Source organism: Scleropages formosus, chromosome 24, assembly GCF_900964775.1.
Source record: "Scleropages formosus chromosome 24, fSclFor1.1, whole genome shotgun sequence".
NCBI lineage: Eukaryota > Metazoa > Chordata > Actinopteri > Osteoglossiformes > Osteoglossidae > Scleropages > Scleropages formosus.
In genome coordinates, this window is record NC_041829.1 from 16,318,071 (window position 1) to 16,755,367 (window position 437,297).

Genomic DNA, 437,297 nt, shown 5'->3' on the forward strand with positions numbered 1-437,297 from the left:
GGATAGAAATGTGTGTGGGGGAAGTATTGTTTTTTTATGAACAGCCCAGAGTCACAGAACACTGAGAAACTGCAAATATGTCCACATACAAAGAGCGAGGGCTCAAAGTCAAAAGGCTAGAGGTATGATCACATAGTACTTCCTGGTAAGTTCCAGAAGGGTGTACAAAAATTCCAGAATTCACTGGAACTGTCAGGCAAATTAAATGTCGATATTTCCAGCGGAAGAAACTTCACTCATTCACATATTTACGGAATGAGATTCTGGTGTCGACCACAACAATAAAATAAATTTCTCTACCCAATCTGTAAGGGTAGCTAGTCTACGTACCATATCATCATATGGAAAGGCGTTTGGGTTGTGATTGAACAAGAAATAGGTGGGGAGAAATCACAGTTTTTGTCAAAGGTTTCTAAGCCAGTCTATGTACCAGGATAAGTAAGAAAAATTGTTTCTGAATCAGGATGCAATACATATCTGAGGAAGCGCTTTATTGATGGTAGTACCAAGCTAGTTGGCCGCACTTTCCTTTTCCCCTCGTAAATCCCTCCACATTTCCTTTGGCGAGTCCAAGTCATCACACTGATTCTAACTCTGGGCTACAATAGGGTCCTACCCTTTGCGCTTTCAAGGAGATGCACCGTTTCTACTGTGGACCAGCTGTCAGCATGAAATGCTCTTGCATCCTGCAACAGAAAGCGTACATTCTCCTGGAGTCACCACAAAAAGACGTGTAAAACCCACACCCCTTCAAAGGGCTGGAAAACTGGACAATATAGCACACCGTCCCAGAGAAATGATTTGTCATGAAATATGTGACATCTACAGCATACAGTATGTGTGGAGTTTAACATATAATGTGCGATACATTTCTGTCAAGCACTGCATCGTATCCGATCTGCTTCCCGAGAAATGGTTGAGAACACAAGAGATGGAATCACTGAAAACACCAAGATGAAGGAACATATGGAGCGGTGCCCTCCTTCATCTAATATTAGGTGTCGGCTGAAGACCTGAAAACATTTGGCGTAAAAAATGTGCAATAATAGAGGAAATCGGTCAGGGGGGTGAAATACTTCTTTACATCACATTGTTCTGGAAACCAAGCAGGTGCAAGCCAGAGACTAGCCACCTGGTCCTCTCAAGGGCTCACCCTTAGACAAGTTCCACCACAGAGTTCTTCAATAGATGGTCTACATCTCAAGCAGAAGAGTGCGGAGGTTGAGCTCATTCAATCCATGCAAATGTAAAGGACACTCCTAAAATGTGCACAAAAAAGCACAATAATTAGGAGCATCATGACTGTGAGTGGAGGGAGGAGCCAAAGATTCCTCTGAGCTCCCTTAGCAAGCTCCCCCACCAAGCACAGCAACCAAATAGTTAAGAGGAAAATTTTATGCATCAAAGGATCTAACAACTACCCCCATCATACCCCCCATAGCCCACTGTTCCTGGCAACCCACCACCCCTCCTTGACACCTCCTCCCTGTCCTCTTTGCATTACTCCCCTTGGGCTACATATAGTGCAACCTCAAATACACACACACACACACACACACACACACACACACACACACACACACACACACACCAACACACATGCTCGTGATTTCTTCTTTCCCAGATTTGTGCAGCTCACTTAGCTGGCAGATTCAGTCCAGACAGGGGGGAGAAGCGTGCGGGTTGACTGCCACAACCCTTGCGGTGCTAAAGGGAGATGGACGAACGGACGCAGGTGCTGCGGACTCACACCTGGGGCAGGACATCACACCTGTGACAGAGCCGGGGGAACTGCTCACATTCGCACTCTGCCACAACTTGTCATCGGCTCCAGGATCAGGAGATACGCTGCTGCAGATTCCTTATCCTTCCGCATCCTCTCGTCCCTCGTCTTCTGCTGACCCTTCGAGACAGGTAGGGTGGGAGTCCGGTCAATTCTTACAGCAAGAGCCGTAACGAAGTGGATTTTTTTTTTTTTTTGCTTATTGTTTTGTTCTGAACTTTTCAGAGTTATGAAAATCTAATAAGTGCTCCTTTTATGTCAATGCATTCTGCAGTTAAAATGAATTACACTGAGGGGTGGAAATAGGATTGTGGTTAAGAAACTAGATCTGTGACCAGAGGGCTGAGACTTGCGTTCTATTTTATTATTCTCAAGAGAAATTGATTGCTTCAATAAATAGCAAGCTGCAGAAATGAAAAAAAAAGGAAAACTTTGCCTAAAGTCATTTTGGATAAAAGAGTCTGTCTAAAGAATCTGTTTCCCAGGTCTCACCTTCTAATCCTTGTCCCTCTGAAAGGAATTGAAGGACAGAAGGTGAGCGAGAGGATCGGTGGAGCAGTATATAGCAGAGTGCATAGCTGTTAAAACTCCAAGAATGGTTCAGATCAGGCTTTTAAGGATGTATCCACACTCATCCGTGTTATTGTGCGGTTAGGGTTAGGGTCATTGCCTTGCAATTAAAGGGCCTGGGTTCAAATCCCCCAGTCCTCGTGTAGTACCCTCAATCAAGCTGATTATTCTGAATTGGTGGAGTAAAAATTACCCACATGTATAAAGAGTAAAGTATTTGGAATACAAATGTAAGCTTCTTTGGAGAAAAATATCAGCTAAATTAATAAATATGAACAATTCCTGAAATGGCTATCTGTGCGTTTGAATAAGGCTATTCCAAAATATTCAAGGAGGTTTTATTTGAGGGGTTTACTCCTGCCTCTGTTTTCCACGCAGATGAGGATGAGACTCGAGAACCAGACACCATCCGATATGACTGTCACGATGGCATCGTTAAAGACGATATGTAGAAAGGCCAATTTCCTGAAGGTGAACAAAGCGCACAAAATCGGCCAAAGTTGCTGGTTGAGCCTTTACTAAAAGGAGTTTGTCCAGAGAGTCGTTTCAATAAACCTTTAACTACTCATGAAGATTCAGCTGAATTTATTCTTTCTAAATGAGTCTTTTGCTGTACGTTCGTTCCAAGGTGTGTTTGAAAGAATGAGCAGCACCTTTTTCAATGGGTGGAGTGGATTGAGTTGGGTGTCAGCACCACGTAGGATGGTTACGGACCCCCTCCCCATCAGCCTCCGCATCACCGCAGGAGGGCAGAACCCAATCAGCTCTCTGGGAGGGTCCTTCTTCCCTTTTTCCCCCCTTGGGAACCCTTGCCCCCCCAAGAGGCAGCCCTCCCTCAGGCCGACTGGAGCTCTTACAGCCCTAATGAAAGTAGAGCCTAGGGGACTCGGATGTCACCCCTACAGACGCAAATGTTACACGCGGGAAAGATCGGATGAAGTGGAATAAGACACACCTTACCGAGAGGAAACCACGTTAGGGTGCGGCTGAATACAGAAACAAAAATACAGTTAGAAATAATTACAGGTATAAATATTGTGTAACCCTCATACACGACTAAATTACATACTGTACAGCATATTGGGGAAAAAAAAAAAAGATTTCATCAGTCCACAATTTTAAAATCTTTAAAATGTGCCGAGGGTCAGTTTTCAGCCGACTGGGACTTGCGCTTGGTTTTTCATGCAGAGAGCGGCACCCTTCGCCCTGCAATATTGTATATATTGTTAGTTTAGTTATTAATAGTTTATACAGTATAATAGAAGTGTATCAGAGCGACACCCCAGTTATTGCTGTCCTGACAGTAAGGTTTCATATTTTTGAGATGTGCTTCTGGTGTCAGTTAGTGGGGATGTTAATTCTAGCTAACAGTTCTATGAATGAAACTAAGCAATTTAAATATTGTCAAAGGCATTTCGTTCAGAGCTATGTTTGCTGCTGCTTTGTGGCTGGAAAGTAATCTCGTGGATGATTTTCCGCAAGTGCCAAATGGCATTATGAAAGATCTCAGAGGGCTCCGGATAATCCATCCTGATTTTTTCAAAAAAAAAAAAGAGTATTCTCAAAAGGTGAGAGACACACTGTGTATCAGTCTGCGAGGACTCTGCACCTAACCTTTGTGTTCTCTTTACCCGTCTCAAGTTAGGCAAAGGCCCCGGGACGGATGGCTGTCTTGGGTTGGCCTCTGTTGCTGGCTGCGCTCTGCAGCCCCGTGCAGCTCCTGAGGACCACAGCCATGGTGCTGGACAATGAGGTCCCATTAGGACAGGCTGCCTGGCTGCCAGAAGGCAGGGTCACTCCGGTCCATCTGCCCGAGGACTGTCCCCGGAGGTGAGCAAGAGAACGGACACAGCGGTACACGCAGCAGGATTTCATACATGACCGGTTCTGACGTGGACATATTGCTGTGGTACCCTTGAGCAAGGTCCTCTGACAAGCTCTGCTGCTCCAGTATAAATGTAGGCATTTAAAGACCCTTTAAATATGCAATGTGATTAGGGGAGATGTGTCAGTGACATGGCTAAAAGTGTATTTGGATTTTATGAAGAGACAGCTTGATAGCCCATAATTCTGTCTCTTACTGCTAGGGTGGAATAGCTGCTCCAGCTTCCAAGGGAGCATTCCAGGACATGTCTGAAGATCGGGAGTGCAAATTAGGAAGTGAGGACCCATTTGGATCTGCAACCTTAGATCAGGCGATGATGATGGGGTTTCAACAAGCTCAGCTGAACTTCCTCTTGGGCTGAGCATTGCGCTCACGACTGTGTCTCTTCCCCCAGGTTCTACTTCAAGCTGCAGAAAGGAACCTCCCGCCTGTCCGTGACTGTCATTCCCTGTGATGTGCCCATCGAATGGAGCCTGACCGCCACCGTGCTGGAGGACAAACTCATGAAACCTCATTGTGAGTGTGGGGTCAAGGGATGCTCTTACCTACAAGTGATTCGTAAGATCCCAGAGTATCAAAGGCCCACAGAGTGCTGGGGGCCCAAAGGTAGATCTCTGAGTTTTGGTGTTGGTCCCTATATGTAGACTGGAGGCCAGAGAAGAAGGATAAATGCTCAGGTAGAGGCAGTGTACCACAGAGACTTTTCTCCATCTGGGTGTTAGAGACAAGATGGTAGGATGCTAATGAAGCTGCAGGGGGCTCAGGTTTGGTGATTTGTCACTGCATGCATTCTAAAAAAAAGCCCATCTATTTAGAGAGGGTTATTGGTATCGGTAATCAATATTTCAGTGTAATGATGTTGTGCATGAACACTGACTAACCCACAACCTAACAGGGACCACCAAGAAGAGCGCGCCTGAGATTTGGTGGCGACATCCTGGAAAGGCTGTGAAGATGCATTCCAACGTAGGCAATGCGGTGGACACTTACACCGGCCCAGCTGGTGCACCCGACTCCGTTTACATCGTCAAGCTGCAGTCCAGGGAACAGGACACCAGGGTGTCCGTGTACCTGCAGGAGGGTCGGGGACCCCTGGAGGTTTTCCCAGAGCTACCGGCAGACTCCCACGTCCATGTCATGGGGGTGGGAATGAGTAGCGTAACCCTTCGTTGGGCACCGACCCCCTCAATCCTGAGACTGGAGTCCGGTAGGACAGGGTACCACTACTGTGTGCTGGTCAACCGTAGGCACAACTACAGGGGCTTGTGTGCTGCCCTGGAGGCCATGAGGAGGGAGAGGAAAATGGAAAAGAAGAACCAGCAGGGGGCTATGTCATGGCCTGTGCTCAAAGGGAGGCAGCGGAAGCAGCGAGGATCCCTCCCCGAGGATGATGGGCTCCCCACCTTCTCAGTGGAGAACACCATGAGGTCACCGTGTGTTTGCCGAAGCAAGGAGAATGTATGCACGGCATCTGAGCTGGAGCCCAACAAGCGCTATTACTTTGATGTGTTTGTGATCGACGAGCCTAATGGTACCAGCATGGCGTATGCGGGCACGTCTGCTCGTACACACCCGGAGGCCAAGTCCCTTGCTGGGGTGTCCATCAGACTACGGGAGGGTGAACCCAGAGAGGTGGTTCTTCGGAGCAGCGGCCCGAAGAGCAGCCGGCTCCTCAGCTTCCGGCCACGAGGCTGGCCGCCAAGGGCTCTTCTCACCCTACGGGGCTGCGGCACCCAGCAGGTCAAACTCACGGTCTCCAGTCGGGGGAAGGTCCTGGCAGCCCGGACAGTTGCTGAAGATCTGGCGCAGGTTTGGCTTCAGGGAAGCCCCTCCTACTTTGTGCGCCTGGAGAACACGGCCCCCAACGAGTCCGCCGTGGTGGAGATACAGGCCTCCTCCACTTACCACCGCCAGGCAGTCCCCGTCCTCCCAGCCACGCTCAAGGTGAGGTCCTTCAAGAAGCTGCGGACCTGCAGCTCCGTCACCCTGGCCTGGCACGGCACGGAGGAGAGGAACCTGTACTGCGTTTACCACCGGCGGCTTGGGGACAGACAGCAGACGAACCGCGAAAGGTGTCGGACCCCGGAGTCCCACAGTGACACCGAGCGGGCTGTCTGCAAGTACTTCCAGGAGCTCAACCCTCAGAGAACAGTCACCACAGCTACTGTCAGCGGACTGGAACCTGGAACTGCCTACGTGTTTGACGTGTACATGATGAGGCGCTTTGGGATTGCAGTCAGATACCACAGGAAGACAGTGCACACTAGAAAGGACTGCTGAAGCCTCCTGTCGCCCACTTCCAACTTGCGATTCGTTCCGTATTGTAATATCGGACTGCGCGAACGGAGCTCAGGGTGAGACTTTTTATTAGGGATCCTTTTCAAATCTGGCAGTTGCATCATCAAAGATGTCCCATTTGCCTCACATGCAAGGGACATTTTTGTCATCGCCAATAAAAAGCATTCCATACCTGTTTCAGAAGACTGAATGGAGGAGTACAAAATGATGCCGTGTAATTCACGGGTGTCCTCAGTCTTTACCCATACAATATAAGCGAAAAGTGGGGACATCTGGTAGTGTAGTGGCTAGAGCTGCTGCTGCTGCCTTCAGACCCAAAGGTTGCTGGTTCACATTCCAAATATAGTACCCTTGAGCAAGGTACTTACCCAAAACTGCTCCAGTGAAATAATTGTAAGTAGCTCATCACTGTACATTGCTTTAGAGAAAAATATCAGCTAGAGTAGAAGCGTGACTCCACCTGCTGGAAACCAGTTTTTCATTTGGCGGACAAGTGTGATGAGGGAATGAGGTGCCCTGTCCCTCCCTGCTCTTTTACAGCAGTTCCCAGACATGTAGGACACCAGTGCGTTGCCTTGCTTTCACTCTTCTCTCCAGTTTGTCCCACGGAGGTGTTTATGTGTCATTAGCTTCAGCAGATTGTGTTGGACTATTATTACAATTTGATTCAAGATCTGACCACATTTTATGAGTATTTAATGTAGAAATCCAGGTAATTCCAACTTTGGTCACAAATTTTTTTCTCGCAACTGAAATATACTGAAATATTGTATACTGTCTACTGAAATATTGAAGCATATATAATTTTGAAAGTGATTTTTAGTAGTGGGGGCCGCGGTGGCACGATGGGTTGAACCAGGTCCTGCTCTCCGGTGGGTCTGGAGTTTGACTCCCGCTTGGGGTGCCTTGTGATGGACTGGCATCCCGTCCTGGGTATGTCCCCTCCCCCTCGCGCCCTGTGTTGCCGGGTTAGGCTCCGGTTCCCCGTGACCACGTATGGGACAAGCAGTTCAGAGAGTCTGTGTGTGTGTGTGTGAGGTGTTAAACAGGGGTGGTGCAGCAGGTAGCACAGCTGCCTCACAGTACCTGGAATGTTCATGGGTAGGTCTAAATCAGGCTCAGTGTCAAAGCTGAACACAGTGTGAACTGAACACGGTATGGATACAGCGCAGATGTACCCAGTGAAAATGAGCCGCATGGGCTCCCCTCAGTCCTTTCCTCAAACGCGTCAAAATACAGTAATCTATTAGTTCCACCGAATGACCCTCAACAACATCCTGAAATCAGTACAATTAAAGGGTACGCATAACTGACATGATGGTCTTTTTGGTGCCCATCTGCTATTCCTGGGTCGTTTTGTCATTTAGAATCATAACTTTATGTATTTTGGAAGTTATGTTGTATATTTCTCATGCAGTGGTTTAAGCCTGAATTAAAACTGAGAAATAATTTTCTCTTTCATCATCTGTTGAACCCTTGAGGGTTTGTCTAAAGGATAATAATACATAATAAAAACAAAACAAAACATAAACTGAACACATATCAGTATCGGATATCAATAACTACATGGTAACGGTCAACATTTCTTGACTGTCCCCTTACTTGCACATCTCAGAAGATTACAGTGTAGATGGGTAAGTTACACAGTTCGTACAGATAAATGGCAGTAACTCTTATCCTACATCATTGATCCTTGATTCACGTGTGCTGGTTTCTGGTTAAAATGACCTTGTAATCAATAAACCTCAACTGAGATTATGAATGACTGACACCTTGTATGTCATGTTACGTGTTAAACTGAAAAGCTTATTATAGTCCACGACCAGCTGCAATCTGTAAGAAAATGCTAAAGCAGGAATTCTTAACCTGGAGTCCACAAACTCTGTGGGGGGTCCATAGATGGGCTTCAAGGGGTTTTTAAATGACAAATTTACTTACATTATTTGCTTAGCGGACACTCTCCTCCTAAGCAACTGACAGTGAACACCATATAGTGTTTAGTTGGCATCTTTTCACCCAAGGTAAATTACGGTACTAGATATAGCAGTCAATCACACATCTGTACAGAGCAACACTTTCTCACACAGTGGACAGAGTCACCAATCCACCTGTTGCACATCTTTATAAAAAGACAAAAAATATACATATATATTTTTTTTTTTTTTTCCCATGCCATTACTACTTCTGGCTTTGTGAAGACAAGTGTCATAAATTGAGAGCAATAGATTCTGCAAATTTATAGACTTATTTTTAGAAGGTTTCCATAGTTTTCACCAGATTCTTTAAAGGGCTCAGCAGCAGAGAAAAGGTTGAGAACCTCTGTAATAGAGGTGCGAATTAGCATGTGTCTTTTAAGGGCAGCAGCTTGTGTGAGTAAAATAAGAAAATCAATCAGCTAATTTTTATTGCACACAATGACAGAACGGGACAAACATTTTAAATTTCATGCAGATTTATTCTCCTTTTTTGTCATCAACAGATCCAAACAGTAATGCAAAAATTCAAACAGCAATGATGACAATGGTCTGCAATGTTCAAGTCATTATATCGATTTAAAGCAGGCAATATAAATGTCTTTCAGCTGTAAACACACCTGTGCATTCTAAGGTTTCTTAGATCGGAGTAATTCTTGCCACACTTATCACACATGTACAGCTTTTCTCCCGTGTGAATCCTCTTGTGTGTTCGAAGGTGACTCCCTTGACTAAAAGTCTTCCCGCACTTGTCACAGCTGTATGGCTTCTCCCCCGTGTGGATGCGCTGATGCAGCTTAAGGCTGTACGCATTATTGAACCTCTTGTCACACATGTCGCAGCTGTACGGCCTCTCGCCTGTGTGGATGCGCTGGTGTAAATTAAGGTTACTCTGCTGAGTGAAACTCTTCCCGCAGTATTTGCAGCCAAAGGGTTTCTCTCCCGTGTGAATGCGCTGGTGTATTTTCAGGTTAACGGCTTGACGGAAATTCTTGCCGCATAAGGAGCAGCTGAAAGGTTTCTGTCCCGTATGAATTCGTTGATGTATTTTAAGGTTGACAGACTGGCGGAAACTCCGCCCACAGGTAACACAGGTAAATGGTTTCTGTCCTGTGTGAATCAGCATGTGTATTTTAAGGGTAACGGATCGCGTGAAACTCCTTTGACATATAAGACATGGAAACGCCTTCTCTCCTGTATGAATCCGCTGGTGCCTATTAAGGTTCTGAGCGAGATTAAAACTCTTTCCGCAAACAACACAGCTAAACGGCTTCTCTCCGGTGTGAATTATTTGATGCGTTTTGAGATGCGCCGCCTTATTAAAACATTTTCCGCACACGTCGCACTTGTATGGTTTCTCCCCTGTGTGAATTCTCTGATGTTCGTTGAGGCTGTGCTTCTGCGTAAAGGTCTTCCCGCACTGCGTGCAGCTGAACGGTTTCTCCCCTGTGTGGATTCGCTCGTGTGACTTCAGGTGGCTCAGCTTGCAGAAGCACTTGTCGCAGCTGTTGCAGCTGTACAGTTTCTCTGCTTTTCCACTCATCGCACCACGGGCCTGCCGATTCATACCACATTCAGTGTAGTCGTTTGCTTCCCTTTCACAGTCTTGCCTGGACCCTGCTACATTCAGGTCCTGCTGCCCTGTTCTGTCAGCAAGCGTGTCTTGAGGTCCACCTTCGTTCACATCTCTGCCTTCATCATCCAAACAAGATGCTGCAGCTGAATCATAAAATCTTAGTTTAAAAACATAATATAAACATGGTTTTTAACGGCAATTTTGGTCGATACTGTGCACTTACTCTGTGTATTGGTCTTTATTCCTTCCAACAGATCATCGTTCCCAGAGCTGTTGTCATGGCCTGCTTTCCCAATCATGAGCGATTTAAGGCTATGCTGACTTATGCCTGTAAACTAAAAATAGGTCTTCTATAATTTCTTGCAAACACTGAATGTAAAATGGAAAATTATATTCACAAGGCTAAATGGTCTCATTCAAAAACAACACAAAACTGGATGTGGACAACTGGGGAAGCTGCAAATAATTGGAATTCACAAAACACAAGCTATACAGCAAAGTGAACTGACCTCTTTCACTGGAGATGTGTGACTGATTTCTTTTTTCAAAGGCAAACTGAGCTCTGCATCTCCTGCTGTATGTTTTGGGAACAGAAAATGTAAAATACATAAGTTTAATTTATTAAAATCAATGTAAATTTATTAATTGCATTACATAAAAGAACTATTATAATATGAACTACACAGAGCCACCATTACTGTTACTACTGCACTTCCTTTCAAATAGGGTGACCACCAAACTGTGGGCTCTTGTACTTTCTAGTCATTAGCTATCAATCAGCACCACATCTGGTTAAGGTCAAGTATTCGAGGGCAAAATGTGATTTTCTGGAATATCAGACTCAACAAAGGACCAGCACAAAACAAACAGCAACTTAATCACGTTATGTGAAAAAATAAAATTCACAAAATGAAGTCAGATGACTTCAACCCACAAGAATGGGTCAAATGACTGCAGTAACAGTGTTTGACAGTATACTTAAAACTATATGAAATGGAAGACAGACCCCTTTCTCCAATGGTTTGGAAATGCAGAGAACACCCTCGTTTTCCACGCTTGTTCTCATCATGTTCCCCTGGAGCTTTCAGCAAAGCAGACTCAACCAACTGTAATTTAGTCTCATCCACGAGTCTGATGATCTTGTCCACAGCAGCATTACTAAGTGTTTCCAAGGCAGAGGCAAACTGTACCTGGAAAGTAAATAAAGATCAAATTTCCCAAAAGTAAGACCGCTGAAGGAATTTTTTCAAATGACCAAACCTAATATAGCAGCCAAAATTAACTCAGTTTTATCCAGTAATGGTTTTGGTGATCACCAGAAGGACATGGATTAAGGCAAGGTGGTCTCTGGATGGGGTACAGACTGCTTATACAATGAGGAAATTAACTGCTCAACATATCAATGCAAGACTCGAGTTCTGTATTCATTCTTTCACTCAGCATACTTGTTTACTCATTTCTTTACACTGCAAAGGACCCAGGTTCAAACCCTGGCTCCCACTGTAATACCCTGGAGCAACATACCCTGATCTCTCACTCACTCACTCACTCACTATTATCCAATTCAGCATAGCAGTAGTCTGGAGTCCATTCTCAAAGAAAAGACCCTAGGCTAATTAATACATCTTAGTTTGCGCCAGTAAAAATTACCCAGTTTTTTCAACTGGCAAATCATTAAAAATTGCTAAGCACACAAAACATGTATAGATATCAGCTGAATTAATAAATGTGAATGTTATTTCTACCACTTAAAGCCTTCTAAAGACAAGTGCAAACAAGGCTTTTGTCGTCTACCAACCTCTGTGGAGGTTCAACTCACTGTTGCTTCGTGATAAAATATTTGTTGATTTCATTAACTCTGCTGACTCATTTATTGATATAAACAAATCAGAGACAATTCCTTTCTCTTTACTTTGGGAATCTTGCCGTGAGAGGCCAGATAATACAGTCAGCTCACTTGATTAAGGCTCAGAGATCTGTCCTTTATCACCCTCTAGACATCAGTAAGGCTTTTGCATCTTACTATTTTACTGAATGAATGTTCCATCCTTTATAAACCAGAAATTCCAGCTAACTAATAATGGATAACAATCTGGGTGGTTTACAGATCCCAACAGATGACTCATCTCTCCCCACTGACTGATATTCCACAACAAACTATACCTTTTGCTTTTAGAAACATAGTTAACAGTCTTTGAGAAACAAACAGAGCTATAACACATTTATTCAAACCTCTATATCCGTTCTTCTGAAAAAAGGAAATGTTCCTATTCCAGTCCCTTTAGTAATTTTGAATGTGGATATTAAGATCCTTGCTAAAACAGCTGCCACAACATTAAAACTTATTCTTCCCACTGCAGCAACAGAGAGGATTTATTAAAGCGTGTCACTCTTTTACTAATATTAGAAAGCTGCTTGACCGCACTGTGTCACACTTCTCAGTTATGTGGAAGTCCGTTTCTGATGAAGAATTAAATCTGTCGGTTGGACTAATATACACTTCTCCACATGCTAATGTCTGCACAACTTTAACAGATCACCATACTTTCTTCTGACAACATGCAAACATAAGGGATGCCCACTGTCCCGTCTTGCTTGCAATCAACACAAACACTACCTGTATCAAAATACCAGCATTATTTCAAAGAATTACAAGAGGGGAAGTCAATTTTGAGTATCCTTCTATACAGATGAGCTCCTGCTCTACATCACTGACCTAAAGCCAGCACTTGTAAAGTAATATCACTTCTGGAGGATTATGGTGTTTTTATGGTTCCATAAATTTAATTACCAAAATTATGGAAATGCTTTTACAATTGTTCTCTCAAACTTTTGCTTCCTCATTTTTAGATAAGAATTAAAATATCTGAGGATTCATATTGCCTGGTAGTCCAAATTGCTGCCGCTGAACTTCTCTCCACTCTTAGAGCAAGTAAAGTAAAACTGACTTTCAGCAATGGAGTAGTTGCCACTCTGTCTTGCAGGGAGAACTAAAATCCGTGAAAATGTCCATATTACCCAAGTTTTTGGTATGTCTTTCAATGTATTCCTTTGTTCATGTTTTCAAATCCTCAGCCAGATGGCATCAACATTTTTATGGAATGATAATCACCAACAGTTAACAGAAAATTACTCCAGCGACTGGGCTCTGCAGGTTTGGGGTGGGTAGAGAGGTTTATGTTTGGTTTGTGTGTGTGTCTATACACACACGCCATATATATGTGTGTATGAGTACATCATGTATATGTACTCCATGCCATTTTTGTTGTTTTATTTGGTATTTTATTTACATACACACACACACACACACACACACAAAATATAGACAGATATAAATAAAATCCCAAATAAAAACAAGAACAGTGTGGAGTACAACACGCTGGGCAATAAAATTGATTTTGCACAATTCAAACTTTAATTCATAAATAAAAACAGAAACAGCTAAAAGTTGAAGAAGAAACACCATTCAGCCCAAGAACTTGTGACGTAATGATCAGCACGTACGTACGTCAAGTTGCACGTACGACCTCCCAAAATCCACCATATCGATGTGCGCATGCGTGAGTGTAAGTGGCATGAAAATGTTTACAACGTGGAAGAATGAAAAATTTAATCAATTTAACACATTCAGAGAACCATACGTCTGTGGTTTATATCAAAGGCGAAGATCCTAAATAGTGATTATGTTCCTAGAAAGAAGGTTAAATTCAGCTTCTGCCTTCTCCAAATCACAAATGAGTCTGCGACTCACTCACCGTAAGCGCACTCTCTGTGTGTAATCTCCCGGCTTTTAAGGCTTCATTTTCATCCTCACCCCGTGATAATTCCAGGCGTAACCCGAAGGAAGAGCCCTCTTCCACAAGTTTGCCCATCTCCTCCACGGCTGCTTTGACAAACAAATCCATGATGGAGACCAACTGTGTCTGAAAAACCAGGCAGTTTGACATCTTTACCGCCGACGGTCACGAGATTTTTTTTTTTTTCTGTCAGAATTATTTAGAAAAGATGCATCAAAGCCACTAAAATGACAACCAAGGACGAATTAATACATAAAAATCTGAGTTGTATCACAACCGGTAATAGTTTATCACTGATAAGACAATGTCCTTTAACCTTGGAGAGAACCACTGTGTTTAAAGTGTGGTGCTGCCCTCTACCGTGCAGGAGGACGAATCACAAACACACGGGAAATGATTGTAATTTAAACTCCCGTAAAAATATAGCTCAGTAAAACAGTACACTTTGGAAAAAAATAAAATACCAGTTGTTAGCACTTCTCCTTTGCGCTTAAACCATCAAACAGTTTTTCCAAAATAACAATTTACATACTCAAGTATACTAAGCAAATTTTAAGTAGTTCAACAAAATACATCAACGTTCTCGCAAACCGTTCTCCACAAATTAACCGCTGCCTGAAGAACCTCTTCGAAAAATTTGCGTGTCCCGCGCACACACGTCGAAGGCAGCGCGATGACGTAGGCTGGGGGCGCGCTCGTGCATTGGCGGTGGCGCGCTTTTTTTTTTGTTGTTTTTAGAACGCGGCTACGTCTCGCGCCAAATCTTGTCAGAGAGAGGAGAGGAAAGTGCTGCAGTCGCGTAAAAACAAGGTAATGAATAGTCTGATAATTTCTATTTCAGCTGTTTACCCTTAAGATTAGTCTAGAATTTAGAAGACACTACATAACGTGCGTTTGTTTTGTAACTTACCACATGATCGAATGATACGCCTTCTCAGCGGCTTCTCCCGGTAAACTAAGCTTCTTTAGCGTTATAACTATAATTTAGTTATTAATTATCATCTCTGTTTAGAATTCTGTGGTGATATTGTAGCTGTTAAAAATGTCCTTCATGAATTTGTTTCGGTTTATAACTGCAGCTGCTTAAAGTTGCTAGCTAGGTTAGCAAGACGACGACATCATCATGATGATCATCATTCATTCATTGAATAAAAAGTGTCATGTTTCTGTTTCCGCCGGTAAATCTACAGTCAGATTTTTTTATATATATATATATATATATATATATATATATATATATAACCAATAGTCTTATTAATAGTGATGTCACCCGGAACTGCCCTTTCCAGGATTCAGCACTGGTAGTTGGTCGGTAGTAATTCACTGTGACAACTGAACTCGAAAGAGAACCAGTAGCCAGCAGGTGGTGCACCAGTTAAGACTTTGTAAGTTGTACGTACAGTGTGAACCATCAACTTACCCGTTATTTCAGCGTGGTATGTTGCAAATGCATCAGTGTCAAGGATGCCGGTATGAGGGGCCCAGGCTCATACAGGATGGTGGTGTTCCCCTACAGGAACATTCCGGAGTGAGAGATGGGTCTGCTGGAACGATGCGAGGAGCTCTTCCGAACCACCAACCTCTACGAGGTGCTGGGTGTCACAAAGACAGCGTCAGATGCTGAGGTGCGCCGCGGCTACTACAAAGTGTCCCTGCAAGTTCATCCCGACAGAGCTGCCGATGACCCACGCGCCACCGAGAAATTCCAGGTGTGTCCGTGGAGCTTTGGGGTCCGAATTCTGGGGGTGCTTCCTGCACGCACGGATGAGCGCAGTATAAAGTCTTTAGTTTTTGATATTCACTATTCCTTGTATGTTTGTCTACACATCTGGGAAAGGATAGCTTTGACATGCAGCTTTTACAGGCTCTTGGGAAGGTGTATGCGGTGCTGAGTGACAAGGAGCAGAGGGCTGTGTATGACGAACAAGGGATTGTGGATGAGGAGTCGGACTCTCTGAGCCAGGATCGCAACTGGGAGGAGTACTGGAGACTGCTGTTCCCCAAAGTAATATCCAGTCCAGTGCTCAGGCTTCATTTGTGTTTTTCTTATTTTGGTCCAAAATACAGTGTGTGCTTGTCTGCATTGTGGTTAATGTAGCTCTTAAGGCCATGGACTTGTAAACTGAGTTACTGAGGAGAAACCTTGCTGTAGCACTGCTCAGCAAAGTACCCAAAAATTACTTATGTAAATGTTATACATGTTAACTTGTGGATAAAATCAAAGGTGACTGAATGAGGATGACTTTACAGCAGTCATAGCATAGCGTCATTCATTCAGAGTTGTGAACGGTAAGTGTGTCTTTTCGTCTCCTTGTCATAGATCACGGTGGAGGACATCATGAATTTTGAGAAGAAGTACAAGGGTACTGAGGAGGAGAAGGAGGATTTGTGCAGACTGTACCTGCAGTTCAAGGGCAACATGGACCTCATCATGGACTCGGCACTGTGCTGCACCCATGAAGATGAAGCCCGCATCACGAGCATCGTCCAGAGCGCCATCGATTCTGGCGAACTGCCTGCCTTTCGCGCCTTTACCCACGAAAGTGAAAAGAAAAAGAAAAATCGCAAGCGGAAGGTACCGCATCTCCCCCAGCCAACTTAGCCTTCTGACATGCTGTGGTTCGGGGTCTCTGCTGCATGATTGGACTGGCATGCGGTGCTGATGACACATGCCAAACAGAAGTGTTTCTGTTACCAGGCCGATAAGGAGCGGAAGGAGGCGGAAGAAATGCAGAAGGAGATGGGTGTGAACTCTGAGGACAGCCTGGTTGCAATACTCAAGGTAAGTCACCCAGGCCGCTGATGCACCAAAAGTGTTGTAAAGTACACCTTCAGCAGTCTTTGTATAAGTGTACATAAGAGCTTTCTGTTACATATTGTTCTCCGGGAACTAATGGTTTATATTTCATTCATGAATTTTAGCAAAAGCAGAAGTCCAGAGAACAGGGATTCAACTCATTCCTTGCAGATTTGGAGGCCAAGTATACAAAAAAAGAAGGGAAAGGTGGAAAGAGAGGCAAAAAGTGATGGGACCTCTATTCAGAATTTTGCTTTAAAAGGTTTGTCAGCTCTGGGTTACCACCCCTAGAACGGACGGTCTCGACTGAATAACAACACTGCAAATTTGTGTCACCACTTCACACCTGATTCAGGGCTGGGCTTTTGCTTAGACGTGTGTGTTTGTATGCAACAGAAGGACTGAATGTACATTTTCTTCCTCTGGAGCAGATTATTCCCACAAAAGGGAATGACTGAAATATTGTCATAAATGAAATGTAGTTCTAAAGCAAACATATTGCAGAATTCACAGTGAGTTCTTATAAACAAGGGTGGGACTGACTGCTGCAGTGACTGACCCACCAGCCGCTGCTGCGGGAGCAATAAATGTTTTTATAGGCAGGGGAGGGAAAATGGCATGATGGATTGCAGCATAAATGTAATGTGATTTTCACTTTGCATTTTGCTGTCAGTAATGTTTTAGTTAGGTCATCCTTTCATAGTGGTAAGAACTATTTTCATAAAAGTTAATAATTGTAATGCTGTAACATATTGGGCAAATGCTGTGTGCTTACAACCAAATGTAAAGATGTGGAAAAGCAAAATTGCCACATTTTCTGAAACTTTCAGAAATTTAAAAATGTGCTTGGACTTGGTTTGAATAGGTATGATGTCTCACATTGTGTAAAGGGGGAATGTATTTGTCATTCAATCACTTGAATATGTAAGCTTTCTGTCATTTGTTTGTTTGATGACGTGTTCACTATAACACCTAGGAACAATTGTTCCCCCCCAAAAAAAAACAATCATGTATTTTGTCCATAGGAATTCTGCACTCTGTGTTTTTTTTTTTGTGATGTGTTATTCACAAACTTAGAATCTTCCACTACAATTATTTCTAAGTGTTTTGTAAGTTATTTCAAATTAAAGTTTAAAAGCGATATGTCTTGATTACACCAGTTCTTCCCGATAGAAGGTTTCATATACATTTGATTTTTTTTAATGGTTTTAAGATGGTGCAATTTTTAAAAAGAACCCTTAGTGTCTTGAATACAGCATTTTTACAAATGGAGTTTTTATCTGAAACGTTACATGAAATACTGTGGTAGCATGTCAGTAATGTTGCCTTGTTGGATTTATGGGATGATGATGGAATGTGAAGAAATGTGTTTCTGTGATAACCTTTTAACTGCCTGCCATGAAGGGTTTAAACCAGAAAGACCCAGGAGAGCACTGCCTCATGGATGTGTTCCCACTCGGTCTTCTGGGTAATGGGTTAGCGGGAGCCACAGTAGAACCTGATGGACCCGACCGCTGATGTAGCCTGGGAGGAGGCAGTGCGGTAACTAACATCGTCATTATGGTGAAAGGGGGGCTTGAGGTATGAAACAGCAGAGTGATGCACTGCACTGTGAACACTGTAAGCTCCTTTAAGTAACCTTTACCCCAGCTGAGTGGAGTTACTCCACCAAGAAAAATTTTATCTGAGAAGTCAAAGGGAGCAAAAGGAGAAACATGAGTAGAATCTACACCAAAGTATGATGACTTTGCACTTGAAATATACAGATTAGCTTGATCATTTGATTGATTTCTGGGTATCTGTTTCAGAGCAATTATACAAAATAAGCAGAACATTTTGATTTCAAATGCACAAATTAAACACGTGGTTTAAAGGTGAATCTAAAGTAGCCCATTCTGTGTGTATGTGTGTATTAAATTGCTTTGCTTTGTGAATGGTTGTGTAATTTTAAGTAACATGATGTGTATCTAACATTGTAATTTGCCTTGGACAATGGTAATAACTAAATACATAATTATATATTTAGTTATTATATATGAAGTGTTATATGTTTTATTATATATAATAACTAATGACAGCCAGTAGTGTAGTGGTTAGAGGTTTGTAATGGTTGCAGGTTTGATCCCCATCTCCGCCTGTAGTACCCATGAGTAAGGTACTTACAAGATGCACAGCCTGTGTGTGCTTTGCAAGGGTTTCCTCCCATTTCAAGAGAACTGGGGAGTACATGGCCCACAATGTGTCAATATGTATGCGTGTGAGTTGCATTGGTATATTAGTGCAGTGGAGCCAAAGTTGTCAGCTAAAACCTAGTTCATAATCAAAAGTAAGTCGCTTTGGAGAAAGGCTTCTGCTAAATGAAGAAACATCAATGACTGAACATGTTGCACCAATCAGCTGTCAGCATTTGTGATAAATCCAAATCCATTCCTCCTGTATGCAAAGAAATGCATACTCATAAGTCAAAGTGGGGGTATTAAACAAAACTAGTGAAGCTGAATTTCCGTAACTGCGGTGGGTGTATCTCGGGTACGAATGTGTACCATACACACAATTTCCCTTAAGAATTTCACGATACTATACACGGTACCTGTATCTATGACAATAAACTTGAAACTTGAATAGACACATTAAATATTTCAACAGAATATAAACTAATGATAGCAGAAATTTATTGATTAAATTCAAAGAAAGATTTTAACGTATTTTTGTGTACGGTGACTGTAAATCAAAATGTTACCTTCATGGTAACATCATCATGATCTGCGGTGTTAGAGCTTCACTGTTCACACACACACACGGGGCCCTACTAATGATCCCCCAAGGCTGTCGCTGTGTCCAGTCATCGTCCACTTTGTGTTAATCATTGTTAATTATGATAAAGCGACACTGAAAAACAAACTGGGTGCGACCCGCGCAGGAGGTGCAGACAAAATACCTCGAAAGGGATTTATATTCCTGAATAGACTGATGCGGCAATCAGTTGTTGTTCCTGGCATTGCCTGCAGGTGGCAGTAGTGTACGGGAGGTACAAGTAGGATACTTAAGGGGTACTGATCATGGATTTAAAGGAGAGCTCCTGAAAACACATGTTGTGAACCAGCGTTGATATTAAAGGGGCTTCACGCCAGTTTATAACACAACAACTGACACTAGTGAGTCAGTCCGGCTTCGGCGGCACTTTTTTCCACCAAACTAAGTGCACACGGACGGACAAACCCTCAGCCTGGGAGGAGGGAGGAAGACGGAAGAGCGGAAAAGCGACACGATGTGTGGAAGCGTGACGTCACCTGACCGAGCCTCGGCCGCGGCTTCCGAGAGGGTCGGGCGCTGCTGGTCGTCATCCTCGTCCTCATCGCGACAGCACGGCACGGAGCGCGAGGGTCCAAGTGGCCATCGGGAGAGGCGGGCCTTTACATCGCTTTTCATGGCGCCACTGAAAGTGAATGAGCTCACCTGTTTTTGCACCCCATCTCTCTGTAACACACACACACCCTACTGTACTTGCCAAGTTCGCATTTACAACATTATGAGGGCGAGGGAGGCGCGCGAGACAGCAGTTCACGCTGCGACGGACGCGTGCACGTGACACTGCAGCTGACCTAAAGCTATACTTAGAGTATACTGAAATATATACTGTTTACTTTTAATATTTTGTATGAAGTGCATCATATCAGACAATATTTGTATTATGCACAGTTTCTGCGGTCTGGAGTATATTCTACTTTACATGGCAATGTTGACATAATCACTTACATTAATTGTTGGCCCCTGATGTCCCCAATTAAGACACTTTTCTAACATTTTACATTAGAAGCACCGATACCTATAAAACATACCACAGCATATAATAAACCAGTAGGATAATGCATCTAAAAATAATAAAACAAATGATACTTTAATTTCAATTAGTCTGTTTATTTGGATAAAAAGGAGAAGCAATTCAAATGAGTTATGCTGTAAGCATCTTCAGCATACAGTCCTTCAAATTTTCAACATCTAAATGTCTCATAGCCTACATTTTTCTAAGATACGTAAGAAAGAGGTCAATGCTATACTCGGCATTCTTTACAAACCTTTAAAAGTCATACCTGGTTATTGTTTAGTTTGGTCACCTGTAATATGGTAATATAGTCACCGTGGTAACCTGATGCAACAAAACACAGAAAGACTGAAAAAATAAAAGCTCCGGAATTTATCACAAGATTACAAATCTTATTAAAAGTGACCGGATATTGACAATTACAAGTTTTCAGTTATTACAAAATTATAGTTTGCTGATACTGTATGTTTCTATTATAGGTATAAAATATATTTATACGTTTCATTCATTCATTCATTATCAGTAAATGTTTGTCCTCTACAGGCTCACAGCTCTCCAGAGTCCATCCCCGAAGAACCAGCCACAAAGCAGGATACACCCTGTACACGATGGCACTCTGTCACAGTACATAATCTATTTCTATTATAACAATTGCAAAGGTAATGTGACAATGACATAGAAATTCATTTATCACTGTAAACTACTGGTATTTATTAATGTGTAACTGCTATTGTCTGCTGCCAGTAGTGACAGCCACACCACCCAGCATGTACCATTTACTGCACACACAGAGTACAGGTGCTGTATGTGGCTCCATCAATCACAGTATTCCAAAAGGTGTTTGCTCTGCCTACAATTTGAGCTGCTGACCTGCCCACTCCTGGATGAGCTGATTGGCAATGGCATAGCTGGGTGGCACCCAGAATGCACTGGGCCCCTCCTTTTTGTCTCGTGCTGGTATCTTCCTCTTCAGAGCCTCTTGGATTTCGTGCAGGGTAAACCAGCGAGCGTCTTCCAGCTCGGACCCCCTGAGGCTGATCTGATAGGGACATCAAATGCAGTCACGTCACACACCAGAAGGGTTATAATAACTACTTAAGAAAATGGAAAAGTTTAGCAGCTGTGCTGCAATTTACTATAAGATTGTGGGGTCTTAACCTGAAACTCACCAGGTAGGCAGAGAAAGTACAGGATACAGAGTTATACTCATATATATACAGTGGAGGAGCAGGGTTTGGGAGACCCTTTCGGCATAGGAGTATTTTCCAAATGCACCAGTCAGGTGTAAAGGACCACACTTACCTGTGTGTTACCTGATGTAACCGTACCATGACAGCCAATCATGAGAGAGCTCTGTGGCAATGGCCAGTGCTGTGACCTAGAATACAGGACAGAGTCCAGCTCTAGGCCCACCTCCTCTGCCACTTCTCTCCGTAGGGTCTCCTGTACCGTCTCTCCTGCAGAAATGGGGCATCATCACTCAATACAAGGTATAGTTCAATAATGGAAACTAATCACCCATTAAATTATTATATTAGAAGTGAATGAGCAAAGTGGGGGGCACGGTGGCGCAGTGGGTTTGACCCGGTCCTGCTCTCTGGTGGGTCTGGGGTTCGAGTCCCGCTTGGGGTGCCTTGCAACGGACTGGCGTCCCATCCTGGATGTATCCCCTCCCTCTGGCCTTACGCCCTGCGTTGCCGGGTTAGGCTCCGGCTCCCCGCAACCCCACATGGGACAAACGGTTTCAGACAATGTGTGTGTGTGTGTGAATGAGCAAATATCCTTTATATCCCTGCAAGCTGCAAAATCAGGAGAGTACAGTCATGAAAATGTACTTTTAGCACAATGCTGCAGATGGTGGAGGTACTTGTATTTAGGACTGCTAGGTGGCGTTACCTACCCATGTCACAGAAACCGGACAGGGCACTATACATCCCCCGAGGGAAGGTGGACTGACGTGCCAGCAGACACCTTTTGCCATCGCTTACCAAAACTATTACCACCGGTGCCATCTGCACAACACACAGAGTAAACAGTAAACAGCTCTGCCCTCATAGTCATATTCATACCATTCATATAGATTATAACAGCCAGCTTGCCATTCAGTAAACATGAAAACGTATTAGATATTAAAAAGATAGCTCAATGAATTTCTAAAAATTTAGATCAGGTCTTGCGAGAGCTCAGATGAGGCCCAGGCATTTTCACATCATGATGTTGCCTCATTGTTTGGAGAGAAGGGTAAAAAATATTTTAATATAAAGAATGGCATGTGTTTCTATTAATAGAATGCATCACACTATAATTTTGTTTGGCTTTAGCTTTAATCGCTCAGGATCGGCTACTTTTTATATTACAGTACAATACACTGTTGACTGAAGGGAGTCCTCACTGTGAGGTGATGCCCAGGTTAAATGGTCCTGTGGGCCCCCGTCTCATAGGTCCTCGTTTATGTTAATGCACAGTTTGCAGGTAAGGGTGAGATAAAAAGTAAATGAATGTGATGTTACTGTGTTTTTCCATATGTAACATAACTGACTGTACAGTAGAGGTGACAAACCAGATTAATTAAAAAAAAAATAATGTTGCTGCTGTTACTCACTTGGGGGTAATAGATAATCCCACTGCTGTGACACACACGCTGGCTGCCGGCCTGGTTGCTGTGTGTCGGCCGCCCAGTGGCACTGCAGTACCCGTGTGTCTGGTGCCAACGCAGAAGAGCCTGACCCTGATCAGGCCACATATGAGAAAAGGTCAGAGACGCATTCAAAGAAACACCCGAGACGGACATTTAAGTCGAGGTCATGCCCTGCTAAATTCTTCAGGCCAACTTAATGCATAGGGGCTGTGAAAACATGTTGTTTTAGTGTGTCATCTCTAAAAAGTGTAAGGGGCTGAGTGTGAAACACTGAGCGAAGACAGAGGTACCTGAGTCACAAGTGGAACATCAGAGTTTTGCAGGAGGAAAAACGCTTTCCTTAGGTCCACGAAAACACCCCCACAGAGTCCCTCCGCAGCAGCCTGCTCGACAGCCCCTACGACACAGAGACCGAACCCAACAGATGAGCAAGAAATAAAAAGAATATCTCATGATGGACTCTACTGAGCTGCGTGTCATCTGCTTCTTTTGCACTTTTCAGGCTGTAGGTTTTATTAAGAGAGCCCTGGTCTCACCTGCAGCCCTGGGGGCGCCTGACTTATTGTACAGTAATACCTTGCCCTACGTCGTTAGTTGGTTCCAAAGGGCGCAACTTAAGTCGAAAAACAACGGAAAATGAAATAATGCCTAAAAAACCGATTTAGACCTCCTATAAACCTCTAATGAGCATTCCCCTTAAGTGTATACACTTCATACACACACATATTTTCTGAACCGCTTGTCCCATACGGGATCGCAGGGAACCGGAGCCTAACCCGGCAACACAGGGCGTAAGGCCGGAGGGGGAGGGGACACACCCAGGACGGGACGCCAGTCCGTCGCAAGGCACCCCAAGCGGGACTCGAACCCCAGACCCACTGGAGAGCAGGACCCGGTCCAACCCACCGCGTCACCTGTATACACTTCAATTAATGCTAAAGTAAAGAAAAAACAAAAAAAAAAATTTTAAAAAAGGCAGGTAAATAAGACAATATTTATTTTATTTTTAAGCTTTTAGTTGATTTTATAGATTACAGTATATTATTTTATATATTTTAATGTTTATTTTTATTTGAGTTTACACTTTTTTATTGTTTTTAAGTGATTTTTAAGTTTTTAACAGTTTTTAATATTTTCGGCTGACCGACGTAAAGTCGCATCAGCCAACTGAAGACGAATTGTATTTTCCTCTATATATTTAACAAAGAACCGACGTAAAGTCGAAATCGACGCAACACGAAATGACGTAGGGCGAGGTGTTACTGGCCAACTGTATTGGCTTGTTTTGTGCTCAGAAAGTTTACCTTGGAAGATTCTCATTTTTAAAATGATTTTAACCTTGTCTTACCAACGTCAAGGGAAAACTGAGCAACGTGGGTGTCTGAGCAGCCTATCAGGACAGAATTGTTCAACAGCTCTTTGTCCTTCCCGAGTTTGTCCAGAATGCCACTAACATCTGTAAACACACACAGATACAGTTTGACTTTCACATCAGCTTGTTTTAAAGAACATCCTGCAGGAGGTGACGTACCGAACACATGCGAAACCCCAGACTATTCTAGTAGTGCTACAGCTCTACAGGAGTTCTACCGGACTTCGTTACCGCATCATTCATTCAAAAAGTTACTTAACAGACACAGATTTAACTGCCCCATATTCTTTGAAGGGAAATTAAACTGTTTTCTGACCTCTTACTGCAATTATGTATCTGAAAACACTGGTTTGGATCCAGGATCTCAAAGCTGCAGAGACACTGTGTACATCTCTGATGAAACCAAACTCTAGAAACATATGTGAGTGGAGTGTGAAAGTAAATTTACCAGAAGTAAGGGACAAATTCCTGAGACATCAGAGTGGCACTCATCCTTTGGGCTGGGGGGGTTACCTGGGGCCTGAAAAACAGGCAGCTCATAGGCTCCCGTCTCTGTCTTCCGTAGCAGAGGGGCCAGCTTGTGGTACAGCAGGATGGTCCCGGAATGCAGAGCTTCTTGACAAGCCTTGTCATCCTCCTTCAGCCTCATTAGATACCTGAATAGACACAGGAAGTAACTTACATGCACGGTCGGTTGGCAGATCCCGAACGAAACTGTCTCTTAGGCCAGCTGGGGCCCTATCTAAATTTCAGAAACACACACACATTCATTTGCTTGTTCACTTCCAAAACCAGGGTTACAGCAGTTCAGAGTCTATCCTGGAAGCACAGGGTACAAGACCATATACTGCATATTACAACCTGGATGGGACACCAGTCCATCACAGGGAAATCAAGCACACACATTCACATTGATTCATTTTGCTGATGCTTTTCTCCAAAGCGACTTACAATTATTTACCCATTTATACTGCTGGATAATTTTTACTGGAGCAAATTATGGTAAGTACCTTGCTCAAGGGTACTACAGCTGGAGGCAGGAATCCACCCTGCGACCTCTGGATCCAAAGGCAGCAGCTCTAACCACTATACTAACAGCTGCCCCACAGTCACCAGTTCACCTGAAACATGTCTTTGGACTGTGAGAGGAAACCAGAGCACCCAGAAGAAATCCACGAAGATGGGGAGAGCATGAAAAGTCCACACAAAGTGGGATTCAAACCAACACAGAAATAGACCAGGCCCAGTGCGGCTGCAGCGCTACACACACTGCACCCCCACACCACCCAACAGAAAGAAACACCAAGACATATATAGAGATTAATATCTACATTTTGCACTGATAAACATAAGCAGGGTGTAGTTTCATGGGATCGAAACTCTAGGGCCGAGTCCAGGGTTCTTCGGCATCGGACACCGACCTCATCTTGGACACATAGCTTGAGCAGCTGCGTGCCCCCAAAAAGTGGCTTCCGAAGTGAAGTCCAAGCATCCGGCGCATGGTAAACACGGTAAACATTTCCCCTCTGTCGACAGGCAGCGCGCAGAGCCAACGAAAAACCCTACAATCCGAAACACAAGTCAACGACGAGCTTCAGCAAATTATGGTAAGTAAATGTGCTAGTCAATGTGCTTTGAACCAACAACCTTCGCTTTGCTGCATAGAAGCACATGGGGCAGCAAAGCGAAGGTTGTTGGTTCAAACCCCATCCTTGTAGTACCATTGATTAGGTACAGAAGCGGTACCGTGAAAACACCTTCCTGTTAAATGGGTAAATCATAGTAAGTTTATAATCTAACACTGTAAATCACATTTGATGATAGTAGTATTAGTACAAAACACTTTCTTTTAAGGATCAACAGTGTAAGAGATTTGCCATAAAACTGCTTGATATACACTGACTGAGAAACAAGGTCAATTTTCAGTGGGCTTTCTGCTTTCTTCGTTTCCGGAACCTGTCTTTCACTGTGACCATAAGTCGTGTTTCTGGAAATCTGACAGTTACAAGAGCAGAGATATACTGTGGTAAAACAAGGTACTATGTAATGTAAACAAAGTACAAAACTGACTCCAACAGCCCCACCACTACTAGTGACTTCAAATACACTGCGAACTCGTGCCAAGGCCCAAGCTACACTGCAGTGCAAGTTTTTAATACACTCATTAGTGTGCGAGCTGGGAAAGGTCATCATTTTATAGTGTTTATAGTATTAATGCAGTTTGTGTGTCAGTCAGTGCAGGAACACAGAGATCATGATCTAGTGAGGAGTTTAACGCCGGCGGCTCCTCCGTCCTCTCGATAGATACAAAATCAAAACTGTGTCGCTAGCATCACATCAACAGTCTTTCTATAATTCACATTTTACGCCACCGCAGTGGGCAGAGTGCCGTGCGGCTTTTTTTTATTTAATAATAAAAAAACATATACGTGTACTGAACGTTAACGAAACCGCCAAAAAGGATTTACGTCATCAAACGGAGACGAGCCGAGGATCCGGAGAGCGTCGAGGAGCGCGTGCAGCCCTGCGGGACGCGGCGGGGCCGAAACAGCGCCCCCAGCGTTCGTCTCTGGTACTGACCGTGCGCTCGTTCACTCTCAGGCACCGACCGCTTGGCCGGGTTGGGGTCGCGGCGGTCCGGAGCCTATGTCGAAGTTAAGCTGCACGCGTTCTGATGTGGGTTCGAAGCTCTGCCCGAACAGCCGGGGCGCTTTACTCAGTGAGTAAATACACACACACACACACACATTTTCAGAACCACTTGTCCCATACGGGGTCACGGGGAACCGGAGCCTACCCGGTGACACAGGGCGTAAGGCCGGAGGGGAGGGGACACACTCAGGACGGGACTCCAGTCCATCGCAAGGCACCCCAAGCGGGACTCGAACCCCAGACCCACCGGAAAGCAGGACTGTGGCCCAACCCACTGTGCCACTGCACCCCCTCCTAGTGAGTAAATATAATTTTTTAAATTTTAATTTTATTAATTTATTGGTGTTCTGGTGTATTTTCTCTTATTATTTTTGAGCTTCAATACAGTACAGTAGTGGGTAATCTGTTCAGCATTTTACCCAGTAATACACCAGGGAATCTTAACTGCCTTCATGAAGGGTAAGTACCCTGATCAGGGGCACTTACAGCAGCAGGAGTGGGGCTTGAACCAACAACCTTCAGGATCCAAGGGAACAGCCCTGACCAATTTTAGGTCTAATGGTCTTCGAAGGCAGTGGTAAAAAGTATAAAAAGTCTTAAAAACTTCTGTATATAACCCTATATGACCCCAGTATGACATGAGACCCCTGGTTGGCTATTCACTAACCAGACTGAGGAAACTCACATTTCACATGAGCTGTCAGAAGGTTGTTTGTTTGGTTCCCAGAGTTTTTTAATATTAATGAGTGAATCGTGGATATTTACAACACAACACACACTTGTAGGATGACCTACGTCTGTAAATTCATTTACATAAGTTTAGAAATAAATATATCTATGTTGTTTACATGCTACTGGCCATATTTCTGCACTGTTTTGTGTCTCCGGCTCTTTTTGCTCGTATTTATCTGGATCTCAAGTCTGACAATAAATATTGGATCAGTCCATTCATTAGACCTGCAAGCGGAAGCACTTCTGTCCTGACTGTTGAAAATGTTTGTTGATGTATTTTTCTAGAGATTTGTGTTTTTTTTTCTGCAGTTCGGCTTTTTAACTGCTTCGCCATCTACTGGCCATGTAGCGCCACGTGTTAGTGCAAAACGAGGCCGCGATATGTTGGAATCCTAAACACTGACTGGGGCGGTGACTGCGTGTGTGCGCGTGTGTGTGCGCGCGCGTTATGTTCTTGCACGTGCTCCTCTCACAGTCGGCCGCCAGGTGGCGCCACGAACCCCGGGGACCCTCTCCGGGAGACGGATGTAGAAAAGCAGGAGAAGCGGAGGAGGAGTCGTCGCAGCCCGGTGCTGGCGGCGGCCGGTCTGAGGTCTGAGGTCCGAGGTCCGAGATCCGGGGGTCGCAGAGCTGTGGACGGAGCTGGAGGGCAGCGTGGAGAGGCAGGAGCGATACTCCCCATGGTGAGCGTCGCCGCCTCTTTCCCGAGCGCTCAGTCCGTGCTCCTGTGCGACAATCTGGTGTGTGCGTGTGCGTGTCCACGTCTCCGCGCGGGATCTAGAAATTTCGTCATTGCGATTGCGAGTAGTGAGTTCTCGCCGCCCTGTACTTTGTATTAACTGACTATTTCTATATGGAGTCAATCGATCGATGCGTCCATGTCCACCACCACGAGCAGCAAGCAGCAGCATCATCATCATCATCATCTGATAGTCATCGCGGGTACTTTTTAGCCTGAGACTTTGTTTGTTTGTTCATATTATTGGTTTTTGTTTCCTACCGCCGAAGGTCTTACCGGGTATTTTCACCATTAGGAATTATTATTATTATTATTATTATTATTATTGAGTGTATTTTGGCTTTCTCTGCACACACAGCTTACAAAAGCCATATTTGAACCAGGGCCGTGAAGTTGGTGATGAACCGTGAATGACATGCAGTGATTTGCGTTGCGCTCTGGATCCACTTTTTGCCGAAGCGTTTGACGCTCGTGACGTAGTTTTCATATATATTTGTGTGCCTTGATTTCTTAATGTAAATGTAATCCCGAATATGAGCTCCGAGAGTATAACTGTGTGTGTGTGTTGTCTTCCCACTGTCCTGCCTCCTTTCCCCCGAACTCCTGTAGGATCGGAAAAAACCACACAATTGCCCCCCCCGGCATTGGGCGGGCGGCTGGGCGGGCGCGCGCGCGCGCCGCAAGCTACAAAGTTGCAGTTTGTGCCGTCGCGAGTGACAGGTCTCAGATTTACCCCCCGGGTAGCGCGAGGGGGGGGGGCTTAAATCTCACCCGGAACTATATGGTGAGGGTAGGTTGGGACGTGGCAGTTTTACCCCACTTAATCCCTGAATAATAATAATAATAATAATAATAATAATATTATTATTATTATTATTATTATTATTATTATTATTAACAACAACACACACACACACACATTTTCAGAACCGCTTGTCCCATACGGGGTCACGGTGAACCGGAGCCTACCCGGCAACACAGGGCGTAAGGCCGGAGGGGGAAGGGGACACACCCAGGACGGGTAACAACAACACCACACACACAATGTCCACAACCGCTTGTCTTGAGCGGGGTGGCGGCGAGCCGGAACCTACACGGCAACACAGTGCAGAATAATAATAATGATGATGATATTACTACTATATACTAGTGAAACACACTTTCAATTTATTTAGCAAAATTGTATTGCAAGAAATCTGAAAGCAGTTGGCTGAAAAGTTTTAAAATTTATTTCATTTTCTGTGTTTATCTTTTATTTGAAGATTATTCGGAGATCATTTATACTGTAAGAATGCAATTTGTGATTATGTACCCATTTAAACAGGTGACTTTTAACTCTAAAAACTGCATTTATTATTTTTGCTGATGCTTTTCTTCAAAGCGACTTACAATGTTAAGATACTTAGTTATTTACTCTTTTATACAGCTGGCTCATTGTTACTGGAGCAATTTTAAGGTAAGGACCTTGCTCAAAAGGATTAAAGCTGGAGGTGGGATTCAAACCTGTGACATTTGGATCCAAAGCATTAGCTCTAACTCCTATGCTACAAGTTGCCCTTAATTCAGGGTCAATGCCATGGTCAAGGGTACTAGAGCAGCAGCAGGGCTCCACAACAACCAGCTTCAGGTCACGACTTCATGATCTTACCACATTTTTACCGACATACTCACGTTGAACCCGCCAAATGTTTTTCCACCCCTGAATAAAACTTCACAAATCGCTCCCCTTTGCCTCCTGATCTATTAAATGTCTAATAAAACAATAAAAAAGCACAGAACCATGTGCACTCTTATAGATGTTAAATATGAGGCCATAAATAGAGTAAATATAAACTGCCAAGCATGTGGATTTGTCGTGTCATCACAGATGTTATTGCCGTGACCCCATATGAGGTCACGTCTCCTCGACATGGAGTGCTTGTGCTTATCGGGGGAAATGAGCACTTGAACAGTTAAACACGCCTGTTCGGTGTGTCTTTGTCTCCACCGCTGGTCTTTCTGCAGCCGGTACTGGTGTCATGCTTGTGGATGATGTCCCCTCAGTACCGCTGTGTGTGTGTGTGTGTGTTTTTCTGTTAGTTACACTCTGTCCCTTTCTGAAGAACATCCTACAATCTGAGCAGCTTCATGCCCACGAAGAGTTTTGAGCTGCATCCTGGGTAATTTATAGACCGACAGATAGAAACTTTATTAATACCAAATGAAACGGCCCTGAAAACGTGCCGCTCCTCTGTCCTCATGTCCTCATGCTGTTCCCACCCTCTGCTGTTTATTGCAGAACACATACATATTTGGGCAGCGGAACTGCTGATCAGTCAAAAAAAAAAAAAGAATGCTTTTGGGGTGGCGGGGCTTCTGGCATAATCTTTAGTTCTTGGAAAATAAATTGAAACCAGATGTCAAGTTCCGTATGTGTGTGTGCATATATACATATATATGTATGTATTTTAAACCTACAGGTCCGCCTACGTGATTTGCCACAATCCGGACTTACAGCCATCCCATCTACGTAATGTTATTTTTTTGCCCCCCCCCTTTTTTTTTTTTTTATAGCAATGACTAGCAAACGAAAACCGGAGTTTTGTGTTGCTGCAAAAATGGAAAAAAAGGAAGGAAAACCGATTCAGAAACGAAAGTGGAAATAATGACGGAGAGTGAAAATACAGTTATGATATTGTACGGTATTGTATATTATCATTCCATATCGTTATTGTAACATGAATGGTATGCGAAATTATCGAAAAAATATAGCAAAGCCCCATGATACATCACGCCATTAATGTGTGTACATTGTTTCTGTATCCTTATGCTTTATGTAATATAGTATAAGGGGATTTGCAATTTACAACGAACCACGTGAGAAGTGTGTATGCACCTGGACACCGTGGGGAGAACCTGTATGAGGTGGAGTGGACAGTCAGCTCACGAGGGCGTCCCACATCTCTGCAATCTGCGGCGGAAGAGCCGGAACGACGTGGCACCTCATTTCCTGATCACACTTGTTTATCAAAAACATAGTTTCCAGCAGGTGGAGTAAAACCTGTCACTGGTACTGTAAATCAGAGGTCGCAGACGGTCAGCTGTGGTCAGATCGGTCGTACTCGGTTCACTTTGTGTTTTTATAGCGCCTTTACTCATTGAGATCCCTGTGAGCATTTACCATAAGATCGGTCAACGTACGAAGTAAAATCGCTCGGTATGAAGACACACTCCTGGCTTGTTCAGGTTAGCGAAGGACCACACTTGGATACCTGGGTGCGGAGAAGCAAGTAACCCGATCTCGGTTGCTACATAAGGATGTAGAAAACCTTCACCTGATGTGTGAAAACCCAGCAGAACCGGTCCCACACCAGGGATCTGCCGCCGACATCCCCGTTCAGAGCTCTTGGGGCAGTTGCCCTGTTTGTTCCCACGTCTATTGCTCTTGTTGTGCTCCTTCAAAGTATGGTAACCCCTTGAGCCCCTTAGTTTTACCGCGGAACGGTTATTGAATGAGAATCAGTGTTTCTCATGGGACATAATAGGTGTGTAATGAACAATTCCATTGTTGCTTTAGAGGAAATCGTGTGTGTAGTAGAAACACACAAGTAGTGCAGGTGTAAAAATAAGTGAAGCCCAAGTTGAACTGGTTAAACTAAGTAGGTAACTGGAGTCAGGTGTGTAAATCTGGGGCGTCTAAAAATGGGCGGCACGGTGGCGCAGTGAGTAGTGCTGCTGTCTCACAGCTCCTGGGTGGTGCGAGAGGATGTGTGGAGTTTGCATGGTCTCCTTGTGTTCGCGTGGGTTTCCTCTGGGTGCTCTGGTTTCCTCCCACAGTCCAAAGACATGCTGTTCAGGTTCACCCATAGTGTGTGAGTGACACAGAGAGAGAGAGTGTGTTCCACTGATCTATAGATGAATGACACAGTGTAAGTCACCTTGGTGAATAAGGTGTGTGGGCTGATAACACTACGGAGAGTTTGTGGGAAGTCGCTCTGGAGAAAAGCATCTGATAGATAAATGTAAGTGATTAATTTTATAAGCTTATTTCAATATTTTTGACAGAATAATGCCCATTCCTATAAGTTTCACATACTTTGGAACAGCTCTGTAGATACTTGGCTCTTTCTGCCCTCAGGTTGTTTTTCTGTCACCGCGAAGTGTTTGGTCTCAGTGTGGGAAACGGGTTCGACTGCTGCCAGACATAAGGACTCAACAATCTAAGATCATTTTTCCTCTCCTGCTCTATAACTGACGTCCTTGCCGGAACGTGGACCGGGACCCTGTTTCCTAAACACCCCCCCCCCCCCCCCCCCAATTTCGCTGTTCCTCTCATGTTTATCACACATTGGTCTCATGTTGCGCTGTGTGGAAAATCCTCCGATCCTGAGTTTTCAAAACAAGCAGAGAGGGTTCCAGATGCAGCTGGAATAACAACTGTGCTCACTTGGGGACGAGCTGAGAGCAGTGTGGGGGACGGCCTGGGGTTGATCGCTGAAACGGCACGCATGCCGCAGTGTGGCACGGCGCTCCGAAGGAAAGACGACGTCTGCCGGTGTACTCGTTACAAGGGTCGGCTGCACAGCTGCGTCCCACAGTGTAAAATCCAACATCTTTTGGATATAAGACCCCGTGAGTCTTCTCTGAAGCGTTACAGTCATACGATCAGCCTGGACTGATAACTGTCAGCCTCACCGAAAGTTTTTCCCTATTTGACTTGATTGCCCAAAAAATCTCACCCTTGGAGCGGAGTTTAATCACCATCTGACTCTAATGCATATTTGAATAAAAAAGATAATCTGAGAGATGTAGCAATCTGTTATTAACCATCATTTATCTGACACCTTTGTTCAAAGAGACTCACGATGTTAGGTTTTGTATACTGAGCTACTTAGGATTATTTATATAGCAGAGAAAGTTTTACTATATCAGTCGAGGGTAAGCACCTTGTTCACAGACCCTACAGCAGGAATTGGGATTCAAACCCAGGTCCTTTGTGCAGGTGATGACAGTTGTAACCACTATGCCACCTGCTGCCTGCTAAGAGATAATGAGGTGTAAGACAGGAAGCATAACTACACCCAATAAGTATTCATATCAATCCAGAATAGAGTAACATATGATTTCAGTATAGCCTATTAGTGTACGTACACACACACACACACACACACACACACTGGCTGAAGCTGCTTGTCCCAAGCGGGGTCGCAGCGAACCGGGGCCTAACCTGGCAACACAGAGAGTAAGGCTGGATGGGGAGGGGACGCACCCAGGATGGGATGCCAGTCCCTATTAATATAAGATATTTTAATTATATATGTAATCAATATTTAGAATGTAGTAAACATTATTATTATTATTATTATTATATAATACAATAGTATAATTTCTCTCTTTCAGAAGGTACATCGCAGTGTGAGAATGGAGCCACGGGTTTGGCGAGTGCTGCTGTTGAGCTGCCTGCTCTGCGCATCCTCTGCACATGACTTCTTCACCTCCATCGGTAGGTGTTGCGCCCTTCCTCGCCCTCCTTTCACGCAGGTCCCGTCTCTTCTGTTGTCTGTTCTGTTGTCCCCCTCAACCCTTGTCTTGAACCCTGTCGGTCTTGTTTAAGGAACCCTTAATACCAGTATATAAGCATAACCCAGGTAGTACTATAGCAATGGGTAGAACAACCTTCAGCTCATATCTCCTTTTCTCACACCATCCCTGGTTTAAAGATCTACCATCTGTGGGCCGTGCCCTGAATATGACCGTGGCGCTGCTTTGTGTCCTTCCAGGTCAGATGACAGACCTGCTGTACACAGAGAGGGACCTGGTCGCCTCTCTGAAGGATTACATTCGGGCCGAGGAGAACAAACTAGAGCAGGTGAAACGGTGAGCGTCTCAGGGGGCATACACACACATATACACCGGTGTGCTCATGTGCATCGATGTTCAGCGCCAGTGCGACAGAACAGTGCTCCTATGAGTGCTAGACAAGGTCCAAGGACCTATTGTCTTTGAATACATTTGCTGATCTCCATGATCACTGGGGTTTTGTGTCCAGGTGGGCGGAAAAACTGGACGTGCTGACAAACACCGCCGTGCAGGACCCTGAGGGTTTCCTGGGCCACCCTGTCAATGCCTTCAAGTTGATGAAGAGGCTCAACACGGAGTGGGGCGAGCTGGAGAGCCTGGTGCTCAAGGACATGTCGGACGGTCAGAGAGCCCTTCTATAGTAGATGGAGTTCTGATATCCTTGGTCATTGGCAGATTAACCTGTGGAAAGTTGACCTGTGTTCATGATCAGTTTCACTGTGAAGGTCCCTTGACCTTCAGTTCGAAGGGCATAGAGGATTTCACCTCCATTTGAAGAACTGGAGGATGACGTCTTAAAACGATCTTGTCTTCTGGTTCACGAAAACCTGAACACACCTCCTTCCTCCCTCAGGGTTCATCTCCAACCTGACCATACAGAGGCAGTACTTCCCCGATGATGATGACCAGGTCGGAGCGGCCAAGGCCCTGCTGAGGCTGCAGGACACCTACCAGCTGGACACAGAGACCATCTCCTCTGGAGACCTGCCAGGTGAAAGGGTCTTGAGGGATCTCCTTGACCAACTGGGCATCAAAGTGACTGTTGCTCCTGAGGGGAGATCAGCTCCCAGGTTTAAGTTCACAACGCCTCTGCTGCAGGTGTAACGCATAAGAGCACGTTGTCCGTGGAAGACTGCTTCGAGCTGGGAAAGATCGCCTACTCGGAAGCGGACTACTACCACACGGAGCTGTGGATGGCCCAGGCGCTGAAGCAGCTGGATGACGATGAGGAGTCCGCCGTGGACAAGGTCACTGTGCTGGACTACCTGAGCTATTCCATCTACCAGCAGGGGGAACTAGAGAAGGCCTTGGAGCTCACCAAGAAGCTGCTGATGTTGGGTAGGTCCTTCCTTTCAGGTTGTCCTCCAGCCAGCTACTGAATAATGCTGACATTGCAAGTCCCACACTTCATTCCCTTACTGTCCCACATTGAGGAGTACCTGATTGAAACCGGTCTCACGTCCCCCGCTGATACTACAATGTAACAAAATTTTATGATGTCATTTTTTTTTTTTTTTTTTTTTTGCATTTTCCATTCAGTTTTGTTAGAATAACCATACTTTTGGCGTTAGTTTACACTACATGTCAGGTTTTTTTGGTGAATTTTGGCACCAGGTTCTAAGCACTGAATATCACAGTACTGTTTAGGATATCATGCTCGCTAGAATGTTCTGGTACCTTCCAGAATCTTCCAATGGCTGCTATGTTCAGAGCTTTTCTAGAATGTTCCAGTGTAGAATATATATGTGATTTGTTAATTAATAAATTAGTTAATTAATACATCTCTCAAAAGGGCGGGGTGTGGTGGCACAGCAGACTTGGCTGGGTCCCGATCTCTGATCGGTCTGGGGTTCGAGTCCTGCTTGCGGTGCCTTGTGACGAGCATAAATTCTTTAAAATTGAATAAAAAGAGTGAACGCGAGATTCTATGACTAAAACTGACACTCTGGAAGAACTAGTGGTGTTTTTGTAATCAGTACATTTTAATCACAATTAACCCAAAGATCAACATAACTAAGAATATTTTTGTTGTGTTGTGTTATTTATCTGTACGGAATGGAAGTCGAGTCTCAAAGCTGAACCAAGGCCAGGAAATTGATTTGTTTCGCACCCCTCCAGACCATGAGCATCAGCGTGCCATCGGCAACCTCAAGTACTTTGAGTACCAGCTGGCGAAGCAGCGGAAGGCCACAGAGGAACTGGGCGTCCAGCAAAACGCCAGCAAGCGGGATAAGAGGGAAGCCAGGAAGGGGCCGCCTGCAGACCACCTTCCAGAACGGCAGAAATACGAGCAGCTGTGTCGCGGAGAAGGAGTCAGGCTGGTGAGCGTGAATTTTTGCGAAGGGCAGAGGAGCTCGACTTCCCGAAGGTGGCTAGATCAAGTTCCAGGAGGGGCTCTGCTCGAGTATCATCATTATTGTTATTATTTCCATTGTTTATTCATTTAACTGATGCTTTTCAAATGTCACTTAAAACCTTTTTATAAATGATTTACCCTTTTAAACAGCAGGGTAATTTTCGCTATATCAGTACAGGGTAAGTACCTTGATCAGGGGTACTACAGCAGGAGTAGGGATTCCAACCCAGGTCCTCCAGTTGCAAGGCAAAGTCTCTAACCACTTTGCCACCTGCTGTCCACTAAGAGACAATGAAGTCTAAGACAGGAAGCATAACTGCACCCAATAAGAGTATTTATATCAACCCAGAATAGAGTAACACGCAATTTCAATATAACCTATTAATATAATCTCCCTGACCTCTCTCTCCCTGGAATCGGAACCCTCATCTGCTGGGGCCCATCGCACCTGTTCACACACCAGCTCGTGCCCTCTGGTGCTGAACTGCTGTGGCTGCCGGTGGGGTAGAGTTGCTAGGCAACACTGGCGCAGGACCTGGAATTCCTGGCTTGGCGGCTTGGCTGCCGGGGAACCCGCCTGTTTACCCATCGTATTATATTTGGCGACTGGGCGGAAGGCCGAGGGGGCGCGGGAGGGGGGTGCGTGTTCTCTGTGCTACCTCGGGTGAAATTCTTTTAGTGAGATAGCGTGAACTCACACCCCAGCCCTCTCCTCCCCCCGGCAGACCCCCCGCAGGCAGAGCCGCCTCTTTTGCCGCTATTTTGACGGTGGCCATCCGCGCTACCGTCTGGGCCCCGTGAAGCAGGAGGACGAGTGGGACCGCCCTCGCATCGTCCGCTACCACGACATCATCTCCACCAGTGAGATCGAGAAGGTCAAGGAGCTGGCCAAGCCCAGGGTGAGTGCTGGGGGGGCAACGGGATTTTTTTGGTTGCCTTTTTTTTTTTTTTAATCGCATTTTCTTCACTTATCAGCTGAGCAGGTGGATGGCGGTTAAGACCACACAGACAAAATATGGGTGCGCTGATGTCAGACCACCATAAGTCAACTCACTTCCACAGTGTTTACAGCTGGTATCTGCACCGGCAGATGTCGATCAACTGCTGCATTTTTACGGAATCTAAACTGGAATAAATTAAGTGATGTCTGTATGATAAATCTTATGATTTAGTGGTAAAGTTTACTTTGAAGTTAAAAATGAAACATTAAAATGTACATTTATTCGTTTCACAGATGCTTTATCTTCAAATCAAAGCAATGTGAAAGAGTCACAGTAAAAGTGGAACAGAGGTGCAGTTCATCAACAGATGTAGAGATGCGATTCTTGAAGTAGTCCGTTAGTCCAGTACTTCCATTTTTGCCAGCGTACATAAATTGACCAACTGCAAATAGAATTCATACGGAGTGAAATATTTTGAAACACCTAGTGTAGTGAAAATTTACAGGGCAGATAGGAGATAAGGGGAGAAGTGGGTCAGAAAGATGCGTTGAGACTCTTCTGGAATGTTGAGAGGGATTCAGCAGTCCTGAGTGACAGGAGGAGTTCATTCTGCCACAGTGAAGCTGGAACCGAGCACCTACAGGATTTCCATTTTGGACCTTTTGTGTGTGGAGGAGACTATGGTGTGTAAATTTTCACAACAGTAGCTCCTCAAAGATGTGCAAAGGGACAGTAGGTGCTTTGGTAGGTGGGTCCAGCCTGGAATGTGTCTGTGACCCCACAGTGACTCTGCTGTGTTGTTGGACCTGGGGGGACGGGTGAGGGGGGGGAGGGGGCTCATAGGGCCGAGTAACTCGTGTCCTCTCGGCCCGGTTGGCTCCACAGCTGCTCAGGGCCACCATCTCGAACCCCATCACTGGTGTGCTGGAGACCGCCTCCTACAGGATCAGCAAAAGGTAAGGCGTCATAGGTGCGGGACGGCTGGGGCAGCTATGGGCCCGGGACAAAGCCCAACTCCATTAGACCCCACCACCAACCCCCAAAAACATGCCAAGGTCCCCTCAATTTCAGGAGATTTTATCAAAGGCGGGGAGAGATTTTGCAGTATCTGTCACATGGCACAGGTCTCCTGTTGCTGCTGGGTTACAAAAATGGAATTTGGCAAAATGACACCACTAGTGGCGGGATCCTAAGTGGCGTTTTGGGAGGGTGAATGTGGCCCAGTGGCTGTCCCTAGGGTACTGGGGATCCTGAATGAAGCTGTCCTCCGGGGAGGGCGTTGCGCTCTCTGCTAATGACCATCTCTCTCCTCCTTCTTTCTCTCCCTTTCTGTCTCTCTGTGCCCTCCGGGGAGGTAGCTAAGGCGGGCCACTGTGCATGACCCCCAAACTGGGAAACTCACCACCGCCCAGTACAGAGTCTCCAAGAGGTAAGGGGTCAAAGGTCAGGGGCGTCCTGGTTCTTCCGCCTGACTCGTCCCCTTCTCATTCTTCCGTTCCTTTTCCCCCTTGTGGGTCAAACGCAGCCCCTCAGCTTCATGCTCCCTGTGACTGACCCAACCGTGCACAAAATCATGATCTCAAACAGCAAACCACAACCTCACACAGTCATCTCAGGAGCTGCGGTTCGGCACGGTACCGGAAGGCGTGGTTTGGGGGGGTCGTCTCTTGTCTAGGAACCAAACCGGGAGATTATAATCCAGCATCTGGTCACACATCTGGATTGAATACAGCAGTGTGATATGCAATAGAACAAGATTCATCAGTATATGGTTATTTTTACAATTATACATCTTAAAAGTGTGCCCAGACACATCATCATCGTCAGTGATGTCACCTGAGCTGATTGAGTGTTTCAGGTCTTTGAACATTAGACAGGCCACCAAGAGTTGATCAGCACCCAGCTTGCAACCAGGTAGCGCTACCTCGAACCCATTGCTCAGTGATCCACAACCTTCTCGATGCCCTTTCCGCAGCCTCAGCAGAACAGCTTCCACAGCCACCCTCCTCTGGCTGCCTGTGACATGTAACACACTGCAGGCCCCATACAGAGACTAGACCTCAATGGGGATGCATGTCATCCTCCAGCTTTTTGAGCACCTCTGCTCCACCAGTTCTTCATATCACCTTCCTCTCATGACTCCACTGCCCTCGATGCCATCAGTTGGACAGGTTGCTGAAACGAGCCAAGCTCGGTACAGACCCGTTGACCCATTGCTTGTAGGATTTTGTTGAAAACCACGTTTCTTTTCACTGAAAAGCTTCCATAAACGGTGCCAACAGACGTGTTTTTCTTTCGGTTGCTCCACTCAATTTTACTCTGCTTTGCTCATGGACGGATGGGACAATTGATGCCAACTGTACAGATTTACGCTCGTCTCTTTTTAATGCCCTAATACATTTTTAGAGCACAAGTCAAATAACAGCTCTCGCTGTGTCCTTTCTTTGGTCATTTTCCCTACAGGGGTTAATAAAGTCCCTGGCCTGTCCCATCCTATACGAGTTGGGATGTGTCACACCATTGCAGCCTGAGAACGCCCCCTGCAGGGAGGAATATCCACTGCACTGTGTGATTCAAATTAAACTGAATCTTTCCCTTGAACACAAAATCAATAGCTGTTATTTCACATGCCTTAGGTTGTGGTTGATGGAAATAAAAAGATATAAATGTCTTACAATAGAGACAAATATTATTTGTTGGATAATGTTTATTTATTGACATTTAAGGGTTGCTGGTTGATGCCTCGGGTATTTTCAACGGTGCTGTCGGGTTCTGAGTTGCACTGAGAATTCTGGGCGAATGTTCAGTCCTTTGATCAGGCTTTCAATAGCTGTGTGACTGCTGTCCATGTAGACAAACTGTCCACACAGTCTCATATTCCTCCCAGACTTGGTGATACAGCTTCCAGAAATAGCCCTGTTGTCGCAGCCCACCTCCGTACTCTAGGGTTGTTTTGCACTGCCGTGGCTTTGCTGTCCTTTCCCACCTATCCCGCATCCTGGAGTCTAGGTGGGGTGATCTTTCTGTGGTCGTGGGTGTGTGTGCGCTTGTGCGCATGCAGTCCTGTTGGGATGAGAAGGGACAGGGCAGGCGATGCTGGAGCCTGATGTGAGATTCCTCATCCTCTTTGTGTGGCACCTAAAAACTTCTCATACCGCAGTCCACTTGCAGGACTTCTGTGACATTCCTGGTGGACATCCAGTGATGTTGGGGGGGACCCCGTACATCAAATGCCACTGCAATACTATGTATGAGAGCTGCGGTGAGGCTGTGTACTTGTGCACATTTGAATACCAGACTGCTTTCGGACCCTTAAAAACATCCAAAAGGAAGGGCTAATAAATGGGAAGAGTTGGGTCGGACCCCCAGGGGTCACATGGAGAGCAGATCCACCCCGAAACCGACTGGAGATTCTGTGGGTCGTTGCTCTCTTCTCTCGCTCTGCCCTTCTAGGCCCTTCCTGTCCTATAGACACTCACGCTAACCGCTTGGGTTATGACGGCAGCTGTTGTGAGGATTTGGCTTATTAATTGCTATCATAACACAACTAATGTCTTTAACATACAAGGCTCACAGCTTGGGGGTGGGGGGTCAGTTCTGAATAAGGACAGGTAAGTTAATGTGCATGTTAAGAGTTCAAATGTAACTGGTTTACTGTTTTTTTTTTTTTTGACATTTGCATGTATGCAAATGGTTCGTATGCCAAAAATATTTCCAGAAGTTCATAATAAAACCTTTATGGTAATGAAATAAATAGAACGATTAGAGAAATTGCACTGCGTATGCACCTGGAGGTTTGTGTGTGTATTGATGAAGGGATACAAAGGAACTGAGTGGTGTGTGTTGTGTTGCCGCAGTGCCTGGCTCACCGCCTACGAGCATCCTGTGGTGGACAGGCTGAACCAGCGCATCGAGGACCTCACCGGGCTGGATGTGAAGACTGCCGAGGAACTGCAGGTGAGCCCTCGTGCTCTCGTACCCACGTACCCGATTGTGTTACGGAATGATGTTTTTTCCTAAAATGAGGTCAGGCTTGACACACTGGTCTTGCATTGGTCCAGGTGCTTTTGTTTACCGCAGAAACAGCAGCAGCTCCTTTTCTCCTTTGGCTCTTTATGTTCAACTCCTTAACCACTGTGCCACCTCAAGTTATTATTTTTTTTCCTCCCGTACCTCCTAGGTAGCAAACTACGGAGTGGGTGGACAGTATGAGCCACACTTTGACTTTGGACGGGTGAGCTACTGCCATTGAGATCATAAAATATTAGTCAGACATGGTCTTATTTCATATCCTGGCAAATAAGTCTGAATCACACTTATACCCAATTAGTATATGTGGTTTCCATGGAAACATGCCCCAAGCAGTGCTGCAGTCTCTTAGGAGTTACTTTTGTGTTTTCGAAACCCCGTAGAAAGATGAGCCGGACGCGTTCAAAGAGCTGGGCACCGGGAACCGGATTGCCACCTGGCTGTTCTATGTAAGCACACTCCTCCTCCTGCTGAGGTCCCTCTCGCTACCTCCTTGTCTTTCTGCAGCTACCTGCCTTGTTCATGTTTTTTATTGCTGTTGTTATCATTGCATTGCCTGACAGGTGTGTTTACCAAAGCAGATTGCAGCAGTTCCAGTTTATACTGCTGGATACTTTTCTCAGGGGTACAAGAGCAGGGTCCCTCTACTTGTTATATTCACTGCAGTTATATCTTATGGACATTTATGTATGTGGACTCAAATTAAGAGCATCTTTAGGTCAACCTTATGTAATGTTTCCGTTCGAACTCTTTCCGTTACGGGTTTTTCCGCGCTCTCCTGTAGCGCCCTCTTCTGCTGTGCCATTTTCTTTTCCTCCCACTGCAGATGAGCGATGTCGCAGCAGGGGGCGCAACAGTGTTTCCTGAAGTGGGTGCTGCAGTTTGGCCCAAGAAGGTACTTCTTGCTGTGTTTGCTGTTAGTGTGTTTTTTGTGTACTTGCTTGGAGAACGTCCTGTGTGCCAGTGTGTGTCCTGTGTGTTCCCAGGGCACCGCCGTGTTCTGGTACAACCTGTTTGCCAGCGGAGAAGGCGATTACAGCACTCGGCACGCCGCTTGCCCCGTCCTGGTGGGCAACAAGTGGGGTGAGTGTGCCAGTGTTTCACTTGATGACCCGCACTGACCTTTGGGGTTCAGAGGTCATGAACCCCATCGACGCCCCAGTTCACACCCTGGTCTTTCCTCTCTGCAGTGTCTAACAAATGGATCCATGAACGGGGGCAGGAGTTCAGGCGACCATGTGGCCTTGACGAGGCTGACTGACATGGGCAGTGTGCCTCAGCCCCGAAGCCCCCGCCAGCCCCTGTCCTCAGCCGCGCACATATTTGGCTGTGAAACAACGATCAATTGCCAGCACCCTCAACGCTCCCCTGCCTGCACCCACCTCACAGGCTTGGGAAATCTGCCTTTATCATTAGCCTCCTTCACCGGGCGCTGCGAGCGTCCAGCTGCTGTCCGTTTGCCGTCACACCTTTATGCGCTCCGTGGCCGTCGTCTGCCTCGTCGTGGACGTGCCGTATCATCATACCCTGCACTGTCCTGTGGGTCACCAAACACCTCTACACTCCTCTACAAGGTTCATGCCTTCGCAGAATTCTTTTTTCCACGTCTATGCTCCAACACATACTCCACGGACGGTTCGAGTTCATGCTCCTCCCTATTTTGAAGCCTTGTCGCGCTACGGTTCCCATGTGCTCTGTGGCCATGCCTTACTTTCTTAGAACATTATGCTTTGATGCACTGTAGAAACAGAGCCCGGGGGGGTTCACCTTGCAGGTGCTCTTCACTCTGGGACACACCAGTGCACCAACAGCTTGCCATATCCCAGCCTGTGCGCAGCACATGTTTTGTCTTAAGTTCTAAGCGGAATCCCTTCTGGATCGCAGCCGTGATGCTGCTGGGGGCCAGATTAGCAATGGTGACATGGTTACAGTCAAGCACTCCATCTCTCCCCTCCCTTAACTGCTGTGTGTGTGTGTCTCAGTCTCGCCAGCCAGCACTTCATCACTGTGGTCACTTGCTCTGAGACAAACATGCCTCCCACATGGGCAAACAGTGATGCAACACTGACATTTAAAAGCCAAAGTATGCTGTGTCTCTGAGGGCCTGCCCAAGAGCTGTCGGACAGGAGCTCCTCGGCAGGTGTTGGCTCTGAAGGACCTCCCAGGGCCCACCGCTCATCAATAAGTTTTGATCGAGGCTCACGGTGGAGTAGCGGCAGGGGTGTATATGTGTGAGTGCTGTGTTGGGCATATGTGGTAGTGGAGCAGCCTCCTCCTGCCATCACACCCACCCTGTGACAACCTGTCCTGGGATTTCTGTGGGGACAAACCACCACCATTTACACCCCTGGAGACACAGTTGTTGTTTAATATGTCCTGTGGCGATTATTTTCTATGTGTGAAATGAATGTTTTCTACCAATAAATTCTTTTATTCGTACATACTTTGTTTCTTCTTTTGTGCGTCCGGTGTCACGGTATGAGGCTGTTTCAATTTAGCATGCCAGTATAGCACGCAATGCTTCCTCTGCCATCATCATTAAACACTCTGCTACATCCATCAACATATGGTAAAAAGTGTGTAACAACATAGTATGAAACAGAAAAGGGTTGTAGAAGGTTAAGGGTTCAGATTACATCCACAATGACCACCTTCTCCTCACTGTCTTATTGCAGGGCAGCAGTTCTGCCTTAGTCTGCACCTCAAGAAAGTGGAGCTGCAACCCAGAAGAGGATGTCAACTGTGTGAATGATTTAATCAACACTAATTATTAGTATTATTATTTATTATAAGCTAGTGTCAGCAAAATTAATAAATGTGAAGTAGTATTTGGCTGATGCCTTTGACTAAAGCAACTTAAGTTGGGTTTGAACACTAAGCAATGTAAATAATATTTCTACATCTGTGTGATTTGTACAGGTCGATTCAGGGTAAGTACCTTGATAAAGGGTGTTGCAGCAGGGGTGGGGGGTTCAAACCCGGGACCTTCTTTAATCTGAGCCCTTCAACCTTGTGCACAGCTGAATATTTCCTGAAGCGGTTCAGGCTAGTTGCATTGCTTGGTGGAGCAGGGCTGTCTTCTGCAACTTTGAGCAACAGCCCATCAGCAGCACTCCCAGAAGTATGGATAGTGGTTAAAGACCTTAATCATAGGTGTAACAGTAGATGGTAAAGTTATGACACGTTTGGAGCTCGGAGCAAATTCCTCGTCTCAGACCAGCACATGGTGGCATTGTCTTAGTTACTTCTCCAGGTACGGACCCCGTTGGAGAGCCCTGTGGGGTTGGCGTGGAAGCTGGCCTTCTGGTGGGGGGTAGGAGGCTTCATTTCCAGTGTAGCTCAAAGCAAATGGACATGCCAGCGACCCATCAGCTGCATCTGAGGTCTGAATGTGACCATGCGTTCCAGTCCTGCGTACCGCTGTCACGTGTGAGGGATGCTTTTATATAATGAGGATTTGTAAGATTTTATATGAAACTTCTAGATGGGTCAAAACATGGGTTGGTTTTTTTTTCTTCCACAGCTAAGAGCTGAAACCAAGTACAATTGTTCTGCAGTGTCATGCGAATTGATTTGTTTTCCCAGCTTCAGTACTTTTTTTAAATCGCCAAGTTCAGTTAGTCAGCAAATCTTCAGGCCCTTAATTAAATGTATTTGTTCTGTGTAAAACTTCTTTTGCTTATAAATAAAATATTATTGTTAGACCCATTTATTACAACTCCATGTTAGGGACAAATTTGGATTTAGCAAAATATGCATTCTTATAAAACAATATATTCCAGAACAGTTCGTGGCTGAACGACACAAGGCAAAGTGTGAATTCCAGCGTAAAAGGTTTTTGATCAAGAGGACTTGATCAGGACATTTTGCTGGGCTGAGGCACGCTGTAGTTCGGGGGGTGAGATCCCTCACGGGTTCGGCCGAAACAGCCCAGGACCACATCCACTGCAGTGTCCACGGTGGACTTGATCTCATCGTCCGTCTTGCCCCGCTTGGGGTTCACCTCTACCATATCCAGTGCAGAGAGCAATCCTGAGGAGAGCACGAGTAGCATTCTGCACACGGTATGTACTGTGTTTTCATTTCACTGGTGTCACCATGCTTAGATGAGTTGAAATTGGTGTATTAAAGTTATTGATGACAATTTAAAAAGTCAGTTGCTTTATTATTATGGAGCTGGTACTGTAGTGGTTAGAACTGCTTTCTTCAGATCCAAAAGTTGCAGGTTCAAATCCCACCTTCAGCTGTAGTATCCATGAGCCAAGGTACATACCCTGAAATACCCAGCTGTATAAATTAGTAAATAATTGTAAGTTACTGTGGAGAAAAGTGTCGGCTAAATGAATAAATGTTATCCTCATACCTGGCTCTATAGCAATTCTGGTGGTCAACAGCTTTAGAAAAAATACACATTTTATTATTATTTCTTTAGCTGAAGCTTTTCTCCTGAGCAACTTAGGTAATTTTTTTACCCATTTATACAGCTGGGTGATTTTTACTTGAGCAATTCTGGGTACAGTCCTATGTTCAGTTCAAGTGTTAGGGTGACCATGGGCACCTGCCCCTTATGGTCCTATCCGAAGCCTACCCCAGTGCATTCTCCTACCTGTTTGATGTATGACCTCAGTTATATAGATGCCCTCCCTGTAAGTCAATCCTCCCACCACCGGGGTTCCCGTTGCAGGTGTCACCGTGGGGTCTATGGCATCAATATCGTAGCTGAGGTGGATCGGTTTCTTTCCCCTGTTTGGAAGAGGATTCCAGAACATCAGCCTCATGCTCCTTAGCAACATTTAAAAAGCCAGCTAAAAAAAAAAAAAAAAAAAAAATTAATGGAAAAGTATGTTTTTGTTTTCGGTCTATAGTCTATTTTCCTTCAGTGTATTTACAGAGGTGATAAGTACATCCATTCCAGAATCCCTTGACTCATTTGGTAATTGCTCTGTTTGTGAGTCACAAGGGACAGATTGCAGGTTCAAGTCAGTACTTTAAGGACTGTGCATGATTGAATTGGACTTACGTAGTTATTTGGATGTTGCTGCTGGCTGCACCTAAGGGATTGCACGGGTCTGTTGGGTGTCTCTGGATTACATTTATATTTATTCGTCAGTGCTTGTTTTTTCCGAAATAACGCACATTTCTTAGTATGCAAAAGTGCATTTCACAACAAAGCACTTTGGATTCAGGCAAAATGCACAACTAGTTTGTATAGCTGCCTGTAGAACTGAGTCTTAAAATACAGTGAAAATTCAGTGACAATAGAAAGATGATGAGGAGAGGAATAAGCCTGAAAGAGATGTGCTGTAAGACCATTCTTGAATGATGGAAGGGTTTCAGTAGTTCTGAAGGACAGAGGAAGCTCATGCCACCATACTGGAACCAAAATGGAGACCCTACACTATTGCTTCTGGACCTTTTGTGAGTGGGACAATCAAGCAACCAGAGGTGGAAGCAAAATGCTCTTTCTGGGGGTGTAGGAAATGATGAGGTTTTGTAGGGTTAACCATGATTAACGTGACCCCATCGTCCAAGGCAACTTACAGGGATTTACCCATTTATACAGCTGGGTAATTTTACCAGAGCAATTTAGGGTAAGAACCTTACTGAAGGGTACCACAGCAGTAGCTAAGCTTTGAACCAGAAGCCTTTGGGTCTAATAACACTAGTGCTAACTCCTACACTGTCAGCTGCCCTTAGATACATCCACAGAGGTGGAACTAACAGATTTCTTGAGAATTTCCAGAACTGTATCGTTACACAGTTCAAACACTGTTGGAAAGGGAAGGAAATTTTACCACATCCTCCATGAATTTTGCTGGAAACAAACCTTGAAAACATGTGCTCGCATGTTTCCTCCATCACTTTGGCTATTCCAAGGCGGTCCACCTCAGTCATTGAGTATGCCTTTATGCCCAGGGATTTCAGGATATAACTGTGGGGATGGGGGCAAAAAAAGAAAAATAGTGCATGTATACAATATGCAGTAAAAAAAATTTCAGTTGACTAAAGCTCTTTATAAAAGCTCCCTTTCAAAAAAGATCATTTGAGGGCAACATCTGAACACAAGTGTGTTATTGAGTTATCTGTTAATACGCACAGTCCATGTCCTTGATGCTTGTTTACCATTGGTGTACTGCTGGATCTCCTACTACGTTTTATTTACACTGATGTAACACTCTAAACTGGTGTAAATATGGGCCAAAAATGGCAAATAAATGTGAACCTACTGCTCTCCTGGATCCAAATCCCTTAAACCGATGTAAACAATGTCATCTGCTGATACACAGGGCTTGATCCAAGAGAGTCCAGGAACTGCTGGTATCTGTGCCCAATTCAAACAAGTTCACTCAAGTGAAAACTGTACAATAAACTGTTGTGACATTGTTTTACATTAAATATGTGGAATGGAAGAAATTGCATGAATATGTGATAAGCAGAAGCAAAAAAATTTACATTTATTTCCTGCAACACTGTCACATTATACAAAAATTTGATTTTGTGGAGGCAACACATTTTGTGGAATTACCATTCATATTTAGTGTGTTTCAGGCATATTGTCAAGTTTCCTCAGTTTTATGACAAGTCTTGAAAGCCAGTATTTGCAGTTAGGTTGTGCAAGACTGACTGTTTCTCAACAAACTCAAAACCAGTGGCCTCAGGCAGCAGACCAACCCGAACATGTTATGCAAAGTTGTTGAATACAGCTTACAAAATTATTATTATTATTATTATTATTATTATTATTATTATTATTATTATTATTATTAACCCTTATTTAGCTGATGCCTCTGTCCAAGGTAACTTACAAGGCTACCTACCCATCTACCCATCTAAACAATAAAATGTAACATAAACACTAAGGGCAGTTTAGAGTCACCTATCCAGCAGAAACACATCTTTGGACAGTGGGAAGAAACCAGAGCACCTGGAGTAATCCCATGCAGACACAAGGAAAACATACATTGGACATTGGATAATAGGGAGCAACAACAGACAGATCATTCCAAACACCTAGATCTGTGAATACACCGGACACAAATGAATATTTTTCACATTTTGCTCCAAATGTGATGTCAAAGAACAAAGCAGAAGGGCAAAAGAGATCACCTTGCAGTGGAGCTCTTTGATGAGGTAGGACAGAGGCTGCCCGTGGATGTTGCCCGTCGGAGTGGTCAGGGGTGTGTTGATGTCGGCATGAGCATCCACCCAGACCACGCTGAGGCCCTTCTGTGAGGCCGCATGTCCCAGGATTGAGCCAATCGCCAAACTGGGACAAACGAGTCACACACAAACAAAAGGCTTCAAGTTACACCCTATCATTTTACCACGGATGTCAGTATCGAACTGGGGCATAAGCAATATTTCCCTTGGGATAAGTCAGTAAGGGAAGTAATCTGTCTATTTTGCTTTGCCACAGCTGGAAGCCATTCCCAGTAAAAAAAAAAAGGTTATAGCAAGCAGCAGGAATGGTGGATAGGTGTGGAGCACAATTTACCTGTGATCCCCTCCCAGCATCACGCTGACGTATCCATCCTCTTTGATGGCTTTGACGGCATCGGCGAGCCGTTGGTTTGCGAGACCCACGGTTCGAGGTCGCCGCACCTTGCCCACGGGACTGTCGTCACTGACGTCGTCAAAGTCCACATTCCCGTAGTCTTTGACAGCGCAGCCTGTGGGCAGAACATTGAGCAACAGCAGATGACCGCGTGACAATCCGTTTACACAATATTTTTTCTGCTCTAATGAATTTGCGCTAAAAAACTGAAAAACCAAAAAAAGAAACACTCCTCCAGCTGCTTGTGTGACTGTAGGAATTGTTTGGTTTTGCTTAAAAAAGTGAGCTGGGACCGCTGAACTCAGAGCTGAGGTCCTGTATGGCTCCAGCTTGGGCAGAAAGGCTCTGTGTGTGTGTGTGTGTGTGTGTGTGTGTGTGTGTGTGTGTGTGTGTGTGTGTGTGTGTGTGTGTGTGTGTGTGTGATACTGTAGCACCTGCCATTGTCCTCACACGCAGGGGGTGAGGGAGGCACAAGGTCATCACAGTGAACCTGCCAGGCTCATATTCCACAAATAAAACAGAGCGCGAGTCCTGACAGGCTCACATCTCACACACCCACCAAACCCTGTCACAGTGCACTTGTTCATATACTGCAGGACGCATGCACATACACACCTTATGTGTGTCATATATCATCTGTAGAGGCAAAGATAATATGTTGACCTTGAGGAACTGTACATACTAATGAAAATGATCCGGTAAATCTAACCAGATTATTAATTTTGCTTTATTTCTACTGGAAATAGTTTGACAAATATGACAATGATTCTTGTTTAGTGTAGCTTTAGCATATTCTTTTAAAAATTAGTAATCTGGCAGCTAGGAACCGGGGAAAAAATATTAAAAGCTACAATAACTGCCCAGAACAATTTCTAACATGTTGCAAAATGCACCAAGACGGTCACATCACCTGTAAACATACTTGTGTATGAGTCATTTAGAAACTTAACACTAGCAGAGAAAAATGCCATTTAACGTCTTTGTATTTAGTGGCTACCCAGCAGCAGTGTTATTTCCCTGCAGGCTGATGTGACCTCCAGGAGACTGTATTTAAAAACACTTGACAATCCAGTGACTGAGGGCAGGACTCATTCCCCCGTAGTGGTTCCTGCACTCGGAGCTGCTCAGCTCCGACTGACCAAAGATTTACCATGTCATTTACTGCCCATTTACTGATGAAAGTTCTTTTATGCTTTTCAGTTTTGTGAAAATGATTGTTAATACAATATATGTTTACATTACCTCATTTAGCAGATGCTTTTCTCCAAAGCACCTTCCAATGGACACTATGTAGTGTTATCAGTCCAGACTTTATCCACCTAAGGTCACTTACACTGCTGGATACACTATTTACAATGAGTTACTCATCCATAGATCAGTGAAACACACTCTCTTTGTGTCACTCACACACTATGGGTGACTTACAGTCTCCAATAGCCCAGAACAACAGGTCTTTGGGAGGAAACCCATGCGGACACACGGAGAATATGCAAATTCAACACCGACCGAGCAGAGATCGAACCTATGTCCTCTCGTACCACACAGGCGCTGCAAGACTGCAGTGCTACTCACTGTGCCCCCAGTCTACGTTGTAAGTAACATATAAATACGTGAACTTAAGCTGTGAATGAGGATAATCATGGAAATAGGAGCAGCGGCACACCATGAGTTCCAGTGAGACGGCGGTGAATGTCCAAGCTGCTTTCCCTCGGTCGCCAACAAAACCAGACATGTTCGGTGTGGTTACGTACTAAAAAGTCAACAGTTCACAAACCTTTTATATTTTTCTGCTTTTGAGTAAAACCCCTTTCAGTTACCAGCGTTAAATGTAATGTTACTGCTGTAATCGGGGTATTCCTTCACAGACACCCTGTATTCAAGTTCAAGTTGTTTTTATTGTCATTCCTCTATATAGCTTGTATAGAGTGGAATGAAATATTATATATATATATATACACACTGTATATATTTCAATGCAGAACAGTTTGTCCAGTGCAGGGTCATAGTGGTCTGGAGCCTATTTCATAATCATAGGTTGTGAGGGAGGGTAAAAACCAGACAGGACATCAGTCCATTTCAGAGCAATCATGGACACACTTTCATTCTCTCCCATTTTACGCAATATAATTAGTATTCATAACTACAGTATATATAAAACATGGAATGCTATCAACAGAATGCTGGCTATAGTGAAAACACAGTCTGTGTATGCCTGTGCGGTCCCGAGTGCGGCAGTAAAAGGCAGCGTTGCTGCAATGGGGGGTGTTCTGACAAGGGTTGCCTGGTGCCAGTGTCACTGACCGTGGCCAAACTGACCTAAACCAGTTCGTCTCCAGAGGAAACACTGCTTTGTTTACTACAAAAATATGACATTATGTGTTCAGCGTAAACACTAAAGCACCCCAATATAGGCCTTGTAAATTTCAGGAGCATTAGATTTTTCTTTAAGTATGAGTATATTGTGTAGGTTGATGTTTTTAGAAGTCATTGCTGGCTTGTCGTGCTTTTTTTTAGTATATACTATACAATTATCTGAAAAGCTTGAATGATTTAATTACGTTACAGATACGGTCTGTCAAAGCAGGTTATGAATAAGATGATCACAGATATATAATGCGTGTTTGTAGTCATATGAAGAAGTGCACTGCTTAAATGCTATGCTTTCACACATTAGTACATCAATAGCCCTCATCTGTTCCTCACTAAATCCTAACAGCGGACACATGAAACCCTGTGACAGATAACGCATAATAGATTCTTATTTTTCATTACTTATTCAGCTAAAACAAAGAAACCATGTGTGAAGAAGTACATAACACTAGATGGATGGATGGATGGATGGATGGATGCCCCAAGAACAGAGTGGAGCAGTTTGGTAAAGAGGAAAGGGACAGAATGTACAAGAAAATGACAGAATCCATACAGTAAATGTTGCAGAACTTGAGGGTGTGCGGGCTACTGAATCACGGGTGTCACTTTTTCACATGTGGCTTCTTTCGTATTTACTTTAATGTTTCTTTTTTTTTTTTTTTGGAAAAATAAAGAGAAGTGAAATGCGTTACGCTGGGTTCACACGAGGTTCACCTCAATTCAGTTTCAGTTTAGTGTGCTTCATTGCTGATCACCTGAAGAAGGTGGTGTTCAGCGACCGGATGTGAAGAAGCGGTGATTAGTAATACAGCATGTAGTGGCGTGAGGTTTCAAGTCCCTCTTTACCTTGTCCTCTGAGCTTCTCCACCAATCCAGCTCCCCGAATGAGATCCGGTCCCTTCTCAACACCATCCCTGGGCTGCAGCAACATCACATACCATCATCATCATCATCATCATCATCGCACTTGACCTGGACACACAGGTATCTTTCCGGCACCTGATCCGAACATCTACATATTTCTGATTCTCTCTCATGTGTATGTGTGAGTGAGTTGTTTAAAATATCTAAACAATTTTATTGTTTTAAAAAAATAAATAAATATTATTAAAACTTCTAGAACACAGCCCCCACCATCCCTGGGGCACAACTTAACTTAAGATCACATGCAGTCAGTCATCACTTGACTTCAGAGACAGCATCTGATATTAACTTAGGATATATATAATTACTAGAGAAAAGCATCAGCTAAGTGAAGAAATGTAAATGTGTCGAATATACGGCGCCATTTGAAACATTCACGTTCGATATATCGCATTAATGTAAGAGTTTAACCACGTCGTTTCACCTGTCCCTTCGAGAACGGAGCTCCCACCAAGCCGACCGAATGCAGAGCGCGTGCGCGCCGCCCGAGACGAGACGCCCTCGCGGCACTGCACCCGCCCGCGAGCAGCATCGTCCGCGCTCCGCTGCTGTAGACTGCGGGGGCTCGCGGCGCCCCGCCCTTATAGTGGTGACGTAATCTAGGGGGCGGGGCGTCACGGGCGTCAAAGTGTCATCACGTCCACCCACCCAAGTGTCCCTCCGTCCCGCTTCGTACGGCAGAGTTGCGTCCGAAAGCGGGTCGGAGGAAGGAACCCAACGAGGGCAGCTCGAGACCCGCAGAACTCCCTTCCTGTGCACACAGTAAAACAGTTAAGTAAAAGTTTCGTAATAATAAATGTTAAGGTCTACGCGAAATATGCTACGTTACTTAGCTGACGTTTTTCTCCTGGGAGACAACATTAAACTCTGTGTGTGGAGTTTGCGTGGGTTTCCTCCGGGTGCTCTGGTTTCCTCCCACACTCTAAAGACAGGCTGTTCAGGTTCCCCCATACATAGCGTGAGTGACAAAGAGAGAGAGTGTGTTCCACTGATGTATGGATGAGTGACCCAGTGTAAGTCAACGAGGTGAGTATGTGGGCTGATAACACTACATAGTATTGTAAGTTGCTTTGGAGAAAAGCATCTGCTAAATAAATATAAGCTACTTACAATTATTCACCCATTTACACAACTGGGTAATTTTAGAGGAGCAATTTAGGATAAGAACCTTGGCTCGGGTGTAGTACAGCTGGAGGTGGGATTCAAACCTGCAACCTTTGGGTCCAAAAGGAGTGGCTCTTAACTCCTATGCTACCAACTGCCCCTGGTATAAAGCGCAGGTACGAGGTGGGTACGGCCCTTTTTCCACCTGTGACCTTTGGGTCTACCAACAGCAGCTCTAACCACTAGGCCACCAGCCACCCCAATTAACTCCTGCCTGGAATTTAAGGGACCTTTTATTGGAACATCATCTGATTGTCAGATTATATGCAGAAGTTTGGACAAATGAAAAACCCAAGATCATTATCACTATTTCATAACCCAAGCGACGCTTCTGTAGAAAGATGCTTTTGTCCCCACACGTTATACAGCAGTACCTCGGCCACGGGTTCTACCGCAGAGGCGGGACTAGAACCAGCCCAAAAAAGACCTTTAACCGCCACTTGCCATTAAGGATTGCAATAAAACAGACACATCAACTACTATATTAGCAGTTCCGCTCATTATCATTACTGTACACTAATTGCTAATAGTCAGTCGCTGTCATAACAGTAATAATAACCACCCATCATCACTACAAAGGAGTCTTTAAATGCCAGGTTACGAACCCGATTCCTTTTCCTCCCCTGCAAGCTGCAAAATGAGAAGCGTGCAAAGCAGCACAAACGGTAAAACACAGTTAAGATGGTTTTTACAGAAATTCTGCAATTTTTTGGCCCAAAAAGGCTGGAAAATAACCCAGCAGCAACATACAGAACAGCCAAACCAGATCCTTAAAAAAGGATTTGGCTGTTCTTGGTCATACTTGTAACAGAAAGGTGTTATTCTATCATTGCTTATTACATTTTAATAATTATGTCCGTGGAAAAATAAATGCAATATTTTGACATTTTCAACTGTTCTTTACATTTATACCAATGCAGACAATACTCTTCTGTCACATAGAAGTTTTCAGCAAATTTTCCATTTTGATCAAGTTCTAACAAATGTTACTGTTTCTGTACAGCTATTTATTGAGTGTATCACTCTGAACAAATCAACATTTTGCAGCAGCCATGTGTCAAGATCTGGTGTGTACGTGATTCTTCAACATTTTGTAATCCTTTCGAAACTGGAAAACACATAATGACCAACGTGAAATGTGCCAAACCAACTGCCTATGTACCAAGAAACGTACTATATATTAAAACATTTATATTCTCTAGCAAACTAGACAAGGGAAAGGAAGTTTTCTGAAACTTTTAATTAAAAAAATAAAACATAATGGATTTAATGGATAAAGGATCATTCTGACACAAGAAGTGAACCTGCAGAAAAAGGATGGTTTCTGTGCCCTTTGATGTATGACATATATTATCCAGAGTAAAATGCACTCTATTCACCCTTGTTTCAGTAAAGTCGTGACTGTCTTGGAAACAGACAAAAAGGCACATGATCATCATCACATAAGTCATGTTTCCAGAGACTGTGGTCAGAAGTAGCTCTGCAAAGACTCTCCCAGGATGACCTCCATCTCGTGGATGACCTTCTGCACCTGGTGCTCCACCTCCTCACACTCATCTGTAACACAAACGCAGCGGTCAGTGCAGGAGACCACCTGCAGGGAATTACAAAGACCCCAGGCAGACACCTTGTCTCCACAGTCAATCAAGATCGCATTTAGCCCTGTGTGACTTATTATTATTACTACTACAAGCAATTGCTTTCAAATTTAAATAGCAAAAAAATTTTTTAAAGCATTAAAGGGGGTTTTTTTTAAAAAAAAAAAAAAAAAAAAAAAAAAAGCGGAGTTACGTCGAACCGGAGCCTAACCAGGCAGCACAGGGCGCAGGGCTAGAGGGGGAGGGGTCACACCCAGGATGGGACGCCAGTGCGCTGCAAGGCACCACAAGCAGGACTCGAACCCCACACCCACCAGAGAGCAGGCACAGGGCAAAACTGCCACATCACCACCCCCCCATAATTAGTATTATAATAATAATAAAAATAATCTGAGGCCTCTCTCCAAGATGATTTACAGGAATTATTAACTTGTAAAGTTTTAAATGCTTAACAGGCTCCAGATGTTAGCATATTCTTCTTGGTCATGGCTTTGTCTACAAGGCATATACAGCTATGACCGCAAGTGGAGCAGAACCTGCAATAACAGACACACACACAGGAGGCAATAAGGGCTTAAATATGACTTACCTTCCATGAGCTCTGCCAGGAAGGGAATAGTTTCAGGCAGCAGGACCATGTAGTTCTCCTTCAGCTTGCCCGCGAGCTCCACAAGCATGAGAAGAGAGGAGAAGCGCACCTGGGGGGAAAAGGCACATGGCTCCATCAGCACATGACCCTGAGTGTCCGTCACAAATGACTGACACGCAAGCAAAGATGATTTTAAACTATGCTGCAGAAGACAGCTGTGCAGTGAGAGCCCCACTGGTCCTTTATAGCCCAAGATCATGAATGTAGGCGGAAACCTCTGCCACTCATGGTCAGGGACACAGCTCAGCACTGTGGGGGCAGCCATTGTACAGTGATTTTCATACAGATGAGCTGAAAGCACTACGTGTAGTTGTCTGGCAGGGGCACCTTGGTCTCATTTCTCTGCTGATCATGCGGAACAATGCGGTTTTGTAAATTAGATTACCTTCAAGCCGTACTGAAGCAAACTTAAAAACCTTCAGATGACATCTTGAAAGTAATTTAAACTGAGACTGAGATGTTCGCAAACTATCCACGAAACCTGCAGATTAAAGCGTAACGACAGAGACAGATGCGATACTGTCTATTATGGGAGGAACATACTATGGCTCAAGGTCTGACCCCAAAAAAAATAAGCAGCGTGGGACCGGATTAATTAAATTAGCTTCCACAGCGTTTATAGCACATGTCTGGTGTTCCTGAGCTCCGCTGATCAATAACAGGAAGAAAAATGTGGCTCATGTGTATGGGTTGAATCAATCAACAACTGGGAAATCTTTAATTACTTTAAAGATTTCATCTGAAGGTTTTTAAGTTTCACTTTCAATTCGGCTTGAGGTTAATCCAATTTAAAGAAAAACCTTACAGTATTAACCTACTTATAACTCTTTGCTCATTTACACAGCTGGGCAGTTTTACCGGGGCCAGTATTTTGCTCAAGGGTATTACAGCTGGAGGCGGAACTCAAACCTATGATCTTTGGGTCCAAAGGCAGCAGCTCTAACCATTGTGCTACCAGCTGTTCCATTACATGCTACAGTATACTGAACCAGACCACCTGGAGTGAAAGAAATTAAATGCTCAAGAAATCGGTCACAGCCCATGTAACAGCATACCTGCACGGCCACAGCGCCACTTTCTAACAAAAAGGACTTTTAAAGCTGCGATATCTGGATTGTCCTCCTGACTCTGCAGTTACTCTCCATGATCGCCACCACGGGTTTATTAATAGACACACTTGTTTCAAAGTGAAACTATCCCTCAAAGTAAGAGTCAAGTCAGATTCCCAAAACGTAGCTCCAACAGGACACGTTCCATTCGGGTTCATCGGTCACCTGTGGACGTACCGCTACTCTCAAGAGCGGGAGAAAGAGAACTGTGTCATAAATATTCCCGCTGACTGCGACCCACCTTGGGTGAACTGTGTCGGGTCTTCAGCAGGACCTGGTAGTTGAGAGGTTTCCACTGCGAGTCATCTCTCACAGCTATGGAGAACTGGGCGATGCAGGGCACCAGGTGCTCAGTGACCCGAGCGTGATAGACCTCCACTCCTCCCAAGGTGTTCTCCAGCTGCACGGGACAGAGCAACTGGATCAATCTCATGGGCCTACCATATATGATGCCTGTGATCATTTCAGTCACTTAGTCTTAAAAACTATTTTGAAAAAGCTCTGCCGAGAAAACGCGAACGTACCTGGTCAACAAGGGGAGCCATGAGTGTGTCCGCCCGCTCCTTGCTGACAAAGTGCTTGGTGTCGTACAGGAAGATTTTGTGCAGGCAGTCGAGAACGTACTGCAGGAGGAGGCACGTCTTCTCCACGTTGTCGTCCGAGTCGAAGAAGGCCTCGTCTGCAAAGAGGGAACACGCACGTGACCTCTGAACGAGCGCGGCGCTCAGACGGAGGCCAAGACCGGCTGACTCCAACCACCAGCCGTGGCCTGCTCCTGAACGGTAGAGCTCCTTACGGCACAAATGGTCCGAAGCATAAATTCTTGAAGTTACAAACATTATCCACTTTATTAATTTACCTTTAATTGAATTTGTCACTTTGCGGCAGAGGGAAAGCAAGCTACCTAGTCGAAAGGTGGGAGTAGAGAGCAACCCAACAGGAAAGGCACGTGGGACAACCTTAATTCAACTCACTGCCAGGGTGTTTACAGCTTCTGTCTGGTCAATAACAGGATGTAACAAATGCAGCATGTCAGTGGTCGGCACAGAATATGGATTTGTGGAGGGAATGTCTTTTGTTTTGCTCATTTTAAAGGTTGTAAACTGAACATTTATCATCGCTACACCTGAGATATTGCAGAACTTAACCTGCAAATAAATAAAGGGAACGCTGTATTCTTAAATGTGTACCGATTGTAACTTAGTGGTAAAAGTGGCTGGAGTTCAGGGGGGTATCAAGTTTTTACCCATTTTTTTTCCCCTGAAAAATAAATACGGTTTAACTGATGTTCACTGAAAACTCAGAAAAAACCCAAAAGAGGTACAGCGCAGCCAGAGGAGGTGCGTACCTGTCTTTGTGACGTTGGTCTGGTTAAGGAGATCTGCGAAGGGCTTGACCAGGTGCCCGGCGAAAAGAACAAAGAGCCCCTTCAACTTGTCGGCGATGCTGTCGGCGAGGCGGCAGAAGGTCAGCAGCCGGTCTTTGGGAGCTCCTTCTGTCTTGGACCAGTCAAACAGCTGGATGGGGTGAAAAAAAACAAGTTTCACAGAGCAATGCAGGAGAGCACATGCAGATTTCTGTGGATGCCAGGAAGTACAAAGAAGACAAGAACAAAACAGGAGCGCACCTTGAAGAACAGGGGTCTGAAGGAGGCCTCCGACATCTTCAAGATCATGGCCAGCAGGCAGTGGATGATGCAGCCCTCCGCCTCGTTCGCCTTCTCCAGGTTACCCTGTTAAAGCAGAACGATGAAAACATTCCAACAAGTGTTAGGGGATCACAGTGAAAGCACACTGATTTGGGGGTTAGACAATCACCTTGATAATCTGACTGATACAAAAAAAAAAAAAAAAAGTCGGTTTACACCTTCCCAGTTTCAGAATCGGCAAAAATGCAAGTACATCACCTTTAACTCTATGGTAAATATAAACTGCTGAACACTTAATGTCAGTATTATGGAGCACAAGGTGGCGGTGGAGCCATTGCCTTCTACTCACAGGGCCTGAGTTCAAGAACCACATCCTACTGTAGTACCCTTGAGTGAAGTATGTTGAATAGATGCAGTATAAACTACGCAGTTGTACAAAGTTTTAATGAGGTTAAAAAAAGCATGAAGAACAAAGTTCTCCTTAATCTAGTGTGACACAATACAGGAAAACCCAATGCAGTACTTCCCATTTGCTCATTTACATTTATTCGTTTAACTGATGCTTTTCTCCAAAGCGACTTACAGTGTTGAGGTTATAATTATTTACCCCTTTATACAGTTGGGTAATTTTTACTGGAGCAATTTAGGGTAAGTAGGTTCCTTGCTCAAGGGTACTACAGCCAGAGGTGAGGCTCGAACCTGCAACTTTTGGGTCCAAAGGCAGTAGCTCTAACCACTACGCTACCAGCTGTCATTTCTTACTCAAAGTATTTTCCAAAGTGCTGTTCATAGACTAAAATATAAACTGAGCTGAAAAACATCAGCATCACGACTGCGAGGCTGTCTGATTGATCAGGATCGAACCCTAACCACTCAAAGTGACCCCGGCGAGTCTTGGCTGCAATAAAGGAGAGACTGTAACACAAGACCCAAAGTGGCACACAATGGAATCCTGTCCATTGTGAAGACCCCCCCTCCCTGTCGACCGGCCCTCCTGCGTGGCACCGGCAGGGACAGGGCTCAGATTGTTCCTCCATTGTTAACGATTGTTCCCCCAACGTTGCGAGCCGCTCTGGGCAGGTCTCTAGTGCACCAACACCACAGCATTTCAAAAATCTGCAGCATTTACAGCGCGTTGCCACAGATGGATAAACAAAGAGGTGTTTCTTTTCTGTTTCTATTAAGGTTAAAAAGTAAAGTCATTTCACTATACTACCCACTGGGGGGTGGGTGGGTTTGGGACAAGCGGTTGTTGACTTTGCATTCCATTACATACCCATAACAAAAAAAAAAAGCCACAAATTCTTAATTCCTTTTTAGCTGGATGGACTACTTGTGTTTCCTTTCCATTTCTTTGTTCTCTTATTTCTTTATATTTAGGTGTTTATTCTTACATACTTGTCTAAGTGCACTTATTTACAACAATGTGATTCCAACGTCTCGCACTACATTGTCACCATTTCTGCATCCTCGTGCAATTTCTTTAAAGATTAATAAAGTTTTTTTGTCTCTCTATGTATTTGCCTATCTGTCCATCCTCCTGTCAATTCGCCTACAGTATCTGTCTATCTGTCCATCCGACTGTCCACCTGTCGGCCTAGCTGACCATCTGACTATCTGCCTGTCTAATTTCCTAGGTTTTTAGTTTGTGGGCAGATTCAGTCAAGTTTTCTTTTCTGTTTTCCACCCTCTCTCTCAGTCAAAAGTGTGGCTTTCACAATGTGTTTCCCGCTCTGGCGGAAGTACTACCACTGTACACGGGGGGGGGTGGGGGGTGTGGCGTACCTGACTGTGCTGGGACCTGAAGTCCAGGGCAGTGAGGAAGAAGGAGGTGAGCTCTGACTGGTGTCCGGTCAGCTCGTCCCGCTCCATGTGAACAATGTGGTCCTTCAGAATGTCCATCAAGGGCCCCAGACGATTCTGTCCCAGAAGAAAGAACCGCACGTGACTTCGACCGCACTGGTGAAACCCCTTCTACGCCAATTTCGCCACATTATCTTCAACAATGACTTCCAGATCAAACCAAGGACTGTGGTGGAAATGTGACATTAGCACTAACAGGCTGACACGTGAATCATAATTCGCCAGCAGTAGCTAAAAAAATACAATAAGCAGCAGCAATAACCGCAAGAACACTTCTTACTCATTGGTGATGCGGTTGGTTGAAAACATGGTGAAGGATCATTGTGAATTTAATGATTTGGATTGAGCTGGGTAATTTTACTGCAGCAATTTTTAGGGTAATCAAGGGTACTACAGCTGTTGGGGGGATTCAGACCTGCAGGCTTTGGGTCCAAAGGCAGTAGCTGTAACCACTATGCTACCAGCTGCCCCTGGTACAGAGTGCAGGTGCTTTTTCACTTTAGAACTGTACCGTACTGAGGGTATCATCGCTTTATAGTGTTTATAGTGACTCACTGAATTGTTGGATAATTTATTATTACTATCAACTACTACTTACCTGAAACCTTAATGGCAAGTGACTTATAATGTGAGGCTTGAACACCAAACCACCTGCAATGACTGATTCAGACAGTGGGTAATTTTTACTGTACCAATTCAGAGTAAGTACCTTGATCAACGGTACAACAACGGGAACTGCTGGGATTCAAAGGTGGGTCTTTTGACTGCTAGACAGTTTCCCAGACCTGCTGAAACGGGCCAAATGGCCTTGACTTAACACCCCATTACCTTACATTCACCCTCCCTCAATCACTGGCCACTACTCATCGGAAAGGGAAACGAGCGCACTCTTCCGAAAGGTCCCCGGACACACGGCGCGGGGTCCAGGGGGCACTGAGATCAGCCTACCTGCTGGGATTGCGCCACCTGGCTGTAGCACATAGTGACAGCAGGCAGCAGGACACGAGATGGCACCTTGGTGGCAAGGGTGGCCCTGAGGGAGGCCAGTCGAACCGGCAGCTGTGGGCACTTGGTGCACTGCTCCACAACACGGGTGAGGCGAGACACCTGGAGGCCAAAGAAAAAGAAGAGTGAGCATCTCACACTGGTCACGACAATCGCATGGTTGTCTAAACAAGCACTTAAGACAAACAGACAGGTAAAAACTTTACAGATGCTGAAGGGTCCTGTAGAATATAATAATTATATTACAAATTATATTATTGATAACACAATGTGACAAGATTTTTCTAAGTTCTTATGTCAATTATTGGGTTGATTATGATTAGTTCAAAGTTTATTGATTATAAAAACACCAGTAGTTCTTCTAGTGTCAGTTTTAGCCGCAGAATCTTGCCGAAACTATTTTTTTTGACATTTTTCAAGAATTTATGAGAATTTTCAAACACATATAGGGAGAGAAATTTGAAACACCATTTATTAAAAAAAACATAAGCACAGATATTCTGCATGTGTCAGAACATTCTAGAAATGCAATGAAATGCAGCAACCTTTGAAAGATTCTTTAAGGACGCAGAATATTCTAGAAAGTATCAAAACATTTCAGAAAGAATCAGATCCTAAAAGGCACTGGAATATTTGGTGCTTGGAACCTGGTGCCAAAATTTTCCAGAATTTGCTCATTTCAAGAATGTGGAATATTTTTCTAAAAACTGATAAAAATAGTAGGAATTAATGCCCAAAGCACATTTAAATTAACAAAACTGAATGGAAAATGCAATCAACATAATAAAATTTGCTACGTTGTGTCAACTACGTAGTGGTTAGAGCTACTGCCTTTCGAACCAAAGTTCACAGGTTCGATCCCCCCTCCAGCTGTAGTACCTTACCCTAAAATTGCTCCAGTAAAATTATCTAGCTGTATAAACGGGTAAATAAGTGTAACATTAAGTCACTTTGGAGAAAAGCATCAGCCAAATGAACGAATGTCAAGTAATTAATGTCTTAATTATACTAAATAAGGTGAGAAAGAGCACAATATTAAGATGCACCTGGAGCAGGATGTCCTTCAGGTATGGGCTGATGAAATGGGGCAGCGTCTCCGACACACGCTGCAGGGCCGTGACGGCGCTCAGCAGATACACCTTGTTGGAGAAGAGCTCCTTGCGCTCCTTAAGAGTCTGCAGAACTGCTGGCATCAGTCTGGGGAAGTGGGCAGAGGAGGCTGTTAGTATCGACAATGACCGTGGCGGGGGGTCCTGTCACAACCGTGGGCTGCATTCTGCAACACACTTAGATGGCCATTAATCACTGCATTACTGGGGTGGAACAGACCAAGAATACACAGTTCAGACTAAAGGGGGGGTAGGGGGAGTCTGGTCACTCCATCGACCGATGGAAATCTATCATTACATTTATTTACTTAGTTGACTCTTCGCTCCAAAGTGACTTACAACGTTAATCTACCTACCTACACTTATTTACCGAAAGCTGGGTAACTTTACTGGAGCAATTTAGGGTAAGTACCTTGCTCAAGGGTACTACAGCCGGAGGTGAGATTTGAACCTGTGATCTTTGGGTCCAAACCACTACGCTGCAAGCTGTCCCCAAAGTAATAGAGAAACAGATTTTTCTCTATCAGAAACAGACAGACATACACATGATTTTTTTTTTGACATTATAGTAAACTATTAACAAAACACAGCACAACATGACCACAAACAATAAAATTCATATTTGTATACTAACTGAATAATGAAATTAATGTATTCGGAAATTTGTGTTCTAAAATTTTTCCAGTTTTTAGAAAATTCTGGAAAACACAAAATATAATTAAAAAGATATTTAAAAACATATTGTAAAAAACGCTGTTCACGTTGGATGAACTCCATATCCATTAACATTAAGAACTTTAACAGTTAACAGATTTAAAAAAGCAAATAACAGTCTTTGATTTATGTGTCTTGGAGAAAATAAGGTCTAGGTGGCGCTCTACCTTGGCAGTTGTGGGACGGCCAGGGCCTTCAGCGCGCTAGTGACCTCGGCGATGCAGAGCAGGGCGCTGCCCATCACGTTCCTGTCCTCATGGGGGGAGGTCACCAGCTCCATGGCACCGTGCAGCACGGGAACGAATGCCTCTTGGTGGCTGGCGCCGAAACTGCGGCACAGCAGCTTGAGGCTGTAGAGGGCAGTTTGCCTGTTGATGGCCTGCTCTTCCTCCTCTTCGTCGTCCTCATGCTGGCCCCGGCTCACGATGCTCAGCAGGTCCTTGGTCAGATTTAGCAGCACGCAGACCTAAGGCATCGATGGTGTTGAGTGCTGGAAAAAGTGCAGGATCTACCATTTCACTCATGCGAAGAAGCCACACAACCCACCTGGTCATTATTCCAAACAGTCTTCTGCTGCAGCTTGTTGTTGAGAAGCTCCATGGCCTTGCGTCGTACCGATGGCAGCTTGTTGGCCATGAGGCCTCTCATCACAGTGATGAAAGTATCAGTAGGAAGCAGGGCGATCACCTGGAAACAGAAACACACAAAGATGTGAACAATGAGGACTGATTAGGAGGACAAAGTAAAAACCAAAGTAACCTCCTACTGTGCACACAGTGACAAGTGAAGGAAAAAAAAAAAAAAGACTGATTAGATCAATACCTTGGAAACGTCAGAGAAGCATGCAGGATGTGGACTTACCTTGTCCAAAACATCGTAGGACTTGTTGAGCATCGCCCTCCAGAACTTTGCGGTGGGCTTGTTTGCGTTGGCCTCCACGCAACGGGCCACACTGTTGATGTAGCACAGGATCTCCTCGAGGAGGCTGGAAAGACATGTCAAAGCCGAGATCACGTCACGTGTCCATAAAGCATCCTAAGTACACGCCGTTAGTGTCGATGCCCAGTCAGAGGCAGAGATTTATTTCTCTTGATTCATGATCTCATCCTTGCAAACAAAAAGTACTCAAAAACAGTCGCCAATCTCAAACCAAGGGGCAGCTGGAAGAATAGCGGCTAAAGATGTAGACTTGTAACCAAGGGTAGGAAAGAAAACCAACTGCTTGAAGAGGTTAAATTAAGCACACTAACTCCTACGCACAGGCTGTAAACACTGTGGAAGGGACTGGTGTTAATTTGGCCCTACACTTGTGCCCTGTTGAGGTGCGTTTTACCGCCACCTATTGGCTGTGCACATAAACACAAGTTGCGCTCCTTTTGCAACAGAAACTGGAGAATGTAGAACAGAGAAAAAATGCAGTGTTTGTGTGTATGAACATTTGTGAATCGACTTTGTAACACCAAGAGACCATGTAAGCAACATAAATGAATGAACGGTAAAACTGTGACCTTCAGTCGATTAGACGCCTCTTCAGCAACTGTGCTCGCATAACTGACCTTTGCTGGAGACTCTGCAGGTGATTTTGTGACTCTAAGTCACAGTCGGCCACCTGAAACACAAAGAGGCAATGAGGTCGAACCCTTTCCCATGTGGAGAAACCACACGGACCGGCCAGGTGGCCTACCTTCCCCACAAAGCCATCGGAGGCCAACAGCTGGGACAAGAACGACAAGGACAGGAATTTGTAGTGGCGCAGCTCCTTGCCGCTGTGCATCTCCACGTTGAACAGCAGAGTATCGGTGCCCTCTTTCTCTGTCCCTCGGTGGCGCGTCTTGGCCTTGTCTGCATCTGTGGGGAGGGCAACATCGTTTACGCCAGCATCCGTTGAGTCTGGGTACTTCACCCAAGTGGATCCAATTAGAATAAAGGTGAAGGGGAGTTATTCCACCAGATGGTCCCATTTCTTGCTCTCACCATCCTCCTTGTCTTCCGGAAGCCTGCTTAGATACTTCAGGATCTTGAAAAGTGACAGCAGCTGCTCGGGGACTTCGAACTCACAGCACACAGAAATCCAGAACTCCACATCCCTCTGTAGTGCTGTCTCCTGAGACCAAAAATGAGAAGCACACGCATCGTGCTGGTTAAGTGCCCAATGTGTTCCAGTGAAACATTGACCAAATCCAATTAGGATTTAAAAGCCACAATGGAGGTAAGTTCACTTCAGTCACACACACACACACACACACACACACACACACACACCTTATCCACACCCGCATCGGCCGACGTGGCTTGCATGGCGTGCTGCTTGAAGAGCAGCAGCAGCAGCACCCAGAGGAAGTGGCCGGCTCCCAGGGTGGTCATGAGCCCTGCCAGGACGGGTCTTCGACGGTGCTCGGGAACATGGGGCAGCGCGTCCACGAACACGTGCACCACACGGATCACCACGGTCTCCATGCTCTCGGTGCGGCCCGGCAACTGCGAGGGCCCGCCCTCATAAGCCTGTAAAGAGAGCATGGAAAAGGACAGGGTTCATTTAGCTGGGGACATTTGTTCATTTAAATGGGGGAGACAGCTGGGGAATGTCCTGGCTGAGTAAGATTCATCTCGCAAACACTCATAAGGTGACACACCTTTATAAGGGCAGGAATGACCATCTGCACCGTTTTGCTGATGACCTGGAAGCTGTAGGCGTCATCCAGACGCATGACGTTGGCACCCATGAAGGTGAAGATGGGCATGATGTTGTGAAGAACTTTCTCCTGCGGTAAAGACCAAAGACATCCTTCAGCAAAGCTACTGATTACAACTGAGAGTCTTTCATGATAAAAAAAGAAAAAAAGAAGAAAAAAAAAAGAAGTCTCCTTGTTGGCTTGGTTAACCAAGCCTGAACACACCATCATCCACACCGGTACTATCAAAGGTTTTCGATGCTGATCAGTAAGAAAGACGGAACAAAACTCACAGGGAATATTCTGGCCATGGTCCCCAGGAGCAGCAAAGCGTGGTGGTGGGTCTGTGGCATGCCGGAGCCCCTCAAACACTGGACAACCAGTTCCACATTGAACTTCTCCTCTTCAAGGACATCTAGCATGGCAAAGAAGATGGAGTCAAGAACAGCTTATTTAGAAGACTGGACAAAAGCCCACAGATGCCCAATATCTTGAACAAATCACCCAGAGGAAAGCTATGCAAAGATAGGGAGAACATGTAAACTCCACACCCACTGAGTCAGATTCAATCCCACGGCCTAGGTGGGCAGCGACCCACCCCCTCCCCGCTCTGCCACGTTGGGTAAAGCCCACAGCACGTCCCTTGGATTACCTTTGCTGATAAGTGCTCCATCAGGGGAGAGCTTGTAGCAGACATTGAGGAGGCAGCTGAGGATGAGCTGCTTGGTGTACTCCAGATTAGTCACATCATCCTGGACTGGCTCAAGAGACCTGCGGACCAGAGACGGCGATCAAGGACCTCTTGGGTAAAATGAGTAAATGTTATCAAGTTTATTAGAATGGCACCTTACCTGGAGAGAAGGCTGAAGAGGGTGGGCACCAACTTCTGGGGTCTCTTCAGCTTCTTCTTGTGCTGAAGGAGCTCCAGGATGAGAGTCACTCTCTGCCAGGGTACTGCAGATATCCCATCTGGTGGTCCCGAAGCAGAGTCCTGGGCTTTCCTAGTTTATTTCAGAATCTTCAGCTCATTGTTATCAAAGCCTCCCAGTATGTAATGTGTGCGCTAATTGAACCTTGACTCAAGATGCTTAAAACCTAGACTGTGGCTGAATAAAAGCCTCTATGATTGCCCAAAAATGGGGCCTAAGACATGGCTAGAGGGCACCAAACCACTCACCTGTGCAGCATCTTACTCCTACGGGTTTGATGCACACTCCCAGAGACCTTGGGCCGATCCACAGGACCGAACTCAGCAGCCACCAGCTCCCCGTCGACAGTGATCTGCATGGGAAAGAATGCAGCAGCACCCCCATCAGGACACACACACACACACACACTTTCAGAACCGCTTGTCCCTTACGGGGTTTGATGTTTGTTTTTGGTTGTAGGGGGTGCGGTGGCGCAGTGGGTTGGACCGCAGTCCTGCTCTCCGGTGGGTCTGGGGTTCAAGTCCCGCTTGGGGTGCCTTGTGGCGGACTGGCGTCCCGTCCTGGGTGTGTCCCCTTCCCCCTCCGGCCTTACGCCCTGTGTTGCCGGGTAGGCTCCGGTTCCCCGTGACCCCCATCAGGACAGTCCAGTGCCAAATTTCACTCTATTCGTGGTAAGATGACTCAGGGAGGCGGGGCTTACCGATTTGAAGACCCCATTGATGGTCTGTGCACACACTGGGTTTTTGCAGTCCACCAGCAAATCGAACATCACTGCCAGGAGCCTCTGCTGGACCTTCTCGTCCCCAAGAGCAGCGAAGAAGGGCTTCGTGATCTGTGCATGCAGACGAAAGATGATCGCTTGAGATGAACGGGAAGGTAACACGTTGAGATTTCAAAGGCATCAACTGTGTGCTTAGGCTTGATTTTGCTGAAATCAGTGTACCTGCTCCAGTGCAACGAGCTGGAAACTGGGCATTCCAGGGAAGGGCTCCAGCAACGTGCCCGTGGCACGAATGAAGCACTCCAAGCTGCCCTTGTGGCGGGCCAGCAGAGGGGCCGACTGTTCGTTGTACTTGGTCAGCAGGAACTGCAGCAGCAGGGCTTCGTCTTTGAGGAACGTCGGGCCATCTGGCCCACTCTGGTCCAGCAGTCGCTCCATGGCAGGTAGAAGGACCTCCAGCACAGCCTGTGAATGACATGGGACAGGAAAGATAAGGTACTTCCAGGAGGGACTGAATCCTCACATGGAAAAGCAGTGCAGCTCCAGAGTTTAGGTCCAATGCAAACAAACCTCTCCGTTGACCTCCCGGAGGAGCTGTAGCAGAGCCCTGGCAGTGTAGGAAGGGCAGTCAGGTGACTGGACACAGCCCAGCAGTTGATCCACCGATGCTATCATCTTCTTGTCCTGGGCCTTACCCTTTCCTGCAATGGCCTCCTCATACATCTTCCCCAAGGCCTGTGTAGGACAAACATGGTGTACAGTAGCAGTTAGAAGTGTGCGTTCACCTGAACAACACCTGTATGGAACAAACAAAGAGGAGGATGAACCAATGTTCATAAAAGGCATGGCGGCGCAGCAGGTAGCGCTGGTGCCTCACAGTCTCGCAGCACCTAGGTTGTGTGATTGGAGGAATACTTGATCCCTGGTCAATCTGGATGGAGTCTGTGTTTTCTCCCTGTGTTTGTATGGGTTTCCTACGGGTGCTCTCGTTCCTCCACAGTCCGAGGGCATGTTTCAGGCAAAATGGTGACTAAATTACCCTTAATGTTTGTGTTTAAGTGTGTGCAAGTTGGTTTGAAGAACAGCAAAGAGGAAGAAGAAGCATGGAAACCCAAATGAAGATGAGGGCGGACCTACCTGGCTCACGTGGGAAGGATCTGTGATGAGCTCCTCGGTCTCCTGCAGCAGCTTCTTGGTGACAAGGTGGAATGGGGAGGCGTCCGCACCACCCAGCTCCTGGAGGGCTGCCACCGCCGCCCTCCGCACCTCCCGCACGGGGGAGCCCAGGCACATCAGCAGGGAGGGCACCACTGCGGAAAAGCATTCCAAAAGTCAAACACAAGCAAGGACATTAGTTTCTTTCATTTGATGCAATCAGGCAATGAGCCCACATGACCTCCAGCTCTTCTACAGCAGTTCCCAGACATGTGGGACACCAGTGTGCTGCTTTGTGTTCACTCTTCTGTCCAGTTTGTCCCACACAGGTGTTGCTCAGGAGAACTCACGCTATTCACCGGTACTGTATGCTACTCAAAGTGACCATGACCCAGCATGCACAGGCATCCTCCATGACCGGCAGCGAAACGCGGTGTCCTAATCAGTGGTTCTGCTTGCTGAACTTACTGTTATGTTAGATTTTGTGTCCGAAATACAAAAGCGTCATCACCTGGAGAGGTGGCGGATGTCAGCAGCTTGAGGTTCTTCCCGTTCTGGCTGGAGAGCAGAGCCCGACCAACGTAGAGTGCCTGGGTCTGCAGCACGGCGCCCACCCTGTGGTCCAGCTGGTCACTCTGGCTCCAGCCATACCCCCACAACAGGGATAGGAAACCGAAGAGCTCCGGCAGCTCGCTCAGGTGGACCTGCGAACGGGAAGTTCGATCCGGAGTGAGCGCAGAGCTCGGACACAAACCAATTTGTCCGCAGGCGTCGACACTTCAACAACAAACCAAAGGATTGAACCTGGAACAGGAGCCGCATGAGAGCCCGGAATCCGGGGGCAAGGGGTCCCTGGCTGGCCCCAGCGATGGTCATCTCGAAGAGTCGGATGAGAAGGCGGAGGTAGCAGCATGTAGTGTTGTCCAGCTTCTCTGGGTTCCACCAGGTCTCCTCTGTCAGACACACACACACACACAGTCAGCACTGGAATAACAAGGGCCCACTGGCCCCCGAATGCCCTGAATGGGAGCAACGCGGTACCTTTGAGGGTGGAGGTGGCGCAGCTCAAGTTGCGGATGTAGGCTCTGAGAAGCAGCAGCAGTAGAAACCCCTTCTCCTGCTCCCCCCCGTCCCCAGTGTACAGCCGGCTCAGATACCCCTCCAAGCATTGCGAGGGGGGGAACGGCGTGTCACGCAGCTCCTCGAGCGGCTGCAGAACCTTCTCCTGAAGCACAGATGGGGGAATTTTATTATTAATTACGGAAACTGAGCACAAGTCAGTGAAACGGAACACCTTCTCTTAAGAGACATTTGGTCTTTTTAAAAAATGACCACCAGCCACTTAAAAGCGTAAAAGATAACAGTAACATTATGGCACAGTGGTGCGGCGGGCAGCACTTCTACCTCCCAGCACCTAGGCTGTACAACTCGACGTAGGTTCGATCCCGACTCAGTCTGCGTAGTTTACACACTCTGCCCGTGTTTGTGAGTTTCTCCCCATAGCCCAAGATGTATTTCACATGAATTGATGATTCTACATTGCCCATATTGTGTGTGTGTGTGTGTGCTTGTTACTTATATAGCTCTGCTGTACAGAAAGTACAAAAAAATACCACTACAGAGTTCAAGTGGACCTTATTTAGTGTTTGTCATAGGTGTCAGCTAAACACTTGTTCATAATCATTTTGAGTTGTTTTGGAGGAAAGAATCTGCTGCACGATTAAATGTAAATGTAATAAACAGGAAGGAATTTCATTGTTAAAATGCACAAAGGTGTCAGAATGAATGTGTATTATGTACACTGCTGAAAGGACAAGCATGCAGTGAGAGGTGGAGACTGTAATTTATTATCATACAGAAGACAGGCCCCGTTTGCCTATGGCGGGTCGTCTCACCGGGCCAGGGTTCCATGCAGCAACCTCCCGCAGTTGGGGTTCGAGCAGGTCGAGTGCCCTCTCGGCTATGTGGAAGTGCTGAGCTTCATGCAAGTCACCCAAGCCGTGCACCAGGGTGTAGGTCAGCACAAGGAATCCTGTCCTCTCTCGCGGGCTGCTCCTCTGGGCCGTGACAGCATCAACTAAGGCGTCGAGCTTAGAGATGCAAACACAGACGCGATGAACTTCCATCACTGACATCTTTGTGCTTTAAAGCAGCCTGGACTTACACAGCAACTGAGGTTATAGAACATGGGTTCCGAAGCCTCAAAGTAGTCTGAGTCCAGTTCTGCAATGACGGCACAGCAGGTAGTGTTGGTGCCTCACAGCTCCTGGGATGTGAGTTCTGAAGTGGATTTTAACCTGGCTCATTCTGTGGGAAGTTTGCATACATTTCCTCCAGGTACTCTGGTATCCTCCCACAGTCCTAATGTGTTTCAGCTGAACCGGTGACTTCGAGGGGGGGCGCGGTGGAGCAGAGGGTTTGGCCAGGTCCTGCTCTCTGGGGGGTCTGGGGTTCAAGTCCCTGCTTGGGGTGCCTTGCAATGGACTGTCGTCCCATCCTGGGTGTGCGTGTGTGTCCCAGTCTTGTGCCCTGTGTTGCCAGGTTAGGCTCCGGTTCGCCACGACCCCGCTTGGGACAAGCAGCTTCAGACAATGTGTGTGTGGTGACTTCGAACTGCCTTTAGTGTGTATGGTTATCCAGCTGCGCGAATGGATAGGAAACTGTAAGCAGTGTAGTGTACCTAACATTTTAAAAGGTGTGCTTGACAGCTAAATTAATGATAATAATTTCCAATTACCACGAGCAGCCGACATAGACTAAGTATGGAAAACAAACACCAATACTCAAGGTCACCACAGAACAGAGGTTCTACCTCTCAGACCCAAAAAGCTTAAACATCCAGCTTGCCGAGTGTGTTTAAGGTTACTCACACAGCTGCGCTTGGAGGAGGCCTCCATTCCCAAGAGGTTCTTGGTCATGGTGGAGATGAGCTGCTGGTTGGCTACACCCATCACATCTGATGGGCAGGTTCTTGCCATCACATCCTCCAGGGCTATAATGACACGGAGGAGGTCACTCCAGTAAAACACACACAAACCAGCTCGAGTGTGTCTTGTGCTGCATAAGAAGTCGCCTTTCATCATTCAAAAATATTGGGGTTAAGTGTAAATACCACCCTTCTCTTTTGAGGTTTTGGAAAGGCCATCCGTTCTGGGTCAGCCTACAAAGTTGCAGCAGCAGGTGGTTTAGTAGTTAGATCCACTGCCTTACTATTTAAAGACCCAGGTCTACACCCACTCCACTGCTGTATTACCCTTACTCAGGGTGCTTAGCATGAACTGATACAGTAAAAACTGCCCAGCTGTATAAACGATAAGTCGTTGCTGCTTTGGACAAAAGTGACAGCTAACTGAGGTAAACAAACTTTTTCAGCACCCAAACAAGGCCTAATCATAGCACTCTAAGACACTGCACAAGCCTGTCAGACAATCATCAGTCACCTTGGGACCAGCCCTGTGTGAGTGGATGCTGGGAAATCAGAGAAGACCTGGCGACGCAACTGGCCACCTGGTACTCTGGAAGGTTCTCGTATGGACAGGTGATCACCAAGAAGGGCAGCAGCTCCGTAACCACTCTGTTCCTCAGGGTGGGGATCTCCTCTAAGAGGTGGGTGTTATCCAGGACCCTCATGGCCTCCTTCAGTACAGGGAACCTTCAGGAGAGTGCAGGTGAAACACAAACACTTAGAACCTTCCAGATCTATCTAGAAATCCACCAACCATGGTCAAAAACAGGGGAGAAGTAAACTCACCAATTTCCTGCCTTGGAGACATCTGTGCGCTGAAAAAGTGAGAGCAGAGAGGAAACCATGTCCTCAGCGCTCAAGAATTCTGAATTCACCTGTTAAAAGCAAAAGTATTGAAAATTATTAGTAGAAGAAACGCACATAACACCCACAGGAGCCTACCTCACTCAACACAGCAGCCACAGCATAAGATCCTTTAGCGTCACAGGCATCCCTCCATTCACAAACTCTCTTCGTTCAAAATTTCGGTATAATGGCTCTCCACTTTCAATGCACAATTTTGGAGTTCAGGAATTAAAAATTAGAGTAACAAAATGTAGTAAACACACAGGTAACATCCCATCGCACCCGAATTGGCGTAAACAATTGTAAGCAGCTAAACACTAATTCGCTTCGGAGAAAAGGGTCAGCGAAATTAATAAATCTAAATGTATATTGTGGACTCTAAGTAAAGCGAAAGTGCAGTAATGCACGCAGCTGGCGCTAGCGTACCATCGGCTGTTTTCCGATGGCTTGTTCCTTGTTCGCTTTGGTTCGACATGTTTGTGCAGTGCTAGTGCACAAAGGATCGCCAAGCCTCCTCCCTCCAACTACTGCAACTCACAATAAACTGTTCTCTTCACTCAGTGCATACAGTAGCAGTTCACTGAAGTAAATTTCCTTGTTTATTTAATTTGCAGGCTACGCTTATTTCTCAACACAAATTTTTTAATGAGTACAAGGAAAGCACAATTAGCTTCCAAAATGTACGATTTGCAAACAGACCCATTAATGACCCAGCTGAGTGTCTTATAATCATGAAGCATTTTGTATCATATTCAAATTATGGGTTGATAAATACACAGATGTTTACAATGTTTTAGTGATATTTGGAAAAATGTATAGGTTTTCAGATGGGCTGGGAATGTATTATTACTGTTTTTTCCCATGTAAAATAATGGGAAATAGATTTATGGTACTTGAAACTTTAGTATCTGACTGTTTTCAGGAATGGATTAATTTAGTAAATTGCAGGGTTGATGTATATTTTAAGATTTTTGTTGATTAAATGGAGTTAATTACTGAGCTCCTGACAGGTTAGGTACGCTCATCACCTGCATAGCTTTGAGTGCTGCGAGCACCACCTCTGGGACATCATCCCTCAACCGCTCCAACACAGCCTCCCTCAGGAAGTCCTCATCAAAGCCGGCCTGCAGAGTAAACCAGGAGCAAGTGAGCGACCTGCTCCTTCAATAAATGCATCTTCATCAAATGAGGTCGAACAGCTGTTTATGGCTTTTAAACAACTTTCTCAGCAGGTTTCTGAGCTTTGATGATAATATAGCTTTGGGGTTCTTAGCAGGTGTGACATGGATGAGCGGGGTCCTATGGGACTTAAGGAGGACACACACCTGCCCAGTCCTCAGGATCTCCTTCAGATGTTCCAGCGCCAGGTTCCTCACAGACGGCAAAGGGTGGTTCAGGCCAAGCAGTAACGTGGTATCAGATTCCGGAATAATCTACAGAGAAAAACCAGTAAGCCTCACCGCCAAAGCACCTTGCAAGCAATGGCTGCATAGTTCCCTGACCTTGCAGAAAAGCCTGAGTCCCACCTTGTACTTCCCACTGCTCAGGGACAGTGAGATGAACTGGTGGAAGAGGTTCTGTTCTTCCTTATTAGAGATGTCACTGACGTGGCCCTCTAGGACCACATCCAGGGCTCCAGGGTACCTAGATAGAGGTAGAGGCTGAACAAACACCCTCCAAGCCTACACTGGAAGACTAATTAATGAATGAGGAAGGAGCGAAGTCTTACTTTGACTCGAGGGTTCGTATGAGCGGCTGCAGTCGCTGATTCAGGTTAGAAATCCCATCTGCAGATGTCTGCAGCAGAGCACCATGGGAAAGATACTCCTGGAGAAACAGACTGTGGGACAAAACAGAGTGAATAAGAAACAATGAGACTGCTGAGGGACACAAGCCAGAAAATAAAAATATTTATATTCTCCTATCAAAACAGTAGTTCCTAGTCAGTGTAGAGATGAGGGAAGTAATTACTTTGCGACTGTGTTTTCCAAGCCATTCGTTAAGGCAAGTTCCTGAAGGATGGATGCCAGAATGCCTCCAAAGTTGGTCATCTCCAAGGTCTCTGCAGTATCTGGCTCTACTTGGGAGAACAGAATCACAGTTGACCAGGGCAGGTAAGAATTTACAGTGGACGTCTTGACAAAAATAACGGAATATAAATAAAATGGTTGTGCCGGACATGAGAAACCTACCTTTGTCAGTGACTACGAAGCGAACCAGGTGAGGCAGCAGGCAGCGGAGCAGTGGCCCAATGTCATAAACAGACGCGATGTCCTTGAGTGTGGGCACCAAGGTGGGGATCGCAGACAGGTAGCCAAAGGCTCTGTAGTGGGACATCGGGATTGGTTACAATGGACCATAACAGAAGTCATGTGAAACATTTGGAAGTGGTACAAACACCACAGTGATCCATGAGGTTGCGAGATGTGGCGTCAAAATGTTCTCATGCTCACTTTTCGCTGATGGACTCAGCCTTCTGGTTCTGCAGCAGGACGATGAGAGAGCCCAGGCCCTCTCTGGGCAGCGTGGGGGTCTTAACCACAGACTTGCTGATCTGCAGGGCGAGCGTGTCGACGAGGTGCGACTCCATCACCACCTTCACTGCAAGCTGGCAAACAATCATGTAGGTGGCTGCCTTGTAATCGACAAGTGAAGACTTCAGACCCTGCAAAATAAAGTTTGAATAAAATTATCAGAAAAGTTATTAAAATCCAAAAGCAATGTCACAACAATACCGATTGCAGGGAAGAGAGCCAGTTCCCACCTTCTGAACATAAGGAAGTAGTTTAGCTACCAGTGCATCTGTAACCTTCTCCACAGCATCCAAAGCAGGGATGATGGTGGAGGCGTAGAAAGAGAAAATCACTCTGAGCTGAGGACAGTTTTCACCAGAGTGCGAATAGGCCTGAAAAAACCAGAAGCAGGAAAAACAAATCAAATCAAATCAATGCAGCAGCACAGCTGATCTGGTCACGTTGCGGTGTGCAGCACGTCCTGGTCACACATACCTTAACTGACTTCGTAACTAGACTGCAGATGAAGTCCATGAATCCCAGGTCTTTGTAGCAATGTGTGATCAGAGTTCCTCTGGCCAAGGGAACCCCAGGTTTCTGAACACAACACAGTGACATCAACAACAGCTCTGCCAACAATAACCATATAACTGATGGATCATTACAGATTTCTACGGAGAATGTCAGTATACGTCAGCATCTGTCCATGACAACAGCCTCTAATCAACGTATTGTTCCACAGTCAGGTGAGAAATTGAATTCACAGGTCTCGGAAATGACAAAGCTCAAGCAGTGTTACCTGGAGACACTGCAGCCAGTTCCAGCGGTGTGTGGGGTCCTTGATTTTCAGAAGCTGAATGACTCTCACAAAGACCTTGGTTTCATGATAAGGCAGAGAGCAAGCAATGAGGCTGTCCTGGTTGTACTGGTGGATGTGGAACCTGGCAAACCCACACAGCACCTTAGCACCACAAATACCAACTCTAATAAGAACTCAAATATGACAATGACGGATATGGAATGGAAACTGTAACGAGATCTGAATAAAAGCTTCACTTATATTTAGAAGTGACAGAAATGTTAAAGTTCCACAGGTGAGTTTTGCAGAGCTACACATTTTTACATACAGATGAAGTCCTTCGTTGGGAGATCAAACACAGTCACATATATACCACATACAATGTAGCCAGGCATGTTAAGACTTTACGCTAAACTAAGAAAGAGTGATTAAAAGCCAGTAGCTCTAAAAGGGAACACCCTCTGAGAGCCAATTTGGGTGCGATGGGATGCTACCTGTGGATCAGCCACTCTATACACTTCTGCGCTGGTTTCAGCAGGAAGTATGGTGAGAGACGGGTGAGGAACAATGAGATGCTCGCATCCAGCTTCTGGTTGACCTCCTTGGTCTGGACACTCCGCTCCAGGCCCTTGGAAGCCTGGCTGAAGAGAGTCTCCTGGAACTCCTCAAAGGCGCTCTCAATTCCCAGGAGTTCTTCCAGACCTGTACAGCCTGTGACGTGAAACTGTAGCATGAGATACTTGATCTTGACAACAAGTGAGCATTATGAAGAGAACTCACTTATACAAGTTATAATCTTATAATAAAATACCACAGTGCTGTAATCAAAATCGGCAGTGGAATTGATTTACTGCTCGCTGCTTACATATCTTAAGAAATATGATACATATGCTGTGAATAATCACTTAAACTTGACCCCTTCACACAGAACAGACATCTGCAAATTTTGATCACAAGATAAGCTCCACCTCTGTGGGAAATTACAACACACGATCAGAGACACCCGGGACCGTCAGAAGTGAATGTCTGCAGACAGCATCACTGACCCAGGGCAAAGAAGGTGTCTCTGTCGATACTGGCAGCCTCTTTTGGGTCGAAGAGGAGGGAGGCCACATCCTTCCTGCTGAGCAGACTGGGGTCATTCTGGGGCAGAGCCAGCCGCTTGAGCTGATGGGCCAGAGACGTCATTTCTGATAGCTCTGTGATCTGAAAACGAACGTTGTGGTTAGTCACACTTCAGCAGAACATCTGGGAATTTGCACTGCCAGAAGATCATCAGCCTGAATGAAACTGTGGCTCTAGAGGTACATCCTCGGTCAGTTACATAGTAACCAGTATTCATTCATTCATTCATTCATTCAACAATTTATATTTACACTTAACATTTCCACTTACATTCTAAATTTATTTCATAACAGGGGCGATCATGAACGTGATCATTCCGGCAACAACACAGTTGAATTTATCAATGAATAACCACACACACTGACAAATCTAAAATAAGAGAACAAGTTCATACCTCGAACGCACCTCTATGTTAAACAAAATTGTTACTTAGAAAGTATACCAGACAAAGTGGAACCGTTGCGGTCTATGGAAAGAACACATACTGTAAATCGCGCATCAACACGCTCACCTCACTCCGTACCTCCGGTCCCACATGTGCGGCTTGACCCGGAAGTAGCTTTCTGACGCCGACGTCCCGCTGGTGGAAGAAGTGCAACAACTGTGTTAGAGCGCCGCCTGTCGGTGGCGGAATTTCTGTCGGTCGCGCGATGCCAGTCTGAGGTAAAATTTTCAGATCAGAGGTGAAAAGTGTACATTTCAACAGAGACAAGTCCGTTGCGTGTTTAGTAACAGCGACCTCTCGGATAGCATTGTCTATTTCTAGTTAATGTACCTTTTTTTTCTTTACATAAACATTATACATTTACTTTATGTTCTTCAAAAACTGTGCTTTCGACGTTGACTTATTTTGTCACGACTGTGTCACAGCTGCGACAGTGGACCGGAGACAAAAATGGTCATTTTTGTGTTTCCTGTACCAATGAATTTGGTTAAAAAAGAAAAATGATTGATTCAGGTGTGTGAGATGTTAAAATTGAACCATGTGGACCCGTTCTATGAATGTGTGTGTGGGTTCAAACTCTTGAAAACTGAAAGAACTGTACTGGTATACAGATTTGTAGTGTGTGTGTGTGTGTGTGTGTGTGTGTGTGAGTGAGAGAGAGAGAGAGAGAGAGAGAGAGAAATTAGAGAATGAGAGAATGAGAAAGAGTGAGAGAGAGGAAATGAGAGAGAGAACCAGAAAGAGAGAAAATTAGAGAGAGGAGGGAGTATTTGCTTAAGTTTTTATTTTTTATTTTTTACATGTATAGAGAATTTGTCATAATGAGTGCTACATTGAAACGAGTTGGGAGCGAGAAAGAGCGGAAGAGATTTATTTAGACATTTACTGTGTGTGTGTGAGTGAGGGAGGGGGTGAGGAAGGGAGGGAGACAGCGAAGCGTATATAAGCAGTGTGCAGTCCCAACAGTGAACAGTACTTCCACTCCCTGCTGTGATCAGTTTCATCCACTAGGTGCAGAATGATGCTGAGCCACGAGGAGGTGTCCATGCGTTATGACAACGGCCTGGAGCACAACGAGTACATGATTCAGGAGGAGGAGTGGGACCGGGACCTCCTGTTGGACCCTGCCTGGGAGAAGCAACAGAGGAAGGTGAGAAAACAGAGAGATGTCCACTACACTGCTGGGTACTGTACACATCAGCACACATTCTCATCTATCTATCTATCTATCTATCTATCTATCTATCTATCTATCTATCTATCATTGTCTGCTTGTGTAACTATTATTCCCAATACATACATACCAAGGTGCAAACATACGGACATATGTACATGCATGCTGCTTAAATGCAGTATTTAAGTTCGTACTGCAGGCTCTCTTACTCTTCTCAGTATTTCCTGAGACACATCAATGCTAAGTGAAGCCTGGAATGAGGTGTAAAAAGGGTGTTTGCATGCACTGCAGTTTCAACATCCTTAGTTCTATTAAAGATAAACATAGACCCACGTTTTGCGCTTTGATACACGCACACGGAAAACAAATCGAATTCATGTCACATTTATGAATGGATGTGCTCTGTCTGTACAATTTTACCTTTGATGTAAAGCCTTTTAAAAACTTTTTGGCTCCTTTATATGTTAAACAAAAATTATTTGTTTAATTATTAATTAATTTCAATTAATTTGTTAATAGAATGTAAATATCATTTTTACATGTTCGTTGTTTTGCGAAGCTTTAATATTAATCTTATTAGATACATTCCATATGTACATTGTCACAAATTCTTAGTCAGCTGAAGGCACTATTTGAGTTTGTGTTATAGTGTTACTTTAGAGAGGGCTTTAAAATAACCCCACAGTTTATAAAGGTGTTACGTGATAACTTGCGTTGTAGCTTTTGCATCCGGTGAAACGGTGGTGTAGTGGATAGGGCTCCTGCCTCACAACACCCAAACTTTTTGGGTCTAAGTTTGAACTGAGGGCCATCTCTGTGGAGTTCGCATGTTCTCCCTGTGTTCCTGTGGTTTAAATTGAAATTATGATTCTAAATTGTCTACAGTATGTGTGTGAGTGGCTACCTTGTAATGGACTAGCATCCTTCTGGAATGTACCCTAGCTAGTTTGCGTCATGTGCCTCTGGGATAGGCTCTGGACTGCTGTGACCCTGACTTGGATGGACAAGAGATTAGTGAAAGTGAATGATTGCTTAGAAATTAATGGTATTTGTTAATGCAAATCGCAACTGCTCTGTGGAACCACATCACCTCTCCTACCCTCAATATATAAGCTTTCATGCATTATGAAACTACTAGTAATCATATTGGAATATGGAGGTGTGGAGGTGCGTGATACTTCATTGTCCTGTCTCAATATCTCACTTATCGCACTATAACCACAATATGGGGAATAAATAATGATAAATAATAATATCATGATAAAATGGCAGTTGTTCTTTATACATTTTTTGTACGAATGCCTGCATTATGGTTCTGGTCTTATTCTTCAGAAGCATTTGAGGATTTTAATTGGAAGTAAAATAGGTCTGGTTTTTCTGAGTCCCAGACAGGCCTATTTTAAACTGAAGCTTAAAAACTACTGGGCTGTAATGGATCCTTAATTTGGACCCCCAAATCCCCCTAAAGAGCGTTAATGTACTTGCCGCCGACGGCCCTTGTTTTAAAGGGGTGATCATTATATTTAGCTGTGCGGTGGTTCTGAGAAGGTCGTGTCACTTCTGCTGTTATGTCATGTTGCTTCCTTTGTTGACTGGAATGCTGCTGTCTTTCCAAAGCCTCATATATTCTTAATTTAGCTTCACTCAGAATATTGACACCATTAGGACAGTCATCACATCTCTTTAAAAAAGTCAGAATCTTTTTGACTTCTTAGGCTCATGTCAATCTCACCAAATTTTTGTATGTAGATCCCTTGCATGTCTTGCGTATCTGTCTCAGCCTTCTGTCTAGTTCAGTTTGAATGGGATAGCAGGTGGTGTAGGGGTTAGAGCTGCTGCCTTGTGCCTGAAAAGGCCCAGATTCAAATCCTATCTCCTGCTGTAGTACACTTGATCAAGGTACTTGCCTTGAATTGCTTCAGTAGAAATTGCTCTGCTGTATAAATGGATAAATCATTGTACGTTTCTTTTGAGAAAAATTTCAGCTGAAATATGTAAATAGATATATATAATTTTGTAGGATTCTGTATGTACATTATCATGGCCAAGGGCAGCAACAGATATGTCTTCTTATTGCTGTAGAAAATATATAGCACTGTACTGTAAAATATGAGTTTAGATAACCTCTGACCATATGTATAGATTTTTGGAAAGTGAGTGCTGTATATTTTGAGTTTCTTATTTCTTCTTTTTTTGTATTTGGTGTTAAGGGTACATTCTCACTTTTCTGAAAATTATTCTCTTTCATTTTGTGGGCAGGAATTAGTTCTGTTAGTATGGATAATGGTATTTGTATACACACCTTTTATAATCATAAAAGACAACAATAAGATAATATAAAAAAAAAATTATTGGTTTTATAACTTCTGCTTCAGGGTGAAAATGCATCCTTCTGCAGGCCTAGGGATGTATGTGTGAAGTTACAGTGTCTTATATTGAAATGTAGTTACAGATAGGAGTGATGTAGGCCAACTTGTGAAGCAGGGGTTTGTATAATAGGGACCGTCTGCCTTTAGTTACAAGTTACAAGTTATACTGATGGTGAGATCAGAGAATATGTATACGAGGTAAAATGACAGTAGCAATAAAAAAAAAAACCACATTTTAATTAATTTTTTTTTTCTATTTATTGGAATGTTATCTCTTTGTTCTGAGCAGTTGTATTTGTAAGTATACCTTTCTGTGGAAGTACAGTTCTTTCCCCCTTGTGTGTTATCCTGAAACCAACCGGACCAGTCTAAATATAAGTTATTGTGTCAACTGGAACATGAACAGTTGTCAGTGAAAAGATAGGTTTCATCATGTCACTGGTGCCTCCATGTGAGGTCCTGAACTGCTGACCTGGGAAAGAGAAGGGAACGCACATAGAGGAGAAATGTGGTGAGCTGTATAAAAAAAAAAAAAGCCTGGTGTAACACACGCACACACACACTGGTACCTTATTGATCAGGTCTGAGTTTTGCTGTCATGTCCCTAGGGATCCTTCCTCTCAAGTTCTTCATGTGTTTGTTCTGGCAGCTTGAGTGAGGTGTACTTTATTTCAGAATACATAGCGTTATATAACAATGAAAAACCAGTGTATGCATCTTAAATTTTTCTGTATGAAGGTTGAAGTCTTCAGTTCATTTCCGCATTAGTGCCATGTGGACATATTTATATGGGAATCTGTTTTCTTTTTTTAAATTTGGTGGGATTGTCCCTTTTTTAATCACATTGTACAGTCTTTAAAATACAGCAGAGGGCAGCAGTACTCCAGGTTTATTTCATTATTTTTCAACTGCATTGTGCTGCATAATTAACATGTAATTTGCCGTTCAGAGAAATGAATTATAATTCAGTCCAGTAATCTGAGGTACCCATAGCACACAATGCATGTGTATTCTGTGGGGATCACATATGAGAATTTGTTTGGTCCATCCAGTGACCAACTCCATCATGGATGGTCCCAAGCCCAGCTGGAAAAGGAGGAGGGTTGGTCATGGGGCTAGCTACCCCACACCATAGAAACCTTGCCAGCTACAGAAACGCCAACAAGGAAACTTCAGAACATCTTAGAGATGCCTGGAGTGTTCTTGTTGGCAACCTATACCACAGGAGGGCTAGAAGGATTTTATGATTGATTGCTGATGCAGGAACCAAAGCTGGTGCTGTGTTTTCCCTTCTTATTTACATTTACATTTATTAATTTAGCAGATGCTTTTCCCCGAGGGGGGCATGGTGACGCAGCGGGTTTGGCCTGTGCCTGCTCTCTGGTGGGTCTGGGGTTTGAGTCCCGCTTAGGGTACCCTGTGTCAGACTGGCCCCCTGTCCTGGGTGTGTCCCCTCCCCCTCCAGCCCTATGTCTTGTGTTGCCAGGTTAGGCTCTGGCTCGCCACAACCCCGCTTGGGACTAGCAGTTTCAGTCAATGTGTGTGTGTGTGTGTGTGTGTGTGTGTGTGTGTGTGTGTGTGTGTGTGTGTGTGTTTTTCTTTGAAGTGACATACCTCTCATAGAAAATACAATGTGTGCATTACATTAGCAGGAAGAGACACTTAGATGCAGATTCATGATTCTTAAGTGCAGTTAGTTTGTTTCTTTCCACCATATAAACCAAAGTTCATCACACAAGTAGCTGCATAAAACTTTATCTGAATATCAACGATTCCAAATCACCTTCCTAGTGATCTGAAGGAAAGTAAATAAAATGATAATTTTAGCTTACTGTGCTTAAATATGGGTTGGTTTACTATGGTTAAAGATTAACAGTGTTTTACTTTATGATGGTTCCTACATCATTTTTAACATTTTTTCTTATCTGACACCTTCATCAAATATAGCTTATACTGTTAGGTAATAAACTATTCAATGATTTGCCAGTTTACAACAGGGTATTCTTACTGTATCAATTCAGGGTAATAACTTCATCAAGGGCATTATAACATGAGCAGTGATTCAACCCGCTGACCTTTAGATTGCAACAGTCGCAACCAGTACACTACCTCCCGCCTTGGCAGTGATCCCTACAGAGGTGAATTTAAAGGCTTCACAAGACTGTTATACTTGTACCATCAGTTTTAGATCCTGTCAAGCCCATTAAAAAGCCCAGTGTGTGTTTGATAAGGGGGATGAGGCTGTTCAACAGTTTAATCTCTGTGGCTTCTGTAATATCTGAAATAATCATCAAGTCATTCCTCATGACCTGATTCCTGCTTTAGCCAGAGTCCTTGGAGGCCACAGTCAAGTAAGTAATTTATACCTGAAAAAGTGGGTACCGTCAAACCCCATTAAGATAAACACCCAGTGTCTCATTACTGTGATTAGCTGATTTCTTTATTTACCGATTCGGGGTTCTAATTTACACAAGTCAACAATATGAGGCTGGATGAAAACTTCATTAATCAATGTTATTTAATAACTTAATTATCCAAATTTATTACAATACAGCAACATATGTACAAGAGCATAGTGACAGAGACACTGGAATCACACTGTAAGTAAATAAATAAATAATGAAACATTGAAGCACTTCCTGACATTTTATATAAGCATCAGTAGACATTTCTCTGAGTTTACCCACTGTGTGACATTGCACTGGGTCCTCAACATACAAACACAATTGTAATCAGAAGTCAGTTTGTAACTTGATTTGTTTGTAAATCCAAACTCACTTTTACCACTACATCACAATCACAATTGATAAAAGCTTAATAATACTGACCCCCCCCACCTGATCCTTTCACAGGTAACATAACACAGGGACCTGGTGCGTTAGGGTCTTATATGATTTTCCAAGCGCCCAGTTTGCTTTCTCTTATCTCACATTGTTATGAAACAGAAGTGAAAATATGGAGCAGTGAAGTGTGGAACATGTCAGAGTTGAAGCTACAGTTTGCATTTTAATCAAACACTGAAAGGAGATATTTATCTCTTCTACAGTTTTAAGAGCTACTTCTATACAATACTAAACTGATTTCCACCTTCAGTGCATGTCCCATATCCTGTCTGATGTTCACATTTTTCCGTGGACTGGTTTTATTCAGTGAGCTAAATAGTTTCCAGTCGTTTTCTTTTTGGTTTCTACTTTTTGAATGGGAAAGGCCAGGCATTTTCTCATTTATTAATCAGAATGTGATGTGTGTTTGAAACGTGTCATAGCTCTGGGGTATTAGAGATATTTACTGTTTCTGAGCACCTTTTCCGAGTGCAGAATTGATTGTGGAAAGAGTATAGAGGCAAGCACAGTGGCTACCTTCAGACAGTAAAGCACAGCACGGTGCCGCTGGCCTGTTGGACACTGGTTCCATGTATTTATTTGCCTCCAAAAGACAGACCTCAGCACCCTGTGTAATTTATGACCGTGAAGTGTTGGATCATGCCGCAGCATCGCCAAGGAAAGAACACTCCTGATGTCTGTGTGACGCACTCTGTTCACTTGTTTTCAGTTGCAGCACTGCATCCGGTGAGTCATTTTAAAAATTAAAATCCTAATTATACCATGAGCGAGTGGGCTGTGTAAGCGAAACGCACACAGTCCAATCAATGCAAAAAGTAACACTGGTTTCTCTGTTGTATTTTCAGTCTTGCTGAGGTCTTCCCTTAGGGCATATCACAGGAAAGATACCGTGTATCATTGTGTAGGTTGACCATTTTTTTACAGGAATTATTCTGGACCTCTTTTCAGTGTCCTGTATTGTGAAAAATGTTGCGTATTGAACAGCACAAAACTGTTGGGATGTATGAAAATGCAAAGAATTTAATAAATTATGTAAAGATATGATTTATGTAGTAACAGAAGCCCATGGATCATTGCTGTTGTCTCCCTAGACATTTACAGCATGGTGCAATTCCCACTTGAGGAAAGCTGGGACTCAGATCGAGAACATTGAGGAGGACTTCCGCAATGGCCTCAAACTCATGCTCCTGCTGGAAGTAATTTCAGGTTTGCATGTGGTTTTGCCTTGTATTTTCTTAGTACCCATTAATCAACTAAACACAGGATGAGGCAATGTGATCACTCCATTCCAGCTGGTTTGATAAGCCCATTTGGCAGACAGACAACATGCATGTCAGACCACGGTCATCTGGTGGGCGATGACTTTGTTCACATTCTGCACACGGCCATGGAGTCTGTCAATCACATCTTTGCCCTGCAGTTTTTGGTTTATAGCCAGGCTGTTATTTTCTTCTCCCTTTCAGGTGAAAGGCTGCCTAAACCTGACAGAGGAAAGATGCGTTTTCACAAAATAGCCAACGTGAACAAAGCTCTTGATTATATCACAAGCAAGGGTGTGAAGCTTGTTTCCATTGGGGCAGAAGGTAATTCATTACTTAGAAATCTAAATTTTTTTCACATATTACTGAGATTACTGGGATGACAGCTGTAGCCTGCAATTCCCAAGGGATAGGTTTTTTGTTTTATTAAACCATCACCTTATGCCATTGAATACTGAATGAATATTCAACTCATTGGAGTTTGAAAATACAACATAGCTCTTAGGCAGCACAGGAGTGATGTAAGGGTGAATTGTCAAACCTTAGGATTCACATGTTTTTAGTAAATTAACTATTAATTCAGTCAGTTAAGAGAGCTGAATTATCAGGAATGAAAACTGGCGTATTGCTGAGTTACCAGGATTTAAGGGTGGTGGACTCAAGTGTTTCTGATTTGTTAATTCTGTAGAAATTGTGGACGGAAATGTCAAGATGACACTGGGCATGATCTGGACCATCATCCTCCGTTTTGCCATTCAGGACATCTCTGTTGAAGGTGAGAAGAGTCAAGGCCCCTACACTATAGCAGGGCTCCTAGGCTGTAGTCCTGGGGACCACAGGTTTCTATTGTGCATAAGCAGCTAACAGCATCATTGCATTACCGAGAGAGAACGCTTACCTAGTCCAGTAAGATAAATGATTAGTTCTATGAAACGCTTAAGTATGTAGCTAGAATGAAGGCCTTCACTAACTGCACAGGCTTCAGCTGAAGATATATCCTGTTACGGGCAATGTTCAACAAGCTATGTATCTAATGCCTTGAATGTGAGTAATACATTATTTTTTTACATGGAAAAATATACTGATATTTAATGTCTGTAGTTGTGTGAGTGTTATGCAGTTTTTCACAATGATTTTGGTACAGAAACCTCAGCCAAAGAAGGGCTCCTACTGTGGTGCCAGAGGAAGACTGCTCCTTACAGGAATGTCAACGTCCAGAACTTTCATGTCAGGTGAGTCCTGCGATTCATTTTGCTGTGCATTTCTTCTTGTTGCCCTGAAAATAAGTACTCTGCAGGAGAAGTTAGCATGGAGAATCACTTACACATAACAGAAGGTACTGTTTCATTATTTTTTTTCTGTCATAATGTTTTTTTTCTTACTGGAAACCGGTGTTGAAGGTTTGAGGACTTTGAAGGAGTGAGAGAAGGTTTAAGTTTTGTATCATCAGGATTAAATGCCTAGCAAGTGAAATGATGCTGGTGGAGCTCTGTGCAAAGCAGTCAGGACCAATAAATATCCTGTCCTGCTTGTAGTGATGGGAGATGGTAATTAGAGCTGACTTTCAGTGTCCTGCCCTCTTCACCACTCCAATCAGCCTTTATTGATTCCCACTTCATCATGTGAAAGTGCCTCATGTGAGATCAATTCCACGGGTGCACTCCCTGAGCTGGGAGCCATGCAGGAGGCCCAGGTCTATCGCCAACAGGCATAATTCCATCCCTAACCTGACTACTAAAAACCAGTCTGTACCTGGTTACCATTGTAACCCTCCGGCTTTGTCTCTCCTGGAACATGAAGCTGGAAGGACGGCCTGGCATTCTGCGCACTGATACACAGACACCGGCCTGACCTCATCGACTACTCCAAGCTCAATAAGGTCTCTGCTGGGCCTCCAGGCGGGAACTGCATGGGAATAGATGGTTTGCTGTAGCCACGTTTACTGACCCTTGACACCCTTGTTCACACTATTATTATTTTATTTTATATATATATGTATATTAATATTATTATTTTCTTATTTTTATAAGCATCATGAGGAGTCCTAGCACCCCCTTTGCACGTATGGCCACATCCGTGATGTGGTAGTCTTTGTGCAGCTGGAGACATGACTTTCAATTTCTGACTCGGCTGGAATAGAATGAGGCTGCTATTAACCGGGATTGTGATGCTTGTCTCTGCCCTCCACGGAAACCCCTGTTATGTCCTGTGTATCTGCTGCTTTGGTTCACTAAAGTGGAACTTTGTTCTGTGCAACGGATGGAGTCTGTTTTTCACCCATTGTTTTATCTGGGACTCAAATTCATAGGAAACTGCTTTAATGTGACAAGTTGACATGAAATAACACAAATCCACCAGATAGACAATGACACTGTCTCATTAAAGTTTAGCACAATTTGGATTACAACACTTTAACAGTCTAAAACAAGACTTTAGTCAAAAAACTATTTAGTTTTTATGTTATTTATTCAGTCAGTAATCTCACAAATGAGAACTGCAGACTGTATGACTTTACATGGCTTTTACAATGGTAATAAATAAAAAGAACAATACACAAGGATAGCTTTTGGAACATTATTATCCCACGAGAGTACCAGGATGACCAAGATATGATGGGCAGATATATTGCCACATACTCTGTCAGTCCGAGTGTCGAATTAACCTAACCCATTCTGTCTGCATCCCAGTTAGACAAAAGATCAAAGGGTGAGCCATGTTTCAAAGAAGGGAGCAGGAAGGTCAACATTCAGTTGGCTGTTTGTGGTGAAATGTCCGCATAGAGGTAATATAGAGATCCTGTAGTGGTAATGTCCCCTTGGGGCTTAGACAGGACTTCAGTGCCCTGCTGCAGAGATCAGAGCCTATTTCCCCCCTCTCCTGCTTAAGCAAGAAATACCCCTTGGCAGTTTGATTTGTTGTATATATCATCAAAGTTACATAGACCCCAAATAACAAAAGCAGCAATATAATGTTCTTTTTATTATTTTTTAACTTACTGTTATCTGGACTTTTGATTGATCTGCTGTTCTCAGTGATGATAATGGCATACTTTGATAATCCTTTCTGTTCTCAGTGGAAAGTTGACACTTAATTCCCTGTTTAGGATGATCCTCTTGGAAACCTGAACTTGGCTTTGGAAATTGCAGAGAAGCACTTGGACATTCCTAAAATGCTGGATGCTGAAGGTAACCAAGTTAACTGATGTTAAGGCTGATTATGGGAAGCTTGTCTTTGAATGCTAAATAAAGCAGAAATAAACCTACAACATTGCAGTTTTCCTCAGCTGTAAAACACATTTCCCTGAAGGACTATATAAAATATAATTATTTAAAAGGCAATATTTACCATAGCAAAAATATAATTCATGAAAGTGTTGGCAGTTTCACTTGCAGTTTTATATTTAATATTTATATTTTACTGCTTATAGGACCACCATAAGTTTAAGCATCTTGTGTTGTTGAACACTCAATTTTTTGTTTTTATTTTATTCAGAACATTGATTCTTTTAAACCGGGGTAAATTTATACTAGCCTGAGTTGGCACAGCAGGACGAGTACATTGGTGCTCTTTGGCCATCTTATTTGACAGGCAGCTTTTTTTATCCATGCTCTGTTAGTTTGTGCCAATGTTTGCTGGAGGAATTTATGTTGGTTCATAAAAAGCTCCCCCAACTTGTGTGAGACCTTACTAAGGGTGGAGGTTGGGTAGGGGTAAAGTTAGCTACATGACAGGAAACCTGAAAAGGTGACCTTGTTCTCTCCACACAGATGTAGCACGCTCCGCCAGTCCTGACGAAAGGACCGTTATGACCTATGTATCGTGTTACTATCACGCGTTTGTTGGGGTGCAGAAGGTGAGGGCACAACGATGGCATCCATCTGTTTTCTGAGCCCATCTCCCTTTCATAGCCATCGGTCACCCTCTGTCTTAAAATGCTCAAACTGGATTGCTGTATGGACAAAAAAATAATTTAATCTATTTCACTAAAAATAAATTTGTGTTTATTGGACAAGCCAGATTGATTTCGCTTTAGTTTTTTGTGCGCCAAGTGGTATGGCAGAATCCCAAGAAGGTACTGCTGAATGAGTTTATCTCACTAGTTCAAACAGTACAGTGCTTGAAGAGCTTCACCTTAGTCTTCGTCAGTTAATGGCTTTAGTTTCCCTTGGAAGAGCCACCACCCTCTGGCACTCCATCCCTTTGGGTTTTTCCTCCCTTCTGCCCAGTCCAGGCTGCTCCTCAGCCCCCTTCTGATGGTCTGTCTCATCTCCCTTATCATATTCTTTTCCTTCCTCCTCTTGCTTGCATTGCCCCAGACATTGTCAACACCCCCAAACCAGATGAGAGGGCTATCATGACCTATGTGTCCTGCTTCTATCATGCATTTGCTGGAGCTGAGCAGGTATACCTTCTCCTTGTGTGTTGGAGACTTTGGATGGTATACTTATATTTACATTTCTTCATTTACATTTATTCATTTAGCAGACGCTTTTCTCCAAAACGACGTACATCTCAGAGAATACAATTTGTGCATTACATAAGGAGAAAGAGACAGTTGCAGACGTGTGATTTTTAAGTACAGTTAGTTTGTTTCTTTCCACTATATGCACCAATATTCGTCACACAAGTAGCTGCATAACACTCAATAGACAATTCCTTATCACTTTCCAACAATTTTTTTTTTGTGAGATACACAAACATTTATGTACAGTACAGGAGTAGAGGCAGTATAAAGGCTTATCTGGGCATGATCATAAAGTTATGGTGCATGAACATTTACATGAGCTTAAGATCATGGGAGAAGTGAGTCTGGAAGAGTTGAGTTTTCAGACCCTTTTTAAATGTGGACTGAGTTTCAGCTGTTCTGAGTGTGGAATGCAGTGTGCTCCCAGAGCACATTGCTTTTTCCAGTGTGTGAGTTTAGTCCTTGAATGTTTTGCTATACGCTTACCATATAACTGCTGTATGACTCTCATATTTGCAAATGACTGTTACATATTTAAGAACTCCCAGAGGTAAAAGGCATGTGGTTAAGAACACATTTTTTGGCGTAAACTAGATTTCAAATCAAGTAACTTTTAGTTGTATATGAATTGTGGCAAATTTTTTCTCCAGAAATTTGGTTATTGAAAAAAGTTACTTTGTACTCATTGTGCCCTTTCTGTTTTCTGCAGGCCGAAACAGCAGCTAACAGGATCTGCAAAGTTCTTGGTGTAAACCAGGAGAATGAGAAGCTGATGGAGGAATATGAGAGGTTGGCCAGTGAGGTACTGGGCTGGGTGTCCACATCAGTTCTATTGTTCTTCAACATAGACATAGAGGCCAAAAACCCAGTCTTTGATTGTAACCTCTGTCCTTCCTGGTAGCTGCTGGAGTGGATCCGTCGTACCACGCCCTGGCTGGAGAACCGCACGCCAGAGAAGACCATGGCAGCCATGAGGAGAAAGCTGGAAGACTTCCGGGATTACCGGCGCCAGCACAAGCCACCCAAGGTGCAGGAGAAGTGCCAGCTGGAGATCAACTTCAACACTCTGCAAACAAAGCTGCGCATCAGCAATCGGCCTGCCTTCATGCCCTCTGAGGGCAAGATGGTCTCTGTAAGTCAGAAGCCATTCCCTTGTGACTTTTCAATATCATTGGCACTGGCAGTTATTCTGTTGATGGACTTCAGGGTGAGAGATGCAGTTACAAGTATTTCAAAGGAATTGTGAATAATATGATATTCATCTAAAAAATGCAGTGAGAGCAGTTATGATCAGAAAGTGTTTCTTATTAGTCAGTGGCTTGATTTACTTTGTTCAGTTTGAAGAATGTGTTTCATATCTGTTCATTCGTTGACCTAATTCCAGAATGATTCTGATGAAGTAAGGTACACATATTCTGCCATTTTAATCCATGATACAACTGTAAGATTGCTGGTGTAAGAGGTGGGACTATTCTGTTGTTTCTACAAGGACATCACCACTGCCTGGCAGGGCCTGGAGCAGGCAGAGAAGGGTTATGAGGAGTGGCTCCTGAATGAAATTCGCAGGCTGGAGCGCTTGGACCACCTGGCTGAGAAGTTCAGACAGAAGGCCTCCATGCATGAGAGCTGGGCCCAAGGTAAGCGGCCTGTGGGATGCTGGCTCCTGGCCTGGTGTGGAGGACATAACGTTTCAACAGTGTTGGCTGTAGTCAGTTGTGCAGCATACTGTGGGCAACAACTTTACAAAGAAATGTTTTGACTCTCTCTGAAATCCTGTTGTTACAAATACACATCATCTCAGGCTTCCCTCACAATTCTGTTTACAAACAACAGGATAATCCGTTTGGTGAGTGCAGAGAAGGATAACAACTTTCCCTCAAATTGAGAGTCCAAAGAGAATTTATTATGCAGAAGGATAAGTAAGATTAAGATTTGATAGGAGGAGGCTGTATTCTTACATTTTATTTTTGGCAGAAAGAAAAGAAAACCATATCTATTACATAAAGTGCACTGTACATCAAGCAAAAAAAAAAAACAGAGCAAAGCAGTAACAGTCAAAGAAAATCTGCTTTAGTTTGGGTTTATGAGAGCAGAAACTGATATGGAAAAAGCAGTTGAAGGTAGGAGAGATTAAACCAGGATTAAAAAGGAGAGCTGCCCTGACTTTAAAAAGTCTTGTTTGAGAGAAGTCTGCTTGTATTAGGGTGTAGATTACAAAATGAAATAAATAAAGATGAGCAGAGGTGTAAAATAAAGAAGCAAGATAAGGCTTTGTGTAGCATTAATGCTTTGCAGTTGAAAGACACAGTTTTGAATCCTGCCGCCTTCTGTAGTACCCCTGAGCAACATACCTACCCTGAATTGATACAGAAAAAGTTGCCCAGGTGTATAAAGTAGTAATTCATTGTAAGTTTCTTAGAGTACAAACTTAAAACATTTTAAGTCATTTTGGAGACAGGAGTCAGATAAATAATGGGTAATAAGACTGACACTGGGAACCTGCTGCAGGTAAGGATAAGATCCTGTCCAAGAAGGACTATGAGTCGGCTTCCCTGATGGAGGTGCGAGCCCTGCTGCGGAAGCACGAGGCCTTTGAGAGCGACCTGGCAGCCCACCAGGACCGTGTGGAGCAGATTGCTGCCATAGCCCAAGAACTCAAGTATGTTCCATTCCCCATCCCCGAGCTGCGGCTGCCAGCCCACATGCGTGTGTCTAAAGGGATCCCTTCTGCAGTTTTCATCACTTGGGCCCACACCTCTGGGGGGAATTATTTGAAACCTACCTGTGGAAGGGAAATGTTCAGCTGTGTTTTTTTTATCACCTGCTGCCTTTCTCTGGATTAGTGTCCAGGCCCTCCACATGAGATACAGCCCTCCATAACTTTAATCTGTGGTACAATTTTAGAAGAAGATGGTGTATGAGACAACAGTCATTCATTTAATTACAGGATGACACTTCATTAAACTGAACTTTTATCGGAAAGCAATTGAACTGAACCTGAAAATGTTATCTTGAGCAGTAAGAAGCTTGTTAAATGTATCTGTGAGGATTAGGTCTTCCAGTAATACAGGATTCTGAATAGCAGTGGGAGAGCTACACTCTTATACGTTGGAGATCATGATTTGGCTGTTTAAAAGCACTAAATTTATACAATTAACAAAACTTTTGCATTATGTAAACAAGTTAAAACAAGCAAGAACTGAAAAGAGTATAGTAAGATTGTTTCATGCCTTTGAGAGCAAAGGGCTTTGAAATATTCATTCCTTCTTTATCAGTAAACACTTGCCCATTGCAGGGTTGAATTGTAAAACAGTAGGGTATAAAGCAGGGTACACCCTGGATTGCTGCAGGAAGCTCATGCAAACATGGGAGAACATTCAGACTCCACACTGAACCAGATTTGAACCCACAGCCCAGGGGTTGTGAGATACCAGTGCTATCTGCTGTGCAGCCATACCTCACTGGCTTTGAAACTGGTAACTTTTTTTAGCAAGATAATACACACTGACACACAACAACTTTCACCTAATCTGATTGAAATTCTGCATTTTTCTCATTTCATTAAAGTGATTACACATACAGAGATGAAGATCTTTTGATCGATATTTTTCCAAGGCTAAGACATTGTTTTTGTTGCCATCGGCAAGTAATCTGAGAGACTGAGGTGACAGCAGGGAGGGCTTTATTAAGGCATTATGTTTGTCTCTTGGGGGCTATGCTCACTGTCATCTATGGAATAAAGTGACAGTTCTGCTGGGCTTCGCGCCTTCTGATGTTCTTAATATCTAAATATACTGGAGCCCAGAGCACCTGGCACTTTCATTCTGTGACAGGGCAATTGTCCCCCCAATTCCAGGCATGCGGTTTCGTATGGATAGAGGGGCTTGTGGGTATGATGTGTGGCATGGGGTTGGGTGGGTATCCTGGTTACCTCTATTTCCACACCACATCAGTACACTGATGGACCTGTATGCTCAGATCCCATACCGCCTGTGTTAAACCAGTGCCACTTCCCTAGGGACTCCCCTCGTCTAATCATTGTCACCACTTCGTTGGCTATACCATTAGGGAGTACCTTTGTACGATGATCCAATGCCTCTGCCACCAGGAACAGTTGCAGTTTTTGGAAGGAAGCCCTATAATGTAGCTAACAGATGATAGCTGCAATAATAATATGACCGATTAATGCATAACATTCACAATCACTGCCTTGCTTTAAAATTTCCTGCGGCAAAAGGTGAGAACTGCTCCAAAAATACAGACTCCAGTGGGTTGTAACTATCCTTAACTCAGATTCATGGCATGAAAAGCCCTGCAGGACGACTTTGGCAGGCAGGGAAGGTATGCAGAAGAGCTTCAGCACTTACCCAGGAAAGATTACTTAACAAAACTCAGGGGTGACCCTCCTGTCAGCCAATGGAACATGATCCCTGTCGTGGTTCCCTGCAAGAAAAGATAAATGGATGGATTTGAGTGATGATTCAGCTGTAGCGATGCTAGGCTGGCGTGGGGAGGTGGATGTCAACACTTGGCTCCACAAGCAGTTCACTGTCTTGAGTGGCAACGCCACACATGGTATTTCACACAAGCTATCTATTACTGTCTCAGTTAATGGAGCACCATAAAACAGTTGCCCTTGAGATGTTCTTTATTTCTAGCCAGCAGCTCCAAGATGCTTTGCAGTATTCCCCAATACTCTGCAAACCTTCGTCCGGCTGTAGATTTTGGGAGGGAGGAAGGACTAATAGGGCAGGAGGTGGGGCTAACAGTAGAGGGGCATAGCTAATATAGCTTTAGGAGGGAACTGGGGTTTACTTATGTTTCAGTGTCTTTCCTTTCATTGTGCTTTTGTTTACAGGCTGAGTGAAGGTCCCGAAAAGTCTGAGGTGATAGTGATGGTGGAAAAATAAAGCTGTATTCCATGGTGTGTTTTGGCCCAACACCATGCAAATCAAGTTCAATAATTAGAAACTCAACCTGACAGTAATCCTCTGTGACCACTATACTGGTTTCTGGGACAAGTACTTTTCTGTATTTTAACCTAGTCAAGTTCTTGGGGAGAAGGGATCAACTGTAGGCAAGGGCTCAAACTCTTGAACTGGAGTCTCTGTTCTTCTTCTGTCTCTCACTCCAGAGGATGAAGTATAGCGGTCATTTTGCTGTGGGCAGAAGGGACTTAAATAGGAGAGTCATGGTATCCGGGTGTTTGTTAGATAAGTTACCAGGTGCATATTGTAGGTATGCCTCTAGTATAACAAGATTCACATTTCCCTGGTACTGTAACTTGCAAGAATCTTCAGTACAAGGCATGTTGCCCAAATGCTCTTGATGTAGACCAATTCTATTTTGATATGTGCAGCTGACAGAAGAAAAGGGGGTGGTGTTGCTAGGAGGCCACTTCTGTGGTGATGTAATCGTTTCAGATTGCATATGTGTGTCCCTTTAAACCAGACTGATATGTGGTTGCTTGTCAATGTTGGTGGGAAATGTTTGGCTCTCTGAAATGTTTTGTCACTATGCAGTTATGAGTTGTTTTTGCCAAACACCTGGAGTCCCATTAATCCTGTCACATAATACATACGGTTTGCGGGGAATTGTCCCGTGAAGTTAAATTCGGAGACGAATTAAACCAAGCCTTCTGCAACAGGGGTGGCCCCATGAGAGATGTTGTGAGGTCAATGGCGTGTGTGGTAGGCCACAAATGAGGCAGACCCTCCTGTTCTGGGAATGCCTTGTCTATTCAAGTCAACACTGGAGCCTTTTGGACATCAGCGGGGTCCCAGTGGCTCCCTAATCCCCCCCCCCCCCCCCCCCCCCCCCACTCCTGTTCTCGGCAGTGAGCTGGACTACCATGCCGCACCCTCCATCAACGAACGATGCCAGAAAATCTGTGACCTGTGGGACCAGCTGGGAACGCTGACCCAGAAGAGGAGGGAGGCCCTGGAGGTAAGGGGGGGTGGCACTAGGGCTTTCCTACCCACAGTGGATCCTCTTCAATAAGCCCTGATAACCCCCCTGGATTTAGCAGTGCCAGTCTGCAAAGACCATGGAAGAAACTAAGGTGTTCCAAGCCAACAATTGGTGCTCCCATAACAAGTAGAACACAAAGCTTATGAATCCGTTAACTACTCACTCTCTTTCATTAATGACATGTCTTGGTCTGGGTCATGGCAGTCCAGAGCCTATCCTGGAATCGCTGGGCGGAAAGCTGAGAGTTACACTCTGGATGGGATGCCAGTCCATTGCAGGGTAGCCGTATGCACACTATATGAGCAATTTACAGAATCCAACTTATGTGAGCTACATGTCTTTTGACTGTGGGAGGAAACCAGAACACCTGGAGGAAACCCACTCAGACACATGAAGAACATGCAAACTCCAGACTGTGAAGGATTGAGACCTACTCCTGAACACCCCAGGTGCTGTGAGGTGGCAGTACTACCCGCTGCGCCACTGTGTTGATCCAACAGTCAGCTAATATGGCCTATAGAGAGAGCAAGTGTTACACTGGATTTTTGGAGCAGGATCCAATGATAGTTTAAATGGTGATTTATTTACTTGTCCAATTTCATGTTCTGTTTAAATATAGCTACTACTGTAAAAATTGTGTATACATTCTCTGCTATTCAGTTGCAGTTTTTAACTGAAGTCAGATTGAGCAAAATATAATGGTGATAAAAGTCCCCTTGTACGTGAAGTTCAGGTTACTTACTGCAGCTTGTCATTGATAAATAATTTTTGTTTATGGAAAAAAAAATCTTTCAGGCATTTCTCTTTTTTTTTTTGTAATTTGTTAATAAGTAGCAGAATATGTACAATTGAAACATATTTCACACACTTTTCAGAGAACCGAGAAGCTGTTGGAGACCATAGACCAACTGTTCCTGGAGTTTGCCAAGAGGGCAGCACCCTTCAACAACTGGATGGAAGGGGCAATGGAAGACCTGCAAGACATGTTCATTGTGCATACTGTCGAGGAGATCCAGGTACCTTTGTCACATCAGTGACATTGAAATGGTACACGTGTCTGTTGTAGTCAATCCCTCCAGACATACATGGCAAAATTTGTCTTTCCAGAGTCTGATGTCTGCCCATGAGCAGTTCAAAGCCACACTTCCTGAGGCAGACACCGAAAGACAGGCCATCCTCGGCATCTACAACGAGGTGCAGAAGATTGTCCAGAGCTACGGCATCTGCTCTAGCCTTTCTAACCCCTATACCAACATCACACCTGAGGAAATCCGCATCAAGTGGGACAAGGTAGTTTTTTACTTTTTACCGGAGAGAGAATTAATTACCTCATACGTCAGGAGACAGTATGCAAAAGGCATGTAGTAGACACATGGTTGACTCCAAGACAGATGTGTGTTATTTTAGTGTAATGACAGAGCGATGTCAGCCAGAACTGTGAAACTTTTGTATGTATAAGGCACCCCAAGCAGGACTCGAACCCCAGGCCTGCCAGAGAGCAAGACCCGGTCAAACCCGCTGCACCCCCACAAATTAGTATAGGTAAAAAATAAATATATTTGAACATGGTATTATGAATTGTATTACTCTTTTTTCTGAACAAGTGCGGTTAACTGAAGTGACTGGGACAGCGTAGAATTTTAAATTCTGGCAGCTTATACAGCTGCATATTCCTAGTGATGCAGTTTTAATTTAAGTACCGCACTCTAGGGTGTTAAACCTGCAGGGTGTATCCAGTTACTGATGTCTGAGGGACTACAAACTGAGTTAACTAATTTATTCAGAGTACTTCAGGGCCTTGTTTCGAGTGCTCAGTTAGGGACCAGTTATCATGTCCCCTTAGTAAAATTATGTACGATGGCAAAAATATTAAGTTGTTTATGACTACTCATTTAACTTACAACATCTATATCAAATTGCTACTAAGTAATTAGTTCTAATTCAAATACTACCAAAGTTTGTAATAAATTATTTCACTGCCTAATGTACTGTATATTGTTAAACAGAAAAGGAATGTTGAAGTTCATGCAGAGCTTTGCTGATAATCAGTATGACTGGTAATTTAACACTTTTTCTTAAATGATTGTCTTTTTTTTACATATTATTCTTATATGTAATAAATAAATATGATCTCTTGGCAAGAACAGCACTGTTATATGTAGATCGGAATGCAAATGGACTACATCCAAATGGTATTTTGTACATTTCTAGGTGTACTTCTGGAATCCATGTATCAACCAGACCAGTGTGCAAGATCATTTTGTCTTTGTGTGAACATTCCACTGAAACACACAGTGGCACTCTTTAAATACTTTGTGTTCAAGGCTGCTTTTTCTAAAAACATTTATAAACTTTCATCTGACCTTTGAACATGTAGGCAATAAGTGCTTATGGGAAAGTTGAGTTAATGTGTGAAACGTGTGTGTGCGTGTGTCCATGTATGTGACCAGGTAAAGAAGCTGGTTCCTCAAAGGGACAGCTCACTCCAGGAAGAGCTTTCCCATCAACACTCCAATGAGCGTCTTCGCCGGCAGTTCGCAGCTCAAGCCAACCTCATCGGACCCTGGATACAAACCAGGATGGAGGTCAGATGACCCTGAAGCTCTTTTCATATTAGTCAGCCTTTTTGCCTGTTCTTATCAGATCTTCACCAGCAGGGGTGCTCACAGATATATTCACACAAATTTACATTTCTTCATTTAGCAGATGCTTTTCTCCAAAGCAACTTAAAATTCAGAGTGAACAAAGTGCATTTCTTAGCAGGCAACTTTATATGTAGGCCTGCCACTGTCTAAGCACAGTTAGTCTGTCCAATACCACCATTTTTCTGACATATATGACAGTAGCTATCTCTAGAACTGAATAAGATAGAAAATGCAAGGTGATCATGGCAGTTGGTGTGATGCCAGTTTAGTTAGAGCTGTAAAAAGATCAAGAAAGCAGTGTTTCTGAAAGAGATATGTTTTGAAAACCTTTTTGAATCATAACTAGGATTCAGCAGTTCTGAGGGGCAGAAAGTGGCATTGTGATGCTACCAACTGTGGGGCAGCTGCTAACATAGTAGTTAGAACTGCTGTCTTTGGACCCCAAGGTCACAGGTTTGAATCCTACCTCCAGCTGTGGTACCCTTGAGCAAGGCATGTACCTTAAATTGCTCCAGTAAAATTACCAAGCTGTATAAATGGGTAAATAATTGTAGGTCATTTAACACTATAAGTTGCTTTGGAAAAAAGCTAAATGAATAAATGTAGAAAGAGTTCATTCCACTACATAAGAGCCAAAGCTGAGAAACTACAAACTTTTTATTTTGGACCTTTTATGTATGAGACCACAGAGCAGATTAAAATAATAAATTCTCCGGTTTACTAAAGTTCCCTACATTAGGGTTGGCCATCATGAAGGGAAACTATATTCAAGAAGAGCCAGGGCTGCATTCAGAGTCTGTCAGGAGCTCTACCTCTCACCTGTTATGCTACCCATAAGTCAGTGCACACTGAAACTATTTATTTTCCGTAGTGTTTTTGCTGATAGACATTATCAACTGAGCTTGATCGTTAAAAAGAATTCTAAAGAATTCTATAAACCACTAATAGCACAGTATTTGGGGTAGTTTCTTCATTTTCTTTCCTAAAAAAATTTAACTTTGGCCTACAGGAAATTGCTCACAGTTCCATTGAAATGGGTGGAACACTGGAGGACCAGATGAACCAGCTGAAACAGTACGAACAGGTCATCGTTAACTACAAACCCAACATCGATAAGCTAGAGGGAGACCACCAGCTCATCCAGGAGTCCCTCGTCTTTGACAACAAACACACCAACTACACCATGGAGGTACAGGAGATGCCATCACACTGAAAAGTCCTTTTATGTACCATTGACAGCTACAGATGTACCACTGCACACAGTGTTCATTTCTCAGCATTACAGAGATGCTCCATATACTCTGTAGTTTACGTTATAGGTAAAATAATATAATTGAGCAGAGGAAGTGATGCTTGCAGATTTGTTGACCCCTTACTGTGATGCTCATTTACAGAAGTATATGTGTTAAAAACATTTTAGATGTAAATTTTACCACATGGAATTTGGACCATGTTTTCCCCCCCTTGATGGTGATGAGATTAGTTTAAAGTTGTTTTATCACAATACAACCAGTAGAGAGTGCTGTACCTCTTTTCACCCGTTTCCACTGTAGCACATACGTGTTGGCTGGGAGCTCCTGCTTACCACCATTGCAAGGACCATCAACGAGATTGAGACCCAGATCCTGATCCGTGATGCCAAGGGCATCAGCCAGCAGCAGATGAAGGAGTTTCGCTCGTCCTTCAACCATTTCGACAGGGTGCAGTGCTCCTCTGCTTGCAAATCACCCAATTCTGTTCGGCCTTCCTGCAGAACTGATTTTCCTTTGGACACCTAATATGTCTGTTTCATTAGCACCATAATGCAGATCTGCTTATGTATATTAATATGCCAGTGACTGACATGCATATCACCCTTTTTTATACATGGCAGAAATCTATAAGACACAAAGGTTCCTAAAATTCTAATCCTTCCTTTTTCATTTTCTAAATGTTCAATAGATCATAAAAATTAAAAGGAAGTATCTTGTGTCATTATGGTGAACATTTTGGTTTATTGTATAGTGTTGTCCTAGTGCCTATAAAATTTTTAGTTTAAGCAAATATATTAATATTTTGATATTTTAAAATGAATTACACAAGAGCAAAGGGCCTCTTATTAAAGTATAATCATAACATTGAACACATTTGAGCTATTTTGAAATTTTAGGTTCTGAAAAAACACTGATGCAGAATTCAAATAATAATTACTGAAATATGATTCTGGAAGGCTTCCTTTATAAATGATTGTCTTTTAGGCTTTAGAATTGCCTGGGTGTTTCACATCTTTTCACATTTGTACACCTTAACGCCTGCTAGTGGTTGGACTGTTTGGCTGAATACTGAAGGATCCCAGTTCATATCCTGTGCTTCTTAGCATGTGTCCAAGTGCTGTTTTTGTCTTCCTAAATAAAACTCACAGTGTGTTCTTTACACTAACCTGGATAACCTTTGCGACCATTGCTTTCAAAACCTCCATGGTGACCGAGGCAAGCTGTGACATCGTCAGTTTTCAAACCCAGGCGACTGCACTCAGTCGGCATTACTGCTGCTTTTCACAAGGTCGCACGTCTAACACCACAAGCTCATGGTGGCAGTGAGTACTTCCCATTTACATAAACCATTGCCAGGCTGATAATCAGATGCTAACGTTCCCTACCTTTGAGAACAGTTCCATCACTGTACTGTACATTCTGGCATGCAGATCTATGGACTTTCTCACTATTTCACCATATTTCTTTTGCACAGTCTGCAGCATGATACAGTAAAGCTGGTGCAGTTGGCAATTTCTTTAAAAAAAAGAATATTGCAGTCTATGGTTTGTGAACAAAACTCATTGTTGTTGACTGTGGTTATCACAATATGCAATTGGTCAGTCTTTGACCAACAGACTTTTCACACACAGTATACTGTATAAATACTACATTTTTTCTCTTTTCTCTTTGTTGTACTTGTGTTTGCTGTGTCTAAATACCATGTCCTTGCTTTTGCCCATTTTCCTGGCTGTTCCTTCTCTCTGACCTTCTGTAATATCTTCTCCCACCCACCCTTGTACTTTTGTGTTGATTTACCTTCTTTCGTACTGTGCTGCGTTCTGTCTTTTCCTTGACTTGTCTGTGGCTTGTTGTGTTTCTGCGTGTGTATGCCTGTGTGTGCTTCCTATCCTTACCTCCCCCTCCTCTGTGATGATGATCCGGATGTCCTCCGTTGTCCTCCACTGCTGAAATGACCTCTCCTGGCCCTGGGTTCCAAATGCCGGGGGCATTCCTGTGTTGAATTTCTGGATCCAAATGCCTCCAATGCTTTGCTTGGCCTCCCTCCACACCTTGCAGAAGAAGAAAGGGAACATGGAGAAAGATGACTTCAGGGCCTGTCTGATCTCCATGGGCTACGCTTTGGTAGGAACTTTACCATGTTGCTCTCCAGAACTCCTGCTAAGGCAAGGTGGCTAAGCTGGTTCAGGAAGGCGCTGCATATTTGCAGCTTTTCAGTTCTGAGATGGAACAAGACCTCCACTGTCATGGAGTGTTAAATCACCATCACTTCACTACATCTTTCCATTATCAAAGCTTGAATGACGAACGTAGTCATATATATGTGTATGCGAGTACTTTTATATCAAAGAAGCTGTGTTATTTATAGCTATAGCAGTTTGCATAGTTCCACAAGGGTAAAATGCTGTATGGCTGAATTCAGGGACTGTATGGCTCTGTCCAGTTGTTGGTGTCAATCAGTGTGACAGCAGGGTAGCAGCTGAGAGTTGAGAACTTCTCTGGGAAGACAGTCCTCAATGCTGCATATAGACAAGCTTAATACAGCAATATTTGTGCTTGTATATTCGAGCACTTTTAGTCTGGTTTTCACTGTTAAATCGACAATGGTAAAGGGAAATTGTATGGTTTCTTATGGCTCTTTATAACACTAATCTGGGATTTTGTAGACAGTTAAGGCCTTTTCTTGATCAGTGAGTTCCTTTTTATATTATATTTTTCATAAAAATCACTCATCCACACACATCCTAAATATATCTTACTAAGCTCAGTTCTGAAAAAGATAAATACATATCCTCTTTAAATCAGCTCTCGTAGTTTTGACCTTACATGATTCTTACCACATAAAATAAGTTAATTTAGTCCTGTACGTTTGATTGAATAATAAAGTTTTTATTATGATACATATGTTAAAGATACATTACGGTATATACAGTCCACGAGGTCTGCACCCTTCTTGAACCAAGACCGCTTGGATAAAGTGCATAGTGCTTATTTTTAGGGGGTGTATCAGCACCTGAAAGAGTATGGCTGTGGTCCAGGAACATTTCACATCCTTGGCTGGATAAATTTAACAAGAAAGCTTGCTTTTATGCCTTTGTGTCACGGTGTCGATTCAGAATCATTTTTTACATTTATATTTATTCATTTTGCAGACACTTCTCAAAAGCAACAGAGATTTCAGAGAGAAGTACAAATTCATTACGGCATTTTTTCCTGATGTTCTTAATCTGGGGTGTGTGGATCTCTTGGGGGGTCTATGGATGGGCTTGCTTGAAAAATAACACTGAGTAAAGTTAAACATTAAAAATATGCTGTTACAATCTACATTGATATAATTCTGTGTTAAGGTAATCATTTTAGTGCAGTCACACACACGTATTGGCTGAAGCTGCTTGTCCCGAGTAGGGTCGCGGCAAGCCGGAGTCTAACCCAGAGGCACAGGGCGTAGGGCTGGAAGGGGAGGGGACACACCCAGGATGGGACGCCAATCCGTCACAAGGCACCCCAAGCGGGACTCGAACCCCAGGCCTGCCAGAGAACATGACCCAGCCAAGCCCGCTGCACCACCGCACCTCCTTTAGGGCAATCAGTTCAATGCAAAATATTCTCTGAATTTATTTATTTCACAGTTTTCCAGAAGGCGTTCCTAGCTCTCGTTAGATTCTTAAAGAAGTCTGTTTTCTAAAAAAACTTATTTCAAAAATCTGGACATACAGCACATGGTAGTGTAGACTTTGTTGTCTGCTTTGAATAATACGAGTGTGGCTGTGGTCTGACCTATCTGGTGGTCTGTGCAGGGCGAGGCTGAGTTTGCACGCATCATGTCCCTAGTGGACCCCAGTGGGACCGGTGTGGTGTCCTTCCAGTCCTTCATTGACTTCATGACCCGAGAGACGGGCGACACGGACACGGCTGAGCAGGTTGTCGCTTCCTTCAGGATCCTGGCTGGTGATAAGGTTGGTGCTGCCCCCCCTTCTCTGTAGGCCACAGGTGGAAACGGAAAATTCTAGAAACCAGAATGTTATGCTTCCTCGGTGCTCTCCCCAGGTCATAAGTTAACTTGAGATAGAGAACTGGTTGGTGAACGTTCTGAGAAAATAGGGAACTTAAGTGGATCACTTTTTCAAAGGCAATAAGAGGAAGAGAGAGGGCAGGTGCTGGAAAGGAAGATTTTCAAGTTTTTAGTGACATTTACTGGGTTTCCTTCCACAACTGACATGTGTTCTGAATGCCTGTGGAACCTTTGGAAGCACAGAGCTGGTCGTCATTCAGTCAGCAGGTAGCACAGTAGTCAAGGGGAAACATTCTGGTTACCTGGAGGTTGTCCTGGGAGGAGCCACCTGTTGAAGGTGCTCCAGCTTATAAAAAATCCATGTTTAAATGTTTACCATTGTCACTGCATAAAAACTTACAGTAGTTCATGAATGAACATCCATCCAGTGTCAGTAGCAGTATCTAATATAGGATCTTGGTGGTCTAGAGCTTATCCCAGAACTAGGTGTCACTGGCTGTTAAGAAGGGTATTTCAGCCATCACATGGCAAAAAGACTCTTTTTCACTCACATTAGGGGCAATTTAGAGTCACCAATTCACCTGAAACATGTCTTTGGACTGTGGGAGGAAACCCGTATGAACACAGGCCGATAATGCAAACTCCACACAAACTGAACTGGATTCAAGCCCAGTGAATGAATAATAAAATAATAATTTCATCTTCGAAATAGCATCATTCAAACAAATATAGCTTTGTAGCTTTCTGTAATTCATATACTGAGTTGCTCAGCAGTTTTATGTCTAAGCTGGATCGTTTACTGCAGCAGTTGAGGATGTTCATCTTGCACACATGTATGTCAGTAGGGACCCACTTCCTGTCTGAACCTGCAATCCTCTAATAAGAGGTCAGGAACTTTTGCTGCTGTGACACATGCCAGCTAGACGGAGATAAACATAATACATGCTCTTCTTAAACGGTGTGGCAGGACATGTGTTTCCCTGTAGTTCCTGCCATTGACCCCCTATGCCTTCTGTCCTCTGCAGCCCTACATCCTGGTGGAGGAGCTGCGCAGAGAACTGCCCCCTGAGCAGGCTGAGTACTGCATCATGAGGATGCCCCCATACAACGGGCCGGACAAGGTTCCAGGAGCACTGGATTACACCGCCTTCTCCAGCGCCCTGTACGGAGAGAGCGATCTCTAATGGCAGCTTACCTTGCCTTGCCTTGCCTTATGTTGCTGTTGTTGTCCCCATTTTGGGCCGATTCCTTCTCCCAGGAACCTCAAAGACACCATACGTAAAGAAAATTACATATATTATGCAATAGCATGTGCAATGTAATTCAGTCACATATGTGTGTATGTCACATTACGGTACTTCACTATGTAGAGAATATCTGTTATTCCTGCTTAAGAAAGGCAACGAAAGTGTAAAAGCTGGCTTTTTAAGTGAACAAATGGTTGGAAGGAAGTAAGAATGGAGAATCTCCTCCCCAAGTAACTTCTTTTTTACCGGTTTCAAAGAGTTGAGAGTGAAATTCCTTGAGAAACACAAAAGTAGAAAGTTTGGCAACAAACCCAATAAAGGGACTTTAAGAGTTTTTGATCGAAGTTCAAGTGGAGATATTCATATAGAAAAAATGTTCAGTACCCTTTCAATAATTAATTACATATGCTCAAAATGTATTGGAAGCATACAGTATGAAAAGCACTGTGCTGTATGTATTGTGAAACATATGAAGAATGTTTTTCTCCTATATATGCAACCTGTGAGAGTGAAGGCCTTCCTGATCAAAAGAGAAATGTCTACTGTGTAACATCAAGTGTGATTTAAAGTGTTTGTGGTTTTTTGGTGGGTTTCAGACGAGCCAAAATCAGCCAATAATTAATGAAGATGTGTTAATATTAAAACACATTGTAAAATATAAACAGTTTGTACTTTTCCTGAGGTTCTAATATAAAATAAACCCAGAGATTAAGAACTCTCATTGTTTTCTTGTTTCCTTTCAGGGATTTCTACATTTGTAATAAATAAGCCATGAACAGTATATGTAATTTAAATTCCACTTTCTTTTACTTGATACAACCAAATAATCAATAAATCCAGAAGTTGAAGTGCACTAGAACAGCTCAGGTACTACCAAGCACTTGTAGTGAAACTTAAAGAAAAACGCACTATAGAAGCGGCCTTAATGACACGTCAAATACCATCAGCTCCGCCTACACGTCACAGAGTTCACGCATGCGTACTAGGGTCACCTGGGGCGCTTGTCAAGCCCTCAACTTCAGATCTGACGCATGCGCACGGAGCACACTGGCAAACGGTTGCACGAGGGTTCGCGCAGACTTCAGACTTCACGCATGCGCGTTGGCGATACACGTGGCGCAACTCGCAAGTTTTGCCCACGCTTCAGGGCGGACGCCTGCGCACTGGAGACGCGTGGATCGCGACTCTGCTCTTGGGAAAAGTTGTTGACAGTTCACATGACAGACATTGTCAAGGAGAGGGTGCGATTTTCTATGCGTTCGGTTTAGCATTGGCTAAAGCGACCTCTGGCTCTGGTTGGTTACAGCGCTATGGCTCCGACGGTACATGAACGTCCAGAATCAGGTGAGATGGGGATCATCGTGGAGATCAGATGGCAATCGTAGCCGGCCAGGTGCGGGAGGAAGAGATTAAGTTAGGAATCCGGCCTGAATCAGATGGAGAAGGGAGGAGGTCAGGTGGAGTTCAGGTCGGGACTCGGTGTGTCGAAGGGGAGGGGGTTCCGGAGCGAATCATCTGGAGATCAGGTGAGGGTTATGAATAATTAGTCCGTTCCAAAAGTGCAGAGCATGATGATGATCGCGTCGGGGGTCACTGCAGCACCTAACTGAAAATTCAGCTAAAGTGCTGTCAGTTGTTGGTGGCAGAACTCTCCAACACTAATAAGTGTCATGGAAGAGACTCCACAGTCAGTGTGTAGATGGAGCTCTTTGGTTTCAGTGCATCAGCCTACAGCCACATCATGGCATGGGCTTCATCACTGATTCACTTTGAACTTCGACCCTTGTTTTCTTGCTGACTTTTCCAGGGTGAGAAGATAACAGATAAGTGAGGAATCTGGGAATGTTTTTCAGGTATTCAAAGACTTTGGGGGAAAAAGAATGTAGTCCCTTATGAACATACTGGTGTCCGTAAAAAAAGGAAAAAAAGTGATGACAGGTGAACAGTAAGGGACAGAAAACACACACGCAGGTATGCGACAGGTGCCTGTTCTTCCATTAATGGTTAGCCAGAATAGTTTTTTCCCCTAAACAATTATAACTCTGTCGTACTGATTACCCGCGTTCACGATTTTCGTTTAAATTTTTAAAATTTTGACTGTTCTCCGTAACTCTAAACGCTTATTTTTAACAGCGGTCTTTCCGGAATATTAGTTTTCTTCCCGAAGATGTTTAAAATTGTTAAATTTAGATCATTTAAAGTAATGTCATTGATGAGAATCCATGGACCATGGCTGCTGTCAACCGGCTTCTTTCCGCCTCTGCCTCCTCTAGACGTAGAGCATATCTTTAGCACCTATGGGCTTGTCCACCTGTCCAGTCTAAACTTAGGAACAGGCTTGGCGCAGAAAATGCACCAAAATTTGCTTATTAACATTAAACATTGAGCCCAGTGAGCCATGACTAACCCATCCTTCTACTAAAACCACCGGTGCCTCTGAATTAAAGACCACAGTATCATCGCTACCCAAAAGATGTGGTGTAATTTAATTTTCGACAAGTTGGCGTATGCATTAAACGCTGTGGTTTCATTATCCTAGAGTCCTCCTCGTTATTCGTCAGCCATTCATTTTACTCGGGTGCTTTGTGCGGATAGTTACGTGTAATTTAAAGCTGCTTTCAAGTGCTTCTAGATATGAAAACCTTCTAAGATTTGCTGAAAAGTAAATATACAGCTGGTCCCCGATTTGCGATGGGGTTACGTTCTGCGAATCCCATCGTAAGTCGAAAATGCATTTAATACAGCGAACCTACCGAACATCATACGAGCGATGTCGCCTTCATGCTGGGCAATTAACTCGAGTTTCTCCTCAAGAGTAATTGCCCTCTTCTTCTTCTTCTTCCCACCGGTAGCAGGAATCACAGATGGGCGTTTCCATGACATTATGGATGTACAAAACACAATGTAGATAGAAGGGGGTATCTATAGTGACACTGTGGTACACTGGGAGATGTGGATCGCTGTCGCTACCCAACATCCCGAGAGAGTATCGCACCGCGTATCGCTTTTCCGGGGAAAAAAAAAAATTCAAAATTCAAAGTACAGTTTCTACTGCATGTCTATCGCCAGCTCACCATCGTAAAGTCGAAAAATCGTAAGTCGAATCATCGTAAATCGAGGACCACCTGAACTGAAAAAAAGATTGAAACCAATTTTTTTTTTTTTTTTTTTTTTTAAATTTAAATGGTTGGCTGATTTTAAATCAGTGGCATTTAAATCAGCCAACCCTGTTGGAAGTAAAATAAGTCACAGATATTTGATGAAAATGCCCTCCTGGACTGGGAAGATCTTGCTGTGTGACGACAGTATCGTAACAAGAGAGGAACACATTTTTCGACAGGTGGGAGTGAGGCCAGCGTTGAGGATGAGCTCCGGGAGATCATGCAGAAGAGGATCATGGTCCTGGACGGTGGGATGGGAACCATGATCCAGCAACGGAACCTGGAGGAGCCCGACTTCAGGGGGGAGGAGTTTAGGAATCACCCGAAGAGCCTGAAGGGCAACAACGACCTCCTCAGCATCACTCAGCCCAATATCATCTATAAGATCCATAAGGTATCAGCTTGTGAGTTGTTTTCTTCAATTTTTTTCAGATGCTTTTCTCCGTACCAATTTACAATGTCAAGTTAGTTCACTTTAGTGGGGCAGCTGGTAGCGTAGCGATTCGAGCTGCTGCCTTTGGATCCAAAGGCCGCAAGTTCGCGTCTCACCTCCAGCTGTATTACCCTTGAGCAAGGTGCTTACTCTCAATTACTCCAGTAAAATTAAACAGCTAAATAATTTTAAGTAGCTTAACTTTGAAAGTCGCTTAGGAGAAACGCATCAGCTGAATGAATAAATGTAAGTTTGCGCACTGAGTGACTTACAGTGATTTGCCCAGTTATAGAGCTGAATTTCTTCACGTTGGATACTTTGATAAGAAGTGAAAGAGCAGGGGTTTTCACCTGGCTGCTTAAATAGCACAGCAACAACTTTTAACAACTACGCCCCCTGCTGCCTTCAAGAGGTTTTGCACCGCTGATGCGTATGTGGGCCGCACTGATTTATGCCGTCGCGAACACATTGTGCACGTAACGCATTTGTGTTTTCAAATCTGTACCACCCGAGATATTTTCAGTAGCGACAGCGCAGAGTCATTAACTGTAATTTCTTTTAACTGAGCTTTGCATTTTTCTAAGAAGCCGAAACACGTATCAGGCTCCCACCCTGCAGAACCAGTACTGCAGCAAATCATCCCAAACAATTTTCTTCCCGCCTCTCATGGAGCTAAATAAAGAGCCCCAAAAAAAAAAAAAATTTCTTTGCCCTGCACATTTCTACAGAGATCCCGTCAGAAAGGTCACCGCGCACTTTTTCGGGGACGCCGACTCGCGTAACCAGCCGCGTTCCTCGCGTGTGATTGCAGGAGTACCTCCTCGCTGGGGCCGACATCATCGAAACGAACACGTTCAGCGGCACGAGGGTCGCGCAGGCTGACTACGGGCTCGAGGACTTGGTGAGGTTTTTAAAAAAGAACGAGGAGGGGGGTGGGCAGGGCGCTGGGGCCGTGAGGCCGTGTGATTGCTGCGTGTGTGTGTGTGAGACGGTGTGTTCTCCCTGTGCCAGGCCTACCGACTGAACAAGGCCTCTGCAGATATCGCCAGGAAGGCTGCCGATGACGTCACAGCCCACACTGGTACGTTGGCTTCGCTCTCCCTGCCCAGATCCCACACCTTCACTATACCGCAGCGCTGTTCTGCACAGGGTGTGACACCGCTGCATTTTCTCTCGCAAGGCATCAAGAGATATGTGGCGGGAGCAGTTGGTCCCACGAACAAGACGCTCTCGGTGTCCCCCTCGGTGGAAAGGCCCGACTTCAGGAACATAAGTACGCGCCACTTGTATTAGTGTGTCGCTCTCTCTGTGGCGGGCAGCACGATGGCCCTGTGTCGGGACGCGGGTTCGATCCCCGCTCAGCCTGTGTGGAGTTTGCATGTTCTCCCCGTGTCTGCGTGGGTTTCGTCCAGGTGCTCTGGTTTCCTCCCACAGTCCAAAGACATGCTGTTCAGTTGCCCCATAGTGTGTGAGTGACAGAGAGTGTGTCTTCCACTGATGTATGGATGAGTGACGCTTTGAAAATAGTGTTTCGGATGATGTGTGTGTGTGTGTGTGTGTGTGTGTGTGTGTGTGTGTGTGTGTGTGTGTGTATCTCGCAGTAAATCACCTTGGTGAATAAGGTGTGTGGGCTGATAACGCTACAATAGTATCCATTGGAAGTCGCTTTGGAGAAAGGGCTCACGGTTGAGGTGAGGTTACAGCTGTGGGGTGCGCTGTGTGCTCTGAGGGGACTCACCGGAAATGCATCCCCAGCTTTCGATGAACTGGCGGACGCCTACGCGGAGCAGGTCAGGGGCCTTCTGGACGGAGGGGTGGACATCCTGCTGGTGGAAACCATCTTCGACACAGCCAACGCCAAGGTAGCTGCCCTGTCCTGCTGGACAGTAGTTGACCGCAGGGTTTCCGGAACGTTCTGCTCATTCCAGCTGTACAACTTGCTCATGCTTGTTAAATGATTTAACTTTAGTTATTTTTTGTCCGAAAGGCCGCCCTCTTTGCGATCGACAAGCTTTTTGAAGATGAGTACGCGCGAAGACCCACCATTGTAAGTCCCGGCGCTTTTTCTCCGACCGCATCCCGACGGGCTGTATTTCGGCTTGTATATGTGAAGAGGCCCTCTGTGGTCCTTACGCGTTCCTCTCGTGGCTCGGAGCTAGATTTCGGGGACCATCGTGGACAAGAGCGGGCGGACGCTTTCCGGGCAGACCGGAGAGGCCTTTGTCATCAGCGTGTCCCATGCTAAACCGCTATGGTGAGTGCTGACCGCAGACGGTCGAACGCGGCGCACGGAATCGGTGTCCTTCAGTAGCTGGAACAGACCTCCGCACACCGTGTATATTAATTTTATTATTCACCTATCAGTGTCTGCTTAATGGAGCCGTTATTATAAAACATTAGTTTGTTCAGTCAGTAGCCCTTGTCGACCCTAACCCTCGTCCTGGTCACCGTTGCAGTGTTTAGTTTACGCTGCGGTAGAGCTCTGCCGTCTTTCCGCAGTGACGTAATTCATATTTTAATAACTGCAGCTCTTTTCCTACTCTTATTAATTGAGTTAAGATGTTGAAATGTAAGATGAATTGCCCCAGTGAAGTCATATGATGTGTTCAATCGTTTTTTTTTTTAAAGTTACCATCTTTTGGAGCATACAGAAAATCAGCAGGTTGCAGAAAAGTGTGTGTGTGTGTATACTATATATATATATAAACACTTTTATGTTCATTAGACGTATATAAATACAGGCTCTATGTATATTCATTAGGATTATCTGTTTGTATATATCTATGTTAATTGCACTATAATATAAATATAGACTATTATATATGTATTAGACTTTTTTATATATTTGTAACATTTATATTCATTGGACTGTTTATATACAGTATGTACACATAGATATTTTTCTGTTTGTTAGACTATCATATACATGTTCTTTACACTCTAAATTATGCATGAAGAGCAGAAATGGGGATCAAGTGAGATAGAAGGATGTGTGTTGAATTGTTGGCGCTTCTCCTTTCAGCGTTGGACTCAACTGCGCTCTCGGGGCCGCCGAAATGAGACCGTTCATCGAGGCGATCGGGAAGAGCACCACAGCTTTAGTCATCTGCTACCCCAACGCGGGTAACGTGTTTACGTCGCGCTCTGCTCTCTCCCGTGCTTTTGAGACGCGTCCGTACTCTTGACGTTACCTGCTTTGTTTAGGTCTGCCCAATACGTTCGGAGGGTATGACGAGACTCCAGAACTGACAGCCGCTCATATGCAGGTAAGAGGTGCCGTGTTGAACCCGGACGTACTGCGGTAAAGTTCACAGGGCTGTGCGGGTTGTCTTTTTTTTTTTTTTTTTTTACACTGAGAAAATAGATGGAGTACCTAGTGCTTTTAAATAGTTCGGTACCATAATATTCAAGCACTGTTTTGTACACTGCTGTTCGTGTGTGTGTGTGTGTGTGTGTGCGCACGCACAGGAGTTCGCCAGGGATGGTCTGGTGAATGTCGTCGGTGGATGCTGCGGAACTACCCCCGCCCACATCCGGTAATGAACATATTCTCCTTATGCACAGGGTTCAACGTTAATGTTTTCTATTTTTTTTGTCCACAGGGCAGGTAAATTTTACATTTTACCTGTCCCACCAGAAGGACAAAAAATCAGTAAATGTTTGTTATCGTACAATGTGCGGGAACTCGACGGAAACATTCGATTACATTAAAATTACGTTTTTTTGCTTGCCCAAAAATTAATTCAATTGAAAATAAATTTCTCTCCAGAGAAATTACGTAGTACTACCAACAGCATTCCGTTTTGACATTTCGCCTAAATCTGCTCTCCTTGTCCGACTGTGAAGATTTAAGCAAATTGCGTGTTCCGGACAGCGGAAGGGCCGTGAACGAGGAGTCCGCTGTGGTTCCCAACACGAACCGTTGACCCCGGGTCTCAAGCGCAGCGTGTAGAAAGCTGTGTGTATGCTGACCTTTCGCTTGCACCAGCACCACCTCCTCATCACCTGCTTTGGGTGTTTTACATCAAACTCGTGACTGCGAGGAAGTGGATCGCACTACCTCTAGTTGGATCTCCTAGGATGTGCGGATTCCAGACTCGGGGTCCTTCTCGGACTGGGTGCGAGGACCCCCGTTGCACAGCTCGTACCTCTCAAGCGTCTGCATTTCAGGGCCATTGCTGACGTGGTGAAGAACTGCCAGCCTCGCGTCCCCCCGACCGATGTCTTCAAGGACTACATGCTGCTGTCAGGTTGCGTATCGGCCCTTTCTTAATTGTTCCTCACGCCACCCCTCTTGGAAGCGAGCATCTTTCTTACAGCGGTGCCACTTTCCCCTTTCCCTCTTGTCTCGGTTCACGCAGGTCTGGAACCCTTCCGGGTCGGTCCGTACACCAACTTCGTCAACATCGGCGAGCGCTGCAACGTGGCAGGATCTCGGAAGTTTGCCAGACTCATCATGTCTGGAAACTATGAGGTGAGCATCGCTTTTGCCATCATGGCGAACTTGAGAAAGGGTCATAATTTAATACAGCTGTGTAGTATATCATCATTAATAGATACATTGTTATAGATTACGTATTAGGAATAACCCCGTGAAAACTAAGTGGCTTAATGTGGTTTGGTGGATGGATTTACGGTAGGAGGCTCTGAGCATCGCCAAGACCCAGGTTGAGATGGGCGCTCAGATTCTGGATATCAACATGGACGAGGGGATGCTGGATGGTCCTGTTGCCATGGCGCGTTTCTGCAACCTCGTTGCTTCTGAACCACACATTGCCCGGGTGAGGTGACCACTTTTCTCCCATTCCAGAAAGAGAACTGTCTTTAATCTAGCTTTATTTTAGCTTCATTGTGTAATGGCATAAATGGATCGATCATTAGACCGAGGACGAGGTACTAGGAGTATACGAAACATGTACTTATACACTGCTGAACGACGTGTATAAGAGGTGATGACTTGCATCGCTACGGTAAAAGCCATGCATCATGACCCCATTTCTCACCCCGAGGAGGTCGGCGGAGGTCTTTAAGTGCTTTTTCCCTGTCCTCAGGTGCCCCTGTGCATTGACTCGTCCAACTTCGCCGTGATTGAGGCGGGCCTGAAATGTACCCAGGGCAAGTGCATCGTCAACAGCATCAGCCTGAAGGAGGGAGAAGCCGAGTTCCTGCAACGGGCCCGCTGCGTGCACCGCCACGGGGCTGCCGTGGTCGTTATGGCGTTTGACGAACAGGGCCAGGTCAGTCTTGCCAACTGGGATGATCTTCCTCCTAACTTTAAAAAGAATTCTGGAAGAAAATGAGAGAGTCATAGACAGTGTTTACGTTAACCGTAGCTGTTGGCTTAGTGCTACGGGGAGAATGAGAGGCACAAGTCACGTAAACATCTTTCTTAACTGTCTCCATGGTGATCGCTGTCCTTGGTTCGCAGCTGCACAGTGTGAATCGAGAAACAAAACCCAGAGTTTCTTTTGCGTACATCCATGCGCGCGTCTGTGTGCTTCCAAGTATGAATGACCTTTGAACGCATGTGAGGAGTACACAGCTTACTCTGTTTTTTTTACACTTTGTCCTCTGAACTAGAAAAAAAATAAATCAGTTCCGCTCAGTATAGATTATTGACTGGGAGGGCAAAAAGAACAACGCATAGAATTGTGGACAATGTACAGATGTCCTTGACGGTTACTCGTTGGATGGATGGCCTTAGTTATGCAACGGTGCATGAGTGTGTTTGATTCCACAAGTATTTCACTGAACGTACCTCCTCTCCAGGCGACAGACACGGAGCACAAGGTCCAGGTGTGCACACGAGCCTACCACCTCCTAGTGAAAAAAGTGGGCTTCAACCCCAATGACATTATCTTCGACCCCAACATCCTGACCATTGGTACTGGCATGGAAGAACACAACATGTATGCCATCAACTTCATCAAGGCTACCAGACTTATCAAGGTATGGCCTGTCATATCGCTTTCTATCCAAAATATGCATTAGTACGTCATATGTTAAGCATGTTTAACACATGAGATATTAATTCAAAACTGGATTCATGTTTAGATCTTTGTGGTAAACTGTTTTGATCAGTTAATCTCTGGTAAAAATTCATTTGGATAGAGGACAAATATTGCTTCAGGCCAACTTCTACGAGGCCAGCCAAGATAAACCTTCCTGGAGCTGCTGAATCAGTTTGACCTCTGACCTGGAAGCATTCTCTGTGTTGCTTTAGGAGACGCTTCCAGGAGCCAGGGTCAGCGGGGGCCTGTCTAACCTTTCCTTCTCCTTCCGTGGGATGGACGCCATCCGAGAGGCCATGCATGGTACCTTTCTCTATCACGCCATCAAGGTAGACATCGCTCTTCTCCAGCCACCAATGGCATGGCATTGGACCTAACTGCTGCCCCACTCCATGGCTTTGTCATACTAGCAACCCATCTTTGTCTCTTTGTCCTGCAGGATGGCATGGATATGGGCATTGTGAATGCGGGGAACCTCCCAGTCTACGATGACATTGACAAGGAGCTGCTGCAACTGTGCGAGAACCTCATCTGGAACAGGGACCCTGAAGCCACTGAGAAGCTCTTGGTTTATGCCCAGGTCCTTTCTCCGTTACTGCACTGCTGATGTCATGTTCTAGTGCTCTGATAACTCATTGCTATTCCACTCTAGGTGTGCACATTTCACCAGTAACTGGACCTTGTAACACGAGTCGCCCCTTGTTTCCAGAACAACGCCAAGGGTGGGAAGAAGGTGATCCAGACAGATGAGTGGAGGGAGGGCAGCGTGGAGGAGCGGTTGGAGTATGCTCTCATTAAGGTCTGGATCTGACTCATCCTATGCCCCACCTGAAGCCAGTTCTTCCCGCACACCCACACTCAGCACAGCTTCTTTGCTTTTTGAGAGTAGGGCATTGAGAAGTACGTGGTGGAGGACACAGAGGAGGCTCGCTCGCTTACTGAAAAGTATTCACGTCCCCTGCACGTAATCGAGGGCCCCCTCATGAATGGGATGAAGATGGTGGGCGACCTCTTCGGCGCAGGAAAGATGTTCCTGCCACAGGTACGAAAGAGAGCTGAGGTCATGATGACTGTCACTCGCAGGTCTTCATCCATCGGGCGACAAAGGAACTCTCCCATTGTCTGCTTTTGTCATGATACATGCTACTATATACTGTAATGCTCTTGTTAAGTGTCATGTCGCTGATATGGACTCTTGCCAACCACATGGGTAAGAGTGTCTCCAGAATGTTCTATGCTCCGCCTAATGATGGAAAGATGCGTGTCCATGGTCGATGTGATCAGTCAATCCATCTGGTTGCTGGTCACCTTCTTTTTCCTTCAGCTTTTGCAATCATTGTTGTGTTTTCAAGAGAATCCAGTTCTCGCATGACACGTTGAAAGTATGACAGACATAACGTACGCGTATACGTATATTTGACTGTGTGTTAAACGGGAATGCCGCAGAATTATCGGTGTCCCCCTACTTTATGCGGAAAATGACCGGGATTTCCTCGCTCCCAATGTGTGTTTTGTGCTTCAGGTTATCAAGTCAGCGCGGGTGATGAAGAAGGCAGTTGGATACCTGATCCCCTTCATGGAGAAGGAGAGGGAGGAGATGATAGCAGCCTCTGGCTCCTCAGAGGAAGTGGTGAGCCTGTTGACGTTTTTTGAGCACCCCCCCCACCACTGCTGCACTATTTCAGTCTCTTCAGAAAGCTCTCTCGCTTGAGGCTACTCACTCCTACTGCATTGGCAGCGTTCCGTCTCTGCGATCACAGTGAGCCGGAATCTGCAACAGAGCGCGTACTCGAATTTAAGGTGCCAAGCTCAAATGGTGTCAAGCTCAGACACGGTCGTTTGCACAAAGATGACGAGAAGAACATGCGTTATTAGTTATATAACAGCTCTGTGGACATTCTCACAAAGACCAAAACGTGCTGGAAGCCATCATTAACATAAATTAAATGATTAATTCAGTGCTCAATTTTATGATCCCCCCCCCCATCACTTTGTACCCCAGAATTTCTGAGAGTAGGTTGAATTTTTTTTTTTTTTAATTGGAGCTCCAAAGCTGGCTGAAGTCCAGAATGTCTCTTTGCTTTGCCTGTAGGATCCCTACCAGGGTACGATCGTACTGGCCACCGTGAAAGGCGATGTGCACGACATCGGCAAAAATATCGTCTCCGTCGTCCTGGGGTGCAACAACTTCAGGTAGGCCTGCGTTGGCGCTCTCGCTGAGGGTGACGGAGCAGCAGCCGCTGAAATCCCTCATCTTTGCTCTCTGCAGACAGCGGGTCTGTGGCAGCTGCAAGAAGACCAATTGAATGTCACTCATGCGTGCAGAACGTTTCACTTATACGTGCAAATAAGTAAATTGCCTTATCTCTCACGGAAACGGGGCGACGTTACGAGTGCGGCACGTGCTTGAATTGCCTTTGGTGTGAAAATAATTGGAAAATAAACAGCAGAATCAATCATATGAATTGGATGAAGAGCAGGCTACAGTTGTTTCCTATTGAACGTTCCTCTCCTGCTTCGGCTAATAGACTTCCTCGTAATGGAGAAGTCTCCCAGCTGTCTGCGCTTAATTAAAACATACCGCTCTTTCGGGCCGAAAACGCATCTTCGTACCTCTTTCTCCCGTGCAGGGTGATCGATCTTGGCGTGATGACACCATGCGATAAAATCCTGAGGGAGGCCGTTGACAAAAAAGCGGGTAATGTCTCTATCTGTGATATTTTGAGGTCTTCACCTTCTTTGCACATATTAACCTCAGTTACAGCTTCTGTGATTTAAAAAAGTTAGGGTCAGTGTTTTTTGTTTGCATTTGGATGTGATCATGTCTGAAACATTATTTACAATAGGATTCTGTTTCTTTTTTTTTTTTTAAACTAAAAATTCTTTTTAAATAAGCGACCCTATTTAAGGTCTCCCCGTTGAGCCTTGAGCATTGCGGGATTAGTGTATAATTTAATATGATTGATCATTTAATATAAGGCAGCGTGGGGTGCAAAAGGACGTTTGAATTGCATTTGTTACGGAAAGAATTCGGACACCAACTATTGGACCGCAGTGCCCTAGTCATTTATGTTCTGTTGTGTAATTGGTTCCAAAAATGCCATTTTTTAATGTCTGAAAATGTTTCAATGTTTGATGAAAATTTTTAACGTTTCTGTAGTAAATTGAAGTGAAACAGAAGTGAGAACAGGTATTATTAAACACGGAGAGTCGTACCTTCTACGGCTCCGTTGTTAAACAATGTTAACATTTAGCAGTTAAACATGTAGCTTGAATGACTGCGGTTTCCCGTTTATACTGAATGTGCAGCGGGAAAAATAAGCAGTTCGGTGTTTAGTTTAGACGATCGATAGTGTGATATTTAGCTCAAACAACTAGCATTATAATGTTTAGCTTGAAAATTAGCATTATAACATTTAGCTTGGATAATTAACGCTGCAAGTAGTTCAGGCTACCATTTAGCCTTCACTTTTAGCGTGTTTAACAGTTACGTGTCTAGATGAACAATTAGCATTAGAACATTTGTCCTGAGTAGTTAACACCTTAACTTTGAACCTGAACAATTAAGAATGGAAAGTTTAGCTTGAACTGTCGACCTTATGTTGTAGCCTCAACGATTAGCAGTAGCTACGACGTTTAGCTTGAACAGTTAGCATTTTGTCTTTTAGCTTCGATGGTTAGCAGTACGAAGTTTAGTTTGCACAGTCAGCGGGTTAAGTTTTTTTTAGCTTGGATGAGGAACAATATGAAGTTTAACTTGAACGATTAGGAGCTGCTTCGCACGGGATTTCAGTTCCAGACACTCGTGTAACGCGAAGCTAAAGGAGTGGAGGCCCGAACCGCCGTCGCTGCCGCCACCTTCTGCCTTGTCCTTCAGTGCCGGCCTGGTTTGGCACGGTGTTTAAAGTCCATGCAGCTCACGCTTACCCTATAATGGAGTCCTACATACCACACCGAGCAGTTATTGACGCGAATGTCAGGGATCGCGCGGCCCGGTTGGTTAGAACACATTCCCCGCTCTGCTCCGGCTACATTTTATCAGGCCACTTCAGCCTGTGGTTTATTCACTTACCAGGGTTATACCGCAACGTGACCTGGTATAGGCTGTTGTTACATTAACTACATTTTTCCCCATCTATTAGATGTTTATCCAATATACTGTATCACCATATGCCGGCTGAATCTCTGAGGAGCAAATTGCTAATGGTAATATTTGTCCTGTATTAGTTTGGCCCTCAAATCGAACGAAATCTAGCTGCATATACATTCTCGTGAATGTTATAAGCTTCAAATGCTCAGTCGCACTCTCAGGTACGGTATGCCGTGTTAACCATTAAATTAAATTACATTGTGAATTAATATTTAGATTCTTCTGATGAGTGATTTCAGTGAGAGTGTAGGGTGGCTCAGCAGGTAGGATTGGTGCCTCGCGGCACCTGGGCTCTGCACTGGGATGTGGGTTTAAATCTGGCTCATCTGCTTGTTCTCCCGGTGTTTGTATGGGTGCTTCCCCTGGGTGCTCTGGTTTCCTCCCGCAGTCCAAAGATGTGTTTCAGGTGAAGTGGTGACTGAATTGCCCGTTGTGTGTATGTATGTGCGACCGAAGAAGTATGTTTGCTGTGTAGATGGACGAATGACTGTAGGGAGCTTACTCTTGTGTATCTAGCATCTCAAATCGCTTTGGAGAAAAGCGTCTCCAAAATGAATAAATGTAGATGTAGTTGTTTCCACGTTACTGTGTTAGGCTAATTAATTTTCCTTTTCATAGACATCATTGGCCTGTCTGGACTGATCACCCCCTCGCTGGACGAGATGATCTACGTCGCCAAGGAGATGGAGCGACTGGGGATGAAAACCCCCCTGTTGATCGGAGGAGCCACCACATCCAAGTCGGTGACCCTCCTACCTTCTGTACCTGAACCTAAGGGCTCTGGTTCTATTACATGGGACACCTTCAGAACTTTGACCTTCTGTGACCGCTGAACCCTCCCTTCCCATCACTTGACCATAGTGCCCTGTTGTTGTGGCAGGACTCACACAGCAGTGAAGATAGCCCCACGCTACAGCGCCCCTGTGGTCCACGTGCTGGATGCCTCCCGCAGCGTAGTGGTGGTGAGCTCACCCCTCCTTGCCCTGCTTCAGGTTCATCGGCCTGGAAATTTCACCAATTTGCACTTCAAAGCTCCTTCGTTTATCTGCTCCCTGTACTTAGAAGTCGAAGGTGAAGGCAGAACAAACAAGACAACTCGCACTCCTCTTTTGTTTGCTGTACAGAGGACGGTACATAGTTGGGAGCGTGGTAATTATAAGCCGGTGGCAGATAACGAGGTGGTAATGGGATCTATCTTTGGTTAAATTGCATGCTGTCTGATGAGCTGTGTAGATAATGCAGCGTGTGCAGGCTGTCAGGGCGCCGGGGAGCACGTCGCTTCCTTTCGTGATTTACGGAGGATTCGGAGCCTTAAGGGCCACAATTAAAAGCCATCAGTCGTAGTTCGAGAAGCTGTTTAAAAACATAACGGTTGCACATCCCTCTGGATAAGTGCGTCTGCTGAAAAGAAGCAGTCATGAGAAGGGAGAGGTTTTAATGGCGGCAGGAAGCGTCTTTGGAAAGGCGCTCCGCAGTCCGGGGCATGGCCGGTTGGGGCTGGTGCCCTCCGAAATTCAGAGTTCGGTGTCCGCAACGGTCCGTTTGTACACGAATCGCTGAGTCTGTGTCTCGAGATGGTAAATTACGGCATGGCGCACGCCACTGCAAGGCATTCTTTGGATGTCGCCGTACTGTCCGGTCACAGTGGAACTGCAGAAGTGTACCCTGCCTCGCGGTTATACTGTCCTCAGAGTATTTTTAAAAAATTTTTTTTCATTTTATTTCTGTCATGAAGTGCTCTCAGCTCCTGGATGAGAATCTGAAAGAGGAATTCTTCGAGGAGATCACCGAGGAGTACGAGGACATCCGACAGGACCACTACGACAGTCTGAAGGTGAAGGGAGGGTGGAAATGGACGAGTTGTGTAAACCGTGTGTCCGGAATGTGGCCGTCACGCCTTTGTCCTTTTCGGATGCATGTCTCGTCTGATCTGAGTTATTGCTCCACCCCCAGGATCGCCGTTTCTTGTCGCTGAGCCAAGCCAGGGAGAAGGGCCTACACGTGGATTGGCTTTCCCAGCCGCCGCCAGGTGAGCGGGTGGGTTCTCTCACAGCAGAGCTGTGATCACAGGGACAAACGTAGAAGTGTAGGAGTGTCTACAGGGGGTCAACTCTAAGCCCGCTCTGCGTCTCGTGTTCCAGTGCGTCCCCGTGTGATTGGCACCCACGTGTTCGAGTCCTATGACCTGCACCGGCTGGTTAACTTCATCGACTGGAAGCCCTTCTTCGATGTTTGGCAGCTTAGGGGCAAATACCCCAACAGGGGTTACCCCAAAATCTTCAAGGACAAAGCCGTGGGTATGTGATTATTTCGTTATCATTCACCGGAGTCTTTATTTTATTTTATACGCGAATGTATACATTCATATGTACATAGTGTCCATCCATTATCAATAACCACTTGTCCGATGTAGGGTCAGAGTTGTTCAGAATCGGGGTACAGATAGAGTACAGAGGGTGCATAGTCAAAGCTGGGTACACCCTGCACAGGGCACATTCACACAGACTCTGGTCCATCACACACGCTCACTCATTCACACACATATGCTGTAAGGGCAATTTAGAAACACCAATTCAGTTGAAACCCATGTCTTTGGATTGTGGGAGGAAACCAGAGCACCCAGAGGAAAGCCTAATGAACATGGGGAGAACATTGCTCAAACTCCACACAGACCGCGCGGGATTCGAACCCGTGTCAGATTCCGCAGCCAGGAGCCGTGAGGCATTAGTGCTGCGCCGCCATGCTGCAGTACACATAGTGTGAAAAGATATAATTGTTTGATTACTGACTTGTTTGTCAGTTCTTGCGCTGCACAGCCAACGGTGGCAAGTACTTGCATATAATTATTTTGTCCTTGCGAGTGCTCCAGAGAAAAATATTTACCACGTCTGGAAAATGCAGATTCCTGCACCGGCTTTTAACACAAACAATTTAGGTAAAGTCACAGTTTGGCTAACAGACCCACGAGGACCAGAATATTTAATACGCCGTCCTGCTGTGCGTGCCGTGCTACAAAGCTTCTCTAAAGGATGCTGGGAGTTTGGGTTGGTTAAACGGTGAGCTTGTCCCCCGCGGTGGGGAAGGGGTGGAACCGGCGATACTGAGCGCCCACGCCAGGGACTCGAACTGTCGCACGGCAGGGGGGGAGAGGCGCATCTTCGGATCCTCGGCAATTTTCCGTTCCGGTCTGTTGGTCCTGGAAGCGTCGGGGAGACAAAGTTTTGGATGGTGGAGGATTGTGGGAGCGAGCTACAAACGTGATGGGGTAGAGGGGTGGGAGGCTTGGGAAGATCACCCTGCTGGGTGGACGATGTCAACACCTTTTTGTGCAGCAGTGAGGATTTTTAATATTTATTGTTGAAATAGCAATTGTAAAGTACGATTTCTGCAGCGTACGGGTCTGCGCGGAGCGCAGCGATTGGGATCGCTGTTGCCGTGTCTCTTTGAACAAACCGTAAGAGTTGTGCACTTCTCACACGTTAATGCGCAAGTCATATTTACAGCCCCTTCCGTTACGTGTCGGAATTTGGCTCCCGGATTCTAAATAGAGCCTCGATCTTCTCCGATCGACTTCTTCGTCTCCTCGGCGAGTTTGGCTGTCCGATTGATTATCCACTCGGAGAGGTAAAACTGTGATCTGCCTGCAGGAGAAGAGGCCAGGAAGGTGTTCGATGACGCTCAGAAGCTCTTAAGTGAGCTGATCGACAGCCAGAGACTGCAGGCCAGGGGCTTGGTGGGGTTTTGGCCGGCGCAGAGCGTCGGCGACGACATCCACGTGTACGCCCAGGACGCCACGCCCCGCGGCGCCCAGCCCGTGGTCAAGTTCCACGGCCTCCGTCAGCAGGTGACCCCAAGGACCTGGGGCTTGTGTCAGAAGGACGAGAGCGGGTTCGATCATATAGCGCCCGCCTATCTGAGACGCTTTTGACACGGCTTTCTCGGAGCGCCACGTTCGGTGCACCGGGTAGCTGTTAAAATAGCATAAATAAAAACCCACTCCCAGTTCCCCGTTGGAGCAATATCCATTTTTTCCTACGTGGTTACCTGGCTTTTGAAATGCATATCCTCAGCTTTAGAAGCAACCTGTTTGAGAGGAAGAACTGGGCTTTGACCTCCTGCGGCGTGAGGATGGGACGGGGTGGAGCAATGCTCCGCAGAGCAGGCACCCCCACCCGATGTGGTAAACGTGCGGTTTCTCTCCCGTACGCAGGTGGAGAAGGACTCCTCCTGCACGGACCCCTACCTGTGCCTGTCGGACTTTGTGGCGCCGCGCGAGAGCGGGGTGCCCGATTACATCGGCCTTTTCGCCGTGGCCTGCTTTGGGGCCGAGGAGCTGAGCCGCCGCTTCCAGGAGAACGACGACGAGTACAGTAGCATCATGGTCAAAGCCCTGGCGGACCGTCTGGCGGAGGTGTGTAAGAGCGGTGACGCGACCCGATGTCCATCTGCTGGCCGTGGGATGTTTGAGTCCTGAGGGCCGCGATCACCATCACCTTTGCTGCTTTGAGTTCTTTCCTGCACAACAATTTACACCAATTTCACCCATTACTTACTGATCCTCCTTAACACCGTTTCCCTTGATTCTCATTGGCACGTCTGGGCCTTCACTTCCTGTGGGAGGCGTACAGCCTATCTGCCTCCTTGGTGTTTGAACCTTCAACCTTCTGAACCCATGGCTGCCCACCTTCTTCCTCCCCAGGCTTTTGCTGAAGAGCTGCACGCCCGAGTGCGCAAGGAATTCTGGGGCTACAACGCGGAGGAGACCCTGGAGGCGGCCGACATGCACAAGATACAGTACGAAGGGATCCGGCCCGCGCCCGGGTACCCCAGCCAGCCGGACCACACCGAGAAGATCACCATGTGGCGACTCGCCTCCATACAGGAGAAGACCGGTGCGGCAGACCGCCGTTCTCTCGCTTTCCACACCTGGGTGACAGCTTCTGTTCACAAAATATACTCCGCATGAGAAACGCGGTAGGATTTACTGCCGTTATTCTTATGAAGGTATCGCCTTAACGGAGTCCTTGGCCATGAAGCCCGCCGCTGCCGTGTCCGGGCTCTACTTCTCGAACCCCAGGTCGACGTACTTCGCCGTGGGCAAGATCACCAGAGAGCAGGTACGGAAGTGCCCCCGCGGCTGTGGAGGGCGTCCGCCGCACCCTCAATCCTGGTTTCCGAACCCGCACTGCGCTCGGTTTTCATGTGGCTGTCGTGAATTGGCTTTCCGCAGGTTCAGGAATACGCTGAGAGGAAGGAGTTGACCGTCACAGAGGTGGAGCGATGGCTCGCACCAGTCCTGGGGTACGACACCGAGTGACGGGACGTGGGCCGCTCGTCACGCCCCCCTCCTCCTCCTCCTCCTCCTCGTCCTCCGGGTTTCAACCTGCTGCTGGACTACTTTTGCATTTCAGCACGAACGAAACACTAAAACGCATCATTTTAATGCTCGCTTTTAAAACGCGTACCTCCTAGTTTGTTGAACTGGAGAAACAACTGAAATATTATCGTAATTTGTCGCAATTTATTTATGGACGCCCGGTCATTTCCTTGTAGATCGTACGTAATTTTATATGAATGTGTGTGAACGAGGGCGGCACGGTGGCGCAGCGGGTAGTGCTGATGCCTCACGGCGGCTGAGCTCTTTGGGTTTGAATCCGGCTCAGTCCGCGTGGAATTCGCATGTTCTCACCGTGTCTGTGTGTTTTTTCCTCCCTCGGTCCAAGGGCATGCGGTTCAGGTTAACTGGCGATGCGAAATTGCCCTGTGTGTGTGTGTGTGTGTGTGTGTGTGTGTGTGTGTGTGTGAGCGAGTAAGTATATATTAAGAAGGTAACACCACTGTAATTTCCACTATTACTACATTTTCCAGATGTTTTAAATCGAGACTTTTTTTTTTTAATTCGTACAGTGTTTATAAATCACAGCAACGATTCTGAGATTCTGGTTTGTCTCGAACACGGTTTTTAAAACACATTGTTTTAACATTCATATGACGAAACGTGTGCGTTAAAGCAGTCTTCGCTGGGGTGTTGTTTTTAAATGTAAAATTCTGGTTAAATAAGCAGGTAGAATTCTGTGTCTTGAACAGGCAACATTTGCATTCATAAATGTGTTTTTATGATAAGATTCTTTTCTGACAACCATTGAAAAATAAATCGGACATGTTTCGAAGAAGTGTCTCGAGGATTAATCTGTAAATATTCAAAACCATAAGTGAACCGAGGGGCCCCGTGCCGAACTGCCCCGTCCGAGGAGCAGCCCCCCTTGGGGTCCCTTATGAGCCGTATGTTTTCTTATAATATTTCAGCGTTTCCTTTCCTCTCTCATTACTGATGTTCCCCTACAGGTCAGCGGATGTGAATTTTTTTTCCTACGTGTCTTTTACGCCGCGAAAATTTCGGCGAACTCGCTGGCCGGGGAGTCCGAGTTCATGCTGGAACCTGCCGCTGACCAGCTTATGAAATATTGACGTATGGAAATATGTTGATGCCGCTGCGCCCGCTCTCTGGGCCCCGCGCTCAAACCCGCCTCTTTCTCCTGCTCCATTAGGGGAATCTCGCTTCTCCGCGGCTTTGCTGCCGGCACGTTACACAACAGGCCTGGAAACTATCGATTGATATTCCTCTCATGGTGGAACGCGCGGGAACGTACTCCCTCTCGTCCTCCGCCGTTTAAGTCGCGTTACTAGACTCGGCCTTGTTAGGGTTTTCACCCTGCCAAAATTTTTAACGCCGGATCAGTGTAAAATTAACTCGTGCACCACTGCAGAATTTGCCCTGCTTGCGAGGGCACGCGGTTAAATCCCAGGAGCGACTCATCCGGATGAGTCCTGTGGGGCGGCCGCGGGTCTCCGACAGCATTACCGCGGTGCACGTCGCACTTGTGCCCGTTGATGCCGCTCCCCCGTGTGCTCACCGCGTTCCCCTTTAGGGAGCGGTGTGAAATCAACGCAGGAGGCTTGCCCGCTGTTCTCGAGCGTCGGAGGGCCACGTTCTCAGAGAGCAGCAGGTGGCGCGGTGCTTAAGACGCGTCCACTTGGCGGGGGCGTCTCGCTTCTTGCGTCTCCTTTCTCTGCTCCAAGGGAGCTGCGGCTCAGCCGCGATTATGTAATCCGTGACTGACGTGCTGCTCCAGTGCGGCTCCGGCGCTCCGTGGAAGGCGGGCGATGCCGAGAGCGTCCAGCAGGGGGCGCTCGCAGCCCGGCGCCTCGGTCCGCCTCGGTCCGCCCCGGCTCCGCCCCGCACCTGCCCGGCTCCGCCCCACGGGTGCGCGGGCTGTCCAATGAAAAGGCTCTTCGGAAGATGCGGCGCACGGGTGCAGCCCGCGAGCCGTCGCCGCCTCCTCCACAAGCGCGCGTGCAGCCGTGCCGAGCGGTGACCATGGCCGAGGGGGGGGAAGGAGAAGACGAGATCCAGTTCCTGCGGACCGTGAGTATCGCGTGCAAGACGCCACCCCGGCCGGCTGAGGACCGCGCCTGGCTTGCGCGCGCGGGGGGCGCCTTCCTGAGCGCGAACTCGGGGGTCCGTCGTGTTGCTGGTTGTGAGGAGGAGGAGGAGGAGGGGATGACTGGGCACTGCGGAGACAGCAGGGCTGCGTGGGGCACCTCGGCGATGATGATGATGATGATGATCAAGATCATGAGGGTCGTGATTATTAAAAAATCATGTGGTTCCAATAAATGAGGAACGTGCCGGTGGTGATGAGCGTGATGCTCGTGGTGATGACTGCGAGGGTTTCCACGGTCCGGAGCACTGTGACAGTGGCAGTGATGGTGGTGATCGCGTTGCGGCGGTGGAAGTGATGATGCTGATGATGACTGACTGATGATGATGCAGCAGCGCTCCGGTCCGGTACGAAGTTGTGGGGGTGGTGGGGGGGGTAATGAAGATGACGAGGGATGATGATGAAGCGCCGAAGGTGACTGTGGTCCAGAGTGCAGCCTCGCGGACGGGGCGCTGGAGCTCCGAACACCTGCTGGCTTCATCAGCTCTCGTGTCTCGTGCCCACCCCCCCAACGCGCTCCCCCTGCAGATACTAGACAGCGATCCTCACACCGAACCCCCCCCGACCCGGAGGACAGGTGTCGGATCAGCACGCGCGGGACCGGAGCCCCCGGCCAATAAGGTAACGGAAGGGAGGCGGATGAGGGGAGCGAGCGCGCGCACCGCACCCATGCGCCGCTCCGCTCCGGAGCTCCGCGACCGGCTTCCGAAACACAGTAAAATGCGGGTGAATTTCACCGTGGGCGCGTCGGTCGGTGCGCTTTTGTTATGAAAACCGTCGCTGTGGGAGGAGTTACGGGCAGAACAGGACTGATGCTGTACTTGTTGGTGTGATTTGTGGTAACACCCCCCCCCCCCCCCCCCCACACACACACACACACACACACACACACACACACACACATACCGGCTGTTGCGCTACCGGTCATCTGCGGTGTCAGTCACAGTTATGGACCGTGTCCAAGTGAAAGTGGTCCAAATCGCATTGGTCATTTTACCATGGAGACCCCCCCATCCCATCCCACCCCACCCCCACACCCCTTTCTGCAGTATTCCCTCCTAGTGCAGAATTTCAATGTAATCGGTGGACCTGCTGCTTCTCTGCTGCCTCTGGGGCTCATATAGAGCGCCTGTCCATCGCACCCCCCTGCCTGTTGTCCATCGGTGTCCCCCACTGTCCTTCACCCGTCTCGCTGTTCCCATGATTACGATGGTTATTGTTATCATTAGGCCTTGATTATCCACCATCAGAGCAACGACGGCATCTCGTACCCGTGACCTTGCCATTCAGGTTGGTGCAGGTGACCGAGAACACGGAGGGAAGACGCACTTTGGGAAACCCTCCCTTCTGATAACAAAGGGGCGTGTCGATCTGTCGGGGGCGGTGGCGGTGGCGGCGGCGGGGGGGTTCCTGTTTCTGCTGCGCTGCACTGTAGGCCTGAGGCCTGTGGGAAACATCCCCAGTCATTGAGGTGCGTGATGCGTGGAGAGCCGAGCTCACGCTGCCCCTCCGCCGTGGCCCGTCGCTGGCGCAGAACCTTCACGCGTGTTCCAGCGCTGCCGCGTGATGCTCGAACGTTCACGCGGCCCTGTTTGATTCCAACCCCCCCCCCGGATGGTAAATCCTTTACAGGATATATTTTTTTTGACATGTCAAGATGAGACAGAGACAGACTTTGCATGAATAATGGAAAAAAATACATTTTTTGATCCGTATTGGAGGGGGGTTTGGCAGCTTCTCATTGCGAAACCGCTGGATTAAAATGGCTGTTGATTGCGACGTCTGTCTGGATCCCGAACCTCATGCTCCCGAGCCCCTTACACACACACACACACACACACACCTCGCCGCAATTTGCTCCCGCCTGTTGGGATAAGTGCTCTCCTCAGCGCATCAATGTTTGATGAGCTCCTTCCCCGTTACATAAACGCTGTCCAGGGCGCTCCGCACTTTCAATTTATCAGCGGGACCCGTCGCTGCCCGTTTCCCGCGAGCGCCGTGCCGCGATACGAGGGAAGGGCTTTCGAACCCCTGCCGACCTCCGGGGACGGGTGGTGACAGCGTGCCGCAGGTGGGTGGGCGGTTGTGTTTTCGGGAGGCGCTGTGAGAGGTGGAGCTACGGCTGCGAGAAGCCCCCCCCCACCCCGTTGCTGCAGGGAGCTAGTGAAGTGTTGTCCTTTTTTTTTTCCCCCTGCGCACAGCACACACTCGTTTGTTTGAGTCCCGAGGTGGGGGCAAGCACGGGGGGGGGTTCATTAGCAGAGCTAACATGTCGGCAAGCGAGGTGGGGTGGGGGGGCTGGTGGAAATCAAACATTTCTTCATCCATCCTTCTTCAATAACTGCTTCTCCAAGTCGGGATCCTGGTGGCCCGGAGCCTATCCTGGAGGCAGGGTGTGGACAGAGCGCTGGTCCAGCGCAGCTCGTGCTGCTTCCTTTCCCCTGAAGATTGATGTGGCTCGGTCCAGTAGGTGGGCTCTCCCTCGGTGCCCGGTCCTGCTGGACAATTCCTGGAGCGTCCCGATATACTTTGTAATTAAAGTGGGATGGGAAAGAAGGGCGGCCCTGGAGGAAGCTGGGCTGCTTTGATTCATGTGAGCAGGAGTGCCGTCCCCGTCGCCGTCACCGTCTCCATCGCCAGTGCCATGCCCATCGCTATTGCTGTCCCCGTTGCCATCGCCGTCACGATACCCCACCCGTTGATTCAGCCCTGTCCAAAAACTGCAAAGGACAACCTGTCCCATGTATGAATAACACTCTTTACCTTCATCCCAGTGGGCAGGATGTAAACAGGAAACATGTGGGTTTATTTCGTTGGTGGGTTGGGGATGGTGTATGGGTGCGGGGGGTGCGGGGGGTTACATGGACTGCACAGGCAGATCCACCTGCAGTTCTTCATGTCTCCTGAGGGACTGACCTGTGCAGTCCGGCCTGTCAATCAGCCTGTCGTATGGCTTCCTGTCTGCCGCACTCCCTGTATGGTGTGTGTGTGTGTGTGTGTGTGTGTGTGTGTGTGTGTGTGTTGGCAGCGCCCGGGACTTTCATTGAGCTCCGCTTGTTGGAAGCGACTCTTGCCTGGGGCTTGAGGGAATTGTCACACGTCTGTGGGGCCCGTCCCTGGTGCCGCACGTTAGCGGTGGGTGGGGGGGTCTCTGTTGTGACGCTCCGGTGGGGTGGGAGGGGCCACTCGTCAGGGGGACATTGGATGCGGACTCCGGGTTTGGCCCTCGGGGTTAGGGCGGAGAATAGTGGCTGGGTTGGTCCACACACACACACACACACACGTGACAGCTCTCCATGAACTCAAGCCCTGTTGCACTGTGAACATACATGTGAACCAGGTTTGCTCGCGTGCGGCATCTCCTGTGGATGTCGGAAGCGTCGTACACGGGTTCTCCTCAGCTACGTGGGAGGCACGGTGTGGAAGCGGTGCAGGAGCTCAGCACTGCCGCAGCCCCCAGCCCACCCCCGCTCCCACTCGGCGCTCAGGCTGTAGGCGCTGCTGCTGAGCAAAGAGCCGATCGTCTCGACAACCTTCAGGGTGACACTGGGTAATAGTGACGCTGAGCACTACGATGTAACCGCTGGGTGACGTGTGGCAGCAGAGGTTAAACGCAGTAACGGAGGGTATCGGAGGGCAGTACAGGAACAGGCAGCCGACCGCTGCAGGACCGCTACCCCCGTTTCGCTACACTCTGTCATTCCTCCAGCTGCTGTGGCCTATATTGGACCGGACCGCTCCAGCGAACCGTCCCGCGATATAAATGGGTAAAATGCAAAGTGTTCGAAACAGCAGCAGAATTTGAGTAATGGTAATAATACAGAAAATAGCAGTAATGACAGTAATTTGGCGCTGCGTTTGTTACGCTCGCCCAGTATTCATTACTTCTTACGGTCGAGGGCTGGTGATTCTGTGCTTCGAATCACGGCTCCGGCACCACAGTTACCGGCGTCCTGGGCATGGGAGGAGGAGCCGGGGGGGGGGTCTTTCACACGGTATCGCGGCGTCCCAGACGTTCAAATGCATGCCTTGGAACGGTGCCAACTCAATTGTTGAGCCCTTACTGCACATCACTCTCTCTTACGATGGCCATTATGTCCAAACAGGGCATTATGGGTACAGGGAAAGCAGGCCAACCGTCACAGCCTGACGTGGGCCTTGTGGACATCGCTCTTCGAAGGCATCTGGATTTAACGTTTGCTGAGGTCAAAGGGTAATTCTAATACCTTAGGTCCAAATGACTGTGTTTGTAAGTACACCCCCCCCCCCCACCCCCAATACGAAGGTAATGCACTTCTGAGAAATCCTTCGTAATGCAAACTGTCATAAACAGAAGATGTAATTACCATTAGTATCGATGGTGAAACCTTTTATGTGTCCCTGAGCTCTCAGCAGTGATACCCATTTATGGTAAAATATCACCAAATCCCATAAAAAAATGGACACAGTTACTTCAATAGTGAACATTGGCTATAAAAACATGACATTAACTACTGTATGGTGCTGTACCGCTGTCCGCGTGTGTTCGTTCAGCTGTTCCGTGCCGTACTTTAAAAAACACATTATACGCACATGATATTCCATGTTTAGGTGGTAACAGCAGCTAGAACTACTTACTGCCTTTGGACCCAAAGCTCATAGGTTCGAATCCCATCTCCAGCTGTAGTACCCTTAAACAAGGTACTTGCCCTAAAAATTGCTTCAGTGAGAAATTACCCAGCTGTGTAAATAGGTAGATAGTTGTAAGTAGCTTTGGAGAAAAACATTAGATAAATGTAAATATTTACATGCTATTTCATTCATCCAGTTTCAATAACCGGAGGGTGCAGTGACGCAGCGGGTTTGGCCAGGGCCTGCTCTCTAGCGAGTCTGGGGTTCGAGTTTCGCTTGTGGTGCCTTGCGACGGACTGGCGTCCCGTCCTGGGTGTGTCCCCCTCCCCCTCCGGCCTTACGCCCCCGTGTTGCCGGGTTAGGCTCCGGCTCGCCGCGACCCCATTTGAGACAAGAGGTTTCAGACGGTGTGTGTGTGTGAGAGTTTCAAAAACCGCCTGCCTTGAGCAAGGTCGCGGTGAAGCGGACCCTATCCCGGAATCGCTGTGCGCAGGGCTGAGGGGGTGCACCTTGCATGGGATACCAGTCCATTGCAGGGTACCCGCAGACACACTAAGGCCAATTCAGAGTCACCAGTTCACCTGACTGCGTGGACGGTGGGAGTGAGGACAGTGTATTTTTGGGAGCATTGACATGTTAAATGTGTAGACTGAGAACAGTGAAGGAACCTTCTGGAAACATTCAAAGGTACTTTAGGGTAGAACAGAGATGAGTGGGGAGGGATGGTTCCCCCTGTGGTACCTTTGAGGAGGACACTTTCATTTATTCGTTTATGTGAACCCTGTATCCAAGGGAACTTGCAGTGTGAGGTTTGTACACTGCGCTGCTTACCGTGATTTACTCATTTATTCGGGTGGCTAATTTTTACTGTATCAGTCCAAGGTAAGTACCTTGATCCAGGGTACCACAGAAGGAGACCTTCCTGTGAGTAGCCTGTCCAACACGATATGCTCTGTGGGATGGGGGACGGGGGATGTGGAGGCTGAATTTACACAGCGAACGTGTGTTTTCCTGATTCACACCTCAGCAAGGGGAGGAATACACCCCGCCCACCCCCACCCCCGCTCATCTCCACTAACTCAGCCTGAAGTTTATTGAGTCCCGCTATCAGGACACATCTCTCAGCCGGCCCGGCGGCGCGGTGTGGCACGGCGTCCTCTGCGGGCCGGGCCTCCCGACGCGCCTCCTGCATGCAGACGAGGCCACACGGGCGCCGGGGACATCGGCTACGCGACTTCAGGGCTGTGGTTCTCAAAAAAAAAAAACAAACAAACAAGCGTGAAGGTCTCCTCCAGCTCACACTCGCCACACACGCACACTCTGTGCTAATTAATACACCCACCTGAGACCCTGATGCTCAGCAGATTGGGGTGCGTTAAGGGTGTGGGAAGCAGCAGGTGGCATATTGGTTAGAGACTACCTTGCAAAGAACCAGAGTTTGTACGTCCACTCCCGCTGCAGTATCCTTGATCAAGGTGCTTACCCTGAAATGACACGGTAAAATACCATGACGTTATAAATGGGTCGGTCGTTGCAAGTCCCCTTGGACGGCGGGGTCCGGATATTGCGTCACGCTGAAAATAATACAGAAGCGAATCAATACATATCAGTTTTCAGATTACTGTGTGCAGCTGTAGCCAGAGCTTCCTCTTTGTTTGGGGGGGGTGGGGGGGATTTTTGCTCTTCTTTTCTCTGAAGAGTACCTTTGAGCTCTACTCATAATTCTGCACTTAAAACGCACAATGGACCCATGTCCTTAAATGGGGTCTGGAGCGGCAGGCTACCAGGTCGGGTACCGCCTTTATGTCCATGTCTGGCTTGGCTGAGCTCCGCCTGCAGGTAGTGCCAGAACTGGGCTGCTGTGCTTCGGGAACCCGAAACACAGAAGATGTAAGGACTGCTGGTAACGTAGTGGTTAGAGCTGTCGGACCCAAAGGTCAGAGGTTCACATCTCACCTCTGGCTGTAGTACCCTTGAGCAAGGTACTTACCCTAAGTTGCTCCAGGTCATCGTACCCGAGCGCGAGCCAGTCACCGTTCCCCAGGGCTGTCCCCTCAGGCTCCCCACCAGCGGCCACCAAAGCCGTCATCTATATTACGCAGAGCCCACGAACGAAATGAGGAGCTGAGCTTTTCAGACTCCGCCCCTTCGCGTGAATAATTAAAAGCGAGGGAACACAACGATAGAATATATTGCCCGTTGAATAATTGAGCCGCTGCCGCGTCGCAGCTGATCATGCGATGCATAATTAATGGTGGGTGATGCTCTTTCTCGCGAGGGTCATAAGTTAATCGTTGCCCGCGCTCCTGCTGAGGGCGGATGAAGGGGATTGTGGGCCAACGGTCCCGGAGTTCCTGGTCTTCCATGGAGCCCATTTGGTTGCCCGTGTATTGAGCCGCTGTTTTACCTGTCACCTCCACGTATCGAGCGCAACGCGACGGAGGGTTGGAAATGCTCTGTTGGAGGAGGGCACCCGATGATGACCCAACACACACAAATACGCACTCAGTTGGGAGGAACTGTGCCGTGTATCCCTTTGAAGCACAACAAGCTTTGAACGTGACCTTTCTCATCGATTGAAGAGCGATGGACATGCGAATAAAGAGGTTGCAAAAAGGTGACCTTTCCGGTTCGAGGCTCGCGACTCCCTGGCCGGACGGAAAGAGTAGAGTACACGGGTAGGGCATTGTTACCTTCTGGGAGACAAAAAAGAACGTCAAAGTTTGGGAACGAACTGAGCCGATCTCAGTTTTTAGTTTTTTCTGAGCTCCTTCATGGAGGATATCAAGGCTGAAGCTTCATCATTCGGGGGACTCGTCTACTGTGGATGCGTCTGCCTCGGGGAGAGCGTGTGCGCCCACGTCGAAGAGCCGCTGATGTGCGGAGATGTTTAAATGCCAGTCGCTGTGCGAAGAGGAGGATTCCCTTGACTTCTTTTTGGAGAGGTTTTCCGTTGTCTTCCCGAGGAGGAGGAGGAGTCAAGGCAAGACTCTCAGTTTGAGTTCCGTGGCACGTGTGTGAAGAGCGTGGTGGACTCAATCGTGGCGCCCGGCTCCCAGGGAGGAGAATGCCTATGACCGACACCCGAGCAGAGCCCCAGGTAAGAGATGGTAGGAGATCCCTGCGTACGAGGGCCGGTAACTGGAAAGTTAGAAATGAGTCGTCTTACCTCAATATCACCTTTCAATTATTTAAGAGCTTCAAGCTCTTACCGTCCTCTCGGAGAAACTCATTTCCACACCTCCAGCTCAGCAGACTGGTCTCCAGATTTTGAAAAATGTCTTTTTTTAATTTCTTTTTAAATTACATGCATAATAAGGTGGATGCCCCTAAGATGCGGAATTGCTCGGGGTTCTGCGACGTTGGAGCAACGGAGCATCGCTGAGAAGCCCTGTCGTTAAAGACTGGTCTTTTGGATAAGGATTAACAAAATCAGAGACTAAAATAGGATTTCCGGTGGAAAATGTCCATTTACTGCTTGGTTTAGTCCAAAGCTAGACCTATAAATCACAGTATCACATTCACACACACACACACACACATCTTCAGAACCGCTTGTCCCTTACGGGGTCACGGGGAACCGGAGCCTACCCGGCAACACAGGGCGTAAGGCCGGAGGGGGAAGGGGACACACCCAGGACGGGACGCCAGTCCGCCGCAAGGCACCCCAAGCGGGACTTGAACCCCAGACCCACCGGAGAGCAGGACTGCGGTCCAACCCACTGCGCCACCGCACCCCCTGTATCACATTCAATTTCTGGAAAAGCGGTGGCGGTGACCAATGCTTACATTTTTTGGGCTCAGAATACAGTAATATAGACAATACTCTGGGAGCAATTTTCGTCATTACAGCAGCAGACAAATTGTCTACAGATTATGAAGTGTAGCGGAATGATGATGAATATTGCAGCTCGTACGGCGTGTTTACTTGGAGCGCTGTCATGGGCTCGCTTCACATGCCTGCAGTTCTGCTCTGCAAATTGGTTAAGGGTTCCGCAAACGGAGTGACAGCAAAATGCCAGCATTTAAGTGACCGAGTACAAAGACGGCAGCAAATCGATAGGAAAAGTGTCGGTTCTGTGTAAAGGGGGTTTAGATGGAATGGGGAGCAGCTGCACTTTGCTTTGTGATATTTTACATTTCGGGGAAGGGCATTTTTTTCGAGAAATATTGCGAGTGAACCGGAAGCGAGACGCCGAAGTTGTGCCGAGACGATGCGGCGGCTGTCGTTTACGGAGGGCGAAGGTGTGGACGTGCCAGGTGTGTCGTGTTAATCGCACGTCTCTGTTGTCCCGGCTATTGATTTGCGATCGCCGCCGTGCTTCCTGCCGCTGGCTGTCCCTCGGTGTCTGGCGAGAGCAGGCTCATCGGTCTTCCTTCCTTTCTTCCTTCCTTCCTTATCGCGAACGCCGAAGTTTAACAAACGGGCGGCACGTCACCGCCGTTCAGGTCTCGGCTCCCAACGATAGCCGTTTGTCAAAATCGCCGCCGCCTTGGCACCATCGGACAGCGGTCGGTAACGCGCACGGCTCGATTGTTGCCCGACGGTCGCCGGTGCTGACCCGGAGGTCGAAACATTTATATCGATAGATGTAGTATGAAAAATGGAAGGATGTTGCGTTCTTGGGCAGACTCGAGAGGTGCCGGCTGGTGCGCCGAAGAATCGCGCCCTTCCTGCGCACGGAGGCAGCTGGAAGCTACGGTGCGGAGCAAGGGCATCGGTGTGCCGTTGATTGTAATCTTAGAGCGCGGACGAAGCCCTGCTTATTTTTTTCCAGTTGATTTCTATCTGAGCACTTTGCTTGTTTTCAGACAGCCCGATTCTTTGCAGGAATCGGGGTGTGCGGTAGCGGGGCCCAGCAGCGGGAAGCAGGAAGTCTCGGAGACCGCTTTGCAAACGTGGAACTCGGAGAGCGAGAGCAATCGTTTGCTGCGTTCCGGGCCCCGAGGTCCGAGGAAGACCGCAGAATGGTACGTTTCCATGAGCGCTATTAATTTACCAGGTGCTTTTCTCCAGAATGGCTTACGATAATAAGCCACTCACAGCTGTTTACCCTTTTAACGGGTCATTTTTAATTTTAACGCTACATAGAGTCCATTGGAAGTTGCTTTGGAGAAAAGCATCTGCTAAATAAATAAAATGTAAATGCAATGGAGCAAATTTAGGGTGAATACCTTGATCGGGGTCGTATGGCGGAAGTAAGGTCTTGAACCTGGGTCCGACGGGGGCAACGTGGCAACTCGAACCACCGCACCATTTGCTGCCTCCGGTGCTCGTGGAAGCACTCCTGTCGTACCCCAGCTCTGCACCCAGCCCGAGAGGTGAGCGGGTGCTGCCGTTGAGGTTTTGCTTTTGTACCTTTTTATTTGTTTTAAACTTTTCTACAAAACAGCTTACCACGTACATTGAGATTTGTGCATGAAACATCTTAGAGTTTTATCCATTTATACAGCTGGGTAATTTTTCGAGTCCTTTGCCTGAGGGTGCTATGGCAGCGGGGAGATTCGAACCTCGGTAGTTTGACTGCAAGGCAATGGCTCTCGCCATTATGCCACCTGCTGACCCTCGAGAAAGGCGCTTAATTGCACTTTCTTCAGGGGTAGGTAAAGTCTGAAATAATGAGCTTTGCAGGTTGTTTTTGGATGCGAGTAGCTGCAGAATGAGGGCCGTGGGAAGGGAGGCGGGACTTGTGCGAAAAAGAGTCTGAGAGGATGTGGGTACGGTGGGGAGGCTGCGGGGGAACCGCTGGATGCCGTTGGAGGTGATACCTCAGATCTTCTCAGCTTCCATGTGCTGCAGTGCTCTTATGTAATCTGATTGATCTTAAGGGAGTCGGCTACAGCAGCCACGGCAGCAGCAGAGGCGAGTCGGTCGGCTGGGGGGGAGGCGATGCGATATTACCTGCTGACGTCCTGCGTAAGTTAGAGGCGCGAGGCTCGGGGAGAGGAAGAAATCCCTCTGATCTCTCTCTTTTGCTCTGCAGCAGTGAGCCAGCAAAATTCCGCTCTTGCGCAGGCCTTCATCTCCCTAAGAGACTTAATTATTTGAGAAATTGGATTCCCGGAGACGAGGAACACTTGAAAGGCCGCCGCAGATTGAAGTGTTGTTTTGTTTTGCCGTTGATCCGTGCCGCAGGTTGCCGCGGTCCGAGATCGGCGGGGAAGAGCGGGGACCCTTGCGCAGTGGGCGGAGTCGTCGTCGGCCACGCGCGTCTTCATCGGCACCCTTTCGACACCCCCCCCCCCCCACCTTCGGATGGAGACGTTAAAACGAGATCCGCCACGAGCGCCCGAGTGTCCCCCGCAGCTGTTCAAGGTCGTAAGCGGGTCGGAGGAGAAGGATATTCTTGGAGAGCCTTTGGACAGGTCATCATGGTCACTGCAGCCTACACTAGGAGCTGAGAGGGAACACAGTCTCCGCTTTGCACTGAGCTCTTATGTGGCCAGGCTATTTTTAGTGGATATGAAACAATCATAAGCCACCCTGTGTGTGTGTTAACGTATCCCATTGTTGCTCTTTGAGAGTGCTGCTCCTTGTTTCTCAACCCCGCTGCTTCGTGAGGCCTCCTTTATTAGGACTTGAAGCCTGTGACCTTCGGAGTGTGAGGGTTGCGCTCCGTTGGCGTGGCACTACGCACGTGCCGCCAGAATCCCTCAGCGACGCAGGAAGGCCCCGCCTCGCACGAAGGGTGCGGCCCTGCAAACGGAGGGCGCCGAGCGCGGCGCTTGTAACTCGGACCCTAAGCGAAGGCGTCCGTGACGGTGTCATTTCGAACCCGCGAGCGTTGGATGACGGCTTCCCTCGGCGGAGAGTCTCCGAAAATGTGCTGGTTTAATAGACTAAACGATAACTCGGGGCAAAGCTTGCAGTGCATTTTGTCGTACTGACGGTAAATGGAGAAGTGTTTGCTGCAAAAAACATACGTTGCGCTTCCCCCTCCCTCGTGGCCTCTCTGGAAAGAAAACGGCAACGGGGAGGAAGCGCGGAAAAGCGCTCGTAAATCGTTAAAAATAGATGCAATTTGTTTCCGTTGATCGAGTTATGACTTGCGGATCAGGCGGTTTGTTCGGTTACCCGCACCGCTGCCGCCGCTTTCCCCATCGCGCCTCCGAGGCGGGGCGTGTTCTCTCTGTCTGTCTCTTCCCCCCGGCGCGACCCCAACCCCCCGCTCCAGTGCGGCGCAGGCATCTCGTCCCGCCGTACTTCGCTTTGCGACGAACCTTACGAAGTCATGCCGTCGCATCTGTGGCGCCGTCGGCGCGCGGATTGCTAGCGCAGCTAATCGCGCGGGAGACAGCTAGCTTCCGCGCTTTGCTCAAGGCGCCGCTTCGCGCGGATGTTAGAGCGGGGATCAGTGGCGGCTGAGGAGCCGATTCTACGCTCATCTCGAACTGAGATGGAGCTCAATGTAAATGCAGCCCTGGTTGGCTAATCGGGCTGTTTTTTTTTTTTGTGCTGGCGGAAGCCTAGAAGCTACCGTCTTTTTGTTAGCGCGTGCCTCCGAACTGGGGTCGAAGCGCCTTCGGCTTCACCCGCCGCGGCCGTCCGCATCCTGTTGACGCGAACGCGGCGATGGTCACCGCTCGACCGCGGTGTGGCGGGATGACGCGGAACTCGCCGAGCCCCCGTGGCTCCAGCGTGACGTCCATCTTGCGCGGCCGAGCCGAAGCAACGGCTTCGTCGGTCACCGGGCGCGTCCATCTGGAACAAGGGATAGGAGGCGGACGGTCGCGCAGCCGTTGTTTGACGAGATATTCCGCGAATCTGTACCCCGAAGAAAGATGTCAGCGTCAGGCTTCCGTTTATTCACCGTCACAGGCGTACATAGGCCGCGCTCTCTATATATCAGTGGAGAGAGCGAGGGCCACGTGCTTCGACCGCTCAAACCAAGATGCGATGGAGGTGTACGTTTCCTCTGAAGGCAGGATGCATGGTGGAAATGGTGCTTTGGGTATGTCATCCAGCAAGAACTTCAGCAATTGGGCCAACTTGCTTGATCCTTACCTGGCCGACGAGAGGTTTGCAACATGGAGGTACTGCCGGAGGCACCAACCCTGCAGGGACCGGTTTGAAAGCCCGACCTCTGGAGCGGAGGCACGTTCGCTGGTTTCAGGGGCTGATTGATCTGCTGGATTCACACCGGTGGACGTAGGCAGACGGTGGTCAGAACCTGCTCCAGGTCATCCGCCGCACGCCTGCCAAAAGTACGCTGCCCCGCTGGGCCGTGTATGAACGCCAGGGGGTACGGTTACATTCTCCAATGACCCTTGAACTGGTCTGCTGAGGGTTACGCTCTACTGTGGACAAAACTGAGCAAAAGCGTGAAAGGTTTCTATGTCTCCCAACCACCCATTAATACGTTCTGTGCTGTACAGCTAGATATTACACATGCACACACACACCAAAGGAAATGCTTCTTCAGAATTTACCTGGGAAGCTATGCAGTGCTGCTTGAAAGTACATGAAGCCCTTGCATCCCTTAGTTTTACCACGAAACAGTTATTTAAACAGAATCACTCTTTCTTATGTGACCTAATAGGTGTGTCATCTCACACACACACAGTCTGAAACTGCTTGTCCCAAGTGGGGTCACGTCAAGCCGGAGCCTAACCCAGCAACACAGGGCGTAAGGCTGGAGGGGGAGGGGGGACACCCAGGACGGGACGCCAGTCCATCACAAGGCATCCCAAGCAGGACTCGAACCCCAGACCCTGAGAGCAGGACCCGGTCAAACCCGCTGTGCCACTGCGCCCCCCCAGTCTGTAAAGCATATTCATTTATTCATTTTAAATGTTAATCATATTTCCTACAAGATATTAATATTTTTCAGCTAATATTTTCTACATGGATTTATTTATCTTTTCTACATGAATAATAACCATCCATCTAGGGTTCACATACTTTCAAGCAGCAACGTAGCTCTATGGCCCTAAAAGCAGAAATCACAGTTCCTGTCACTACTACAGGACCACAGAGAATGTTCCGGAACAGAGCGGACTTGAAACCACCCAAAGAAACCGCACAAAACTGTGCCGGAGGTCAAAGTCAAGGTGCTGCATTTTAAATGATCCACATTATGTGCAAAAATGTAGAGTGCACCGGGATGAACGGGAAGTTATGAAACGCTGAGCGGCGCGCATTGAATGCCAGCCTTGGAGAAGATCTCCACCGAGAGGCGAAAAAAATGCAAGTTCTTCACCCCAGAGACCCAACTCCGAGAGCCTTCAGAAAATGATGAGGCTGTAGCATATTTTTCTGAAAGTCTTGGCTGCAAAATAAAATGTGTAACATACTCGTCCAAAATTGAACAAAAGGAATGAAATTGCTTTGTTTTCTGTTGAAATGACATCACAAAGCAACTCAACACAGAAGCTTTTCTGCCTTTTTTTTTTTTTTTTTTTTTTTTTAAATTAATGGACTTCGCCGAAATGAATCAGAATTCATGTGACGGAGTTCAAACTCAATATATATCGCGTGTCAATGGAATGACATCCATGCTGCTGCCTCTCTCCTTGAAAGGGGCGAATTTCTGGAATTGTGATTGTGCACTTTGTGGTCACGGGGGACGCGGGTTCATACCGTGGTCAGCAGAGCTGGCCGGGCTGTGTGGTGGGTGAAGTCCAGGCTGGCGAGGGAAGGAACGAGCCCAGAGATGATGACCTCTTAAGGGTGGTGCTGGAGACGAGGCAGGACCACTCATCCCCTCCCTTTCTGCCATACGGGGTCAGTAGTTGGTTCAGCGGGTGGGAGTGCTCCTACTGGAGTTTCCCGCGTTTTCCAACTTATTGAATAACCGTTTTGGCACATTTTATTTTTACCTCCTCTCGTTACGTAACGCCAGGCCCCTCGGAAAGCGTGCTACCCAGTCGGCCCACGCTGGCCTGGGCGCCGTGCGGCGGAGAGCTCGCAGCGCGGTCCTCAGGTTGGCAACGGTGGCTTTTCCACGCAGGAAGTCGCCGGCTGCGTTCCAGACACGTGGCCGCTCTGAAATGCGGCGCAATGACCAGACCCTCGCAGCGTGCCTTGGTTTGTCAGAGAATCAACAGAGCTAAAGCCTCCGTGTTGGAGATTAGAGGGGAAATCGAATGTCTGCATTTGGGCTTCAGATGGTCGAAGATGTTGATTCTCACCGACAGCCACGGAACAGGTAGCGAGCAGTTCGGTGGGATGATTGTGCACGTTTGTATTCATTCAAGGCGTTGGGGACGTGGGGACTATGAAGGAGTGGCATTAAATGTGACAAAAGACCAACGCCTTGATTTGTGACGCCAGCAGGCCGCTGTGCTTCTCCTGGGAGAGGATGGGGAGGAGAGACGAAGAGTTTGAAAGAGTACGAGGGAGGATGGAGGTGAAGAGGGGAAGGATTGAGGGATAGGAAGGGAACTGGAATAGAGTCCATGGAAGAGGAACAGCAATGAAGCAGTAAGATGGATACAAGGATGGAGAGATTGAAAAGGGGATGAGGGTGGAGGTGTAGGTGAGGTACTAGTATATTAAGGACGAGGATAGAGGGCCATATGGAGTATTAAGATGGAGAGTGAAAAGAGATTGGGACAGTGTTTGTGAAGATGGAGGAGAGAGTAAAGGGGTTGGTGAAGAAGCATAGTGTGGGTGGTGAAGCAATGAAGGTAGAAGCAGAAAGCCTAGGAAACATCTCATGGAGATGTGGGACACAGTAGACAAAGGGAAGGGTTTGTTGATTGAGGAGCAGCATGGTGAGAAGATAATGTACATTTAATTCGATTTAAAAACTACAGCGGGCACAATGGTTCGGTCCATCGACCGCGGTCCGTCAACTAGAGGTGCGCGTGTCCTGATCTCCTGCTGATCCTCAGCACCCTTAGTTGACATTATGGAGCTGCTTACAAAGCAAACCTGCAAGCATACCTTCCACTTCGAGGCAGTGGGTGTGGATTGTGAACGTTATACTCTGGATGTAGCTCTACGGGAGCTGGGTAGTTAAAGGAAGTCTTTAAGATGTGGCCCAATCGCTCCGACTTTACAGACCTCGTGAGGTCCCGCGCGGCCGGCTTTGAGCGCAACACGACTCCGTGAGGTGTAGCAAACCAGGAGGCCGTGCGGAGGATCGCGGCTCTGGGCTCTCCAGAGAAGATGGCTGATTAAGGGTGGGAGGAAAACGCATGTAGCGCTGTGTAGAGTGACCGATTTCAGCCCGTTGGAGAGGGCAGGAGAGTCATGGCAACGGTAGCGGCGTTGTAGCACTTATTAAAGCGCCGCTCGATTGATTTCTATTTATGCGCTTGATGGGCACTACATTGTGTAACGTGATATTGCCTTCAACCTAGACACCCACATCGGGGTGTGTTTTGGGTGGTCATGCGGTCTTCCCCACTTCACCCGCAAGTACCCCGTCATCAGTTTTTTTTTTTTTTTAACATATCTGTCCTGTCCTCAGCCCTTCTCGAACTAAAGGCGAAAGACGAGCGCAAGATGAGGACTCGAGCTAGCGGCCCCATCGCGGCTCAAAGCAAGGGAGCCGGGGGTGTCCGTGCCGTACGGTATCTCCGCACGTATTTCCGCCTCTTCTCCTCGCGGCGGCATCTCGGGCATCTTCTGGTTGCAACGCCAGGGACGAGCACCGCTGGCGCCCGTGCGGTCTTTGCCGGCCCCTGGGAGGGGGACGGTTAAAGCACCAGAGTGGGAGGCGTGTAGGCCGAGCGCGACCGTGGACTATCGATTTCCCTGGATATAGACCCGTGTTGCAGCGTAACGCTCTGAGTACTTTTCTGACAGCAGCTTCCCCTGGAACATTTATTCTGTTGCGCAGCATGTAAATTATGCTCGGTCCAAATGGTGTCCCCCCCCGACTCCGCTGATGCCACTCCGTTTCTGGCAACCAGACATGTTCCGGTGAAGAGGGACCACCCCGGACACGTGCAACGCCCCCGTCTCCGACACACGCCGCGTTTGCTCCACCGTTTAGCGGCCTTTTCTGAGCTTTCCGGAGCTTTCCGTCGCCGCTCTCGGAGGACGGGGGAAGGATGCTGTCAGGGGTTTCCCCCCCGCCGCGACTCGGGAGAGCTGAGAGTCTGTGGGCGGGCTGCTTTATGTGCCAGGAACTCCTCCAGGCGTTCCTTCCTTCCTGAGTTCTAGCTGTGCCACCCACCCCTCCATCCCCAAAAGTACAATTCAGGTTTTGAATTTAAAAAAAAAAAGAAAAAGCAATGCGAAATGAATAGATGAGTCTTACAGAAGAAGACTTTTCCTTGCCGCCACCCCCACCCCCCCGCTGCAGCATTTCTCCACTCCTCCTCCAGTCCTCGCCGAAACCCACCATTAATTTTCGTGTTCCCGTAGCTGTCCGTTCAGACAAAGCCTTGTACGCGGAGCAGTGACTGCACTTTGCTGCCGGGTGGGGGGAGGGGGGAACGTGGGCGGCTCTCCTGGCTCACATTACAGCTAGCCTGGCCGGAACAGAGACCGCCACGGGAGGCTGCCGCGGTCGAGCCGTGATTGGAGCTCAGGGCTGCCTCGCCTCATCGACCGCCCTTCCCGGACGCGGCGGCGGCGGCGATGGCGGCTGCGGTCGCGACGTCAGACCACCCGCCGCCGCGGCTGGGGGTCGGGGACATTTCAGGCAGCGTATCCCCATCTCGGGTTGCTGCAGCGAGCTCTGCGGCAGCTCTAGATCCTGTAGCTTTTGTGCTGTTAGCGTGCAGTACGTAGCCAGTATTGCTTTAGGAACGGGGGCATACCGCGGTGAACGGGGCTGGGCGAACCGCTCTCTTCCTTGGAGCTACGAGCGAGCCGTTGCCGGCGATGGCGTGGCATCTCCCGTCTCTGCGTTCTCTCTCCCGCGGCGAGCTGTGTCTACTGGGAGCCCGGTCTCCGGATGACCGCAACTACTCTCCCTAGACGGGGTATGATGTTGGACAGAAATCGGTTACATTTACACTGACCCTTTTCTCCAATGCCAGTGGCATCGATTAGTAACTAGTCTTTATCTGACACCTTCCTCCAAGGTGCCTTACCGTGATAGATACGCTGCGCCGAACACCCACAATCACAGCAGAGCAGTGTGACGAACACACACACGCACTGGGGCAGTTTAGAGTGACCAGTTCAATTGGACTGTGGGAGGAAACCCGAGCACCCAGGGGACATTTACCTGCACACGTGTAGAACATGCAAACTCCACGCAGACCGCGCTCCATTTAAACCCACGTTCCAACCCATAGCCGACCGCCCGAGAAGACGCCTTTAAATCAGCCCGTAGAGCCCCCCCTCCTCCCCAAGGCCTCTTCCTGGAGCTCCTTCCATGTGGATGTCGAAAGGGAGCCATAGTTGCTGCAGTGCTGGCGTCTGGAGCAGGGTCCCACGGGCACGGGACGCCTTCGCATTGATCTCGACTCCTCTCGTCTTTGAGCTCCCGCTCTCCCCCGCAGCGCGTCGGCCACGGGCTCCTTAATTGCCCCCCGTTTCGCCGGCCGCGCTCCCGCCGCGACGACGCGTCCGCGAGCTCGCGCTCCTCGCCCGGCTCCTTTTTGAAGTGCAAAGCAGTTGAATAATTAAGAAAGTGTGACATAAAGGCTTCTCGCAGTTCGTCACGACACGGCTTCCCTTCATTACGCGCGAATATCGCACGAAGGCTTCGAAAGAAGGCGGGGGGCGGATTCGGAAATTTAACGTCACCGCGAGGCACCGTTCGATTCCTTAGCCGCGACTCCTCGTGTGACGTCCTGTCCCCTCGTTTTGGCGACATCTGTCTGACTTTCCTTCTGGTGTCAGGGAAGGGGCTCTGGGGCCGGGGCAGCCGGCGAAGGGGTCGAATCGGCTGGTGGCGTAGCGGTTAGAGCCGCTGCCTTAGGACCTAAAGGTCGCGGGTTCGAATCCCACCTCCAACTCTAGTACCCTTGAGCAAGGTACTTAGTCTAAAAATTACCCAGCTGTGTAATTGGGTAGATAATTGTAGAGCGACATTGCAAGTCGCTATGGAGAAAAGCATCCGCCGGAGGTATAAATTTATATATGTATGAATCGGCGGCGGCTCAGCTCGCTGAAGGACGGGTCTCCCTATGACCGGCGCAGCCTTTGGCTCCCGGTTACCACCTCTGACGAGGAAATCGACCCAACGGCAAGTCCGGAAAAAGCCCAGTCGGAAACACGGCCTCCCCCCTTCCGCCGACGAATACGAGCTTCTGCGGGAATCGTAAACGTTCGCGATCTCCTTTTTCATAAGGATAGTTATTCACTTCGTGCCACCGCCGCGACACACTTGCGCTCTGGTTCCTGCTCGCGCACGGCTGTCGTAAGTAGATCTCGCCGTAACACGTGTCATTTCTTTCTACCGCGAAGAAAGACGTGCCGTAATTAGTAGACCCTGTTAAATATGATTATTTTCACTAATTCATTGACACGACTTTTTATTGCTGGGGAAAAAAAAAAATCTTGCTGTAAGTTGGCACAGGGAGGGAATGTACTCTGTCGCTCCCAGAATTCCCAGTGTGCCTCTCAGTTGTGGCGCTACGTGCGGTGGGGCGTGCGTTTTACCGCGACTATAGAATACCGCGCTCTGAGTTACCGAAGCGCGGTAAATCCACTTTGTTTCCCCCGCTTCAATCTTGTCGACTGTTTAAAATGACCATGGATTCAGCTTTTTCAATAAGACGCCCAGGGTCTTTCTTTGTTTCCTACGCAAAAAAGATCAAACCTACAACATTGCCGTGATTCCAAATGTTGGAATGAACATCAGATGCTTTGGAGTCTGTTCCTTGATGCCCTGTGTTTCAGCCAAAAGCGGTAAAATCTTAGTAAAATCACCGGATCCACAATGACGATAAAAAAGGGGGCCGGGGGACAGCGGAGCGGTTACGACCGTTACCTTCCAGTTGAAAGACGCAGGTTCGAATCGCATCTTCCGCTGCAGCGCCTTCATCGAGGTATCCAACCTTCGGTGATACGGTAAAAGGGGCTCGGCGGTATAAACGGGTGCCTCTCTGCATGTAAAAGCCGACTTTTCGGTCGCTTTGGAGAACGACATCAGCAACGTCTACGTTCATCTGACACTTTTCTCCAAAGTGCCTTACAGCGTTAAGCTTCTTACTACTATTCGCCCCTTTATGCACCTGAGTAATTTTACCGGAGCCCTTTAGGGTCGGTACCTTGCTTAAGGGTACTACAGCCGGGGGCGGGATTCGAACCCGCAACCTTTGGGTCCGAATGGGGTACCTTTAACCGCCACGCTACCAGCAGTCCCGTAACTTCAATTATTATGCAAAACTTGATACCAGTCATGGGAAAATATCAGCTACGCAGATTTGCCAATTTGCCGTAATCCTCCTATTTAATCCCTGTGAGCAGCGAGCTGGGTAGAAAGTGGCAGAGTAAAAAACGCACGTTGCGTAACCAGAAAACGGTGCGTTGCTCACAACGCACAGCACGTGTGCCGAAGTGGGCCTGAGGCGGTTGCGTCGGTTGTTGTCGGCAAGGGCGACGTGACATCGGCGACCACCAGTCCTTTACTTCCGCATCCGTTTAACATCCTTTACGCTTCCCTGTTGCATCAAGTGAAATGAAAAATATCTGTTGTATTATTATATGAAATGATGCAATTATTTTCTATCATTAGTTTATTCTACCAAGTGACGGTGTTTCTCGCGGCCTGTCACTTCAGGGCAAGTACCCTGATCAAGGATGCAATTCAGGAGGGGGGGATTCGAACCCGGCACCTTTGACCGCGAGCCGACGACGCTACGCTGCCTGAAGCCCCGTTACAGCGCAAGTTCTGAAAATGACTGGAAATCGATATCGGTTTAGGTTTGCAACGCTTACCTAGTTTTTACATGGTCGCGTTGTGCTATGGATGCAGTTATTCATCAAACGATCGGCGTTTCTCTTTTAAGTAAGAAAATAAATACTGGATGCTGAGATCTACAGTTGCTGGTGCGTTTATATGTCTGATCATTATATGGAATGAACAGCTCTGCTTTTGGATCTCTCTCTCACACACAGATACACCCCCCCCCCTGTTTCTGTGTGCAGCCTTTTACTTTCGTGTGAAAAGATGACCGGCGTAACTGCAGCTTAAGCGCATCATTCCAGGAGGGAAGTTATTCCTTAAATGAATCACCGTGTTTATCGCATCATCGCGGGGGGGGGGGTTCGAAGCATCAGCGGCGAAACGCTGAAATGTCATGTCATCGGGGCGAACCTGCGCGGCGCCGCTGATGACCTGCGTCCTCCTCCCCCCCCCTCTTGCCGCTCGACGAGAGACGCCATCGCTTTGGTGCGTTCGCTCCGTTTCCTTCCAAGCAGCTCTCCTGCACGAAGCCAGACGGCGTTATGCAACGCGCCTCTTTCTTTTTTTTTTTTTTTTCCCCACCGACTTTCTGTCCGGCTCGCCGCTCGGAGGGATTTAGTGGCAGGATTCGGAGATTGTTATGCGTCGGAGAACCTCCAGCGTGTGATATGGAATTTTGCATAACGAGTAAAATGGTAATCGGCCTTGTGGGGTGGGGGGGAGATGGCTCGGCCAAGATGTTAGTGGCCAATTAGCAATGCAGAAATAAAGTTAGAATTTCAGCGGGCGGCAAACTGGAGAGGACTGCCTTTTCAGTGGCGACGCTGGTTCTCCATAGAGTAAAAGTTTCGTGTGTGTGTGTGTGTGTGTGTGTGTGTGTCTGGCAGTTCTCTATATTTTCAGCGCACGCGCATTTATGTGACGCTTTGCTCCAAAGCAGCTTATGGTGTTTAGCTGGTTTACACAGTTGGGTAATTTTACTGCAGTGATTTAAGGTCAGCTGGTGGTGTAGTAGTTAGAGCTGCTACCTTTGGATCTAAAGGTTGTGTGTTTCAATCCTGCCTCCAGCTGTAGTACTCTTGACTAATACATTTATTTATTTATCAGACACTTTTCTCCAAAGCGACTTCCAATGAACTCTACATAGTGTTATCAGCCCACACACCTTATTTACCGCGGTGACTTACACTACTGGATACACTACTTACACTGGGTGACTCATCCATACATCAGTGGAACTCACACGCTATGGGTGACCAGCATATCTCTGGAGTGTGGGAGGAAACCAGAGCACCCAAAGACCTACACTGCTAGATACACTACTTACAATGGGTGACTCATCCATACATCAGTGGAACACACACACTGTCACTCACACACACTAATTTACCCTGAATTGTTCCAGGAAAATCACCGTGCTGTATAAAAGGGTAAATAATTGTAAGCGGCGTAACACTATAAGTTGCTTTGGAGAAAAGCGTCAGATAAATGTACCCAAGTACGCTGCTCATGGGGACGACAGCTGGAGGTGGGATTCAAACCGGCTGCCCGCTCGACGCACGTGGGTCCAGCTTCTGTGGCTATTATGCAAGAAGGATGGAAAAAAATAAGAAGACCGATGATGGGTTGAGGGGGGTGCAGTGGGTTGGACTGGGTCCTGGGTTTGGGGTTCGAGTCCCCATCGGGGTGCCTTGCGGCAGACCGGTGTCCCGTCCTGGATCCGTCCCCTCCAGTCCTGTGGCCTGTGTTGCCAGGTTAGGCTCTGGCTCCTTGTTACCCCGTATGGGGCAAGTGGTTTCAGATGGTGTGAGAGAGAGAGAGAGAGAGAGAGAGAGAGAGAGAGAGAGAGAGAGAGAGAGAGAGAGAGAGATGATGGGTTCTTTTGAAGCCTTCGACAATTTTGCATGGAAGATGCACCCGGACTGCAGCGACTGAAAGGCTCGGTAATCGGGCAGAGAAAGTTCGGGATCCATATCGCTTGAGACGAGAGCGCGGCGCGGCGCGATTCGATTCGCCGCAAATGAGGAACCCAAATGAGCTCCTCCGCAAAGTCGGAGTGCGAGGCGGCCGCGGATTTTGGGTCATCGATACTGTGATGTAAAAAGCGAGAAGAAATAGAAACAAACGGGAAACGGAGTACAGAGGAGCAGAGTGGCCGTGGCGAGGTTGCGCCGATGTTTCCCTTACTCTATTATAAGAGCGGTAATGTGCCGTTGCTAAGGGCCCTCGCACCATAGCAACGCAACGCAACGCATTAATGTTCGGTTTGCATCAAACCGATGTCGTCATTTGCAAACACGTTAACTAATAATAGACTTTGACTTTTACGCCCTCCGCTTACCCCGCCGCGCCGAATTTCCCTCGCGCTCGCTCAAACTTGAATCGTCTCGGGGGTTGCGCGAGCGCGGCGGATCGTCATCGGCGGCCTTACGAGCGCGAAGGCTTGGCTTCGTCGCGGCGTCGCAGGCGTCGGAGGGGAGGGACGAGGGCCCGACGGCGGCCCCCTAGGGCCCCGATCCCGGACCGACGCGGCTGTGGCTCCCGCTGTTACGCTGCTGTCCCCGAAGGGTGTAGTGAGACATCTGGGCTCAGGCATGGAATGTCGATAAAAAGTGATTTGCTGCTATATAAGGAATATTATTATGGATAGACATATAAAGTGGTGTCACACACACACACAGGCTTCTCCGCGACAAAGCTTATCCGAGAGCCTTTGTCATTCTGCCTCTATCATAATCGATCGATCGATTTCCTTATTCGTCCGCGAAAGAGCAGCTCGTACCCCGTGACATTTTGGATGACACCTTCTTTTTCTTCGCTAAGCGTGAATTCGGACAGTTCGGACCTGCTCCTTATATCTGGCGTTAGCGATACGAGGACTCGTCCAAGCGGAGTTGATTATCGCGCCGAGCAGAAATGGCATCCTGGCGAAATTGAGGACGACGCGGTATCGTCGTAGGAAAGTGCCGGAATAGGTGCGTTACGCGATCACGCTGCCGTGTCGTCCTTGAGAAGGGAAACGGACGCGCTCTGTGCGGTGGGGAAACGAAGGTGTTGCGGGTCGTCGGAGTCCTTCTCTTGTCCCCCGACGGACGGGGAGGGCCGGAGGTCTGAGCACCGCCGTCCGCAGCCTTGTAGGACCGCAGCAATCGGATGCCCTCGGTGGGACTGTGTGTTGGGGATTCTCACAGCGGCTGGTCGTGTGTGTGTGTGTGTGTGTGTGTGTGTGTGTGTGTGTGTGATTGCCTCGTCATGGTCTTGTGCCCCATCCATCCCTGCCTCACTCCCTGTTCTTCCAGGATAGGCTCCAGACCACCACGATCCTGCACCGGACAAGCAGATATTTAATAGATGGGAATGTTTTTATGAAATATGAAGTGTACGTCACAATCCATCCCAAGCCATCGCTCCGGGAGTGAATGGTGCTCACAGTTTCAGGGATCCACCCACTTACAACACAATCGAAATATATTAATTGTATCCCCCCCCCCGCCCCAATCCACAAGGTTTCTCTGTTTGCAAACTGAATCATTCAGAGCAGCATCAGTGACAGGAAATAATAAATCTGCGATTTCCTTCAAGGGGAACCCCCCACCCCCCACCCCGTCCGCCAGGTTTTCCTCTTTGCGAACGTAATTGTTCAAAGTTCCAGCAATAACGCCGGTTATTTAATTAAATAGCCGCGATTTCATTGGAGGAGGAGGGGGGGCCCTTGCACAAATTTATTTATTGTCTGCACAGATTTATTGTAAATGCAGCTGGGTGGCGGGGGGTAATAAATAGGTGTGTGTGTGTGGGTGTGTGTGTGGGGGCGTGTGTGTGTGTTACCAGTGCTATCCGTTTACATGTGGCGTCGTGTTCGGCGTCTCGGTGCTCACCGGAGTCCAGGAGGGGGGATCGAAACGCTTCTATCTGCATTGCAGCCCTGCTCTGCTGGCAAACGGCAGCCTCCAGCACCCCACCCCATCCCACCCCGCTCCGCTCCGCCCCATCCCCATCCCCCCCCCCCCCCGGTCCTCCTGCCAGGCTCAGGGAAGCCTGCGTTGGCGCTCGCTGCCAAGCTATTAAAGTGCTTTTGCATTAGATCCAGTTTGTCCCAGACCAGAGGCGAATCAACACGCGTTTGCTGTGTTTACTCACCGCGCTTGACCTAATGACCAGGAGGCGTCTGGTTCTCTCGCACATTCGCCCGCAGGAGCCCACTTTACAAGCGCGATGAATCCGGCGATTCCTCTGCGCCGGACCCCTTCCGGCAGCTTCCCTTGGCTCGGAGGAGTTCGGACCTCCGCTCGTCGACGGGGTCACCGACCGAGTCCGTTTTCTCCTTGGCGTTCGGCCATCCTGCTGTCGAAGCGTTTTGCGAACGCGACAATTTCTCGGCGTCGGTAACCCAACCGTCCGCCTCGTCTGCGACCGTAACGGAAACGTTGCTGTTGGACAGAGGCATGACCGCGATCCCGCTTTGGTACTAAGCCTGACAAAGAAGAAAGTGTCTCTTTTTATTGCATTAAACTCTCCTTCGTATGACAAATGAGTTTAGAGAGGGTTCAGTTAATGGAGACCTTCTCTGTCGCAGCTTCGCGTTGCATCCTCTCTTTGAATGGACCGCTAATTGAGACCATTGTCACCGCTAGGAAGCTATTAGCAATCCATCTGCAGCTGGATTAAAGCCTCTAATGAAGAGTTGCTCCGCGAGACGCTCCGTGGTTCCCTCTCAGCGGTGCAACGCGGCAATTTCCGCCTGGTTTCTTGTAGCGGGAGACGCGGCGGAAACGGCGTCGCCCGAATTTCGGCGCAGGTCGGGTCTTGGTCGGCGGAGTTCGGAGTCGAGGACGAGAGGCCTCGTCCGGTGATCGCCGACCGGTTGGGGATCGCTGGGCGCCGTTTCCGTTTTCCCGACCTCGCCGCGCCCGCGGTCGTGCCCGGGCGAGACGATACCGCCGGACGTGTACACCCTTTCCTCACATAATGGGGTTAATTCGCTCGATGAAATCACCCCATTAGGCCTATTCCCTTCTGAGCGGATCGAATTACCATTCTTTCTCTTTCATTACAGGAAAAAAAGAATCGTTTGCCGGGTGAAGGATGTCACCGAAAATTAAATAACGAAAATAAACGGAATTTTTATGGACGGCAGTAGTGACACCAGTATTTTCATTAATTCGTTCATCATCCAGTAATGAACTTGTCCAATGGAGGGACCTGGAGATCTATAGTGTGACCGGGGTTAGGGTTGGGCTTTTATTTAAAACCTACTGCTAGCTAAAGTAACTTGAGAATAAAGGCGACTGACGTTCTCTTCTTCCACCTCTCGTGAAATTATAAAGACAGTGTTACGGGCAAAAATGCTGTTGTACCGAATAAGCCCATTGTATGAAAACCGGTATATATTCATACGCCGTTGTCTCGGTTTTGGTGGACCCCGTTGTGTGAGGGCTGAATGTACAGGACTTGTAATCCGTTCGAGCCCCAGGAAAGACACTGCTGTAGGACCCTTGAAAAAGTTCATTCAAAATGTTTTGATTAAAAAAAAAAAAAATAAATAAAAAAAAGGCAGTCACATGTCCATACAGTGATTCATTATAAATTCCCACTCGCACAATATGGGGTCGCTGTGGTCCTGAGCCTAACCTGGAAGCATAGGTCATGAAACAGAGTCCACCTGGGCACACGCGCACTCAGTCACATACGCACACAAAGGGCAGTTTAGAGGCAGCAGTTCACCCGCTACGTAAGTTTGGATTGTGGGAGGAAACCAGAGTACCTAGGGGAGTACCAGCTGTCAGTAGAAGCATTGGCTAAGCGGCAAGGCTCTCCCGAGAGTCCCTTGCCGGGACGTCTCGGCGCCCTACTGCCGGTACCTTAGCTCTGCTTCTCATGCCAGCACGTGTTGTGCTCAAGCAGCTGCTGGGTTCTGACTCCGGTGATCACTTTGAGGATGCGGGCAGCACATTGACGGGACGCTTCCAGGCTCTCACCTGACACTTCTCCGCAGGCGGGACCGAGGTCCTGCCATTTCACGTGCTGGCAAATCCTGTAAATGCATGCCCCCCCCCTTCCCCGCCACACCTACTGTGGGGGCGCAATGCATTGTGCGAATGTCATCGCCACGCGATCGTCCCCGAGCCGTGAGATGACAGCTGTCAGCACGTTTCTTATGCTTTGTTTACTTGCTTCATTTAAACGACACGCTCTATATGCCGCGGCCGCTGTTGTTGTTGACGATTCGTCTTTTATCGAGAACAACTTGCCGTACGTTGAATTTGCTTTTACCGCTTATAATACCGGATGCATTACCATGGGAATCCGGTTTGGTTACTGCACCGACGCGTTTCTCAGGGGTACGGCAGGGTGACCTCACCGGCCCGCCAGCCCAGTTCCTTAATCTTCTTGCCGTCTGCCATGCAGATGTGCCCGTGTCCGGTATTTGGGACACGTGGGGTGGCGCGAAGTGCAGGACCGCTGAAACACCTGTATGGGACAAACTGGACGTACGAGCGAAAGCGAAGTGACCTTCGTTCGTCCTACGCCTCACCGCTGCGGAGGAGCCGGGAGAACACGCCGGCTGGTTTTCTGCTCGGCCTTGTTCGTCGAATACCTTGAGAGAGAAAAAAAAAAAGAAACACTCACAGCAATGTGCGCTCACACTTTTACTGGTACTGTATGTCCAGGGTACATTTACACCCAGGGACCCCCTGGAGGTTTCAACATGAGCGTCGGCCTCCTTGCCTCGTCACACGCAAGTCGTAGCGGGTCGTGGACGGCGCTTATTTTCGGATCGCGAGCCCAATCCTCGTCTGCGGTCAGCGGTCAGGAGTAAGTGACCAGCCCATTCCCAGACCAGTGTTCCCAGAGGAGCGGTCAGACATTTAATTGCATGGCCACATGTCTATGCAAGATCTTTGAGCGCTCGAAAGCTTCCTGGCCTTAACCATGGGGGGGGGGTTATGGTTGATTAAAAAAAAAAAATCATTTCAGACATAACATGCCAACCTCTGATGAGTTCTTTTCTTTTCGCACCACAAGAAAATATATTTTGAATACTTTCTATTCATATCAGGAGCCTTCCTGGATTTCCCTGGAAGTCGCCTTTATAATAGCATGCGAAAGCCGTGAAGCCGCTTAGAATTAAAATGTCCCGTCCTATATTTCCTCCGGAAGGTCTAGTGCACAAAAAAACAATCCTAAGCACTTGGACTGATAACTCGAACCCCACCCCCATCCTCTGTCTCCTTAGCTGTCAGTGGTACCCGTGTGAAAGGTGCCGCTGTGTGGTGCAGTGTGTTCTTGTAAAGTGTGACTCTGGACTGATTCATGACTCTGCTGATTTTGGCAAATGGCTTTTGTTGCTTCTTTTTTCTTACTTTTACAACAATTGCATTGTTATCATTTTTAATCTGACCCTACGGACTTTTGCTGTGGTATTAAGGCAACAGCTGGTGCTCTTTTGATTTTTATATATGTTTTATCTCTGTGGTTAATTTTGAAATCCTGCAAAAAAAAAAAAAAAAAAAAATTGACATATTTTACATAATCACTTCTTACATACCTTCAGAATCATAGAAATGAGTAAGCATTGTATATTTTTTTTCCATTAATCATCATATTCTGCCACTGGCTATAATTTTTTAATTAATATGATGGTTTATATAGTCTATAAACGGACCTTTTTTTTCCTCAAATTGCAGTTCTCTCTGGCTAAACGGTTCCCTCCGATTTTCCTTTGATTTCAGGCAGCTTGCTTGGATCCCTAGAGAAGACATTATCTCAGTCCAGCTGGGCTTTGGAAAGTGGGGAAACCTGAGCCCATTAATTTCCCTAAAGCAGGGGCGCAGTAATTTTTTTTTGGGAAATTGTTCCACAAATCGTATTCTGTCTCCGGCAAAGGGGACACGGCGTAAAGCTCCTTCTGGAGCCCGTACCTGATGTTCTTCGCTATATTCTAAAATACAGACACACTCCTGTACCCATAGATAGAAAAACACTTATTTCTTTAACCTACTCAATGGCATAAAGAGCAGGAGAGTCTGTTCCTGTATTCGCACATCAGTGAACCGTCAAAGCAGTATGGGTAAAGGTAAACGTGGTAAACTGTACAAAGCTGGAAAACTGAATAAATATTAAGTAGAAAGGTCATTATTGTGGTCAAGTGATAAGATGAGCAGAGGATGAATTAAAAAGACTCATTCCCTCAAAAAAAAAAAAACTAGTTGCCCGCATGGCTGAGCATATCTTTTCTTTTTAATGCATCACGGCGCCTGGGTGGTGAGAGAGAACGTGGGTTTGATCCCCGTTCAGTCTGTGTGGAGTTTGCATGTTCTCCTCGTGTCTTTGTGGGCTTCCTCCGGGTGCTCTGGTTTCCTCCCACACTCCAAAGACATGCTGTTCAGGTTCCCCCATAGTGTGTGAGTGACAGAGAGTGTGCTCCACTGATGTATTGATGCATGACCCAGTATAAATAGTGTATCTAGCAGTGTAAATTACCCTGGTGAATAAGGTGTGTGGACCAATAACACTACATAGAGTTCATTGTAAGTCGATTTGGAGAAAAGCATCTGGTAAATAACATAAATAAATGTAATGATACTGAGATATTTTGTACCAACACGCAGCAGTGTAATAAAGGAGGAGCGTTGGAATGTGGACTGACTGCACATGGCCCTTCGTCGTGCCCTGGGATGGGATGTTCTCCCATTCCTGTCTGCCCTGCGTTCTGTCCCTCTACAGCTCCATATCTACCACTCCTGATTAGGACGCTATATTAGGGGTGTCGGTACCGTGGAGGTAGAGCCAAGACTCCGGCAGGCCAATTCGAGAGCCGTGAAGCGTCACGTGACGACATCCCGTCTAGGTGGCTGCGGGGGGAGGTCGTGCTTTATCCTCAGCAGACATGGTGACCATTAGCATGGTTTGACCAGAGCCAAGATGAACAGCGAGTGACCGTTGCCCCCAGCAAGAGCCCTTAATGTGGGGTTAATGTGCAGGTCAGAGTTCATCCACATCCAGACATCTACACACTATCGAAGGAGAACACCATCGCCGTTGTCTGTATTTTTTTAATGGAACGCTCAGGGAGTGTTTAGCTGGAAGAACAGGTGTGTGTTCCTTTGCTGACGCTGTGAGGGAAACGGTGACGAGCCATCTGTCACTTGTATTTCACGCTCCGGGGTGCTTGCATTCAGTATTTATTTTGAAGAAGTGAATGGTGTGTGTATGGCACATTCCCCACGCTGCTCTCCAGCAGGTCACCATTCTCACAGGCCTAATAAAATGGACCTAGAACTGAACTAAAATGTCCATCCTCCTTGCTAAGGGAATATGTGCTGTGTGAATCTGAAAATATCCGCAAAGTGTTAATTTATGAAGGAGCTCTGAAGTTATTCCCTGTCACTGTATTCTGACTTTTTTTCATGGTATACGCATTATACACATTACATTACTGCATATAAAATTGCATTAGCTCTGAAGAAAAATCACAGATAAAGGAAAACATCTGAATTTTGCACTACGTAGAAGTTTGCAGATTTATAGATTTATATTTTATCAGTTTGGTCAGTTGTCATGTTCACATTATTAGCCATCCTTTTGAATAATTGTAACGTTGCTGAAAATAAACCCCTCGCTCCCCAAACCGTGCTACTTGTTGTTTCTTTGCTACTGCTCCATATAAATAAAATCACTAGGGTTCGAGTCCCATTTGGGGTGCCTTGTGATGGACTGGCGTCCCGTCCCGGGTGTGTCCCCTCCCCCTTCAGCCTTGTGCCCTGTGTGGCCGGGTTAGGCTCTGGCTCCCCACGACCCAACTGGGGACAAGCGGCTTCAGCCAATGTGTGTGTGTGTGTGTGTGAGCTCACCACGTCTGTGGCTTTATGTACATTGACGCCGTGTTACGTATGTGTGCGAATAGCTGTGTGAGACTAAGTTGATTTGTTTCTCGAAAGACCTCCGTTGACAAGAATCTCCTACAACAAGGTCACTGCAGGTAAATCCGTTAAATATCGATCTATTGGTTTCATGCTGCCAAGTTCTTCTGCATCACAGAAAAAGGATGGTGAGGACAGAAACAAGGTAGACAGATATCTAAGCAAGAGGGCAATAAATTATAAAAAATTAACACTCTCATCCTATTGAATTTCCCTGCACATTAATAGCTGTGTAATACTACCACTTACCTCAGTTTTCTTATTTAGCTGGTGGATGTATTCAGCTGAGCATTTTCACAAGATGAAGTTTCGGATAAGATATCATGACTTCCATGACATTTACAGTTGCTGACTACAATGAGTCACAGTATTGCCGTTTATGCTGAAGTGCTAACCCTGCACGCATGCAATTGTTTCTCAGTAGCTTCCGGCAAGTGCTGCAGACAGTTCCCTGCATCTGCACAGCCAGATGTCAGTCCTGCGTACATAGACCAGCTGGGAACAGACAAAACCGCTGCAGTACTGGGAAGAGGCAGGCATCATCTACCGGGGACAGCGGAGCCGGTGGTTGGGGGGGGCAGGGGTTAGGAGCAGTATGACTAAAAACCCCCTGTAGAGGTGTGATGTGTTTTTGTACATGAGCATATCTTTTGGCAAAAGAACCCATCGTCAATGCATGTTATGAAAAGCATATATGGGCAATATATGGAAATATTAAAAACATTGAGCTGACAGTAATCCTTGTGATGATGCCTGGTGCGATGCACCAAGCTGATCATTATGTGGAAAGGAAGGTTGTTTTGCATACAGGTGGTCCCCAACTTACGATGGAGTTACGTTCCGCGAAACCCATCGTAAGTCAAAAAAATCTCAAGTCGAAAATCATTTAATACACTGAACCTACCGAACATCATACGAGCGATGGCCATTATGGGCTTGTCACCTTCATGCTGGGCAATTATCTTGAGTTTCTCCTCAAGAGTAATTGCCCTCCTCTTCTTCTTCCCATCAGTAGCAGGAGTCACAGATGGGCGTTTCCATGACATTATGGATGCAAACCGCTGTTGCTGCCCGGCATCGCGAGAGATTATCACACCGCATATCACTTGTCCGGGAAAGAGTTTAAATTCAAAATCCAAGGTACAGCTTTTACTGAATGTCTATCACCAACTCACCATCATAAAGGCAAAAAATCGTGTTTTTACAATGTGAATGTCACTTTACCCAATGTGTAGAGGTTAATTATATTGCTAAATTAGTGGATTACAGTTAACAGCCGTCGTATAAAATTGTCTCTAACACAGAACTAACATCAAATTTTTGAAAAGATTTATTGACTTTACATGATCATCCAGAAAACCTGTGGAGGATTCCCAATCTAATTCTTCCACAGCTTCCGCACTTATTCTTTTACAAGTTGGTATGGCCAACAGGGCTGTGCATCCGGCTGGCCCTCCTGTACAACTAGAGGCTTTTATCCCCTGTATCACCCTTCCATTAGTAATTCCGATTTTTACTCCTCCTTGCATGCTGGGATTTTTGTCCCATACTTTTTGTAAACGTCCTATGGACGTGACACACTGCCTCTGATGCAAGTTGTTTTACTACTTCTTCCAGATTATTCCTTGTACTTCTGAAAACTTGACACATCGCATGTTAAGTGCTCGCAGACAACTGGTACCGGAAAAAATGGATTGGATTGAACTGAGATATGTCGCTTAATTGACAGCAGAAGGCTGCAATATAATTTATGCAATGAGAAGTGGGGGGACGCAATATCTAGGCTTTCTTTGGCAGCATAAAGTAGCACTGGCACTAGAAAGCTCCTCCAGCACTGTGCTCAAAACGTATTAAATTGAGAAGGCGCAATGCTGGCTTCATGTCTATAAAGGTAATGAATGCGACTCATAACAGGCTTTTCTCCTGTGGCGCCTCACACAGTAGCAAGCGTGATTCCTGCGTGAGGCCATAATGTAGAAGTCTACAGGTGACTGCGAACTTTGCTGGTGAAAATACAGATGATATGCATAAATACGCAAGATGGAAAGCAGAGATACCGCTGTCGATCGCCGTTCGTGTTGCAGTGGCCGGTTGGTAGTTTGTGTGCTTGCGCATTTGTGCATCCCTGCATATGTTTGTATTTAAATTGCTTTCACTGTTTGAATTATTCTTGTCTGCAATTATGGAAATGAAACCCAGAGACACGCGTCTCACCCAGATTCACTTAATATCTGTTTTGGATTTCTCTGCCCTTTTCTGTTTAGCTCTCCGCACAGCAGACCATATTGACTTGTCTGTTTTCAGTGCAGTTCTCTCGTAATGGATTAGAGTATTGGTCCTCTGTAGGCTGGCGGCATGTCGAAATAAAGACTAATGAACGGGGGGTGAGGGGTGGGTGTCCTCTCGTCTCATTGGAGCTTCCAGCTCAATCTTTTACAACCTCACCGGAGAGTTTCCGATCCGTAATTTAAGAGCATTGGGGAACTTATTAAAATATATCGCTGCAACACCTGTAATGCTTAAATAAAGTGACATGGTGGATGTATGGTGGCTGGTGCGGGTCAGTCATACGAACCCGTCATACTATGTTTTGTTCTACCACTGTTATGAGGGTGGTGCAGCGGGTTTGGCTGGGTCCTGCTCTCTGGCAGGTCTGGGGTTGGAGTCCTGCTTGGGGTGCCTTGTGATGGGCTGGCGTCCCATCCTGGGTGTGTCCCCTCCTCCTCCAGCCTTGCGTCCTGTGTTGCCGGGTTACGCTCCGGCTCACCGCGACCCCCCTTGGGACAAGCGGCTTCAGCAAGTGTGTGTGTGTGTGTGTGTGTGTGTGTGTGTGTGTGTGTATTCTACCGGTGTGGTGGCCAATATTTTTTTTTGGCTGCCTTGTTTCACGTATTACTGTTGGAGTCCTTGCGTAAATGCCAGATCTTTAATTTAATTTACAACAGCTAAAGTGAACACATATAAAAAGCATTTACTGTTTTGTCGTCTGGAGGATTGAACTGCAGTAGCCAATGACATCATAGGTGCATGAAGTAGACGGAGCCAATACCTTATCCGTCTTTTGGTACTAGGATGTATATTTACCTTTTTGATGCTCTCAGCTGTTTAATCTGACTCTTTGATTTGAAGAAAAAAAAAAAAAAATTCTTTAAATGAAGTGAATCCTGTTTAGCAAAGTGGGCCTGGGTAGCAGCGAGCCCTTTCCCATTGCCCAAAGTGAATGTGTAAGCAGTGTAGGGAAGAGACATCACCTCCCCCGGGCCAAGCGAGAGGGGATGCAGCTGCGGCGAACTATCGCACCCAGGAGGGTTGACGTGTTTCGGAACATTCCCCAGGTCAGAGCCATCGCCGTGACGAAAGCACCCCCATATACCCCTCAACCCCTCTGAATTCTGACCTCCCCACAGCCTTATGTGCTGGGGGTAAATGCAGGAACCCACTGCATGCTATGGGCCTTCAGAGGCTGATGTGGTGGAGCAACATAGTTGATGAACACCAGAGCCTTTCCCCGTCAGGCCCTAAAAGCATTAGTGGCAGGGAGGAGGGGGCTAAGTCACGGACCACAGCAACAGCTTGACGGGTGCCGTGGCATGGTGCCAGTCCTCTCCTGACATCCGCTCGCATTTCATGCCAGATGGATGACTCTTTTCCCATTTCTCTCTCCCTCTCTCCATATATGGAGCTTAATGTATTTTGGCGTTTATTCCCATCTCGGGTCTTCCGTCGATCCGAGCGGGTCAGAGGAAGCAGTCGAGGAATGGTTGTCGATGGCGTCTGAATCAGACGCAGCCTCATGGCACTGAGGGGAGACGACGGAGACAATCCAAACATTATGACCCCATGAGTCATTGTTTAATTTTAAAAGCAGAAGCCTGAAATTTGCCCCCCCCCGGAGAAAACAAGCCATCACTGGTGTTATGACTGTGCCATGCTAACTGCGGACCTGTAACGTCTACAGCTTGGCGGCCTGGTGCTCGGCGAACGCGAGAGGTCAGCCGAGGGAACCTGAGAGTGGGGCCACGATGAGAAACAACACTGCGGCGCGTTTCTCCCCAGCTCGCTGCAGCACCACCATAAATAATTAATAGCATTTTTTTTTTCTTATTCTTTTTTTTTCCCTAATTGCCACACTTGAAGTGTAATGTGCGAAACAGGTTATCTTGCTGTCAGGCGGCAGCCCGCCTCCCGCCATCCCCTCCCGCGATATTTATCATGTTGCCACCAGACACTAATCCCCAAGCGCCGGGGAAGTGCCGGCTGAAAGAGAGAAGAGAAAAAAAAAAACTGAGGGAAAAAATTTGAAAATCTCCCGATAGGTTTATCTTATCCATCCTTCAGACCCGGTGTACCCCTGCCCCACTCGACGCCCCATCGTTTTTCTGTGAGGCTGCCTGCGCACAGCATGGGAACACGCCTCGCGCTACCTCAGACAGCCGCGGTCGCTAATAGGCTGCGGATGATTCAGCAAGCGTCGCGCTCCCGCTCGCTCTCTCGCGCTCTCTCTCCCTCTCGGGGGAGTCCCGCGCGAAACCGCGTGCCTCCGCTCCACTGCGGCACTCACTGCTCGTGATCCTCGCGCTTCAGAGCGGAGGTCTGTTTTTTTTTCCCGCCGAAGACGAGCTCTTTAGGAAGAAAAAAAACAACAGAAATAATAAAACTAATATTTTAAAAGAAGGCAAAATCCAAGAGCAGAGGCAGGGGGCATTATTATAGGAACAACTCACTCACTCACTGTCCTCACAGGTAACCCCGGCAAAAAAAAAAAAGCAGCGGAGCTCTGCCCGTCAAGCTCCTCAGCCAGGCATGTTTTACCGCCATTTCTCACACTCACAGCTGGCACAATGTCCACGTTCAGCCGCGGAATTAAATTTTGCATTTTTCTTATATAATATAGTTCACACCAGAAGTGGTTCAAAGATGCAAGAATTCGTTTTAATGCAACCTAGGTTTTTTTCTTTTTTTTTTCTTCTGTACTCCATGGCATTTCCCTCAGTCCTGTGCTTTGCTGGCCTAGGTTTCCTAGTCTTCCATGACATTACCAGCCACTGGGCCTGGATCTGTCTCATCTATGGCCTGTAAATTTGGCACACCTGCACCGTGTGGGTGTGGGTTCACTGCAGGTGCTGCACCGGGTGAGTTGGTAAGCATCGGGAAAGACGTGTTGCCCCCCTCAAACCTCTCTCTCTCCCCCCTGCGGCCATTTTGAGTTCGACCGCGTAGGTTAAAATGGCAGGTAGCGTGGTGGTTGGAGCTGTCACCTTGCAAACTTAGGAGCCAGGTTCAAACCCATCATCCCCCTGTAGTACCCTTGGTCAAAGTATGAAGCCAGATGTCTCCAGTAAAAATGTTTAAACTTTATAAGTGGGTGATAGTAGTAGCTCAGTGTACAAACCTCATATTGTATGTTGGTGGAGAAAGGTGTAAGCTAAACAAATAAGTCTAAGTCCTCTTATATAAATAGTCACTATCAGTAGTTTATAAAAGAATAATAATAATATAATAATAATACTCTTTGCATACTTTTTTCCATATCTGCTTGTTTGATAACCTTGTGCTTTCACTTTATTGGTTACCATAGCCATGTGCAGTGGATGTGGATCTTTTTGGGAATACCCCTCCATGTGTGCCCCTATGTGCGTTTTCTTCTTATGAGTATGATTAAACCGTGATTAAAGCATGCTATGGTCTCATGAAAACAGCAGCCCACAGCCTGGTTAAGAGGGTTTCCCCATGGCTGTGTTTCTTTCACAATTACAGGGGCACCCCCACCGCCAACTGTGCAAATTAGATTGGCATCATGTTACACGTGCTTCCTGTCCCACATCTGAGCAGGGATATGAAGACAAGATTAACCTGACTCCCTTTCCAGGAGTGGGACCTACAAGCACTCTGCCCCATTGTCATAAGGACAGGGCTCCCCATGTGATTAGCTGATCCTGCTTTCCATTAATAACGTATACGAGCGTGGCAAGGTTACTCAATCTTAATTTAAGTAGGATTAGAAGATATCTGCTTATCGGTCAGCGCTGCCTCGGTTCTCAGATGCTTCTGGCTGTTGGTGTGTCCCAGGACTAACTTACACAACAGATTTTGTTAGAAGTGGATGAACAGTAAAATTCATTAATGTGTTTATAGCAAAGGTTCATGTTGATGCAGTGCTTTTACTGTTTTTGTTCTTTCTGCATGCTTCCATTGAGGAGTGCATTGGTGAACATGAAGAATGTACTTTGAAAGCCTCATCTCATATTAATTGGGAATCTCTTAATTATTTGTTTCTAATATTTTCAGCGGGCGCAGTGGGTTGGACCACAGTCCTGCTCTCCAGTGGGTCTGGGGTTCGAGTCCTGCTTGGGGTGCCTTGCGACGGACTGGCGTCCCGTCCTGGGTGTGTCCCCTCCCCCTCCGGCCTTACGCCCTGTGTTACCGGGTTGGCTCCGGTTCCCCGTGACCCCGTATGGGACAAGCGGTTCTGAAAATGTGTGTGTGTGTATTTTCAGCAAGTGTCCTTCACATTTGCGTGTTGTCGCAGCATATCTCTGTAGCATTTCTGTTCCTTTAATTCCAACCCCACTGTCATTTAGAGTAAATCAATGTCAGACATGCAGGATCTCATCAAAGTTTTTGCATACTTTAGATAGATAGATTTAGATACAACTTTATTGTCATTGCATAGTACAGGTACATAGCACAGCAACGAAATGCAGTTTAGCATCTACCAGAAGTGCAAATAGTAGAATTGTGCAAATAAACAAGTACAGTTAAATATAAGAAATATATGTACCACAGGTAAATAAATGGAATATGGCAGAGAGTATGTACAGAAGCTGTTGAGCAGGTAGCAGTAGGAATGTATATACAGTATATATATAAACATCTATAGAGTATGTTCAACAGTAGAAAGGATAATGCACCGTGTATGTACAGATAATATGCATATTATATCTATATTATACACATAAATCAATAAATATATACATTTATCCATATTATATACACATATATACATATACACAAAGATAACGAGGACATTCTATGAATTATCAGTTATTTACAATTATAATCATTATTATGATTTAGAGATAACATCGTAAGTACAAGGTGGAGCAGAACCGCATAATGATTACAGGCTAAACAGGCTATAGTAAAGCGTCAGTGAGACATCAGTGACCTATCGGTGAAGTGTAGAGTTCAGTAGGGTGATGGCTGTAGGGAAGAAACTGGCCCTGAGCCTGCTGGTTCTGGTGCGAATGCCCCTGTATCTTCTCCTAGATGGAAGGAGGTTGAACAGTTTATGATGTGAGCAGGTGAGAGAGAAACATGATTTGCACACCGGTGGTTTGAGGGTAAAAGCAAACGCGTGGCATGCATTCCTGCTGTACTATTATAGTTGAGCACTAAATGCATTGTCACTAAGCATTTCCACTGCTTCATAGCTGTATATCCCATTTGCTCACTCACTTCAAATTAGCTGGGGAATTGCAAGTGCGCACGTACGCATACACTTCTAATGGAGAGGAACAGAGCGCTCAGCTCAGCAGTATTCATAGCACTGTGAGATACAGCTGTATCCAATTTTAAGAGGCATCATATATTTTTGATTTCACATACTTCAGCCATCTTGGTACCTGTCCAGAAATGTGAAATTCACTCATACCTTATCATAGAAATACAACTGAGGCTGGAAGTTTGTAATTGTTTCTAAGTCCACTTATGATGTCACCATCAGTAAAAGCTTAATATGCCAAAGAGCTCAATCCCTGGATTTATTTTCTGCTTAGGTTCTGATGAAAATATCAGATAAAGCTATACACACACACACACACACACACACATTTTCTGAACCGCTTGTCCCATACGGGGTCACGGGGAGCCAGAGCCTACCCGGTAACACAGGGCGTAAGGCCAGAGGGGGAGGGGACACGCCCAGCATGGGACGCCAGTCCGTCACAAGGCACCCCAAGCGGGACTTGAACCCCAGACCCACCGGAGAGCAGGACCGTGGTCCAACCCACTGTGCCACCGCACCCCCTACTGATAAAGCTATAATGAATTAAAAATTCATTCAAGGAAAGATTTTTTTCTTGCACATTTCACCATCAGTAAAAAAAAAAAAAAAAAACGGGTCTGGACTTTATTTACGGGCTTAGTTGCATGGAACAAAATCACATTTGGAATCCATCACAATACATTAAGTATATCTGACAGGCCCTGAGGTACATTTTGTTGCAAAGTACGGCAATGGAAGCAAAGACTGGGCTTCTGTCCTAAAAGTTGTGGGGTTAAATCCCAAGACTGAAGTTCTGTAGAGGAACTCCAGAGAGGATGATAATTAACATGAATCAATTTAATTCCAACTATCCAACATGGAAAAGTCATTTAACATAGTCACATCACTCATGACTCCTGCCAGATCCAGTACCTTGAAATGTCTCTGTTTCATTTAGCTTCAGCTGAGATCCCTGTTTCTGTCAGGGTTTGAATCAGCATTTCTAGGGTGATTTAAGGGGCATGTTTTTGCACACCATGCACACGCCTGTCTGGACTGGTCACTGTCTTCAGTTTTAATATCTTGACATATGCAGTAGTAGCTGTGAAACAGATGCCAGTGCCAAGCTGCACAGTTTTATCCTGCATTCTTGTTTAGGTAATGTAGTGGGAGAGCAAAATCTTTAACAGGCCTGGCTACTGGGAATGAGATATAAAATGTGCTGATAGTGTTGCAAAGTGCGGTGGTTTGGTCATAATGGACATACACACATCAGTAAGGGGCCCTCTCTGCTTTCTTTTCATCTCTGTTGCTTACTCTCACTGTTTTCAATTGAAATATAAATTCCAAGGCACTTTAATGGGATCTCAGGGATCTTTTAAAGTTTTCCAGCGTAAAATTTTTAATCAGATTACGAAATAAAACAAAAAATTAATAGGTGGGGTTGTTAGGAGGGGTCACCACACAGAGGGCTCTTTCGCTGGATTTGTGTCTCTGCTCCATCCACAGGCATTTTCCCTTGTCGCTCTTGCTCTCAGTTGAACACGTCTTCATTCAAAACTCAATTCTTCTGTTAGTTGTCTGGTGACCCTTGAGCTTGACTGACAGGCTTTGAGTTATGGGCCATTGTTGTAAACTGTAAAGCTTAGATTCTTAGTGCCTGAATCAGTTTGGGTGGGGGCGTGGTGGCGCAGCGGGTTTGGCCTGTGCCTGCTTTCTGGAGTTTGAGTCCTACTTGGGGTGCCTTGCGATGGACTGGCATCCCATCCTGGGTGTGTCCCCTCCCCCCTTCCAGCCTTGCGCCCTGCGTTGCCGGGTTAGGCGCTGGCTCACCGCCACTTCGCTTGGGATGAGTGGCTTCAGTCAATGTGTGTGTGTGTGTGTGTGAGTGAGAGAATCAGTTTGCCGGGTGCAAGTTGTATTCAGTTTGATAGATGTCAGTTGGAGTCATGTACTTGTTGAGCTTTTTTTTAAATACAAAAGATACGAGAACTATATGGATTCTGGGGTTTGGGGATCATTATTCAAAGGTGTGCTGTAAGTCACCACGTTTCTCTAGGCTTGACATAATCAGAATCTTCTAGTCCAGAAATATTAGATGATAATAAAAATCTTTTCAATTTTTTTCTTCTGTTGTTTATATAGATTAGCTTTATGAGGTCTATAAATACAGCAACAGTTACTGTGTTGTGACTCAACTGTATCACTTTTTCACACTAGTAAAGTCATACCATGGCTTTAGAAGGAGCAAGTGGATTGTGTGAAGTTAGTTAGCCATTATTAATAAGTGTTAAAGTATTATTCGGCAATTAATTTAAATGCTAAAATCAGGCAAATATTACACAGTCTGTGGAAAGTGTTGAGTTGGTAATTACGTAGTTTATACAGATAGCAGGATTATTCAGCATGGTGCTGTAAGCTTTCTGATGGTTTATTAGCTGAATTCAGTGGAAGCAATTTGGCATGATTGTGAAGCAAGTTTATCTTTTGTTAGATTGACCTTTAAATGTGTGTTGGGCCCACTGGCTGCAGCTAATGTTTTTCACTTTGAGATGTACCTTGCTTATAAAGATGCCATCAAAGAATTCAGACAAAGTTGATGCTGCAATCATAGGAAACTTGCTGATAACCACATACAGTATCGGTCAAAAGTGTGAGGATATGTGGGTAACCTGAGCAATAATTGTATAGGACAAGTGAAATCAAATTGTCCTGCATGTGTTCTACGTGCAGAAGAGCCAGGAAGATGTATCTGCACATTTCCTGTTCAGATTGTTAGCCAAATATCTTATGAAAACAACTAGTTTTCAGCAAGTATACTTTTCACTGATTCTTTATGTGTATCACAAATATGGCAGAGCTGTAAGTATAATCTTGTCTTTTGGAAAGTCAACCAAGATATAATGTGCAGAAGCCAATTACACAATTAGATGTGGGCTGTTTTACATACAAATTACCATATTTTGCGGATATTTTTTGTATCGTGGTGGTAGTTAGGATCTGTTCTACTGACAAGTTACATTTAATGTTGAATCATATGTCACTGACAGTCACAGGTTTAGGGCCACCTACCCACCTGTCTTTTTATTTAATATGATCCATTTTCAGTGCACCTTATCGCACTCACATCAGTCGTGGCTCTGTTGTGGGCTTGAAAGAAGAACTTCCCAGAGAAGGGGCATAGATAAGGTGAAGGTGACAAAAGATATGAGTGTAAAATGAAGACAGCCTGCTTCTCTCCTAAATCAAGGAACAGGCACCCCCTCACATATCCAAAGCTGAGTCATCTTCTCCCTGCTGCTCATCTCACTAATCTGAACCTTGTTTGGAGAACCGTAGGGATCTCGTACAGAGTAGCAGTGGAACTTGGATGTCTGACAGGAGGGATGTAAGATGAGAAACAGTGTTAAAATGCATCTACGTTTTCTCAGCATTTCTTGCATTCATCTACTTGGACTGTGTTATTTTCAGTGCAGAGACATCAGTAATGGAGTCACTTAGCTATGGGTGATGACTTCAGTCACAGCATGAGGCAGTAAATATCACTTTTCAGTGTAGTCTGATGACCTTCTTTAAGTGTTATAATTCTGTAAACAAACCTCAATCCTTCACGTACCCCAAAATAATGCAAAAAATTATTTTTTCAATTCAGCACCGCTGTTATCACAAAGTTTAAAAGTTTGAGAATAAAATTGTTGAATTCCTTTTCTGAGGATATTTAATGTTCAGTTGAAGCATACTGATATTCATTTGGCGCATATAGGGGAATTTTAGCAAAACTGGCAACTGTATTACTCTGAGGGTTCTTTGATAACTTTGCAAGCCTCATAGCTTAAACACTAATTTCTTGTTTAATTTCTGTTTATATCAAGAACTGTTGTCTCTCCTACTTTTAGGACATTAGTTGCAATGAATTACAAAAAGATGACATTGGTCACATACTGGCATGAACAGGTGAGACCTAAAGATGACTGTAGAACTCACTGCAGTCCTACTGAAATTTGTACGTCCGCATTTCCTGTCTCATTCACAAAAACTTAAACTGATGTTAGATTTATCCACATTCATTATACATTTATACACACACATTTTCTGAACCACTTGTCCCATTCGGGGTCGCGGGGAGCCAGAGCCTAACCTGGCAACACAGGGCGTAAGGCTGGAGGGGGAGGGGACACACCCAGGACGGGACACCAGTCTGTCGCAAGGCACCCCAAGCGGGACTTGAACCCCAGACCCACCGGAGAGCAGGACCCGGTCCAACACACTGCTCCACCGCGCCCCCCACATTTATACATCTACATGTATTAATGAGTAAATTATTGTAAATAACTTAACACTGTAAGTCACTCTGTAGACCGTCAGCTAAATGAATAAATGTAACTAAAATTTAAAACCATTGAATTAAATTATCCAGAGGTAATATTGGGGGAATAACTGGTCATGTGTAAGAGAGTGGCAAGGCATAGTGCTTTGTGTTGGCAAACTTTCTTCCTGTGCATTTGTTTCTCTTTATGACAATGAATGTCACTGTTGTAATGCAGAGGTATGTCCTGCTTGGTGAAGCTCAATGATGATCAGGTTTCCCACTGCTGCTCCTTCAGGGGAGATCATTAAGCTGAAACATACTGTATGTGGTTCCTTTTTCAGACCTGGATAGGTTTTAAGCCTTTTCTTTGTCTTTGTTGTGCATAGACATAAAGGCCCTCCATAACGGTATATGTGTAAGGGCTGAAGTAATTAATTAACTTAAATCCATGGCAATTTAAAGGCTGAAGCATGGTACAGAGGAGGAAAAGTACTGATTGTGGCTTCACTTATGTTCATGAGCCCTTATTCTTGCAAGGGCAAAATTGACTGAAATATTTTTTCTTCTAGCTTCCAGTTATTCCATTGTACAATTTACTGTAAAGGTATTTGGCATTTAAAAAAGCAAAATTTGAAATACTTTGGGCTTTTTGTTTTTATATCAGAACAGTGGAAATGAAATTGATTCCAACTGCTTATCTAAGGATTATTGTTTGACTTCGAACAATGTACACTATTCAAACTGTAGTTAGTTTGTGTGTAATGTATAACATCCTTTTGTTTTAAAAAGTTTTTCTATTTATATAGTTTACATAAACGCACCAACATACAGAGTGGGTCCTCAATTATCCAGATTTTATGCTGGTGTGTTAAGCTTTTCCAGACTTTACAATTTATAATTTAGTCACACTCTCTGAATGAGACTATCAACTGAATAAATCTCATCAAGCCTTGTTTTTAATTATAACTATTATGCTCTGAGCTTTTATATCTGCCTTAAATCTGGAGTTTCCATTCATGATGGATTTGTTACCACCTCTCTGGGGTCCTGGAGCTGGTAATAGCAGTATCCCCTGGAAAGTAAGCACCGGACACATACCAACTCCCTGCCCTGTTACTCACCGAGTTGTAGGCTGACTTTGATTTTCCTCTGCGACTAGCTCTATCAAATAGAGCCCTTTTAGCCTCCGTTGTAGTCTGCTGGCTTGTGTTGACAGTAAGGCAGGTTAGTGCATCACCTGCCTTCGCCTCAGTCTTTGGATTAATTTTTTCAGTGAAAACGGTTGAGGAATTAGTTTTGTAATCACAAGCATTTGTTAAAGGATAAAATGCTAAATTTGTTTGATACCCTGTGTACCTAGGTAAACGTACAACTGGTTTGGGTCCCATCTTGTCTGGAGATTAGCTGTATCTGATTTAAGCAGCAGTGGTTTTTGTTTTGTGAAGAATCTGATCCTTGCAACATGTTTGGCAGTGGATGGGTAAGAGCGCCTTACTGGCAGCTGTGTCCATAACCCTGACATGAAATGTGTTCTGTGTCCCTGGCAGGATGACGAGGTGGTACTTCAGTGCTCTGCTACCATCAACAAGGAGCAACAGAAGCTCTGCCTGGCTGCTGAGGGCTTTGGAAACCGGCTCTGCTTCCTGGAGTCTACTTCCAACTCCAAGGTAAAAGCAAACAGACACTTGAGGGATCCTGTAACACTAAGGATCTCAGAAAATGTTTCCTCTGAAGTGGCCAGCACTTACAGACTGTGATCAGTACCAGGAACCTACCATTTGTTGTACATGGTCATTTGCAGAGCAGTGCATGGCAACATAGTCATCTCGAGCGACACTCATTTCATACAGATGACTGTTAGTATACTCCAAACATCTGCAGCAGACCTGTCATTCCCAATTCCCACTGAGGTGAGAGTTACCTCCTGGAAGGTCAGCTTGTGGGGTGGGGGATTTGTTGTTCCTTTCTTTATATGCTACTCCTTTCACAGGTGCTGAGCTGAGTCGGGTGGGTGATCTGGATGTACATTATCTTGTGGCTACTGTTTTTGTGTGCTTTCTGAGACACTGGTGTGGTGATATGTTGTGCTTCCAGCAGGGGGACTTCATTCCCATGAAAAAGCCAGTCTCCACATATCCACTGCTCTGAGGCACTGTAGTATTGTTCATGCTGCCGTGGCACCCAATCAAAATATAACAAAAATTGAAATTTAGCCGTGCTCAGTCCTGCTGCCATGAGATTATATGTATAGCCTATTTGATTCTCTTCTAGCGGAACTACTCTGTGCAAAGTTCTAAAAATGGCTACGTCAACGTACTGGTTGATAGGATGGCAAAGGAATCGTGAGGAGTTGCCTCTCCACAAGCCTCATTAGTATATTTGGTCACATGAAGATTTTTCTGCCTTTTGTAGTAGCTGCTTTACTCATTTCCAGAAGCCTTTAGTGTAAATGGCCTGGAAAGGTGCCAGATAGACCTGAGAAGTGTCGCTCAGCTGCCTCCAGTTGAGGTTTTGATGCAGTTTGAGTGAATGAACAACCTTTGGCATCCTTGGTGTTTTGACTCTGACTCTGAAGAGTTCTTTTCTTTTGCCAGAAGCTTCAATGGACATATATCTTGCAGCCTTTTTTAAATCTTGCCATTCAAGTCTGGCTTTGATCAGAGGATGCATACTGGTCTTACATTTGCTGTCTGCTCTGGGAGAGATGTATTTAATGAAAATGTCTGTGTAATTTGGTTTCAAAGAAAACATTGACTAGTTTTGGTAATAAACTTCTCAATTGAAAGTGCACTGAACAGAAACACCAGTGATGCTGTTTCAGTGCTGGGCTTGAAATTGTATTGATCATCATCTTTATGGAAGTCAATATGTATTACTTATATGAACTGCCCAGCTTAATGTGTGGATGATAAATTATTTCACTGTATGTAATCCTGAAAGACAGATTTTTGTTTACAAAATTGAATTTTTGTCAGCTTTAAGTATCTTTGATTTGTACGTACTGTATGCATATTGCTTGATTCAATATGTAACTAACAGAAAATTAAACATTTCAATTTGTGCATTCTCTTTCTGAAATTCACCATCCAATGAAATTAGATATCCTCCTTTCTGTGTTATGTTGAGGAACAACTTGATAATGTGACATATAATGTTTTATACAGTGGTAATACTGGATTACATTAAAAAAGTAATTGTAATTTTCTGTCATGTGACTTGTTGCTGTTGTACCCAAAGACTCAAATTCATAATAAACCAGTCTGATGTGTTGGTGAAAGCAGGCAGTCTGTCATATCTTAAACCTGTAGAAATGATATGAGTTTACCCATGATTCAAGCAACAATGCCAGCAGTGACTACTGTGTTGTCTTTCAGAATGTTCCTCCGGACCTGTCTATTTGCACCTTTGTTCTGGAGCAGTCGCTATCTGTCCGGGCTCTGCAGGAGATGCTGGCCAACACTGAAGAGAAAGCAGAAGGGGCAAGTAGCTGGAAATCTACCCAAGTTGCTTTGCAGTTGAGGGTTTGATAAATGGCTGCCACATTCTTAAGATTTTACTGTCAAGCTGAAATATGTGCCATTTGATTTTCCTTTGTTACGTTGGAGGGGTACTTTCACAGTTATGGAATCAGAGTCCTCTGCGCTTTGGAGGTGGAGAGTTCAAAGTGTTTTCTGATATGGTGTGAAGCTGAATACTCAAGGGCATTGTTCGTCAAGGTCTACACAGTGAATTCACTGACGTTGACAGCTTTCTTAGGATACTGATTCCCCCTTTTGACCCTGCCATCATGGAGCCAACTGGACCAGACCCTGGAGATAAATGACTGCATTGCTTCCATTCATAAGAAATAATTTCTCTTTCAGTATGCATGTCACTTAAGAGTGCACCGCACATCTGTCACTCTTTAAACCCAAGGGGAATGACATGCACTGTTTGTTTGTGCATGGTTGAGTGAAAGGCCATGCTCAGCCTCCCTGTAAATGGTTTGTCTCATTGGATACCTCTGGAGATGTAGACCGTATCGTTAGAATCAGTAATGTTTTTTGCAACCACTATAGGAAAGGTAAATGTAAATCATATCCACATTATACTCCTCAGCTTACAGATAGTATAAACAAAGAGGTGAGTGATATTTTAATGTACATTATGAATAGAGAAATTTATAACTAAAAACTGTTTTTTCATCCACTGAATTTATATTGTTCAAGAAATCTGATTGTTTTATACCATGTATTTGGTCTATATTAGGTGAGACTGTGCTTTCTGAACTACTGAAATATTAAATGATGAAAGCAGTTCAGTATGTGTCAAAAGTTTGTTTACGCCTGCTGGAACCATGTCTTTTTCACAGTGTATTTGGATTACATGTTTAAGGTGGAAGTCAACCAACATGTGTTTCCAGCTCTGCAACAGTTCCCAGAGGTGTAGGACACATCTGTGTTGCATTCCATTGACTCATCTGTGTGCTTCATCTCAGACAAGTGTTGCCCATGTGTACTTAAACTTTTCACTGGTTCTTGCGTCATATTTGGTCTTTGCTGTTTATCACCGAAAACCGATTATGTAACTATGGCCAAAATCTAAAAGTATAAGTCAGCCAGGGACTTCTCATTTTACAGTAGGAGTGAATGTTATTTTTGATCAGTGGAAAAGTCATTCTCTTGTTCTATTTTTACAAGCAGACTGGCAATCAGTGTCCTTGTAATGGGCAGTGAACTTTGACACACTCTGAACTCAACACCCACATGTTTATCAGGCAATCTCTGTTGAAGTAAAATGATTCGGTTAACCTCTATCAAGGGATGGTACCTTGTTACTTTGGTTTGGATTAGTACAGACCAATTTTTCACCTCTTTTTTTGCATTGCTATATTGGAGAGATATCTAGTCACAAATGATTGTCAGTCTTCTGGCAAGAGACACATGTCACTGAGTGGCGCTATGTCACTTTTTACCAAAACATTTTAAATTCATCTTTATCTGTGAATAAATATATGACCTGCCCCCTCAAACTCCAGAGTAATTAGTTTTCCTCTCTGAACCCAATCCAACAGCAAAAGCCCTTTTTATCCAGACCAATTTGGTGCTCCTGCTGGTGAGCCGTGAGGCAGCATCGGGGGACGATGCACATGAGTGGTTTCAGAGAAGTGAGAGATTGAGAGAGAGAGATAGACCGAGAAGCTATTTAGCACCAGCTTATCAAACACTTAAAAAGTGGACAAATATGGGCTTCCTTCCTCTCGCTTGCCCCCGTGATTGGGGAGATCATTGGCTAGATTCTTCCTCCACTAAGGCCCTAGATTACAGTCCAGGTCTCTCGCAGATGTGATGCAGTTTGAGGATCTAAACTGTGTGCATTGCAAGTTAATGATGGTTGTTGGGTGGGAGGGTTGCAAGAGAGGACTGCAGACTGTTACAGGCAGAGAGGCTGAGGAGGAGGAGAATAGAAGTGTAAGAGATTCACATTTCATCTGTAAGTTAAGCACATTTGTGAGAAGCTGTAAGAGGGGGCTAGGATTGAAAATCAAAATGAATAGCTTCTGCCCATCATTATATCTGTACAAAATAACATTTGTGGTATGGCAGTCCTGCTTTCATGGTGGGATTTTTATTATCTAACTAATCTCTGTAAACAATCCAAAGTTAAGAGGTTATTCACAAGAAGCCATTTTGCAGTGTGTCAGGTTATGGGTTGAACAGGCCTGCGGGTTTTTTTTATTATTATTATTATTATTTCTGGTGCCATAGAATTGGGAGGCAAAGTTGTGAGTTGTGTTGGGTTCTCATGTGGTTTGAATGAATCTCGAGGATTACACAAAGATTAAGGCTTGTTTTTTGTCTCCATAATCAGATTTAACATGCACACTAGAAATTTGATTTTAATCTGTAGATATGTACGGAGTTGTACAGTATGACTGAAATTTTGTGGACCTGGCTGGGTGTGTGTGATTTTGCTTGAGTGAGGGTGGGTATCAATTGATTGTAATATTGCATGGAATCACACAGGAAGGCTTATATATTGAGAGAAGTAGGTCCCTAATAGCAGCTGTCAGACTGGCCTGTGATGTCAAGAGGTTGCCCAAGCACAGTACCTACTACTTTAGACTGCTGTATTTGATGACTAGACAAAGGGTTCCCTTACCCTTGAGAGATGTGTGCTGGATTCCAATGAACCAGACCAGGAGGGACAGCCCCAGGATGGTCATATCACTGTTTCATTGGAAAAAAAAGACAAGTTTATTTAAAAAAAAAAAAAAAAAAAAAAAGCTGTCTTTCAAATCCTTTGGCCTTGGACTGTAGGAGATCTACTCAGCCCTTTGGCCTTGTGTGCTCCTTGCAGCACAAAGTACATAATGTGTGTCTCTCTCATGCCTCCAATTATGTAAGGGGATAAGAGCCCCTTATTTATTTATTAATTTGTTAGAGAGCCATGAGCCGCAGTGCGAGTTTGCCAAGGATTAGGAATGGGCAGCAAGCTGTACATCTGCACATAGCCTGGACTTTATTTTCCAGTGTCTGTTTTGAAATCATGCAGCTACTGTACATGCAGCAACAGCCAGTCCTGGTATGTGAGATTCTGCAAGACTAGCACTGGTTATGGCTGTAGTGCTGACTCTGTGGAAAATGGCCTGATTACAGAGATCTTGACTTCATTAAAGTAGAGATCTTGAAAAACTTCAGTCATCCTGTAATTAAATCAACCCACTGTGGTGTTTTAGATGAGGTTATTCCTAGGTGTGAGATCTATAAACTCCACAGATCTTTTGGTTTGTCACAGTTTCATAAGGGGGTTAAAATCTTTGGAAATATTCCTTAAACCTAGTACAAACAGATGTTTAATACTATCCATTGCAGACTAGTAAAAAGCTGAAGTAAATGGACAGGCTGTGTGTGGACAATAAGCAGTTATGACTCATTGTCATCTTGTTTTTGTGTCTAAGACACAAAACGGCCCATTCAAAATCAGAAAATAACATTTGTACTAATGATCAGTTGCTTGAATTGGTACCTAGAAAATATCAGACACATGTTAGACTCATACACAGTGAAGACAAAATAAATGAATTGGGTTCACAAATTATAATACATATGTATATTTACTACACATCTCACATCTTTATTCACAGAAATAAACATTATATGACATCCTCTAACTTGAAATTATACTGTCTACTAAATGATACCAGTATTACCAATGAAATTTCTACAAAAGATATGTGTCAAGGAATTAAATGTTTTTACTCAAAATTGATGTGCTATTTTGCTATAGTGAAACAAGCTCCAAGATCTTCTGTAAGCAGGGTACATACATTCCAGTACATATCCCAAGTCAGAAATTCTCTGTTTATCCCATGATGGTAATCATTTGTCCCCCCATGTTGAACACAAAGGGGTTGACTAGGGTAGCAATATTTTTTGTGATATAATAAGTTTAATTTTGGTGACAGTACCATGACCATGTGGTATACAAGACCATTTCGACAACACCCGAGAACAGCCAACTCCTTCCCCCCTCCTAACCTTTGGGTGAAAGTTATGTTCCTTTTGTGTAGCATTATGTTTATTTGGTATAGTCTCTTTTGGTTACCATTGCATTATGTTAATCTAATACAGCATCATATTCATTTGGTACAGCATTATTTTATTTGATAAAGCATCACACTTATGGGTTATAGCATCATGTTAATCTGGCATAGCAGTATGTTGTTTTGGTTAGCATCATGTTTACTTGATGTGGCATTACGTTTCATGGGCTTTTCTGATAACCCCTTATAAGAAATCTCAGCTTACTATGATGTCTACATGATACTTTTTTCAAAGCTAAATGTAGTGCAGGTTTATTCATTTTTACAGGTGTACTTTTTAACAAGTTAGATGAACAACCTTTGTCAAGAGTACTACAGCAGGGCCTGTACTAGGTCTTGAACAAGCATACTTCAGGTTACAAAACCATAGAGCAGTTAGCGCTGATATAAATGCACCACTTTTTTAGTAGTCTTTTGTGATATTTTGGGTTCAGGAAGTAACTTGACATGATACAAGACTCTTGCAGGGTTTTTATTAAAACATAAAACAATGTAATCATATCACTGATCTTTATTTTGCAAACAACACTGTGAGGCACCCCTGTAGTTTTTCAGTGTCCCTCCGCTTTGAGTCCATTTAAATACTATAGCTGAAGCCACACCTGAGCCTTGTTTTCTCATCAGGTGCAGCCTATGATCCAAGAGGTGTGTGTGACCCTTGCTTCCATATGCCCGATATACTTGCTTTAAATGTACACAGAAAACATACACAGTCAAATGTTGTATTTAATGTTTAAAAAACCAAACACTGTCAGTACACCAATTTAACATATTTTTACATGGTAAGGTGCTGACACATGTCTACATATAAGCTCATTCTGCTATTGCTAGCATTAGGGGTTTGGGTAATGGAGCTTAACTCAATGGCAGTCAGATTTTTAATCATGTTTAAGTATTGAACAAGCATGCTCATTCTGAAATTTTGGGGGAAAGCTCCTGAAGCCTTTCCAAATTGCTCTTCATTGTTCCCGTTCAGATGACCATGTCTTCTGTTAAGTGTGGCCAAAACTGAATTAATTTAGTGCTCTTATTACCCCTGGTAGTGCATAGCTACCGATGATGTTTGACAAAGATTGAACATTACAGTTAATAGCCTCTTTTCTGGCTGGAAAATCCTAGAATGTGATGAGGCCTGACTTCTTTTGTACCTGTCAGCCGCCCAGGCAAACAAACTTTGCTGCTGCATATGCAGTGAACTTAAGTACTCCATAGGACAGTGTCCCGTTTCTTGTTTGTGTACACACTCTTAAACGCAACAGCAGCTACAGTACATGAACCTCTATGATTTATGTCCTTTTAAGGATGTCTTCTGTGGTTAAAAGCAACTTACAGTTCCTCCTTTTTCCGGGTTTAATTTCCACAGCAAGTTGATGTGGAAAAATGGGTACGTCCGCCTTTCTTCCAGCCACACTTGATGAGCCAGCATTCTGACAAAGCCATTTCTTCTTGTGTTCGGTCATTAATCCAGGGCAATATTCTGCAGGTGCCACCATTCTTTGGGCTGTTAATGCCCCAGACCGGCGCAGGTGACATGTGTGCAGATGCACAGCAGTGCAGCCACGTGGACATGAGAACAATAATACAGACTCTTAACTCCTCCATGAAAAATCACACCTTCTTTTCAATAAGATTCTCTAAGGTGCTATAAACAATCTTAAGCGATGTCTATTATTAAATGGTAGTGTGGGAACAATGTAATGGCTATCAGGTGCAATATTGTAAGCCTAGTCATTTTTTAAGGTTAATCTTGGGCCCCTATTTCAATATTCACATTTGACCCATTATTATATCCTTTACAGTCTGCGGCTCAGATGCACAACATTGTGAACACTGGGTCTTCTCTGATTTAAATCTAAGATGATTAATTAGAATGAAGGTAATTCCTACAACATCTCCTAATGTAAACATAGTCTGAACATGTACTCTTGGCATTGCTATATGGCAAAAATGGCACTTTAAGAATAAAAATAGCAGTTCTTAAGAACTTGTTGATAATTTCATATGACATCCATATGCTGAATCCATATGCACATATACTACTTAGAAAAAAAGTGACTGTAGAATATTGCCCACACAGCAAAACTGTATGCTGTAATCATGTGGACATGTCAGTCGTTCATTGCTAATCCTGAATGACAGTCAGATTTGCCTGTGATTGAAGCCCATAGAAGTCGGACCAAATATAAAAGAGCAAGGTGTACAGGCATGCCAATTCAGTTTGTAGTTTTCAGTTCTTTTGCAATCCTCATGTTGTATCACCAGCATATTTTTTGCATCCCCTTTAATATTTTACATTGGGACATTCCCATGCTATGGATAATCCATTCTTGATTCTTAACATACAAAGGGGAAGTACTGTAAGAAGATTTGAGTGTCCCTTATAACATTCATTTTCTCTGGTGCACAGATTTAGAAACAAATTCATGTTTGAGCAAGTGGAGTTCTTATTAGACAGTGAACAGGGCAAAGGCAATTCACCAGTTGTCCAAAGTGTGAGTTAAGGTTAAACTGGACGTTGCTATGGACAGGGGATGAGTTTCAGATTTACTAGGAGTTGGATGAGTCACTGTCTCGAAATTGCACAAGAATTTTCTTAGTTCAGTTCCATTGTTCCAAATATGAAAAGTGTACTGATAGAAATGGAAGTGAATTCTCATCAGTGTTAAATGAGGGCATGGTAAAGAAGGACAGTCTGAAGCAAACTGCTCCTGCATTGCAGTGTTTAGAATTATACGGCTCTCTCGGCTGCAATGAGGGCCCAGACTGAATAAATTTTGTTCTCTATTATACAGCATATGATGCCCCTTGCTCTTTTGCTATTTATTCCTTGTGTCATTTATGTACCTTGAATGATTTTGCTTCACCATTTGATTGCATTCATAGTAAAATACAGCATGTGTTTAATGCAGCATTATGTTCCTTGGGTCAGTCAGTTTTTTCCTTAGGTGATTAAGAGTTTCTTCTTTCTTTTTATTCTGCATCTTGTCCAGGGCAACAAGCATGCATGTATTCATGCCCTTTGCCATTTTTCACTTTCAGTAAGGGTAATGCAGGCTTACACTTTACATTTTATCTCCTTCTTCAGTCTCGTGGGCGGAGGAGGTGGCCTGGGGAATTTATTTGCAACTTACAATTCAACTGTCTCACACCTACCCACTGCCTATGAGAACTACCTGTTTCTAATGACAAACGTGTTGGGACCGAGAAAGAGCTAATTGTATTGGGATGTTTGTTGGCTTCAGTGATTGCAGGTTGAGGTCTGTTCTAATCCGATCAAATCAAATCAATCATCCGATCAATTGAATGATCAATTGAATCATCCAGTCAAATTTTGGCTGAGGGTAGATAAGGTTAGCACACACTTTCAGTATGCATGCTCTCTTCTGTGGAGGCTTCACTTTCATCTTACAAGTCAGCTGTTAGTATTAAGCCGCTACTTCCCCAAGTATTTTCTGTAAGCGTAACTATTCTTTTGCATCTGGACTGTCATATCATTCCAGAGTGTTTTGGAGGCGGAATTCTATTCTTTTAGCTAACTGTCATCTCTCTTGTTTTCTTCTTCATGCGCACAGAAATTCATGATGAAGGTAAGTTTTGTAGCCTTGTTTTTAGTGGTGCTTCAGCCCCTGTTGCCTCTTCAAGTGAAGGCCCCCCAGGGTGTTTGTAGACGCTACAATCCATATTTAACTAACTGTAATTGTCAGGCCGGTCTCCTTCAGAGTCAGCAGCCTGAGAAATTGATTAACAAACCTTAGCAAAAGAATGGAACACTGTGTGTCATGCCCTGCTGAGAGTTTGCGGACCGTCTCCTTTTGGGCCCTTACTTATAACATGCCTTATGTTACGTGCTATTTGCTCAGAAGGGGTTTGAGGGATTTTGGCATTCATTAGGTGTCATGGACACGTGGCCATAAGCTGTGTGTACTGTTTTACCTCACTTTGTATATGAGCAGCTAACTGACAGAAAGTAAGGAGGTAGCTGTGCATAAAGCAAGTCTTGCAGTCCAGTCAGAAAAGCTAAATGGCAGGAGGTCTCAATATTACTTTTACATAACTTCAGAATTTTTTAAAAGAGTTCTGCCTCCGGACTTTCTTTTGGCTCTTGATATCATGAACGCGATAATCAAAAATGGATCTCAAAATCAGTCAAATAGATCAAGTTCTTTTCCCCGAAAGCATGTTGCTGTCTGCTTTGAAATCAGAAAGAAGCTCCATCTCCCTTGTAAGATGTGAATGAGAGTGCCTTTAAATATGTGTTTTGAAACTGACAAAAAGAATGTATCATCGGAGATCCAGATGCCCTGTTTCTCGGGCACTAGCTTTCGAAAGCCAATGAGAAGACTGCAACGAGATGCTGGTGTTTTGACTGTCTTGGACTGTATCTTGCATACAGTAGATGTTCTTTTCATTTTGCTGATTGGATTGATTAGAATAAATGTCTTCTGCACCCCCTACCCCCCCTAACCCCCCCGCTCACATGTTTGTAATGGGAACATAAAGGTCCCTATGTGACTGTCACATTAAATTACCATTGCCATTAGTAAAGATAGCGCAGTAATGCTGTACCTGGTCCTGTAATTAGATGGGTTGGAGAACCATAAATTTAAAGTACCTTGACATATGTGTAATAGATGTTAGTGTCGAGCTAATTGTTGGAGTTGTCTTACTGCTGCCTGGAGGACAAAGGGCAATAAACACTTATGGGGAGGAGGTGCCCATTCCAGCCTTCAAATGTCCTCTCTGGGTTCCTGGCCTTGCATATAAACCGTCCCTGACCGGGTTCCATAGGGTTGTTTTCAGCAGTTGCTGCTCTTAAACACTCAAAAGAACATGGAGTGAGAGGTGAATTTCCATGTGCTTTTGTAAAATCAGAGGGTCCAGAGGAGATGTAGTTAAAGATATGAAGGAAATTGCTTTCTTCTTTAGCGTACGTCAGGACCCCACTTGCTGTTTAATGCTCAGACAGAGGTGACCTATGGCTCAGATACACAGGCCCAAGGCTGGGTCTTCTGTGATTTGCTGCTAAGCTGATTAGTTAGAATGGAGGTAATTACTGCAGCATTTAATGTAACATAGGGGATTTAGTATTTGCATAAAGCCATTCATGTTAAACATGTTTTAATCATATTTTTTGATCCTTTATGTGCCAAATTTGGGGTCTCTTGAAAGGGTTTGGCTTCTCTGAAGCAAATGCTCATGAACATTTAAGTATTTTGTAACAAACAGTAATACAATTAGTTCTAATTCATACTGAAATAGATGCGATAACAATTATGCAACATTCATCAACTGAAAGTTGAAATAGTCTGCAAAATGAACTGTCCATAATAAATTACTTTATGCAAATGACCTAGAAGGAATATGTTACTCTTTCAGTTGTTGCATATTAAGCCCTATAAAGCTCCTCTAATCTCTAGTGTTAGCTGTTTCTACACTCCGTCTTGTTCTGTACATCATATTCTACAAGAATATTTCTTGATTCCATCATTTCCAAATTTTTAGTCTTTCTGCAGCACCTTCCAGTTGAAAGAAGTACTGCCACCTTTAGAAGTAGGCTTCTCCTTTTGCAGCCTCCTATGCTGTCTTCTGTTTCCTAACATTTTTTCCCTCTGCTCTCCACTGTTGTCTTTGCTCTCTCCTGTTGCTTCCTGCTTTCAACGGTTGCTACACACCCTGAATTGCTACCTTTTGCTCTCTACCACTGCCTCATTCTCTATCTCTCTTGGCCCTTACAGTGATCTAAAACAAAACTTCTGCATTTTTCCTGATCTTTAAACATTTGTGACACCTTCTCTTCCTCGTTGCTCCATAGACTGCTCAAGGGGGAGGACATCGTACACTGCTGTATGGCCATGCCGTACTGCTCCGGCACTCCTACAGTGGGATGGTGGGTCTTGTCTTGTGCGCTCTTTAACATTTTTATGTCGTTATGATCCATATTGTATACAATGCAAACAAGCTTCTCTGCTTTAACTACTCTTGTCCTGCATCTTAACATCATAAATGTTCCTCTCTGAGCTATATTGATGACTGAAATATGTGTAGACCTTTTTTTTCCTTCAATTTACTTTTTTTGGCATAGTATGTTCTTTCATGCAAGGTTGGCACATAAGGTTAGCACACACTTTGTTTCAGAGTATTTAAAATTTTGAAATTTTACTCCATGCAAAACAAAATATAAAGATATTGATAATTGATCCAATAAAACTATGCTTTAATTTTTCCAGTACCTTTGCTGTTTGTCCACTTCACGGTCCTCAACTGACAAACTGGCATTTGATGTCGGACTGCAAGAAGACACAACAGGTAGAGTCACTTTCACACAGCTTCACTAAAGGATTCTTAAAACTGTCAGTGACCAAGACAGTCATGCATATTATAATCAGGACATATTGATACCATGTCATACTGTGCAACTGATAATTTTCATAAATGTTATTCATTGCTTTGTTTTCTGCTTAAAATGGGATGTCCCATAGCAGTGTATGCCTTAGTCTGTTGTATAATGAGCTTCACAGAGATTTTTGTTTAACTGCGAAGCAGCCTGAGCTAACGCTGGGGCCACACACGAGGAGAGGCAATCTGAGGATGACTGTGTGTGTGTATGTGTGTGTGTGTGTGTGTGTGTGTGTGTGTGTGTGTGTAAACACTCGTTGGCCTCTGGCTGAGTTTGCTTGTCTCACATAATCACAGTGTGCCAGTGAATGTGTGTTTATGCATGTTTCAGTGCCTCCCTGAGTTTTTTCGTCGCTCTGTATGAATTCTAAATTTTACAATTAATGAACTTCCATTTGCTCAGGTAGCTACTGAACTTGTCCAAAGTTGTCCAAAGACTTACAGTACAGGTTCTTAGTAACCAGACATGGTAAAAAGTACACAAAGGTAATAAAATGTACATTCAGCTAAATGACAGCACCTAATCAGATGAAACCTTAACAGGTGAGGCCTGCTGGTGGACCATTCATCCTGCTTCCAAGCAGAGGTCAGAGGGAGAAAAGGTGAGGGTGGGGGACGACTTGATCCTCGTCAGCGTCTCATCAGAACGCTATCTGGTGAGTTACATACCCCAATAAATGGCAGTTACACAACTTCATGTATTCATTGCAAGTGAGTACTTTCTGGACCAGCAGCCTTTACTGGATACTGGATCAGTGTTGGATTGGTGCCGTTACTGTCATGTAAGACAGACACAGTTGATTCTGATAAACCCAATGGATTGCTAGGTATGTGTCTGTGCTGCTGTATTGTAACTTTGCTTTCTGGGGCTCAGGAAGGACACATGAACTACAAAGTGGGAGAGGCAAATTTACAGCTCATCTAAAATTTGATTTGATGGAAACACACACACACACACACACATTTTCAGAACCGCTTGTCCCATACGGGGTCGCGGGGAACCGGAGCCTACCCGGTAACACAGGGCGTAAGGCCGGAGGGGGAGGGGACACACCCAGGACGGGACGCCAGTCCGCCGCAAAGCACCCCAAGCGGGACTCGAACCCCAGACCCACCGGAGAGCAGGACTGTGGTCCAACCCACTGCGCCACCGCACCCCCTGTTTGATGGAAACACTTCAAGTGAAAATCAAATGGGAAAACACAGATACAATAATAAGTCTAATTGTTCTGGCTGTTCAAGGGGGTGCGGTGGCGCAGTGGGTTGGACCACAGTCCTGCTCTTTGGTGGGTCTGGGGTTTGAGTCCCGCTTGGGGTGCCTTGCGACGGACTGGCGTCCTGTCCTGGGTGTGTCCCCTCCCCCTCCAGCCTTATGCCGAGTTGCCAGGTTAGGCTCCGGTTCCCCGTGACCCCGTATGGGACAAGCGGTTCTGAAAGTGTGTGTGTGTGTGTGTGTGTGTGTGTGTGTGTGTGTGTGTGTGTGTGTTCTGGCTGTCTTGTTTGAAGGATGTATGAAATGTGGAATTGTGTTACAGTGCAAATATGAAGAGGTATTTTCTGGTCTGCCTTGCCGTGAGTTAATTAAAATTGTGGCAGCATGGTGAATTTACATACATGTCAACAGTGAGGGCACCTCTGTGAAGGAGTGGAAGAGCATTGACAGCCAGGAACAGATTGATAGTGGCGAGAACAGTGACAGGTCCTTTTTGTGACCCCACTCCTCTTTCTTCCTCTGTGACACACAAACTCAGCACACCCCTGTCTGTGTCTCCCCTTGTACATGCAGCACCTGTCGTACGGGAATGGGAGCCTGCATGTAGATGCCGCCTTCCAACAGACCCTGTGGAGCGTGGCTCCCATCTGCTCTGGGAGTGAAGTTGCACAAGGTGAGCCCGCCATGTGCATTGGGCGACCCACTGGCTAAGGTGGTGGATGGATACTGGTTTGGGCTCGGCACATCACTGGAAGATTTTATCTGCTGAGCAGATAAACAGTGCTGTGTATCTGTACATCCCCGGAGGCCACTGGAGCTTTTCCAGAACTAGTACTGGCTGCTACCTCAAAGACCAGAGCACAAAAGCACAACTCATCCATCAGATGGTGTTGCGGTTATTTTTTTATTTGTCTTCACTTTCATAGGATCAGTTCACACATTTTATAAATGCAAGGTCTGAGATATTGAAACCAGAACAACTGGTTGAGGATCCAATAAATGTGTGATTTACTAGTAGTGTCTGCATTTTTCGAGAGGAGATGGTTAATAGCTATCTTTGTCTCCAGGAACTCTTGTGTTTAAATTAAGTTTTATGTTTTTATGTTTGAATTCCATCTGGGGAAACATAATCTTCATGCCCTTTATTACGTTTTTCATTTCTTGGAAAAGGTGTTAAAAGTGAACTAACTGAACGTGTGCATTATTATTGTTTACTGCTGCTGTTGTCATTGCTGTTACTGTTGATGATGCTGATCTAGTTCTGATATAGTCCTGTTCAGTTCTGTTTCAATATAGTCCTTCCCCTTGCCATCATGCCAGGGTACCTGATTGGTGGCGATGTGCTGAGACTGCTGCACGGCCACATGGATGAGTGCCTGACTGTCCCATCAGGGGATCATGGAGAGGAGCAGCGCAGGTTTGCTTAAACCCACTTTGCATTCTTTCCACTGAAGCCTCTTGTTGGCTGGAGACCAGAACACTAAGCAAGGATTACCTGCTCTGCTACAATGCTTTCGGTTTATTATTCCTCACATAGTTGCTCTTGGTCTCAGTGGGGAGGACTAATGATTAAAAGAAATTCTGGGTGACTACACTGAGGTGGATGTTTTTTGATTCCCCCCCCCCCCCCCCCTTCATTGATTGTTGAACTGTCCCGACCTTATTATTATTGCTGTGTTGCTATGCTATGATAGACAAGCAACAGAACCTGTAGACATCAGAAAAATGCAAACGGTTTATGTGACATACACCATATTAAAAATATGGAAAAGCTAAGAGGTGTACAACTCCTGACATTCAGAATAAGGAATAATTAATTTTCTTTTCATTTAGCTGATGCTTCTGTGTAATGTGACTTATTATGTTGTGTTTGTATATTAAGCTACTTAAAATTGCTTATGCATTTAGACAGCTTGGTCATTTTTACTGTATTCGTTTATGGTATACTTTGATCAAGGGCACCACAGCTGGACTTGAAAATGTCTTTTATTTTAAAGTGATGTCACTAACCAATATGCTGCCTGTTGCACTGTGACATATAACACAGAGCAAATAGATATCAAAAACTTTGCATCTACCCAAGACAGTTCATTATAGAACTAGTATGAACATTTTAAAATATAGATCAATTTTTGTGTAGAGATTTTCTATGAGAAGTTTGTTTTAGGGATTTTAGCGACACAGTAATAGGGCAATCTACTGTGTCGACTGCACTGTTTGAACATTGGTGTACCTGCAGCAATACACCTTCGACAGTGTCGCCACATCACTCTGTTGTCAGTGAAATTAATTTCTTGCATGTTCGTGTCTTTGGATGAAAGTCTCTGCCAGAATTAATGTAATTTTCCTCTGCAGTATGTTGTCATGTGGACCCAGAGAGGATTTTCCGCCTGGTTATTGAGTCTGATGCTGGAATGTGTGGTTTGGATTAATGAGAAAGACACTGCTTATGTTTTGTTTCCATAAAACACCCTTAATTTAAACATCTGCTGGCCTGTATTAAAAAGCACTTTTTCCAGACACGTGCTTCTGAGAGCCATTCATTAGGCTTGTTTGATTTGGCTGTTTTACATGATGTTTGTGTATGTCCAAAGGTCTGCCTAGACATAAACATAGCCAACAAACAAATTGACCTCAGTTTCTGAGCTACAAACAAAGTTACACTGCTCCTGCAGATATATAAACATAATATGTCTGAGACGAGTATCTGTATGCTTCTGTTTACATGTCTGCTTTCTCTCGGATTGCCCTGAGTGGCACTAATGCTTTCAGTAGAATGAAAAAGTGTTTTCTTGCGTCAATCATTTGGGTTGAAGACGTCCCTCATCTGAGCAATGTGACTTGGCGGTATTTGGCGAGTGGGAGTCAGGGCCATGGTAGTGGGCTGAGTGAAGAGCTGCTCTGCCCTCATGGCTCCAGTATGAATGGTATTCTGACAGAGTCTCATACCAGTACAAACACATCTCTCTCTCTCTCTCTCTCTCTCTCTCTCTCTCTCTCTCTCACAGATCACACACACACCACACACACACAGAGCACTACCCACCCCTTCTGCTAGTCCACCAGTCCAGCCTTAAGTAAGCCATGCACTTGAGCTCTGGAGGACACTGTTCTGTGAGTGAGGTACCTGGTCTATCCATTCCTGCTGTGCAGAAAACACCAGATTTTCAAAGCTACTGGCAGGAAGAAAAACAAGTGTTGTGCAAAGTCACCTTAAAGCACAGAGTACAGAAGCACCTTCTTTAGCTTGTGTTTTGACCTCAGTGAATGTACTATTACTTACCCATACTCACTATGGAAACAAGTTCTATTTTTGGTGAGAAACATGAAAATATTTTTCCTCTGGGTGAATAGTGCTCCCGATAGGCCTAGATTTGAAGTTGTTCCTGAAGACAGGAAGGTTTTCTGTAAACAGGAGTGTTAACCCGACTTTTTGAGGTTCAGCTCTACTGAAATGTGTCACGCAGAACTGAGGATGCCAGGATGGCTGGACCCAAGTGCAGGATCGTTCGTCAGGAATCAAGGGGTCAGGCGAGTTCTCGTCTTCGGGGACGGGCAAAGAGTCGGTCGATCGGCGGTCAGAGAGCGAGGATCCAAGGACGTGGTCAAGGGACGAAGCAAAGGGTCAAAAACCGGAGAACGGATACATGAAGCAAGGCATGAGGAAGAGCAGGACATAGCGCAGCAGGACGGTTGTTTCAAATGAGATTCTGCAAGGGAATGGGAGCAGAGGGGGGTCTTTTAAGGATGTGTGTGCCGATTGGTGTCCGGTGCTTGATTTGGGTCAGGTGCTGTCGATGATGTGGACGTGATAGTATGATATATATTTTAACAAGATAGCAAAGATATATTATTTATACTGTAAAAACATTAGGTTGGGAAAGTGATTATGTACTAAAAGAATGTATGAAGAGTGATGAAAACAGGTCATCCTTTCACCATAGCTGCTGCAAAGCAGATTTTTTTTTTTTTTTCCCCCCTCTAATGCACCTTTCTCAGAGGTGGGTGGTAAAAACTCCAGAACGTCCTGATAATGTTCTCAAAACTTTAGCACAAAAGCTTTGAGTTTGCTGTCACTTGAGTGAGCCCACTGTGGGTCTGCAGTCCTTGTTGGACTTAAAGGTTCTTTAGCCTGTTGGCTCTACTTCTGTGGCTTTAGTTTTCCAAATCTGTAGAGATGACTGTATGCTAACTGAAGAAGACAGTCCAGCCCCTCTGTCAGTGCAAACCATGTAAACCCACTCTATGTGGTTGGTACACCATTCTTGTCCATAATAAATGTTATGATTATTAAAGCTACTGATGTGTCATTGCATACCATTTATATTGCTATATATTGTCGGTTCCTATAATAGGCCTTTTTTGTAAGCATTGGTGAATACTTTACTTTGAGGAGAGAAACTGATCCTTTTCTGCTTAAAGCTCAACAACTTTGTGGAATTTCCAAAATGTTTTGTTGTGCTAGAATTTAGTATGCACATGTGTATGTATTTTTGTATATCTTTGAATATCTTTGACTTATAATGTGCCTGAGATACAAGGATTCATCCATTTTTACAGTAGGGTAATTTTTAGTGTATCAATTCAGGGCAAGTATCTTGATCTATAGCAGAAGCAGGGATTAAAACCAAAGTCCTTTGATTGCATGACACCAGTTTTACGGACTGTGCTACCTGCTGCCTTCTGGTGTGTGTATGTGGATGTACTTTTTTTATGTTCTGCTTCTGCCTGCAGATTTTAGGAGTTTTCTTAGGCTTTGAGATTCATCATCCATTGAAGAAACATGGTGCCCATGGTGACTGTGGTCACTCAGAGTACTCCTCTTTAAATCAAAGAGCATGGAGTTCCAAAGGGAAAAGAGTAACAGCAGCACAATATTTAAGCACAAAAGGCTTATATTCCCCTTTGTTGACTAGATGCTGACATGAAAGTCAGTCTGTACTTCACTTGGTCCATGCTTAATTATGGCTGAAGTGCAATCCTGTACAATACAAATGAGTATCAATAGTGGTTGGGTCTCTCATTGGAAGAATGGACAGGGATTATTTGTTAAACAACTGATATCCCTCGGTGATGCATAATGAATGCAGATTTGAATTACATGCATGCAGATAGTCGAGTGCTGATGGACATGGCAGCATATGATAGGTGTCTCGTATTATCTTTGCATCCTTCAACTTCTGGTTCTCCAACGACAGTTTTTCTGACTTGGGGTCAGTGATTGCTATATGCTACTGGGTGCTTAGGGCAACACAACCATTTTCCTTGGTTTTCAGAATCAGTGCCCTTTAAGCTGTGGTCTGACTGCAAAATGAATTTCAGATGTTTACCTATCATCGTGGATGTCTGAATCAGCCTGACCATTTGGGGGTTCAGGACATGACTGGAGTGGACGGTGTCTGGGAACTCTCTGCTGGAAGACTGCACTCTAACTTTGTCCTTTCTGCACCCCCACCCCTCCAGGACAGTGCACTATGAGGGAGGTGCTGTATCCATCCACGCTCGGTCCCTGTGGAGACTGGAGACCCTCCGTGTTGCGTAAGACAGATCTAGCATTGCATGATTGAGTTGGTCATGTGAGCAGATAGTGCAACATTTTTTGCGCTAATCATGATCAGTATGCATGATTAGGAGTAGGCTACCACACAGAACTATTGCTTGTTGGCATATTGTATTTCACAAACAGCCTGTGAGGGTTTGTGGACTCTGGGATAATTTTCACTTGCAGATTAATTTGCATGCTCTTGAGGAGTCCAGTTAAGGGAAGCATAACATTTAGAAGAAAATGAGATTGCAATGTGTCTTGTTCTTGCATGGAGACTTATTGAACAACTTTTTTGTTCTGAAAGGTTTCTACTGGTACTTTAAAAAATATTCTGCTCACTGAAGCTGGCGATATTTTGTCAAATTGACATTTTGAGTTCATTGCCACACAAAAGCAGGGCATGACAACTTCAGCCTCTGCAGAAAAAAAATTAAGCAAAACATCATCCGGATGCAGTGTCATAAATGACTACTAACTTTTTCAACAACAACTTCTTCCAGGTTAACACATCGTTACTTACTGTTATACTGTATTTTATCATTGACCCTTTTCAACAGTTTCCAGTTTAATTTTGTAGCTGGTGATATATGTTGGCTTACTTACTACAGCATTCCATCTAAGTGCAGCATCTGTTGGATAGGTTTTTGAAAAATTGCAATGGGATAATTGCTTCCACTAAACCAGATTCAAGCTGTTCGTCAAACTTTGGGTTCTGAAGGCTCTCGCGCCATGGACAGACTGCAGATAGTGACACTTCCCTATCCCCTTAACACATTGTAGTGAGTGTGCTTGGCAGTTGTGCTGTGGATCACTTGTCAAGATGTGCTCATTGTTTTCCTACCTGTTCCTGCAGGTGGAGTGGCAGCCATACCCGATGGGGCCAGCCATTCCGCCTGAGGCACGTCACCACTGGGAAGTATCTCAGTCTCACAGATGACCGGGGCCTCCTGCTCATGGACAAGGAGAAAGCTGATGTTAAGTCCACAGCCTTTTGCTTCCGTTCCTCAAAGGTTTGTACTCATTTGGCCTGTTACTTCCTTCCTGGCTGTCTCCACCCTGCTACATCTTTGAACATGCTTTATAATGACTGTGGCACAGTCCAGCATCCATTAAGATGGCCTTCAGAGGCAAAATGTGGACCCTGCACTGAGCAGACTTATGAGGACAGCCCCTCTCAGATGAGTCTGTGGCTCTGGCTGCGACAAAACAGATTGTGTTGTGGGGGTGGATTGTGATATGCCTTGTTTCCCACCCTTCTTCCCTGACACACTGAGGAATATATCTGAGATGGGTCCTCTCCCTTAGGCTCACCACTTCCCCGCATAAACAACTTAGTGTGGTAAGTTTTTAGAATGTTAGCGGCATAAAAGTTAAACCAATACACATAGCTGCTCGGGACATCACTACAGGGGTCTGAAACTCATTTTAAAAGGTTAGTTAATTTATGTTAGTTAGTGGTGCCCCAATTTCTAAATCTTTGATTGGCTGGTAGACACTTTCATTTTAAGGTTGAGGCATCTACAATGCTCAAAGAAAAAGAGTCAGGAAGTTAAAGCATTACGGGGTTAGTAGATTAGTGCGGTAGACAAAAAGCATTAAGCTTTAACTGTTGCCATTTCACTGTCTGAAACCCATCACAGGAGAAGCTGGACTTGGGAGTGAAAAAGGAGGTGGACGGCATGGGTGTCGCTGAAATCAAGTACGGCGACTCCGTCTGTTACGTCCAGCATGTGGACACCTGTCTGTGGCTCACATATCAGGCTGTCGATGCCAAGTGTGCGCGAATGGGAGGCGTGCAGCGGAAGGTAACAAAGCTTTTCCTGATCTCATCCTTATCTAATTTAACAAGTCAGCTGGTGAAATTCCAAAGGACCTGCCGTTGTAACCTTTCGTTCCAGAATGTTGAAATAGCTAACTGTTCTGCAAATGTGAAGTAGTAGGTTCCTGCTTTTTTGGCATTGTTAGCTTTGTGTTTACTTAATAGTTTTTTTTTTTTTTTTTTTTATACTAGATGACCTTGAGTAGCATTCAGAGAATGGTGTATTATAATGACATAAAGCACAGGATTAGTCATGAGGTTTCATTTGGTGGTGGTTGCTAATGAGGTGTAGGTAAGGCGGGTGCAGTATGTGCACTGGTGTGCAAATGCCATTGGTTACCATGATTCACTGCTCCCATTACCAGGCCATCATGCACCATGAAGGTCACATGGATGATGGGCTGACCCTGTCACGGTCGCAACATGAGGAGTCGCGCACGGCCCGAGTCATCCGCAGCACCGTCTTTCTCTTTAATCGCTTCATCAGGTACATGGCCCACCCCCTCACCCATCATATAGAGAGCCTGCCTTACCTCCTGTCAGGTACAGGCCTGCCCTAGCAGCACCTGCGCCAAATCTCCTCAGGTACAGGTCCTGACCTCCATCTCTAATATAACACCCGAGAGCCCGTCCCTCCTATTTTCCATTGATTCTACATCCGTCCCAATTTTGGCAGATGCCCAGGTCCAAAGGTTTATCAAAATGGTGTAACAAAGGTGACTTTCCTATGACCACAGGGGACTTGATGCACTGAGTAAAAAAGGGAAGATCTCCACGCTGGACCTGCCCATTGAGTCTGTTAGCTTAAGTCTGCAGGACCTGATTGGCTATTTCCAGCCACCAGATGAGCATCTGGAACATGAGGACAAGCAAAACAGGTTGCGAGCCCTGAAGAATAGACAGAATCTCTTCCAGGAAGAAGTAAGTCTACTCTGCCAAGTGGCTCTGTGGTACGTTGTTGAAGTTACTGTAATGGGTTATGAATCAGAAACATTTAATTTTAGTTTTTTTTTAGAAAAACAACTGAATCTTCACCTGATAACAACTCGTTCACTAGAACCTGGTGCCATTGCTATTTTGTCTAATAGTTGTTTTCTTTTTTTCCTGTTTTAAAAATCTTTATACCTCCACTGCACTATATGACTGACTGCTCTGCTGCACCATATTATATTGCAACATAATCATTCCCACTTTAGGTCACGTCTCGAATATCCTTCAGGATCTTTTAGCATCAAGTAGGGACTGCCAGCATACAAAGAAGTCCTTTTCTAGACCTATACATTAGCACAACCCTGTCTCAAAGGCCTGCAGAGAGTTCCCTTGACTTCATGACATAATTTTATCTTGGTCATGCATGTTGAACTGTGGTATGTAAAAATATAGCTGTGTGCCTTCCTAAATCATATCCAATCAATTGAATTTTGCCCAGATTGGCTACAGTGAAGTTCTAGAACCATCTGAAAACGATCAAAAGAAATAAGATGTGAGCTCAGTTTGGAGTGTTGCAGTAATGAGTCTGAATGTTTATGTCAATTAGAAATTTCAGGTTTTTATTTGTAAAAAAAATTCTAAAAATGTTGAAGTGTGGGAACAAATACAGGGGCTGAATACTTTTTGGTGGCATTGTATCCGAAAATGTTTTCGGTAAACTACAGAAAAAATTAACCAAAATCATGGTTGAGTAAATGTGAATTTTGTAGGGATATAAATCTGAAATTTTAAGTTTTGTAACCATCACACAAAGGTAAGAACTGAATGTTGTGTTCTGAAATGAGATGGTGTTATCTGAGCTACCAGTACCTATAGTCTGAATGGTAAGTGCACAATAGACTCAATAGGAAAGTGTATCCACAGTTTAATATTGTTGCTTAGCTGACATTTTCCTTGAACGCCGTTTTCATATCTTACACCTTTATATATCTTACATTTTATTCTGCTGAGTGTTTTTCTTTCCTTGCATAAGTTTAAGCACCTTTATTGATAGAAGGCAACAGCACTCTCTCCTGGGGTTTTAACTTGCAATTAGTTACATGTAAAATTTCTTAGTCATTATCCTGCTGCGTATGCCACTGATTGTCCTTGTTCTTGGCCTGTTTTGTTTGTTTGTGTTAACCTACGTGGCTCTCTCCTTCCCTACCAGGGCATGATTAACTTGGTCCTGGAATGCATTGATCGGCTGCATGTGTATAGCAGCGCTGCTCACTTTGCCGACGTGGCCGGGAAGGAGGCTGGAGTGGCCTGGAAGTCCATACTGAACTCATTGTATGAGCTACTGGGTGAGGACACCCTGCAAATTGCCAGGGACCCAAGACAACTCAAAGAAGCCCTTCCAGGCCTAATTTTGACTATCAGAGAACAATGTCTTTTCTGCATCTGGTTCTTTGATAATCTGGCTGTTACAGCACAATGTCAGTGTGATAACCTGAATTTGTAAGGAGGACACCCTTGATTGGCACACTCTCCTCCCTTGCGCATGTCGCAGTGTTGAGCAAACTAAAGGCAAAAATGGCGCTTCTAATTGGTGTCTCTGGCCGTGTGCCTTGGGTCTCTCAGGAAACCCACGGCAGTTTTAATTACTTCATAATTTTTTTTATTGCTTTTGAGTATCTTTGTGTGTCCTGACGAAATGGGGAACTGTAACAATATGTTGAAAACAGAATATGAAATGGATGTCTCACCCTGATGTGCATTTATTATCAATTACAAATAGTTGTGTGTAATGGGGAGGCGCGGTGACACAGCGGGCTTGGCCAGGTCCTGCTCTCTGGTGGGTCTGGGGTTCGAGTCCTGGTTGGGGTGCCTTGCGATGGACTGACATTCCATCCGGTGGGAGGGGACACACTCTCCAGCCTTGCGCCGTGTGTTGCCCAGTTAGGTTCCGGTTCGCCACGACCGCGCTTGAGACAAGCACTTTCATACTGTGTGTGTGTGTGTGTGTGTGTGTGTGTGTGTGTGTGTGTGTGTGTGTGCAATGTGACATAATGCACTCATAGTATTTTACTGTGAAATTTACTTCACTTTGGAGAAAAGCATCTGCTAAATTAATAAATATAAATTTAAATATTGTTAAATACAAATTGTTTTATGTTCCTGTCCTTAATGATGCAAGACATTGTACATGGGAGAAGCGTCGCAACTGAACAGACTTTACCTGAAAATTCTAAATGCTACTACCTTCAGGAAATTGTTATAGCTGATTGCTCCTCTCCTCTCCTCCCTTCCTCAGCTGCTTTGATACGCGGAAACCGGAAAAACTGTGCCCAGTTCTCAGGCTCGCTGGACTGGTTGATCAGCAGGCTGGAGAGACTGGAAGCCTCCTCTGGTAAGCAGTCATGGATTATGGTCTTCCTCTTGCTGATGCTGTGGTAGGTTTTGAAGGCTTGTGTTGATAAGTTGTCTGTCTAGGTCTGCTCTTTCATCATCTGTTACTTACACAATATATTTAATTTACCTGGTGCCCCTGTCCAAATCAGCACACAACTGAGGATATACAAAAATGGATTCAGCAAAAGATAAAGAGATTTAAAAGAGGCATAAAATGATCAGTTCACAGCTTGTGTGATACTGCTCGTTTTCTGGCACACATTACTTGAGTAACTACCTGTAAAAGTGGCAGATAGGAAATACACTGATGATCATGGCCAATGGTCTGTTGCAAAGTTATGTAGTTGTGAAATCATTAGGAGAGAAATGGGTTTTTAAAGAGATGGATTTTGAGACCCTTCTTGAATGCTGGAAGAGATTCAGCATTTCTGTGGAACAGAGAGAACTCATTTAACCATGCTCATTACACTTGCATGATCCTGTTCTTTACAGTACATGCCTGGTTTCTGCAACTGTTAACCATGTATACATAAAACATCTTCAACAGCATACCAGAGGCAGTACAATAAACGTGCTTGTGTGGATTAAGTATGACAATCTTAACGTACAGCTGCCACAATGAATTGGAATGGGAATATACCCATTCTGCACATAATAGGGTGAATTCATTCCATCAGGTGATCCACTTTAGTGAATTCCCATTGTGAAGGAGTCAAATTATCATTATTTGTTATGGAAAAAAATATTTGTCCCAGTCTCTTTAATAAAGCATAGAAGGCAAGTGAGGGACCTTTAGAATGGCAATCTGGGATGGTGGTCCCTCTGTTTAAGAAAGAGGACCATAGAATATGTTCTAACTACAGGGGATCACATTCCTCAGCATTCCTGGTAAAGGCCTGAAGGGTGTTTACTAGGGGGTACAAAGGATACCATCTCTGCTTTTTGCAGAAGATGTTGTCCTCTTGGCCTCATCTGACTGTGATATTTGGTGTGCAACTGACTGGTAAACTGGCAGTTGTGAAACAGCTGGTATGATTATCAGCATTCCCAAGTCTGAGGTCATGGTTGTCTCATGGACAAGAGTGGATTATTCTCTTCAGGTGAGTGGGGAACAACTGCCCCTAGTGGATGAGTTCCCAGTTGCCCCTAGTGGATGGTCTTGAAGAAGAGAACAGGAGATTTAAAAAAAGATTGATGGAGCTCTAGCAATTTTGCAGGCTTTGTACTGATGTATGGTAGTGAAGCAGGAGCTGTGTTTTCAGACAAAGCTGTTTACCTCTCTATGTCCCCATCCTCACCTGTGGCCATGAACTTTGGGTAATGACAAAAGAACAAGATCATGGATACAAGGAGTCAAAATCAGATTTCTCTGAAGGATTGCTTGACTCACTCTTAGTGGCAAGATGAGAGCCTCGCAGTAGAGTCAGTGCTGTTCTAGACTGAGAGGAGCCAGCTGAGGTTATTTGGGCATGTCATAATAATGCCCCTTGGTTGACTTCTCCTGGAGTTGTACCAGCTATGTCCCATTGTGAGAAGACCTTGGGGCAGAACCAAAATTTGTTGGAGAGATATCTCTCAGATGACCTGAGAGTGTCTGGGGATTCCTGAAAAGGAGCTGGAGACAATTTTTGGGAACAAGAAGGTTTAGACCTGCCTTCTGAGGCTCCTTCCACTGTGACCTTGCCCAGGACAGGTGGATAGGGACTAAATTGACCTAGACTACATTGTTAAGCTGCACTGCCACTATGAAATGAAATGGAAATGGTCTGAGCTGTGAATGTTCAACACTGCAGCAGTGACTGGGAACAGGAATATACCCAGATAAAACTGAAAAATGTGACTCAGCCTTGCTCCTGTGGTGCACCCTTGGAATTAATTATTGAAAGTAATATATACATTTTGCTGATAACTCTAAAGATTCTGACCTGCTGTGAAACAGTCAAATATGTCACCAGTTGGATCCAGCCTGTGGGTTTGTACTTTCGTGACCCTTACTATAATTGTTGGAAATGTATGAGAAGCAAGAAATAGGAAAGGTGCAGTTAGACTTCTGGACTTTTGTCTTGAGATAGTTAAAGGATAGCTTTTTTCCATACCTTTTTTTCCTACTGTAGGAGGAAAAAAAGGAAAAAATGTACAATGTCAAGATATTGTGGAAAGATATTGCCTAACAGGTATGAGATCATAGCTGGAACCCTGAGGAGAATTCAGTCTTTTAGGAATTTGGGTTGTTGGCACCACTGGCATACTGAGTCATTTCTTTATTCAGTGAGTGACCAGTGAGTGACATACACATCTGAAAGCCAAGATGCTGTTGATGCTCCAACAGGGTGGGTTATCATGTCGTTTTTCAATGTGTGGAATGAGAATCTGTTGGCAATTTATGGCCCTTGTGCCAAGTGTTGTGCTCTGCAGGATATGCTTGGTGGTGGGGAGCAGAGGAGGTTAGGTTTCCAATCCCTGGAAAATTGCTTGACCACTGCTGGGAATCAGTGATGGGGGATTAGATACATGCATCACTTCAGCACCTCCACAGAGAGTGGGTGGTGACTGACAGGCCTTCACACAAAAACCTTTTCAATCTCAAAACTCCAAGGCAGAGCGAGCCGCCTTTGCACAATATGAATCATCCAGTGGTGTGAGACGTTACAGCTTAGCAAGCAGGTTTAAAAAAAAAAAAAAAAAAGACCCAAATGGATCACTGAAACACACAAAATTCATCTTCCTGGTGCCCGTGTGGTCATCACATGTCGCTGTCCATCTATTCCAGCTGCATCCCAGCTACACCTCACCCTCTTCCCATTTGTCACTCAAGGTACTCTTCCAGTTCTAAGAATGACACCGCTAGAATGACAGCTGAGGCAGGTATAGTGTGCCATCTGTAATCACGGTGAGGAGGTGCTATCTATAATCGCAACCGTTTTAGGCTTTTTCATGGACACGGATTTTAAGGGGGTGAGTCACTGGAGTAAGGAAAACTCCAAAGCTTTTTTTGTTGACGAGGTGATTCACAACAGCAGCATCATCCTACTCGCATTTGTCAGATAGAAGAAGCACTCTGCATGTGGCGGAAACATCCTACAGGCTTTCCATCCTCTTTCTTGTTAATTTCTCTAGCAAGAACACGACACATGTCCATAATCCTAAACTGCTATGTGGACTGGTGGGCACATGTGTAATGATCTCACTTGATTTAAAGTTCTGTATCAAGTCTGTGAGTAAGGCCAATATAAATCTTTTTTTTTTTTTGCTTTTGATGGGTTTTCTTTTCTCTTGTCATTTTCAGAAATAATAAAGACTGAATCATTGTTTTATCTGTTTTTGATGACATTTTAGGAATCCTAGAGGTCCTACACTGTGTCCTTGTGGAAAGTCCAGAAGCTCTCAACATCATCAAAGAGGGACACATTAAGTCGATCATTTCCCTCCTGGACAAACATGGGCGGAATCATAAGGTCTCATAATGTGGCAACATATTAGCTATAAATGTTTTGGTGTGGTTCATTATAGCTAAGAAAATTAACATATCTTGTCTGACAGGTGTTTAAGCACTTCAGTTCAAACTGTAATCTCATGAATATCACTGAAGTACAGAACTTTGAATGGCACAAAGATCAAATAAATCATTATTCATAAATTCAGTATTGTTTGAGTTTTAACAGAGAAAAAAATTTATTATTTTAGTAGAGAGTTAACTATAGAGTGGGGGTGCAATGGTGCAGTGGGTTGGACCAGTTCCTGCTCTCCAGTAGGTCTGGGGTTCGAGTCCCGCTTGGGGTGCCTTGCGACGGACTGGCGGCCCGTCCTGGGTGTGTCCCCTTCCCCTCCTGCCCCTCGCCCTGTGCTGCTGGGCTAGGCTCCAGCTCCCTGCAACCCTGTATGGGACAAGTGGTTTTACATGATGTGTGTGTGTGTGTGTGTGTGTGTGTGTGCGCGCACGCAGCTGAGGTCTACCATATCTGAACACTTGACATGACTTGTACACTGAGTTGCAGGCATTCTCAGAATTGGCTTGGTTTTTTTTTTTCCGATATCACTTGAGTTAAGTGTGTCCAAGGGTCTCTTGTATTCTGTTGCTGACAGCTTTTTAACTCTTCAGGGTTTCACAAATGTAATTTAGTCCTGGCAAATACATTTACCTCTGATAGCAAACTTAATATGCTCTGTATTTATTTCCATTTTCAGATTCCAGTTATTTATGATTTTATTTGTTGAAATAATTACATTTTACCCAGAGACTGCTTGAGTTAATCGGCTTTTGGCCAGGTGTTTTTCCCATGTTTTTGTTTTTGTTAATCTGTATTTGTGATTTCATTGTGATAATTTTGTATTGTGTGTTTTTGTTTTGTATCTGGCTGCTGGTAAATACATATCAGTGAACAAAAGAAGGCAAGATCCAAAGGATAGCATTTCTGATGTGAACGCTTGAGAAAAAAATGTGACAGAGAAGTCAACACTTCCCAATAGTAACGTGTGTGTGTGTGTGTGTGTGTGTGTGTTTTTGTGCATATGTCTGCATGGGGTTCAGGTCCTTGATGTACTCTGCTCACTGTGTGTGTGCCACGGGGTTGCGGTGAGATCCAACCAGCACCTCATTTGCGACAACCTGCTGCCCGGCCGAGATCTGCTGCTCCAAACAAGGCTGGTGAACCATGTCAGCAGGTAACCCCCACATCAACAAAGAGAAAAGGGGTCTTCTCAGGGCATTAATCAGATTCGGAGCCTTAATAGATAGATAGATCGATAGATATACTTTATTGATCCCAGAAGGGAAATTATGAAATTAATAAGAAACACTATTATTCATTCTCTGCAGTGTGAGGCCAAACATCTTCCTGGGCATCAGTGAAGGTTCCGCCCAGTACAGGAAATGGTACTACGAACTTATTGTGGACCACGTGGAGCCCTTTGTCACGGCTGAGGCGACTCACCTGCGTGTGGGTTGGGCCACGACTGATGGGTATTCCCCCTACCCAGGGGGTGGAGAGGGCTGGGGGGGCAACGGCGTGGGGGACGACCTCTATTCCTATGGTTTTGATGGACTTCACTTGTGGTCAGGTAAAAGACACTGGGTTCTACTAGACATGAATAACACCTGATAACATTGCTTTGAGGCAAGGCTTCATTTATCGTTTCCTCTTTCTTGGTCAATGCTGAAAGCTGTGGTTTTTCAGGTGGATAGTGGAGTTCATATAAATCAGTAATGAAAGGCTTTCTGAATATATATTCTGTCAGTGACAGTTTACAGCAAACCTCTCAGCCCACCTCTAGAATGTTGCTGTGGCTTTCGCATTTTTAATAGCCCTGCTTTGTTGGTAACTGCATAAGTATACATGGATATATCAGCTCTGCTTTATGTGTCATAACACACTTTGTGGAACTGCATAAACTAGTTTTTAGAACTTTCGGTCACTTCAGGATCAATCCTGTATACACTGAACTAAACACGTCTTCACACTTGTCACTTTACAGGGGTAGTGTTGATTTTGTACCTTACTGCTACCCAATATTGAAATCTAATCAAGTCCATGTTATGCTTATGAATCAGATCTGGACTTCACAAAGCAGGAGAAAGGTACACATGGGCAGCTGATAGCATAGTGGTTAGAGCTGCTACCTTTCGATCTAAAGGCCACAGGTTTGAATCTCATCTCTAGCTATAATACCCTTGAGAAATGTACTTACCCTAGATTACCTCAGTAACATTACCCCGCTGTAAAAATGGGGAGAAAAAAAAAAAATGTAAGTAGGCTAACATTATAAGTCACTTCAGAGAAGAGTGTCAGCTAAATGTACTGTTACAAGGCATGGTCATTTTTTTTAATAAATTAATGTTAATATTTTAGAGCTAAGCCACCTATATACAGTATGTATATTCATATGGCGTGGCTTATCAGCACTATTTATATGATTATGTGTGAGAGGGTGCATGCAGGGTTGAGACAGGTGCTGAGGAGCCGGGTTACGCCGCCGCAGCAGGACTATGCTGCCATCAGGGTCTGCCCTGTCTTTTAATAGCTGATGTATGATGAAATATTGTGCCTCAGTCTAGACACATTACTAGGCAGTATACTATCCCAGAATTTCAGAAAAATGAACAGAAATGGATTCATATCTCTGCCCCATTTTTTTTGGAAACGGCTAGAAAGATGTCAGATGGCTCTGAGTCATACTAGTCACACAGATGAAACCATCCCAACTGCATGGTTTTAGGACACTGGTTGTTTATAATGCACAAGGTTTTCTGTGGGTATTTGCAAACATGGTGATGTGAGGGATAATGATCTGAAGTGAAGCTGAGTACTGTCACTGCATAAAGCACCCGTTGCATCCGTATAGGGGAAAAAACCCACGCCGCCTGATGCTTTCATGCAGCGAAGGGGAATATTGATGTTTCTGCTTCACGAACCTCATAGATATATAAATTCCCAGCCTGGCACAGTTCCTGGTTCATATTTCACTGGATTTGTTTTATTTTACTGTATAAACTAGATACATAAACACCATAAATTAAGTGTGATTTTCTGCTGTGCTTCAACAAACAGTCGGTGTGTCTTCATTAGCGTCATTGTGTATCTGGAATCCTGGCTGGACACAGTCCCTTCCTTTGGTGTTTCCCCTTTCAGGTTGCATTGCGCGGACAGTGAACTCACCCAATCAACACCTCCTCCGAGTGGACGATGTGGTCAGCTGCTGCCTGGACCTTGGTGCACCTAGCATCTCATTCCGTATCAACGGCCAGCCCGTCCAAGGCATGTTTGAGAACTTCAATGCAGATGGGCTTTTCTTCCCCGTCGTCAGTTTCTCAACTGGGGTGAAGTGAGTGTACACACTCTGCTCTTTTTGTCTGACAAATAATCAAGATTTCTTTATCATTTTTTCACCCATATAGTGGTATCTGACATTAGATGTTTTGGCACTGTCACTCAGTCTCAGCTCCTACCTTGGCCCAATAATTTTTACATCAGTGATCTCTGCGGCAAATTTTGGTATGAGAGCAGACGGCCAGTGATGAATGTGCTGTGCTTTATCATAATGCAATTGCATGAGTTCCCCGAAGCACTACGTTAACTATTTTACTATTGATTTTGTATTAGACTGCTCTTCTCCTCTTTGCTGACTTTGGAAAGGTATTGAGTGATACAAACATATTCTGAAACCTTAGTAAGGGAACATAGCCTCAGTCAACTGATTTCATTCTGTAGTTAATATTGAAGCTTGACTAATCAAATAAAAAAATTGGTATGCGTAATCAAAGGGCTGGGGCTTGAGCTTCCAAATAGCTGTAGATTCCACATCCAAATTTTAGATCAGGCTCTAGAGATGCCTACTTTTTATTACTACCTGAGGCTAATTAAATTTCCATACTGGAAGTTCATTTGTATTGTTGAAGGTAAGTTTGGCTAACTGCATTGAATGAAGCACACGTCACATTGTGTGTAACTCTCGCAAAGACAGTGGATGGGAATCTGACTTTGAAATACTTGGATCCTCTTTAGTCTCTGTTAAATACATTTCAGAAATGTATTTAAACCTTTTACATGATTCAACTAATTAATTCTTTCAATTGATACTGATTACTCTTCGGTCTAAATTTGACGAAACTTAGATTGAATTATCTATTTAATAATTTATATTAAAGTTTAATATAAAGAAAAATGACAACTATTGATATATTGGTATGGAAGAAAATAAATTTCTTTTGTGGCCACAGGGCAGGACTGACACACAGGACAGCTGGAGTATTCAACAAAAATAGGTTTATTTAACCCAAAAGCATGAACAAAACAAAACCAAAACAATCCCACTTTGGCAGCAAAAAAAGCCAAAACTCAAATTACGCAGCCGCCCTCTTGTTTCTGCTCTCTAGTTACCTCCCCACACACTACTCCCCAAGTCCTCAGGCCAACTTTCATCATAGTCCCCATTACTGTCCTTGAATGGATGCAGGTGGCCATTATTATTCACATAAGGCAGGGGCAGGTCCCTAGGAGCTGTTCATCATGATGCTCCCGCCTTTTTGCCTGGATTGGACTGCCCACCAGCTTACACTTCATTTCAGTGGTCAAATTAAAGTATTGCTTTCACTCAGTACATCAGCTGAAGTTTCTTCCAATTTTGTATTTAGATGTCAACCAGCAGGGAGAGGACACTTGGGTAGTTGCTTTGCCACAGGGGAGAGAGAATGGTGTCATTAAGGAACCGGACTTGTAGGTTGCTGGCTCATATCCAGGAGGCACAGTGTTGTTTCAGCAGTCTGTTTAGCATTATATACAGGTAAACACACAAAACTGAAAGTCATCTTGAACAATTCTTGGTTCTTTATAAATAATAAACAAATTAATATTAATGTTTTTTTTTTTTTTTCTTTTTCCGCATCACCCCTGCAGAGTACGCTTTCTGTTGGGTGGCCGCCATGGGGAATTCAAGTTCCTGCCCCCCCCAGGGTATGCCCCCTGCTTTGAGGCTGTGCTGCCCAGGGAGAAGCTGAGGGTGGAACACAGCCAGGAATACAAGCAGGACCATAGTGGGACACGAGACCTCCTCGGGCCCATCATCACTCTCACACAAGCAGCCTTCACTCCCACACCTGTAGACACCAGCCAGGTGCGAGCGAGTCAGGCGGGGGCTGTGGGCAGGGAACCACTGCTCCAGTTCTGATTCGGTTAGTTTCAACATTACTGAACCTTATCTCCTTTTTTTTTTTAGATCGTTTTGCCACCTCACCTGGAACAAATCCGGGAGAAGCTAGCTGAGAACATTCATGAACTGTGGGTCATGAACAAGATTGAGCTTGGCTGGACGTACGGGACGGTATGTAATTAGTCTTAGTCCATCTAAAGCTGTTTTCCATCTACAGGTCCTCCCTTCAGATTAGTGGTTACATTACATTTATTTAGCAGACGCTTTTTTCCAAAGCGATTTCCAGCGAGCTCTATGTAGTGTTACCATCCCACACACCTCATTCACCGCGGTGACTTACACTGCTAGATACACTACTTACACTGGGTCACTCATCCATACGTCAGTGGAACACACACACTCTTTGCCACTCACACACTGTGGGGGTACCTGAACAGCATGTCTTTGGACTGTGGGAGGAAACAGGAGCACCTGGAGGAAACCCACACAGACACGGGGAGAACATGCAAACTCCACACAGACTGAGTGGGGATTGAACCCAAGTCCTCTCGCACCACCCAGGTGCTGTGAGACAACAGCGCTACTCGCTGTGTCACCATACTGCTTGTTGTGCTGCTGCTTGAAACCTACTAACTGCATTGCAGTGCAAAATATTTTACAGGTCAAGGAAGAGTTATTACTGTTGACTTGCTCAGAAGTGTACTTGTAAAATGTAACATACAGTTTTTGAATTGTGCACATAAATAAAAGTTCATAGAAACCTAAGCCTATAAAACTAACCCATTAAAAGGTGATACCTTTGCAAGTGTAAATTTTATTCCAGATCAAGTTCTTCATCTATGGTTCATGAAGAGATGGTCCCTCATTTCTAATTTCTCAATAACACAGTTTTTCTTGTTGGTCAGTGTTGATCCTGATTTTTATTTATTTATTTTTTGGTTTTGAAATCTGTTGGATATTTTGAACTAGAATGTATACTTGATATATTTCTCATATTTCAGATTTCATGTTAAACCTCTTTAGGTTAAGTACTACTGTATCCTTCATGCTGATTAAAAGAAACGTTACTAAATGCCACATTTTTTTGAAAATTATTGTCCAGTGGTTCCCCTTTTGTTCTTTCTCTCAAATGTCAGCTTGTGGGAGCTGTTGTCAGACATGCTTCCATCATCCTAGTCCTGACCAGAAAGCAGAGACTTCACACATCTTTAATTTCAGGGTTGCATGTGGTCATTTCAGTGATTTTTCTCAAAGTGTTTTCCATACAGCCATGAAACTTTCCAATCCAGATTAATGAATGTCAGACTTTGCCGAATGTAGTTTGGGCACAGATGTACCATGACACTGTATGAGAGGTTGTTGGCTGGCAGGGCTGTGCCTAAGTGAGGAAGATGTTTAAGCTGTGGGATGTGAATTGCAAACAACGGATGATTTATGATTATTGCTTTTTTTAAAAGCAAGTTGGGTTTTTTGTGCAATGGCAGTGACTTCTGAATACATAGAGAGAGTTTTCCCCCCCACACACACAGTAATGTAAGACAAAAGCTTTTATTTCTTGTTCAGTCTGAATGTATTTTTTTCTTCTGTCTGACAAAGTTCTATTGAAAAAAATGCTGTAGAATCACAATTTATCAAGACAAAATATATGGTAAGAAATATAAAAATATCTATTTTTTGAATTTATATATAAATGTATATCTGAGAGCAAATTTACACACACACACACCCTGTCTGAATCGCTTGTCCCATACGGGGGTCGCAGGGAGCTGGAGCCTAACCCAGCAACACAGGGCATAAGGCTGGAAGGGGAGGGGACACACCCAGGATGGGATGCCAGTCCGTTGCAAGGCACCCCAAGCGGGACTTGAACCCCAGACCCATGGGAGAGCAGGACCAGGTCCAACCCACTGTGCCACCGCACCCTCCTAGAGTGAATTTAATTGGACATATTTAATTAAAAGCTTAAATGACAAGTACTTATACACACACAGAGGCAATAATGATGCTTTATTGAATAATATTCTTAGTCCAGCAAACTTTGGAAAGGCCAGTGCAAGAACGGGGATATTTTCTTCAGTTTGGATGTTTCGCCACTGTAGTCACGTCACTAATTAAACCTGCAGCACCTCGATGCTTGGTCTCCTTCAGACCCCCCTCTGCCAACAGGCTCCTCATTTATTTCTGTCCTTGTTTTGTTCTCAGCTGATGTCTGAGTAGCTTTCATGAATTAGACCAGCCCAGTTGGTAACAAAACACTGTGCTAAAGAGTGAGTTTAGATTTTTTTGCTTGGATGTTTTAAAATAAGGTCTGTTCCACTAGACAGAGCTCAGATCCATATTTTTTATTTTCCATAAGATGTAAGGATATATGCAGTGATATCTGAGTACAAGAAATGTACGTAGACAAAGTGTCCTTGTGCCTTAGGTACGAGATGATAACAAACGACAGCATCCTTGCCTGGTTGAGTTCTCAAAGCTTCCAGAACAGGAACGCAGCTATAACCTGCAGATGTCCCTGGAAACACTGAAGTAGGTGTTGCCGTATGCAGTTCATTAATCACTTGGCAGACAATTTTACAGAAAATAAAAAAACAAGCATAATGCAATGTTTGTGAAAGTGTATAGCTAAACACAGAAACAGTGATATATTTAATTTATATTCTAAAATTTTTTTTTGTTAAAGATAGAATCTGTCTTACTCTGAGAATGGCAGTACAAATGGAAATTTTAAGGAATCTAGTAATAATAATACATTCTTTTTATAATTAAAGTTTTTTTTTTTTTTTTTTTTTTTTAACTTTTCCATCGGATTTTCATTAGTAAAGAAGTTTAGGCTATTGGAAAATACATGATCGAGAGAAATGATGCACTCTTCATTTTATATACTATGTTATCGTATTTTTATGAATATAGTGTGTGAAGTGTCCAAGAGGAATCTGAAACATATCTGGACAGCATTGTTTGTTGTAATAAATGTAATGTGTTGTAATTCCTTAAACTGCCTCGTGAGAATAAGGTGTCTGAATGTGTTGGATCACTGTTTAAATGCAAAAATTACGTTTGTGATTTGAATCTCAGACTGGAAGCTTGTCTTCTAATTAAAGTGTCATATTCTGAAGGGCTTTGTGATAGAAAGACTGTGGATCTGAAACCTCTAAATATCTTGCATGTCCCCATGGAAATGGACCTGTCTTTCCTTATCTTTAGGTTCCCATTGGTTTAATGACATGTCGATCTCTGTCAGAAAAGTCATCACGTTTTCCTTGCAGCTAGATAATAAATTTTACTAAATACCTGTGTAGGCAGCATTTGGAGCCTCTCCAAATTTTCATTTGTTGTTCAACTTTAAATGTGGTGCCTGCCCTTCAGTATTATCCAGTAATGAAGTGTAAGTAACTTTTGATGAGAGTCTATACCATATAAATTGGGCAATGATTGCTAATGACACTGGTGCTGTGGAAATTCTTGGTTGGCTGCAGGCATTTTTCTGCCGAGGACACCTTCAGAATCTGTTCCGTTTCTTTCTCTTCTCCTGAAGGACACTGCTCGCCCTTGGGTGCCATGTGGGAGTGGCAGACGAACACACAGAGGAAAGAGTGAAAAGGCTGAAGCTGTCTGCCAAGTGAGAGACACTCAGTTTCTCATCAGGATGTTTTCTGATGAAAAGGCTGTTTGTTTTCGCTCTTTTGTGGGGTGTGTCATCAGTCATCAAAATTCAACAGATAAAATATTGTCATAAGCATAATGTTGAGATGAAGAAGAGTACCACCTGAAATACCCTGACCTTGACCCAGCTGTCACCTTTTAACCTCCATTTCTCATGTACTGTATGATGTGTCAATGATGCACAGCTATGAGTTGTCAAGTGGATACAAGCCAGCCCCTATGGACCTGAGCCACATCAAGCTGTCTTCCACCCAAGAGGCCATGGTGGACAAGCTGGCAGAGAATGCACACAATGTATGGGCTCGTGATAGGATCCGCCAGGGCTGGACCTATGGAATCCAACAGGTGTGGCATATGCATTTGGGAGTCTCGGAAGTGTTATTGATTTGCTTTGGGAAGGAGTTGAACCCACAGGAAGACAGTACATGAAAAATATATCAGCTGCACCATTTCTAAAGGCATGGTTGCACGGAAAATGTCAGTGCTGAGTGGCTTGTTGGACTGGCACCCTTAAGAAGAAGGCTTGTTTTCACTGTTCCTTCTGTTTCACTCTCTGCACTACTCTTACTGGGGAGCTCAAAACCTGAAAAGAAGCTAGTTGCTTACACATATCTCCAACTGGTTCCTTGCAGATAACAGCATCTTGTAATGCTACTGGATGAAGTAATGAATAGACTGCAACCTGTAGAAATTATTCATTGAGGGTGTTGAGAAACATGCAACAAAGTGCATCAGGATAGCATAAGAACATAAAGCTTGGGGAAAGTTCAGTGCCAGTTAGTCAATCTTGATATTCAAATGTATCAGGGTCTTAAAGGATATTGGGCACACAAGTGGTTGTGCTTCTGAAGGATAAGCATAAATTCTAATTGTTGACCATCTGCCCTTATCGTGTTTAACATCCCAGGATGTGAAAAACAGAAGAAACCCTCGGCTGGTTCCATACGCCTTGTTAGATGAGCGTACCAAGAAGTCCAACAAGGACAGCCTGAGAGAGGCTGTCCGAACTTTGCTGGGCTATGGCTACAATCTGGAGGCACCGGACCAAGACCATGGTACGTTCTGTGCTTCCATCAAAACCATACATATCATTTGCATCATGATCATCATTATCACCATCACCTAAATATCTACTTCTTGCTGTGTGGACTTTCTGGTCTTGGAATAAATAACCTCAAGAAGCTTGTTTGATCATTTAAAAAGTTGAATAAATAATATATTGCTAGTTATCTTTTTTGGAATTTCATCTCTGATTCTGACTTTGTCATAACAATATTTTTTGAGTATATGTTTTTTTACCATGATGAGATGTATCAGGAGGATGCGGTGGCGCAGTGGGTTGGGCCACAGTCCTGCTCTCCGGTGGGTCGTGGGTTTGAGTCCCGCTTGGGGTGCCTTGCGACAGACTGGCGTTCTGTCCTGGGTGTGTCCCCTCCGGCCTTACGCCCTGTGTTACCGGGTAGGCTCCGGTTCCCCGCGACCCTGTATGGGACAAGTGGCTCTGAAAGTGTGTGTGTGTGTGTGTGTGTGTGTGTGTGTGTGAGAGATGTATCCGTTTGTTGCAGCCTAGTACATCTGTTGACTGTAAAAGTACAGGATCATGAATCAAATTTATTGGACTTCTCTGGAGTATGTGTGCACAGCTGCTGAGTCCATTTGAGTGTGATGCTGGACTTTTTTGTAGTATGTTGGGGTATGTCACTCCCTTTAGCTATTTCGGGGGAAGGGGACAGGAAATGGGGGAAGCGACCAATTTAGTTGCCAGGAAACTAGGAGAATCTCCATGTTTTGTTGTTGCTCCTGTTAGGGTAAATAGCACTGTGGATATTTAGCCTTACTGGCATGATTGTGATCAAGAACATTATTTGGAGGGCAGTCGCCTTGTGAATATCTATTGATTATTTGATTTTCATGAAGCTTATGTTAATTATTGTTGAGGTTCTTGTACATCCTCTTACAGCAAGTGATAAAATTAAAATTTCAGTTTAATTGTTCTTTTGTCGCTTTTCTAACCACAGAGGATGTGCAACATAGAAAAGACTCCTGCTTCTCTATTCTTCATAAATTATCCCAGTGATATTCCCTTTTCTCTTTTTGCACCTTTTAACCTGTATCCTAGTATCCTGTGTCCTGTTCCCGTGCTGCCACGCCTCCTCATGAGCCTGAAACTTCTGTCTTCTGTGTACTTCAGCTGCTAGGTCCGACATCAGCAACATGTTAGCCGAGAGGTTTCGCATCTTCCGCGCAGAGAAGACCTACAGCGTCAATGCCGGGAAATGGTACTTTGAGTTTGAGGTTGTGACGGCAGGGGAGATGAGGGTGGGCTGGGCTCGACCAGGCTGTCTGCCTGACCAGGAGCTGGGATCCGACGACCAGGCGTTTGTCTTCGATGGCTTCAAAGTGAGTCATGATTTCTCCCGCAGTACCACGGCTGTGTCCGAAGCTCACGTATAGCATTGTAGTGCTGTTATTTAGGAGTGTAGAAACTGCTGTACATCGTCGAACATGCAGGATAGATTCTGTTCCTTTCTGAAGACCATCTGCTGAAAACTTTTATAAGCTATAGGAGAAGCCATTAAAATTATTCAACATGACTTTAGAATTTTTATGTGCAGATTGTGGTGTAGTCCTTGCGGAGGTTGTCAGAATCTGCAGGGGGCACTCGTTTACATACTCAGTGATTAATACTACAGTTGCTGTCAGGTCCTAGAGTGAACTTTTTTCCTTCTTGGATTGAGGTTGAAAATGTAACAGAATAGAAGTGGAGTTAATTTTTGGAGAAAATGCTATAAGTTACTCTCTATACATGTTGGAAACATGGGAGCAGACTTAGGCAAGGTGTAGTGAGGCTGATAGGATAGTTCGGCGCAGTCCCAAGGAAATCCTCACTGACTTGGCCTTGTTGTTCCAGGCACAGCGGTGGCACCAGGGAAATGAGCACTTTGGGCGGTCCTGGCAGCCTGCTGATGTGGTGGGATGTATGGTGGACATGAACGAACGCACCATGATGTTCACACTCAATGGCGAAGTGCTGCTCGATGACTCTGGCTCCGAGCTGGCGTTCAAAGACTTTGAGGTTTGGGAAGGTCAGTGTCAGCAGTGGGAGCACAAGGTTTGATTCCCCTTGAAGGAAGGGGTATTGCATCACTTTTAGAAATACTTTGTTGCATCTCTTCAGTTTTTTTTCAGATGAATGATATATGATCCCCCCAAACTTGTCAAGTATGTACAGCTCAAAGTTTCAAGTTTTATTGTCATAGGTACAAGTACCGTGTCAAGTACCATGAAATTCTTCTTAAGTGCTTCTCCACAGACTATGAACAAAAACAATAGATGATACTGCACAAAACAATAAGTAATGCTAATAACAATAAATCACGGTAACAATAATAACAATTAATAACAGTAGACAGCCAGAGAACTTAAAACTGAGAATGCTTAAAGTGGCAGTGTAATGTGCCAATGTGCTTGGAAGCTTTGTTTCTTGAGATTATTTTGTTTATCATTAGGCCTACCTCAAACTGTGTTTTGGAAAGGTGTTGCTTTCATTTTGGACTAGCTTAGGTGTTTACACAGGCTTGTGTATCCAGGTGTTCCAGTCTAATTTGACTTCCTAATATATGTGCCCAATTCCTTTTGAGATTCCAGCAAGATTCAATTTTTTGGTCCCCCAATGCTGACAAAGTGTTATACCCCATCATTTTGAATTGAAAGAAATGCAAAGACACTAGGTACTGCTTTAAATTTGACAAAAGCCTTTGGAAAATTGATTGTACTAGGTCAGTGTGAGTCAGTGTGATGCTGAAGGAATTCTGTAGAAGCTCAGTGAAACCACTGGAAGCTTCTTGTTTTACAAGCTGCTGCAGGGGATAATGATTGTTCTGTATGAATGAATGAATCACCACCTGTGCTTGCTTAATGATCATAAGGAGACAAGTGTGCCTGTAAGGCTCACATTGCTGATAGAGCAAAACCAGGATCATTGCTCCTGCTTGGGGAAACAGATGCTACAAGATGGCTGTGTGATGTGCTTATTTGTGTTTCCAAATTGCTGAAAGCCTTGCTAGAGGTGATTTATTACTGCAGCTGACAATATCAAATGAGCACATATTCATTAAGATGATAAACTTCATGACTCTGAAATTGACTTTGAGCTGTAACAGTTGTCCGATGAAGGCTTTTCCTGTTTTGACTGCAAGCCATTTTTACCTTGGTGCCACCTACTGGTTACAGAAAGTACTGCTCATTTCAAGTCATGATCAGACAGAAAGGAAAACTTTTAGCAAGCGCTGTGTCCTGACTTGTTGTTGCAGAACATGAATGCGTGAGTCCAAGGATGTTACACTCGGTTTTCTTGCAGGATTTATCCCTGTGTGCAGCCTAGGTGTGTGCCAGGTAGGCAGGATGAATTTCGGGAAGGATGTGAGCACCCTGAAGTATTTCACAATCTGCGGCCTGCAGGAGGGCTTTGAGCCCTTCGCTGTCAACATGAACAGAGATCTGACCATGTGGTTTAGCAAGAGGCTGCCACAGTTCATTCCCGTCCCTCAGAACCATGAACACATTGAGGTGAGATGACCTGTTTATCTTCCTGCACAGGTGTAATTTTCACACTCACAAACCTCAATATTAGGAATCTAAGCAGAGTACAATGCTACTTTTTATTTTTAGCCAGCCATTTTTGTTGAAATGCACAAATTTTGTCTTTATCTGTCTTGTAAAGGTAACAAGGATTGATGGAACTATTGAAAGCTCACCCTGTCTGAAGGTCACACAAAGGTCATTTGGCTCACAGAACAGCAACAGGGACATCGTGTTTTACCGACTGAGCATGCCAATTGAGTGCGCAGAGGGCTTCTCCAAATCACTATGTGGCATACCTTCCAACGGCAGCTTCTTTTCTCCCAAGAAGGAGCTGGATGACTTTGAGACTGTTTCGGACTTTGAGGTCCTCATGAAAACTGCTCATGGACACTTAAGCTCCAACGGCCCTGAGAAAGACAAGGATGAGTTCAATAATCACAAAGATTACAACCAGGAAAAGCCATCAAAATTGAAGCAAAGGTTTGCATCGGGCTCAACATCAACATTTTCCCTTTCTCTTGTCATTTGAACATTTTTAATTTTTGTTACTGTTGCTTTGGAATTTTACTGATTGGCCACAAATATGAAATTGTTTTCCTTCTTTACCAGATTTTGGGAAGATTTTTGACTTTTCCATACATGAGTCCACAGTTTAGAACCCTCAGTGAATTAAAGCTTTTATCTACCACGTTTCTACTTTTTTCAGGTTCATGCTAAAGAGGACCAAGCCTGACTTAAGTACCAGTCACTCTTCCCCTCGTCTGTCAGAGGAAGTGCTGGCTGATGAGCGGGATGACTATGAATATCTGATGCAGACTTCAATGGTGAGGTTCTGTTTCAGTACAGTGTCACGCATGTCATACTTGTCTTTGCTTCAGCTCCGCTTCTGTTGTATATCTTTTTGCACCAAACCCAACCTTTAAAGTGCCTCTATTTTAAATGTAATTTCTGCAGTATGTTATTTTTCTAAACTCTCTTCAGTGATCAAAATTTGTGCACAGAATATAGATGTGTATAAAGGTTAATCCTGTACTTGCAGTATTAATGTTTTTTTTAACTTTACTGATTTACATCTCTAATTACTACTCTATACATTGCCATGTAATCAGTCTGAACCGGTGAATCTTTGTTTATATGTGTTTTGTGTCTTCTTCCTTTTATGCTTTCTGGTTTTCTTTCTCCCCAGTACTATTACTCTGTGAGGATCTTCCCAGGCCAGGAACCCTCTAGTGTGTGGGTGGGCTGGGTGACCTCTGATTTCCACCAGTATGACACAGCTTTTGATCTGGAGAAGGTTCGCACGGTGACGGTCACCCTTGGAGATGAGAAGGGGAAGGTCCATGAAAGGTCAGTCAAACAAGCAAACCATGAACAGAGCTTTCCTGGTGACCTCCTTTTATGCAGATTGCACCAGTTTATAGAAGGGAAAGACCAGTTTATAAAATGGATTAAACATGCTGCAGTAAAATAACCTGTGGCCATTATGCAGCTCTATACTCTTTTCTCCCTCAACGGCAGCATCAAGCGCAGCAATTGCTACATGGTCTGGGCAGGAGAGAGCACAAGTCCTGGACAGAGCCGCAACAGCAATGGGTTGGAGATCGGCTGTCTGGTGGACACTTCTCATGGATTGCTGACCTTCACCAGCAATGGCAAAGAGCTCAGCACCTACTACCAGGTGAGTAAGCCAATTTTTTAGCTATGTAATTCACTAAATGAAACATCTCCAATAATTCAATGTAATGATATGACCCTTCTAACGGTTTGGTTTAAATTTCAAAATTTGGTTTTAGCAGTTCACTGTGAAAATATGGAAATTATCTCAGATTATATAACACTGATGGTACAACTCACCCATGTAAGTTGATCAGGAAGGCTAAGTGCTTTACAGTATTGAAGAAATTTGTACTTCCATTGTTGTACAAAATGCTAAATCACAACCCCATGTTTAGCACTTCTTTTCATCAGATATGTATTTTTAACTTGCTGCCTGCACTCTGGACCTTACCAGGTGGAACCCAGCACCAAACTGTTCCCTGCAGTGTTCGCTCAAGCCACCAGCCCCAGCGTCTTTCAGTTTGAATTGGGCCGGATCAAGGTAACCATGCACCTGTGAAAATAGGTCAGCTGTTAACCTCCTGAGAACAGGCCCAGTCTGTGGGGATCTGGCCAAACCAGCCCCACTGCAAGATTCCGTCATGCATTTGTGAGGCACTTGTTTGTACAATGAACTACTTACTGCGCAGAATCTCTTTGCTGAATCTATTTCTTTGTTCTTGTTTGGCTCCCAAAAAATTGCTTCTTAGCAAATTGCAAATTGTGTGGAAAAGAAAAGATGTAGGTCTGTGAGTGACTTCAGCTACATTCCTGTTGGTTTTTTACTCTCTTTTCCCAATCCCTTCATTGCCATGCTGATTTTATGTGAGCATTTTTCTTTACTCTGGAATTGTTAATAAACTCTTAGTTGAGTAAAGGTTTTTGTACAGCACATGCTTTGGCTGATTTTTCAATTGATCCTGACCCTGAAGGCTCAAAGACAAAGCTCAATTAAATGTACTCAAAACATGTTTCTACTTATGTGGCATTGCAAATGTTGTTATGAACCATTTTTCTGTATGTATATTTTTGCTAAATTTTGCAAACGATATCTTGCAATTAATTACTATCTGTGAACTTAAAAAAGTTAACGTAAACACGCTTCAAATAATCAAGTGCGTGCAAACATTAAAGTCGCTGACTAGTTCTTATTTCTTCTTATTATTTCTAATTATATCTATGGTTCTGTCACTGCTCAAGTCCCAGTGTAGTGTCTTGAGATCCTTCCCACGGGTTTGGCTTAGTCCACCCACTGTCAATTCTGTTGCCAGAATGTGATGCCTCTCTCGGCGGGCCTCTTTAAGAGTGAGAGGAAGAACGCCATCCCTCAGTGCCCACCCCGGCTGCATGTGCAGTTCCTGACCCCCGTGCTGTGGAGTCGAGTGCCAAACCACTTCCTGGAGGTGGAGGCATCCCGCATCAATGACCGCCATGGCTGGCTGGTGCAGTGCTCCAAACCGCTACAGTTCATGTCCCTACACATCCCTGAGGAGAACAGGTACTGCTGACAGAACCACAGGAAGATCTTTGGCATTATGGGAAAAACTCTCCCCTGTACTGATTTCATGTTAAGAAATCTGTAGAGGGCATGCAAGATATGTATTGACCTCTAAGCATGAAACCATTGAGCAATTACATGAATGGTGTGAAATTTTACCATAGGGGATCTAAGGAAAATATATTGCTAAGAGGATTAGGTAGTGATGTACATGTGGTAGCCAGTGGTTGGTTAGATTGTTGCTATACCACTTCCCAGATCTGTGGACATCCTGGAGCTGACAGAGCAGAAGGATTTGCTAAAGTTTCATTACCACACCCTTCGGCTCTACTCTGCGGTGTGTGCCCTGGGGAACAACAGGGTGGCCCATGCACTCTGCAGCCATGTTGATGAGGCCCAGCTGCTCTATGCCATTGAGAACAAATACATGCCAGGTCTGCTACGGACGGGTTACTATGAGCTGCTCATCGACATCCATCTGAGCACCTATGCCACGGCGCGACTCATGATGAATAATGAATACATTGTGCCCATGACGGAGGAGACGAAGAGCATCACCCTCTTCCCAGACGAGAAGAAGAAGCATGGCCTGCCGGGGATTGGCCTGAGCACCTCTCTGCGGCCTCGCATGCGCTACTCTTCCCCTAACTTTGTCGGTGTTGGTGGGGACTTCTACCAGCACAGTCCTGAGTTCCCTTTGGAAGTCCTCAAGAGCAAGACAATTGAGATGTTGACCGAGGCTGTCCAGGAGGGCAGCCTGCATGTGCGTGACCCTGTTGGTGGAAGCACTGAGTTCCTTTTTGTGCCACTCATAAAGCTTTTCTATACTCTGCTCATCATGGGAGTCTTCCACAATGGGGACCTGAAGAATATCCTGCAGCTTATTGAGCCTAGTGTATTCTCTGAGGGCCCGGGCCATGAGCGGGCTGAAACCCCTGACTGCGGTGGATTCAAGGCTGAGCTCCAGATAAATGGTGTGGGTGGAGAAGATGACGGGAGGTCAGGAAAAGTCCCCAAAGTGGGATTGCTCCAGATGAAGCTCCCCGAGCCCGTCAAACTTCAAGTGAGATGCTGTGTGACTTCATATTATTCAATTCTTTATTCCTTTAAAAACAGCAGCCCTATTTAAATCTGCAAAGGATAATATGCATTTACATTTATATTAATAACTTTAGCAGATGTTTTTTTCCAAAGCAACGTATAACTCGGTTAAAACAAAAGTGCATTTCACCAACACACGGAGAGACAAAGCAAGCATAGATTACATGGGTGGCTGCACACACACACACACACACACACACACACACACACACACACAATGTTTACAATCACTTGTCCCGAGCAGGGTCACAGCAAACCAGAGCCTAACCCGGCAACACAGGGTGCAAGGCCGAAGGGGGAGGGGCACACCCCAGAGGGGATGCCAGTCTGCCACAGGGAACCCTAAGCAGGACTTGAACCCCAGACCTGCCACACAGTGGGCCCTGGCCAAACCCCCTGCACTACCACACCCCCCTAGCTCCATATAGAAATAATGAAATAAATGTACAGCCAAATAACTTACTACACTCAGCCCTCATGTAGTAGGGTCCTAATCAATGAAAAATCATTACAAAAGCTTATGAAAAATGCACCCTTTTTCATACAATAGGGTTATTATTCAGTACAAGAACATGTTGACTGTTACAGTTCAGTCAGTTTCTCTGATTTCACTGTTAAAACTGATATACATTACAGAGGTAGCTGTACATAGAATTGCTGGAGAGTATAACACTTTAAAAGAAATAACGTTAACAATAACATTGCATGAGTAGCAACGTATAGAATTGATATTTGGTGTTTTTGTATTTTTGAAAAATTGTACGATGTAAATTTATTGAGTGGATAGTTGATCCATGGAGTAGTGAGTATGAGAGAGATGTGTTTTTCAGACCATTCTTGAATGTTGAGAGATATTGAGGAGTTCTAAGGGAGAGCGGGAGATCATTCCACCACAGTGGAGTCATAAAAGAGAAGCTTTGGTCTTTTGATTTTGGACCTCTTGCACGTGAAACACCAAACAGCCAGAGATGGAAGGGTGTAGCAGAAAGTTTGGGGTACAGCAGCTGATTAGGTCTTGTAAGTATTGGTGATGCAGCACAACAGCTCTTAAAATTGAGATGGGCAGCTACAAGTAGCCAACAGAATGAGACAAGGAGGGGAGATACATGGGAGCATTTTGGCAGGTCAGACACAACTCATGCAGTGGCATTCTGTAACAGCTAAAGAGGTTTGATGGATTAGGCCAGGAGGCCAGACAGAAGGGAGCCAGTAGTCCATACCGGCTGTCACCCTGGTCTGTACCAGAAGCTGTGTAGTGTTTGTTGTGAAATAAGGGCAGATCCTGTGGGTGTTATGCATATTTTATACATGGCTATGGCATCAGTGTGGTCAGAGAAACAAAGACGTCAGTTGATCATTACTCCCAGACTCTTCACCAATGAATCAAATGAAATGAGGAAGTTGTCCACCTTCTTCGAGAGCTCCCATTTGTGATGTTGGTTTTAGAGAGGTTAATTTGTAGATTGAACAGACAACCAAGCACAGATATCCAAGAAGCATATATGTATATGGCTATACATAAGGAAGTGTCTGTAGCTACAGGAGTAAAAGAGAAGATGAGCTGGGTATTGTCGGCATAGCAGTAGTAGGAGGATCCCTGAGAGGTAATGATGGAACCAAGGGAAGAGGTATAGATGGAGAAGAGTAGGGGGCCCAGCACCAAGCCAGGCAGAAGAGACAGGCTGAGGAGGAATCAGACAGCCTGTAAGTTACCTTGGACAAAGACATCTGCTAAGTAAAGATTCGCAATCTAAGTATAGGTTTTCAAAAACAACTTGCAATTAACAGTGTCTGTGGTGATCTTTGGATGACAAACCATTACAACGTTCTTACCTTTGGAAACTATATCCTATCATGTTGGCTTTGTTTTAATATATACAATAACGCTGGGCTGCAGTTTTTACTAGACTAATAAAAATGTACTGTTGTTCGGTAAAAATAATGAAAGATAATTATAGTTTTCCCATTGTTCCCTTTTGAAATTTAAGACTGACAAGGTATTTTACATCACAGTACTTTCAGTTGGACTGATCACGGTTAACGATGATGGATTCTGGTTTAATAGCTCTTCCAAGTGACCTTGGGGCTGAGAACCTTCTTTCTTAGAGGTAGTTTTAGTGCTTGGCCTGTTAGTCCTATTTACCTCTGTAATGCAGAAGGCATTTGCACAGCTGATTTGCGTTCTCCCACTGCAGACTGAGCTCTCTTTCCTGCCTTCCTTCACATAGATGTGCCACCTTCTGCAGTACCTGTGCGACTGCCAGGTGAGGCATAGGATTGAGGCGGTGGTGGCCTTCTCTGATGACTTCGTTGCCAACCTCCAGGAGAACCAGCGCTTTCGCTATAATGAGGTGATGCAGGCCCTTAACATGTCTGCTGCCTTGACAGCCAGGAAGACAAAAGAATTTCGCTCACCTCCCCAGGAACAGGTTGGCCACCATCCTGTGCTGTTCTCAGCACCTCCCTTATCTCCTTCCCATTCTGCTATCCAGCTCTCTTCTTCTGGTGGGCCTACATGCCTCACCCTGCCCCTTTTGGCTTCTTCCTGTCAGATCAACATGCTGCTGAATTTTAAAGATGAGAAGCAGGACTGTCCATGCCCGGAGGATATCCGAGAGCAGTTGCTGGACTTCCATGAAGATCTGATGAAGCACTGTGGTAGGCCACTCTGTTATGTTCTGCTGCATCTTTTCCTCAGCTTATGACTGCAGTCAGGACCAGAAGTATGTTCCTCATTCGATTTGTTTGTTACTCCATAGTCCCCTTTACCACTAATTCACAATAAATATAAGCCTGACTACACAAAATTTCCTCAGTTTATTCTCTAGAAGTCTTGGATGAAGCTATAATAAAAATACATTGTAAGATTAATTATGGTTTTGGCTTTAAGCTACATCAAGATGAAGACTATTTCAACATGACCGGAAATATAAATTTGCTCCCTCCACAAACTTCTACACAGTGTTAATTGTTAACCAGTTCATTCCATAAACACCTGCAACACTTTTTTATGTCTTATCACCAGTACTCAGAAACACCAGATATGAGCTGTAAACACTGTGGAAGGGAGTCAAAGTAGTCCCACTCCTCTTGTGTTTTGCGGTGTTTTACTGTAATCTCTCAGATTTGAAACATAGATTACTTTTGCTCTGCAACAGATAAACATTTAGGAAAAAGAGAAAATGCAGTTAAAAATAAATAAATGCACTAATACAAATAAATATTTGTATTTTCCAAAATTTGAAACACAGCCATTTATAACACCAGGAGCCACTATGTGTGCCCTGTCAAGACAGTATGGAGGTGCTTTTTTCAGTTGGACTTGCAAATCTATGAGCTATTTTGTATGTTGTGTGCAGGCATCGAGATCGATGATGACAAGACAAATGAGGCAGATGGTGACTTCACCATCAGGGGCCGGCTTTTGTCCCTTGTAGAGAAAGTGGCATACCTGAAGAAGAAAAGAGCTGACCTACCTAAGAAAAAAAAGGCCAAAAAGCCCAGTAAGGGACTTTCTGCCAGTTACTGTGAATGCATTGCAGTTATAGACCTCAGGTTTCTTGCCCTAAAAATTGATCCCTAGCCACTTGTCCTCTGAAAAGCTGAGCTTCCCCCCTCCCCCTCCCAGCTACACTGCAGCAGCTGATCTCGGAGACCATGGTGCGCTGGGCCCAGGAGTCGGTGATCGAGGACCCAGAGCTGGTCCGGGCCATGTTTGTGCTCCTGCACCGGCAGTATGATGGCATTGGGGGACAGGTGCGCGCCCTGCCGAAGACCTACACCATCAACTCGGTGTCTGTGGAGGACACCATCAACCTGCTGGCCTCGCTGGGCCAGATACGCTCCCTGCTGAGTGTGCGCATGGGCCGTGAAGAGGAGAAGCTCATGATCCGGGGCCTGGGGTAAAGATGGGTGGTTTCTTTTCTGCTGCATGCGCTATACTGCAATCGTCTACCTTATTCCCTCTCACTCTTTTCTTTTGTCTTTCTGCCCTTCACTTGCTCTTTCTTTCTCTGTGAATAGGACAATGCAGTAAATTCTACTGCTTCTCAAATCACATTATGTGGCCCTATGTATCAGTTTCGTGAGAAAAAAGCAATGGTTTAAGAACTGAATTACTTTTTTCCATGTAGTCTAACTGTATGCAGAAAATTTTTCATAGAATAAAATCATAATTGAGTGTGATTTTCTAGAGGAAATAAAAACAAAAATTCAATGAGCAGATGTCAGCACAGCTTTAAAAAATGGTAAAATTCAAGAATACAGGCACTGTTCTGACATGTGCCTTGTGTTTTTCTGCTGTTTCTTACAGTGATATTATGAACAATAAAGTTTTCTACCAGCACCCAAATTTAATGAGAGCACTGGGTATGCATGAAACAGTCATGGAAGTGATGGTGAATGTGCTTGGAGGAGGAGAATCCAAGGTAATTAACATTTTTTTCTTCTAAAAATTCTTACTGTGAATTTTTTTGTTGATGTTTTCAGAAATTACTTTTTTCATTGTTTTGTACCTGTCGTTAAGTTTTGTTTCTTCAGAAACATAGTAATATAACTCATTTAATGATTTTAGTGTGTCTTCACTGTTTGAATTTATGCATGGAGTGAAACCTAATATAACCAGTAATATACTGTTGACTTTTTTATTACTTCTGTTAAGGAAATCACATTTCCTAAGATGGTGGCCAACTGCTGTCGTTTTCTTTGCTACTTCTGTCGCATCAGTAGACAAAACCAAAAAGCCATGTTTGATCATCTCAGTTACTTGCTGGAAAACAGCAGTGTTGGACTTGGTAAGCTTTCCTTTTCCATACACTCCTATACACACTGTTGGTTTAGCTGGGGGAGCAGGTGGTGTCCCAGGGTTTGAATCCCTTTAAGCACCTTTGATCGAGGTACTTAGATGAGCTGACTGAGAAAAAAAAGTTACCCACTGGTATAACTGACTAAATTATTGTGGGTGGTTAGTATACAAACGTAACAACGTAACTAACTTCGGACAAAGGCATCGGCTAAATTAATAAACGTAAGTGTGTTATGTACGACTGCCGCAGCATGTCCAATAAGGAAACATCTTTCGTCACATCACATTCTGACAGTGTTTGTGTTTCTGGTTTTGTTGGCATTTAAAAATTGCCAGCAAGTAGGCTGTGTGACTAAGCTTTGACTGTTCTGCAATATGTTACCGTACAGTTGTGCAGTGTAACGCATGGCTGCAACTTCTGTGGCTCAGTGTTTTCTGTGGTGTTCCCTACATTGTGGTGCCTGTCCTCATTATGGCTGTTTGGTGACCTGGCCTCTCCACAGCGTCCCCCTCCATGCGAGGCTCCACTCCTCTCGATGTGGCAGCTGCCTCTGTGATGGATAATAACGAACTTGCCTTGGCCCTCCGGGAGCCAGATCTGGAGAAGGTAAGAGTCCCTCTTTTTCATTTTTTGTTTGTCCCTTGAAAAAAACTATTCAGGGCATTGAGCAGGAAAAACTACTGCAAAGGGTCCATAGTTACACTTAAATAGCTTACCAGCAAAGAGAACTTTATTAAAGCAAAGCTCAGTTGAATTAGTTAAATTCATTGTTAATTGGGTAATTTGTCTTTATGTTTGTGTTATCTCTCTTTTAATTAAAGGGCAGACTTGTTCTCTTTTAATACTGGAAGTCTGCCTATACTCTACCTCAATTTACAAAGTCACACCTGTTCTGTCTTGCTGGTTTAAATCTGAGAACACTGTGTGGAGGCAGCAGGAACACAGCAGCTGATGGTTGGGTGTGCTGCAGTGGCACTGCGTTGACAAAACGCATGTTTTACATGTTTATAAGTCTTTTACTGTAGGGACACGGTGATGCAGATAGTAATGTTGGTGCCTCAGAGGCCCTAAGTTGTTTGGCGGGAATGGGGTTTGAATCCAGGTCAGGGCATGTGGAGTCTGCATGATGCCCCTGTGTTTGCACCCTGAAAACATGCATGGAAGAGGGCAGTGGCACACCCCCTTGCATGGAAACCACACAAGTGGTTGCTATGAGGCAGCTTCAACTCAAAGGCATATCCCCTTTCAAGTACTATACTGTGATTGTTTGGCTGTATAGAATCGTACCTCTTAGGTAGGTCATCTGTAGTAGCCTGGTTAGCTCACCATTGCATTCCCCTTTCTACTCACAGGTTGTTCAGTATCTGGCTGGGTGTGGCCTTCAGAGCTGCCTGATGCTCGTGTCTAAGGGCTACCCTGACATTGGCTGGAACCCTGTGGAAGGGGAGCGCTACCTGGATTTTCTTCGTTTTGCCGTATTCTGTAATGGTAAGATTCTTATCTCTGTCGATCTCAAGAGCTTTTTGATCTATGTGAGCAGCACACATTTTTATACAGTCATCCTAAGGTGAAGTTACCACATAGTATGGACAGCTGGCGAAGGGAAAAACATCAGTAATCTGTTTTATTTGCATAATAACTTGAGGGTATTATTCATTTTTTATGTATTGTTTCAGAGTTTTGCTTTCTTTGGATTTTTGCTAAAATCCAGTCATGGGACAAAGATGTTGTGTGGCTACTCTGGTTCACCCCTTCCCTTAGGTGAGAGTGTGGAGGAGAATGCCAATGTTGTGGTGAGGCTACTGATTCGCAGGCCAGAGTGTTTTGGCCCTGCCCTGCGTGGGGAAGGTGGCAATGGGCTCCTAGCTGCTATGGAAGAGGCCATCAAGATTTCAGAAGACCCCAGCAGGGACGGCCCCTCTCCCACCTCCGAGTCCAGCAGGACCCTGTAGGTGGATGTCTTGCACAGTATTGCATTTTCCTTGGCTTTTCTTTATGAGGGAGAGTGGCTTATTCAAAACAAAGTCTGCCTTTTAAGTTGCTATAAGTAGAAGCTACCATGTTACCTTTGTTACATTTATAATGGCTATGCAGCGTCCATCTCCAATTAAGTGGGTTATTAAAGGAATGAAATAGTTCTTACTGAGTAGGAAAAAAGCCTAGTCTGGATTTACAGGTTCTTAGAATGTGTCAGTTGTGCTGTGGAGACATGACCTCTGCCCATCTATTAAGTCCAAGGTGAGTTCAAACCAAAGAACAAGTGACCAAACATTGTTGTGCCCAGAGCAGAGCTGCTGTTCTTTAAGCTCTAAGCTACAGAATCTCACAACTTCTCATGTGTAGCCAGTCTGAGAATGTGACCCAACTTTTTGATGACTTTGTTAAGGGACCACAGGGGCATGTTAGCATTTTCTCTCTATACCTTAGCCCAAAGTAGTTTCTCATTAGTCTACACTGTTCCCAATCTGTCGGACAGTGCCAGGTGTAACATAAACGTTCCTGTTGTTTCCTGGGAAGTCACAAAGTGGGCCACTGTTCTCTATATATTTTTCCTTAGCAGTGTATCACTGCAAAAGTGCCGTTTCTGTTATTTTCCATTTTCTGATAAAGAAAACTAGATGGCTTGCCAATTACATACTTTTGCAGATTGTGCCTTAGCACAAAGATTTTTAGCAGGGGGAGATGTTTGCATCAACATATCAAAAAATTGCTTTATTCTTTTTCTCTGTAGCAGTGATATGCTGGAGGATGAAGAGGATGACACCATCCACATGGGCAATGCCATCATGACATTTTATGCAGCACTAATTGACCTGCTGGGGCGCTGTGCACCTGAGATGCATGTGAGTCAAACATTGGCTAGAGGAACCGGAACAGTGAGGTTCTAGTTCTAATCTGTACCACATTGCTGTGTTCCTCCAATACTGGCACTGGTTTGTACAGTTGGTTGTATGTATGTATCATGATCCCATTGCAAGCAGGTACTCTGATCTCACTGTAATGAGGTACCATGATGCCATTGCACAGAGAAACTGTGAACGTATTGTGTGGGTGTACCATAATTCTGCTGCAAGGATGTACCACGATCCCATTGTACAAATGTACCATGATCTCTGAGTGAAGAAACTTCTGAAAAACTTCGACCCTCATAATTAAGTTAAAATGAAGTTTTCTGCTTTATTTTACTGTGCAGTCCACAGATTTCTGTTTCTGGAAGGCTATTGTAGCTTATGAAGTACAATTTGTTCTACAGAAGTCCTACCAAATCTTATTGTCTCTCCTCTATATTTGGATATTTTTAACTCCTCTGTTGTATTCTCAGAGTCAATGCTTCACACTGAGTTGGAAAAACTGCAAGATTTGTGATATCTGATGTGTCATCAAATATGCTGTCACAGACTTTTCATTCTCAGAGCCTCCACAGTATGACAGGCCATCTAACAGATCATATAGGATTCTGACTCTGCTACCCTATGGTATTCTGTAGTTGATCCATGCCGGGAAGGGAGAGGCCATTCGGATTCGAGCTATCCTTCGTTCTCTGATTCCCATTGAAGACCTTGAAGGGGTGATCAGCATCCCGTTCCCCATGCCAACTGTTGCCAAAGGTCAGTCTCCAGCCAACCCCTTTAATGTGGTTCATATATCTTTATCTCCATACTCTTAAATAGAACTCGGTGCATTTACTCAGAAGTATACAAAGAATGCCTCCGTCATTAAGTTTTGTTGATGTACACTGAAAAATTTGTTGAGCTGTTTGTCATCCCTTGAAGAAAAGACCTATTTTAAGTAGCTATTTGGGTGACTTGAGCTAATGAGCCAAGATAATGGTCTCAGAACACACTGTTCTTGCTTAGAGCGATGAACACATTCTTCAGCCTGCCCCTTTTTTTCCTCTACATTAAAGAAGACTGATGTAAACAAATACAAGAAAATGTCAACATTTAGCAGCTGGAAATGTGTTAATTAGACCCTTTTCTTGTCTTTCAGTGATGATGTGAAACTGACCTCCCGCTGTACTGTTTGTATGTGTATATGTGTCCTCAGATGGAACAGTGGTGGAGCCGGATATGTCGGCAGGCTTCTGTCCAGACCACAAGGCAGCCATGGTCCTTTTCCTCGACCGTGTGTATGGGATTGAGGACCAAAACTTCCTGCTCCACCTCTTGGAGGTGGGGTTCCTGCCAGACCTCCGAGCAGCTGCATCTCTAGATACGGTAAGTCATCACTTGGGAATGTAAACAAAAAAGACATATGAGATGGCAGGTCTGCGCACCCCATTGCTTCCCGACACAATCACATTGAACAGATCACCAGTCAAAATGATGATTTCATGAAGAAAATAATTCCTGTTCCTTCAGTAACGGTCAAACAGCGGCTCAGCTCCAGAGTAATGCTGATATTCGTCACTTGTGTTCATACGCAAATGGTTTTATGGTTCAGTAGCTCTTATTGTGTTTTAGTGATATACTCCTTGCAAATGTAATTTTTATGGCTGCTGGTTTACTTGTTATAACAGCTGCTTTTATTCTTAACTTACCTCACAGTTTTAGATAAGATGTGGTTTGTTATACCAAAACTGTTTGGGCTTTCTCAAGGGTTCTCAAGGGTTTTTTCCATGTCTAATCCCAATGCTACCTATTCAGACAGAAATCCAAATTATGAGGAGGAAATTGTGATCGCGTAACATGCTGAGTTATGGCGCGAGCCACTTGTCATCATTGGGGCTAATGCTCTGCCCCCCCATCTCGGGTCCGCAGGCTGCTCTCAGCGCCACTGACATGGCCCTGGCCCTTAACCGCTACCTGTGCACTGCCGTACTGCCCCTGCTCACCAAGTGCGCCCCGCTGTTTGCCGGCACGGAGCCCTATGCCTCGCTTATCGACTCACTGCTGCATACCGTCTACCGGCTGTCCAAGGGCTGCTGCCTGACGAAGGCTCAGCGCGACGCCATCGAGGAGTGCCTGCTGGCTGTGTGTGGGTGAGAGGGACAGTCTTCTACCTCTAGCCCACCCGGCCTCCTCTCTCCTTTCTTCTCTCTCTTCTCATTATAAAGTCTGAAAATACATTTGCACTGTGGTCAAAGGTTAGAGTAATTCTCAACCTCTTTAAACTGCTGCCAGGGCTCAGCCGGAGGTCTCGTGCATTTGCCTTGGAGGGAAATGTCACTTTCACTGTACACTAATCCAGATCTCATGTGTCTCAGCATATTTCATTAACCATCAAAAGAAATGTGTCCCTCATTAAGCTTCACTGGCATCATGAGGATCCAAGAACCCCCTTTTCAAAGCCACTGATATATCACACATCACTGGTGTACAGTGTGTGGAGGAAGGTGGAAGGAAGAACTTGCAGTATGACTCACACTTTCCATGATAAGTTTTTGCTTGAAGATAATCACTGCAGCACTGCTCTGTCTTTGTGTCTCTGTGTATCACTGTCTGTGCACCAGTATGTTTGTGCCAGAGAACCTATACCATGACTCTGTACTTCTGTCTTAGTGTGTTTGTATTGCTGTCTGTACCTGTGTGTGTTATCTTTTCACAGGAAACTGAGACCCTCGATGATGCAACACCTGCTCAGGCGATTGGTGTTTGATGTTCCCCTCCTCAATGAACATACTAAGATGCCTCTCAAGGTCAGGATCAGTTCATATTTTTTAATCGTGTTTTCTGATGGATACATGCAGGGCTCTGTACAGTTTATTCCTTGTTCATGTTTAAATGAGTGCCAACTATGATGTCATCAGTGTGGGTTTGGGACAGTTTGTGCTGGCTGCTGGCTGTGTTTCTGCTGAAGGTGTGATTTCATGTTGACCTTGGGGTCTGCTTCATGTACACCTGAGCAAAAAAATATGCCAGTGTGAATGTTTACAGTTATGTGTGGGAGGAGGAGTGGGGGAGGAGTCTGCAGTAGAGACAGGAGACTAGGACAGTAAATGGGAGGGGGAAAAAGCTCTGGTGAAGGGGTCTCTGACTGGGGTTCTTCTAGGAAGGAGACCTGTAGATGGGGAGGAAATGTGGAAGGGGGTGATCTGGGGTGGACACCTGAAACTAGAATGGGAGGAGAGGTCTGCAATGATGGGGAGGGGAGCATGGATGGAGGGAGAGGCTACTCAGGAACACCTTCTACTGATGGGCTTCTTTTCATTCTAGCTGCTGACTAACCACTATGAGCGCTGCTGGAAATACTACTGCCTATCAGGGGGCTGGGGGAGTTTTGGAGCTGCATCGGATGAAGAGCTGCACCTTTCCAGGAAACTCTTCTGGGGAATATTCGATGCTCTGTCCCAGAAGGTAGTGAGAGCACACAGTGCTGTACTGTGTGAGGTCTCTGTCATAAACACATGTCATGAGTCTTGAACCAGGCAAGAGCATTTCACCATGTCCAGCTCATACAATATGAAACAGTAAAGGCTTGAATAATATAAATTTTTTGACTGATGTTCCTAGCTCTTCACTGCAGATATGCAAATATTTTGGTCATAGTTGACATTAAGCACCTATGTGTAGTGAATGTGGAGGCTGACTTTTAAGTGTTTTGTGCCCTCTAGTGGTTAAAGAGTAAAATTGCTTTTTTGCCTCCCACTCATAAATATAACAGAATATGTTCTGTAATTTTATTTCAGTTAAATACATTTTTCACTTTTGTTTTCAAGCATACCAAAGGACAATAACAACATGAGCTTGGGTGCCATAATAAAATTATGCTTTGTACAGAATATGTGTGTCACACATAAAGCTAAGCCGATCATTTAAATTAAAGGTTAACATTAATTAGGGGTGCAGTGGCGCAGTGGGCTTGACCGGGCCCCGCTCTCCAGTGGGTCTGGGGTTAGTCCCGCTTGGGCTGCCTTGCAACAAACTGGCGTCACATCCTGGGTGTGTCCCCTCCCCCTCCAGCCCTACGCCCTGTGTTGCCGGGTTAGGCTGCGGCTCCCCGCAGCCCCGCATGGGACGAGCCGTTTCAGAAAGAGTGTGTGTGTGTGTGTGTGTGTGTGTGTGTGTGTGTGTTTTAATATTAACTGATGCTGGATATGCTCTATTTTGAAAAACCCATCCATCTGCCACTCACTGCCATTGCCTTGTTTTTTGCTTCTTTCTACAGAGGTATGACCAGGAACTCTTCAAGCTGGCCCTCCCCTGCCTAAGTGCTGTAGCTGGGGCACTGCCCCCAGACTACATGGAGTCCAGCTATGTGGCCATGATGGAGAAGCAGTCCTCCATGGATGCAGAGGGCAACTTCAACCCTCAACCGGCTGACACATCCAAGTAAGGCCCCCTGACTGTTAGCAAGCCCTTGTTGTGAAAACTGGTTTCTTTTTCCATTGAAGTGAGTTTTGTCTGTCATACCCTCTCATTGTATCTATAGCATCACAATCCCAGAGAAGCTGGATTACTTTATCAACAAGTATGCTGAGCACTCTCATGAGAAGTGGTCCATGGAAAAGGTGAGGATATGGGTGGAGAAGTATGAATGTGAGCTCTGAAGGAAATAGGACTGATAGACTGAAAATGATGATCCTTTTAGGAATGTGGTTGAGTAGCAGTTCTAAATAGTTGAACATGTGCATGACACACCTGTGTATTGTGTGCACTTGTCTTTGGGCTCGTTCAAACCCTTGGGTGCTTGTCCATCTGTCTATTCTATCCTGCAGTTTGCCAACAATTGGGTTCATGGGGACCAGCTTTGTGAGTCCTCCAAAGTGCATCCTCTGCTGAAACCTTACAAAGCCCTGTCTGAGAAGGTAAGGCTGACTGCGCTCACCCTTTTCTGGTGCCCTATTGTGTTGATCGCGACCCCGATATCCCCTCACCCCTGGGGCCATACGTTTTCCAGGAGAAGGAGTTGTACCGCTGGCCCATCAAGGAATCCTTGAAAACCATGCTGGCCTGGGGGTGGAGCATCGAGCGGACGAGGGAGGGTGAGACTGTGGGCTTGCACAACCGGGCACGACGCATCTCGCAGTCTAGCCAGGTACCACGTTCACGCCCGAGAGCTCCACACCCAACCTCTTGCAAGCTTGACTATTTTTACTGCTTGGTGATTACAAAAGCAACATGACATTGCTGTGTTTCCTATTTCCCACCTAGCTGTCTGTTGAGGGGGCCCATGGTTTCAGCCCAAGGCCAATTGACATGAGCAATGTGACTCTATCCAGAGACCTGCATGTGAGTGGAATTGCTGTTGATATCCCATTGTGGTGGTTCCCATGTGGCAGACGAGCATGTTCCTTCAAATGAATGCAATTTGTGCACAGAAATTATAAAAAAATGTAAACTAAACTTTGAAGGTTATAACATCGGTAGCTGATTTTGATTGGAAGTGGTTTGGATATTGTCCAACTGAGTGGTCTGCTTTGATTAAAGAAGCTACCCTGTCTGCTGAATTATTTTTGATTGATTTAATTTTATTTTAGCATGAGACCCATATTCTGTGTAGTTTTTAGTTGTTCTGGAGAATAGGAATTGTAAGAAAGATCACCACACCTGATTCATTTGCCTGTCTTTACAATTTTTATGTTCTATTTTCACCATGGTGGGTGGACATTTTCGAAGTGGAAGTCCAGCTACTGTTTATCCTAAGTGTATATATAATATTTTTTTCAGTCCATGGCAGAGCTTCTTGCAGAGAACTATCATAACATCTGGGCCAAGAAGAAGAAACTGGAACTTGAAGCCAAAGGTATCAGTGAGAGTCTGTGCAGGAGATCGAGTGGTACATTCACACATAGGTACGCCACCATCTGCCACACTTACAAACTGGACAGCATTTCCCCGTGTTAATGTTCACTTGTACTAAAAGAGTACATGATTTCATTCTGTTACACACCATCACTGTGTGACTGATTTAGAACAAGTTTTACTTTGTTTTGATTTCAGTTTAGTCAGGTCCAATACAGGATCCCTTTTTCATCAGTTTATTTCTGAAGCTGTTCCCTTTTTGTTCAGCTGATGTCTGCTTTTCTCTGACTGAGAAGCAGAGAATCTCAGTTTCCCAGGAGGTCACAGTGCACTTCAGTGTCCTTATTTTTGATTATTGGAGACATACTGCTGAGTGAGGGTCACCATGTTTTATCTTATTGCAGAGTATATTATATGTTCCATTATATTTATACATTTAGCTTATTCTTTTCTCCAGAGTGACTTAGTGTTATGCTTATATGCTAAACTACAGTATAATTATGTTAGAGAACAGAGGAGAACAAAAAAATTTGTTTTACAAACTTAGTAATCACAGTAAATTACATATTGCTGTTACTTGCTAAATTCAGTTTACTTGCGTACCAGGAGGAGGGAGCCACCCATTACTGGTACCCTATGACACTCTTACTGCCAAAGAGAAATCCAAAGACAGAGAAAAAGCACAAGATATCCTCAAGTTCTTTCAGATCAATGGCTACGCAGTCTCACGGTAAGAGCTGGTTGGTAACACGCAATTTCCCTTCCATTTTGCTTTGTCTTCTTCTTCTTGTTATTATTAACCTTTATTCACCTTCAGCGTCTTTCTCCAAGGCAACATACAGTGATAGATAATCATTCTGTAAAAATTTGCCCATATATAAAGCAGTGTAATTTTTACTTTATTAGTTTTGGGAGTAAGTACCATGATTAAGAGTACTACAGCTGCAGTGGGATTTGAAGCAACAACCACCAGATTTTAAGGTATCAGCCTTAGTCAGGAGACCATCTGTTATCTCCTTACAGAATTCAGGTCAGAACCAAACAGATGCATCACTCTCATATACCTAAAGTAAGGAGGAAAGGCACATACTGCAGAGCAGGGCATTGCTGTCTTGTGAAAAGCAGAGGGGGTAGCAGGTGATACAGAGCCACACAGCCCATCTGATTGTACCATGCTGCTTACTTTCCAGGGCCATGAAGGAGCAGGAATTGGACACTCCATCCATCGAGAAGCGCTTTGCCTACACCTTCTTGCAGCAGCTCATCACATACGTGGATGAGGCTCACGAGCACATGTTAGAGTTCGGTGAGCAGGGCAGTCTTGACCTTTATTGACCCCCAGCAGTGGACCAGTACCCCTGTGCTCTGTCTTTACTTTTCACATCTGTCTTCAATTAGCATTGAGCAGTGTTATTCTTTTGCACTTTCTGTTTAAAATTTTTTTGTTTGATAATTTTGTAATACTGATAGCTGAGCTTGAGATTCAAGCTACAATATAGCGACAATATCATTATTACTTGTAAACTGGTTTAAAATTGTTACTTAATCTAGAATGCCCCGGAGGGGTGGGCAGCCACTGGCACTTGGACCCCTTGAGGTTTTTTCTCCCTTGGTTTTCAGTTGGGAGTTTTCGTTCCTTTCCTCTGTGGCCAGCAGGCTTACTTATATCTCTATAAAAGTATTATATTATGATAGTCGGTAGTCAACTGTCTTCTTTTTTCTTCATCTGATGTATTTGTTCTTCTTGCCTTATGCCTGTGTTAAAGCGCTCCGTGTCACTGCGTGAGAAGAGCGCTCTGTAAAATTAAATTAAATTAAATTAAATTGAATTGAATTGAATTGATACTGAACACCTTTGCTGATCATATCTGTTTGAAAGCAAACAGCTGGGTAGTGGTTTTTGGACAAGTCTTACTTCTTTTCCATAGATCTGGCTGCTCGTGCTAAAGGGGAGAAGATTCCTCATGAACAGCAGATGAAATTTTTTGGAAAGGTATGCTTCTGATCTTTCTATCGCTTTTAAGTTCTTGATACTGCATACTCAGAGATGCAACCTGCAGCTCAGCTGTTTACGATGGTCCTGTAGAGAACCAGGATATTCAAACTCCTGTGTCATGTGTCACGCACATGCTCGGTCTTATATTCTCATTATTATTTGAAAATGATACATGCAAAAAGATTGTATGACTTTTGCCAATAGCATTATTGTTCTGTAAAGCTGCAAGAACCAGAAAGATGGTATCAGCTGGTAAAACCTCCCACAAAACTATAATAGTTTAGTTGAGTGGCTCTTAAACCAGTCACCACCTGGTTTTGGGGGGGTGGGTAATGAAGTTTGATTCTCATCTGTACTTACATGTACATTTATTCATTTAGCAGACACTATTCTCCATTGCAATTTATGACTCAGCGGAAAGAAAAGTGCGTTTCACCAGCACATGGAGAGATAAAAGAGATGTAGGTTCTCAATTCTCAAAGTGCGGTAACTTCATCTGGTGTCACTGTTTGAGTGTACATTTTATGGGTAGCTGCACATAGGCCTACAAGTAATAAAATAAGTATACACTAAAATTATCTGCTACACTGTTTTCATATAGTTGGATCCTAAACAATAAAAAAAACATTATAACAGTTTAAGAAATATGCACCTTTTTTCATACAGTGAGCTTATTATACAGTACAAGGGCATTTTGACTGTTATGTAGTAATTTTACACCCACAATGGGTATTTTATTCTGGACAGCACCTTGTATCAGATGTTTTAGAACAGAGATGCATACTCGTCTTAAATTCAAAAGGTTTTTTGTTCCTCATTAATGTGAGTCTGGCTGTTTTTTTGACTCAGTGTATTAGCAAGAGGCTTAAACTTCCATAATGAAACCAACTAAATACTTCCTTCTTCCTGTCACGTTAATTGTCTCTTATCCTTTTGACTAGTGCTCCTCCCATTTCTAATGCTCACATTCCTACTAATGGTAAAACCAAGGTATCTGCCAGCCAACACGTAGTCTTTCCTAACATGAACAACAGAACATCTACACAAACAGCAACAGCAATAACTTATTTTTGTTGATAATCTTTTATTTAACAAGAGCACATGATCATCCACCACTATGGAAATTATAATTCTTACAGTTCAATTTCTAGCTAGGCTCCTAAGGGGAAACCCAGAGTATCAGATGCTAAAATATTTTGCGTCAGGAATTGGTTTTCCTTTTTTATAAGAAATAATGGTAATTTCACTAGCAGGGTGATTTTACTAAATACATTAACTCTTATGTCAGAAATGGATGCATGTAGTTATGATGTAAAATAAACTGCGACAGTACCACCACGACGTGGTAAACTCCATTTCCAAGGAGGATGTAGGGGTTTCTAAATTATGCCAAAGGTGTTGGAGCAAGGTTCTGTGTATTGGTGAGGAATATGGGTGATACTCCATTTAGCCCCTGGGGTTGCACTACAAAAGAGATAAATGATTGCTTGTTCAGTTGAAACCAATGAATGTGATGTCTCTAATGATCAATTAATATAAATGAGCTTTTAAAGTGGTCTTTTATCCAGAAGTCCTGTGTTGGGTGAACCTTATAGTTCAACAGCAGGTATGAAAACAACACATATCCCTCTTACCAGGTGGTCCTGCCACTGATTGACCAGTACTTCAAGAATCACCGTCTCTACTTCCTGTCCACGGCCATCCGTCCCCTCAATAGTGGAGGTCATGCTTCCAACAAAGAAAAGGAGATGGTCACCAGGTGAGAGCTTCACAAGGAAGAATGATGAAAGACGACAAAAGATGAAAGAATGCCACCATACCCAAATTGTTATAATATCTCACTGGTTATGGACATACATGTAATGTTTCTGCTGATTGGTTCACCTGAAGAGGGGTTTCAGTTGAAAGACAAATGCATAAAAATTTGAAGGTACATTCGCATTAATTGTTATCATAATTTATTCTAATAGTCCTTCCATGTGTCCATATTTTGGTCAGGAACCTGGATATGTGTGTTATATGCTGCCTCAAGGTGCTGTGGTACAATAGGAGATTCAGATGCTGCCTCAGCTAGTCCTCCAGAAACCAGCGTTTCTCCACTCTGTTGTCTCTCAACATGCAAGCCAAGTTCTGCAGAACCTTCCATAACCCAGCTTCATTAACATGCCATAACTGTCTCCTTGTCACGTCATCTAACTTGGTTTTCCCATTTTTTCAGCTTTATTTGTTTTCCCCCCTTCCTTCTCTCCTTCTCTCTTGCCTTCAGCTTATTCTGCAAACTGGGAGTTCTTGTCAGACATAGGATATCATTGTTTGGTAAGGACTGAGTAGACATGGTGCGTGGTTAGTTGTCTTGTGTGCTGGTATGGTTTCCCTTTCTTCTTTTGGCATGGGTCCCTGTTTGCGTTGTCCCCTAGCATGCTGTGTTAGGCATGCAGACAAAACCTGCTGCCCACTTCTTGGTTTGAGTCACGGATGCATGGATGGTACTGATGACAAAGGGTGCCTCTGCTGCTTTTCTTGGTTGAATTGCATCCTAACACATGCTCTGGTTTTGTCTCATGAATCTGCACATGAACAAGGATCACATTTATCAATCACCCGTAGCATCAGAATGCATTGGCTCCCCATGTTTCAAAAAATCTAATAAATGCTTTTTAAATTATTTTTGTTCTTTCTTTGTCGACCAAGCACAACCTTTCTTTACGGTCCAAATCAATAGGTGATAGTAAAGCACACCCAAAAAGAAAATAAATGTGGGACTGCTTAATTCAGCTCAGTGTTTACAGCTTGCATTTGGTTTTTGCATGTGTCATAATGAGTAACAAGATGACAGACATTACACATTTGTGGTCAACAACTGACACTGACTAGTTTGTGATGAGAAGGTATTTTTATTTGAAGTCATTTTAAGTTACTTTTAGTGTTAATGTTGGCCAATGTTAATACATATAAAAAAGTCCTACAACCTATTTTTTATTTATTATAGCCACATCCAAGGTTTTTACATATCCTACTGTGGAAATATCTATGATAAAGGTATTGATTGAGAATTTGTAGTAAAAACTTTATTTTAGAGTTACTGTCTTACAGTCCAGTTTCATAACCTGAGGAGCCAGTGTATTATGAGTTTTTACTTCTGTATGTTTCTACAGCTTTAGGCTTGTGAAAATAAGAGGTAAACTGATGATATGTCTAATATTAAAAAGACACAGATGAAAGACATTGCCAAGGTTTAGATCCCATACCATGCTGAGTAATCTATAGCTATAGACCCTTTTTTACAGCCTTGCACGAGTGTGTGTTTTTTTTTTTTTTTTTTTTTTAAAATAAGTGACCTAGCAGTACATCACTGGAGTAGAGCAGTATGTTGTGGAAGTCATTTAAATTTTGTGTATTCTATTTCATATTATAATGCTGAGTTCCCTCACTTATTCTTCCAGGAAACGATGCTACCTCTATTGTGAATTGCCTTCACATCCTGGGTCAAACACTGGATGCCAGGTAGGTGGCACTACAGTCTCATACATTTTTGTCAGCAAGGCGCAGAAAGAGAAAACAGCGACGCACTGTTTAGCTGTACGACTTAAATGCTGTCCTTTCTCAATAACGTGTTATTACACTTTTGCATCGCTAAATTAGCGTGCACTACGTCACTGCTTGCTGTTACACAATATTTTTGGTTTATGACATTGTGTATTATTAAATATCTTTGTGCATTACAATTTGTGCAGCGCTGCACAGTTAGTTATCAGCAGGAAGCAATGAATGCAGGAGAGAAGACTTGAGTTATCCCTGACAGCGTACAGACAATGCTTAGCGTTACCAATGTGGATATGGTGTGCGCTGTCCAGGACGGTGATGAAGACGGGTTCAGAGACCGTGAAAGCTGCGTTGCGGGCCTTCTTCGACAATGCAGCCGAGGACCTGGAGAGGACCATGGAGAACCTGAAGCAGGGACAGTTTGCTCACACGCGCATTCAGCCCAAGGGCGTCACACAGATAATCAACTACACCACAGTGGCCCTGCTGCCCGTGCTCTCATCCCTCTTCGAACACATTGGCCAGAACCTCTTCGGTGAAGACCTGATATGTACGTGTCCCCTGGTCTGACCACTTGGAGTGCTTTGGCTTCCCCTTCAATCATCTGTAATTTCGGCCATTTAAAGAAGCATTCATAACACAGCATTTAACTGTGAAATATCAAACTGAATTTTGATCCAATGTGGCATAATTTTCTAGTTGGTTGTTTTTCCTCTGTTCTTTTCAGTGGATGATGTACAGGTTTCATGCTACCGGATCCTCAACAGCCTCTATTCACTTGGGACCAGCAAAAGCATCTATGTTGAAAGGTGGTTTTCAGTGTTGGGCTTCTTCTTCTCAACTTGGAATCTTTTGGAAGTACAGTGTTTTTACTAATTCAAACAGTTTGCATTCATAACAGAAGTATTGCATTGATCCACCATGACTTAATACAGTCAGTGATGAAAATTGATTCTTCTTTCGATGGAGCCTTTTTTATTTAAGTCTTTATTGATTTTACTATAGTGATTTTGCTATTTTAAATGGGCTACCATGTTTTTTCAAGTTTTTAAAGGTTTTGTTCCTAAAAGCTTAGTGATATCTGTTAAAATGTTTCTTTTTTCACTGTGGCCAGATTTATCAATGTCTGATCAAATGATGGCTTTGTTGATGCCAAAAGTGCTGATTGGTTGTCCATGACTTATCTCCAGGCAACGACCGGCACTTGGGGAGTGCCTGGCAGCTTTCTCAGGGGCCTTTCCTGTGGCCTTCCTGGAGCCCCACTTAAACAAGCACAACATGTACTCCATCTATAACACCAAGGGTTCCCGCGAGCGGGCAGGTAGGGGGATCAAGAGTCCCAAGGTCACCAGATCATAAATATAGGACACATACACATAGTATGGTTACATGAGCATGGGACACACACAGGTTTCCACAGCCAGATTAGTTTGCAGGACCACTCTGCATGAAATGAGTAAGGCCACTCACCAAATCATTTGCATTTTTCCTCAAACTTGTATAATTTTACATAAAATTTTTCTCTTGGCAAAAGGGAGATAAGCATATTGTACTATTTTAGCCTTCTGGCAAAATATTGCAGCAGACTATTCTGTTCTTTTTTATTAAGAAGTTATAGTATATGGGTTTTCTGGCGGATATTTTTTTGTATTTGGCTTGCTTAGTTGGTTTTATGTAAAATAAGTAATATAACTTACTGCTGTGACCATTTACACAGCCAGATATTGAGCAGAAGCAATTTAAGACATACATTTAATTTCAGGGGCAGCAGTAGGGAATATTCAGGGATCGTGAACCTGCAATATTTTGTCAACAGCTTTACTTTGTGCAGCTGCTGTGTGCTGTAAAAATGTGACTTTTATGTCTGCTATTAAAAATTGTGATTGTTTTCTTTGCCCAGTGGTATGAAGCACTGTGGTACCAGTACCTCGCCGCAAGCCACTCAACTCAAACCCTGCTTACTTCTATCCCTGCTGTCAGCATTAGGGCTCCCTGCCCAGGTGGAAGAGGTGAACCCACTAGTGCCCTCCCTGGAAAAGTTGCTGGAGGAGATCATGGAGCTGGCAGAGTCAGGCGTGCGCTACACGCAGATGCCCCATGTAATGGAGGTGGTGTTACCCATGCTCTGCAGCTACATGTCACACTGGTGGGAGCATGGCCCTGAGGGTGGCCCTGAGGGAGGACTCGAGAGAGCTGAGCGCTGCTGCACCTTGCTGACCTCCGAGCACATGAACACGCTGCTGGGAAACATCCTCAAGATCATTTACAACAACTTGGGCATAGACGAGGGAGCCTGGATGAAGCGCCTGGCAGGTGCGGCCCCCTTCCACCTCACTCCGCTCACGCCCGTTGCATTCCGTTTTCTACCTTCTTGATTGGATCTTGATGGTCATCAAAGGTTCTGATATGTTTATCTCTGCCACAGTTTTCTCTCAGCCGATAATCGGAAAGGCTAAACCGCAGCTGCTGAAGACCCACTTCCTTCCTCTGATGGAGAAACTAAAGAAAAAGGCAGCAACAGTGCTCCTGGATGAGGAGAACATGAAGGCAGAGGGGCGTGGCGAAATGTCGGAAGCTGAGCTGCTCATCCTGGACGAATTCACCATTCTAGTGCGCGACCTCTATGCCTTCTACCCACTCCTCATCCGATTTGTTGACTACAACAGGTATGCAGGGGTGTCTCTTCAGTAGGTATTTGCTTCTTTCTTCTCACTTCCACTCACATTCTTACACTTATCTTTTTGTGTGCTACCAAAATGTCTTTTTTACTTTAGTTAATGTCTGTCTTATTTTATAAAGATAGGTTATCAGCTTTCTGCTGATTTACCCTGAAATATAACAGAGTATTCTTACTGTATCAATTCATCGTAAGTACCTTAATCCAGCGTACCTCCGTAGGAGCACACCTTCAGACTGTACGATGAATGGAGTGAGTACTAAATATGGTTAGAAAATAATGTTAGTCTGTTTCTTATAGAGCAAAATGGCTCAAAGAGCCGAACCCAGAGGCTGAAGAGCTGTTCCGGATGGTGGCGGAGGTCTTCATATTTTGGGCCAAATCCCATGTGCGTGAACACACCTTATTGTTATTGAAAGACACTATAATGTGGTATATTATCACTTAGCTTAGTGTCACTAATATCACAAAATGGTTGCTCTGTTGAAAGAAGCTGCAGTTACTTTGATAGAATACAGTATGTATTTGACAGTTACTCAGAAGTCCATGTGAATGTTTTATGGTCTTCATATAATATACCTTTGCATCCTGTCTCTATAGAACTTCAAACGGGAAGAGCAGAACTTTGTGGTCCAGAATGAGATCAACAACATGTCATTCTTGATCACTGACACCAAGTCCAAAATGTCAAAGGTGATTTTTTTTTTTTTTTTAAATTTTCACAGTCATTGGTGAAACACTGCATACTACACATTACATCGGCTTGGACTTCAAAGACTGTTATGACTGAAGTTTGTCGGAAAATTCAATTTTTTTTTTAATGTCCTTGCTGCCTTGATTACTCTTATGATTTTGTTGCTTGTCTGATGCTTTATCCTGAATTGGCTTGTAAGCTTTTCAATTTATATATGGTTATGAAATTATACAGATTTATGTTTTACATTTACGTTTATTCATTGTTTTTGTGAAACATTTGTATTATTGTATGTCATAGGGTGCAGTGTCAGACCAAGAGAGGAAGAAGATGAAAAGAAAGGGTGACCGCTACTCCATGCAGACCTCCCTCATTGTAGCCGCTCTAAAGAGGCTTCTGCCTGTGGGTTTGAACATATGTGCCCCTGGAGACCAGGAGCTGATTGCTCTGGCCAAGAACCGCTTTACTCAGGTTTGGAACCAGTCTGTCGAAAGCGTTCGGTCCGCAGTAGCACATTAACTAGAACACTGGCTTCTCAATTTAGAAACACAGTTGGGACCTGAAGTCTGTAAGTCATTTTGCTTCTAACTCCAAAGTCACGTTTACGACTTAGTCACAATCAGTGAAAGGTTGATAGTGTAGATGTCCCTCAGTTTTTTGGCTGGTAACGTTCTATCAAAATAAGATACAGCTAAAATACATAAAAAATTATTTCCAAAACTTTTTAGTAACTTTAGTAACTTTGAGCCTCATTACAGTTGAAACTAATTTAAATTGATCTCCCCAAAACCCTGTTGAGTGCTTCTTTTTTTTTTTTTTTTACCAATTAATCAAATAAACAAAATTTCTCATGTTATGTATCACCACCACTCATGGACACCAGACACAACCTTGTGGAAGTGAGCTGAATTTGTTCATTTACATTTATTCATTTAGCAGATGCTTTTCTCTAAAGCAATCTACATCTCAGAGAAATACAATTTGTGCATTACATTAGGAGAAAGATAGGCATAGTTGCAGGCATGTGATTCTTAAGTAAACTTAGTTTGTTGCTTTCCACTTTATGTACCGATATTCATCGCACGAGTAGGTGCATAAAACTCATAATAGACGAGTTCTACGCTGCTATACTCTTTCGGGACTTCCTGCTGTCTGTGTTGGATTTTGGCTTGATTGGACTTGGGTTTGATCCCTGCTTGGTCTGTGTGGAATTTGCATGTTCTGTACATGTCCATGTAGGTTTCCTTTGGGTGCCCCAGTTTCTTCCCACAGTCCCAAGACACTTGTTTCATTTCAGTTTGCGACTCTCAATTGTAGAACAGTGTCTACTAAATGAATAGGGGTAAATGAAAATATATTTAGAAACCACAATTAAGTACTGGTTCCCCCACAGAAAGACACGGAGGATGAGGTGCGAGAGATCATTCGCAATAACCTTCATCTGCAGGGCAAGGTAAGCGAAATGGCATGTCAGTCATGTGTGTTTCCCTTGTGTCAGATCACAAGCTGCACCCTCTTTCTCTGTTCCAGTATCAGCAGTATTGGACAAACATTCCAGTACTGACTTCTTTCAGCTCTCCAATGACTATGGGCTCCAGTGGTTTCTTTTATTCTGTCTCCTTTTGTTTATCTCCAGTTACTGTATGGTAATTCTTCTTTTTAGGCTGCTGAAGGATGGTGTTCATGAACTTATGACAGCAGCAAGGTGACTTTAGTTAACAAAATAGAAATGAATAAAATGAGAAACACTAAGGGAAACAGCATGGTGAGTCATTGAGTCTGAGTCCGACCAGTTTAGGAACGACAGAGAAAGCAGGGCATTTCTCATCATTGTCATTTGTTTGTGTCTCTCACTCTTGGTAAAAAAAAAAGCATGCCTCTCCTTTCATTTCATTCCTCCTTTTGTTTGTCTGTATCCTGGCTCCCCTACATAACCTGGCATGGTCCTCCCCATCCTCACCATATGTGCGCGCATGTTATTCCCACCCCACCCCACGCGCACTTTCCTACATCAGTACCGAGTCTTCCACTTCAAGAAACTGGTGAAGAAACTCATCATTGTGATGAAATGGATGAAGAGTCATCAGGGCAAAGGCCCAGGTCCTGAGCTGGGACCCCTGAACCCTCACCGGCACCTGTTCTTGCACAAGCATTCTGCTTCCTTGGACCTCAGCCACCGGGTGCTGAGGACGTCCCTGGCTGGTCTCAAAAAAACATCCTCCTTGGACCACGTGTCCACAGGCAAACAGACGAAGGCCTTGCTCAGGCCTGCAGATGCCATGGCTGCAACCAAGTTTAGGGAGGGCCAGTTGCCCATTCAACGCATGTTTGGGTGCAGCACAGCACTGGTAGGTACCTGCTCAGCGTTGTAGCATGCGCTGTAAAGGTCTGCTGTAGATCCAGGCCCCCATCTCCAAAGAGAAGGATGTGAGATCTTCACTCCTTTTTTGTGGATTGTTAGGAAAATCCCATTTTATATAGGAAACAGATTAGCAGTAGCAACCTTGAATGTTGTCCAGCAACAAGCCATCCCAGTTCTTTACCAGTGTCCATCCATGCCATTGTCTGGTTTGCTCCAATGTTTAACACTTGTCCCTGTTTGGAGCCCCATTCCAATGTCTCCCATCTACTGTGCTACTGTACATTTCACAAATGATGCATTTCACTTATGGTAGTTGGAAGACCCAGCGATCCGGTGGCAGATGGCACTGTACAAAGACCTGCCCAACCGAAGTGAGGACACGTCAGATCCTGAGAAGACAGTGGAAAGGGTTCTGGACATCGCCCATGTGCTCTTCCACTTGGACCAGGTGAGTTCACAGAAAGGGTCTCTAAATAATAGTTGTCCTTAATGAAGTTTCTAGAAAAGTTCAGTAGGTAAGTGAAGAAATAGACATACAAGAGATGGTGTTAATGCTGTGGATGCATCTGGGCCCTCAGGTCGAACATCCACAGAGGAGCAAGAAGGCTGTGTGGCACAAGTTGCTTTCCAAGCAGAGGAAGAGAGCTGTGGTGGCCTGCTTCCGGATGGCCCCCCTCTACAATCTGCCCAGGTTGGGGCACATCTTTGACCTGTTTGCAGACAAGAGGATCTAGAGCAGGGGTATTAGTGCCCATTCACAGACCGCTGAGGATTGACAGTAGAGGTTTCAGACCCGTACTTCATAGGTTTGAGAATCTAGGGTAGTGGTCTCAGATCCAGTCAGTGGAAGGCCATGCATACTGTATTCTGGCTTTCACACTGTCCTGTTTTTCTGGTCTAAAAGGTATAACTGGGGTGGCGCGGTGGCGCAGTGGGTTGGATCACAGTCCTGCTCTCCGGTGGGTCTGGGGTTCAAGTCCCGCTTGGGGTGCCTTGCGACGGACTGGCGTCCCGTCCTGGGTGTGTCCCCTCCCCCTCCTGCCTTACGCCCTGTGTTGCCGGGTAGGCTCCGGTTCCCCATGACCCCGTATGGGACGAGCGGTTCTGAAAGTGAAGGTATAACTGGTGACTAAATAGGGGGGTGCGGTGGCGCAGTGGGTTGGACCACAGTCCTGCTCTCCGGTGGGTCTGGGGTTCGAGTCCTGTTTGGGGTGCCTTGCGACGCACTGGTGTCCCGTCCTGGGTGTGTCCCCTCCCCCTCCGGCCTTGCGCCCTGTGTTACCGGGTAGGCTCCGTGACCTCGTCTGGGACAAGCGGTTCTGGAAAATGGTGACTAAATATCCCAACATTTTAATTGTAATTTCTAATGTACACTGCTAAATTTTATTAAGTGAGCATCAGAAAGAGCTGCAGTGACTGTGAAAATAATCTAAAATCCAGTTTGACTGCACTAACTGAGTAGTTCCAGGAACAATATCCTGCACTCACATGGTTCATGAACTGGCTTTGAGACCCATGATCACAAAACACTTATTGAAGCACATATTAAAACTGTAAAACATATTAAAACTGCGGCATGCTCATTACAGCTGCGATGTTACACTAAATTGTAAAAGACATTTTTGTTTCAGTCGCAGTAAATGGTGTGAGAAACTGTCACTTTTTTGTGGGAAGTCACCTCCTGTGGTGAAAACCCAGGCTGCCACTGTGTAAAGATTTCTCGTCGCACCTGCTCACATCCAGTATGTCTTTCACCTCCGCAGGCACCGTGCTGTCAACCTCTTCCTGCAGGGATACCTGAAGTCCTGGATCGAGGCAGAGGAGCATTACTTTGAGGACAAGTTGATCGAGGACTTGGCAGTGAGTGTTGTCACTGTTGGCAGTGTACCTGCAGGAAGAGTAAATTTAGAGGCACAGCAGAGGTCTTGATTAGTTGGCTTCAAGTGGCATTTGTGTTTGTGTGTATTTTCATACAGAAGAATTTCAATGGTCTTTCTATCTTTCAAACTTTGTATGAGCCAATTTTTGTGATGCACACAGACAAAACGGTTGCTTTTTCCAGTAGAAATTTGAATTCCAAGCTCATAACAGCAGTGGCTGAGATCACCCTTTCAGGTGATAGAAGGAAAAAATTGCACTGAACTAGAGAAGAACAGAGTTTTGTGTAATTCACCTGAGCTTGAGTTGCTGGATTTATCTTAGGTGGCATTCTGAGTTATGCTGCTTCTGGGTGATGGGGGTCTGTGTGGACTGTGACCTCTTTGGATGCGTTTCAGAAACCGGGCGAGCAGGAAATGTCAGAGGAAGATGAAGGAGTCAAGAGAATTGATCCTCTCCATCAGCTGATTCAGCTCTTCAGCAGGACCGCCCTCACAGAGAAGTGGTGCGTGTGCTCAATGTGGTCTCTGAGATTAACCTACCATTGCCAGTAGATATTAGAAGTTTGTCCTCATTAGCTCTTTAGCACCTGTTTTTATTTGACCTTTTTGCACTACTTACAGACTGTACATTTCTTAGCAGTTCATACCATTAAAATAATTTTCAGTATAAAATGAATAACATGCATTGCTTGTAATAAAAATTGCCAAATGATTAAACTTTGTGTAAATTATACACTATATTTAACTTTATTAATGTTAACGACACAATCTCATGCTTTATGCTCACTGTTCCTATAACAGTAAACTGGAGGAGGATATGCTGTATATGGCTTATGCTGACATCATGGCTAAAGTAAGAACTACTTCAGTACCCCTTTCTCTTTTTAGGTTACAATATTTTAATATGAAATGTAATCCTGCAGTACCTCTGGGTTTATTAGGCACTCTGGGTTCATATGTTTTAAAAATAAATTGAATTCAGTCAGTCTAAACATCATGGAAAATCTATTAATAAATGATATACAGTGTTTCTCTTAAGAAGAAGATCAAGTAAAAGACTTCTGTAAAAACCAGCCACATCGCTCTGTGTTTTTTCTCTGAACCATTTGCAACCCTGACCTCTGACCTCTGCTTTAACTCCCACTGGCCCTCAGAGTTGCCATGATGAAGAGGACGAAGATGGTGAAGAGGTTAAAAGCTTTGAAGTAGGTACCCTCCCATTTTGATCTAGTTACCTTTGTCTGATTCGGATGCATTTTAAAGGATTCTAGACTTTTAAAATGTGAGTCTGTCCCATCCTTCTTTTTGGCTATGGCTAACAGAGGCTTTTGAATGGCTGAAGGGTGGTATATTTTCCCCTCCCATTGCTTATTCCATTCCCCCTCCCCCATTTTACTCCATTCTCTTATGTCCACCTGTTCATATGAGATAATGTCACGTGCTGCAGCAGTCAATGCTCTCAATACCTTTTGTATGTCACTCAGCAGTGTTGTTGTTGTGTACATGCAATTCACCTTCATTCTTCACACTGTCTCTGCCTCCATCTCCACACTGTCTCTGTGATAGACACTAATCCTTTTTTTAAATTACTTCCTAACCTGTAGATTACAGAAATACAAGAGCTAATAACTGGAAATGGACTACCCTAAAAGCCGTTGTCAACTGCGATCATCACTTCAGTATATGTGCAATACATGTTTCGTGGTTTTGTCGTGTGCTTTCATGTCTGCTGCATATAGTAAGTAACTTTCAGAGCACACACTATAACTGATGGCTCCACAACTATTTTTCCAGTTCTAGACACATTTTTGTGAAGAGAATTTCTGTTGTCTTTCAATAGGCTGTTCAGAATATTAGGGCGTTAGATGCTGTTGAGTAGATAACCTGTTAGAGTCCCTGTTCATAGTTGTGTTCTTATCAAAACTTAATATTTCCTTTTGTAGTCAAAATTTTCTGTTGCAAGGGTCTTACCAAATGTAATGAGCATTAAACATATGTAAATTAATGAAATGCACCGAATCATAATTAGTACATTTATTCCCCATTTCCTGGTTCTAACTCCTTCCTGAAAATGCATGTTAAATTTGAATGAATAAAAGTAACAACAGTTTTACTTTTTTGTAGTTTGTTCCTAGAAAATAATAATAATAATAATTATTTTTTCAGTTGCATGGGTGTCTGCAAAACCTTTCTGAATCTTACACGTGCCTATGAAGCCTTTTTAAATTGCATCTTGTTGCAGTAGGAAACAAGGGCCTGTATATGAAATGCTTCCTCACATTCTATGAGTTTTTTCAGTCTATATTTGGAATAGAGGCTAGAACAACAAAATTTCTCTTATTTCATTGTATTTTAACTTCACTAATGAATAAATGCAGAAATTAGTTTTGTTATTTTCTAATAGCTATTATTAAGGTCTGTTGGAACTATTGGGTACTCATGAACGATTTGTGGAAATTTCATTTTCTTGGAGGGTGAACATGAATGGTTTATTGTATATAATATGAATTTAAAAAATAATTATTTCCTTAAGTAAACATGATGGTATGTCTGGACTGATGTGAGGAAGCCACGTAGCCTTTGTATCATATGTGAATAAAAAAAGCACACTAGTGGATTCAAACACAAACATGTAAGCATGCAAGCCAGACCATAGAGTTCCAGGCCGCAACTGAGGACTTGACAGTGCGTCTCACAGTGTCTCTCACTTAGCAGCTTAGTGCAGTTTTCAGTTGTAAGTTTATTGCGGCAGACCTGACAAGACAGGGTTTTGTAGACTGGATGCATAAAATACTAGACCTATTAACGATACGTGGCATAAACAATCTCAGACTGGATATGCGAAAAACCGGATATGGGGAGACTGAATGACGGTGGAAGAGTGTAGTTCCATGTATCATCGAGCACCTGAGTAAAAAAATGATATCATCTGCTGTAGTCATGTGTACCTGCCCCCCCCTTTTTCAGTGCAGAATAATGGCTGACAAGGACACATTTCAACGATGTGTTGCTAAGAAGGGAATCGGACATTCACATGTCACTTCAGTGAGCATATGTAGAGTATTTCATGTTATCAGCATCAGACAGTGAGTAAAGCGATTGAAAGAAACAGAAGTGGCTGATCCATAAACTCATCAGAATCAGTGCTGGAAAAATAGAGAAATGGCAGCAGAGATTTTCTTCTCAAAAATACTGTCGTTAATTTTGGCATTTCTTTTTAATTTTTGTGTGCCCATTACTTTTGGTACAACCCCTGTATTATATATTTTATATAATTAGAACATATATGCCATTTTTTTCCTTCTAACGAGTGCTAAAACTCAGCTACTGATTTTCCACGTCCTTTGCTGTACTGTCCAGTGAGACTAGAAGTGGCAACATCAACACATATTGCTCAGGTATTAGCATGACTACATCTAGCAAGGCTGCAAATGATGCTTATCCCACATCAGTTTTTGTCTTTTGCCTTAGAGTACTGTTTTCTGGTTGGTTAAGAACAGCAGCTCTGGAATGCAGATAAAATGATAAAAAAAATTTTGTTTCTGCAGCGTGATATAATCAAAGATTTAAGCAACAAAATTTCCAGCGACGTGGAATACTCTCTGGTAACAGCCCTTAGTGTCTGTGTTGGTCATGTTTTTTTGTGTCTTATTACTTTTTATCTTTTTTGAAATTGTGTTTTTGTCTTCAGAAGTTTGTCATTTGTTTCACTAATTTTCTTTTTTGCGTACAATGTGAGGAAAATCCTGTAATCTTGCTTTTTTGAAAACTCATCCACCATCCCATTGTGTCTTCTACATTCTTCTACATTGTGTCATCCCCCAAAGATGCAAAACAGCAAGGCTGCCAAGTCGGCAGCATGAATGCGTGCCCAGCTGGTCCCTGAGAGCCTTGCCACTCTGCTGTTACACTTCAAGCCAGCCATCCATGTGCTGTGAACATGGAGCTCGCTGGGCTGTCCCATACAACTGAGCTTTGAGCTGCCCATGCCCATTTGGCAGGCTGCCTGTTTGCATGGGTCTCTGTACCAAGATTTCCCAGTCTCTGATACACACACCATTTCCAGCTATGCTTAGACCCATGCCTCCAGTCAAACCATATGCTATTTGTTTCTCTAATAAAGCGTGTTGCTCAAACCATTGAGCACAACGCTGTAGATCACTGTCTGGACTGGAAATCCTGCAGCAGAGTACTGTAGGTCCACCATATATGATCCAGGTGCTGTGTGTGAGTGCTGAGGAAATAATGGTCACCACAAGCGTCTCTTCCCTCTTACAAACCAGGAGAAAGAGATGGAAAAGCAAAAGCTGCTCTACCAGCAGGCCAGGCTTCATGACCGGGGGGCAGCTGAGATGGTCCTGCAGACCATTAGCGCCAGTAAAGGTAACCCTTGGCAACATTATGTACAGACTGTCCCGCGACGTGATTAGTCTTGTCATTGTTTTCTTAGAACACATGGAATGGGTTTTGTTTCATTTTGTTGATTTCTTTTATATCTACAAATGATCTTGTGTTAAGAACTTGGGGACATTACGTTTACATTTATTCATTTAGCAGATTCTTTTCTCCAAAGCGACATACATCTCAGTGAAAATACAATTTGTGCATTACATTAAGAGAAAGAGACATAGCTGCAGACATGTGATTTTTAAGTAAGCTCAGTTTGTTGCTTTCCACTTGATACATCGATGTTCATTGCTTGAGTAGGTGAATAAAATGCAGGATAGATGAATCCTGATAACCTTCTTACAATTTTTTTTTTTTTTTTAAATAAGGTACACAAACATTCACATACAATGCAGGAGTAGCGGTTGTATAAAGGGTTATCTGAGAATGATCATGAAGTTACAGTGCATGAATATTTACACTATACATGAATCAAATGCAGTCACAATAAATGTGACTTAACTTTTGAATTGGCAATATATGCTTTTGCAGTAGAGACTTCTAAATCCAGATGCTTACAAGTGCCACTTTTGGTTTTGTCCTCACAGTGATTGGATGGCACATCAAGCCTGACAGCTGCAGTTGTTTCATTCCTATATTTTGATGAAAACCCTGTTTTTTGTGTCAAAGGTGAAATGGGTCCCATGGTGGCATCCACACTGAAGTTGGGCATTGCCATTTTAAATGGAGGGAATTCTACTGTCCAGCAGGTATAGCTCCTCCCACTTGTTGCAAACTAGAAGTACATGCAAGCAGAGAGTTATGGCTGTTTTGGGTATTCTCTGCCTTGCCTGTGTATTCCTGTAATTTATCACATTCAGTGTTCACCTTTTTTATTAAACAAAATCTTCATACTAAGTCCATAGGCCGATTGGGCGGATTTGCACTTCAAAACCACAAGGTCAATTTTGTGTGTTTGTTGCATTGTCAATAGAAAATGCTGGATTACCTGAAGGACAAGAAGGACGTGGGCTTCTTTCAGAGTCTGGCCGGCCTAATGCTGTCCTGCAGGTACATAATCTCCCACTTTGATCTCATGTGGCTCTTTCACACCTCAGTAGTACGTGCAGTCTGCCAAATGTGTTAATTTCCGTATTCTATCGCTTTGCAGCGTGCTTGACCTCAATGCCTTTGAACGACAGAACAAAGCAGAGGGCCTAGGCATGGTAACGGAGGAGGGCTCAGGTACAGTTTGTTGGTGGGGAGAAATACAGAAATTGTGCGTGTGTGTGTGTGCGTGTGTGCGCCAAAAGCAATGTTACCCATCTCTGATTCCAAATACGGAGTAGACCTTTCGAGATGGGTTACACATTAATGGCATTAACAAGTGTTTTAATCTGTGCTGGAGTAAATGTATTTTTAATGGGTTTTGCAAAACATGAAACTTTGACATATAGCGAAATTCAGGTAAGGAATTAAAAGTCGAAATTATGTAAATAAAGGATAAATCACGTCATAAAGATTAATATCACAGTGATATATTTCCTAAATTTTCTGAAATAAAAAGTTTGTTATGAGAATGTGCAGTGTTTGGTGTTTTATTGGTCATGCCAGTGGTAAATCATTAATTCAGTCTTAGATTGCTGTGTCAAATCATCACAATTTTGTTTCCTTGTCTATTGTTTTGTCATTACATTGTTATGAATCATTTATTATATTGCACAATATTGTGAAAATACAATAATCCCTGAAGTGTCAATGCTGTCTACATTCATGATCATCTTTACTTTAAAATATGCATGTCAGCGATGTCTCTTGTAAATTTTTGTTTCATTTTTAACCCTTTTGTATGTATATAATTGTCAACAATGTTATCCTGGAAATGGTTACTGTCTAAATTGTGGAGCATTGCAACTAATTAGAAAGAAACGAAAAACAAGCGCATATGATGTATAAAGTAGTTATTATGAGGAAATTCCTTTTTTCTAAAATAATGTAATATTAAATTTGTAATTTTAATGGGGGAAAGGTACTATGGCAAAAACATCAGCGCAGCATTCAGTAAGTACAGCAAGTCAACATTTTGATATAATTATCATAACATTATATCATTATAATAACATTTTGAAATATTATCACCATTAAAACAAAATGAAATTAAAAAAAATTCTTTTTGCTAATGTCTTTTCAGTAATTTTTCTCCTGTGTAAACTCTGCTGTACTTATTGTCCACTTGTAAATAGTTGATTAGTTTTCTAATGTCTGCTTCCAGTTGACTTACAATACCTTTCAATATCCTGTTTCAGACAAGCTGAAAATGCATATTGCCTCTAGTAGACAGTCTTTCCTCTGAGCTTTTTATGCGATGAAAACTGCAGGTGTTTCTTTTCATTTAGCTTTTCTTTTCTGCCACATCAAAGTGAAACAAGCAACATTCAGCTGTAGAAAATATTTCCAGACCCAAATCTATCACAGTCTTCATCAGTTCTAAAGATAGAAAAGTTTTCAATTTTTGTCATGATACCCTTTGATGAATTCTGAACAACGTTTTGTATTTTGTTGCGAGAAGCTTGGCACGCATCCTATATCTGCACTATATTTTCCCCTCATCTGAATTTCTGTGCTTAAAAAATGAAAACTGAACCTCTCTGTAATCTGTTTGACTTCTTACATTTTTCTTTTTTCTTGTTTTCTTTTCTTTTCCCTTTTGATTTACTGTACTGTCTTCCCCTTTTCAGTCATCACTCATGAGCGTGGTAATTATGAACTTTGCCGTTTCCCGTTAGCCTTGTGTCAGCTCTGTCCAGGTCCTGAGCGCCTCCCCACCCTCCGACGCCCCAGACACCCCTGCCCCCCTCCCCGCTTCCCCTGGCCTTAGCACGATATGACCTGTTCTGTTTTGTACAGAGCCAATGCAGTAGTGCCGTAGCCAATCACGCTGTTTTTGCCTCCCTCTCAGGATTTGCACAGTGTCTGGCACTCTAGATGTAAGAGCAGTGAGCTGTTTGAAGTGTACCAGTCTTTGCAGTCGTTGGATGTGTTGAAGAATTTGTGGTGTATTCCTCTCTGTAGTCTGTGATGCATTCAATTGTGGCTTAATGGCTGCCCTGATCTGTGAAAAGTGCAGGTTCTCTCGACACCCGTGTCTCCCAAACATACACCAGCTGTCGACTCTGTGTCTTTGTGGCGTAGTTGGTGTTGTATCGTTTTTCGTTTTGTTATGACCTGTCTTGGCTGTTGTTTATTTCAGTGATTCCGTCGATAATCGGTGTTGTGTTTCGAACAATATTGTATTTTCCATTCATATTTTTGTTCCAGTCTCATGTTCCAACACTGTAGAGAAGACCAAATCCAAGAAGCAAGGATAAGGAGGAATGGCAGAACCAGATAGAATTACTGTAAATCAGAGCAGATTTATATACTGTGTGTGTGTGTGTGTGTGTGTGTGTGTGTGTGTGTGTGTGTGTGAGAGAATTGTACTGAAGAATAAACAACATTGTTACGTAAGCACATAGTGCTAATACAAAAGGCCCCGTTGAAGCTTACACATCTTAAATATATATCAAAATTTTATAATGCAGTGTTTGTTTTTAACTTCCATATTTGAAGTAATAATTTATTGACGCTATTTTTTCATTTATTATTGCTCTGTTATTGAGCAGTTGTAGTACCCCTGAGCAAAGTTATTACCCTGAAATGCTCCTCTGCAGTATCTAGCAGTGTCATTTATAAGTGGCTTTAGATGAAAGCTTCAGTTTAATGGATTCTTTACTCTATTGTACTATGTTTCTGTGTTATTGTACATTTGTAATGCCTAAAGATTAAGTATAATGTATTTATCACCAGAATTAAGAATGAAAATGTGCAAAGTATTTCCCAAAATTTAACAATTAAACTGCTGATTTGGTTTATTTTTGTAGTAGGAATACGTCTGAAACCGAACTGACAGGTAGTGTTATTTACCATTTTTCTTCCGAATCTGCTAGTAGCAAACAATATTAATGTCATGAGTACATTTTCTGTGCCTTGATAGATAGCACATCCTTGTATAGCAAGTCTTCGAGCATTTTGGACCCAGCTGAGTTTAAGTAAAATTTGTTGTCCTGTCTGACTTTATCCACAGCTCTTTTATGTGCGTTATCCAGATGACAGCTAATGTCTATGATGTCAAGTTATGAGTGAGTTTTGTTTCTGTTAGGATGTGTAAAACAGATTCTCTCCGTTGACATATGAAGCACAGAAGAACAGGGCAGGGTAGCACAGAACAAGTGCCACAACGTCTTTTTTGAAACTTTAAGAAGTTCCACGACCATCTGGGGCCCAGATGATCTGCTGTTCTTCGTAGGACTTTTCCCATATTCACCTTTTTTCTGTTCTGAGACAGACGACCATTTCATCTCACGGAAACTTTGGCCGAACCGCTTTATCATTACCATCATGCCATCCTTTCTTCTTAACCATGACTGCTAGTTTACATGGTTAAGGGCAGCATTTTATCAGAGTGTGAAGTCAACGTACCCAACGACTCCCAGGATAAGCCACATTTGCCACTGTGAATATTTCCTCACCAGAAAATATGCCGTTGTCAAAGAAAGTATGTTACAGTATTAAAAATGTAAGGTTTTATCTTAAACAACAACCTGAAGCACTTTTAAAGCCTCAAGCAAAATACCATCAATAAACATTCTCAGCTAGAAAAAGGGGTTTGTCAAGGGTGTGAAAACGCACAAATAAAATGCTGCTGCTCAATACCTCCTTCCTGTAGTCCACCCTCATGTTTTTCATCCATGATAGCATTTTGTACTCTACCATTTGAGCTATCAGGTGTATGTCTTATACACCTCAGACAGATCTGTAATTAGATGCTATGAATGAGAATAAAGGTAGCCTAGATCTTGTTCTAATAGGCTTCTGTTGTTTCCCTACCCTGTGCAGGGGAGAAGGTGATGCAGGATGATGAGTTCACCTGTGACCTTTTCCGATTCCTTCAGCTCCTCTGTGAAGGACACAACTCAGGTTCATATTATTTCCACTTACACTTTGCATTATTACAGTAATTTCTGTTTATTCAACCTCTTTCTGGACCACTAGAAGTTTCCTTGATGCAAAAAGAATAGTGAAAAATCACCCTGTTCTTGTCACAACTTAGATGTTGGTCTAAGCCTTGGCTTTCATATCTGGAGAGAGGGATCCTGGAAATATGTCATTGTTGACATTAAAAATAGCTTTCTTGGTGCACTTAGTTTTAGATTAATGTTTAATACTTACTATGCAACACTGTAGATTTCCAGAATTACCTAAGAACACAGACGGGAAACAACACAACTGTCAACATCATCATCTCCACAGTTGATTATCTTCTCAGAGTTCAGGTAGAATCTGTCTCTGTATAATCCATCTTCAAGTGTGTGCTCTATATGACATACTAAGTGGACACTGAGAAACATACTTATATTCAGAAGCAACCTTTCGTCTACAGGAGTCTATTAGTGATTTCTACTGGTATTATTCTGGAAAGGACATCATCGATGAGCAGGGTCAACGGAACTTCTCCAAAGCAATCAATGTTGCCAAGCAGGTCTTCAATACTCTCACAGAGTATATACAGGTAAGTTGTCAGAAATCAGGCCTGATGACAGCTGTTTTGAACCCTGAGAAATCATGCAATACTTTCTGTTAAAATATTGGCTACCGATACATTTGCTCTCATCTCAGGGCCCATGCACTGGCAACCAGCAGAGCCTGGCCCATAGCCGACTGTGGGATGCAGTGGTTGGTTTCCTGCATGTGTTTGCTCATATGCAAATGAAGCTATCCCAGGTCTGTATCAGAGGAATAAAGTTGTCTTCCATCGCTTGACATACTGAAGTACAAACTTTATTATAGGTTTGTGTATATTTCATCCTGTTTCTGCAGGTGCATTTTTTCCCTCATGCAATATGTTTCTTCATTTTTAGGATTCTAGCCAGATTGAGTTACTCAAGGAATTGATGGATCTTCAGAAGGACATGGTTGTAATGTTGTTATCAATGTTGGAAGGTAAAACTTTTCAGTGTGGATCTTAAGAAAAAAGAATACAACATTGCTGTTAAAATGTTAAATATTTGAATGCTTTGACACAAAACAGCCTTGTATCTAACTAAGCAAAGAATGTGGTTATGTATATAAACAAAAGGAATTGTTTCCAGATGAAAGTGGTCTTTAGACTGAAGAAATTTCAATCTGTTGTTTTTCTGTAGGAAATGTCGTAAATGGAACTATTGGTAAGCAGATGGTGGATATGTTAGTTGAGTCCTCAAATAACGTGGAGATGATTCTGAAGTTCTTCGACATGTTCCTCAAACTTAAAGACCTCACGTCATCAGACACCTTTAAGGAGTATGATCCAGATGGTAAAGGGGTCATCTCAAAGAGGGATTTCCACAAAGCTATGGAGACCCATAAACACTACACCCAGTCGGAGACGGAGTTCCTGCTCTCCTGTGCTGAGACAGATGAGAATGAGCTGCTTGACTATGAGGAGTTTGTAGAAAGGTTCCATGAGCCTGCAAAGGATATTGGCTTCAATGTGGCCGTTCTACTGACAAACCTGTCAGAGCATATGCCACACGACACACGACTCCAGACCTTCCTGGAGCTGGCAGAAAGTGTACTTAACTACTTCCAGCCTTACTTGGGCCGAATTGAGATCATGGGCAGTGCCAAACGCATTGAGCGGGTCTACTTCGAGATCAGTGAGTCCAGTCGCACGCAGTGGGAGAAGCCACAGGTCAAGGAGTCAAAGCGGCAGTTTATCTTCGATGTGGTCAACGAAGGTGGGGAGAAGGAGAAGATGGAGCTCTTTGTGAACTTCTGTGAGGACACAATTTTTGAGATGCAGCTGGCAGCCCAGATGTCAGATGCTGGAGAGCGGTCTGCCAGCAAGGAGGAGAGCGAAAAGGAAAAGCCCGAGGAGGAGAACCCTGACATGGGCTTCTTTTCTGTCACCACAGTAAGGACTGCGCTGCTTGCCCTGCGCTACAATGTGATGCTGCTGATGAAGGTGCTTTCCATGAAAAGCCTTAAGAAACAGATGAAGAAGATGAAGAAGATGACAGTGAAAGACATGGTCATGGCGCTCATCTCTTTCTACTGGAGTGTGCTGATGGGTCTATTCCACTTCACCTTCAGTGTGTCGCGGGGCTTCTTCCGCATCATGTACAGTACTTTCCTGGGGGGCAGCTTGGTGGAGGGGGCCAAGTCAATGAAGGTGGCAGACCTTTTAGCTAACATGCCTGATCCCACACAGGACGAGGTCCGCGGGGAGGGGGAGGAGGCTGAGAAGAGGCACACGGACAAATCCTCAGCCCAAGAAGACCTAGCTGACCTAGCAGTGGCTGCAGATGATTCTGATCTCCTTTCAGACATATTTGGATTAGATCTTAGGCGGGAAGGGGGACAATACAAGCTGATGCCTCACAACCCAAATGCCAGCATCACTGATCTACTCACCACTCCTGCTGTTCCTGTTCCCACTCCCTCACCTGAGTTCAGAAGACGACAGGTAATATGAACAACCATAATGTATCTCTTTCTGGTGAAAAGTGGGGTACTCACGACAACAGCACATGTCTAGATGAGAGTCTATTGATGAATCCATCGAAGGTCTGTTTCAGACCGAACCTATAATATATATAGTTATTTTGAGGTCATTTAAATCACTTCAAGAATGAAAAGATGGAATATGACTCTCATTAATGTCATATGACCTCATTTCCCTTGTATGGATAAGGAGTGTAAGACCGAGATCCTGAAGAAATAGGGTTCAGCGTGAAGGCATTTGTTATAATGTGCACATTCCAATGAGATTCCAGCTTTGCTGCGCCATTACTTCTCAGCGGGGCTATTAGTGATCCTGGATGTAGCCATCAGTTCCCCAAAGCAGCAAGGAAACATTATATGCATATTTCTACAATTTCTGTGGGATGATCGACTTCATGTTGAGGTGCTTTTTTGTTTTTGTGCTGTTTTAGGGAAAAGGGTCCACAGATGAAGAGAGCAAAGGAAAAGAAGATGGAAAATGTGAGCCAGAAAAGGCAGAGTATGTATACTGTATATATTCATGTGAGAAATATAGTGCATTGTTCTCCCTTGATTTTTGAGATTATTGCAGATGCACATTGGCGGTAGTGAATCCGTTTTCCTTTGTGAAGCTGCAAATTAGTGATAAAATTGTCATAAAATTCAGCCTGCACTCTGCACGCAAGGATCACTCGTAATATGCATGCAAGGTGCTGAGTCAAGCCTGACCCATAGTGACCACTCACGTGGTTTTTCAAGGCAAGTCAAGAGAGGAGAAGAGGTGGGATATACTCTGGTGCAGTATTCAGCTGTGAAAATTTTAAGTAAAAGCAGTGATCATTAATATTGATGATTATGTAATAGTTGAGTTGTATGTGAATGATGTGATAGTACAATATACTTCAAAAGCCATCAAAATACTGCACTATGCTTAAGTATATTATTTTCTTAATAAGTATTCAAGTCATGTAACAGGAAAAGCTTATAATGCCTGTTTTTCAGCACTTACATTGTTCCTTCCAGAGGAGAAGATGGAGAGAAGAATGGGAAGCCCAAAGACAGCAAACCCAAACAGAAAGTCAGGCGGCACCACACCTCAAAGTCCGAGGAAACAGACCTTCAAGAGTCTGCATTCTGGAAGAAGATCATTGCTTACCAAAGGAAACTGTTGGTAAAGGGCTGGCTTTTTATGTTCATGGCATAGATGTTCGTACATTTTGCACGTCCATTTGTCCAGAGCCACTTACAGGTTAATAGTGTACAAGTACAAACAGTATGTGGAATAAAACACAGGCCATTAGCACAAACACGTATATGTAGTCTCCCTCCTTTGCTTATAATCCCTGAACATGTCTGGAGCCAAACAGCTGATTTCCATCCAGTTCAAACACCATTTAAAGACACACGGGTAGACGTGGGAAAGTGTCTAAAAATCCACCTGTTTCTACAGAATTATTTTGCACGGAATTTCTACAATATGCGGATGTTGGCCTTGTTTGTAGCCTTTGCCATCAACTTCATCCTTCTCTTCTACAAGGTAGGCCCACCTGTGTTTCAGCTTGTTTCCCTTCACAGTCTTTGATAAAATAATGCCCCCAACCCCCGTTCACCTCACGTTCTGACCTGATTTGGCGGTGATGTTGCTGCAGGTGTCTACATCGTCCGCAGTGCTTGAAGAGAAGGAAGTAGTATATGGCGGCTTGCCTACAGACCCCAAGATGCGATGGAGTCCTGCAGAGGGTGTGCCCCAACGAACAGTGACAGTGCACTTTGTCCTGGAGGAAAGCAGTGGTTACATGGAGCCCACGCTGCGCATCTTGGCCATACTACATACTGTCATTGCCTTCTTCTGCATCATCGGTTACTACTGTTTGAAGGTGGGGTGGACCAAACAGTACTAGTATTCCTCTAAGACCATTGATTTGGTCATTTATTTATGTTATTGCTTACGCAGCTGCATTAATTAAGTAAATAAAGCAATTAAGCGGTCCATGTGAGCTGGCCCAGATAATCTTTTAGGGATGTGTGCTAAACATGACCATTCACAAACCGCTGTTTGCTTTAAATAACATGCATCAGTCTGTTTTTTACTGTACAGCTCAGGGTAAATGTTTATGCCATAATCACTAGAGACTAGCTTAAAGTAGACTACATATAGCTGGAGAGATCCAAAGTTATAGTCAGGAACCGTTACTTAGTATGGAAGTACCAAGTTCTGTGGTTGTGCCTTTTTTCCGACCATGGGATGTGTTTGTCTCAGGTGCCGCTGGTGATTTTCAAACGGGAGAAGGAGGTGGCCAGGAAGCTGGAGTTTGATGGGCTCTACATAACGGAGCAGCCCTCTGAAGATGACATTAAAGGGCAATGGGACAGGCTTGTAATTAACACGCAGTAAGTCCAAGATAACTGCTCATTTCATTTAGTCCAAGCCGCCAAGCAATTATGTAGAAATGAGGGTCAAAGAGGTTCTAATATGTTAAAATTGTCATCTAAATGTCATGTTGCACATCGATTACAGGATGGAGCCCTTACCATTAGCTTTCTGAGGGTAACGTTTAATTAAACTGTTACTAAATAAAGAGTTTATTAACATTTCACTGACAGAATTCTTAGAATCTCCTGTAACTCTTTCTGTGAAGTAGAATATAGAAAATACAATGATTTTAGCCTAATAGTGGGTTTGAAGGGATGCATTGTACCACAGTGTAAATTCTGCAAATTACTACTAATGAATAGTGCTTTAAGATTAATAAGTAAAGACTACATTACTTTTTTTCAGGTCATTCCCAAATAACTACTGGGATAAATTTGTTAAAAGGAAGGTGGGTGATTCTTTTGTAGTTCCTAAATACATTAGTACCACAATAATTGCTATATTTCATACACTTGTGGTCTGGAGACATGCTTCCTCATTAGGAGTGATACATAGATGTTATGTGGATGCCAGTGAAATTAAATGTCTCTTTGAATCATTTGAAAGTTGTCAGCCTCTGGGCCTTTATAAATGCTGCATCAGTATTTTTTATCTTTTTATCATGCTATACATAAGTTGTATATGTTATAGCCCAGGAACTCCAGTATTATACGACATTATTACTGGTAAAAGCAGCATGGAGTGCCTGTTCTCCTTCCAGGTGATGGACAAGTACGGGGAGTTCTATGGCCATGACCGCATCAGCGAGCTGCTGGGAATGGACAAAGCCGCCCTGGACTTCAGCGATGCTCACGAGAAGAAGAAGCCTAAAAAAGACAGTTCGCTGACGGCTGTGTGAGTCGTGCCCGTGCACCGGAATAACAAGCACATAGGAAAGGGCCTGAGCGGTATGCTTGTGTGAATGATGACTGAGCTTAGTGGAAGGCAGTGGGCAGATGTGCCCACTCCAGCCATTTTAATTAGTTTTATAAAGGAATTTTAAGAAATGTTATAAACATTCTGGGCAGAAGAGGGCAGTAATTGCCAGTGATTATGACATTATACAAACGTATCGAAAAATCCCAAGAAAAAATATGTTAATACAATGTATATTGTTATTTAGTTTTTTTTTAACACTGTGACAAAATCTATGACAAGGAATTTAAATGCATTCTAACATCATTGAATTGCTTTCTGTTTGCTGACAGACTGAACTCCATTGATGTCAAGTATCAGATCTGGAAACTGGGTGTAGTCTTCACAGACAATGTGAGTAAACTGCTTTAATTTTCAACAGTGTAGGTAAAAAGTTCACAAGAACACAGTCAAAATCAAAATTTCATGTGTTCAGAAAGAAGGGCTGTTTAAATTATAGCTTTAAATGACAGCACATTGTGCTTGTAGATTCTACATACAGTATGAGCCACTGAGCAACTGAGATAGCAGCTAGGGACACTCATATGTATCCTCAATATTACTGGTTCATGCCCAGTTCCTGCTACTGCCATAGCACCCAACAAGGTACTTCCCAGGATTCTGTCCTGTATAAACACCCATCTTCATGAATGGGTTGACTATTTAGCACAATAATGTTGAAAAGATAAACTTTGTGGCATAGTGTGTTTTCTTTTGAACTTCCTCTTGAGAGAGACTGTTTTCTGTTTGTCTTTGCAGTCCTTCCTCTACTTGGCCTGGTACATGACCATGTCGATCCTGGGCCACTATAACAATTTTTTCTTTGCTGCACACCTCCTGGACATTGCCATGGGTTTCAAGACCCTGCGCACCATCCTGTCCTCTGTCACACACAATGGCAAGCAGGTATGTGGTGGTCTACTTTCTGGGCTCCTTTTGAAGGACAGGCTGCTGATCAAGCTATGGCTTCAGGTCACTTTCTGGAGTGGTGATAAGGACTCAACAAGGTAAGAATGTAATCCTCACAATCCCTCCCGCAATCTTTGTTCTTCAGCTCGTTCTTACGGTGGGCTTGCTGGCAGTGGTGGTCTACCTCTACACGGTGGTGGCCTTCAATTTCTTCCGTAAGTTCTACAACAAGAGTGAAGATGGGGAGTCTCCGGACATGAAGTGCGATGACATGCTCACGGTGTGTATGTCTGCAGTGTTTTATTTAGGAGGATGGGATTATGGAAGCATTTGCTAGTTTGACTGGAGAAGCTAATGAGTGTTAATAATCAGGGTCAGCACTGGTGTCTTAGTTGCCTCATTAAGCTTTTCATGCTTGAATAAAAGCAGCTTGGCATGTCATTTACCTCTGCTTGATTGAAACACAGGTACAGTGAACTTTTAAGGAACACTATTCATTAAAGTTGGTATTAATCAATCAATGTGCCCCTCACCCGATCACTAACTGGAGAGGTTTCCTTGATGCAGACACCTTGAAATTTTTTTTGTGTTTTCTTTATTTGTGGTTGATTGTTCCAGTTTTTAATGTAGAATTTTTTAGTGAAGGCCACACAGGGTAATCAGCTTCCATTGTTGGGCATGGACATATGTACAAGAGGTTTGATGCACATAAAATGTATGCTGAGATACTTGGGGTACATTGTTACCTCATTTTTAAAGAACTCGTGATGAGATTGGGGCAGGGGGGCCAGTAAGTAGTCTAGTGGTGAAGGTCTTTGATTTTTTTTGGCCTAAAGATTGCAGGTCCAAGTTAGAAGATATGACTCTGTACCCAGTTCTTTAACCAGATTACTCAAGTAAAAATATCCAGGTGAGTGCCAGCTGTAATCTTTGAAAGTGACTTTGGAGTAAAGCTTTTACTACACAAATAAAATAAAAGGTAATTTTTAACGAGTACAAGCTTTGCGCGAGGCTGAGGAGGCATGTCAGGCATGGTGGAATCCATTTGAAATGAAGACCTTATTTGGAACCAGGGGCCTGTCCCTGCGCTGAAGAAAGAGAAGGACAATGACAGGAGACGCCAGCGCTACGGTCGGCGTCCTCTTCCCTTAATCCGTCCAGAAGCAGCCGCCCGCGGTGCCTGATTTCCAGCTCTCCTTCCCTATTAAGGGCACGGAGGGCCTGTGGGGTCCACACGTTGGTCTTTGAGAAGAGGCAACGTCAGCTTAGCTTGGCCTGAGACGCCCCACTCTCCCCTGGGAGATAAATCCCCTGGGATTGCACTGGGCACCTCTTTTATGGAAATGTGGATTTGACACTCACACAGCTGTGTGGCCCAGTGTGCCAGGATATGCCTTCCTTTGGTGGTCTCTTGCTATTTCTGAATGAGGCGTGAGGGATGGAATAAGGTGTGTGGTGAATACAAAGTGGAAACACTTTCAAAATGCCAAGTGAACCTTAAAATAATGTACCATCTGAATTTTATAAATTCATAGAACTTTCAACACAGAAAACAATGATCAGGTGCACTGTAAGGATATGAATAGTGGGCACCGGAATGTGGTTATGCAACACTCCAAGGGGACAGTTTTTACAAAAAAAAGTCTGTTTGGTTCCAGTCTGCATGGTTTGCAGTGAGGCAAAATATTTATTTTTGAATGGCTGGGTTGTTTTGGATCCCAGCCACTGTTTCTGTGGCCTAGTGTGGTCATTTTATGACAGAACACAACGGTGACCTGAACCAGTCTTCCTGCCTGTTCCCAGTGTTACATGTTCCACATGTATGTGGGAGTCCGTGCCGGAGGCGGCATCGGGGACCAGATTGAGGACCCTGCAGGGGACGAGTATGAGATCTACAGGATCATTTTTGACATCACCTTCTTCTTCTTCGTCATTGTCATTCTACTGGCCATCATTCAGGGTGAGACCTTTGTCTTGGCCAGTCCACCCAGACTGGAACTGGTTTCTGGCTTTGTAACTTCTCCAATTCTTCCTTTTATAAGTCTTGTAAAATTATAATTGCTTGTAAAATTATACACGGTAAAACCGATTCAGAAACATGATGCCTTCCAGAGAACTGTACGTAAGTTTAAGCTTTGTAAAAATGGAGGGTAAATTCCTGTTTTGAATGGGAAAAATTATGTGGCCCAGTGCCACCAAAAATTTACCTGTTCTTACCCAAATTGTGACATCATAAATGACATAACAAAGTGGCTCTTTTTATATTCCTCTGAATCATGAAAGAACACAAAGTTTTAACCCATTGTTTCTCATATCTGTGGGATACATAACTCATCACATTTAAGAAACAAATTTTACTTGCTTGTGAAAGTGAATTCTCATAAACCAGGGTCTTGTGATTTAGAGTTATTACATGATTAAACAAAAGAACATTGTTTTATTTCTTTATTTATTTGTTTGTTTGTTTGTTCGTTCATTCATTCATTCATTTGCGTGTCTATTTTAAAAAATTCACTTTTTCCTAGCTGTTGAATGCATTTCAGATTGACTATATAAGCATTTTTCAGGTCTCATTATTGATGCTTTTGGTGAACTACGAGACCAGCAAGAGCAAGTAAAAGAAGACATGGAGGTAAGGATTTTGAGAAAGGGTAAAATTATAACTTGTGCAGTGTTGGGTTAGCACTAAAATAATATTGGGGCAATGATTTTAAATTGATATCGAAAAACCGAAAAAATTTGAAGAAAAATTATGCTTGTATCAAGGCTCACTTCACAGAAAGTAATTTCAGTGCCTGTCTTGATGACTGACAACTCAAACACACACACACACACACACACATTTTCAGAACCGCTTGTCCCAAACAAAGAACTCTAATGAGGATTTACTGTTACCCAAAGGTGATTCATATTCAGATCTTGCATAGTAGCCAATAAGAGGTGTTGCAATGAGACTTGCTTGGTCCTCGAAAATCTGAATCGAAACCACTCAAAGGCCAAACAATACAATGTGGACAGCAGTGCAAAACAACACATGCAAACGATCAGTTGTGTGAAAACAGAACTATAGCCCATTGTCTTTGCACTGCCCATAGAGCAAAGAGTAAATGCTAAAGAGAATGGGCATCCTGCAGGTGGTGTGCTGCTCCTAGTACCTAACCTGAATTGTTACAGAAAAATATAAGTATAAAAAATGTAAAAGTGTAAATGGCTCAAATTTGGTTGATTATTGTAAACACATAAGCCCACATTATAACCGTATAACTGAATTTAAAACATTGCTATGTTTTGGACCTATCATGCTAAAAGAGGTGGGCCCACAATGGATTTCACCAAGGTTGTTTTTGACCTGTGTTTCAATTACTATATTGATGTTACTAGTGGAGTAGTTTTATGGGATTCCGTAATATGTGTGTAAAGTCAAATGGTGTGTTTGAAGAAAGCACCCAGTCCCATTATGGACTGTTGGTCCTAGTTTTATCAGTCTGACCCTTTCCTATGGTGTCACTTTAATGAAACCTGCTTCTTTTGATCAAATCTCACTGTCCTCTGACATTTTTCTTGTCTTATTTGTGTAACTTGAATCAATAGAAAAAAAAAACTTTTGTAATATGCTGTTTGCCTTTTTCTAATATCTTTAACCGGGAAAACCACATAATCTCAATTTAGCAAATATAGAGAGGCTTTAGTCAGAAGAGTCAAATCACAGGATATCAGACTCTCTCAGGAGACTAGCAATGTCAGAAACTTTTCCATGTTTTGCAGACCAAATGTTTCATCTGCGGAATCGGAAATGACTACTTCGACACGGTACCTCATGGCTTTGAGACCCATACCCTACAGGAGCACAATTTGGCAAATTATCTGTGAGTATGGGCGTCTGAGGGGGTAGGCGATTTGGATCTGCACCCTCCCTCTTTCCACCTGAGACTTCATAGTGGAAGAATTCTGAGAGGCAGCCTGTAAATGAAAGACACCTAGAAGTAGCTAAAGAGAGCTGATGGCAGCTAATGGTGCAAAAAAGCCTGAGAAGTCATGTTACTTAGCATTACATTACCTGAGATTAACACAATATTCTAGTGGAGGGCTGCTTAAATTTAAGCAAATTTGGAGAGATGCAATATGTGACAGCTAGGAATTTGTCACTAACTATAAATCTTGTAATAATCAGAAAATAAAGAAACCTGTAAATGGCAGCCGGTAGATTTTTCTATTCCACCACCCCGGTGCTGCACACCTTCCAGTCACAGTCGGCAGGTAACTGTGCAAAACTAAAGATTAAAAATTTCTTTTGAAAATTAGTGACTTGTTTGGTGTTGCCTGAGTGCTGCAGAGGTTTGTGATCTGTAGTGTGCAAAGACAGCAATTCACCAGGTGGTAGTTTTTCAAATTGCAGTGCACCTTGCCATCGGGAGCTATCGACACGGTGTTGAACAGTCTGAAACTCAAGTGGAATTACTGAACTCAGAATCTAAACAAAAAATGGACACTACGAATGCTAATTTTTCTTTGATTTTGAAAATATTTTAAAAATTTGGTGTAAGTGAACACATATTGCAAATATAAGTATTCAACACATACCATGGTAAATCCTTGCCTCTAAAATGATTGCATTGTTTTGAATACCATGAATGTTCATAACAGAACAGGTATTTCGGGTAGCTTTAATGTTATTGTCTCTTCATTTCTTTCTTCCATAATGTGAAATGTATCTTTGCTTGGCATGAATGCGGAAGTATGCTGTATTAAGCCTTTAGAGGCTGCTGTGGCCTTCAGAAACCTTTTTTATTTTTAATGGACCTCTTTCATAATTTCAGATACTTCACACAACTCATAAATAATAGATCTCTTTTCATAGCCACTACTCATTCAGATAACCATGCTAATTTCATTTATTTTTGATAACATCATATTTTTCTGAGTACTTCTGGGTGGAACACAGTGCCTCTCCACAGTCTGTGCTATTGTATTTCATTCATTTGAAAGATATTTTTTCTATTTTGGTCATTTGGTAGCTCATTTAGCAAATTTTTGCATTGTTTACCATGTAAACATTATGCATGTAATTTATTAACTTGGCAAACATGACATAATGAAAAATAGAATGTAATGGTAGCTCCACTAAAAATATTTTATCATACTTCTAAAATGCTGTAGAAATATTTTTGTGCAGTATTGTTTTTTTTAACAAATGTGAACTTCATTTTTGTTAAGGAACCTAAGAGACTGGCACATTTGACTTTTGATTAGAATGAAGGTTTTATGGGAAAAGTATGATATAAATTTATCCAGACACTCGGTATGCAATTAATTATCACACACATAGTGAAATGCTTCTTACGATTACCATCAAATCAGGGATTAAATTGCAACTGGAGTTGTTTAAAAAAAAAATGTAGCGGTCTTTGTGTTTAGGGCTTTTCACCTGCCTGTTACATTAAGTGATGCCTATGTTTTTTGATGATATTTTTCTCTCTTTTCAGCTTTTTTGTTATGTATCTCATTAACAAAGATGAAACGGAGCACACGGGCCAGGTAATGTCTGCCTTTCTGTCCCATAACCTGCATGGCTATGTTTTAAAATAATAATAATAATAATAATAATAATAATAATAATAACTATTCTTATTATCATTATTATTATTATTATTGTAAAATGAGGGCAGCAATGTGTGGTTAGAACTTTGCATTTGTTTTGCCTTTTAGCTCAGTTTAGAGATGTGTTCTGGTTTTTTTAATGTCACCTACAAAACTTTTTTTTTTTGGAAATCAGTGCCAAATAACTGCTATGTTAGCAGAATTGTTGTTTTGAAATGTGTGAAAATGAGTCCAGATGTGGCGAATGAGGAGCCTTCATGATGTGCAGTTTGTAGTGTTGCCTGCAGCTCAACAACTAAACAGCCTAGGGCTCTCCTGGGGGCCCCTGGCAGCATTTCTGATGCAAACACCTTGGCTGTTTTTCCCCGTAAGGAGTCGTACGTGTGGAAGATGTACCAGGAGCGATGCTGGGAGTTCTTCCCGGCCGGAGACTGCTTCCGCAAACAATACGAAGACCAGCTCAACTGAACCCAGTCCCGAACCTTTTGAACCTTTCGTAACTGCGGCTGCAGAGGCTGATGACTTTTTGGACACCTTCCTTTGGAATGCTTTTCAGACTTTGTAAATATATGACACACTGTATATCATTCCCTGAGTGCTTTTTGGAGCACAAAGGCTGTGTTTTGATGACTCAGTGCTTCATCTATTACATTTGCTTTTTAAAACACATTGAAAAGCAAAAAAAAAAAGAAAAATGAAAACTTTTGAGAAAAAAAGAAAAACTCATTGAACTGTTTCTGAAGACTCATGGAAGATATGTTTCTTTTGAGAGCACATGTATAAAAAAGGCAATTATCTTGCTCATCCTAAGCCTTCTGATTTCTTCATCAGGAAGGGAGTTGTATTTGCGAGGAAGGAGACCTGATAGTGGACTGTGGGCCGTCGATGAGGAAATAGTGCCTTACCAAGCCTGGGTTGAGCTATGCAAGCGAGAGAATCCTGAGTGCACGACCGCATCGCAGATCCACTCACTGGCCTACATGTAGTCTGTGTCCCACCTGCTGACTGTCTCTGCGTCTGCCTGCATCCGTGCGTGCGTGTACCTGTGTGTGTGTGTGTGTGTGTGTGTGTGTGTGTGTGTGCGTGCGTGCGTGCGTGCGTGCGTGCGTGCGTGCGTGCGTGCGTGCGTGCGTGCGTGCGTGCGCGCGTGCGTGCATGCATGTGAGAGTGCGGGGCAAATGCTGAGTATCCATATCACGCTCCTCACCTTCACTTGTTACTTGGCTTTTTGTTTATTTTGGTAATGCTCTTATGCAATACAGAAACTGAGTTAATCTTTGTATACAAGTTCAACAAAAAACTATCTTTGACAAAAAAAAACTTTCATTGCATGTTTATTATGCAAGTTTAACAGAAAAAAAGTTTAAAAAAGTAAAGATGCAAGTTGGTCAGTGTCACACAAAATGTTTTATAGATTTAAGACTACTGATGTCTCTATAGTATTAAAGTGTTGTGGGCTTAACTTGTAAATTCAAAATCAACATCATCAGCCAAGAAAGCATACCACTGTAAGGTTTTAATAGTAGGCTTCACCCATCACCACCCGTGTTTTCAGTTATATAGGTAAGGATGCTCATGTCGACTCATTTTGAGCAATGCTGAAGCAATACCCATTCAGGGAGTCTCATGAAACATAATTGTAAAGCAACTCTGTGTAGAATAATACATTTTGTTTCTGATTGTTTCCGATTGAAATGCCAATCTTTGAGAATAAAACCTTCAGTATATCAAATAAAAGTTTGGTGGGGTTGCTACCACTAGCTTTATCTGAAAATAAGTTATGTATTCTATGAGAAAGCATTACTATGATAGTAGATACTAATAGCTTTTTTAATTGTTATTGCACACATGGGTCATTAAGCCATAGCACATTGTCATTCTCCTGTCATGGATAGCCAACATGCTTTCTTACGTGTAATACGAAAATGTGAACTCACTGCAATAACAACAGACGGGCAGCAGCCCACTTAGATAAGTTGTGTTTTATTCATGTAAAGAATTTTGATAACAGCCACAAAAACCATGGGAAATGTCACAATGTAGTGTACCATGCAAAGTTGCTATTCTATAACTGTGTGTAAACTGTAAAGAGAAATTAAGACAACTTGGATTTGCATGATTTTGAAAATAAATGACTATTTATTGAAGTGTGAAGGCGAGGACCTTCTTGAAACTCCAGGCAGCAGAATTGCTCTTCATAAGCCCCAGCACAGAATCATTATTTTTCCAGCCCCACTCTGAAGACAACTGCTTCACTCCAGGCAAAATTATACCTGCTCAATCGAGCTGTTAATAAAACACAAGTATTGCACTCCCTGTGTTTTTCCTTTAATCTTCTGTCAACATTTTCTACGTCTCTTCAGAAGCAGAAGAGCTGTGTTCGGAGGTGGACAGTAAGCGTGAAATTAATTGGCCGTGCAGCTGGATGGACGGGATGTGCGCATGAGCTACTGTTCAGAGGCCCTGGCAAGGCACATTATGAACTGCGAGAGAGGTAACAGACCCATCAGCCCCCTGTCAGGGCTTCCCTTTTGTTTTATAGAAAAAGAGCTTCTTTATGATGCTTCACAGCCTTCCCAGATCCCTCATGCTGGACAAATGTAGCCCAGGTGATGTTGGTGCCCTCAAAATGTGTGCTGCTCCTGACAGTTACAGGATTTAATTATGTGTTGTCAGAAACAGCTGCCTTCTCTGCATTGTTGCTCTCAAAGCCTGTTAGCACAATGTCTTTTACGTGTCAGGCCTGAGCTTTTGGTGGGCTTCAGTTTAACTGTCCCGATGAATGGCCTAGCAAAATACAACAGATGGACACTGTCATTTACACTCACAATATTTTTTTCACTATCTCCGGCAAATTGCCTGATTTTTTTTTTGCTACCTCTTCAAAGGATCCCAGAAATGGATTCCAGGTGGATTGCGTGATTCTAAATGAATTGTATGGTATTAAATGTATGTGTGAGTTAACTTGTTCTAATGTGTATTTATTTTTAACATAAAAAATGTCATGTACATTGTGCACGAGAAGTGGTGCTCATTTCAAACTGTGTAAATGAAGTGATCACACCGAGACTGAAACCATAATGGTAGTCCAAAAGACCTTTTCCTACAATCAGAAGTCATACCAAGTCACACCATATTCCAGACCCCGATTATTGTCTACAGATGCATCAATAGAACTGCTCCCAGCTATTTACAAGACTTGATCAACCGCTACACCCCAGCCAGACCCCTTTGCACATCTACTTCTGCTCGCTTGGTGGTCCCGCATACGAAAAGTAAAGCACGGAGGTTCTTGGTTCTGGCTTCATTGTGGTGGAATGACCTTTCCCTGTCACTCAGAACTGCAGAAGCTCTGTCTACATTCAAGAAGGGTCTGAAAACTCACCTTTTCTGGACTCACTTTGCCCAAGATCTCTCCAGCTCATGTATGGTGTAAATATTCATGCACCGTAACCTTATGATTATCCCCAGATAAGCCTTTACACAGCCGTTACTCCTGAATTGTATTTGAATATTTGTGTACCTTATATTAAAAAAAAACAAAAATATAGGAAGATTTTTCAGGATTCATCTATCCTGCCTCTTATGCACCTACTCTAGCAATAATTGTCGGTGCATCAAGTGGAAAGTAACAAACTAGGTTTACTTAAGATTCACATGTCTGCAGCCATGTCTCTTTCTCTTAATGTAGTGCACAAATTGTATTTTCGCTGAGATGTACGTTGCTTTGAAGAAAAGCGTCTGCTAAATGCATGAATATAAATGTAAATACCAAACGGTGTGTAAACACTTGCACAGAGGAAACCTGTCCTACCTGGTTGGCACACATCCATGAACGGATGCATCTTGGCAGATGGGTGACTTGACCTTGATTGACCTTATGGTGACGGTTCTCCCGATAGCTTTGACACAGTAACGGTACACAGTAATTATCCTCCCTGTCTGTTTCCTGGCATGGCCTGAGACATTAGAGTCTAAAAGGTTTATGATCCAACTCACCACGAAAGAATTTGCATGGCAACCTGATGCAACTGTACTGCTGCAGCCACGGGGGGGTGGACACTCGGTTAGACTTCTGTTTATACCGCTTCACATAAGTCGCCTGGATGTGCCGTAGCATTCCATGTCAAACTCTGTTTTCCCCTGAACTGGACTTTTCTGGTCAGGTTTGAGGTCAGGGGCTACACTGAGATAAAATAAAGGCAGCAAACAGAGAAATAGGTTTGTTGTTATGCAATCTGAAGGTGGTTGATTTGAATACTCATCCTGCTCTAGTACTCGTATACACAATACTTACTGTGAATTAATATAGTAACAATACCTTGCATAAATGGGTAAATATTTGTAAAGTTGACTATGCAACAGTGTAAGTCACCTTGAAGAAAGGTGTCAGAAAAAGGATGATAATGACAAATAAGGGTTAAAAATAATACCATGGTCTTTCAAGAGTATGCAGCAAGATATTTGTTTGGTTCTTAAGATAATATATTATTGCTTTGTCTCACCACTTTGCAGAGCAGTATTTCAGTGTGAAGCAGCTGAACATTCTTATTTCCTTTGTAGCCTCCTTGGATTCCATGTCTCTCTCAATTCAATCTCTGACAATTTCTCCTGACTTCTCGCAGACTCAGTGTCCCGAACGTTATGATGGACCTACAGCCTGGGCAGATTTCATTGGAGATGAAGGAGGTGAAGTTTCAGTACAGACACAGTAATTTAACAGTGTATGAGAATTTTATTTAGCAGCATCTGTAACAAAGTTGACAGCTCACATTGGGTCGGTTACTTCCACTTGCTGGGAGTCAACTCCAGACTGCATTTTTTTTTAGTTTTTTGCCTCATTGTTCAACAGTTTTTATCATCATGACAATATACTACAACCATGGTTTTACATGAGAAGGTGTGGTAGCTCAGCGGGCTCAGCCGGGTCCTGCTGTCTGGTGGGCCTGGGGTTCAAGTCCTGCTTGGGGTGCCTTGCGACAGACTGGCGTCCCGTCCGGTGTGCGTCCCCTCCCCCTCCAGCCCTCTGCTGCTGGGCTAGGTGCTGACTCACCGTGACCCTGCTTGGGATGAGGTGTGTGTAAAAGAGATTTTACATATCTTTTCCTTTTAAAAGTTTTAAAACTCAGGTTAGGTATATGACCTTCGTTAAGGGTATTTAAAAGGCTGCTCAAGCTATGGATCATTGCTTCCCAATAGCTGGTTCAAAAAGAGGGGTGATATAAAATATTGATTTGCACATAAGAATTGTCCATTTGTTGAATTGATGGAAATGGTACAACGTGTGCCTGGGGTGTCTAGTCAAGGTTATTCCTCTGTAAAGTTATTGTAAGAAATTGCTTCCAGTCAAATGAATATTTACATTCCAGAAAGAAATAAGTGGGTTTACCATGTTGTACATAGTCTGCAGAAACCATCAAGGAATACTAATCATTCCTTACATTATGAACAAAATACTGCCAGTTTCATCACACTGAATCCCTGCAGAGATTGAAAAAGTTCATTTTGTTTGGTCATTAGCATTTCTAAAAAGTGCTGTGTATAGTCTAAATGGTAGAAGTATATAGACTATCGTTTATCATTTCTTTACATCGTAATCTGTTTTTTGTGGCATTCTTTACTTTTCCAAATTCCCTTTTTTCTCAGGCAAACAAACCATGTGTTGGACAATGAGTCTGATTCCTGAGCAAAGGAGAAATGAAAGACCCCTGCTCTGTTCCAAGTTCCCTCTCTAGTGACAAGAGTGGTTGGAAATGAAAGAGGACCTTCATCAAGCCCTTGGTGACACATCTATACTACCACTTGTCCCCTGAAAGACATATGGAAATGACTTTTGCGCTGGCCTGGTGGTCTGCTGGCCCGAGGGGGAGTGCAGTGTAGTGTGTTCCAGAGGCAGCCCGAGAGTCCTGGAGCACTGAAGCTGCATTATGTGGTATGTGTTAGTGACTCAGGAAGAGCTACTCTGCTCAGCAAGGGATCAGTCTCTGCCCAGAAGGCTTTTTTTCCAAGGTTGCTTCCAGCACACACACTCCTGGAATTGACCTTGTACTTCCTATATTATTTTTTCTTTGTAGATGAAAGGAACCATAATGCATTTTCAGTTTTATAAAACATACAACATAGACAAGACTTCATGTGATAGCAGCAAAAAGTTAAGGGACACTTGTATTATTTATTTTATATGTAGAGGTTAGAAATACATAAAGAGTGACATCATACTGCATATATAACCACAAACTTGTCACCTGCTTCAATCCATAGTGGCATAAAGGACTCTCATGCAACCTAAATGTAAAGTGAATGTTTAAAAGTACACACCCATTCAGGTCTGCCTCTGGGATATATGCTGAAAAACACTCTCAAAAAGGCCACTCCCTTGTCCTGAACCTCTGTGCTTGTCTACACACACTATCTGCTGTCTCTCTCTTTATATGGCTGCTGTCGCTTTCTACCCAAGGTGATCTTGTGAAACCCTTCAGCATTTGGTCACATGAAAAAGTCATGGAGCGTTTGTATTCAGTTTAATACAATTCAAATCAGGTTAAGTTTTAAGTGAAAATCCCAACAAGGAGTATCTATAAGAATAAAAACCAGTATAGTCTGTGACCCATGCGAATTAGTATTGGCCACCTTAGTTTATATATTTTAAATATTAAATAACCTGTCAAACAATAACTATAGTACTTAAACACCTCCTTTATAACATATTTTTTCAGATATTTCCTAGATTATTAGTATTCTTACCATTTGTAATGTAGATGCAAATTACTTTAAAAAAGCAAATGAAATGAATTCCACTAGCACCCTCAGGCATTGTGTAAGATAAGGGTTTATTTACCTGCTGCTCTTTCAGCCGTCAAACAGAAATTACTACAGGGATTTACATCCCTATGAAATGACATTGGATCAGTGTTTTCAGGCAATTTCCAAACATAAATTATGAAAGTTTTTCTTTTTTATATGAACTCAAGGGACAACTGCATTGTAATCCTCAGCAAAAAGTTTTGCACCCTCATGTATTGTATCATTATTTGTTTTAAAATATATTTAAATGAGCACACTTTCCTCTTTTGTTAAGTTATTTGTATTTTGGACTGCTAAAAGAATTACGTAATATGTTCTCTCAGCGGTGAACATGAGTTTAGACATACCTTGTTCAATTTTATATGTATGCAGCATCCCAGAACCAGTGAATGTAATGAATGGGACCAATTTTACTTTTATCTCTCTTTAAAAGATGTGAAAAAGTATTTATTTTCCATTTTTATTAATTTAAATTTTAATAAGAACATTATTACTTTGTGTTATTGGTGGCATCCTCGGTTCATTATTTCTGAAATGAAATCAATTTTTGAATAATGATGTTCCAAGGGTCACTGACTGTTTTACTTTTGGAATGCCACATATCCATCCCAACACATCCCATAATATTGAATACGATATTTTATAAATTCAGAAGGTGTGCTTCATCAGACTGACTTTTTTTATACAAAACCGTTGTTGGTGGGGAGTTGGGTGCACTGGAGGTACAATCAAAGCAGAAGATAATACCCACAATTCAGTACTGTCATACAGCAGAGCAAAGTATGCAAGATTAATTTCATCCAGTTAAATTTCTAGAATCTTTTTAAGCCATTCAGATGAATAGGTCCCTTTTTATACCTCTCGCAAGAAGGAGATCTTTTTACCTTTGCTGTCTTATTCTCTGTCTCTACATTTTTTCCTGGTGGTGTATCTGCAGAAACTTCATATATCCCACTTCTGACACCATCCCTTATCCATAACTACAGATGAATAAACTGAACCATGCTCCTATTAATGTAAGCCTCTTACCAGCAATTAGCTGTAAGTCATTCACAGAAAATCACTACAGGATGTGCACACTTTAAAAATTAAGTGATGGCAACCACACCAAAAATATGTCAAGATCCAAACACACACCACGTTCCGACTGAGTATTCCTTTGTGACAGAACCAGTCTATGTAGACTTTAACTGGTGGTTCTGGGGTTTCATTGAACCTCAGATCTGCTGGAATTTTGTAAAGCCTTATTTCTCTTTACCTCATGTACCATATGTCTCTCCTGAGCTATGAGCACCAAAACAGTACCAACTGATAAACAAGGCATGGCTTTTGATCCCATGCTGCAATATGTCTATTGCTTTTAGTACAGAGCTTTCTGTACTACTTCTCTTTAATTTCCATCCACTGCCAAAGGAGCACTACGGCGCAACAGTAAGTCCAGCTGTTTTGCTATAGCGCACCCGAGAGTGGCTATTATCGCATCATCGCTAACATTCAGGTAGTCATTTAGTTTGTAAAATATGTGTGGTCATGGTCAGCTGTTATGCACGTTTTTTTGTCAAGAGTGTATTTTTTGGGTGTTTTTCAGCCATCATGCCTAAAAAAAAGCCTACAAGTGATAAAAGTACTTATAAGATGCAAAGGAAGAGCATTTGATTGTATGAGAAACTGTAGGTATTAAGCAGTTGGAAGTTGGTGAGCATTAAGTTAATGTGAGTGCTTTTTTAAACTAGGCAACTTCCATGGTAAGAACAATTATAAAAGATGCAGACGAGCTTTCGTCAGCAAAATCTGTAACTTCTGTAAGAAGCCGTTTGCTTGAAGAAATGGAAAGAAGGCTTAGTAAATTATTGTACTGCATTTGTATTTTCACCTCTCTGATAAAATATAATACTACATTATGATGACCTGTTTAGCACTGTTTTGTTTAGCACTCCACGTTTTAGGAACGTATCCTGAGCACTACCCGAGGTATTACTGTGTTGCCTGTGTAGTATGACTAAATATTTTGCTCATTTTAAATAAAAGATGGAAAGAGAACTACAGAAAAGCTTAACTAAGTTCCTCTTTGAAATCTTCCCTATGATTCATACAACAAAACACTGAAAGCTTAACAGTGATGACTGAGATGGCTGTGATTTCAAACAGGTGAAATATTTGTGATGACCACCACTGACTTTTTCAAAGATATTGTTTGTGTGTGTGTGTGAGAGATGATCTGTTGAAAAGCCTTTTCCACCAATATGCACAGATCCCGGTTCCTGTTACCTGCACTGCCTCACCAGTGTGGTCCATTAAAAAGGTTATTGTCCCTTTCTGATACTTCAGTCTCCATGCCCCCTGATGCGGAACCCAGACCCTCTCTGGAAGCGATAACAAGGGGCACTTCTTATCAGCTCCAACTTGTCAGCTCCTGCAGTATCTCCTAGAGACACCCACCCCCCTGCTCCGAGTTTATCGCCTTGTCACGACTAAGGAAGGAGCTGACTGTGCCATGCTTTTCCAGTTGCTCCTCCAAAGGATTGATACGGGCAGCTGCCATCAGCGTGGAGTGATTGCACAATGTTGTTGTCGAGGCTTAATTTCTAGCGCTCGATGTAGCAAGATAGGGTCTCATCTTGTCACCGCTGCAGAGCACGTAGAAGATCACTGAAACACTCCACAACAGAGGTAATCTTGTCAAACCAAGACAATTGAGTGCACTCGCCCACGCGTCCGCTCCCTGCCCCGTACCTGTCACTTTGGGTTTGAAGTGCTCCCTGCTCCCCAAGCCTGTCTGTGAACATTAACTGTCATGGTGAGCATGTTCTCCAGCTGTTAATCTACCTGTAGTGGACCATGTCCGTTTCTGGTTCAGTGGTGTCAAAAATGTTGTTGCTTATTGTCTGCATCTTATAAATACTTAACATACATCATCATATTAGTTATTACGCTGGTAGTATGTAACAGTGAAATCTTACTGTACTTCTATGATGCTGTGTTCTTTGTCTTGTTGAATGCACTGTTGTATGGAGTACAACTTGGAGGAAATCTGAGATCTGTAAAGAAAGGGAATGTTACTATTACTAAAGGCAATTATAAAAGGTCAAAACATTCAATCAGCGTTTGAAATGAAACTGACAGCCCACTATTGCTTCAATGCCCTATCTTGATAAGTCTCATGGGGAACAAAGCACTGGGCAGGAGTAGGTGTGACACTGGATGAGGAATAACATCACTGTGGTCTTGAGAAATTGATGAGTTACTCTGGAGTTACCTGAGAGCAGATGAGGGACACTATTTCTCAGGGGGTCATTCAGAAGGCTAGTAGGAGCGTGGACCCTGGAGCTGCTGAGTGGCTTATACCTCTAGAAGGATGAGGTTAATTTAGTCATTTCTATCCAGGTTATCACCTTCTTCAAGGAAGAAAATTATTTCAAAAATTCAGACCACTGGAATTCAGAGCTGTTTCCTTTTCGTGGATCTGAAGAACTACTCAGTATCCTGCTGGGCAGCAATCTGGGAGATCCCTTCAGTACCTCCTGCCATGGATATTATTATCATCTGCCACCTCCTCAGCCAAAAACTTTCTGGAAGTGCCGCAGTGCCTGGGGCAAAAAGGAAAGGCTGTATAGCAGAAGGCAGAGAGACACACAGTACTTATTAGGAGAAGGAGCAGACTTAGGAGGTCATGCACTCAATACATTTCAGTACTTTATATGATGTTCACAGATATTCCCCCATATTTCTGACATTGTACTACTTATGCCTTTGGCTATGCAGGAGGATGTCACACAAAAGATGCTTTTGAAAGTCAGAAAAAAAAAACACAACTTTGTACATTTCAAAAAGTCCTTTCCCCAAGAATGGGACTCTGGCAGAAATGTACTCATGTGGTTCTCTGCTCCTTGTGTCAGTGTGACTGAACTACAAACCGTTTCTGTTGCTGTTACTATAATAATAATAATAATAATAATAGTAGTAGTAGCAGTAGTAGTAATTTAACAAACACTGATGTATAGAAAAAATCAAACAGTGACAGCTGTATGGGTCTTTTCAGCATTTGGCTGTGCAGAAATACTAGGCAGCTGTATCTGTAATATTTCCAGGGTCTGCACCGAACATCGACCAAGAACATATTGAGGATAGTGAAAGTCTAATGAAACTGATGAAAAGAAAATACACACATTAATCTCTTTCTCTTTTTGAGTTAAATCCCAGCAGGACCTTGCTCAGCCAGTCTGGGAGAGCAATGTATTTATTGACTCTAGTTTGTCAGCACCACCTTGTCCACTTGTCGGATTTGCTGTCTTCTTGCACTATTGACTTCTGCAGTGAAAGCGCAGTCAAGGGAGGTGCTACCAACTTATTTCCCTGACATTATTTTTGTTTTCTCAGAGTTCTATCTACTCATGTGGTGTGACTTCAACCAACAAGATGGAAGAGTAGGGATAAGGATGAAAGATCCTTTGGAAGTTCACGTCTTCTGATTTTAAGAGGTAATCAGAGAAGGATCTGCAATAATAGAAGGGACAGCAGCAGGTTCCTTGGAGCCATGAGACAGAAGTCACACTGTACCATCCAACAGATTCCATAGAACTGCATCGAAACGAATAACAGGTCAGCGCCACCCTCATACATGTGTACACCGAGTCTGTCCGTCCGTCCGTCATTAAAAAAGCTCGTCAATACATGACAATATTTATCTGCAGTACAGACGATTTTATTGGTTAAATTAAAGTGAGACATTCTTGTCAGATCTGAAGATTTTCCACAACACTTCTATAAATCGCAAAATCCCTTTGCTGTTATCATGGTGTAATAACTCAATTTGTCTCACTCTGCTTCTCAAAACGCGAGGCTTTAGCCGCTCTGAAATTAGCGAAAGGCGTTGCATGCTGGAAAATGACATGTCTTCGGGGTTCTCTGGTCCTTCATTTAAATCGGCCACAAGGCAGTCCAGTGGGAAAGGATGTTGCTAATAATGGGCGGATTAGCTGTTGGCTTTGGAAACTAAGGTTAGTTTTACCAAATTTTAGGACCTGGTAAGAACCAGATGATTTTTTTTTTGCTGTGTCCCAATATACAGTATAAAGTGATAGAATTGAAAGAGGATGTACTTTCTTTTTCACATGACTATATAGTATGAATACAAAAATAACAGGAATATAATTTAGGACTGTGAGGAAAAGAAAGCCTAAAATGTTCAAAAACTATTATTTTTTTCCTCAGGGATCACTGGGTGTCGCACATCTATGGCAGTAAAATAAATCACTTCATATAATGCTCATGTGTTACTGGTAACCCTAACCCTTTACGAAGGTACAGTTTCTCTTTGACGTTCTCGCTCTGATGGAACTGCTATTCATGGCTTCATTCACATGCCCGACTTCAAGGGAATCATTCACTGCTGTTTGAGCCTCTCTGCAAAGGTGTGTTTTCCTTGCGAGTCTGTTATAATTGTGTGGTTCTTTTTTAAACAAAACCCACTTTTACATCCAGGGTGTCCCCCGAAATGTGATTATGAGCAACATTGTCTAGAACTCTTGTTCAGTCAGGGAAAAATTATCACAGATAATATTAAGATGCTGAGAAGTGCAAGAGGCTGATGGTAGAATGGCATCATGGAGAACCCTGAGGAGGCATGGAAGGGGGCCCTGGGGCTTCTGGGGTCGCATGCATGTCAAGGCGAACGGAGAACACGGCCTCCAAGATCCTTCCAAGGAGTGGAGGAGAAATACTTGCAGAAATGTTCCTTAGAAGTATTTCCAAAGGAAAGAGTTCAGCCTTCACACAAAAAATGTTTGAAGTAAACCCAATAAGCTGAAGCACTTCTTTCATAACCTCACACACTTACTGAAATGGGTTTTGTTTTATATTTGTTTTTTTTTCATGTTGGTCAACTGCCGTTCGAATTTTTGGTCACGGCGGTATGGAGAATATTCCGGAGGCACGGGACCTCGGGGAGGTACACCCTGGACGCGATGCCTGTCACACACACTCATTTTCACTCGACTGTGGAAAGAAACCCACACGAGCCCACTTCCAAACACGCTGCCCAGGAACCATGAGGCACCAGTGCTACAAGCTGCTCCACCATGCCACCACCATGTTACTTTTTCAGTTAATTTAAAATGAGCTATACGTTTCGTGTAATTCAGTTGTTGTTTAAGAAATATGTCTTGCTGAAATGCATTCCCAGGTGACCCCAAGAGGCCATCGTACCATGTGGAACAGATGTGTCGGCAATGTCAGGTGGGTAATAACCGATTCCCAAGTGTGACAGACCCGTCAATATTTAATCAACATCCTCACCAGCTGGCTTTGCTGCCAGAATGTGGAGTCTGAGCTTCCACGGCAAAGGCAGTGCTGGGATGGGTTCAGCGGAACACGGTACCGAAACATATAAGCCTGCATCAGGCACTATCTCTCTGTTAAGGATAACTTTGGTCAGAGGTTTCTGCTGTGTGTTAAGCCAGGTTCAGTATGGTCCATACATGTATAATGATGACCACTCCGCTCCATCTGCAGTCCATCCTTCATATTTCTTGTTGCTCGTCTCTCAGTCAGTTTTTTGGTGTTTACGAGTAAATGTGTTTTATTTACAAAACTTTTTGTTCGTTATTCGCTTTCCCTAAAGTTTCTATTTATGATGGTTAGAAAGTGAAAAAGTGAGTGTTCTGGTGGTGCAAAAAATGAAAAAGCATAAGACAAGAGATCTTAAAATGAAGGTGAATATAATATGGCATTATTGATAGAAATTATTGTATTTATATTCTAATTCTATGTAAAAATAAAATATGAATCTGTGTTAGTATTTTAGCATGAATAATGTAAGAAAATAGTGAGGAAACACAAATCCCTATTATGCAGCTTAGCACTCATGCATGAGAATTTATATATCCTTTTAGCTCATAAAATATCAGGGGATTTTGATCTTAAGGCGGGATTGTCGGAACTGAACCCAGTCACAATCTGAGGGCCACCTGTAAATCAAAATCGTTTATAATGATATTGCCTTTCAAGACGGTTATATGTGTTTTATCACTTTATGTTTCATGACAGGTAAGACTTTACTGTCCTATTTCAGCACTTTTTTAAAATGTTTTTAGAACTCATTATTATAACACACAAAGAATCATAATATTTCCAAGATGGGTAAGAGGAGACACAATAACTCACACATGAAGCAGAAGCCATACCCTGTGGAGAAGTGGAGGCTACTTGCATCATCTCAGGCTCAGTGTCTCCAGGGCGCTTTTTTAAATTGAAGTATAGGGCATAAGTGTCAATTGATTGTTTGTTATGGAAATTTTACAGAAAAAAATTACTTGGAATTCTTGCAAAGGAGCCTTTATTATTCCAGGCAAACTCTATACAGGTGGTCCCCGATTTACAATGGTTCGACTTACGAGTTTTTCGACTTTACGATGGTGAGCTGCCTATAGACATTCGGTAGAATCCGTACTTCAAATTTTGAATTTTGAATCTTTCCCGGGCAAGCGACATGTGGTGCGATACTCTCTCACAATGCTGGGTAGTGTCAGCGATCCACATTTCCCATTCTGTCACGCAGAGGTGTGCATTAAGTGTATTAAATACATTTTCGACTTATGATATTTTCGATTTCTGATGGGTTTCGCGGAACGCAACCCCATCGTAAATTGGGGACCACCTGTACTGGAAAATGAACCACTGTATTATTACACGATTAATGTTTTAGAAACGTTGAATTCATGTGATCATTTTGCTCTTTTTCTCATCAGTTTAATAGATTTTTTTAGTAAATTAACTGAATTGGAAAGCAAGAAAGATGCTGAAGCAAGTAGAATGTACAGGGCCATCGCGAATGGGGTAAACGGGGATTCTTGGGGCCCACGCAGACATCCCAATGTCACGGTGTTTCCCCGGAGCGGGTGTGCCGGACCCAAGTGCGGAGCACAGGAAGGTCGTTCAAGGGGCAATCCAGAAGACATGGTCGAGGAGACAGGCAAGAGAAACCGAACCGAACGTAGTCCGAAGGGAGAATCCGAGAAACGTAATCCAGAAGACGGGCAAGGAGTTGCGGCAAGCCGGGAAGTCGAGTACGAGGAACAGGGCGAGGAGATGAGGAGGCGAGGAGCGGGGTGAGGAGCAATTACTAGGAGCGCGAGTGAGTAATGAGGCTGAACAAGGTTCCGCAGCTTCCTATGGTCCGGGCTGCCCTCTTATGTGCCCGGACCCCGATCAGCTGCCGGTGTTGCTTGTTACCGAGTTGGCGGGCGTGACACCCAAGCTCCCTGAAGTTCTTGGAGTCTTTTGGAATTCACTGTCGTCCCTCAAATGAGCCATAATCTCCCAAAAATTGCCGCGGTCCCAAAAACCATCAGCAAATTATTTAATTAAGCTGCAGTTTCCCTCTCCTGGTTGCCAGGTTTTTCGTGGGAAGGTTGTGCCGCTCCACGTGTTTCAAAGTTGTTCAGATGTCTGTGAGTAATCATTACACAAAATTTTCATATCCTCCTTCCCCACTTGGTCTTCATACACTGATGTTCACGAGACAATTACATAGGTCTTGCTGTGCCTGTGCAAAGCTCCTTGAAAGATGAAAATGCAACTTGTTTGAGTTGTCCTATTGCACTGTTTTTTTTTTTATAAACTTCTTGTCCACTTCAAATTGGCAGAATGACAGCTGGGCTCATTAAATTGCCTGAAATATGGATGTTAGTAGCTGGTTAGCAAATGATGGGTTTTGTATCAGTTACAAAACTTCTGGCAGATTAATATCCATATTCACAGAGCGATTGAGGCAGAAAGTAGCAAGATCAAAAAAGAAAAAAAAAACAGAGGGAAAATATATCTACATTTTCTGGGCTCAATTTGACAGCTGTTTTCAAGCCCATTTTACCACTTAAACACTGCTACCATGACAAGAGCTACAACAGATAATGTCAAACCATTCTGGGTAATTAACACTTTAAAACTGATCTTTTTTTAATAATGCATGACATAAATGTAGAAATAGTGTTTAATACTTAAATAACTGGAAATGCATGCACATGGTTTACAACTGCACATCATAATTTGGAATGTGAAAATTGGAAATCCACATTTCTATCATTGTCATAAATCCTGAGGTTACTGCCTTGCTATATATATTTGTGAGCCAAAAATATATTCATACATTTTAAAATGCTGATGCGACTTACAATGTTAAGCTACATACAGTTTTTTACCTATTTATTCAGCTGTGTAATTTTACTGGAGCAATTTTAGGGTAAGTACCTCACTCAAGGCTGCTATAACTTGAGGTGAGATTTGAACATGTGACCTTTGGGTGAAAAGGCAGCAGCTCTAACCATTGCACTACCAGTTGATCAATCAATGCAAATTAATTCACTTTTACATTAATCCAGTGGGTAATTTTCATTATTTCAGGGAGTTACCACAGTAAATTGGGATATGCTGTAAATAATACTGCATATAATATGACATGTGTCTTTCTTCACAAACTTTAGTGTGCTTTTGACTTTGGGACGCACTGTAATTGTACTTGGGATATAACATGGAATATTTAAGAAAAAGAGTGCTTCACAACACTCTTATCAGAATGTCCAGATAGTCCGAAGATCCCGAGGCATCGCACATCCACACTTCTTCCAGTTGGAACTGCTCAGGTTCTTAGCAACTTACCACTTCTTTCAGCCATTGCCATGGAAACAGGGTGAGTCTCAGGTGGAAAGGAAGAAAAATGGTTTGAAGGTGGACAGAAGGGAATTTTTAGGTTTAAAAAAGAAACAGAAATGGCTGCTTTCCCTGTGCTCAACTGATTATTTGGCTTTCTGTGACTTTTGACTAATTGACAGTTTATTTATTTATTTAAACATTTATCCTACATCTTTGTCCAAGCTTACTTATGATGTGAGGCTTACATACTAAGGGGCTCAAATCTGCTTACCCATTTATACAACAGGGTCATTTCTGTGTGTCAGTTCAGGGTAAGTACCTTGCTCATGGGGGAATCATACGCAGGATTTACAATGATTTGGGTATCACTTTTGCAGCATTAATTCAAGGTGGTCACTGAAAGAACCTGACAATGGCATATTTGCACAAGTCACATTCAAAGTGACGAACAAAGTCTTAGTGGCCAGCTCGGAAATTACAAATAAATGCATGAAACATTCTTTTACTGTTCTTATGCAATAATACAAAGGGAAAGATGTTAAAATCCTTGTGCTAAAATTATGGGGACTGGACACAAACCGACCATGCCTCCAAGGTTGGTTTGTGCGTGGAAAGTTCGGATATCTTCCTATGTAGAAATAGTAAAAACGCTTCCAGTAATACGAGAGTGATGGAAACCCCAGGGGAGCGGTCAGCTGAATATTACCAGTGTGTACCAAGCAGACAGTTGCACTATGGCCATTCCCTCAGTTTCGCTTCGTGTTTAAAAATGCCCTTTGTCCGGAGACAGTCCCTGTCAGGAAGGTATATTTTCCACCTCTGTACAAAGACATTTGCTTGGACCGTAAGCAGTGGAAAAGGCAAATGCTGTCATTTGTAGTGTGCGGAATGGAGCATTATTAGTATGCACTGTCGATAAGTTACTGACAGTTGCAGGAGGCAATAGGTTTACCATGGTGAACGGTGAGTAGATTTGCCAAGAAACTCGACTGAGACCTTTTTTGAGAGATGGTGGGACAGTATGAAGGAATGCAGGGAGTCTCGTAGGACTGCCATCACGAGGACCTCTACTGTGCTCCCGTGCATCTTTTAATGACCGGCCAACAATTTCTGAAATGATTTACGCCACTGCAGGAAAGGGACTAGGGCCGTAGGGGTTGGTAATGGCGGCGGCCTGGCAGGGTGGTGTGTCTGCCTGAGATAAGACATCGACATGTTCGGTCTGTTAGGAACGGGAAAAAACGAGAAGTCCTGGTGCCGCAGGTACGTTGCCTGGCTGGGAGTGGAGCACAAGAGGTGAAGTTCTCAGATGGATAGCGATCATAATTACATGGTCAGGGAATGATCTAAACTCACTTTACTTGAAACACACGAAAAGGTTTAATGGCTCCGCGGTGTGTTCTGGAAGTCTGCAGCACTGTTGGGTTTTGCAGTGGCACTGGATGTTCCCCAGAGTATCCAATGATGCCTTAAAGTTTCAGTATTGGAGTGCTGCCACCACAGTTACTTTGTGTTTCATTTTTATATCAAAGACAGAGATAACATATGAATTATGACCCGCTGATCTAAAACACAGTGGTATGGTGGCGCAGCAGGTAGTGTTGCTGCCTTACAGCACCTGGGTGGTGCAAGAGAACACGAGTTTGATCCCCGCTCAGTCTGTGTGGGGCTCGCATGTTCTCCCGCTGTAGGCTACCTCTGAGTACTCTGGTTTCCTCCCACAGTCTGAAGACATGCAGTTCAGGTGAATCCATCACTTGAGGGTGTACCTCCTCCAGTTTTCCACCCGATGCTTCTGGGATGGGCTCCAGATCACCGCAACCCTATTCAGGATAAGCGATTACAGAAAATGAGTGATCTAAAATTTGAGGAATAGCCAAGAAAAAGACAAGCGGCTAATAGTGAATGAAGTAAGGAATTAGCACTGAGAGATGGTCTATCTTAAATTGCAGCTCTTATATCCTTTGCTATATTTATTTCCTCTTTATGAATCTCCACCTCAGCTGTATAGGGCTGAAACAGGTGTTGTAATGCAAATGAGTCATTAGGTTCAATCAGCACTTGACTTAATGGCATCGGCATGAAAAAGCTTTGAAACCCCTCGCCGTCCCGGGCATTTCCTGCGTTCAGTACAGGCTTTGCACAGGTGCACTCATTGGCAGAGAGAGAAAATAATTATTAGGAATGTAAATCAAGGCACCTAGACATTGACTCACCTAGATTTTCAAAGTATGGAGTAAATTAAGTATAAATAAAATGAGCTGAACTCAGAACTGAATTCTCGCTCTTTCACTGAAAATGGGAATTTACATGTACCATGGTTTAATAGGAGGTCTTCATTTAGGGTGGCCATGGTGGGAAACAGCTCATAGATGCACTGGGCCAGTGGGGCACTGAGGGCAGCATCCCTGCAATGTTTTACACTATTTGGCCAAATCCCACGAAAATGTTTTCTGTGTTTACATGGCACACTGTACCCTTTATATATCCACATATTTTGTTTCTTGCATTTGCACTAATTGTAATTTTGTAAATTTCTAACTTATGCCTTGTGTTTTCTTTCTTTATGTCCTTATAATTTATAATTTATGTCTTAGGCTGCTGGGAGGATTCACAGAGTAAGAAAGTCATTGTATGTTGTAACAGACTGTTTATTGTACATATGATAATACACTCTTGAATATTGAATCTTGAAAACCTCTGGGCTGCCTGTAAAATTGAAAATGAATGTGAGACAAGTTGTAGGAGGAGACCAGCAGGTCAGGACGGCCCTGAGCCAAACAACGGAGGTGTTCTGGGACAAAGTGGCAGCTCAAAATGAAAGTTTTCAACACATAAACAGTTCATGTGATCCAACTCAACACATGTAGCAATTATATTTATTCATTTATCTGATGCTTTTCTTCGAAGTAACTTACAATGTTAATTGCAGTTATTTACCCATTTATACAGCTGGGTAATTTTACCGGAGCAATTTATGGTAAGTACCATGCTCAGGGGTCCTACAGCTGGAGGTGGGATTTGAACCAAAGCAAAAATAAGCAAATGAGAAGAAGGAACTATCAATAAAGTCATTTATACTTAAATGGGGCAGGAGAACGATGTTCAGAGGTCAAAGGAGACACTTCCCCAAACAAAGGTACAACTGCACATGTGCTTTGTGTGCTGAGCCAGGTTACACTGTCTGCATGAGAGTCATTTGTCTATCCATCTGCCCAGGGAGCCTGTGTGTTTCCTGTGTGTTCAGCATCAGGATCTGGTGGATCTCAGGCATCTGGGTTCCAGTGAGAGCAGGTCTACAGGAAAGAGGGCTGTGGACGTACTCAGAGGTGGTCCAAGCGGAGCTGGGAGTCACCTGGAGATATGAACGGCTGGGCGATTGCAGCACTTATCACTGCGCAGATGAATCTTGCATGGTGTTGCTGGTGGACTGATGAGATAAGGCAGCTGGAGAAGGTATCCAACAGAGAATAAACTCCGGGGTAATTCGGAAAATGTATTATTTTCTGGGTGGCGCGGTGGCGCAGTGGGTTGGACCACAGTCCTGCTCTCCGGTGGGTCTGGGGTTCAAGTCCTGCTTGGGGTGCCTTGTGGTGGACTGGTGTCCTGTCCTGGGTGTGTCCCCTTCCCCTTCTGGCCTTATGCCCTGTGTTACCGGGTAGGCTCTGGTTCCCTGTGACCCTGTATGGGACAAGCGGTTCTGAAAGTGTGTGTGTGTGTGTGTATTATTTTCTTAAAAATGCATTCATGAGCTTTTTAAATATTTAAATATTTTAAGTGAATTCTTGATTTAATGGTCTGGCTGCTCCTTAGGGACAAACTTTCAAGTGAAAAAAATAAAGAACATTCCAGCTCAGTAATCTTCTTCTGCAGTGACTGTGATTGTTTATTATTTGTATTATACTGCATTAGTATATGTGTTAATATGACAGTAATAATAGTAATAAATAGAAATGTGGTGTTAGTAGAACTGTGTTCTCTATTTTTAATGAATTTCCATCCATCCATCCATCCATCCATCCATTTTCTTACCCATTGGGATCCCCAGCCACTCCCAGGCCAACTGGGAGATATAATCTCTGCAGTGGGTCCTGGGCCGACCTCAGGGTCTCGTCCCAGGTGACCGTGCCTGGTATACCCCCAGAAGGGAGGCTCCCGGGGGGCATCCTTACCAGATGCTCCAACCACCTCAACTGGCTCCTCTCAATGTGGAGGAGTAGCGGCTCTACTCTACTCGGGACTCAGTGTGTCACATGATGAGTATTGTACTGTACTGTACTGTACATCCTGAAATCTTTTCTGTCTTACATAGTGATACTACACGTTATGTGTTTCTGTAGGACGGTAACAGCTTAGTGCAAGATGGAAGATATTCTTACTGTTTTTTGACTAATTATCATTTATTAGGATTTATTCCTTCATAAGCAATTGAAATAGATCCTTTCATATGGGAGGGTATGAAATGTAATTTTGCCAGCGGGTGCAAACCTGTATTTGCAAAGTCAGTTGCCTTTTAATGTTCAAAGAGATTTTTATTCCGTTTTCATGCAGTTTTTTGTTGAAGCAGAATATTCAGGTTCAATTTCATTCCCAAAAGGCAAAATCATGAATCTGTCAACTTTCAATAAAGGCACGTAATGAGAATAGCGGAGATCTTCCCGTTATTGCTCGTTCCATTGAGGCTCGCTGCTAAGGCAAAGATAAATAACCATCGTGCTCCAAACCCAGGATGCTACGCCAAGGGATCAGCGTTTCTTGATCTTTGTACATTATGGGATTTTGATGTCTCTGCAGGTGCCTGAGCTTGACATTTCGAATTGCACCTCTGTCAGCCTTTGGATGCCTCCCCCCGCCCTGATGTGGCACCACTGATGGTAGATATTTGTTACCGGGTCTTTGCATTACGTGTGACATGATGGTCCAGCTCTGTACACGTTGGTCAGTGCCCGGCGGTAAGGGCTCGATTCCTTAACCGACAACCTGCTTGACCTGTACCTGGTGAATTGGGTGTAATTCCCTAGGTTTTTAGGTGATGTGGTTTTAATTAATGAAGAATGTGTGAATTTTATTGATGTACATTTAATTACTATGTGTGTGTCTGTGAGAAAAAGTCTCACCACATTTCAACTGAACTTTGAAACTCAAGCATCTTTCATCTCACCTCTTGGTCACCCCTTTACCTGCCAGCCCCTCATTCCACCGGGTAGCACAGCAGATGGTGGGTACAGGGTTGAAGATGAACTGTGAAAACACAGTGAATGACCCACGATGCAGTACGTGCGCTGTAGCATTGCTTGCAAGCCAAATAAATGCCCTTCCTGCCCCAAAATGACTGCTTTCTCTTGTTTCTGTTTTTTCTGCAGCTCCACTCCGAACAAGCTTTAAGCCTATAGCAGGAGTAGTTCATGCAGCCATAACACGTGTGTGGGAAAAAAAGAGAAGTTACTATTAAATAATGATTTTGCCATCATGTGACGATGCAACTGCAGGATGGAAGAGGTGCGGCAGCTCCTCTCAGCCACTCTACCCTCTTCTGGGAGCTGCAGGTGGTGCAATCTCACACAGCCCACATCACTGCCTGCCTTCGCAATCTGCACACTCTCTTTGGGCTCTAATTTGACACATCTAGTAAAGATGAGAGCCCCAAATCATGACTTTTAGTTCAGACTTGAAGATTGCTTCTGGTGTGCACCTCTGGTTGATGCACAAGTTGCTTTTAAGCAAGTAAAAGTAATTATTAATATTAATGCACTAACCATCCATCAGACGCAGAGATGTGACATGCACTGCATTGCGTAAGTGGCAGCTCTCAATGTGATTCTAACCATCTCCTTACAGAACGAACCTCGCAGAGCCCACCAGGAAAGGTGAACATGTCCTGCAGCACCTGCCCCACCACCTGAGTGACAAACTTGTGCTGATTGACCAATGAGACCCCAGCACAGTACTCTGGTGCCCCGCTGGTATTTCTGATCCCCGCTGTCCCTCCTTCCTGGTTCACAGGGGAATACCCCACCGATTCTGACATTTGCATCATAATCCCAGGCAGCAGGTGTGCAAAAAATACTGCAAATTTAATTCAACAAATAATTCGCGTTGGAACAGGAGGAAAGAGGGGGACGTGGTATGCAAAGCTACTATAAATCTGTGATTCTCAAGGGATGCTGTGAGCCCAAGAATCAAAACTGCTTGGCTCGCAATGCATAATTTTGTGTTCAGTTCTTCAGAAATTTTGCAAATTATGCTGCGGTAGATAAAAGACAGTAGAATGTAGAGGAAACAAACTAATAAAAGGTGACCCCATGGTCGATCAATTCAAAATACATAAACATATTCTTATTAGCCCATAAATCAGTTTGCCTTTTGCTGGAATTGGCCACGGCGCTTGTTTAAACACTGTAATTAAATCTCTCAGGTCTTTAATTAGAAATTCATGTAATTCTTATGGAAATATAACAGTGCAACAATATGAAATGAATTACAATGGCAGGAAGGATAAGGAAAAACAGATGTATATTTTTTATAATAGGAAAGCTGTGTTATTTAAACTGAAAAATAGGGGAAGGCCCCCTGCATAGATCTTCGACCTGACATTTAACTGGTCATTTTACAGTGTTGCTTTTCAAGGGGTTACATTCTATGCTTCCTACCAGCTTGTCCGATGAAACATCAGACTGTGACTGGAAGTAAAGTTCTATATAAATCACGTTTTTAATCAAATTGTACGGAGAAAAGCAACAATGGGCTGAGCCCAAAGGTGAATGTGGGGTAGAACAGAAAAGAGAGCAGCAATCCATGTGGACAGTGATGACCACCAGAGCTGTAGGTTCAGACTGAAATTGCATTTGGAAGTTTTTGCTGGGGTTTGAAAATATCCATCCATCCACCCATCCACCCATCCATCCATCCATCATAGAGCCTATCCTGGAATCATGGCTATGAGGAGGTGTACACCCATAGCAGGGCAATCACACACTCATACACACACTACGGGCACTCTGCAGCAGAGATTTACACTTCACTGATAGCCCTTCAGACAAAGACCAACTAGAAATCACAAGAGAATTCACCTTTGACAACATGCTGCACCTTTCTTCCCGCCATTTCCAAAAGGCATTGAAGCAATAAGATGATCATGGCTCAACAGGAAGTCACCAGACTTACAGTCTTGACAATGTCGTGATGATTTACACGGTGCTGTAGCTTGATGTCAAAAATGAATGTATTTGGGGTGAAATGCTGTGACTGGCAGTGCCAGCTCTTCAGACAGGGCCTCCGCCCATTTCTCTGTACGTCACAATGTTATGTGGGTGGATAGAGGGCCGCCGGGGCGACAATTAGCAACACCGGCGCTAAAGGACATGCGGAAGCAATGGAAGGAGGCTAAGAGGAGGTTTGAAAAGTATCTTTGTCAGCTGTCACAAAGATGTCTGTCTCGCCGAGCTGATGCACATTCTCGGTCCTTCTCTCTCGGTTACCGCTCACACTCGACCCCCTGCAAACCTCCCCCGCTGCGCAGATGCCCGTTTGACGATAACGCAAGACGACCGCGCGCGCATTCCTCGACAGCAAAGCACCAGCGCAACCTGAAAGTGTGCTTTACAGTTTAATGATCCCTTGCAAAGCGAGTAATAATGGGGAATTTAGATGCCACTCTTGAACCCAGGGATCATATCAGTGATACCTTCCTCCCAATAGAGTCCCTTGTGCTGCAAACGCAACGCTCTGTGAGCGGGTTGGCTTGGACGACAAAAACGTATGATACGGCTGATATTTTCCTGACATTTCCCTGGGATGCAGGGCGCCCTCGGTTCGTGTTGCGGGTTGCTGATGGCCTTCTCCGGGGTGAACCGTGAGGAGCCGAGGACTAAAGTGTAATTGCTAATGAAAAATACCTCTGCGGACCCTGCGCTTTACACATGAATGTCGTCGCATCTATCCAAGCTGCACCCCTCTAATGATTTGCAAAGCTTTCTCGTACCCTTGCGGGAGGACCTGGCCTTTGAAGTCTTCCAGGGCACTATCAGAGCCGCACCGGTCCTTTATTACGCCGTTGCACTGCAGAACTCACAATTTAACAAACATGGAGCCCAGGGCCATAACAAGGACTTCTCCCACTTATCCCTACCTCTGGCGGCGTTAAAGAAGGCCTACATATGTATCGGCACGTGGGGGAAATATGTCAAGTGGAGGCCAGAGGGAGCAATAACAAGACAGGCTGAGCTCCTTTCCTCCGTTTAACAATGACGCCGGACAGATGTAGGATCTCACTGGTGACGTTGAACAACTATTTCTGTTGCCTTCCCTTTCCACCCCTGACGGTCTTTACGGGATCTACGCCGTCTTCGGCTCACAGAAGCAGACTGATTGAAAGACGGGCCCCAAACATTTCACAATTCGCCTTCGAATCTTCGAGAGTTGGAGTCCTGCAGGTTTTAGGGGTTTTACCTTTCAGTTAGTCTCTAATTTACACCCCCCTGGGGACATGACTCGCTGGATGAACCATAACTTGAATCTCGGTAGACCTCTGATCCCGGAGACTGAACACAAAGCATCAGACCCTGCTACCCTTGAGCGTCTGAGTTTCCATCTCAGGTGAAAACAAAGCTTGTATAATTGTGTAACTGCTATGCAGACTTGGCACAACATCTGAGAGATGTATAAGTCACTCCATCACATAACTAATTTGTTTATCATAAGGCACCGGGCTGAATTTACTCACCGTGTGAGTTTGCATTTGCATAATTGAAGCAACTTGGACTGTGAGTCCATTATACAGCATGTGCCCTGTGGAATACAGCGAAATGCCTTGGGATACAGTTCCCGGGTGAGAGGTCACCATACCTATGGGGCTGAGACACTCTGATAATGCATGCTTTTGAAAACTAAGAAATGTGTAGAAGGCATCTTTTTATGTATGTCATCCTTGACCTTAGGCCTTATCACTGTGGGCTGGCTCTTCTGAATAAGGAGAACAATAACTTTCATTTTTAATCACATTCAAAGTTGAGAAGCCGTGTGTGTGAGGTTCCGAATCCTTCTCCAAGTGGAAAAAGCTGCCCACATAAGCATGTTCTGGTGTGCTAATTTGTGACCAAGCAAAACTCAAAATCCAATGCAAGTTGTAATGGAATACTTTCTATTTGCTTCTCTAACGCAGGGTCATGGTGGTTGGGCGTCTATCCAAAAAGCACTGGGAAACAGAGAGGGAACACCCTGGATGGAATATGACTCTATTGCAGAGCATTTTTTTTCTCTCTCTTTCTCTCTCTCTCACACACACACACCCACTTTGGTGTTTCCAGTTCATTTGGGCTGTGGGAGGAAACCAGAGCATCTGGGAGAAACCCAGAAGAACACAGGGTTAACATGCAAACTCGAGACAGACTGACCTAAGTCGAACCCACGTCTGAATCCAAAATCTCCAGGAGTCGCTACCTGCTGTGCCTGCATGCTGCCTTTCAACAAAACTCTGCATGTGTAATTTAGAATGTACATAATGTACAATGTAAACACATGATTTTTCTTCTTCTTCTTGGCGGGGTGGAAAGCCTAAGAAGAAGAAGAAGAAGAAGAATCATGTATTTTTATTGGCGCTGAAACCGTATAGGTAATGTTTACTTGTAGTGTCCAAAAGTAATTTAAATCTTGAAGTTAAGTATGAAAATCACATCAAGATCGCTTCAAATGCACTGGTGTCTTGTAACGAGCGTGCGCCTCTCAGAGTGTCCAACGGAGTCAGGATGAGGCAGTACATGATTCAGGCAGCGGTCCGTCATGGACTGCGGCGCAAACGCAAGATCTTCTCACTGATGGGATTTCTTCCACTCCGACAGCTCGCACTTTAAAGCCCCTTTGTGATACTAGTATATCTCCCAGCTCAGGGAAACGGAAGAGAAATTGGACAGGATGGCGGAGCTGGGAGGAAGCAGAAATGACTGGCAGGATCCCCCCCCGTAGGTGCTATTTCATGGTTCAAAATAAAATAGAAAGATCACACACACACACACAGTTTCAGAACCGCTTGTCCCTTACGGGGTCACGGGGAACCGGAGCCTACCCGGCAACACAGGGCGTAAGGCCAGAGGGGGAAGGGGACACACCCAGGACGGGATGCCAGTCCGTCACAAGGCACCCCAAGCGGGACTCGAACCCCAGACCCACCGGAGAGTAGGACTGCGGTCCAACCCACTGCGCCACCGCACCCCCTTTTATAGAAAGATCAAAATGCCTTTATTATTTCTCATTCAAATGAGATGCATTGCATGACTAATTTGCGCCTCTGATGCTTTGTGAGGTTTTATTTGAGTTTATTCCCCAGTGGCTCAGCAGCTGATGTGGACAATGTCTGCTTACTAGTAGGTTAAACAGCATCACCTGGCACCTATTTAGCAATTAGAAGACCTTCACTAAAAGCATCATTTGTAAAATCCCAGTAAAATGTAAAATAGTGCTCAATGTAAAATTAAACAGTTTAAACTGATCCACTTCCACACAAGGGGGTGCGGTGGTGCAGTGGGTTGGACCGGGTCCTGCTCTCCGGTGGGTCTGGGGTTTGAATCCTGCTTGGGGTGCCTTGCGATGGACTGGCGTCCCGTCCTGGGTGTGTCCCCTCCCCCTCCAGCCTTGCGCCCTGTGTGGCCGGGTTAGGCTCTGGCTCCCCACGACCCAACTGGGGACAAGCGGCTTCAGCCAGTGTGTGTGTGTGTGTGTGTGTGTGTGTGTGTGTGTGTGTGTGTGCGTACGTTACACTTCAACACAAAGCCCATTTTAAAATGTAATTACAGCTACAACCCAGTGTGAACATTTTACTGGTTGCCATGTTTGGCCCCTGCATCATTAACCCTGTTCTACTGTGTAACGCTCAGCTGTTGCACATCTGGATGGAGGCACATCTGCAGGAATCCTTCCTACTGCTTTACTCCTTTGTTATTCAGAGTCGGCAGAGTTCTCCAAACAGATAAATTTGAAATCATTCATAGAAGCAGAGAATGCACCAGTTAAAGGCTGTAGTGTTTACTTTGTTGGACATGGTTGTGTTATTAACTATGATAAACGGTTGTGGAACACATCTGGCAGCATCATAATAGGTGCTTATTAATAATTTACAGCCTTGCAATTTTCATTATAATTCCTTAATAAACTCCAACAGACCGCACAAGAGCCATGTGTTCGAATGCTAGTGGGTAAAATTAAAGACATAATACTATAGTATAACACTGGTTTGTGACGGTTGCTTAGACTTGACATTAACTGTGCTGCTGGCCCCGACTTCGGGATTCCATATTTGTAATTGTTGCTCCTGAAATACGGATTTTGGAAATGTTCGCGGCAGCTTTCCGCAGTATCAGAACGACCACGCTCTTAAATCGTGGGGAAATGTTTTGAAATAAATAAAATAATGTGGGTTTTAGGATCTGATGAGGACCTTGTGGCTACACATTAAATCTTAAATTTGACAAAATGTCCTTTCATGTCCACGGAAGAAGATATTACCGAAGAATGTAATTCAGTTTTTTTTTTTTTGTTTTTTGCTCTGTATTAGAATGCTTCGATTACAAAGAAATTAATCACAATGATGAAAGATGAAACAAAAAATGGATTTTAAAATGAGCCTGGAGCACATTTGTTTCCCTAAGTGCTTTCATCCTCATGAATACACATCTAGTCTGTCATTTTGTGTCTAGCATTCTTAAATTTACATATTTGCCTTCTTAGAGTCTGTGTTAAAGGGAAGGTGCGGTGGTGCGGTGGGTTTGGGGTTCGAGTCTCCCTTGTGATGGAGTGGCGTCCCGTCCTGGGTGTGTCCCCTCCTCTTGGGTTAGGCTCCGGCTCGCCGTGATCCTGCTTGGGACAAGTGGCTTCGGCCAGCGTATGCGTCATTCTGCATTTACATTATTAGTATCACTCAGGACTTCTGCTCAGTGTAAAATATGAAATGAAAGGAGGGACCTGGTTTTAGTTATTTTGTCTTCAAATCAGATGGAGGCAATGAAACTAATCTAAACTGACATAACTTCCAGATTGAAACAATCAAGGCTTTAGGTAAATCTCTGCTGTGCGTGTGACAGCGTGCGGCATAAAGCACCGGTATGATTAGTCCCCCTACTGTGTAACGGCACCGGCTGTCTGTCAGCTTCTCCGCTCTTCTGGGTCTCGCTGCTCTCTGCCCAACGTTAATGACATCCACCTTCGGAGACCAAACGTATTCATAGCTGCGGACACTTAAATCTGAGACGGTTTCCTAACCGGGCAGATGATACCTTGCCGCGATGAATTCTGGCACTTGGAAAAGATGGGTATTTTATAGCAGCGACTCCATTCCTCCTTATAATTTAATATCCGGCGTAATCGCTCTTGCGGGGATACGGCAGAGTTACCGCCAGGCGCGACGGCGCCATTTAGAGCCGTGAGTACTTCCAGGAGGTAAATGACAAACAAGCTCTGTGGAACGTGGGGTCTCTTCTGGCTTTCGAAGGCACGCGGTCTGCAGGTGCATTTCAGTTCGCTGCAATACATTCATCTGTAATCGTCCATAAAGCTTTGTTTGTTTGTTTGTTTGAAACTTCCGCTTTGGGTTGTAAAAGTGCACTTTTTGGAGAGGGACCCCAGCACCCCGCTTGAGCTACGTGAGCTCCACACGCCAGTTTTCTGCTTTCAGAATGTTGGCGAACTATTGCCCATATTCCTTTATTATTATTATTATTGTTATCATGGGGGCGCGGTGGCGCAATGGGTTGGACCAGGTCCTGCTCTCCAGTGGGTCTGCGGTTCGAGTCCCGCTTCGGGTGCCTTGTGATGGACTGGCATCCCGTCCTGGGTGTGTCCCCTCCCCCTCCAGCCTTACACCCTGAGTTGCCAGGTTAGGCTCCAGTTCCCCACGACCCCGTATGGGACAAGCGGTTCAGACAGTGTGTGTGTGTATTATTATTATTATTATTATAATAACAACAATAATAATAATTGTTGCTGTTTTTATGCTGCCACCTTTGAGCAATTCTCGCTCCCTGGTTCAGCACCCTGCGTCACCTCATTGGGAAGAGTGATTTATAGAAATAAATTGAACAAAACTGAAATGGAATTAAATACAAGCACTTTAAATAGAGCTGAGTTACAAGTTTTCCTGTGGCTTATGATAAACTCCTGTTTCATGTGTAGTAATGAGTTGGATGAATACACAGGATTTATTTCTCCCCCCAAAATTGCCCCCTTTTTTCCCCTCCAGACTGTGTCAAAGACACTTGTCCGGTTTGTACGTGACCCCCTGGAAACCAGATACTCACCTGCACTCAGAAAGGTGAACGCAGACACACCTCCTCCGTCGCACATGCTGTGCACCAGCTGCTGCTTTTCATTTCGTGGACTGCGGGCTTCATCGGGCGATGGGATGCGGTGAAGGTCAGCGCTAAACGGCAGTTCCACCCGCGGAGCCGCTGCCTCCCGGCTGACCGAGGGTCGCTCGGACGCCGATCGTCCTACCCCGACCCCGGCCCGACACGTGGGCCCCTTCGTGTTCTTCGGACCAACCTTCTTTGGTTGGGAGACAGAGCAGGAGCCCCTTACAGCGGAAAATCTCGCATCCACCATATGATCCAGATGCTTGTTTCAGCTTACGAAGCAGCTGCACATCTCTATTAGTGCTTTCACTGATGGCTTTTTTTTTTTTATTATTTCTCGCTCGCTGGCCAAATGTAATCTCTTACTGCACATTTGCTAATTAGCAGGCTCACTTCCAAAGCTCATAATTGCAGACTAGAACATATTCCGGAGGCCTCGCTCAGTCGCCATCCGCTTGTTTGGAAGCTGCCGCAACCGGATCGTTCGGTCGCGTTTGTTCTCGGAAACATCCGTTCTTGACGGGGTGTTTCGGCACCGGGCCGTACGCTGGATGGGATGTCTTTGGACTGCGGGAAGAAACCAGAGCACCTGGAGGAAACCCACGTCAACGTGAGGTGAGCAAACAAAGTCCGGCCGGATCGAGCTGGGTTCGAACCCAAGTTTGTTCCCAAAGCCCGCCCCGCTTCGATCCTTTACCGCACCTGATGATTGGGATTTTTTTTGTGTGTCAGACATTTTTTTTTAAAGCGACCTGTTCCTGTAAAGATTGTACGTGCAATAGTTGCGCGTGTGGAAGTGATCTGGGAAAGGGAGGGAAGGATTACCGATTTCATAATGCGATTAACGGAAAACATCGGTCGGGTTTTTGAGCGCTGTAATCCTTTCATTAAGATTTGCATGGCTAATGTCAGCTTTCGAGTGATGAGAAAGCAGATAGCTTTGGAATGTGAATTATTCGCAGGGCGTGAACTGTCCTTCCGCATGTCTCCAATGGCCGTGGTCATTGGCGGAACCACCGTGGAATAACCGCAACGGGCAGATTCCACATGGCTGCGTACGTGGGACTGGCGCGCGGAGACCGATCCCCGCGACGCCGGGGCCGTCCGATCCCTTTTTCGACCCGAATTCGGCTTCGTTCTCTTCCGAGACCTGACTTACGACACAAATATTAGCAGCCGTTGCGTTCGTGACACCGGGTTCCGGCTCTGTGTCGCTTACGATGGAAGCTCCTCGTTCTCGCGGAGGCCGTTTTTCACTTGAGCTCGAGTGCCGCGTATTTCGAAGCCCTTGGCCCCTCGCCGGGACACCGGACCGAGCGTCGAAGACCGCCTCGGAGCTCGGAGCCGAGCAGAGAGCCGTGGCCGGCGAGCGCGTATTCGAGCCGTAGCTGCGAAACGTGGCGTTCGACAAAGACTTATTAAATGTAGGGGACATTGGCTGCGGCTTCGACTAGAAAGGCTCCGGGGCGAAACCGCCTTTTCAAAATGAAGCGCTTCCATTTGCTGGAGATAACGGCCCGGTGTTTGGCGGCGCGGCGCGGCACGCAGTTCGTCACCGCAGCGTCTCAAGAGCCCGCAGGGACGACTCATCGGGCGGCTTTGGAGGGAAATGGGAGGAGCTACGAGCCCATCGCAGCCAAGTAACACGCTCGTAATAGCACCGGCAACGGTACTGGGCATCCACACGTGGCGTGAACATTCACCCGCACGAGGGTTTCAGCATCACTGGGAACATGCACGTGGCCACTCGCTTGGCAAGTTAAGAAGTGGTTTTGGCAAATGGACAAAAGAATGGACGTTAGAAAAAATCTGTTTAAAAAATCATAATAAGGAAATACTCGTCATCATCATCCGAAACCGCTTGTTCCATACGGGGTCGCGGGGAGCCGGAGCCTAACCCGGGGCGTAAGGTTGGAGACGCACCCAGGACGGGACGCCAGTCCGTCGCAAGGCACCCCAAGCGGGACTTGGACCCCCGACCCACCGGAGAGCAGGACCCGGTCCAACCCACTGCGCCACCACACCCCTCCTTACCCCAGTACTCACTTAAAATACTCTTATCACCTTGCAACTTTTTAAAGTACCAAACTACTAAAGGTACGGGAAGGATGAATTAATGAGGTAAATAGCACCACAACCATGTCAGCTTGTTAACGATGGACAAAAAAGTCATTGTTGTGTAAACCATGATGGATAACGGTGCGGGATGTTAAAGTGCGGAGCAGAATCCGCTTTCTTACGAATTACATTTGTTCATTCAGCAGACCGAGCGGGAATCGAACCCATCTCCTCTCACGCCAGCAAAGCAGGCGCCGCGCCGCCCTTCCTTATTCCCGTCTTGTGCCGGCCTCCTATTTGGGAGCGGGACTTCGCTCGGATCCTTGTGGACGACGGCAGCGGTTGGCGCGTCCGAAAGCGGCGCGGGAACGACGATGAGAAGCAAGAAACAAAAGAAGAAAACTCGTGGGTGTTTCGTGCGCTTCTGAAATGTTGCTTGAAGGTGATGGTTTTGTTTTTTTTTTTGGCCTGAATCAAGAAACATTAATAAGCAAAACGAAGAATCGGAAATGCGAGGAACAAAGAGCCTCCTGTAGGAGTAACTACGGGTATCTGGGCACCGGTGACCTTCCTCTCTTCCAGCCACCAAAGCGGTAAAGCGAGAGGTAAATAAAAACGGCAGTTCAATCGCCTCCTTCTCCAGCTGTCGGAAACAATACGGGAAGTTTCCAGAACTTTCCCTAATGCGCTGGCGTTACTCAAGTGTACCCTTTTTGTGACGGCTGGGCTCTGTCATGAGGAGCTGTCATTGTGAAACGAGCTTTTTTTCCTTTTCAAAAAAATCAAACTCTCCGTTTTAATGGTAGTCGCAGGCTCTCTGCTTTGATGAAGTCGCTTCCACAGCAGAAATGCCCCGCCGAAGGATTTGCTCCTTCTGGAAACATCTGCTGGGCCGGAGTGCTTTGTTTTCGCCGACGGACTCTATAAATGGCTGATTTCGCAGCCTAATTTCAGCCTAATTTGCTCAAGATGTTGCAAAAGGCCTTGCTGCGTCTAGGGAAAGCTGAGGACCCTGTCGGTCGCTGACGGAAAGGGTTTTCGCTGACGCCGTTCGATTTTCGTCGCTTTTTTCCCTCTTAAAATGATGCCTAATGGGTTTAATTATTGCCTTCGGGAAAAGTCCAGGTATTTCACAGGGCAGCTCTGTAAACCTCTTTGCGAACAAACACAGTTCAGAGCACCTTCTTTATTTGTGCTTTTCTCTAAAAACTCCCTTTGGCTCTCTTCAGCGCTGCAGTATTTATCCGCCCATCCGTTATTAACAACCGCGGAGTCGCCGTGGTCCGGAGCCTATCCCGGAAGCAGAGGGCGCGAGGCAGGGTGCGCCCCGGGCGGGGCGTCAATCCGTCGTACGGCAACGCTCTAATAACGACGTTCTTAACAGAACCCCGTCCGTCAATTTTAATGTGAAACTCAGTTCTTAATGTTTAATTACGACGTTTAATATTTAAAGAGAAGGCGTTACGACAATTTTTTTTCCCCCGTCGCGATCTGGATGATCTCTGCTCGCAGCGGAACGATGCGATTGCCTCCGGGCGACGGAATAGCCGCTGCGGATGCGGCGTCGGCGAGTCGCACGTCACGCGTCCTCCTCCTCACCTCGTGGCCTCCTGGAGTCGAGGGAAGGTCTGTCCTCTCTGGAGACTGGAAGGAGGTGAGCATCGCGGCCCAGCGGTGCTGCGGAGAGCCGCAGGGATGAGCGTTTGCGGTCTAGGGAAGGATCTCCTTCTGTCGGACGGCGGCGTCGCTGGAGCGGAGGCGAGAAGGCCGGCGAGGGTGGCCGAACGGTCGGCTCCATTCGCACCCCAGCGACTGCGCAGCTGCGCGACAGGCCCTCCGCGCAGTCGTTGTCAGGCTCCGCGTGTCCATAGGCGAAGTGCAAGGGCAGCGCCGCGTGCTTCGTGTCCTGTTCGGCAGAACCTGCTGTACTGCGTGCGAGTTTCAGACTTTACTGCCCCGCAGGAGTGATGTTCCCCAAAGTGGACTTTGGAGCGTTGCTGTGGTTTGCACTTTTTCTTGAACAGCCTCCCGAAACCCGTCCTCTGTCCGCTCTGGAGGACACGTTTCTTCGGCGTATCCCCCAAGTTGCACGTACTACAGTGCCGAGTGCTGATGCGCCATTCGGAGGGCTTTCTATCCTTGAGAGGACGTGGGTTCGATCCCCGCTCAGTCTGTGTGGAGTTTGCATGGTCTTCCTGTGTCTGTGTGGGTTTCCTCCCACAGTCCCGAGACATGCTGTTCAGGTTCCCCTGTAGTGTGTGAGTGACAGAGAGAGTGTGTGTGTGTGTTCCACTGATGTATGGATGAGTGACCCAGTGTAAGTAGTGTATCTAGCAGCGTAAATCACCGCGGTGAATGAAGTGTGTGGGCTGGTAATACTATGTAGAGTTCATTGGAAGTCACTTTGAAGAAAAGTGTCAGCTAAATAAATAAATGTAAGGTGGGGCTTGGACAACACACACACACACACACCTTCTGAACCGCTTGTCCCATACAGGGTCGCGGGGAGTCGGAGCCTTACCCGGTAACACAGGGCGTAAGGCTGGAGGGGGACGCACCCTGGATGGACACCAGTCCATCGCAAGGCACCCCAAGCAGGGCTTGAACCCCAGACCTACCGGAGAGCAGGACCTGGTCCAACCCGCTGCGCCACCACACCCCCCGGCTTGGGCAACTTCCTAGAAATATGTTTCATTTTTTTTCGTAGAATCTCAGGAGGATAGACCTTTCTAGATGCAGTCCACATAATTAAGGAATTAACAGCTTGTAAAATTAATTCACATTTGCTTTATTTCACCAGTTCTGTAACCAACATCATGCAATCAGCAGTTATGCCCTATCCTTGGACTGTAAGAGAAAGTGGAGAACCTAGAGGAAACCCACCTGAACATGGGAGGAACGCCAGACCCCCTCCACACCGACTGTGAACGACTCAAACGAGTTTCCGGCCACACAGCGCACAGGGTGTGAGGTACCAGCACTACCCGCTGCACCGCTGTGCTGCCCAGCACTTGCAGCCCTCTGAGCGAATCAAATTCCTTATTCATTATGTGCGGTACTGGATGAAGGACAGGGGAACGTTTGGAATAAAATGAGTCGCTCCTGGTTTCTGCTGCGGGAAGATGGGTCCATTGAGCTTTTCTCTGTTTTTAAACCCTTTGGTTGAATTTGTAGCTCTTAGATGGGCTCCTAACACACACACACACACACACACACACTCACTCACTCTGACTCTAGGAGTTGCCCCAGCACATCAATGTGAGATTACTGGTTTGCCCCTCCAACGAGGACATCATTAAATAGGGAATATGTGGGGTAGAAATGGGATTATTCCCTCTTGTTGAATCGATGGGGCTTCTGGGTTATTTATGATTTCAGTGTCGTTTGATTCAGCTCTTTCAGGAGTTTTTAAGGGGTTATCGAAAAACTTTTGTGAAGAACTTCAAATGGCAAACAACAAATATAAATTGTGGCATTTATGGTAAACTGCAGTTTTTTTTTTTTTTTCTTTCCCTCTTATTTGCCTTCACTTTTCCTTATATAAACCTGCCCAGAATTCAGTGCTGTCTCTATTATATTTGTATTCCTGAGCACTGGTTACTTAATTTCTCAGCTCTGTGTCCTTCAGCTTGAGTGCCCCCCCTCCCCCTCACAACACCCACGTCCCCTCAGCTGAACGAAGGAAAAAAAGATTCTTTAATGTCTGTATCCACTGGAGGGAGGAAATGCTCTTTCAATTATTTAAACCTAAAAGGAGTGTCTCCAAGAGGGTATTAATCTGTCACCTGACAACGCTTGTTTCTATGATGTCTCCTTAAAAAGGCATTAGATTAGTCCACCAGCTGATCCAGTGTGCAGCTTTTTGTACTTTCAGCCCATAATAATGTCGCACTTTTACGCTGCGGAAATAGCCGGTCGCCCCCCGAACTCACCCACCCGCCGTGGAACAATTAAAAATGACGAGGAGACAAGCTATTAAACTGTGCTTAATACTTTGGAGGTGGAAAAATGACAGCTAATCCTTTGAAAATGACTTTATTTTTTTTTCACTCGGCAAAGTTTTAAGACTTCAGAGGTATTTTTGAGTGGCCCAAGCCTTAGGAAGGATCTGTGCCTTTTAGAAAAGGACGTTATATAAATGTGTTTTTGCCTATGATTTTCTGCAGAAAGAGAAATCAGAATGGTGTGGAAAGATTAATTGTCTGTGTGTGTGTGCGTGTTGTTCTTTTGTCTTTGTGTGAGGACAACAAATTAGACAGCAAGTAATCATGTGTAGCATTCAGTCCCGGGCTTTGCATATTATCCACACGCCAGCGCATAATTACTTTACAGGCCTCGTACCGCACTCGTTATTTACTTATTGCAGGGAAAAAAAAATATAGTGAAGCTTTTAAGAAAGGAAACAGCCCTTATTTGTCCAAATACTGCAAATATGCACGAGTAATAGCGATGGAGGTTTTTAGTGCCGCAACAAAAACAAATATGCTCACATTTGCAAGAAGAGGATTTCATGTTAAAGTACTGACATAAAAAAAAGAAAATCTAAAGCAAACAACCCTCTTTAATCTTGTATGGTAGCACCTAAGCATAAGAGGAAATGGATCTCCAAGGGTGTTTATCCATAACTGTAGGAAATGGCGCTCAGTGCAGGTTTGTGTGTTACTAGTGCTAATGTGTCCATCCGTCCATCCATCCAGCCGTCCATCTGTCCATCCGTCCATCCATTCATCCAGCCATCCAGCCATCCATCCATTCAGCTGTTCATCCAGCCATCCGTCCATCCGTCCATCCATCCATACATCCATCCATTCAGCTGTTCATCCAGCCATCCATCCGTCCATCCATCCAGCCATCCAGCCATCCGTCCATCCATCCATACATCCATCCATTCAGCTGTTCATCCAGCCATCCATCCGTCCATCCATCCAGCCATCCAGCCAGCCGTCCATCCATCCAGCCGTCCATCCGTCCGTCCGTCCGTCCATCCAGCCGTCCATCCAGCCATCCGTCCATCCATCCAGTCATCCAGCCTTTTATCCATCCATCCATCCATCCATCCATCCAGCCAGCCGTCCATCCATCCATCCATCCATCCAGCCAGCCGTCCATCCGTCCAGCCATCCAGCCAGCAACCCATCCATCCATCCGTCCATCCATCCAGCCATCCATCCGTCCATCCATCCATCCAGTTTACACTTATTACATTTATTCATTTAGTAGATACTTTTCTCCAAAGCAACGTACATCTCATCGAAAATACAATTTGTGCAATACATTAGGAGTCAGAGACATAGCTGCAGATGTGTGACTCTTAAGTATATTAAATGCCCTTAATGAAACATTTACAGAGCTGAAACTGACTGTAAAAGACATGAAATGGACATCAGAGGAAAGAAGACCGTTCCAACAATGTAACAGCGTCCGCAATGTACAACATAATTGTTTTACTACATTTACGTTTACGCTTATTCATTTAGGAGACACTTTTCTGCAAAGTGACATATACGTCATCGAAAACGTAGCATTAACAGTGAAATCGTTAATCACTAATGTAGAGAAAAAAAACTGTTTAATATACTGTTGTGTTGAGAAATACAGCCATTGTAATGAGTTTAAAATATATAATGGTTTTCCATCAAGTGTATCCAGAAGCCTATCCAAACATTCACTAAAATGCTAAGACATATGGTTAAAAGTTTATTTTAAAAACACTTACCTTAATGACTTCCTCGAAAATACCATTTTATAGGAATAACACACTTGACTAAAAGGGGTCGGAGACACCACTCACAGAACTGATATAATTACCGAATGCATACCTGAAAAAGTTGAAAATATGTATTTCTCTAAACACGTTATGGACGGCGCCCAGCAAAGAGCTCGGGCAGCTCATGGTGAGAATGAGGAAGGGAAAGAGGGTCGGGCGATACTGTAATTAACGGTGAGGATAATGAGGATGGGGGGGTGCAGCGGTGCAGCGGGTTTGACCGGGTCCTGCTCTCTAGTGGGTCCGGGGTTCGAGTCCCGCTTGGGGTACCTTGCGATGGACTGGCGTCCCGTCCTGTGGGTGTCCCCTCCTTTCCAGCCTTGCTCCCTGTGTTGTCGGGTTAGGCTCTGATTCGCCGCGACCCTGCTTGGTACAAGCAGTTTCAGACAACGTGTGTGTGTGTGTGTGTGTTTCCTGGAACTTGACAGCGGACACACTCACCGGACAGCGTTTGTAACACAGTACACCTTCAAGTAGCTTCGCAATAAACTCCATTTTACAATGCGGCTCATCACCGAATCATAATTGCACTCGTGGACAAGGTTAGTTGCTCCACCGTATCAATGGAAACTACCTGTACAAACGTTTTGCGCACCGTATCTTGCATTGTCAGTCACCCTGGGGCAAAGTGTCGCATAATCGTACTTAATAATCCCATTAACCCATTGTTAAAGTGTCTACGAGTTATTAAAATACAAAACAAGAGCATCATTATCCTATAAATAGCTCCAGGCGCTCAACACTTGATAAGGGCGCTCAAAAGCACATCTACCGCTTTCCTTTGCGAGATCTATACTTATTGCAGCAGGAAACACGCTGAGATCAGAACTCAGCAATTCGAAGATTTGTGGTTCAGACACTACAGGGACGGCGGAAATCGGAAGAGTTTACTTTGAAGGGTTAAATAAGAGACTAAGCGGTACGCAGCTCACTCTCTGTGTGGACTTGAAGGCGGTTGGTAATTTCAGATTAGATACTGGTACAATGACTCTGTACTCACAGTTGATGGTCTCCAACCTGTGTATGTTGCTGTGTAATTTAGCCACAGCCTATGAGAAAGGAGGCTCCTAACCCTACTGCGGTGGATTGTTACCCGAGCGTTTTATTTCCTGAGGAAAAATATGTAAAGAGTAATCCAAGGACAGGGAAAGACACCTGATGGACCCAGGCGATAATCACTGGAGTGGCACGGAAAAGAAAGTGACGGCTGGATGGTGTTATGAGACTCCTCCTGAATTTCAAGTAGGCCTTCGGGTAAATTAAATGTTCAACTCCAAGAAAGGGAAATGGAGTGTGAAGAAAAGTTCAGATGAGACCGCAGCTTTGACGTCTCGCTGTTTCGGAAATATCAGCCTTTGTCAGGAGAGCTGCCGTTCACATCTTCATCGCCGAAGTGGCCCTGGATTCAGTGTCCAGTGCCTACCTCATGAGCATGGGTCAAAAGGGTGCACAGCGGTTAAGGATATGGACTTGTAATGAGAAGGGTTATGGTTCAGTTCTCAGACATACCCCTTCTCGAGTACCCTTGAGTACCCTTGAGTTATCTGCATGGCCTGTTGAGTCTTGTCTTGCTTTGGTCATCCTGGTCTTGGTCTGGGTCTAAATACCAGCGCTCGAGCTCTTGCTCTCATCTTATTTTTTGAGAGGCTGAAAGTGACAAAAGTCAGCTATCTAGCTTGATCTCATTCCAGCGCGGATCAATACGCGTTGATTGTCTGGCAGGGGGTTGATTATGGCGTTTCCAGCCGTGAAGAGTCGAGGCATTTTCTCCATCCTGCGGTGCACGTTAGGCAACGAGTAAGAATCGGTCTCCTGAGGTCTTTTGGACCGGATGGATATTTAATGTGCATTTAATGAATAAAGCTTTCTAACGATTTGGTCCGACACGTAAACACTGGCAAAGTCAGTCAAGATGCTACTTTGCTCTGCTATGCAGCCGTGCGCTCACTCAACGCTGATTTGGAGAGAAGCAATAAAAAGGCTTGTGATTGCAATGTAGGGAGATTCAGAGAAAGTCCTTCAGCCTGTGCTCTTCTCTCTTTCTCTTATCTTGGTTAGGAGGTGCGTTAACCGTGTCATTTCGCGCAATCTCGTCGTTAGATAGTGCTCCAGCTTGCTTGTTCGTGGTTCTTCTGTGCGCCACGCTACTGGCCGGAACCTGTTTTCTGCCCCCCCCCCCCACTTTTGCATGAGCTCATTGTCGGCCTGGAAACGTCGAATATGGAATATGCATGAAACTATCAGAAATATATTAGGTTTGCTGAATTTGCTGAACCCCCACGGTCCCACGGCCAAAGGATGCTTGCTGATAAGAGGAGATCAATGCCATCGGGACGGCGTTTCCTCGTTTCCCCCAAACACCATTTCACCTCACATCCCAATACCTCCCACAAGTTGTACACCGGAAGCTGCATCTAACATATTTTGGCAACGTTTGCATTTTTTCCATTGAAAACCTAAAATAGAATCCTTCATTTTTTGCACCTTCCTTCAGTTTTCAATTTATCTCAGAGCCTTTATTTCATTTTAAAAATAAATCAAAATCTGTTCTTTGATATGCTTCATACATCTGCCACCTCCCCCCATTTTTCTTCTGTACAGTGATAGGGAGCGAGTTCGTATCGCAGCCTCCATCTTTCCGGCCGTACAACAGAGGATTTCAGATTTATTCTGTTGTGATCATTGCTTTCTCTAAAATATGGAAGCCAGCCGCTATAAATTTGCCCAGGAGATCCTCTGATTGGCTTTGATTAAATACTCTTTTGCACCTCAGAACTCATTTTTTCTTACGCTTTAAGTCAAAGCCCCGAATTGTCTCAAACACAGGCTGCCAGAGACTGCAGCCATAAATCATATTTGTAGTTGGGTTTAATGTGCTCTGAAGCATTAAATGATCTATATTTATTCTGAAAATCGTCTCGAACACAAAGCTTTGGATAGAATGTTGAATCAACATGTCTGCATAAACCATGTGTTGGATAACTGTGGAGAAAATTAGCTTGATTGGGTGTTTTCCAAGTCGGTAACACTACTGATTCTGCGTGTTAAATCTGAATCTCCTCAGAAAAAAATCCATCTCTGTGATCTGTCAAAACTGTACTCTGGATGAAAGTCTTTGGAAAACAAGGTTCTGCTGATGGTTGACAGTTCTTTTCCCCTTGATCCTCCACACTTGGATCCCTGACCACCGAGTGTCGCGATATCCAAGGAGATACGTGAGTCGCGGGTCCAAGCGTGAAGGATCAAGAGATCAAGAGTCCGAGATCCACGGAAGTCAGAGTTCCTGCTGTATCCCTTGGCTCCCTAACCAGCTCCATCCACATTTCCTGAGCTTGAGAACCAAGGCGAATGATTTATGAAGGAAGTGACAACAAACTGCTTAGCAGAATCTCGCCGAGTGCCGGGCGCCAAGAAGAGATGTTACGACAAACAGAAAAAAGCTTTTGTTCATTTCAAATCCGGAATCTTCCTGCCACCGAAACTCGGGGAAACGAGTTCTGCGGCCCTCTAAAGGGGTTCGACTGACAGACGTTTCGGGGAACGTTTCAAAGGGAGGGAAACTTGTCTTAGGAACGTCCACTTTCCTGGCGGCGAGGAGGCTCCGGGTGAATCCGCAAAGAATTCGTTGCTCGTTGCCGCAGTGACGGTTGAGAAAAGCTGCAGCAGTCCTTTCCTCTCGCTGCCGTGGAAGAGGAATAAGGAGAAGCGTGGTGTTCGCTTTCATCCCCCAAGAGCGTTTTCACAGGTGGTAAAAGGTTGCGATGCAATAAAAACAGATCCAGAGCCCCAGCTGGGATTTAATCTGCGCGCCGTCATTGATTCATATTTCTGGAATTTGAAATATGCTTATGTTTACATATATTTCTACCTGTATAAATTACAGGCCTAACATAACCATCCATATTCAGCAGCTGGTTAATGCAAAGAAATAATGTTAAAACTCACTCATCTGACAAGTTATTTATTTCTGAATTCAATATTAAGACCCCCTAGTGCACATTCTATGTAATCTCCAAGGCGGCCTAAAATATATATATATATATATATCCTATATATGATATATACGCTAATGTGATGTGCAAAGCATCTGCTAAATGAATAAATGTAATTGTAAATATAAGATTTTTTTCTTCTGTTCTGCAACAGTTGCTCAATTCATATTTGTTTGAAGACGATAGCGGTTCCTCTTTTCGCCTCCTGTTTTCCAGCCAACGACCGAGGGATGCGGTACCTGGTGGAATATACAGAATTGAAATTTCACCTTTAGGATTGTAATATTAGAAACTTTTCGCATGTAGGGAAGTTTCCGTAGCAAACGTGTTTGAAATGTGTAAAGGGTTAGCTGTAAGCGCACGCAAGGCGATTATTGCTCGCAATAACTGTGCGGACGCCTTCTCCACAGCACCGTTATGGTAACAGTGAGGAAGCTGTAAGCTGCCGTTCCTCGTGTTTTGTGCAACTTACTTCCATCCGCTTTGGCTCGTCACGCTACCGTAGACTGGGATTTCGGGTGAAGCCTGGCTTCGGAACATAGCTTTTGCGTACACCTTTTTAATGCATGGCTCGTGCATATCCCAGGAGCAGAATAGACTGTGATATGCAAGGTAATTACATTTGCGTATGTTTTTTTTGTTTAAACTTCAATCTCGTACTTTCGCGTGGAATTCGGTTCGCTTTGGATGGCAGTGATTCGCAGCACCTGAATTGCTTTGGAAAATGTCCAGATGTATAAGGCGGCAAACAATGAAACTATTCCAAACTGAATTAGTCTATAGATTACAGCCTTTCACTGACATGTGGAGTGGGAGTGATGTTTGCTTTTTAACCCCAGATTTGTGGAATATGAAGGGAAAAAAAAAATGCACTGAGACAATTTTGCATATTAATCATTTCAATTAAGAGCACTCCTAGAGGATTAATGACACGAAGCTAAATAATTTAACAGCTTTATGATCTGTAATGAATTAAGACATTAGTTCTTTCCGTTTGTTCCTCAAGCATGCAGGAAAGACAAATCTGAATGAAAGTTATTTATCTTAATGAATTTCTCCACGTGTGTTTCAAGAACTCAACAGTACAATAAAACAAAAGCAGGAAGTGAAGCAAGCAATCCAAAGCAGTTAAATAAGTCATAATTAATTCTAAACATATTATCTTCAGCAAATTTTCATCAACATTATGAAAAAGAAAGGGGGGGGATGACTAATTATAAAAGCATTAATTAATGACATTTGGCTGATGCTTTATCACGTGTTCGCAGGGAAATCATGTTGCCACCTAAAAGCACGTTACGTTAATTAGATTATTTTGATTTGCCCGTCTATTACTGCATCCCGCACAGTTCATTTCCATGGAAACGATGCTATCGGTTCATGCGCTCACTTGGAAACAAAGCTTTGCCATTGCTGACAGCATGGCTGGAATGCTAAGGAAGCGCCCGAGTCGGACGAACCTGCTCCCTCCCTCCGCTTTGAAGTCGTCCCCAAGTTCTCCACTAACCAAACGCAACTCGAGGACCCTTTTCCCCACCCCTTAATCCGATTACGCATTAGAAGTAAAGATGTGAAATTCGAGCTGTAAATCAGATGCACATGTGGTGCGAAACACAAGCGCTGAAATGTTTCATTATTCAAAGGACCATTATGGCTTCCTATCCGCTTTAGTCTTCTTTTTTTTTTCCCGCTAAGCAGAGATGCAGGCAAACAGTGAAATTAATCCATTTCCAGCCAGGATTAAGTTTTCTGTTTAACAGCCAACATCCGTACAAGAGCGCGAGGAGAAGTGATTGATCCTGACCGGCCGTGTCCAAATCTCTTTCTTTCCCAGTCAGTCAGAAAAGCCCTCGCTCCCTAAAAGCACTAATACGGATGTAAGCTCATCATCATCATCATCATCATCATCATCGTAATATTCCAGTTCTGACACAGCAAAAAGTATCGAGCGTGTTCTTAAAAATATACGTTTGTTGACTACTTCAGAAATTTGCAGTGCGTTCGGTGTTTTATTTGAAATGTGCAGTGGAACAGGGGTGTTGGCTGTAAGAAAAGTCGTAGGGCGGCGGGACAGGCCGCTGCTCCGCTATATGATGCGCGGCACGGCGCCGCAGCGAGTAGCGCTGCCGTCTCACGGTGCCCGAGTGGTGTGAGAGAACGTGGGTTCCATCCCCGCTCAGCCTGTGTGGAATTTGCATGTTCTCCCCGCGTCTGTGCGGGTTTCCTCCGAGTGCTCTGGTTTCCTCCCACAGTCCAAACACATCCTCCTCAGGTTCCCCCTGAGAGAGTTTGTTCCACTGATGTATGGATGAGTGATGCAGTGTAAGTCACCGCGGTGAACAAGGTGTGTGGGCTCATAACACTACATAGAGTTCACTGGAAGTCGCTTTGGAGGAAAGTGTCTGATAAGTGAATAAATGTAAAACGTAAATGATGTCTTCACAGCACCTAGACTGCAAAGACCTCGCGTGCTTTGCCGATCGAGGCTGCGCTTGTCTATGCCAAGCGGGAATCCTGCAGAAAATCCCCGCACCGCTGGGAAGAGCAGAGAACAAAGCAGCAATCGAACGTGTCCTTTTAAGGCAACAATAAGAGTCCTCCGATAGGAATAATGCTGCTGCTCACAGTCACTTTACACCTTTAGTTAGAAAACAAACAGAGAGTTATTTCAGAGCAAAATCTTCGCATTGCTGCTCTGAGCGTGCCGCGCGGACAAGGACGCGTGTGCGGTACGTTCGTTGTCACGCCTCGCTCGCGATTTAAAACGCGCTTTTTTAAATTCCCACCGGCTTGGCTTGTAATCTTCCATCTCTGCATATTTCCTCGAGGAGACAGGAAGCGGAGTTTCCTCTGGAACGAGGGCCTCAGAAATGAGGCGCGTATCTTAGTGCTTCATATTTAGGCTTTTGAGCGCATTTCATAACGGTCTTCGAAAGGCTCGATTTTTTTTGAGTTACTTGTTGCGCTGGACTGGAAATAACGCGCTAAAACTGCGCTATAATACTCACGAGCTGTGTCGGGCATGCTTTTAGCAAAGAGTCAGTAAGATGTCGGCAAAAACACCACCGGTGAAGTACCGAATCTTGTCGCTGCTGCCTGTTCACGTGCATCTCGCTTTGTGCCGCTACACTCGTTTTGGTCCGGTACCGTATTCCACTTAACATTTCCGTTTGGTGCCGGGAAAGGCCTGCCGCCGGTATCTGTTTGCCGTTAACCATTAACGTTTCTTTCATTAAAGTATGACACGTATGTTTGCTACTTGGCATTTTGTTGTGCTCCGTAACTTGTCCCGCAAACCGGATGGAGCCCATTGGGGATAATTCTAGATGGGAGTCCTTGGGCACAACCAACTTGACAGGGGGTGTTTTACTCTGTAGTGGGATAAATGTTCTTATACAGCGTAAGATACGGGTATTTATAACAGACAAATGTTTTGTATGTTGTTATATTTATGTTGGATGTTATTTTTGGGGAAATGTACTTTGGAATAGTTGTTGAGGCTGTTATGGTGTGCCTTCATTTTGACACTTTATGAACATAGTTACATGTAAATAACATTATTACTAACTTAATAATATGGGTGGTCCTTGATTTATGATGGTTCACCTTATGATTTTTTTTACTTTACGATGGTGAGCTGGTGATAGACATTCAGTAGAAACACACACACACACACACACACTGTCTGAGCCGCTTGTCCCATATGGGGTTGCGGAGAGCTGGAGCCAAACCCTGCAACACAGGGTGCAAGGCCTGAGGGGGAGGGGACACACCCAGGACGGGACGCCAGTCCATCACAAGGCACCCCATGCGGGACTCGAACCCCAGACCCCCCGGAGAGCAGGACCTGGGTAAACCCACTGCGCCACCACACCCCCGTTCAGTATAAACCGTAGTTTGAATTTTGGATTTTGATTTTTTTGCCGGGCAAGCAATACGCCGTCACGATGCTGGGCAGCGGCAGCGATCCGCATTTCCCAGTCTGTCGTGCAGAGGTGTGTATTAGGTGTATAAATGCATTTTTGACTTATGATATTTTCAACGGGTAAATCGTAAATCGGAGACCACCTGTATAGGAGACCTTCCATCCATCATCAAAGACCACTTGTCCCGAGCAGGGTTGCGGCAAACCGGAGCCTAATCTGCCAACACAGGGCGCAAGGCCGAAGGGGGAGGGGACGCACCCAGGACGGGACGCCGGTCCATCGCAAAGCACCCCAAGCAGGACTTGAACCCCAGACCTGCCACACAGCAGGCCCCAGCCCATCCAAACTGTAAGTAGCTGAACGCTCTGAGTCACTTTGCAGAAAAGCATCAGCTAAATGAGTAAATGTAAAAGTAAGCAGAGACGGTGCTGAAATGATGACGCGAAATTCAAGTTTTCCTCGGTCAAGGCAGAAAATATATTTCACGTAGATACCAGGAACACATCGCATGAGAAAACAAATCTCGTCTCAAGGCCTTGTTTCAGGCTCTCTCGAAAAGAGGGGGGAGAGAGCTGTGCAATGCTGACATAGGAATCACAGTAAAACCTGGTAATAACCTGTTAGTCTGGACAAAAATGTAGTTTCAAGTAATTGAAATGAAAACATTTTATCCACGAGCGCAGGTTGGACCGCTCTTAGATCTCCCAGATTTGTGAACAGAAGCGAACAAACCAGCCAAATGGGCTTTTCGGGGCATCGCTTCGTTTATCGCGGTTTTCAAAAGAGACGTGCGGAATTTAACGGGTGAGAATTTGGAAAGGCTTCGTGGGGACCTACAGTGAGAGGCTGCAACGAGATAAAAATTTCACATTATCCTGCTCGGTGAAGGCAGACGTCACACTGACCCTGACGTTGTCCGCCACTTCCCTTCTCTGCTGCAAAAAGAATTAGACTAAAAACGAGTCCAACGCGCCAGGTATCGTTACACTTAAGTGTCCACTTTGTGTGGTACAATGAACACGTTCGAAACACAGTGGGGTTGTCTCATCGCACATTTCCTTACTGCATTAAGAAAAAAGAGGGGGGCGCAGCGGGTTTGACCGGGTCCTGCTCTCCGCTGGGTCTGGGGTTCGAGTCCCGATTGGGGTGCCTTGCAATGGAGTGGCGTCCTGTCCCGGGTGTGTCCCCTCCCTCTGTTGCTGGGTTAGGCTCCGGCTCGCTGTAAGCCTGCTTGGGACAAATGGTTTCAGTCATTGTGTGTGTGTGTATTAAGGAAAAACACTTCTATCACTTGTAAGGACAAGAACAAACACCTGTGCCACACTGATACTACTTGACATGTTTGTAACTGGTTCATTTTAGCACTGCTAGTCACCACTCCTGGGCTATGGGTTTGGACATGGGTTTGAATCCAGCTCAGCCTGGGTTTTTCACCTGAACTAGTGACTCCAAATTGCTCTGTGTGTGTGTGATATCCCTGCATTGAATGGCTGTCCTGTCCTTCCGGAATAGACTTCAGACCACCGTGATCCTACACTGGACAAGTAATAACCAAAAAGTGTGTATAGCAGCACAGTATACGGTGTATTTCCAGAGTGGTATTTTCCCTTTTCCTCTCCATCACCACCTGTTCCAGGCCTTCTGGCTTTTCAGTGATGATAATAAATGACCATTGCGCTGTCTGCTGAATATGGAAGCACGCAAAGGAGTGGGCAGAACTTCCTACGTCAAGTGCAATAAACGCTACCGCTTGCTGACACTTTTCTCCGATGTTAAGTTACCTACAATTAGTTGCCCATTTATACAGCTGGGTCATTTTTACTAGAGCAATTTAGGGTAAGTACCTTGCTCACAGGTACTACAGCTGGACCTGGGATTTGAACCTGTGACCTTTTGGTACCAAGACAGGCACTCGAACCACTACGCTGCCAGGTGTCTCTCAGATTGTCTAATAATCTGATGATCTGATAATTTGATAATCAATAATTTGATAATCTGAGAGACACCTGGCAGCGTAGTGGTTCAAGCAACTGCCTTTAGACCCAACGAACGCAGGTTCGAGCCTCACCTCCAGCTATAGTACCCTTGAGCAAGGTACTTACCCTGAATTGCTATAGTAAAATTACCCAGCTCTATAAATAGGTAACTAATTGTAACCTTAACATTGTAAGTTGCTTTGGAGAAAAGCCTCAACTAAATGAATAAATGTAATTTATCAATTGTGTTTCATCATAGGGGGTGCAGTGGGTTGGACCGGGTTCTCCTCTCCGGGGGGTCTGCGGTTCGAGTCCCGCTTGGGGTGCCTTTTGATGGACTGGCGTCCCGTCCTGGGTGTGTCCCCTCCCCCTCCAGCCTTACGCCCTGTGTTGCCGGGTTAGGCTCCGGCTCCCCGCAACCCCCCTTGGAACAAGCGGTTCAGAAAATGTGTGTGTGTGTTTCATCATACAACTTCATACCTTAAAATATGATGAGAATCTCCCGGCACATTCGGCCATAGCCTGCAGAAAAACGTCAAGACGTTTACTGGCCTCCTATGCTTAAAGCGACATATTTAAAGAATGACTCAAAGGCTGTGCGTTAAAAACGACACACAGTATATAAGAGAGCTGCCTTTGCGAATACAGCACAACACTCTTTGGGCTTTGAGCTCTCAGGGAACATAACACTCCTTTCCAAGTTCTACACTTGATTAGTATAATAGCAATAATATGCAGTAAGAGAAGTAAAATAATAAGAGAAGTATAACTGGCTCCTGAACGCCTGGTATCTTCTCTATATAATTATTGCAGCGAACACAGCGGGAGCCCGAGCAGCATTAACACGGCGCCGTTCACACGGAAATGGCTCGGCAGCGAGGCGAGGAGAGCAGCCCTCCTTTGATGTGGATGCGGCGTGAACTGTGGCGAAGCTCCCGCGGAATATCAGGGAACACCCTTGACCATATTAGGCTGCTTCTCCTCCGCCGGGGCCGCGGGGTCTCGCATACTTTGCGCTCTGTCCAAATGAGAGATGGAACACGTCCCTGGAGAGCGTGGTCCGTAGTCTGGAGGGGGGCTAGAAGAGAGCGGCTCTTCGCGGCAGACACTCGCTCTGGGGTGGTGCTCCACGAAAACTAGGGGCTTTGCTCTTTTGTGGACGAAGGCGCCCAGGTAAAATAAAATAAAATTAAGAAAAAAAAAAACACATCAAGACAAACAGCGATGGATCCCTACGAATGTTCTCCTTCTCCTCTAGTTGCCTTGACTTCCAGGACGAGACATGTCCGCGGGGTGCACGCACTTCTTCCCGACCATCTGCCGACGCCCCGAGGGCCCCGTACCCCGCAGCCCTGCTTATTTGCCGCTGCGGGATGCTTGTTCCCATTGACATTGACACGGGGATCGTTGGGGTCGTTCTTCGGGAGAGGCGCGTTGCGGCTTAACGTCTTCCCTACCGCACCGCGGGACACTTTCCGTCACAAGATTGTGTTTGACAAACGCTTTTCAGATATTAGTTCATTACAGGGGATGTGATCTGAATGATGTGGCGCTGAACGGCACAGCTATCGCTTCTGTGGAATTGCTGTCTAGGCCGCTATCAGCGAAGGGGAAATTGTTGTGTGTCAGCTTTACTTTGGCTTTTTATTTATTCATTTAGCAGATGCTTTTCTCCAAAGCGACTTCCAACGAACTCTGTGTAGTGTAATCAGCCCACACACCTTATTGACCGCGGTGACTTACACTGCTAGATACACTGCTTACACTCATCCATACATCAGCGGAACACACTCTCTCTGGGACACACACACTATGGGGGAACCTGAACAGCATGTCTTTGGACTGTGGGAGGAAACCAGAGCACCCAAAAAAACCCTTACACACACAGGGAGAACATGCAAACTCTACAGAGACTGAGTGGGGATCAAACCCACATCCTTCCATACCACCCTGGTACTGTGGGACAGCAGCACTGAGTACCACTGCTGTCTCACACTTTTTAAATGTTGTCTAGTTATAATGAAATCGTTCTTTATTTAGATGTCTATGAAAGCATATCATCACTTACAGTATATTGTCAAGATGTGAACAAGTATAAAGGATATATATTTAACATCTTTTGCTTTTGATGACACTTCCAGTCAGAGTTTAAAGTTTCTCAGAGTTCTTTTTAAAGCAATTATTTTTTTGTGTAATAAAGAATCCGTCCTTTTGTGCCCGTGCTTGTTAAAAGTTGGTAGCTTCAGTTTTTCAAAGACCGATAAACTATCAGCCTTCCATCAGGATGTGCGGTGCCAGAAGTACATCCCCGACATTCATGCATTTGCTAATATTTCGTCAATGATATTGGGTCAGGAAAATTCTTATTGAGCCAAGTTTATAGGACCTACCGAATCATTTGATCTATATGTACATTACATTTTATTTATTCAGCGGACGCTTTTCTCCAAAGCGACTTCTGACGAACTCTACGTAGCGTCATCGGCCCACACGCCTCATTCGCCGCGGTGACTTACACTGCTAGATACCCTACTTACACTGGGTCACTCATCCATACTGACGGCAGCCAGCGACAAGTAAAAGGATAAGCCGCGGGGGGTTATGATTAGGGTTAGGGACAGCGTCCTCATATGGGCACGGTGTCCCTCGGCCTCGTTTTGTCAATATTCCTCCTTTTTCTTTTCATTTTCAGTCAACGCTCAGCCAGCCGCGCGCAGCCGGATGTCCCCCCTCTTAGGACGTTTCGGAAAAGCCGCACTCGTCAAGCGTCGCACGAAACGCTCGATTAAGGAACGACCCCCTCGGTGCTTTTCGACACCCGTTCAACACGTTCCTCTCGTGTTTCGAGGGGCCTCCTGGGCACCGGAAGAGCGCTGATCACTAGGCCGCTACTTCCGAGAGCTTTGCCCGTCGCGAGTTTCTTTCTCAAATACAGGCCTTCGGTGCATTTTCCACCCAGAGAATAAATCCCATGCAAAGTTTATTTATTATTTCCGAGTGTTTTTCGACGACATCATCCAATTTGCTTCGCTACCGAATGTCAAATTACCTCGTGAAACGGATCGTCTGGGAAACGCGGGCCCTGCAAAATTTGTCAACAATGCGCTGGGTAAATATACTCCGCGGCTCCAGTTTGCTTTGGCACGCGGTGGCGGGAGAACGCGGAATTCCTCACGCGCGTACGCGCGGTGCACCATGGGGACAAAGCGGGGTTGCGGGGACGGGCCATCGGACACCGCGCGCGATCGGTTCGGCCCGTCTTCTCCGCAGCCCATATATGCATAAATGGCCACATACGTGACGACAATTAGCGTTTGATTAATAGGCCTTCCGTCAGCGTTCTGATCCGCAGGAAAAGGGGAGACGTGGCGTCGCACAGAAAAATAAGCAACGTCAAAGGTCCGTTGGCTCGCGATTCACACAGGAGCCCTCGAGCGCTTCGGCGTTTTTATTTTCGGCTACGATTTGTTTGCCTAGCTGGGATGCCGTTAAACGCATTTCGCGCTGCAAATGGCTTGTGGAAAGCAAACACGCGGGGCAGCGCTCTCTAAAGTTTGCTTTGCCGCTGGTTCTCCGCCGTTCGAGGGGCCACGAAGGAATTCGGAGCCGGGATAAGAGATGCGCGCGACGGGGTTCGCCTGCGGGATTCAATATCAATAATCAATAAAACTTTGTCACGTCACTGTCGACATAACATGTAGAGAAACGTGAAAATCTTTAGTGCAGCTCCAGAAAATGCAGTATTAAGATTATATATATATTTATATTCACCTGTTCCCATGAGCATCGGAGCCTCGTCAGCTCTTTTCCGGCCCTTAAGTTTCTCATTCCCGCTCGATCGACGTGATTCGCTCCATAAAATTCGGTTCCAGCCCCACGTGTGTCCTTATCATTTTTATTTCACTTTGCAAACAAAATGCTACAGTGGGAGAATTACAACACGGCGCCATCAGTCAACCTGCTGAGTAAAAGACTTTATTATTATTATTATTATTGTCACATCATCATCAACATAACATGTAGAGAAGAGTGAAAAATCTTGAGTGCAGCTCCAGAAAGTGCAGTATTAAAAGTATGTCATAAGAAGAATAAAAAATAAATAAAAATAGATTAAAATAAATAAATAAATAATTAAGAAAAATAGAGAAGTAAAAAACAAAACAGAGAATACAGGGAAATAAAGCAGCGGATTTGAATTTTAGTCTTTGCCCTGCGTATTTAACAGTCTAATGGCCTGAGGAAAGAAACTGTCCCTTAGCCGACTTGTGCGGGCCCGGATGCTCCGGTGCCGTCTACCTGAGGGGAGTAGGTGGAACAGTCCGTGACTAGGGTGGCTGGGATCGTTAATGATCCTTTGTGCCTTCCTCACACACCACCTATTGTAGATCTCCTGGAGGGAGGGAAGCTCAACCCCCACAATGTGTCTGGCTGTCCTCACCACCCTCTGGAGAGACCTACGGTTGAGTCCAGTGCTGTTACCGTACCAGGAGGTGATACAGCCAGTAATGATACTCTCCACTGCACAGGTGTAGAAGGTTTTCAGGATCTTCTGGTTCATCCTCAGCTTCCTCAGCCGTCTGAGGAAGAAGAGGCGCTGATGGGCCTTCTTCACCACTGCATTAGTGTGAGTGGTCCATGTGAGATCCTCGGTGATATGGACGCCGAGAAACTTAAAGCTGGTGACCCGCTCCACCGGTGACCCGCTGATGGTGATGGGGGTGTGTTCCCTCTCCTGCCTCCTGAAGTCCACGATGATCTCCTTGGTCTTGGTGGTGTTGAGTAGGAGGTGGTTCTCCTGACACCAATGTGTCAGAGTATGCACCTCCTCCCTGTAGGCCGCCTCATCGCTGTCAGTGATCAGGCCTACAACCGTCGTGTCATCGGCAAACTTCACGATGGCATTGGAGCTGTGCGTAGCTACACAGTCATGAGTGTAGAGGGAATACAGGAGAGGGCTCAGAACGCAGCCCTGCGGGGCACCGGTGTTGAGGGTCAACGGAGAGGAAATGTTGCGGCCCATCCTTACCACCTGACGCCTGCCAGTTAAAAAGTCCAATATCCAGCTGCACAGGGAGTTGTTCAGACCCAAAGTCCGAAGCTTCACACTAAGCTTGGAGGGAACAATGGTGTTAAAAGCTGAACTGTAATCTATAAACAGCATTCTCACATAAGTGTTCTTTTTCTCCAAGTGGGAAAGAACAGTGTGAAGAGTGAAGGCAATAGCATCGTCAGTGGAACGGTTGTTCCTGTAGGCAAACTGGAGAGGGTCTAATGAGGCAGGCAGCACAGAGCAGATGTAGTCTCTGATCAATCTCTCCAGGCACTTACTGACTATGGAGGTCAAAGCAACAGGGCGCCAGTCATTTAAACATGTAATTTTTGATTGTTTTGGGACTGGCACAATGGTAGAAGTTTTAAAACACAGTGGGACGACTGAGTGGGAGAGGGAGAGGTTAAAAATGTCCGTAAACACACCCGCTAACTGGACCGCACATACTCTGAGGACTCGGCCCGGGATGCCATCTGGACCCGCAGCTTTTCGAGTGTTCACCCGACGAAAAGATCGGGCTACATCCGCTATAGAGACAGAAAGTGGACTAACCTCTGCAGCCGCGGGAGCTCTCTCTGTGCTGCTGGTGGAGTTGCCCGCCTCAAAACGAGCATAGAAAGTGTTCAGCTCGTCAGGCAGAGAGGCAGCGGTGTCCGGAGGGTGGTTGTTTTCCTTTTTAAAATCCATAATGTTGTTGAGCCCCTGCCACAGACTTCTGGCGTTGTTGGTGGTAAAATATCCCTCTACTTTAACTCTGTACTTGTGTTTGGCAGATCTGATGGTTGAGCGGAGGGCATAGCTGGCTTGTTTGTACTCCTGCACACTTCCAGAACTGAATGCTGAGGTTCGCGCTCTTAAAGCAGCTCGTACCTCGCTATTAAACCACGGTTTCTGGTTCGGGTAATCCCGAATTGTTTTGGTCGGGACCACGTCGTCTATGCACTTCCGGATGAAGCATGTCACGGTGTCTGCGTAGGCGTCGACGTCACCGTCAGAAGCGGACCTGAACATCTCCCAGTCGACGTGATCGAAACAATCCTGTAATACAGAGTCTGATTGGTCTGACCAGCAGCGGATCGTCCTGAGGGCGGGCGCTCCTCGCTTCAGCTTCTGCCTGTAGGCGGGGAGGAGCAGCACAGAGCAGTGGTCCGATTTGCCGAAGGGTGGGCGGGGCAGGGACTTGTAGCCGTTAGGGAAGGGGGTGTAGCAGCGGTCCAAGACCCGGTCCTCCCGTGTGTTGCAGGTTACATGCTGGTGGAGTTTGGGCGCTATTGTCCTGAGGTCAGCCTTATTAAAGTCCCCAGTAACAATAATCGCGGCCTCAGGGTGCGCGGTTTCCTGCTCGCCGATCCTCCCGTACAGCTCCTTAAGCGCCTGCTCCGTATCGGCCTGGGGGGGGATGTAGACAGCGGTGATGATAACCGCCGTAAACTCCCTCGGTAACCAATAGACCTACAGAGAGCGAGGATCCGAAGCAAACGGAAACATCCTATGTGACAGCCGAAGAAAAATAAGCAAAAATGAGGAAGGGGGGATCAGACTCTTAAAACTCTGAATTTAAAGAGCTGATTCTAATATATAGGGGGAATCGTCTTCTTTTGTGTTTGTAACGGACTTGCGTTAAATGACGGACGGCTGTAAACTCGCCCACTGTTTGCACCCAGAGGAAACCCACCCACCCACTCACCCGCCCGCGCGTGGGGAGAACGTGCAAGCTTCGCACGGGCCGAGCAGGGATCGAATCCAGGTTTTATCACCCTACCCATTGTGTCGCCTTGCCACCTATACATAGAAACATATTACAAAGGTATTTAACAGCAGCATGAAATACAAAATGCTGAAACCACAAGCCCAAGTGTGTGTGTGTGTGTGTGTGTGTGTGTGTGTGTGTGATGGTAAACGGCAGTTATATTCAGGGAAAGCGTCTTGAAACAGGGGTCCGTGGAACAAGCAGACAATCTGAATTTTGCCAGTTTGCGAAGAAGAAATAATGACCACCCAACTGGATGCTGCCAGACACAGTGATTGATTATCTCACGTTCCACGATGTAGCTCATGACATGATATGTCTGGGAGCCAGAGCTCGTTTTCTTACTGAAACTTACTAAATTATAGGCCTATAATTGTTTAATGGGAATATCCCGTGCGCGAGGTATTCGCATCTAAACGGACTGGACGTAGTTCTGATTTAGTGCTCTCTCGGTTTTCCTGTGCACTGTTAATACTAAAGCAAATTCTGATTTATTTCTCTTCACCTTACATTTATTCGCGAAGCTTTGAAAGCCTACTGTTACATACTGTGCTGCAGGCATGTATGTGATACGTTTAAATTTTTTAATGAGATGATCTGGGATTTGGAAAAAGTGTCAAATATTGCATGTATTCTCGAGAAATGTATAAAGAGGCATAGGATCAACGTAAACCACCGTAGTTTAGTACGTAGAACAGCACATACGGGACTTACGAAGTCAGATACACAACCCAGATAAATAACATTAGTCCAGAGCACGATGGGTCATGCTCTGGACTAATGGACTGGATCGTATTAAACGATAAAATTATTAAGGGGATTTTTCTGAACCCAGCTGTTTGTAAAAATCAGAATGTGAAATGATGGTAAAGTCACAGCGATACTGCACTGAAACCACCCAGCTTGTTTTCCGTCCCACATTCACCCAGAGAGCACCGTATCCAAGAAGCTCAGACATCTGAATGAACTGCGTTTTTTGTTTCTAACTTGGAAGCGAAATCTTTTATGTGGTCTTTCCCCAGTCCTGCATGAGTAATACTTTCACTTGCAGCCGAAACACTGAACGGATGCATTTTTCGTCGGTTCGGCCCAGAGACTAATAGGCGGAAAGTCATTTCATAATCAGGTACAGAACAGAGATTAATTAATTCTCTCTGCTGGTAACCATTCAAGGATGCAGAGGATCCTGGCAACAATAAGGGATCCACATTTTTATTCGATTCAATGCAAAACTAATTAAACGCATATAGTTAATAAAGTGCGGAAGGCAATTAAAATGTACCCTCTGACAGCCGAGTAGAAAGAAAAATAACTCTTGTTATGTTTAAAAAAATGTTAATTACAACAAATATATGTGGGGGGAATCAAGTTTTACCAATTTTTTTCCTGTTTGCTTTGATGCAGCAAAAACCATGAAAAGGTGTTAATTATCAGATCATGCGCAGTTTTCCCTGTAGATGATGGTTGTTTTTTGCTGAAATAGAGCATCTTCACCTTTCTCAGCTGGAACAGCATCGGCGTGTCAACCACACCTCTGTGAAGTGTAGCACTGATTTTTTTCTTCCTCTGAACAGTGAACATTTATTATGGGTTATTAGTTAATGTAAGCATGAGCTACATTCCTTTTCCTTCTGTTGCCTTTCAAGGAGGCCTAAATAATGGACGTCGGGAGACAATCACGCGTGGCTGTCGTCTGCCTCCTCTGTAGGAGACGTACTGCGTGTGGTTTAGTCTGTAACAAATGATAGTTATTATTGCAATAATTCTCAGAGTGAAACTTTATGCTCTACAGAATGTGCATTGCATTGTGTTACGAACCTCCATGTGACGGCAACGGAGAATCTTGATTCCGCAACGGGCTGGTGTTAAATTGCCAGAATTTCTGCAGGGTTTCCGGTGCATTGGGGTGGGGAGGCTGCGAGGTGAGGACCGCCGATCACCTGCGCCTTCAGCAGATGCGCAACGGCACGAAGCGTTTCCATGACAACAGTAACGCGTAGATTCTTCTGGTCGTTGGACGCGTGAACCTCGCGGTGTCCGTCACACAGAGGAGCACCGCCGGGGCTTGACCAGAGAGGTCGGCCGTGCGAGCGTTTACGCCTGGGAGGTGCGCCGTGTAGTTACAGAAGCCGCAGTTCTTGGGGTCTTTGAGAGTGTCACATGGTGGGGGGGTGCGGGGTAGCTCTTTGTATCCATCTGGTGTTGGATGTAGTCACAAATGCAGTTTCTGCTGTTTAAAGTACTCCAGAATGAAACAATCCCCAGGTTTCGGTAAAAACATTTAAAAAAAAAATGTTAGAAAATCTAGTTTTTTTACATACTGCTAATACTAACAGGGGGGGGGGGGGTGCGGTGGTGCGGTGGTGCAGCGGGTTTGCCTGGGTTTGGCCAGGTTCGGCTCTCTGGCGGGTCTGGGGTTCGAGTCCCATTTGGAGTGCCTTGTGATGGATTCGCATCCCGTCCTGGGTGTCTCCCCTCTGGCCCCACACCCTGTGTTGCCGGGATAGGCTCCAGCTCACCGTGACCCTGCTTGGGACAAGCGATTTCAGCCTGTGTGTGTGTGTGTGTGTGTGTGTGTCTGCATGTGTGATACCAATGGGTGGCCGAGTGGTTGAGGCCACCACCTGGCAACCAAAGGACTCTGCTTTGAATCCCAGCTCCTATTGTAGTCCCCTTGATCAAGGTACTTACACCGTGCTGATACGGTAAAAAAAAAAAACCTACCTGTAGAAATGGATGAATGATTGTAAGACGATTAACAAGGAGTCACACACAGGGCCCTCGGTCCACTGTAGGGCTTTTCGCTCCCTGTTCTTTTGCCCGTATTTGAGCCCGAAGTGGACATTTCCAGTGCCCCATACCCACAGCTCCGAGGAAGCAGCCAAAACACAGACAAAGCGAATTTGCTCAGCATATAATGTATATACTGTATTATGGATTTTGTTGAGGCCTTTTAAAGGTTTACTTGACAACCTATGTTTTTTTCTGAAAAGTGTAAAGCAGAATATCATATTATTAACACTCAGCTTGTGAGGGGTGTGCGGTGGCGCAGCGGGTTTGGCCCAGGTTTGCTTTCTGGTGGGGCTGGGGTTCAAGTCCCGCTTGGGATGCCTTGTGATAGACAGGCATCCTGTCCTGGGTGCGTCCCCTTCAGCCTTGCGCCCTGTGTTGCTGGGTTAAGGTTTTGGCTTGCCAGGATAAGCAGTTTCAGAGAGTGTGTGTGTGTGTGCGTGTGTGTGTCAGAGACCACATGGCATTTTTTAAATAAAATAAAATAAAAAAAAAACCCACAGTCTGATAGATAAGTTCCCTCACCGGTGTTTGGAAAACCATAATTTGACCGCCTTGTATATGTGCAACGCTCCACTGAGTATTATTTCTAATCTTTTATGCCCCCCCATACACTACTTGACAAGTTAACAACTGTAAGTGTTGATTCCCAAAGCATAATCTCATTAGTGTGTCTGATTTTTATAGACATAATAATTTCTATGAGCGTTAACTGAGTCACACTGCAACTGGAGGCTTTGATTTGATTGAACTGTAACATAATTTCTGTAATTTAACAGCAATTTTACAGCGCAGTTTAGTGTGTTATCTAATAGTTAACCTTAGGAAGACCATTTAACCTGTCTTTACCATTCCAGCAGCATTTTGGACACATAATCTTTGTCAAAAGTGAAAATATTAGTGACAAACCTTTAAAATATAATATATTGTATATAATATTATAATAACCTATTTAAAATAAAATGTAAGGAATATGCTGCTTTGTGATGATTGTGCCTACAGATAATCTTTGAATATTTTATTAACAGTTAAATGTTGGCAGTTATTTTGATGTGTGCCTTACAAGTACTTTAGGATCATTGCATTTTGAATATGTTTTTTTTGTGAATCATAGAATGTACTTTATTATATACATTAAAATCAAAGACATTATAGGCAATGTTATCATTTATCAGCCTTTTTGGTATTTCCCTATAATCCAGATAGAGGTAGTTGCACAATGGAAAGACTGGAAAAACTGAAAGCCATGTGTATGAATTAAATTAAAGGGGTTGCATAATTTAAATTTATTGTGACCCTGTCATTAATAACGACTGGGATGTATTATTTAAAAAAAAAAAAAGAAAAAACTTTTCTACATGCATCATTATTTTAAAATATTGAAATATATTCACTACCACCATTATATCTGAGTTGTTCTTTTAATTCAAGTTCTATTTTAGGATGACCTTTTACAACTGCAAAAATCCCAAGTCACTGGTCTCCAAAAAGGGGGATGTGTTGGCGCAGTGGGTTGGACTAAGTCCCCCTGTCCAGTGGGTCTGGGGTTCAAGTCCTGCCAGGGGTGCCTTGTGACAGACTGGTGTCCCGTCCTGGGTACGCGTCCCCTCTAGCCCTTCGCCCTGCGTTGCCAGGTTAGGCTCCGGCTCCCCGTGACCCCATATGGGACAAGTGGTTTCAGATGGTGTGTGATTTCTGAAATTACTAGACATGAACTTTAGCTCTTCCAGCTGTTTTAAACACTTTAGTTAAAGCCATTTTTTTTGTCATATGATATAACCTAATGTATTAAACTAAGGATTTCAATTACTACTATATTCCAGGGTTTAAATTTGTTGTAATAAATAGGAATATTGAATTTTGTCATGTAAGCACAGTAAAACTTTTATGTTATCCTGTCCGTTTATTTGTGGGTCTGGGGTTCGAATCCTGCTTGGGTCGCCTTGCGACCGACTGGCGTTCCGTCCGGGGTGTGTCCCCTCCCCCTTCGGCCTTGCGTTGCTGGGTTAGGCTCAGGTTTGCCACGATCCCGCTCGGGACAAGCGGTTGTAGACATTTATTTGCTTTTCTGGAGTCCAGTATCTCAAGGTTAAACTATATGTGATTTAAAAAATGTTACATCTTTCTGTATAAAGAATGAAGATACTATCAGTACTGTACATCTTCCACTTGCAACAGGATTGTGTCTGAGCCCTCTAGAGGGCAGTATTATTATTATTATTATTATTATTATTATTATTATTATTTCTCTGACATATGTATCTGGCATTGTCGTTTATGACTGCCGTTAGTTTATCTATATGTAGGTATTTACTGCCAAATCTTTACTTATTTAATTACTTAATTATTATACAATACTGCATATCCAAACTTCTGCACAATTACAAAGCGAAGTGATACATTTTATTTATTATGGGGGCCAAATGAAAGAAACGGAAGCATTTGACATTTTTGGAAATGACTGCAGCACTTTTATTACACTGAGCGTGGAACTCCAGGACAGTACGGAGGAAAAGCCCTACCAGGCTGAACTCCCTGAGCTCACATGTGTTATTTGGAAGAAAAAACCTGCCGTGAGACCTGGGTTGGAATCTCACCGGTGTTCCAGCTGTGTGATCAAGATAATAGATTGGTGTGGCGTTCCGCTGTTGTGAGCAGGTCCAGCCTACCTGCTATGGAAGGATCTGATTGTTTAAACAGAGGTGAACTATGTTATTTTACCTGTTCCTGCGGTACTGTGCCTGCGTTTCGCAAGCCCACCGAGAGGAAGTGTGGGGTGCTGTACTGTTGATGTGTTTTTCTCATGGAGCTGCTGCTCTCACCACCGGCGATCATCCCTCGATGTCCAGCGAGCTCCGTGGTCCTGATGATGAGGGTTACAAATCAACAGCGACCCCATCTTTAAGGGTCACCATGATTCCTAATATAGCTTCACACAAAAAAAGCAAAATACAGCACTGCAGTATGAATTAATAAACATGCTTTGGCTGTAATAATGTAGAACTCTATCTCACTTTGGAAGCTTTTGGACAAAATGTGTGAGAGGAGCATAAATGTTAATATATCAATATGTCAGCGCAGTGCTGTACTCACGCAGTGATTTCAGATTAAGAGAATGCCCAGTGCTCCCATCCTTGGCTTCCACCCAATCTCAGTGCTTCACACCAGCAGGTGATGTGGTCACTACTGCAAATTGCAGGACTCATTGTTTTAACCACTTTCTTTATGAATGCGTTTTTCTGAGGTCCAGCTCCTGGGACACAACGTCACACACTGTACTGTACGCTGTGTGTTATCAATAAGACGGTTCATTACAACTTTCAGTGCTGCAGTGAAACTTTCTGAATAAAATGTATTATTACCTCGACTGGCAGCAGGTGCCATGTTGAGCCTCTAAGGTTCTTTGTTCAAATATATGCTTTTGTACCCTTGATCAAGGTGCTTACCCTGGGCTGATATGGTAAGTACACCATTATGTACTGTATATGTACATGAGTAAATCATTATAAAAATCCTTTTGTCTATTTGTCAGCGTAAGCAGCCTCGAAGAATCGGTCATTTAAATCATAATAATAACTGAAAAAGCAACATGTTTATTTTATTATTTCGTTCCAGTTTCCTTAAATGTAGCTGTACAGAGGCAATGAACAGTAGACAATCACAGAGTAATCATTAAATAAATAAGTTGACTAAAATACACTACAGTACATACACACTCAGTACCTTGTACTAAGGGAAAAGAAAACCAGACGCAGTTTTCTTTATGAAGTTCCATTAAAGACATATTAATGGCAGTTAATCATGATTTTTGTTCAGTTCTAAGAGGCAGAGCTTGTGCTGACGACTCAACTACATTTGTATTCTTATTCTCTCACCCCTGGCCCTGCACTGCACTGCAATCAAAAGCATTGCGTTGTAGCAATTGAAAGACACTATAATAATAATAATAATAATAATCCAAACGCAAGGTCTAGTGCTATTAGGCTGGTGTTACTGTATTGCGCAGTTAATACCTATTACTTAATACTGTATGTTGAAAACGCGCAGTTAGAGATACGTTCCATGTGCTGTGAGGTGTTCCACCTGCTGTGACGTCACACACACCTCGGCCAATCAGGAGGAAGCAGGTGGGGCAACGCGCTCGAGAATTCCGCCGGTGCTTTAATTGATCGGTGGAGCAGCGGCAGGACGGGACGCTGAGGAGGCGCTGTGGGGGGCTGCTCTACCTTACCGTACTTTACCCTGTGGACCGAAGTGGACCTGACCTGACTGCACCGGGCCGGAGCGAAGTGGGGACGGACGGTGCCATACTGGCGACGCCGGCTGGATCTAACTTTACCTCAGACGGCGCCGGCGAGCAGCAGCAGCACCGCGAAGGCGCGAACACCAGAGCAGAAGCGCCGCTGTGTGTTTCCACGACGTCTCGGAGGTAAGAGCGGCTCTTCCTTCGCGTTCTCTCTAGAAACGCACCAGTCAAGGTCCTATTTTACTCTTTCATATTATTCGTGGCCAGTGTTCTGTCAGGTCTTGTGCAACTTTTGCTCTTTTCACGGAATTTTACTTCAAATGAACTTAACTGACGTAAAAAATGCGCCCTCCTTCCTTGTCTCGCCAGGAGTGACTAAAACAATCGACAGCAAATTGTCTGTCATAATGCCAGAATGGAACATAAAAGTGCACGAGTGTAGTAAGTGATAAGACCTGAACCTTCGTCAGGGTTTTAACATGGTAATAGAGAGCGGTCCGGAGCTGTGCATTGAGAGGTTGTAGTGCCCCCAACCCCCCTTCCTCCCCACCGCGGTCATCGCTTTTTCGCTGTTAAGTAGGGGCTTCACGCGGTCTGGGGCAACTGGGTTTAAATCTCCAGTGATGTGGGATGTACAACATGGAAATTAATTAGACTCATATATCTGGGAAGCACCACCCTCTCTAGGCATCAGTGCCGCGGAGTATTTTTGCGTTGTGACGTGTGTAATAATTAGTGTAATTAATTACTGTTATCTATCGGTGGAGCAAATGCTCTTGTCCTCCAGTTTGTGTGTGTGTGTCTGTCAGAGAGAGAGAGAGAGAGAGAGAGAGAGAGGAATGATTGCGGTTGTGTTTGATCATGATTTAATAAGTGACCAAAATCCCCCCCCAAATTGTAGTACGCGAGTCGCGACCCCGGTTTGGTACGAGCGGTTTCTGTGTGTCTCTGTGTATGTATGTTTGTGCAGTACTTTAACTTAACAAATTACTGATTCAAAACAAAGATATATTTATTCAGCGGTAATAGTTCTAATCATGCCGGGGAGAAAGTGTCCTGTTTTGGGTCATTTAATGGACAGAACACACATGATGATTCGGTTACAACGCAGCTCAGTTCATCATTGGGTTCTGGAGATGATTCTGCATCCTGATCATTCTTCATATTTGGTGCACTGGGCCATGAAAACCAGGCACAATACCATAGTGATTTGTACATGGTTTTGTAGGAGCAGCTCAATGTCCTGACACAGCGATAATGGATTGACCTGAACCTTGAATTAAACTACAATGCCTTTATGATAATGAACAATATATTTCTTGTGTGGTTTATTTTTGGGTCAATAAATTATGCTCTTGGGCCTGGCAGTGATGTAGAGTTTATTAAAAATGTATTGAAATTTTTGCATTGGTCTGCTTCCCCCCCCCCCCAAACTTCTGTTACACAAACTGATGATGTAGCATCTTCAATAACTGCTCTGTGTGTATTGTGGGTCTTTTAAACTGTTTTCTACTTAAAAAGTGGCTCTGTTGCTTTCTTGGCAATGGTTGAACTTTTCTTCAAAGAAAATGTTCAGAAACTGAGACTCAGGTCATGATTTATGGTGCAGTAGGTAGTATAGCAGTAAAGAACTTGTAATCAGAAGGGTGTTGATTCAAGACCAGTTCCTCCTTGCTGCTGTAGTACCTTTAAACATCCTTACCCTCAGTTCTAGTGAAAACACCATTCTGTGTAAAATGTGCCAAATACTGCAAGTAATTTTGGGTAAATGCCCAGCTAATTAATAACTACAAATATTTAATAATTTTTGGCGGGGGGGGGGGGGGGGTATTATGAGCAGTGCTTGTCAAGATGATAATGGGGCAGTGAAAGTGCACAGATTATGCACAGATCATTTTTGGTCAGTTTTTGTAAAATCATTTGTTTTAATTTAGTTAATTGCAGATTAAAATTTACATTTATTTACTTAGCAGATGCTTTTCTCCAAAGTGACTTCCAGTGAACTCTATGTAGTGTTATCAGCCCACACACCTTATTCACCGTGGTGACTTAAACAGCTAGATACACTAATTACACTGGGTCACTCATCTGTATGTCAGTGGAACACACTCTGTGTCACTCTCACACTATAAAATGAAAGGAGGTGGATGAGCTCAGTCTAAAGTAAATGCCATTATGGAAAACAGCTTATGTAGACACGAAGATGAGGCATTCGGGTGTTTTAATTCCCAAGTTGATATGAACGTTGAGCTCTTCTGCAGTAGCAAAAGAACTTACCGGTGATATTGCTTTGAATGACAGCATCTACTCCTTCATAATCATCAAAACTAACAATAATAATAGCACCTTCCAGCATTTGACCCAGTTATACAACTTTGTATTTTTAACTTTAGCAATGATGTATCTCTCTCAAGGGTATTAACTGCAGTAGAAGGGAGGAGAGGTAGATCCAGCAACTTTTGGGTTACAAATTCATGTCCTTAACCACAGTTCTACCTGCTGTACTTTTAGTCTGAGTTTGAGAACTGTCTGCAAGCATCTTGATATGATGTTGGCAGCATGACGGCAGACTATAGCAATCCTGAAGCCTCGCTAAGAGGCCTTGGTCTAGCGATGCGGAAAAGTGCTCTGGAGTTTTGAGTCTCCCTGTGGCCAGATATGCACCTCAACAGTACATCTTTCAGGTGGAGGATTTAGTGTTTGAAATACACTACATGTATTGATTAATTTTACTTTGTAACAGGTATATTAAACTCATAATAGTGCTTCACAGCTGACTTGATCCTCTGTATTGTTGCCGTGGAGATGAAGTAATGACGTGATTTTTTTTCTTTCTTTCTAATTTGAGCAAGTTGTCCCACAGTGTTGTCTTGTCTAGCATCAACAGACTAATGTCAGATAATAGCAGTGTTAAAATACCTGTCCTGAAAATTAAACAAGGCTTCATTTGATGGCTTGTGACACACTGAAGGAGCATGTTGTGTTTGGAAGGTCTGACAGCCTTGGTGCTTGTTTGTAAGGGTTGGACTTTCTCCAAAGTGCTAGCATTTCAAGTGCCAGCTAGTTTTAATGCGAAAGGATTTATGCCCTGATTTATTTTCATATATGCAGCATTCCTTATGATGTGACAATGAGCCAGTGTCAGCTTGCATCTTATATGTCTGTTAATGTGGGAATTATCACCCTCCAGATATAAACAGATTTGTCTGTCTCTCTGTGTAAACATTATGTCAGGTGACTTTGATAGTGAACCATTGGGTTTTTCACATTTAAGCCACAGGTACCTCAAAAATCCCCATGTTTAGTATCGAGTTAGTAACCTGCTATACCAGATTCGGTTAAGTATTTCTGCATACAGACAGCCCTGCGTTTGTATCGCATACACGTTCTTGTGACTCACTGTTCCACTGCTGATAAGCAGAACGGGCTCTGTAGATCTGCCGATGTTGTGAACGCCACAGGCCCAGTGAGCTCAGTTTGTTGAGCTGATGTTGAGAAAAATATAGTAATACCCTACTAATGAATATAGTGTCTGCTCAGTATGTAGGAATGCGTTTTGGAGCGTCATTTTTATCCTCAAACTTCTCAGGTCGTCCTACTCTGTGTAGTTCTGGCATAAAGTTTTGTACCTGTTTTTGCTGGTGCTGTTGCCACGGTGTTCCTGGACTGTAGCTTTGGATTTGGGTTTGACTCCAGCCCTTAATGTGTCGGCTGTATGTACAAATGAAAGAATGAGGGGGTCTGTGATTGCCCTGCAGTGGGCTGGCCTCCTTCGCTCACACCCTATCCCTCCGGGATAAGCCTTAGACCACTGCAACCTTACACACAGTCATTGATAATGAGTTGTATTTACGGATTAATTATGGACTGCCTTTGTGTTGTGTTTTAGTTCAATACCACATGTTTAATTTGTACAGGATGGCTTCAAAAAAGAGCTGGGGAACAGTAGGACGGTTTCTCAAACTAAATGAAAGGTTGTTATTCAAAATGACTAACAGAAGCATTTTTTTTTTTTTTTTAACATCCAGCTGCCTCTGTTGCTTTCCTTAATGATCATTTAGTTAAAGGCGCCTTATATTCCTGTAGTCTCTTGACCTCAAGGGTCTTCCAGTCACCAGTGAAGGACTTCATCTCGATACATCTGGTGATTTTTAAAAAGTACAGAATCAGTCTTTCAGTATGTTCAGGGCTTTTCTCACCATGTTCAGTAATGTCATCTGTCAGCTGGAGCTCAACACATATCCTACATTGTAATGCATTCTGTGCTTTTACAACCAAAATGTTTATTATGTGTACTACAGTGTTCAGAACCAGTTGTGTGTGTTGCACAGATGATTTCTGCAGGATTGTCAGTATTTTTATTAAATACATTATACATTTTAAAGCCACGAATACCAACAAAGTCTGGTGCATTTCCATTTTAATAGAGGTAATTCAGACTCTTCTTTCAAGCCTGAGACTCCAGAAATTGTTGCATATGTGTGACAGAAATAGAAATGGGTTAAATTCAAGACCGTTTTTATTCATTTTTTATGTCACAAAGGAAATACAGTACAGAATATTAAAATTCATAGTGGTTAAATGACTTCAAAATTTCTCATCCTTCTCTTTTGAACACACTGTTGCACTTTTGCTATTTATGTATCTACATAAGTAGCTATGGAAATTTCAGTCGTTACATTTTAACGACTCTTTTAAAACTAAGTCTCACTTGGACACATTTCTTTCGGGTTCTGGACAGTTTATATGTCAGTTTCCCCTCTTTGCATCCCTTCTGCTCTGCTTATATGGCTCATGTTAAATTATGTAATTATATACACAGCTGAACTTTTCACCTGTTTTTTCAACAGTTTTTATTTATACATTGCAGATTTTTTAAACATTGTTTCTATATGCTGTCATATACATGTGGAAAATACAGTGACTTTTCTAGAATTTTTTCTAAAGTCTAAATAGGTCATCACATCCAAATGCATTATTTCCCCTACTCTGTTTACAAAATATTGTAACTAATATTACAATGTTAGTAGCAATAATTACTAGTGGCTGTCCTAATACTACATGCACCTCTTTGTATGCATTGTAGAAGAGATTTATAAGCAAAACTATTTTTTAATTAAGCTAGTTTATCTTGAAATTGTTTTTTGTTGTGATACCACTAATTCAGTCAGTCATTCATATAGTTTTTTTTGTTTTCCTCTGACACCCAAAGTCCTTGTGCCATTTCACCTTTAAACAGAGAAAGAGAGATATGGATGTAGCCAAGTGTTGGAGATTTGGCTGACAGAAATAAAATTGAAATAATATTTTAACTGTACATACTGTGTGTGCCCTTAATATGTAAATATATTATTGGCTCTTTCCTGAAAAGGTCAGTCAGAACATGGTTTTCCTAATTATCTTTTGGTGGGTTTTATTCATAAACTTTCAGTACCCTGAGATTCCCCCAGCAGAATGAGTTAGAAAAGACACTACCACCAAACCTTGGTGGGTCTTGTCACAGTAAGAATTTAGGCTGTGATGTGTAGTGAACCAGCAGATGTAGAGCATATCATATTGATGATTACACAGTTTGATAGCACTTTATTAAAGTGTTTTTTGTTCAGTAAATACAAAAAAATACACCTGTCATGTTTGCCAAAACAGCTTTTTTTCATGTATGAATTAATTTTGTTCTGGTATCATGGAGCACATGGAGGGTTGTAGAAGCATGTGTGATGGGTAATGCTTAGATAAATGTGATTGTGACAAGTTTTAATAAACTGTGCCCTTAGCACAGTGCTTCACTCTGTAAGGTAAAATATGTATCATGGTAAAACTGTCTGCCAGATTATGTAGTACTTAAGGGGAAAAAAAAATCCAATAATGAGCATTCTCCTAGAATGTCACATTCCTTTTGTGGAGCTCTATTTTGTAAGTATAGGGTTAAGGGGACTTGATTTATAGAAGTATGTTAGTCCCTCTCTCCCTCTCACTGTGTTTTATGTGGTGAAATAAATCAATTAGTGCCGCAATCAAGGTTCCTTGCAAACTGCCCTTATATGACAATGGCTGCGGTGCGAATCTGTCAGAGCTCAGTGTAATCCTGTAGCCTCAGGCACTGAGATGTTAATTGTGCTTGTGTAGACTTTCTCAAACTGCCCGTATCCAGTGCTTTCCTCTCCAGGTTTCCCAAATTTGGGTTCACGCTCTCCTTTGTGGAAAATTCATGCAGTGTTAATAATAGAACCAAACACATGCCCACATGGGCACTCTTGGTTGGTCTTTTTAAATTTTTTTTTAATTTTTTTGGACTAAAAAAAAAACACCTTGTTTCTTTGGGATGGCCCCTGTCAGTCTGTTTTTCAGGGTTTGCTGTACTTGTCTTAAACACTTCTTATTTTTGTGTAAACAGTGCCATATGACGTATTATGTGAAAATGGAGAACGTTAAAAACAACTTGTATATTGAATGCTTGATAATAGTGCTTAATACATTTAATGTGGCGTGTTAAAGAATTCTGTTAAGGCTTACAAGATGGTCAAAGGATGTGTACCCTGATGCCTACAAAACATGTTGATACTGTACACCCCAGCAAGAGTGCTGTGCTCCTCTTCCTTGGACTGCTTGGTGGGCTCATTCAAAGATTGCCTAAAATCGAAACTCCACAGGTTCTTGGTTTTAGCCCCAATGTAGTGGAATGAACTTCCACTCTCACTCAAAGCTGCTGAATCTGTTTCAGCATCTGACAAAGGTCTCTTTCGCACCTGCTATATTCCCGATCTCCTACCAGCCATGTAAATTTGCATTTCACCATCAGTCACGATCACGTTTGTATTTGCTGACTTAATTCTATAGCTGTGTGTCAGCTATATTCACTGTGTATCAGCATCTAAAGCTCTTTATCTGTTGTGAAATACTTTCTTCACTGAGTTGTACATTGCTTTGAAGAAAATAAATGTAAATTCAGTAAATAAAAATGCTGCTTATGTTTTTATAGGCAGTTTAAAAAAAAAAAAAAAAAAACTAGAAAATAGACATACATTAAGGTCTCTTTAGTTTGATTTGCTGTGATCTTCGGCCTTAAGTAGTGTACGCAAGGACCTGGTGCTTCGAGAGAGGAACCTCACGGTGGAAGGGTGAACAGGGCACTAATTGTCAATCTCTGTGATCATCGTACAGGTCACTCACTTCCTAGAGGGGTCATGCGTTGTGTTTGGCAGCAGACTGCCTGCCTCACAGTTACGGTGGGTGTGATTTCCCCAGCGGTGCTTTCTTAGTCCTTGCATGACACTGCATTGAGATGGACAGTGCCCTTCATAGGTGTTTTTCATGACATAACAAATATAATTGCTAACAAAAATTCTTAATTGCTATTGTATGTGTCTTTTCTATGATCCAGTTTCTCTATAGTTTTTGTTAAATCATTCTTTTAAAAATCTTTCACAATGTCCTTAAGCAGGAAAAGAACTCTAATACAGGAAGATTTTCTTTTAAAAGTTCTTTTCTGAAGATTTCCAAGAATCATAATTTCGCATATTCCCTGTATGCAGCCCAGGAAGCATTAATTTATCAAACATCCAATTTATCTTTCGAGTGTTTCCTAAAATCTTCAGTTTTAACTGTTTCAAGATGTTAATGTGTTTCAGGGGTGAAACTTTGGATTATTGCTTTGCAGTGTTTATTTTGGATGAGAATTAAAGAGCAGCATGGTGAAACGCTTTGAAACAGATCACGAATGTTTATTATGGTGGGTGGTCAGCACGGCCAGATATAAAAGTGGAAGACAAGTGCTACAAGTATGTTCAAGTTGAATGTTTTTAACCTTTGGTCTGTTCACTACAGTCAAAACAATTTATTTCTAATTTTTCCTCTGTCCCTGAAAGTGTTAGTAGAGAATGTGTAAATGTGTGTTTTGAAGTAACTTTTTTTTAGCAGTGCCACTGTAGTTAAGTCCTCACTTTGGGTGCTTCACTACAGTATGAAAGTTTAAACTTGTGAGTGTGCATGTAGTTTGCCTCCACATTATTTAAAATTCATGTCTGGAAACAGTTTCTTACTGTAACTTTTATGTATATTCTGACTATGTTAAAACATACATATTTTAATATTCTAACAATGCTAAAGCTTGTTCAATATTGTTTAACATTTTAATCAAGCCCTGGAATTGCCTCTTTTCTAATGTGTTTTTTTTTCCACTATGCCAGTAATATATTTTTAGGTAAAATTTCTGTCTAAATTTTAATCGCCCTGATTTCCCGCTCAGACGGGATAGTCTACCAGAGGTGCAGTTAAGGTTGCTTTCCTGGGAAGAAAAAATTCAGCTTTTGGGGTTTGCACAGTGAACTAGCCCAGCCCTAAGGTTCTACAATGCTGTAAGCGCTTCCAAACATCAGTAATCCAGCACTGCATTGCAAAGATATGTCTATTCTTGTTTACTATTTATGTATACGCCTTGACTCTTGGCATTTCCCCGTTTACAGTTATGTAATTGACCATTTGATAAGAACAATAACGGAAACTGTTTCGCTGGATAGGAGTGCAGTTTAATTTCATTGAAAGAAATAATGGATTTCTCATATAGCTTTTTTCGGTCAGAGTACATCTAACGGCATATGTCCCGAAACTTCAATGAGTTCTCAGGCCTTCAGACTCATTTCTTGTGGCAGAGAAACAAGAACTTTTAAGTGACATTGTTCTCTGGAGGGAAATTGACTACAGCTTCGTATGTATTTGGTTTTTGAAGTCTTGGTCTACCTTCAGGGCTCTTCGTTACATCTTAACTTTGCCGGAAAGGGATTCTCTAGTTCATTTCCTCACATGTACTATGTATTTTATATATTGACATTGATATTGATTTTTCAAAGGGGGAACAATGTGTGTTATTGTTACGGTCTAGAGTTGCTAGAAGATTTTTCTAAACACACAGACCTAGGCCCAACACACTGATTTGATAAAATTCTACATACAAATGCATATAAGGATTTCATTATTTTGTTTCAAACGTTTTGTTGCTTCTGAAAACTAATTTCGTTTAGCAGGCAAAAAGAGGAATGTGTTCTCCACAGTGCCTGAGGAGTCTACAGTTTTGCATAAAGAGGAACAACTGAACCGAAGGATCGACATACAAATTTTATTAATTTATTGTGCACAAACACATGGACACATACATATTATTTTCATGAACATTATTTAACAAGCAATTACGGTGAGTCATTTTCTGTCCAGTTAATGAATTCTGTAATTCTGTATTTTTGCATTTCCTGGAAAGTTGCCCAGCTAACATCATAAACAGGAGGGGTGTCTGGATAATTTAAACATTTGAAAATCACATTTTGCCAGTTTTTTCACCATTTCTGACATTGCACAATACTGCTTACCCTTGAAGAAAAATGCAAGATTGATCATGGGACTCTTGGCGGTGTTTAATTACACGTCTGTGGTTGGTGCAGATGAGAAATCCTTGTGCACAGGAAATTTTCAACTGGAGTGGAACATGGTCCACTTTATCACCGTGACCGCAGCGTCAAGGCGAAATAGGACCGCTATACTCGAAGCTAACCTTAGCCTGGCTGTGCTCACGAGAATCATCTTCATAGTCTTCTCATTATTAAAATGAAAAACATTTTCTCATGGCAGCCTGAATTTCACACACACACACACACATTTTCAGAACCGCTTGTCCCATACGGGGTCACGGGGAACCGGAGCCTACCCGGTAACACAGGGCGTAAGGCCAGAGAGGGAGGGAACACACCCAGGACGGGACGCCAGTCCGTCGCAAGGCACCCCAAGCGGAACTTGAACCCCAGACCCACCGAACAGCAGGACTGTGGTCCAACCCACTGCGCCACCGCACCCCCGCAGCCTGAATTGATATCTGCAAAGATTTTTACATGCTGGGATTCTGTTTTGCTCTCTTAGATATGTTGAGAGAATTTTTCTTTAGTACACAAAAAAACAGCAGAACCTGGCATTACATGTACACTTTCAAAACAGAAATATTCTGGCATATGTAAATCTGCAGATGTATTTTTTTATGGCATAAGAAAATGTTTCTTCCAGTTTCACTGTTTAAATTATCTGAAGAACTAAAGGAGTAACCCTGTGCTTAATAACCCCAAAGTACAGATGTAATTTGTAATACCAAGTTGAATGAAGAATGCAAAGCAAAAAGAATACAAAGCCAAATGGTAACACACACACAATATGTAAAACCACTTGTCCCGAGCGGGGTTGCAGCCAACCGGAGCCTAACACGGTGCAAGGATGGAGGGGGAGGGGACACACCCCGGATGGGACACCAGTCCACCGCAAGGCACCCCAAGCAGGACTCAAACCACAGATCCACCACACAGCAGGCCCTGGCCAAAGCCCCTGCCCCCTGGAATGGTAACACAATAATGTCAAAAACAAGGGCATCATTTGCCAGAAACAATCATTTCAAACACTTAACCAATTGACGTAGTCCATCAAATCACGTGGTACAGTACCCTTGTACTAAATGAGGGTTCACAGAAGTATCATGGTGTCTGAGTCTTGCTGAATCAGCTATTCTCTGACCTCGACTGTAAAGCAAGTGACTCGCTGAGCTGAAGAGTGGCTGCATTCTGTCTGTCGACTCCTGCTTGCTGAGTACTACTTGTCTTCGAGACCCGGGTAGCCTCAAAACTTCAGGACCACCGGCGAAATGGATAGCTGGTGAGTGGTGTAACCTTGAGCGCACCAGTCGCACTGTACAGCATTTCAGATTGAAACACACTGAAGAAACAAGCGAAACCTACTTTTGGAAGCCTTTCAAAACCATGAGCCCGTTGGGGCAGAGTACAGAGCAGAGAAATAGTGCCATCTCCTCAAAACTGCCTTCATGGAGGTTTTCTCCTCACAGTTTTGTTTTCTAGAGTTTTTCATATTTTTCCATGTGCTGTTCTGGCTGACTTTCTGCAGTGTTTAATTTCATACTGCTTATGTAAACTTTATTTTTTACATGTTTGTTCATTTGTGTCCAGTGCAATTATTTTTTAATTTAAACAAACCCATTTGTGCCGTAACACTTTTTTTTCCATTCAGTGCTAATAAACAAGCTTGTTAGCCAACCAGATCGGCTTGACAGAACGTGGGCTGAGGTCTCGCTCATGTTTAGTGTGCGTCTCTTACATTATTTATTCGCAATCCTTATTGAGGGAGTTTTCTGCAGAGAACACTGGTTGTTCTTTTATAAAGGTAAATGGGCTGATGCGTAATGATTGATCGTTAGTCAGTTTTGAATTAGTCATCAAGAACCTTCCATGCCCTACATTAACAAACCAGAGAACCTTAGTGTATCCCATTGATGGTCCAACAGTGGTCTCTTTCCATCTGTGAGCTGTGAGGATATTTTGTGTGGAAATTAAGGATTTAAAATGTAGTGAAAATTGAGCTTCTTTTTTATTGACTGGTTGTCAACCACAGATATATGTAATAAAATAGCCATCTGGCCATGTTTTGGCTTCTTTTCAGCTAATTGGCATCTTTTACATTTATAAAAAAAATCTCCTAGAATCCAGATGCTGCAGGAAGCGCCTCCCATATGTTTCCTTTGAGTTTCTTCATTTAGTTTAGTGGCTATCTTCTTAATGACAATTTAGAGTGGCTATCCAAGTAGCTTACATTAAATAAGTAAAATACCACTTTAGACTTTTTTTAGTAGATGGTTTAATTAATGTTTAGTTATTTTAATAATGTATTGCCTCTTAATTGTATTCCTTAACCACTGCCAACACAATATTTTGTATGCATGCTGAAAACTAAATGGAATCCCAATAGAGTTGTGTGTGTCTGGCTTTTTCCCCGTTTGTTCCTGTTTTGCAAACTAGAGGACTTCCGGTGAAGTTCTCCACAATCTGCATTTCACCACTTACTGTAGAATTGCTGTGACAAGGAAGCTGGTACTGATGGCCATGTAAATGCATGTGATGGAAGTACAGTGTAAATGATACTTTATGCACATGAAAATGCTTCTTAGCCTGATTCGAGGTCCATTTATTAAAGACAATTTACTTAAACGGGAAACTCCATTGTAAAGTATGTTGTGGACGGTATACTTGTGGTTTTCACACATTCACTCGACTGTTATTACATGTGACACCTATCATTAATCCGCCTGGCTTTTCAAATATCTGGTCTGTGGCATGGGTGTAGGCCTGGAACATTAGGTTGGGCACAATAAGCTGAGAACGCATCTGAGAATTGCAGCATATGGCTTTGTGAGAGAGACTGTGATATAGTGCATTGTAGGATCTGTGTACCAACACTATCGGTTGTGTTTTGGGCCTCTCCTCTTTCTGGGCCCTGTGTTCTGTACTACTGTGCTTTAGCGTTCTAGTTATTCATATGAGTTCGACACACAGCCTCCATCTTCCTCAAGCCAGCCCATGCACACATTCATAAGTTTACTTTATGAAACCTTTATTTAAAAAAAAAAAAAAAAAATTGTTTTATATACATGACCCTTCTGGAAATTGCTGCAAATTTCTCTGCTTCATCTTTTAGATCCAATAAATCCTTAAAATATAGCATCTACAAATTAACAAATCCTTAGTGAATTTCTATATTATTTATGCTAAAATGAAAAAAAAGTTGCACATCAAATATAATCAAAAGAAAATTGTGTTCTAAGTTTATACTTAAATGGTGATGTAAAGGAGTTTTATGCACAGGTCTGTGTTTGCTACCACAACCATATGCACCATTAGTATAGCATCACTGTTCATCAATATATATATCATCATTATCTAAATCGTTTAAATTATCTTCTAGAAGCTTTCAGAAGAGTTCGATACTTTTTGCATGTAACTTTTCACAGATAATACCAATGAACAACAGACTTCTTTCACATGTGACTGGCCGCGTCGATGTCACCCTGCACTGTTAGACATGTGCAATGCAGGTGTGGTCTGCTGACAGCAGAAATTTCCTTAACCTCCAGATCACAATGGGAAATTGTATCATAGCTGTCCAAATGTTGTTGAATGACACTGAGAAGGACTAAATATCATCAGTTTTCAGAGACATTCAAAACTACAACCCTGGAGCTGAGAAAGAGCAACATTACACTCTGGGCCTTCCTGATATTCATAATCAAATTAGATTAAATTACCTATTATCTATTAATATGGTAGATAAATGGCTGCACTCTAATTGTTTAAATGCTTGAGTGATAGAAGTGTGGGATGATACTTCATTATACTGCTGGTTGTACTGTCTCCCAGTGGTGACTGTCCTAGTCTCATCACAGCCTGGGGCAGTATAAATACGCACTGGCCCCTCTGCATCTCTGAGCATGGGAGTAGGTGGAAATATCAATGTCATGTGGAGGTGCAGAAAAGCGTCGGTAAATGATCTCCTTGGAGAAGTCGCTTCCACCGGCCCTCCTGCTTGCAGCATGACACACACAAGCCCTACCTGAGAACGTAGCCAGTGGGATTGTCGGCAGGGGCCCGCAAAGGTACACTGAGCACAGCGTGCGCAGAGGGTACACATCAATTAGTGCAGTGGGAGCTGCGGCCCCTTCCCACACGGGATCTATTTGATCAGCTGGCCAGGGGCGACAGACTCAAAGAAACATCCACCGAGGATTTTGGGATTTTGCATCTGGTTCACCAAGACTGTCGCCTCTTGTGTCCATCTGCCTGGCTGATCTGCTGCAAGCTGGGAAGAGGCGAAACATCAGAGAGATTAATCTGACCCCTTCATGTGTCAGTTACAGCAAAAGGGCACTGCTGCTTTGAGGCTAATTAGCGTGCATGGTTGTAGACTAATAATTATCTGGCTATATATTCACAAAGAGGCATACCAAAAATGTCCATCTGTGGATAGCCCAGATTCTAAAAAATGTCATCCGGCGTCCACAGTGCTCCTCTTGTGAGCGATTTAATCTTTCATTATTTGCAAAGCCCTAACCCAAAGCATAGCCTGACTCAAAATGTCAAACTCAGTTTTTTGACTTGCCACTTAATTTGATCATATTTTGGGTGTCCCTATCATTGCTAAAAGAAAATAAACTATCAACTTTTTTTTGAGTTTGCTTGTCAGTCAGTCAGCCTTTTATCAAAACAGTTTCACTTTCATTAATGTTTTGGTTTACAAAAAAAAAAAATCCTCTTGAGCACATGAGTAAGCGCAAATGGTTTGGTATAATGTCATTATTATATTAGAGTGCACGTGTGCTATGGATGTAGATTGTATGCATGTGATTGTGGGGGGGTTGAAGACTTGTAGAGAGAACTAATTTCTGTTCACCTCTCTCAGCTGACAAAAGAACATCACTGACATATACACACTTTTTCATTTCACATTTTGTTCTTTTCAACAAAGGATAATGTCTGCACTCCAGTTTTTTATAATTTCATTTTGTGATTAGCAGAACTGTCCAGTACGTTTAGCAACCAAACATTTATGCTGACTTGCATCGTAATTGTCCACTGGTTTTCATTATACTTCTTTGGTGTTTATGGGCAGGGTTCCTGGGTGTACTTTGGGGTCTTGAAAGGACAGTGTGACACACAGGTTAGTCCAAAACACCCATCAGACTTGTGGGTTTTCAGCCACACCTGGTGCTCATTTCTTCTTGAGAGGCGACTAAAAATGTTTTGTTGTGTATAAATGGACTTTGAGAGAAATAAGGTGGTGCTTTTTTTTTTTTTTTTTTATGGCCAACAGTTTGGTTTTCTTTAGTGTTTGGTTCTACCAGCAACACTTTTGTTTGGTAAAAGAAGTTTACGCTCATGCCTGAAGACCAAAGTCTAAAGACGTGTTTCAGGTGAGCTGGTGACTCTAAATTGCCGTGTGTGTGTGTGTGTGTGTTAGAGAGGGAGAGTATGTGCTGCACTGGTGTATAGATGAGTGACTGACTCTGTGACACTACTGTACGTTGAATACTGTAGTGTGTCGAACACCATAAGTCACCTTGGCTGTAAAATGGTGTCAGCTAATAATTAGCGATTATTTCAAGTCGCTTTGGAGAATGTCTGCTAAATTAAGTGCAGATGTAAACTAGGTACACGTTGTTGTGTTACAGACCATGTTCGTGGTCACAGGTGTACAGTGCAATGTACTTTATCCTAGTGTAGGTTCAGGCATGGACTAAATTAACAATCACGAGGCATCTGAATTATTGCAAATGCATCTGTGGTTTCACATAATTTGATGAAGGTCTCCAAGTTGCTTTTTTGAAGCTGTATGAAGTCTAGACTGAGTGTATTTGCTCAGAAAAGTTGCCAGCTGGTCTTGAGGCTTCCTTTAATGGAGTAGTGGGACAATAGCGATGACCTGTTCTAATGCATCAGTTCTTGGCACAATTTTTGAATTTTATTAGAAAGATGAAATGTATAGCACACCTTCCGACATGACCTTGATTCACTGCAGAGGTGAGAAAGCATTGGACGTGACCTGTGATCAAATTTTTATATCCACGTACTTCAGTCATCACCGTGCCTCATCTTATCAGGTAAAATCCAGTAAGCAGAGGGGTAGTTATGGTTAAATAAAACTTATATTCCAAAAACAATAAGGACTCATCTGTTATTTCTGTAATCCTTAAAATGCTTCCAGCAGACTGAAAAAAAATCAATTTGTTGGTTTTCCTTTTTAAATCCTTAAAGCCTGACTCCTGTGTAAATTCTGCAAATTTTTGTGTAATTCTGCTTTTGCTGTAATTTAGCCATTCAACACTTGAATTTCATTTACTGCTTTTAGTTTTTTATTATGTGTTATGTCAAATTGTATTTTCCCTTATTTGCTGAAGCTTTCCTCCAAAGTGACTTACAATGTTAAGTTTGTACACTAAGCTACTTAAAATGTTTCTGCTTCTGGGTAGTTTTTACTGGAGCAATTCAGCGATACAACATGATCAATGGTAGTGAGAGCAGGATTTGAACCTTGGTCCTGCAAGTGGAAGGTAACGGCTCAAGGCACTACGCCACCTGCTTGTCCTAACAGACATGGCAGAAGCTAATGATGAATCACAGTTCGCTATGTCCAGCCTCTAATTCGGTACATTCGTTACGTAGATGGCAGTATGAAATTGCTTGACGGCCTTTAAGTGATTCATATTTTTAACTGCTCATGCTCAGGAACTATAGTAACTCCAGAAGTAAAGTACTGTCCAGGGCTAACAATCATAAGGTTTGATGGCTGCATTGTACTGCAAACAGTTGGAATAAAATTAATTTGCCCTAGAATTTAACTGATATGCTGAAAACAATTGGATGCTAAATATGGCTGCAGCCTCTTAGCAACATGCTTCATATTTCTATGGCTTTTATCATAAAATTTTAAGGAAAGGGTTGTTATTGGGGGGTGTCGCGGTGCAGCGGGTTTGACCGGGTCCTGCTCTCTGGTGGGTCTGGGGTTCGAGTCCTCCTTGGGGTGCCCTGCGATGTACTGGCGTCCCGTCCTGGGTGTGTCCCCTCCCCCTCTGGCCTTGCGCCCTGTGTTGCCGGGTAAGGCTCCGGCTTGCCGTGGTACCGCTTGGGACAAGCGGTTTCAGACGATATCTCTGTGTGCGTTTGTGTGGGTTATTAACTTTTGTAATAAAATTATATTGGAGCATTAATGGTGCAGAATTTTCAAAAACAGTTCTTTCCTGCTTGCTTGTAGCCTTCCAGAATAATCCAGGGGAGCTGGAATGCCGAGAGCCTGGAGGGGGCTTTCAGACCCTGTAAAAACTGGCAAGATTGCAGTATGTATCTGTAAATTTGAAAAGGAGCTCAAGAAGTATAGTAGCATTCATGAATAATCAATCCTTCAGCTGTTGAAGGAGAGAGATGCAAATGCTTAAATATTTCAGACGTGACCTGTTTCTAGTTCTGCGAAGGGAAAGAAAAGCCCGGTGTTGGAAACAGGCAGGGCAGTGCCGCAAAATGATGCACTCATATTTCCCCAGCTCATTGACAGCTCACGATAAATCCTGTCAGTGCTTAGCAATTACATGTCAGTTGCACGTTTCCACATTTGCACTTTTCTATGTCAAGTTCTGAACAGAAGAAAGTTTAAGATGTAGATAAACCCAGCTGATTTGACATCCAAATATGTGCACAGCTAGCAATGTGCTAGTCTTGCGGAGGAGTCCACCCTGGAATCAAGCTCCATCACTGTTTTGTGTCTTTGGTTCTTTATAGAGCATCCTTTTAGTCTTAAGAAAAAAAAAAAGTTGAGAATTCAAAGGCTATCCATCTGCATGAAAATGTAGTGTAATTCATCTGAATAACTAGACATGACTACACCTCTGTTACCCTAGTGGAATGGTGAAAGACAGAAAGGGCCACCTATCTTTGTAGTGATGTAAGCTGAAGACTAATTTCAGGTTTGTGAGTGCAGACAGGGCCATAACTCTGTTACACCACGTTTTGCACAGTGTATTATTGTTATGCCTAAGATACTGTTAAAAAGAGGGGGACTTACTAATTTATATGTGTTTAAGAATATTAAAACGATGTCACTTAAACACGACAAATGGAAGAGATTGTAAACTTTTCACTGGAATTGAGTCTAGGTGGTCCCTGACTTACGGTTTTTTTGACTTTACGATGGTGAGCTGGGGATTGGTTTCTACTGAAAGTCTTACTTCGAATTTTGTTCCCCCCCGGCAAGCGATATGTTATGCGATGCTCACTCATGATGCTGGGCATCCGCATCTCCCAGTCAGTCATGTAGAGGTGTGTATTAAATGCATTTTCGACTTACGATATTTTTGACTTGCACTGGGTTTCACGGAACGTAACCCCATTGTAAATCAGGGACCACCAGTATTTATTATATCATATAAATTCAGTTTTGCACTTAAACAGAATTATGAATCACTTTGAATGCCATAAACAGTCCTTTCCAGTAGACAGTGTATGGTGAAATAGATGAACATTACAAAGTTTGCCATTTATTTTATTTGTGTGTGTGTGTGTGTTTAAACGCACACATACGGAAGGAAATGAAACTTCTATCTCTAATTTGTTACATAAAAAAGTTCTAAAAGGATGCTTATGTGCTGATAATCATTTACTACTTATGCATCCTAAAACTTTGTGGGACTTAAAGCTAACTGCAGTACTGATATCAAATTACTGTCAACTTCCAGCTTGGAATCTGCCATCAAAGTCCTACTCTATGTGCTTCTCACTAAGTGAATGTGTAGCATTTAATCTCATTCTTGCAAAAGTTATTTCTGTTAATGTGCCCATTACAGATGTTTCATTTAAGATGTGCTTTTTTTCCATTATAACTTATTGGCTGGTATAAATTAAAGGGTGCATTTTCACAGAACCGTTTACTTACACTAAATAAAGGCATATTTGGAGTATGTGTGTCTCACACAGCCAATTTAATGAGAAATCCTTTATTTAAGGATTGAAAGGAAGAAACAAGATTTTAATGGGAGTGTCTTAAATGTGTGTGGATACTCCTGACAGAAAAAGAGGTACATTTTTGCAGGCAAATCAAATTTAGTCAGATAACATGTTTGATCTTTAGTACTTGTACCAAAAATTTAATTCAGACGTTTCTTCAGTCGACAGCCTTAATACTACAAATACACATCAGATTAAAAATAGTGCCAGTGGATTGGGGAGCAGATGGAGTAGCAGTCACAGATATGAAATTCTGAATATTCCTAATTTAACTTCCAATATAATGCATGTAGAGCACTTGAGGAAGGTCCTTACCCTGAATTACTGCAGTAAAAAAAATTCTCAGCAACATAAATGGGGAAAATACCATAATTCGCTTTGAACAAAACCATCAGCTAACATATTTAGTATTATTATTTAATGGATTATCTCCATATATTGTTTTTCAGACAGTGGTTAACAATAATATTTAATGGTGAAGGAATATGTTTTAAAGACGTATGTAAAGTATGCTTTTAACCATGTGATATTGCACTCCCTGTACTACCAAACTTCAAAGCTTCAAGGAAGTCAGAGCACACATTTAGAAAGTTGCTCTTGCAGATTGGACCTTGTCTTACTGGTGATATCATCTGATTTAACTCATTGTCTGTGTTCCAAATGACCAAAATGACACTTTTAAAAGTGTATTTTATTAGACACACTGACTGTTTAATGGCTTGATAAAACAAAAAAATATGCAGCAAACATTTGACTTGATATACTTGATAGTATATCATGATAGTGCTTGTTTATAGCATTCCTCCTAAGAATGATCTTACTGGAATTCACTTGCAACTGACTAGTGATCCTTGAATATATGGTGTGTGTGTGTGTGTGTGTGTGTGTGTGTGTGTGTGTGTGTGTTATATATACTCACTCACTCACTCTCCATACTAGACAAGAGATGTATGTCCATGTTGGGTAAAAGTATTCATTAATATCGATAACTACTTATCCTAAAACAGGGTTGCGGTGCTAAAGATAGGTACTGCGATGTATACGGTATCGATACCTGATAAAGGTAGCAGTATCTTTATCCATGCTGGGTAGAGTTCTGAGATGACTTTCATGATCATATAGGAGATTTTTTTTTCCTCTAAACATGCAATTAGAATTTTAGTACTCAAGATAGCAGTATAGATAGAGGCAGCAAACCTTGATATTACTTTGAACATGTCTGAGCAGTTAGGCAAATGATAGTACACATAATGGGAGATCTATGTCAAAATATATATCTGGACTGCAGGAAAGTAGATGTGACATTTAACAACTTTTTTTGTTCTTTTTTTTGTCTCTTATGAAGTAAATGTCATGGGTGTACTGAACTGAATATAATACAGTACATATGTTCTTTTTGAAGAAGATTATTGCTCATTTTTCTCTGCATTTGGAAAATCTAATCTGATGCAAGTCTTTCTGATAATATTGCACAATGAACTGTACAGCAGTTAGGATATGTCAAGTATTGGTTCACCAACCATTCAGAGGAGACGTTCCACCTTAACACACCTGGCTGGAAACCTGCATGTGAAAAGCAGGATGTGTGACAGAAAACACTGATATCACCACCAAAAGCTGTGTGCTGATTAGCTACCATCACCCATGAGTGTCCGGTCCCTTCCTCTGGGCTCCAGGCTTCAAACCACATTGTACCGTTTTAATAATTTCTGAATACCTTTGAAATGTGTGTATTGGTAATTATTTTTAAAGAGTTAGGGTTGGAGAGTTGCTAAATGACAAGATGAATTCCTTAGCATACAGGGAATGGCTTGGGAATAAAAATGAACTGTAATTTTCCAAAAAAGGTTGTAGGAGGTCAAAGGCAGCAGGACAAAATGCTATTTGTGCTTGGGCTTTGGGTGGACATTTTCATCATTATGAATTTCTTTTTGTTTACGTTTAAGTTGCATTAATCCAAACGTAAAACTACTGGGAACCTGATTAAATAAAAGCACACTTGGATGTATTTGTACTGCATTGGTTAACAATATGAGGGGAGACCCAAATGACAGAGGGGAATGTGCAAAGCCGGCATCACTTTTATATAACAGCAGTTGTTTAGCTACTTGACAGTTTTAGTTAGGAATGCATCTGCGGTTCCCTTTTTTATACACCAGACGGCTTGTATACAATCATTTTAATTTGTATATAACATATGCATTGCAGTCAATATTTTAATTTGGAAAACAATTGACATAGGAAGGCATAATTTTACTAGACCCGTGTATACCATTTCACAAGGTCTCAGCATTATTGCACATGGATTTCACCTGTGGATTTTTACCTGTGGGTAGCATGTATGTAAACCATGGCAGGAACCAAATCCTCTTGGCACTTGCGGTAGGACATGCAGTGAACGGGTTATAAAAATGTCCACGCTACTTGTTACCCTGATGCCATTTTAGATTGAACATTTAACTGTGCTGCAATATTCTTAAAAATGTTTAAAATGATTAGTTTTGTGTCCTCTGTCTACCTCCTGCAGGTTTCTGCCACAATGACCACCCCACAGAAGAACGGTTCAGGGGACCGTTGGAAAATCAACAAACACTCCACAGAGAGGTGACTGAAAAACTATGCTGCCCGAATTTGGTAGGTTTCATAGTTTCTTTTGACGCTGCAGTGGTTTTGTCGGTTAGATGCTGGATGTATTCATGTTGATCTATTACAGATGAAATTAAATGGGTGTAATCACAGTAACTCACCCAGACAGTGGAAATGTACAATGCAAATACAATATGGGGGACTCAGCCTTTCCGAACATTTCTGACATTTCTACATTAATGGCTCTGTTTTCCTGATGGCAGTGTGATAGAGCATGCAGAAATAATCAAGATATTGAATGTGTGTTGAGAAGTTTAAGAAGTGTATGCAGTTAAGTCCAAGAAGGTTCTACTGATGCTCTACAATGTTACCTTAAATACCATTTTCTACTTTAGTAACTCCACTTGAAACGCATTTCTTTTATAGCCTGGGTTTAACAAATGCCAACAGATTCCTGTTCTTAAAAGGTTACCATACAAGGATAGTTTACCAGCTTTTAATATCTTCCTTCTCCGACAAAAGCGACTGAGATAAGGTCAATACTGATGGTTACCTTAATATTAGCACTGATACTGGAACATAAGACTAGAAATGGAAACTTTCTGGGAAACACTTTAGATCAGAACAAAGCGTTTTCAAAAAATGCACCAATATGTCATTAAAAATAGCATCTCATATGTGACTGCAAAACTGGGGAGTTTTATATCAAGTCATTACTGCTGTATGCATTTACCTCATATGACCTTTGTTTTGAAGTGTGAGACAGATATTGATCTAAGGATGGTTCATCATTGAAGGAGACAGTCTTGATGATCTCTGATGCTCAGCTAAGGAGAACAATACAGATTCTGTCTGAAGGGGTATTAATGACTGTCAGAATTCTGGGCCATACTTTTAGAAACTTCCAGGCATTCATTCAATGTCCATGTTTTTTCCACAGAAAAGAATGTAAATATGAAATACTCAAAAACCCTTATAGAACACAGAGAATTTCAAGAGGTTTTGGATAAAGTGTGATGAAAGTTCGATTTTTTTTTTTTTTTTTTTTTTTTTTTTTTTTCTCCTCCTCCCCGCTTTTCTCCCCTCCTTCTCTTCTGATAATTTTTGTGTGGTGCTGAAGCATGAAGAGTAAGTCTGATGAAAGGGGTACAAAATGTCAGGGTGTTGGAGGGTTTCTTTCTCACACACACACACACACACACACACACACACACACAATGGACTTCCTTATAACTTGTACTTTGAAGTGCCTGGGCTGTGGGCTCTAACCGCTACGGCACCTGCTGGCCCAGGTATATTGCCAATGGTTGGTTATATACAGTACATATACATTCATTCATTTTGCTGATGTGCTTCTCGGAAGTGACTTAGTTATGCTACTAATATTTTACTCATTTGTACAGCTGGATCATTTTTTCACTGGATAAGTTGAGGGTCAGTACCTTAGTGAGGGTGGCACAGCAGGAGGTTTGGATTCAAACCCGACTACCTGTATGGGTTGCTGATTTAAAGTAGTTGTCTCTTTAGTTGCTTGTGTGGCCAACTCCTTTCATGCAGGTTTTTTTTACCCAAAACAACACATTCTCAGTTGCACATCAGAGTGCCTGTACCTCACATGGGTGTGACAATAGTCATATCCCTCCTATGAAAGCATGTGTTGGAATTGGGGCTCTTTTAAACTACATATTTTACAGCTGTCAAATCCTCAAAATCAGCTGTGCAGCATCCTTAATCTTTATCTGTGTGAGGTAACAGCTCAACTTCACCAGCAGACCACCAAGCTGGATGAAATTGCCCAAAAGTGAAAAAATTAACATTTAAATGAAGCACACCGCACCAATGTTAAATGATGTTTCTAGACTAGCAGGCACATCAGACATGTTTCACTTATCTGCCACTCGGCATACCCCTTCTAATTGGACCCAATGCATTCAGCAACATGCATAGCAATAGGGTTTAGCCTTGATAACTAGTCTTTGGGAGTTGCTCCAAAAAATTAAATTGTTTTCATTGTGAGGATTCAGTGCTATATAGAAGATGTATCCGTTTTATCATGGGTCCTGTAATCTCCCCAGTTTTACTGAGAGTAGTGTCTTGTTTTTATCTCTCTTTGGGATTTTATTGACAGTCTTGGTGGGGGGTTGATGCAAGTGTGCATTGGCGCAGATCGCTCAAAATAAAATGGTGCTAGGGTGTGTGTTAAAGTTGAGAACGGTGACAAAACAGTGATGTAGTCCTGGTCAGGAAGGTACCAGATGTGCCTCGTGTTCCCGTATTACTTCACAATGTCAGCTGCAATTGTCAAAGCTTTAGAGGCGTGAGCTACAGGAGCATGAACAGGGTTTTTAGCATCTCAGTGTGGTAAAGCATTTCCGTTGGGACTGGCTGCTTGGAGGTGCAAAGAAAAGGTTATAACCCTTCTAGATATTTTTTCTTAGATAAATGTAATTTTACAGAGCTGTCATTTGACTTGCAGACATCCTGGCTTAGGGGCGATCTGTTAGAATAGCAAGTATAGCGCTGGTCCCTCACAACTCCTAGTCCATCCATCTGAATCCAGCTCAGAATCTCCACGTTCTTTCCATGTTTCTGTGGTTTTCCTCCAGGTGCTCTGGTTTTGTCCCACAGTGCAGAAGTGATTTCCAAGTGAATTGAGGATTAAATTGCCCCTTGTGTTGATATGTGTGAATGAATGAGTCTATCATTTCCCCACAATGGACTGGTGTCCTATCCAGTGTGTACCCGTCTAGGATAGACTCCAGGCCACAGTGACCCTGCAGTTATTCATAATGAGTGAATGGATGTACTGACTTTCCAATGTAAATACTGTGGTATTATTTTTCAGAATGCTCATTTTTGTTTCCTTGATTCTATTGAGCAAAATTGTGTCATAAAGCAACTGTGCATTACCTAGAATTTGCAGGTTTTTTGTAAAATTTTGTTCTGATTTACTTAAACCTATACATAAAGAAATATTTTCAGAATTATAATACTTTCTTTGCTGTTTTACATTGTCTTTAGAAAAGTTTCAGCTTTAGAAGGTGGAACATACTTAACCCTTTTCTTTTTTTAAACTTCTTTTGATTTGGGTTCTGTTTGATTTGGGAGAGGTTGTTACGGTGAAATGATGACATGATTGGTTACAGTCCATGCAATTGGTTCCTCACAAGTAAGATTACATTCTATTGCATAAAGGAGGCCCTTGATTTGTCGCAATCTGCAAAGGAACAATTTCCTTCACGCGGCATTAATTTTTTTTTGTCTGTTGTTCACTGCTCCGAGGCAACAGGCCAATGAAGATTAGTCGACTCAAAGGCAAATGGATTTTGGAATATTTCCAAGCAACTTGGATTTACTCCAAAAAAGCAGTTATGCAGTTGTTACTTTATCTGTTTATTTCATGCCAGAGTGCAACAACTATTAAAGGTATTGTGAATGTGTGATGAGCATATGAAGAATAAAAAGACAAATAATATTCATGTATTGCAAATGTATTTTTGTCTGGTTTTCACAGTCAATTCAGCTATTGCAGCAAACTGTTTATGACTCTGCACGTGGCCATGCAAGAGCAGTAGTCTGTCCCAGCTCTGCTGAAGCCCACAACCTCGCAAATGAAAAAAGGCTCCACTTGGTTGTGGGCCAGCATAAATTAAGGACTTGTTAGATGCTGAGGTTTGGCTTGTCAGCAGAAACTATTTTGAACTCTGTCCATTAATTTACTTCTTATTAGTTTTCCGCAGGCCTCCGTGCTCCTTCTTGAACTGCTGGCTACACATGCTTTCATACATGGGTCCTGGGGATGCAGGTCTTGCATGGCTGTGTGTGACTCGACTTTCAGGAACTGGGCGTGAACCAGGGTGGGCAGATCAAGCAAATTTGTGCCAATTTTATCTGGAACCCTTGTTTGTGTTCAGAGGAGTCTGAGTGAATATTTTATATAATACTCAGACCTGCTGATTCTCTGTGTTCTTAAGTGCCATGTTCCTGTTTCATGTATTTACTATACATGATAAACCTATAACTCACTTTCCATAGCATCTGGTAAAAGAACAATTAAATGTGTTAATGATGGTGTAAATTTAGCTCATATGTACAGGAGCTAAATCTAGAATTACAACGTGAAGTTCATTAAAAAAAACAAAAAAATCTGAGTTGGTCTGCTGCACAAGTCCTTATACATAAAATCCTGCTATGGCTTTTTTATGGAGTAAAAATATTGGGGAGAGAATATGCAATTGTGATTGAGGGAAAGTTGGACTTTTTAATAACTGCCTTTGTTTTCTGTATGTTTAAGAGTAAATGGGCCTGCATTTTATTTTTTTTTTTCCCTCCCCCCCCTCCTGTGAAAGATTAACAAAGTTTTCATTTGCAGTGTCTCAGTTCAAGTGGATCTGTTCTGGAAAATGTTCCGAAGACTGAATTGATGATTCTGGCTTTAATTAGTATAGCCTGTATTAGTGATCACACCAAATCTTTACAGGCTATGCTAATCTATGCCAGAATCAGCAATGCAATTGGAACGGACCCATTCACCTGGTTGTATTTTTGATATCATAGAGAATAAGCTGCTGCATATGTCATGTATATAACCAAAAATATCTGAAGCTGTGGGAAACGGTATCAATCCCACAATTTTAGAAATCTCTTAAATATCAAATATAATTCAGATTGATTAAGTAACATCAGTTTGAGAATTTTTTGCAAACACTCTATTTTCATCCCTTCACGTAGGCATTAAGCAAAATCTGCATTTAATATCATGCTGTCTTTTCTTGCCAGTTTTGCATTCATATTCTGAACATTAAAACTGAAAGGTTTCAAAGCTTTTTTGAAGGATAGGTTAAAGGTATAGACCCATGATTAAAGTGAGACTTGTAGGCATAATACAAAAATTGTACGGTTGCTGCATATTCATTTTAAGCAATCAACTGTTGTATTGTGTTCCACTGATAATTTGTTCCTCTCGTATATTAAGTAAACACATCAGGCAAAAGGGGAGGAATCTACCAAATGCAGTAAAAATCCAGTAAGACTGCCCAAGGCCTGCGCTACTTGAGTTATGCAAGCAGTCGTTCTTGTTCATTCACTTCTGCACATTCACCAGGAGCCATAATGGAATTATTTGCAATTAATGTCAGCGTTATAAGTGTTATAACTGTCTGTCCAGTTTACCATGGCTCTTGAAAATCTCTGGATGACTGATGCTGCTCAACCATTTTTCTTGATTTTATGTACTTGTCTAGTTTGAAAATAAAATTACTGTTTATTTCCATGTGTATGATTCATTTTGTGTTTTTACATCAGTTTACATGTGGTGTTCTCCTCTTTATGAGTAAAGTTGCTTGCTGAGGTTAACAAATAATTGCAAGCAGCACCTTTATATTTCATTACAAACTATTGGCTGTTACATAGTTTAATTCCTTGTTTTACTTTACTCCGTTGTAATTTAATTTTACTATCATTTCAAATCAGATATGTTGGTTTCAGTTCGATTTCTTTCAATTTAAACAAGTGAGTAATAAAATCTGCATGTCTATCATGTTTATGTTGAACAGTTTTTATGACCTTGAGTTTTGTTAAATGTTTGTTTGTGTTATGTTACATTTCTTTGAGATTCCATGTGAACTGTTCCAGGAGGAATTTTTGAACAGTTACTCTTGCCGAGGACTGTGGTGTGTCTGTGTCCATGTTTCATGGAGCTGGTCAGTCCTGCGCTGTGTGAAATTAAAACCTGGTATTGCTGTTGGCTCGTCGGCAGGGTGTCAGAGAGCGGCGAATTGCTCCAGTCGGCTGGGAAATGGCAGAAACAGGAGCTGTGAAGGTTACCATCTCAGCTGCGATCGCTGGGCCTTGAGGACTGGGCCCCGAAACGAAGACCTGCCTCAAATAAATGTGTGTGTTTTCCTGAGGCGGAGTGTCCGACAAGCGGCACCCACTAAGGCTGCTGTTGCATTCGTGGCACATGCTGCCCTGGGAGTTTGGCAAACACCGGTGGCACCTAAAGGGAGGGTAAATGTCAGGTGTCTCTCAAAGCGTTTTTCGAAAAAGGGGCAGGAATCTTAATGTGCAGCTGCTGTCGGGGGACAGCCAAATGGGGGATGAGTCCCAGCCTTGCAGCTTGTGAACAAATGTGGGAAAATAGCCCCTCTCTCTCTCTCTCTCTCTCTCTCTCTCTCTCTCTCTCTCTCTCTCTCTCTCTCTCTCTCTCTCTCTCTCTCTCTCTCTCCCCTTCATCATGTGGTGGATGAGTGTGGTATTCTCAGCAGAGACCCATCATCATGGTGATTAGTGATGGTGACAGTCAGAGGGGTCCTTACCAATCATATTGTCAGCATCCTGGGCATCGAGAAGACAACTGGGAAGCATCATGTCATATTGCCAGCCGCTCCTCACTGCAGGGGTTCCACACCTGGAGCTTATGGAAAATGTGCATGTGATGCATTTCACAAAGCAAGTGATGGTCCGTGCTCATGCTCAGAGCTTGAGGAGTGTTGGCACTGAGAAAGGGCACATCACAGCTCACGTGGCATCAAAGGGGCGCTCGGCAGACCGCTCAGATCCACCCTGCTGACGCTGTAGGAACTCCTGCTCCGGGAGATGCCGCACTGAATTGGGAGGAGCATTTTTTTCAAAGCAGTTGTGCTCTTGTAGCAGCAAAGTTTCCACATATTCACTTATTGTCTGAAACTACTATCAAAGCTCTCAGAATATTGTAATATCTGTGGCTAGAAATATTATTTGCAATGGAAAAGGGACATTTATTTTCAAAGGTGTATGAGTACAGTTCTAATTGGAGCCAGCAGGTGGTATAGTGGTTGGAGTCATTGCCTTGTCAAAAGGTCTAGGCTTCAAATTCTGCTCTGCTGTAGGACCCTTCATCAGGGAACTTAGCCCAAATTGATATGGAATGCCGTGCTGGACAAATTATGCCATTAGAAGTATCCTGGGACACCTCTCTACCTGACACTCTAAGCTCCCCTTTTTTAACCCAGTGTTGTATGCAGCTTTGGAGAAAATCATCATCTGCTGAATTTCTTGAATCATCTGCTGAGTTTCTTGAATTTCTTAGATGCTGTTTTGGATACTGGTGACCAGCAACTTTTACCTTCTGACCTTATAAGTCATTTATCCACATCCCCACTGTATCAATACAAGCAAAGTCTTTTACTGCTTAAGTAAATGAATGACCCTTACGTATTGTCATGTGCTGTTAAAATGTTTTGGGTACATCTGGCAAAGCAACTGATGGTATTAGATGTCCTTAACAGGGAAATCACTTGAGTGCCAGATAATTTCTATTTAAAATGTTAACCTTTTAGATCATGTTCTGTAGGCCTCTCTCTGAATCTTACATTGACTAGAACCATCCTGGTCCCCAGAGTCACTGTAGACACTGAGACTTCATGACTACTTGTGTGTTTCATATTCTCACTGCCTGTCGGACCTTGTGGATAAAAAAGGGGGTGCTTGGGAAGATCAGCGTCCCCCCTCAATGAGAGGTTTTGTATCTAAAGCTACAGGCTTTTCCTGAACTTAGGAAATTAACGGAAAAATAACTCACGGGTCCTTCTGCAAAATTTATTTGTTCATTGTCTGCAGCTTCCGCTGAGTATGTCACCATTAAAGAGCGGGACTCAGCCTTCTTGTGCAAGGTGCTTATTTCAGATGTCCAGGCATCTACCTGCATAATGCATTTTAAAATTTTCCATTAAAATTCAAAACCACGCAAATCACACATGTGAACTGACAAAGTGATATGATGTAACTTGCAGTAATTTCTGTCAGACCATGTCCAGCAGTTGCTTCCAGAGGAATCCTGTGGGTGCAGCCAAAGCTGTTCAAGGATGCGTTGTGCCCATGGGGGCTGGACCCAACAATTAAAGTTATACCTCAGGATGTAGCACTTTGTTGAGGATGTCCCAAAAGGGTCCCATGCAAGAGCTCAGCAGGTTCTCTGCATAGCCATTGCCAAATAAGGCGGTGTGTGTGTGTGTGTGTGTGTGTGTGTGTGTGTTCCCTACCACGGCAATCTTTCCATGGTGTCCCTTACATTGATTTGCACCGGGGCCAGCAGTAGAACAAATAAGCAAAGCCGTGGCATGCATATTTCATCTGGACATATTTTTATGACGGCACATGGTAAGATTTTTGGTGGGTTTTTTTTTTTTTTTTTTTTTTTTTTCCCCCCCCCCCTCCCCTTAAATCACACAAGGATGCTATTAAAAACAGGCAGTAATTCATATACTTCAGCTTAATTTAAAGTCTCTTTCTTACTTTGGAATGTGCCATATATAGGCCTTCACATTCATGAAGCGACTGGTGCGCAGTCACCTCAATAATGGGATTCCTATACAGGTTTGCATAGCTGCAGGGTGGATGTCAAAGAGAAACACAATGAAATAAATTTGTACATGATGTCCAGCTGACAGCCCCCGACCGTGATTGAATAGCTACGGGGAGGTGGTGCGCTGGGTGCAAACGGGCTACTCTAGACAAGTGAACCAAAATGATTTTAATGAGCACACACATTGCTGTTACACTTTTTTTTTAGTATTTTATTTTATTTCCCCATCTTCTCCTTATGCACCCAAGTTTAATCGGCTGGTTTGTTGATGCCGTGCAGTTCCACCCGACATTTACCTGAAACTAAAAAACAGCCCCTTAAAAGTAGGGTAGTAATTGCAGCAGGTTAACAGTGTGACCACAAGCAGTTGGCGTTTTGAAGTGTCTGTTGCTACACCAGTATACTCTTTTTATTAATTCCTTTAGCTGGCACTTTTCTTAACCACATTAATTCTTTCATTAGGCCAGTTTACTTATTTGTGCAGTTGTACTTTTTATTTTTTTTTTTTAAAGTTAGAATTCAAGTCTTGCTCAACAGTCCTGAAACAGTGGCTGGGATTTAAACCCATATTCTTCAATTACAAAGCCATGGTGCTATCTGCTACACCACCTGGTTCACTACGTCTTGTTAGAATCAGCTTTGTGCAGTTGTATCAAACCACGTTTGCAGGTGAACAGCATTCACCTTTGGAGAGGGAGAAGCCATTAGGTGCTTGAAATTACATTTCTTTTGTTTAATCACTGACCTGTTAGGCCTTTTTCCTCTTTGGTACTCAATTTTTGAACCAGCAGAGCAGTTTTTGTGCTCTTACTCTTTTCGAGAATTTAAAGTGGCCAACAGGGCTTTTGGCTGCCACTCTGTGGTCTTGGAATATTGACATATATTTACATATTTTTAAATGTAACTCGGTTGCTTTGCGAAATCCCATGTGATTACACTCCATAGACGTGAATTCAAATTTGTAATTTGGTTTTCAATGTTTTTCAGTAAGTGAAAACCTACTGAAATGGTGTTGCATAACCGTGTCAATTTTTAGTTTACAGAAAGGAAAAACTGGGATTGACCTTTTTTATAGTCTGTCTGCCTGTACTCATTATAAGGCATACTGGAAAGGTCAAAAGATAGATTAGTTATATACATTCACCCAAATACTACAGAGGAAACAATTTATGGCACAAATTAGAGTTTCTTGCCGCACACTTCGTTGTATTGAAAGAACTGAGCGTTTTATGCAGAACTGTTCATTTAAAGTGGATTTCTGGAACTGTATGTCGAAGGGTTAGCATTAACCACACCGCAAAGCTACGGGGTCACACTCAGTATGCCTGTTGTAATCCTATAGTTTATGTAAATTTGTTCACTTTGCGACAGAACAAAAATATAATTATAACCTTTGGAATAGAACTAAAGTCAGGAAGACCAATAAATGTATCCATTCAAGTTATCCATATAGATAGCCTTTCAGAAAATTACTGTGCCAATAAAATCATGTAATTTGTTCTTATAGTAAAAAAATAAATATTAATTCTAATAAAATATTTTTTAATTAAAACATTACATTTGTAATAAAAAGCTGTCTCTTGGAACTCTGAGATACAAATGGTTTTGGAAATTAATGAATATTCTTTTCATTTATCATATTTGTCTGTCTTTTACTCTGAATTTGCAAAGTGTTCAGTTCAGAGTTGCCAACAGTCTTCATTGGACTTCATTACCTGTACATGATTCTGTATGTGTGCTATATCATTGTTAGTTATTGTTACTCATTTTCTTTGGCTTGTTGTGAGGGAGATTTAATTTTTCACACTTAAAATGAGAGAATGCTGGCTATGAGTAATGGAACCACTGGTGAAAGGCCTTCCTGACTTTAGGTTCTGCTTATAAAGACATGTGGAATAACTTATTCCCTCCTGATAACATTTATTACTTCACTGAACTGCTGAACTGGAAAACACAAATTGACCCAAGAAGATATTTGTAATTTTGCTTTGACCTTCATGGGTTCTTATCAAAAGCACTTTCAGGTATTTGCATTGCTAATACTGTCAATTGAATATCAGCAGTTTCTGTAAGAATACAAAGTCAAATAGCCTGATGTTTGCAAGACAAATTTCTCAGTAATATAAAATGTATTTATCTTTCAGATGAAGACATATAAATGTAAGTATTTCTTAAATGTTAATATCCTCCTCATTTGCATACTTAGGAACATGAGTGCAAATCTTCTGTGTGAACAGAGAAAATAACCCCAATGAATGACTGTTGTACTTCAGTCAACATGTGGGACAGGAAACAATTGATCTTGCCATACCCTTTCCCATGTTCCCGTGCCCTATCGTGTCGGTCATGTCTCTTATGAGTTCAGGATGTGGACTACATTTTTCTGATAGCTGTGAAAATATGCAAACATACCAAAAAGGTAATATTTGTAAACCATTCATTGCCTTGAACCACTATGCCATTGTGCTTGATGAGACTGGTATATAAAAAGGCCAAGGAATGAGGTGAGGAGGAAGTCATGAGTGTGAAAGTGCTTGTTTTGGCTACTTTTCAGTCTTACTTTCAGTATTAATGAAGAATGCATTTTGTCCTCCAGACCAGTGTCAAAGTCTGCACACGATATAAATTTTCAGAGGCATCTAACTCATATGACTGTACTGTTACATATTTTTGTTATGCTATTAGTAGTTACATTTTTAGAAAATCAGTGTAATTACCAACATAAATCAGTGTAATAGTGACAAACCACATTTACATTTTTTCTGTCAAGTGGTGTGACAACCTGTCTGGATCTTAATAGAAAAGCACAGTGACTCATGATTTCTGGACTTAATTTGGCTTTATTCTTGAACTCTTAGGGTGGGCGAGGTACTGATGAGAATGTGAAAAAGAAGAGTAGACAGAGACTCAGACTTGAACTTCCGAACCTGAATTTGCTCTCAGGTCTCTCTTTGTTTCTCACTCTAGGCTAAAATAGTGAAGTCATGGCAACTTGGTGTTTACTGCAACTAGGAGTATGTGTTAGAGAAGTGTCACGGCGACCAACTTCATAAGCAGCAGCAGATGTTTTCTATGTGTGTCTCCCCATAGTTTGATTGGTATGTGCTCAGTTTCTTCCATGAATCACAGATAGGGAAGGTCACACATCTCAGTTCTAGAGTCTTAAAGGTATAATTAATATTGTGAGTTAGAGTACTCTTAGTAATTGGTGTAAGACTGATATGATGCAAAAAGCTTTTGAATTTTTTTGTAAACTTTGTTGGATATACTATAAAGTCAAAATAGCATTCTGGCTGTAACCATGAGTTTCTTTTGCATGTTCCCCCAAAAGATTTAAACTGTCAGAGGAGAGGTATAACGATATTGTGTATCAGCAATAAATGTAATAAATAAAATTTTACTTGTATAATACTTTTAAATTTTGATCCTCTAATACTGGGACAGAAAGTAGTGTAGTATTAATGTAGTGTAGTAGTAGAGCTGTGGCCTTGTAAACGAAGGACCCAGGTTTGAATCAAATCATTGCAAATAGCTTACAATACGAAATAAACATTGTCACTTTGGAGAAAAGCCTCAGCTAAATGAACAATAATACATTCTGCCATGGTATGGCAGTGTCTGAGCACTTTAAAATATGGTTAAATTTTTTGAGGATTCAATTTGACAGCTTCTCTCACTTGCTGGACCCTATGAGGTGTTGCTGGTGTTAAATTCCTAATGACTGAGATCAAAGTGTGAGTTGAGGCTGTCACCCTCCACCCCCCCCAGAGCTCAGTTCACACCATCTGCAAAGCCGAGGACAAAGTTATGGATGTCTCGTGATCAAGAATAATGTGGACTGCAGACCCTCACAGCTGTCTGGCAGCAGGCAGGTTCTGTTAAAGCACCCCTACCCCCCAGGATTTTAAAACTGTGAGACATAAACAGTGAGCAGCTACAAACAGATGTCCCGTCGGAGCAATGGCAAGAGCCAGTAGGTAGGGTAAACAAAAGCATGAGAAGGCTTTTTCATAGACAGGCGCTCTCCAGAGTTCGGCAGTGGCAGGAAGGAAGGAGTCACAAACATGGGCCGAAACAGTAGAAGTATCCAGTGGAAGTAAAGTATCCAACAATATGAATAAAAATTCTTATCTTTCAACAGATTTTCAGCAGAGGTTTGACTTTTCACCTCTATTATGGCTGATAAACCAATTGCTATAGATGACAGAAGCTTTGTCTAAAAATATATGTTCTAACTCACTCCCACTAGGAAAGTTGATATTTGATCTGCATCATATTTTCACTGAATTTTTGGAAGATTTGAATACCTTTCTGGAACGTCTTGTCTATCGCTACATGACCCCCCCCCCCCCCCCCCTGCAAAATATATAAATCTCTTGCCTTTTTGCTGTGTTTTCCTGTATTTCCATGTATTTGTGCTTTTTCCCGGCATACACATTATTTACAGATAGCGCTTTTATTTTACACAGAATCTGAAATACGTTACGCACAAGTCGATGTAACCAAAAAAGGCAGGAAGCTGCATCTTCCCAGTTCTAGTGTGTTTTGAACCGTGATCTCCTCTCTTTAGTGTAGTGGGGGTTTTTTTGCATATTTTTGACCCTTTTCATTATTTACAATGCCTGGTGATAAACGTGCACTTGAAGAAAAACAAGAATTGTCTTGCAAGCGTACAGCAATCAATTTGGAGATGAAATTGAAAATAATAAGGAAATATGAATGTGGACAAAGATTATCGTCTATAGCAAGGGAACAAGATTTAGCTGTATCGACTGTGAATACAATTGTGAAGGATACTGCACATAGCATGTATCAAGGAGCATGTGAAAGAAACAGCTAGCATGAAAACTACAATAATAACGAAACATCAGGGTGAAATAACGGAGATGGAAAAATTATACATAATGCAACAACAGCACCCTCTTGTGTGCCAGCATACTACTAGGTATAAGGTAAGCATGCACAGTACAATACCGTATGTGTACTGTATGCCATATTCTATTTTTTAAATTTCTGCTTTATAGAAATGTAAAAATATTTAATTGACTAGGTCTGTGTTTTATTACAGTATTTAATATGTCTGACAGTTACTAGAGAATTATATTGTGTAATTTTTTTTATACTCGTGTTTGCATCAAATGCGAAGGAAGTGAGAAGGTTTGGCTCTGTAATGGAGCAGGAGGGGGAATCCAACATACGTAAATTTCGACTTACGTAAGGGGTTGAAGAACGGGCTATTTGCGTAAATCAAGGGATGTCTGTATATCAATACTGTAAATAGAAAAACATGGTCACGTTCGATCCAAGGAGTGACAGAGCACATCAAATGGAGCAGCGTGTCTCCGTCCTGGGAGGGAGCCGGCATGTCCTCAGGAAACCCTTGTGGACACAGAGAAAAGACGCAACCTCTGAAAAAACACAACTAACTGCTGCACTCTGGCGCTGTGAAGCTCCAGAAATTTAATTTACACAATTTTTGTTTATTTCATTGGATCCCCAACCAGACTTTAATAAAACGGTACCTGAGCTGAATTTTGTCCAGAGGCAGATAGCAAGATCAAAGTAAAAGGTGTTTGCTAAACTAACTGCTTTAAAAAAAAAAAAAAAAAAAAAAAAACAAAACCAAGAAACCAGCACTTCGTAGTTAAGTCCCACACTGCCACAGTTCTTCCAAGGAGGACTGATGCATTAAATGTTCTTCTCAATCTCCCACATGGCCTAGAGCTGCTGTGTGTGTATCGTACACACCTGCCATTGTATGCTTCCTCCTGCAATTGAAACAACACTATAATGATGCCTCTATACCAGTTTCCTACACAACATGGTCTCATCCAGAAGACTTAAAACCCCCAGTCGGCTGACACCGGCCGCGGAAGCCTACGTGTTTTGAGATGCCTCTGTAGTTCACTGGACTCACTGTGTTCCATATGCAGAGTCACCTGAGAAGGTAGAAGGTGGGATAGTGGTTAAAGCATAGGTGGGCAACTTATTTTCCAGTGCAGCAAATGTAGGTTTGGCAAATGAGAAGTGAAAGTTGCCACTCCATGCAGAAATTGAGAAATTGACAATTAACACATCCACATTGACCCCAACATAGCCAATAAAATAATGAATTCAAAATTGGTATCCAAAACATGACAAACTAAAAGTTGTCACACTTTCACGGACAATTCACCACCTGTGGTAACTGGGGACTGAGTCGCCCACCTATTGGTTAGACCCATAACCGTAGTCGTGCAATCCAAGGACCCAGGTTTCAAGAACAGTGGCACGGTGGGACTTAACTTTTGAAGTGCTGGTTTCTTCTATTTAAAAAAAAAAAAAAAAAAAAAAAATTTTGAACAGCTCTCTTGTGATCTCAGCAGCATCATGCTGTTGTGAGTCCAGATGGCTATAGGAAGCCAGTGAAGAAAAACGAGTAGAGGAGAGTTTTGTCAGAGAGATACCTTGATCTGTTTTCAGAATACGGTAAAGGTTTTCTCATCTCATCCTCCCTCTGTTTCACTTAGTGAGGGTCGCAAGAAGTTTTTTCAAAGACCGTAATGCTGGTGTTGCACCGTGTCTAAGACAGCATTACTGCTGTTACTGGAGTTAATTGATGTATTGTTAACAAAGCTAGTAAATTGGTCCTGTGAAGCGTACATGTTCTCTGGGATTTTTTCTAGATTGTGCTAAGCTATATTTGATGCATTAACAGTGGCATTTGTGGAGGCGTTGTTCTGTAAGGTTTTTAACTTTTGATTGATGTTCAACAACCATGATTAAAGGTTTATTTTTGTTGGAGACAGTGGAAAGCTATTTTCGGAGTTGCTTAGGAGACACATGGTTTGGAATCTCATAAATTATCCTGATATTTGATAAAAACTATTCACATTAAGCACTGTACCTTTCCAAAGGGAACATTTGGAGGACATCTCCCTGGACTTTGACACTGTAAAATTCACGAGTAGACACATGATTGGGATTCATTCTGGGAAGGATTTAACATGTACCGTTCTCACCAGCTAGGTAAATGGCCCCAGTTCCTTCAGTACATTGCCACCTATGTTGAAGTTTAAACCAAGTATATTGCTTGAGATAAAGACACATTAAGCAAATTAAAAATATAGCATAAAACTAATAGCAGCCTCGCTCCCTAACAAATATTTACATGGGAATTAATTCTCCTGAAGCCAAGATATAAAAACAGAATTTGCCAGTTTTTGGTTCCAGCGTAGTGTATTTATCATAATAAAAACATCCAGTTGTCACTTACAGCATGTGTTCAGAATCTGGAAATAATTTATTTGGCAGTGTATTTCTTGGAAGGTCATATCAGAATTTTATGTGCTGAAATATACAGTACATTATATACAATGTAAAGGGAATGTCATATTGCTTCTGTTTGCTGTTGAACACATGCCTGCTTGAGACCGGATTGTAAAATTTTTGGAAAAAGTTAAGCAAACATTTCACTTCTTTGTGTCATAGACCTGGATTGTCATGGTGGGTTTTAATGAAATTCATGGTATTTGAATTCGAATCCAGCGTTCTGCATCAGCTTCTTTTGTCTCTTTGCCACAGTAGACTCACATGAAAACACAAGATAATCATTCCGAATGGAAAGAAACTCAGCAGTGGGAACTCAAAGAGGAAATCCATGTGCCTTTTTTTTTCCTGTTCAGTTTCACACCACTTCCCACGGCAATTGTCTCGCTTTCTCCGCCATGCTGTGTTTCCAAACGTCGATAAAACATGAGGCTTCGGTCGCCATGAACCCTGTGGGGTCTCATGGTTTAGTGCCAGTTTAGCGCCTGCAAGGTTGAGATTGAGAGAATGCAACCAAGGAAACCACCTAAGAATTGGTAGTTGGCTGGGAACACACTCCGTGCTAGAATGTCTTTCAAAAACCCTTTTGATTCTTGTACAGTTATCACAGCTAACTTGGCCGCTGTCCATATTTGATATAGTTGTCCTTCAATAAGGTCTACAGCTGATTAGCATCTGACATGTTTGAGCCTCTCGAAAATAAAGCAACTATGAAATGTTGAAGCACACGCTCTGAAAACTGTCATTTCCCCCAATGATTTATAATAAATATTATATATTCTAATTTCAGTCATTATCACACCCTATGCAGGATCATTTATTATAATTAGCAACAACGGTAGAAACAATATCTGTCAGCTGCAAGATGGAGAGCTCCATACACATGCAAACACTGACTCATAAATCCTGAGACGCATAGATGGCCCAACCCAATTATGTCTCCAACACGAAGATATACAGGTCAGTATTGTGTAGGACAGAAAAATAATGACCTTTCCTTCACAGGTTATTCTGAGCATTGTTTTGTACAGTTTGATGGGGTGGATCTCCTTCGCAGATTAATGAGCTCACCGGAAAAGACGACGGAAAGGAAGCACCGACAGCTGCTGAAATGTCACTGCGGCCCCCAATTCTTGCGATTGGTTTGTACCCATGTCGTTGACGGATGATCTACACATACAGATGTGTCTTGCTAGCTGTGAAGAGCATGGATCCCGTGGCACAGTTGCTGTTTTCTCAGTATTTAGCTGACGCTCCTCCGAAGCGACATACCGCTATACCATTTGTGCAGTTGGGTTTTACTTAAGGAGGCCTTGTATAAAGGTGTTGTGTAGCAGAACTTTTTGTCGGGATTAGTTGTGTCTATGAGCCCTGTGCTGCCGGCCGTGCCACCGCCTTATGATCTGCGTGGTTACTGTCGCCGTTACAAGCCGTCGCTTTGTCACGTTAAGCTCCCTGTTCTGTAATTAATACCAGTGGCTAAACTTTGTTCCACTTGCTTTTATTTTTGAATAACTAACTTTTTTCTTTTTCAGAGGAACACATTTGCAGTATTCTCATGCTGGCACCAGAAGCACGGTCAGGGAGAGTGAAAATCCTCATTAGTGCCTGAACTCAGCAGCCGCAGGCAGACAAGGGAGCACAGTCTGCTAGTTACTGTTAGCACGTTAGCGCCACTTAACACCCAGTAAGTGGAAGGGACACATAAGTGAAGCAGCATTCCTGCAGCTGAGCACTTTTGCTGAAATACCTTTTTTTTTTTCTTTTTAAACTTCATGAAAGGTATTTTTTTCCCTTCATTGCACCGCAGTTGGTCTGACAGGGAAGATAATTTGATGAGTGTTCAGTTTCTGAATAAAAATGTGCACAATAAAATTGTGCGCATGCACAAGAAACCGGAGTTTAACAGACCTTTAACACTTTTCTAGGACTGCATTTTTATGGCATTGTTTGCAGGGGAGAGTTTAAAGGCATGATATACAAAAGGCTCTTACGTTCTTGCACAGTTCATGAATATTTTGTCAGGAATAGACTCTAGAACAGTTTTCTTTAAAAGGTGTATCTGGAAGGCTCTTCATTTTACATTTAAATTTGTTCATTTAACTTATGCTTTTCTCCAATGCAACACACGTCTCTGAGAACAGTACAAAAAGTGCATTACATCAACAGATGTATTTTGAGGACAACGTGACGTACGTGTAATCCACCTTGGTCTGGAAACCTTCAAGTTAATAATCCATGCCCTTAACCAGTGTACTACATACCACAATTCAAATGACTCATCAGGGTTTTCTAGAGATGATTTCGAATTAAGACGTTTGTGCCCTACTTCCTGGAAGCACATGGTGTCTGCTACCACAACAACATTATCAATACCTTTATAATTTAAGGAACTGTGAGATTATTATTGTTACTATGTGATTTCCAACAGGTTCAATAAAGTTTTAATGTATATATTTATCTGATACCGTGTGCCAAAGCAGCTAGCTGTGTTAGCTTTCTGTACTAAGCTATTTACAGATATTTATTCACATATAGCTGGGTAATTTTTACTCACGCAACTGCAGATAAGTGTCTTTCTCAAGGGAACTTCAGTACAAGGTGGGATTTGAATGTGGCTCCTTTGAGAGGGCACTGGCTTAAACTGCTACGCCAACTTTCTGACACTGCCTGGGAAATTGTAAGGATATAAGGTGAAGGTTATAGCATGAATTGTTTTGTATGTAGTGCATTTAATCAGGAGTAGCACTTCATAGAAACATCCTCTGTCTGACACCGTGGACACTAGTATACCTGTAGGTGGCCATCACATCACATCACAGCAGTGTGTCTTTTACTGTCAGCCAAAGTATCCTTGCCTAGTATACCTTTGCTCTCCCCAGCAGAATTACTCACAGCAGGGTATAACACTAACCCAACAGATGGTTCGGTGTAGTGGTTAAGGACGTGGACATGTAACATGAAGGTTGTTCTTTCAACTCTGAAAGATACTTAGTAAAAGTGTCAGATAGGCAACAAACTTGCACTGAGCAATAGCTGTTACAGAGCTTTAAGTCTTCCTAACGTAATTATTCATTATTAATTAATCAGAAATAAACTTTTCCGTAGTCCTTTATATTCATAGCAGTAAGACTGCATATAGAAAACAGATCTGTATCCCTGATTTTACATTCCTTTTTTCTGGTTAGTTCAATCGTGGACTGCTTGCTTTTTCACCAAAGATTACATTTATAGCTATCCAGAAAGGGTGTTTTCCTTTAATTAAAAATAATTCTTCAATCGTCGCCTCTGCTCCCATTAGTGTGACACATAATCTAATATGTTTTGCCACAAGTGTACAAAACAACAAAATAATTCTAAAATGATTAAACGTCCTTATTTGTTTATGAATCCTTAATTATAATGATCTACACAGTGGATTCCACCTGCAGCAATTTGTCAATGAAAACATTGAAGGTTTTAAATATATGCAAACTATATATATAATATTAAATTCCATCTGTACATTATTTTTCTGTACTCAGTCATTGAATAATCTTGATATACTGTCATTTGTAACTGTGATTTTAAGGTAATATTGGAATTGATTAGTTATGCCAAAGAGGCTTGCCCCATAATGCCTACAGTGCCATCAGCTCTTTCATAAATTCTTTTTAAAATGTTCATTTAATGTTGAATCATAGTAACATTTGCTGTGGAATACTTAATGAAATGGCAAGACATGTTATGATTTTCCAGAAGAAATGTAAATCATGTTTTGTGCACATATTTGAAGCATAACATTTCATATAATTAAATATTATTTATAAATATAATATATATTATAAACAAATTATATTAAATATAAAATATTAGATTATTGAAATATAAATATTAAGAAATCTAAAATGTTCAAGATTTTGAGCAATTCACGAGCTGTGGGTAATACAACGAATGTCATATTGACCACCGAGCAGAAAAGTTATTTGTTGCCCAATGACCAACCATGTAAACAATGAAGTGCTCTCAGTTTGCGTTAATCTTAATTAAAAAAAGAAAAAAAAAATGGCGTGACCTGAATGAAAGTGGAGATAGTGGCGCTAGACCTTTACTACCTTCGCTAACTTTCAGCAATGTACAGCAGGTCCAAATGAAGTCTATGCTTCCATGGCAACAAAAGTGTTTTTTTTTTCTGCTTCTTTTTTCTTTAATAACTGCTGCCAAAGGAAGCACTTAGAAATATCTTCAAATATAGGATATTTGCTATGTTGTTGTCAATCGCTTCAGTGTGCTAACAGCACCAAGGCGTTATCCCGGAGCTGCGATGCATGTCGTTCTTTATCACACTCCGGTGGTGTTAGAGTCTGGAAGGCAGGAATGCATGGCCAGTGTCACAACCACTTTCTTTCCCTCTCTCTCTCTCTCTCTCTCTCTCTCTCTCTTTCTTTGTGTGTTCATTTGCATTTCTCTTTCACACACACTCTCTGCCTCTCTCTCGCTCTCTCTCTCTCTCGCTCTCTCTCTCTCTCCCTCCTCCTTTCTATTCCTTAACAGACTGCCTGCCGCAAGTGATTTTGCAGAGCCCTGCTGTGTAGTTTTGCTCATAGGCTTTCTATAAGAAAAAAAATCAATATGAATTTCTTGGGGACTTTGCCTCCTGACTGTGAATTAAGCTCCCCCACCACCCCAGTACCCCACCCAAACACAAGCAAGCTTTCTAGCTTTCTGTTCTGGTCCAAAGAGCTTTGGCTACAAAGACAGATACATCGCTGTTGAATGTACAAATTTGTCTTCAAGGAAGAGAATGAAGATTCTTACCAACTTGCCAAAGCATGTTCACATTGGAAGAGTCTTGGTCATGGAAGAAATTGTGTCTTTTGGCTTATAAGAGAAGAAAATTCTTACATCCAAGTCTTAATTTAGTCAGTGCTTCAGCCTCCGGAAAATTTTGCTTTGGATTTCATAAAAAAAAAAAAAAAAAAAAAACTGAGTTATACAATTGTATTCTTAAGGTTGTCCCTGCATCCATACAATCCATGTTCTTTACATTCCAGGTTTTTCAAGTAAGGCCAAATATTTTTAGTTAGTTTTTACTTTTCAGTTATTTTACTCAACTAATAGTTTTACTTTTGTTTTTGCATATTAATTTTATGTAAGCCTGGGCATCACAAGGATCAAAAAAAAAAATACATTTCTACAACAGAAATGTACTGACATGGAACATTAATAAACCTTAAAAGAATATCCACTTTAAGTAAGGTGTGTAACTACATTTGAAATTACTTAATGTCAGAATATTATGTTCATAACAAGGATTTACAATGGTCTGTCAACAATGAATGTATGTTGCGTTGTGTTGTCTTTGGCACTAGTTTCCTGAAACAGCTGCCGGACTGCTGTCTCACACCTTTTCCATGAAGGGATATAAGCAGTTTGGGGTAAAAGTTTTTTGAACATTTCAAATACTGTCCAAATCTGTTGCAGAAACAAAGGTGATGGAAGTACACCATGCAGCCATATGATAAATCATACAGTTTCTGTCCTAAGGCAAGCTCATGCTCATCGAAGCAAGAGCTTTGATTCTTTCAAACTAGGAGTGAGTACGACAATGTGACAGTGAAATGACTCTGGAGGACCAACCCTGAAAGATATCTGCTCAGTCTCCCTCCTGTTGAAAAGTGTCCTATAGGACAGAAGGCCTGTATGTAGCCTGTGTGAAACTGCCCTGGTGTCACTTCCTTAATGGACAGTCACACACTGCCTAGAATAAAGACAAAACTTTCAAAGTGAGCTCCTTTAATATAGCTGTAGTTCAAAGATGTGAGCAAAAATATGTTCAAAGCGTTTGTCTCCACTGCGTTATGTCTTTTCATCCCTTTGCTGATTATCTGGGCTCGCTTATGAATATTATTTTATTGATACGTGTTCTTTTATAAGATAATTCATCAACTTAGAAAAGCACCAAGTAATTCCAGTGCTCACTGTAATTAGCTCAACAAACTTACTAAGACATCAGGTGGTGTCGTGGTTAGAGAGAAGTTCAAATCCCAGCTCCTCCAATAGCATTTCTGATCTCAGTACTTACGTTGAATTGATACAGTAAAAATTACCCAGTTCCATAATGGTAAATAGCTGTGTACAAACCTGCCATCATAAGTCACCATGGAAAAAGGTGTTAGACAAAAGTATGAATGTAAACGATGGCATGGTGGTACAACGAGTAGCGCTGCTGTCTCACAGCACCTGGGTGGTGCAAGAGAATGTGGGTTCGATCCCCGCTCAGTCTGTGTGGAGTTTGCATCTTCTCCCCATGTTTATGTGGGTTTCCTGCGGATGCTCTGGTTTCCTCCCGCAGTCCAAAGACAAGCTGTTCAGGTTCCCCCATAGTGTGTGAGTGACAGAGAGAGTGTGTTCCGCTGATGTATGGATGAGTGACCCAGTGTAAGTAGTGTATCTAGCAGTGTATGTCACCATGGTGAATAAGGTGTGTGGGCTGATAACACTACATAGTATCCATTGGAAGTCACTTTGAAGAAAAGTGTTTGCTAAGTGAATAAATGTAAAATACACATATTCAAATTAAATGAACCAACACTGCTTGTGGGTTTATTTGACCACTAAAATGGTTTTTTTTTAATGGAGAACATATTTGGAAGATGCCATTATGAATCCATGATTAACTGTATTTCCTTTCAGTTATTTTGAGCTCTAGTGTGGGTCACCATGACTCTACCAATAACAATAGCAACAGGTTAACGAATCAGATACTGTAACGTACGGGTGCAAGATCCTCTGTGTTTGCTTAAGGCAGATCGCTACTGTAGCACACTGTCAAGTCGAAAATGTAAAGTAACTTCCCCTAAGCACACAGGCGCACTTTCTCATTATGTAAATAGCTTCTTTCTGCGCATTATTCGCGCCCACAACAAAGGTGAGCGCCACCATGAACATTACCTAATGGGACGCACAGCGCAGGTCGCAGAGCAATATCGCTAAATTCTTATGACAGCCGACTGCCATTCCGTTTAGATTTTTCATTACATGCATGATTACCCAAAATTTGTTAAAAGTACCAGCGCGGCAGAAGGTAGCGGGAACTACGGTACTGTTCAGTGGCAGACAGGAGAAAGGTTCCACCGAGAATGACAGCAGAGAGCAACGGGCGAGACATTTGCTGTGGACTTGCCCTCCTCTATTCTAATTGATTCTAATTGATCTTATCCACACGTTGGAAACACCATGAATGATTGCCCTTTTAATCATGGTGGGCAAGCATACACTGATATAAATCTTTTAGGCCAAACAAGCACAGCCCCCCACTCGCCCTGCTGGCACCCTTTACCTGGGTGTTTCACACGTATCTCATGTCAAAGGGAGATCTGCTAACTTCTGCCTTGATTGTACTTTCATTTGCCTTCAGCTCCTCCTTGTAAATGAAATAATTTTTGACAGTGATGAAGTCACAGCGGGTCTTCTGACAAGTAGTGCAGCAGGTGGCACAGTGTTTAGAGCCCCTGTCTCGCCCTGAGTGCAAGCGAGGTCCAGTCCCACCTGGTGGGGTGGTACCCTTGAGCAAGGTATCTGCTCTGAATTAACACAGTTTAAAAAGAAGCCTGCCCTGTAAATAGATAAATAGTTTTAAGCAACTTAATTTATGACTAACATTATAACATATTAACATATATCATACGTTAACATAGCACAACCCTAACCCTTGAAAATTAATAATAACTATTGATCCTGAAGAAAATTGCACAGTTACACAAATGATGTCACAGTTGCCAAAATTATAAGATATAGCTGATGATGCATAAGATACATCGGATGCTGTAGCTTAACACTGTAAGATGCTTTGGAGAAAAGCATCTGCTTGATTACCAAAAAAACGTGTTAAAATTGCTTTGAGTGCATCCTCTCAGCCTGCTCTCGGTGGGTCTGTGCACCATATACTGTGGTACTGATGATTACTACTACCCTAGAGTAGGATCTGGCCGAGCGTGAAATGAACAAGTGTGACTCTCTCCATTTTTAACAATGGTCTGAGAGAGTAACATAGAACAAACACGTTAGACTGACCAACATAACTTCAAGATCCCTTTTTGAAGAAACCATGTTGTACTGCCATAACTCCACCTGTTAACACACACACACATTTTCTGAACCGCTTGTCCCATACGGGGTCGCGGGGAACCAGAGCCTAACCCGGCAACACAGGGCGTAAGGCTGAAGGGGGAGGGGACGCACCCAGGACGGGACGCCAGTCCGTCGCACGGCACTCCAAGCGGATTCGAACCCAGACCCACTGGAGAGCAGGACCCGGTCCAACCCACTGCGCCATCACACACCCACCTGTTAACAGAGGGGGAAAAAAAAACAGGACAAAAGCTGGAAATATATACCTTTGATTTTTTTCCCACTTCATTACACACTGTAGAAAATTTAAAAAAAGTCTGAATTTTAAAACTTCGCTATAAGCTCGGTACAGCCATTATTTAAAGTTTTTTTAACTGTCTCGAAACACAGTTTTCAGCTGAGCCGTGGTTCGATGGTGTCGCTGCAGTATATGACGTTTCTTCTGACTGACTTTGACATGGTTTGAATTGGCCAACTTTTTCCTTTGAAATTTCTCTTAGGGAATTTTCAGTGTCTATTCTGTAATGAAGAAAATAGAGGAAGATAGTTGGTTAAGTAGACTGAAGAGATCCTTTCCATTTCTAGAGCTGAAAATAGATATTATCTCCCATGTCTCCATTCTCAAAGTATAATAGTGTGACAAAGTTATAAATTCCCTGCATTGACCGTGCCTTTTATGGTAAGATGCTGCCGCTGTGTGTCCTCCAGCATGCCAAGTAGAAGTTCAAAAGTTGTATTAACTTTTATCATTTCATCAACTTTCATTTAATTACATTCAAATTAATTTAATAACCACTGTCATCTTAAACTTGATAAGCTGTTTCTTTGGACATAAAAACAACTGCTTTTGTGAGTGTTTTTTTGCTGTTAAATTTTAGTATAAATACACTTTGATATTAGAGTAAGAGTAATGATTGCATTTTTTGTTAATCACAGTTGCACTGTATATTTTTTATTTATATGTGGTTAATATCTGTCCATCGCTTTGCTGGCTGTAAACTATTTGGAAGGTAAATTGGACAATATGCTGTTACAGTTTCTCCTTTTATTATAAAAGGCGAGTGTGTGTGTGTGTGTGTGTGTGTGTGTGTGTTCCAGCAGTAAGAAACGTGCTAATCAGTAGAGCTGGGTGGGTGATTGCACTGGATTGACACCATAATCAAAGTCCAGACTGGTCTATGATTTAGTTCAGATTCTCACCTGCCTGTTTTTTTCCCCCCATCTGCATTCTATTTTTGATTAGCTTCCCAGCATCGGCTGCTTTTCCACAATAAAGCTGTGGATCCTTCTTTTTTTAAACATTTTATGCATGCTGTTGCATTAAAATTCACAAAGATGGGTTAGGGTTTTTTATGCTCTGCACAAATGACATTTTTTTTAGTTCCTGACATCTGGGTCACCAGCAGAAACACTGAGCTCTGTCTCAAGAGAGGTGTCTGTATTTATTGCAAATCGCACAAGTGTTTTTGGGAAAGGGAATAACTTATGGAGGCATCAGGCAACACTTCTGTGGTTACCTCTCGCAATGCTACATTCTCTAAAATAAATATGATAAACTGCACACAGACTGCTCTGGATTCGAACCCGCATCCAAACCTACGGCCCAGGAGCGCAAGGCACCAGTATTACCTGCTGTGCCATCATGCTTCCCATAATGCCGTTTTAAAATCATAAACAGTGGGCGCCCTTATTTGGGATTTCATAATGCACAATGCATAGTCTCTGTAGTGCCTCATAGTCTCTCAGTGAAGCAGCATTTCCATTAAACTCCTGTTTACTCACACCCATATCTTACCCACTCAGGGCATAGCTAGTTACTTTGGGAATCCTGCTTGTGGACTAAATGAGGCCAGCAGTGAGTCATTAGTCTTAAATAAAAAACACATAGTGGTCAGAGCTGTCTTGTGCTCATGATTTCATTTTAGAGGACCACTACTTTCAAACAAAACACTGGGCATTTCACTATGTGTTCTCCCTGCACACAGACTACAGTGATTCCAAGTGATTAAAATTGCGGTTATATTCTACTGGTGATGTGCAAAAAAGAAATCATGTCAATTTCTTTCTTAAAGTAGTCGGGTAGATGGAGTAAAACCACATTCTGCGACAGAATGTCATAAAATAATGTTAGGGAGGATGATTTAATTTCCTTATAATGTAGGACATGTTTCTGCACAGAAGAATATATATTCTTGCTATTCCATGTAAATTCATGTGCTGTACAGTGGTGAAGGTAATGAGGATGCTGAGTACTCATGTTTTGTAAATGCAACCTTTCCGGTGGCTCTCCTCACGCTGTTTGCTCGCCGCAGGCGAGATCGTTTGCCTTCTCTGACTGTGGCGTCGGCTCTGAAGCCCAACAGGCGCGAGACGTCGTTCTGCTCTTCAGCGTGCGGTGACCTGCGGGTCCGAGCCGTTGTCCCACTCTTGCTGTGCTTTCATTCAGAGATATGCTCTTCAATAAGCAAAAGCAAAGAAACAAATGCTTAATATGTTAGCAGCGAATGCAATTTTACTAAAGTCAGTGATGCTTCTCAAATATGGTGGCATCCAGTGCCCTGGTACTTATAATATACGCATCGTTTATCATTCAATATCGATAAGATTTTGTTACTTTTGTGCAATAAAATGGCATCGTAATGATTTTAGCGAAGGGAAATTATGCAAAAGGTAGTTTTGCTATTAAAATATTTTAAACATTATCTTTGTAGTGAATTGTGTTTTGCTTGTAAAGCAGGAAAAATAGTTAATGTTCACTTGAGCTTGTTTTGTATAGGGTCACAATTAGCTTGTGAGTTTTGAGTTTTGAGTTTTTTTATTTCCTGTTGTTGTTGTTGTCGGTTTAATTTGTCTCTTGGCAGAGTCACTTTTCTAGGCAGGAGCGGGGTCTCTATGCAGAGCAATCCTAAAAGTGCAAGAAGAGGAAATAGGAAAATATTTCACCGTATCACATGAAACATAACTCAGCAGTCGTAATGTGCTCCAAACATAACAACAGCTGCTCACATGAAGGTCCATTCCTTCAACTTCAAGGCAAGAATCCTCTTTAAAAATTCTTTGTAATTCTCCCCTAATATATTAACTTCCTCCAGCATACCTAGGAAACAATGCCTTTTCATGTCATTTTTATTCATTGCCTTTAAATGCTGTGATTTGAATTTTAGGACAGTTTGTCACTAGCAGTGGCATTTGCAAGCAAGCAAAATCCTTTAACACTTTCAAAAAGGCAAAAGACATTATGGAAATTAAGCTGACCACAATGTTTGTTCTGGGTATGTCTTGTAGTCATCAAATTCATCCTACATGAAATAGCTAAGTTGTTTTCCCTGCATAGGAAACGTAACATCCTTTCAGGGTTAAATGATCCAGTATTGATTTATTTTCCTTCTCAGTTCTGTGAAATAATATGATATATATTTCAGGTCAACTTGATGTCCGAAAGTTTTTATTAAATTGGTTGAAAATACAGATTGCATTCATTACCCATAGGGAGGTGACAATGCCATGGAGAAATTGTTCATCTGAAATGGGTTATCTGAATAAAAAGCTGAAAATGGTTTCCCAGTTTTTTCATGCCGCTGACAATATAGAAAAGTAAGGCATAGCACATATTTAGATGACAATTTTCTCCAATTCTAAATACAATGATGGACAAATTCATACAGCACGGTACTGTGGCAGGAGATGGGGAATCAAACCCGGGTCATCCTAGAGCAACGTCACACCTCTTACCGCTGCGCTCTACCTGCCACCTCTGAGGGAGAATCGCTAGTAAGAGCAGCAGTCGACAGTCATTGCTTTTTGTCACGAGACGTATAGAAGTTTCAACAGGCTTCCCTCCCCTCTCAGAGCTGTATATTTAAAGAGCCTGTTTTTTGAGTATGTCGAAATGCTACAATTTGACCTCACCACATCCCTCTGTAGTACCATTACGAAAGGTTCTTACCCTGAATTGACAGCTGTTCACGGTCTTAACATTGACAGCTGCTTTGGAGGAGAATGTCGGCTAAATCAGTAAGTGGTAATTTGTTATTCAAAGTTCTTTAACATTTATTTATTTGATACTATTCTTCGAAGCAACTTAAATGTTACGCTGCATGCAATTCTTGACCCATTTACACAGTGGTTTAATTTTTACTGCATCAATTCAGGGTAAGTTCTTTGCTCAGGAGCACTACAGATGGAGGTGGGATTCAAACCTGTGATCACCTGTCCAAAGATAGCAGCTCTAACGACTATATTACTAGTTACTTATGATGGTAATAAATAATTACTTCGGTCTTGGGTGTCTCATGTAGCATGAACTGCAAAAAATTGATAGTATCGCTGGTGTGCAGACAAGGGAAACTTCCCGAAGTGACGGCGGAGCACATTGCGACAGCTCAACACCTTAGTGTGTCAGCGTGAGTGTATTCCATGTGGGCGCTAGTATGTTGATGAGCTCACAATTTTTCTTTGCATGTTCTATGAGGAAACTGATACTTCCGATGTGATTCGCAGCTTTCTTCTTCCAGAGGCGTCCCTGGGAAGAGCCTTGGCTTTCCACACGGTCCGAAACCATCCGCATTGTCTCGGTGGCAGCACCGAACGCAGCTGCGCTCGCACACTCATTAGGCCAGAACAGAAGAGAACCAGCATGTTTGGGGCGACTGCGGCGCAAAACCCCGTAACGCGTCCCTTGTGCTTCAGTGGATTGTCACCTGCTTTGGAAACACAAGGGGCCAGGTGTACTTCAGTGTGCAGGCGTACATTCCACCCACTCCAAAAAACACCTGTTTCCTTTATTTGGACCTTATGAATTTTTATGCCAATTCTTTCATACCTTTTCATGTCCCTTTTTGCCTCTTTTCCTATTCATGGGCTTGAAAATACAAACTCTTTTTTGAGATCACAGTTTCTTCTAACATTTACGGAGTTCTCTTTGAGGAGTTACAAGTTGCTTTATTCCTTTCTTCACGTCTTCTGGAAAATAAAACTAGCTCTTTTTCAGTGGGCTACATGAGCTGAAATGGATTTAAACTTTTCTCTTTGGGTGAGAACTTATTCTAACAGCCTCAGACAATATGAAAAATACCATATCCATGGGTTTAAAATATTTAATGTAAAAATACACTATGGATGATAAATTTTTGCCTTCCATGAAATTTGTGGGGCTAAAATTTAGCATTCTATTAACTCTAGTAACACTTGAGTAGTTTTGATTACCAAATTACCTGGTAATCCTTTGAGATCAGAACAATTTACTGTATAATGTAAGTGATGGGGACCGTCGTATATTTCATGGCATAGAATCAAAAATAAAACCTCTGACGTTTTATTTTTTGCATTTGTTTAATTTCCTCCCGGAGGGGGGAGGGGGGCGCAGTGGCGCAGCAGGTTTGTCCGGGTCCCGCTCTCTGGTGGGTCTCGGGTTCGAGTCTGGCTTGGGGTGCCTTGCGACGAACTGGCGTCCCATCTGGGATGAGTCCCCTCCTCCTCCTCCAACCTTGCGCCCTGTGTTGCCAGGTTTGGCTCCGGTTCGCCGCAACCCCGCTTGAGACAAGCGGTTTCAGACAGTGTGTTTACTTCCTCCCCATCTGTTTAAAAACAAATAGCAATGGCAGGAGGCTTTTTAATGAGGGCCAAGTGGTCTATCGATTGCAGCGGTGCTGCCTGCATGGCTCACTCATCCTCAGCAGACTGACTGCCACATTGCACCTGTCACATCTCGTCCTTCGTGATTCACGGCACCAGGACCCTCCAGACAGCGGCATCACGTTTATCGAAAGGGGGTAAAAAGTCATAACCACCCTCCAAACCTCAGTTTTCCGTACCTTCCGAGCTGTATGCGGTTTCACTCCGGCCTTTGCTTGTTTAACAGTCGGGGCCGTGCCTTTGTACAGCCGAAAGTAGGTCTATAACCAGCACTGACATGGAAAGGTCCTCCATGAGTTCCACTGAGGTGCTCCTGGTGATTCTCGGAGAGGGATTTCTGGATCAGGAGTGTATGAATATGGTGCCAGAGGAAAGCTGGGTATGATGTTGAGTGATGGCTGCAGAGACAATGCCTAATTTGTTTGTTTATGAAAATAATTAGTCGAAACATGCCAAGTTTAAAACCAACCTCTATCTTTCCTACAGGGCAAGAGCTGTGATTCTTGGCACGGGATGTCAAATCATGTATATGTAATATACCTATAGTGTGTGTGTGTGTGTGTGTGTGTGTGTGTGTGTGTGTGTGTGTGTGTGTGTGTGTGTGTGTGTGTGTGCGTGCGGCACAAATGATGTGTTCATTAACCTATTTTTTAGATAATGAAAGAATGGCTACGTTTTTCCAAAGGAATGTGAGGGTGTTAATCAATAATTGGCCGGTCACGTTCATTTCAATTTGAGGTATTAGCAGCATGTTTGAAAACAGTGTCTCTGAAGGTAATTAACAATTCCCATAAACCGACTAGCTGGCCCATTAAGGTCAAACCCATTAGAGAAAATATCATAGTGCTGCTGTTCTGGGTTTAATGTTGCTATGATGGCAATCAGAGAAATGGATCTTTGTGCCTTATCTGAGACAGATGGCTTTTATATACATGAGACAGAATAGGGGGATATGGTTTGTGACTCTTTTTGTGCAGTGTATGTATGCAGGGTCAGGAAGTGATTCGGAAAGGGTCAGTGTAGTTGTGTACCATTTTACTACAGTGCATGAGTTACTCAACAAGCGTTAAATCATGATTAGATCTGGTTGAAATGATCATGTTTATGTAAATGATACACATTAATTTCACATTTTTTTGTTTTAAAGTCTTAAATTATGATCATGGAAATTATTGTACTTCATAAATGCCAAATGAACTTTGTAGAGAGCGATGTGTGAGCACAGATGGCATTCCACAGAGGACCATGTCATCGTTCGCAGAACTTTCTCTGCGTGTGTCAAATGACTCCCTTCACGATGATGATGTTCTGGGGCATGAATCTTTCTGGTCTGTGATGGTCCAGAGCCTATTTCAGAAGCACAGGGCATGAAGCAGGTACACCCTGGATGGAACTCCAAGTCCATCACAGGGCAATCACTCATACACCCGTTCACTCACACATACACACTCTTAGGGCAATGCAAGCTCACCATGATGGTTCTGGTTCCCAGGTGTGTCATTTAAGCATCAGTCCTGTGCCATTGTGTCTCACTGTATCAGAAACCCTCCCCTACTACATCTCCAGAGCTATGTACGCACTGTTGGTTGGCCTGTACTGTGTTCTTCTTCCCCCAGAGCCCATGTTCATAAAGCAAAGGGTGACACTTGACTTCTAATGGCTGAATCTACCCACTGGAAAACCAACAGGACTGGGGTGAATGCTGGGACAAGCTGGTCTGTCTTTATCAAAATCCAATCTGCTGTTGCTGTCCCATCCCATCTCATCCAGGGGCCTTTTATAGACACACGGGTAGGATTGCAGTCAGCTTCAGAATCTGTCATTTTGACGACAGGTGCAGAGCACCAGAGAGGTGGGGGAAAGGAGCGTGATATCAGCAGCTATTCTATCTTCCTGTGATGTCTATAAGCTGCCGTGTACTTTGTGTGTACAGTGTACCAAATTAGGTTCCTCTTCAGCCAGTAAGTGCAGGCTACCATTTATATATTTACAGTGCTGCTTGAAAGTGTGTGAACCCTATAGGGATGGTCATTGTTCCTGGGTAAATAAACTTATAAAATCTGAATGTTAAATCTATAAATAATCTTATAAAATGAATAAAAGATTATGATTTACACACCTAATTCTACTTATCTACTTGGTGTAATCAGTACATCTTGGGCTTCACTTATTCTTACAGCTGCACTACTTGTGTGTTTCTACTACACACATGATTTCCTCTAAAGTAACATGTGGAATTGGTCATCACACACCTATCATGTCACACGAGAAACATTGATTCTCATTAAATAACCATTTCGTGGTAAAACTAAGGGGTTCGTATACTTTCAAGCAACACCGTATAACGTTTAAAACACGTTTTGTTAGCAGTAGAACACAGTCACGCAGGGACAAACACAGCTATAGCGACAGATTTCTGCCTAATGTTTTGTGGACTAAGATTTAGACATTTAGATCAGATGGTATTTATCCCTTGACAGGTCTGCATAAAGACTGCATTTTAGTCAGCTGCTTTTAACTGCTGTCAAAACCTTTTTTTTTTTCTCTCCCCTGTTCCTTCAGAAGGGGCTGGACTCTAAGAAGGATTCGTTCTGAGCATTATTGTGCTCACAATAAAAGGCACCGAGCTGTTCAATTCCTCAAGCTTGTATTTGCTGCCGTGGAATGAGATTTGAGGAAACGGATGGCGGCATGTTCGTTTTAAATGCGGGGCGCCGATTCTTTCTTTCGGCAGGTTTCATTACGGAGATCGAAAACGCTGGCCGCTCGACACAAACCTTAATTGACCTCTGGACGGAAAACGTTTTCCCGTTCCCTTCTGCCGCTTGACGTGTTGTGTAGTCATATGGCTGGATCCCATCTCTAGGAGAGCGCCACCAGCCTTTGTCTGACAGTAACAGATTGGTTTTGGGCACAGAGCCTCATACACGCACCTTTCATTAACACGCACGTGCTGTCACACCGGGCCTCGGAATTTGTCGTCTTGACAACGGGGGGCAACTTGCCGGGCCGCATGACCGGCTGGGGTACGGTTTGGGTAGCCCAACAAGACTTGGCCTGCCCTTTTCTGGATTAGACTGGGCTCTTTCTGTTCACTGTCAAACTGGTAGGAAATAATTTCAATTTCCTGGGCAGAGTAGAGGTCACCTCAGGACGAGAGAGACCCGAGTACCGGCATAATAACTGTGTAATGTCGGCATGCCCCGGAGGAGGAGGTGCCTGTCAGCCGTGGAACCCACAAGTTGTTTTCTGTCTCTCCTCACCAAGCTTATTTATATTATTTTCTTTTATCCTCTGCTGCCTTCTGGCCTTTTTCCGCGCAGACTTGTTTTTAACTGCATTTCATACATGTTATTAGTAATGCCACTTGTTGCACCTCTCTGTTCTCACACTGAAAGCTCTGTGGGGACCTGTTGGGTTGGGTGCTATATAATAATTAACGGAGCCGAAAAACAAATACTGTGGATTGACTTCAGTTTGACGTAGATAATGGGAATATTCATTTCTTTTCCCTCTGCGTTTCTGTCTAACAGAGTAGCTAATGTTAAACAATAAATAATTCATGAGCGAGAGAGAGAAAGAGTGGCGCATTTAAAAAGTCCAAAGTTCATTTCAGGTAATGGTAAGCCGCGCTGAAGTTTTCTGCTGCTTGTTTCGTAATTGCAGAAAAGGCATATTTATACATGTTGAATGTGTCAAGAAGCACAACTTTTAAGAAGACAAACAAACTTATTAGCTTGTTTCAGCCATTCGTCGCACATTAAATGTTTAGCACATCTTAAATAAGGAGTGTGATGCACCGATCAGAGCAGAGTACAAATCAGAGTAAAGCTTTCCGGACTTGTTTAGGTGTCTAAGAAGAGGCATCCTGTTGTGTGAGAGGGTTACCACAAGAGTGAATTAAGAGTAAATTAGTGGCTCAAACACTGTTTATTAAACTGAATCTTGGAACGCTTAACAAGCGCAATCTGTGTAAAAAGCTCAGTTGGACACACCCCCTATACGCTTGAGTACTTATGAAGGTGTTCCTTCCACCCCTGTGCTCGCCGTGTTTTCATGGTTTTTATATATATATATATATATATATAAAAACTGTAATAACAGCAGCTGGAGGAAACCTCTTTCAGAGTTAATGGTGTAAAAGCTCTCTGTGATTTTATCAAGTGGTGAGCTAAAATTCTGAATTCCATTTATGATGTGCAGTAGTTAGTTGTTTCGATGGTGGAGGATGGGATTTAGCTGCCTTCTCAAAGCCCAAAGTGTATTTGATTGCCAGAGTTTGAGCAACAAAATCCGGAAACTTTTTACTATCTTTCATGCATATCGTATATATTTTCCTCGCCGTGGGTACTGCGCTAGATTAGAAGAGACCAGAGGATCGGTGCATCTTCCCCACGCAGTCGTCCACAGCACATGCTGGGCATCACTCAGCTATCCTACCTTCATCCATCAGCCACTGTGGGTGAGCATCCACAGCCCATTACCCTGTAAGCACCCAGTACAACACACAGCGTTAGCCCATAAACGTGCCCTCTCTCCGGCGAGAGCCGCTGAGCTGTTCTGCATTAATCACCGATTTTGCTTTCAGTCAAACTCATTTTGTTTAATTTCAATCCACAGCACCAACGACAAGCACCAAGTACAGGAGTAATGATATGGATTTCAAGATTAAATGGTCAGCCTTTTCAAACAGCTAAAGGAAGATGCCTTTAAAATATTCGTCCTCCTCCAGCTTACGATTCCGCTGCTGTTAAATGCGTGTCGTCGATTCATGCCGCCTTCCGTTTGAACGCAGTCACTCCCGTGACATCATTCTTTGTCTGAACCATACTGATAAAATTCAAATTAGTTTCCATCAAGCGTCCTTGTCATAATAAACCACATTGACTCACAATCGTTAGGCGACACTCCTACATCTTAAACGTTACTCTCTCATTTCGGCGCGTGCATAATTAATTTACAGAATATTTCCGAATAACATGAAAAAGGCAAGAACACAAAACCACAATGTTTATACTTATGATGAAGCGGAAATTGGTCTTACATTAATGACTTTACCAAAGTTAAACATCACTAGTCACAGGAGGCCCTCATGAAAGAACATAGTCATTTGGGCCATGTGGGTTTCCAAAGCAAACGGAAATGAATACTATTTTCTCTGTTAGCAGTCCGGATGTCTGTGATCTCGGTGTCTCCACACAAACTACATTTTAATGACGTCTTCTGTTGTTCGTCGTGCGGACGGATTGCTTAGCCCATTTGGGGAAGCTGATGGGAGGGAGGAGGTCGAGGGCCCAGGGCAGCGTCCGGAGGAGAATGCTCACATTAAATAGAACATGGTGTAAATTAAACTAGTGTTGCAGCACCAGACTGGAGCTCTTGGGCTCCAGTATCCATCAGGATTTTCTGAAAAACACTGGAATGTGTCACACAATGAACAGTCATGACACTGAATAACGTCTTTAGAGCTCTTTCTATTCAAGGGCCTCAAAGTACTTAATATATAAAGGAATTTATTTGAATTCCGAACCTTTTCAATGAGGAACAGCTTCCTTTCTTTATTTAAAAAAAAAAAAAATGAAGGGGTCAGTTTGGACTGGGCTAGATGGGCTGAACACCTTACAGTGTACATTGATGAACACTCCTTTCCTGGCAGTTGAGAGCAAACAAGCAAAATTTATAAGAATACATTGCAGAAATCATGTGTCATTATTGGTATTTAAAAGAAATTAACCCATCCTAATAAATTGGCAGCGCTTCCTAAAGCACAGTGGCTTGGGCCTTTGGACACTACTTTGGCATGTCTAAATGAAAGGTAGAAGGTTCCGGAACAAGTTCCACCCAAGCAGTTAACATAGCCCTGCTAGCTTCTTCCATCTGGCAAGGAAAAGCAGCTGGGAAACTCTGTCGCCGTGGTTTCCTTTAAAAAAACTCTGCGATTGTTCTGAAGCAGCTATCGTACATCAGCCAACATCAATACCGCTTTTATAGCTGTAATTAATCAAGATACACTTCCTTCTGGTTACATTCTTCATAAGGAAACGTAAGAACTTTTATAGTAATTCCACCGCTTGGACATTGAGTAAAAGACAAATAACGTCTTCAAAAATATCTCAAATTGACATCTGAAAGTTCAAAATGACCTTTATACTTTCATTCCTATCCATAGATCATAACCTCTTTTACATTCGCAATTATAGTATCTTATATTCTACTTTAAATTGGCAACAAGCTTGAGCGGTTTAATGAAGCAATGTATAAAACTAAGTATTTTATATTTATTCGTTAAGCTGATCCTTTTCTCTAAAGCGACTTATGATGTTAAGCTAATTTACTGTTATTTAACCATTTCTGCAGCTGGGTAGTTTTACTGGAACAATTTTAGGGTAAGTACCTTGGTCAAGGGTACGACACCCAGAGGTGAGATTCAAGCCTGTGACGTTGGGATCCGAAGGCAGCAGTGCTAACCACTCCGCTACTAGCTATCCCTTACTGAAATGTCACAGTAATTTACCTTAGCAGTGACATTTTTGAAAAAAATGTAACTCATTCTTTTTCCATCGCATGTAAATACGATTGAGTACGCGATACGCGATTATGTGCCATACACTTCTTAAATTGGATTTTCATCACTTTTCTAATAACCATTTTGAATAGAATGATTAAAGAGGAGACAAGAAAGAAAAGAAAAGACATTCAATGCCATGCATTATTCCTGTCTTAATGGAACTATGAGTATCAGAAATTCACAAGTTACCATATTTTAGCATGAATTTGGCTCGCTGTGGAAGTGGTCTTGATCGCCAACGTGTCGGAATCAGCACAAAATTCACACCGAAATTACTGACAGGGTTTTGGCAGCTTTATTTCCTGTGACCCAGGAAGCACGTTGATCTTTTGCCACGGCAGTCCCCCGAGGCCCAACCAAGCTGTCATTTCACCCACTCTCACCCCATCCTGGGGGTGCACGCTTACACGTGGGTGATCAGCGCACGTTCAGACGGCCCGGGAATGACAAGCAGCTGACATTTGTCTCGCCGCACTTGAAGCCCAGAGCAGGGACCACAGGGGTGGCATGCAGTTAGAACAAGGGGGCGGCATGCTCCTTGTCATGCCAATGACACTGGATTTACAATTCACATCATGCCAGATTCAGATTTATTACACTGGGCCTGAGAGCGTCGGACAGTGGTTAGCCCTTCTTAACCTTTCGCTGAACCCTTCAGACCCCTTAAGTAGTCTCTCTGTCACAAGACATTGTTTCTCAAACCCCAGTCCATGGAAAGCGTTGAGATCACTGGGAGGATAATTACGTCTTGCTACCCTCCTCTGATCCCACATTAATCCATAACACCTTTAGTGTGCGGAATGTCATTTACATGTGATCGGAATTAGCGAGATACACTGTGAGTACTCTGTGCTGTTTGAAGGAGAAGGATATTTCTGGGACCGGGGCCTGTTTTAGTCAAAGGAAAGACTAAAGGGCAGCGGACACATGGAGCCCCCCAGACCTAGAGGTCCCGGAAGAGTCGCTTCAGCTCTGTCATCGCAGCAGGTATGGAGCCGGGAGGGCTGTAGGGGTCCCGCTGCACCAAGCTGTGCCCAACTGCACTCTGACCCAAACAGAACGCCTGTCCAGAACCGGGGGCCAGAGACGGGCCCTCTTGAACCTGGCAGTCGGGACAACAGCAGAAACAGATGTCCCGGAAATGTGTCTCAAAGTCAGCATCAGCCACCGGTGATCCAACAGAAATGTCCATAATCTCTTAAGGAGGTTCGGCGACATCTCTCATAAACTGGCTTTAAAATTAAATATTCCAGACGCTAAAGCCAACATTGCACACTGTGTGTTCATGCAACATCCGAGTGTGTGTGTGAAGGCAGATGGGTGTATTTCCACAGTGAAAGAACACATATAGGCCTGGGGCATGAGTCCTGGATCGTCATGGGTGAAACTTTTTCATCACGCTATTTTTTTTTTTTTTTTTGAGTTCTTCTGTTCAGTGCACAAGTGCAGTGTCATAAGGATGATGTGCACGTGCAAGAACCCACTCTGTATTTCTATCACATACTTGTTTCCGGTTGATTTGTGCCTACCTACCATGGGAAACAAGTAAATGTGTTTTTAAGTATCCCATTATATTCAGATCTTGACAAATCCAGTCTGTTTTTCTTCGCTCATGCACTCGCTCATTCGGGAGGACATGCAGACACGTTCGGGAGCGCCGATGTAATGGGGTGTGCCTCTAGCTCATCCGCAGCATCTATGGAGACCAGGGGCTACAGTCCGCAGCGTGTGAATGCGCTCCGGATTTTGACAACGATACGCCGTGATGGCTAATGATGTCATCACCGTGGAGCTGACCGAACGTGCAGATCAATATGCGAGAATCTGAAGTTTCGGGCGGCGCTCGTGGGATCATTTGAAATTGACTCGGCTCAAATTGCATTTCCTACAATAAATAGCGCCTGAGGCCTCCTTGGCGCTCCACTTCCCTGACTTTGCCGACGTTCTGCAGAGAGCACCTGCACCGTCTCTCTTGGGGATCCCATCACGCACGCGGGACGGCGCAGTCGCGAGACTGACGTCGCTTTGTGTTTGGCAGCCCGACAAGCCCTCTGTCACTTAGAGTACCGACCCTTAATCAACCTTCCCTTCCTCTCATCACGAATGAAGTCTGCTCTCTTCTCAGCTCCCCGAGTGTCATTTGAAAACATGGCAGCCTCAATGCGGGACCAACGATATATCACTCAAACCAGCACTAGGAGATGAGACGTATCGCCGACACGATTGATTTTAGCGAAGGCTGGGGCCTACAGGCTCCTCAGCAGCCCAGGTGTGACTGAGGTTCATCGAGGCAGCGGCTGAAGTAAACAAAGGAAACAATGTATGTGTTTTAAATATGTATTTTGACAATAATATTTTTGTCTAAAGCTGGGAGTGTGTAGCACACCTAGTGTTATGTCCTTGAAATAAAGAGCCAGCTAACCAATAAAGTTTTCAATAAATCTTTCTCAAAGGAAATTGTGTCTTGATTTTTTTTTTTCTTTTACTTTTTCAACATAAAACCTACACGCTCTCAGTTACATACATAAATTGTAAGTGGGTTTATGTCTTGGGAGGTACCATAATAAAGAAATCCTTTGTCAAACAGATGTACAAAAAATGGTAGCAAGTGGCGTAGTGGTTAGGGCCATCATCTTCAAACCCCCTTCTCCTGCTGTAGAACTCTTGATCAACATATTTACCCTGAATTGATACAATAAAAATGCTCCATCTATTTATGGATAAATTACTGCAAGTGGCTTAGTGTACAGGACAAACTTCACAATGTAAGTCGCTTTGGTGAAGAGTGTCACGTAAATCGGTATATGTACCAGTGTGGATCAGTACTTGTGTTGCACAGTCTGTACCTCTGCTCACATCATTCACTGTTTCTGCTGTTCTGACCGTTGTAAAAACAATTACATATACCAAAGTACAAAATTAAGACGTCTTTGCAAAAATTTTCTTGCTGAATGCTGAAGGAAGCAATGCGGAATGGCATCAAATTGTTCCTCCATGAGCAAAGGTTTTAAAAACGTAGCGCTCATTATGATTCCTCCAGAGTAACTTGTTTCCGTTTTGTTTTGCTTTGTTTGCAGAGTATGTCTGAATGCCACGATGAATTTGAGCCACAGTACCACAGACCCCAGCATATACTCTTCCCACAGTGCCCCTGGAATGAGGCCCTACCAAGATACCTCTGCCCCTGCCAGATCTCCGTGGGTGAGGCAGCAGAGCGAGGTTGAAAATTACTCCCTGTACAGCGAGAACAAGAGTATGACAGACCTGTACAATGCGACTGTCGCTCCCACTTCTGCGTACAGTCCTCTGGGTGGCCACACGGTCTGGCAGGTCATTCTCATCGTCTTCTTCACCGGGCTTCTGTCCCTCGTAACCATCATTGGCAACATCCTGGTGTTGGTTTCCTTCAAGGTGAACAAGCAGCTCAAGACGGTGAATAACTACTACCTGCTCAGCTTGGCATTTGCCGATCTCATCATCGGGATCATCTCCATGAACCTCTACACCACGTATCTCATCATGAACCAGTGGGCACTAGGAAATTGGGCTTGTGACCTGTGGCTCGCCATAGACTACGTGGCCAGCAATGCCTCAGTCATGAACCTGCTGGTGATCAGCTTCGACCGGTACTTTTCAGTGACCCGACCCCTCACGTACCGGGCCAAAAGGACCACAAAAAGAGCCGTGACAATGATAGTTCTGGCCTGGTCAATTTCGTTTGTGCTCTGGGCACCTGCCATCTTGTTCTGGCAGTATTTTGTGGGAGAACGCACTGTGCCACCAGGAAAGTGCTACATCCAGTTTCTGTCAGAGCCCATCATTACCTTCTGCACGGCCATCGCTGCCTTCTACCTGCCCGTCACCATCATGTCTGTGCTCTACTGGAGGATCTACAAGGAGACAGAGAACCGGTCCAAAGAGTTGGCAGGTCTCCGGGGCTCCGGGAACCAGGGGGAACCGGCTGGCGTCACCCCCCAGACTGGGAGCTCCAGGAGCTGCAGCAGCTATGAGCTGAACCGCTCGCGCTCCAAGAAGAGCTCAGCCCGGAGGATAATGGGCCGTTTCCGGCTTTGGACCACCACAAAGTCTGGGAGGCACGGCAACGAGGGTGAGCCAGAGCACAGCAGCAGCGATAGCTGGAACAACAACGATGCCGGTGCTTCCATGGACCAGTCGGACTCGGACGAGGAGGAGGTGCCCGAGAGCCGCGCCATCTATTCCATTGTCCTCAACCTGCCCGGCATGAAGGCCGCCGCGAGCTCGAAACTCACCTCCTCCGACCACCTCAACCTGTCGGAGGACGACCCGCTCAATGGGCAAAAGAGCGGCAGCGAGAGGGCCCTGGCCAAGGACACCTCCGACAAGGAGGACAACAGTTACCACCAGCACTTCTCCAAGACGCAGGTGCAGTCAATGCCGGCGATGGAGACGTCAAAAACAGCGCCTGCTACCTCCCTGGCCGTCAAGTCCCCCACTGTGCCCATCTCCTTCAAGGACGCCGCTGTTGCGAAACGGTTCGCCTCAAAGGCAAAGACTCAGATCGCCAAGCGGAAGAAGATGTCCCTGGTTAAGGAGAAGAAGGCGGCGCAGACCCTGAGTGCCATCCTCTTCGCCTTCATCATCACTTGGACACCCTACAACATCATGGTGCTGGTGAACACCTTCTGTAACGACTGCATTCCTGAGGCATTATGGGCGCTGGGCTACTGGCTCTGCTACGTGAACAGCACGGTGAACCCCATGTGCTACGCCCTGTGCAACAAGACCTTCCGCACCACCTTCAAAATGATCCTGCTCTGCCAGTGGGACAAGAAAAGGAGAAACAAGCAGCAGTTTCTGCAGCGGCAGTCGGTTGTGTTCCGGAAGAAGCTGCCGGGCGACCCCTAATAAACCTTTCTTGTGTTGCGTGTGGCTGCGCATGAGCCAAAAGTCGGACTCTATCCGGGTGCCTCGGGTCCGCAGCTGGAAGCCACAGCAGAAACCTGCCCTCGGCAGCCTCTCCTTCGGCTTCTCCCCGCTCTGGTACGAGACCAGTGGCATCTGCTGGCAGGAAGGCATCGGATGGCCGTTGAAATATTCCTACATAAAAAGGGCTTTCAGTTACGGCAATTGAGAATTGTGATTATTTCATAATTCTGCAGTGAAGGATCTTTTATTTGCTTTGTACAGTCGCACTATGACCACTGTACACGCTGTTCCAGAAGTTTTGCTGTTACTGCACTTTGCCGTTCCCTCCTGTTCACTACGTAGACGAACGTACAGCTCAGCCGAAGCATCGGGTGCCCTGAGCCAGCAGATTTCTCCCGAATGTCATCGCCGATAAGTTTTGTATCTGGATATCCCGTGATGCGCTAATTCTGCAGGTGTAGCTGTCGTGCTGGTCTCTCTCATCCTTTCCCAGTTAAGACTATGTTGTGAACACACAATCATTGTAAAACCTGCTTAACTATTCTGTGCGAGGTGTTATTCACATGGTTTCGACAACAAGTTGAGGTACGTTTAACTGATGTATACGTAAATGAAATTATATGTTGTTTTTACTGTATAAACAATAACACTAGACTTTGGATGACTGCCTTCGACTTGTACACGGATTATCATACGGTAATTAGGAGAGCAAGAAGAACAAAAATATGGAACGTGTTTTCACCACTTGGAAAAAAAAAAAGATTAAAAAAAGTGAATGTTGTATACTATCTATTTGTTGTCATAGCCTTTTAAATGATTTTCATGTGACTCATTTTCAGAAGAATATATTAATTTTCGGTTTTATATTCTCAGACTTGCGACAACGCCCATTAAATTCTGTTTCCAAACAGTCCAGCAGTGACCTCTTGTGAGCACTAATATCACTTTGCTCTCTAGTACAGTATATACTCATGCGCCCTTCTTTTCAGTGAGGCTCTGTTTTTTGCTGAACCTTTCATCGTGACACTTGTCTGCATTTTTAACATTATTGGATAAAAGGTTGTTCTTACTTATTCGACTTTTAAATATTCATATTTTTGTACAACTCAAAGCCAATGTGAACGGCTGTGCAACGGCATGCGAACATCGTTGTTATTGCAGAGGAATGAACTGATGAAATCACTCTCATTCTGTCGGGCAGATTGAGAAATAAAGTGAGCCGTTCACACACCAGAGCCTCGATCACATGTCTGAGTGCACTTCGTGTACCGAAAACCAGCGCTGCCCCTTGTATTTATTGAGAGTGTTTGTACACGACTACATCGGCTGGTTTAGAAATAACGGCCTTCCTTCCCTGCAGGGGCGGTGCGGTGCGGTCTCTCTGTAACTGAAATGGTGTGCGAGTGGAACCGGTCCGTGGGGGGTCGCTTTGTGAGGAACCTGTGAGGTGCTCTTCCCGCGAGGTCCCACGGTCACTGGCGTCTGCTGACATATCCATCCCTCTGTCACCTGTTTTCTTACAGTGAATGCTGATTTTTTTTTCGCTTCAATAAAAGCTTTTTAAAATGAGTTTTCTGAACAATAGCGGGTCACAGAAACATAGAGAAAGAAAACTCCAAGAAATTGCAAATACACCCATGTACATAAAACTAGGACAGAAGATCAAAAGTGACAATATTTGGCACTTCTCTACCCAGTTTCCAAACATCCCAGAATTCCTCTGAGTAGTCACACACACACACACACACAGAGTTTCTGAACCACTTGTCCCATTCGGGGTTGCGGGGAGCTGGAGCCTAACCCGGCAACTCAGGGCGTAGGGACACACCCAGGACAGGATGCCGGTCGGTCGCAAGGCACCCCAAGCGGGACTCGAACCCCAGACCCAGTGGAGAGCAGGACCCGGTCCAACCCATTGCGCCACCACACCCCCCCATCCTCTGGATAGTTATGCAGGTCAAATGTTAATTTTCTGAATGGAAGAAAGGTAAACACTTCCACCATGCACATATTCACGGAGGGAATTTCAGGTGTAGACCGTAACAACAAAATTCATTCCCTTTTCAAATATGTAAGAATAATCAGCATGCATTCCATAAGTTAATCAGAAAGAGCCTTTTGGTTGTGGTTTAATGAGAAAACGAAGGAGAACAAATTGATCAGTGTTGTTTTTCGCACGGGTGTGTGTACGCGGGGTCAGTGAGCTTGCGTCTGATCACATTCCCAGCGATGTTCCTGGATGCTGACGGGGGTGCAGATGGGAAACGCTTTAGCACACATAGGTTACCGTTCACGTTTGCTACAAGACACGTCCAAGTCAAGGACCGACCTTGAATGTGGGCCTTTAAAAACGCAACACTTATTTTTATGAACAGAACATCAATTAAAAGCAGAACGTTGGGTTCTGAAGGACCTTCGTATACAGTGTTTTCGTGGAAGGAATGAATGTTAGCTTCCGTAATGTGTGCTGTGGAGTAGTGTGAAATGTTTGAGGGCGCAAAGCGGAAAGTTGGCGGTTCATGTCCTGGGAAGGGTCCTGCTCCTGTGCCCTTGAGAAAGGTACCGAACCTGAGCTGACCTGGTAAAATATGTGGGTCTTATATTGACAGTTTTATCTCACGAGTGGAAATGAACAGGAGTTCTCAGAACAAACATCTCGACATAGACATGAAACTGATTTTCGCAGTAGAGAATGTAAACCCAAGAGCACTGGGCTACGTAGGTCAAGTCACATGACATTAACGTTCCGTGACGCTTTTGTCCTCTTTCCACCAGTTAAGGTCGCAGTGTTTCGAAGTATTGCCAGTTTACCCCGAAACACCATGTCCCAAGGAAAGAGGAGGGCCTGGGGGGAACCCACACGACCGCCCAGAAATCGGGCCACGCTGAAACCCGCAGCCACGGGCTGGGAAATGGCCACGTTACGCGCTCATCCATCACGCCATGTGGGAAGAGAGACGTGAGCAGCTGATGCTGCATTTACGTTCATTCTCCCTTTCGTTTCAGCAGAAGGGAAAGGCTTTGTGTGACAGGTGTTAGGCCGGAGGGGCCTTTGGAGAATATATGTATGTTCATCACGTCTCTGCGCTCGAACTTTGACATTTGTGTAGACCAACGTCATTAAACTGAAAGGTACGAACACTCAGCTGCTTGGCATTATTTCATTAGCCTCTGATGCTATGAATTGGCTTTCTTAAAGCCACTGGTCTTTTCATGCCTGCAAGTTTTCCATTGGCCAGTAAACTGTTTGTTCAGCTAAGTATCGCAAGTTGTATCAAGACTTTGACACTTTTTTTTAATGGTGGGACTGTTAGGGTGTCAGTTTAAAAATTCGGATATGTATACTATAGTACTGATACTTTCATAAACAAAAAAGTTGTCTATTATTATTATTATTATTATTATTATACAGTTTCCAAACTGACAGTTAGGTATTGTAACAGAAATTTTATTAATTTTATTCATTGCTTATGCAGTTCATTGGTTTGCTAGACTCTATTACAGTAGGCAGGATTTATTGCTCTGGTTTTTGTACACTGAACTGCCACTTACGGCACTGTTTTTAAACACAGTCATATGTATATTGTCTATGGATTGCTTATAAACAGCAATAAATATTCTGATGTTGTGTATTTTGCACTTTCGTTGCACTTTTTTCCCAAGAAAGTTACACTTGAAGCTTATTTTGTCCTATGAGCAATACTGATCTGAGTTTCAAAACGTTACTGACTGTCGAAATAAGTATTTTTGCAACGTTTTCCATCTGTCTTGACATCAAATATGTTCTTTTCAGCTGCCGTTCCAACTCTGAGGCCTTATTCATGTGAAACCTCATCTGGTGGATTTATTTTCAGGCACAAGAAGTGAGACCGTTGCTAAAGGAAGTGTGGCGTCTCACTCCGCTCAAGGCAGGGTGTCAAATTGAGTCCCTTTTGTATCCTTTGTGTGCAGTCCACTGGTCCTCCTGTCACAGGTATAGTTGTAATTACAGTACACATCTTTATTGAAATACGTAATTGAAATATAACTCTGTTTCAGCAAAATAGGTACAATATTAGAATGCATATACACACACACACAATGTCTACAACCACTTGTCCCAAGTGGGATCGTGGCAAGCTGGAGCCTAACCTGCAAACACAGGGCACAAGGCTGGAGGGGGAGGGGACGCACCCAGGATGGGACGCCAATCCGCCACAAGGCACCCCAAGCAGGACTTGAACGCCAGACTCACCACAGAGCACGCCCCAGGCAAACCCGCCATGCCGCCACCCTGCCACCATCCCCCCCATATGTGTATATATATTATATATATACAATATATATATATATTTACACACTGTATATATTTTATATATTTATGCATTGATACACATGCATATACTGTATTATACAAATATGACATATACATACAGTATGCATACAGTATACGTAAGTAGATTTACATTTATCGGACACTTTCCTCAAAAGCAACTTGCAATGTAAAGGTCACAGTTATTACTTTTAATCATTTATCCATTTATACAGCTGGGTAATTTTACTAGAGCAATTTAGGGTGGGTACCTTGCTCAGGGGTACTACAGCCAGAGGTGGGGATCGTCCCCCTATATATATATATATGTATATATGCATGTATCATGTATTTTCTACAGAATTCACCATAATGAAGTGTTGAGCTAAATAAAGAGGCTGGATAAAATAGCTGCAAGCGCACGGACCAGGAACTGAATGTGACACCTGTTGCGCAACTTGGTCATTCTGAGCGATCCGATAAATGCGGTTCTACCTCAACGTGGCCACTAGGTGTCAGTATTGTACACTTTCCGTCTCATTGGCGCGGAGCCCGATGCTGCAGCTCCTGCCACGCGTTGCACATCACTGAGCTCAACCAAGTGCCAAAGTTTCTATTCTTACACTTTTGCCATTTATAGAAGAGTGTATTTTACTGCAAGCCACCTCGGTTTTTAGAGCTTGTTTCTGGCCTCCTCTTTTTGTTTGCTGCATTGTTACTTGTCATGAAGCATCAATAAATGTACATATATTTATTTAGCGGACACTTTTCTCCCCAGAGCAACTTGATTGTAACTTAACATTCTGTTTACCTTTTTGTACAGCTGGGTAATTTACTGGAGCAATTTAGGGTAAGTACCTCGCTCAAGGGTTCAACGACTGGAGCTGGGATTCAAACCTGTGGGTCCAAGGGAAGTGACTCTGATTACTGCAGTATCAAGCGCACCTGAATATGTGATACATCGGATTTTAACACTGCTGGGAGACTGAGCTCAGCACCCGAACCACAGCCAACCTGCTCCGAAATGTGTTTTCAGCACTGTGTGGTGCCGAATATGTAGTGGGTCTGGTTTCCCACATTAGTAATTCAGGAGAGAAAGGCCATGGAGGGTAGAGAAACCCAAGAAATAATTCAGTATGTATTTGCCATGTATTTTCCCTGATGCTCCATTTTACCATGAATGAAGTGTAATATTTCAAAGGGTCATCAATGCCATGTTTTAACTGAGCTTGCTGAAGAGTGGTATTCATGGCAGCTGGTTTAGAATGTTTATCACGTTTTTGAGTAATTATGTTATGTTTTCCTCTTGTTTTTTGCTGCATATAATAATAATAATAATAATCACACATTGTCTGAAACCACTTATCCCAAGTGGAGTCGTGGCGAACCGGAGCCTAACCGACAACACAGGGCACAAGGCTGGAGGGAGAGGGGACACACCCAGGACGGAACGCCAGTCCATCGCAAGGCACCCCAAGCGGATTCGAACCCAGACCCACCAGAGAGCAGGCACAGGTCAAGCCCACTGTGCCACCACACCCCCGTAATAATAATAATAATAATAATAATAAGAAGAAGAAGAATAATAATAATAATAATAATAATAATAATAATAATAATAATAATAATACTACCACCACCACCACGACGTTTCAAACCCGGAGAAAGTATGAAATTGGCTCAAGAGAAGAACAACCGCATTTTTAATCAAGTTTTAAATGAGAAGACAGTCTGACTGAGTCTTTGCTGAATTTACTGTTGAACAAAAAGGATTTGTTTCTGGACCCAAAACCAAAAGCATTTTTCACTTCTTGTGTGCCTGGCCTGTATTTTCAACATACATTGTTGTATTCCCTTTCTGCACTTTTGTACATTTGATGCAGGAATATTTTATTGCGATTATTTTAGCTTACTAATCAATTCCCGCGGGTTTCCCGCACGTGGGCGGGAATAATGGTCACGTGGAGCGGCTAATGAATGACGTCATGACGTGCAATCAAGTATAGAGGAAAGGGCGGGAAAAAGCACCGCGCGCACTCGCCTGTGGTAGCGGCTGAGATTTCTCCTGCTCGCTTCAGGCGCAGTGGATTTTTGTGCATTTTTTAGGAAAAGTGAAATGTCGTGAACATACTGATTAATAACAGATGATCGATCGAGTCTTGGTCACATTGATTGATAAAGAAAGTCATGTAAGTGGATTTCCACACTGAGCTGAGGTAAGTAGTACCGTACCTGCTCAGGAGTATTATTTACGTGGATTCTACAGTGTAACACACTTTGACTGCAAAAGCCACTCACTTATAATATTATTTAATTTCTACACCTTTTCCCAATTTTTTTAAAGGAAGGAATTTTCCAAAACGGGAAATGTCCTTAGCAAGGACTCGTTCCCACGTCAGTGACGTGGCTGTGCTCTTTGTACCCTAGAAATGTTCCTATTATGAAGAATTAGTGCTTTTTTTTTATCAAGGTACCACTGAAATGGCTAAAAAAAAAAATAGCCAAGACATTACATTACTATTACATTACTAATTTGTTGCAAATGGCTACTGCTTGAAATGACTGATTCATTCACATATGACTGCAAAGCCCCATTTCCACCAGCCATTACTCCCATGTTCAAATGGTAAACTCTTAGCTCATCCTTAATTAATCATGATTAAATACTAACTGGTTATTACAGAAACCTTTGCAATTACGTTAGCATAACCGAAACCTGTTATTCTGCTCAATAAAGAAAGTCTACTGCTGTTCCTTGGGTTAAAAGATACTGGTGTTCCTGAAGTTCATTTCAGGGTTCAAAACTAGCCTAAACAAAATAACTTTCTCAAGAAACATGTTAGTCTATTGTTGTTTTGTAAACGAGCTCCGTGCGTCACGTAGCCAAGAAACTGACAATTTCTTACAAAGGTGTCCACTGCTGTCTTGAAAGAAAAGGGCAAACTGGATCCAACCAGGAGAAAAAAAATAAGTGGAAGGCCCAGATGCAGAACTGCACAAAAGCACATCAGAGTGTGTAGCTTGAGAAATGGACGCCTTACAGGTCCTCAATTGGCTGCTTACTTAAATAATACATGTCGAATGCCAGTGTCATCTGCAAGAGTGAAAAGACTACTCTGGGATGCTGGCCTTAGAGGCAGAGTTTCACAGAAAAAGTCATATATGAAACTGGCAAATAAAAAGAAAAATGGGCAAAAAAAACAGACATTGGATGGTGGATGACTGGAAAAAGAGGATTATGGACGGATGAATAAGTTTGAGGTGTTTGAATCAAGGAGGAGAACACATGGGAGATGTAGAACAAATGAGCAGATGCTGCAGAAGTGCTTGATGCACTCTGTAAAGCGTAGTGGAGGAAATGTAATGGTATGGGGCTGTTTCGCTGCTGGTAAGGTGAGAGATTTACACAAAGTGCAAGGAATAATGAACCAGAAAGGTTATCACTATTTTACAGCATCATGCCATCCTGTGTGGTCAGCGCTTCATGGGAACAAATTGCAGCAAATCATTCAGCAGGACAACAATCCGAAGGGCACTTAGAAGCAATGCAAAACCGATTTGGTTTTTTCTTTGATGAATTGGCTGGGGCAATTGAGGATTCTTTAATGAATGTAAAGTTTGATGTATTGATTAACAGTTATGAAATAAAATGTTGTAATGTAACATTATGAATGTATTGACTACCATTTTTGATCAATTTAATTCTGCCTTGGTGAATTAAAGTATCAGTTTTAAAACTTAAACATTTCTGGGTGATTGCAAACTTTTGTGTGTGGGGGTCTGTATATGTACAAATCCTGTAAGCAAGGCAGACAAAAATGTAACATCTGTTGTACAACTTTCACATTCTTATTATTCATTAGGTCGTACACTGTTTCATGCTATAATTGCATTAATATTCTAGTCAAATTTCTATAGTTTTTGGGTTTAATTTACAATACACTCATCAAAAATATACTGAGGGATTGTACTTTGTTCGATAGATCTATACAAATCACATGGAGAAAAAGTTGTACATTCATACACATTTACACTTACTTTTGTCAGTTTTTGGCCCACAGTGGAACCTGTCCGTGTTTTTGTGCGATGTACCGTGTTTTTGTGCGATGTACCATGTTTTCCCACGAGCCTGAGAGCAGTTGGTTGAGGAAGCCAGTGGAAAAGAGGACCATGGTCACTTGTTCTGGAGTAACTTTGCTCCCCCCTGCCCTTTGCAGTATTGTCTGATTATTAGATACAGTGTTCTTTATTTGATACATGTCTGAAATCTGTGAGTAGTGTTGGTGGTCATTAGGATGGCATTAGTCACATTCTGTTTTTGGAAATTTCACTTAGTGCTTCCATGAAATCTTTCTCAGATATCTGTGTGAAAATGGCCAAAAAGAACCATAAACTGAACCCTGTCTGGTTTAACAGTAAAGATTAACAGCATGGATTTGTAGGTAATGCTGCAGTTATATTTGTAAAGGAAATCTTTTGGGATACTGACAGCAAGGATCACACTTGCATCCAGTCAGTATGTTTTTATGTTCATGTTGAGGATTAAAGTGAGGGAAAAACCCCAACTCAGATTTTTAGGCCTCTATATAAACATTTTAAGTGAGTGGACAGTTTTGGTACCTATTGCTAATGGTTTATTTTTCATCCAGCATTGCAGTGTCCTGCAGTTTCTGAGAAGCATCCTGTTGGGCGGTCTGTACCCGTGCACCGTGTTTACAGCTTTGAACACCATGCTGAAACTGGGGTGAGTGGTGTATTAATTAGCACTCAGTGCCAGACCCATGTTTTCTCACCATTGATCTTAGACATTAATCATAAGCTGCACAAGCTGTGCAGCCAGCACACCCGGAATTTCTGACGTCTCAGCCTTTATGTGGGATCGGACCCCACGCAGGAAGGAGAATGTGCAGCTCCACAGGCATAATTCATAATGACCAGACTCACAGATGAAGGCATCTGGGAAATTACCAGACAGTAGCAGGGTGTTGGTGGTGTGGGGGAGACGGCTTTTGCATTTAGGGTCAAGGTGCTGCAGCTTAACAGGCAGGGGATGGCATAGGGACATCAACAACTTACCAGAAATGAACTTACTATGAGGAAAATGGCATCTAAACATGTGTAATTTGAGTAATTGCTTATGTTGCACACAGCTTAAAACACCAGGGGCAAGCTAGTATGAAAATAAGGAATGCCTCTTAAAATGAGGTTGATCCCTGAAACTGAGAACAGATGGTAAGCTCTTTGAGTTTTTAGGCAAATATGCATATTGGTAAATTTGTTTCTGTCCACTTGCGTTTCAGTACTGGCAACCAGGTTCCCTTTAAAACGGGCTGTATGAGAAGTAGGTACATAAAATTTCTGTAGCAGTGCATTTCTGGAAGATGCACCTGGGGTTTTTACCTTTGTTACCAAATGTGACTTGAGAGAATCAAAGCCAAGTATGAATAATTAAGGGGAAGGAAATTCTCACACAGTTCACTGAGTAATTCAGCTTGATGTAAAATGTAATATAATAATGCCCTATGTAAGAGAATAAAAACTATTTCCTGGGTTTATTTCTGAACACCTTGTAATTAATCCTCCATTTTTGCTGAGCCATAGATTCCATACAGTAAGTGAGGTGCACAGTTAGTGAATTTCTATGAAGTGACTTATAAAAAGTGATCCTGTCTGGTTCTAAGTTGTGGACTTACTGTTCTGTGCACTTTATGTTCCTTCTTGTAAGGTTTAATTCTGGGACAGATCTCAACATCAAGTGTCAGCAAAGATCAACATCCTACACCCTGAGCACTCCCCTATGTGCTATCAAGACAACGCTATCCATTGCATCCTCTCTTCCTGTTTCATGTTCCCCTTCTTCCAGGCTTTCATGCAGTCGGTGATTCTCCCTCTTAACTAGTAGTCAGTCCCACCCCTGCGTATACTCTCTGCTTGGCTGTGTTATATAACCCCTCATCTGCTTTTGCGTCTCTTCTGCTGTTGCCCACCCCTTCTGCCGTCTGGCATCACTGCTCCTTGACCACAATGGTGATGTGTCAGACATGTGGGAAGCCCTTTAAACATCACACAGCTCTGTGAGTGTAAATACCTTGTAGGCCTAAGCATCTCCATAATGGGAGAGATTCTTCTTCACTGGTGCATATGGTGGCAAGAAACAAACTGCACTTAAGAATCACACATCTGCATCCTTCTCAGTCATGACAACTTTGAGTTTAAAGTGATAAAAACATGGTTGACATAAACTGATGACTCCTTCAGATGGAGTCGCACCCTTTTCTTAAGGGGAACCATTAGGAGCTGTGAGCTTTTCGGATTCTTTTGCTCATTTGCCCCATTAATATTTGGCTAAATTATTAATAGGTAAAAGGCCAACAATCCAGCAGATTTATCATAATCATATTATAGTGTTTACTGCTTCTCCTTCATTTGTTGTATTTCTAAAAAAAAAGGTGAGCAAAGGGGCTAAAGGTGTAGCCTTGCAGAAGTAGTGTTAATCAACTTTCTTACCCTGAACTGAAGAAAAAAAACAAATGAAGGTGGAGCAGCAAGTAGCATTGCTGCCTCACAGAGCCAGAGCTGTTGGGGGGGTAGGTTCAAATCTGACTTTGTGGATTTCATGTTCTCCCCTTGTCTACATGGGTTTGCTCTGGTTTGCTCTGGTTTCCTCCCACACTCTGAAGATGTGTAGTTCAGGTTGATCAGTGATGCTAAATTGACGATAGTGTTTATGTGGGTGAGTGTGTGCCTGTCGTTACCCAGCTAAGCACTGCCGTTCTGTTCAGGGAGTACTCTCTCTCAGCCTTGCACCCAGTGATTCTGAGATAGGTTTCAGACTGCTGTAACCCTGAGCAGTACAAATGGTTAATGAAAATGAATTGATTCATGGAAAGTAAAAATTACCATCCATCCATCCATCCATCCATCCATCCATCTTCCTCCGCTTTTATCCGGGGCCGGGTCGCGGGGGCAGCAGTCCGAGCAGAGTCCTCCAGACTTCCCTCTCCCCGCACACCTCCTCCAGTTCCTCTGGGGGAACCCCAAGGCGTTCCCAGGCCAGCTGGGAGATGTAGTCTCTCCAACGTGTCCTGGGTCTGCCCCGAGGCCTCCTCCCAGTGGGACAAGCCCGGAACACCTCCCCAGGGAGGCATCCAGGAGGCATCCGGAACAGATACCCGAGCCACCTCAACTGGCTCCTCTCGATGCGGAGGAGCAGCGGCTCTACTCCGAGCTCCTTCCGGGTGACTGAGCTCCTCACCCTATTCCTAAGGGTGCGCCCAGCCACTCTGCGGAGGAAACTCATTTCTGCCGCTTGTATCCGCGATCTCATTCTTTCGGTCATGATCCAGAGTTCATGACCATAGGTGAGGGTAGGAACGTAGATCGACCGGTAAATTGAGAGCTTCGCCTTACGACTCAGCTCCCTCTTCACCACAACAGACCGGTACAATGACCGCATTACTGCGGACGCCGCACCGATCCGTCTGTCAACCTGCCGCTCCATTTTTCCCTCACTCGTGAACAAGACCCCGAGATACTTAAACTCCTCCACTTGAGGGAGCAACTCCCCCCTAACCCGGAGGGGGCAATCCACCTTTTTCCGACTGAGAACCATGGCCTCGGATTTGGAGGTGCTGATTCTCATCCCCGCCGCTTCGCACTCGGCTGCAAACCTCCCCAGTGCACGCTGCAGGTCTTGACTTGATGAAGCCAACAGGACCACATCGTCCGCAAAAAGCAGAGACGAGATCTCGCGGCCACCAAAACAGACACCCTCCGTTCCCTGACTGCGCCTAGAAATTCTGTCCATAAAGATAATGAACAGAATCGGTGACAAAGGGCAGCCCTGGCGGAGTGCAACATGCACCGGGAACAGGTCTGACTTACTGCCGGCAATGCGAACCAAGCTCCTGCTCCGGTCATACAGGGAACAAACAGCCCGTAGCAACGAGCCCCGAACCCCATAATCCCGAAGTACCCCCCATAGGATGCCACGAGGGACACGGTCGAATGCCTTCTCCAGGTCCACAAAACACATGTGAACTGGTTGGGCAAACTCCCACGAACCCTCCAGCACCCTAGTGAGGGTATAGAGCTGGTCCAGTGTTCCACGGCCAGGGCGAAAACCGCATTGCTCCTCCTGAATCCGAGGTTCGACTATCGGTCGGATTCTCCTTTCCAGTACCCTGGCATAGACTTTCCCAGGGAGGCTAAGGAGTGTGATCCCCTGGTAGTTGGAACACAATCTCCGGTCCCCCTTCTTAAAAAGAGGGACCACCACCCCGGTCTGCCAGTCCAGAGGCACCGTTCCCGAACTCCACGCGATGCTGCAGAGGCGTGTCAGCCAAGACAGCCCCACAACATCCAGAGACTTGAGAAACTCGGGGCGGATCTCATCCACCCCCGGAGCCTTGCCACCGAGGAGTTTTTTGACTACCTCAGCAACTTCAGCCAGGGTAATGGACGAGTCCCCCTCCGAGTCCCCAGCCTCAGCTTCCTCTACGGAAGGCGTGTCGGAGGGATTGAGGAGATCCTCAAAGTACTCCTTCCACCGCCCGAGGACATCCTCAGCTGAGGTCAGCAGCGCACCACTTCCACTGTAAACAGTGTTCGTGGAACACCGCTTCCCCCCTCTGAGTCGCCGGACGGTTTGCCAGAATCTCTTTGAGGCCGACCGAAAGTCTTCCTCCATGGCCTCACCGAACTCCTCCCAAGCCCGAGTTTTTGCCGCGGCGACTGCCAGAGCCGCGCTCCGTTTGGCCCGTCGGTACCTGTCAGCTGCTTCAGGAGTCCCATGAGCCAGCCAGGCCCGATAGAACTCCTTCTTCAGCTTGACGGCATCCCTTACTTCCGGTGTCCACCACCGTGTTCGGGGATTGCCGCCGCGACAGGCACCGGAGACCTTATGGCCGCAGCTCCGAACCGCCGCCCCGACAATGGAGGTGCGGAACATAGTCCATTTGGACTCGATGTCCCCCACCTCCCTCGGGACCTGGTTGAAGCTCTGTCAGAGGTGGGAGTTGAAGACCTCTCTGACAGGGGCCTCCGCCAAACGTTCCCAACAGACCCTCACTATGCGTTTGGGCCTGCCAGGTCTGTCCAGCTTTTTCCCCCGCCATCGAATCCAACTCACCACCAGGTGGTGATCAGTTGACAGCTCAGCCCCTCTCTTCACCCGAGTGTCCAAGACATATGGCCGAAGGTCAGAAGAAACGACTACAAAGTCGATCATCGACCTCTGACCTAGGGTCTCCTGGTGCCAAGTGCACTGATGGACACCCTTATGTATGAACATGGTGTTCGTTATGGATAAACTGCGACTAGCACAGAAATCCAATAACAACTCACCGCTCGGGTTCAGATCAGGGAGGCCGTTCCTCCCAATCACGCCCCTCCAGGTATCACTGTCGCTGCCCACGTGGGCGTTGAAGTCCCCCCAGTAGAACGACAGAGTCCCCAGTGGGAGCGCTTTCCAGCACGCCCCCCAGGGACTCTAAAAAGGCCGGGTACTCTACACTGCCGCTAGGCGCATAAGCACAAACGACAGTGAGAGACCGTTCCCTGACCCGAAGGCGTAGGGAGACGACCCTCTCGTTCACCGGGGTAGACTCCAACACATGGCGGCTGAACTGGGGGGCTATTAATAAGCCCACACCCGCCCGCCGCCTCTCACCTTGGGCAACGCCAGAATAGTGGAGAGTCCACCCTCGATCGAGAAGAGTGGTTCCAGAACCCAAGCTGTGAGTGGAAGTGAGCCCGACTATATCTAGACGGTATCTCTCAACTTCCCGTACCAGCTCAGGCTCCTTCCTCGCCAGTGAGGTGACATTCCAAGTCCCAAAAACCAGAGTTGGCGCCCGAGGTTTGGGTCGGCCGGGCACTCGGCCCCGACCACCGCCCAAATCGCAATGCACCGGCCCCTTACGGTTTCTCCGGCAGGTGGTGAGCCCACCGAAGAGCGGCTCCACGTCATGGCTTCGGGCTGAGCCCGGCCAGGCCCCGTGGGCATAGACCTGGCCACCAGGCGCTCGCATGCGAGCCCCCCCCCCAGGCCTGGCTCCAGGTTGGGGCCCCGGTGACCCCATACCGGGCGGGGTAAACGGAAGCCTTGATTTTTTCTTCATAAGGGGTTTTTGAACCGCGCTTTGTCTCGTCTGTCATCCAGGACCTGTCTGCCATGGGAGACCCTACCAGGGGCATATAGCCCCAGACAACATAGCTCCTGGACTCATTCAGGCACTCAAACCCCTCCACCACGGTAAGGTGGCGGTTCACGGAGGGGAGTAAAAATTACCCTGCTGTGTAAATGGGTTAACCATTGTAAGTGCAAAAACTCCATAGCTGATTTTGAAAAAGCATCAGCTGAGTGAAAACAAAAATGCATATGTACACTTTTTTTTTCTTTTTTTTTTTTTTTATTTAAAGAAAAGCATGGAATAAATTTGAACGCGACCTGTGATTTCCACAACGTATCGCTGCTCTTAATCGGCTTTAATTCCATGTAATAGTCAGACTGTTGAGTGAGATTGTGGTTACCACAATCTAATAAGTAATAAAGTATGTATGTGTTCAGACAAAGAGGTACACCCATTCCTTGATTTATAAATATTCAAGTTATGAATTTTCACTTTTGCAAACTTAATTTACATTTTAATTTGACTTAGTATTTTTGTAGATTGTGATTCCTTTGGTTCTTAACAGTAAATCTAAATCACTGCACTGCTCAGTTTATTGCCTCTGTTTTTAATGTAACTATTAACTTGGTTGTTCCTGTCTTATCAAATTATCCGAAATATTAGTATTGTATATTTATAGCATTTTTCTTTTTCTTCAAACTGTTTCTTCACCATTCAGAAACTACATACATAGAGTACATATTTACATATATGTATGTATTTACAGTATTTTTAGTGTTTGCGGTTTTTAAGTTTGGAGTTTTGAATTTTGTGCTCTGAATTTTTGCCTAACAAATAGATTTCCATAAAGAAGTTAATCACCTAACTATGGAACTGGTGCATTTGCACCCTTGAACATAATGGTATGTTGTTAGAAGTGATTAAAACAAATAACTGTAAGCTCCTATGCCTTTACCATTGTCAGAGTGGGGAGTCGTTTTTTTTGGGCAGGGGTGGAAAACCATTTTTGTAATGTTATTCTAATAAGAAAAGAGACTTTATGGCTGCTCCTCTGTGTCATAGTTGTTGGATCTTTCCCTGGGTCTGAAGGGGTCTCCCAGTCACTCTCTCTCTGTCATGTACTCTTTTGTTACAGCAGGACCAGCTGTATACTTGGGCAGCATCCAGCCACCCCACCTCACTCTGTGGACCAGTACAAGGGCCACTTCTGGTCCCTGTGACCCCTGAGATATACTGGGACTGGGAGTAGAATCTGTGTGGAGTTTGCATATTATTTCATGGTTCAGGTAAGTTTCCTCCCACAGTCCAGTCACTTGTGAATTGTCACCCTAAATTGGCTTTTGTGTGTGTGTGTGTGTGTGTGTGTGTGTGTGTTGGGGGGGGACTGCCATGCCATGCCATGCCCTTTTATGGACTGGTGTCCAATCCATGGTGAACCCTGCACCAAACTCTGTGTTTCTGGCATGCGCACCCTGACCCAGCACAGGCGAGGCAGGGCAGTGTGGTGTTTATGCACACTTCCAAATCATTTCCAGTGGAGGGCAGCATTCCCTCAGCTTTGATGCATCTAATGCATTGCAAGCAGACTTGTTGGAGTATATAGTATATAATTTTTGAGCTTCATTTGACATGCTATTTGAAATGAATACATTATATTTGCCTTCAATTAAACAATTAACTTTTGAAAACTGCATTAAACAGTAAGGATAAATATTAATGCAGTGTCTGCTGCTTATTAAATGCATTTTCCCAACGCTAAATATTACTCTAGCTGTCATTGGAACCGGTGTATAGCGGTGTGCTCATAGGAATGATTGTGTATAGAAATACATTACACACCTGTGAATAAATGTTTATTGTTTGTAAATTTATATTCACTCTGTAGCTGATGTACATGTTCAGATCTTGAAATGTAAGGTGAAGCACAGAGGTTCTTGGTTCTGGCTCTGTTGTGGTGGACCGACCTCCCCTTCTTTCTCAGAACTGCTGAAACTGTCTATATTTAAAAAAAGGTCTGAAAACTCACCTCTTTCTGACTCACTTCGCCAATGATCTCTTAAGTTCATGTAAGGTGTAAATGTTCATGCATCATAACTTTAAGATCATGCCCAGATAAATGTTTACACAGCTACTCCTGTAATGTACATAAATGTTTGTATCTCAAAAAAAAAAAATTAGTAGGAAGGTGATCAGGAATTGTCAATATTCTTAGTTTTGTGCAGCTACTTGTGTGATGAACATTGGTGCACATGGTGGAAAGAAACAAACTGCACTTAAGAATCACACGTCTGCAGCTATGTCTCTTTCTCCTAACAATTTGTGCATTACGTATTTTCTATGAGATGTATGTCACTTTGGAGAAATGCGTCTGCTAAATGAATAAATGTAAATATTCAGCTTGAGGTTCTTCAGTGGTACCACACCAATCCATATGTTCTTGGAGGAGTACAGATTCCGTACCTGGATTCTATCTGTCCTCTTCCTCTGTACCTTTGGTGCTGCACCCCCAGTGGAGTTGAGCTACACACTCCTTGCTGAGCTCTTCGAAGCTTTTGATGCTTAATCTTTGCAAGCCGGTAGTTTGGGGGAAATCTTGGTGCACTATCAAGGGGCCACGGCTGAAATGCAGGAAACCAGACCCCTGAGCCCTCGTTGACTCCCGTTCAGATCTGAAACCAAATAGCCTCAAGCCACATTTTCTGGTGCAGTTTTTCCTGAGTTTGTTGCAGTAACAGCTCAGTTTGTCTTTCACTTTCAGATTTTATTGCCCATTTCTGTGGACTGGGCTCTCCTGCACACTGAAGACATGCTCTTCTGGCAAATTCTCATCTGCCCTCACCAGGTGACCTTCTCTGTAGCTGGGTGTTATGTATTATTCCTCTGATGGGATGGTGTCCCATCCATTATGTACTGTTTTATTCTGTGTCCGTCCAAGGATTAGCTAACAGATCACCACCGCCCTATCAGAATAGGTCATAACTGGTGATGGAGGGCAGCAGCAGTACATTTCTCCAACTGGCTGCTTGTTAGTCTCTCTCATAAGAAAACCAAAACTGAATCTCTGTAGGTTTTCTGTTTTACCTCCAGAGGGGATGGGACTGAGTTGTTTGGAGGCTACATCAATGCAGACATCTGTTGTGAAAGAGAGCTTTCTGTTCAATGTGCCTTTATTGGACAGAACACCACCACTGCAGCCTGCAAAAGAGGGTGCTGCTTACCCTCACCCAGGGTACCATTCAGGGACTCTTGTACCCATGTCCCCTAAAGCAGCCCAGGGTTTTATCTGTACCTGCCAGTAGCTGCATAGTGGGATTCAGCCCACACCATCCCCGCCCCTTCCTGGATTACCTGTACCGCATCCTCCTTCACCTCTGCCTAGCTTTTTGTTGCCCCCTCCCTATTATTTTGCTGCAACATGCCACCTTCACTGCCTTCATTATGTGTAATTGGGGGGGGTGTCGAGGGTGTCCACCTCCTCTGTCTTGTTGTCCTATCCCACCACTGTACCTTCCACAACCCTCAGGAAAAACCCCCCAGGCTGTTTGTGATAGCAGCTCTTCTCCCCCTTTGCCTTTGGGACTCTATGCACTGGGCATGGCACAGAATGAAGTCACTGAGCCCCCATGACCCATGAAGTCTTTGTTCTTGGACCAGGATACAGTTGCATGCAAGAAAGTCACGTGGCAGCTTTAATCTGAATGTGTGTTTTTCATTCTGAAAAAACATGGACAGATCAGCCTTAACAAAGGTACAGTGGGAGGACTTTGTCCGTTTTGAGTGACTACTGTAAATTGAGCAAGTAACCAAGCCGAAGTCATGAACAGATTGGAGAAAGCCGAAGCTCACAGCTGTTTGTGTGAGATACTAAGGGCTCTGTTGCCTCCCTGTTTTCTCTGTATGAGTCCTCTGGTGGAAATAGAACAACTTCAAAAGGCTTCTGTCTTTTTATATTGGAGCTGAACCAAAATTTTATCTGAATTTTAACAGCGGGAAAGATGCTTTCTTTTGTAATTCCTCTGGAGTGCTTGTAAAGCCTCTGTATCTCCCTCTCCATGGTGTCTGTACAGATGCCACTGGGCCTTCAGAGTGGGAGAAGACAGAGGAACCACCCCTGGATTTTGATGAGTTTGTTGAGCTGTTTCTAAAATCACAGTGAAGGAGGAGAGTAGCATCTGTCAGATACTATCACTGGATCCTGGACTAAGCAGGTAAGTTCTTTAGCTGACCAGACTTTAGCAATAACTCACAGCACACACAAGATGCTGCTGTTAGTTAGTTTCATTACAGTTAAAACTTTTTTTAGGAAGCACTTTAGTTCATGTCCTCGGGACATCATAGGACTTGAACAGGACCTTTAGGATTATTTAGTTTTTTTGTATGTTTTTTGTTAAACATCTAATAAATAGTAAATCTGCTAAATGAATATACATCAATGAAATCCACTAATTATTCATGCCAAAGTGCATATATTTTAGAAACCTTGTCATTTGCTTCTGTTATGGGAATCTCCTGTGCGTTGTTCTTTCCAAAAATGTGGAAATGAATCACACTTTAAATTATCCTCTAGGTGAGGATTGTATGTGCAGCTGATTCTGAAATCATTTGAGAACTCATCTGTGTGATTTGCAGACTTGTTGATCTTTCAGAGACCGTTACTTGCTAGTGTGACATGTACGGGTTGAAATGGCTGCTGTTAGCGTGGAGGAACTTTACAAAACCATAACTGGTGTGGAAGTGTGCCCAGCAATGGTTTGGACCAATCTCTTCTTCCTTCCACACTCTGCCAGGGTGTCCATGTGGTGCATTTCCTAAGGTGCCAGAAAGCTTCCCATCTGTTGCCCTCTGCGGAGAATTACATGTGGCAATGCCGGCAGCAGTTATGTGCTGTGAGGTCTGTTTGCTGCTTCTAATGAGTGAGAAGCTCAGAGCTGGAGACTTGCACATCATGAGCAGGAGTCGGTGATGCTTATTCCTCACTGTGCCATTGGCCATTTTTTTTTTGTACCTCTTTATGCATATATGGGAACTTTGTTGTGTTTCCCCAGTTCAAGTCATGCAAAATTATTACTTGTGATTCAAATTCACATGGATGCCAGAGGATTTATTGCATAGAAGATATACAGCTGTTAGTAATGGTAATAGAAGTAATTTAATAGTAACATCTATTGCTTAAATTTTATATGAAGTGTTTTTTTATTTATATATTCATGTGTATATGCAGTATACTGTACGTAGAAAAACACTGGTAACATACTAATCTTGAGTGGTCCAAGGTAGGAGAATAAATGTTTTTGATGGTTGTGTAGACCAGTTTGGTTATTACCAATTTATGCAGCTGGGTATTTTAACTTCAGAGTAGGTACCTTTCTCAAGGGTACAACAGCAGAGCCCTCCCTGGGATCTGAAACAGCAGCCAGATATTTTTTGGAGTCATCTGGATGGTTTTTTTCCCTCCTGCATTTTTTTCTCTTCAGCAGTCTGCTCCCATACAGTTGAGATTAATGTAATGATAGTAATTATCTCAGTAATTGTTGGATTAGACACTTACTGCCTCTGCAATCATTTAATAAGACAACATGGACCTATGATGCCTAGTCAATAGGAGCTGAGCTTGTATGGTTTTGACCGCAGGTTCTCCAGTATGTCAAAATGTAGCAGAGAACAATACATAATTTTTCCAAACTGGAGTTTACGGTTTGGGTTGCTATAGACACTGGGAAGGCTTATGAATTGCTCAGCACTGGGTTTCTAGTCTTCCTATGAATGCCGTTTGACTGATTGCAGTGGAGGACAATATTGTGGGTAGATGGTATCTCTGCATCTTGAGGCAGAGATGTGCCATAGTGCTGCCTTTCTGTGTAATGCCTGAAGTTTGTGTGCAGTCAGTCAAATTTCACGCAATCAATACTAGGTTAGGTATGCCGAGAATCAAACATGTAATATTTGCTGGTCGTTTTAAATAGACCATTGTCTTCACTTTTTCGAAATATGTTGTCTTTAGCCAGAGAAATGTATTTAAAAGTTATCCTCTATATACATTACCCCAAATTGCTCTGGTGAGCTGCAATTTCCTTGATCAAGGCCACTATAGTAGGAGGTGGGAGTCAAATCTCTCCAAGTCCAAAGCTGGCTGCTCTAACCACTATGACACCTGTTGTCCCATTGGGTTGTGTAGTGTTAGACAATGACCCTCCTCACATACTGTAGCTCCATATTCTTCACTGATCCTTTGAAATCCATCCGTTTTCAGTAGGTCTTTCAATCCATTAGGGCCCTAGACTTATAATTACTGCATAATTAAGATGGAAATTGTTTCAGGGTCTTTTTAGGAGTCTGTGGTTTGTGTTCGTCTGCTGTCATTAGACCACCAAAGCAATTATTCTGCCTTTTCTGCTGCTGGTTGTGCTTCTGAAAAGGAAAAACACATTTATTATGTATCCTGGCTTGGAAAACAAGAGCCTGTACCCTTTTATTAGACTGTCTGTACAAAAAAGTCAAGGCTGTTTGCTGCAGATTGCAACACTATCAGACTTAGCTTATGAAATCTGTATGCCTGAATGCATTACTTGATCATTTTTCTTCTGTTTAATGTCCCTTGTTTACCTGAAAATTAATGTTTAAAGGCTTTTTTACTCTATATCTGGCAGCAGTATACTGTAGGTTACTAGTATGTACTCCAGCGACAAGAACAGTGTACAGTTGTAGGAGCTGGCCCCAAACTGAAAAGATAGTAGGATTTAGTCTCCGCATCAAACCTGAGGTTGACATCCAGCCTGAAAAAAAACCTGCTTTGGAAAAATTTAGGGTAAACATTGGAGCACACATGAAGGCAACAGAGAAAAAGTGAGTTGCGAAAAACAAGCTGTAAAGATAGTTCAGTTGCACAGGCATACTTCAGAAATTTAGTTTTTAATTATGGGGAACGTGGCAGTGATTTAGTTTAATGAAAGCACTGTGCTGTGCCTTTTTTCCTCCAGATAAAAACAAAATATGCATGTTTCAGTGTTAAGTGCATATGCAGATGTACATTAACGCATTGGGAATGTTTGAGATCCCCAGACATTTTGCTCCCTTTCTGGCACACGTTGCTCTTGGCAAGTGCTCTCCGCATTATGAGTATACTGCTTTTATACCTCCCAAATAAGGAAAACATTGAAATAAATGGAAGATTACATGATATTAGAACCCTATCTTTCTCCTGATGTTTGTGGTTAAAACTTGGTGGTGTGTTTGCCGAACATGACCCCTTCTGAGGGGGTGTGGGTGTGAGGAGTGCTGTTACACCCCATCCCTCTCCCTGTCCCTCTAGTTCGATCAAATTCTGGTATCAGAATTGAGCCGGGGGACTGTGTTTAATCCTCGAAACTTGAGAGTGGGAAGGGGGAAGCAACAATTTGACTTCACTCTTAAGGAATTGTTCCCCCCCCCCATTTTTTTGGGATCTCTCCATGTTTTCCAGAAGTGTTACCTACCCCTACTGTGTTGGATGTAAATGCACCTATCTGAGAAGACCATATCAGTATGTCTGGTAGTATTTATGGTTTCTTGAAATCCTTAACTGCTGATGCCAGCTAATGGAGTGCTGTGTGTCACATTATTCTATATATTCTCTAATGTCTGATCAGTTCAAATGAGTTCGTAGCAGCGTACAAATAAGTTGGCATTGTAAATAGTATGGTAAATTGGTTGTGAAATTTAAATACATTTCTGGAGTTAACGAGAATGAGGTTTCTAGAGAAATGACACAAGCTTTCTGAAGTCAGGTGACGTTATGGACGGTTGTTTATTTCCATTACTACGTTGCTTCGTGGAGCATATAGAGTTTATTTATATGGCTTGGCTGTAATCGATAGGCCAGACTGGAATAAGGTGAGGCCTTTAGATCGTTTGTTTACGTTTTATGCAAGTTAGGCTCTTTTTCAGTTAGGTTGAGAAATGTTTCCAGACACAAGTGCCAGTCAAAGGTTTTTCACTTAGAAAAACTGACCATTGTCCAGAGCTTTGATGGAAATCTGGAAAGCAAAGTTCTGAGAATTGCTTTTTGTTCTCTGAGTTGGGGTAAAATAGAAATGGGAACTCTGGCCTCTGTGGTGAGGTGACCCAGGCTTCCCCCCTGGAAGCATATATTTTGGCCTGAATTTAAAAGCTCTGTCAGGCTAATTATTTAATCAGGGTGATGGTCTGGGGGTGATGCAGCTGGTTGCTGGTGGGGAAATGGACACTATTAATTTGTAATCATATGCAGCCCCCCCATTCCTCTTTAATTATCATTTTCCTGATTATTTAATTGCCACACAAAGGAGGGTCTGGGTGCTGTGGGACCTATAAAGGTCAAAACAAAGGAAATTACATCCTGCATGTTTCCCAACATTCTCTTCATGGTTAAACCGCAGAATGTATCCCATGTACAAAGTCTGGCTTGATCAGAAGACCACGCCTGAATCACCTTTCAGTCTAATGGGAATGGACAGTGGAGGTATTCTGTTCGGCTACACAGTGGTGGTTTGTTTAATTGACTCAGGATACTGGGGTATACAGTTACACTTTCCGTGTGTGTGGCCAGTGGTCATGCTGCAGTTGTCATCTGTGACACCTGGCAAAAATGAGTGATCTTTTTCCCTGTGAAAGTCCTGACAGGAGTTTTTCCATCATGTCCCATGGGTCTATCTGATCACAGCGATCACCAGTCGTGTGCCTGAGATTTCCATGTTGCTAGATCCCTCTTGACGGTTACTTGTGGGTCTTGTTGTCATGCAATGGATAATGGAACGTTTGTCCTTTCCTACGCCTCAGAATTGCTGTATCAGTATTCAAGCAGGGTTTGAAAACTTTTGGAGCGGCTTCTCTCTTGACCTTCCAACAGCTACATAAATTTTTGTCATATCATCTGTCACAATCACCTTTCCATCTCCTTTAAAATACAGACACAATACAGGCAGTTACTTGTGTAATGTTTCAAAAAGCTGGAATTAGACAAGCTGACTGTTTCAGTAATCATGCCCAGCTTCCATATGGACATGAAAGAAATTCAGCATAGTGAGTTTTCAGCCCTCAGCACCTGCATATGACTTTCCTTGTGTATGAAATAATGTTTAATTTACCTATATTAGCAGGTAATACTTTAATACTTTGTTTTCTAGATGCCCTAAAATGTCCTAGTTTTACCCCTTTGTAAGACCAGATCCTTCATTAGCACAGTTCCATTTAAGTACCTAAATGTACAATGGCATGGCCCCCTGGGACTTGATCCAATAGACTGGCTTACACATCAAGGTGTTTAACCACCATGTTGCCTGCTTTCCTGATGGCAGCCAAGAGCCCCAGCTTTCCCTGATCATTCACACTTAAAATTACATAATGGGTAACAGAGCATTGTTCTGCTGTGCTCCTGCTGAAGCTCAGGGGCATGGGCTTCTGGGTTAGTGTCATGAACTGATAATAAAAGATGTCTGCGGTGATTTCAGTTACTTAGCTTTAAGTCAGGGACAAGTTTTCAACAGTATTTTGAAAAACAAAGTATTGACCCTTCTTATTTTTAGAGAAGTGTATTATAATCAAATCCTTATTGTTTAATTTTCTTTTGCAGCAACCAAAATTACTCTTGTTAAAACTATTAGATAATGCATAAATACTGTACAACAATCAGTCCACTATAAAGAATAAAAATACTTTGTGAACTGATGGTGTCAACACGTTTCTCATTACCATTACATTTGTTTCTATCTGTCATAGTTACAGACAAGGTTTAAATAAAGTTTGACTCTCTCGTGGTGCCTTGTCAACAACTTAAGGTTAGAAGCAGCTGGGGCAGCTGGTAGCATATTGGTTTGAGCTGCTGCATTTGGGCCCAAAGTTTTCAGCGTCAAGTCTCACCTCCAGCTCTAGTACCCTTGAGTAAGGTCACTTATCCTATTTACCTTACAACTTACCCTTTTCACTTACCCTAAATTGCTCCAGTAAAATTACACTGCTGTATAAATAGGTAAATTGTACACAGCTTAACATTGTAAGTTTTCACTTACAAGGATATTTTTTAAAGTCTTTAGGAAGTTATAACATTAAAGGGTCCACGATGTCAACAAAATGTTTGTGAAATTACCATTGCTGCTGCCACTGTGAGCAAAAATCTAAGGATTCTCATTATCATAATAGACTGTTTTTTCTTCTAGTTTGGTGTAAAGTTCATGAGACTAACCCCTCCACTGGTGTGAGCTCCTGAGCCCCTCAGCTACCATTTCCCCACCCTGACCTCTCATCTCCGAGCCTCTCCCAGGGTTTGGGAAGATGGTGCCAAATGGGAAGCAATCCAGAAGAGGAAACACCTAGCCTATGCGTCAAGCATGGCCGGAGTCCCCACGGGGTTCGCCTTTTGTTCGCCAGTTCACCCTGGTGCAGTGGATAATTTTGTTCACATCAACCAGTAATTTTCATTACTCCTGGCCAAAATTCCTCATTCCTACTCTGCAAGAGTAACTCAACGGCTCTGCAAGGGCCCTGTCACCGTGGGTCGTTCACAAAGAGGGCTTTCCTTCCTGGCGGTTGTGGTTCCTTGAGGAACATGTGCCGCTGTGGCGGTCCCCCATGCTTAGTTATTTTGAACCGCAGATTTTTGCGTTATTTCACCACTGACATCTCTTTGGCTCCCAGAGAAAAGTTCACATTGCAGATGGCAATAACCACGTTTCCTAGTGTTGTCTTACAGTTTCAACACATTGATCCCAAGTGTGAACAACATGGGATCCTCACTTGGAAAGGCCTTATTTTAATCAGAATGGTTTATCTATATGTATTTAGTTTATCTATATGTAGATATGTTACTTTATCCAGTTTCTATATGTATTTTGTGCATCGTGACAGGCTAGTTCCTTTCACAAGTCTTGTGCCAGTTTGGCCCTTTTCATGTGCTGTTCATGATGAAACTGCACTTCTGTGAGTAAAGTTCTCATGACAGTGTTTGAATGTCTATGATTCAAACATGTGATCTGCTTTAATGGAGTGAATGCATCCTTATGGGAGTAATATTTTTTGTCATAAATGTAACCATAGTCTCCTATTTGTTTCTGTAAAATATTCTTTATATGTTAAATATAGGCAAAACCCATAACATTTCATGACTGGTTGGGTTATATTTGTATAAAGTATTACAGTAACATTTTTCAGAGAGATTTCTTTAAAACAAATAACTAAGGATGCTTATTTAGCAGTAGACTTAGAGAGATTTGAGTCTGACTGGAGCAGGTTTCCTTAACTGCTAAACCCAATGACTGCACAGTCAGGCCCTTCAGAGACAGCTTCAGGTGTAGTAAAACTGAACTGCACATTTAAATTTTTTGGTACAATCAGACAATTTCAAAAAGCTTGTTTTCTTAGGCTGTTTGATAATTAATGCATATAAAATTTGCTCTAAGCATTTAATTTAGATCAATGTGTATAAGATACAAAGTCCATATTTTATTCAGACTTGCACGAATTTCTCTCTCGGGGCGACAGTACATTTTATTTTCAGTATCTGAAATTTGACATTTTAACAAGTTAATTTCAGTTGATTGAAGTTTACATCATTGTAAATTCTCCTAAATTTATTAGGCATTGCATGTTGAACAATAGATAAACCTTCACACAGCTACTCAATGTTTAAACAAAAAAAAAAAAAATATTAGGAATGTGATTAGAAATTGTTGTTATTCAGGTAAACTTTTATACAGCTACTTGTGTGATGTACATTGCTTCACATGATGGAAAGTAACAAACTACTTTAGAATCACATGTCTGCATCCAAGTTGTCTTTCTGCTAATGCAATGCACTCATTTTCTCTGAGACACATCACCTGGATGTCCTAGTTGTGACCTCACCATGACAATTATATACTTCCTTTACTTTTTTCCTCCTACTGGCCCTTATATGATACCCTTCTTGTCAGCTGTCATTATCTTGCATTTTACATTTATTCTGTGTTTAGTAAAGTATTTGTTCTTGTAGTGGTGCATTACAGACTTCAGGGGGTGAAGTGTTACAATATGCCTGTATCAGCTCTGAGAACTTTTTCCTTTTTTACCTAATACTGTATTTCCCAGCTTTTTTTGCAGTTGAACAGAAATAAGCCAAATCAAATATGACACATCTGCACACCTGTCATCAGCACCTCATGTTTTGTACTGTTTTTTCATGTCGCACACTTCCCCTCTCTATTACTAGAAATAATCTTGTTACTACTATTAAGAAATACATTTTCCATTAGAATTATTGTCTAGACTAGTAGTAGGGGGGATGACTTTTTGCATTGTCTTTTTTCCTATACATTATTTATACCATAAACATTGGTTACATAGTTTGTGATAGTGCCTCTGTTTTGACCTCATGAAAGTAGCGGTAAAGTTCACATTCCTTTGGATTTTCTCTGAGTGAAAAATGTCCATTCTTTCGTCACTGGATATTTTAAAAAAGTGGTGGCCATTGTTGCATGCTGGAAAAGTAGCTTATTTCCCCCCACACTAAAATGACATGAATACCATGTATGCCTGTTTGATATGCACCGCTGTGGGCCTGGAAGGAAAATAACCATTTTGAACATATTGCGGTAGGACTGAAAGTAATTTTGACCGAAACTCGACACGCAGTATATACTGCTCAGCTGCGTTTTTCCTCCTCTCATGGGGTACCACCTTGAAGAGTGCACACGCTTCTCACGCGTTGGTTTTGTTAGTTCTGCCGACTTGCCTGCCTTGAAAATGGCATTCTGTTCTTCTGAACTATCGGCTGTGGTATGACTACATTGGATGGACATGCAGTCTTATACAATCTTGGTAGGACAACACCCGTTTATTGTCAAATCTTCCATTTTCCAAGTTGCAAAACAGTAAACACTGATTTTATTGTTTGATGCATTTCTGGTAAATTCCTTATGAGGTAATTTATTTAGCTGACACCTTTGTCCAAAGTGATTTGTTTGTATACTAAACTACTTCTAATAATGAATTTATTAATGCAGTGGAGTAATTAATGTATCAATCCTTAATCAAGGTACTAGAGCATGGGTGGGATTGAAACTCAGATTCTTCACTTTTAATGCAAGGACTGTGCTACCTACTGCCCCTAAAATCTTTGTCATTTATTCATTGTATGTACAAATGATTGCAGCAGGTAACATACTGCATTGATGAACGGTTTCAACAATGAATTTTACCCAGTGCTCAAGGTACCCTCTCAAATCTTTTTTTTTTTTGTATTTAACTTTTAGTCAGTCGTTTATGATAGTGTCTTTGACTTATTAAATTTAATTTCATGCTAATTTTAAGTAACTGTAGTTAGTAATTGCAGTAAATGTTTAACCACAGATTGTATGCTGTTTTGGGGTATGAATTGCAAGATGTTATTGCTCATATCCCAGTTAGCCAACCTGGTCCATTTGCCAGTCATTAATTGCACTCTTACGTGAATTAATGACCTTATGTTTGACCAGATACAATAACTTCATTAACTGAAGAAAAAAAACTGTCAGCACTAAATGTGTGATCATCTCAGTGGATGAGGCTGAAGGTTATTTAAACCTTCCATTAAGGTTCCAGATGATTTTTTCCACTGATTACTTTTACGCCTTATCTCCTCTCCTCCTTTTGGGTTCAGTCTGTTTGATAAGCTGAACTCCAGAGGTACTCGAGGTAAGCTTCTCTCTTCTGAGACCAGAGCATGCCGTGCACAGTGGTGAACGCTGTGTGGAAGTGGGCCATGTGTACTGCCTTACTGTGGACTCAGACCATGCTAAACACGGCACCATGATACTATATCACTGGTTAAACAATTGTCAGCTTCCGCTCTGTTTGTGTTTAAATGTTTACTTTTAAAGGATTACAGTTTTGGGCGCCAGATCCCCATGCCTAGACAAAGAGACGACATCAGGAATTTAAACACAACTGCTTTGTGCCATGGACAGATTTTTTTTTACCCTGAGGTACCATTGCTGCCTTCAGGCTGTGCTCGCTGCAGTTTTCATGCTGGTTATAAAATGTCAGGCTTGAGATGCGTCAGCTGGTTTCCGGTTTCGTTAAGGCTCAGTTTTTGGGTGAAAATACAGGGAAACTGTAGGAGAGGAAAAAAATGTTGCCCCAGGCTAACATCCCAGCAGCTAAACTTAATCTGTATGAGCATAAATTCAGAATATATGATGATAGGTGGGATCTCTCCCAGAGGCACTCCCTTGTATAATTGCCGGAAAGCGCGTATAAGTCTTTCACACAACTGCTTGTTGTCAGTGCTTGCAAAAACATGTAGTATCTTTTTTCTGCTGCTGGTATGGTTTGAGTGTTTAGTTTAAGATGTTTATTTAATTGCATCTTGAGCAATTTTAGAGGTTTGACACCCATCATTCCTGAGTTTGTTATTAGTGATTTGTGTATGTGTTGCTATGTTTAATTCACATTTGTTTCCAATGCAAAAGTTTGTATTTAACATCTTAATTTAACCTGAACATAATTACACTTGATCATTTTCTCCGAAGCAACTTACAATGTTAGGCTAATTACCATTATTTACCATTTATTCAGCTGGGTAATTTTACTGCAATTTATGGTAAGTACCTTGTTCAGTACTTAAACAGAATGCTAGATTCAGCAACTTTTGGATCCAAAGGCAGCAACTCTAGCTACTATCCTCCCTGCTGCCCTGTTAATCACCTTTGTAAACTCCATCACCATCTTTTGCATTGATCTACGTACAGTATTTTTACTATTCATAAGTTACTTCTTTCAGTAACTACTTAAGTAATGTGCGCTGACAAAATGATCATATCAACAAGCTATGCTTTGATAATGTTTGTTTTAAAAGCTCTTTGTCATTTGTGGAGTCCACTTTTGTCTTCCCTTTTTTTGTACGTTACTATGGAGAAGAGTGCCTGCCAAATGCAGAAATGTAAATGTGCATCAGACAGCCTGATATATGGTATCAATCTAGGGAGGAAAATTTAGTTAATTGCAGCTACACTCACACTTGGGTTAAGCTGCTTAGTCATGTCGGGGTGTTGGAAGTGTGGGAGATCCTCACAGTTGTGAGTGGCACTGACCTCTGTGGGAATAGGAAAGAAGTATTCCACATCTGTGCTAATGCTGTCAGTTTGCACATGAAGGATTTGACCCTGATCAGGAGGTCTCCTCTTGATAGATTAAACACCCGGAACTTAAGCCCATGTCAGGCATGAGCTTGCATTACACTGGTAATACATATGGTCACTGGTCCCAGGCCTTTAGTCGCGCTCTCATTTAGATGCTGTTGTTCCTGGAGCCTTTGGCAATGGGTTCATTGAGGAAGCCATGCCAATCCAGGTATACAATAGTCCAGTTAGCCAACAGATTATAACTGATAACTGCGATTAATTTGGTGCTTCCTCTTGTCTCGTCTCCTCAGTGACTAACAACTCTTCGTGTAACTCCCCTCACCATCCTGCGCATGGGTAACACTGCTCTGGACTTGAAGAGACTGCAAGCACTCTGCAAGAATGTAACTATCCAAAGGGAGAAACCTAACACACAAACCACTCCTAGGAACTGATTTTTTTTCTGTCAATTTTAAGCACCTTTCACTTTGTACATTTACAGCACATAGTCTTTTGTGTTTTTTTTGCAAAATATAAACCATGACTGACTTATACTAGTACAATGTTTGCCTTGCGCTGTGCGGTCTCGAATGAGCCAATTTATATTACATCCATATGCTGCACAGGTACAATATTGGGTGTAGCAGCTGAGTGTACTGACACTTTGAGCTTATTTGAGTGTTGAGCCAGAAAAAATAGTTTTATTAAACTACTGCAGTAGACCTATACTTTTTTGTTTAAAAGGCAATAGAACGCATGTCTTGGTTATTGTGAGAAAACTAATAGGAACAGAAAGAGTAATATTGACACTGGTAAAATACTCTGAAATCTCCCATGGGTAGATGAGAAAGCACTATATACATGTGCCCAAACGCTGCTTAAAGAAATATCGACACCTTGTAACTATTCCGTAGAATTCTTCATCAGCAGGACAGTTTAATAAACCCTTTGAATCTACAGTCGTTAATTTGAGTCCTTTTGTTTTGCCATGTGCCTGTTTGAGTGTCCTTTGAGTACAGGAGTATAAATACGGTTTGGCATACATTTAAAGGAAATGGAGACAGTTATGACAGGGAGGTTACATTTGCACCATAACCCAATATGACCCCCTACCCCATAGCTGGAATGTTGAGTGTTTACTGAGCACTTTGATTTGTTATATAGGCTTTAAATGTCTAATTGAATGTCTTGTCTCTTCAGCAGTTATTAAAGGGCATGTTATTTCGTGTCCAGAGCTGCTTGTTTTGCTTCAGGTGATTTGTTGTCCATGGTAGAAGTACTGTTGCATTTTTCCTGTATTAAGCAATCCATCCTTCTATCCAGCCTATCAGAAAAAAAGCACAGGGCATGAATCAGGATAATCCCTGCATGGGGCACCAGTGCATCACAGGGCAATCGTGCTCACTCGTTCACTCAGCCTCATTTGTACAAAAAAGTGTGCAGGATGTATTCATGCTGTTTTAAATGTGGAAATGCATACCATTTTGGTAACTAAATAAAATTATACCATTTTATAAGCAGAATATAAGGAACAGAAGAATGCGTGAGCTGCATCATGCCATATTTCCCATTTTATAAAGTTATTTGTTAAAGTGCACTAATTTCAACCTAAAAAAATATTTTCTGTTATGATTGTATGCCTTTTGAGCACGTATGAAACTCCTGAAATGGTTCACACTATAGAAATAAGCAGAATTAACAAGGGCCACATTTATAATGGTGATTGTGGGGAAATATTCCCTTTGCCATCGAGACGGTTTGTAATTCGACTGAGTATCTCATAACTTGGGATCAAAGTTTCTTGGTCCCTCCGTTTCCTGAGTGATTCTGAGCCAAACCAGAGTTTTGTTGTTGTGTGTGTGTGTTTTCCCACATTGCAGGGAGGAGGTGATTGGGGGTTGGCTGGGGTATGAGCTTGTACATGGTAGGATACAGGTATTTTAAGACCATTCTCATTGTCCTATTTGTCGACCTCTCTACATGGGGTTGCAGTGAGATCTTAAGGCATCTGACATGTCAACTTGTTATATTTGGACATTTTTGAGAAAGGAGAGGTGTTCAAAATGCATTAAAAGACATGAGTAACAAAATGCCTGAGGTACTTATCTCCTTTTTCAGGAGATGCATGCAAGGTTGGGGAGGTTGCTTCACAACACCATGCTTTTTAAATATTTTTCTGGGGTTCCCCCTCATGTTTGATGTTTATCTCTCATTGTGCTTACCAACGGTCCTGGGCCAAACAAGTGTATCGATTTTTCGATGTCACGATAGCATCTCGAAAGTCCCCATTTGCCGTACTCGTTCGTAATTCCTCTTGAGTGAAAGGAATGTGGTTTTTATTAAAACTATTTACACTTTAAAACATTCTGTAAATTAGAAGCAGAGGCTGTTCTTTTAGTCAGATGGCAAAGCGAACAGAATACTAATCACTGTTTGATGGCCATGTTTGAAGTACAGTGTGGCTATGTGTATACTGGGCCTTGAAGTTAACATGTTCTCCATTTGCTTTATTTTTATTTCTTTCTTCTTTGGATGAAGCCTAATGGATCTGAATGCTTTCTGAAATGTATGTTCCTTTAGGTCTTTGCTGAAATACGTAAGGCATTTCAGTTTAAAGGAATTTAATTTTAAATGAAAGCCTCTCTATAGCTGTTTCTTTGTCATGAGGGTTTTTTTAATGGTGTTTACTCTTTTCCCATTTTCTGATAATTGCAGTTTTAAAATTTAGGAGTCTTTCCAAGGCATTTTGTGGACTGTTCTCTTGCTTGTTTGAAAGTAAACCGATTTGTTTCATCAGAGTTTTTTTGTAAAGTTCATGTTGGATTCACTATTGCTTTTGTCTATAGTTGTGTACATGTAATCTTTTTATGGAATCCTCTAGGCTGAAAGGGGGGGGGGTTCTGACTTTTTTTTTTTTTTTTTTTCCCTCCCCCCCCCCCCCCCTTAACCTTCAGTTGGGAGTTTTTGTTCCTTTCCCCGGTGGCCAGTAGGTATACTTATAGCTCTATAATAAGTTCTTCATTATGATAGCCATTAGTTGACTGTCTTCTTTGTTTGTATCAATTTTTCTTGCTGTATGCTTGTGTTAAAGCTCTCTGTGTCACTGAGTGAGAAGAGCGCTCTATATAAAAAATAATAATAATTAAAAAAATAAATAAATTTAGCTTGGGAAATTTGAACAGTAACCATCTTGGGGGAATATCAGGAGAATACACAGTAGTGATGGCAATGAGGTTTTCTTTTGTTGTTCATAGACCTGGTCCTGTTGGTTCACAGTTTGGCTGGTTTGCATGCAATTAAAAGATGCCATTACCAGAATGCATAGTAGGATGGCTTTCTTCTCAGTATTTTGAGATACTGTTACAATATATTCCTTTTTTTTTTTTTTTTCTCCAGATTTCTTTATTGAAGTTTTTCTGGCTGTTTTTAAATTCAGGAAGATTAGCATACCACAAAAATACCAAAAAAGACAGAATAAATACTTGAAAAAAGTTTCTTTCAAAGTTTAAATACCACCATCCTGCCAATTTAGTCAAAAACCACAAACAAAATGTTTTTTAAAAAAAAAAATCCCATTAAATTTTGGCTAGAGCTTGCCTCGGGAGTTGTTTTGCTTTTCTCACTCAGCAAGCCCTGCATTTGAATTTTGTTTCCAGTGGTTAGTTTATTGCAAGTCTCCAAGTTACTTATTTTTAAATATTTAATGGATAAAGTTGAACCCTGTTATGTTCCTCTAAACGATGGCCACTCTTTCATGCATGGCAAGGCATAACATTCCATCTGATCCTGCTTGGACATTCCTATAACTGAGGGGTTTGGGAGCCACATTATTAGTTCTGTTACAATGCATTTAGTGGAGGAAATGTTTGAGACAAGTGTGGGTTGTTTTTTTTGGTTTTATTGGTTTTGGTTTTCATAAATACCAGTTTAAGGAAACGTTTTCCTCCCGAATGCACTATAAAACACAATTGAGTTTCTCTGGCCAGAAATAGTATTCCCCCCTGACCCCTCCTTGCTATAATTACTAAAGGAATGGCCTTGAATTTGTGTTCCTTTTACTAGTATGAGCAAATTATTTTTAATAATCACCACATTTTTGTCACCAATCCTCTTACCTTTTTAACTGTAAGAAAAATACATGACAAAAGTGCCTTGAAGAAAGCAATTTGACAAATATGGAATGGGGGGAGGAGGGGATAGGAATTCTTATGTGTGTATTGTCTTCATAATGTGCTCTGCAGGAGAAGATGGAGAAAATTGAGAAGCACACAGTTGTCTGAAGACTAGGGCAATGCCAAACCGCTGGACAAACCCAAACAATGAGAGGTTTTCTCCAGAAACTGCTTACTGTCTGACTTGGGGCAAGAATCCCCCTGTTGCAAATGCAATTCAGTGCAGAGCCCGATCCAAGACGTTCTCACATTTAACCACATGTGTTGCTTTAAATTAAATTCTGTTTCTCTCCCCCCCTCCCCCCCCATTTGTGCTGATTTTTGAAGACTCTAGGCTGTGTACTTGGGAGTGAAATTAAGTCTGTATTTACTCTCATGTGCACCAATCTTTTGTGTTGGTGGTGATTAAGAGAAGTTCCAATATATGTTTCACTTTTAATTTCTGTTACATGGGTCTCAGAACCAGTGAATAGAGTAGTCTTGACAGATTGTCTTGATGCCTGAACCAGTACATTCTAAGTTCAAATGATTAACCATTTCTGGTAAGATTTTTAATGGTTTTGAAATAGCAGCTACAGAGGAAATAATGTAAAATGGTGAATAGCTTTGAAGTAACTGCATCATAATTAAACACAGCTGCAAAGGTGAGTCATGTCAGGTGGATTGCCTATTAGCATTATGTATCAGTTATAAAAGATCTGACAATTATTACTTTGATATGGGAGTAACATGAGCCAAATAATAGTTCTAAAGAGGCCAAATAGTCTATGCCCAAATTGCAGGTGCATCACTCCAAAAAATGCTAAGCTATTCAATGTGGCAAGGGGAATGGTCTCAAAAATAATGGCAACATGTGTCAAACATGGACAAATTGCATCAGCAAAGAGGAAAAGTAGTTGCAAGTCAAAGATTACTGACAGGAATAGATACACTTCGCAGGTTTCTAAATTTCTCAAAAGCACAGGCTCAAAAATTACTACAGAACTGAATCAGGCGGGTGTCAGTCCCAGCAAAAACTGCACATTGTAAGCTTCACAAAGCTGGAATTTATGACAGAGCTGTCAGACACTACTTGTATCCAAGACCAGCACACAAAACCACATTACCTGGACTCCTGAGCAATTAAAGTAATATGGTTCAAGTCTTTTTCCACCTTATTTCTTATATCTGGTCAGTTTTACATTTGGAGAAAACTAAAGGATGCCTTCAATCTAAAATGTCTATTGCCAACTGTTAAATGTCCGGGGGATCCATAATGGTGCTGACAGCCATCTTGTGGGTGTCTTTAGGCCTGGTGATTGCTGTGTATAGTTGTCTAATGGCCAAGGCATGAAGCTAGTGAGGCCATTTTACAGAAGCAGGTGCACCCTATGGTGCAAGCACTGTTCCCTCGTGATCTTTTCTTTTTCCAGGGTGATTAACACTAGAATGAGTTCAAACATCTTCAGTGGTCTCCTCAGTCACCAAATCTAAACATCATTAAACCTTTATGAGAAGTTTTACACATCAAAATTAGTCATACACGGATTATAAGGATGGTTCTGACAAATGGTGTGATGAAAAATGATTGAAAGTTTATGTAGTGCAAATTAGAAGGATCAGAAAGCAATAGTGTAGAAGGTTTTTTTTTTTTTTGCAATCATTCTTTAATACTGAATGAGATTCAGCACTTCTGAGGAACAATGGGAGCTCATTCCAAAACCGAAAACTTACAGACTTAATTTTGGACCTCTTGCGAGTAGGACCACCAAGCATCCAGAATTGAAAGTGGTCTTTCTGTGGTTTAGGGGGTAAGGAAAGATTTAGAAGGGGCTTCCTCTTGTGATGTGATTGCTGTCAGAAATACAGTTGGTGGTATATGCTTATGCACCACTGGTGAGTACATAGCAAGTTTGAGCCATCCTCAAGGTTCAAGTTTCCATGTCATCCCACATCAAGCACATACTGCAAATGGAGTTGCATTGCTGGAGCTGAAGGGTGTGAAGAGCAGCATGAGTGCTGTGTGTGTGTGCCTTCAGTAGCTTTACTCTGCACCTGAAAACTGGGCTGAGATGCTGAACAGGACTTTCGCTTCTCTCTCATTTCAGCTTCTGCCATCTAAGATGCTGTAGGATGATATCAGAGCAGTTTATGCTTAAATGTAATGAACCCTAAAAAATACCGGTATCAAATCCGAGGAACACAGTTACACATACGTACATGAGTAAATTTTTCTTTTTTCACCTTTCTCTTTCAGGATATCACCATTTTTGTCATTTTTAAAAATAATCTTATTTAATTTCTCACTATTTAAGGCATTTCGATGAGGTTGATTTTAATTTGTTTGAAATTCACTTTAAAGTCTTTGGAATTTGACTCCATTTTTAAGTTATTCTTGTGAATGTGTTGTCTTGCCAAGTGGTGATATGTCAGTTCAGTAAACATCAGACAACAACTGAATGAAAAATCATTATAAATGTTCTAAAACATCCTAATGAACACTAAATCCTGAATTCATATGTCTGAGCATATTTTCTTTGTCTTATGTCATGAACTTTCGTGTTTGCACAAAGCATACAACTTTGAAGGTCTAGTGAGGATATTTAGCTTGTCATGTAAACATGACTATTGGCATAATGCTGACTTATTTTTTTTGCTGATGGATTTTATATTCCCCAAACAGTTCAGTTTCGGTGCTGTGAGGTAGAAGTATTTCTCATACAGTTAAACCATGTCTCAAGTTGACACTTATTTGGCAGGGAATGAGTACTGCATGTGCAGCTGCCCATTCTGTATGCTGTTCCACGGTGCCCATGCTGTACGTGCTGCTGTTGTCTGGGTCAAATGTTTTGTCTGTTCTGTATGACTTGCAGAATGCTGGCAGAGAGACCTTTGCCCACCCTCTCCCAGTGGCAAAAGACCTCTTCCAAGTTTCACAGGTGAAGTTTGAGAACGTTAAGAAGGACCTGCGCAAGCTGAAAAAATACCTCAGTGGTAACAAAAACCTGTCCTGTCATATCCCTTGACATCTTAAGTTTGACATTGCCTCTCATGGGTATAAAGAGGAGGAAAACAGAAGATTTTGGGGTGAAGAGAGTCTCATCAAGGCCTAAAGACTCCTCTTCCTTGCCATCATAGTATTGTTAATTTATTAATATTAATGATAATTTTTTAATGTTGACCAGCTCATCATGGTTGTAACATGTGTTAACATGCAATCCTACCAAAACTAAAGTGGCTGCCTGCTGTTGACAGATACAAACAGAATGTGGAGTGTTTGCCCCCCCCCCACATATCCATTGCTATGCCCTTCTGCCTGCCACACCTCAGGCTTCTGCCACCAGCATGTTCACAAATGAGGCCAGTAGAAAAAGCTGTAGACTGTGAACTGCAGGAACAACAGCACCGAATCAGCCAAAAAATGTGCTGTGCCTCTACTGAAGATGACTTGTGATGTTAAATATGGGGTGATGAAGGTGATTGAGGGGGTTGTTGTGGATTCCAGTGATTTGAATGTAACTGTATATCCATCACTTAACCAATACTCATTTTTGTATCTTATTAGCTGATTATGTGTTTCAGCACTAATTATTGTGAACATTGAGGGATATGTTTAGATTTATAGCCATGGTTATGGAAACGATAGACAAATTGTACACCCGTAACCCCTGGATTTTAGACTTGGATTTGTGTGATGACGGAACTCGTCACCTTTTTTCCCCCCCCTTAATTTAATAAGGCATAGTTCTTAACAGCTTCAGGTTTTAGTGAGAATAATTTTTTGAGTGAAGCTGAGTGCCTGTTGTTTACATATAAAGTATATCAGGATTAAAGAGAAACACATTACCATTCAGCACTGAGAGTACAGATCATGAAATGGTCCTGGGTGCAGTATGAAGGAGTAACCCTGTTTACTCTCCTTTTGATGCCTTAAGAGTGTGAGGCTACTGTATGGGTGTCTGTCTGCATGTATGTCCATATGAATTAATGTAATTGTAGAAGGTCTCAGAGAGGGTGATCTTTGAAGGATTATCATTAATTTTAGCAGGTTTTGCTGCCAAATGGGTGAACAGTTAAAGGATAACAACAGAGTTAATTGCAAGGGTGTGTTATCTGTAGTGTCTGAAAAAAACAGCAGCCTTTCTGCGCATACAAAGCCACAAGCTCTCCGGTAGACACGCCATCAGACTATGGCAGCGCACACAACACTATACTGCACTTTTAAGTTCCGCAGTTCTTGGAAACACATTTGTGTGAAAAGCCCTGGAATTAATTAAAGCAGAACTCATAACTGGGACTTGTACTGAAAAGTGAACCAGGAAAATGGATTAGGTCTTTGCGAGTGCCATTGCTTGAATACTAGTTTGAGTAGCACCTTCCTGACCGACCATCCCCACAGCCAATATAACAGGGCCATGACTTTTGATGACCTAATGCATCTCTTTGTTCAGGCCTCTTCAGTCGCTGTCAAATGTCACTGCTTCTTCAGCATCTCACTCTGACCTCTCTCTGTCACTAGGATTCTGTTGGGAATAGACGCATCAGTCCACATGGTATGTACCCTGTGAGCATCTTGACACATAGGCTAAAGGGCAAACTGGCTAACGTTGAGCAGACATGGATTGATATCCGCATTGGCTCCATGTATTAAAACATTTACTAGACATTGTTCTTTGTAGGATGACTTTTTTTAATATGCTTTGTATGTCCTGTGCAATTTTGGATCTCTTATATGTGATCAAGATTTGGGCCTGGCTTCTGTCAAAGCATTTTATAAACGCTTAAGTATGATATAACTTGAACTCACTTCTAACGTAGTCAAATGTCTTGGACCGCAGCATCTGCGTTCTATCATGCCTACAGTGTATTTCATGTAAAATTATTCAGAGTTAATTCTGAAAGTCTTGTATACTCATGATTTTAAATTCACTGCAGTTTCACTGCTTTTTTTAAAACATTGCTGTGTTTGTTGGGTAAAGGCTGCATAAAAAATGGCCGTACACAGTAAAGAAAAATGTGCAATCATGAATGTCCAGAACATTTTTTGCCATCAATTTAAAACCTTTTTGTACTGACCACCTCTTTTTTTTTTTTTTTTTTGTTTTTTTTTTTTTGGTTTTGTTTCTGTGGTCAGCATGTGGTATTCAGTGGATTTCTCTTTAGTTCCTCATGAGAGTGGTCGTTTTCTCTTGTGTGTTTTATTAGCCCTTTTAAACGCCTGTATTGTCCTGTATAGTCAAAGTAATTATGCAGAGTGTTTCTGTGGTGTCAGTATATCACTTCCCTCTGTGTCTCAGCGTGTTGGTTCAGTGGCTGCAGCAGATGGCAGAACCATCGACGAGTAACCGGGGTTAGCTTAACCAGTTAACCACAGCTCTGTGCTCTCTTCTTGGATTCATGTCAATACATTCCTTAGAAAGGCCCATATGGTATTCAGATTTCTGTTTGGCGTGCAGGTTCCCAATTCATCATGACCATCGATTGTGCGTGACTTTCAGTCCTTCACAGAAGTTAAAATTCCACTGAGTGCGTTTGCAGCAGTTGAGAGAGGAGAATGCAGGTAAACCACAAAGAATGAACACTATTCCTCGTTTGTCTAATCCAGTTGGAAATGTCAGTCATTGCAGATGCCTCTTTGTGACATGGAGCAAGTGCTGTCTGTTAAACAGCTGTGCTTTATTATCAACTGTTGCTTGTTGTCAGTAGAGGATTGTAGATGTCGTACACCTACCAGTAACTATACCTTCCATATCATTTTCCAAGGGAAGGTTTAAATTTCACAAATGTTTTGTGCGTTTAAAGTTACATTTAATGGCCTAATAAAAAAGGCTCTTTAAATAGTCTTCCGTGCCATGTTAATGTTGTCTGACCCACATTTTGAGATATTGCTGTGAATGAGGCCATGGTGAAAGTTTTTCCATGAGATTATCTGTGTGTTGCCTTAAATCACTGACCAATATAGACTTGTGCTTCTGCTTAAGACCTGGGGCTGTATGAGGCTTTTTGTGGTTACTTCTAACCTAAAAAAAACCAAAAAAAAGCACTGTAATTAAGCAGTACTTAATTCCTGCTAATTAACAATTTTCAGTCATGAACCTTGAACTGTTTTCTGAGTGTGAGATTTTGTTCAAGCACAACTTGACCATTAATCTCTGTGGGTTTAAAAAAAGAAGTGCCTTCATGCGTGACCCCTTCCAACCCAGCTGAGCCCCTGTTTTGCCCAGATGTGCTGTGACTAATCGCAAACTGCTCCCCAATTTGTCAAAGATCATCCCCTGGGGTTCTGACCTCTTGAATGCCCACCTCAGCTCCCTGAGGCTGTCACCGCAGAGCGACGACCAGGACCATGACGCGCCCTGAGCAGCCCCATTCCAGCCCCAGACTTGCACACCTCCCCACAAGCTCTTCAAGAAGCCAAACAAGCAGTTCTGCATCACTGACTTTCTGAGAGCTATTTATCCCCCAGCCTTCTGGAGCCCAGGGTGATTCATTAGCAGTAGAATGAGTGGCAATGATGAATCTAACACACACACACACACACACATCCTCTTAGGGCCCTGTTTTTTGAATTCCCTAGGTGTGTGTTGTTCTGTTTCTCACTGATTGAACAACTTGAAAGCAGTGGGTCTCTGTGTGCCATGCTGAACCGCACAGGCCGCTGCGCTCCATATCCAACTGCATTATAATCTATTGCACATGTCTGCTCCTTTGTTTTTTGGCGTCTTTGAAAGCAAGAGAAAGGATATCTTCAGGAAACCGTCTCTCCGACACGCGGGGGTTGGGGGGCGGCTGCGTGACTGACTTTGATCTGTCACGTCACTTTCGCCCGGAGGCAGCTTCATATTCAAACCTGGGTCCTTTGTGTGCATAGAGCCAGCTCTAACCACGACGCCACCTACTGCCCCTTGTCTGACTCCTTCAACACCTTTCATGATTTGAAAGCAGAGCTTCGAATGTCCCCTCTTAGCTCTTTTGGGTTTTGTGATCAGAGTAACACCGCTGCGTGAGTTATGTTTGACCTGCCAAAGCATGTATCCACCTCCTCATCTCTCTCCATTGACTTCCTGTAGGTGCTCGCATCAGGTTCAAGACTCTGCTTTCAGCCTACAAAACGTTCACCGGACCTGCTCCTTGATATCTGTAGGACCTGATCACTGGACGTGCTCAAGAGGTCCAAAATATGATCCCTGAATGTGTCTGGTTCAAGAAGAGTCTCAAAACACATCTTTTTCAGACCCACTTCTCTCCTGATCTCCTATGTGCTCCAAAAGCTCCATAAACTATAGTTACTGTCAGTTCTGTATGTACTTCATCTGTCATGTATGTGGCGAGAAACAGTAGTTCTGGACTAAGTGGCTGCACTTAGAGAATTATGTATCTGAATCGGTTTCTCTCTTCTGTTGCTGAAATGCACTTTTATTTGCTTTAAGTTGTACGTTGCTTTGGAGAAAAGCATCTGCTGACCGAATAAATGAGGATGAGAAAATAAAGGACTACATCTGCAGGGTAGTTCACCAGGACCACATGCCTCCCTGCAGCATGATCTGTAGCCACATGCTCATGTCGCCACACACTGTGGCTGGCCAACAGACCCCATTCATACAAAGAGCAGTCGGTCCACGGTGCTGGACTATCCTCTCCAAAGACATCCCAGCAGGCTGGGCCCAGCTCTCCAGGGCACTCATCCATAGCCGCTTCAACGGTTATTCAGAGCTGCTTGCCAAAATGCTATTTATACCCCAGTACTGGCAAGATTTATGACCAGGAACGAAGGCCTTTTACACTGAAGGGAAAATGTAAACAGTTTATCGGTAAAAGCCTCTGTAAACACTTTAATGGGGAGAGGCCAACTTTCCTGCCACCACTTGAAATGATCCTTTCAAATACCCCTAATCCTGGCAAACAGTTGAGGTACAGCGCTAAATTACTGCGGTGATCATAGCAGCACAAGGTTGGCTGTGTCAACAGAGAAGCCCTGATGCAGTGTCATTATGTATAGCTATGTTCTGCAGCCCATGGTGTAATTGTCTGAAGACGCTCTAGCGGGGGTGAGGAATGGAAGTTATTTTTATCCTCCTCTTATTGGATGAGAAAAGAGTTGAAAGCAACGTGACACTGCATGAACCCGCGTGGTTGGCACTCCTATAATGCCTCTTTAGGCGAGTGTGTTGGTGCTCCAGTGTAATCTGGTTTCATACAGGCCCAAACATCCCTCTCCAACTGTCCACAGTGCACATGCTTCTCTACAACTATTCATTATTCTGACCTTTTTTACTAACTTGTTCCAGAAACTCACCTGGAGGCTCCAGACTCAACGGATGGACGCTTATAAAACGTAAGGAATTATTAACGTTTTCAACACTGTCACCATATTCCTGTCACTGAGCTGACACACAATTGAGTTGGGTTTTCTTTTTTTTTCTTTTGTCCCTCCCCTTGCCCTTTTCATTTCCCTTCATATTGCTCTTTTATACTATGTGACAACAGCCCCAACACTGAGAACACACAGGGTTAAAACGCAGTAAAAAGTAGGGCTTGGCTATCGTCATTGCTTCATACTCGCCTCGCGTCAACCACGCTGGGGAATCCGGGGGTGGTGGGGGCAGCCTGATCTAGAGGACTCCACGATTATAGGTGTTTGGTCCTACTGACCACCATTGTGAGCTGTCTGTTGGTACCACTAGTCAAAGAGATCGAGAAGGCTCTGGAAAGCCTTAAGGATGTGCACACAGGGTAATTACAGGGTGTTTACAGGGTATTTCTGTGTGTTCTCTGGGCTTCCCAGTGAGGGGTTCACTTCTTTGCCTTATTGGTGAATGTACTGAGCCCTGACATTACAGTGTAGTATTGTTCATTTCTTTATTTCAGTATTGGACAAAGTCCTGCTCATGAAGACCTTGTGTATTTTTGGAAAACGTCAGCACCTGCTATTGTGTGTCATATATCTATTATGTATTATTCTAACTTATAGTTGACTCTTAAAAGTTGCTCAAGATAAACTTGAAGGGTATTAATTTTTAAAAAATCTTGATGCTTATTGAAATGAAAGAACAAAGCTTTGGGAGGCTCTAATGCAGGTCTGCATGTCTCCATGTTGTTTTTACGTGTACTGGTTCTGACATGTAGACGAAACATTTACACAATTTAACCACATTAGACAAGAGTGGTCAAGCAGAAACGGGGAAATGTGGTTCCAGTTTTTACAGTTATCGAGCATTTTTAGCTTTTTTTTTTTTTGCTTGATCCGCTGTCAAGCTGCCACTTAATTTCTTAATATGACTTATGATTTTTACTGAAGTATTTTGTCCAGGGGGTGCTGCAGCGCAGCGGGTTTGGCCAGGTCCTCCTCTCTGGGGGATCTGAGGTTCGAGTCCTGCTTGGGGTGCCTTGCAACAGACTCGCGTGCCATCCTGGGTGTGTCCCCTCCAGCCTTGTGCCCTGTGTTGCCGGGTTAGGCTTCGGTTCGCCACAACCCGACTCAGAACAAGTAATTTCAACCGATGTGTGTATTTCGTCCAGGCAAGTCCTTTAAATTGTAAAAATTTTATTAAAAATAGCTTTTTTAAAATTGTATATTTTGGCATTGACTGACCTTGTTTTCATTTTCCCCGTTTCTTATACTTGACAGTCTTTTCCTCAGTCAAGTCGAAGGTGGGCCAGGAGAAGGGTTCTCCCCGCACTCTTCACTGTGTGGTATGAGTTCCCCAAGTCCAACTGGTTGCAAGGACTGCTGGACAAGAGAAAACAAACTGACTCTGCAAGAAAAGTGAGATTGTGTTTTACCTCTCCCACCCCCACCAGGTCGTTCATTATTTACTTCCCACGTCTTTTTTTGTTATTAATTTCTCATATCTTTTTTTTTTTAACATTTCGGAAATTCTTTGTCTAAGGATGACCAGAATTAAAAAGGGGTCAAAGCATACATGATAATTCCACAACCAAATACAGTATACTTGTGAAATTTGTGCTGCAAGGTATTTCTAAACAACAATAATGGTGATGATGATGATAATAATACTGATGATAATAATGAAACTGCTGATATTGTCGCCATTATTGTCCTGCTTCTATTTTGGCACATTTCGGTGAAGACAGGCAAAAAGGGCTGAGGCCATGTCCTTTCAGCCTAAAAGACCCAGAATAAGCGGGAACATGTTGCACTCACATGTTTTCATTGAACGTTGCAGTGTTTAGACATCAGGAGTCGACTGATCGGTCCCTCAGCAAACCCCCACTCCCCCTGGGCCCCGTGCTCAAACCCAAGCACCCGTTGGGGGAAGGCTGTATGTTTTCAGAGTGTTGGTGATGTGTGCAAGACCTGGGGGGAGTCCATAACGCCACGTGGCATTAGCTCAGGTGTCTCGGTCTGCCAGCCACTGCACCAGCTCAGCGCTCGCCAGCCATGCACTAGATTCTTCCATTAGTAGAAAATGACACGCCCATCTGCTCACCAAAAAGTCATCTCCCAGCTTGCCTTTGGGATGTCTTGACCCAGTCTGTCCATCAGAAGTGGCCACACCCAAGCCAGAGGTCAGATGTGTTACTGCATGCCCTCATGGGGTGATGTACAAAGACTTCTCTGGAGCTTCTGACGATGGCTGGCTTGGGGTTATGTCTGGTCAGCCAGAAGTCTGAGTAGTCACAGCCCTGTTATATGTTCTCCCTTACATTTACAGTTATTCATTTAGCAGATGCTTGTCTCCAAATAAAGTGCAGCTGAGAGTAAACAAAGGGCATTTCACAAGGGTGAAGAGCTCCGATACTGACACTCAGATACAGATTATTACAGCTCAGCTTTTTTGTACCTTATGAGGAGACCGTTGGCTGACGACGTTATTGTTATTGAAATGGGAATAATACTTCAAAGCATAATTTTAATTTTGTTTAGGAGTACTCTTATCCTGCATTTACCAGTCCTCATTCTTTCTCAAAGACCATCCAAATTTCAAAACAGCATATAATGAAATTACGTATTCCATTATTTTTTAATGAGGGCAAATTCTAATTCATTCCAACCCTGTTCCAAGTTGACACAAAATGCTCCCCAAATAATGCGTAATATCAGTTACACCGTTCAAAAGAAAGTGTGACACGTTAAAATTGTACCCGTTTCTACTTTTTCCAGTTTGTTCCCAACAAATATTTTTTTTGTTTGTATGTTTATTTGTTTATTTTAATTACATCTCTGCCACAAAACATTTTTTGAATCACAGGTTTTTCAGTGGAACATTTTTAAATTGCCCCCTGTCCAGAAAGTTCTTGCGTGTAACCTTATATTTTATGTCTTGATCCACTTGAAGAGTGAGTGGAAGAGGAGTGGATCTTGACCTTCATCATATGAACATTCCCGTTCCGTGATTCCAAACCTAACTTTGTGGCAATGTATCCGCTCATTTCTGAGCCTGTTCATGAGCTGTGTGCTTTGTGTTAGAATGTATGGACTTGTTTTGCATAACTTGTTGAGTAGAACACTAGAAATGGATGCAGTCTCCCCCATTGCCGCCCATCTACTGAGGACGAGTTTATCTTTGCAGGCAGGTTTCCCATAACATCTACCATGTGTTTGATATTAGATGTTATCTGACTCATTAAAATTCACCAAGAAGCAGACAGCCGGTGAAAAGATCCACATCTGTTTTTTTAACCTAACAGAAAGGGTACTTGATTGGTACAGTTAGCTTCCAGTGGTGTGATGAGGTTTCCCGATAGCAGGACAAACGTCAACAAATACAAATTAGCCTACGCTGATGGGCATAGATAAAATTACCTATTATGTATTTATTTGAAACAGACACCAACCTGGTACAGGAATATGGCCTGAAAAGATTTTTGAACTGAACTTGTATGTATTTTGTTTTCTTTAACCTTGCTGTGTTACCCAGCTTACACATTCTTTTCAGACCAAATGGTTCATTGGTCAAAGTTCATAAGTTCAGTGTGACAAAGGGATGGTGATGGACCCATCACTTCTACGTGCAGCTACTCGTGTAACGTATGCTCCCAAAGACTGTGATGCTACACTAAACTGTACTTTGAGAATCTCGTATCTCTATCTGTAACCCCCTATGTTACACCTCAGTGTTTTGTGGTATTACAGTTTTTGTTTACAGTGAGTTGTATGTGACTTTGCAGAAGAGTATGGACGTGGAGTAAAAATAATGTAAACGTCAGCAACCTCATCTCGGATTCCCTCGTTCCCAAATAGAGGCAGCAGCAGTCTTTTTTGGACTGTGAGGAGGAAGACAGACTTTGCCTCCAGTGAGCTGGGATGGCTCGTACACTGCTCTGGTTCAACGGGAGCACAACCATGGCCACATTCAAAGTCCCCTGGTGGTAGTTTTTACGGCAAGGCATAAATAAGAGAACCTAATGAAGAGCTCTTCCTAGAGCTAGATCAGGGTGTCGGTGCTCATCTGCAGCTGCTCCATCCCTTCTTTTACCCCACATATCAGAGGAAATACCCTGTTAATACCCACTTTAGTTGTCATTACTGCTGTTATGATATTTTAATATTCTGAGACCCTTAACAAATCAGACCTCAAATGTGCTTAACTGTGACAGTTCCAAAAAGTTTTAACAAAATATTTTTTGTTTAAAATGATGGGTGGCACCTGTTAGGATATGTAATTAAAAAAAATTCTTACCGCAGAGTGCTTCAATCATATAAGCCCTTGTCTCAGTGCATGCAGGTATCAGCTAGGCTTTCTACTAAAGTATATATTAATCAGACCCGCCTAAAGTGTGCTCCTCTTCCGCAAAGGACTTCCTTCATGCTGTTGCAGTCGGTTAATTTGTCAGGAATCATCAGACCCCTCTATCGCATCGTAAAGGTGTCCGGCATGGCCGTCTGGCTGGAGCCAGGAGAAATGAATCCGTCTGATGAAGATACTCACTTAGTTATTAACGTGAAGGAGCTGGCCACTGCCACCGCCTCCATGAATGATGGGAAAAGTGTTTTCCCGAGTGCTGATAAAGTGCGCAGACTGGCTCCAGGAGGCCGTTTCGGCATCAAGATATGTGACCTTTCAAGTGCAATGACAATCGGCCCCAGTCTGCGTGCTCTGTGATGTCAGGTAGAGGGGCACTGGGAGTAGCACTGTGTAGTCTTTCCATAGGTGCATCATTCTGGTTCGTTCCTGAGGGTCATTATAGGGTTATTTCTTACCCGCTGTCAATGCAATAATGATGGTTTAAAGTATAGGATTTCCACAGTGAGCAGTGTCTTGGAAAGAACTTAACTCAGTTAAGTAGACTTATAGTTTGGGAGAAGCAGGAGGAGATTGGCTCACATAGGGCTCCTTGGCAACTGTGGTATTTTAACTTGTGTAAGTAATACCACAAAACACTGAGCTCACTGATCGTATGACTGCCTGCATGAATATGGTAATTGGTAGCCTTATGGTTAGAGTTTCTGCCTTTGGACCCAAAGGTTGCAAGTTCAAATCCCACCTCCAGCTGTAGTACCCTTGAACAAGTTACTTTCCCTAAATTGCTCCAGTAAAATCACCTAGCTGTATAAATGGGTAAATAACTGTAAGTATCTTAACATTGTAGGGGACATGGAGAAAAGCATAAGCTAAATTAATAAATTTAAACGAATAGGGGGCCCGATCGACGTTTAGCAATAGGAACTTAATAGCTCATTATAAATCAAAAGTTCACCCCCCCATTTTCCTAAAATATCCATGTGGCCCCTCATGTCAGCATGCTCTTAAATTGCTTTCAATTCCTAAATTTACTTTTGAACATTTACAAGTGGCAAATGTATTTTTACTTGCTTCCAAATCTCACCACATTACTTGACAACCGATTGCTTCCTGCAGTGTAGTGCTTAACTCAAACAGACTCCGTAAATGATTAACGAAACAACCTGCTCAGTTCTTTGTAAAGTAATGCTTTGACCTTGTGGCTTTCTTTTTGAAAAAAGAGAGGTACTAGAATGTCCGGATAGGTTATCTGCAGAAAGGCTTGTTCAACCTAATAATCCAAGACCTTATCCATCTAGACTTTATATCGGTTTCCTGTGTGTTACAAACATGCAAGTCAAAACTACTTTATTATTGGTGATCGTTGTTGCCATGGTTACATGGTCACATGATCAGTGTGCTTTTAAAGAAAAAATGATCAGATGAAATGAGGAGAAACTGAAAAATGAATCAATTTTTATACGTGACTAATATTAAGTGGTTTCTCTGGAAGAAATGAAGTTGGTCTCCTCTTTTTGCTTTGTACCCTGAAAGTTAAAGTGGAGCAGACCAAGTTTTGACCTGGTATCTCCTGCAAGTTCTTGTGGCCCAGGAGTGTGGATCGCTCTACTCCAACTGTAAGTAATTATGCAGTGGCTTGCTTTGTGTGCAACTCCAGTCTCACAGGTGGCCCATAACTTTCTTCCACGTAAAGAGCTTGGAGCTCTGGCCCTGTCCAGCGAGAGAACATGCTTAGCAGCCAGATCCATCTTCATGAAATGTTGCACATTATTACTTCTCATTTCCCTTACAGAAATTCTAACGTTAGCAAGAAGGAGAATGAGAAAGTTACCACAGGGGGTGAAGAAAAGTCTACAATATCAACAGTCTAGTTTTTCCTGATCATCTGTAAAATACTGACCTCTGTGCACAACAGTGGTTTGAAAACAAAATCTTTCTGTTGGCCTTTGTTCCATTTTGCTTGAAATTGAACTTGATGAATTTAAGAGTTTCCTTTTTTTGACGTTCCATTTCAGAGGTAGTGAAACGGTCAGGAATGGGGTGGTGCTGTTTGAGCACTGCTGATTTTTTTTTTTTTTTTTTTTTTTAAATATAATTTGTCCCATGCATTTCTCCAAGATGCGTTAGGTTTGAACACTCTGATTCTTACAGTGATTTACCCATTCATGTGGCAGGGTATTCTTACTCTCTCAGTCTTTAATTTGTACATTGATAAACAGAAGGAAAGGTATTTGAACCTGGGTCCTTTCGTTGCAAGCCATCACTTCATGACCACTGTGACAGCTGCTGTCCCTTAGAGACTTTTGCAGTAAATGAGTAGCAGTGAAATATCAGGCTTAGTGACAGGAAATTTGTTACATTTCTATTGAAATGTGTTATGAAATGTAAAATAGATGGAGACATATGTCCATTTGAAGAGGACTCTTCTAGATTATTAACTCAGTGGGTTCATGGGATCCCCGAAAATACACATCAGTTAGCAGATGGGAACGTAATTTAATTTCTACTCTCTTATATGCTATTTGTAATTCACAAACAGAACACCTGGTTGTACTTGTGTAATAATTTGCATGCATGGAGAAGAGCAAAATACTTTTTCGTAGTATTGTGCTCGTTGACGCAGTCTTTCTCTAAGGACACTTCCTGCAAATACTTTGCTGAAGAAATTCCTGTGCCTGTGACAGATGCAGTATCGAATGTCTCCTGCAGTCCCATCCCAATCACTGCGGCCTATTCACGTCATCGCCGCACCTCCACGTCACCTAAACACGTCTCCTTGGGACACAGGCAGCGCGTCACCAGCTCAGTCCAGATTTCCCACTGCGGTCGCCAGTTACGACACCCCTTTGAGGAAGATTCAAAACATTTGGGTGCTTTGATGGCTTCAAGCTCTGGGAAATTAGGGCTGAAATGTTCGCCAACAGCCCCCACCTCTTCCCCTGTTCCACCGCAGCGGAAGTGTGTCAGAAGCAACGCATTGGATAGTAAATAAATCTGCTCTCGTGGTTGGCTGAGCTTGCAACAGCGCCGTCCTTCAGAGACAACCACGTCTAACAAAACGAAGCCACTGTGGCACTGGGAGCTCTCCCGCCACCAATTAGACGACAGGGCTGTGGTCGAGCTGGGGGCTGTGGACTGCGAAAGCGTGTTACAGCGTGAGCCCAGACCGCTGCCAGAATCCATTAGCCTCATTATCATTTGTGTCTGAGAGGTCGATTCGATCAAACTGCATTGCGCACAGTAACGCTTGGGTGCTAATCGGTCTTTAACCTGCCTCGGAGTAATTCGTCCCACGCAGTGTTACGCTTGTTACTGGCAGCAATACGTAGCATCCTATTTCAGGGAAGTGTTTTTTTTTTTTATTATTATTATTATTTTTAAATAAACCAGGAAAAAAAAGTTGCAGGACCAGACATCCTGACTTTTTGGTCAGAAATGAGTCTTCACAGTTAGGAAACTTGATCCCGAACTTCAAGGTGTGACAAAGCTGACACTTGAGTGAAAATCTTTATACATTAAGATACAGCATGTGGTCTGGCTGGTAGCCACAGAATTCAGCAGTGCTCACAGTTGATTTGTTTCCCATTCTCCACAGCTTCTTGTATGAATGGACAATTAGGATATGTTTTGCCTGGGTGTTTACTCAGTTTGAGGGTCCACTTGAAGGGTTCTTCGGCTTTCCACCTCTTCCTTAATCGCGCTTCCGCCTGTCTCTCCGGAGCTTACAGGATGCCTCATCATCACTGATAATGTACAGAACTAGACTTGGTAATACTCAAAGTTGCCAGTTATTTTGGAGTGAACTTCTTTGACCCACACCTTCATTGATGGCACGAGGGGATTTCTGAGATACATTTTGAGATATAATTTTAATTCATCAGGGAAGCAAGCCTGTAAATATTTTTCTTCCCTGGTCGATTTTAGCAGAAATAATGTAAAACATAGACTGGTTGCATTTTACTATTACCTACTACTTGCTACAAGAGAGTTTAGTGGAAATGATCAGAAATTGCAACTGTGACTAGTAGGTTAGGAAGGATTTAGAAAAGCTGTTTTCTTTAACAACACATGTACTGTGGATTTATCTTTTTTTCTTTTCTGTTTTTTTTTTTTTTTTTTTCTTTTTTCCAATTGAGTCTTGGGGGGGGAAGTTGGATGCAACATATATTTTGTGTGCGCTTCTTTTTTGCTGTAGCTGTGTGTACTTATTTAATTCTATATTTGTGAAAAATTGTCCACTGTTAGTACTGTGCTTTGTAAACTAATAAATTTAGGTTGTTACGTAGAAACTAAGTTAGAGAAGTTTTTGAGAAGAGTTTTTGAAATTTCTTTTCTACAAAAAACAATAATTGTCATTAATTTGGCTCTTGATTGCAACATTAATAACAGCAGTTT

General features: G+C 43.7%; 11 protein-coding genes and 1 long non-coding RNA gene across 28 annotated transcripts; 8 read left to right on the top strand and 4 right to left on the bottom strand.

Annotated features, from left to right (window-relative positions):
* The first annotated feature begins 1,814 nt into the window (after positions 1-1,814).
* LOC108939685 (protein NDNF-like) lies at positions 1,815-6,797 on the top strand. 2 transcript variants are annotated; one of them, XM_018761225.2, is made up of 4 exons: positions 1,815-1,914; positions 3,995-4,183; positions 4,633-4,754; positions 5,134-6,797. In XM_018761225.2, the coding sequence occupies exons 2-4, from the start codon at positions 4,017-4,019 to the stop codon at positions 6,516-6,518; spliced, it is 1,674 nt and encodes a 557-aa protein (XP_018616741.2). In that variant the 5' UTR covers positions 1,815-1,914; positions 3,995-4,016; the 3' UTR covers positions 6,519-6,797. The 2 variants fall into 2 exon arrangements, with proteins under 2 accessions (XP_018616741.2, XP_018616742.2); XM_018761226.2 differs by lacking the exon at positions 1,815-1,914 and having other exon boundaries at positions 3,934-4,183.
* A 2,192-nt stretch (positions 6,798-8,989) lies between these two features.
* On the bottom strand, positions 8,990-14,410 carry LOC108939686 (zinc finger protein OZF). 3 transcript variants are annotated; one of them, XM_018761229.1, is made up of 6 exons: positions 14,347-14,410; positions 13,841-14,008; positions 11,092-11,275; positions 10,595-10,659; positions 10,309-10,420; positions 8,990-10,228 (listed from the first exon to the last, which is right to left on the bottom strand). In XM_018761229.1, exons 2-6 carry the CDS (start codon positions 13,988-13,990, stop codon positions 9,114-9,116), a joined length of 1,626 nt encoding a protein of 541 aa, XP_018616745.1. In that variant the 5' UTR covers positions 13,991-14,008; positions 14,347-14,410; the 3' UTR covers positions 8,990-9,113. The 3 variants fall into 3 exon arrangements, with proteins under 3 accessions (XP_018616745.1, XP_018616744.1, XP_018616743.1); XM_018761228.1 differs by lacking the exon at positions 14,347-14,410 and having other exon boundaries at positions 10,595-10,656; positions 13,841-14,128; XM_018761227.1 differs by lacking the exon at positions 14,347-14,410 and having other exon boundaries at positions 13,841-14,128.
* Positions 14,411-14,607: 197 nt separating this feature from the next.
* On the top strand, positions 14,608-17,715 carry dnajc9 (DnaJ (Hsp40) homolog, subfamily C, member 9). The gene is made up of 6 exons (XM_018761231.1): positions 14,608-14,692; positions 15,399-15,591; positions 15,747-15,887; positions 16,203-16,457; positions 16,581-16,664; positions 16,805-17,715. Exons 2-6 carry the CDS (start codon positions 15,418-15,420, stop codon positions 16,907-16,909), a joined length of 759 nt encoding a protein of 252 aa, XP_018616747.1. The 5' UTR covers positions 14,608-14,692; positions 15,399-15,417; the 3' UTR covers positions 16,910-17,715.
* A 2,957-nt stretch (positions 17,716-20,672) lies between these two features.
* nudt13 (nudix (nucleoside diphosphate linked moiety X)-type motif 13) lies at positions 20,673-27,031 on the bottom strand. 3 transcript variants are annotated; one of them, XM_018761006.2, is made up of 9 exons: positions 26,981-27,031; positions 25,934-26,074; positions 25,026-25,168; positions 24,489-24,596; positions 23,431-23,537; positions 23,105-23,230; positions 22,403-22,514; positions 21,805-21,959; positions 20,673-21,541 (listed from the first exon to the last, which is right to left on the bottom strand). In XM_018761006.2, the coding sequence occupies exons 1-9, from the start codon at positions 26,983-26,985 to the stop codon at positions 21,353-21,355; spliced, it is 1,086 nt and encodes a 361-aa protein (XP_018616522.2). In that variant the 5' UTR covers positions 26,986-27,031; the 3' UTR covers positions 20,673-21,352. The 3 variants fall into 3 exon arrangements, with proteins under 3 accessions (XP_018616522.2, XP_018616521.2, XP_018616523.2); XM_018761005.2 differs by having other exon boundaries at positions 26,416-26,990; XM_018761007.2 differs by lacking the exon at positions 26,981-27,031 and adding an exon at positions 26,270-26,397 and having other exon boundaries at positions 20,674-21,541; positions 25,934-26,159.
* Positions 27,032-28,368: 1,337 nt separating this feature from the next.
* On the top strand, positions 28,369-43,959 carry p4ha1a (prolyl 4-hydroxylase, alpha polypeptide I a). Of its 3 annotated transcripts, XM_029248656.1 has the most exons (16): positions 28,369-28,579; positions 34,015-34,117; positions 34,395-34,491; positions 34,664-34,815; positions 35,048-35,185; positions 35,293-35,532; positions 36,313-36,515; positions 37,276-37,449; positions 38,377-38,447; positions 38,855-38,920; positions 41,349-41,448; positions 41,672-41,725; positions 41,904-41,969; positions 42,347-42,415; positions 42,507-42,603; positions 42,711-43,959. In XM_029248656.1, the coding sequence occupies exons 1-16, from the start codon at positions 28,577-28,579 to the stop codon at positions 42,779-42,781; spliced, it is 1,704 nt and encodes a 567-aa protein (XP_029104489.1). In that variant the 5' UTR covers positions 28,369-28,576; the 3' UTR covers positions 42,782-43,959. The 3 variants fall into 3 exon arrangements, with proteins under 3 accessions (XP_029104489.1, XP_018616657.1, XP_018616658.1); XM_018761141.2 differs by lacking the exon at positions 38,377-38,447 and having other exon boundaries at positions 38,850-38,920; XM_018761142.2 differs by lacking the exon at positions 38,855-38,920 and having other exon boundaries at positions 28,402-28,579.
* A 1,269-nt stretch (positions 43,960-45,228) lies between these two features.
* Positions 45,229-52,937, bottom strand: arg1 (arginase 1). Its single transcript, XM_018761143.2, has 8 exons — positions 52,794-52,937; positions 52,292-52,364; positions 49,016-49,190; positions 48,628-48,787; positions 47,748-47,842; positions 47,348-47,452; positions 46,127-46,263; positions 45,229-45,552 (listed from the first exon to the last, which is right to left on the bottom strand). The coding sequence occupies exons 1-8, from the start codon at positions 52,899-52,901 to the stop codon at positions 45,377-45,379; spliced, it is 1,029 nt and encodes a 342-aa protein (XP_018616659.2). The 5' UTR covers positions 52,902-52,937; the 3' UTR covers positions 45,229-45,376.
* Positions 52,938-54,775: 1,838 nt separating this feature from the next.
* heatr1 (HEAT repeat containing 1) lies at positions 54,776-77,461 on the bottom strand. 2 transcript variants are annotated; one of them, XM_018761161.2, is made up of 45 exons: positions 77,348-77,461; positions 76,875-77,034; positions 76,323-76,539; positions 75,829-75,970; positions 75,525-75,626; positions 75,281-75,421; positions 74,970-75,181; positions 74,709-74,839; positions 74,488-74,593; positions 74,246-74,356; positions 74,043-74,160; positions 73,842-73,949; positions 73,545-73,640; positions 72,457-72,545; positions 72,146-72,357; positions 71,576-71,697; positions 70,601-70,795; positions 69,747-69,930; positions 69,510-69,658; positions 69,217-69,409; positions 68,688-68,860; positions 68,121-68,285; positions 67,773-68,015; positions 67,530-67,661; positions 67,078-67,181; positions 66,752-66,901; positions 66,553-66,671; positions 66,194-66,315; positions 65,862-65,990; positions 65,491-65,730; positions 65,203-65,332; positions 64,913-65,076; positions 64,785-64,837; positions 64,090-64,213; positions 63,775-63,915; positions 63,396-63,694; positions 62,452-62,602; positions 61,349-61,507; positions 60,323-60,457; positions 58,517-58,621; positions 58,238-58,406; positions 57,414-57,568; positions 57,131-57,289; positions 55,721-55,829; positions 54,776-55,090 (listed from the first exon to the last, which is right to left on the bottom strand). In XM_018761161.2, exons 2-45 carry the CDS (start codon positions 77,014-77,016, stop codon positions 55,002-55,004), a joined length of 6,489 nt encoding a protein of 2,162 aa, XP_018616677.2. In that variant the 5' UTR covers positions 77,017-77,034; positions 77,348-77,461; the 3' UTR covers positions 54,776-55,001. The 2 variants fall into 2 exon arrangements, with proteins under 2 accessions (XP_018616677.2, XP_018616676.2); XM_018761160.2 differs by having other exon boundaries at positions 55,002-55,090; positions 77,359-77,461.
* A 94-nt stretch (positions 77,462-77,555) lies between these two features.
* LOC108939664 (alpha-actinin-2-like) lies at positions 77,556-105,331 on the top strand. Of its 5 annotated transcripts, none has more exons than XM_018761162.1 (23): positions 77,599-77,616; positions 77,824-77,911; positions 78,397-78,548; positions 84,876-84,990; positions 85,248-85,367; positions 85,732-85,818; positions 86,188-86,275; positions 86,844-86,922; positions 88,147-88,228; positions 89,360-89,445; positions 90,218-90,310; positions 90,410-90,640; positions 90,998-91,145; positions 92,017-92,167; positions 95,346-95,454; positions 96,354-96,494; positions 96,586-96,768; positions 97,929-98,063; positions 99,133-99,312; positions 99,677-99,823; positions 101,435-101,500; positions 103,174-103,332; positions 104,414-105,331. In XM_018761162.1, the coding sequence occupies exons 2-23, from the start codon at positions 77,899-77,901 to the stop codon at positions 104,570-104,572; spliced, it is 2,724 nt and encodes a 907-aa protein (XP_018616678.1). In that variant the 5' UTR covers positions 77,599-77,616; positions 77,824-77,898; the 3' UTR covers positions 104,573-105,331. The 5 variants fall into 5 exon arrangements, with proteins under 5 accessions (XP_018616680.1, XP_018616679.1, XP_018616678.1 ...); XM_018761166.2 differs by lacking the exon at positions 104,414-105,331 and adding an exon at positions 100,625-100,698 and having other exon boundaries at positions 103,174-103,246; XM_018761164.1 differs by lacking the exon at positions 77,824-77,911 and having other exon boundaries at positions 77,556-77,616; positions 78,410-78,548.
* A 421-nt stretch (positions 105,332-105,752) lies between these two features.
* Positions 105,753-124,544, top strand: mtr (5-methyltetrahydrofolate-homocysteine methyltransferase). Of its 3 annotated transcripts, XM_018761301.2 has the most exons (34): positions 105,941-105,979; positions 106,443-106,488; positions 107,976-108,190; positions 109,041-109,130; positions 109,241-109,310; positions 109,410-109,502; positions 109,985-110,091; positions 110,217-110,276; positions 110,389-110,483; positions 111,252-111,352; positions 111,434-111,495; positions 111,698-111,765; positions 112,400-112,479; positions 112,591-112,703; positions 112,870-113,010; positions 113,281-113,466; positions 113,999-114,178; positions 114,453-114,569; positions 114,680-114,820; positions 114,950-115,039; positions 115,130-115,282; positions 115,763-115,870; positions 116,333-116,433; positions 116,871-116,938; positions 119,009-119,129; positions 119,271-119,352; positions 120,126-120,224; positions 120,344-120,419; positions 120,532-120,687; positions 122,038-122,234; positions 122,601-122,801; positions 123,090-123,282; positions 123,395-123,507; positions 123,621-124,544. In XM_018761301.2, the coding sequence occupies exons 3-34, from the start codon at positions 108,017-108,019 to the stop codon at positions 123,705-123,707; spliced, it is 3,723 nt and encodes a 1,240-aa protein (XP_018616817.2). In that variant the 5' UTR covers positions 105,941-105,979; positions 106,443-106,488; positions 107,976-108,016; the 3' UTR covers positions 123,708-124,544. The 3 variants fall into 3 exon arrangements, with proteins under 3 accessions (XP_018616816.2, XP_018616817.2, XP_018616818.2); XM_018761300.2 differs by lacking the exon at positions 106,443-106,488 and having other exon boundaries at positions 105,753-105,979; XM_018761302.2 differs by lacking the exons at positions 105,941-105,979; positions 106,443-106,488 and having other exon boundaries at positions 108,137-108,200.
* Positions 124,545-125,726: 1,182 nt separating this feature from the next.
* On the top strand, positions 125,727-264,452 carry ryr2a (ryanodine receptor 2a (cardiac)). Of its 3 annotated transcripts, XM_029248867.1 has the most exons (105): positions 125,727-125,816; positions 169,530-169,649; positions 171,357-171,461; positions 179,140-179,154; positions 181,380-181,454; positions 181,795-181,873; positions 182,507-182,619; positions 183,750-183,849; positions 184,497-184,593; positions 188,640-188,714; positions 189,575-189,731; positions 190,362-190,526; positions 190,906-191,027; positions 191,278-191,461; positions 192,681-192,816; positions 193,767-193,862; positions 197,201-197,319; positions 198,393-198,526; positions 198,681-198,922; positions 200,491-200,683; positions 202,255-202,471; positions 202,574-202,678; positions 204,933-205,036; positions 206,046-206,129; positions 206,359-206,518; positions 207,081-207,228; positions 208,365-208,573; positions 209,085-209,259; positions 210,534-210,742; positions 210,897-211,237; positions 211,464-211,581; positions 211,944-212,104; positions 212,276-212,435; positions 212,769-212,855; positions 213,625-213,851; positions 214,110-214,914; positions 217,181-217,381; positions 217,505-217,610; positions 218,312-218,455; positions 218,581-218,854; positions 219,265-219,379; positions 219,613-219,745; positions 220,260-220,363; positions 221,110-221,245; positions 221,519-221,705; positions 222,489-222,600; positions 223,245-223,365; positions 223,805-223,974; positions 224,518-224,738; positions 225,305-225,395; positions 225,913-226,053; positions 226,865-227,028; positions 227,129-227,207; positions 227,415-227,504; positions 227,597-227,734; positions 227,851-227,928; positions 228,367-228,442; positions 229,048-229,171; positions 229,632-229,747; positions 230,370-230,434; positions 232,075-232,196; positions 232,704-232,753; positions 233,881-233,941; positions 234,292-234,530; positions 234,708-234,789; positions 235,171-235,301; positions 235,961-236,293; positions 236,406-236,646; positions 236,958-237,045; positions 237,258-237,350; positions 237,652-237,822; positions 238,745-238,804; positions 240,027-240,161; positions 240,292-240,404; positions 241,477-241,573; positions 241,990-242,096; positions 242,395-242,446; positions 242,748-242,798; positions 245,877-245,976; positions 246,670-246,749; positions 246,974-247,050; positions 247,151-247,224; positions 248,718-248,735; positions 250,915-250,995; positions 251,263-251,351; positions 251,459-251,587; positions 251,695-251,799; positions 251,937-252,018; positions 252,219-252,970; positions 253,268-253,522; positions 253,992-254,059; positions 254,563-254,710; positions 254,990-255,076; positions 255,189-255,416; positions 255,800-255,930; positions 256,319-256,361; positions 256,674-256,807; positions 257,161-257,221; positions 257,627-257,773; positions 257,922-258,056; positions 259,580-259,736; positions 260,344-260,408; positions 261,542-261,642; positions 263,260-263,311; positions 263,747-264,452. In XM_029248867.1, the coding sequence occupies exons 1-105, from the start codon at positions 125,769-125,771 to the stop codon at positions 263,840-263,842; spliced, it is 14,592 nt and encodes a 4,863-aa protein (XP_029104700.1). In that variant the 5' UTR covers positions 125,727-125,768; the 3' UTR covers positions 263,843-264,452. The 3 variants fall into 3 exon arrangements, with proteins under 3 accessions (XP_029104700.1, XP_029104698.1, XP_029104699.1); XM_029248865.1 differs by having other exon boundaries at positions 252,219-253,522; XM_029248866.1 differs by lacking the exon at positions 248,718-248,735 and having other exon boundaries at positions 252,219-253,522; positions 263,747-263,842.
* A 60,207-nt stretch (positions 264,453-324,659) lies between these two features.
* chrm3b (cholinergic receptor, muscarinic 3b) lies at positions 324,660-386,563 on the top strand. Its single transcript, XM_029248610.1, has 3 exons — positions 324,660-324,898; positions 345,602-345,708; positions 384,704-386,563. Exon 3 carries the CDS (start codon positions 384,723-384,725, stop codon positions 386,511-386,513), a length of 1,791 nt encoding a protein of 596 aa, XP_029104443.1. The 5' UTR covers positions 324,660-324,898; positions 345,602-345,708; positions 384,704-384,722; the 3' UTR covers positions 386,514-386,563.
* Positions 386,564-392,865: 6,302 nt separating this feature from the next.
* LOC108939610 (uncharacterized) lies at positions 392,866-402,234 on the top strand. The gene is made up of 3 exons (XR_001966519.1): positions 392,866-393,041; positions 395,475-395,569; positions 402,097-402,234. It is a non-coding gene; the product is annotated as an uncharacterized LOC108939610 (long non-coding RNA).
* The last annotated feature ends 35,063 nt before the right edge of the window (positions 402,235-437,297 follow it).

Coding starts and splice junctions, on each gene's coding strand:
- LOC108939685 (XM_018761225.2), top strand. CDS start 4,017: ATGGCTGTCTTGGGTTGGCCTCTGTTGCTGGCTGCGCTCTGCAGCCCC. Junction 4,184..4,632: donor CCCGAGGACTGTCCCCGGAG/GTGAGCAAGAGA, acceptor CTCTTCCCCCAG/GTTCTACTTCAAGCTGCAGA. Junction 4,755..5,133: donor CAAACTCATGAAACCTCATT/GTGAGTGTGGGG, acceptor ACAACCTAACAG/GGACCACCAAGAAGAGCGCG.
- LOC108939686 (XM_018761227.1), bottom strand. CDS start 14,032: ATGTCAAACTGCCTGGTTTTTCAGACACAGTTGGTCTCCATCATGGAT. Junction 11,276..13,840: donor ACACAGAGAGTGCGCTTACG/GTGAGTGAGTCG, acceptor TTTACTTTCCAG/GTACAGTTTGCCTCTGCCTT. Junction 10,660..11,091: donor CCAAACCATTGGAGAAAGGG/GTCTGTCTTCCA, acceptor CAAAACATACAG/CAGGAGATGCAGAGCTCAGT.
- dnajc9 (XM_018761231.1), top strand. CDS start 15,418: ATGGGTCTGCTGGAACGATGCGAGGAGCTCTTCCGAACCACCAACCTC. Junction 15,592..15,746: donor GCGCCACCGAGAAATTCCAG/GTGTGTCCGTGG, acceptor CAGCTTTTACAG/GCTCTTGGGAAGGTGTATGC. Junction 15,888..16,202: donor GGAGACTGCTGTTCCCCAAA/GTAATATCCAGT, acceptor TCCTTGTCATAG/ATCACGGTGGAGGACATCAT.
- nudt13 (XM_018761005.2), bottom strand. CDS start 26,705: ATGATGACCTTTCCCAGCTCGCACACTAATGAGTGTATTAAAAACTTG. Junction 26,075..26,415: donor AAAATTGACCTTGTTTCTCA/GTCAGTGTATAT, acceptor TTCGGATTGTAG/GGTTTTTCGTTGGCTCTGCG. Junction 23,538..24,488: donor TCAGTTTTCCCTTGACGTTG/GTAAGACAAGGT, acceptor TCTGTGTCGTAG/GGGCTGTCGAGCAGGCTGCT.
- p4ha1a (XM_029248656.1), top strand. Junction 41,726..41,903: donor CACACTTTGACTTTGGACGG/GTGAGCTACTGC, acceptor GAAACCCCGTAG/AAAGATGAGCCGGACGCGTT. Junction 42,416..42,506: donor CTGCAGTTTGGCCCAAGAAG/GTACTTCTTGCT, acceptor GTGTGTTCCCAG/GGCACCGCCGTGTTCTGGTA.
- arg1 (XM_018761143.2), bottom strand. CDS start 52,901: ATGCTGCTCGCGGGCGGGTGCAGTGCCGCGAGGGCGTCTCGTCTCGGG. Junction 52,365..52,793: donor CTCCGTTCTCGAAGGGACAG/GTGAAACGACGT, acceptor ATGTTGCTGCAG/CCCAGGGATGGTGTTGAGAA. Junction 47,453..47,747: donor GATTTGGATCCAGGAGAGCA/GTAGGTTCACAT, acceptor CCATCCCCACAG/TTATATCCTGAAATCCCTGG.
- heatr1 (XM_018761161.2), bottom strand. CDS start 77,016: ATGACGTCTCTGGCCCATCAGCTCAAGCGGCTGGCTCTGCCCCAGAAT. Junction 75,182..75,280: donor TACTTCCTTATGTTCAGAAG/GTGGGAACTGGC, acceptor TTTATTTTGCAG/GGTCTGAAGTCTTCACTTGT. Junction 70,796..71,575: donor CCTCCTCCAAGCGCAGCTGT/GTGAGTAACCTT, acceptor TGCATCTCTAAG/CTCGACGCCTTAGTTGATGC.
- LOC108939664 (XM_018761162.1), top strand. Junction 86,276..86,843: donor GTCCAGAACTTTCATGTCAG/GTGAGTCCTGCG, acceptor TGGAACATGAAG/CTGGAAGGACGGCCTGGCAT. Junction 96,495..96,585: donor ATACTGTCGAGGAGATCCAG/GTACCTTTGTCA, acceptor TTGTCTTTCCAG/AGTCTGATGTCTGCCCATGA.
- mtr (XM_018761300.2), top strand. CDS start 105,946: ATGGCTCCGACGGTACATGAACGTCCAGAATCAG. Junction 114,570..114,679: donor TTCTCTATCACGCCATCAAG/GTAGACATCGCT, acceptor TTTGTCCTGCAG/GATGGCATGGATATGGGCAT. Junction 114,821..114,949: donor AGCTCTTGGTTTATGCCCAG/GTCCTTTCTCCG, acceptor CCTTGTTTCCAG/AACAACGCCAAGGGTGGGAA.
- ryr2a (XM_029248865.1), top strand. CDS start 125,769: ATGGCCGAGGGGGGGGAAGGAGAAGACGAGATCCAGTTCCTGCGGACC. Junction 198,923..200,490: donor TGGACTTCACTTGTGGTCAG/GTAAAAGACACT, acceptor TTCCCCTTTCAG/GTTGCATTGCGCGGACAGTG. Junction 205,037..206,045: donor ATGTCCCTGGAAACACTGAA/GTAGGTGTTGCC, acceptor CTTCTCCTGAAG/GACACTGCTCGCCCTTGGGT.
- chrm3b (XM_029248610.1), top strand. CDS start 384,723: ATGAATTTGAGCCACAGTACCACAGACCCCAGCATATACTCTTCCCAC.